At 39.5% G+C, this 562736-nt stretch overlaps 2 protein-coding genes across 9 annotated transcripts; both read left to right on the forward strand.

Annotated features, from left to right (window-relative positions):
* Window positions 1-17811: 17811 nt before the first annotated feature.
* On the forward strand, window positions 17812-269481 carry Rfx3 (regulatory factor X3). Of its 8 annotated transcripts, XM_057777837.1 has the most exons (19): window positions 17937-17971; window positions 48838-48930; window positions 99633-99691; window positions 124499-124623; window positions 159180-159277; window positions 171653-171911; window positions 191102-191176; window positions 199422-199603; window positions 203736-203855; window positions 214838-214959; window positions 216740-216852; window positions 224113-224228; window positions 224679-224833; window positions 228565-228662; window positions 231309-231458; window positions 237398-237606; window positions 243278-243431; window positions 260159-260201; window positions 262566-269481. In XM_057777837.1, exons 4-19 carry the CDS (start codon window positions 124507-124509, stop codon window positions 262802-262804), a joined length of 2250 nt encoding a protein of 749 aa, XP_057633820.1. In that variant the 5' UTR covers window positions 17937-17971; window positions 48838-48930; window positions 99633-99691; window positions 124499-124506; the 3' UTR covers window positions 262805-269481. The 8 variants fall into 8 exon arrangements, with proteins under 8 accessions (XP_057633821.1, XP_057633817.1, XP_057633820.1 ...); XM_057777834.1 differs by lacking the exon at window positions 48838-48930 and having other exon boundaries at window positions 17919-17971; XM_057777832.1 differs by lacking the exon at window positions 99633-99691 and having other exon boundaries at window positions 17945-17971.
* Window positions 269482-317302: 47821 nt separating this feature from the next.
* On the forward strand, window positions 317303-317930 carry LOC130880100 (60S ribosomal protein L9-like). The gene has a single exon (XM_057778964.1). The coding sequence runs from the start codon at window positions 317324-317326 to the stop codon at window positions 317900-317902; it is 579 nt and encodes a 192-aa protein (XP_057634947.1). The 5' UTR covers window positions 317303-317323; the 3' UTR covers window positions 317903-317930.
* The last annotated feature ends 244806 nt before the right edge of the window (window positions 317931-562736 follow it).

Consider the following 562736-nt stretch of genomic DNA (forward strand, 5'->3'; position numbering starts at 1 on the left):
TGCAAGGTAGAATGGTTCAGATGAAAAGGATGTTTTCTTCTTCCTTCAGAATCTCCCATTTGTGTCGTTCTGAACTAGACACAGAAAAATATCTAATTATGTAACTTCTATGACTCCCTAAAACTCATTTAGAGTTCACAAAGCATATAAATGCCTCATGGAAAAAATAAAGCACAGAACAGTAGGAAATTAGAAATTAAGAGACCTTTCAGTTGGCCTGGTAATGTAGTCCTACAATCCTTCCTACTCAGGAGACTGAGGCAGGATGGGTAGTAAAAAGGTCAAGATTAGCCTGGGCAGCTGAGTGACAGTCTTTTTCAACATGAACAGGTATAAAAAGGCTGGGACAGTGGGGAGTGCAGCTGAGTGATACGACTGTTTGCCTAGTGGGAGTGGAATCCTAGATTCAGTTCCCAGTACAGAAAAAAAAAAAAAAAAAAAACTTTTAGATTTTCTGTGGGGAAAATTCATAAATCAAATCATGGAGAAGCAAGACTAAAAATATATCAAGCATTAAGGAAGCAAATTTCAAAGGAAGAAAAAGAGTTTTTTTTAAAAAAAAATCAATGTAAAATTTTTGTTTAGTATTTTTATTTCTTTGCTCTTAGTTCTTAATATAATTTTCAAAGTAGTTAAGAATTGAGTCTTCATTTGCCTTATGTCATAGAAACTAAGGCTTTCATAAAATCAAAGGCCATATATTAATAGATAAGGATTTGAATGATGTTTTCTATTTCGTATTTCAGATTTTCAGTCTGGCAAAACAAATATCAAGTGATGTTATTCTAACTTCTTCAGAAGGTACAAAAGCATTCTAAAACTGAAGTAATGCTTCATTTCTATTTTTAAACATTTTTATTTATGTAATGTGTGTATGCAAGTTCCAAAAGAGCATCAAAATAGAAAGTCTAACTTACTACTGGCAGTAGCTTGCCTTGGCCAGCACTGGTTAGGTGTGTTCCTGTTCATGAGATTCCCTTCAGTTCTAACCAGCTCTGGGATGTGCTTAACAAGTTGTCCAAATACCTGGTCCAAAACATGTCCTTGTTTGTTAAAGGAACGTTATTCAGTTTCTTTACACCCCCTAAGGGTCCTAAACAGAAACACTTATAAATACAGAGAATGTAAAAGTATGGTCTAGTTTGAAAAACAGGTATCAGAGAGATAACAGCAAGATGAAGGAAGGAAAAATGTTATAATTTTTCATCTTTTTTTATGGAGTACTGAAACATACTACCTGATTCTAAAGCCTAATGTGAATGATAGAGTAACTGAAAGCAGACTAAACCCAAACAGAAAACAAACAAAATGAAAACAATTTATCTCTGGTTCTAAGTAGTACGTGCTGGGAAAGGAAACCTTTTACTTTTTAAAAAGGTGAAATTAAATTCTTTGGTGGTTGAATATTTAGTTCAATGGTAGAGTGCTTGCTAGCAAGCCCCCTGGCCCAAGACCTGGGTTCAGTTCCCAAAATTAAAAAAAAATACATAATAATAATTATCTTTAATCATGGCTGACAGACTGATATGGTTATGGTCAACCTCTAAGGGACTCACAGAAGCAACTGGAAATAATAAGTGACGTTCACAAAGACCCAGGACATAGGTCAATATGAAAATCAATTATATTCCTGCATATCAGCAGTGATCCAAAGGAATCTAAAAGTCACATCACTTACTATGGTGTCAAAATACCAAGATATCAGGACTAAGTATGACTGAGATGGGAAGGCTGCACACTTGTGGTATTAGGACTAAGTATGATTGAGATATAAAGGGCCGCACACTCGTGGTATTATGACTAAGTGTGACCCGGATGGGAAAGCAGCACACTCGTCCTATTAGGACTAAGTGTGATCTAAAGGGCTGCACACTGATGGTATTAGGACTAAGTGTGACCGAGATGGGAAGGCTGCACACTCGTGCTGGGTGTTTTGTCGCCGTGACAGAAGCTGGGCAGGAAGAGGTGTCCTTTCAGCAGACTGCTGGACAAGTGGAATTTTGAGATTTCTGAACCATGACCCATATCTTACATCTTCTACAAAACTTAATTCAAAATAGTGTATTGACCTAAACTAAAGCACAAAAATAATAAAACTTTGTATAAAAACAGGAAAAATAAAAAAGGTTAAATCAAAGAAATATATTTTAGATAAAATAAAAATGATAGCCGGGCTGTGGTGGCACACGCCTTTAATCCCAGCACTCGGGAGGCAGAGGCAGGCGAATCTCTGGGAGTTCGAGGCCAGCCTGGTCTACAAGAGCTAGTTCCAGGACAGGCTCCAAAGCTACAGAGAAACCCTGTCTCTAAATAAATAAATAAATAAATAAATAAATAAATAAATAATGATATAAGCCAAGAAATATAATATCAATAAGTTAAACTTCATCAAAATTAAACATCCTCTTTGAAAGGCAAGCAAGTCAGTGAGAGAAATATTTGTGCAATGTGCATCTGGCGAGAGATTTAAACCTAGCTGGGTGGTGGCAACACATGCCTTCAATTCTAATGCTGAGGAGGCATAAGCAGGTGACTATGAGTTTGAGGCTAGCCTGGTCTACAAAGCAAGTTTCAGGACAGCCAGGGCTACACAAAGAAACCTTCTCAAAAAAAAAAAAAAAAAAAAAAAAAAGAAAAGAAAAAAAGATTTACATCTATGGTAACGACTCCCATTCCTAGGATGATGATATCAGCTGCAAACATTGGGCAAGGCCAGAATATGAGCAGATAGTTGACACAGAAGATAAGAGAATGCCAGCAAGTTCATTGAATGATGCTGAACAGTACTAATCATTAGGAAAATACATATGAAATGTATGATGGAAGCTGTCAATGGAACTAGAAACCATAATACCATAAAGGCACAGAGAAAGAACTTTGGCAACTTCCTGTGAAGTCACGGCTGTGCAATTTCACTCCCCATTGTCTACCAAAGTGAAATGAAAATGTCTGTCTACAAGAACATTCATATACACATGCTTACAGCAGTCTTGTTTATCTCAAAAACCTGGAAAGAAATTGCAGTATATCAATTCAATATACTACTGCTCGGCCCCATATTGCAAATATTGATAACAACGTGAAAAATATTCTGTCAAATAAAAGAAACCAGACCCCAAAAAGAAGTCTTAAATAATGTGCTCCATTTAATTATAACATTCTAATAAATGAAATAAATATATTAACAATAGATCCAGGTTTTCATAGCACTAGAAGCAGGATAAAGGAGAATAAACTAGAAAGCCACAAATGGGGGGGTCTTTGACAATAACTGATAGAAATATCAAGTGTCTTGATAAGGTAGTCATCAAAAGACTGCAATACATTGTGAATAATTACTGAATTGCATATTTTTAATATGAGTGAATTCACTGTGAATTATCCTCAGTCAAACTGTTTTTGAAAAGGATTGGGAAGTTATTTCTATCCCAAGATGGCATGATGATATTGATAATAAACATAACATTTGAATTGTCTTTATTGACTGAAAAAATGAATGCAGGGAGTAGGAATTAAAAGCACAAGGATAGATTTATTTTGACAACTCCATTCTGATAAAGGATGCATGATAGCCAGGTTTGGTTATAGCCTGGAAGTAAGTTATGCCAGAGACATTGTAAGTCCTTGCCTTCTGTGTTATGCCTTCAACACTTCCACTGCACATGAATAAATGGATCTCCTCTTTATTACATTATTATTTTAAGGGATTTTAATGCATTCACATTCTTTGTGTAGATCCAATGGCCCTTCCAAAGGTGTTTATATGCCAGATGGGAAGGAAATAGAAAATTTCCACTGGTCCAATTTTCTGAGGTGGGGGGAGGGTTGCGCCCCTAAACATGAAAAAAGAAGGATCAAGATGTCCTTAAAAATCTCCTTCTCTGTAGTTTCTTTAAGAGGGGTTAACAAAGCCTCAACACTCTTAAAGCTCTCCTGCTGGTAGCAGGAGAGCAACAGAGACTGCCGCCATAAGGATCGGCTCCTGGCTGAGAGCTGCGTCTTTCTCGAGAGAAAACTGACAATTAAGTGCAGAACGTGTCCCCAGATTGCACCAAAGATTATCTCAGCTGGGGTTCTGAAATGGACTCTGGCAGAATATGGCCAAAGAGAAGCCCCTTTGGGGCCCCAATCTTAGATATCTTACTTAGCCAGATGCAGTTGATGATGGCCAGATAACTCGGGAGCAAATGCATTTCAGGTTGACAGAGCTTCACAAGAGACTCTTAGGAGGAAAATCTTTTCAAAGATTTAAAGGGAAATTGTTGATATTTAAAGAACAGATGAAACTTTTGAAAATTTTAGGCTACATTTTAAGAAGGAAAATGAAGGCTCTGGAATATGGGTATTTTCACTAGAGTTTTCCCATTTAGTTTGCCTTTCTTCCCTTGATAACTGTGGCACTATCTCAAGACCAAGTGTGCTCCTCTTGTTCAGCTGTGCCTTTTAAAAACAACCTTGTTTTCCAGATGAGTTTGGGTTTCTTGTGGGATTAAAAAGTGGAGACGGAACTCTGCTAATGGTTAAAAGGGCTGATTAGGGATCTGGTAAACTGGTTCAAACTTAAATTACTACTTGTGTGAGGTATGCCATCTAGGGTTTTTTTTTTTTTTTAATAAACAATGGCAAGGTTAATGTACTATAGTATTGTTACAAAGAAAAAACAAAACAAATCATGTAAAAATTGAAAGCAGTGTGTAGTAAAATACAAGTGTTACATTAATTGAGACTTGAGTAAGCTAACATGTTTGATGTTTCTTTTACCAATGAACAAAATGCAGAGCGGTGTATTGATCTTGGAATTAGGGACTTAGTCTCCTGTTCCATCATTCCATGCACTTGACTTGGTGGTACCCTGGCTTTAAGGGGCACGATAGAGAAGAGTGTGGAAATGAAAGAATGAAGAGGTAAAGGATATAAACGAACTACTTTTCAAGAAGGATTTACTGGAAGCTGCCCCATGATTGTCTCTCAGTATATACCATTGTTCAGACTTATGACAAGACTTCATCTTACATTAAAGGAAAAGGAAATCTTTCAGGGCAAGCCTTAAACACAGGTTGCTTCTCTCATATAGGCAGGACACAGGTAACCAGTATCAGAATGCTCCATTGCTGTTAGTTCTTACATTTGTTCGGTTGCTTAGATAGAACCCACTTCAGTCTCTCTAACACTTGGCTCTGTGATTGGAATTTGTGTATTTATAAAGCTGTGCTCCTTTTAAACATGTGCTAGGGCAAGTGCAATGCTATCCTTCCCTTATGTTTACACACAGAATCTTGGGGTGATATTTATAATTCAATCTGTGCTTTTATCAACATGTCAAGCAAATCTTATTATAGCCCCTCCTCCTACTTTGTATATGCTCCAGAATGTGACTGGCATGGGAGACAAGGTACTTAAATAATTCAGTTAAAATGAGGTCATTATTAGGGCCCTTATTCACTATGTTTGGATTCTTTTTGGGAATTTGTTATTAGAATAAGAACCCACCGGAAAATTATCATATGAAGTCAAGGGTACATTATGAGCTTCTACAAGCCCAAGAGAGATGCTGAAGAATAAAGCAATTCTGTCATTCTTTGACCTCCAGAATCTAGTATCTAGAATTGTGAGAAACATTTCTGCTATTTAAGCTAACCAGTATGTAGTGTTTTTTTATTTATTTAAATTTATTTATTTAAGATTTCTGCCTCCTCCCCACCACCACCTCCCATTCCCCCCTCCCCCAATCAAGTCCCCCATCCCTTGTCAGCCCAAAGAGCAATCAGGGTTCCCTGCCCCGTGGGAAGTCCAAGGACCACCCACCTCCATCCCGGTCTAGTAAGGTGAGCATCCAAACTGCCTAGGCTCCCACAAAGCCAGTACGTGCAGTAGCATCAAAAACCCATTGCCATTGTTCTTGAGTTCTCAGTAGTCCTCATTGTCCACTATGTTCAGCGAGTCCAGTTTTATCCCATGCTTTTTCAGACCCAGGCCAGCTGGCCTTGGTGAGTTCCCGATAGAACATCCCCATTGTCTCAGTGTGTGGGTGCACCCCTCGGTCCTGAGTTTCTTGCTCGTGCTCTCTCTCCTTCTGCTCCTGATTTGGACCTTGAGATTTCAGTCCGGTGCTCCAATGTGGGTCTCTGTCTCTGTCTCCTTTCATCGCCTGATGAAGGTTAATATTCAGGAGGATGCCTATATGTTTTTCTTTGGGATCACCTTCTTATTTAGCTTCTCTAGGATCACGAATTATAGGCTCAATGTCCTTTATTTATGGCTAGAAACCAAATATGAGTGAGTACATCCCATGTTCCTCTTTTTTATGTAGTGTTTTCTTAAGACAATCCTAACTGGTAGAATAAGTAATCCGTTCGCTTGCTGGATACCATTAGGGTCTCAAAAAAGGTAGATAAGATATGGAGAGAAGGTAAGGATGTTGAGAGATATTTGATTATACCGTATAAAGATGTGTTACTGTGATTGGTTTAATAAAAAGCTAAATGGCCATAGTTAGACAGGGAGAATAGGTGGGTCTTCCAGGTAAAGAGAGGAACTGGAAATTCGTCTAGGAGCAGAGGAGATGCCAGGAGATGCAAAAAAAGAAAAAAAAAAAAGTCTGAGAAGTCTGAGGTACAGGATGAGAGAAAGGTAAAAAAGCTATGTGGTAAAATGTAGATTAATAAAAGATTAATAATACTTTAAGTAATAAGAGCTAGTGGGACAAGCCTAAGCTAAGGCCAAGCTTCCATAAATAACAGTAAGTCTCTGGATCATTATTTGTGAGTTGGTGGCCCAAAGGAAAATCTGTTTACATATGGTCTCTAACATGGGGGCACATATTTCCACACAGGACCTGAGAAACCTTTTTAAAAAAGTTTCAAGCACACAAACATGGAGACTGACAAGGCTTCCTAGTCCTGCAGTCTCTCAGGCAAGCAGTGGTGTACATAGACATGGCTCCTGGCTGCTGCCTGCAGGCTGGAGCCATCTGCCAATGTCAGTGCCATGTGCTAAAATGAGCAGAGAGGCAACTGACATGGTTAAGATTTGTCTCACTTGGTCAGAGAATACTACAGGTGCTTAGTAAAGCCAGATCCAGACACAGAAAACCTCTAAAGAGATATACTATGTTTAAAATATGTACTTATATGCTGAAGAAAGAAAATAGGTATACACAGTCATAGAGTAAATAGTTTTACAATAACAAAGTCTTTAAAGAGAGATTAAAGTAATATAAAAAATAAGCCACATACATGGGAAATACGCATGGATCCTGTATGTTGTTTCATTGACTTTGAATTTTTAAAATGCTTATGTACAAAAAATAACTGCCGAGACACTGAATTATGGAAAGTGCTAAAGTAAACCAACCTATATATTTTTAAGAATTTATATGTTGTGTTGGGGAAGAGGTTATAGTTCTCTTTTAAATTAATAAAGATCAAATTTGGTGGAGACCTCCTGAGGATCTTGGCTACAGACATGAGGAAAAAAGTCAAAAAGACTACAGAACAGTTAACAAATATAGTGATCCCTCAACAGCTCTGAGACTGGCTGAGACATGATAGATCTTGTTGGCTACAGAATCCCCATGACTTATTATTACATGCTATACTTTCATATGACATGAATAATGATTTATATTACAATTGGATATATAGTTCAACCTGACTTACAAAGTTAACAGATGCCTTTTATCTGCTCAAACATAGGACAAAAAATTGTCTTTAACTTGTACATACCAACATTCCATACTTGTGTTAATACAGATGTATATGTTGCCTTTAAAAATTTGTGTGTTTTCAGGAAAAAAGAACCAAAACCCAACAAAGACAAGACTAATAGCCCAGGTGATTCAGTCTCTCAAAATGCCTCTGTTGCAGTTTCCTCAAATTCTTCATCCAGAACAACTTCAAAGCTGCTAGCTGAGATGGTCCAGCCTCACAAACTACTCCAGCTATGACTTCAGATAAACTCTACACTTTTCCATCACACACAGACTAAACAAAAAAAATAGTACAGCTAGCTCTCACAAGACTTGACCATTATCCCAATTTTCTCAGAGTTTCCTAAAGATGCTTTTGCCCCAGAAAACAGGAATCAGCCTACAGAACAGGATACTCATATTCCCAAGATGTAGATAAATGGTTTTTGATCATTTGGTGGGTTATGAATTTTTGTCATTGTTTAGTGGGGTTGGGTGCAAATTGTTACTAGTTATGCTAAGAGAGATAACTAAGCAAGGGAGGTTGGATTCAGGAACTCTCTCTGAAAAGAAAAGGGGATATGGAAAGGATAGGATAAAGAATAAAAGGGTAGATTACTGAGTGTACTTTAGTACTTTAAGCTAAAAAGTAACTATTAATCTAAAATATTTTTCATATATTGATATAAATTTAATGTTATTTTTCTTAGAACATACTTTATATATTTCTATTCTTGTTTTAAGGTATTTTTGTATGTTGATACAAATTTAAGGTTATTTTTGTGATACCATATACAAGTTTCTACTCTTGTGTAAGGTATTGTACCTAGGCAACTAATTTAAAAATGTAATGTATTATTGAGAAATACAGGCTAGTAATTAGTCGTCTATAATAATCAAACTTCTAGTCATGTTAATTATGTTTTCAGGGTTAAACATATATTTTAGATAGATGGTCTTCAAACACTTCGGAGACCTACAAAATATAGCATTTAAGATGTTTAATAACCTAAGGAGTCTCATGTTAATGAGACATGTCTGCTCCTGGAAGCACCAATTTATTTCAAAAAATGATGATGGGCATTAAAAAACCTCCATATGGAGTTTGATTTTATTGTGGCAAAGTAAGCCACTGGGCAAGAAATTGTCCTTGTCTTGATTACTGACAGTATGCTGTCTAAACTGAACAAGCAGGACCCAAAGAAACAGACTGCTGAAATTTGCCAAAACAAGGTAGGACAATCCTTCAAAATTCCTGCTTCACAAAAAAGTCTATCAGATACTCTAGGACCATAGGCCAAAGTTGGATGCCCCAACGTTGCAGATGAACTTTGGGTGACTGTCCAGGCCACCAGCTGTCGCTGTCATTTCTGTAGTTTTGGAAGTTGTTTGCTCTGCTCTTACTGTTTACTCATATTATATTCTTCTTGGATCTCTGATGGCGTTGAAGACAAGTTATAGTTACAGTTTTCCATGTCACTAAATTAAAAAAAAATTCACAAAAGAAGTATGAAGTATATAAGGCAAAGAGACATAAAAACAGAAATTGTTTATCTAAGAAAATGTTTTTAGTTCTAAAAAGATAGTTTAAGGATGGTAATTCAAATTATGATACAAATGGTTTAGGTATAAAACTTTAAACTCATCGAGATAATATAGGTAATAGAGTATTTCCTCCGAATATGCCAAATACAAATGGACTGAACATTGTGAATATAATTGTTCTTATTGTATATAGTTTTACTGTGTTAGAGTTAAAACCTTTCATTATTAATTAGATAAAAGGGGGAAATATTTCAAGACATTTGATTATACTGTATAAAGATGTATCACTGTGATTGGTTTAATAAAAAACCAAAACAATCAATAGCTAGGCAGAAAGAATAGGCATGACTTCCAGGCAAATAGAGAAACTGGGGAGAAATCTAGGCATAGAGATGCCAGAAGACGCAGAACAAGTCAGTGGTATAGAATCAAAGAAAGGTAAAAAACCACATCATAAAATGTACATTAATAAAAGCAGGTTAACTTAAGTTATAAGACCTAGAAGAAGCCTAAGCTAAGGCTGAGCTTTTTTAATAATAAGTCACTGGGTCATTATTTGTGAGCTGGCAGCCCAAAATAAAATCCATCTACATAAGGAGGTGGGATTTAAGTTCAAAGCATCTGTTTACCAATGTGTAGGTACAGGAGAACTGAACGAATAGTGCGTTAGCTCAGAGAGCAGCAGAGGGGAAGGAGACTTCAATAGAATGGTTAGCCCAGTGCCTCCTTAATAAATGACCTGGCCTTACTTGCTCTTCCTTTACAGTAATTTCTGTGCCCATCCTACCCACGGAAGACAATGCGATGGTGTGGCCCATGGACGTCAAGAAGGCAGTAGAGAGAGGAGCTGCTATAGGGAGACTGAGTTTCAGCTCCTCTGTATCTGTCATGTTCCATACCCCCCATGTGCCCATGGCAGCTAGCACAGCACACACAGCCAAGCACCATTTATATTAGGTAGTTCAGTGTTTTTTAGACTCAGTAATTTGAAATGATTATCGATGTTTCATCTAGATTTTGTCTTCCTCTTCTTGGAGAACCTTAACTGTACCTTAATTACTGTTACCTCTATGACTGCTATGTCCCCTTCTCAGCTTCTTTTCATCCTGCTCCACAAATGAAAACAAGGAGCACAAGCGGCGGCGTCGGCGTCGGCAGCAGAAACACAACAAAACCAAAGCAATCTAAGCCAATCAGCTCCACTAAACCAGAAGCTTCAAAAACATCATCAATACTCTGCAGTAGCCATCTCAGCTGCTTATACTTAATAAGATTACACTTTCCCTCTTTCTCATAATATTGCACTGTTAGCCTTTACTCCCTATTTAGATTGTGGAGACTTGCTAGTGCCCTGCCAGCTTCCTTAAAGTGTTGCAGCTTGAGCCTCCCTTACCTGTCTCTGATGCAGAAGCATTGCAGTTTCTGAAGTCTAGAATAAACTTGCACAATTATATGATTATATTTCTTTCCAGAACACAACTGCCAAATATAGAGGTGTGGATTTTTGAAGAGTTGCTAACAAGTTGTAATGTTTTGATTAAACGACTAACTTAAAATATTTTTACGAAATTACTCATACTTCTGTTGGGTGCTCTCTGGTTTGCTTTCGGCAGGCAGAACTCCCACTTAACGTTAGGCTCCGATTTCGATCCACTTACCCATGCGTCACTCAGTTCTTCCCCCTCGATGGCTGGCTCCTCAGGAACTGATGCGGTTTTGGTGTTCTAGAAAAGCAATGCCCTGAGTTTGGGGTCTCTGAGCCAGTATTGACTTAAAAAAAAAAAAAAAGACATAACCTTTTCATGCAGCCTTATTATTTTAAATTTAAAAATTACTTAATTTCAAAATATGCATGCTTAATCTGATTAAAAATTCTTTGTCATACATTTTTATGTATCTTTTCTGAATGATTCACATCAAAATTTCTTCTTCCACCAATCTTCGGCACAAATTAGTGTTCATTAAGTATTATTTTTTTTCTGGGTGAAGAATGATATAACATTTAAGAAGAAGTCTGTAATTACCGTGTCACACATTTGAAGCTACAAATAGGGCAATCCTATAAAGCATATTCAAACCGTCTGTAGCTTATTTTATAATTTCAGAGTGAGGCAAAGGTTGTAGTGCCAAACAAGAGTACTGAACAAAATGCACTAATCATCTTGTACAATAATTTATTTTTCTGATCTTTGTGAAACTAGTACTCAGAGTTCCTCATGATTCCATCTCAGTGACTCTGCAGACTTTCTAATTAATCCTCACTCAGAGAAAAGGAAGAAAACCAAAGTAAATACAAATTATATGAAATTTGATTTTTTTTTCAATATACTCTCAGGGTCATTTATCTCTCAAACTCTATAGGACTTACATGTAATCTCAAGAGCCTTTGAAAATGTTAGAGATCAGAAACTATTGACCATGAATAGCTGCAAATACAATTTAAATATTAGATGTCTATAAAAACCTATCACAAGGATACTTGTAAATAATTCTTAGTTGTATATATTTAACATAGCATATGACCTATTATATTGGGTCAAAGGTATACAAAATTAGATCCATGAAGGCCTTAAAAAAATGATCATGATAGGGCTGGAGAGATGGCTCAGAGGTTAAGAGTATTGCCTCCTCTTCCAAAGGTCCTGAGTTCAATTCCCAGCAACCACATGGTGGCTCACAACCATTGTAATGGGGTCTGATGCCCTCTTCTGGCCTGCAGCATACACACAGACAGAATATTGTATACATAATAAATAAATATTTAAAAAACAAAGAAAAATGATCATGATCTTATATGAATGAAAGTATTCAATGAAGCTTCAAACAATGTTCAGATCATGGTCTATCACCCCTCAGCAAACTGTTTTTTTTTTTGTGTGTGTATGTGTTTCTCCTCCAAACAAAGCTGATAATATGCTAAACAAAAGTTTTAGAAAAATATTACATGAACATAAAACTGTATTAAAACAAAACAAAATGGAAGGCATAAAAAGAAAAATACAAAAATAGATAAATACATGCACTTTGAATCAGTGATTTTTTTTCTTCCGTCATGGCTATGGTTCACTGTTTAAAAATACTTGTAAGTATGAAATCCTGAAGTTCCAGCCTGTAACAGTCAGCATAACTGTTAAATAACAATATAAAGGAAGACCTAGGCAATATTTGTATAGTTCAGAGGCATAATGGCCCAGCCCAGACCTGGGAGCTGTCTCTTTCAGATTTTATTCCAGCTTGGCGGAGGAAGAGGAAGACATTTTAAGAACTTGTCTGTTAAATAATTTAGTTCAATTAAATAATTTAGCTCAATTAAAATCTCTTTTTTGACCAGTGATAATTGATAAAATTAAAGTGATTTTCATTATGAAATACTGACATTAATTGATGGTTATGATTCAATTGTTAATAATTCAGTCTTGTAAAAATCCACGTGGTGTTCACAAACTGCTTAAACTCCAGTGGACCTATTTACTATCTATATTTAGAGTCAATATTTTTATCCATTTTTCTCTCTTATAAAAGTATTAGCTTAACATATTTACTGAGTATTTTTCTACTGAGTATGTTGAATCTGTTTTTTTCATCTTTAAGGTACATAAAGTTTAGAATTCAGAGCTTGAGATCAGAGATCTTTGATCTGTGATGCAAACTTAATTTCCTTCAATCCCAAAAGCCCTTGAATTTTCATTTTTTACGTGTGTGTGTGTGTGTGTGTGTGTGTGTGGCAATAGAGGAGATAGTTACGTGAGTGCCACTGCCTGTGTGTGGAGATCTAAAAACAATTTGTGGTAGTTGGTTCTTTTTTTCTACCATGTAGGAGCTGGGGATTAAGCTTAAGTCACCAGGATTGGCAAGCGCTTTTGCCACTGAGCCATTTTGTTGGCCTCCTTTGACTCTTAAGAGTGATCTAGAGAACTTACTTGACTTTTATAATGTAGTCAGAGTACCTGCTTCTCCCAAGTTCTTCTGTGTTACCTCACAAGGTTATGTGGTCTTTATCACCTTTCCATATTCCAAGGTTCCCGGGGGAAAAGGAAAATTTTCTTCCAAGTATTCTAGAGTGCACTTTGAGTCCTCAAAAGTGTTGCCTTTTTTCTCGGGATACTGCAAATTTTAAAGTGTCAGAATATATTTCTCTGAGCAGCAAATCAACATCCTCTACTTTATGGCATACTCACATCTTTGAAAAAATGCCAGGGATAATTTTCTTATTCTTTTCCTGAACTGAATAAAAACAATGAAAAAGTTGGCTAATCAAATTAGTAATGTATTAAAAAGTAGGCTAGTGATTTTTGGGATTTAGGAGGTAGGTAAAATCAACATATAATATTCATTAATCACAATTTTGACAAAAATAAACATCTATATGCACATTACTTTAAAACAGAACAGGAACAGCATCCTTCAGTAGAAATTCTGAAACACAACAATTGTGTGTATATTGTCCCAATTAGTTGCCCTTGCCACATGTGGTTACTGAGAACTTAAAAATGTGGCTGTATCAATTTTTCAAGAAATTAATTTACAATTAAACTTAAGTAGCACACGGATAGTGGCAAACAACTTTAAGTGTGTGGGACATTCCTGTCACCCTAGAAATTCTCACCCCCTGTCAATAAATCCCTCTCTGTTGGCGCTCCCATCACAGGGAAACACCAGTTTCCCTTGGACTGCATATAAGTGGATTTGCACATTTGCACCCGGCCTCTTTTGTTGAACATAATGATTCTGAGATGTATTCATGTAGTTTTGTATAGCAACAGTCTTTTCCACTGTTCAGTTGCATTACCATGTGTGACTATATATCACAATTTGTTTATGCATCCTTTAGCTGATAGACATCTGACATTTGGATTGTTGCCAGATATTTGGGTTTAGTGGTGCAAATACTGTACTTGATCTGAATTAATTGAAAAGCTGTATGCATATATAAATTTTACTTTGGTCTTGAACAATGGTGGTCAATTTACAATTCTGTGATCATCTTTAGCACTGGTGTGAAAGTCTAATTTCAAGATACACAAGAATAGACAGACTTCAGGCTGGCTGAATAATCGGCTGATTTGCGGTACTTAATGAAAACACAATTATAAAAACCAATTGACCAAACCAGTTACTTACTGCACTGTTTTCGAAATAAAAGCATGCTTTCTGAGGGGTGCCCCAGAGGATGGTTTGCCTTGGTGCTGGAGGAGGACTCCAAGCCACTGTGCGGTCTTGAGTCACTTTGACCTCTAGCGCTCTTGTCATTGATAATTATCACGTAGTCACAGAATTTTTGGATCCAGAAAAGTCACTCTGTAACCTGCCCCACTAGCAGTTTGTACACTGTATTACTTAGTGAACATTAGCAGCAAGGAAACCTTCATTTCTCATATGGGAGCAAGATTCTATTGTGTGCTTCAGTCAAACAGGGAGTCCAATGCACGATTTAAAAACAGGTGTGATTTCTGCTTTAGAAAAGATTTGCTGCGAATTTAATGGTAAGGTGTTATACTATACACTTAAAAACTCTCCTACACAATTTTTTTGGAAGCAACACATGGCATGTCAGCATTTTATCTTTGCATACACTTTCCCAAGCATTAATACTGAAGTTCTTCATTAGTTCTTGAGTGTGCAGTAGGTGTCCACAGGAGGAAATAGCCTAACAGATTGATGTTGAAAATGAAGTTTACCTTTAAGGATATGTTATAGCAATTTGTAAAGTATAGACAGAAAAATCAGCTTTCCTTCAAGTGTTTTAGACATGACTGTGTTCACCCATATCTTTCCCAATAACTACAGTCTTAGAGTGGAAACAAAGTTCAAAGGAAATTATTAGAATTCACAGAAAAACTGAGAATTATTCGGAAAGGAACTTCATCTTTTTCATATTGGGAATTCCGTAAAAAAATTGTATTGATAGTGTATTGAATTGTTAAGAAATGTAAGATACTTTCCTTGAGTTCAGATTATATGTTTCATTATTAAAAGCAGTAATTGTTAACCCCCTGCTGTGTCTTTCATAAGACTCCCTAACAAGTTATTTCTGAAATACATGTATGATACATATGAAGATACAACCACACAGCTTTAAAGACGATCTGAAAAGAATTCCTGTCAGAACTGACAATTGAGAAGCAAAGGGTTTACTCAGTGTGTATTTACACACACATACACACACATCATACATTACATGTATATACATAAACTATAGAAACAATAATCTAACATGTTTTGAATTCTATAGCTTGCATTGTAGCTTGGTTATTTGAACTAGTATAAAGGTAACACTGAAATTAAATATTAACCTTACTACAATTGGAAGACATACCTCTAATTATTATAAAATGAAAAAAATATCCCAACTTTGTAACAATTCATATATATAAAAGTATGCAATCAAAAAGCATAAAAAGATGGTACCAGAAGCCAGGAATAAAGAAGGCTCTCAGTTGCTTGAAACTGATGTTAACAATGTTCTAAGCGCAAAGGTCACACTTTTTCCTAAAGGACACTGCCTCCAAGTATCTATTTAGACCCTCGAGACAGATTTGCACAAGCTTCATTATGTGGTTTCCTTTCCTGAAGATTAAAAGCAGTAAATTAAAAGGGTGGGGAGGATAACAGAACTCCACTCACTGACAGCAGTAAGAAGCAACAGCTGAGTGGGGAAACAGGAGCCCTAACAGACAATGGGCTACGGCAGCAGTCCTAACCAACCTCATAGCAGAGGACTTGAGCTGTAAACGCTGCAAAAGGAGTATTCTAAATTGGAAGAGTTTTAACTGCTGTTAAGTCACCACGATGTCTTTTTGTCTACCACCACAGTGGCTCGGGACCTCGTGTAACTTTAACCCCGTGCTTGTTTGTACTGTTACCTCCTGTGTTGTAACTTACAAGCAAGGCTCCAAATCATTATGAAATTATCAAAGCCTTCAATATTACTCTTAAATCTATTGTTCTAATAGTTGGTTCCTAGGATGTCTTTGCCTAGTATTTCATGGCACACTCGGAGGCAAGATAAAATGACGGCTTGTTTTCCTTAAAACGAGAATATTATGTATCCGATAGAACAGGTGTCAGGATTAAATGAGATAATGTATGTAAAACACTTAGCACAAGGTCCGGGGCACAGAAAAAGAGCTCAGTCTTTTTTTTTTTTTTTTTTAACAGTGAACTCATGCCGGCCCAAATCCCTTATTTGCAGGTGCAAAAATTAAGCCTCAAGAGGAGAACTGACTTCTTAAGGCTCTACTTCCAATATGTTATTGTCTTGGATAAGCTGCTTAGCCGCAAATGTTGGAGCTTTGGGGTATTGGCGAGCCCGGGGGCACGTGCCTGCTGAACTCCAGTGCGAGAATTGGACAAATATGCTTGAACCAGGAGGTATTAGAAGCTGTGCCTTATCAACCGGAGTTTGAGGTACCAGGTTTTGTGCTAATCATGTTCTTCATGGACAGAAGCCATGCCTGTCTCAAAACCGGCCAGAAACAGCTCATGAGCCTTGGCTAGCCTAGGCTGTAGGGGAACCGAGACCAGGAATAGGGTCCTGGGTTCAGCTCAAATCCCCGCCGTCAACTCTGAAGGGGGGTCGAGCACATTACGGACTACTCAAGCGTTTCCCTGGAAGGTCGAGCCCACCCCTGCATGGACCCTCATCCCCGGGAAGCACACATCCCCTTCTCGTGAGCACTTCCTCCGGGTCTCGCGGGGGTGATACCGTGGCCTCTCCGTTCCGCAGGGAGGGCTCCGCCACGCCGAGCCGGACGGGCCACGGTTCGCGCGCCCAGGCTCTCGATCCCTAAGATGGCGGCCGAGGCACCGCTCACGCCCCGCCGCCCGCGCTCCCGGAGCTGCGCCCTCAGGGAGGCGAGGGCGCGGGCGGCAGAGGGGAGAGCACGGCCGAGACTCTGGGGCCCGTGCCGGCCGCAGAGAGCATGGGAAAAGGGATCGCCCGCGAGGCACAAACGACCGGGGAACACCACCGGCGAGCATGGCGAGAAGGGGAAGGAAAAAAAAAAAAAAATCGCAGGTGGGGGTGAATAAGGGGGAGGAGCGCGGCACATCCGGGCCCTTCCTCGGGCACGCCCCGGAAATGACATCGCCAGGGGCGGAGCCCGCTCTTGAAAGCGGGGTCTGCCCCCGCAGTAGCGCGCGTCTCCCACAGCGCTGGGGCCGTCGTCACTCTCCCTCCCCGCCTTGGCGGTTTCCCTCTCGGGGCTGCGGGGCTCCTGGGCACGGGGCTGGCTGCGGAGGCAGGCGGGGCTCGTTTCCCGGACAGTAGCCCTCAGCGGCCCCGGCCGCCCGGCGTCCGCAGTGGCGTTCCTGCAGCCCACCGCGCACTGACCCCGGGCGGGCCCGCCAAGTCTAAGCGCACCTCGGGGAAGCGACGTCGGAATCCCGACCGCGGCCCCCCGCCCGGGCTCCGAGCTGTCAGTCACGGCGCCGAAGCGCTTCTTCCGGCGCTCTCGGGCCCGCCCTCTCCCCTCCTCCCTCCCTCCCCCGCCCCTCCCCGCGCGAGTGTCTCCCTCTCCCTCGCTCCCTCTCTCTCTCTCTCCCTCTCTCTCTTTTGTGAGTTATAGCAACCGTTGCCTTGTGAATCAAGCGCCATAGTCACCGTAGTCCTGGCGACTGTTACCCATCAACAACAACTACTCCTCTCCTCCTCCTCCTCCTCTTCCTCCTCCTCCTCCTCCTCCCCACCACCACCATCTCCATCACCCACCAACAACACCACAATAATCCACAGCCAAGGTGAATATTCTTCGGTCTCTACATGTGTGTGGGAGCGTGTGTGTCCGTGCGTGTGTTCGTGTGTGCGAGCGAGCGTGGCTGTGCGGGGGTCTCCCTCCTGACACCGGCTGCGGCCGCTGGAGGGGCTCGGTCCCCGGGGCTTGTTTACAATGGACCCGCGCGCGGCGGGCTCGGGGGTGTGGGCGCCGCGCGCCTGCCCGCCCGGCCTCGGCGCTCTGGGATGGAGCGGGAGCCGGGGCTGCGGGGCGAGCGAGCGAGAGAGCGGGCTAGGCTGGGAAGCCACCGCTGTCCGTCGCGGGTGTCGGAGCGTCCCCCCCGGGTCTGCGGGCACTCCGGAGGAGGGGCAGGTGGAGAGAAGGGGCTTGCTTTCTCCCTCTCTCTTTCTTTAATTTCGCTGCTTTGCCAAAGCTGCCTGGTGGCTGCCGCTGCTTGTCTAAATCGAAACAGACAGCAGTGAGCAGGGGGGACCCCGAAAGGTGCTGTGCTGTTGTTGTTGTTCACTTGCGGGGCCTTGTTGGGGGTTTTGTTATTTTTATCCTCGTAGCTCGGTGAACTTTTCCCGCAGCCCGCTCCCGTCGTCTTGGCCCCTCTTTGCCTGCCGCTAAACGGGCTGCACTTCTTTGACCATCACTGGTCTCACGGGATTCTTTTTTTCTTTTAAAACTGTATTTTTCTTTGTGCAGCCAACAGTCTTACTATCCATTCAGCAGTCTTCCCTCCCCCCTCCCCCCTTTGCACACATTGAAACCAGGGGCCTCTGCTGCTCTGAGATTTTTAAGTCTCTCTATCTCTTTTCCCTCTCCTTTCGCTCTATCTCTCTGTCTCTCCCCGCTTCCCCCTCCTTTTCGGCGTGTGTTTGTGTGTGTGTGTGTGTGTGTGTGCGTGTGCGCGCGCGCTTGTGATTTAAACCGGATGCAGGGCATCTGTGCTACTTGGGTTAGTGGTTCCTGACAGCGCTTTATCCTTCATGTGGAGATGGGAGGGGTAGTCCTGAGGTTCTGTTTCACTTTGATGCACCTCCCTCCCCACAGGAGAGTGTTAGCAATTTTCATTGTGGTTTTGAGACTTTGTCTGTGATGAACAGGAAAAGGACACAAGGAAGCTTTGTGAGAACTCAGTTCACAACGCTGTTTGTGACAGTTATGATACTTTGAGAGTTTTTTTCTCTCCCATCTTCATCTCTGTTCGTTTCCCTTGGAGAGTTGAAATTGAAGTCAAGTTGTTCATAAAGAATGTATGAAGCTTCTCAACTTGAAACGTGTGTATATTTCACTTTCTTTGTGACTGTTAAGATCTAGGCTTGTGTGTGCTTAACATAGTCTTTTTGTTGACTTTCTGCTTTTCTTTAGACAATGATTTAAACCTGCTCAGGAGGAAAAAAAAACCCTTCCTTTTATAGTATTTCTTTGGAGAAAATAGTTCCCCCCTGTTTATTTGAATACCAGTTCTCAAGTAGTGTCTTCTTGATTGGAGCTAACCGGGTTTTACAGATCCTTTAATTTTTCTCATTTTTAGCCTAATACTTAATAGATTATCAACAACAAAAAATTGATAATGACTGAACTAAAACAAATAAAATGTACTATTATAGTTACACATATGAAATTCCAATTCAGATTTTAAAGTGCTTATTTAAATAATTTTTTAACAGCAAACATTTATTGATTTAACTGACAGAACAGCCTGTGAATAATGTGACAGTATTAATTATTCTTGAGATTGTCAATGAAGAGGTTGGGTAATTATAATGCCATTAAGGCTAATATTTTGTAAAATAAAGAGTTGGGGGATTGGAAAAAAAACTTACTTTTTAATTCATTTCTGTATGATTGTTATTTTGAATGAAGGAGACATTAGATTCTGAGAGAAGTCTGTTTGGATCTCACAATAGGTACATCCCTTCCCCAACCTGTCTTCAGTGCACATCTCACATTCTAACTTGTATTTTTCCTTTCCTTTCCTTTTCTTTATTTCTTCTTTTCCTTTTCTTTTTATTTTTTTCCTGTTCACATGAATGTCAAATGCCCGAACACTTTTGGCTCTGAACTTAAAAAGAGTTTTGCTGTCTTGGGACAGTTTAGATCTTATGCCATTTATATACGTGTTGGCTGAATAGATTGTTTATGCTAAAATGTCTTTGGTTAATATTTTTCCTTGCAGTGTCCGAGAATGTCTCAGAGACATTTCACTCATGAAGCGTCTGTCATGTTTCCCCACATTTATATTTATTTTTTCTGTTCACAAGTTCATTTAAAAATGAATCTAACATTGGATTTGAAGCAAATCTTTGTGTTCTAAGAGTTGATATTACAGATGCTTTGGCTTCTGATAAGATAAAATTAGTGTTATGGATTAATTTGGAACTGTAATAATTGATCGTTAAATGCAAAGTTAAATACCATTTAGTTCATTTTTCCCATATTATTTTTCCTAGGAGGGACTGTACTCTGCATCGGGATTTTTTGTTTTCAGTTTTTTAGACTAACAAATCTGTGTGCTTTAAAATTAAACATATTAAAGAGTAACATTTTGAGTAACTGAATATTTGTGATTGAGGGTGTGCCATGATGCCTATCTCAGGCTTTTTTAAATTCCACCTTGTCCATATACACTTCTATTGAACTGTATAGGGACTAGGCATAGTAAATTTATATATATATGTACAATAAATGAATGCATTCCTAGAAGCTTTTTTATCATTTCACACTGCTTTCTTGGAATGAGGTATTTAGAACTAATTTCTAAAATACTATATTTTTAATCCAATATTCAAGTACTCTTGTATTCTGTGAAGGTTCTCACAAGGCTTATAGTTTATAAGTGAGATATTCTTTAACTTTCCTCAAACAATCTTTTAAAACTCTAAATAGGTTAGTCATGGCCCTTTTTTAAAAAACTGAAAAGCAAAGGTTTTCAGGTCACACATGCTTAAAAGGATGGCTCATAGAATCAGATATGTGGGAAGTTCATTTTCCTGAATACTCGAGTAGCATTACTCTGATCCTTATAGGGAGACTCTATTACAAGAAACAGAAGAAAAAGTCAGTCAGGTTTTAAATTGTGAAATTTGCTAGTTTGTTTTTATGCTGAGCATTTGGTTAAATAGCCTTTATTTCACTTGCAGTTACATTAAACATAGTTTCTCTTACTGAATTTTGTGCCTTAGTTCTTTAACTCTTTAAGTATGTATTCCCAGTTGTCAATAACAAAATAGATTTTAAATTCTTTTTCTCTTCACAGGTGCATAGTGTTCCCTTATTTTGGAAAAGCAAGATTAAGTGTGGATTTGACTAAATTTAACTTGTTAGAGACAGATGGCTGCTTTAAACAGGTGTCAGCCTCACTTTTTTCTGCATTGTTTTGGAACTTGCAGTGGGTCACAAAGGGCTGTCCAAAGCAGGTGGCATCATGTTGAGTTTGTTATAACCTCTTTTAGTTAATTATTTCTTAGGGAGAGGGTTCTTTTTCTATAGAAAGTTGAGCACTCCTGGTCTTTGAAGTGCTCCTGATTTGTAACCCAGCTCACTAGCTTTTCAAACTGTAGAAATTGTAGATTCATTTGCATCTATCTTTCCATTCTTATAACTAATGAAGCTGACTTTGAATCCAGAAAAAATATATAGCAACAGTTTATATATTCAAGTCAAATTTATCTACAGCAAAAACAGGTGGGTTTGAGTAAAATGAGATTTAGCTTACATAACTTCTAAAATTTTGCCATTCCTTACTTCAAGAATTTTATTGATAGCATTATCTTAATTTAACATATCGGAAAACATATTTTAGTTGATTCAGTATTTTAAAGCTGAAACAAATTTCCTGACCGGAATTGCTATACATTTTATAATGTTATTTTAAAAATGAAATTTGTTTTTGTTTAAGCATGTTAAGTATATGTGCTGGAATAAATTCAGAAAGTGTCACCCTATTGATCTCTTAAGTTTATTTTTGACTTATAATTTTATCCTTTTATTGTGGAAATTTTATATATCTTATAATGGATACACCAGAGGGTGCTGTGCTGTTTGCAGTATAAGATTATTTTCACTAAAATGTGAATTGATTAGAACAGTTATGTAAAGAAAATCTTAGCCACCTATGCATTTAAGCATCTGGCTTACTTTTATGAAGTTTAACATTTAATATACTGCTTTTCTTGGCAGTTTTTTTTGGGAAACCTGAACATGTCTATACAGAGAGGGAATGTGTAACACATCGGGTCTGGTAATGAGCTATGGAAATGATCTATGAGAGCACAGTCTTGGCACAGTCTACGGTTAATACTTAATCTTATAGTTGTTACATTGGTTATATTCTGAGGCTATTCCAGTCTTATGCCCTGGAACTAGAGTCACCAATGGTTGAGAACCCACATGTGGTTGCTGGAAACTGAACTTGTGTTCTTAGCAAGAGCAACCAGTGCTCTCAGTGCTGAACTATCCTCCCACCCTGAGATTTTTCTTAAGTGTCATTTTCCATCTTTTGAGTGACTTCTTCCCTTACTGACTATACTTTTACACAGTATACACTCAGTGGCAATCTTTAAAACAGTAGTATTTTCTTCAAGAAAGCTTGGAAAAGTATAGGTATATTGTGCAAACTTTAGTCTGGGTAATGATACTCTTCTATTCCCAACTCAGCTATGATATTTAATCGTGATTTTTTTTTAAAAGAAGCTATAAGCTGTAACAATTTGTGTGGAGGAGCACCTTGATCCCAGAACTTCAAAAGAGAGTAGCATTTTCCCCCACATGGGTCTTACTACAGTAGTTTAGTAATTTTTCTTTAAACTACAACAGTTTAGTCATTTTTCTAAGATACAATCTATGTAGTTTGTCATTTTATACAACTGAGGTTTTAATATTTGTGGATATATTAAAACCCTTTGTATTTGAATTCTTATATTTTATATTAAAGTATATGTAATGAAAGTTGAGGAAATAACTTGTATTAGAATAATAGATGGATGGGACACCGTGTTCTAGGCTAAATACAGGCTTTAGAGAAAGTTCGATTAATCTCATTAACTGTGTGGCTGTGGACAAGTTAGTTGCTTTCACTTAGACGATCTCCTGACAGTGCAGTATCAAAGATAATGGTCAGTTTGAGAAAACATACTTAATGTCTGTTAGATATTTCAATTAGGAAATATTGAGAAGATATTTCTTCCAGTCTTTTTGCTCCCTAAGAATCATCTTGATCTAACTATTCCTTTGGCATAAGGACCTGAGTTTTGAAAATTTTCTCCACTAATCTACTGTCATTCTCTTTTCTTAATTTGAAAACTTAAAGATCTGAAGCCATCAGTCATGGATTACCATTTCATAATCAGTTTTTCATTTTTTGTTTTCATTTCAAATCTATGTCTTAGTTTAGCTCCAGGCCTATAATGGGCCCCTTTTACTCTGTTCATATACTTTTTCTGGCCTAGAGATTTTTATGTAGAACTAATGATATAATATTTCATTATGTCTTAGTCTTTCATTGCTTAATTCATTGTTCCATTTATATTTTCTCTTCACGTTACATATTACCATATTCAAAAATATCTGGAGTTTTCTTCATCAACTTTATGCTACATGCAATCTTTATTATGTACTGACAGTAAATAGTCTAGACAGTTTTAAAACATGAATTCATTAGCAGTTATTCTACAATCTTATGTGCCGCTTAACTCTATTACTAGAGAGAATACATGAGGTTACCTCTGATACATTTATTTAGCACTGATGCATAATTTACTAAGTCTACTTATGTAGTGAAGTAACTTTGAAACGTAACCCAGGATAACAGGATAACTTAAAATGTGAACTATTACACAATAAAATGCTATCTTTGGTCTCTTTAGATGTTAAGTTTCAAATAACATTTTCAAGTTGGCTGCCACATACAATGGGGCTGTTCAGTAGTTATATTGAATAGCTGTATTTCTCTTCTCTGGGCAATTTGACTAGTAATAAAGTATTTTTCTCATTTTAGAGTTATTTAAATAGTACTAATCTTAAACTGGAAATATGATTTATTTATTCTTTTTGTAGTCCAGGCCACCCTTAAACTCATGATCCTTTTGCCTCAGTTTCCTGGGTGTGGCGATGACCTGTGCCTTGCCACTGTGCCCAGTTCAGATGTGACAGACTTTCAAAGGAGCCTGGAGGAAGGCTAGGAAATGTGACTTAAATGGATATACTGTATTCCTTCCAAACATCTGTTTCTTCTTGAAAATGCTTTCTTGAACAGAAATGTAACATTATTTTACTAGTGATGTAATCTGGGTATTTTTTTTCTTTAAAAGGCTTCTTGCCCTGGGCCTGGTAGCACATGCTTTTAATCCCAAGCACTTGGGAGGCAGAGGCAGGCAGATCTGTGTGAGTTCAAGCCGAGCCTGGTCTACAAATCTAGTTCAGGACAATCAGGGCTACTATACAGAGAAGCAAATGTCTTGGGGGCGGGGGAAGTTTCCTTACTTCTGGGTATGTGTTGTCCTTTGGCAAAGTACTTAAGGGTTAAATGTTCAGGCTAATCCAAAATTAATATGTTTACACAGTTGCCAATGCCTATGGTGACTCTTAACTCCAGTGTTCTTTCTTTTATAGAAGCAGGTATGACCAGTCAGTACTGCTTGCCTTTGTTTTATAGTGCCTGGTCAGGGATTCCCAAGGGTTCTTATATTTCCTGCTTAGGCAAACCTAAGTGAGGGATAACAGACACTTAACCAGGAACATTAAAACAGTGAGGCAACAGCCTGAGTAAAAGCGAGGAAAGACAGATACATTCAGCAAGGATAGAGAAGAAAGGAAAGAAGGTTACTAATCCAGGAAGCAAAGGGCTGAGTGTAGCCAGAGTAGCATAAAGAAGAGGACAAAAGTACCCAGTTTGTTGCTTATTGAAACTACAGGCTAGTTACATAAAATATGTGGATCTCAGTTTCTCCATCTGTGAGATAAACAGTGAGACTGTGTGATCTCCAAAACCCTTTGCAAACTATATATCCATGGCAGCATTAGCCTGGGAAGACAGAGTATGCCAGTGACATGGAAGCAGGAATTGGTGTGCTATTTCTCTAAGGTCTTGAAATTAAAATGTAGCATTTTACTTACTTGTAGGCTTGCCTTTTTTCTTTTTCTTTTTTCTTTTTCTTTTTCTTTTTTTCTTTTGAGGAGAGCAACAAAGGAAACCCAGAGCACAGTGATAATGCAGTGCCTATGGCAAGGTCTCAAAGTTCTACCATTTTGGTGGTTTCTTTAGAGACTGGTGGCCAAGTGCTCTGATTTCCTCACCCACATGGGAGTGAGCTGAGCCTCACAGCTTGAGCTCCTGCTGGAACTAGCTTCTCTAAGTATGTGTGCCAGACATGTGTCTGACAGTTGGGGCTCCTGTTGCTCACCAGTGAGATATTTAAAACAGGACATAATTTCCCCAGTGTGTGGATAGACAGAGGACAGGGTGGGAGGGTGTGGGGAGAGGCAGGCGCTAAGGCAGGAAACATTTTTGTACTTAGGAAAGAGCATATATTTTGCTGTATCATAACTCTCACCAGCTTTTATATAGGGAAGTGTGTGAAAGATAGGGATTGTAATTCTTATTATTTAAACGTTGTTTTGAATGGTATTTTAATTGGTTAATATAAGCAGATTCAAGTTTCTGGCTCTCATTTGGATTTGTATGCTTACTAACATTTGTGTATATGTCACATAACTATTATTCCTACAATGGATCTGATTTTCTGCCCTCTGTGTTTGTACAGTTTATTTTACTGTGCCAGATCAGTTTAGAGACTCTTTGCTTGTTGGGCTTCTTTAGCTGTGTACAGTGGCACATGCCTGCAATCCAAAGCCCCAGGAAGTTGAGGTAGGAGAATTGGAAGTTGGGAGGATAGGGCTGCAGTGGGAGCCTGTCTTGAAAATTCTCTTTCCTTTCATACTGTAACTGTGGACGAATGGGAGTGGGTGCTGAAGGGGAACAAGACACATGCACATTTAGAGACCATATCTCATTTCTTTTAAATACCAGTGACTTGTATATTTCCCTTTTTTTTTTTTTTTTTACTACATTGTGAAGTCCTGGTTGGGGTGGATGTTGCAAGGGCACAGAGTTTGGGGAGATGGGAGTAAGAAGTGGTCAAAGAAGTATGATTTCTCCTGGATCTTATACCTTTTCTGCTGCAGTATTGTACAGAGCACATATACTTCTTAAGGATAAATATTTTATTACTTTACTAAAATGTTTATTTATTTCATTAAATTATTTTATTATCTTCAAGATAAAGTATCTGAAAATGTCTATTCATTAGTACATTATTAGACTAAAAAATCTTTTTCAAGAGCTAGCATTGTGCTTTGGGAATGTTCACGTGTGATTTTTTTTTTTTTTTAGTTTTTGTCTTTGTATTTATTTATTTACTCATTCATTTTAAGTGAAGGCTGGCATTGAACTTTTGAACATCCTACCTCAGCCTTCCAAGTTCTGGGATTAAAGGTATGTATGGTGTGCTATCACACCTGTTTCCAAGTGGCAAGTGATTTCTTAATCTAGCTCCTTATACTTTGTATAGATGCATTTGTGGATATATCTTTGAATAACACAATGTAACATTTTCTTCTGCTTCTATTTGTGGTGCCTTTTTTGTTGTTGTTGTTGTTGTTTATTTTTCCAGACAGGGTTTCTCTTTGTTGATTTGGAGCCTGCCTTGGAACTAGCTCTTGTAGAGCAGGCTGGCCTTGAACTCACAGAGATCTGCCTGCCTCTGCTTCCTGAGTGCTGGGATTAAAGGCATGCACCACCAGCACCTAGCTTTTTGTGCTGACATTTCAAAGAGCCAAAGAGTCTGTAACATCAGGCTTTTACTTATTAGCTTCTGATTGTCTGATGCATATCTTGACAACAAGTTTTGATAAAGTATCATCCATAGGGTTATTAATAAAAACAAGCTTTTATAATAGCAATCTCCTTTAAAAGTTTAAATGTACCTACAGCACATATTTTAATGTGATGTGGAGAATATATTTTATGTACATTTAATATATGAAGGATGAAATAGATTTTGATTTTGTGATTATATTGCATATCTCTAAAGGACATTTAAATGTCTTATTTTTAAAAAATTACATTTTTAAGATGCTAGTAAAAATGGAATTTGGCTTAGATACTTTATGAGTGTGTATATTGTGCAAATTTAGAAAGTTGTTTTAATACACTTTTGTTGAGGGCTGTAGAACGCCATCGGTTGTTTTCTCCTCATTGCCCCGTGTACTGTCATTATTTTGGAGACACGCCAGAGGATTTAGGGCAGATGTTAAGTTTTCCAGGTGACCTCTGTGTGTGGTTTGTACCAGTTTTTATTGGTGTTTCCCATTGTGTGGTGAGTCTTAAAGGGTCCATTGGCTAAGGGTACGTGTGCAGAGTTGATAGAGATGAAAAGTACAGTTCATTTCAGTTACAATAGGGTTCAACGGTATGTGGCTGGATTAACATCCCACCATTCTGTGCTTAGGAAGTTTGCTGAGTGGTGGAAGTTTTGAAACTTTGAAATGATATTGAGTGAGTGCCTACAATAGATGTGGTCTTATCTCCAAGAAAAGGCTGGGGCCAGCTGCCCTCCATGTGGGGTGTGATTCTTTTGACTTTGATTTGGAAAGAGAATATTTTGATTAGTTTTAAGATTGCATGAGCAGTCTTATTTTATTTGGAGTTCATAGAAATGCAAGTGACCAGGGACTGGAGATGACGATCAGAGTAACTTGTGAGAGGAGGCTAGTGTTTTGATCCTGATACCCAACTCCCCTTTTTTCCTGTAGCCCTAGATAGCAATAAAGTAAGATTTCTTTCGTACACAGTGTGAGCCTTTTTGTAGAGTTGCTGTCTGGAATTTCCCTTGGATACATTATATGAAAACTTTGGAAGTTGTAGTTTACCTTAGGATGTAAAAACCTTTGAAATGATTGCCCGTAGGCAGCACCCCGTGCTCAGAACACCACTTTGGTCTGAGGAAATGGAGTAAAAATGAGAGTAAGTGGGAATGGGATTGTGTAATTGGAAGCACTGCGATACAGACAGAGAGGAAAAGAGGTGTCGTTCATTTGAGGGCTGTATGTGATTCCCAACTTGCCATATACAGCAAACCTAATACTGCCACTGGTGTTTGATTGTAAAACATTCTCTCAGAATGTAAGACATAGTTGGATATTTCAGTATGTAAGTTTTTAATCTTTATCAGTTGTTTAATAAAGGATTTATGTAAGTTGAGTATTTGGTGCCATTATTATTTTGGTTAATTTAGGAATTATGAACTGGTCTAGATTTTTATTAGATTTTAAGATGTAGTTTGAAAAGTCAATAAAGGAGTATGTTAGATATAAAATTGCATTTATCCAATTATATGAATATAGTTTTATTGTTTAAATTATAGAAGGCTACAAAAATGATGAATGATGCTTGGGCATATGGACAGCATAAAAAATGGTAGGAGGTAATGAAAAATGGATGAAATTAGTAGGAAAATTATAATTAAAGATTAAACAAAGGTAGGTGAATAAATCACTTAGAATAGTGGAATAATCAGTTAAATGAGATATCTATAGGTAGATATGCCTATAGATATAGACTATGAATTTTAACTAGTAGGAGAAGGCGAGGAAGAGAGTCCCTAGGTTTTGTGGGTTTTTTTTTTTTTTTTTTTGTGTGTGTGTGTGGTACCACATTTAAATTTTTTTTTCACAAATATTTACAATAAGGCTTTGGTACCTTCATTTTTTGTTGTATAAAATTTAACTATTTCTAGAAGTTATGTATAGAAAAGGAACAACTTAAGGTGTTGTATCAGCATCTTGTTTTTATTTTTATAAAAGAAATACAATATTAGTATACAAAGTAATCAAAATTCACATCTCCAATTGGAATCTTTGATTATCTTATATTAAACTGTGCACTTGAGAATATAGTATATTGTATATGTATTATAAATATACTTAAATTGTTTATATTTCAGAATACGTAAAAGATATCCAAGTAGAAGAGTATAATGAACTTTGTGTACTTATCACTTAACAATGGACTTCACAATTAATATTATCTGTTATTAAAGCTATGCAATAATAGTGTGCCTTAGTACATGCCTGTAGTCCCAGCTATCCTGGAGGTTGAGGTGGATGGCTCACTTGAGCTCAATAAATTAAAGGTACATAATTTAAAGACTTGTTACTGAAAGTAACTCCAACCCCTCCTTATTCTTTGATGCTTAGAAGAAATTTACAATTTAAGAACAGTTTCAGTGGATTTTAAAACAATGATATAAAGTATTTTAACACGATTGACCTTCATATTGCTTCTTCCAAGAACATTAAATTAGGAAATTTGTTTTTGCTTGCTGTTAAGCTGCTAGGTTAAGTAATTTGTTTAGTAATACCAGGCTTCTCTACTTGAAATTTGATTTAGTGGAAAGGGAGTGAGCCCAAGGACAGAAGGCCATGTTTTAAGGGTAGAGAAAAGTCTTGAGAAAAACCTTCCAGATGTGATGGAGTTCATATCTGATCTGTCCTTATTCCAACTTGTTTATGGGAAGGTTTGAATTAAATAGTTAAGAGCCATTTGTAAGTTGTCAAGGGAAGAGAAGCAGCTGCTCTCTGGAATATTCAACGTGCTGGGACAGATGTGTTGCTCGGTTGTGATGTCAGTTGGTAGGGTGTTTGCCTAGCATGTGCAAAGCCCTGGAATCTATCACCAGCACCTTTTTATTTATGGGTGCTGGCAAATGCTTGTAATCCTAGCACTGGAGAGGTAGAGGCAGGAGGATCAGAAGTTTGATGTCATTCTCAGCTACATAGTGAGTTTTAAGTCCGTCCTGGGTACATGATCCTCCGTTTTGGAAGACTGAAGTTAGCTACTCAGTGCCATGTTTTGAGTTATTTGTGGTACATCATGAAGGAAGGGACAACTAGAAACTGATGTACTACTTAGTGGTATGGTTCAAAACAGTGATGGTTTCTGTATTCAGTATCTTCATATAATGCGTAGGCCTACTTTTTCATTTATATGTTTTTATTTGACTGAGGTTATATAGTCATGGATGAAACATTTTTCCATGTTAAAGTTTAGAGCAAAAACAAAAAGCTGCTTCCCATCTCTAGATTACCCTTCTTTTGGAATATAATCTGTGATGGAATAACATGTGTTACAGATTGTAATTATTGACATTTGAATGAACAATGCAAAATGTAGACATGAATCTTTATTTAAAGACTGATTTTTTGTATCAGATTATCAAATAGATATATTGAATAAGCTTTGATATTTTAACTTACATAATAACTTTAATTGCTAAACTTTTCTGATTTAAAGGTTTTAGTGAAAATGCCTATGACTTAAAATATTTTGTAGCATCTTTTAAAATATATTTATTATATAGTAAGAATCCAGGCTATGTAGTACAGTGATACAAAATAGCTAAAGCTATGTTGTGATTACATGATCTTGTCCAGTAACTAAACTTCCATAATGAAAAATTTAAATACCTAGGGCTAGAGATAGAAATATTCTATCCACTTATGGATAGAATATTTGCCTTGTGTAATATAACCCAGCAAACAACTGATCATGTATTATAATGTTAATTAATGTGGTATTTATGGAGGATTTCATTATGAAACTAATGCAGTGCCAACAGAAGCATTCGTTGTAGTAACTTTCTGTGCATTTGGAAACCAGGTACAGAAAGCATAATTTTATTTGGTTTTTATTATTTTACGTTGCAAAAATATCAATAAAGAATAGGAAGGAAACTTTATTCTGATTAACCTTTACAAGTCTCTCCCATCCTCTCTTTTAAATATGACTGCTACTGGGATGTGATATAATTTAAAAGGCAGGTGTTTCTAATGTGAGACTAACACTGATGGATATTTATTCTATTTTGCAGTAATCACCTAACACCAAATGGCTGTAATTTGGAGGAATTCCTATCTTTTCATATATAAAGAGGAACATTAGTCAAAAAATTCATTTGGGTGTTTTAGAACCTGACAGATTTTGTGTCTGGAAGCTCAAATGCCGTATGATGAATGCCTTATTTCTCTTATGCTCAACTTGAGTCCCCTCTCAGTTTAGTTATTCTACTGTCATTTTCTTCAAGTTAAGAAACAAGGTGGACTATAGTGAAGACAGGAGATGAATCTCTCTCTCTTTCTCTCTTTTTCGTTTTTCAAGACAGGGTTTCTCTGTTTAACAGTCCTAGCTGTCCTGGAGCTAGCTCTTGTAGACCAGGCTGGGCTAGGACTCACAGAGATCTTCCTGCCTCTGCCTCCTGAGAGCTGGGATTAAAGGTGTGCGCCACCACTGCCCAGTGAATGTGTCTCTTAATACAGTTGCACGTGTTTTCAGATGACATACATATGCCAGTTCTGCTAGAGACATAGCCAGGATATCTTCATCTTAAAATCGGAGTGCGTACATTTCATGTGCACTTCGAAGGTTATCTGGATGAACCCCTTCCCTATCTCCTCCCAGGTGCTTTAAGGGTAAGAAAGCTAAGAGTAAGTGACTTGTACGATGAACCTCATACACTTTGCTCTGACACATTTCATATAGCTAGTGTAAAACTTTGCTTGCAGGCAAACATCACAAGTGTGGTGCTTTTAAAATTCTATACTTGTACTTTATGTTTCATTTCCCTATTTTTCTAGAGAATGCAAATATTTAGAAATCTACATTCTAAATTTGAGTACTTTAAAAAAATTTTCAATTGTAAGTTTGGGTATAAGAATCATTTAGTTGTTTTGTTTTGCGATTGTTTGGAAGTAAATTATATCCTTTAAAACCCCTTTAAGGTTGCACAATAAATGAAAATACAGTATTGAAAACTATACTGTTGTCCCTGTTGTTTGTAAATTTTTTAGTGTGTGAAGTTCTCAAGCTTGTTGTGCTTATTTCCACTTTTGTACATGACAGTGGAGTCTAGGATCTCATCCACTTCGCATCCTTTCTGCCACTGAGTTACCGACCCCCCGCCCCGCCAGCTCTTCTGATTTGAATCATTCCGAGGATTAGTATGAAAATCAGTTTGTTAATTTAAAAAATGGAAATGCTTGTTCTTGTGGGTTACTCTATAGTGAAGCCAAAGTGACACTTTGACTTATTGATATATATATATATATATATATATATATATATATATATATATATATATGACTCTTGATATAGTTCATACACGCTGAGACTTGCCAAGCTGGGCTTTAAAGGTGTCACAGTACTTTCAGATATGAATGAGCACAGCAAGAGAATACATCTGTGAACAGACTGCCCTAGCTCCACAGCAGTGGGGAGCAACGTATTCAGCCATAGTGTTTTATCATGTTTACTTTTATAGCTTGAGGTTTTGGAAGAATACTTTTGTTTACCAGTTACTAGTATGAGACTAGTATGGCAGGAGTAATTGCCAAGATCTGGATTGCTCCTCCTGCCTCCCTGTTGTAGAGTTAGTAGTAAGTCTTTGATCTCGAGCTTGAACTGAATCTGCTCTCCTTTTTGTGATAAAGGTGCATAATTTGAGTGTTAGTACTATTAGCTATATGGAATTATACTTCTGGTTTCCACCGTATGGCCCAGTAAATACATTATCAATGAAGACACATTTAAATGTAAACATAAACTGTTCTGATCACTTTCCACAAAACAAGATCGTCAGTTAAGCACAAATCGACATTGTGTACTCTATTCTGAGTCTCACTTAATTCATATGAAATGTACTGTTTTAAACCTCAGAGAGTAAGAACTGGGAACTTTCCAACAAAAATGCAAGAGCTCACTAATATTTCGTCATACCTTTGTTTACCATATCTCCCTTTTTATTGAAGGTGAGAATAAACCCAATGGGAACAGTTTTACAAGAAGGTCTGTCTATGGGGATTTACCTTGTTAAGAGCAAATGACAAATGGTTTTCCCCCATAGGAAACCTGCTCTTGCTTTATATAAATGTATCTTTCAGATTTGGTGCCACAAATTAGACTGCAGAGAAATCAGTTTGTGCTGGAGAGCTCACCCGTCAACCTTCTCGGTGAATCTTAGTTGGAGTGTTTCATATAACTAACAGTACTGAAACTCAAATTATGCACCTTTATCACCAAAAGGAGAGCAGATTCAGTTCAAGCTCGAGACCAAAGATTTGCTACTAACTCTACAACAGGGAGGCAGGAGGAGTAATCCAGAGTCTTACTCTCTGAAGTTTAAAACAGTACATTTCATATGAATTAAGTGAGACTCAGAATAGAGTACACAATGTCGATTTGTGCTTAACTGATGATCTTGTTTTGTGGAAAGTGATCAGAACAGTTTATGTTCACATTTAAATGTGTCTTCATTGATAATGTATTTACTGGTCCATACGGTGGAAATTGGAAGTATAATTCAGATGAAAAAGAGGGCCAGATCCTTTCAGGCAGTGAATTAATGTCTGAACATAAAGAGTAAGTTACTAAGAGTTCGTACTAAACTCTTGAGTCTATTGTGTATACGGGGGGAGAGTTAAAACAGGAAATGTGCTCTTATATCATGAATTTAGAACCTGAGTTATGTTCGTCAGTTAGTGCATATTTATATTAATGTTTCTTCTAACAGTTAACAGTTTTTCTTTTTTCTTTTCTTTTTTTTTTTTTTTCGAGACAGAGCTTCTCAGTTCTGGTTGTCCTGGAACTCATTTTGTATACCATGCTGGCCTCAAACTCAAAGAAATCCTCCTGCCTCTGATTCCCGAGTGCTGGGATTAAAGGCATGCACTACCATTGCCGGTCAGTTTTTCATTTTAAAATATAACTTATAGTTTTATATTTCTCTGGGTCAGAATCTTTTAAGGCAGTGGTTCTCAACCTTTCCAATGCTGCAGTCCTTTAAAACAGTTCCTCATGTTGTAATGTCCCCCAGCCATAAAGTTTATTTCATTGTAATTTTGCTGCTGCTATGAATTGTAATGTAAATATCTATCTATAGCATATCTGATATGCGACCCCAAAGGGGTCATGACGCAAAACAGATTGAGAACCACTGTTTTAATGATTCCTCCTTACCTATATACCAGAATAATTACAAAGCATTTATTCCATTCTACATTGGGCTTCAGAACTGCTTAGCTTTGGCCATGGTAGTGTCTCCCATGCGTTCATGCCACACTTTACCACTCTCCCTGCAGTGCCCTTTCTCCAGCCAGCCTGGCTCAACTGTACTGAGAGCTGATTAGGAACATGAATCTTTCTTTTTTTAAAAAAAATATTTATTTATTTACTTATTTATTTGTTTATTTGTTTATTATGTATACAATATTCTGTCTGTGTGTATGTCTGCAGGCCAGAAGAGGGCACCAGATCTCATTACACATGGTTGTGAGCCACTATGTGGTTGCTGGGAATTGAACTCAGGACCTTTGGAAGAGCAGGCAATGCTCTTAACCACTGAGCCATCTCTCCAGCCCAGGAACATGAATCTTGAAACGAACACACCTGCGTTAGAATTCCAGGGTCCACTACTGACAGGAGTCCAACCCTTGGCAGACTTCTTCATGTCTGAGATAGAACTGACAGTTCTGCCTTGAAAGATTGTTTAGGGGCCCAAATAAAATCACTCTGCTTGACATGGAAGTGAGCAAGTAAGGAGAGTTGCTGTCCCTGCCCTGCATGGTCTCCTGAACGGTGTTCTTCTCATTCTGTTCTCTTTAATACTTTGTTCTCAGTCTTCATCTTGTCTGGAATGCATTTTGTTCCCTAATTGATTTTTCTTATGGAAGGTTAGGAGTGATCCCTAACTTAATGGGCTCACTTGTAATAAACTTGTTTTCCAGCGTACTAATTAGGAATTGTGTTTTATAAATATTTGACATTTTCAAATTGTAAGCTTCTTGAGGGCAAAGATTATTCAGTTCTGTAAATTTGATTCTATTGTGTTCTTTCCTAGTAGAAGAAGCCAATCATTAATTTGTTGGCTAAGCCTCAGATTGTAATTTGTAATAAACTATTTCATCACTTATTATATCCAAAACATTTAATTGCTTTTAGAACAATACATTTTTTATGAATATCATTGCATATATTTACTTTTTTTCTGATAAATAAATCATTGCATATATTTACTTTTGGCATAAATGAATAAATTTTTGACATTTTGTTAAATACAATACCACTTAGTTAACAGTAGATTTGAATTGACTTTAAGTCTCTTTCTGTCTTTTCAAATGGCATTTTGTTCCCTCACTCTATATGCACATATGAATTCCATCTGCCTGTGGGTTTTCTATAGCATCTTGGCAAAGAAATATTAGCAGTTATGGAATGCTTTATCAAGTCTGGTTGTAGTAGGCGCATATATTTCTAATTCTACTTACCATATGAGAAAGTGGGGGTATTGGGGGATTTTGCCTTTGGGATGCCACACTGTATACTCCAACCCTCTGTGTCTCTCTCTGCTGCCTAATTTAAGTGTATCCACTGGGATAGCAGCAGAAACAACCTCTCCACTGCTGGAATTGCATGCAGAGCATGCCTGCCGGTATTGTTTATGAATTTTGGGATCCTAACTCCAGCTATGCACTTGTAGGGCGAGTGCTTTCCCCTTTGAACTATTTACTCAGCCTCTTTTAGTCTTTAAAAATGAAGAATATGTGTGTAAAATGTACATTTGTGTGTAGGTGTGGGTGCATATGTTGTAGTGGGTGTGAGGGTAAGATAACAACCTTTGGGATCATGCCTTGGACACCTACCTTTTGTTTGAGACAGGGTCTCATTGGCCTGGCATGTTGCCAGGGTAGGTTCCAGAATTTTGCCATCGCTGGCATTGTCAGTGTACACTACTATACCCTTTGGTTTATGTAGGTTCTGATGATCCAGCTCTGGTCTCCCAGCCACTTACTGTAGACAGAGACTGCCCAGACCCAAAATAATCACGCAGAAACTATATCAATTACAGCACTGCTTGGCCTATTAGCTCAGGCTTCTTATTAACTAACTCTTATATTTTAAATTAACCCATTTCTATTATTCTGTGTATTGCCACAAGGCGTAAAGTTCTGTCTCCTTGGGCAACTACATGGCATCTCCCTGACTCTGCGTACTTTTCCCCTCTATCTCTGCTTGGAATTCCTGCCTTGCTCTATTCTGTGCTGCCATAGGCCCAAAGCAGATTCTTTGTTAACCAATGGTAATAAAACATATTCACAGCATGCAGAGGGGAATCCCACATCACTTACTGCATCATTTCCCTAGCCCTCATTTCCACTTTATATCCTTGCATCTATTGAGCAATTACTGACACAGTGAATCAAGAAGTGAACTGCTGTTGATCGAGCAGTGAACAAAATTGATTAGGCCTCTTGTCATGGAAGAGTCATCAAACAACTGTAGTTAAAGGAGAAAAAAATAAATGGGAATAGATGATAGTGACTGGTTGTAAATGATACGGAGAGGGATATGGTAAGGAAGGATATTAGAGACAGATTAGAGGGTTAAATAGGGCCCTGCGGACTTTGCAGACCTCTGAACAAAGACACCAGACAGAGGTGGGCCTTTGGGTATTTCTTCAAATGTGACTGTGTGTGTTAGACTGTTGATGCTTGACTGATGTTAGACTTTTTGCTATATTAGCAGTTCTATTTTTTTCTTTCATTTGTTCTCATGATATTCTGCTTTTCTGTTTGGGCCTTTGATTTAAAGTTTTATATGTCTTTCTCTGAAAAAGTTTTTTTTTGTGTGTGTGTGTGTGGTTATTGACTAGAAATACAAGTTTTTAAAGAAATTGGCACTTGAGAGACTTGAAAAATAAATCTTTCATATATTCAAGTTCAGGGTTCTTCTGAAAAACCTATAACTATTGCTAAAATGTATTCTAAGTACCTAAACAGAACTCATGTGCAAAGGAGAAAATGTAAAAATTGTGAGGACTACAATGGCCAACAACTTGATTGGTTGTTTCCTCAATTAGCTTATGTGTAACTTTAACCTGGAAAAAATGTTTGTTTATTATGGATTCATGTTAAAAGTACAACTCCTGTCCTAGAATTTTAAGATCATTGCTTATGTGGTATAGCTATCATATCTCATCTTTAATTACAGTCATGAGATAAATTTATTTATAAAACATTGGATGTGCAAATAGACAAAGGATTATTTAGATATAAAAGTTACTGTTACTGATGGAGGCATGTTTTCTTGAATTTTGATATTTTGCCTAATGATTTTCATTTAATAATTTTAAGTGTAGATAGATAGTTTAAGTCATTTGATATTTTTAACTGTATATTTTTCAGTGTTCTCATGTTAAAAGCATATTTTCATTTAATTCATTGGAAAATATTCAGCATTATTTGCCATTGTGAAATACACAGCTTCATATTTGAGGCTATTGTTACACATGGTACATATATTTAATATGAGGTAATTATGTATTTTATAGCATGTAAGTAAAAATTAGTAGAATTTTTGTGCAACATTAAACCAAAGCCTTTTTATGAACCTCTGTGATTATATATGCAATATTATTTAAATTGTTATTTTTTTGTTGTTTATGTACCTACAAATGTACATGCCACTGCATGACATGGAGGTCAAAGGACAACTTGAGAGAGTAGGTTCTTTCCTTCCACCATGTGGGTCCTAGTGAAATAATTTGAAGAAGCAAACTGAGGAAACATTGTTTTATGAGAAAGGAAACCTTGGGCTCAGATTCACAACTGTTAGAAGAAAGGAGAAACCTTGTATATATGTCCCTTGGGATATCTTTTCTTTTTTCTTTATAGTTGAAAAGATATAATTAGTACTGAGAAGTCTCACCTTCAACTTATTGGTCACCCACCATACTTAGGTGATTTATCAAAGGCAGAGCGTTCTCTATTTAAAAACAATTATGAAAACAAAATCCATTTAGAACTTAGTTCCAGTTAACATTTACTGAGGATATTTGATTTATAGAAAGTAAAATTAGAAAGGCAGATATTTGGGTATGAAATATGATAGGGTGACAAAGCCAGGATTTATAAAAGAAGGCAGAATTGCATGGCACACCAGGTTTTTAAAGCTTCATGGCTTAGTTTCCTTTAAGGATGTCAAGTTTCACAGCACAGCTGTATGGCCTCACAAGGCAGGGACCAGGGAGGACCAGAGAACACTCTGCAGCATATGAACCTCACTTACTTTATGTTGATCCCATTGCCTTTTCCCTAATTCTACTTAACAAGATCCTGAATATCAAAATGTCATACACCTAATTTAAACTTCACTTCTATTAGATTGCTGCGGAAGCTCCTTCCGCTCCTTCAGCCAATAGCCTTTAAGATACCAGCCCACTTGGGTATGGTCTCTTTTGCTTTAAAAAGCAGTGGTAGCCCTGCTCTCTCTTGCTTCCAGTTCCACTTCCGGCTACTAGACTCTGTTCCTGGTCGTGCAGAGGGCTGTTGTCTAGGACAGTGTTCTGTAAGTTTTCCCCTTAAATAAGTAACCCTTTTATTAATCATAATTCCAAACTGGTGTGGGATTGTTTTGTGATTTATGTCTACATTAGATCAGTTTTTTTTTTTTCTGAACAGATTGGAACAGTGTACTATATTTGTCAAATAATTGACCAAGAATTAAATAACTGCTTTGGAACTTAGTAAATTTGCTAACACATGCCCTGTGAATAATATATTTCTAAGTCATATGTGGCTTTAGTAACTCTTGGTTACTATGTATGTATTTGTAATGTATGTATTTTAATGTTTTGATCTTACTTATGGAATCAGAATTGAAATTGCTTCAAAAATATTTTCATATTAACAGTCTCTTTAGCTTTAGAATTAAAAATTTATTAGGCAAGACCATTAGAAAGCATTCCAGTTATTCTTTGGAAATTAAGTAGAGTCTATACTTGGTTTTTATATCATGTGTCTCCTGACATCCCTGAATCCCGGAAATAAGGATTTTTGAGTTGTTGCACCTTAAGAAGTAAGAATGACACAAGAAATATAACATTATTGGATGTATGCTTTCTGTTTGTTTTCTTTTAGCTTCACGTCTGTAAAGCGAATCCGCATGTGTCTTTCTACCAGTTCTCTTTTCCTCACTCCCTTCCTAGTGTGTGTTGTCTCTCTCACCCTTTTTTGGCTGACTTCTTATTTGTTCTGTTTTCAGGTTGGCTCTATTTACAAACTGTCAGTTCTAAATCTTAGCTCATCTCTAGGCTCAGGCAGAATTCTTTGATCAGACGTTGCTCTTCCATCTCAGTTTCCTGTAGCTCTTCTGCTGGATTCACTGTCCTTTGTTCTGGGACAGTTGTTCCACATTCTCCTGCATGTTGCTTCTGGATACTTTGAGAGAAACAGTTGCCTTTGCTTTGCTCCTGTAGTATGTAATGAGAAGAAGTGAAAGGAATCCTGAGAGAGAACCATGGCTCTTTCAAAGTGAGTGAGGTAGGGCATTGACAGATGGGAATGTTCCCAGCTCTGTGTGTCAGTAGAAGGGCCAAAGGTTGTGATGAACATGGAGAAAGTGCCCATCTTAAGTCTTTCAAATTTGTTTTTGATGATAAAAAATTGCAGGCAATATTAATTAAACCCAAATGTCATTGGAAAAGCCTGAATACATTTTTAAAAGTTGGCTTGTTATTACTTTCTCCTGTATAGTCTTTGATATTTTTGATACTAAACCTTTATATTTTTCCCCCAGTACTTCATGAAAAAGGCCTCACAAGTGTAAGCACACAGATAGTACAATGTCTTCTTAAAAGCCTTCCCTACTCTATGCCACTTCTCAGTGTGCTTCACACAATTTGTTTAGTAGAATTTTATTGACAGACTCCATGATTTCCTTCTCTAATTGAATGTAAATAAAATAATGTTGTCTAATGCAGTGGAAATTTGTGTGAATAACTTATTCACTATTAATCTTAAAAGTATAGAAATTTTGTGATAGGATACATAGATTCTGGAATTAATGTAAACACATTACTGATCAATTGAGATGAATAGAGTAAAGTGAAATTTAGAATTTCTTTTTTATAATTCATTGCTACTACTTTTGTAGCTATTGGCTTGCTCAGTTTACTTTTGTATTGTTGGACCTATAGTAGATTTTGAAAACTCAGACTTGGCACTCTTCTACCCCCCTGCCCCCGCCAAAGCTTACTGAGTTCTTTTATATAAATTATATCCTTTTAGGTGACTATATGGAAAGAAAAACTTTGAGTGGTAGGTGGTATAATTGAAATGTAGATCATAATCTCTGTTTGTTTTACCAAATTAGTTAGGGGTTCTGAGGATACATTTTGAATATTTGTGTATATTTAGCATTTCATCTCTTTGTTAGAAATCTCTCAGTGTGACTTGTTTTTAATAGGATGTGTCTTGAATTGTAGACCAATCACTCTTGAAAAGTATTAAGCCCTTTAAACACACTGGTCAGCCCCACAGAGGGAAGCCTACAGGTTTATTAGCACTGCCTGGCCTGAAAGCACAGCATACCCTTTTAGGTTGCACAGCAACAGACTCCTAGCAACCATAATAGATTGAATTTCTAAGAGTGACTGGGCCGGATGTAATAATAAGGCAAGCGGTACAAACAGTTGTCATGGTTTTCTTTTCGCAGCAAGCTAGTTTGATTTAGAGAAGCTCAGCTTTTCAAAAATGGGCAAACTTCTAATAAAACTTTTACTGTTTGTGCATAGGACTTTTCGTATTACCATAGCAATAGTGATACCAAAATTTAAGAGTCATGGAATTAATAATATGCCCATAATAAAATAATGTTACAAAAATTATTATCTAAAGTTTTCAGGAGGAAGTTTTTAAAAGCACATTATCATAAACTTAAATTAGATTCAGAACCAAATAATCCTAGTACCCCTTTTAAAAATAAAAACATGTTATTTATGCTTTCTCTTTTTGACATTCTATTTTTATTTTGTTGCAATTACCTGTAGTTTTATGTTGTGATATAATTGAACATTCATATAAAACTGATCATTTTACAAACTTCAAAACATTAAAAAAAAATCCCCGGTTAATTGAACTGCTTTGTAGTTTAAACCAACTGAAGCATAGTATTTATTAATGAAACAATAAAGAAGAAAAGTATTTAATCTTTCGCAGTGATAGTAAAAGCGCTGTGGTTTGTCTAAAAATGTAATGTCTTCTAACTTCTCAGCAATCTTTCTTTTCAGCCATTAGTTGTGTGTTTACTAATGTCGCTGTGTAAAGGAACTTTACACAGTCTGAAGAAGGATGCTGCCATCAAAGAGGCTCATCTAGCTGCTGGAGTCGAGAGTAGAACTACAGCCTTTGACAGCAATAAGCTGTAAATATACACACAGGCTGATACCCCTGATTTGTTCATCTTTTGTGTCAGCATTCGGAAAAGATGGTTAAAGTGGCAGTTGTGGTAAAGACTAGCAATTACAGTAAAGAGCAGAAATTAGGTATTTGTGACCTATTATATTTCATTAAAAGACTTCCTTATTAAAATGGCACTGCTTACTCTGATTACTTGACAGCTGCCCAAAACAGAAAACACAGTTTCAGCTAAAGGTAAAACCAACCTCTTAAGCAAGCTTATAGCTTAGAATAAATAAATGATATAGAATAAAGGCATTTTTAAGCAATACATTTGTTTTTGGGAGAAATGTTTGTCAGTGGCTAAGTAGTGCACTCTGTTAGCATTCGTCTTGGAAGAGCTTACCAACGGGATTTTCCCACTGAGATATTTACAGTGCTCATCTAGGATCACACTAGCTTCCTACTAGACAATCTAGGGAGCAGCATGGCTTCAAGTAAGCAGTATTTTTTTTTCTGCCCCCACCCCAAACACAGCTCAGACTTTAGAAGCTTCATTACTAGGTTACTTATATGATATTCTAAGTGTTCTTTATTTCAAGCCGGATTAGCCCCAATGAGTTCAATACTTGAACTTTAGGCATCCCCTTCACAGTAATGAATTGTTTGCTTTCTCTTCTTTTTCATCTTCTTTGGCTCTTTTTAACTTTGGTACTATTCTGCTTGCTTTGGAAAACACAGTATACCTACCAATTTTTGGTTTTTTTTTTTTTTATTTGTTTTTTTGACTCTGTCTTCTATACCATCAAGTATGGGACAATCACTGTGTAGAAAATTCTGTGATTACCAAATTATACTTTACTGTTGAAGACACAAACACAGACTTTGTATGAAATAGATGTGTACAAAATTGACTTGTTAGAATTCACAATATTAATAAAAAGCTGTTGTATGTGTATGAAGCTGTGTAATTTCCATAAATACCTAAACTAAGCTCTATAAGACACTCATTATTAATTCCGGTTGCAAACAAGTTGGGTTTTCAGCTTAATGAATATCTGTCCCAAGTTGGAAGAATTTTGCTGTCTTACAGAATTCAAAGAGAAGAAAGTCAGGCCTATTTTTTTTTGTTTGTTTTTTGTTTTTTTGTTTTTTGTCGTTGTTGTTGTTTTTGTGTGTTTTGTTAAATAGAAACTTAAGCCCCAGTTTGTTGTTTGGTAGCAAATTGCTTAAATATATATTCCTTTGATTTCAGGTTTTTAAAAATGTAAAATAGGGATGCTATGTACCCAAGAGGGCTATAAAATGAAAGATTAGTAAAAGATAACATGAATTAAGAATAGAAAAACTTAGGTCCATGTAGTTAATTTGAAAATTGATAATCTTTCTTTTCTTTTTTTCTTTTTTTGGTTTTTCGAGACAGGGTTTCTCTGTGGCTTTGGAGCCTGTCCTGGAACTAGCTCTTGTAGACCAGGCTGGTCTCGAATTCCCAGAGATCCGCTTGCCTCTGCCTCCCGAGTGCTGGGATTAAAGGCGTGCGCCACCACCGCCCGGCGATAATCTTTCTTTTAAATTTAAATTTTTCTACATTTTATTTTGTGTGTATGGGTGTTTTGCCTGCATGTATATCTGTGGTCCCTCTGCATGCAGTACCCATGGAAGGCAGAAGAAGGTGTTTGATCCCTGGAACAGGAGTTATAGATGTTTGTGAGCTACTGTGTGTGTGCTCGGAAACGGTCCTCTGGAGGAGCAGCCCATGCTCTTAAGCACAGAGCCGTCTCTCCAGCCCCAATATTATCCTTTGCACTGAGTCTCATCGGTGTGCTGTGCGATGTAAGGAAAGTGTTGAGGAGACAGCAGTAGCTGAAGGTAATACCACACACCTAGACTTCAGAAAGTCGTTGTCTCAGCACTGGCTAGTAGTGAAAATTTATGTATAAAGTGACCTCTCTTGTCTACACCCTGGGGCCACATTTTTAAAAATTATGAGAACTGAAAAGTGTATGCTAACATGTTAAATGTTAACCTATCCACAATTTTGATAGAATTTCAAAGAACAGGCCATACTTTTGTTGTTTTGGTAAACATGTACAGTGAGTGAGGCCTCTCTGTAATATGTAAATATGTACAAAGAACTTCTTTGTAACATTTTTTTTCCATGTGAAAATGATGTGAAGATGTGCCTAAACTGGCTAGGTTTAGTGTCTTTTGTTGTGGTAAGAGAATTGACAGTGATCAGAATCTGTTAAGAATTAATGCAACATTGGAGGCATTTAAATTCATTGATTACGTTTAGAACTGTTTGATCTAGTTCAAAGAATGTTCAACTTTTTTATAGTTAATTTGTTAAAAATCATTTATATTTTACTATATTCTGTTGTTAATGCCATATTCTGTTATAAATGTGATGAAGGTATTTGATTTAATGAGAAGGTAGTGTATTCAACAAATACAAATGGCTTGAAATATAACAGAAGTAGCTAGTCAGATTAAACTAGGTATAGGAAGTGACTATCTGACTTCATATTTTGAGGAAGGTAATTCCTGACCGTACTTAAGAAAAGGCAAAGGTATGGGATTTGCTTAACAAGTAAGAAGAATACATGGATAAAGTGATAATCTAGAGCCAGTGCAAAGAACACTTAATGTTAGGAAGTAACATTAAGTCTGCAGTAAAACCACTAGCCGTTACTTGTGGTTTCTGTAGACCACAAGTTATTTTTTTCTCAGGAACAATTTGTATGCTAATATTGTTGACTCTTTAATGAAATTTTAAAGAATGAAGCATTGTTAAAAATACTAAATTCAGAATGTTTTATAATTGTAAACTTTTTAAAAATTAATGTTTTATTTAAAACTTTTCATGTAACATATTTTGATAATATTCTTTTCTCTTTCCCAACTCTTCCCAGTCCCATCCTACCTCCTTACCCATTCAACTTTCTCTCTCTCAAAGTACCAAAAGAAAAAGCACACAGACACATGCACAAACAAAAAAACCATGGGATCTGTCTTGTGTTGGCCTTCCATGGAATGTGGGATATACTCAGTGACACTCCTTTGGAGAAAACTGATTTTCCTTTCCTAGCAGGTATCAGCTGGTCATGGGTGGGAATTTGTGTCTGCTTCGTCTCCTCAGTGTTGGAATTTTGCCTGGTTTGAACCTGTGCAGGACTCATGCATGCTGTCACAGTCTCTGTGAGTTCATGTTTTTCAGTCCTGTTGTATCTTGAAAATACTGTTTCATTGGAGTTGTCCACCAACTCTGATTCTTATGTATAGATCCCCAAGCCTTGAAAGGAGGAGTATGATAAGTATCACAGTTAGGGCCGAATGCTCCAAAGTCCTTCACACTCATAAAACTACTGCTAGGTATTGTGTCTCTGGAGTTATTTTGTATTTTCCCTATAATGCCTTTCTACAAGATAGGCAACATAAAGAGATATTAAGTCAAAAGATGTCTTCTTTGCTTCTTATCATACTAAGTGCATAGCTTAATTACTTTTAAAGACCTTAGTACTGTGTGGATAGAGAAGAACAGCAAAAAGAAAGATTCTGTGTTTGAGTAGAGACATTTTAAGGGATAAGGTAATACCATGATTTGTATTTTATAGTTGTGAGGGTTGTTCACACTATAGATGTAGAGCCAAGTATGTAGAGTTGAAACATTCCTTTGAAATAGTGGAACAGATGAAATGGACAAGAAAAAGGCATAGCATTTAAAGCATGGTTAGAACATAGCCAGGCAGTGCACATTTAAGAAAGGATCCACTGTCAAGGTGAAAGTGGTCTTCACTGAGATGAATTTGGCAGATATAGAATAGATAAGACATCGAGCAGAAAGACCCGTAAACCAGGGTTCTTGCTTTTAATTAAGAAATACCTTTTGGCCGGGCAGTGGTTGTGCAAACTTTTAACAGTACTTGGGAGGCAGAGGCAGCCTGATCTCTATGAGTTTGAGGCCAGCCTCATCTACAAGAGCTAGTTCCAGGATAGGCTTTAAAGCTACAGAGAAACCTTGTGTTGGAAAAAAAAAAAAAGGAGGGGGGGAGGTAAGGCCTTTTGTCCTTGTATTACATGAGTTCATGGGTGATACGGATAACTGCTACTCAGTGGAGCTGTGTTGCAAAGTGTGAACAAGTGTGATTCCAGCTGTATGCTAGCACCATGACAGTGAGCTATATTGCCAGTTTAGCACTTTATTGGCACTAATACAAGTGATGGTGCCATAATAATTATCAATTGTGTTGTAGTGAGGATTGAAGCTGAGGAAGCATTTATATAAAAAGGATATGGGAATCATGCTAAGACCTACATCAGTGGTTCTCAACCTGTGGGTCGCGAACCCTTTGGAAAACTCATATCTACAAAAGTATTAGTAGCCTTAGCAATATTACAGTTGTGAAGTAGCAACTAAAATAATTTTATGGATGGGGTTCACCACAGCACGAGGAACTGTGTGAAAGGGTTGCAGCATTAGGAAGCTTGAGAACTACTGCCCTACATCAATAAAGAGCAAAAGCCAAAGGTCACAAACCATATTCCTTTATATTTGACTGTTTACCAAGAAGCAAATGGAACATGCTTTATCATTGTAACCTGACCAGTTCTTTCGTAGAAGAGTGGCAAAGGAGAACTGATTCATCATCCTGCCCCCAGTTTGTAGTTCACCTCTTTCCCAATGTCCCGAGTGCTTTCTTATAGCTTGCCCAGGTCTGCAGCCTACTTTAGCCTTGCTCCGCCCTCTGCAGGCTCTCTTCCCAACAACTCTTGGTGCTAGAGGTCAGTATGTCTATCTCCCCTGCTCTGACTGGGAAGGATTGTCCCTGACAACTGCACTCGGGGTCCTCGGGATCTGCTCAAGTAGAGTTTTAAAACTCAGCATGACACTGAACTAAACAAACTTCTTGTCTCATGAGCTTATACCTGGATCGTCAGAACCTACACCCAGAAGTGCCAGGAGAGGCTGGAGAGATGGCTCAATGGTTAAGAATACTTGTTGCTTTTCCTGAGGTGGTGGATTCATGTGCCTGAACCCACATGGCAGCTCAGAACCATCCATAATTTTAGTTTCAGAGGTTCCAACTATTTTCTGGCCTCCCTGGACACTGCACGCATGTACTGCACAGACACACATGTAGGCAGAGTACCTCGCCCCCCTCCCCCCCATACACAAGTTCAAGAACTTGGAACAATAGTTTCTCTTGCCTGTTCTCAAGATGGTGCTGGAAGTGACCGTTTGACGGGTGACAGATCAGCAGGACTTACTGTATTGTGAAGTGCCATAAGAATGAAAAAGCTAAAGACAGCTGGGCTCCTGGTGGTTCGTAAAGCAGTTGAGAAAGACTGTATTTGGATACAGTAAGAATGGGAAGTAGCCAGGTCTTGCTTATTACCATGTTTGCTTGCATTTAGTCACTTTCTCACACATTGCTAACCACCTTACCAGAGATGATGAAGTCATAGAATACAGCAAGAGGTAAATAAATTATTGAAAGTCCACATAGAGCTTAGGACCCCAGGGAGGGCATTTTGTTCACATGGTAGTGCATTAACATAGTTAATGCATTGTATATGAGGATCATACATGTTTGATGTGTGTATATTATATCCAACATAGTTCTTTTTAATTGAATCATTGTATATGAACAGGCTCTCGAGGGAGAACTTAGGTTTGATGTTAAAGTGACACACTGTAAAGGCACACTTGTATCAGTGACTAGTGTGGTAAGCTGAGGAACTTGCAGTGTCTTCAAAGATCTGAGCAATTGTATCAGAGTTAGTGGGAAACAGAACCAGCTATTCCAAGTGGAGATTTTGTGTTTAGCCTGTTTGAAGAAGAGTGATTGGCAAAGATAAATTGACTGTTATTTATCCTGGACTTGGATGATCACAAGGCTGATGCAGGGAAGGGTATTTGGAGAAAAAAATTAAAGGAATAGTTAGAAGGCTAAAAATATGTAGTTATATGCCTGTATAATTAGTAGTTATGTTACTTAAAATCATTGTGAAACTCGTAGTCACTACGTTTACAATGTATTCCATAAACTCCATTTCAGAAGCAGTCGCAGTGTGACAGACGTATCTGGTAAGAAAGTTTAAATGCCCAGTTCTTTTAGAGAAAGTGGATGTACTAATTAGTGTAGATTATTTCATTTTGCCGAGTCTGACTTGTAATCTTCTAGATACACAAACACCTGTGATTCTTTTGTGGGCTTTGTCATTTGTTAGTCTGAAATACATGTATTTAGATTTGCTGCCTGTTCATATAGACCCAGCTGTGCCTGTTTGCTTTGTTATTTTTCCAAGTTTAATGGACCAATATAAAAATTTATGGCAACTGTCACTTAATGTCACTTCTGCCTTTAAGGAAAATGTAAACAAAACTGAATCATGCTAGAAAACTCTATTGCTGTTTCTCGTTGACTATAAGGTACACATTATGCTAAACTGACCTGTGATACCATGGGACAAAAATAGCCTGAATAGGAATATAAACGATACAAAAGTGTGTGTTGTGTTGTCCTTGTCACTGTAAGTTGACTGTATTGGAAATAAAGATTAGTGGTTTCAAAATAACCTTTCTTGTTTTTCTACTATGAACCAGAGATTTCTTCAAAAAAAAAAAAAAAACCCTCTGAAAAAATAAAATACATCATACACCTTTAATCCCAGCACTCAGAAGGCAGGGATGGGATGATCTGTTGTGTTGAGTCTGAGGCCAGCTTAATCTGCATAGTAAGATCCTATCTTGGAAGATATATATATATATATATATAATTGCTTATTGTGTGCATTTTACTAATATTTCAGCTTTATGGTCTGTTCATTTCCACTTTGCTTCTCTATTTCTAAGAAATCATACTGATTTTGTGATTTGAGCTAATATATGTTACCTGTTAATCTTGTCTCATTTTTATTTCTTTAAATACAGAGAGTTTGCAGATGATTTTTAATGTTGTTTATTTTTTTCCTCTTCACGTTGTAAAGCAAACATTTAAGAAATTGCCTTTTCTTATTTTTCCTCATTTATATTTTTCGGATAGTTAAAACATTAGTTTTATTGATTGAATTCCAATTTATTAAAACGTTCCCATTGTTTCCTGTAAAATCAAAACCAGTATCCTTTTTGTCTTAAAAAGAAATTTAAAAAATAGATTTAATTACAAAGAGTACTTTTAAATAATTGAGACATATAGTAGTATTTATCCTCAAGCGCAGTAATTTAAAATAATCAACAGTTTCAAGATTTTTAAAAATAATTTTATGTTAATCTAATTTATCTTTTAATATATTTGAACTTTTGGTATTTCTGACATTTTATGAAACAAATATCTTGTTGGCTGGTTGAAAGACTAGGGCTAACTTGTTCACGTCCTCTATTACCATGTAACACAGAGATACCCGAAGAGTAAATACCTCAGTCTGTCATGTACAGGATCTCATGTCTGAAAGTTTTCAAAAGTGTATATTTAAAATTTTGAAATATGCTTTTCTTGGTGGTTGACAATGAATATGGTGAGGAACTTTATTCTTTCACAACTATATGTACTAGAGTCATCATTAGATTGTGTCATGTAATTCTTTTAAATGCTTCAGGAACCCTGTTTGTCCGTGGTGCTATGGAAACTATAAGAGAACTTCTCTCTGCTGTCTATCACCTAGCCCCTCTGTCACCTCCAGCTGTCTCAGGTAGGAATAAAGGCATGCTGTATTGAAAATTCATATAGCTATCACTCAGTTTATAGGAAATAATGAGAAAGCATCCTCACCCCTTTATGTGAGATAATCAAGTACTTTACAAGCTTAGACCAGTTTAAAGAGACGAAAAATAGAAGGTGCAGTCTTTTTACATTGCTTTGGTACCCATGTGTCAACTTCCATATTGTCTGGATTGGGTATCCTAAAATGGTAGCCAAATAATTGTACATAATTTCTGCATTTCTATACTAGTTAAATTACCAGACATCATGCACATAGCAGAATCTACTTAAAGGCAGAAAAATAGCACTCACTTTCTGAAGTTCAGACAATGACATGGTAACACTTAGACCAGTGGGTATGAATATGTGGTAATTGGCTAACATGTTTCTGATGATGTCATAATTCCTCCACTCATTAATGGGTTGGTTACTGCATTTGGGTTATGTGAGCCCTTTGCTTTCATTGCAAACAGTTCTTTAAAGAGAGCCTTTCCTTTGGCGTGTAGAAACATAAAACACGCTGGGGTGGATGTGTGATGTTGGGGAATAGGTTTAGTGTCTGAGCATTTATTAGTTCATCATGCTCTCTGAGACGGTGTTTGCATTCAGCTATGTTCTTACCTTTCTGAATTGTTGAAATTCATTTGCCAGTCCATTAAAGTTGATAAAATATTTTGCCATTTCTTTTTTTAAATGAAACTTGAAGGTGGCATTTTCAAGTAATTATATGGTTCACCTTGTAGTTGGTGATCTACTGATCTACTAATTAAATGTGTCTTAATGGTTTTGAATGTAGTTATATTTCCCCCATGGTGCTGGTTTTTGAACCCAGGGCCTCATGCGTACTGGGCAAATTCTCTGTCCTAATTCTGTCCTAATATGCTTGCTTTTGCTGTGATGTGGATTAGACCTAGAGTCTCTCAGGCCTAAGCACATGGCCTGTCTCTGAGTTATACTACCCGTTCAATTAGTCTTTAAAAGCTACCTTTCAAGTATATTTCATAGTCCTATGAACCTTTATATATTTCCATTGGAAGATGTGGTGATAAGATAGAATCTATGAAAGTTCTGGGTTCTTTAAGTAGCCTTGATTACTGAAGAAAATCTTCAGTTTCTGTAGGAAAATGAATGTACTGGCTGCTAATTTGGAAACAAGACCAAAGAGAAATAAGAACTTTCTCATCATCTCAGAGCTAAAGAGACACCAAAACTATACGCCACCCCCCGCCCGTGTGTGTGTGTGTGTGTGTGTGTATGTGAGAGAGAGAGAGAGAGAGAGAGAGAGAGAGAGAGAGAGAGAGAGAGAGAGAGAGGAGAGAGAATGAGAAAGCTAGACAGAATCAGAGACAGAGACATACAGAGAGAGACAGACATGGAGAACTTTGTCTCTGTCTCCCAAATACTGGAATTGCTGGGATTACAGTTGTAGTCTCTGATGCTGTAGCCTCCATTTCAGACTGTGTTTTTGTAAATGTCCTCCAGAGGTTGCACTAAAAGTTCCCCAGTGCATTTCTCGAAACTTTATCATTGATATAAGGTTACAATAAGGTTTTAAGAATGGTGATAATTTTGTGTCTAAGCCCTCACAACATGATTTGAAACATAACTATGCATTTATGTGTAGGAGTTATAATTTAAGAGTATACTTTATCAAAGTATATTTAAAGTACCAGGTTTTTCTTTCAGATAGTTTCCTAGGAAATGTCACAATTTTCTTGTGTTTTTCAAACCATTAAAGTTGTTAATCAAATCAATCTGATACTCATTTTACTGACTGATTTTCATAATTGAGAGTATGTGACTATAGATATTGTATATCCAATAATTATATAAACTTAGGTGAATTTGTGAAAATGGTTGCAGTATATTTTTAGAAATAATATAAAGGAAATAAAGCAGTGAATGTGCTGGTAAAACTTTTCCTTATGAAAAGATGTGGAGGAAGCATCCTTCCATCATCCCAAGGAAAGCAGCAGAGAACGCTTTCACATGTGTTTCTTCTTACACTATTTTTCCTTTTACTCTGATATTTAAACCTCTTTTAGTTTGGGTAGCGTTAATCTCTTCTGTTGTATGCGAAATGAATGAGGTTATTGGAAAGGGGAACTGGTGGAAAGTAAGCAAGTTTGTATAGAAGTCAGCAATTATAATGTAGCTTATTTACATAGTAGGCCACAATTTACGTGTGTGTGTGTGTGTTTAGTATTTGTAAGAACTTGTTCTGATTGGTCAGTTTATGGTGTAGCCATTGTCTCCTTGATGTTAATGGGGAAGCATTGACTGACAGGTAAAGAAACACAATTGGAGTAATGTAATTCTCATGTTGATGGTGTGGCTGTGAACTCTGATATGGCTCTGAAATATTCTATCCATCATGTCAGGAACTTTCAGATTGCTTTCAAATTAAAGACATTCTGCAGGAACCATGTTCATGGGGATTTTTGTAAGTCAAACTGGTCTGTAGAGCAGATTCATCTTGGTTTCTTTCACTTGGGAAATTGAGTTACAAAGCTTTGCAGCTATTTACAGCTCTGTATGGTTGTCGGTAAACTAAGAGTAGTTAACTATCTCTCTCTGTTCTTTATTTTGGTCTAAGTGGTGATCAGGTTTATATCTTTTTTTACTGCCCATTGTGGATCTAGAAATAAGAATTAGACTTGATGTTCTCTCTCTCTCTCTCCTTCCCCCCCCTCTCTGTTTCTTGATTTTTACACAGTATACAGGAAATAAAGATGATTAAAAAAATCGGGCCCTGTGGTAGTTTGTTTTTATACTAGTTCAAAAAATACAAAAAATGTTAAATACATAAGACTCCCTTATTAAATATATTTAACATATTAAATGAAGTAAAATGTAACATTAGTAAGTATATCATTCTTTCTGGTATTTGTAATGTTTATTGGATTTCATAACACTAACCCTGGTAGTTAAACTCATTTAGGTTTGTCAAAGTAATTTTTATGAGCTACTGTCTGTTTATAGAGTAAAAACGCTAGGTTATGGTAATCTTCAGTAATAGTAGTAGAATTGCTAGGAATGATTCCTTCACATCAGAGAATTGTAGAGTTTTTCGTATGTAAGTTTCAAGTTGGTTTTTCATGATATACAAATATGCATTAATTCGTACTGTATTGTAGTAATCTATGAAGTTTCTTTCTTACAAACATAGGAAGAAATCCTAAAATCAGTGATTCTTTAAAAACATGAAATTTAATAAGAATCAATCATAAAATATACAAATTGAAGTTAAACATAGCTATTTAGACTGAAATGTAATTGAATTGTTTAGACTCAATTCATTGTACAAATTGAATGTGTGTCTGGAGTTTATGTTCTAAGAAGGCAGTGACATCTGTTTTTCTCAAACTACTTAATGAGCTTTTAGTTTAGCGCGCTAAGCTAAACAAACACCCCTAGGTGATACTATTCAGCGCTTTTTTTCTCCACAGTCTGTTCTGGACATGGAATGATTGGGAGGGCCTCCAGAGTGACAACAGAATGCTCTTGATAGGAGCTAGCAAAGGTTTGCACCACTGCATGGCTTCATAATGCAGTGACTCAAATCCGTATCCCGAGGATAATTCAACTAAATAATATGTGTATTCTTTAAGTCTCTGCCAGCCTTACAGTTCACGTTATAATCATGCTGCTAATTTGATGCCGTATTTCTTTTGTGATTATGACTAAGAATTATATATGCAAATTATGGGGATGTGTAAATTATTTTCTTAGATTTGTCTTAGTGTTTTCTATTGCTGTGAAGAGACACCATGACCATGGCAATTCTTAAAAAGATAACATTTAAGCCGGGCGGTGGTGGCACAGGCCTTTAATCCCAGCACTGGGGAAGCAGAGGAGGGCGGATCTCTGTGAGTTCGAAGCCAGTCTGGTCTACAAGAGTTAGAATGCTCCAAGACTACAGAGAAACCCTGTCTTGGAAAAAAGTAAATAAGTAAAAGATAACATTTAATTAAGGTAGTGGCTTATAGTTTTAGAGATTCAGCCCATTATCATCATAACAGGGAGTATGGCAGCATGCAGGCAGACATGGAGCTGGCTATGTCTTGACCAGAAGCCAGCAGGAAGTTGAATGACTGTCACACTGAGGGAAGCTTGGGGTAAAAGAGACCCGAAATCCTGCCCCCGCACACTTCCTTCAACAAGGTCACTACCTTTGGGGACCATTTTCTTTCAAACCACTACAGATATATTAAGATTAAAAACTGAGTACTTTTGGTTTATGGTACTAAAATTCCTTTGTTACGTAAAAGAAACTTCATTTTGGGGCTGGAGAGATGCTGCTCTCACAGAGGACCCAAGTTCAGTTCCAGCACCCATATGGCAACTCTCAACTGTATGTAACTCCTGTTCCACAGGATCTAACTCCCTCCCTTGGTCTCCTTGGCACCAGGTATGCATGTAGAACACATTACATATATGCAGACTAAACATTCATACACACATCCTTATGAAAAACTTAAAAAGAGAAAATCCATGTTACTATAAGTGTTTTTTGAAAATAATAGAATATAGAAGAAATGAAATATGAGTCAAGAATGAAGCTTTCTTGGATAGTCTTGCATCATATGTTGATAACTAGTTAACATTTCATAACATTGATCACTAACAGATACTGTGTGTCGGGCCCTGAGGAACACACCTTGTTAAACTCCTATAATCTTCACATTAACTCTCCAAATGAAATGGATACCTGAGATTTTAGATTATTTACTGTTCATTTTTCATATTGATAATGGTCTGGAAATCTCATTTCCTTGAGTTCTAGGTAAACTAATCTGGTTGTCAAACCTGAAGTGAATAACATGAGACGACTTAATAGTCTTTACCTGTAATTGAAACATTTGTTTTTCTGCCCCAGAAACACCAACATGCATTATTATGAGTTGTCCTAGGACTTCAGAGATATTAAATTTTTTTTCTGAAATTCATTGAATTCAGTTGTGAGACACCTGGGTAAACCTCAAGAACAAGGTACAGTCCTGTTCATCGTGTCATTTTTAAGTTGAAGATTGGTCTTAGAAAATGTTAGGTAAATTTGCTAAATATAAATACTATATTAAGATGTTAATTTATTGAGTTAAGCACATGACAAAGTAAAACTCAAATGTAACATTTGTGCTTTAAGCCCATACTATGTTAACTCTGGTGGTTTTGTTACCCAATTGCCAGGTAAGGGAGAGTACCACTATATATGCCTTGAATTGATTGACACAGTTGTTGATCTTTAGATATTTCTAAAGGAAGATTCTCTTCTAATTTGTGTTTCTGCTTTCTGCCTTTGAATGCTTTTGTATGTGTGTTTTGTAAACATATATCTGATTGTAAAATCCCCTAAGAAATTAAAAGGGTATTAAATTATCTATTACATGAAAGCTAGAATGCTGATCTAATATGTCTTAGAAATTGTACATTGGCATTATCAAGTCTTTAGTCTTAGAACTGAATTGATAACATTATCATCAACATTTTGAGTTTTCTTGAGTATTATATCCTTATGTATATATCAGTTCTGGGCTATAAAGAAGGATTTTTTTACACCTGTCTGTATCTTTTGTCCACAATTTTTTAAACACTCATCTTGACTATATTTCCATGAGAGTGAAGCAAATTTTTTTATTGTTTTTGACTTTGTATGAATATATCAGTTTATTGAAGCAATCCTCTACACATATAGATGATATCCTACATATTTTGGTACTAATTATTAATTACACACCAAGTTTGTGCATCTAATTGTTTCTTTAATAAGAATTCTTTAGAATAGAATTAGTTCATAAAGGTAAGTGGTTTAGGAATATTTTAATCAATTGAAAAATAACTTTAGCAAACATGTCACTCTTTACTACCAATAATTATACTTTAATGTTGTGTTTCTTTGCTGGTTGTTTGATACTAAGTGTGATCAATCTTTTTAATTAAAAATTTGCACATCACTTGAAAAGTAATGTCATGAACTTGTATTTCTGACAACTGACAAGTGACTTTAGAAAGTGTACCACATCTACTGTCATTTGAATGGCTCTCCCAATGTTGAGCCGTGATTGACAGCAGACCCAATGTTTATGTCACTTCAGAAATGGGACAGTTATGAGAATGTGTTAAAATAAAAATGAGTTTGAACCCTACCGTGTTGCTTCTTACAGGCCAGCCTTTCTGCTTTCTGCTTTTGGGATGTCTCGGGAAGAGGGCTTGAGTCTGTGGGGAACATTTCGTATTCATCCCTCTTCACCTTGGATTTTCTTGTTCCCAGAACCATCAGAAGTAATTTTTTTTCAAATTACAATAATTTGTCAGTGGATTTAGTGTGTGTGTTGGAGTGTGTGCATACATATGCATAGATCATAATGCAGATGTTCAGGTGAGTTGCCAACCTGCAGGAGTGGGAGTCAGCTCTCTGGTCCACCAGGTGGATCCCAGGGATTGTCAGCCTTTTGTCTTTAAGCCATTCACAGGCCAGAAATAATTATTTATAATCACCCAGTTTGTAATAGTCTGTAATAGTACCAAATATACTAAGACAGTATTTCTTTCATTGATTTTACTTTTCCCTTTATACCTGTAGTCTTTTAGGCAGTTTTTTTCTTTTTTCTTTCCCCTCTTAAATTTCAAGATGGCTTCCTTATGTAGTCACTCATGTAGCACTTCTTTACCAGCGATTAATACTTGCAAGCCAGAATGCCATTAAAACTGGTTAAAATAAGTTGTATCTAGAGACCCCGTGCTAGACCGTGTGCAGAAGGCCCTTGATTTAACGTCAAGGACACATACCTACAGGAGCACAAATTTTGCTCTGCTCTTTTGTGGTTTTGTTCTCATGACTTCTTAGCATGTAAATGTGGAAGTTTATTGTTTTTCCCAGTTGGTGTTCTCATAACGTGGCTGTTGTGACTTATAAAACCATGTGGGATAAAAATTAGTTGTATGTGTGTTTGTTGACATTATTTATCTTATTTTATGTGAATCAGGGTCACATTGTGTAGCCCTGACTGGCATGGAACACTCACTCTGTAGCTTAAGTTGCACTAAAATTTTCAGTTTTTGTGCCTCAGCCTCTCAAGTGCTAAGTTTACCGGCCTTTGCCACAACACCCAACAAAGTTAGGCGTTTAAAAGAAAGAAGGATACTTTCCGATGTGAAGCCGTATTATAGAAGAGAAAGGTGACACATTGTAGTAACGAATATCTATTGCTCCCTGCTGTAGTTTCTTTTTTCTCTTGCTTTTCAGAAACAGGTTGCCCTGTGGCGCTCTGAGTTTCTGTGTGTTCCTTAGAAGCTGAGCCTTTCCTGGGTGTGTCTTGCCTTCAAGGTCTTATCTTCCCAGAGCTGAGCAGGGAGGGTTTCTCTAATAATGCTAATATTTTTAAAGAGTTACAGATGCTGTCATTAAAAAAATTTTTTGTTCTCTTTGTTGCTCTCTTTGACTATACATTTGAGTGAGAGCAGTGAGCAATAACTGTAACACAGCCTCAGTATTGTAACTTGAAAATTTCTCTGTCACACAAATTAGGCCATTACTTTTAAATTCAGCTTCACTCAGGTTCTTAAGACACAGGCCGATTGCAGCCAGTATTCACTGATAGAATATAACCCAATTAGCCATTGGCCTAGATCCCAATAGTGTCCTTGTTCCCCTCTGAAACTTTATGAGCCAGGCCTTCACAGTTAGCATTTTTGTTAGCTTTCTTGTCTTCAGACCTCCCACTGGAATGGCCCACTTAGGCTCTGCTTATGGCATTTTAGGGCTTTTCCCCCCAGAGTCCCAAACTCTTCTACATTTCCCCCACAAACCATGCCTAGAGCCTAAGACCCACCTGGCGAAGTTTAACAGGACAGCAGCCCCACTTGTAATTTCTGTCTAGCTACTCTTCTGTTGCACTGATGACCTTGAGTCATTTAAGGAGAAAGGGTTTATTTTAGCTTACAGTCCAGAGGGATGTGGTCCATCATTGACTCAGGGTTGGAATGCGTGGTGGCAGGAGCATTAGGCTGGTTAGTCACATTAAGTCCACACCCAGGAAGCTGAGAGTGAACCTCCCTCAAGTGTGTCCTTTAAGTCCATTTCCACTTCAACCAGAGGCTCCACCTCTTGGCCACACTTCCCTGAACATCATTTTCAGCTGAGGATCAAAAATTCAAACAAGAGCCTATGGGGACCATTACACATTCAGACCACAACATTGTGATTACAGTTTTAGTAAATGCATGTGAAAATATAGTTATGAAAAAAGAACACAAATATGGGTAAAATTTTTTGGAAGATCTTGCATTTAAGTCACATAATCTTACCTTTATTTGCTTAGTTGTGGACAAATATAAGGTGTATTTTAAAGATTGTTGATGACTATATTAGTGATATATATATATATGATATATATATATATCACTTGTTGATATATAGTTGGACAGGAAATTATAGTGTTCTTGATTATCTGTAGTAAAATTTGGTGTAATTTTAGCCAATAACATATTTGGCATGAAATAATTATAATTTATTGTTAGAATAGAATCTGTCTATATATATTGAAATTAGCATGTTCTCAGGTAAATAATACTATCTCATATTTGTATAAAGTTTGTGGCTTTTAAAACATTTTCTTGTTTATATCACATTCCTGTAAAATACAGCAATATGATTTTGCTTAGTGAATAAATGAAGAGCTGATATGTGGAAAGATTAATTGACTTGGCCAAGGTTGTTCAGCTTTTGAGTGATTTATGAACTCACTTAGAATTACGCTTCTAGCTGAACCTACATTGACCCTCCCTGTGAGAAGGAACAGAACATAGCCTCTGACTATAATTTCTGATCTTCATTCAGCTTTGCTATTTCCTGCGTTTCTTATATTTGATTCCATTTTGCTCATGTGAACATTTGCCTTACTGTTGCAGTAATTGGTTACATTGATAGTATTCAGAGCTCTTGCAAAGTCCTCTTCTTTTTCATTTGAGCTTTAACAAATATGCACAAGAATATTTCACAAACACAACATAGAATTAAAAGCTGCTCTGGGTCTATATGTGATCTTTAGGAGGGCCTGGCAGCTCCAGTGTTTGTGTTTTTAGGAAACTGAGTCTTATAACAAATTTCATTAGCCTTCTAGAAAGACCACGTAGAAAACTGACCAAATGAAAAGAGATAGGCTTGTTAAGGATCTGGAGAGCGAAGCCTAGCTAGCCTAGTCTCTTGATTGGCCTGTGTCACCTGCAGGTAGAAAGCAGTCATAAGATCTCTGGAGAGGCCACTCTGCCCCAATATGGGAACTGTGAAATATACGAGAGTCATCCTGAGCCAGTTAGTCTTGGTGTCGTTAGTTGTACAACAGAAAAAATGCCCAGCATCATTCTTGTGCAGGCGTTGATTTTCTTTGGCCTCCTTGGATAGTTGTGATCTTCACGTGGCTTATATAAGTGTGATGTTAAATAGAAATGTAGTGATAAATAATTATTCTCCAGAAGTTCTTTTTTTTTCTTCAAGCCACAGATTTAACTAAAGTCATGTGAATCTGAAGTATTCTGTATTGAGTCTCTTTAGAGGAGTCTTGGGAGGGATAGCTGCCCACGAACAGGCTTAAGGGTGTCTTCTTTCTCTCTCTTTTTTAAATTTCTCACTCCAGATTTCTGTGCTTTTTGTTTCTTTTTTCTTTTGTATTTTTAAATTTCTTTCTGTCTGTCACAGTTGAATTGGATTTGCCAAGTAAGATAAGATGGAGCAGCTTTTCTTTCTCTGAGTTTTTTCTACTTTATAGAAAGGATTCGGAATGCTGTTAATGATCAAAGACCTCAAATAACATTTATTTTAATAGAAAAAAATCACATACAGTGTGGTAAGGCTTTACACATAGTCCTATTTTTACTCCCTTGGAGGACAATGTTTCTATTTTTTTTAACGCTACAATGAAATTTTCCCCATAATTTTTTCTATAGATTAGAATCAGTGTTCTAAAATTTACAGCCAGATTTCCCAAAACTAGAAGGTAGCTTTAGAATTAGAGCATAGTTGACATCCAGAACTATGGATAATGAAAATGACAAAAATATGAGTAAAATAATGAAAATCAAGCTACCTTTAGGATTCTGATATTTTTCATAGCTGGAGGATGCACTGGAAAAAAAGAGAAAATGAAAAAAAAATGAGGGAACCTTTGAAAGACAATGAGGTCTGTGGAACTGAATGATATTCCCATCTCCCCTCTGCACCACCCTAGTGGTATAGCTAAGACCTGGCAACTGAGTGGGTTTGAATGAGGGGGAAGGAGAGAATATGAATGAATATGAATTTGTAACTCCATTAAAAATAATCTTCGTCCCGAGAGCATAGTATTTTGTCTGAACTTGCAGCTCCCTGGGAAAACTGTTCTTAGAGAACGCTAGTTGGTTGACTTGAACTGTGTTTGGAGAAAGAAAAAGCTCATTTTCCAGGCTATTACAGAGACAATAGCCAACCCTTGGCAAGATCTCTACTGCTTAAGGCTATAACTTGATTTGGTACAAACCAGAGCCTGGTTAAGAATTTTAAAGGAAGTCCTGGAGAACTAGCCAATCATAGAACATTAGAAAGCTCTGTGTGTGCCTAGATATCCAAGTCTGCCTAATACTTAAGGCTGTGATACTTGCCTAGGAACGATCTGAAAAATCTCACCTCTGTGCAATCTTGAGGCTCTGTGTCATTACAGAGTGAAAGCAAGGGCTCCTTTACAAGCCCTTCAAAGTTGGAGTTGGCACCTCATAAAGATGCCTTTGGCAAAGGATAGAACAGACGTAACCAGGGCACCCGAGGAAGTCATCTGAACAGTCGTTGAACACGGTATTGTATTTACACAAGTGTGACCACTAGTAAGCCTTGCTTACAAATTAAACTGTGGAATTTTAAAAGAAAAGTTAGCAGAAAAGTTGATAGCCGTTCTTATGTAGTAGAATCTATGTAAGTGCTAAGTTAGCAAATTTGAAAAAAATTCCAGATACATTGGGAGGATAATGAAATAATTCATACATCAGGGCATTGAAATATGCTATATAAAATGTTCAGTTTCATACAAAATCTTTAAACTTCAAAGAAATAGAAGATATGTCAGGGAATTTGTCAGGTTGGTGAAAGAATTCACCCTTTAGACACGAAGTAAAAAGTTTAGTGTACCTGCTGGAGCAGCAGGCACTGCAGTAATCAAAGAACTGTTTGCCTGTGGTAATTAGGTTCAGGGGAGGAGTCCCATGTGGATGGGGTGAACCCTTTCGCTGCAGTTTCTACCCATGCACTTGTGCCATGCAGATGAAGGTGGCATCGTGGTATCCAGTGATTCTGGTTTGTCGCACCATTCTGCATTGGTCGGGTTGGTGTTTTCTGGCTCCTCAGTTATAACCTTGTTACAGGACATAACACATATACAGGTCAAAAGGAAACAACTGAACAAACACCGCCAACAGAAAACTATTCTTTGCCAGTCCATATTTATTTTAGTTAATTGATTTTAATTTCTTTAGACAGGGTCTTCCTATGTATCCTTAGCTGACTTGGATCTTACTGGTTAGATCAGGCTGGACTGGAACTTACGGCCATCACTCTACTTCTGCCTCTGGAGTGCTAGAATTGTAGGTGTGCTTTACTGTGCCCGGCTCTGGCATAGTAAAAGATTTATAAAGTTAGCTGTTATAACTGTGAACCTCAAAGAACTTAGTGAAACATGTCTAAAGGACTAAATGAAAGAAAAATGAGAGAGAATAGAACGATACAGATTTTTAAAATAGCCACACAGGTATTCTGGCGTTTAAAAAAAAAAACAAACAAACATATTATTAGAGGGACTCAGCAGCATACATGAGCTGGCAGGGGAAGCAGCCAACATGGAGATACGCCCATAGAGACCACCTAGTGTGAGGAGAAACCAACCCCCAAGCAGAAAACAAGGAACTCAAGAGACACCATTGCATGTACCAACATGTGCATAAACAGAGCTCCAGAAGAGAAAGGCAAGAATAAAAGGATAATTACAGAAAATTTCCAAAGCAAGTTAAACTATATTGATTTATATATTCAAAGAATTCAGCATAATCTGAATGGAACAGTTACCAAGCTACCGTATCTCGATGCACATTTACTCTTATGGAAGTGAGAGGCAGCAAAGTCTTGAAAGCAGGAGGGAAACATGACTTCCCTCATGTGGGGTCCTCAGTAATTATCAGCTGATTTACAGTGCTTAGGTGAGAAGACATTTGCTGCATTGAATGGAAATGACTGTCATCCAGGAGTTTTGTGGTTAGCCAAACTCTAAAAGCTAGAAGACATTTCCAAATAAGCAAAACTAGAAGAATGTCACTAAAGAGACCTCTCTAAGTAATTGTAAGGGGAGACCCAATGATTCAAATGACAGGTCACAAGATGTCACGTGAAATAAAGGGCATTGTAAAAGTGACACTAGATTTATGAAAGACAGGTATAAAAATACATGAAATATAATTTTCCTTCTATTTTTCTCTAAACTACAGCTAACTATGCAAAATTATAAAATTGTCTTAGTAATAGTTTAAATTTGTTTCAACCCAGACAGGAATAATTTGGGAAAATTACTAATTGTGATCCTCAGGGGGACCACTACGAAAATAAATAAAAGAAAAAATAGTAAAAGAAACAACATAGGCATGTAAAAGAATACCTGAAAGTCTTGGACACAGTAAAGGAGGATTTGGAATTGGAGATATTATATAGCTCAGATGTATTCTCATAAACTAAGATAGTAGGCATATAGGACATTCGATTTATAAATGTAATAAAGAATTTCCCTGTAATAAAAAAAATCTTAAATTATGTTTGGTATGTGCAGATGAATGCAGCTACCTGTGAATGCCAGAAGAGGGCGCTAGATCCCCTTGAACTGTAGTTAATAGGTCACTGTGATACAATGAGTGCTTGGACTCAAATTCAGGTCTGGTTTAAGAGTAGTATGTGCTTTTAACTGCTGAATCATATATCCCATGCCTTCCACCCTAATTAAGACAAATTAGGAGGTGCTGGAGAAATGGCTTAGCGGTTAAGAGCACTGATTATTCTTCCAGAGGTCCTGAGTTAAATTCCCAGCAACCACATGGTGGCTCACAACCACCTGTAATAAGATCTGGTGCCAACTTTTGGCCTGCAGGGACATATGCAGGCAGAACATCGTATGCATAATAAATAAGTAAATCTTTAAAAAATTGAAAAAAAAGGACAAATTAGGAAACAAAAATTTGTAGGGAAATGGAATGTAGTACAGTTTGGTCAATCCTGGAGAATCTTTTATTTCTCTGTTTTTCCTGAAACACTCTCAGTTTTTGGAAAAGACAAAACCACATTTAGGAAATATGCATGTTAGTTACTGTGTCAAAATTATGAATCTCTTTCTTTGAAGCCTCTTTGGGTGCAGGGCTTTAGGCTCTTTCCCAGCAGGAGCACATGGAGAAAACTTAGTTCTTTGGGTTTGTTGTATCAGTACTCTACAGTGGAGGTAGGGATCACATGCATCTTGCTTTAGACTGCCTCCTCTCCTGTAAAGGCTTCAGCACATGTTTACAGCAATGTTAATATGTGAATTCCATGTTAAATAAATGCTCAAATAATTGTTGAAGAGAAAAGCTACTCATGGAACACATTGGCTCATAGATCAGCAGTTTGTCAGATATTTCTCAATAGATTTTAAAAATATGACATGGTGATTGCATAATTTTATGTCCTGTAAAACAGCTTCAGTCTGCCCAGGTCCTCATCAACGTCATTCTTTCCTGATGTTCTGATAATGGCCGCTCAGCCGTTACTCAGATCCTCATCCTCATGCCGCAGACCAGCAGTCCTTTCCCTTCTAAGGAACGCAGAAGTGGCTCCCTAAAGGTTTTGAAAATATTTTGTTGTTTTCCTGATCCAACGGTAGAATATTGGAGCTGGGCATTCTAAACATACTAGAATGAATGTGTAAGACTGAACATGTGGATTCTTCTTAGCTTAACAGCTGTGGTCCTGTTACAGAATCTATGAGACGGTACCTGAAGACAGTAGGCAAGAGAGAGCTGCTGTTTTGTCTATGCCTTTAGCTTCGTTAATGGTGATTTGCATCACTGGAACCTGTTTTCTGCTTCTGTTTCCAAGTATTCCATAGATGCCCCATCTGTGAGGCTCCACTCAGGGTGCCACTGCTGCAGTGCCCTCTGAACCTGGTAATCTCCATGTCATTTAACTGTGTCTTCCTGTGAACCTGTTTCTTCATGGGTTTCTTTGTCAGACTTTGATTATGTTCTCAAATATTTGCTGTAAAATTTTGGTAGACTTGCTACCACCTACTGTTCTATATGTTATAAGCTTTTCTAACTATTTAATTAGTTCAGCTTATAGGTGGTATTTATGATTTTTACATTGAAGGTCAGGATTGTAATCATGTAGTAGTGAATATTTAAGTTTGGCCACTTAAAGATTTTCAGGCCTTTACATTGATTGGCTCTCTAGTATGATAGGTTTCTGGCTTGTTTTTGACTATCTTAAGGATTGAACTGTAATGTTGTATGTTTGGAAGAGAATTAAGAGAGGGAAGGTGCATTGGGAGGCACATCTGTAGTCACGACTCTGCCTCTTGTTGGCTGATCTGCTTTGAGATGCATTTCTTATTCTTTCTGAGTGAAACCTGACCTGTGACCTGGAGATAGTGATACTTATTATTTTGACATCTATTTCAAAGGCTTCATTACTATTGTGAATTTGTGTTTGGGGAAAGTTTTTTGTTTGATTGATGCTGAGAACTGAATTGAGTGTCTTGCATGTGCTAAGGTGTTCTACCGCAGAGCTCTATCCCCAGTCTAGTATGGACATTTTGTGAAATCAGTGTTCTTCAGGAATGTTGAAGGGAAAGGGGCTTTCAAATGGCAGCTGCAGCTGCACTGTCATGATTTGTCCTTGACAAGGGATTGGCTCTGATATTCCCTCTCCAAATTTGAATATTACGTAGAAAAATCAGAAACAATCTTACAAAAATGAAACATACATTCCCACTAGCATTTTAAAGTATGAATTAACTGTTTTGATTGGGACCAAGGGCCAGAAAGATGTGCTTATAGGTCTAGTTGTATGCTTTGTTTCTTGAATCTGTACAGAGAAGGTAAGAATTAATAGAGCAAGATTCCCAAGGTTTAGGAACAAATACTACTCTTCTGCCTGAACATACATGTGAGCATCTGGGATCAGAAATGAGATGCAAACTGAAAAAGACTATAGACTTTGAATTTCAGTCAGTGTGGTTTGAGAGGAAGTGGTGGGTATGAGCTCACGTAGCATGCTGGGTAGATGAAGGTTGATAACCACTCTTCCTCTTTCTATTTAGGTATATGTGTTTCTTTGATTCATTTATCTAATCTAGTGTATGTGTCTTAGGTATTTGTTATTAGCCATTAGGTGCCAGGGTTTGAAATTTGTTTGTAATAATTCTCAGATCTCCCTGGACAGTATTATGGAGGAATTAGATAACCCAGCAGCTCCTGGGGAGAAGTGTAGCAGCCATCTCACCATTGAGAGGAGGGAAAGAGGAAGCCTTTCCTAGCCCAACTCCAGTCTTCTCTCAGCTTGCTTTGCTACTGGGGAAACAGTTGTGTGGGGATCCTGCCTATTAAAGTGAAATGAAAGTATTTATCCACCCTTGAGATCTATAAATTGGCTCGTACTCTGGTCTGTTGAAGTAAAAACATTACTTTTTGCCAACAGGAAGATTGTTGTTGAAGTTTTCATAGAGTTGATTTTCTCTTTTCCTTCTTCCTTTTAAAAAAAAGTTTATTTATTTTTTATCATGTATAGACTCCAAAACCATGTAATTGGTATGTAAGCATAAACTGTGATTCTATATTTGAATTCTATTTTGCTCTCTGGAGAAATGTTCATAGCAGTAATAAAAATTTTTAATGTTCGACATGTCAGGTTGACAAGCGGACTCTGTAGGTAAGGGTGCTTGCTGCCAACCAGACCCTAAACTTGATACTTGGAACCCATGTCCTAGAAGGAGAGAACAGACTTCTGCATGTTGTCCCCTGACCTCCCTACACGAGCATAGTGTTCTAGTTTTATCCGATTTCTCTGATAAAGCACTCCAGCTTAAAGCAGTTAAGGGGAGGAAAGGATTTATTTGGCCCACACTTTTAGAACATAGTTCATCCACGAAGGAAGTCTGAGCAGGGACTCAAGCTGGGAACTTAAAGCTGAAATCGTGGAGGAGTGCTGCTTGCTGATTGGCTCATTACTGTTCAGGACCTGTCTGGGGATGGTCCCACCCACAGTGAGCTGGACTTCCTCTATTAGTTAAATTAAGACAGTCACTAGAGACATGCCTACTGGTCAGTTTGATTGAGTCAATTCCACAATCAAGACTTTCTTAGATGACTGTGGGGTGGGTCAAATCAATAATAAAAAAAATAACAAGGAAGTGGGCATACATGCATAATAAGTAGATAAATATAATATTTAATGCCATACAAAGCTAAGGAAAAGATATCAGAATTATATTGAAATTAGTAATTATTATAATTTAAATGGTAACAGGCAATCACATGCATACATGTATCTATATTCTCTCTTTCTCTGGGGTGTGTGTGTGTTTGTATCCGCCCACCAGGGTACTGTTATTTAGACATTATAGGTGGGAACATTGAATTAAGAAATCTGATAACATGCCTCAGGTCATTTAAAGGTGGTGAAGCTTGGATTTGAACTGTGGTCTGTTTATCACTGAAGACCAACCAACCTTTTAAATACTATTTTACAATTTTACACATTAATATCTGGTGCTTTATATTCCTGGCTTTCTTTCAAAACCTTTCCTCTTCCTGTCAATTCCAGAGATAACATTCAATAACTTGACAATAGTGACCTTTCTAAACAAATATAGAGTGTTACAGAACCAGATGGCCCAAGATTATATTTTATTTTTCTGGCTCAAAATAAATTGCCTGTTCTCTGTTTGATAACGTCAAAAAAAAAAAAAAAAAGCTGCTTCTGTGTCCCAGGACCTCATCAGGCCTCATGCTCATGGCCAGCCAGTGCCCTTTATCATGAGCCAGTCAGAAGCAGAGAGCCCGTCTTTATACCACAGTTTAGAGTCTAATGAAAAGGCAAGAAGCAGGGTTTATTACATGCATTTATTTTGGCCTTTAGTAATCATTATGGATTTGGTAGAAAGATTTGAGGAATTGATAGATAATCCTGTGGTTTTGTTAAGTTGATGTGAGCAAGAGGATGGCAGATTTATAATTTAATAAACCTGTATGTTATACATCTCTTTTTGGTGTCTTTTTCTTTAGGGATTTGGGGGGATTTTTCTAATTATCAGCAATTTCATTCTTATTTTTAAAATTATTTTGATTTTGTGTGTGCACATAATGTTTGCTTGCATGTTATACATCTCTTTATGGTGTCTTTCTTTAGGGATTTGAGAGAGTTTTTCTAATTATCAGCAATTTCATTCTTATTTTTAAAATTATTTTGGTTTTGTGTGCATGCATGTTTGCTTGCATGAATGACAGGGCATATGTGTAGCGGTCAGAGGATAACTTTGTGGGCTTTCTTCTTTCCTTTTACCTTTACGTGTGTTTCAGGGGCTTGGGCTTGAGCTTAGGCCAGCAGTCTTAAATCACATGGGCCTTTACCTGCTCAACCTTTTTTCAGCACAAAACTTCATTCTTGACTATTCAAAATGTAAATGGGAATTTTCTTGGCAATATTATGCAGATATATTTAGAAAATAATTTTACCTAAGGTGATCTGTCATGCATAATCAAACACAGCACCTCTACAAGCTCAGTCACTCTTAGAGAATTTCAGACTGGGAGAGATCAGGTTACACAAAATAGTCATAGAAATGATGAAAAGAGTTGAAGAATCTATATGTATCACCCAGAATACATGATCAATACAGGACATTGAGCATGTAATGAGAATGTTCAAGATCTTAATTTTGTTATTTGAAAATAATGTTTAAATAATAATTGCCTTGTTACATTGCCAGATTATTCTGAGGCAAAGTTAAGGACATGATAAATTTATCTCTATATTACCATCATGTGCTGTTTATATAGTAGTATTTAATTTGTGATAAATGTCTCAAATGTCTGTTGTACTAATGTTCAATGAAACTAAAAAGTATTTGCCCAGCTCTCCTAACACTGCCCCAGAGGACTGTCAGATCTATTCTTTTGGATGCAAACATAATTGTTGCTGCTTCACTACACAGAAAGTTGAATACATGCATCAAAAAGAAGAAAAATCTTATGGAGTTGAAATTAGAATTTAATTAGCATTACATCCTTTTTTGAGACATTCTTTTGCCTGCATTGTACCCTCCTCATCACCCCACCATAGCCTCTCTTGGTCTCCTTTCTAAATGTTATACTGTATTCTCACATAGACTACGATACACAATGAGGGTGAGCATGTGGCTTTCTTCTTTCTGAGTCTGGATCACTTCCCTTAACATTATACTTTCCAGGGCCATCCATTTTCCTGCAAATTTGATTTTTTTTATAGCTAGTGATATTCTATAGTAAATATGTAAAATTTCATTATGTGTCTGTTGGTGGATGTCTAGGCTGTTATAATTTTATTGCTATTGTGATTGGAGCAGCAATTCATAAGTCTCTATGGTTGGGTGTGGCGTTTAAGTATCCTTTTCTGTTTTTTAAAGATTTGTTTATATGTGTGGGTGCATGTGTGAATGTGTGTGTGTGTTGCCTGAATGTATGTAAGTGTGTGTGTGTGTATATATATATATATATTTTTTTAATTCTCAACAGATCTTTAATGACTGGGTGAATTTAGGAATGAAAAGCTAAGTAGTCTGGTCACAGGGACAGAAGCGGAGAAAAGAGGAACATGGGATGTACTCACTCATATTTGGTTTCTAGCCATGAATAGGGGACGTTGAGCCTATTATGCGTGGTCCTAGAGAAGCTAATTAAGAAGGTGAACCCTAAGAAAAACATTTAGGCGATGAAAGGAGACAGAGACAAAGACCCACATTGGAGCACCGGACTGAAATCTCAAGGTCCAAATCATGAGCAGGAGACAGAGCACGAGCAAGGAACTTAGGACCGCGAGGGGTGCACCCACACACTGAGACAATGGGGATGTTCTATCAGGAACTCACCAAGGCCAGCTGGCCTGGGTCTGAAAAAGCATGGGACAAAACCGGACTTGCTGAACATAATGGACAATGAGGACTACTGAGAACTCAAGAACAATGGCAATGGGTTTTTGATCCTACTGCACGTACTGGCTTTGTGGGAGCCTAGGCAGTTTGGATGCTCACCTTACTAGACCTGGATGGAGGTGGGTGGTCCTTGGACTTCCCACAGGGCAGGGAACCCGGATTACTCTTAGGGATGATGAGGGAGGGGGACTTGATGGGGGAGGGGGAGGGAAATGGGAGGTGGTGGCGGGGAGAAGGCAGAAATCTTAAATAAATAAATAAACAAAAAAAATGTATGTAAGTGTATTACATTCATGCCTGGAGCGTGTGGAGGCCAGAAGAGGGTGTTGGATCCCCAGAACCTAGAGTTATAGGCAGTGTTTGCACTAGGAACCAGATCTGAGTGAGTCCTCTTTAAGAGAAAATAGTTCTCATGTTTTTTTTTTCAAGTAAGTTACATTTTTTATTTGTGTGGGTGTGTGTGTGTGTGTGTGTACATGCTTATGCACATCCATGGGTTGTTAGCTTGCTTACAATAGAGTACTTTTAGAGCCTAGGAATTTTTTTTCTTCCAAAATTTTAGTTCTGGGAATTAAATTCAGAGGGTCAAGCTTGGAAGCAACTGCGTTTACATGTTGAGCCACCCCACTTGCTAACCCTGCTAAGTGTTTTTCTTAATAAAAAGTAAGCCAAGCATGTGCTACGTCTGTAAGGTGAGTGTAGGATTGTGAGGTCACGGCCAGTCTAGCCTGCTTAGTAAGTTCCAGGCCAGCTTGGGCAACATCGTGAGAATTTATCAAAACAAAATAGAAAAGAAGAATTAGTAAACTGATTTAATCTTCTTCTTATTGCCATAAAGGGAACGTGAAGTCAAAATTCATTTAAATCATTCATGTTGATCCTTAGTCTTCACATATTTCTCCTTAACTTCCCGATTTTGACTATTTATTCTAATTTGTATTTATTTTAACCTTACTTTGTGTTTATTTCTGTTTTTACAACTTTTTTTAAGCCTTCAAATCTATATAGAATGAAGGCAGGCCTATACACACTATGTATACAAGTAACTTTAAAGGATTGCATAGCCCATGCTAAGTTTTGTCCAGTATTTCAGAGAGTTTTTGGTTAAAGCATTAAGTTGAATTATAATTTTCATCTCTACTTCTAATTTCAGTAAAAACAAACTAAAACCCCAAAACCAAATACCGGCAGTATCCACTGTGGTAATAGAATAGTAATATGGTAATCTTAACAATCCCAGAAGACTCATAATAAAAGGTAAGTTTTATTAAATGATTAAGTTTCAAGGTTACATATATGTTTCTAATTATAAAAAAAACTCTGTCCTGCCTTTCCTTTAAATAGGTATTGCCAAAGCAACATCATGTTATAAACACTCCCGTGCGTGGAAAATTGTAAAGACCAGGTGACTCCTGAAAGTCGTGATGCGCTGAAGTCATGACCTGTCCTCGCAGAGTTCCTTTAGATAACTGTCTTGGGGGAAAGATGGAAACAATAATGCACATACACTAAAATGAAAGTCAGAAAGTTGTTTGGGATGTAGTTCAGTGGTAGGGCACCTGCTTACCATGGACAAGGTTGGTTTAATCCTAAGTACCACAAAGTGGGTAAGGGATGGATACCTTGACCAAAGATTTTTGTGTATTATACCAATTTATAATCATTGAGGGTACCTTCAAACCCCAAGAGACCAAAACTATTAAAAGGTAGGGGTTGAGGAGCAGGGGGTTTATATCAGGCCTCCTCCTATGTCAGGTTCTCCTCTTTACAGTCCCAGCTTCCTGACTGAGGTCATATTTGCTGCCTATGTCATCATAGGCAAATACCAGTAGAGACCTTTAGGAATGCTAAGTCACAGTGACGGTCTGGGACTCAGACTTTACTTCCAGCTCCTGTCTGTACTTGGGCTGTGTTCGTGTGACCCTCTGATGGCAGTGCTAGTATTTTGCACTGTGGGAGTGGAAAAGCACTCCACATAGTAATTCTTCCATGCCCCTGAAGTTGACCAAATCACCTGTTCTTCCTTACCAATGGATTTTCCCATGGGGTTAAAACTGATACAGATGAAGTCAGAAGGATGCTCATCAATAGAGTCCATACGCATAAGTTCTGCATAGCTGAGAATGGTGATACAGCTCTTGCTGTTTGCCAGGGGTATCGTCATTAGCATTGTTCCAGGAAGTTTGATGACTGCGAACTCAAAACAGTGTTTCTAGTTTGGAAGTCATAAAAGGTCACAACATCTTCCTTGCTGCCCACAGCTATGGTCTACCCATTGGGACTTAAGCAGATATTAATGCTCTCTCCTCTAAAGTTCACCGTCTATGCATTTTGTAGTCCTCATATCCCAGATGGGAATGTATCTCCAGGTGAAGTGATAAGGGGTCGGGGTTGCTTGTATGCCAACAAAATTGATTGATACTATCTCCACATCCTGTAGCTGTTATTTTTGACCAATAGGTCTTTCTCCAGCAAGAAGACCCTGGTAGTTCTTAGAATCTGTCGGCTGAGTGAAATCCAGCCTAGCTCCAGGCCACATCCCCTTTTGCATCATGGGCCAGGAACTTGTCCATCTCTCTGTGGCTTTAGAAGAACTCCATTGTCCACAGTGGACTGTTTCTCCTAGAGCACCAGGGCCCATAAAGCTGGGGCTTTTCTGGCTTATTGTCAAAGGCTGCAGGGTTGCTGTAGGCACTGCTTGCTGAACTTGTGAAGTGCCCTGTGACGCTTGTCATCAAATGTCTTAACAAACCATATAAGTTGTAGAATTCTAAAATGTAAAGCTGAGATTGCTTTTTAGTGTTTTATTTGCTTTTTTTCTGCTGTGCTAATATGAGTGGAGAATCACACTCATAGGAACTGTGAAGATTTAAGAGCTCTGGTGGTAGTACACGACTCTGGTTGTATTCGCAGAAGCTTAGGTGAAATTGATGCTTCCAGTTTGTGCCAATGAGAACTGGCTTAGAGTTGGCTGTGTTGTGACCACTTAGCCCCATCTTTCCTTACCTGCTCGCGTATAGTTGTTAACAGGATTGACATTCCATTTTCACACATGATTCTTTGGATCTAGGATTTATTTGGTTTTATGATATACTGATAAATTCTTGAACTTAACCCCTTTTAGAGCAAATTTGAGATAGGAGAATGAGATAGCGCTTGGTCGTGATTGCAGAGGCCACCTGTGAAGAGCCACAGTATTGGTGTTCTTGGTCAGCGGCAGTTCCCAGTGTGCCCTGTGAAGCTGACTGGGGGTCCCCAAGAGAGAGCTGTAACTTTAAAACCATAATCTTGTTGGATGCAACGTTTTGCTTACCTTGTTGATTTTGTAATTTGATTAGACCTTTGTTAATTCCCTTGTAATTAAGAGTTTCATGTGTATTAATATTAACTAGAAAGTAAAAGGACTTTTATGTGGAAAAATACAATTAAGTGTGCTCCTATCAGAAGAGTTCTTGCTCAAAAATAGTGCTTAATCACCGAACACTCTGAGCAAAATCAGAATCAAAGAATGTTTATAATCATAATTATGAACAATCACTTTATTGTATACATTGTAGAATACAATGTTAGAGAGAGTCCATGAACTTTTTAAATATTTTGTGTGTGTGTATGTATGAGAGAGAGAGAGAAGATATATGTGGCTCTCAGAGGACAGCCTTCCTGAGTTGGTTCTCACCTTCCTGCTGAGGTGAGGCCTCTCCTGATGCTTCTGCTGCTCTGCTGCTTGCTCCAGCGAGCTTTGCGGTGACTGTCCTGTCTCTGCCTCCCCTTGCTGTGTTAAGATTACAGATATAGGCAGCCACACACAGCTTTTATGTGGGTTCCATTGGGTAGCACGCTTGAGCAGTTGCATCTTCACCTACAGAGCCATCTTTCTGGTCCCAGTCCTATAGTTTTTATATTGACTCTCTCTTTAACTTAATGAAGAAAATCTTATTCATTTGATATTCTGGAAATCTAATTTGCTCTTTATGTTTGAAAAAATGTCAAAAGTACTGACTTGTTTCCTTGGATTCTAATGGGGCCAGACTAGAAGTGGAAGATTGGTGGTAGACTGTAGTAAAAAGCATGGGAGTCCATAAGTCTGGGGATTTTCTGCAGCAGTTCAACTTTGGAGTCTATTTTCCTTTCTTTCTCTTTTTGCTAAGTAAAGGAACAGAATTTCTCCTTTGATGGTCAGAAGTCTGAGCTTTCACTTGAATGCTTTTTATATAAACTTATATGGAGATGCCTTGCATGTGTCTAAATTTTGCCTTTACTAATTACAGAATGAATATCACAAAAAAATGGCAGGCAGTTTTTCTGAATTAGTTATAATACAAGTGTGTAGTTATAATCTAAGTGTGTGGTTCTGATTTTCTACTGTGTTTTATTTTGTCCTTCAGAATGTTTAGTGTTTTATAATGAAATTATGTGGATTTTTTTCCAAGAAGAAAATAATCAGACAAAAATATGAGAAATGTTTTCAGTTGTCCAAGGCTAATATTGACTTAAATAGGTCTAGGTTTTCATGGCTGACAGCTGCAGATAATTAGCTTTTTCTCTTTAACAAAGAAACCAAATGGAGGTGCAAGTAGTTGATTGCCTTCTCTGTCATCATAACAATAATGTGTGTATTTAACTTCTGCAGTTCCTTAAGTTGATTCGGTGCTAAGCTGCCTGCATTGCACACAACGGGGATGACGCATATCTGTAGCAAAAGAGTGCAGGGATTGATGGCAAGCTTTCCCTCTAAGAAACCGCAGTGTTGTGCTGTGAAGTGCAGAGGGCCAGATTTATAATTCATAAAACCATGGTGCAGATTCATGGAGTGAATTTTAGAAAGCGACTTGTCACCTGGTGTGTTTGGGTGTCACTCTTCCCTTGGTTCTAGGTAGAAGGCTTAGATGGACACTGTCACCTGACTGATGCACAGGAAGAATTTCAGATATATTAGAGTTGTAGCTTAAGATTGATCCAAATTCTACATCGTTAGGATTTTATTTTCAGCAACTGAAAGTTTTCTTCATCTCCAATTGAGTTACTATTTAAAGGAACAGAACCAAATTATTCAGTGAAGGACTTGAGGGACATAAATTGAGCTATTCTCCAGTGAAAATACCCATTTTCTGATGTCTTAAATAGAATTTCTGTGCAGATCACACATGTGGTTGGTGGTTTCTTTGGTTACAGCTAAGTAATCATGTTTGAAAATCTTCAAAACTGTCTACATGTTTTTAGTTGCTGTGACACACACCTAGGAGATGTAAGGAGAAGGATTGGTGTTGAGTAAGAGAACAGGGTGTTGGCCTTCATAGATTATCAGGGCAGTGCTCTGTGTGGCTGTGGAAGAGAGGGAAACTGATGGTCCTGTGTGCTGGCAGCCTCTATTGACCAGTCTGAAATACAGCCTTCACCTCTCTCCTTTCCATTCCTATTGTCAGGATTGTGTTTCTTATCAGTTTTTTGTTTGTTTTATTGTTGTTTTGTGTTTGTTTGTTTTGGTTTTTAGAGACAGGGTTTCTCTGTGTCACAGCTCTGCCTTTCCTGGAACTTGCTTTGTAGACCAGGCTGGCCTTGAACTCACACAGGTCCACAACCTCTGTCTCCCAAGTGCTGGGATTAAAAGGGTGCACCACCACTGCCCTGCCAGTGCTGTTTTTCTTAGCTCTCATTATGGTTGTCCTGGGAAGACTGCTTTATCTGTTCGATAACTTCATTTATAGTTATTAAAAAGGCTGCTCTTCTAATTTTTTTTTTCAAAAAATAACATCAATAATGGGTGGGTATTTTTAGAACTTTGGGAAGGAGTTGTGATTATAGCTCTGCTTGTGAAATATTTTAATAGGTAAGGCAGATTGATATTCATAAAGTTTATAATACTTCTCTATTTGGTTCAATCCAGAGACTAGCTATTGATTTGTGATTGACAGATAACCCTGATCCCCTGAAGCAAAGCTTTGATCAGTGATAGAGTTGATTAAACAAACACTTTATATGTTTGATTTATATGAACCAATTACTTCAGGTGTTTTTAGGAAATGGGAATAAATTCTTCCTGTGTTTTATGAATGTGGCTAACTCTGAGAGGGGAAGTAGGTTTTAGAGTTTCAGTCTAGATAGTTGCAGGAAACTAAATAAAAATTCAAGGATGGCAGCAAATTTTAGGTTGCTTTAATTTTTTAAAATTAGAGACTGCTGTGCTATTTATCCTAAGAACTTTTCATTTATAGAATAATTTGATTATAATAAATAACTTCCCCCCCCAAATTGGGTCTGTCTTTTGTTATTTCAATTTTGTTAGTTACCTTGTTAATCTCCACTTAATTCTGAATGACTTTACATTTTTATAAAAGATACCTGATAAATTCTTTTTATATAAAACCTCTTATTTCTTTCTTTGTGTATTTTTTGAATATTATAGTAGAATTCTAGTTTTTTATTCTTCATGTTTGCTGACTTCTAATTCAGACTCTGTAACTTGACTATCTGTATTTCATAAAACATTGCTTTTAAGAAAGTTGAGTGGTGTGCCAATGGAGGCAGGGAGTACTGGGCTAAGAGTAGGAACATGTAGAGTTTGTTGCTTGTTCTGCTCCTGTAGCCATCATAATCACACTTTTGCTGCTCCCATTCCCCTCTTTATAAAGAGTATTTGTTGTAGAAATTATTTGTTGGTGTGCAGAATTGCTATTAGTTTTCCAGTACTCTGAGTTTCTCAGCTACAGACTGAAGTGTCGAAGCTTTCAATTTAGAATCTTTTTAAACCGCACCATGTCTTACTGCTCGTGGCATATAATAAAAGCTACTACATGTATCTTATATTTAAAACCTTTTATTATTTTCCATAGTCTTCCAGTCTTCCAACTGAAGTAATCCATCTTCCTTTTCCCACTGAAAACTGTTCATCCCATGTTCTCTTCAGTGGGATCCTTTTCTCTCTGCTCTGCTCAGCTTGTGCTTGTGCTGGTTAGGGTTTTTTGTTTGTTTGTTTTTTGGTTTTTGTCCCTTGAGGCAAGTGAGGATCAACTGAGAAGGAGGAACCTCAACTGAGAAAATGAGCCTTATCATATTGCCCTGTAGGCAAGTAAATTTTAACCCTTGAAACAAACAACTAAAATTTTCTATTCAAAATTGCCCAGGGATGGGGATGGGATTGCAGTTTTCTTGATTGACACTTGCTGTGGGAAAGCCCAACTCACTGAGATCAGTGCCGCCCTGGGCAGGTGGTCTTGGGTTGTAGAAGAAATCAGGCTGAGCAGTAAACAAGAGAGAGCCAGTAAGCAGCATTCCTGCCTGGTCTCTGCTTCAGTTCTGTCATATCTTCCCTCAGTGTTGGACTGGGATGTACAAGTGTAAGCCAACTAGTCCAGTTCTTCCCCACATCGCTTGCTTTAGGTCATGATGTTTATCACAGTGGCAGAAACTAAAGTGGTGTTTATCTTTCTCAAACTGTGTTGTTCAAAAGTCATCAAGTCTTTTCTCCTTCTAATTTAATTTTGCTCCTCTCCACCCACCATGCATGACAGCAATGTCTTGCCACTCAATTTTACTGCAGATGATGTCTTTTATTATCGATGAAAAGGTCCTGTGCATATCTTCCCTTTGTAATGCAAACTTCTGCAGAATAGGATAATACTTTTGCTTTTGTAGTTACTACTTAAGGATGTATTTATTGAGTTTATTGCATTTGCTGCAACATAGAATTTGAAACAGAACACAGAGAATAAGGGTATTGACCTGCTGATGAAACACCAATGTTCTGACTTATAGAGCTGAAATTCAAATTTTAAGGCCTTTGAGGAAAGTCTTTGGAAAAGAATGGCCCAGGGGTTATTTTCATTGCAGTGATTATTTTATTGAAGCACCCCTTAAAATACCTTGATTGGCAGCCAGGCTCTTATGTGCTTCCATACATGGCTCATCGTAAAGAAACACAAACATCGTATTACAGATGGTAGAGGTAAGAGAGACTGTGCCACTGGACAGGTTCGCATTAGTTTTCCACCGTGTTTTTTTCTTACTCAAATTGCGGTAGGTGAGTTATCAGGCATTCTCACCAGTGTATTTGTCTTCACTGTATATTTGATTGCTTGTAACTAGTTAGTTGAGACAAATCCTCATGTGTACCTCAGACTGATTTTAAACTCATAATTCTCCTGTCTCAGCCTCCCAACTGCTGGGATTTAGAAATGTAATTCACTACAACATTGTATCTTTTACTTGTTGATTTTTTTGATTATAATTATAGTGCAGTTTACTAATGTTATACATATAATTAATCTTGACAAGTGTGTAAATTATATCACATTGTCCCAATTGACATATTCAACATTGTCCTTGTCAACATAATGTTCATATCTGAACATGGTTATATGTGTCTGCAGTCCCAGCTATTCGGGAGCTGAGTGGAAGGATTGACTGTTTGGGCAGAATAGTGAGTTTTTGTGTGGGGCAGGGAGAAGAGGAGAGGTGGGAAGAGATGTCATTTCCATTGCTTGCCAAAAGATTGATCCCATGTCCCATTTCCCTACCCCTGGTTAGTGTTGTGCCCATTTTAGAAATTTCTTATAGATGTGGGGTTATTCTGCTTTTCTTTTGTGGTGCCAGGAATCCAGCTAAGGGCCTCACACATGAGCCTCTTCCCACTGACCCTAAGTATAGAAGTAATCAGTATGTAGTTTTTATACTTGTCTTCTCTGACTCTTTCCTGTACACAAGTCAGTAGTTTGTTCCTTCTTATTACTGGGTAGTAGTTCACTGTATGGCAATACTACAATTTGTTTATTCTTTGTAGTAGGTGATAGGAATTAGATTGTTTCTTGTTTATAATGTTATGAATAAAGTTGTTACACAAAATTCAGTATAAGTATTTATAGGGCCGTATTTTTTAATCTCACCCAGATCAATTCATAAAACGAAATATCCAAGTAGTATGGTAAGGGAACCTATCATAATAAGTTCTTATCATAACAAGTAACTTCCAAAATGTTTCCCAAAGTACCTGTATTATTTTGCATTGCCATGAGTAATATGTAGGTTGTAATTAATGTACATTCTTTCCAATGAAGCACAATGGTAATTTACTATGGTGTTAATTTGTACTTCTCTGAAATAACTGATATTTTAATAGGATTTTGTTTCTTTATTGTCTGTGTGCATGTTTCTTTGTATTTTGGGTACATGTTCTTTTATAGAATCATATTTTGAAAGCATCTCCCAGCCTCCCATCCAAAATCTATGGGCATGTTTTTATTTTTGTAACTTGTATTTTTAAAGGCTAAGAGTATTTAATTTATGTGAAATTCAGTTTTTCCCCCCTTTGGGTTTTTATATTAAAACTTTTGGGTCTTATCCAATGTCATTTATATTGTATCATTTTTTTCTAAGAGTTTATAATCTTGTTCTTAGAAGTAGATATTGTTTGAGTTGTCTATTAAATACAATATTAGGTAACAAATCATTGTTTATGACATTATGATATGGGTGGGTATACAGGTACAGGACCAATTTTTGAAAAGTTTATAATTTCACCATTTAATTACATTGATATTGTCATTGAAAATTAATTGACTGTAAATACATGTGGCTTTATTTCTTTCCATTTTCTCTGTGTCAATACCGTTTCCCCTTAATTCCTGAGAGTTTTATATACTTAACATTAGGTAGTGTATAAATGCCTCTATTTTATCTTGCATTTCAAAATTGTTTTACTTACCTTAACATTTTGCATTTTTACATACAAATTTTTAGTTAAGTTTCTTATGGTTGTTGCAAGGAGAGAGGGCCTGCTTTTGGTCCTGGCTGCCCAGCTAGCTTACACCCAAAATAACCACATAGAAATTGTATTAATTAAATTGCTGCTTGGCCCATGATCTCTAGCCTCTTATTGACTAACTCTCACATCTTGATTTAACCCATTTCTGTTAATCTGTATATCACCACAAGGTTGTGGCTTACTTGGAAAGATTCAGCATGTCTGACCTGGCAGTTCCATGGCTGCTCTCAGACTCTGCTTTCTTCCTCCCAGAATTCAGTTCTGGCTTCTCTGCCTACCTAAGTTCTGCCCTATCAGGCCAAGCAGTTTCTTTATTGATTAACCAATGAAAACAATACATAAATAGAAGGAGCTCCTACACCATGGTGATAGGAATTCACCCTAGTGTCTCACGCATGCCCCACAATGCTCTACAACTGAATCATACCCATAGCCATGGTTTTATGCTTTATTTTTAGAGAGAGTCCCTAAGTTGTTCAGACTGGCCTTAAACTCATTTTGTAGCCTAAGCAGGTCTTCAATGATAATCTTCTTTCTCACCTTCATAAGGCCTATGCCACTAAGGTTAGTTTCATATAAAAAATTATGTCTATTATTATTTTATTTACTATAGATATGTTTCATTTTTTTCACAGGACTGCATGTAATGATCCAGAAAATGTTGTATTTCCTGAGTTACTTAAATATTTTGTAATATCTCTCACTGTTTGGAAGTCTTTAGTATAAATTTACTGAATGTATTTCCACAAATGTTTACCCCTGTTGTGTTTGATATACTGAATGATATACATTGATGGAACTGTGGATGCAGTTGTGTGTATTCATGTTTTGTTTTCTCTGTTTCATTGTTCCACATGTCAGCTTTTCTGCCAGCACCATACTACTTTTATTGCTATAACTCTGTAATACAGCTTGAAATCTAGACTAATGATCCATGAATCATTGTTCTTTTGGTGCAGGATTTCTTTGGCTGTCTATATTGTTATTTGCCGTGAAATTTAATATTTTTTCTATCTCTGAAGAATGTTATGTAGATTTTCAATGAGCTTGCATTGAATCTGTAATGGCTTTTGATAGAACGGTCATTTTCACAATATTAACTCTCGCAATCCATGGAACGGGAGACATTTCTGTCTTGTAGTGTAATCCTCAGTTTCAGAGTCAAAGTTCTCATGGTAGAAATCTTTCACTTCATTGATTTTGTTAATTTCTTGGAGGCTGTTGTGAATGTAAGTGTATCCATGATGCTCTTCTCAGTGTAGTTATTAATAGATAGAAACTACTGATTTTTGTAAGTGAATTATATATGGTACTACTTTGCTGAAATATTGATCATTTCTAGACATTTCTCGTGAAATTTTGGGTATCTCTTATATAACATAATATCTACAAATAGAGATAATTTTATAATTTTGTATTTGTATCACTTTAATTTCATTCTCTTGTCCTTATTGTAGCAGTGCTTCAAGCACTATGTTGAAAGTGAGTGGAGATAGTGGACAGCCCTGTTTTGTCCTGAATTTAATAGGATTGCTTCAATGTTTTCTCTTTTCTTTTTCCATCTAAGATGATGTTGACTGTGGACTTGTCATATATAGCCTTTATTATATTGAGGTATATTCCCTCCAGTCCTACTCTCTCTAGGGATTTTATCATGAAGGCATGTTGGATCTTGTCAGGCCTTTTCTGTAGCTGCTGTGTTGATAATGTTTTTTTCTTTCTTTCTTTTTTTAATCTCTTTAAGTCCATTTACCTGGTTTATTATGTATATTGACTTATATATGTTGAACCATCATTGTATCTTTGGGATAAAGTCACCATGATCATGGTGGGTGATCTTCATGATGTATGCTTGTATTTGACATAGAAGTATTTTAATGAGGATTTTTGCATCCATATTTATTAGTAATATTGGCCTGTAATTTTCTTTTTTTGTGTATTTACCTGTTTTATGTCTTATAGTAATACTGGCTTTATAGAAGAAGGTTGGAAGTGTAGTTTCTGTTTCTATTTTAAATAATTTAAAAAATATTGCTTGTAAATATTTTTTTTTAAAATCTCACAGAATTATTTTGTCTGTCGAGGCCTGGTCTGCTTTTAGTCAGAAGAATTTTTATTACTGTTTTAATCTCCGTATTTGGTTTGGGTCTGTGTGCTTACGTTGTTGATCTCTTTTGGTTTACATTGATCTAAAAACTTGTCCAGTTCTTTCAGATTTTTAATCTAGTGAGAACCAAGCTTATAAAGATTCCTTTGTAATATTGTGACTGTTTTACTGTCTGTTGTTATGTTTTCTGTTCATCACTGATTCTGCTAATTTGTGTTCTCTTTTTCTTTTGATCAACTTGTTCATGGGTCTATCAGTCTGTCTGCTCACAGAATCAGCTCTTAGTTTTCAGTTTCTCTTTCATTTCTTTCTGCTAGGATTATTTTTAGTTTTTCCTATCTTACTAAACATTTTTGTTTGGTGTAGTTTTGTTCATACATTTAGGAAATGCATTCTCTTAGAGATCAAAGTTCTTTGCTTCAGGGTTTTCTGACTTTAAAAATTTCCATTGAGAAATTAGCTGTTATTCTGATTGGTTTTCAACTTGTGTGTTTTTTTTTTTTTTCTTATAGCCTTCAGTTCTCTCTTTGTTCTGTGTAGTGTTTTAACTTTAGAATGTGGAGAGAGTCTTTTCTAGTCTTATCTCTTTGGAGTGCTTCTGATATGGTATGGTTTTATCTTTATTTAATTTGAGAGAGTTTTCTTCTATGATCCTGTTGAAAGCATATTTATGCCATTGATTTGTGATTCCTCTCTTTCTTATATGCTTATAATTTGTTAATTTGATATTCTCATAGTTGTTACTAATACCTACGCGTTCTTTCATATGGTTTAATTTTTTTCATATTATTGCGGATATATGTGATTAAGGCTAAGCCTGAGAGTCTGAGATAACATGGGCAGGTGAAATTCATGGACTCTGCAGGATGGGCTGATGACAGGTGCCAAGCGTATATATTGGGAAAGGGCCAGGCAGAGTAGAATCCACACGACTCACTAGACTAGTTCAGTGTGCAAGATGTGCAATCTGGGCTAAATTTTGTGGTTTGGGAAGATGTAGGCAGATTAGAGTCAGGGAACACATTGAAGCACTGGATGTAAGTCACATGATAGACTTGGTGGGTATATACTGCACAGATGGGCTAGGTTCAGGGAGACTTTTCAGACCGGCTTAGTGCACACACAGGATGTGTGGCCCCAGTCAAGCCTGGACACTGGGAAAGGTGCAGGCAAGGTAGTGTCCACAGGACTCACCAGACTAGGGAGGAAGCACAGGATGTGCTCCCATGATAAGTTTGTAGTTTGGGAAGGAGTTGGTTGTTCATAGTATGGTATAACAAATTTAAAATATTCCCCCTTGCCTGGCACTGTAGCTCATGCCTTTTAGCTCAGCATTTGGAATACAGAGGTAGGTGGATGTCTGTAAATAGGAGGTCAGTCTGGTCTACATAGTGAGTAAGTTCCAGGACAACCAGAGCTATCTAGAGAGAACCTGTCTCAAAAAACAAAAGCAAACAAACAACCCCTCAATTCTCTTCACATTTTTTTTTTTGGTTTTTCGAGAATAAAACAAACAAACAAAAAATTTGTTGGTTAGGATTTACCAGAGTTGGTTGAGTGCTTGCCTACAATGCATAAGGCCTAGATTTGACTCCTGCCATCAGATGAACTGAGTATAGAGGTGTACACCTGTAACTGCAGTCATGGGGAGGTAGAGGCAGGAGGATCACAAGTTCACGTCACCCTCAGCTACATAGCAAGTTCAAGTTCAGGATGAGATATACCCCAGAAGAAACAGACAACAACCAAAATTTACCTCATTATAAACAAAACCTTTACATTTAAAACTAGTTTTAAGTGATATTATTGAGAAGACTTGTAGATGTATTCCACTCTTTCCTTACCAGTTTGCCTTGACCTCTTGGGATACCTTTTACATGTTGATATTAAGACAGTTATATTCACACTGAAAACACATTTTGTGAAATTTTGAATAAGGATGATGGATACTATTTATTAATTGAGCTAATATTTGTTAATGTTCTTATGTAGAGTTTTAAATTTGGATTAAATGAATAGAAATATTAGATAATAAAAAAGTATACTGATGAGACAAAAATAATTTATTGCTTTTAACACACTTAAATACTAGAATTTAAGCTTTCCCAAGAGCTTTGTAAACATCTGTTAGTTACATTTTTGTTTATGTCTTATTGAGACTCTTGATTCTTCCTTCAGGAGAAGCTTTGTACCCCGTAAGTCTTATGGTACGTTCTTGCTTTGATAAATATTGAATATCATATATTAAAATAACAAACAGCTAAAACTATGTGAAAATTTTAAATTACACAAAATGGGATTTCATAAGGTGCTCAAATAGATTCTTTCTTCATTTTCCTTCTTATAACAGCCATGAACTTGAATTTTCTCTCCTGTGTAAATTTGCTAATGTTCTCTTTGAAGTGGATACCACCTACATAATGATATAATCTGAATCAGCACCTGTAACTAAATCATTAAATGCATTGTTGGTACTTTGCATGGCTACATTTTATGAAGTGTCTCATGGCGTGAGCTGCACTTGCATTGCTCTACTATATGGAATGACTTAAAAAGCCAGAGAACCAATTACTCTCCTAATGGCAGCCGTGGGGCTACTACTATAATGCGTATTTTAAATAAATAAAAAGGAAGAAATAAGAAAGAAATTGTAAATCTCAGCTGGATGTTCTAACTAAAAGTGTTAGATTTGATAAATTTTGATAACTTGTCATTTTATAACCTGTTGTCTTATGGAAAACTCATCCATGAGAGCATTAAAGTCAGACTCTGGGATTTTGAAAGACGTGCATAGCTCTCTGTTGTGTATGTATGTATGTGTATATATATATATATATATATATATATATATATATATATATAACACATAGACTATTACAAACGTGAATGATCACAAACCTCCTTCATTTCTCACTGTAGAAACAAACGCATGTTTTGGGAATGGTGAGCAGTTAACTGGGCTTTGGAGTTGGCTTTTTTTTTTTTTTTTTAGGTACATGTGACTTGTAATTAGTATATCCTAATTAGTGAAGCTAATTGTTAATGCAAAGTATTGCATGAGAATTTTACCACATCCCTAATATTCTTCCTGAACCTACCTTTGGGTAGGGAGGTAAAGAGATTCTGTGAAGTCCTGCCTCAGCATAAGGTATAGAAGAGTGAAATGACTAAATGATGCATAAAACAGTTTATCATGATTTTAGTTTGCTAGTTTCAAGTTTAATTGCTGAGGAAACTGAAATTGAGCATTGAAAGTTCTATTTTGGGATTTTAAAAAATGTTCTAACATGTTTATCTGATGACTGCATCAGATTTAGAGAAACCTTACAATATCAAGATAATGACTGAACATGAGTATTTTCTTCTAATTAATCAATTAATTGTTTTTTAAAGAAAACTATCTTTTCTTATTTTAAATACCACCCCAGTTCCCACTTCCTCCCCTCCTCCCAATCCCTCTACTTTTCCTCCCACCCCACTTCCCATCCACTCCTCAGAGAGGGTAGGGTTTCCCGTGGGGAATCAACAAAGTCTAGCACATTGCTCTGCGGCAGGAGAGTACAAGTATGTTTTGTGTGGCATTGACAGCAAATAGGTTAGTTTTACCCAGTTTCACTGAGGCATAACAGTTTTTGTCTCTAGTGAAATAGTTGAATCCTTGTTTAATTTGATTTGAGTTTCATTATAAAAAAATTGGAATTTTGATGTGTAAAGTTACTGTACTAAGATTCAGTTTTATAGTCTTCTACTTTCTGTTGGGAGGAGGCCGCTTGTTGGTTCCTGGCCACTTAGCCCTGAAATAATCACACAGAAACTATATTAATTAAATTACTGGTTGGCCCATTAGCTCTAGCTTCTTATTGGCTAACTCTTACATCTGAATTTAACCCATTTCTAATAATCTGTATATGGCCATGAGACAGTGGCTTACTGGCTAAAGTTCCCAGCATCTGTCTCCGGTGGCTACATCACTTTTCTCTGACTCCGCCCTTCTTTCTCCCGCATTCAGCTTAGTTTTCCCTGCCCAGATAAATTCTGTCCTGCTATAGGTCCAAAGCAGTTTCTTTATTCATTAATGGTAATTACAGTACACAGAGGGGACTCCCACATCAACTTTCTTCATATTTTTTGGTTTTCTTAACCTGTATTTTCCATTATCTGGCTTGTCACAGCCCCTGTAAAAAAGCTGGTAAAGTTTTGATTTCATACCAGGATACTAGAAGTCAAAAATGAGATTCCACTTGATCTCTTACCATGTTTTTAAGTCAACATGTTTTAATAGATTTTTCCCTTCTATGTGGTTATTTAATAATGATAAGTTAGTGATTATGATGATGGGTAGAAACCTGTTACTATCTTGCGATGAGACTGGGAAAACTAAGACTCCCCATCTGATTGCTGAAGTACAGACCAAAACCAGAAAAATGGGATAAAATGCCTGATCCTCATGTGTGTGTCAATGCAAAAGTAAGGTTGGAGAAATAAACAGTTATAGCCATGTTATATGTTACATTCTTGTTGCTTTTGATTATATGTTATTCTTGTTTTTCTTCATCTAATGTGAAATACTGTCTTCACAGTGGCAAGGGCCCAGTAACTGTGTCAGTTTTTGTTTTTTAGCCTTCTTTCTGGTGCTTTAATCAGAACTTGCCATGTGTGTCCTCTGCTTTCACAGATGTCACTGGGATAAACCATGTCTGTTTATCTAAATGAAAACTCTTTGATGAAATTCCTATGATTGGAAGACTAGGCCCTCCTTACATAGGGTAACAAAGGCCTCCTAGCAGACTTGCCTGTCCTGCACTATCAATGAGGAAATAGGTTATTTAAGGTGTATGTATGGTTGCAGTTAGAGAAAAACTCATATTAAGTACACTGCCTCTCCATCCTGATGCAGTGTGAGTGCCCTTTATTGGACTATTAGGAAGAATTACATAGTTGAAGTGATCTGAATTCACTAAACTTTTACAGGTGTGCTAGGAGAAGACGTGAAAGAACCAAAGCCAACCTACCCTCTCCTCCCTCCCTTCTGTCTTCTACCCTTGCTATTTTACAGAAAACCGTGTGGCTAGTATGCTGTTCTCATGTCGTATTCCCTGTTCCTCCTGTATTTCAGCTTCCTCAGCTATTACTTGGGGTGAACAGCTGCATATTACCACACCCCCATATTGTTCTCCAAAAGGGTGTCACTGTAGAGCCCATGCTCAAGGAATAGGCAGAGTTGTTGCATCTCTTGCAATAGAATGTAAAAGTAAATTATTTAAAAAACTTCCACAGGAGGGATTTATCTCTTCTGTATTTGTTTATTCAATTATTTATCTATATACGTGTACTTTTGTAGATTATTAAGTCATCATTAATTCTTTAATGTTCAAATTTTTCCTGTTTGCTCATTACGAGCTCTTTTGTCTTCTGTTTCTCACTGATATACCCTTATTATTGTGATTTTTATTGAGGACTTTGTTTTTTCTGATACTAGAGAATATTTCAAATTTTATGTGATTGTTTCCTAACCCACTTTTAGAATCAGCTCTCTCTCCTAAGAGCCCTGGTTCCTTTTACTGAAAACAAATATTGGAAGCCAAAAACCCAGTGCCAGATGTAATTGCAGCTCTTTAAATCCAAATGTTGAGCCATTGTTGCAAGTAATACTAAATTAGGTCATTGTAATAATTAAATTCTTCTGAAATGTAAAATTTGCTTTACTTAATTAAATGAAATAGTAGTAAGATTTTTTAATGAAAAAGTCTCAGAAATTTTATTAATCGTTTAATTTTTTTAATGTCAGTTTGTTATATACATCTTTTTTGTGTATGTGTTCTTGAACAGAAAATCTGAGGCAAAAACTTAAAACATGGTAATTTGAAGAATATTGAAATCAACTCTGTGCTATTGAATGGACTCTATTCTATTAGGAAAATTAACAGGCATAGATTCTGGAAAAATATATATGTGGAATAATGTTTTGTTTTATATTAGTAATCACTTTACGTTTTATATTCAACAGAGGTTAGAATATTTTGCTGAGAAAAGGGGAAAATTATTAAGAAGAGAGAAAAGCTTCTAACATTTTAAAATACCTGAACAGTATCACTAACTAGTTTTTATTGTTCTACACGTTATCTGTATAGATTCTGCCTTCCATTGTTAGAATGGAGAGTTTATTAACCTGGGTGGTTTTACATAGAGCAGATAACTGTTTAGAGGCTCGATAGAAACCCATGTGTTTGTATTTGTAACCTTGTAATACCAGTAAACAACCAAACAGTTCTGAGATACCTTGGGAGCACATTTTCTCTCTTACTCTTTGGTGTACACCATTTCATCAAACTGACTGAATCTGTGAAGCTTAGAAATGGAAGCAGTAAAATTATAGGACCCAAGGAATAAACATGAATGAGAGAAACAAATCATTTTTTAAGAATCAGTGCATGGGATGTGTGAGGAGATGCCCAGAGAGCCCTGTAATAAGAACAGCTGGATGGTGCAGAGTATCAGGGTGCTGAGAGAACACTGGCCAATGTTATCAGGGAAAACATGGGGACCTGAGTATGTCATTGGTGATTGCACATAAATCTTGAAGCCAGTGCGTCTAAAGTCTAGAATAGTGGTTTTCAGCAAAGTTTACATCTTGTGTGCCCGGGATGTGTCAATGGTGTGCCTTCTTTCCAGTGTTTTATGTCATTTAATTCTTGTCAACTCTTTGAGGAGTGGCTCTTAACTGTTACAGAGGTACATCAAGGAATGGGGCACAGGAGTGAGGAACATAATGCCAAGCTCATCTGAAGAAACCGGGGTACCATGTTTAGTTTCAGGGTAGTGTGGCAATCGACAGAAAATCAAGTAACTAAGCACAGGTGCAGACTCTTCAGGTAGGGGCAACCATTAATAATGGTAGGAGTTTCTGTGTCTAGTTGTTTACGGGAGAAGTTTGTTGTAGTGGCTGTTAGGTTTAGATAACTCACCTGTGTCTCCCAAGTTGCTGGCGGATGGAGAAGCTTGCCCGCCAGGCTCTTTAGTGGGGTTAGCTATTGAGCATCCATTTGACACAGGATCCTTTGTCCAGATCCTGGAAGTGAGGTTTGGATTCTGCTTTAGACTCTGACAAACTGTTTGTTAGAACACTAGTCCATTTGTAAAGGGAAAAAAAGGAATAACTAAATTCACTGAATTTTAAGATAATTACAAAAACAGCATGTTTACATTTGCAGAGTAAATCTCAAGAGCAAATTAATTATATGTCTGTAGTTCTTGAATTTAAGTAGGTTTGGTGAGGAGAAAGCATGATTTAATCTTGCTTTATGGCTGGCCAAATCTCTAGGCTAGCCATTTTTTTCTTTTTATAAAAATCCTTGTGGTTCCTTGCCTTCCCATTAGCTCATAGTTGAGAGCTCTGTTAAGTTGTCTGTGAGACGGAGTGTATTAAGCTGTCCTGATTAAAATTGTTCACAAGAGATCAAGCAGACAAGGGACTTTTAGCATAATTAAAAAAGGACTGCCAGCCTTTAAAGATAAGATTTCAGAGATTTTTTGAAATTTATATCTACCTGTAGGGAAGTGTGTTTATGTAATTAGATTCTGGTTCTCTCAAGAAGCCTTCTTAATTCATGCATGGCATCTGTTTATGGAATATTATCTGCTTGTGCAGGACATGCGAAAGCTGCTTAGAAGAGCCAGGTCTTGAAAAAATGAAATGTTCCCTTGAAAGATCTCAATGTGATACATTAAAAAAAAATCAGTTAACCTTCTATGTTAACCTGCTTATTTATGGAAGGAAACTCAGTAGTCAAGTTCAAAGTAGAAATGGAAGTATTAAAACAAATTGTATGTCCTGTGTTCTGAGGCAAATGTGAGAAAAGTTTATCAGTTTTTGGGAGGTACTTTCCTTTGGTTAGTGGGTTTCTTAGCCCAAGATTTTAGTTTTGTCTCCTTATTCCCTAAGTTTGCACTTCTCTGCTCTGGAATTATTCAGTTATTCCCACTTTACTATCATGTTTCAGAAAAAGTGAATGTATTTAACATGGTTTCCATCTGTCCCTTCCTTTGTCCTTTGGAAGCCATGTCCCCTGCTGCTCATGCTGTGTGTATCTTACTCCAAAGGCTTTTTTTTTCTGTCCCTTGATGTCTTAAACGGAGTTTTGGTTTTTCTTTAGAATGGACCCCTTATAGCATAAATTAAAATGTTATTGCTATAACGGGACAGCGTTTCGAAGTAAAATTGCTAGAGTGTCTTGGTCTACCTCCATGCATAAGAGATTGGATTCCCAGATAGTGCTTCCATCAGGAGAATGCCTCCTTAGGGGGGCCTTCCTTGTGGTGGAAAAGGTGCTTTGTTTGGTGCAGATCACTCCCAAACAGTTCTGGTGCATTGAGAGAATGGTTCTTCTGGCTGAGGATAGATTATTTTTCTACTTTTACCTTCTTCTGTGTTATAAATAATCACACCTATTTTTATAAATTTTACTATAAAACATCAGTATCCAAAAAGAACCAAAGCTCTTTGCTTGTCAGGTCTAGGCAAGAGAATGAGATGATGATAGAAGCCCTCAAACCAAAGTGCATTGTGGATTACTCCAGCTGTATTTGGGATGATCTAAGGAAACTATTGATACATACTTTGGCTAGGTGTAAGAATATTTTAATTTTAAATCACCAAGAATGAAGAGGAAGGTACCTAAAATATCAAATGATGGATTTTTTCTTCTTCATTTCGTGATGTTTCATTATCTGTCCAAGGAAAGCACTAAACAAGGTTGTGTCTTGAAACGGTATGATCTGTGAATAGTTTTATTTGTAGGAGGAGGTCATGGAAAGGTTTCTCTCTGCTTTCTTTGTGACAAGCAATCAGAGGAGTTCACAGATCTTCTGGTTTCTAACCATTTTAAAGACTTGAAAAATGTATCAAATTATGTATTGCTTTTACTTTTGATTAAATAAACTGCTTTAACAGATTGTACAGTCACGTAGTCTAGGTAAAAATAGTTGCTTCAGTTGAGACATACTGAGACTAAATCCTACAGAATTGATATAGCTATGTTATTATTTTGCTAACTAGTTTATCCCTTCTATATACTACATATATCATCTTCACCTCTCCTTTAATTTCTGGCGTGGGTTGGTATAGCCCTTGTTTATCATGTACTGTAAAGAGTTAGCAGGCACCCAAAGAACTGAACATAAATCATAATGATTTTTTAAAGTAATAAATTTGATGAGATTATAGGAAGTATTTCAGGGAAATAGTCATCAGTTGGCCTTCATTTCTTCAGCAAACCAGGAGGCATTCAAATAGCATTAAATTGTGAGCCAGAAAGAGTGACTGAGAGTTCTGTATATGATGGTCTCCTAACATTCCTCAATCTAATGTTCATCTGTAAAATGGAGATAATAGTTATCTAGAAATGTTATAAAGTTCATGTGTGAAATAGATTCCCTGCTCAAATTTCTAGACCCTACTATTCAATGTTAATTGGTAGACATCATTATTTTGTTAAATTATTATGTGCTTAACCTTGTATAATAAATAACATTTTGTGTAAAAAATAAACCCTGTATTAAATTTTGATAATGTAGTTGATACAGTGTTATTTTGAGTGTCTCTTCTATGAAAACTTAAGACTCTACATAAGACAACCTTGAATCAGTATTTTACCTGCTGTGTCTGAATCTGTCTTTCTCCTGCCTGTCCTGGTCACAGACAGCCCAATTTCACTCCTGCAGTTACTCGCCTGTCTTTTTTACACTAGATTTTTTAAAAAATTTCCTAGAGCATTATAGAAATGAAATCATGCATATTTATTCATCATGCCTGCCTTCTTTCTCTCAACATAAGATTCATCTGTATTTTTGCTTGTAACATTTGTTTAAATGATGACTCATACATTGAAGTTGTTTTAACTTTTATCTGTTAATAGCAACATGAGTATAAAATGATCAGTCATCAATTATTAACTATATTGTTGAAGACTGCTATGACCAGTAATAATTTTTGTTTGCCTTTGAGTAAGTACCTACAAGTATCAGGCTTAGATTAAGTGACAGGTGTATGTTGAAATCTTTAAGAAGCTCCTAAACTGCTTTTTAAACATACTAATTTTATATTCTAACCATAATTGCAAGAGAATTTCACTTCCTGGGCACCCTTTCCCAAACTTCCCAAGTCTTTTACATTTTAGCCACATGTGTAATGACTTCAATTTGTGATATTTTATTGCATTCTTCTTTGTAGTTGGTAATTTTGGGCATGTTTTGTTGTGTATTTTCTTTGGGGGCTATTCAAATATTTTACAAAATTTTAATCAAATTGTTAGAGTTTTGGGAGTTCTATATACATTAAAGATATAATTTCTTTGTTAGGTATTATGCTTTCTAGATTCTGGTTTGTTTATTTATTAATTTTTGCTTACTTTTTCAATTCCTATAAAGTACCTTTCAGAAGATATACATTTTTCACTTGATTCAATCAGAATTACCGATTTTTATCCTTTATGGGTTTTACTGTTGCTAGCATTTTGCCAAACTAAACATCAAATGTAATTTCTTATATTCAGGAAGATTTGTAGCTTTGCTTTTTAAACTTAAGTTTGTAACCCATTATTATACTAAACTTTTTACTTTAGAATAATTTTAGACTTGAAAAGTTGCTAAGGTAGTACAAAGAGTTCCTGCATACCCCTCACCTACTTTCTCCTATTATTAACACCTTACATAACCCTGATGAATTTATCAAAACTAAGCACTGGAATTGTACATTTCAATTAACTGCAGTCTTTATTTGGATTTCACCAATGTTTCTTCTAAAGCTCGTCTTTCCGTTTTGGATTCCACTTTGCCTTTACATGAACTGGCTGTGTGGGAGCGTAGCCTGTTTGGATGCTCACCTTCCTGGACCTAGATAGAAGTGGGAGGACCTTGGTCTTCCTGTAGAGCAGGGAATTTGGACTGCTCTTCAGTATCGAGAGGGAGGGGGAGTGGACTAGGGGGAGGAGAAGTGGAGTGGGGATAGGGGGAGGGGAGCGGGGGGAGGGGGCAATATGTGGGAGGAGGGGGAGGGAAATGGGAAACGGGGAGCAGTTGGAAATTTTAAGTAAAAAAGAATAAAAATAAATAAATAAATAAATTTATTGGTCATTTGTAGTTCATTTGAAAGGTGTCTGTTTAGTTCATTTGCCCAGTTGTTGGTTGGATTAGATTATTTGCTTAAGGGGTTTAATGTATTGATTTTATATTGTTGATATTAGGCCATCTTTCCTGTAGGCTGTCCCTTCTCTTGGTTATTTATATATATTTTTTAGTGTTTTTAGAAACCATTTAAGTTGTCAAAATCCTATTTGTCATACAATTGTTCATATTTAGAGTCATTTCCTATGCCCATCATGTTGCATTTTTTTGGTTGCACCCTTACAGTTTTGAGCATCAACGTAACTGGCTTCATAGAAGGAACTGTTTTATGGAATAGTTTGAGGAGTGTAGACTTTTGTTCCTTTTACGGGTGTAGTAGAGTGTAGAGTAAATTTGTCTATTCCTGGGGTTTTATTTGCTTATTCATAAACAAATTTAATCTGAAGTTTACAAGAAGTTATTTTACATTGTCAAATCTATTGGCATAGAGTTTTTCTAATATATCTACATTACATATAGATTCTTAGTTATATCACCTTTCAGTTGTGAAATTGCTTATTTATAGCTTTACTTTCTGATCTGCTTGTTTTAGAGGTTAGGGATTTTACTGACCTTTTAAAAGAATGAATTGCACTTTCAGTTTCTTTTCTTCTCTTCTGCTCTATATTTCTTATCCCTTAAACTCTATGATCCACTTTCTTTAAGGTAAATCTTAATTTGACTTGCTTTATTTCTTATTTCTTAGAGTAGAGTTATAGATATTTAGTGCCACAAATTTTCCTGTCAATATTGTTTCAGTGGCATTTATTTTGATGTGACATGTTTTCTTTTTTATTCATTTTAAAATTCCTCTAATTCCACTTTTCATTTTTCTTTAGCCTTTGGTAATTTAGAAATATATTTTTAGCTTGAGTAGTTTATGGTTTCTCAACAACCTTTTTGTACTGTATTTTAATTTCCATAATTGTTAATAGATACCATGCTCTATTTTGTTTTAGCCCTTTTTAAATTTAAGGCTTCCTTTATGGTGACAGTAGTGTAAATATATTAACCTGTTGTTTTGCATCCTGTATTCATGTCTTGAAGCTCAGTATTTAGGTGCATAATGATTTAGGATTATTTGATCCTCTTGATAGATTGACAATCTTGTCATGAAATTCTCTTTATCTCTGGTAGCAGTTCTTTCTGTAGTGGCCTTTCTCTGATGTTATAGTGATTCAAAGTTTCTCTGATTGGTATTAGTATGTTACATCTTCTTTTTATACTTTTGCTTTTAATCTTTGTGGGTTTATACTTAATATACATTTTAAACCAGTATGTTATGCCATTTATTGCTAGGAGTCTTTTAATCTATGCACTTTAACTTGAATATTTTGATCACTCACATTTATTATAGTCATTTATTTGAGTATTCCATTTTTGTCCCGTCTTACCTTGTTTTTTTTACCCACTTTGCTTTTTTCTTCATTTTATTTTTGCTTATATTTATTTTGATTTTCTTCATAATCACTAGCTCTTTTAAACATCCTGTGTCCCTGGGCTAGCTACTATTTATCTAAAGGCATATATGACATTTTATGTCACATTGTCACTGCCTTAATGTCTGAGTAATGTTTTAAAATATTTTTGACTAGGATATTTTAGGAATTATATTTTTAATCTCTCCCTGCTATTTTTTATTGGTTATGATATTTAGATGTGAAAGATTATTTATAAATACTGAAATTGGTATATAACGATCATTTGATTTAGGAATTTCCTTCCATCTACTGCTTTGTGCCTGGAGGGTTTGTTTAAGTAGCATTACCACAGAGAATTTTTCTTAAAGTGCCTCTAGTTTCTAGAAGATTAGAAATCATGGTATCCTTGATCATTACATATTCTAAAGCTAGTTCTTAAGCTTTCAAAACATCAAATGTGCTGTGTCCCTATCGTGCAGGTGCTATCTTTTCCCAGTGGATCCAGACAGTTGAATGCAGAGTGGTTAGGGCTGATTAGTAAGCTGGTGAGTGATGACGAGGGAGCCTATAGCCGAGTCTCCATGAATATTAGGGAAGCATGCCAACTGAAGCTGGCTTAATTCTGCAAACAGGAGCCTTTTGCAGAAGGATTCATGGTAATTAACCAATTCAAAGTGCAATATTTTCCTTTCATTAATTTGGCAGAAAACAACTAAATATCTACAGCAAAACTGGTTTTGACATTTTCATTTTCTGCTTTGAAAATAATGGATATTTTGAATTGTACTATGAAAGAAATTTTTTTAAAAATCACCTTCCTGGACGTAGATAGAAGACCTTCGTCTTCCCGCAGGGCAGAGAATTTGGACTGCTCTTCAGTATCGAAAGGGAGGGGGAATGGTGTGGGGGGTGGAGAAGAGGAGTGGGGATAGGGGGAGGGGAGGATAGGGGGAGGGGAGTGGGGGGAGGGGGCAATATTTGGGAGGCGGGGAGGGAAATGGGAAACGGGGAGCAGGTGGAAATATTAATAAAAAAAATTTCCATTATAACATCTTTAAAATGTATATCACTGAATTAGCAGGGTTTATTTTTTTTTAATTTAATAGGATTAATTGACAACAGGAGTGACCAGAATTGATACACATTTTGAGGCGATAAGCTTGTAGGCGACTCTTGGAGAGTTTATTGGCTCTGATCTATTTTGCTGTTTTCTTCCATGCGTGTGTATGTAGTAGGATGGCAGGTAGTATTTTCAAGCTCACCTCTGTTCTATATGCTATATACCATTTCCTGCTCTGCTCCTATTTATTTTGGGCTAAATTATATTTGTTTATATTAATCATTTTATTTCAGTTGTTAATTTTTTAGCTTAAAATGTACTTGCTGCTAACCGTTTTATAGGAAGTATCTTGAATATTGTTAGGAGGGTCCATTGTTGATATTTTTTTCTACAGTTATTGTAGAAGTCTTTGTTTCATGATATGTTAGTCTTCATATAAATCTCAGTCTATCTCAAAATCCAAGTGCAGAAGGCTCTTGTGCTAACTTCTGAAATCCCATGGAAACACGTGATTCCCGGAGTGCTGGAAATGCGCTGTCAGTCCCCATCACTAGGAGCTTAGGCTTCCTTCTTCTTCATTCTTTGTACATTTAATGCTTAGCACTCTCAGATACACCAGGCCATCACACCACCACTACTCAGCTAGAGTGACCAGCAGAGATAGAGGAACCAACATGGATAGAGAGACCAGCATGGATGGAGAGGTCAGAGTTTAGTTCCGGCTCCAACAGTCCCTGAAAAGAGAATATGGAGCATCCTGCATAGTGTTGTAACTGGTTGTAAAAACATACCGTAGTCCGAGGGCAGTGTCACAAATGACAAGCGTGGCTGCTGCCCTCCCAGTTAAGGGCAGTGTAAGTAGTTGGGAATGTTGGTAGAGTGTTTACCTAGAATACAGGAAGCTCTGAGTTTGTTATCTAGCACTAGAAGCAACAACAACAACAAAAGTATGGCGGCACAGCCCTGTAATTTTAGCACTCAGTGGGTTTAAGCAGGAGATTCAGAAAAGTTGCCCGGTTCTTCTCAGGCAAATTTGTCATTTCATGGTAATTGTCTTTTGTGAACTGCAGTGGCTTATCAGTTTACTTCTATATGTACCTAGGAGACTAAACTTAGGCAAAGGCATCTGCCAATGAGAAAATGCCAGCAGTGGAGCTAGAATGAAGACATAGTACTTCTGATTAATCTATGTTGAACATAAGCAAGGGGGCGGATTTATAAGCGGTTCATGGTTAAAGGGATGCAATCCCTGCAGCATTCAAGGCTTACATCACATCATTTTTCTTTTATGTGGTTGAAAACACATTGTTGTCTTAACGTTCCTTTGTAAATAAAAATATTGGTCAATTAAAACACTGAATATTTTTCTTACTAAGAAGCTGTGGTGAGCTGGACTCTAGCGGCTCATGCCTTTAAACCCAGCATTCAGGATTATAATGAAGTAAAAAAAATTGAAATAATATATATACTTATCTTGCTTATTTTTAAAGAATTTTTTTTTAAGTGGCAGGTGGATCTGTGTGAGTTCGATGCCAGCCTGGTCTACAGAACGAATACCAGCCAAGACTGTTCCATGGAGAAACCCTGTCTCAAAAAAAAAAATATATATATATATATATATATATATATAAATAAAAATAAAAAAAAATTCTAGAAGAGTCTAATTCAGCTAGGTTGGGGACTTTGTGGGTTCTCAGAGTGATTTTATCTCTTCTCTGCATGTGGCTGTGGTTGGAAGCTGTCACCTAGACAGGAACTTGTGGCTTTATATACTGCTTCAACAGATTGGGGACTCTGAGCTAAGTTCAGTGAAAGCATCTGGAGATGTCTGGTACCCAGAGTACTGCTTGCCCAATATTTTCTAAGTTGGCTCACATGAGTACTTTGGAAGTGAATGAAGTTTCTGTGAATACAAATAGTGTGTGTGTGTTTGTGTGTGTGTGTGTGTGTGTGTGTGTGTAAAGTATTAGGGGTAGATTGTTTCCTTGGAGAGTACCTATAGAAAAGAATGACTATCTCTCCTGATGGGAAATACCTGGTGTCTCATATTCTAGAATCAGCCAGGTATAGTCAAAGAGTGAAGTTCCTAGCAACTCTGGGAATACTTACTGATTGTATCTATCCATACATACTACAAACACATAATTAGGTTTTTTGGCTCTGATACTGTATTATTAACATTAGATGTGTAATACTCAATTTTCAGTTATTCTTCACATTTTAAAGATATTTCAAAAGGTATTATGGACTCTTAAAATAGCTATGGTCTCTAGGCTCTTGGTCTTGAGTATGTCTAAGCTTTGGTTTGCATAAGTATATCTAATATCTGTCAGTTGAGAAATCAGTGCTCAGCAAATGTGTTTTTATTTGGGATATTATCAATTTTATCAAAATGTTTTTTAAAATATAAAGGTGCTTGTCTTTATACTGATTTTTCATTTAAATCCCTCATGATTCCCTGGAAAGAGATGTTTCTATGAATTTTAAATATAAATATAATGATATTTATACTTAACAAGAGGACAAATTGATGCTATAGTTGGCAAGAGAAGAGAATTATGACAAGTTAAAGTGTTCTGAATGGTCTATTTTCATTTGACGTGAAGGGAAATAGGAAGGTAGAGTTAAGGAAGGAAGGACATGAAAGCAGATCAGTAGGTAGCAGGCTGTGATGCTATTTTACTTAAGTCCGTATAGGTTATGAAAAGTTCAGTCAGCACTGATGTACCAAAGGTTCTATTGAAGACAGGTTTTTTTTTTTTCATGTTAGAAACTATGTGATTTACAAGAAATAGTTTCATCTCATCATGATTACAATACTTGAAGTTTTAAGATTTTTTTGTTTTTTAACATTGGATCTCAACATAGAGCAAGGGTAGCCCTGGAACCCGAAATGTGCTCTCCTCTGATTTTGAATGTTGGGATAAGGCTTGCAATGCCATGCCCAGCTAACTTTATTCAAGTTTTAAAAAGCATTTTGTGTGTATTTAACCCAAATTCAGAATATCCAACTGGGTACTGGGAGAGAAGAGAACTATGAATTGAAATGAGGAGGGAGCAGAACAGTTTAAAGCAATGTTGAGAATAATTCCTGTTGCTGGTATTGGAATCCCCTTGCCACAGAAAATTGCAAATTCTTCTAATTTTGAGGTAGGTTCTTCAAGAGTTGGACAGGAAACTGTGCGGAAGACATTTGTAAGAAAAGCCTCACATTTATTGGCAGTGATGGCACCCGCCTTTAATCCCAGCACTCTGGAGGTAAAGGCAGGCCTGCTCTGCAAGAGCAGGGAGAAAAAGAAAAGAAAAGCTCACATTTACTCTGGCTTTCTTTTTAACGTCATTGTCCTGACTATGTGAGAAGGACTGAGAATGTTAGCAGAAACTAGTGTCTGTTAGCGGGACGGCAGAAAACAGATGTTAGAACTCTTGAAGAGGGCTGAGGTCTGGAGCAAAAGTGTGAAAGAAAAAAGCTGCCCAGAACCAGGTTCTGAATGCTCTGGCTAAGTGATTGTCTGCACATGTGCCATTGAGACTGGTGATCTTACCGAGAATCTGCATGGGCTCTGTGAATGTCTACAGCTGTGTTAACAGTTCCTGCTGGACTCTGGCACTCTGTACCCAGCACCATTTGTAACGCTCTAGCCATCCAGTTGAAATAAGCAAGGACCCCTGCCTTATTCTGTTTTTGCTACTCTAAGAAAATCCCCAAGGCTGAAATTAATAAGGAACTGAATTTTATTTTCATAAGTTGTGTATTCTGAAAAGTCTGAGATTTAGGCAACATCTGATTCAATTGTCTGGTTAAGTCTGTTCTCACCCACTACATGGTGCTTTGAATTTTCCTCTTTCTGGAGGAGAAGGGTTCTGTGTCTCCACATGGCAGAAGATGGAAGGGACCGTCCTCATTTATGGAGCCATTGCAATGCAGTCCATAGTCAGAATCATGAGAGTCCTCATCAGTTGATTGCCTATCTATCCCATCATTCTGTCTTTTACATTTTCATCTCTTGAAATTTATAGGCCATCCATTCAAACCAAAGCAGCATCCTGGCGTACAGCTCACGTTCTCTTTACCCTAAGAAAATTTAAACAAATCTCAACAAAATTTGGAGTAGAAATAGGTTTTAACCTGCCAAACTGGAAGAATTTGATAAATACACTGGGCCTTTCTCAAACCCATCCCAGCAACATCAACTTGTTCAGCTGATGATTTTGTTGGTTGAGGTCAAATATTGTCACTCTCTGAAGGAACATAAGTATACAATCTAAGTTACCTACATTTTATTGTTACAATGCTCAATATATAATTAAAAACATTATTCTAGAGATGTCAAAGGAAAGTGTAGCCTCTGGTAAGGAGAGAAAGTAAATAGAAGTGAACCTTGAGATGGCCTAGATGTTGATCTTAGTGGCCAAAAGTTCATGTGCAAACACCCTTGCAAAGACTTAAATACAAAAACAAGCACTCAGTAGGGTAATTGTGATATTAATAAATAAAAAGGTAAAAAATCATAGGCATAAAAATGAAATAATTAAAATAAGTAAGAATTCTCTAATTGGAATGAACAATAATCAAATGTATTTGTTTTAACATCTCCAATAAGATATTAAGGAAAACTAATTTCATACATATCCTTCTGGGGAACCTAGGGGTAAGAGGTTGCAGGAAATGGGCAGTGCCCGATGGAGGGAGCTAAACAGACACATCTGAGGTTTCGCAGATGCATAATAACTGAAGTCATAGCAAGAGAGGAGCATGAGGGGAATATAAAATACTTAGGTTGAAAATGTGCCGTTTTAAATAAGAAAATGTCAAGCTTAGCAAGCCCCAAGTATAAATTGACTATATATAATGTTTCATATTAAACTGCCAAAATAGCTAATAACTCTTACAATGATAATGAAGAAAAAAAAATGATACAGGGTCTTACTATATAGCCTTTCTTGACCTGAAACTCTCTGTGTAGACCTTTCTTTCTTGACCTCAAACTCATATAAAGTACTGGTATTAAAGATAAGTGCCACCTTGCCCAGCTTGAAGAAAATAATAAGGAACTCTTAAGTGGTAATACTACCATTCCCGAAGAAGCTACCAACTTTCTCTAATTTATGTACTTAAAAATACTGAGTCATTAAGTCTGCATGTATGTGTTAATTTAAGAATAATGTATTTCAGATTATAAGAAGCATGCAGGCCCATTAGATAAACTATACAGAACCATGTAGATAGAAAATGAAAAGTTGCTTTGGATCTCATGGCTCTTGACTGTTTGATCTCATCATGTTTTTATTTTGTTTATTTTGACAGGCAATAGAGTATCATATTTAAAAGTAGTTTTCTTATGGGAGCATACTACTAATTTATATAACCATATTATTAATTATAATTTATTATTATTGTTGAGGCAAGGTCTTTGTGTGTAGCCCAGGTGATTTAAAATTTTTGGTGATTCTCTTGCCTCTTATCACGCAGACGTTGGGATAACAGGCATGGACCACTGTTTGTGACTCAGGCTATTACATAATAAGCCTTAAAATTTGATCATTACATGTAATTTTTATGTTAAGTTGATCTTAAAATCTCTTTAATGGTAAAAGTTCACAGTAAACTCAGCCTAAATATAATACATAAATGTGTGTATGTATGTGTAGCTATGCCAGTTATAGATGAGAAATGAATTGCAGAGATTAAAAATTGCTTCTACCTTCTGTTTCTACTTCATGAAACCTGAATTAGAATTTCTATCTCAATTGATAAGACATTCAGTTATGTATTAGAATTTCTGAATTGTTGATGTTTATTACTCTTTCCACTATTTGAAGCGATTGCTATGCTAAAAATTTTCAGGGATACACCTATGTGTATTAATTTTTTCTCATTTAAATGATATTTTAAAAAATGAAATTGAAGTGATTTTGTACCTAAAGTTCACCAAAAGACAGCCTCCTGTTTCTTTTTTATTCAGAGATTTTTATCAGAGGAATGTAGACTGGAATCTGCAATGGTTCTCAAAATCCCAAAGTGGTAAGTGAGACCAATTAAGTCTTTTCTTACCAATATTTAGTTGTAATTTTTCTCTATAGTTCTTTACTGAAATATTTAAAAATATTTAAAAATTGATGACAAGCGACATCAATTCCAGTGCTTACACATCTGGTAATAGTAGAGTCTGGCTATTAGCAGTTCTGTATCTGTGTTCCTAATGAGTTTGATTCATTTAGTACCTGGAGTTAAGGTCAACAATGAAAGGAGTGGGTGGGCAGATGTTTTTCCAGATAAACAAACCACATCCCAAAGTTGATGTGTTGCCCTAATCGATCTTGTTAGACTGAAAATAAAGATGGCATTTCCTGGTTTTCCCCCACCAATTCAAGAATTAGAATCCACATTTTGCTTGTAATCTGTGATCCAAGTGATATTTTTATGAAATATTAAAATGTTTAAAAGAGTGGGTAAAAATTTGAGACTAATATAGTTATGAAACAATGAAGATAGGACTTTGAAAGTTAAGAATGTGACATTGTAATGAAATAAGAGAGTTGGAGTAGCACATTTATTTCATTACATTATTGATTTTATTGATATTGACAAAATCATTGATAGGAATCAAAAACATTTACAAAAAATAAAATATCCAGGGTTGTGGATCTAGGTGTTCTGGGTTAGCACACAACACTTCCATACATACCCATATGAACAAACACATGAAAATCAAAGATGTTATAAAGCTTAAAATCAGTATTCAAGCTGACACTTTAGGTTTATAGTAAATTTTTCTGTATGTGAAGTATTTGTTATAAGTATTACAAAATTTTTTATGCTTTCTGATGTAAGAGTCTTGCTAAGTAGCCCCAGGTGAATTTCTGGTGATGTTCATATTGATGACCTAACTGCCTTCAAAACTGTTGGTTTTCTTATTTTGTTCTGGGTTTAAGTATTCACCCTCTGTCTTCTTAATAGGCTCTGTGAAGCATCAAATATCGCATTCATATTTAACCAATGTTTCACATTGTTCTGGCCTTCTCTTTCAAGGGCTAAATGCTGTTATTTGGTGTAGTTCAAGGCAAATGTGTATGGCAGCATGCGACTTCTTGTGTTTCTGATCACATGGATTTGCTCTCTCTGACAGTTTGTCTCCTTGCAATCAGGTTCACAGTGGCAAGCTTCCTCATATCCTATAAAGGTGAACTTTCAGTTATGAAGCGTGCAGTTAACAAGACCCTCCACTTAGTACTCAAGACATTTTATTACAGTAACCTAGCTTATTTAATGTTTCATTTACAAATTCACTTATACTCGTACTGATGAAGCATACGAAATAAATGTGTTTCACATTTAGTTTTAATTTTTAATACGAAATAAAAATGTTCAGGTACTATATTGCTGGCTGCTTATCCATTTAAAACCAATTTAGAAACAAACGTTCTGTTTTGTAAGATGTAACATTCAAGCCCATGGGCTGGTTGAACGCAGCACATAGGAAGGAATAGCTGAAGGCAGCAGGGCAGGGCGTTAGGAACTTCCATATTGCTTGAAGTACTGAATTGTTACATTTTTTTTTCAATCCAAAATCAGCCCATTAAATATGGAATTCTTTATTGACCCATTTTCCTCACTTTGAAAAGAAAGTGTACCTCTTTTTGGTTTGACACTGATTTTTAAATTACTTAAAAGAGCTTCCAGTTTTCTGTGATTATATTCTATTTTTACTTAAACTATTCAAGCCACGCCTTGACTACAAACTTCAAGTAATTATAAATCAATACGACCTAATAGTCATTGATACTTCTTTAACTCTTAATTTGTAAGCCAAAAGGCTCTGTCTCCAGTTCTTACGATCACTCTAGGAGGTAGGAATTACTAGTTCTCCACTTGGTAGTTGAGAAAACTCAGGCTGGGATTGTTAAATATCTTCCTCATTCTCATATATACTAGTAATGATAAAACAGGGTATAATTCCAAACAATGGATGGAGAATTCAGCATTCCTAACCTTTATGCTACTTATATGAATACAGACAATTGATAACACAGAGATTTCTTAATTAGATAAAGGCTGACATATATACATCTGTATCTGCTTTTATTAGATAGAAATAAGAACTATAAGTATTCAGATATTAATATATAGCTCCTATAGCAGAGATGGCTCATTTAAAAAATATTTGCTGTTTTAAATGCTATTAAGCAAATTGTACACCTTCTAGAACTGATTTTTATATTTCTGTAAATATTTTGGTCTTACCTTTTAGAAATAGCCCTAGAGAGAGACACCTTATAGTGCCTAAATAAAGACCCACACTGCTAAACTTCAAGCCACGTCTCCCCATTCACAACCCATTGCTGCTAAGGCATTCTTCCACAGAAATAAATATACTGTCATAAAAAAAAAAAAAAAGAAAAAAAAAGAAATAGCCCTAGAATTTTCCCAGATTTAACATTTTATTGATAATAAACCTTTTTTATTTAAAATTCACTCGAGTTAACTGCTAAACACATTGAGTTATCGGGTCATTTATTTGTGCTTTCTTTACTCCTGTTTGTGGAAGGGTTCTGCCTTTCACAGCTTACATTATGTTATATTTTCATTTTTATTCAATTTAAAAGAATTTTCAATTTCCCTTTTATTTCTTCTTTGGCTACATGTTAATTAATTAGGGGTATATATATTTATTTTTCAAATAACTGATTTCTTTTTTTAAAATTTTTGTTGGTATTAGGAGTAGAGTAAAATTCAGGGTCTCACTCGTGCTTGATTGGCACACTGCTGCTAATTATAACACCAGCTATGCTACTGACTTTCAACTTCATTTTGATATGATAGTGTTTTTGACATTGTTGTCTGTTTTTGAGAAGGGTGTATATTTGGGTACTGTTGGTTATGGTGTCTGATCAATGCTGCTAGGTTAGGATGGTTAATATTCAGTCCATCTGTCTTTGCTGATTTTTTATTAATTAATTTTGAAGGAAAGTATTAAAGTCTCCATTTATGATAGAATATATTACTATTTTCACATCTCATTCTTTGCTTTATTTAGTAGTTCTGAAAATAGGTACACAACATTTATGATCTCTGTGTTTTCTTAATAAATTAACTCCTTTGTCATTATAGTTGAGCCAATAGTTATTGCTTTGAGAACTACATTCTTATTTAAATGCAGTAATTTCTGTAATCTATTTTATGTTTTTTTTTCTTTTTTGCTTATTGTTTTATCTTGTTTTTGGTTAGTATAGACTTGGACTCTGCCTCTTTGGCCTGCCACAGGATTCTTTCACATCATGCTACTGCATGTATAATCTAAGACTATCCTGTGGTTGTCAACAGCACTGGGCAGTAGGGAACATTTATGTTTGTGTACGTTTTGGGAATTTTGAAGAACACTGCTTTCACAAATTATCCTACTGGCTTATTCCTTTTATAGGCATAATGGTAACTTCTGTTTTGTTTCCCCTGAATGAAACTCAGATTAAAATGACTTTAAATGGCAGAATATGCCAGACAGCACAATGTAACAAATACTGTTATTGAAATCTCTTAGTTTGTATTCAAATTCTGGCACTATCACCTGCCAATTTTTATACCTCCAAAGTGGATATGAATCACCCAAACAATTCTTGTCCTGTGTGTTTAAGCATTTGACTTCTACCTTGGCTGTCACAATTCAGTGCGTTAGTATTTATTTGTAAATACCTAAGTAAAATGATTGTAGGATTTAATAGTGATTTATCATGTAAAGATTCTAGAAATTACTGGCTGACTCACAAGTCTATGCTCTCGTTTTTGTTTTTTGTTTTTTTTTTTTTTTTGATTCTTCCAACTTTGACCATTCCTTTCCACTTTGAGACAGTTTGCTCACATGTTAGACAAGATCATTAATGTAGATGAGATTACTGTGAGTGAATTTGATAATACAAATATGTTCAAGAGTTGGGGGGATACAGGTAGCAAGTAAGTCACAGTAAGTCTAGTGGCAGACATTAAGGAAACTTCACCTACTGTAAGTGGTGGAGACATTCAGGAATGTCACTGCTTTTATCATCTACAGAAAGAGAATTTGAGGATTACTACCAGCGTATGACACTGTGAGAAGGAAGGTCATCTTGGGTCTCATGTGTTGCATTTAAAAGGAAGCAATTCACGTCAATGGAACTGGAGTTTGGGTAAATGTAAAGGACCTTGAACAATGGCTCTAAAAGTCTTCACAATTTACTAGTGAAAGTTAAACTTCAAAATATTATTTCAGGGGTACTGTATGTGTAGGACACAGAAGTGATGGAGGAAGGTCATTGGTTAAATAATAAAGAAACTGCTTGTCCCTCATAGGTTAGAACATAGGTGGGTGAAGTAAACAGAACAGAATGCTGGGAGGAAGAGGAAGTGAGCTTAGATGCAGGGCAGCTCCTCTCAGAGCCAGACGCGATGCCACTCTTCTCCGGGGAGACACGATGAAGCAAGCCGCCAGGTCAGACATGCTGAATCTTTCCTGGTAAGACTGGTGCTACACAGATTATTAGAGATGGGTTGATCGGGATATGAGAATTAGCCAGTAAGGGCTAGAGCTAATGGGCCAAGCAGTGTTTAAAAGAATACAGTTTGTGTGTTGTTATTTTGGGGCATAAGCTAGCCAGGCAACCAGGAGCTGGGGCAGCAGGAACACAGCCCGCAGCTCCTACAACACAGAAGAGCAAGGGGGGTCTTCTGTAGTGAAGACAAAAGAGGCAGCCAAGGGCGGCCATGCTTTTCAGGTCTAGGGAGCATTACTTGAGTCTCTCAGCAGTGTCTTAGATTAAGGGAGTTAATTTTAATTTGGAGTTAATATAAATTTTTTAAGTTTATCCTAAACAGATTAGAATCATAAATGCCTATGAAATGTTAGTGGTAGTTAAGGAGACTATCTCTTTCAGTAAGATAGCAAATCTGAATTGGACCATTCAGGTTGGCATAACTAATGGAAAGTACATTTAAAAAAAAAGTGTTTTTACCAATTTTCCACTGGCTCTCTGCAATAACACAATTTTACTCTTAAGAGTGCCCTCATTCTTGTTGCAAATTTCAAATATGAAGCAATTTTTTCTCATTAACATTGAAATTCAAAAGCAAGAAAATGTGTAAACAGATGAGTGTGCTAAGAGCATAGTTTTATAGTTTTACTTATTCCCAAGTGTGTCTTGGGAACGGAGAACTCAGCATTTCCAGTGGAGAACAACGTACATTGTATAAGACTGTAAAACAAATAATGTGTTAATTTTTCTGGCAGTTACATGGTAGGTGCTCAATAAATGCTAGTTTCTGTTTGTTTGTTTTGTTTAGATGTTGATTGTAAACAGGGTTGCATTAGCCCAGTCTTTCCTGGAACACCCTACTAGTTGAGCAGTCTAGCTGAGTATGACCTTGAACTTCAGATAGCCTACCCTCCACCCCCAAGGCCTAGGACTATACTCTTCCTCCTCTCCCCCTCTTCCTCTTCCTCTCCTCCTCCCTCCCTCCCCCTCCTCCCTGTCCTCCTCCTTTCTTCTTCTTTTGTAAGTTTAATCAAAACAAAGCATAATCTAAATACGGAGGGTAGAGTATTTAAAAGTAAATTTAAAATATTCACTTTTGAGAGATATAGACAAATTATTATCTATAATATGCTCCAAATTTTAAACTTATATTTATAAAATAAATTTATTAAATATTCTTGGAGGAGAACATAAGCCACATCATTTATAATTGCTGAGTTTTAGTAAAATTTTACAATGTGACTCTTTAGATGAATTAGGTGTGCTTTTAAAGACTTTTGCTTGATATGTGCACAATTGTGCTTTAAAAAGAATTTTTATAGCCGGGCGGTGGTGGCATATGCCTTTAATCCCAGCACTTGGGAGGCAGAGGCAGGCGGATCTCTGTGAGTCCGAGATCAGCCTGGTCTACAGAGCTAGTTCCAGGAAAGGCTCCAAAGCTACAGAGAAACCCTGTCTCGAAAAACCAAAAAAAAAAAAAAAAAAAAGAAGAATTTTTATAAAGTTTCTTAGAAATAAACTTAGTATTTTGATAAATTAAATAATAAGAAAAAGTGTTACTATAACTGAAAAAATTGATGTTTCAATAAATATATGCATTTTATAGAAGTAAAGGTTTTCATTTGTTTGTCTTTCCTTTGTTGTTTTGGTTTGTAGATTTTGCTTTCTTACTCTTAAACTAGGAAAACTTTTATTCATTAATCATGAGATTTTTATAGATTCATAAGTGTAAAACACACTAGAATCTTATTTCTAAATTACATTATTCTTTATTTACCTAGTCTTTGTTCCACTTATGTTAAATAAACAGATCTTCCAACATTTGTATGAATGATTAATACCCAGTCTGGAAGAAAAAATGAATTTATCTGTAGAATTTTCTGTGCCAATTCAGAGATTTGCGTTTAGATGACCATAAAATCCCTCGTCTACACAAATCTATGTCTATACGTTTATGAAGAGGCAGTACAATTAAAGTATGCACTGCCTCTTGATTTCTTTTGTTTTCTTTTGTTCAGGTTTTGATCCAGTGGTGTGGTTTCTGTGGTATCTATTGAAGCTGCCCGAGAGCTCCACAGGCTTCCCCAGTGGCTTTAGAGCAGCAGCTTCAGAAATGCCAGTCTCCCCCATCCTATTCTTCATTAACTTTTTACTAAAAATGTTTACTTTCCAAAAATTACTTTAGAGCACTCTCAAGAAGAAAACTGTCTAGTGAATAACTTTTTCTTATTAGTTAGAAACTTTTGCTTCTTTTATCTTTCTCCTATTAATTACTGTTTATAAACTTGGAAACAAAAATAGAATCATCTTGGGGTCATGTTGAGAACAAATTTTGCAACTCATAGCATTACTCGTAACGTGATACAGTAGATCTTTCATTGTGGAGGTCCAAATTAATCCGGGTATAAACCGTGACTCGGGACCATTGCCTGAAGTACATGTTTAGCCCTGCTCTCTGATCCTGTGTTTCTCTGAACAAAGTCAAGTCTAGTAACACAAGATGAATTTTGACCTTTAGTGGTCTTGCTGTAGTGCAGTTCTGCCCTAGTGCTGACTGTACAAGCCAAGAATATATAACACCGTGGATTTGATGTCATGATGATAGTGTTATTTACAGAACCAAACATTTTGTTAATGTGGCATGTTTGCATATATAACATTATAGTTTGCCTGTTTAAGTTAAATTTAGTTTTGTGTTTCTGAGATAAATTCTCATATAACCCAGGCTGGATTATAAAGTTGAGGATGAGCTTGTCCTCCTGGTCACCCTTCCTTCTCCTCCCATGTAGGGAGGGATATTACACATGTTCCCATTATTTTGAGCTTTCCCTGGATCTTTAATATCTACAGTGTTCAGATTATGACTGGGTTCCTATAGTTAATGTGAAAATTAGTTGTCAGGATATGCCAAAAATGTTTGAAGAATAAAATAAAAGGTGTAATTAAGCTGCATTAGTGACAGATTATCACAGGGAACGATTTGGAGGCGCTAACTTGTCACTACTGTGTATTTAAGTGGAGTCCTTTTATTTGGCATGGGCAGCAGAGAAATTGATGGAGTAAAGAAAAAGAGGAGGAAAGGCTAGTTATTCTCACAAATAAGAAAACTCTTGTTAAGTGTAACAAAATTTATTATTCCATGCTAAATAAATTTTATAGTGAAAGGAAATATGTTTTTCCATAATTAGCTATTCAGTTTTGTTTAGGAAACAGTTTTATAAATCTAGATATAAGAAAAATGACCACATGTAACCATGCCATAAACATTATATCTGACATGAGATTTTAGATATATAAATTAGATTAATGTTGGTGTGTAACAAGAGAATAGTTGACAATATCTTCATAATAAATACTACATGTACATCAAAAATTTTATAAGGTATTTGTTTCAATGTTGCTTTAAAATCTGTCAATACTTTTTATCTATATTAGGTCGGACATTACTCTCACACAGTAGAAATTTTAAATTCTTTAAAAATATAAATCTAGTGAGTGTCCCCATCATGGTCTTGACCTCTTTGCTCATATTCTCACTCCTCCCCCTCTTCAACTGGACTTTGGGGGCTCAACCCAGTGCTCTGCTGTGACTCTCTGCCTCTGTTTCCATCAGTTGATGGATGAAGGTTCTATGGTGATAATTAGATATTCATCAGTCTGACTACAGGGCAAGGCCAGGTAGGGCACCCTCTCCTTAAATGTCTTAACTGGGGTCATCCTTGTGGATTCCTGGGAATTTGTCTAGTGCCAGGTTTCTTGCTAACCCCATAATGGCTCCCTTCATCAAACTATCTCATTCCTTGCTCTCATTTCTCTCCTTCCTCCATCTCAACTATCCCATTCCCTCAAGTTCTCCTCTCCCTCCCCTTCTCCAGTCATCTTTTCCTTCTGCCCTCCCTACTCCCCAACCTCCATGCTTCCAATTTTGTCGGGTGGATCTATGTATGTTTTTCTAGGGTTCACCTTGTTAGTTAGGTTCTCTAGAATCATGAACTATAGGCTCAGTATCCTTTGCTTTTCAGCTAGTATCCACTTATGAGTGAGTACATACCACGTTCATCTTTTTGGATCTGGATTACTTCACTCGTGGTTTTTGTAGTTCCATCCATTTGCTTGTAAATTTCAAAATGCCATTTTTTTTTTACAGCTGAGTAGTACTCTAATGTGTAAATGTGCCATGTTTTCTTTAGCCATTCTCCAGCTGAACTTTCAGAAAGGAAATTTATAGTTTTCTTTGCTTAGTGATATAAATGTGTTTCCTTTATCTTTCAGGTTGGAATTGGTTTTATAATTGAGCACATTTTTCCATATAGGACATCTAATTTTAATAAAATATGCTTAATTTATAATAGAAGAAATATAAATCTAAACATAATAAAAACATAGAAGCAACTTCAAAATAAGGACATCTAGTGCGTGCTGTGGGGAACCTGTAAATTGCCACACTAAACCGATTATCCTTGCGAGCATTTCATGCAGCTTGACAGTGAAAAGTACACCTTGTAAAAGCTGTTACACAAACCATTTCATTTAAAAGGTTTCCTTTTCACACCCTGAAATTACACTTACTCGCTTCAAGAGAAAATTTAGAATCTGTTCCCTGTTTATTTTGATTGCAATTACTGATGTGTTGATTTTTGCTTTTTGGTGAACTAGAAATTAGTCTTTTGGGTTTCCTTATTTCAATAAAAACACAATGTATACTGTAGGCTACATTCAGAAATTGTGAACCCAGATTACCAAGTACCTGGGATAACACAACAAACAAAAACCTTCGGAGTACATACAATGTATAAGCATTTAGTTGGCATTATCACACACATTTAGGTAGTTTGATTTACTTGAGTTTTTGTTAAATGCCCTAAAAAGGTGCTTGATTCATTTATGTAAGAAAGACATGGAAACTTCTAGGCGAGCCTCTGATTGTGGGATTCTGTTCTCCATGTGATATGAGTGTTTCTTTCACTGTGCAATAAGCGCTTGGAGCTCCTGGCAGCATTCCCTGTTCTTTGTGACAGTCTTCTTGCTGTTTCTAAGCTATGTGCTATGCTCTCTTAAAGCTTTTTTTTTTTTTTTTTTTTTTAAACAAAACAAAATTGGGAACTGAAGTTAGTATGCCAACTCTAATACTAACTAATGGGACAATTTTGAATATTGGTCTCAGACTCTGAGTTGGGAGCCTGAGTACTTCTTAACTTTAAATGTTGCTATTGGTAAAGAGGTCAGTTATCTGATAATTGTTCTCCTAGCCCAAAGAACATTTATTGAGTGATTCATTTACCAGTGAATGTTTCTCCTGAAATACATTTACTGAAGCATGAATTCACTCACTATTCATTTTGTTTAATGTACCAACTAGTATTATGCATCAATTTTCCTAATGACAAATTATTAACTTCGTGAAATGTGTTTATATTAAATCTGTTTAAAATTTATCACAAACCACTCTGTATAGAATAGTTGCAAAAGACTGGAATTTTTAGTGGCAAGTATTAAGTTTCAATTTGCTTTTAATGTTTCTTTACATAACCATTTCACCTCAGATATTTTATATTAGAATTATTTATCAGTTCTACTCAGCTATATGCTAAATTTATCATGCGTATTTGATAACTGAATGTGGTAATTTTAATGCTTTTTAGTCACTTAAAACAGAAGTTATGACCAACTGAACTAAGTAAAAAAGGAATAAATTGAGGGTCATAAAGAATTAAGTTGAAAAAAGATGTTTTTAAAGAATTAAGGCACTCATACTGTCACTTATAAACTCATAAGTATTCAGGAAGTTCTTTTATAATTTGATCTAAAATAAGCATCCTCATTCCCAGAAATTACTGTACAAAAGAATAACATTTCTCAGATACAGTCTGAATAGACATAAAGCAAGATTACAGTACATTCATGATAAACCTTGGACTTATCAATTTAAAACAACAAATAACTATCCCAAAGATCATTAAAGCTGGTAATTTAGTACAGATAACTGACAATGTTACACATGATTTAAAGAAAGTTTTTTAAAGTTTTGCGTTAACTGGTAAATTTGTCATTTAACAAAGTGAATTGATGTTTGGCATTGTAAACTTAGCCTTCTTGTTTCTTCATTATCATCTCTGCCTGACATGGGAGCAGGCTGGATGTGTGGCGTAGAACCAGTCTGTAATAGGAGACCCTTCCTGTCTTTGGAATAAAAGAATTTTTTGTTTGTTTTGTTTTTTTGTTTTGTTTGTTTAGGTTTTTTGTTTTTTTTTGTTTTTTTTTTTTTTTTTTTACCTCAGCCACATCCTGTAACTAGAAATCAAACCATATTTAAGTTCTATGTCTATGTCTCTGTATTTGTGTGTTGATAGGTGTATGTATGAGACATAACTACCATGGACTGTTTGCTAAACCAAAGAAGTTAAAAAGACCTGGATGAGAGCCAAAACATTCCTTTTTACACTTCCCATGTCTTACCACTACTGTGAATATGTTCTATTTGAGCGTTTGGACAGCTGAATCAATACAGTAAGCTGTGCAAGAAGTTCTTGGTATATGACAAGAAAAGATGGGCTTGTGCTCAACAGGAGCAAGACAAAATTGGATTAGAATACCTCACTGTGGCATTGTAGTGCAGCTAGATATGCTAAAGGCTATTTTATTCATTCTTTATTTTTATCTATTTATTATTGATCTGTATCCTACGGCTTCTCAATTTTCATTGTTAATTGCAGTGCAATTAGATTGTAGACATAAGTATATTTCTCTGGCACTTGCTGGCAGGCAGTTTGTTACTGAAGAAAAGAGGAGCTACAGACTTTGGCGCCTATGCTGAAGACCACTAGCTGAGACTCTCCTTTGCTTTGGCATTTAAGAAACTGCAGGTCAGTCTCCTTCCTTTAGAAGAATTAAAGTGGGCAACTGAGAGCTCGATGCTGAGATTTCAGGAAAAAAAAAGATGTCCCCCAAGCCCTGATTCAAATTCCAAAGGTTACTGCCCCATCAGAGGGTTATAGTAGCCACACAATTAAAGCCTGTGTGCGCCTATCTCTCTCTATGTATGTAGTGTGTGTTTGTGTGTTGGGTAGGGGGTAATGCTGGAGTTCAAGACTATGGCCTTGCCCTACTAAACACCTTACTACCAAGCTCCTTTCTCCAGCTCTAGATTTAGTCGTTTTTTATTAGTTTAGGTGAGACATATAGAAAAGAATAGACAACCACCTTGTTAGGTCCTGTGAGCTGCTGAACTAGGAAGGAAGACTGTTTAAGAGGGTGATATATCGTGCAAGATTATTAACTGGGTTAAAAACTCACAGCATGTGCAGTTACTATAATGCAGGAACAGAACTGTTGATTTGTCGAACATTTCTGATGTCATATGTTGAACCTAGTACGACATATGGATGGATAATTAAAAGAAACGCAAGATAACTTGTCTTTCGAACTATAGGCAATCCTATATTGCATTACATTCTCATTCTTTTCTTTCCTAGTTACACAACCTTGGTACTAGTGGGATTATTTAAATACTATGTACTTTTTTCATCCATAGAAAAAGTGGAATAATAATTATATATTCCTCACAGGATTTCCAGAAAGATGAAAATAATATACTTAAATAATTCTTTTTCTAGCTGTCATTTATTTATTTTAAGATTCTTTGTACTTAAATTCTATAGATAAATTGTTAACTGATTAGTACTTAGAATCTTCCTTGAATACCTTTTCCTGTAGAAAGTTTCAGTACTTACCTAGAAAACTTAGGATAATATCAGTTGAGTATTACTAAGCTCAAATAAATTTCAAATGATTAACTACCGATGAAGTCAGACAATTACTATTAGGCTATCTACTTAATCTTCACGTTTCTTCTGTGAAAAGTTAAGTTCTGTATGTGTCAGGCCAGCAGTTCTGTGATGATTTGGGTAGAGCCCTGGGTCTGCAACTGCAGTTCAGGGAAGCCTTTGTGCTTTCTAAATCCGGAAATGGTGTGCTAGAAGGTTCAGAGCAGTAGCAAAAGATTTGATTTGCTCATTAACATTGAGTTAATCCTTGTTTCTTTATTTTAAAAATGAGATACAAAATCTTTTGAAACTTAAAAGATAGTTATAATGATTTATACAATTGAATAATAATTTAACAATTGAAATTAAATTCATATTAGAAATAAAAGTACATTCTTTTTATTGATTTTATTGTGCTCTACATTTTTCTCTGCTCCCTTCCCTTCCTCTCCCCTCTTCTTCAACCCTCTCCCATGGTCACTGTGCTCCCAATTTACTCAGGAGATCTCTTTTTCTACTTCTCATGTAGATTAGATCCATGCATGTCTCTCTTAGGGTGCTCTTTGTTGTTTAGATTCTCTGGGATTGTGATTTGTAGGTTGGTTTTCTTTATCTCTAAAAACCACTTATGAGTGAGTACATATGATTTGTATTTCTGGGTCTGGGTTACCTCACTCAATGATGTTTTCTAGATCTATCCATTTGCCTGCAAATTTCAAGATGTCATTATTTTTTTCTGCTGTGTAGTATCCCACTGTGTAAAAAGCATAGAAGTGTTTCAGTAGGGTCTTAAAATCACAGTCTTTGGAGATTCATATTTGTATTCAACATATTGAACATCCTGTGTGTATTAGACATTGTGGCATATTTGTACGTGATGAGGTAATCATACTCCATGTGCTCATACCATTTATTCTGTCCATGCCAAGTTGAATAATCTCCACAATATGATGACTTCCACGTGGAATAATGACACATTTCTACATGAACACTGGGGGGACCACAGGCCCAGACTTGTTAAAAGGAAGGGGGAAATGATAGCTGTTTGGGAGCATTAAGGAAGTTGAATTAATTCTCACCCTAAAAGTTGAAGATAAAAGAAGTGAAGAGGAAAACAATATTTGAAGCAGAGTCAACTGTTGTAGCACTGAGGGAACCCCATCTACTTAGATGGTATAAACTCGGTACACGCAAACTGGAGCTGCATTCTAAAGAGCCTCTGAAGTCCTGATAAGAAGCTTGCAGTTTATCCCGAGAGTAGAACTCCAGTCACCTGTGGGGTAGGATGGAGCCTAAGGAGAGATTTGAGGGCTTATTAGAGCTAAATCATTGGAGTGGGTAATTGATTAAACTTGGGGAATATGAGAAAAGAAGTCTGTCTCTTATTTATAATGTTCTTTGAGAAATAGAGATACCAAAGTTACTAAATGTCAAGGTAGTTACTCTTGTCTGACGGGACCAATTGATCTTGAACTCACTGTGAACAGACTAACTTCCACATCTTGTAAGAGTAGTTACTAGCAGGAATTTAATTAGCATGATAAAAATTTAAGCTTCGCTTTGATGATTAAATTTTAAAATTTAGACTTGTAATGATGATATGCTGGTAAAAATAATTCAACAGGTAGTTGAAAATTCAGAACAACAATTCAGTAGAATTATTGACTACGCTTAATTATAAGGAGGTTAATTGCTTACAGTTGCTATAAATGGCTGAATCCTTTAAAACTGAGTGTTGGAAATGTAGAACATATATCCCAAACCCAAACACTCTCTCTGTCTCTCTGTCTCTGTCTCTCTCTCTCTCTCTGTCTGTCTCTGTCTCTCTCTCTCTCTCTCTCTCTGTGTGTGTGTGTGTGTGTTAAAAGGGAAAGAAACTAAACCTTTGAGGGAGGTAGGACTTGGCAGGCAGATTGGGATAAAAGCAGAAATACAGAATGTCATGAAAGAGTTTTTTGAGAAATAAGAGGTTGTTATTAATCCAGACTGAAAGTAAGAAAAGCCATATAATTTGTGGAATAAGATGTTTCTTTTAACATCTTTGGAAACAAGAGTTCTCTGAGAATAAATAAAAACCAAATACTCAAGTATCCAATAGACTCTACATAAATGTAGATAATGACTTTAGGTTACTCTTGTGAACAAATTTGTTAGGAAAAGAATTACTGGATTAAGAATATTTAACCATTAATGTATTTATAAAGGATGAAGAATTCTATCCCATTAACTGTACTCCCCACAAAAGACTAGCAAAGTTTAGTGAGGAAAAGAGGGAGAGAGATGAAACTCATTTGTGTGGATTTTCATTCTTAAAATGTTGTCTAACATCAACTTCTGTCAATCATTAAGAATTGAGTTGATCTTAAAAATCCACTTATTTCTGTTACAGGTATTAAACATTTATAAAATGACATAAGAAGTCACTTCTTGTTGTAGTACTATTTACAAGGGAGTTTTAAAAGAAATTATTGTTTTGAAGTCAAGAAAATGCTTTAGACAAAGATCATTTTTGTAAGGTCAGCCATATAGAGAGTGTACTGCCAGTCCTCAAAATGTTAACTTCATGAGGACAGGATAATTGCAATTATTATAAATTTTACTTATTTATATAAAGACATCTTGTAAGAGTAGTTACTAGCAGGAATTTAATTAGCATGATAAAAATTTAAGCTTCGCTTTGATGATTAAATTTTAAAATTTAGACTTGTAATGATGATATGCTGGTAAAAATAATTCAACAGGTAGTTGAAAATATCTAAATATCAAAATATCTAAATGATATTTTGAAGCTGGCTAAATACTTCATTGTATTCCAAGTGTATTTCTGTAATGAAAGATGGTGTAAATGTTTTGTTTGATGACTAGCATTGTGTTTTGCAGCAAATGTTTTAGCGTGTGTGTGTGTGTGTGTGTGTGTGTGTGTGTGAAAAAGGGAGGGTTTTTTTGGGGGATCCACCCACTCCACCCACTCATATTCACTTTTTTGCCAAAAATGTCAGTGATGAGAATTCAGTTCTTTAAGATATTGTACACTTAAAATGGAATATATTATTCCCATTATTAGCAGTGTTATTATACAGTATTCTTTTCCTTTTTTAGATGGTGTTGATTTCTTTGAGCCTGTCATTAGAATAGTTAGAAACTGCAAAAGAGTCTATTCTCTTTATAAAAGGAAAAAAAGATGGGGAAAATTCTTGTGTGGGCAAGAACATTTAAGAGGGAAATTGTCATTGGCGCGTGAAAAGTAAGAATTCCTGTTCTTGTTTTATAGTTGCTATAAAAGGCAACCACAGTCTTCCTGTTTAGGGATAGTATTGTAGGCATAATTCTCCAGTGGTTCTTTTAGTCTCTGTGCCTTTTAAGACAATGTTTGCTTTTACTTTGTTGCCATCCTAACATAGAGATGCCCTACTTGGCAAGCATATTTTTGGTCATCTACCCAAAGCATGAGATAGGATGGATCCTTATTGTGTGTGGAGTTTGTAGGAAGAATGCACATGTGACACCAATGTCAGTTTTGAAATGAGATGGTTGAGGGCTGGAGCTGTTAGCCTTGCATACATGAAGTCCTGGGTGTAATTGATCCCCAGAACTACAAAAACAAACCAGAAACCACTTTCTTGGTGGAACTAAGTACTTCATTGTGTATCTTCAGTATTGCAATCCAAACCTTTGTTAGAGGTATCTTTGCTCTTATCAGTTGTTATTAATGGGATTAGAAACTAACTTCATGCTTTAATTCTTGATTGGACATTAGGTTTGGACAGTATCATAAAAGGGTTATTTTATATTTGAACGTATATATTAATATAGATTTCCTTCCTTCAGCACAAAATGACAATGACTATGCAACTACCAAGAGTGACTTTAAAGACTCTCTTCAGATATTACGTTTTCAGACGTAGTTTCAGACTGCTGTATAATATAGTATGTAGTCCAAACTGGCCTGAATTTGAGATTCTCCTGCCTTGGTCAGGTCCTTACTTCTATTCCTGGCATCTGGCAATATTTTTAAAACATATCCTATTCTATTAAGACCATGTAAAGTATTCTTAAGAAGTGTTTGAGTGATTTGAATTCCTTAGCAATAAAAAAAACAGGCAGAACTGTTGACCAGAAATGGAACTTATCAGAATCACTAAATTAATAGGTATTTTCCTTATATGAAAAGCTGTGTTGGGTTACAGAAGTTATGAACGACTAATTTGTATTGTTCCAGGTTGAGTTGGGTTCATTGTTTATTCTGAGGCGAGTTCATTGTTCCATACTGGAGAGGTTCATTAGTCTGTGCTGAGGTAGGTTTCTAGGATCTATGTTCCTTTTTGTTTGGATACATGTGTCTCCTACAGACTAGGTGACCTAGAACTCATTCTGTAGCCTTGAACACCTGATTTTCTTGCCTTAATTTCTCAAACTTTGGGTTTAGATATGTGCTACCATCCCTTGCTCAACCCATGTTGTGTTTTACCAGCAATTCTAGGTTTAGATTGAGACTACTCCACGTTTATATTTGTTGGTCTCTTGGAAGTTACAATGATAACATTGTTTCCACCTATGATCATGTATAATATATATGGCAAGAACGTTTCCTTAAGTAAGTGATTATGTATCTGAAAAATTTGCATAATAATTGCCTACTAATTGAGTAACTGATTTTTAGGTTTATGGTAGTGTATCTGTGTTGTCTCATATACCATAATCTATTACTGGGATATTAGAGGGGTTTTTTTTTTTGATAGTTGAGCTACTGAGTTTATTTCCTGTTACTGATTAATACAAGTGTGAGAGATCAGCAGTTATGTAGTATAGTAGCCAAGATGCTCCCAGAACATGCAGATGAGTATTTTTTAAATAAAATTTTAAAGATTACATATATATAAACATATATATATATATATATATAAAATCTGTGTAGTTTTTGAGAATTTCATGCATCCATAGTATATTTGGATCGTATTTGCTGTCTTCCAAACTCCAAATTTTCTAAGATCTGCTGCCTACCCCTCCTAACTTCATGTCCTTTTATTTTTTCTTTCTTTTTAAAAATTAACCACTCAGTGTATTTATATAGCCCACATACTGGAACATCGTCCACCTACTGGGAATCACACATGCACATAAAGCTGTGTTCCTTCCCTCAGCAGCCTTCAGCTCTCAGTAGGAAATATAAAGGCCACCCGATGTTGGAATGTTGACTGGCTTTATCTTACACAGGTCCTCTGCATACAGTCATGAGTACATGTACAACATTTCTGTCATATGGAACAGACACTGTTTTTCTCTGGGTATCTCCCTTCTACTCCGCATCCTTTGGGGAAATAGTGTGATAGTCACAGTTACAGCTGAGTATTCCGAAGACACTGTTTACACCCTGACCAGTTGGGAGCTTTTGCATTGACTGTTATCCTTGCACAAAGAAGCATGTATGGTGAGGTCTGAGAGCTGCATTAACCTAAAGGTATAAAGATAGGAATTAAAATGGCAGGTTGATACTGTGTTCATTAACAGAATTTTAGCAGATAACCCTCTCAGGCGACAAACATGTGGACAAGATTTACAGTACCAGACATGTATTTTTTTTTTTCTCTGTAGAATGGGCCTTACATTCAATCAGAAAGTGTTGTTCAACCCCATAACATTCCTGCCACTTTTGCCCCCTTGGGCACATCTTTCTGCACTGTTCATTGTTGTGACTCATGGGGTTTACAGCTAGGTAGAGTGCTAATGATTTTTCCCTTAGAATAGCCAGCATAGTACCTTCCAGGACTATGAAATCTGGCCAACAGGGTGAACTTCCTGTTCACTAACTCCTTGGTCTTGCCAAATCCTGTGACCAAAATGTATAGTATCTTCAGCAATAGAGTTATATTCAAATTCTGGGTGGTCAGCCCAGAGCAATGACAACAGCCTATATTATTTTATGGTTTCTGAGACAGCTATAATACGCTTTCTAATTTAAAAAAATATAACTATAAAACCTTGTATTGACGATTCCATGAAGCATGATACATATTCAATTATTTAGATATGTTTATATGCTCAAAACTGTAATTCTTTCTTTTAGTGCCCAAATTTTGACTTGAAATTTTTTTATTAATAGTTCTTTGCTACTAATTATTAAATAATTAAGCTTATTTAATTTCTTTAGACTTAATTTCCCTGTGCTATAACTAGGAATATGTATTTCATGAGCAAAATTAAAATTAAATGTATACAAATCACCTATGCCATAAGTGACAAACATAGTAACTTGTCCTAGTATCAGTATGAATAGTGATAATAAGTTTATGATAAAATAATCAGTATTCATTTTCTTTTGACTTCTAAGAGGAATTATTAATTTGATAGATTCAGGTTATTCTTAAGATTGGGTTTATCAGTAGGGAAATATAGTACTCTGGCTCATAAATTTTTGTAGGAATCTTTGTATATTATGCAGTTCTGTTTCCAGGGACAAGAATAGAGTTGGTATCCTTAGGGAGTTTGTTTGCTTTCTGGCTTGCCTCCCTTCTCTGCCCCCTACTGTTAGCTGGACACTGTTTTTGTGGTTGTTATTTGGCCTCTGTCATCTATACAAGACTGAGCTGAGTCTCTCACATGAACACAAATGAGAGAAAAAGCTGCAAAGCCAACTCTGCCTGATGACGGCTTCTCTTGATAACCAGGAGCAAAACAAATGGCAAAATAGTTTTCACATCATTTCATCACTTTGGTTTCAGTGTTCATGGGTGGTTTTATTTTAATTTTTAAGTAATTAGTTCTTCAAGATAAAAACTGTTAACAGGGTTTTTTTTTTGTATTTTATTTTTGAAGAAACCATGTTTTGAAATCTATTCTGAGTCATAGGAAGAATTAGATAAATGAAAGCATTTGTTGAAAAGTGATAAAAGTTACCCAGGCAACCTGTGTATGCTACAAGTCTGCTGATTAATCATCTCCAGCATTAATCACTGTCATTGATTATCACAGAAAGATGACTACAGGACAGTCTACATCCACTATTGTCATTCCTCACCTTTTCTAAGGATGAATTTAGCATAAAAGATTTACTATACAGACGTCTAAGAATTAACACCATCAAACCTAAAGGAGGTTTCTCATCATAGAGAAAGTCATGAATTTTCTTTTTATATCCCTCATTACATTATCTGTTAATGTGATAAGGTTACATTTTGCAGTGTATAAACTTTCCTTAGAAATACTTTCTTTTTGCTTTTTTTTTTGTTATTTTTTTTAAAGAGAGAAAATGTGGGCTATGGCTGCAGTAAATAGTTTCCATTTGCTTTCTTCTTGCATAGAAAAGTGAAAAATCAAGTCTTTTGTTTTGTCTGTGCAGGTAAAATAATCATCTAAATATGTTTCGTTAAGGTTTTAAAAATTATGTGATTATTTAATGCATTATTTTGTATTATGCCTTTTTGAAAATTAATAGCCATATTTGTTTTGAAATAATCTTTTAATAATCAACTTCGGAGTTTTCTGTTCAGGAATGTAAATGTTAACAATATTTTTCTCTAAAAGTAATGCTCACTTTAATTCTCTAAATTTATGTTTTTAAAATTTTGAATTTTATTTGAGTCAGTCTCTCTCTGTCTCTCTGTGTATCTCTCTCTCTCTCTCTCTCTCTCTCTCTCTCTCTCTCTCTCTCTCTGTGTGTGTGTGTAAACCAAAAAAAGGTGTTGACATATCCCTTGGAGCTGGAGTTAAAGGGAGTTGTGAACTGACCAATGTGGGTGCTGGGAACCAGCCCTCTAATAGAGCACTAAATATGCTATACCACTGAGCAATCTCTCTAGCCCCATTATACCCATAATTTTAGTTAATGGAGGTTTAACTGAATTTGAGTATTAGTAATAAAGAGTTTTATGTTTAAGAATCTTTAGAATGATTTTGGTTCTTTCTTCTTGTAAAAATATACTACTGTCAAACTACTTGTTCTCTAGTTTAAAAATAGTAATTTAAAATTATTAAATAGCATTCTTATGATCTTATGTTGAATTAGGCTTCTAAAATTCTTATAATTTGTGTTGAGTATAGCTGTATTTAGATATAACTTATTTTACCATAAAGTAACTATTATAATAATTTTGGTTAAGTTGGTTTAAGCCAAAAGTGGAATTAGCATTGGTCTTCCTATGGTAAGGTAAAAGGAAAAACAATTTGAAAACTATAGATCTTTATCACAGTCTTCATATAGAAAACTAAAAGTCGGTTTAGTAGAACGAGACATGAGGCTTTGCTTTATGGAAGAGAAAGTATTTCAGGATAAAGATCCCAGTAAACATCAGGTGAATCCAGCTTGGTATAAGCTTATAAAGTTCTGCTGGATAAGTGATTGACGAGGTCAGATTATTAAACCAATTAATCTGGCATGTACATTGTATGTGCTAAAAAGAATCCAACTGTGAATTTGAGTGCATTAAATAATTTTCAGGAAGTTCCCCCAAGGACATTTGAATGCTTTGAAACTTGCAATAAGGCATGTTTGTTCCAAACACACTTGATTTGCCTAGGTTTGCCCATCAGCTTGAAAAAATGCTAATTTGTTGCATTCAGCAGCTGGGTTTTGCAATATTCTTCTCTTCCTCCTAGGGGCTAATTAACCTTCTTTCAAAATGTGGCCTATTTAGCCTTAGATTCTCATGACTCATCCAGAGCTGGCGGTACAAAGCAGAGCCCTTAGCAGGCGGGTGTGTCCAACTGCTTAATTACCAGAATGAAAAGGCCTTTGTCAAACAAGCATCTGTTGCTCACCACACACCTGACAGTCACATTAGGCAAGGATGACTAGACGGAAATTGTGCATGCTTCTCCTGTAAGAATATACAAGTCATTTACATGTGGGCTGCATCAGAGGCAAACTGCAGGGGGTTATTTAGCTTATCAAAATAGATTAATGTGACTACTCTTGTGATTGATAAACAAATATCACTTAACAGGCACCAAAGGGACAAAACTAACCAAATTACCCCAAGACATAAACAAAGTCTCAGAAACTTTGGCTGGTGAATGAGAATGCCTTATAAGCACCCAACTGTTGTTCAGCTCCATAAGGTAGCAGGTTCTGGACACTGCCCTCCGGGGATGAGCTTCACTGTGCACAAATGTTGGGGATTCCCCAGAATGCTTTTAGTATGTCAGTGTGTCTAACAAACTTTGTGCAGATGATTATACTCTTTCAATATGCTTTATATGGTCACTGTTCTGCATTAAGATTAGGTCTTCAGAGTCAGTGAATGTAAAGTGGTTCTAGAAAAACATTTATTATTTGGGAATTAGTATTGCTTCAGTAAGGGAAATAATTTCATGTCTTAGGGATAGTGGTGGAATGGATCTATCTCCATGATTGTTGGAAATTTACATTAAGAAAACATACATTAGAACCCCAAATTACTGTTCTGATGCCCAGTGTCCAGCTTTTTGTTTGGAAACTATACTGTCATGAGTCTGTAACACAGTACACCCAGTGGTTGTAAGCATAGATTTTTCAAGCCACACAGAATTAGAGTGAATTCAGATTCTTCCTCTTTCTGGCTGCATGCTTTTAGCAATTTTTAAAATCCACCCAGGTCTATTTCCACACTTGTTTGATAAGGGTAACATCCACATAGTGGTCTTCCTTTGAAAATTAAACTGCCAGTTGTATTTAACACAGTTTAAGTAGACTGGTTTCTAACATATCGAAAAGACTTAGTAAATGAGAGACCAAATTGTAGTCATAGCTATCAAGGCAGTTTATGGAAGTCAGGAGGCTGCTCGAGAGTCCCTTCTTCAGGGCTGATGGAGGTAGTGGGATTAGAGAGGAATGAAACTGTCTGTCAGATGGTCTTGGGAGATGCTCAAGGTTTAAGAACACTGGTTGTTCTTATAGAGGATGTTCCCAGCCTCCACATGGTGACCCTCAACCATCCATAAATCTAGTTGCAGTGGATTCAAAACCCTCTTTGGACCTCCTTGAGAACCAGACATATATTTGGTAACAGACATACATGCAAAACTCATACACACAAATCTAATATTATTTTAAAAAAACTAGTCAAATGAACAGAAATTAGAATTAGCAGAAAGTATTATGGGGTTTGATTAATACTTGGGTACGCTAGATTGGGCTCTTTGTGCCAGTTTTGATTTTGAATAGACAGCTGGAGGCCGAATAGAAAGTTCTCTCCTAGTCTTTAGCTTTAAATTTAAAAGCAATCATTTCCCAGTACTCATTTAGTTTACTGTTGTTGAATAGTTGACATATTTTTGCTTCCTTTATTGTTTCTTCATTCTAGAATGTTATCACTCTGTTAGTCTCATATTTACCTGTACACTACGTATTATTAAACTCAGCTCCCAGTGTATCCTGCGAAGTTAAGAGCATGAACTTTATTCTGACATCAAATCCTTCTTTTATGTTTTCTATGTGTGTGTAAGTGATTAGTGATTTGACATCCCAAACCACAAACTACTCTTCTATAAAATAAGAATATCATAGTTTTAATTACTAGCACAAAATATTAGCACGTAAGCTAGTCCTGGCAAAGCTTCCCGCTAGCTCTGTGGTAAACAAGAGGGAGTATTAGTGCAAAAGACTTCACTGTGGGAACCCACATTCTACTGATGGAGCAGAGCAAAGGAGAAGCACTAGTTGGCTCCATGTGGTTTCTGTATGTGTTCATCAAACAAAGGTCTACTGCTCACCCTGGAGTTTATGGGACTGAAAACCTTCGTAGCAGGTGCTATCCAGTATCTGGTCCTTGCTTCCTTGTTCCTTGCACAGAAGCAAGCCTTGCATGCATATTTAGCTCCTTTGTTGTAGCACAAAATGTAATCAATACTCTGTATACTTAATAAATCAGAGGACCTGAAAGGTTTTGCTTTCATTTTTGGATTGCTGTTTTTCTCCCTATTTGTCATGGAAGAAAAAAAAAATAAAAGGAAAAGATACGGTTCCTAATTTATCTATTCTTTAAAGAAAGGATAATTTTGAAGGGAATGGCCAATGCTGGGATCTACCCTAGGGATAATTAAGCACTCTTTCACAGCACTGTAACCTGGCTTTGGCTTCTAAAATGTGGAGCATTAGTGTCTTCCATCACCCTAATCAAGCAAGAATTTTGTGTAGTGAATGATGCCATTCTCATTTATCTTAGCATCTCCATGGCTGTAACGCTAGTCCAAATGCACATTTATCTAACACACTTGATATTTAATAGGCCCACAGTTTGTAATATTGCACATAAAAATCTTGATTTTTTAGCTTCTTTTGAAAAAAAATCACACCAGTTTTCTACAGGTTGGCCTCCCATGTATCCAGAAAGTCCTGGAGCTGAATGTGAGCCTATCTGTGCAAATGATGCCAGAGCCTCAGTCTTAACCTTTCACCTACCTTTTCCTTCCTCAGTATAACTCAATTAAATGTGAAAGTCAGATTGTTTCATAGATTAATATATTCTTGAGTCAATGTATTTATGAAAAACACTCGGAAGAGCCCTTTACTTGTCTTGAACAGTTGGCGGCAGCTATCACTTCCAGACTTTTGTATCTAAAGAGATTGGTGTAGCTTTAGGACTTTGACCAACAAAGCGATAAGAAGGTCACACATCACCTACAGAAGAGCCACTGTGAAACTCTAGAGAATATCACTAACGTTAAAAAGCACAGCCACAACTTTTTTTCTTGCCGTGTTGATATGTTTCTTAACATCTTTGGGCATTTTGCATTTATAAAATAAGAACGGATTTGTTATTTTACAAGGTCTATTTCTAAACCTGTTGTGGAAAAAAGAATTAGATTGATCACAGTGTGACAAAGATTTTGATTAGAATTAATTTTCTCCTCCAAAGAGCTGAATAGTTGAGAATTTAATTTTCTTAAGGAACATAAATGCTCACGGTGTTCTTTACTGGTTTAAACTCCAATCTATTACTTTTCATAGGCTAAGAATTAAATAGTGTATCCTACCTTTATCCACATATCAGAAAGTTCACATTTATTTTTTATTGAATCTGTAAGTGGCAAAAGAAGACATCAAATTGTAGAAGCCTAAGAAAATTAGAAAATGTGATCCTGTGGCTGAATTTAGAGTATATTAGTATATATAAAACATTTGAATAATTACTTTATAATTTAGAAATGATTTAGTCTATATTATGCTTCTTTATTGTCACCTGGTAGTCTCAAAAAGTGTCTAGAAAGTATAGTACATTACATGAGCATCTATTTCAGATTGAGTACCTTTAATATTTAAGTTCCTAGTTCATTAAAAAATTAAAATACTTTTAACAATTGGGATCAAACGACAATAGCTTTTGATGAAGTTCTGCCTCTTTAGTCTCAGGTCAAGAGGTACTAATAAAGACTTTTATAAAAGTAAATATTATTAATTTATTAATATTTATATTCTTACTGTTTAGTTGGTTAAAAGCTGATCAAAATGACTAAAACATGCATGAGTTAATGTGACAGTGTTGGACTGAGTGGTATTACATGTTTAGAAGCCTCAGATTTTGATATTAAGAACACTGCAATGAAGCTTATAATGCAAGGGCAACATTATAAACTGTTTTTGTATATTCCAGAGACCATCATGCAGACTTCAGAGACGGGTTCAGACACAGGTTCGACAGTGACTCTACAGACATCTGTGGCTAGCCAAGCAGCGGTGCCTACCCAGGTGGTACAGCAAGTGCCAGTTCAGCAGCAGGTAAGGACCCATGGCATCCAGAGAGGTGGTGTTCCTTATGTCATCTAACAGAGCTTACTTCAACACCATGAGGAATTTACTTTCTCGCTTCCTGGAGGATGGAGATGGGCATAGTACCCTTCTAGGTCAGCTCTTGGATATTTCCCGGGTGTACCAGGTTCTTTCCTTGTTGAACTGCAGAGCTAATGGGACATATGTTCAGACCATTTTCCTCTACTAGGAGCTCCTCCTATCTCTTAAAGGGAGGTGACTTTTCTGACCTGTCCACCTTTTTTCTCCTCTTTTCTTCCCACTGCTTAGTAGAACTTCCAAACCGATGGTATTTTTTACATAGCTTGAGAGTTGTACTTAATAGTGGAAAGAATAATATACTTCATAGGCAAGGAATTTGCCTTTGTGGTGCTTTAGAAATTGCCTTGGCACTAGTTGGCTGTTAAATACTATTTAATGAAAATAAAATTATCCTAAAGGTCTGGAGATCTGACTCATCCCATTTAAAGAAGTGCAGAAGAATTAATCACCAGATGCTTAGTACAGGTCTTATTCATACTTAGGGAATTTGGCTTGTTTTGGAAAGATACTGACAAAGTAATATTATCCATGCCAATGAACAGTTCTGTGTGTGGATTGTGAGCACACTGGCTTGTCATTTTTTTCCCCAAATAGTGGCAAGAACTTGCATATTTCAATACACTAGTTATGTTTATCTTTCTTTGTAATTTATTCCTTCCTTCCTCTCTCCCTCCCTACCCCTCTTACCTTTTTGTTCACTACTACTAAAAAGGAACTTCCACAAATAGTGCCTTGAAAGCCACTGGGATTACTGACACCATTACCAACTTCACAATTTAACACTGTTGAGAGAAGCTGGGCTTGCTCCAAAGGTTATTGAGACCCTGGTCTGTATTTCTGCCTTTAGAAAGCTGACACTAATCTGTTACTATTAAGCAATTGCTGAGCAAGTCAACTCTCTGGTTAAGTTTAAATCCTACCCATGGAAAAATGGCTGTTCTAGTGAGTAGAGAATGTGCCAGAGGTTCCTAGTTACAGAACGTACCCTCTTGAGATAGTGGCAGGCCTGTAGTACATGTCTGACCTTCTGCCCTTGTCTTTGCTTTCTTCCTGTCTGCTTTCCTTTGTTTTTTGTTTTCAGAGACAGTTTTTTTCTTTTATTAAACTTGTATATTTCCCAATACTTACTACAGTTTATAAAGAGTCTACATAATAGAGAAAAATATCCAATAACTCAGTGAGTTTGTTGCTGAAATAAATGTAGCAGAACTTAGCCTCCCTCTTTTTGCATATACCATCCATCCCTCAAAGGGTGCTTTATCTCTTTTAATTCATTATTTTATATGTACTTTCATGGGGTTTAAACATAGCTTACTCTTACTACTTTGCTATGTCTTGAATTTTTTGTGTTTAGCATATGTTAAGCTGCTTCATTTGGATATGCAATATATGATTTCTCTCTCTCTCTCTCTCTCTCTCTCTCTCACACACACACACACACACACACACACACACAGCCCCTACACACTTCCCATTCTTCATGCTACTAGTATTTTACTATGTTTTTGTTTGTTTATTTGTTTGTTTTTGCAGTACTCATGGTAGAAACCAGGTTTTAGTACTTTACCAATGATGTAGATCCGCAGCCTTCTTCTGATACATTAGCAGAACTGCAGTCTCTGGTGTACAGAACTTCCATTCACATACACTATCCAGTATTTGCACTTCCTTTCCAAACCTTCAAGCCTGATATTAACAGAGGTGAGTGTCTTCCTCAGTGTAGACAAGCCTGATACTGTATCAGAGATGAGACCTCTTCCTCAGTGTAGATATTGAGCCAAATAATAAACCTCTCAACATTTCAACAAAGTAAGGAACATCTTTGACTTTACTTCATGGAGTTCATAGGATCTTTTTGTTAAATGGAACTTGTGTGTGTGTGTGCGCGCACATGCGTGCATGTAATAAAAACAAAAGATGTGTCTGTATTCCCAGCACTTGGATGGTTAAGTTGGTTAAAGGCCAATCTATAGTACAGAGCAAATTGAAGGCCAAGCTGTAGGATACAACAGAATTCTGTCACATCTATCCCACTCAACAGGAGACTACTACCAGAAGGAGAAAGTCAGCATCAACAGACATAAACAGTGTGAATGTGCAAGTGCACGCGTGCGTGCACACGCACATACACACACACACCTTTCATTTTCTCATCCTACAGGAAAAAAAATAGTCTCTTATATGCCTAGACCATTCTTTAGAAACTGCTGAGCACTTCTGTGTAGCTCCTTCTGGCAGGCATATTTTTCTGTTCCTCAAATGCTTTCCTCTGGGGTGTTCAAGGCAGGTGATACCTTCCTTTAGCTTGCACTGAGCAGAAAAGGTGAGAATTCTCATTTTCTTTTTGTCAACACTGTTTTATTTCACATAGTTGGCTAGTGTTAGATTTGTTAGCAACACTTGTTATATTTTCCTGCTGGCCCTATTTGGAAGGATTTTTTTTTTCTTCTTTGTCATTTTTTTCCTTTTTCCTTTTCTGTTCTCCTTCTCTCCTGGCCTACTAGAAGAATTTTTGGTTTGAAGTTCCCTGAGGTTGTCCTTGTGGGACAGGGATGCAACTGTCCATAACTGATAGTAATAGTACTTTAATACTTTCCCATTGTTCTAACATCCCTGTAAGGTTTGAAAATTTAATGTTTCCTGAGTTTGCAAACTGTATTATAATGCTGTTGAATGCTTTTAGCTTTTGTTTGTGACCCTGGTGTATATTGATGGATACTGAAATAAAGGTATTAGTGTTAAATATAGTTAATTCTCTTGTTTTAACTTTTTAGTATAAGTTGATTAGAGTGAAAAATTTAAAATACCCATCTTGTCTTTATAAAAATACTGCATGGGCCGGGCGGTGGTGGTGCACGCCTTTAATTCCAGTACTCGGTAGGCAGAGGCAGGCGGATCTCTGTGAGTTCGAGGCTAACCTGGTCTACAAGAGCAAGTTCTAGGACAGGATCCAAAGCTACAGAGAAACCCTGTCTCAAAAAACCAAAAAAAAAAAAAAAATACTGCTTGGACCAGTAGATATTTGTATAATTATGGCTAGATGTGGATGAACTTTGGAAGTTTTGTTTGAGTTTTTCATAGCTTGTTCTTCACAGTAGTCATTTCATGTCTGTTTCTAGGAGATCTTCTAATCCTCCTAGGTCTAACAGAATTAAACTTCTAGGACAGAGAATGTATCTTAGCCAGATCAGGTTACTTTAACTTTAGAACCATGACAAAAGACAGAATTTTAATCCTTATTCTTCTACTCCTGGATCCTAGTTACCCACAGATATTGCAGACATTGATGATGATCTTAAACCATTGGATCTAAGACTCACAAAGATTTTCCCCCTCTTTCAAATTTCCCAGGTACCTTTGCAGCTGTAATACTCTAAACCTGTTTTATATTTTCTTTGGAGAAAGCCATGTACATACCCTTTTCTCCCCAAATCAGCAAGCATTGTCATCACTTAATTGTACCTTCTATAGGGGTTTTGGGGTTAAGAGGCTTAAAATAAGTTCAAGAAATGCATGCATATGTACATACGTACATATTATAGAGGCTACGTTGCAGTGTAAATGGAGGTTGCTTGTTCATTTTCTGACTGCCCGGATCCAAATAATCATACAGAGACTATATTAATTACAACACTGTTTGGCCCATAGCTTAGGCATATTTCTAGCTAATTCTTGGATCTTAAATTAACCAATTTCTATTAATCTGTGTATCACCATGAGGCTGTGGCCTATCAGTAAGGTAACAGTGTCTTTCTCCTTTGGCAGCTACATGGCGTCACTTAGATTCCACCTACTCTCTCTATATATCTCTGTTCAGATTTTCCGTCTGGCTTTACTTTGCCAAGTCTTTGGCCAAAACAGCTATGTCTACTAGCCAATAAAAGCAACACATATACAGAAGGATATCCCACATAATCTTCTTTTCTGTCTAATTAAAATGGAAGGTTTTAACTTTAACATAGTAAAATTACATATAACAAAACAGGTGTCAAGCAAGAATTACAGTTACATTATTTTTTGTGAGTCTAAAGTTATATATAATTTATCTTTTATCATAACAAAAAAAGCTATAATTATAACTATCTAGTCTTCAACTCTGTCAAAGACCCCAGAAGGATATAATATTACCTAAGTAAACAGGAAGTACATTATAAGCAACTTCTATAACTCTAGAATTGACAGAGACATCCTGCTGCCTGGATAGTCGCCCAAAGTTTTTCTGTAACATTGGGGCATTCATCTTCAGCCTATAGGCCCATAGTATCTGGCAGACTTTTCCATGAAGTAAGAAATTTGAAAGACCTTTTTAAGTCTATTGGTAGTTTGTCCATCACTTTCTTCTGTGTTCTGCAGAATGTTTGGCAGACTGTTTCATGAAGCAGGAACCTGTTGATAGAGCGAGGGCCTGCTTTTCATCCCAGCCACCCCGGCTAACTTAACCCCCGAAATAATCACACAGAAACTGTACTCATATAAATCACTGCCTGGCCCATTATCTCTAACCTCTTATTGGCTAACTCTCACATTTTGATTTAACCTATTTCCAATAATCTGTCTATCACCATGAGGTCATGGCTTAATGGGAAAGACTCAGCATGTCTGACTCTGGCAGCACAGAGTGGTTCTCTCTGACTCTGCTTTCTTTCTCCCAGAATTCAGTTCTGTCTTCCCACCTACCTGAATTCTGCCCTATCACCAGGCTCAAAGCAGATTATTAACCAATGAAAGCAACACAAATACAGAAGGACCTCCTACACTAGGAACCCTGAAGGATCATTCTTTCCTTTGGAAAGTTAAACAGTCACTTTTCTATGGGTCCTCCATGTCCAGTTCATACAGTATACCATCAAGCAGTCCAGGCAAGTGCAGTTTCTTGCCCAAATGGTTAGCCTTGTTATATTGAAGACAAATTCCATAATGAGTTTCTTCAGTGCCATCAGCCTCTCTGAACTAATTGGTGCTACTAGAAGCAGACATGTCTGACTGTTGAGAAAAGTGTAAGTTCTTAGAACATCTTAAATGCCATATTCCATAGGTCTTTGAAGTGTTGAAGATTATCTATCAAACTGATTACCTATCAAACTGAAATATATCTCTGTATATCTAGAAAACCTAACATGACGAGTTTGATTATTTTAAATGACTATTAATCTGTATTTTTAATTATGTATTACATTTTAATTGAGATGTATAAACATAATACCTTAAACAAGAATAGAAATATACGTATAACAAAATTGACCTTAAATTTGTATCAATAAACCAAGATCCATACCAATGCACAATATTTATCTCTATATCATATTTCACCCCCCATTGTTTTTAGAAACTGATCATTAAACAGTTATAGTCAACCCCCTTTAAATGAAAACAAACATTTATAAACAATAATTTTGGGAATATGGGTGTAGTTTTCTCCAAACTGCTTCCTGCTGTTTGTTGGGTAAAGTATTTTTAGGGTTCACGGAGATCTTTTGGGAGGGTCTTGTTCCATCAAACCACATTAGCCTGGAAGGAATCCACAGGTTCTCATCTTCTGTGGAAACAAAAGTAGAACCTCTTTTCCTAAGTAACAGATCCTTAAACTCAAAATTTGAAGTCAAGATACCTTGAAAATATATATGTTGGTTTTTCCTTAGCAGCCTCCAGAATCAAATGTCTCTCTGCAAAGCAAGCACAATAATATACATAGCCCAGACTCTTTGTGTATTTTCCATTTTTATGTGGTTTCTTTTTTTACTCTATTACTTTTTAATATTTAATTATCTTTACTCCTTGAATTTTTGTCTGTAATCTTTTATATTACTTTTACTCTCTCTTTACTCTTTTTTTTCTGTTTCCCAAGCCTATGTACATTTTTAAATATGCTGTGTCTCATTTAGAGGTCTTTTATGTCTAAATCTGTCTTTATTGCATATCTGTAATCATTTTCTGACCTGGAACACCTTTTTTTTATTATTATCATTACTAAGCAGGCATGACTAGAACTCCGCAGCCTTACCTGTTGGCTCCATCCCCTCCAACATGTTGGAGGTATGTTCACCTCCTCTGTAGCCATGCTCACCACCCCAGGTTCAGGGACTCAACCAGTCTATGTTGCCATTTATCAATTTGTAGCATGCTGCTTATAGACCCTCATTTAAGTGCAGAACCTCCCAAAAGAGCAAGAGTTCATGCTGCCCATACAAACCAGGAATCTGGCTCTTAAAGAAGCCATGCAGTTTTTGCTGCTAATGCGAATGTTGCTAATGCTAAGGCTCTTAAAGGAGCCATGCCTCTGCTCGCTGCCAGCAAACAGAGCCTATCTGCAAAAACTATGGCTCTCAAGAAGTTGTACTTGGCTCTTGTTTCTGTGTACCTGGAAGTCCTCTTTTTCTCTTAAGCTGTTTTCAGGTCTTTATGGCTCCATGACCCATGCTGGGCACCATTATGTAAACAGAGACCGCTCATTTGTTTCCCAGCTGCCCAGAGCCAAATAATCACACAGAAACTATATTAATTACAACACTGCTTGGCCAATGACTCAGGCATATATCTAACTAGGTCTTACATCTTAAATTAACCCATTTCTATTAATCTGTGCATCACCGTGAATCTGTGGACTACCAGTAAGGTTCTCCTTTCACAGTTACATGGTGTCTCTTATACTCCATATACTCTCTCTATATATCTCTGTTCAGATTTCCAGCCTGGCTTTACTCTGTAAGTCATTGGCCCAAACTGCTTTATTCATTAGTAAATAAAAGCACTGCATATAAAAGGACATCCCACATCACTGGAGCACCTGGACCAATATGCCTGTTAATGAGGTGTGTGATCGTAAAAACAAATAGGGAAGAGTGAGTCAGCACATTTGGAAAATGAACAAATAATGGGATCCAGTGACCCTATGTTCATATTTAGTATATTGAAATTAGCTTTAGGTTTAAATAAAGATATAATTAGGGCAAGTGTGCAAGAAGTATGCATAATTAACTAGCCCTGATTAAGGTGTAGTTGACTTGATTCTACTAGGTAATCTGAATAAGTACCTATTCCTTTAGAAAACCAATCCTGTTCCTATAATAGGATCAGCTCTAAAGGGTAGCCACGTCATCACAGATGCTTGACCTCGTTTGGGGGTTCAGGCTTTGCTGTTTCTTAAATGCATGGTGACAGCAGGTTTAGGACAAAGCCAGAGCCCTGTACCTACAGCCTTGAAGAGCGATATGATAGGTCAGGTGACACACATAATCCTTGAGTATTTAACGTGTTTATGCGGAATTAAGACTCAAGCAGGGATCTTATTCAAGGTGACAGACAGAGAGACAGGAAATTAGAGCAGACATGCCAGCCTTTTATCCTGCTTTTTGTTATCTTGTGGGTTCAAGTGAAGAATCAGTGCCTTTCAAGCAAAAATAGTTTCAAAGTACCTGTCATATTAGAACTTATCAAGGACATTTTCCCAGAGGGAATGCTTTTTTAAGCCAAGATTTGTTAATATTTTAGGTGGACTAGAAGAAAGGGTTTCTGTTGTTGTTATTTTTATTTTTAAAAAAGAAAATACAGGCAAGAAGTTTATAAGACAGGGTACAATTAATAGAATTAGGAAAAGGAGAAGAAAATGAGTTAAGAAAGGCAGTATCCCATTTCGTATTGTACCATCAGTGATCCACCAGCCAGAGACATCAAGCTGTTCCTTACATTTCTAAAGACCCGTCTAGAGTTGTCAGATCTTGTCTTTTACAATATGCAATTGGTTGACATTGAAGCAACATTCCTTGCTGAGGATGAGGCAGAGGCCACCCTTCTCCATTGTTAGTAGATCTCTCGCTTGCCAATTTTGTAGCACTACAGTTGGCCACCATGTCTATTTGGCCCTGGAGGGGGAGAATAGTCTACCCATTCTTGGGGATTCTGGATGAGCTGAGATAGTATAATTAGGGAAGTGGGGTTTTATAATCAGATGACAAGAGGGGAAATGACGTTTGGTTATATTCAGGGATCCACCATGGAGGCTGGTAAAGTCAAAGGTATGTCAGATTATGTGGTTTGGAGGAAAAGGAGGAGAGCAGCAGCCAGTGAGCCTGAAATCCAGTGGGACTAAGGGAGTAAAGGAAATAGAGACTCCCACCATGGCTAAGAGATCAGGGATGGGCAGATTTGTACCACTAGGAAGGAGTGGGTAAGAAGAATACCCCTAGAAATACAACTAAGTGGTGAGGTTTGGTGAGGTGGGTAAGACTGTCTCCCTACCCCAACACTAGGGGAATAATAAGAAGAGATGGGTCCCCAAAACTCTATCAAGAGTAAGTAGCCCTAGTGTCCAAAGGGAAAGAGATAGGTTATTCTTATATTGTTATATAAGATATATAAGTTATATCTATCTAACTTAAAGACTAAGACAATAAACAACTGTGTAACAAATGAGGATAATGACCTCCAAATATAAACAATGTACAAATATACATTGCAATATGGTAAATATATATCAATACACAAACAATATATAAGTATCTTAATCAGAGGTAGAAATGCACACTGCAATATGGTAAATATATACAATATATATCAATACAATATATGTCAATACATAAAAAATATTTTAAACAGAGGTAAAAACATGCATGCATACAATAGTCAATATAATTTAACTTTGTGTCAATATACAAGAATTGATACCAATATATTTGTCTAAAAACAGTCACTCACAATTATAAATCTATTATGCCATCATCCAGTTATCCCTCTTCTTTTTTTTTTCAAAAGATCCCTGAGCTTATAAAATTCCTCCCCCAACCTCCCAACCCTCAACCATATTCTAATTATAATCAACCCCTAAATGATGTCCCTAAACCCAAGGGCAAACTTTACTGGGAGAGGGGACGTCGTCCTCTAGAATTACTTCCAGCTGTCATGGGGGCGACGTTCTTTCTGGGGGATCCTGTGAAAGTAAAATGATGGTCAAATTTCAAGATCAATGTCTTTTAAAATTGCAAATAGTCTCTGAGTATTTTGTGGAGGTCTGGCCAGAATGTTGTATAAGATGTGCACCATTTCAGCTAACCAAGTTGGGATCGTCTTATGTAGCTGGTACCCAAAACAGGTCTTGTAGTAGCGCTATCGGTATCATGACGTCATATCAACCAGATGGAGTTGTTGTTATGGGGCCCCATCTTCTTCCTGGAAACTTCAAATGTCACTTCAGGAAAAACTCATTGTTCATTGTGAAAAACTTAAACATTAATCATATAGACACACACACACACATATATATATATATATATTCAATGAAAGTCATGATAGATATATTCAGTGAAAAGTATGATAGATATGAATAAAATCAAAAATGTTTTCTAAACTCATATTTCTTTCTGTCTCATATCATGGCTCTTGACATGAGACAGAAACTCCAGAAACTCTGGATTTTTCTCTTACCAACAGGCTTGGAATTGGAGAGGGACTGAGCCAGAGTCCAACTTCAAAACCAGCTCTATATATTTATAAATAAATGCACATTAATACATACTTAATCTCAGGGTCGTGGGTTCGAGCCCCACGTTGGGCGCCAGATGATGAAGGCGTAAATCACAAACAATCCCACACCAGTTTGGAATTATGATTAATAGAATGGTTATTTATTTAAAGGGGAAAAACTTACAGATCACTGTCCCAGACAACAGCCCTCTGCGCAATCAGGAAGGGAGTCTAGTAGTCGAAAGCGGAGCAGGAAGTAAGAGAGAGCAAGGAGGGAAGTGGCCGCTTTTTTAAAGAGAGAGACCATGCCCCAATGGGCTGGTATCTCAGCAGCTATTGGCTGGAGGAGCAGAAGGATCTCCTGCAACAATCAACCCAGCGAAAATGTATTTTATAAAAACCAGTAAATTCTTGGCAAGTAATAGTAAGTTCCTCAATATATAGTAAAGGAAGATACTAAATGATTAAAACATAGGGACGGTTCTGTGAAATGTTTTGTTGGAGGAGTAGAAGGGGGTAACAGCTCCATCTGGTAGATTCTTCTTTCTCTGAATAGCAGCTCCTAGTAGAACTAGGTAAGGATTTAGGACACGTAGTTTGGGAATCATCTTTCTGTATCTTTTTTTGTAGTCAGACGAATTGTTCAGCAAAATTATTCAAGCAAAATTATATATATCAAACAAACTTACAAGGTTAGTTTTTAGAACATTTGCATATCTTTTTATCCATAAAAAGTGATTATTTTGCCATTCCTTTTATCTCGAAATATTTTAGAAAGATATATACCTTTTCATTTTCTTCAAAACGTGTGTTTAGGGCAAATCAGTATCACCTTCTTGTCATGACTGCCTAATAGCTCAGTGCTGAATCCTGAGTTTGATGGTTAGTACAGCCATGATTGTTTAAAACCAAGAGTTCAGTCATGTCATTTGGGTTCTGGACTGGAGCTCTTAAGCTATACTCCTAAATATAAAGTAATCAGATGACTAACAAGATAAACTGTTAAGCAGGATAAACCCAATAACACAGAAAGGCTAAACATGACAGCCCTGTGGCAAAGAGCATGGTATATTTATGTCAAGGATCAATTCTAGCTCTACCAATCTCCATGCATTTTTGAACAATCCCCTCAGCCAAACTAATAAAGTAAATGATAACAACTGGAGTATAAAGGATTATTTGATCAAGATAAGTGTCAAATAAAAAATAGGAATCTTGAATCTTATATATCCGATCTAAACACAGAACCTAGGAAAAAGCATCAGTATACTCAGAACATTTTAAAAAAATTCATAATAAAATGTTAGCCCAAGGCAACTGGAGAAAGGATACCTAAGATATTTCATTTAACTTATTTGAGTTGAGAAGACTCCTGGGACATTTATAGTCTGACTCCTGTCAGTCATTTCCAGAGGAATATTTCTAGCTGTTCATAATATCCTGACTTTTGGGGCTATAATTCAGGCAGTGAACTGGAGTGCTAGGGAGCGTAGTAGGTTCTGTCTTGAGGCTGCTTGGTGAAATATAGGTGAATCTATAATACAGTGCGCACATTTACTCTGTACAGTTATCAGAAGAGGGACTACCTTTAGTCATCTCTACTGTGGCTTAACAACCTCAATGATGCCACTTGACAAGTCATCTTTGGTAGCAGAGTCTGAAGTATCGAAACTGCAAATATATATTATTTTGGTGCCTAAATACAGCTTTTTGATTCGCTGATCAAGCTTATCTTAGACTCTTTCATCAAGGCAGAGAGTATTGACAGTCTCTGCTCTCATGCTGACACTTCCTCCCCAGCCTCTGTCCTCTGCTAAGCTGTTAGTTTAGGCTTCTTTAGCAAAACTATTTCCCATCACTTACTAATTTATGCTACTTCTTCTTGGATGTTCTCCAGTTTATCTTTTGCAAGTTGATGGTCTATTTTCTTTAACTACTTTCTCAATATTATACATTTATTAAAGAGATTGCTACATAATTTAAATTTCTGGCCATCAGTAAAACTTTATACTTGATTAATAATTTATCATTACTTCATCAAGTTGAAATTTAAAGGATCTGAGAATCTACAAATCATTGAAATTATTCTAAAAGTCGTAGTATATCTGTATCAATTACCTAAGTTATAACATATCTTAGAGCTGTGTAAGTGGAAACACTGATTTAATCCTAAGCACTTTGCTCTAATATAGATAACGTATTAAAATTAAACAGTAGGAATTGAATATGTTGCTAATGAAATTGAATTATTTTACCAGTTTCTAAATTCATTTGCTTTATTTGATTAACTCCATTGGCAGGAGGAGGGGCACTTTTGCTACTGTGAAAACAGAACTGTCTGACTCTTTAAAAAATCCAATCTATGAATGCTGTCACAAAGTATTGTTGTCCTGATAGCAACTAATAATATCACATTTCCATCACACATACACAGTTGCAAATAAACTGATCAACTACTTCTGATAAGACTTTCTCTTAAGTAGAGTAAAATAATTCAATAATTTTTGTCTAGTTAAAAAAGATTTACTCTATATTAAAATAATCTTTGCATTATATATTTGGTCATCATCTTAGTGTTTATCTTACAATTATTAATAAATGATATTTTTTAATCTTAAATTATTATTTCACATTTCTCAGGGAAACATACTATTTCTTACATGTACATGCATGCAGACACACCTGTCCCACACATAAAGACACCAGAGTGAGTTTCTTTTTTTTTATTTTTTATTTATTTATTTTTTTGAAAAAATTTTCCGCCTCCTCCCCGTCTCCCATTTCCCTTCCCCTCCTCCTGCCCCTCTCCCCCTACCCGCACTCCTCTTCTCCTCCCTCTCCAGTCCGAAGAGCAGTCAGGGTTCCCTGCCCTGTGGAAAGTCCAAGGTCCTCCCCCCTCCATCCAGGTCTAGGAAGGTGAACATCCAAACTGGCTAGGCTCCCACAAAGCCAGAACATGAAGTAGGATCAAAACCCATCTGGACATGTAAAGTAAAACATTGCATCTCAGCTTGCAATTGATTCAATAATATGTTTTATACACAGTGGAGAAGTATCAGTTTTGCTTTTTGGTTTTTATTAGTATATGCTAAAAAAAATAACAGGTTTTATTATGACATTTCATACATGTATTGTCTTAGGGTTTCTATTGTTGTGAAAAGACACCATGACTGTGGCAACTCTTATAAAATGGAAATATTTGATTAGGGTAGGTTACTTAGTTTTAGAGGTCCAATCCATTTTTATCATGGCAGGGAGCATGGTGGTGTGCAGGCAGGTGTGGTGCTGGAGCTATAGCTGAGAGTTCTACATCTTGCAGACAATGGAAGTCGACTGAGACTCTGGGCGGTTTCCTCTCCAACCCTACAGTGACATCCTTCCCTCTAACATGTCCATGCCCACTCCAACAAAGCCACACATCCTAATAGTGACATTCCCTCTGAGACTATGGGGCCAATTATATTCAAACTACTACACGTATATAGTATAATCTCATGTTTAACCCACCTGATTGTCCCCATCAAACTCTGTTGATCTGGCTGTTTCCCTTCTTATTTTTACATGTTTCCAGGGGATTTCTTCTCAGAGTCTCATGGTTGTAAACAGGCACTTTGCACTGAGCTATCTCAGTATATGAGCCTTTTAATTCAAGTGTTGAGAGCATCATCATTAACTGTTAGGGCTGAAAGATATGTACTAATTTCTGTCATTTTGTTATTTTTGTGTTTGCTTCTCCACACCTCTAGGAAGAGTTTACTCTCTCCCATTTCATATGGTGTTTACCTTCCCTTCTGTCTGTAGGAATCGTCTTACTCACTGACTTGACAAAAGGATCTCCAGGAGAGAGAGGTTATTCTGGCATGCTTCCCAGCGTAGTCTACATTGGCTGTGAGATCATGAGGGGCTGTGCTCAATGCAGCTCACAGTGCACTCACAGTCAAGAAGCGGAGTAAGATGAACACTGCTGCTCAATTTTCTTCTTTTATTCTGTTAGTTCAAGACCTGAGACCATGGGATGGTGCCATACACATTTATAGTGGGTCTTACTTTCTCAGTTACCTTAATATAGAAAAATTATCACATATAGGCTCAGCAATTTGTTTTCATAGAAATTCTAAATAGCATCAAATTGACAATTAAAATTAACCACTACAGATTCCTTTCTGACTCTTCCACTGGACTAGAGTAATGGTTATGTATTCCTTTGGTTTGTACTTCTCATGAAAGATACCTATTTATCCTTGACTACCCTAGTATAATGTTGGTGGATAAAGTAGTTGGTTGGCAGCTATTTCATTCCAGGGCATGAAGGGCATTATGCCATGTCCTTTAGTCTTCTATTTACTTTCTTCTTTTGAGACATCTACTATTTTCTGTTTGTCTGCATGTGTGTCGTGAGGTCTCACTCAGACCTTCATTTTCTGTTTTATCTGTATACTTGAGCTTTTGTAACTCTAAAATCACAAGTAGAAATTATTTTCTGGTCCTATCTGATTGGGGTCCCAAGAGTCCTCTCAATGTCTCTATCTCACAAGATTTGGGGATTTTTTTTTTACTTTGTGAATATGTTTTTCATTCCTTTAGCTCAATGTTCCTCAACCTTCCTAATGCTGCAGCCCTTTAATACAGTTCCTCATGTTGTGACCCCTAGCCATAAAATTATTTTGTTGCTGCTTCATAACTGTGATTTTCCTACTGTTATAAATTTTAATATAAAGATCTATTGATCTGGTAAGGAGTCTCCACACAGGTGGAGAAACATTGCTTTAGCTTGTACTTTTCCTTTCTCTATGCATGGCTTGTAGCTTAGTGTTCAAGCCCTGATTGTCTGTTTCCAGTAATATAGTCCATTGGCTAAGGCTTTCAACTGAGTATTTTTGTTTGACTCCCTGAGTTTTCTTTTCCAATTTTACATCTGATTTTTCTAGCACTTAATTTCCTTGTATTCTTTTATACCTTGACTTGTCTTCCCTGTTTCATTCCAACATTTATTAGTTTCATCATTGGTTTTGTTCATATGTTTGGGTCTTTGATCATTGATCATTCTTTTCTTTTTTTTTTAAATAAAACAAACTATCTTTTTTTTTCATTTTACATACCAATCCCAGTTCCCACTCCCTCTCCTCCTCCCTTTTCTTCCATCTACTCCCCACCTACCCCATTCCCTATTCACTCCTCAGAGAGGATAGGGCACATTGTTTTGGGGAAGGTCCAAGGTCCTCCCTACCGTATCCAGGCTGAGCAAGGTATCCATCCAAAGAGAATGGGTTCTCAAAAAGCCAGTACAAGCCTTAGGGATAAATCCTGGTATCACAGCCAGTGGCCCCGTAGTCTGTCCCAGCCATGCAACTGTCACCCACATTCAGAGGGTCCATCTTGAAATATGCATGCAAATGGATAGAACTAGAAAAAAAAATCATCCTGAGTGAGGTAACTCAGACCCAGAAAGATGAACATGGTATGTACTCATGAGTGGACACTAGCTGTAAAGCAAAGGATAAACAAGCCAATAGTTCATTACCCTAGAGAACCTAAGTAACAAGGTGAACCATAAGAAAAAAACATATATTGATCCACCTGGAAAGGAGAAATAGACAAGATCACCAAACAAAATTGGAAGCATGGAGGTGAAGGGAAAAGGGAGGGTGGTAGAGAAAAAGAAGGGGAGAAGGGGAACGGGGAGGAGAACTTGAGGGAATGGGATAGTCCAGATGAAAGAAAGACAGAGATGAGAGCAAGGAAAGAGATATTTTGATTGAGGGAGCCATTATGGGGCCAGCAAGAAACCTGGCACTAGAGAAATTCCCAGGAATCCACAAGGATGACCCCAGCTAAGACCCTAAACAGTTAAGTAGAAGGTGTCCTAACTGACCTTGCCCTGTAGTCAGATTGATGAATATCTTAAATGCCACCATGGTACCTTCATCCAGCAACTGATGAAAACAGAAGCAGAGACACACAGCAAAACACTGTCCAGTTGAAGAGTGGGAGGAGTGAGAGTATGAGCAAAGAGGTCAAGACCATGATGGAAACACCCATTGAAACAGTGTATCTGAGCTAATGGGAGCTCACCAACTCCAGCTGGACAGTGACCAAACTAGAACCTCTGAATGTGGGTGGCATTGATTGTTCTTATATTCATTCTTTTGAGTCCCTCACTATCACTAGGGTCCGTTACTATGGGCACTAGATTCTAAGAATGAGAGCTACAGACACTTGTGAACTGAACCCAAGTGTTCTTCAGGGTTCAGCAAATGTTCTTAACCTTTAATTTACGTCCAGCACCACGTTTGGTTTTTATTCTTGTCATTATTGTTTAAAGAGGAGAAAAATAAGGAGAAGTAACAAGATAAACATAACTGATTTACTTTAAGAGAAAAGATAATTTATTATACTCAACAGCAAGTCATTGGCAAAGCTGGCTGTAATTAGTCTCATGATCTAAAACCATGAAATGGGACAAACAAGCAAGCGGGATTTTACAAAGCGTAAGTGGCAGTCAGCAGGCTGTTAAGGGCAACGACCCATTGTTTCAGCAGGTCATTCCGTTTCATGTATCTAGTCAAGTCATGCTTGGCAGACAGGCAGTACAAACAGTACTTTAAGTAAATCACTAAGCAAATCAATAAATCAGTATCTAATTTAATAATTTGTCTTTTCTAACTTACTCTACCTCATAACTTACTGTAAAGGTCACTTAAAACATCTGATCATTTACAGTGTCTTAACTGGTTTCTTAAATGAATTATGTATATTTATAATTAGTTAGTAGTCCAGACTGAAATTAGTCATCAACTATTTGTGATTTCTCTTTAGTCTTTGCTTTAGAACAGAAAGGCTTGCTTCTGTTCATGTAAAAGTTAATTCATCTAAGTAAGTATTTGTCTACCCTGCTCACATTTTTACAGTGATATATCTTTGTAAAATAATTGCTTGGAAGCAATCCTAGTAGAATTTTAATTCTACTATGTATTTTTATGGATGAGTAGAGCTATTAAATGGCTATAAAGAGAAATAAAAGGTTTTTTTTTATGATCCAAATATTTCTTTGTGTTTAGAAGCAAATCTCCCCCAGTCCTGGGATCAGGAAGCAAAGGGAGAAGCCTTGTGGAGATTATCAGTGTGCTCTAAAAGAATGCCAAGGGACAACTGACTCCCTTAGCCTTTCTATCATGTGGGGACACAGCATGAAGTTACAATCTATGAACCAGAAGTTCTTATCAATTACTGCTGTTGCATTATCTTGGACTTCCCAATCTTTAGAACTCTTAAGAAAAAGTTTCAGTTGTTTTTAAGACCCCCAGTTTATACTTACTTTCTCCCAAATGGACTAAGACTGGAATACCACAAGAACGAAAATTTCCTTCTTCCATCACTATTGTCCTTCCTCTATCTTCCTTTTTTGCTATGCCATCTGCTTGAGTTATGTCTTTTTCAGGAAACCTTAAAGCTGTATGTTGTGTTTTGTTTGTGACTACTTTCTCTCCTTTCCCAAATCTGTGCTCAGGCTTTAACTAGTTCTTGTGGTTGTAGTAATAAAGAAGTAGATGTTATTCCTTCATTCCTGGAGCTTACCCACACATACAAAATTTTTCTTTTCTTTCATCTTAGATCTAACATTGATTATGAAGGAAAGCTATTTATATTGAGATGCAAGTGAATGACAAGATTTGGAATTGGCTCTCCGTGTAATCCTCATCTATAAAACAGTGTTTATGAATGAGGAAAGCATTAGTAAAAAAAATTCATCTCTACTGTGAGCTTCAGGAACACTGGTAGGCAAGTGGGCAAAAGATAGTAAGTAGCTAGGCTTTCTTAATGAATGACGTTTAACTGAAACACACACTGGGCACACCTAGGGGTACCCTGGACATCTAGGTAAGTGATAACTTTCGCTTTGTAAATCAATACTGTGATCAAAAGCAAGTTATGGAAGAAAATCTTTATTTGATTTCATTTCCAGATCACATCTTATTATTGAAGGAAGTCAGGACAGCAACTCAAGAACTTGAAGAAGAAACCAGGGAAGGACTGCTTGCTGAATTGCAAGCACATTCTTGCTGGCACATTCTTTGGCTCATGAACAACTAACTTCCTTGTATAGCCCAGGCCCACATACCCAGGGGATGGTACTACCATCCATCCTACATTAATTAACAATCAAAACAGTCCTTCACAGTCAGGACCAACAGACTTCTTTTTCATGTGATATAGGCCATTAGAAGTTAATGAGGACAAGTATGAAAAAAAAATCAAGGAAGTCAGTTAAGGACTAGAGATCCAATTCCATCTAATCAATTAGTATTTGAAGTAAATATGCTTTCTTTTTTTGTCAGTTCAATGTTTTAACAATCTAAATAAGTATTTAATCATTCTATGTTGTTTATTTAACCCTAATTCTTTCCTATTTTATGTATTTTTACAAATTCTACAGTTTTCTTGTAAATGAAATAATTTTCCTTCATTTTCTATAAAATATCTTTTCTTTAACTTATTTATTACCCTTAAAGATAACTGTATTCAAGTGCTAAGTATAGCATAATTATTAAGAGGATTCAAACTATATAGGTCCATAGGGAAAACATAAAGCTTATTTTAAATCTTGCTATCCTACTATTATAAATTTCCTTTCAAGATATATTTTTTAAAGTTTGCATAGTTCAGCTATATATCAGAATATAATTTAGTATTTATTAGAGTAAGAAAAAATTAGAAATTTAATATATTATAAATAAATTATTTTTCCCTTCCAGATATAAGGTCATTAATGAGGAAGTTTATGCTAATGAGATTGAAAATACTGGTTAATTATTATTTTACCAAAATATTGAGTTCTCCTATAAAATTATATTTACTGCATGTATATAGGTAAAATATTAAAATATGCTTCTTTATCATATATCTTTCCCTCTTATGAAATTTGCTTGGAGTTTGAAAGCTTGATCATATTATTATTTATGTTAAGTTTTTACCAGGTTTTAGTTAGTGAAGCTGAGATTTTTTTTCTTGCCTTACGTATGTGACATGTGGTGTCTAAATAGCCGTGTCAGTTTTCTCTGAACCTGTAATACTCAGATGTTACCCGAATTGAGAATAAACCATCCTTCCATTTTAACAAAACCTTAATTTTAACAGGAGCTTCAGGGATGAGGTCTGTATGTGTTAGTCCTAATTAGGGAACAGCAATGAGGATACAAGCGAAGGGGAAAAAGGGTCCTGTTGTGCCCTATGTCCCCACACCCCTCTTCCAGGAATGACGCGAAGAACCATGCACTTGCCTAGTCCTGGCAATGATTAATTGGTCTGGATCGTGTATGGATGAGTTTTCTCTTGCTGTGCTGGCTAATGCTAATCTTTTGCCAACTTGACACCAGCTAGAGTTACCTGGGAAGAGGAACCTGAATACAGAAAATGCCTTCGTGAAAACTGCCCGTAGGCAAGTGTATACAGCATTTTCTTCATTAATAGTTGGTGAGTGCTGCCTCAGCCTTGGGCGTGGGGGTGGGTGAGGCGGTGCCATCCCTAGATAGGTGAACCTGAGTTTCATAAGAAAGCAAGCAAAGCCATGGGAAAAATACAGCGAGTAGTTTTCTGTCACAGTCTCTAATTCAGTTCCTGCCTCCAGGTTCCTGCTTTGATCTTCTGCTCTACTTTTCTCCACGGTGGAAGGAGACCTAAGACTTGTCAGCTGAAACAAATCTTTTCCTCAGTTGCTTTTGGTCGTGGTGTTTTATCATAGCAATAGAAACCCTAACAAAGGCGCTTGCTTTGTAAGAAACTGCAGCAAGTTCTGTAGCTCGTGGTAGTACCATTATCTCCATTTCTTTAGGTTGTAGGTAAGTCTGGCTGGGCACTGATTTCTCTGTTGCATACCCCTCACAGTGAATTTCATCTGTCACAATGGGTGTTTTCTTTACAGAGTTCTTGGAGAATAAATCAGTCCAAAATGATTTAGGTTGCTGTCAGATTTCTGGCATTTTTTCCAATTGTATGGCTGACTGTTTCTTTGCTGAACATCTGCTGGGCTTGCTTTGTGCTTCTAGGAGCTCCCCGTATTCCCTTCCTCTCATTCTCACTTCCTCTTCCGCTCCCAGCTAGGCCAGCACTCATCTTTTTTAAGGACTCCTAGCAGCAGATACCTGTACCCTCATTTGCATCACATTCTCAGGTTGCAAGAATTAGGGTTTGTAATCTTTTAGGAAGATACTTTTGACAACTCTGCCTAGTAGAACCTTTGAACTCTTCATAATAGCTCATTCATTACTGCACTCTAGGATGAAATGCCCAACTCACATATGAAAATTTGCATTAAGGGGTTATCAATTCTAAAACTAAAAAGAGAGCCTTGTTGCAGAGGATATATAATAAAAATACTTTCCCCCTGGATGGGAAGAGGATGGAAAGATTCAGTATTGCAAGTGATTTATATCTGTCCCAAATCAGTGTATAGTTTCATTATTATTATTATTATTATTATTCTTTTTATTTTTATTCTTTTTTAATTAAAATTTCCACCTGCTCCCCGTTTCCCATTTCCCTCCCCTCCTCCCCAATATTGCCCCCTCCCCCCACTCCCCTTCCCCTATCCCCACTCCTCTTCTCCCCCCCAACACCATTCCCCTTCCCTCTCGATACTGAAGAGCAGTCCAAATTCCCTGCCCTGCGTCTTCTATCTACGTCCAGGAAGGTGAGCGTCTAAACAAGCTAAGCTCCCACAAAGCCAGTTCATGTATTAGGATTGAAACCTAGTGCCATTGTCCTTGGCTGCTCATCAGCCTTCATTGTCCGCCATGCTCAGAGAGTCCAGTTTCAACCCATGCTTATTCGGTCCCAGACCAGCTGGCCTTGGTGGGCTCCCAATAAATCAGTTCCACTGTCACAGTGGGTGGGTGCATCCCTCGTGGTCCTGATTTCCTTGCTTATGTTCTCCTTCCTTCTGCTCCTCATTTGGACCTTAAGAGCTCAGACCGTTGCTCCAAATTGAGTCTCTGTCTCTACCTCGATCCCTCGCCAGATGAAGGTTCTAAGGTGATATGTAAGATATTCATCAGTATAGGATAGGGTCATTTCAGGTTCCCTCTCCTCAGTTGCCCAAGGTACCAGCTGGGGACATCTCCCTGGACACCTGCGAACCCCTCTAGAGTCAAGTCTCTTGTCAACCCTAAGATGGCTCCCTTAGTTAGGATATATACTTCGCTGCTCCCGTATCCACCCTTCCTATATCCCAACCATCCAAATCCCCCAAGCTCTTCCCATCCTCCCCTTCTCACGTTTCTCATCCCATTTCCCCTTTGCCCCATGCCACCTCACCCGCAAGTTCCCAGTTATTGCCCTGCAATCTTGTCTACTTCCCCTCTCCAGGCGGATGACTATACGATTTTCTTTGGGTTCACTTTCTTATTTAGCTACTCTAGGATCACAAATTATATGCTCAATGTCCTTTATGGCTAGAAACCGATTATGAGTGAGTACATCCCATGTTCCTCTTTTTGGGTCTGGGATACCTCACTCAGGATAGTGTTTTCTATTTCCATCCATTTGCACGCAAAATTCGAGAAGTCATTGTTTTTTACCGCTGAGTAGTACTCTAAAATATATATATTCCATACTTTCTTCATCCATTCCTCCATTGAAGGGCATCTAGGTTGTTTCCAGGTTCTGGCTATTACAAACAATGCTGCTATGAACATAGTTGAACAGATACTTTTGTCATATGATAGGGCATCTCTTGAGTATATTCCCAAGAGTGGTATTACTGGATCTTGGGGTAGGTTGATCCCAAATTTCCTGAGAAATCGCCACACTGATTTCCAAAGTGGTTGCACAAGTTTGCAATCCCACCAGCAATGGATGAGTGTGCCCCTTTCTCCACAACCTCTCCAACAAAGGCTATCATTGGTGTTTTTGATTTTAGCCATTTTGACAGGTGTAAGATGGTATCTCAAAGTTGTTTTAATTTGCATTTCCCTTATCGCTAAGGAGGTTGAGCATGACCTTAAGTGTCTTTTGGCCATTTGAATTTCTTCTGTTGAGAATTCTCTGTTCAGTTCAGTGCCCCATTTTTTAATTGGGTTAATTAGCATTTTAAAGTCTAGTTTCTTGAGTTCTTTATATATATTGGAGATCAGACCTTTGTCTGTTGCAGGGTTGGTGAAGATCTTCTCCCAGTCAGTGGGTTGCCTTTTTGTCTTAGTGACAGTGTCCTTTGCTTTGCAGAAGCTACTCAGTTTCAGGAGGTCCCATTTATTCAATGTTGTCCTTAATGTCTGTGCTGCTGGGGATAAACGTAGGAAGTGATCTCCTGTACCCATATGTTGTAGAGTACTTCCCACTTTTTCTTCTATCAGGTTCAGTGTGTTCAGACTAATATTGAGGTCTTTAATCCATTTGGACTTGAGTTTTGTGCATGGCGATAGATATGGATCTATTTTCATTCTTCTACAGGTCGCCAACCAGTTCTGCCAGCACCCTTTGTTGAAGATGCTCTCTTTTTTCCATTGAATACTTTTAGCTCCTTTATCAAAAATTAGGTGTTCATATGTTTGTGGGTTAAAATCAGGGTCTTCTACTCGGTTCCATTGGTTGACTTCTCTGTTTTTATGCCAATACCAAGCTGTTTTCAATACTGAAGCTCTGTAATAGAGTTTGAAGTCAGGGATGGTAATGCCTCCAGATGATCCTTTATTATATAAGATTGTTTTGGCTATCCTGGGTTTTTTGTTTCTCCATATAAAGTTGATTATTGTCCTTTCAAGATCTGTGAAGAATTTTGATGGGATTTTAATGGGGATTGCATTGAATCTATAAATTGCCCTTGGTAGAATTGCCATTTTTACTATGTTGATCCTCCCAATCCAAGAGCAAGGGAGATCCTTCCATTTTCTGGTATCCTCCTCAATTTCTTTCTTCATAGACTTAAAGTTCTTGTCAAATAGATCCTTCACTTCCTTGGTTAGAGTTACCCCAAGATATTTTATGCTATTTGTGGCTATCGTGAAGGGTGATGCTTCTCTGATTTCCCTCTCTGCTTCCTTATTCTTTGTGTATAGGAGGGCAACTGATTTTTTGGAATTGATCTTGTATCCTGCAACGCTACTAAAGGTGTTTATCAGCTGAAGGAGTTCTTTGCTGGAGTTTTTGGGGTCGCTTATGTACACTGTCATATCGTCTGCAAATAATGAAAGTTTAACTTCTTCCTTTCCAATCTGAATCCCTTTGATCCCTTTATGTTGTCTTATTGCTATTGCTAGAATTTCAAGCACTATATTAAAGAGGTATGGAGAGAGTGGACAACCTTGTCGTGTTCCTGATATTAGTGGAATAGCTTTGAGTTTCTCTCCATTTAATTTGATGTTAGCTGTCGGCTTGCTATAAATAGCTTTTATTATACTTAGGTACGACCCTTGTATCCCTAATCTCTCTAAGACCTTTATCAGAAAGGGATGTTGAATTTTGTCAAATGCTTTTTCAGCATCTAATGAAATGATCATATGGTTTTTTTCTTTCAGTTTATTTATATGATGGATTACATTGATAGACTTTCGTATGTTGAACCAGCCCTGCATCTCTGGGATGAAGCCTACTTGATCATAATGGATAATTTTTCTAATGTGTTCTTGGATTCGGTTTGCCAGTATTTTATTGAGTATTTTTGCGTCCATGTTCATTAGTGAGATTGGCCTGTAGTTCTCTTTCTTGGTTGTGTCTTTGTGTGGTTTTGGTATCAGAGTAACTGCAGCTTCATAAAAGGAATTTGGCAATGACTTCTCTGTTTCTATATTGTGAAATACATTAAGGAGTATAGGTATTAGGTCTTCTTGGATGTTCTGGTAGAATTCTGCATTGAAGCCATCTGGACCTGGGCTTTTTTTGGTGGGGAGGTTTTTTATAACAACTTCTAATTCTTCGCGACTAACAGGTCTATTTAGATTGTTCACCTGTTCCTGGTTTAACTTTGGTATATGGTACTTATTTAAAAGTGTCCATTTCTTTTACATTTTCCAATTTTGTGGCATACAGGTTTTTGTAGTAAGATCTAATGATTCTCTGAATTTCCTCTGTGTCTGTGGTTATGTCTCCCTTTTCATTTCTGATTTTGTTAATTTGCGTATTCTCTCTCCGCCGTTTGATTAGTTTGGATAGGGGTTTATCAATCTTATTGACTTTCTCCAAGAACCAGCTTTTTGTTTCATTGATTCTTTGGATTGTTTTCTGTGTTTCTATTTTGTTGATTTCAGCCCTCAATTTGATTATTTCCAGTCTTCTACTTCTCCTAGGTGAGTCTGCTTCTTTTTTTTCTAAAGCTTTCAGATAGGCTTTCTCCGTTTTCTTTAAGTGGGCACTTAATGCTATGAACTTTCCTCTTAGCACTGCTTTCATAGTGTCCCATAGGTTTGAGTATGTTGAGTCTTCGTTTTCATTGAATTCAAGAAAGACTTTAATTTCTTTCTTTATTTCTTCCTTGATCCAGGTGTGGTTCAGTAGTTGACTGTCCAGTTTCCATGAGTTCATAGGCTTTCTGGGGATAGCATTGTTGTTGAATTCTAACTTTAATCCATGGTGATCTGATAAGACACAGGTGGTTACCGATATTTTTTTGTAACTGTGTAAGTTTGCTTTGTTACTGAGTATGTGGCCTATTTTCGAGAAGGTTCCATGAGCTGCAGAGAAGAAGGTATATTCTTTCCTATTTGAGTGGAACGTTCTATAGATGCCTGTTAAGTCCATTTGATTCATTACCTCCCTTAATCCTCTTATTTCTCTGTTAGGTTTCTGTCTGATTGACCTGTCCATTGGTGAGAGAGGAGTGTTGAAATCTCCTACTATTAGTGTGTGTGGTTTGATGACTGCCTTGAGTTTTAGTAACGTTTCTTTTACATAAGTGGGTGCTTTTATATTAGGGGCATATATATTCAGGATTGAGACTTCATCCTGATGAATTGTTCCTGTTATGAGTAAAAAATATCCCTCTCCATCTCTTTTGATTGATTTTAGTTTGAAGTCAACTTTCTTAGAAATTAGTATGGCCACACCTGCTTGTTTCTTAGGTCCGTTTGCTTGATAAACCTTTTCCCAGCCCTTTACTCTGAGTAGATGTCTGTCTTTGTGGTTGAGGTGTGTTTCTTGTAAGCAGCAGAATGTTGGATCCTGTTTTCGAATCCAATCTCTTAGCCTGTGCCTCTTTATAGGTGAGTTGAGTCCATTGATATTAAGTGATATTAATGACCAGTGGTTGTTAACTCCGGTCATTTTTCCTTTCTTTCTTTCTTTCTTTCTTTCTTTCTTTCTTTCTTTCTTTCTTTCTTTCTGTAGTAGAGTTTGTGTGTTTCCCTTCTTCAAGTTGTACTGGTGAAGGGTCATTAGATGTCTGAGTTATTTTGGGCATTGTTGGACTCCTTGGTTTGTGATTTTCCTTCTATTACTTTCTGTAAGGCTGGATTTGTGGCTACGTATTGTTTAAATTTGTTTTTATCCTGGAAAATTTTATTTTCTCCATTTATAGTGAACGAAAGCTTGGCTGGGTATAGTAGTCTGGGCTTGCATCCATGGTCTCTTAGTTTCTGCAGTACATCTATCCAGGACCTTCTGGCTTTCATGGTTTCCATAGAGAAATCAGGTGTAAGTCTGATAGGTTTACCTTTATAGGTAACTTGACCTTTTTCCTTTGCAGCTCTTAATATTCTTTCTTTATTCTGTATGTTTTGTGTTTTGATTATTATATGGCGAGAGGATGTTTTTTTTTGATCCAGCCTATTCGGTGTTCTGTATGCTTCTTGGACCTTCAAAGGAATATCTTTCTTAAGGTTGGGAAAGTTTTCTTCTATAATTTTATTAAATATATTTTCTGGACCATTGAGCTGTACTTCTTCTCCTTCTTCTATCCCTATTATTCTTAGGTTTGGTCTTTTTATTGTGTCCCAGATTTCCTGAATGTTTTGTGATGAGAATTTGTTGGTTATGCTGTTTTCTTTGATCAGAGTGTTTATTTTCTCTATGGTATCTTCAGTGTCTGAGATTCTTTCTTCTATCTCTTGTAATCTTTTGGTAGTACTTGTCTCTGTAGTTCCTGTTCGTTTATCCAAATTTTCCATCTCCATCCTTCCCTCGGTTTGTGTTTTCTTTATTACTTCTACTTCATTCTTCAAGTCTTGAACCGTTTCCCTTACCTGTTTGATTACTTTTTCTTGTTTCTCTTGGTTTTCTTAGGTATCTTTGAGAGATTTATTCATTTCCTCTACCTTTTTGTTTGTAATCTCTAATTGATTATGGCAGTTTTTCACCTCCTGTTTAAGGTCCTCTATTATTTTCATATAATTCACTTTTGAGTCGAATTCTTCTAATTCTTCTGGATTAGCGTGTACACTTCTTATTTCGGGATTCCTGGATTCTGGTGATGTCACGTTGTCAAGTTGTTGGGGGGATTCTTGCATTGGCGCCTGCCCATCTCTTCCTTCAAATGGAGTCAGGAGAGGCCTGGTGTCTTGGACCAGTCTTTGCTGTGACTAACTCTCTGGGTGTATCTCCTCAGTGTAGGGGCAGGAACCGTTCCCTTCCAGATGAACTCCTCAATACCAAAACAGGGACGCCTGGTATTCCAATGACCCGTGGATAAAAGGGCGAATGCAGGGGGTAGGGCAGGGTCGAGTAGAACACAGGCGACACTGCAGAACAAGCTGGAGGTGCCTGCGCTCCCTTTCGGGGGTTGTTGAGGCCTGCCCGCTAGGCAGGCATTCACTGCTCTGGTTGGGTAGCCTTAGTGAAGGGGGGTTTGTGCTCTCTACCAGGACAGTCCGCCCCAGGATAGCACACACTCACCCGTCCAGATGGAACTTCTCAGCACCTACACAGGGACTCCTGGTAGCCCCAATGAGCCAGGGACCAAGGGAAGTAGGAGGCAGGCAGAGCGGGTCCAGGAGAGCACAGCAGACCCTGCAGCCCCAGCAGCAGGGGCCCACGTTCCCTGGCGGTGACCTTGAGGCCTGCCCTCTAGTCTGGCACTCACTCTATTATTATTATTATTGGTTTTTTGAGACAGGGTTTCTCTGTAGCTCTGGAATCTGTCCTGGAACTAGCTATTGTAGACCAGGTTGGCCTCGAACTCACAGACATCCACCTGCCTCTGCCTCCCTAGTGCTGGGATTAAAGGCATGCGCCACCATCGCCCGGCTTAGTTTCAGTATTATTAAACTAAAAATTTTCAGTGTTTCCTTGAAAGAAGAATTTCTTGATTTTAATGTTCCTGGAAACAAATATATATAGGAATGTTTGCTCAAAATGGAATAGTGGTGAAAGAAAAACCTGTTCTACAAAATCTATTGAAATAAAAACTACATGGTAGCCTAGAGATGTAGTTCTGTTTTTAAAGTCATGCCTTGAAGTATAACAATATGAGTTCTATGTTCAAAATCCAAAAATCCACGTAAGAATGCACAGGGGAGCCAGGGTGATTCTTGCTTATAATCTGGCACTGGGGAAGTGGATCCCAGGGGGCTGTTGGCCAGTTAGTCTAACCTACTAGGTAAGTTCCATACCAGTGGGAACGCCTGGAGAGAGAGAGAGAGAGAGAGAGAGAGAGAGAGAGAGAGAGAGAGAGAGAAGAGAGAGAGAGAGAGAGAGAGAGAGAGAGAGAGAGAGAGAGAACGAGCGCACAAATGAAATGAAAATAGTATTTGAGGAATTACACCTAGGGTTGTGCTCTGACTTACTTCCACATAGATATGCATATATACCCATGCGAACCTGAATAATACTAAACACACACACATACATAGACACACAAACATGAGTAATATCAGACCAGTAAGTAATAAGTACATCCTTGTATAAATTTAGAATTTTGTTTACTACGATCATTTTACGAAAAAAATTAAATACCTGCATTTTAAAAAGCTAGAGTTTTACCTTTGATTTGATAGCACAAAAGGACTATAGAATTAGTGTTCAAAAGAATAAAAATAAAAGGTAAACTTGTATGTCCTGATTTTAGAAAAGGAAAATCAGCTTACATAGAATATAAAACACCACTAGGCATCTAAGAACTAGTTTGTTATATTTTATCTGATAACTTTTGACATACTGTGCATAGTAGTGTACCCTTAAAATCCCATCATTAGGAAAGTTGATTCAGGAGGACTCTTAAATTCAAGGCCAGCCTCAACATTATAAATAACAAAATGTGTTAGCAAAAACCACAAATAAACCTAAAGGTAGAGTGACATTGAGTATATGGAAAGAAAAGCTTTCTTTACAAGAACCTTCAAAATCAGTAATGGATGAGAAATCAGTGCCATGGATTAGTACACAAAGGCTGTGAATAACTCTTCACAAAGCATGGAAACAAATGGCCAGTAAACCTATGAGAGGATGTAGCCAGACACACTGCTAAGTGTAGCCCTTGTTCCCATGGTCTTCCTTTCTGTTCCTTAGCCCTGGAATTGCAGCCATTACACCAAACACAACTTAACATAAATATAATTTTCACTCTAAAACAAGTGGGTTTTGTTTTGTTTTGTAGTGTTGAGGTGGAATTCACTTTCTCATATATGCTAGGGAAAGACTTTACCACTAAGCTATATCCACAGTCCTTTATTTATTTAGAGCACTTTATAATATAAAAAGTAACCTAAATGCTCCCTAAAAGTAAAACATTTAAATAATCTATGTTGTAGAATACTCTAAAGTCAACTAACAGTAGCTTTAGGTGGATGTACATACAGTCATACACACACACACACACACCAGTTCTAAGATATATTATTGAGTAAAGAAAACCAATTAGTACAAGCACATTGTATCTTAGTTATTTAGATTTCCCCAAATTTGGAAAAACACTAGAGGAAGACTAGGATGGTAACACTGAAGCTTAAGAACACATGTTCTTAGCGGAGGAGCCCTCCAGGGACCACACAGACATCATTCCAGGAGATCCTGGATCCAGTGAGGAGTTTGCGTTATCATAAGGAATTATGTTAAAATGTATATTCTCATTTTTTAAAATATTACTTGTTATAGATGTTAGTGGTGTGTTCTAGTGGGCCTTGAGAGAAATAATGTTTAAGAACTTATAACCATGATTAAATATTATTCTTTGTAGAAAGCAATTACTATATTCATATTTAATGACAAAAATAAGTTTGTTTACATAACATCCACTGTATTTTGTGTTTGAAAATTGTGTAAACGAACTTTCCTGCCTTTCATCTCTAATCCCTGGGCTTCCCATCTTGCCTTCGGACACTTCATCTCTTTCTAGTGGCTTCTATGTTCTGCTCTTAGTCTGTTTGAGGGTGTGATGGATGATAGGCAGTTAGGAATATCTTATGGAGTTAATTTTCTACTGTTTGATTTGCCCGTTTCTTGTGTGGTCAGAAGGAGACTGAGTCCATCAGGAGTATACTGCTCTGTGGTTGAATTTGAAGCCGAAATGTAACTTCTTCAGGTTACCCATAGCAGTTGGATAGTTTTAGCAAGCAATCTTATGGAGCTTGTGCTTCAGTCTGTCTGAAGTCCTGCCACAGAAATGAGCCTTTTGGTAATTTTCCTGGGTTGAATTGAAGAATGTTCACTTAAAGTCTACTTCAAGAAACTGTATCTAAAGACCTGAAATTTCCTTCCAAAGAGAAGCTACACAGTGTGTGAGTGGACAAGCCAGCCAACCTCAGGCCACAGAGTGGATTTATGATGTAAGGAAACAAATTCAAGTTTCTATTACAGTAATTTCCTGCCGTCAGTTTTTCTGTCTTCTTTGTGAAGGGGCCACCACAGTCAGGAGACAAAGTCTTCTTTTGGTTACCATTGACTGTCCTAGGATGAAGCCTGTAGATATTAACATTGTGGAGAAGGTCGTGCAACAGGAGAGAATTTAAATGACTTCCCCCTAGAGTGTCCTGTTCAACGTCATTTGCTGCTCATGAATCAATACTCTTTACCTACGGTTACTCTGGTAGTCACAGTGATGGTGGGAATCTTCTTGGTAAGGCGTATTAAAAAAGCTTACAGCAGAATTTAAATTACTTTTTTTGTTTTCATTGTTGTCTTGTTTTAGTTGCTTGAGACAGGGTTTCTTTATAGCTTTGGAGCCTATCCTGAAACTAGCTCTTCGTAGACCAGGCTGGCCTCAAACTCACAGCGATCCACCTGCCTCTGCCTCCTGGGGGCTGGGATTAAAGGCGTGTACCACCACCACATGGCAGAATTTATATTAGTTTTAACCAGAGCTGAGACAATGTGTGTGTGTTTGTGCATGTGTTACATGATTATGATTTCTATTTTCCTAACTCTCTGCTCATTAGACAAGCAGCTTTTCCCTTTGTGCTTTTTTTTTTTTTTTTTTTTTTTTTTTTTTTTTTTTTTGGCATCCTTATTGCCGGTCGCATAGCAGCCTTTCGCCTAACTGCTCTTCCATCTCAGCTTTTTAATCTGCGTAGAGCTCTCTTGTGTCTCTTGTAGACCTGAGTGTGCTGTTAATGCAGCTTTATGTAGTTCTTAGGTTGAATACTTAGAGCACTTGGCGCCAACTAAATGTATAAGGAATGCTATTATGAGCAAGATAATTATCTTGACATGAGAAAGACTTTTTTTTTTTTACAAAGATACTAGAAAACTTCTTAGCTGAATAATGAACTTAACAATTATACATGGTTTCATTTACCATTGAGAAGGATTTCTGCTTTGAAGTATGATTCATGTTCTTTTTCTTGAAATACATCCAAAATAACATATTGTGTAAATTTGTCCTCAAAATGTACTAATTGATTCTGTTGAACTAGCACATGTTCCTGTGGTGTGTAATTTGCTTTGAAATTCACTTCTATTGTAAATAATGCAAATCCTAAAACATGTACATTAAATAAGCAAATAAGCTCAGAGTGCTATGCTTTGAATGGTGCTATGAGTACTTCTGTTTATTTAAATGTATATTCATGTAACAGAGTTACATTTTTTCAACACCTAGTCACAATGAATATAAATGTTTTATTTCATATATTTACATTTTGGCACTGTATTTTTGATTAGTGGACAGAATAACTCTCTGGTGTTGGATATTGTTATAATGAGACCCTATTACTGCCAACTTTCTAAGCTTTTAAAAGTTGATCCAAGGCCATTTTGAGTTTCATATATTAGAGTCTCTTTTATTCAATGAATAGTTAATTATAAAAAAATTGTTAATTCTACCTTTAAAATTTTAATCTACCTTTCTCTCTCTTTTCTAATTTGTATTTTGACCACTTAACTCTTTACTAAAATTAAAAAATGGTGAAAAATATTTACTAATTTTTTTACAAGCATTTTTGGGGATTTATTTTGTGAAGTAAATAAAATCAAAATATATAATCAATTTCACGTAAACTTTATTTAACAATTTCCGTTTCTAAGGACGTGGGTGGGGACAAATATTAACAGATGAGCTGGGTTAGAGAGTTCACAAGACATACAGGAAACAAAGTCATTGGAGATGGAGATGAACTATTCATAGGAAGTTATTTTTCCTTCTCAACACCTACTTGAATCTTCCTACATTAAACTAGTGAAAATTAAAATAGGAAATCAGCTTCTAATGTATAACCTTTTAACATGGATCCAAACATCACTTGATGTTTAATGGAATATAAAATGATATTCGTATAATTTTGAATCCTGGCTGTTGTAGAAAGTGAAAATAGCATGCAATGTGAAAATTTCCCCTCTCATCTTTAGTGCCACAGTAAACAAAGTGGTCTTATTGGGAGAATGGAGAGATGGCTATCAGTTAAGAGCACGTGCAGTTTTTCCAGTAGACTTGAGTCTACTTCCTAGCACGCATATCGGACAGCTTGCAATTGCTTATAACTCCAGCTCCAGCGTCCTCTGTAGACACTTGCATGCAAATGGCATACATTCACACAGATATATCTACATAAATATAAAGAAAAACATGTCTTTTATAAAGTGGTCTTATTTGTTTGCTTTTGAAAAAGATGTGTTCCTTAGTAACTTCATTATTCTTTAATAAAAGTTGATGCCAAAAGTTAGAAAATAATATAAATTTCATAAATATTTATTGGCAATTCATTTGCCAGGCACAGTGCATTATTTAACTACTGAGCAATTATTTGGCATTTACAGTTGGTTTAACCTGTTTGGAGCTTTGGGCATATATAATAATAATTTGCAAATAAAATGGAATGGGCTGAGTTCTCAATTTGCATTGTATGACAGTGTTTATTGGTCGGAATAGACCTTTGTGTATTTCACTTTGCCCTTGATTTCACTAACTGTGATGTTGGATGGAGAGGAGTATTTCAGTGGCTTTATAATCTATATTTATTAAGAAAGAACCCATGTTGGGTGGCACCCTAATACCTGAAATTTCATCTCTAGGGGATTCCATGCCTTTGATAAGTTAGTAGGCACCACAGTCATATGTTTTGTTTTCTATTTCTATTTGACTTGTTACCTTTTCATAGTACAGCAGGTTCATCTCCTTCTTTTCTTTTTTTTTTTTTTTTTTTTTTTTTTTCTTCTTTTATTTATTTTTTTATTCTTTTTTAATTAAAATTTCCACCTGCTCCCCGTTTCCCATTTCCCTCCCCTCCTCCCAAATATTGCCCCCTCCCCCCACTCCCCTCCCCCTATCCCCACTCCTCTTCTCCTCCCCCCACACCATTCCCCCTCCCTCTCGATACTGAAGAGCAGTCCAAATTCTCTGCCCTGCGGGAAGACGAAGGTCTTCTATCTACGTCCAGGAAGGTGAGCTTCTAAACAGGCTAAGCTCCCACAAAGCCAGTTCATGTATTAGGATTGAAACCTAGTGCCATTGTCCTTGGCTTCTCATCAGTCTTCATTGACCGCCATGCTCAGAGAGTCCGGAATCAACCCATGCTTATTCAGTCCCAGACCAGCTGGCCTTGGTGGGCTCCTAATAAATCAGTTCCACTGTCACAGTGGGTGGGTGCATCCCTCGTGGTCCTGATTTTTTGCTCTTGTTCTCCCTCCTTCTGCTCCTCATTTGGACCTTAAGAGCTCAGACCGTTGCTCCAAATTGAGAATCTGTCTCTACCTCGATCCATCGCCAGATGAAGGTTCTAAGGTGATATGCAAGAAATTCATCAGTATAGGATAGGGTCATTTCAGGTTCCCTCTCCTTAGTTGCCCAAGGTACCAGCTGGGGACATATTCCTGGACACCTGCGAACCCCTCTAGAGTCAAGTCTCTTGCCAGCCCTAAGATGGCTCCCTTAGATAGGATATATACTTCGCTGCTCCCGTATCCATCCTTCCTATATCCCAACCATCCCAATCCCCCGAGCTCCTCCCATCCTCCCCTTCTCATATTTCTCATCCCATTTCCCCTTTGCCCCATGCCACCTCACCCGCAAGTTCCCAGTTTTTGCCCTGCAATCTTGTCTACTTCCCCCTCTCCATGCGGATGACTATATGATTTTCTTTGGGTTCACTTTCTTATTTAACTTCTATAGGATCACACATTATATGCTTAATGTCTTTTATTTATGGCTAGAAACCGATTATGAGTGAGTACATCCCATGTTCCTCTTTTTGGGTCTGGGATACCTCACTCAGGATAGTGTTTTCTATTTCCATCCATTTGCACGCAACCCACTGACTGGGAGAAGATCTTCACCAACCCTGCAACAGACAAAGGTCTGATCACCAAAATATATAAAGAACTCAAGAAACTAAACTTTAAAATGCTAATGAACCCAATAAAAAAATGGGGCACTGATCTGAACAGAGAATTCTCAACAGAAGAAATTCAAATGGCCAAAAGACACCTAAGGTCATGCTCAACCTCCTTAGCGATAAGGGAAATGCAAATTAAAACAACTTTGAGATACCATCTTACACCTGTCAGAATGGCTAAAATCAAGAACACCAATGATAGCCTTTGCTGGAGAGGTTGTGGAGAACGAGGCACACTCATTCATTGCTGGTGGGAATGCAAACTTGTGCAACCACTTTGGAAATCAGTGTGGCGATTTCTCAGGAAATTTGGGATCAACCTACCCCAAGATCCAGTAATACCACTATTGGGAATATACCCAAGAGATGCCACATCAAATGACAAAAGTATCTGTTCAACTATGTTCATAGCAGCATTGTTTGTAATAGCCAAAACCTGGAAACAACCTAGATGCCCTTCAACGGAGGAATGGATAAAGAAAGTGTGGAATATATACATATTAGAGTACTACTCAGCAGTAAAAAACAATGACTTCTCGAATTTTGCGTGCATCTCCTTCTTTTCGAGGCTCCTTGAGATACCTTTAGTTCCTCCTTCTTCCCAGAATTCTCTTAGTCTGATTCTCCTGCCTAACCTATCCTGCCAGCTATAGCCTAGTCAGCTTCTTTATTAAACCAATTACAGTAACATATATTCACACAGTGTAAAGGAATATTCCACATATGTGTATATGTATTTCTAAATATAAGAAACATAACCTTGTTTAGCACATATAATGTTCCTTATATGTGATATGTTTTCAGGGCTAAGGAGCTCATCCGTCCAATACCAAATGGAAGGAATATGTATGAGTAACAATATGCAGACTGGGAGGGTTGATTTTAATAAAAAATAAATTTAGCTTTATAATTATTTAACAATTAAAGTGGAGTAGAATTTTATAAATCATCAAAATCAGGGAGAAACTTGCAGAATGTTAAGCATAAAACTGTGTGCATGTACACTGACAAGCAGTTGCAGAACTATTTGGGTAAATGCTATATTTATCTAAACATATAAGTTTCTTAACTTGAAAGTAGCATAAACCTAAGAGATTTCATCCCTAGTCATCTCCGCTAATATTCTGGAAAATCTGAGATAGCTCTAATATGATATACTCTTTGTATTTACCATGGATCTAATATAGTGTTCCCTTTCTAGGATTATTGTTGACCATGGATTTATGTTTACCATTTCCCATGGATCTAGTGTGCTGTGCTTTTTCTATGTCTACCACTTCCCATGGATCTAGTGTGCTGTGCCTTTTTTATGTCTACCACCTAACATGTACACATACTTTTTTTCAGGTGCAGCAGGTACAGACAGTTCAGCAGGTCCAGCATGTCTACCCAGCTCAGGTGCAGTATGTGGAAGGAAGTGACACAGTCTATACTAATGGAGCAATGTAAGTCCGATGCTGAGGCTGGGTGAATTCCTCCAGCTCAGGGCAACACTGCCCTAACACTGTCCTCTGCTCCTGCGATTGTTTGCATGATTTTAACATTTTTTAAACCAGAGCAGAGTTATTTAAATTAAACTGATATTTAAAAGTTTGTCTGTATTTGTTACTAAATACACTCATATTTTCATCTTACTTAGCTTTCCCAGAATATTTTAGATTGTTGAAATTGCATGTATTTTAATAATTTTCCCTAAATTGAGAAAAGCTTGTGTTTCTTGTTATTTATGGCCATGTTTTAATAATGCCTTAACATCTGTGATTTTCTAAATGTTAAGATGAAAAGTTCATCTGAAAATTTTTAAAAAATCATTTTGGGAATTTTGTAGACTTCTTCACAGTTAAATCTGTATGAGAATAATGATCTTCTATGAATCTTATTTTCCTATCTAAGTCTGTCCACTCACAACTGTCTTATCTCCTTTGACTCAGCAGTAGAAGCAATTTGCAAATTTATTGGCTTTTTCAGCCATTTTGAATTGCAAGTCGGTGTATTATTATAAATGAAGAAACTAAAAATTTCTCCAAGTTGTCATCAGTGATTTCATCCTGGGTTTTTGTTAGCAGAGTTTCTGAATGTCCCTAAGTGAATTTAGGTTCTCTCAGTGTCTTGCTTTTGGCCCTGTAGTGTCTCTGTTCCTTGCATCCCTGGAGTATGTGTTCCTGCAGTAAGTTTGTCCTCGCATCCCTACAGGGTGGGCACTCCTCACATCCCTGCTGAATGGATGCTTCTTGTATCTCTGCAGTGTGATTGCTCCTCAAGATAATGCTGCTGTCTTTGCTTCTTTTTTCTCCATGGTTACTTCCACTGATCCCAATGATATCACCCTGTGAGCTCTCAGAAAGCCTGGATTTTACTCACTACAGTAACTGTCAAAAGATGAGCATGCATGACAGAGTACAGTTGAAGTCATGTATCATGCTGTTTTGACTAAAAGCTTATATTTGGCTTAATTGTGTGTTAGTATTATAAGAGTGATACATGCAAAATATTCTGAACTTTTTGTTATTCCTTTAAATTAGAGTGGGGTATGCTCTAACCAAATTTAGCTGTCAGAAGATTCCAGGATGCATTTAGTTTTCTTGACCTGGGGTCTGCGTCATGATAGAGAGCGGGAGATGGAAAGAAAGCTCTTCTTTGTCTCTTTTTCTATTTCTAGGTAGAATACAAAGTCACGGTTTCATTCTGGCATTTCAAACCTAGCTTGTTTTCGTTTGCACTCGTCCCCCACTCCCTCTTGTGACAACAGTTTCCCCCCTTATATCTTTCCATATGTGGCAGTGCTCTTGTCGTTTTCATAATACATGTCTTCCCTGCTTTTGAAACCGTTTTCATCTTGTCCCCTTCCTGGGTTATAGTCTGTGTTTACTCTCACTCTTAATTATACTTTCTCTCTCTCTCCCCCTCCCTTCCCTCCCTCCCTTCCCTCCCTCCCTTGTCTCCCTCCCTCCCCTTCCTCCCTCCCTTCCTTTCCCCCTTCTCTCTCTCTCTCTCTCTCTCTCTCTCTCTCTCTCTCTCTCTCTCTCTCTCTCTCTCACACACACACACACACACACAAAATTAGGGGCTGAAGGGAAGGCTTAGCAGTTAAGAGCATTGGCTGCTTTTCCATAGAATCAGGTTTGATTACCATTATCCAAGTGCAAGCTCATGATCTTCTGTAACTTGCATTCCAGGGGAAAGACCTTTTCTAGCCTCTGTGATCACTAGGTATGCACAAGATACATATATCCAAAACATTCACATGCAGAAAAAAATTTTAATTAAAACAATAAAACTTGAATCTGCATTAGAGAGAGACTATGCAACATTTTTGTTTCCAGGTTTGGGTTACCTTATCTGATATGCTTACAAATTCATCTATCTTTTTCTGTAGGTTTTGTAACTTGCTATTCTTTATGGCTGAATAAAATGCCATTGTATATATTTACCATTGTTTATATTTTAATAATTTGCCAAAAAATTGATAAGATTGGTGTGCATGTCTCACTGAGGTAGTATATAGAGTTCTTTCTTCGATTGTATGCTGTGGTGTGGAATAGCTATATCTCATGGTAGTTTTAGATTTTTTTTTTATAAAATTCAGCACTTATTTCCATAGTATCTGAGTCAGGGTACCTTGTACTAGCAGTGAATTAAGGTTATTCTCTCATACTCTTGATCATATTTGATATATTTTGCTCTTTCAGTGATAACCATACTGACTGGTAGGAGAGGGACTCTCAGTGTAGCTTTGATTTACATTTCTCTGTTGCTTGATTATATTGAAACATATGAAAAAATATTTGTTGTCAATTTTTTTCTTCTTGGAAATGAGTATTTGGTTCATTAGATTATATATTGATTGATTGCACACATATGTGTGTATTTAATTTTTGCAGTTCTTTATATATCCTAGGTAATAATACCCCTTCTGAAGTATAACTGACAGAATTTTCTACCAATCTGTAGGCTGTCTGTTCGCTCTGCTGACAGTTTCTTGGCTTCCCAAACCTTTTTAATTTCATGTAGTTGATTTTATCAGCTCTTAGAATTGTTTCCTTTGTTATTAGAGTCCTATTCAGATCCCATTTATCAGTTCTTAGGGTTTTACTGAATGCTTTTAGAGCCTTGCTCAGAAATATGTGCCTATAACTGAGAATGGAATATTTGTCCATAGCAGTTTCCAGGTTTAGGAAATTATTTGCTGTCATTTCAATGAATTAATTGTCGACACCATTTGACTTCCTTTCAATTCCTTCTAATTCATAGATTATTGAGTCTTTTTAATGTAGTTAGACATTTCATATGCTTTGATCATCCTATTAACATTTAAAAATACGTTGTCTTAATGTATCATTGTCTTGACTTTGTCTTTTTCTTTGAAACTCATCCTTATACTTAGTCATGAAACATTCTTTTGTAATTTTCCAATTTGATTGGCTTACATTTCCTTGTTTCTGTTTGTTTCCTCCTCAGTGTCTCAATTTCTTGGTTGAGATTTTTAGCCATGTTTTAAAATTTGTACTCCAAGTTCCTAACCATTTCATTCACTGCAGTTACTTTCTTGTCTAGGTCCTGAATGGGATTCCATATTTTGATCATCTGCTCAATTAAGTGATCTTTATGGCCACTGATCTTTTAAGAGAGAGAGAGAGAGAGAGAGAGAGAGAGAGAGAGAGAGAGAATCTAAATTCTGTCTTTGAAATTTTAACTATCTTCGAGTCTTTGCTTTCTATTTTTGTGTAGTTGAGAGGTTGTGGGTGCTGCTAGAGGCCACTTAGTTGTTAGTTGTCATTGTCCCTGATAGCTAGTGATAGCTAGCTATAGAGACTGAGAATAACGGGGTTTGTATCCTTCAGGTCTGTATGGTGGAAGCTAGGTGGCCAAGAAAAAGGGCACTTGAGATGGATGTTAAGGGGGTCTGCCAGAGTGGTTCCTCATTGGTCCTGCTTTAAGGTATAGTGCAGGCCTATCAGCTTCACTACTCAGGAGGATGTGACTTTGAGCTTGAAATGGAGATAGCTTCTCAGAAGTGCTTTGTGACTCAGCTGAGAAATTGTTATAAACATTAATTATTGCTCTTAAATGTTGTGCTTTGTTTGCATTTCTCTGTCCTCAATTCTTCTTCACATTGTCTTTTGGATAATTTTTAACTTTTAATTTAATTCTTAGTTAAATTTTAATTTAATGTTGAATTTTTTAAACCAATTTTTAACATTTCAACTGGACTTTTACATTGTTTGTTTATATGAGTGTGTAGTATTAGGAGCGGCGGGGCTGCTTCCCACCGCCACCCGGCTAGCTTTACCCGAAATAATTACACGGAAACTGTATTCTTTTAATCACTGCCTGGCCCATTAGCTCAGCCTCTTATTGGCTAGCTCTTACATATTGATCTAACCCATTTCTAATATTCTGTGTAGCACCACGAGCTGGCTTACCAGGAAAGATCTTAACCTGCGTCTGTCTGGAGTGGGAGAATCATGCTACTCACTGACTCGGCTTCTTTCTCCCAGCATTCTGTTCTGTCTACTCTGCCTACCTAATTTTCTGTCCTATTAAAGGGCTAAGGCAGTTTCTTTATTTAACCAATGAAATTAACTCCTCCATCATGAGTGTGAGTTTGCCACAGTGTGTATGTGGAATTTTTTTTTTTTAAAAAGACAACTTGTGGGAGTATAGTTTTCCTTCTACCGTGTAAGTCTAAGAATTGAACTAAAGTTATCAAGCATGAAGTTATAAGCCTGTGCCTGCTAAACCACCTTGGCCCTTAGCTCTTTCTTTTATATATGTAACTATCCCACATAATAAATATGAGTTCATGGTTTTATGTACTTGTAGAGCCTTAGAAAAACAGTATCTCTGAAGTTGATTCTTTAAAATTGTGGGACCTGTATAAGTGCAGAAATGATTCCCCAGGAACTGTCTAGTGCCAACACTTACTTTCTGTGGCCACTAGCACGGTTGATTAGATCATAGCTAATGAGGTCTAGGTCATGAGTTCACTTGCTACAAAGTCCAATTAGCTTTGATCTGGACTGTGTGGGCATAGATTGCATCTTCAGTTCCGAGTATTGTGACAATGAGCACTTTTGGTCATGATAGATAAGACATGCGTCTAAGATCCCTTGTCACTGGCAAATATACACTTTGAATAGAAGTTCTAAAGTATCACTTCTGTACTTAATAAGGAAATATCATTATGTTGCTATGAATTATATTCAGGATTGTAGTGATTAGATGACTATGAATATTTTTTCTCAGGCATCAAAATAATTACTTTTTCAGCATAAGCTGTTAGAATCTGTTTTGTGCTTTTACACTGTTGCCATTAGACTGCATACAGTTTGTGTGTCAAATGCCCATCTGAGAATACGTGTATTCTCTCTTTGTGTTCAGAAGATTTCCATATATGTTAGAAAAGAAAATATCTATTCTTCTGTTGTCTCACACAGAATCAATAGGCAGCTAGTATTTGATCTCTGACTTAGACCCCAGAGTCCCACTTCTGTGTGATAACAACCACATTTTGCTAATGATCGTCCTAGGGGAGAGGGACTCTGATCATTGTCATGAACTTTCAAGCACCCAGTACATGACCCTACAACCCTCACATGCTCAATACTTCTGATTCTCTGTGCCCGTGTTACCAGCATTTCTGTGTCGTGTAGACATAAGCACGGGGTCTCACTCAAGAAGTGATGACAGAACTCACAGATGCGAGTAATCACTCATGAGAATGTGTAATCATCATCATTTCTGAAACTAAAGTGTTTACCTAGTTCTCGCTGCGAATATTGACAATTACTGCTAGCATAACAGGCTTAGCGGTGTGGTTTAGTAAGTAGGCCTGTAATTCAGTTGAACAATTGAGACTACTTTGCAGTGCTGGGTGTTGGCACAGAATCACTTTTTACTCAAGGGAAAGGGTAACGCAGTTCATTCCTCTCCTGCTCGTTTTATCCTTGTTCTTTAGGTACCTAAGTTGCATAATTTGTTTATTTCCTTGCAGTGGTTCTCCCAAAGACATTTTGCAAAATTTAGGTCCTAGTTATCTCTGTTTGTACAATTTCATTTTCTAGTCATCTGTGCTACCATGGTTGAACTAACTGAGGAATGTCACATACCAAAGGAGAGTCCGTTGCATCCACAATCTCTTGGTTTTCATAATCAGGTTTTTAAAAATAGTTATTTTTCTTCATCACATCTCCTGACTTTTAGCCCTCCAGCTCATTCCTACACTCTATTCATCAGAGAGAAAAGAATGATATAACCTATCCTGTGTCAAAGTTAAGACATCTGTTTTACAGGGGGTTTTCTGTGTAAGCCGTTTAGTGGAACATCTGCTGTTTAGAGGTGATCAGCTTTTAGGACGCGGAGGTGTCTGTGTGTTCATATCTGTGCAGTATGTGGATTCGCGCCTTCTCAGCTCTTTTTGTTTGAAGGTACATTTATCATCATCTCAAGTGTGAAATCTCCCAAACCATGTTTCACAAAATGTGAGTCCCTTAAAAGCATACTGTGGTTACATAGATGGAGAGGATCCCAGTTCCTAATAGAGCTTTTGAGGTTTTAAAAAGTTTTTTTAAAAGTCCTGTATTTAGGACAAAAGAAAGTCACAATTTAGGAAAGAAACTAAGTATTTCAAAAACTTTTACACACTACACTTTGGGAGGTGACACTTTTGACATTTGTAATTTATTCAAAATCCATAAGCATGTGAACAGAATTGGGACTCAATTTTCTAAAAGTTCCCTCTTGAAAATCCTGTGGTTAGTACATTTTCTGAAGGCCTCCACTTCCCTCTCCCATATACTTCAGATGATTAATAAGAAACCTCTTCAGGTTATTCTTTTCCCCCTCAAGTGACACAGCTAAGTTTCAGAATTTGCAGGTGAAATTATGTTTTCTTATTATCTTTAAAATCCTCTTTCCTTAGGAAAAAAAAAATGATTCTGTAGACTCACCGTGACTAAGGAGTGAGGATGCTGTCTTTAGTGGCCTTCAGCTGATGCACAGGAGTGGGTGTCAAATCCGCTTCCCACTTACAGCTCACCCAGCATAGCTGGTTCCATAGGAGACCTTGGAGAGAAAGTTGACCATCTGGGAAAGGAGCTTGGTTGTTTCTTTCTAATTAAAGAAAGGCTTCTAATGTTAGCTACATAAAAAATTCCTGTCTCTTCAAAGATGAAAGACATTCAAATGTAGCTTCCTAGAATGTCAGAGGTGGTAAGATAGAGAACATTTATCCCTATTCCTTTTACAGACAAATAAACTGCAGCTCAGATAGGTAGAATCCACATTTTCTTACCTCCAGCATGCAGTGCTGTTCAGTGAAATGTAGCCTTTTGATTGTGCCTTATTTGGAGTTTAGAGGAGGAAAATGCCAGTTCCTGGTGTGTGTGGGGGAGCCGGTTTCTTTCCTTCCTTCCTTCCTTCCTTCCTTCCTTCCTTCCTTCCTTCCTTCCTTCCTTCCTTCCTTCCTTCCTCCCTCCCTCCCTCCCTCCCTCCCTCCCTCCCTCCCTCCCTCCCTCCCTTCCTTCCTTCCTTCTTTTTTTTTGAGACAGTATTTCTCTGTAGCTTTGGAGTCTGTCCTGGAACTTACTCTGTAGATCAGGCTAGCCTTGAACTCACAGAGATCCACCTAACGTCAGCCTCCCAAGTACTAGGATTAAAGGCATGTGCCACCAGTGCCAGGCTTTCTGGTTTTTTTTTTAATATTTTATATGAAATATTTGCATAGTTCTTATAGAAAGAAAAGAAACTTGTAATTTTAATGGCTAATTATTAAATAGTTCATTATTATTCCCATGAATGCCTTTATGGTTTTTATTAAATTAGTCTAATTCTTTATATTTATATGATATATTTTATAAATATTTAAGGAAAATGAATGCATTATTTAGGTAGAATTAGAATGTGCAGGAAAGCCTACCTTTACTGAGTCTACAGCATCAGATACTGTAATGCAATACATTCTCATGTTACTATATATTTATAATGTGATTTATGGTATAAAATTTGCAAACTATTTTATTTCTTTAATTTATTCCTTCCATAACCTTGTTGGATTTTATAATGTCAAGCTTATTATTGATGTGATATCCAAACACCTTGATAAAATGGAAAACACATAATGAGAGAAATTGTGTGTATGGCCGTATACACGAGGCACTAGATGCTCAAAGTAGGACACAAAGTGGTTAGAGTTGAGCTCCACTGGCCCAGTCATCGTGATGGATAAGTAAGGAGAGAGTATTCAGGGTTATGGTTAAAGTTTAGCTCGATTATCTCAGTCTTTCTGATGAAAAAAGAAAAGGAGAGAATAGTCAGGGTTATACTAGCCACGGCATGCACACCAAGGCGTGATGGATGCAGATAGCATTAACTAGCTGAATTAAATGGGTGAGAGTCCTCAGCTCTGAAGAAGCTTCTGCCAGCAGATATGTACATATTCCCACAACCATATCCGTTACTCATGTGTATGGAGAATAATAGCAAGGTTTTGCTTTGGCTGTAGAAATAATATGACAAATAATTTCATGATTCTTAGCCTTTGGCAGTTTGTGTGAAGCAAACAAAATGAACACAGAGCACCTTTTTAAATATGCATAAAACTGCCTAGAAAGTTTGCTATTTCCAGAATGTTCAGGAGATTTCTGGGGAAATAGTACTGAAACAAGAAATGAAGGATGCACTCAGTGTTTATAGTGACAAGAACTCTTTGCTTTTCTCTTGGTGGTGTCTTTTGTTTTTGTTTTGGTTTTTTTTTTTTTAAAAAAAAAAACATTCTTCAAAGCTGGGTATGGTAGCACATGCCTGTCTGGCAGGTGGGAGGCTGATATAGGAGGTTCCTGAGTCCGGTCTATCCTGGACTACATTGTGAGACATGCATGGTCTCATGAATACCATAACTGTACAGACCAAATACTACTGCTGCTGCTGCTTCTACTACTACTATTAGTAGTAGTAGTAATAATAATAATTATACATTCTTGATATTGATTCAGGAGCTTAAGCATCACTTGTGTATGACTTGGTTTGGCTAGGGCTCCAGGGATACCATCAAAGTAATGCTTGCTTCCCAAAGATTAGAAGCCGTGCAAGGCTCTCATGGCCTAATTCTCGTATCAACCCAGCATTTGAGAAAGTCTCCTCCATTTTCTATTTAAATATATGAGTTTTTTGTCAAAATCAAGTTCAGACAATCCACATCCTGCCTTTCCTAACTGTGTCCCTTCTTACAGTCTTAGCCACAGTGCGTCTATGAAACAGCTAAGCCAACTGTACAGTTCCAAGTATGATGCTCTGTGGCTTTAGCTTGATCTCCAGTGCCTGCCCCCTTCTCTTGCCTGTGCTTATTTTCTAGCTCATGAATCCTTTCCAACTAGAAGAAAAAATGAAAACTGAAGTAACTTGCTTTCCACTGCCTATTTTCATTGCCTGCGTGAGGGTTCTGTGGATTTCATAGTTTTATTTGCAGTGCATGTATATTACTGATGTCTATTGAGAATTGCATGAAGAAGGCACATCTGGAAGATGGAATGATTCCGGTCCCTTGATATGTTTCTTTTAAGCTCTAGTAATAATGTCTACATTGATAGAACTGCTGAAAGGCCTGTGAGGAGTGCCTGTGGTAAGGACAGACACATGAAATCAATCTGAGAGGAAGAGCTTAAGATGAACTGCTAAAGGTTAGGACAAAGGAAGAGAGACAGGGGGAATAAGAAAGCTTTCCAAGTAAAGCAAGAAGGGTGGAGAAAGTGGTATCTCCTAGAGAAAACTGATGTACAAAATGTCCAATGTGTTATTACTGAAGAAAGCTTTTAAGAATGTGACCATACCCAAGTCCTGAGATTATGTACAAACCAGCCCTGGTTCTTCCTATAAGGTTTTGAGCATTTTTGAAGGAAAAGGAGAATTCTGAAAGCAGGGATCATAACAAGAATTTTTTTAAGCAAAATTTTTTCCACACTTGTATCTTATAAAAATTCCCATAGCAGAAAAATTAAAGGCAAATTGGAAGAGAGCCAGGTTTGAAGAAAGAAAACCCATCAGAGTGCAACTATAATAAATAACATTGTGAATTAAAGATTATGAGAACGGAAATGAGAACTGTAGAGTTTCACATTTTATTTAGAAGACAGTTCTTAGACTTAACTGGCTTGGATCAATATAAGAGAAGCATTAGCTTTAATTTCAAAAACTGGAGGTGAAAGTGTGGTTCTCTGCCCAGGTGAAGGGTATAGAAGAATAAGAACCTCTGAAGCTGCCCATGTAGCATACCATTCCTTTTTTCTTCATTTTTCCTTTGATTGAAAATAGATTATTCTCTCATAGAATATATGCTGATTACAGGTTCCCCTTCCTCTACTCCTTCCAGTTTCTTACCACTTCCCTTCCCCTCTGGATCTACTCCCTTTCTGTCTCCCTTTAGAAAAGAACAGACTTGTCAGAGATAACAGACATGGCAAAATAAAATATATTAAGATAAAGCAAAAGTCATCACATCAAGGCTGAACAAGGCAACTCAACAGAAGGAAAAGATCCCTGAGAGCAGGTACAAGAATCAGAGACCCACTTGTTCACACACTCAGGAGTACCATATAAAATACTAAGCTGAAAGATATAATATATATGCAAAGGACCTGATGTAGACCCACAATGGCCCTGAGCTTACTGCTTCAGCCTCTGTGAGTTCATATGAGCCTTGCTCAGTTGATTTAGAGGGCCTTGTTCTGCTGCTGTCCTCCATGCCCTCTGGCTCTTATACTCTTCCCCCTCCTCTTTAGTGGGATTCCTTGAGCTCTGAGGCGAGAGATTTGATGGAGACATCCTATTTAGAGCTGCATGTTACAAAGACAGTCTCTCTCTCTCTCTCTCTCTCTCTCTCTCTCTCTCTCTCTCTTTGCCTAATGTCTAGCTATGGATCTCTGCATCTCTTCCCATCTGCTACAGGAGGAAGCTTCTCTGATGATGATGAAAGACACTGATTTATGAGTATAGCAAGTCATTTTATTGATCTTTTTTTTTTTTTTTTTTAGATCCGTAGTGTTTGCTTTTACTCTAGGTCTCTGGGCTATCTAGCCTCTGGTTCTTGTACACCGAGCACTGGCAAGTTCAGTCTTATGAAGTGGGCCTTACATAAAATAAGGCATTGGTTGGCTACTCTGACAAGTTCTATGCCTCCATTGCCCTAGCATGTGTGGCATGCAGGAAAAATTGTAGGAGACAGGGTTTGTGACTGGACTGGTGTTTACATTTCTCCTTTAGTAGTCTTCAGAGTGCCTTACCACAGCAAAGATAGAATAGAGAGATCCAGGCTCCATATTGGCACCAACACAGTATCTCCAGGTTCAATGAGTTGTGTAGGTATTTAGAAATAAGTGTTGGCTATTAGAAATTCAGATGTTAAAATTCTTAAATTAGAGCTAGAAAATAAAAAGAATAGTATCCCAGCTCTGTGATAGCTTACCCTGAATATACATGTATCATGCAGTACATGGTGAATGCCTGTGGTCTAAGTTAAAGTAACAAGAAAAGCAGAAACCGCAACAACCTTGGCATATCAACCATGCCAGAAACATGGTGATTAGCAAAGGGGGTTTAGGGATAACAGTGAATATAAAGCGTGGAAATGAAATACCACAGAAAGTAAAGCACCAGCCTAGTTGATACCCAGGTGCCAGGCTTGGCCACATGTGGGGGTGGAGTTAGAGAACAGCAAGCCCTGGAAATGTTAGTTTATCGTTTGAAATTTTAAAGGCATAAGCAAGTGAAGTGTTTGTCACTGTACGTTTTTATTATTTCTGTAGCCTTATAACTTCTTGTGAGCTTTTACACATAAAAAAAATTTAAAAAAGCTTAAAGGCATCCTATAATGTGAGATGTCATCAACTGAAAATGACAAATCAGATAAACTTAATCAGAACAGACAGAGAAGAAAAGGGCAACATGGAGTGGTCAGCAGCCTCATTCTGCAGAGAGGTCAAAAAGAGACGCGGGCTGGAGGAGCCTTTTAGCCTGGTATTTGCATTTGATCACAAGTGACCTTATTAAAGCCACTTCACTGAAAGGCGAAGGGCAGAAGCTTGACCAGACTTTTGGAGAGGTGGAAAGTGAGGACGTGAAGAGCTGGCACAGTCACTAACGAAGGGGAGAGCTCCTGCAAAGACACGAGTAGTGTCTTAGCCCAAGACCTCTTTGGTGTTACGGAAGGAACCCACAGAAACTTCTTCATACATAAAGGGTAGTCACTAGTTTTCCATGGACGGGAAGTGGCATGAGAGACTGACTGGTCAGGTCCCAATCGTGGCAGATCTCAGTCTTCCTAACAGTAGCTCATATATGAGCTTGCATGCAAGGGAAGAATTTGTGAACAGATTTCCTGCAGCATGCTGACCTGTTGATGGGTTGGAGATAAGATCCTATGCAGGGTAGATATACAACAGTACAGAAATAAGTTAAGGTTCTGGGAGAGGAACTCAATCCATTTATTGGTGGGAATAGTATTTCATAGAAGAATACAGAAGGTACCTGGTTTCACAGGCGAGACATTAATAATGTGTTTTTAAATATTTGTATTAAAACAATCTTTCTGGGCATGCCTTTAATCCCAGCACTTGGGAGACAGAGGCAGGTGGATCTCTGTGAGTTCAAGGCAAGCCTGATCTACAGGAGTTAGTTCCAGGACAGCTAGAGCTGTTACACAGAGATACCCTGTCTCGAAAAACAAGAAAAACCAGAGAGAGAGAGAGGGAGAGGGAAAGAGAGAGAGAAAGAGAGATCTTGATATAAACAAGCTAGTAAATTTCTTTGTTTTTCTTTTCCTTCTAAAGCCGAACAACAACTTATCCCTATACAGAAACACAGATGTACAGCCAAAACACTGGAGGAAATTACTTTGATACTCAAGGAAGTTCAGCACAGGTGACAACCGTGGTGTCCTCCCACAGTATGGTGGGTACTGGTGGTATTCAGATGGGCGTCACAGGAGGACAGCTCATCAGCAGCTCCGGAGGAACCTATCTGATTGGCAATTCAATGGAGAATTCTGGTCACTCAGTGACACACACAACTCGGGCCTCCCCAGCGACAGTAAGTGTTTCTCATTTTATTTCTGTTAGCTTCTGTGACTTGTATTGTACTGTTTTCCTCTATGGAGGGAAGCAAACCACACAGACTTGAGTAGGGCAAATTGTATTATGCAGTTTTCATATCCTGCCACCTTACAGAATGTAACAGGTAGCATTATGAAGAACGTTACTGGCATGTATGCCCTAATTCAGTAATTAGAGAGTCTTTATCAGTAATAGAAAGCTAGATATAGAGAAATGAATTTCCCTAATGTAAACACTGACTTTGCTATATTTTTGGGCTCATGCCTGGAATCTTAGTACAGAGATTGAGACAGAAGGAACGTTGTGAATTCAAGGCCAGACTGAATTATATAAGCTGTAATATAGTTTGTTTATACATTTAAAAAAATGGTTTGATTTTACAATAGAAAGTCACATGTACTTGTTTTATCAAATTTATGTTGATACTAGTATTTAATTTTTTTTAAAAAAATTATGTGGATACATGCCTGTTTTCTTGGTTCATGAGAGGCGGGGGGAGGATTGTGAGTTTGAGACTAGACTGTGCTATGTTGTGTGGCCCTGTCAGGAGATGTGTTGCTCTGTGATGTATTTCATTTGCCAGAGTCACATTGCATCTACCAAAGAAAGCTCTGGGAAGCCCTGGTGACAAGTGATTCATATGTAAGACACTTGTGTTGGTGCTGTGACCAAATGATGGGTGAAGACACATCTTCATATAGCACTTCTCAAACATTTACATTTAAATATGCATTCTGACAGGGAAGGATGGCTTGCCAGTATGAGAGTATTAATTTGCTGAAGTGGTTTCAGGAATATCGGAAGTTATATACCATTTGATATCATCAAGTTGTAAGGTCAACTATGTATAAAAGGGAGAATGATCACCTAAGACAAAATAGCAATGGAATTGACTTCTTCCTTGATTCATATGAAATAGTGGTTGTGGGCTAGGTTTGTACTTCAGTAGCATCGTGACAGTGTTCTGTGTGTTCAGAGTCCTGAGTTCTACCCCTAACCCTACAAAAAGGTGGAGAGTGTAGTGATAGGGTTTTGAATTAAGTGTATACTTTTCCCATTTGGTTACCGTGTATTTTGTTCTTGAAGTGAAATGAAGAAGTAGTGAACTAGGGAGAAAACAATAGCAGTATGAGGCCTCTAGTTTTCACCTTATGGGTTTTCTTCTGGATGTTCTATGTACTTTGTGTTACTCTTGTGTATTTGTTGTACTGATTTGTTCACACCTTCATCGTTATTATTGACCTTTCCCTCATCAAATTTTAGAACCCTCTATTTTTATTGACTTCAGTGTTCTTTAATACCAGAAAAGCTGTTCTGAGTAGATTTTTTTTACATTTTTGTACATACTTTTGAGGTGCTTTTTTATATGTATTGGCTCTTGCTTTTAATAATCTTATACTTCTAAATTTTCCAATCATACACGTGTTTATACAGACTACAAAATAAAGAAGTTACCACTAATCAGCTATATCCTCTCTAGCCTTGTTACTCTATCAGTAAAACAAAGTGCTATACTAAGTAATTTTCTTATTTAAAATCATGACAATTACAAAAATTATGAAATAGCATAAGAAAAACAGTAAGTTTATATTTATCACAAAAGGAAAATGGTATCGGTAGTTTATAGATGCCTATTGCGATACACGTCAAATGTCATTTCCAGTGGCAGGCAATGATTTCTCAATGCTCTGTGAGCTGTCTCATTTTCACTTCATCTACTCTCTCATGCTGACATGCCTTCCTTCTGACCTCATCCTTTCCTACTTCATCTCTTGTGGCCATTCCCATTTGCCTTCACAATTCTAACTAACCAAATATCCCCAATAACAACTTGATTAATGTTTACTTAATTTGCAAGTTCTGTTGCTAAATTAACTAAACATTATATTTCATGTCATTTAAGTATATATTTAAAGGCATTAAAAGGATTAATTTTATATTTTTTTAACCAGTGGATGCCTTTGTTTTTGTATACAGAATATGCAAGATGACATTACTCCTAGTTCTTCCACTATACAACTTTGAAATCATTTATTATTATTTCAGTTTATCAAATGGACCCATAAAATAACTGAGTTATAGCAAGTAAGAATGGTTGGAACTATTTTTAAAATAGCAATTTATTATAGGTATAAATAAATATAGGTATAAATTTGCACTCAATATCCATTTCTGGGGAGTTATGAGTCTGATGTGTTTCCAGTTAGGGTTGCTTTCTTTTTACATCAATACTTCCTTTTTAACCTAAAACATTAAAAGTTTACCGAGAAATTTTATGTATGCAGGCCCTCACTGAAAGCATAAGATAGTTACGAGTTATCTAAACCTATCTGTATATATCTGTCAGTGTTTACTAGGTTTCTTGAAATGCATTAATAAGCTATATATTTAATTTACATCTCACCTCAATAATGCTGAACATATTAGTTCAAATCACAGTGTGTGGTTTTTTTTTTATCACTTTTCAGTTTTATTTATTATATCAAATTAGCGAAATTAAGTGTTATTTACCCCCTGGAACTTTTCATACTATTCTTCTCTTGCCAAATCCTGAAAATCAATACATTTCTTCATTGTTTTGATGACTGGAAATCGGCATGCTTCTAGTAGGTGCTTCTTGCTGCCATGTGTCTTTTTCAGTTCCCGTAGAACCGTAGGCATGTCTGTGAGTACAGTGTCTGGCAGCATGCCTTTCCACACTAGGCCATATGCTATATGCCATTTAAGTTCAGTTTCTCTGACTGGTCTTGTTGTGCCTCTAACATGTAGCATAGCTAATATAATCGACTATAGAAATTGCTGGTGTCTTAGCCAAAATGCCTGAGCGCAGAAAGGAGAGACACCTCTCTACATCTGCAGATCTCCTGTGGATTCAACCAACCTCACAGAAAATGCTTGGGATAAAATTACAGTACGTGTACACACTATTTGCTTGCCATTCTTCCCCCAAAGATGTAGTATATTAACTATTTTCAAGCATGTTTATGTTGTGTTAGGTTTTATAAATAATCTAGAGACAATAAAAGCATTCTGGCATGCAATATCTCAGCAGGTAAAGGTACATCCACCAAGCCTGATAACCTGCATGCATTCCCCAAGACTCACATGGTGAAAGAGAAAATTGACTCTCAGAAGTTGCCCTCTTACCTCCATATGTGGATATGCACACATATACACGCCCACACATACCTCACTTCTTTTGTTAAAAGAAAGTACACAAGTGTTCTGATAGATTGTATCTTAAATAAGGGACATCTGGTATCTGATGAACATTTATGAAAAACAAGAGGCAGCCCTAGTCAGCCTGGCATTGCTGATGAGCAGAGCTTGAAGTGCTGTGGCACCACCAGCTCACCTCATTCAGTTGATAGGAAACTGATTAAGGTCCTTGGGAAGACAGCTGAGCACCATAACTCACTTCCAGGCTGGGAGTATCCTACCTCCGTCCTCAGATGTGCTCTTACGCAGTTCACTTGTGTCTGTACAGAAATATTTGCACTCAGAATTGTTAGGAAGAACACCGTGTCCTCAGAAGCTTAATGTGCAAACAGCCTCTTATGGCATGCTATGGAAGAAGGTTGGTGATTTTACATAAAAACCCCAGTGGAGAAAAATCAAAGATCATCTCCTGGAATACTTTGATGCCTAGCCTAAAACATCTTATCGGAATCATCTTTGCTCTACTGAAGTCATCTGGATTATCTGCAGAATTTTTATTTCAAGTGTTATTTGCTTTAACTTTATTACTTTAGATGAAAAAAGCTTTATTAGGGTGATTTAATATTTCATATTTGGCTTGCTATAAAGGTAATGAATTTTATATTATGAATATATTATGTGGCAAACTATTAGTATTCCTATTTGATGACAACACTACTGTTCGTTTTACCTATTATATCGTGTGGTCATTAAGAACCCATATCTTGCCGGGTGGTGGTGGCGCATGCCTTTAATCCCAGCACTCAGAAGGCAGAGGCAGGCCGATCTCTGGAAGTTTGAGGTCAGCCTGGTCTACAAGAACTAGTTCCAGGACAGGCTCCAAAGCTACAGAGAAACCCTGTCACTAAAAACAAAACAAAACAACCCAAAAAGAACACAAAGAACCTATATCTTTATAAATTATGTATGTGTATATCTATATGTACATATATATTATAAAAATACATACATACGACATTTTATGCTGATACTAAGAATTTTAAGAAATATTAACAGTTTTGTTGGATCACCATTAGATATGAGTTTAGCTAAGTAGTGATGTAAATAAGTGTTTTAGATTTAATTCAACTGAAGTCAGGGATCTATTGTTGCTGTGTCACAGACCGTAAGGTGTGGGAGTTGGTTACTGTCAGGAGTCTGGACTCATACACTCCTTGCCTCTGACTGTGTCACTCTCTTTCATTCATTTTAGTGGAAATTCTTGGTTTGTTTGTTTGCTTGTTTTGATAGCATCCTCATTTATGGAATTTAAGAACTTTAAAAATGAAACAATTTTCATATACAAAGCAAAAACTTGTGACTGCAGTGAAATTTTTGTGCTCACAACAGCATATAATATCTTATACTTTCCTTGACAGTAAATGGCAATATGATTTAAGAACCTTTACTCAGTCCTCTATTAAGCAAAATATTATTTGTATTTTTTATTTAGTTATTTTTGTTCTTCATAAATAAATAAATAAATAACATTGCATTAGGCATTTTGAGGCTGTGCTATAAAATTAAATTTAGGACCTATATGTAATAATAATGATACACATTTAAAAGCTTTTAGTAAAATTAGATTCTGCCAAAAAGGGTAAATAAAATATGTTGATTATAATACCTCTTCTAATTAATGTAAAATATACCTTAACTATTTGATGTGAATAAAACTTAGCTCAATTTATATAATGTAGAGAAATCTGATTCATTTTAGAATTTTAGGTGTTCTTATTTCTTTTTCCTGTGCTTTAAGTGTTCATGAGTCCATGTAACGTATGCTCTTTCCAAACAAGTAAGTATTTTTAACTGCGCAGAAAACCACTTGCCTTCTTAGTCCCTTGTGGATGTTGTAGTAATGGCCATTTGTTTTATTTCAAATTTTGTTAATTTTTATATGAATTACTCAACCATTTTTTTTTTTTTTGGTTTTTTGAGACAGGGTTTCTCTGTAGCTTTGGTGACTCAACCATTCTTAAATTGTACATTGAATAGGTCAAAAAACAAGCATGCTATGTCTGCCTCTCTCCCTGGCCTTTTTGTCTTCTCAGAAGCAGTCACTACTTCTAAGTCTTTAGGGTTCATTCTAGAAATCTCCCATAAATATACAAGCAGAAGAGTTTATTTTTTCACACAAATTGAAACAAAATAATTTTTAATTTTTTTATCTCTAACGATGACATAGAGAACTTTTTTCATATATGTGTATCGATGGCTTTCTTACATTTATGAAAAATAATTAGGTTGAAAATAGCTGATTTGTCTATCTTACCTATTGGTCTTTGAGCTATAGCTTTATAGTTACATAAAACAATGTAGTCACATAACATCAAATTTTATTTGTCTTCTGATGATAAGCTGGGGAGAAAATAATTTTAAAGTTGGGAATATGTATAATTGCATATAAGTCAGATTTCTTACTGTATTAAAATGATTTAGCGTCCCAGCTAGCATGTTTAAGAAAGCAGTACTTATATGAGCAGAAGCACACGTGATCTTAGCATTTCTCTTTTGCTAAGACCAAACTGAACTTTTAAGTGAAATTTTCAGATGGAATACCAGGAATCTTCTGCTTCCAGCACAAAATCATAAAATGACTGAAGGCTCTGGGACCTCGTTTTAGTTTTTAATTAAAGGGAACTTTGACTTGCGTGTAGTCTCCATCCATGCTTCTGCGTTCCACCCAGCAGCAGCTTCCTTCTCCAGCACATAAGGCAGAGGCAGTAATTCTACACTTAGGACTTAGGCCATTCCACTCCTAGAGATCTGGATAAACCAGAAGTTAAGACAAATGAAATGACAGTCTCCGGTCTCTTAAAGAAACAGAATTCCCCGAATTTTTAAAGACGTTACAGTAATGACTAGTTTATTTGGGAAGGGAGGTATTTCATATTGTAGCTGCATTTAAGACAAAAATAAGTCTATTGCAATATTCCAGAAATAGCTACATTTTATTTTGTATAAACTCTGAATCAAAAAGGTTATTAGCACTGGTAAATAGTAAAGTAAGTTGTGTCCCTCTTGGCTGGTTATATTGTTTTTGTCTTGATATTCCTTCAGTTTACAAATCAAACTTCAAATTTACTAGTTGAATACCAACTTAATATTTCATTCATAAAAATTTGGTAGATAGCTAAAGTGTGAAATACATTGGTGATATATTAAAACACACTGTTTTTTGTTTTTTTTTTTACAACATTTAAGTCAATGTTAGACCCATAAAGCTTAATACGTCTTCCTGGTTTGGGGGAGAAATACAACACACACATGTGAATAATTAACAGTTCTGCAGAGAGCGGGATTTTCTCATGTGCTCATGTTTATGAGTTCAGCTTCCACAACATGGAGTGCGACTACATCTGCTGTGTAATAGTTGCAGTTGTGTTTGCCATCCGCAGAAGTAGCTCCTTTATTCTGTTATATTTTCCTTCTGTAGCTTGGGTTCAATTATAACTGCAGTAAATTTCATAGGCTAGAAGGTTTGTTATATATTCGCAGGTTATTAGAAATAATTTTAAACATTCATTTTTAAACTTTCTGGTGTAGGTTTAATGAGTTTTTCATTTGTCTTATAAGAAAGAAAGATAAGATCACTTTTCTCTTAATATATTTATTGTATAGCCGAGGTGGCCTCAGGTTATTGATCCTCAGGCTTCAGAGCCCTGGATGCTAGAATTATACGTATGTATAAATCTAGATACATGTAGATAATGTGATTTTTTAATATACTTTCAAAAGTACAGGAAAGATGCAAAAAGCAAGAGATTGCAACTAAACATGAAAATGAAAGAGAAATTTAAAAAGTCAGAATTTGAGTTGATGTGGTGGTATCTGATAAATTACAGAGAATCAGATGAAACCATTTAAGAGATTTAGTGAGGTAGCTTCAAATTCTGGAATTAATAGTTCCTAGATGTAAGCAGTGTTAGCAAATATAATCAGAACAAAGTTAGAGTTTACAGTTAAAAAGGGATCATCTCAGCCAGGTGGTGATGGTGCACGCCTTTAATCCCAGCACTCCTGAGGCAGAGACAGGCGGATCTCTGTGAGTTTGAGGCCAGCCCCGTCTACAAGAGCTAGTTCTAGGACAGACACCAAAGCTACAGAGAAACCTTGTTTTTAAAACAAACAAACAAAAAAGTGATTGACTCTGAGGTATTAAGATTAACATTAAACCTTGATCCCAAGTTTTAGAAAGTCTTCCTTGATTAGACTTTTGGAAGTTTTGAGAATTAAATGAGGTCTAAATTTAATTACAGACTTAAAACTATTTGTACCCAAAATTTTGCCTTGAGTGAATGTTGTGTGTTTGTATTCATGTATCTGAGTTTGAATTATCCTCTTATTCCATATTTGTATCATTTCACAGAAACGTGTGTGTGTGTTCTGGAATTAAGGTAGGGTCACATGTATAAAACTGTGCACTACCTCTGAACAATCCTACAAGTTTCTCTCCATGAACCTCTGAATTATTATTAGCTGCTCTCATCAACCGTGAATTTAATGACCTGGTGCATGTTTCCTTAGAATATGTCAATGGAACTGGCTCTGTCACTGAAAGCTTATCCTTTAAGACTAGAGTTCAAATCTAAAGCTAACACCTCAGGTTTTATTTATTTATTTTTAGTATTTTTGGTTAGTTTTATACCCTCATATTATTTTAAAATTAGGATGTTAATTTTTAAAAAAAAATTTATTTGATTAATTTTTGAGTCACCAAAATCCTGGTTGTCTTCTAGTAATTTTGCTAATGTAAGTTCAAAGTTGCCTTAGAAAGGCACAAAAATCAAATAATACTTAGACTTCAAAGTCTCTCTTTAAATAGAGCACTTGCCCGTTTATGCTGCTTCGGTAATAGTGACACTCTGATTCTGGCAAAGGAGAAAAACAACCTTTGACTGCAATTTAGTGAAGCGGTCCTCAAATGTGAGTATGTACTCTAGGGAGCTTCCCTGAGCCCTGTTCCCAGAGTTTTCTGACTTAGTGATTGCTGGCAAAGGGCCCAGAATTTTTAGTCCTAACAAATTATAGTAATCTCTGCTATTGCAGGGATTATACAGACTATATACAATAGTGAAGATGTTCTTACCGCTTAGAATAAACTAGAAAAGGCTAGATCCATTTTCAAATATAAGCTTGATCTTTAACTCTGTCACTTAATGCTAACTCAGCAGAGTCCTAAAGGGTAATTCTAGCCCCTTGCTTCTCTAGTGGACATATCATCATAAACTGATTATATATCAGCCTCATAGAAGGTGAACTGGAAGTTCACAGAGTAATCATGCCGAACAAAGACAATGCTTTAGTTCCAGTCCATCATCTAAATTTAAACACCAACTGTTATCAGAAAACATCTGATTTATATACATTTCTGATCCAAATATTTTCTTCTTTTTCTCCTAAATACTTTCAGAAGAATTTCAGGTAATAATAATAAAATAATATCACCTTTCAGGTCAAACATGTGTCTTGGTTAGGGTTTTTATTGCTGTAAAGAGATATCATGACATGGCAACTCTTATACAGAAAAAATTTTAATTGCGGGTAACTTACAGTTCAGAAATTTAGTTCATTTTCATCATGGTGGGTGGCATGCAAGCAGATGTGGTTCTGGAGAAAGAGCTGAGAGTTCTACATCTTGATCTCCAGGGAGCAGAAGTGAACTGACACACTGGGCATTGCTTGAGCTTATATGAGACCTCAGAGCCTGCCTCTAGTGACACCTCCTCCAACATGGCCACACCTACTCAACAAGGCCATAGCTGCTAATAGTGCCACTTCATATGGGCCAGGCATTCAAAGACGTGAGTCTGTGGGGACCATATCTGTTCAAACTACCAAACATGTGTTCATAAATTTTACAAATTCTCTAAAGTCATTTAAAACTATGAATGAATAGAATTGGAAGATTTTATATATTACACTGTTTGTAAACCCTAAAATCTGTTTGTTCTAAGTGCTTAGCTGTAGTGGTCATTTTGTCACCCTTGATTGTTTCTGAACCAAGGTGTAAAGTAAAACTGTGTGGTTGTGTTCTGGACAGCTTCAGGCTATTTAAAAAAAAAAAAGTTAAATCAACAGCCTATTTTGAATCCCTCTCAGTTAGGCTTCTTTTTAATATCTTATCAGTATTGAATATTGATTAACATTTTTCCTAATGTTACAGTTTTAAAAGCAATACTATAGTCAGCACTGCAGTTTCCTGGGTTAAAGGTAGGTAGTCCTTTGTGCATTTCTCAGGCCTCTTGATCTTGAAGGAGGAAAAAAAAAGACTCAGCATAGACATTTAGAAAATACTCAATCACTTGACCTAAACTGATGATGATTTAACTACTTCATGCAAGGCATTTAAAACTTTTAAGTTTCTGTGAGACATGCCTTTACGTTGATACCCAGGATTTGTGTTCATGAGTGCATATCAGTATGCCCTCATATATGACTGTCTTTGTGCCAGTGTGGACACACATATGACTGAAATCAAAGCTCTTATATCATGTGCAGAGCCATGCTTGTTTTCGTTTCCGTTTACTCTCTTTAAACACGTAGCCACCCTATTGGGCATCCTCTACTCCTGGCAGACATTCCATGGTCCTGGCACCTCCAGTTTCTGATTGTCCATGACACCTTAAGCTCTGCTTTTACATCTTTACCTAGTGCTCTCTTCGGGCCCCTCTAAAGGGAGTCTGACCCTGCCATACATTTTGTAATCAATCAGTAGATATCTGGAACAATGGTACAAGACTTGTTGGCTCCCTCATCCTTACATCTTTCATGACAGGCAAACCACTACCATGTAGAAGATGCTGCTGCGTTCTGCTGCTGACTTTGGCTGGAACCTAGCTGTATCAGCCTCTTTCTTTGGTCAGGGAGCCCCTTCAGAGTCTTCTGAGTTTAGTCCTGATCTTATCAATTGCATTTGCATTTTCATAAGTTCTAGCCTTTGATTGGTGGGTCTCATCCTCAGGTTACCTCTGCTATTGCCCCAGTGCTTGGAGGCTAGTTTCTTTTCATCATAACAGCTTCTTTGTTTTATCGCATGCCTTGGCTCAATTTTAAACCAGTTTGAGTTCTTCCTGACAAGCTTCACACTTAAAAAAGACCTCTCTGCCCTCTTGTAGCTTTAGTTTTTGAGATCTATTTTTTTCTACTTTTGATTATGTGTATGTAGGTGGTTTGTGTGTGGGTATGTATGTACATGAGTTCAGGTTTCCACAGAGGCCAGAGAAGTCAGATCCTCCCAGAGCTAGACTTACGATATAAAGCTGCCTGCTGTGGGCTCTAAGAACTGAAGTCATGTCGTCTTCAATAGCAGAGTCTACTCCTGAATTCTAAGCCATCTCTCTAGCCCCGCATGGCTTTCTCACTGTCAGCAGAGGTTAAGTATGCTGAATAATTACCATGCCTCAAACTGAATTCTATCCTACCTTAAAATTTCTTACCCAAAACACATTAGCCTTTTATTTTAAATTTATCTCTGCTTAAGGTTTCTCTACTAAAGCAAAATACAGTCAGATTCTTTTTAAACACATAACCTGAATGGTTTCTAGTCTAGTTCCCAATATGGTCCTTCCAACCTCTGAAATCTCATGATCCGGGAATCTCCTATTCCCCTTTCTCTTTTTTTAAAATTTGCCTAATTTTATGTGCATTGGTGTTTTGCCTACATGTATGTGTGTGTAAGGGTGTCAAATTCCCTGACACTGGAGTTACAGACAGTTGTAAGCTGCCATGTGGTGCTGGGAATTGAGCCAAGGTCCTCTAGAAGAGCAGCCAGTAAGCACTCTTCACTCCTGAGTCAGCTCCGCCCACCTTTCTATCTCAAGGATTCTTACTCCAGCTGCCATCAAACAGCACATCACTCTTTTCTTGCAGTGTTCGGAAGCTTAAAAGGCAGCTTGGGAAGGAGGGCTTCGTTTTGACTCACAGTCCATCATGCCAGGGCAGTGATAATGGCAGGAACTTGAGGTAGCTAATCATATTGCACCCAGAGTCAGGAAGCAAATGGAGATGCACACACTCACTCCAGATCCACCTTCTCTTTTCACTCAGTCCATTACCTCAGCCTATGAGGTGCTCCTCATGGTTACAGAGTCTCCAACCTCCATTGAAGGATCTAGATGATCCTTCAAAGGCATGCCCAGAGGCTAGCCTGATCTAGATAATTCCCTATAGACATGCCAAGAGGCTAACCTGGTTGAGATCATCCCCTATAGACATGCCTAGGGCTTGTCTTCCGGTTGGTTTTTAGATCCTGTCAAGTTGATAATCAACATAAATTCACAAATATAAAGAAAAATAGTTTGAATTTAGAGTAATAAGTTCTTGGATTCAAATCAAATTCAGTGCCCACACAATCTCAAGACAGTCCCTCGGTTCCTGAGAGCCGTAGTTTTCTTATAGGCAAATAAACATATTCCATGGAAATATGCCTATCTAATATGAAAATATGCCTATCCTATTTTATGAGATGGTTGTAAAAATCAAATAAAAAAGGCTGAAAAATCCATCTGAGAGTCAAGAGGATATGCCTTGACTTATAAAGAAAGTAATCATAAATGGGGTGATATAATTGTTCAGTTGTTCATGAACATGTTAACACATTTACTTGGATGTACATGAATATGTATGTAAATACATGTCAGAGGGATCCTTTTTTTTGCATCCTGTGTTAATTATCTAAAACACCATCTCTTTTATTTTTGTTGTCCAGTAGACACTTACTTTCTTGGCATTATGGTTGCTCTAAAATAAGCACTGTGTTCTAGTCTCTCAGTTACTTATACCAGAAGCATTTATTTTCCTGAATATTTTTAGAGTCATTTATTTGATTTTATGTATATAGTATTTTGCTTGCATATAGTTGATGTACCATGTATGTTCATGGTTCCCATCAGTGTCAGAAGAGGGCATCAGATCCCTGGAAAACAGAGTTATGAATGATCCTGAGCTGTCTGGTTTGAGTGCTGGTAACTGAACTCAAATCTTCTGCAAGAGCAGGTTATGCTCTTACTACTAGGCCAGCTCTCCAGCCCTATTTTACTGAAGATTTGTGAAGAAACTGAAGACTTTTCATATTCTCTATAACATAGTTGTGGGTCTTCTTTTCCTTGGAGGTCGTTGGCTACCCATTGGCTACCAGCTCACAAGGGCTAAGCTAAGGGAGCAGAAGCAGTGAGTAAGGTGGAAAGAACTTCCGGGAGTCAGCTTCTGGGAGACAGCTCATTTTATTGTTCCAGGGGTAAGGTATGTAAGGGTTCCTAGGGATATAGGCAAGAAGGGCTGATTGGTCATGCCACAGCATCTAATTGTCATACAGGCAAGAGGAAAGATGAGAACTTAGGTGCTGAGTCATACAGCTTTTGCAGGATACCCTGTGCAGGCTCATCTTCACATAAGGTCAGGCATGGGAGCTTAGAGGCAATCTCCAAATAAGGTTAGTGAGTGGAGAAGAAGAGGCCCTGCTTATAAAGGGAGTCCTCCATATTGCACCTCTCTCAGAGAGCTATCTGGACATGGTGAACTGCAACCTTAATAGCAAGGTTCTTTAATAAGAGTCACAATCGCTTTGTAGTGCCCCATTCTGTCTATCCATTCATTCTGCAAATGAATATTTGCCTCCAATCCTCTCAGGGGGTTTCAGTCTCCTCTAACCTCAGCCACTGAGTAGAGAGAGCACTTAGGTATGGAGGCAGCTTAGCAAACTAAGATGCCATCCCATTAGAGGCATTCTTCTTTGTTAGAGGGCAGTGAGAGTGATAATCACAGCAGAGAATAGTACCAGTGGAACTTCACTTCCATTTCATTGACCCTATGCACTATTTCAGGGATTGGGTTATTGATCTCTTTTTGAGTATGAACAAAGAATAAAAATGCAGGTTTTTTTCTTAATATCCAAGCATCATTGACCCCTCTTTTCTCTGGTCTTCTTTCAGTCAAGACCTGGGTGGGACTTTTCTCTGAAGTTCCTTTTGGGATATTGATTTGTTGTTGTTGTTGTAAGTGACGTAGCATAGCTCTGCATGCTTGGAGACCGCCACCTTATTCAGGACTCCAGGAAGGTAGTGTAGTTTTGGTGCTGAAAATGTTTTCAGCCTGAGATTTGAGCTGCATCTTTGTTAGTTCTCTCTCTTTCTCATGAGATAATACTGACCCCTCCTCAAGTTCTCCCTTAAGGTGTTAGTGAATCTTTGTAGGAGCAATGTTGAATTTATTATTATTTCTCCTGGATGGAAAATACTGTATCTTCCTACTTCTTCTAATTGTCAAATGCCAATTCCTGAGAAATCACAGAATATTCACTTATTGCTCTAGTCTATGACCTTTGCACATTTGATATATATTTAAATGTGTTTTCCATCTTACAATGTTCATGCACTGTTTTTTTTCTTGAACTAAAATAACCACATGTAGTTATACTTATTGTCACATGGTCAATTTTTTTCTTATTTTATATTCCAACCACAGTTCTCTCTTCTGCCCCCCTTTGCCTCCTCTTCAACCCCACCCCCTTCCACTCCTTCCAATGGGTAAGGGCTCCCATGGGGAGTCAACAAAGTGTGGCACATTAAGTTGGGATAAGACCAAGCCCCCGCCCCCTGCATTAAGGCTGAACATGGCATCCCAATATAGGGAATGGGCTCTAACAAGCTAACTCATGCACCAGGGATAGATCCTGGTCCCACTGCCAGAGGTTCCACAGAAAGTCCAAACTTGACCACTGTCTCCCACATATGGAGGACCTAGTTTGACCCCAGGGAGACTCCACATCTATTGATCTAGAGTTTCTGAGTTTCCACAAGCTTGTTTCAGCTGTCTCTAGAATTCTCCATCATGATCTTAAGTCCCTTGTGCGTATATTCCCTTCTCCCTCTCTTTGATGGGGTTCGCAGAGCTCAACCTGGTGCTTGATTGTTGGTCTCTCCATCTGGTTCCATCACTTACTGACTGAAAGCTCTATGATGAGAGGTAGGGTATCCACTGATCTGTTTGCAGGGGAAGGCCATGCTCTCCACTATTGCTAGGAGTCTTAGCTGGGGTCATCCTTGCTGATTTGTGGGAATTTCCCTACCAGGTTTCTCCCTAATCCCATAGTGGCTCTCTCTATCAAGACTTCTCTTTCATTGTTTTTCCTCTCCATCCTGCCCCCCCACAATCCTGTGCTCACCCCCATCCACCTCTCCAGCCCACCACATAGTCATTCCTACTAATTCATGACTGTATAAGTCAAATTCTTTGTTGCTGTGACAAACACTTGAAAGAAAAGGAGATAGAGAACAAGGGGAGATTTATTATAACTTACAGTTTGAGCCTGCGGTCTCCAGGTCCTGTGATGCCAGAAGCTTATGGCTAAAAAGATCACCTCATGATGGCCAGAAAGCAGAAAGAATAGGCAATCAAAGCCACTTAACACCTTCAAGAATGAACACTTTCCTTCTTTCTTTACATTCTATTCCTTCACATTTCCACTTTTCAAAATAAGCCCAGTAGCTGACAACCAAGAAATCAGCACTTGAACCTCTGGAGACATTTTATAATCAAATTATTACATTCTGTCCCTGGTCCCCAAAAGCTCACGGCTGCCTCATAATGTGAAATGCAGTTACTCTATCCACAAAAGTCTCCAAAGTCAATAGTTCTAAGATTGCTCAAAAGTCCAAGTTTAATGGCTCTGAGGCTAAAGGCAAACTCTTTGTGTGACCGAACTCTGAAATTAAAAAATGTACTGCTTTCTGCATGCAGTTGCACAAGTGAGAGCACAGAAAATAGGGATAGGACCCGAACAAATCTGAAACCCAGCATGGCAAGCATCAAGTCCCGTAGCTCCCATACCCATCATCTTGGGTATCTGTATGGTGAGGTAAGCTCGAAAGCACTCAAGTAATCTTGACCCTACAACCTTGCTCCTTGCTGTCACCACCTTTTTGTTTTTGTGTTTTTGTTTTGTTTTGAAATTAGCTGTACTCATTGGCTGGTCCTAGAATAGCATCCTCTCGGGGTCCCCATTTCATCTTCTCCATCATTGCTTCACATAATTTGTCCCCTCAAGAGCTACCTGTAGTGATTCTGACCCTGCTACACATTTGTCTGACTTCCCAGGTCTGGTTGAAATTTGTTTAGAATCCTCCATGACTTTGGAACTCTTGTATTTAGTATGCCTGCAAAGCTAGCCTCATGTGGGAGCATCAAGGTCTGATACCAGCCTGGGTCTCTTGTACTGTGGCTATAGTAGCTTCAGAATGCCCAGAGGACTGAATAAAAGCCAAACTTCTTTCCTAGGAAGTCCTGTGCAGCAAGGGCACTGGAGTTGTCTCCTCAGACCTTTCAAGGAGTTGAAGCATTTCTGCTCTAGAGCCTGAGAATGGGTGGTGTCTGTCCAATTTCTTAGATGAGCTCACGCGTCCTATTTTCCAAAGGAAAATGCATAGCTTCTTTTAATTTTGTGTTTCAGTTTTGTTGTTGTCATTATTGTTGTTTGGTGCTGCTGCTGAAGGTGATGGTGGTGATGTGGGTGTGTAAGTATGTGTGTGGGTTTGTGTTGGTTCGTATGCATGGTATATACACACATGTGTTTTCAAGTGTGAGTGCCTCTTATTCCCACAGAGGCTAGAGAATGCCACTGGGTACCCTGCTCTATCATTCTCTTGCCTTATTCCTTAGAAACAGTTTCTCATTGAGCGTGCAGCTAGCCTGGCAGCAGCAAACCCAGTAATCCTCGGATCTCCAGTCCTGACAGCACTGGAGTGACAGTCAGGTGTGCAGGCGTGCCTGCCTTTCTGTGTGAGTGTTGGTATTTGATCGTGTGTGGGAGAGTGTGTTTGAACCATCTTCCTTATAGCGAACAGGAAAGAAAGATTGCCTATGTTAGTGCAAGCTTCTCCGTTCTCTTTTATTATATCTGGACTCTCAAACTATGGAATGCCTGTTACATTTCAAGTTTGTCTCTTCCTTGGCTATTCCTCTGTTAACAGCCTCACAGAAACCCTAGAGGTGCACTTGACTATCCCAGGTGCTTCTCAGTACAGTCAGTTAATAGTCAAGGTTTTCCATCACAGCAAACGCTCCGTTTTCTATCCTGGAAACAAACCAGTGTAGCTTTTGACAAGTTCCCTAGGCTTCTAATGGCTCCTTTTCCTAATCAAGGGAAAACCCATTTAAGTGTTTAATGGTGTCATGTATTTTGAGAATTCCATGTTTGATGAAGAAGGCAAGTCACACCTGTATGTGCATAAATCCCCCAACCCTGATCCTCCAGGTACCCCAATCCAAATGCAATATTTTATAAAACTTCTCTTTTCACACCAATTGAGTCAATCACAATAAAACTAACGGGGCAGCGGGGGGGGGGGCTATCTATGCCAGTGTTTTCTGTGGAGACTAGTTTCTCTGATTGTGATCTTTGTAAACCAGTCTTAACTGCTTGCTCAAATAGGTTTGGTTTTCTAACTGTGCCCTGCCTTTTTTTTTTTAATGTCACAATATAAAGAAAATGTTGTTTTCCTGTCATGATATGTTAGAAATCAGGAATATGAATGTAGCTTTCCATGTTCGTCGAGCTTAATGTTTCTGTTCAATTCATTAACATTTGAAAGGTATGACTAGCCCAGGACTTACAAAACCCAGTATTCTAATCACAACCCACTTCCTGCCTTGATCTGAAACTGTCTTTCAAACAGTCATAGATTTTCCCTCAAAATATTAATGACTTTTCTCAGTTTCACTCATAGGAGTTGTGTGTATGTGTTGGTGTGTGTGTGTGTGTGTTTGAGTGTGTGTGTGTGTGCTACCTTCATTTCCCTTTCTCTAATATGAGCACACCCTGTGCTGTTTTGCTCCCTAACTTACTTCAGCTCTTGCTTCCTCCAATATTTCCCTCAAGCTTTTCACTAGGAAATATATATCTTTTAATATGAATTTTATTTTATTTATTTATTTTTGGTTTTTCGAGACAGGGTTTCTCTGTGGTTTTGGAGCCTGTCCTGGAACTAGCTCTTGTAGACCAGGCTGGTCTTAATATGAATTTTAAATTCAGGGGAAATTAAACAATGAAAAAATTTGTACAGGTTTATAACTCTTCTTAAATACAGTCTGTTTGAATACAGGGTTCACAGCTTTGATCATGTTCTCAGAAGTTGTATTCTGAAGGACCAGTACCACCTAGACAGCCCGTCTATCTGTCCTGGTGGATGCGTTGGAACCTATGTTTCCCCTTGCCATCTCGCCTCCTTTCCAACAGAGTTCCTTGTTAACTGGCTTGAGGGGACCTTATATAGCTGTGTAGAACGGCTGGGAGCAATCTTCAACCTACACAGAAAATCAGACAAAACCAGAAAATAGTCAGAGAGGAATGACTCATTTCCTGACAACCTGACCCTGTAGGGCATCCGCTGGAAATCAGGTGCCACCATTGGTAGCCATGTCAGTAATGCTGACTGATCTGCCTAAAACTGCCACCTCACAAACCCCTTGAAAGGATTTGTTCCTAAGTGTGATTCAGCTGTTAGAATTCTGGTAATTTTTACCTTTCAATTAATCCTATAAAATTAAAAATTATCTATCATTTTACATTTGTTTATTAAAATGCAGTTTAACCTCAAAATTTCTACTCTCAGACTTTAAAGAAATTGTGGGCATTTTGGCAAAGTACATTTTTGAGCAAATTCTTCTGAGAAATTCTTGTTAATAGGAATGTTTTCAGCTATCTTATGCTGTCCCTTTGAAAACAAGAAAACTTACTGATCCCTTTTACAAGATATAATACTAAACTGCTTTAGTTAAGCATTTTAGCAAAAAATATTTACTCCTTACATTTACATTGTGTATTCTTAAATGTAATCATTTTTAACATACACAGGATCACTTTTTTTCTTTATTTTTGAGTTTAATATTAACTCTGTTAGCATCTCAACTGGTGGAGAAAATGGAAAAAAAGCCACTTTGCCTAGTTTTATGATCTCAAAAACAGCTAACTATAGAATTGTTGCACATTTTTATGAATTGATAACTGCTTATACTGAATTGTTGATGCATTCATAGTGTTATAAATAATGAAATTCATCTTCTCAAATTACAAAATGATATTTTTAATTAGCTAGTATTAGCATCACTCAGTTCCCAAATGCATGCTATTTAGGCCCTGGTTCAGTAGGCTGTGCAGTAGCTCCCAGCACTAAAGGACAGCTCTCTTACATGCAAGGTCATCAAAGTGCCTCGGGTTTGTTCCTGGACGCTATTGCTTAAGAAGACTTTTATGATTGCCCTTGGTGTGCTGGGATTACATCGAATGTAACTGATTCTGTTCTTGGCCTTTTTTTATTTGCTCTGAGTTATTTTCTCTTCTACTTTTTGTTCTGCTGTTAATTCTAATATTTCTGCTTCATCATCATGTCCTAAAATATAATGTAGAGATCATCGTCACATCCGGATGCGCCCCTGACTGACCTTTCCCTTCCAAATTTTAATGCAAGAGTGGAAGAGGGGTGTGCAGATTTACTAGCTTTTAGGTGTAATGAAGGGTTTTGTAGCCTGCATTAAAATACTAATGCGTATTAAACTCAGATTCGTTTCGTGATTTTTATTTTGTGACAGAATGGAACAAGTATTAAATATGTGTTAGGACTGAGGCTATATAAAGAGGACCAATATCCCACATCTTGAACTATGCAAGTAAAAATAAATTTTTATAACTAGAACATTCTATCAGGGTTCTTGATCCTTGGATCTCCAAACTGAATATAAATTACAAAGTGTTCAGAAAGATTTACTATTATAATTGAGCTTATTATTAATGTGCATATTATATTTCATTCTCTAGGGATGGGAAAGCTGGGGAAAACACATTTAGTGATAGCTATTCATTAGCCATCATTGAAGAATGAATTAGACTTTAAGAATTGATCAAAAATTCTCTGGTCAGCCTTTTATTACTATCTTGTCTTGAGCCCTTTTCTTAATGACATCTATTATCAGATTGAAATGGCGATTGAGACGCTGCAAAAGTCTGACGGTCTGTCCACTCACAGAAGCTCTCTTCTCAACAGCCATGTAAGTTGCCTCTTTGTGTACACTAATCTCTTGCTTGTTCCGCATGTGTTGCTTGCCTCTAAGTGCTTGTTTTATTTATTTACTTATTTATTTTGCTTCTTAACCTTCCTTTCTCAAGCTTCTTCAGACTCTAACCATTTACTGCCCATTTTACACAGTGGGATATCCCAAAACAGAACCACAGTTTACTGCTTTACTGGTGGGTTTGTATTTCTGTGTATATAGACAAAATTGAAAATTGACAAGAAGCCACCATGTATTTCTAAAATATAATTATAGTAGTTTTAGAAATTTAAAGATTTTTAGCTTCGTATTTATTTCCTCTGAAGTAAAACTTCGTAATACACATCTTTATGTCTGAGACACAGAAGCAACTATGTCCACCATATAATTGGTATGAGTCTTTAAGTGAAGACATAGTCACTAATACCAAAAGCAACAAGAAACTATTTAAAATGTATTTTCTGGTAAGATTGTAAGGTAGGCAGGTCACAGTCATGGATGAACTCAAGTCCTAAACAATGAAGAGAAATGAGAATGGGCCAAAAGTGAAGTTGTGTGTAAGCTGTAAGTTGCTAGTATCTGAGGCAAGCAGAGTGGCCTTATTACTTCCTGGAACTGTCACTGTCACCAGGTACAGCATCACCCTAACACTGGTAAGTGGTGTGAAATAAACCTTCTCATTGTCCGTTCAGAGTTGAGCAAATGAAAATGTTTGTTACAGTTATTTTTAGAAGGTGATTTCTGAATGTATGGGGATGTCTGTAGATCTATGACTTAAGCCTGTTGTAGGTAGATGTGCTAAATTAGTATTAATGACATTTGAGTAAAAATTAGAAATTTCGTTGGGCAGTGGTGGCGCACGCCTTTAATCCCAGCACTCGGGAGGCAGAGGCAGGTGAATCTCTGTGAATTCGAGACCAGTCTGGTCTACAAGAGCTAGTTCCAGGACAGGCTCCAAAACCACAGAGAAACCCTGTCTCGAAAAACCAAAAAAAAAAAAAAAAAATTAGAAATTTCCTTTAAAACTGTTTTTTTTTTTAATTTAGGGATAATTTATTGTTATTTCTTAATTTTTTTGTAATATTTTTATATCTAAAAGACTTAAAATTAAGATCACTGAAATATTTTCATTAAATTTCATTAATTTTCAAAAAGGCTATAGTATTTTTAACAATCACATAGTTTATAGAAAATGTCTCACTCACTGATTTTTTAAAAATATATTTATACTTTGAACTATTTAAGATTTGTATTCTGGAATACAGTTCTTGATGTTCTAATGTTTGGTTTTGGAGGAGGTGTTTTGATTTGTTTTTTCAAGAGAGGTTTCTTGGCAAACACAAACATGTTAGCCAATTTGCAGAAGGCCTATAATTTTGGTGAAAATTATAGATAGAAACTTTAAAATAAGGATATATATTTTGTCACCTCTTTTTAAAAACAATTTGAACACAATTTTCCACTCTTCGTCCTTAAGTAGATCCTGCTTACTGGAATGAGTCTGTGGTTGTGCTAAAGGCTAGTTTACCATATGCTATTAGGATGCGTTTGCCAGTTAGGATATTGAAAATAGCACGTGAAAATGCTTATCACTTCCAACCAGACGTGTGCAGGCATATAAGTATTTTTAAAAATAAATAGAATTTTGTAGTTGCTCTTTTGAAATTTTCAGATTTCTAGATTGGCTCTGAAAGTCAATTGTTATTTCACTTTTGATATATGAAATGTGCTATAACATGTTGTTTGAATTTAACTTCAATCACCCAACTTTATTGATTTTTTTCTGAACAATAATGTATGTTTAAGAATTTTTTAATATTTCTGTTTGTTTGAAACATTTGAGATATTTTGGGATGTTTAAAAAATAATTTTCTTCAGTTAGAACTTGTGAATTAAAATTCATTGTCAATAACTGAATGAATGAGCCTGCTCAAACAACACAATTACATAGTCTTCCCTGGTTTTGTGTTTTCATTTTGTACTATAGAAAATCTATATAGTTGAACCTACTAGCTGTGTTTCATTATGTAGGAAGAGTGGACACAAATGTTGCTTGTGTGGTGATAATCTTTGTCTCCTGGCTTCTCTCATTTTTATTACATCTATGAAATGGTCAGCCTTATTCAAAACTGCATGGATAGTTCAGTCTTTAGGAATAGGAATAATTCTAGAGATGGCTTGTGAACAGAAGCAAGCAGGGTCAGTTCTACAGATGCCCATTTGATTACCTTCTTCTTAAAGGCAGGAAATATTTGCATTGTCTTTCCCTTAGGAAGGTCATGATGCTCCTGACTTTCATTGGATTTTCACCAACAGCTGAAGTAAATGAACAAACAAATACAAAATAATGTATAATAAAGTAAAATATAGAAATAAAAATAATAAAGAATAAATAAAATGCTACTTAGTACATATCTCCTGTTGCCCACATTTTAAATGCTAATGAACTGTTACCATTACCCGTCATGAGAATATAATAAAGAATTATTTGAGTTTTTATAGGATTCTTTGTGGTTGAGGGGTTCACCTTTATGATGATTAGTTCTTTGAATTGTCAGTTTCTGCAAAGATAAGTCTCATTAGGAAGAAATTAGGAGACATTATCTAGTGTGCATCCATATTCAAGCTTCTAAAAAGGATGTGAATAGTAACTTTTGAGCATAAATGTTACTTTACTTGGTGATACAGTATGGAAATTATTTCTGATTTATCCATATGCATTTAAATATTAACAGTAATTCAGAAAATATTATTACATACAAATTAAGTAAATAAACCCTTTCTAATAGAATCAAGCTTGTCTCCGTTTCCCCTTCGTTTCATACATTTGATGATGAAGCAATATTTCATTTTATATACATTCTCTGAGTATATCTTTTTTAAAAGAGTTGCTTATGTTTACTGTTGACCTGAATGTTTGTATGTGTGCTACATGTATTGCTGGTGCCCAGAGAGGCAAGAGGAGGACACTGTATCCCCTGAAACTGATGACAGTTCTGATCTACCATGTGGGTACTGGTAACTGAACCCCTGTCCTCTAGGAGAGCAGCCAGCACTCTTAACCACAGTATGTTCCCAGCCCCTTCCAGTGTATTTTAAAGGCTATTTTATGCTACCAAGCCTTACTTGTTAATTTCTATATGCTATTATCATCCAAATTAAAATGCAAGTGAAATTTCTATGTTTGGTACACAATACTATGTTCCAGCTATGGCTAAGTTAGTTATGCTGCGTGCAGTGCTTTAGTCTTGATAACCTGGTGGCATTATGTCAGCAATAGTACCATAGACAGTCAATAAATATTTATTGCGTAGTAAAAGTTGTAAAAGAATAAGGACTTTTATGGTTTGTCTTCTGACACAGCCCTAGTGCCTAGAACAGTGCTGGTACATAGTAGTGGATGCATACTAAATATTTGTATTTGCTGAGCAAATGAATATCAGAAACAATAGAATGGGACAGACCCTATCTTTAATGTTTTAGGGTTCCTTTCACAGTAACATAAATGTCTATTTGAAACTCATACATAGACTGTATTGATTTCTCTTTTTGTCCCCAAATATTCAATCAATGTGTATGTATTAGTACAGGGTTCTCTCTTATGTCATTCTAACTGAATAAAGAATATGTGGGTCACTTTATAATATCCTACATTAATCTTTAAGATTAAGAGTAGCTTTCTTTTCTTCCTGTCTAATTCTTTAAAAAGTTGTACCCCAGAGTGATATGATTCATCTTTCTGTTTTTTATAATGTGTTTTGATTTTAGTTTTATATTATTTTATATAATACTTTTGTGTATGTATTTTATTTTTAATTTATATATATATATATATCAAGATGCTCTTAATAATCTTATAGATATGCCTAAGTCCAAATATTATCTAGTTCTTTTAGTTACTGACTCCCACTTGCTATGTGCTCTCAACTGTAATTAATATACATTTTCATTTAGTATTTGTATTATATCCAATTTAGGATATTTTGGATTGTAAATTTCCACATAGAGTTATTGTTTATTGTTGCTTTTGTGTAGTGCACTTTTAATTCCACTTAAAGTATATGAAAACCTCTAGGCATTTATGTTTTCAGAATTTTCACAATATAGCAGTCAATTGGTTCATAATTCTTACAAGATTAAGCTACTGAAATATATTCAGCTTAAAATAAAATCTTGGTTATTAGTCATTCACCCACCACTGGCTTGATGCTATTCTAAATAAAAGTTACTATAGACCTGTCAAATGCATAGCTTAGGTTCACTGAACTTAAAAGTGATTCCTAATTGATAATAACCCATCTGTAAAAGGCCAGATATTACATTTAGATGTTAATAGGGCAGCACATTATTTATTTTTGTCGATTAATGTTTCCCTTTAGGAAAAATAGGAACTGTTCATCCTTTATAATCTGATCTGATTAATACAGATTACACGCAAAGGTGGAAAGATGCAGTTATCTTGCTTTCTAGCCTTAGATGAGTATTGTTATTTCATTATTAGAATAATTTGGTTTTAAAGATAAAGGTCAAAGTTTCTGTGATATTTCAGAAGCTGCAAAATTTGTAAATACAGTCATTTTATATAAGATACTTTATTAAAAGAATAAAATAAGAAACAGATAGTTGCTTTCTAAACTACTAAATGTTAAGGCTATTGAATTCTAATGTCCAACTACATTCTGTTAATAGCAAGAAATAATGTACCTTATAAGAGATACCCATTTCCTTTGGGTAGGTAGCATGTAGGACAAAGCATAATCTTTTACATTACAGTACAGAAATGTAACTTCTAAGTTCCTATAATAATTTAAAAAATGCTATCTAATTTATGATTTAGACGTAATATCTTATTTTTTTGTTTGATCTTGGTTCAAAATCAGAAAATTAAATATTAGTATGTAGTATGTTGATTAAATATACCAGCTGTATCCCCAAGTCTTTTCTGGCATATTCTAGATGGTGTATTGTTTATATATTGTTTCTTGGGTAATAACCATAGGTGATGTGGTTTTTGACCAGCTTCCCAATGGGACCCCATGTCAGCAGACCAGGCCCCTCTATTTTCAGGGTTTTTGTCTCTGTTGACCTCTTCTCTCCTCTCACATGCTCTCATTGCTTCTGTGAGGAATAAAGTTCCTCCTTTTGATAAGATGGAAGTAGAAACAAATTTAGCCAAGTCCTAGTCACTAAGACAGCTGACCTCTGGGACTTATAAACTACCCACAGCTGTGTGTTGTGAAGAATGCATGTGTGTACCTATTTCTGTATTCACACTGGTCAAATTCATATTTTCAAAATTAGTTTAAAAATTAAACATTTGGCGGGAATATAAACAGTATAGGTAGAAAACAAGTTTTTAAAATCAGCCAAAGTTTTTACTTGTATGTAAAAGGAATGAGTAGCTATTCTGAAGAAAAGCCCCATTTTCTCTGACTTCTCTCCAGCTGTGGTGGGGGTGACATCATTGAGGATTCTAAGTAGTTTATGCCACCTTTTGCTGTAATTAAAGAGAACGTTTTTGCCATAAAGAAAGATTTATTTTTTACTATATTTAAAAGCGGTTATTATAATTGACCTAATTAACTCTCACACCACAATCATTGTTGAACTTGAAACATTTTATGTTGACCTTTGCTTCTTATGCTAGTTTCCACATTTATTAAACACACCTTTTGAAATATTTTTATGAAATATTTAGAGGTTTTTTTTCAAAATCTTTCATAAAATGTTTTCTCTCTAAAAGACTATCCTTGACGGTGAGACATGAGTAAGCTAATATACCTGGATATTCTTCACTTCTAATCAGTTAAATGTTATAATGATACTAGTATACAACTATGGTAGAATTAAGTTTTTTATTTGTGTTGACTTATTGATTTGGATTGATCTGCTTTTATATGCATACTAAGATTATAAAGTTCACATTTTAAAGTTGTCTGCTTCATTTCTGGGGAAAATATCCTTTAAAATTTTCTATGTGAATTTGTCACCTGCTCATTAACAAAGAAAGAACATTGATTCATTTTCCTCCTTATTCTTACCATTTTATTATGCCTTTTATAGGGGTACACACACGCACGCACGCACACACACACCTTCACTACTTTTAAATATTTTTTATGATGTATGCTTGTGGATATGAGAAAAATATTACATCATGAACCACTGCTAAAAATATTTCACCTCATACAAATCCTCCTAATAGCTTTTGTTCCTATTTTTAACATATTAAAAACACCCATAGAAGGCAGTTGTGTCTTGCTCTAACTGGCACCTGTATGAAAGACCGCAGCTCACTTTTATGCCATGTGGTTCACGATGGCTCCTTGAATCCCACATGAAGTGCTTTCAGATCCCGCTCATTTTACAGGTCATGGATGAGATCAGAGTCAGGTTCGTATTGCTGTATTTTGTCTTTCTTGCTTGTTTTATATTTTAAAATTCTTGAAATAAAAAAAAAAATATCTCAAAAGAAGCATGCCAGCCCACTGTAGAGTACTGGTTTTGATGTCAGTGACTTAATGTATGTGTGAGTTTATCTCAGATGTTTTATACTAAACAGATGTTTATCAAGGATATATTTTGTGTATTATTTTCAATACATGACACTCATATTTGGGTGTCTCTAGAAAACATTTTACTGATACGAAGTTTAAAAATAAATGCTATGAAAAAAATCCTTTATGACCTGTAATACTTTTCTGTCACTATAAAAGGAGAGCTAATTTGTGTAATCTTTTTAGTGCTCTATAGTGTTGAGTTATTTGTGACACAGCATTAATATGTGTTTTGTGTGCTCACATAGATATATGTTCCTTAGGGAACTAGAAGACTTCCTGAACAGGACATAATTTTATGTTTAAAAGTATCTTATATGCCTTGTGGTATATTTTCAAAGCCATTAATTCTTACAAGTATGGTGATATGTTTAACTGTTTAATGATTGTTTAGGCATGTTTGAAATTGAAATGCTCTGGGAAATTCAGCTGTTATAGTTTTAAAATAATCAAAATATTTTGATATTTTAAATAAAAACCTAAAAGTTCTGCTTCTAAGTTTCAGGAAACATCTTAATGAGACACATAAACTTTATAGATAGGGTACAATAATTCTTTGTCTTACTTGAATGTCCAGACCATCATCATTTTAGCCTTTGAGTCAATATCCAGAGGACAGATAGAACCACATTCATTTTTGAATTATTTTACTTCCATAATTCACACTTAATTACAATCTTTTGTTCAATGCTTGTTCTTTACCATTCCATTTATACATGCCATGGAGATGGTTAAGACAATTAATATAAAACATTTGCTGCTTTGATTGCCTGTTGGTCTAAAGTATAGAAAGCAAGAATTAGAAACCACACTCAAGCGCTGGGACACTATATAACCCTGGGAAAACAGTTTACATTTCTTTCACTTCTTTTATAAGTAAGTAAACGAGTAAGTTGGAACTTAGTAACAAAAATATATACATATATGGTAGGTATTTTTCTCATACATTCTAAATTTAAAAATTTTTTAATAAACAAAGTACAATATAAAACTTTGAAATGCAGGCTATAGGTGGAAAAAACATTATTTACTGCTTATCATGGTCACATGCTTTCCAAAATTCTGAAGAAAAAAGACACCTCAACTTTGAGGTAGAAAATTGAGATGATTGTAAAAATTATTGCCTTTTTTATATAGAAGTTATTTGTCCCAGTAGGTGATAATGTTATTGTATTATGTAGTGATAATTTGAGATAAGTAAATTCATTTTCTGTGAAAATGAATACAATCTAATATAAAACTTCATATGAGTAAGTCCATTGTGTACTTATTGTAACAGACCAACATGCTAGTTGTTAGGTACCGTGTTGCCAGGTTTAGAATGTATTAGGTACTGTGATTTATTTTATAACAATTATAACTGATATGTTTATTTTATTAATCTTGACCAGTGAATGCTATTATTTGAATTTTTTAAAGAAATATGTTACTCCAGGATTATAGTCAATATAGGGAAAATTATTATCTTTTCTTATGCTTGTTAATTTGAATATAACATATTGTCTAAACTGATAACTGCTGTGGCATTTCCCAGAGCTTAGAAAGTTAGATTTACCAACTTCAAGATAATCCCTGTTTATCCTGACAGTTAATGGAAGTACTTCCAAGTATTTGTACATACTGTGTCTTGCCGAAGCTTTGGCAAATGATGTGAATTCTCTGCTTATTCTCTCTTATCTTACCAGCTCCAGTGGCTGTTGGACAACTATGAGACAGCGGAAGGAGTGAGCCTTCCGAGAAGCACTCTGTACAATCACTATCTTCGACACTGTCAGGAACACAAACTGGACCCAGTCAACGCTGCCTCGTTTGGAAAACTAATAAGGTCCATTTTTATGGGGCTACGGACTAGGAGATTAGGAACTAGGTTAGTACTGAAAATCAACACAATTAGTTCATCCTCCTTTATCAAATTACAGCAGTGTTATAGAGTGAGCAGAAATTACTTGATTATAGAAAACATAAAGGAGATAAATATAGCATGAAGTCACTTTATAAGTTCATAGGAAAAGGAATATTACTATTCAGTGAATATCATCAAACTGGTTTTCAGACTACATAGAAATTAGAAGGCCAACCTGTGTGTGCAAGATTTGCATATGATATTTTTAAAAATTGTTATATACCACTGCCATCGCTTTTTGAAAATAAACCTATTAAACGTGAATAAAGTGACATAGTAAATGGGAAACTAAGCATTTCATTACTGCTTTAAAATACGTTTAATTATTTTTATGAAAACTTTGACTAGAAGAAATAGTTAATGTGGAAGTTTCCACTTTATCCTGTAATTCTGGGACAAATTAAAGGTATTTGGTAAACTTACAAAATGTGAATATTTGAAGTCCTTGCTGATGGTTCTGTTTTACCTCTTAATATCCTTCTAAGCTTTCTATACATTTCTCTTGCTCTTGATTGTAAAAATAGTCATATGTGGGAGTGAAACTGTGTCATATTTCCATTTTAGAGACCAGCGATGTGAAGGAGGAACTTTTAGTCTCATGGGTTTCTTTCCTTCAGAAACAATGAGTTTTTCTTCTAAGTGTTATGATGAAAAGAAAATTTAGAGCCTTGGAACTTCATTTTTATTCTCCATGATTTTTACAAATTGAAGACTAATATTTTAAGCAGTTAGGTAGAGATCTATGCACCTGTTGGCTTTCTGACTCATACAGGGATCATGCACACGACACTAAACTAGCAATGCTGCGCTGTAAAGGTGATAGACCTTTAGTTATAGGTCACGGCCTCCAAGACTTACAGTACAAAGGCTTTTCTTTTTACTCTCTGTGAGAGAAGCAATGCACTAGTAATTATCATCATTACACATTATGCGGAAGGGAGAAGTGATCTCTTTCAGAGAGAAAAGATTAACCTGCCTGTACCCATCTCCAGACATACGGCTCAGATCTTCATAGCAGAACACAGTTTAACATGTGCAACACATACTTATGTGCTGTAACTTATCTGTTACTGTGATAAACAACTCAGAGAGGAAAAAGCTTAGCTAGTTTACACTTCCAAGTCTCAATCCACCATTGATAGAATTTAGGACCAGGAACTAAGGACGGAAACTTGGAGGTCAGAGCCATGGAAGAATGCTTCTTGCTGGCTAACTCACAGGCTCTTGCTTAGCCCAAGGTTACACCTACCTTTGCATAGTATCACTTCACACTCCTGTACCAATTAATAATCCAGACATCCTCCTAAAAACATGCCTACAAGCCTATTTGATCTAGGTAATTTCCCAGTGAGGGCTTTCTTTTCAGGTGACCCAACTAGAAAATAAAAGCTAAGCAGGACCCCATTTCTGTAGTATAATTTTTATAGAAAATTATAAAAATGATGCCTTTATATATAAAGAATCAAAGAAATGAAAAGATGTGATTTTATGCAAACTCTGACAAAGGGAGAATCCTGGAGAAGCATGATTGGACAAAGTGGTGTGATCTGCAATTATAAACAGGATGAGCGGTGAGCCTTCGCTCAGGAAGGCCTTCATTCAGATTCCATGCTGTGTCCTCAGGCAGAAAAATAGTCCCATCCTCCTAATGCAGGAAGGTCCCTCTGGCATGGGGATCTTAAGAAACAACATCAAGGTAGAACAAGGAGGAGCAGCTGTGTTTTATCACGCATTTCACTGGAGAAGTGAGAGAATTTTTTTACTCCATGGCTTGTTTCTGCTGCTTTCTCTAATTTTGAGTACCATATTTTAGGACAGTATGACCAGAAACTCATTACTGTGTTAGTTTTAGGAGATTTTGTATGTGTTTGAACTGTGAATTTTTCCTTTTGCTTGCTTTGAAGCAAATGTGCAACTTTCAAATTGCCAGAGGTTCAGTTCTTTCATAAATATATTCTTTTGGTACTTCAAAAGGTAGTATATTTTAAATTGCAGAATGTGATTGTCTATTGAGACTGAAGAAACTAGCTTTCATGCCTTTGAAAAAAGGAACTTTTGTTTCTCTTGTTGTATTTCCTCCCTCCCAAAACCAGGAAAATCATTATTTGGAGACCTAACCTAGTATTTCCTAGCTGATGGCTCAGTAGTTGCACATATGGTGCCAATATTTTGAAACTCTAGGCTTTAGTCAACATTCTAATAGCTGTATTGTTGTGCTGCTTTTGTTACTGGAAAGGATTTCAATGGGTCCTATTTTGAGGCTCTATTCAAACCTTGAAAAACATCTTTAAAATAGAAAGGGACAAAATTGGGGTTGTTTGGGTTTGTGAATGAGTAGAATCCATATTGTACACGTACATTCTGCAGTATTGCAGTTTTTACTTTCGATTCCCTACCCCCAAGGATTTTGCCTCCTAATCCTTTTAACATTGCATGTGGTGTTTGCAGTTGAGTTGGAAAGGAAAGCCTAAGAGAATACGGAGGGAATAAATGCTATTAGGTTTAAACAAATGTAGTGTTAGGAAGCTGCTGGAGTACTAACAGAGGAAGCCCATGGTGCTGGGGTGAAATCTCAGAGATTCTTCTGCTGTGGAAACTGATATCAGCTTTTCATTCTTGCTCCAAGGAATGGAAGGACAATCAGTATAGATCAAGAGGCAGATTAAATTTCATGGTTTTTTTGGGGAGGGGATGGGGTTTGGTTGTTTGTTTTTAAGTAAACTGTCTCTAGAAGCATTATCTGTCAAAAGGATTGTCTAGTGAAATTATCCAAACAAGACCACACCTCGTTTTGGCACTCATGTAAACAGTAAGCATATAAAACCAGCGCATTTCTAACAAAAGCAGTGCAAAGGCTGCATTTCCCTAGATCCCATCTCCAGATTACAGCTGAGGATGGCCCTGGGTGTACGTCTCTTCCCAGGACACTCCTGGGGGGATAAAAGACCTTCCTCTTACTCCAACCCCAAAGCTGGTTTGTAGGAAACTGAGTCTCAGAAGTAAAGCATCAGTTTACTTTGTGAACTTCCCCATGATTCATGCCTCCTGCTTCCTGCTTTTCCCTTTACTTTCTACAACATCTACTTCATATAGCACACTACCAAGTGTGTTCCTGGTAGGTTTTGTTGTAGGTTTTTGCTCTAATCTTGGTAGATTTTATAGACAAGATCTAATTTCTCAAGTAGAAGGTGTTTATCTGCCATTATTAAGTTTTCCCTTCTATTTCTTTCATTTTCCTAAAGTATAGGGATTTGCTGGCTTTAATGTCTCTTCAGATGTATGGCTCATCTAATGTATGTTTGTTAGTCTTGGAAGTAAAATTATCTATTTTCATTAAAAATATTTAATCCACACACCACTTACATTTCTCTTTGTAAATGAAAGAAAAAATTGGAAGAGCACTCACTGACATATTGCTATATATAGACTTGTGAAAACTAGTCTCTCTGCAAGAATTTACATACTTAAAATGTTATTTTTGCAAGAATTTGCAAGTTCCATTCAGGATAAAAATTGTCATTTCTAATATCAAGCATGGTATTTTTCATGAACACTAAGAAGTTCCAAAACTTTTATGCCAGGGGGATTTCACCGTTTTTACAGGGAAATGTCCTAATCTTTTATAGTATATCTTATTAGTTAACAACAGATATGAATCTTTAAAAACAGATATGAATCAATTAAATCAATAATAAAATGTAATTTAAAAGACATATGTTAAGTATTTATAGCAAGTTGCTGTCAGTGTATAGTGCTTTATGGTTGAATTGTGATTGGCCCAAACTCTTTCCCAGCCATTATCCCTTCTAAATTAAGTTTGAAATGGATGTTAGAAAATAAATTAATGTGAGTGGGACAAGTGAGCTATGTGGTAAATATTGAAATGAAATTTTAAAGGAAAGGTTTGTGATTGTTTTGGAATCTTATTTTGATTTTTGGAATGTCACTATGGAACATAACAGGCATCCAGAAAAGATAAATTCTAAATGTGAAATGTTAGCATAATGTTTCAACCAAATTCTTCTGTGTGAAGTTAATGGTTAATATTGTTGTTATTGACTTTTCATGTTTCTATATTTAATGTTCTTTTATGAAGAGGAAACTCCAAGTACCATTACTATGGGATTCGTGTGAAGCCAGATTCTCCTCTTAATCGTCTACAAGAAGATATGCAGTATATGGCTATGAGACAACAACCCATGCAACAGAAGCAAAGGTACATTCTGAGTTATTGTTATGTCAACGCTCCACACTTCTTAACTCCATAGTCTTCTTATTTCCGAGCAAACAGAACAAACAAATGCACTGGACTGCTGCTACCTTTGACATGCTTTCTCTGTGGATAGTGTTTAAATGTCATTGAGAATTTCAGTGATCCTTTTTCAATTTTTTAAAAATAGCTTATCCTTGAACTTGTTGGGCCCTTTTAAAGTTAAATGTGATGTCCCAAACTACTTTTCATATAGTAAATAACACAAGAAGAGTAAGGAGTACACATAGGCAAGTTGTATCTTTGGAGAAACTTAATTTTAGTGTTCATGAGACATACTATTCTTACATCCTTCAAATCATTTTTCAAGCTTTATTTATTGTACATTGCAAGTGTGAATGTGTATGTGAGAAAGAGATAGAGGGTGAGTGTGTGTGTGTGTGTGTGTGTGCAAGCATGCCTGGGCATGCCTGTGTCTGATGTATTTGTGAGGGTTGGTGGGTGGATTTCAGAGAATAATTTTCAGGATTTGGTTCTCTTCTTCCACCGTGGGTTCCATCCAGTGAGGTCATCAGCCATGCACAGCATGCGGCTTTACTTTGTGAGCCGCCCTACACATTCCAACTAATTCTTTTGGCCACGTCTGAGTTCTTGTAGGATCTTTGGGACATCTTACATTTTTAGCCTAATCTTTTTGAACATAGAATTGTACACATTAGAACTTTAACAGATCATGCATTCGTGGATGGATCAATGGATGCATGGGTAGATGCATGGGTGGATGAGTGGATGGGTGGGTACAGACAGAATTTTATTTCTTGGAATAAAAAAAAAGCATCTTTGTCTGATCTGTGCTCATAATCCTTGACAATGAAAGCATGAGCAACCTTGTTTTCAAATGTCTCACAAAGGCCAAGTGGAATATATATACCGCTACACTGTTGTTAAGCCTTCCAGGCACTTATGACTGTCACAATTTACAGAAAATAAATATTTTTGAGAACTCCGTTTTTACCAGTGTAGCTTACCTATGCTCTGTAATTATAACTGTTCTTTTCAACTGAAGTGGTAGAAGTAACTAAGAAAAATGTATGATTTCACTAGGTTCTTCTTCTTGTATTGGCAAGATTTCGTCCAAGCTAGTATAGTACACAGCGTGACTTCTAAGTCATAGAAAGACAATGTTACATAATAGATTTTCTTCTGGTCAGCAAATATTCATTGAGGTTCTACTGTGTTCTGGGCTCTAAATTCAAGGATAAGACAGTATCTGCCTTTAAAAAGACAGTGTGTGAGGAATGAGAGGGCAAAGTAATGCAGTACGTTGTGCAAAAGTTCAGGTTTAATCAAAGAACTATAGAATACAGAGTAATTGAGCAAACTCTGGGAGAGGGGGACTAGAAAACCTCATAGAAAAGGTGTTATTTGAGTAGGGACTAAGAGTGAGAAAAACAAGGACTACCTAGGCAGAAGGGAAGTGTTCACATAAGCACACAAGGTGAAGGATGATGTTGTGGGTAGTGGCCCCTGATCTGCTGAAGTTGTTACTGCAGAAGGAAAATAGAAAAGATGCTAAGTTGTCTAATGAGAGATGCAATTTATATAGTAGTTTGAGCCACATATTAAAAGATTTGGTTTTGCATGAAAGCAATAAGTTTGCTTTTATGTGTGTATAACACATAACTATTTAAAGCTTTGAAGCAAAACAATGAAATTCTCTTTTTTTCTAGAGAGATAACTTTTTGATTTGGGGCAAGACATATTTAATGGGAAGAGATGGAGGTATGGACATGAACTCTTGCTGTGTAGTTTCAGTGTGTCCCAGCCTGGAGATACAATTCAAGGCTGGCCATCATATGGAGATTTTTAACCCACAGATTCTCAGTTTTGTTTTTAATTACTAGTTATTTTTTTGTCTGTAGGTAGGAAAATGAATTTAAAAGGACTGAAAAATGCCGGGCGATGGTGGCGCACGCCTTTAATCCCAGCACTCGGGAGGCAGAGGCAGGCGGATCTCTGTGAGTTCGAGACCAGCCTGGTCTACAAGAGCTAGTTCCAGGACAGGCTCTAAAACCACAGAGAAACCCTGTCTCGAAAAAACCAAAAAAAAAAAAAAAAAAAAAAAAAAAAAGGACTGAAAAATGACAAAATAAACCATAGGTTAGTACCATACACAGTAGCAATAGTTTATGTTATAATAAACTATTATGATCTTAAATTTTTTATTATCTTTCCACTTATTAAGAATATAATTTATAGAATTTACTTTCTGATATGATTTCCACCCCAAAGTTTAGCAGCAATGCAGAATGAGATAATGATGAAATCAAGAAATAACATTATTTAAGCATTAATACTAACAAAAGCTTGATAAATTGTACCTAAGTGAAGCCAGTTTCATCCTGTGATTTACCTATGAGGAAATCTAGTGAGCTTGCATAAAAACGATCTTTATAAAAAGCTTGAGGGCTGGAGAGATGGCTCAGTGGTTAAGCTCTTCCAAAGGTCCTGAATTCCCTTCCTAGCAACCACATGGTGGCTCACAATCATCTGTAATGAGGTTTGGTGCCCTCTTCTGGCCTGCAGACAGGATATTGTATACATAATAAATAAATATTTTAAAATATTTTAAAAGCTTGAATTAGGTAAGTAAATACTGTTTCTGTTCTTTTTTTTTTCCTTTTCTTTTCTTTTTTTATTGTCTTCTATTAAGCAGACCCAAGAACTGTAAAGGCTAAGGAGCCATGAAACCCTTTAATACATATCTCCAGGTGGTAATAATTGCTAAAAGAAAAAGTTAAAATGTAAACATGTTTATGGAGATATAGAATTCTTATTATGTGAATAAGATCTGCCAATACCAGTGTCTTATGGGGTTTGTTTTCTTAGGAATGAAGAGCGTTTTAATATCAAAGAAGTCTTGGATATTCTTTTCTTCTGATAGCACTTTTTTTTGAAGCTGGGTCCACCATCTAGTCTCAGCTGGCCTGGAACTTACCATGCAGCCCACTGGGTTAGACTCAAAGAGATCCTCTTCCCAGCCACCTAAGTACTGAGATTAAAGGCGTGCGCCACCACAGCTAGCTAGGCTCTTGCTCTCCAAATGGCATTCCGAAGAGTAATGGCAGTGTTCAGCTTGTGGAAAGAGCATATCCACTGCTCACCGTTTCTTTCCTTTTGTCTGGATATAAGGATCACATTAAGAATATTTGTTGAAAATGATGAAAAATAATTTTTTTCATCATATATCTGATAAGTTTTTAATGTCTGGATGATTCCAAGATTTCAATATTTTAATGAAATGAAAATTTATTTAAGAAAACATACTCTCTTGTTAAACTTCAAATGGTATGTGAAAGGTTTAAATTATTTTATAACAGGTAGTAGATTTTAATATTTAAGCATATTCAGATTGAATATTCCATGATTCATTGTCTGCATCTGTAGTTGCATATCTTACATAGTTTAAATACATGTTTCACATATTTTTTGTAATTAAAAGTCAAGTATATGTGTTGATTATTTTGATAATTTAAGTTTGGGTGTTTGATTTTATAGATCTAGTTTGAAAACTAGATTGGGCAAAAGAGACAGTTTCCACTTCTGTGTAAATCAGATGCCTTTCCAAGCTACCATGGAGCATAGCCATGCATCAAGTGATAAATGAAAAGAGTTATGGTTGAGGAGCAGATAGACAGATATCTTTTCCCATATTTAAAAGATGAATCCATCTTCAAATCATTTATCTAAAGTAAAAGATCATATTAGAGGCTGCTTGATTCAAATCAACTGTGGGGTATAACTACTGACATAAAAATTATAATAGTCAGGGTCTTGCCTTTCCTTGAGGCTTATTCAGTACCATGGTCTGTGGACAGTAAAGGACAAATGAATTAAGGCACTCCCATCTGCCCTTTTTGCTGTCACTCTAATGATCAGAGTTAGCATAACAAAATACGATAGCTGCCTTGTGAAAATATTGTCAACTGTGGGTAATTAAAAGGAGAAAAGTGAGTAATGTATAAAATATCTACTATTGAAAATAAACTTTACAGTTAAATGAGGTAATCTTCAGATTTTAAGGATATTTACTCATGTCCTAATTGCTTGACTAATTTAGACAACACATAGGTCATCAAGCACAGAGATCAATAATTTCCAGGTCTATAAATTATGCAAAAGTGTTTGTTGCATTTATATTTAAAACTTAAGGAAATATATAAAAAGTCTTGACGTGTATTTTAACTGTTCTTCTAGATTCTTGTTTGAGAACTGGTGGAAAGGAGCCATATGCTCTTGACAGTGTGCCTGACCATATCTGGTGCCAATAGCCACTCTCAAAATATTAAAATACATTTATAATTTCTCAACAATTTCATACAATTGTCAGTTGCTTACAAAATAAACACATCACATGTGAAAAAGAACATAGGATGACAGAGAGGTAGGAAGAGGATATCACTTGGTTTCTAAGGAAATGATGTCTGTATGGGATAGGTAAGTCATCATATAGCAGCCTAGACAAGAACTGATCCTCTCCTCTCCATTCTTGTATGGAATCTATCCTTGAAGACACAAGTAACTCAAACAAACAAACAAACAAACAAAAACAAAAATATGCATTTACAAGAAAAAGCAGATAGCCAAGTATGGTGGTTTATGCCCCTCTTTGCTTCCCTTCTCCACGTGTCTCTTTGAATTTCCCTCTCCCTTTCACATGGGAGACTAAGGCAAAAGAATTGCTCCAAGCTCAAACAAACCTCAGCTACATAGTGAGACCTCTGCCAAGAATGCAGATGAAATCCAGGGCAAAATCACAATGTTGTGAGTGTGTTTTAACTAAGGGGGAGATGTGTCACTACCCATTTGAATGGTCCCTTACTAGGAAGAGGAATAAGCCTTTATGTCACTGGGAGAAGATGAGAGAGGTCTGGTAGGAATGGGTGGCAAGACTCCTCTACTTCAGATGTGAAGGAGGACATCCAAAGGCATTTGTCATTGGACTGTTCTTAATGCCAGGAGCTTAGGACAGGTGAAACAAAGGCGCTCTATTTAAAGTAGTACTTCTATTTTGTATGACTTTGAGCCTCAGTTTCTTTTAAAATGGAAATGAACTTCAGAGATCATTTTATAATTCAAGTAGAAAAAAATAAAATATTTTATAGCTGGAAACATTCAAGTGTTATTCTTCTTTATAATAGCATGCTGTTATAAGCACTACAGAAAACTCTAACGGTTCTTTGCAAATTTGGAAGAGTAGGCACCTTCAAAATGTAATGTGTTTGCTTTGCTTATACTTCAAATATATTAGTTCCCAGCTTTGGTCAGCATTAATAGTTCATTGTACTTTTTTTGAACCATTAATTTTCTTGGATTATTAAAAAGCTACGCTTGGAGGACTGGGTCATTTCTCTGAGGCGGGTAAGAGAGAATTCTTTAGTGAGCAGATACTCTGTTAACTGTGCACTTCACTCTGGAACATCAGTAAGGAACCATGACACTGCTTGCTAAAGTAGTTATTAGCTTGCCAGCATTCTAGTTCATGATGTCATGATCACATTGCGCTATAGTCAAGAGGATCCTAAAAAAGGATGCCTCAAGAATTATTGAACTCAAGGGATGTGCACGAAGTTTAATAAATAGTCATAGTCATCACCTAATACTGCTCTACGTGTCTGTTGAACTTAAGAATGCTCTTCAATCTCATTTTATATGCTAAGTTTCATCTGGAAATTATATTGTCATTTACTTACAAGAAACTAGCCCAATTAATTGTGTTTGTACAAGAATCTTATCAATCCATTTTTTCCTAGACAGGAAAATTTAATTTCATTGATGTCAGGTGGAGAAGGATGATGGCAATTGTCTAAATAAAGAAGAGATGGAGGGCATATTTTTAGAATCTCTGTAACAGGATGGGCTAGCTGTAAATGAAGTGCTACACACACTCACTTGCATGTACCATGCACACACACATTTATATTATATTTGTACAAGTATCACTGTTCTGGGCTTCTACCTGTGTAAGTTCCTGATGCTAGGAGGGCTCAGTAAATAAATTCAGGAGATGAGGCTTACTTCTTGCAACATTCCATCCTCAACACCTAGAAGACCATAGTCAGTAAAAAAAATGAATGGTTCCCATCATTCATTATCATTTAAGACAACCATCCCATTTGAACTTAATTGTTTTAGTTTTTGCATTATTGCAAATGTAAAAATAGTGAATGGCCAGGTTTTCTGAGTTACCAAGAAGAAGAGAAAAGAAATCCTATCTTTAGTTAGTGAGGGTGGAGTTATAAGTCATTTAAATATTTAGTGTGACTTCTAAGACTCATTTGCTCCTCTAAAAGAATGGATCTCTCCACATTCTATTTTCTTCTGATCATTCATGGTAGTATCATTTGGCTCATTTTCAATATATATCTACAAGTCCTAGGGCATTTTTTCCGAAGAGCATTACAAGAAACCAGTAGAAGATTCTAACTTCTTGCTGTTATTGTTAGCTGGACATTTTTATTTCTTCATGCAAACTATGTTCATACTTTCGGGAATTTTAAATACAAATAATAACTGTCTAGGTAGTTCTGTTGACTTTTGCTTGGACAGTTTTCAGCAGCTTTGAGAGAACTTTTGTTTCATTTGGTGTGCTGAAAACTTTCCAGTAATGATGACTATGTAATGCTCTCTGCCTTCTACTGGGCTGCTTCAGTGTCTGTGCTTGCAAGAATATTGACAGAATATTACTTCTACAGTAGAGCACAGCTGTCCAAGCCCTAAATAACAGCTACAGCTAACCTCATGGGGGCAGATTCCTAACAATTTCCCCAGTTCTCTGTGTTAGTGACAGGTTTCAAGCATACATTCAGCTATTAAGACATCAGAGCGTCTTTCATTTCTTAATCATTAACAATGTTAGCTCTGATTGCCCATGGAGCTGCAAGCTGTTAAAATGATCATTTGCTCCGTACTAATTTTGAAACCAAGAGCTGCTGCCTCATTTAATAAAATGCTGGTCTCTCCTATGAACATGCATAACTCAACAACCCTGAGTCTACTATGAGAAAACTTAACCTAGAAGTAATTTGCAAAGTAATTGGGGTTAACTTTAGGGTATAGTTCTAAATACTGAGAGCCCTTTACTTTAAAAGGTTTCAATTTGCATATTTGTTAGTGCTATGCTTTCAATCAATTTTCCTACCTTTTACAATGTAGTATTTTTGATGCTTATTTAATAAAGAAAAAAGAAAAAATTGTCTTTTAATAATAAAAGGATAATGAAATTTGACCAGATTTAAGATAATTTAGAATTATTATGTTAGATCAATAAAATATTCAAAAACTTAAAAATATTATGTTTGCCTTTCACCTGGCTAAAACTGAGCCTGCACAAAGCCATATCATATGTAATACTCAATGACTACGTGATAAATTGATGTAATATGTGTTAAGACCAGTTAATAGTGTGATCTTGGTCATTTTTAAATTAATGTTTATTATAGGAAAAATTTAAATTTATGAATTTTTTGAGAAGTGTGCACTGTCTAATGTTGGATATATTTCTACAGCATGGGGCTAAAGGTGCCTGCCTAGAGATAAGGGGTTCCTGTGGATATTCAGGCTACTTAGGGAATCTCTTAGGAGTAAAGCCAGCTCCAATCCCCCTTCTCAAGAACTGTTGAGTAGAAAGGCTACTTCCTAGCTATTGGTGATAAAGCTTTAGAATGACCAATATATGTCATCTCTAGCCATCTCTTCTAGGATGAATCAGCAATCACGAGTATTTGTCTAGCATCTGTTGAGTGTGACCATCTTGGTCCTCCTGCTTTGGGAAAACTCGGGCAGCTAAGATAATTGATGGATATTTCCCTTAGAATCAAGAGAATGAACATCTGGTCGTCCTGAATCCAAAGTTTATGACTTTGGGAATTTCCTCTAAGGACCGAGCCAATGCTAGACAGCAATACACTGTGACGATGGCACTGTGAGGTCATTGCCTTAGACATGAGGAGAGCAGAAGTCAGTCGGCACCCTGAGAAGCTCTCGGCACAAACCCCTCCCAGAGTTGTCCTCAGACCTTTCAGCCTGAGGCACAGAGTTTCTGGCTTGCCCAGTTTCCATTACAATGAAAGAAAAGTATATGGAGTGCTGTCTGTCTTTCAATCCACTGTTTTCTCTGCTATTGTTACTATTATGCTTATATGGGAACACTCGTTGTCCAGTTCTAACTACATTTTCTTATTGTCCTCTTTTTCTTCCTATAAGCATTGACTCAAAGTAATTTTAGAATGTATATGTATATATAGCTCCGTTCCTCCTGTAAGCTGTTTTCATGGATTTTATATCTCCCACATAATATTGTATAGTTCTTCCAACTCAATAACATTATTAGTACATAATCATGTGTTAATTGTAATTCATTGTAGTTTGGTTACATATTTTAAGATGTAATGTCCCTTTATTTTAGAGCCCTCCACTGCTTGTGATACTGTTCAACTCTGTCTTCCTAAAGAGGCAAATAATTTTGCCTTTAGGTAGGAGGTTTGCTATGCACTTTGTGAAGGTGGACATGATGTAGTATGCATCCTTAATAGCTGTCATCATTTCCTTTCATGTTAAATCTCACTTGCCCTTTGTATTCATGTCTATAGGACCGAATGCTATGTAGAATAAAAAGAACATGATTAAAAATAGTTAGACAAAATCACAGTCATTGCATAAACCAATAGTAAAACTTAATAATTTTGAATTTATAGGAAATATTGCCAGATTAAATAACTGAAATTGAACTATTTTTATCTAAGGTAATATACTTAACCATGAGGAAACATGCTTAAATATACTATTTTATTTTTGCTATGAATTTTTGTATATGGAAAAGTTCAGCTAAAATCAAATTAAATCCTAAATGAATCAATGAGGAAACAAACCAACAAAACTTCCCTCATGAGATGAGCATGAAATCATTCAAGTCCTCTAGCACAAACTGGCGAGCCCACTGCTGCCCCACTCAGGTACACAGCCCACCTGCCAGAAAAAGAGTGTTTAGACTTCTCTAACATGATCTGCAGGGAGGAAAGCATCAGGAGGGATACTGTGGAGCAGAAGGGTTTCCCATTAAATGCAAGGTCAGGTTTGAGTTCCTTTCTATCATTAGAGGACAACAACTAATGTTTTCTGCTTGAGAGGCTATGACTAAAACTATAGTGAGGATGATGCTTACTGTGCCCTGTTTCATCCTTCGCCTTCTGACGTTCTTTCCCAGTGACTTCATCTGAGCCTTGCGTGTATGGTGTTTACTAGGTCCAATCACTTACTATCTTAGGCAGAATTGAGACGTCTTTAAGTGTGTCCTCCTCATGTGTTAGGTACATTGCCATTCATAATGACCACATATCAGGGTGGAGAAAGCGCAAAGGTCTTTTTTTTTGTTTGGTTTTTTTTTTTTTTTTCAGTACTGTTAGAAATGGGGGGAAGTGCCGGGCGGTGGTGGCGCACGCCTTTAATCCCAGCACTTGGGAGGCAGAGGCAGGCGGATCTCTGTGAGTTCGAGACCAGCCTGGTCTACAAGGGCTAGTGCCAGGACAGGCTCCAAAACCACAGAGAAACCCTGTCTCGAAAAACCAAAAAAAAAAAAAAAGAAATGGGGGGAATTGAAAGACAAACACTGTAATGTAAATGAGGATCTTCCTAATTAACTTCATGGTCTTTAGTTTTCACATTTTCTTAAACATCCAAAATGAAGGAAAGTACATTTTGAACAAAAGAAAATATACTTGCTGCATATTGGTCTGTGCTGAGTGGGGAGATTTGCATGGGCTCTTGGTGGTCGTACTGATGCTGTGATGGTGCCATTGGTAAGGATGGTATGAGGATACGGTGGTTGTGTTGGTGGTGTAGGTGATGGTGGTGGTGCTGCTGCTGGTGGTGGTGGTGCTGGGGGTGTACGTGTGGATGGTACGGGTGCTGGTGGTGTGATAGTTGTGCTTACGCTTACTGTTGGTATGATGGAGATGTGGTGGTGGTGCCGCCGATGCCTGTGGTAATGATAATGGCCGTGTTGCTGCTGGTGGTAGTAAAGATGGTATGGTATGGAGATGGTTCTGCTGGTAGTGTGGTGCTGGTGAGGCAGTGAAGTGATGTTTGTGATGTTTGGCCTCCAAGATGTCTGTTTTTTGACACTATAGCACATTTCTCTGTTTTAGTAGCAAGGAATGTACATGAAGTTTAGAGCTAGGGCCTAAAAGCATGTTGTTCTCTGACATTGATTACTTTTTGTGGGTATAATTTTTTTCCTTGGGGCAAACCTAAGACCCTGTGCTTGCTAGTCAAGTGCCCTTACACTGAGTTAAATCCATCAAGTCCTCTTATCTCTGATTAGATAAACTAGGTTTGTAGATGAATTCTTATTTTGTTGCACACTAAAGCTTCTGGCATTTGTATTTGCAGCTTTTGTTAAGAATCAAAGGAGATGAATGTGTTGAGATGCATAAGAGGCTTTCAGAAATCCGAGGAGCAGTGTGATAAGATTTGTAAATTGATCTTATTTTAAATATGTTAACTGAAAGCCCTTCATTTCTTTGTAAACTCTTTGATCTTCATTCAGAGTGAAGTTCCAGTGTATTTACATTTTTCACCTTAAGCCAATGGCGACCACAGTTTCTTTCACAATATATACTATGACTATAGGCATGAGCAACTTTGCCTCTGTTGTCCAAAGAAATGCCTCATCATTCTTTCATTCTTATGTCAATTTCTGGATTTTCACAAATGAATTTCTTTCTGATTTCTCTTTCCCTTTTTCTTTTTACAATTGGAAAAAAAAAGGTCTGTACATGACTTCATGAGAGTATCAAGAAGAAACATTCAAAAATTATCTTGAGACATTGACAGAACTAGATTAAAACCAAATGCCTTAAAAGTTTGGGGAGTACAATAAATCAAGGAATAATTTGGTTTGTTTGTTTTTTCCCATCTAATATTTTTAGGTACAAGCCTATGCAGAAAGTGGATGGGGTTGCAGATGGTTTCACAGGAAGTGGCCAACAGACAGGCACATCTGTTGAGCAAACTGTAATTGCCCAAAGTCAACATCATCAACAGTTTTTAGGTATGTTAAGGTGTAATACCTAGCTGCATAGTAGTTGCTCTTAGGATTTTGAAGAGAACATTCTCCGAGTAGAATGTCTTCAGATGTTAACTCCTTTAAAGGGGGAGGTTTGGTGCTGAAACTACAACCTTAAATTATAGTTCTAGTTCATCTTTATTGAAGTATTAAGCTATATGAAATCTTGAATGCATCTGCCTTAAAAACTCAGGGCTATGAAAGTATTTTCAAGAGTTTATATTACAGTTGACTTTTGTGACCAAAATCATATTGTGTTTACTTCAGAAATAATGTCCAGTCCAAACGAATTCTTATTTCCTTGTATACAAAGTTACATACCCATAGTCTTAGATAAGAAAAATTATGAACATTTTAAGTAATTTATTCTTTTAAATCAATTACAGTGCTTCCTATTTTTATAATTGTATAGAAAGAATACACGTTTCTTGATACTGAAAATGTTTAGAAGCAGAAATTGAACATTTGAATATTTAAGCTGGAGCCAAAGGAGCAAAAGTGGTAGTTCAGTTGACAGCTGTTCCATCGATGAATGTGCATAGTCTCCAAACAGTAGGCCAATATAAAAAACTCCTATTTGGGGTGTTTGTGTATGCACACATGTGTGTGCGTGTGTGTTTATGTATCTGTGTGCATGTGTGTGTCTCTCTGTGTATGCATGCCTGTGTGTATGTACATATATGTGTCTGCGTGTGTGTGCATATGTGTGTGTCTGTGTGTGTGTGCGTGTGTGTATGTGTTTATGTGCACTTGCCAATGGAGACAACTTGGGATAGACTTTCAGGTTAGAAAGCTCCTAATATTGACACTGTTATAGTAGTATTTCCTAAGCCAAAGTGCCCCATTGAGCTTTAAAACAACATCATGTTTTCTTTTGTAGTGGTAGTTGAGTTTTAATATTTAAAAAGAAATTAAAAACAGGGCTACACAGAGAAACCCTGTCTCAAAAAATTAAAAATATACATAAGTTTCCTAGAGCTTGTAAATGAATATTATTCTTCCTTTAATTTTGAATTTATGGTAAGGAACTCACCAAAGTACATTACTAATTGTCAATGGCTAATGAGAAAAGGATAGAAAAAGCTAGAGGACGTGTGTGATGTGTGAATTACAGTGTCATCAAGAGAGGGCTACATGATGTTTCTGTGCAACAGAAAATGTCATATCATTTGGGTGCAGAATTATATTGGGGCAGGTAGCCCCCAGGAAGAGCAGATTGGTGTAGGTGTTAATAATCAGAAGACTGGTCCACAGCAGCTGACATCATGTTCATGTGTGAGAGATGATTTGATTATAGGATAGCATCATTCATCACATCAAATTATTGTTGTTAATATTATTTTTTTTAACTTTTTGGCTTTTAGTTTTATAACTTCATTTTATGATGTGTAAAAGGTATGAACATAATGAGTTTAAGGCTATGTTTATTTTTATATGGTTGGATAGCATAATAATAAAAATAACTAAAATTGCTACTGGCAAGCTCCGGTTGTTTTTCTTTTACTAAGAACCTATCCAATGCCCATTTTAATTAGAGTAAAGCTTAGTTTATACGAAATTCACAAGTATACTCCATTCATTCACATGTTACATGCTGATAATGTTACTAAGTTTGGCTGGAAAATATTAATTTGAAAGTCAGTGATCTTTGGCACTCTGATTTCTAAATTTTCTTTCCTTTTTAGTCTTCTGAAAATTTCCCTCATTAATCTGTAATTGACACCATCCACAATAGCTTTTTTCTGTTGTGTTGTCATGGTAACAGATGCATCTCGAGCACTTCCAGAGTTTGGAGAAGTTGAAATCTCTTCTCTGCCAGATGGAACTACCTTTGAGGATATCAAGTCACTGCAGAGTCTTTATCGAGAGCACTGTGAGGTAAGACCTTCAAACATAGTCTGAGCACATGCTATGTTTTGCCACATAACTTGTTAAAAACAAAATAATAAAGATTTTTTTCCTAGAGAACAGAGAAGTTCTAGTTATTTTGAGCATTTCTTTGAACACTAATAAAATCCTTCTTGTCTCAGTGCAAAGTGAGGGAATGCATAAAAGTGAGAATATGTTTTATTTTTCATTTCTTAAACTGATCCTTGTGTCTTTTGATATAGCAGTTCTACTCTGGATCTGTCTGTCTACAAAAAGATTGTACATATGTGTGACACAGCCAATGCCAATGTACGAGGGAGTTTATTGCATTAATCTTTAATTTAAGAGGTTGCTTATAGTATCTAATTGAGAAAGATTAAGTATGCTATAATTTATAGGTTGGACTACTATACACTCATAGGACTGAAAACTCTAAATGCACTAAAAGGAAATATGCTCCAAGGTATAATGTTAAAGCAAAAATGAAAAAAAAAAAAAAACTACAGAAATTTTTTTTTTTTTTTTTGGATTTTTCGAGACAGGGTTTCTCTGTGGCTTTTGGTTCCTGTTCTGGAACTTGCTCTTCTAGACCAGGCTGGCCTCAAACTCACAGAGATCCGCCTGCCTCTGCCTCCCGAGTGCTGGGATTAAAGGCGTGCGCCACCACCGCCCGGCAAGATACAGAAATTTTATATAACATATTGACCTTTGAACTTACATAACTATCTGTCCACAAAGAAAAGTAAATTGTTAATAATATCTGTGTTTGTTTGAATCCCTCATACTCTTGGGTATGTGAACATATAGCCCTATTTAGGGAGGCCTAGAAAACATGGCCTTATCAGTGGTAGTATGTCACTGGAGGTGGACTGAGTGTTTAAAGACTTGTACCATTTCAAGTTTGTTCCTTCTGCTTTGTACCTGTGATTCAGGATGTGAGCCCTCCACTTTCTGCTCCTGCTTCCTTCCTTACCTTTGGACAGCTGTCTTAGACTCTAATCATCTGGAACCACAATCCCAGATAAACTCTGCTATATGTTGCCTTAGTTATGTTGTATAATTACACCAATAGAAAGATAACTAATACAGAAATTGGTTCCAGAGTGTGTGCTATTACTGTGAGGAACCTGAACATGTTGTTTTCTGGAGGATTGTGGAAGGCTTTGGAACTTTGCACTAGAAAAATGGCTGAAAGCTGTAAATAGGGCTAATGGGTCCAATCCAGTAGGATGTTGGAAGACAATAGTGCTAAGAGATAAGTGGACTGTAGAGGCCCAGCTAAAAGGATTTCAGAGTAGAACAAAATTAGTAACTGGACTATAGACTCTTCCTGTGATATTTGGGCAAAGAATTGGCTACTTTCTGCCCATGCCCTGTGAACTTGCCTAAGAATAAATAAATAAATATTTAAAAGTGGTGAGCTCATTTTTTTTGGTGGAGGATATTTCTTGACAGTTTAATATCAACTCAATCTCTTATTTATTAGTAGTCCCTCTTAAGTAGATCTATAATAAAAATGGTTCAGAAATAAATACGAACTGTACAGAAATTCAGAGGATACTGATGAGTTTAATGCTGTTGCCAAGACTTGTACTATAAGAGAGACTACAGTTGTTTAGGGGATTAGGGCCTCTAAGGATAGGTCAGACCTGCAATCCAATAAAGGGAAGGTACCCTCCGGGCAAGACCTCATTCAGCTAAGTTTCCAATTTGTAAATAAGTGTGAGGTGTTTTTACGCTTCTGGAAAGCCACTTCAATTAAAAGCTGCTGCTAATGAGGATTAAGGGGGCCACTGTATATCCCAAGCTGACAGCCAGACTTCTCAGTGTTGTCCATGTGGTGCTGGCTTCAGAGCCATGAAAGATAAGGAGGTGGTTTTACAGGGCTGCTGAGTGAGGCCGGGCGACAAGTGGTAGGAGAGTCCATGCCTAAAGGTTCTGAGAGGGGAAGATACCCTGAAAGTTCATTGAATGAAGCTGTGTAAATGAACTCTGGGTTATCTTGGAGACCCTAAGATGTTGGAGACTTTAGAGCCATGAGATACCTGCACATGAGGCATGAAACCAGCCCAAGAGAGGAAGATGTATGTTTCAGGCCACAGAGTTGGGGGAGCAGAGCCATCTAAGCCCTTTGTTATCAGATATGGCATTAGAAAATTTGATGTTTTCCCTGCTATTCTTTCAGTCTTTCTTTGGTTCAATATTTCTTTGTTATTATCCCATTTTTCCTATTAGAATAGCAATGTATATTCTGTGCCATTATATGTTACACATATGCAATTTTTATTTTATAAGGTGTTAAAAATTAAAAGATTTGCCTTGATTCTCAAAAGAGACTCTGGACTTTGAAACAGTATTGTGACTGAAAAACTATGGGGAATTTAAAAGTTGAATTAAATGGACTTTGCTTTATAATGTAGCTCTGCTATTGTGAGAGCCAGGGAATAAAATATGTGGTTTCAGTGAGATGGTCCCTGTATGCAGTCTTGGGCAGTTGAATACTTGGTCCATAGTTGGTGGTGGGTTTTTTGTTTTTGTTGTTGTTGTTGTTGTGGAGGCTTACTTAGGAGAATATATGTCACTAGAGGTGGGCCTTGAGATCTTAAAGCACCCCCCTCGCCCATTTTGATTTTGCTCTGTTTTGTGCTTGCATTTCAAATTAGCCCTTTCCTTCTTGCTCCTGTTGCAGTGACTTTGCACTGCTATTATTATCTCTAACCCTCCGGAGCCATCAGCCCAAATAGACTTTCTTCTGTAAGTTGCCTTGGTCATGGTGTTTTATCACAGCAAGAGAAAAGTAACTAATGCAGTACCCTTGTAAAAACAAACAAACATACAAACAAAACAAAAACTGGAGGCCATGATCAGTAGAAAGCCAGTTTTTCAGTGGACCCTCTTGAATACCACAAACGTGTGCTGCTATTTAAATATACTTAGTAAGAACTTCGTTCTTCTTCTTAGGGATTCTTTAGATCGATTTTTAGAATTGAAGTAGCTTTATTTCAGGAGTATTTATGATTTGCCTACAATTTCAGGATTGCCCTGTGATTTCTAGAGAATTTCTTTTGACTGTTGACAGTGAAGGAAGAAATAAGTCTCGGCTTAAAACATGTAAAGACTGTTTGAGGGCTTGGTTACTTAAGGCTTCTCTTGATGTTTTAGACCCTACTCCTACTCTTCTTGTGTCAGAATTGGTGACATTGTATAGGAGGGAAGTTTCTCCATTCCAGTACATTAATGCATCTGATAGTTACCTGGTAGAAAGGAGAATACATTGCACAGAGTTTTCTTAAGTGGTTTTAGGATTTAAGTAGCTTTATCTCAGGATTTGTGGTCTGCCAGCAGGCAAATTAAGGAGTAACCTGTGATTTCTAGACAAGTCCTCTTGCCTGTTGACAGCAAAGAAAGAAATAAGAAGTTTTCATTTAAGGCATATATAGGTTTTTTCCCCATTACTTCAGAAATAAGATTACTTGAGTGAACCCAAGTGGTTGTCAGAAATGCTAGGTTATCAACCAAGGACAAGTCCTCTCCTTATCAACATCTTGTTTGACAAAGTGTTCTTAACCTGTCTTACTCATTTCCAATACTTCTGCATGGTATAAGCCAGTTAGTATTCATTACCCTTTGAATAGTATGTTTTTCTGAGTATTGGAATATTTCTAAATCATGATTGTACACATGGAAAAAAATTTACACCTATCATGTTCAATGAAAATTATGTGAAAATTCTTTAAACAATTCCTCATTTATCTGTATCCAAATAAAGCCTTCTGTACGCAGCTTAGCTTGTACAAGTATAATTCAGATTTTTTGAGTGACTCATATTTATTCAGAGTGTAAATTGGAGTATAATTATTTACATTGCTAAAGAGTGTACAGTGAGATCATGCTAAGCAACAGATGCCTCCAATAAGATTAAAATAGTCTATAGATTATACAATTTTCATAAAAATTCCAATTGTAATGAATAAATATGTTTTATGTGAAGAGATTGGGCACTCAAAATTAATCTGTGTAGGAAGTGACACTTCACAAAATGAACCCCTCTTGTTTCTCAGTTATCAATACTCATGCCATCTCCCATAGCACAGAGTGGTATATTTAGAAAATTAAAATTCTAATTCTTTTTTGTTACATCTCAAAACAATTTAAATAAAGCTGCCTGGCTCTCAGATTCAATCCTGTAGTCATTTGCCATAGTCAGTAGAATATGGATTATTTTAATTTTTATTTGCCTATGTATTTAAAAATAATAGTATTTTAGTCACTTACAAAACTGCCTTAAATGATGTTGGTATTGGTATCAATTTCAAAGAGTTATTTGAGATTAATTTGAAGATACTGGATTTGCGATGTGTTGAAATTCTTGTCTCGTTTTGCTTCATATTTTCTATAGTTTATATTTTAAGGTAGGATTATTCTATTTGGAATTCTTGTAATATATTTATCAAGCTATTTTTAAGTTCACTAGTTTTATTCTCAGAGGTACGTAAAGTATTAACTGCCTCACACTTTAGAGACGTCACTTGGAATATGCTTAAGCTGCAGCTAAAGAAGCAGATATAAACACTTCCTTCTGGAGAGGGTTTTGATTTTGAAGGAGATGAGGGGAAACTATGCTTACTTTGTTTCCAGAGCTTGCCTTCAGCATGTTTTAATTGTACTGAAAAGTTTTATAATAAACTGACTTCCTTTCCACTGTCCACCACTTGCAGCATTCCCTGCTGGTTCTCAGAGCATGTCCCCGCCCCCCGCATGTGCTTCGTGTCTCTGTGAGCCTCAAGGCATCCTCTAGCTCACACTTAACCTCAGATCTAGACAAGTGGTGTTAAGTTAGAGTTGACTTTTCCTAAAATACTCAGAAGGACTCTAGGTTGTCCTTATTTTCTCTGCCTTCTGTGAACTTCTATAGATCCATATGGGAATCTTCTTAGTTCTCAGTTATTGATGGAATCAAACCCATTATACTGCCTACACACCAGCCTTTTGATATTCAATATAATCACAGCTTTAAACTTTCTTTGGCTTCATGTTTGCTGTTAGCCGAAGGCTCTATTATAAAGTGATTAGAGTGACAGACTAAAAATAAATATGGTCATCAAAAGTTAGATGAGGAAGTGACAGAAACTGACATCACAAAAGTAAAAGAACACTTGATAATTCAAGAAAATGGTTCTGGAAACTAAATTTAAACTAAAACTCAAGGCAAGATGGACCCACCGTTAAAAAAATAGTAATCTTAAACTAATCTATAAAGGAGTATACAAAAGTAAAATTGTATGCTGTGGTGGGGAATTCAAGTTATTATATAGTCAGATATGACTGTATGCATATCCCTTTGTTGCCCAGAAAGGCATCAGTGTATGGAGACCTCTTGACTCCAGTTTATAGGTTACCTCTTCCTGACTAGGACCCATGATGAGCAGCCTTTGGAGATTAGATCAACCTTACCCCCATCTGCCACACTTGAGCAGTTTACCATTCTTAACCCCTGGGTTTTTTTGGATGGCCGATGGTTGTCCACCCAAGAACACAGATGTTAGAATGCTTTGTCCTTGCTGATCAGGCATAAGTAGAGTGTGGTGATGGTTAGTTTCAATTGTCAACTTATCAAGTTCTCTAGAATTACCCAGAAAGAGAGTCTCACTGAGGGATTGTTTAGAACAGGTTGTCCTGTGGGAGTGTCTCTGTGGGAATGTCCTGAATACATTAGATTTAGATTATATTTTAATAATTTCTTGTTTAACAGAGTATGAAAACTAGTGTAACCTAACATGAATGCAATATAAATAAATAAATTAGTTCATTGCTTGTGTTATGCCTTGTCATTTAAAAGCTAGAATATGAACAATAAAAGCAGATTACTAATTTCCATTTCTTTTCCAACTTTAAAATGTTACATATCAATAAGGGAGATGCAATGCATAAACTGTATCAGTTATTGTATCATCTTTTCTAAATCTGAGCAGTTAGTATCACCAAAACATGGAAAGAATAAGGACAAAATATTCTTTTACTAATTATTATTTTTTCTATTTTCTAGGCCTCAAAAGTATAGTTGATATACTATGTAAGCAATAAACATAAAATTCAATTGATTACCTAATTAGTCTATATTAGTTTCTTTTCTATTGCTGTGATAAAAAAAAAAAAAAAAAAAAAAAAAACGGGCGATGGTGGCGCACGCCTTTAATCCCAGCACTTGGGAGGCAGAGGCAGGCGGATCTCTGTGAGTTCGAGACCAGCCTGGTCTACAGAGCTAGTTCCAGGACAGGCTCCAAAGCCACAGAGAAACCCTGTCTCGAAAAACCAAAAAAAAAAAAAAAAAAAAAAAAAAAAAAAAAAAAAAAAAAAAAAAAAAAAAAAAAAAAACAGACCAGGAAACCAGGAACACTTACAGAAGAAAGGGTTTATCTGGGCCTATAGTCCCCAAGGGCTAAGACTCAGCCATGGCAGGGAGACATTGAAGCCAGCAGGAGGCAGGACAGCAGAAACAAGAGGCTGAGAACTCGCATCTTGAATCGCAAGCATGGAGCAGACGTAGAGAACTTGTAACAGCACAAGTCTTTAACATTGAGAAGCTCATCTCCAGTGACATATGTCCTCCAACAAGGCCATACCTCCTAAGCATCCTCAAACAGTGCCACCAACTGAGGACCAAGTATCCAAGTGCCCAAGACTACAGGGGATATAATACGAGCCTCCACGCAGTCTGAAATGCAGTGTGTTGTTTCAACATAGAAATGATATAAACATTAGTAGCTAATGTCTGCACTTTTTGGAGTTGTTAAAATTCAGTCTGCTTTCATTTCAACAAGAATACACTATATAGACAAATCATTACTATTTATTTTCTTTTGTTGCTGATTCATTGAAATATAGTGGTTTTAGTGATTAAAGAAATTACTATTTGATTTTACATTGTTTTACCATATCATTAAAAGGCAATATTATTTCCATATATAATTAATAGAATAGCTAGTTATTTTAATTGTCTGTCTTTTGTGTCTTCTATATCTTGAAGTGTTCCTTTAGTGCTTACAATCTTTAGATGCTGTCTTGGAGTCACCAGATTTCTAAGGCTTGGTAGACACACATGGCTGGTGTGGATCACCGCAAACAAGGCAGCGTGGAAAGGGTCAAATGTGTATGGGGTTTTTCAGACCATGGAGGAGCTGTAGCTGCCGTGGCAGAAACATCTGGTGCTAAAGTGGAAGAACAAGGGGACGTAAAGGAAGTATGACAGTTTGGTCATTTTGTTTTTAGGCAATATTGGACGTTGTTGTGAATCTTCAGTTTAGCCTGATAGAAAAATTATGGCAAACATTCTGGCGCTACTCTCCCTCTACTCCAACTGACGGCACTACCATCACTGAATCAAGGTCAGAATCACTATGCTTTTCTAATTCATTTTCATGACGAAGTAGATTCACAGCTGTTAAGCTAGAGATATGTATACCAGTTGTGAACCTTACCTGATAACACCGAGTAGATTGACCATCCTAGGAATACACCAGACTGCTCTCCTGAGGTTTTAGTGTGTGTAGCTCCCATTCTATTGACTCGGGGGACTATGGTGTATCTGTGGCATGCTAGTGGATTACTATCCTATCTGTCTTTCAGACCATAAGAAAATACTAATGTACATAGGTAGCTCTGGGGGTGTGTTTGTATATATATATATATACATACATATATGTCCAGCCGTATGACACCAGTGCAATGATGGTATAGTTCTAACCTCAGTAATATTTGATAAACTATATTTAAAGTCCATTTTCTGTTTTATCCTCATTTGCCATCTATTCATTTGCGACATTTATTCACACCAGCAATCTGAGTGAAATAGAAAGTCGACTTCCGAAAGCAAAGCTGATAACTCTGTGCAAACATGAGTCTATCCTGAAATGGATGTGTAACTGTGACCATGGGATGTACCAGGCTTTGGTGGAGATTCTCATCCCCGACGTCCTTAGACCCATTCCTAGTAAGTTAAATGGAGACAACTACGGATGCTTTTGTTCTCATACATACGACCCAAGCAATTTTGAGGATTGATGTTGCAATCAGGAATTATCCTAGTTTCCTTTAAATTTGTCAGATAAAAAATGCAGCATATAGAACATTGCATGAAAAGAACCTACAGGGACACTATAGTGAAGGGAAAATGGCCTGTCTTCTAGTCTTTTACATTACTATTATTTTTAAAAGTTAACGTACAGCAATGACACCCTCAATAAACCAATTGTAAGAACAATCTTAGTTCAGTCAACCATGCAAAATTATTCTACATGAGGCTAAAGTTCTCTGCATATAGCCAAAAAATATCTAGTTGCAGACCATTCTCTCTCATGGTTGCTTGGGATTTGAAATAAATTGATTATGGTTTCCAGTAGAGTTGAATTCCTTTATAAATTATTTACTCTGTCACCTGTGCCATCTTCAGAACTACAAATTCAGTTTCCATTAACACTACTGGTTAACTAGTATCTTGAGAGAAAAATCTAATAACTACACAAGTATTATGACCCACTATGAAGTGAATGGAAATTCCATTTACCTTTTTCAGTGACCAAGTTGTAGTAAACAAAATTTTCTCTGTAACTGTTGGTGTAAATGCCACTACACATATTGTTAGAGGATGTTGGAGCTGCCTTATACCTGGATGAGCCGTACTAGTGACCTTAAGTTTTAAGGAAATGGGACTGTTTCCACTCTGACATTCAAAGCAATATTTTAGCTAGTGACATTGGCGGTATGTGCTTTAAATATGCCAACACAATTATTTGTTATGTTATTATGGAAAACATATAAATAGAGTTTAGTAGAAGGGAAAAGGAAGGTATTAACATTTGTATGTTTATACTTGCAAATACAAAGACACAGTGGAAAGTATAAATTCTTTTATATATTCATTACCCTAAAATAGATGCTTATACACATTTACATAGTATGCCAATCAATGTACATTAATATATGGAGGAGAAAGCAGAAGCAAAAGAAATCCCACTGGCATTATCTTAACACTTTATAAATTGCTAATGTGTTCCACTCTGTCTACACCAGGCTGCCTGACTAAAACGATTGATAAAAATTGATATTGTCACAGAAATTTCACCATGTCAGTTTCTGCTGGTTTTTGTTTCAGAATTTGATCCTTTTTTCTACTCTCCTGCTCCTTGTGCTCCAAGTGTTAATCTCTAGAGATGTTTAAAGGAAGTTGCATAGGCTAGCTCATTAGCCTTATGACATCTGGCTCCCAACATCCAGCTTCTCTCATGAGATACAAGGAGGTGTCAGGGAGGGCTTGCTTTTTCAAGAGAAGTCAACAACATCAGTACTCATTAAACAATTCTGAAGCCATATGCTTTTGTCTTAGCATCATACGGATTTAACAGGTCCCTGACTTAAATCATGCATCAATTTTGGTTTACTTTAAGCCTTATAATTTTAAGTATATAATACACTTGACCTTTGTCTTTTTAAAAATGTGGTTAGAAGAATAGTTTATTCTGTCAGTAGTTTTTCTCTGCATTTAGCAGAAATGGGATCATTTTATTTCTCTGAAATTACAAGATACATTAATGTACTAAGCTACAAAAGAAATTTGGGAAATTCAATTTCCATTTTACAATGAGGCTCAACAATGTAATGCTTAAAATACAATGTAGATAGCTATTGCTGGGTTATGTGCTTTTTAATACTGATCTTGAGAAGTCTGAGGAGCTCTACTTTGGAATAGATTTTTAAATATCAAACCATCCATTTATGAGTCTTTAGAAGCTGTCAGAGTCAGTATGCACAATTTTGATTTTATATGAATCCCTACAGAGAGAACAAACTTAATTTTATTTTTAAAAATTGTATTTTTTGGCTACTAGTACTTCACTCTACCATTTTCTGTCCAGATGGGATTTCTTTTTTTAGCTAAAAAGTCTGCACATCGTACTAATTTAAAGTCAGCTTGAAATGCCTATATTCTAAAATACATTCACCCGAAACATGGAAAAAGGAAATTAAGTGTGAATTATTGAATAAGATTTCAACTGGTAACACTTTAAATGGGCAACTGGGAATATAATAAAAGGTGGGCCAGAATATTACTTAGTATAAAAAAGAGTAAATACCTAAACTTTTTAACATGCACAGTGTTTCCTTTTATATTATAATTTCCTTTCCATCAAGTTTTTCTAGATAAAATAGGACATATATGAAATGCTTTAAAAATAACATAAGAAGTTATTGGGGTCTTTTCAAATTAAATCATTATTATACTAATTATAGACCAAAATGGAAAATATAGGTTGCCAAGTTCAACCTTGAACAAAATTTTACTGAGTTTCAAGAAAGACTGTTAATTTTTTTCCCTCCTTTCATTTCCATTCATGCCTGTACTCCATGATTCTAGGACATAAACAGCAGAGAGATGTGTTTCTTCCTTCTCTTTTGACCAACGTGGGATGCTTTGGAAATTTCAGATTTCCCCTCAAGAAATTTCCAGTTCAGCCTGGTTAAGAGTCTGCAGTCTCTCCCAATCAATATTTAGGCCATTTCAGCTCTACTATCCAGTTAAATAAGTTTTTTTTTTTAAAAAAAGGACTCAGTTGTTTTATTATTAGGTGTTAAATTTTGTATCTTTCTGTAAATAACTTGAATATGCTAAATTTCCCTCTAAAACTTGTTTTAGCAAACACTAGCAAGTAAAGTATCAGACCTGCCTGAGTGTAGAAAGGAAAATCCAAGACTTGGGTTCTTCTGTGTGTTCTCAGGGCAGCTGACATAAGTAGAACTTCTTGCTGGCAATATATCCCAGATCTGGGTATCTCCCAGACCCTATGGAATCTGCAGAGAGTAGTTTGTGTTACTGGTGCTTTAAACATCTGTTAAACACCTAAATCTGCTCATCAACTGTGTGTAGGCCTGGGCACAGAGGAATTAAAAGACCATTGATTGGGGAACACCCTGAGCAGACTCAATGAGCAACAGCTCCCTTGTAGTAGCAAAGTTAGCAGTGATGACTGAAGATGTTTGTGGCCATTTCATGACCACTGTAAAGTTCTCTCGTGAGACCTGTTCCATTCCGGGCTCTAACAAGTTAGGACTGGCTGTTTCAATAATGTCAGAGAAACAGGGCTGTCTGTGACGGCAATCTTATCACACTGATCTTTCAGCTCCTCCATGTGAAGTTGCAGTTGTCATCTGAAACTTTCATTCCGACAATTATTTTTCCTCTACTTTCAGCAAATATAAATACTCCAATTCATAGGTTCTATGGTAAAACATCAACTAGAGGAAAAACAAAGCCTTGCACTGTATTTCATGTTAGCTAACAATGTAAAATGAGCTTTAAGTTTGAAACCAAAATGGAAAATCTTAGCCCTTGATCACAAAACTCTGTGTGATGTCTTGTTCACGGTAGAAAACCCCATAAAGTATATTCACAACTGGTATATGCTGCCATAAACAGGCAGGTTTGAATGTTTTCATTTTCCAACAGGCGTCATCAGTGTCTGAGAACAAAGCAGTTTTAGAAGCCAAACATATTACTTTTAGATGCTCTAAGAAATTAGAAATAATGTTTCTTTTTAATCAATGAAGATAATATAGTTTCTGCTCAGTGCTATAAAAGTAGTATAAACATGTATTTTCCTTGTTCCAGCATAAAAATTAATGGCCTTAGGTATCTTTATTGTTCTGCCTTTATTTGTTATTATTTAGGTGCCTTGACCCAAGCCATTCGAAATTTTGCAAAAAGCCTTGAAGGTTGGCTTTCAAATGCCATGAACAATATTCCACAGAGAATGATACAAACCAAGGTATGTCTTGTCCTTCAATGGGGGAGGGCACATGTGCATGCTTGCTAAAGAAACTATCTCTTTACAACTAATTTTTTCTTATAACTGATCTTTATATATAAGTAGCACAATGTTATGCAGAACTAACATATGTACATTGTACATCAGAGCTGTTCTTCATGCCTAGAGGATCCTAGATTCCACATTATCCCTATCTGGAATGTTAGTTAAGGTTAATCTGTGAGTATATGCCCATGGCAAGATTGATTAGATACTATACTTTCATTCTGCTTCCAAAATTTATATTATGGCTTTTAGTAAGCAACTGTATCCACCATTAGACTCCAGCAGTATATCTTTTCCTTTGTTTTGTGTGTAGTGTGGCTCTCTTGAGGTCCTGTAGCCAGCAAGTCTCTCTGGAGCCACAATAGCTCCAGCACTTCCTATCTTGGTTTAAGCTTTGCACAGTGGAGGCTGAGACAGGAGGACCATGAGTTCAAGTCTCGCCTGGGCTGTGTAAGGAGCTCAAGGAAAGTCCAAGTTACTTAGTAAGGACCAGAAACTAGGAAAATAGCTCAGTGGTAACATGAACAAAGCCCTGGATTCTAGTCTGAAAAATCACAAAAATAAAAAATGTCATTTGATTATGGCAGAAGAACCTTTCCAGTTTATAAAATCAGTTGTAGTCCTAATAATGCCTCTGATAGCTGACATCACTGCCCTTCTCAGTGTCATCAAAGTGAACGCTTCAGCAGATTGCCTGCAACATTGGTGGTTTTGCTGAATTTCAGAAGTAGTCTGGTGTTTGCCCTTGCAGAGAATAACTTCTGCTCTTCTGCTCTTGCTGACATGCACTTGTATTTCTGAGGAGCTCTCGATTATTGACACAGTGTACCTGACTTAGGGAAGAGCTTTCTAGTCAGTGGCAATAGACTAAAATACCTGTGTTCAAATCTTACCACTTAAGTGAGTTTCTGTACAACCTTACTCAAGGTACTTAAGCTCTCTAACTCACAGCATGTTGAGATGACAGTTGAACCATGTGGCATACATATGAGACACTTAGCTTGGTGCCTGGCATGTGATATGTACTCAGCGAATATAAACCACAAAAGTGGAAAAACATTTTCTCTTCAAGGGTATGTGAGTTTGCTCAAATATTTCAGGCTGTCCTAATACAGGTCACTTTTAAATGAGCCACCTTTTCAACGTCAACACATTATTCTACTCAACCAATTGATTCTTCAGTATATGCTTCTTATGTACCCAAAAAACTCACTATATGATATGTTCCTATAAATATGTTAGGACTTTAGGCATATTTTGAAAGACTGGGGTCATATTTACTGTGTATCTAACATTTCTATGAAAACTAGATATTTATTTAGAGTTTTTATTATCTTTCATATCTTCAAACATAGGCTAACTCAATTCAGTATCTCATTGAAAAACAAATGTACCCCTGCTAGAGGGACAGAGCTCAGGGTAGAGTCCTTGATCAGTATACAAAAGTCCTAAGTTCATTTCATTAGAGTAGTGGGGAAAAAAATGAAAAAAAACAAAAGGTTTAAGGGAAAGGTGTGTGGCAAAGCTGAATTTCTTTCTAAACATACAAGCAGAGTTAAGAAAACCAAGGATTAAGCATCCTGCAGCTACAATAGTGAGAACTCATCACTCAATCTAGATCTGAAATAGATAAGAGGTGGGTGCCATAGCATCAGGAATCCTCCTTCTAAGTTTCCTCAGTGGTAGCCTTGGAAAAGGAAGAACATAGTCTGGTAGGAGTGAACACTCTGACCACTGTTGTCTTCTGCTTCCATCCCCTGACAATGCTCCATCCCTGATTAAATCCAGCTGGAAGCTGGAGGACCAAGGAGGCGTTCCTGTCACCCCCTCACACACACACACACACACACACACACACACACACACACAGCCTTTCTGGCCAGAAAGAATGATCAACATAAAGGAAAAGGTGATTTTTGAAGGGTAAATGAAATTTTTCACTTGAAGAACTTTAAATAAAAAAAGAATATGTTCTACTTGCTGGTCTGATGATTGTATCTGGTCATAGAAACTTTGAACTCTCTTGTTTCGCCATCCAGTCTGCCAACTTGTAAACTAAAAGTTATAACGGTGAGTTGGGATGGCGCTGCTCTGAAAGTGGTTTTTGTTCAATTAACAATAATAATTCTGTACAGTTTAGTTTTCCAAATAGAAAGAAGTGTCCTTACTTGTCTAGTTTCTAGTTGTCCTAAAAAGGGTTGAGAGGTGGTAAAAGCAAACATTTTTCTACTTTTGTAGACAATGTAATTTCTTATTGTTGTTGAGTAATTCACTTCAAAGCTGGTTTAATGATTGCTGCACTCAGATGCCAAAAAATGTGGGAGCTTATTGTAAATGTTGACATCAGTATACTCAAAACCAAATATTTCTTTACGAATCTTAAATGTGCTAGGCAGTGGTAATGCATACCTTTAATCCCAGTACTCTGGAGACAAAGGCAATTGGATCTCTGTGAGTTCAAGGCCAGCCTGGTCTACAAGAGCTAGTTCCAGAACAGCTAGGACTGTTACACAGACAAACCCTATATAATTTATAAGTCAACTATTACCAAATGAATTTCAATGCTTCTAAGGGAAGCTTGCTTTGCTTGGGTTTCTGTAGGTTGCCGCTGTAAGTGCCTTTGCCCAGACTCTGCGAAGATACACATCGCTCAATCACCTGGCCCAGGCAGCCCGTGCCGTGCTTCAGAACACTTCCCAGATCAACCAGATGCTCAGCGACCTCAATCGCGTTGACTTTGCCAATGTCCAGGTACTCTGCCTCCTTGCAAATCCTGTCTTTTAAAGAATAGTGTCAGTTATTCTAAACTAGAACCATCTGATGCATGCAATGGTAGAATCTGTGTTCACAATCTCCTCAGAGATGGTGTTTTACCCCATCAGACTAAACTGAACCTTTCGTCTTATGGATAAAGTCAGCTAAGGCTTATGAACTAGCAGGTAATGGAATGCATCCATGTTTGCAATGGAGTTAAAAGGATAATAAATATCAGTCACTGAAGTTATGCCAAAAATTAGACATTCTTTATCTGTGAGAATTTGAACAACTATTAACTGCTCTGTATTTCATTTTCCCAGCTGCACCAACTACCTTAGGCTGTTTAAATAGTGATCTGTGCCCTTTCAAGCAGGTACTTCTTTTATTACAGTAACCCACCTTGAAGAGCTAAGCACCTCTATTGCAATGTACATTGCAGATACCTGAGAAAATTCTTTCACTTAAAGAATTAACTGAAGTAAGTCTGGACACCTTGGATCAAATAAAAAATATATATATATATATACATATATCTTTCCTAACCCTTGCTGCTCTGTACTTTACACTTAGAAATGTCTAATATAGGTTCCTTATTAAAGTCTAACAAGTATTTTATTTATATACTAAAGTAACAAAGTTAGTTGTTACTATGTAAAAATGATAACACCCTGAAGTATAAGCAACAAGGTAAAAAATGTACAATTCATCACAGTTAAAATTTAAAACTTTTGGAGTTAACAAGAGACTACATTAAAATAAAATAAAATAAAATAAAAGGCACTGCAAAGAAAGTCACAAGCTCATGTCTTGTAAACGCCCTATACACAGAAGCTGTAAAGAACCACTCTGCAACCCATTAATCAAAAGCCGCCTGATTTTAAAATGGCAAATAGACAAGTGCCCAATAAACACATGAAAGGAGTCTCAGCATTGATCACCATGGGAACAGGAGTTAAAACTACAAGGAAATATCATTGCATGCACACTACAATGGATATGATTGAAGACAGAAAATACCAGCTTTGGTCTCTGGAGAACTTGAGAAACTAACACTTCATGAGCTGGTGATAGGAATGGAAAGTGCTACAACCACTCCAAAAGATAAATATAAACTCAGCATGTGACTGAGCAGCCTACTTCTTGGCACACATCCAGGAGAAAGGGAAACATGGCCACACAAGTTGACCAATCCTTGTCTAAAGTCCTTGGGCTGGAATGTTTGTGTGTTTTTGAGATTTTTAAATATTTACTAGACTTTACCACATGAGTATCCCTAAAGTCTGTACTCTAAAATGTTTCAAAATACAAAAGTTTTGAGCATTCAGCACTCTGTGTATTCCAGATTTTGAATTTTCGGGTTAGAGATCCTCAATCTGTACTTCAGTGTTCATAGCATCATTGTTAAAATTAGACAACCTAAGGGTCCTTACCTGAAAACTGAAGATAAGCTTCAATGATACCCTGAACCATTGCTGGGCAGTGGAAGGAACTTCTGAAGCCTTGATTGAGCCTTGGAAACGTGTGAAGTGAAGGGAAGTTGTTACATGTTTCCATTTACATGAAATGATCTAGATAGCCATCAGAGACAGAGTAGATTTCTACTGGGTAGAGCTGGGGTAGTGCAGAGAATGAGAGATAGCAAGTACAATGGATACAGGATTTCCTTTTGTAAAGAAGAATATTTTAAGTAGGTAATTTGTTACAGTGTGTCTGTTAAAATCATTATATTTAACCTCCATAACATGCTTTATTATTTAAAATATATCCATAATAATATTAGAGCTTGGCTCATTTATAGTAGAATAAATTAACTATGTTTATTGTGACTTTCACGAACGAGGCTCATGTTTCTGGTAGCTAATTTTTCAGTCTCTTTCCATGTATCCATCCATCTACCTACCAACAGTCTGTATTCAAACAGACATAGTTGTGTGTACACACATGCAATCATATAACCTTTACAACAACAAACTCTTGGATATATAAAATGGTCTGTGTATGTCAATAGGGTTACAATAACTCATTTACCAAAATTACTAAGCAATCAAATCACCTTCAGATCTGCACTCTAAAATTTCTTCAGATCTTCATTTTGAAAAGTACCCTAAGAAAAGTTGAGGTAAAACAATCTTGAAGTCGGAATAGTAAGACAACTCCAGTTTCCTTGATAAATTCAACTCAGTAACAGAAATTTTTGTAAAGAATGATCTATTTCAATTAATATCTGAAAAAAAGTGTTAATCGTTCTTATTTTAACATGCATTTATGTCTTCTCAATCCTGGCTTCATTATATTTGTATTGATCTGAATCTGTATACAAATGAGCTCACTCGCTGGTTAGAAACATCTCTCTTGAGGACGTCGTGAATGTCAATAGTCAGCTGTACATCTATTACTCATCTTTACACAGCAACTTTGACACTGTTTGTCTTCCTACGTTGTCAACTGTCAATTTTGTGTCATGTGTCCATCATGACAGTCATTAGTACTGGAAACCGTATAATTAAGCATCTGTCCTCCAAAACGTCTTTCCTCTCCTCAGAAGATCATAAATACAGTTGTGAGCCATTCAGTTCACCCTGTACTTTACTTCTCTGTACGTTCTGATGAATACCCAAACTAGCACAGCTTTTTACCTTTCTTGCACCTTTCTCTTCCAAGCTCCGACAGGCTTCTCTAGTGTGCCCTGATACCCATTCCTTCTTCATGACCTTTTCCTGTCATTTGGAACTTGTTCCTGCCTTTTCTAAGATGAATTTTAGTGAGACTGACAAAAAACGGATAAAACTCTTGCAATATAGAAACTTTGGGCTGAAATAAGTTCCAAGTATTATTGTTAGAGTATGCCAAGACTTTGGTTGTTCCTGTCAGTATATCCATAAATCTCTTTTCACTATTTCATCTTTGTGTAAACAAATATTTTTGCATTTCAAGACATGTGTTTCTGTTGCAGTTTAATGGGCTTTCTTTCTCATTTAACTGATAATCTTATGATGGTATTGTTTCTAAATGCTCTGTGTAAATGGATGTGTTTTCTCTACATAATGAATTAGATTTGGATGGTCTTATCTGATCACCTGATCATTGATTACTTGAGTTAGTTTCTTCCTTCCTTTCTTTCTTCCTTCCTTAATTTTTCTTTCTCTTTCTTTCTTCCTTCCTTCCTTCTTTCCTTCCTTCCTTCCTTCTTTCCTTCCTTCCTTCCTTCCTTCCTTCCTTCCTTCCTTCCTTCCTTCCTTCCTCCCTCTCTTCCTCCTTTCTTTCCTCCCTCCCTCCCTCTCCCTTCATTCCTTCTTTTCCTTCCTCCCTTCCTTTCTTCTTTTTTGTTTGTCTTTTTCTTTGTTTTACACGGCAAGGTTTCTCTGCTTTGCCCTAACTGTCCTGGAACACTCTCTGTAGACCATGCTGTTCTTGACCTCAGAGATCCATTGTCTCTGCCTCCCGAATACTGGGATTAAAACTGTGTGCCACCATACCCAGGTGCTTGGGTTTCTTTATTGAAGATACAGTCTGATTTTGAACTTCCTTACTATGTACCATGTTGAATATTATGTTTGTTTTCTGCTTTCTTCTTGACAGTGGGACTGTTTATGGAGTGAGCCATTGTTAGGTGAACTCTGTAGACTGACATATATCATAAACGGGTGTGAAAAATGGCTTATGGAGCTGTGCTCTTATTTCTCAAATTGGGTTTCTAGTTATCATATTATCTTGCCAAAAATAATTTTCACATAGTGAGTTCAAATTTTTGTTAAGAAGTGAAATTCTTCTGTGTGTATCGATAAGATCCTCTTTCTAGAACCAGTGCAAACAAGAACAAACTCCTTCACAGGGAGCACAGACTCATATGCACAACAAAGTTCTAGACCTCTGTTGGTCCACACAGTCTGATATTTAACATTGCTGTATTCAAAGACAGGGTCAAAAGTAAAAAAATAAATAAAAGCTTAAGTGAGCGGGGGAGGGGGGGCACCAAAATCCTCTCCTGGTAACCATTGTAATGTTTAATTTATCTTGGTTCTCAGGGACTCTTAAGTTGATACAAAATTCCTGGGAACCATTTGATACTATTAAAAGATTTTAACCATTATTATTACGTAAATCTATTATACAGAAATAAGTGAAAATATGAGCAAAATGTAGTTAACAGCATAGCTAATTCAAACTTTATACTAGTAAAAATTTAGAACAAATGTCTAGCTGTATGAAAATGATTATACATATGATAACATATTTATGCAATGAAACAAGCTTATTAGTGAGCAATAAATACAGCTCCATATTCATCTATCTGGAAGGGTAAACGAATTATCATTATTAAGCAGAATATTGAATAGAATATATAGTATTTATTATATTTATATACTTATTTTATATTTATATTAGAACTATTTATGTATAAGCACAAGACAAGACAAATCAGCATGAATAAATGACTAATGAAAATGTAAACATGCAAATATGTATGTACATATAACATGGCATATATGTGTGAAAAATTTGAAGGACATGTGTATCCATGTATTGTAGCTATCTTGGACTTCTGTCCTTACATTCTTTTCTTGTCTTTTTTGTTTAAGTTGTAGTTTAGTCTATTTAAACTATTTGTAAGTACTGTTTAAGAGATCGCATGTAGAAACGAAGATAGAAGGTGATAGGCTATTATCAGCTGAGATGAGGAAGAAGCTAGGTTTCCCTGGAAGATTAGAGAGAGTGATGTGGGTACGGTTTGCATTTGAATTGCCTCTAAGATTAAGTGAGCCTTGAATGGGTAAAACGTAGGGTCAGCAGAGTTGCTAGAGCTGGAAGGGTGGGATTAGAGGTGTATTGATTTGAAATTTTCAATTTGAATCAGCTTGACCTTTAAAATAGCATAGAATTAAGGCTGCAGACAGTGTTTTCATGTAAATATCAATGTATTCTATGTCTTTGTATTGAAACTTTACAGATACTCCTTCAAAGAAACTCATAATGAAACTCATAATGAATCATACTTAAAAACTCGTAATAATTCTCATTGTTGAATTTTGTGCTTAGGAAACTGAAGCCCTCACTGATCTAATTAACTGTTTGAACTTAGTTTGACAAATTAGGGCCTGAACAAAAATGTATGCCTTTAATTGTCGAGCAGTGTTGTCAAATAATTACATTTTGGTCCTGAGAGATCTTTTTCTTTTAATCTTAAAATACAGCACAGCACTAGAAACATCATAAAACTTATACCGTCACTGAAAAGTAACTTTAAACTTCCTATTTTCATTGTTGTTACAAAACATGAAACTTCCCAACCAGAAGCAGAAGGGAAATTACAGTAATCGGGTTTCTTGGCAGGTAGCACGTCTACATTTTCTCAAAAGAGGTTTTGTTGTTGTTGTTGTTTTCGGTTCTGTGAATTAATTTGCATTAGTTGGTTTGCCTTGATAGCCCTGGAGATTTCTGCTCCCGATCTATAAACTCACACAGCATATGCTTCTTCCTAGTACCAGTCAGTGTTTGTTTTTGTTTTAATCTTTAGGGACCACTTTTGGCCAATTGAATCCATTTATTCCTCTGACTTACTCTAAGTCTTCTAAAATGGTTTTACGATTTTATGTGGTGGGGTGGGGAAAACTTTGAAGCAGTGTGAAAACAGGACAATGCCTGCTGCTGGTTCTGACATCTGTCTGCCTTAAGTAACCATGCTCGGTCCCTCACAAGACCGAGCCCAAGTAGAAAACCAAATCACAGTTAAATACTGCTTCACGTAATAATCAAGGAGAAAGGCTAAGCCCTGAAGATGACAAAGGCATGGTGTGCCTAAGCATGGTCCGTGCTCATGACTGGTTCATGTCCCCACTGAGGCTTTCTGTGTGACACCCTGCATGTGCTCTGTGCTGACACTCAGTGAGACGCTGGTGAGTTGAACTTTCCTTTCTGTCTGTGACCTGTCCCAGGAGCAAGCTTCCTGGGTGTGCCAGTGTGACGACAACATGGTTCAGAGACTGGAAACAGACTTCAAGATGACGCTTCAGCAGCAGAGCACACTGGAGCAGTGGGCCGCATGGCTGGACAATGTGATGATGCAGGCGCTGAAGCCCTATGAAGGAAGACCCAGCTTCCCAAAAGCCGCCAGGCAGTTTCTGCTCAAATGGTCTTTCTACAGGTAGCATCCCAAGCTCACTGCATTTTCTTCCTGTCTTGCAAATGTGTATGTGTGTTGTAATAAGAGCGGCGGAGCTGCGTCCCTGGCACCCGGCCGCCCGCATGGCTTATGCCCCAAAATAATTACACGGAAACTGTATTCTTTTAAACACTGCCTGGCCCATTAGTTCCAGCCTCTTATTGGCTAGCTCTTACATATTGATCTAACCCATTTCTAATATTCTGTGTAGTACCACGAGCTGGCTTACCAGGGAGAATCTTAACCTGCGTCTGTCTGGAGTGGGAGAATCATGGCGACTCCCTCACTCGGCTCCTTTCTCCCAGCCTTCTGTTCTGTTTACTCCACCCACCTAAGGGCTGGCCTATAAATGGGCCAAGGCAGTTTCTTTATTAAATGAAAGTAACTCCTCCATCATGTGTGCACACTATTCACAGAAAAAAGAAACTTAGACTTGGTGGGATATCCAACTCTATGACTGTGCTGCATAGAGACTAAGCAGGAAAATTATGAAAATGAACTTTTTTGGGGGGAAAGTAGACCCTCTCGCGCTCAAAGCCAAGAAATTTTCAGATAGTAATCTCTGAGAGTCCATCTAGAATAGCAGTTCCTAACCTGTGGGCCACCGCCCCTTTTGGGGTTAAAAGACACTTTCATAGGGGTCACCTAATACCATCAGAAAACACAGGTATTTGCAATACTGTAGCAAAAATGCAGTTATGAAATAGCAATGAAAATAATTACAGTTGGGGTCAGCACAGCTTGAGGAACTGTATTAAAGGGTCGCAGCGTCAGGAAGGGTGAGAACCACTGCTCTAGGTGATATTTTCAGCAACAATCAGAAAAGGTGTCTTGTCTTCCCTTTGCTTCTACCTTATTGAGGTGCCTTCTTGTGGGGTTATGACTACTATTCTTTTGTTCCCTTCCCAATGGCCCTCAAACTGTAGTCACTAGACCCATGGCCTCACATCCACTTAGATACATTATAAAAGCATCGTTAGGCCACTTCCCAAGCCTACTTGAATCTGAATCCATAGAGGAAAGCCTAGCAATCTGAGCTTTGAAATCCTTTGGGTAATTCCAGTTCACACTCAGAACTACATAGTTAATTTCTTAATTCTGTTAACTTTCAGAGAGCAGAATATATCAGAGCTATATATCAGAGAGCAGAATTTATATGTTCTTTTTAACCCTTGGTTACTTCTGAGACCCACTAGCTCATTTTCTTGGTAGTTAGGAGGTAGTTAGTAGTTGGGAGGATAATTGGTATCAGTCACTTTCTGGTGTTTATATTGCATGGCTAGTATGTAGTAGGTAGGAACATGTCTTTTAGACTGAAATACTTAATATGGAAGGGAATACATGTTTTTGTAGACATAGAAGCACCCCTAAATGGAAAGGGCTTACTAGTTATATATCACATAATGGCAAATGTGGAGTGAGCTGTTGGCACCAAATCTATAACAGGGTCTGAAAAGAGCACGTATGAGCTGTATCAATCAGGACTTGTGCAATATTTGAATAGGATGGAATGGTCAGGTAGATTTCCGGTACGGAATCTATGTCAGGAACAAGTTATACCTCTCAAGAAAAACATGTTTCAGACCAAGTCAGTGGGATCACCCTGAATAAAGAAGCAAACACTTGTATTTTAACTACAGGATCAAATGCCAAAGTCAAAATTTTAAATTATCTAACTTGTCTCATGAAATAGGAGTCCATCTGTCATATAATTCAAGGCTCAAATTTGGAAATATATTTTCTTTTTTGGTGTTGGTTTTGATTGTTGGCATTTTTGGGACAGGGTCTTTCTAAATAGCCCTGGATTTCCTGGAACTCACTATAGAGAAGACCAAGTTGGCCTTGAGCTCACAGTGGTCAGCCTGGCTCTGCCTCCTGAATGCTGGGATTAAAAGCAAAAATAGGTTTCCTTGATTGCTTGAGAGTCAATATTTTATTCATCTGAATTTTCACAGAAAATTATATAAGTGATTTGTGTGCCCATGATGAGTGGCTCAAGCATCACTTATACTATCTGACTCTTTCCAAGCCTCACATGACCAGAGCAGAGTGCCCAACCTTATATAGCAGTGAAAGGAAGATGCTCAGCCCCCTCCTATTGTGTTGTGTTGTAGCGGCAGGCTTGCTCTCACTTCTCCCTGTGAGTTTTTTTTCCCTGCATTTAGTTGAAATCATTTTAGAAATAAACCCCTAGAGCCTTTGTCACCACAGAGATCTATTGCAGGAATCCTGAAAAGAAAGAAAATTACTCGCTTGTATTTCATGTTCTCTGCAGATACACAAACTCAGTAGATCATCACTTGCCTGCCCTCTGTCCTCCCTGAGTTGGGGATAATTGGCTTGTTATTATTAGACACGATTATGGTTATTATTTTCATTTCAAAAAGATTTGAAGGCTTATAGTTCAGGGCCACAGAGGAAAGAGACATTTAAGCAGATGCATACCTCCTGCTGGTAGGCAGAGCAATATCTGAACTGCCGTTTGCTGAGGCACAAGAGCACGGTGAATAATGAAAACTGATGCATAAATCATCAGAGAAGCAGAAGAAGAGCGCTTAAGTTTTTAGCATTGTGAATGTAAGTTGTAAATTTGCAAAGAATATTATAAATTTGACAGCCATATATACAGTCCCTTCGTGTTTAAAAATCAGATATTTAATCTAGTAATTTCTAAACTTGTGTTTGCATTTACCTGTCCAGACGCATAGAAACAAACTGGCAGTCTCACAGCAGTTGATGCGTTGCTGCAGACTGACCCTGCTCCATCTAGAGCCGTCTGCTACCTTAAACTAGCTTTGAATGGCTGATGTTGATTTTGGAAAACCAAGAAATGAAAAAATTATGTGGACCGTTTCTTTTCTTCTGTGCTTTGTGAATATAACAGCGGAGAATTCCTGCTAACTACAGGGAAGGTCATTCGATCTTTCCTGGTATATGTGCTGGGGAAGAGGTTGATGCAATTAAACTAACTTTGCTCATTCTCTGAATTTCTTAAATTAGAATTACACCGTTCAGTGAGCTGGCATTTAGATAAATGCGGCCCCATTTTGCAGGAATTTGGTCTATTGGTTCCCCAGCGTCACTGTAGTCCACTCTGGGAACTTCATAGAGCTTGGACTTGAAAAAAGATGAGCTGTGTCCCAGAGGTCAGGAACCAGAGAGTAGATTTCATCACTCTATGCAAAAGGACATGTGATCTGAAATTTGTTGATTGTTTCTGAAATTTTAATTTCACATTATTAGACTGCAGTGGCTGAAGCCAAGAAAATCAAAACTGTAGATCTAGGGAACTACTATGTATTGTATCAGCTGACTCTCAGACTACCTTTTAAGCCTTAAAAATGGTTGTGTGGTTGTAGGCAAGATTACAAAGGTCACCTATAACTCCACATGTAGGAGACTGAGGCTGGAAGATGGCTGGAGATTCATTCTAAGCTACATAATGAGATGTGGACCAGCCTGGACTAGAGAATGAGGCCCTGGTTTGGTTTTCTGAATGAATGTTTGTTTGTTTGAAGGCATACTATAAATGGGCCTACTGGACATCCAAGGTTTACCTTTCTTCTGTTTGTACAATGATTTAAAAAAGTCTTTTCCATATAATGATCTTCATTCTTTCTTTTTTTCAAAACAGGGTTTCTCTGTGTAACAGCCCTAGATGTCCTGGAACTAGCTCTTGTAGACCTGTCTTTGCCTCTGAATGCTAGGATTAAAGGCATGCACCATCACTGCCCTGCTGATTTTCATTCTTCCATATACAAATTGAAATAGCATTTTCTGTTATGTTATAAACATAATAATGATATTTTGTTGTGATAAGAGCGGTGGGGCTGTGTCCCCGGCACCTGGCCGCCCGCATGGCTAGCTCATGCCCCAAAATAATTACACGGAAACTGTATTCTTTTAATCACTACCTGGCCCATTAGTTCCAGCCTCTTATTGGCTAGCCCTTACATATTGATCTAACTTATTTCTAATATTCTGTGTAGCACCACGAGCTGGTGGCTTACCAGGGAGGATCTTAACCTGAATCTGTGTCCAGCGGGAGAATCATGGCGACTGCCTGACTCGGCTTCTTTCTCCCAGCATTCTGTTCTGTTTACTCCGCCTACCTAATTTTCTGTCCTATCAAAGGCCAAGCAGTTTCTTTATTAATTAACCAATGAAAGCAACAGATAGAAAGATGACCCTCCTCCATCAATATTTGTTGCATTCTGTTCTTCATACATTGTTTGTATATTCTTTAGTTCATTTCCCCATGGAATAACTGTGGAAGTTAGCTAAAAAATACTGCTTTCATTTTCCCTGGAGAAAACAACCCCAGGAAAACTGCATATTTTAGGTTAGGAATCAAATAGCATGGAACCAGCATCAGAACCCAGAGCTTCTGTCCTCAGCTGTCACCTCATGATCTGTCACTAGCCACCGTGGATGTATGGAATCTGATATATTTAAATCTCTGTTTTTAAAAGGTTGAAAAATAAAACAGAAAACAAAAGCAAAGCCTACTTAATATTCTTTCATTGCCTGGAATTTTATAATTGATCATTACAAAAATAAGGCTTTCATTTGTGACATTTTTCCTCTTCCTCCTGAGAATATAATGACAGTTTTAGGCCAAAAAGCTGTAGAAAAAGGCATCTGAGTAAAAACTGGTATAAAATACACACGCATAAATACATACATACATTATTCTCACTGTGAGTCATAGATTCACATCTATAGTTGAAGTATAAAAGAAGTTTATTAGTGCCGGGCGGTGGTGGCGCACGCCTTTAATCCCAGCACTTGGGAGGCAGAGACAGGCGGATCTCTGGGAGTTCGCGACCAGCCTGGTCTACAAGAGCTAGTTCCAGGACAGGAACCAAAAGCTACAGAGAAACCCAATCTCGAAAAATCCAAAAAAAAAAAAAGAAAAGAGAAGTTTATTAGTTGATACAACTTTAGTAAAGCCACAGTTTTATATGGACTTATTTTTATTTTTAATATAAGAGAGTTTATTGTTATTATTCTTTCAAAATGGCTCATATTTGTATAATACATGCATTTAATATTCATACTTTTTAAATATACTCATTTCTTAATTCATATATGATTCCTTTCTGTAACGGGGAAAAATAGCCTTAATTTAAATGAAATTCACCTAGAAACTGGAATCAGTAAGTTTACCCTCCAACAGAACAAGCTGGAATCCCACCTCCATTTAGACTGACTGCTTCAGGGAGCTTTGCTTCGTATCTTTGTGTGAAATCTGGCACAAAGTGAACTCACTATCGTTTAGAGATGACAGAGTATCCGTCATCACCAATAAGATGTTCACTTTGAGTTGATTTTCATTATAGCGGGGACGAGTCTCCAGCCTTTCTACAGTTGTTTCTGTTCAGTTGTGATCATTCGTGAGTACAAGGGGAAGCGCAAACATTCCTATAATAATGAAATGTCTTTTCTAATGAAGGCCTTACTGAGAATGACCTCTTTCCCACCACTAAATGAGTTGGGCCAACTTCTTTCAACAATGAAATTGTTCTATTGCACGTTTTATATTCTAACGCCTGTGCTTTCATGTAGTCTCCTGACGTAACAGCTTTTAAGAGTACTAACTCTAATCTTTGTCACTAATTCTGGCTTCATCTTTGCCCTTTCTCTTGAACAGCTCAATGGTAATTCGGGACTTAACCTTACGCAGTGCTGCTAGCTTTGGCTCCTTTCACCTGATCCGGCTACTCTATGATGAGTACATGTTCTACTTGGTAGAGCATCGTGTGGCTCAAGCGACAGGAGAGACACCAATAGCAGTGATGGGCGAGGTAAGAGAGGCTTCAAGGACTATGTTTGATTTTTAATTACATTTCAAATTATGAATAAAGCAGTGTCAGTCCCACAGTGAACCGACTGTGTATTTTTTAATTACAGAATTCTAAAGTTGAAGATTCCGTCATGTCAGCAGAATGCTTTGCTGCATTATATGTACCCATATTAAAATAAATGAACAAATAGAACTTTGAAGAACATAAAACTTTAAAAAGTTTTAAAAGAAAAGTTATTGAGTAGGAGACAAGAAAGACCAATACCAATGATAAAGCTAAGGACCAAGAAAAATAAAACAAAGAGTTAAATGTTTATTTTGTGGGCTCTCCCCTAGTCTTCAAGAAGGAAATGAATGGTTTTGCTTCAGAGGGGCTCTGATGATGGCAATGCTGACTGACCCTTTTTACTGTGCTGCAAGCATGGCTTTACACCCTTTATGTATATAATAAAACACTTCATAATTTATTACAAACTGTTGAGATTAAGTTTCCCCTTTTCCTACTTTATCGGTGTACATCTGAGGCTAATGCAGAGGACATGGGTACAAGGATATTCAATGGTAGCTAGTAAACCCTGGAGACATTTTGCTAAAAAATAGTTTGATTTTCAAGTCCATGCTTTTGTCACTAACAATATGGGGTAAATTTTATTTCTAGAATGTCTAGGTAATAATAAAAATGACTTATCCATACCTAGTGTCAGAAAGTGGTAATTCTGACAATAATACAAATGAGAATTGGTTAATATAATGAACAATAGGTACAAATGCTGAAATAATTCAGCTCAGGCTCAATTTATTATATTGAATTGGGGTACTTTATACATTAGTAAATTATGCCAGGTCAGACATAAAATCACAAAATACCCAAAGCAGTACAGATATTTATTTTTGATCTATGTATATATGGTTAAGTTTTAGGGGTTGTTTGTTTATTTGTTTGCTTGTTTGTTTGTTTGTTTGTTTTTCAAGATAAGGAAATAAGGTGAAATCACCTAACGGGTAATGTTTGTTGTGCACGACTGAGGACCTGAGCTTAGATCCCCAGCACGCATGTGAAAAGCAGGCACAGTTGTGTGCATCTGCCATCACAGTGCTGGGACACAGGAAAACAGAGTCTTCAGAGACTCACTAGCAAGCCAGTCTAGCTGACTTGTGAGCTCCTGGTCAGTGAGAAACCTTGCTTGGAAAAATTAAGGTATTCAGCTGTTGAGCTGGCCTACATAAACTCACATGAACACACAGACACACACAGAGGAGGTGGGGGGAGTTGTAGATAAATGCTGCTAAATTGCTGTCTAATAAACATAAAATAAAAAGAAATCAAATCATTAAAAATACTTTAAGCACCTTTGTAAATTCCTCTGTACATCACAAGCATTCTAATATTAGTAAAATGAACATCAAACAGTCCTTCTTAAACTTTTGTATGTGTGTGAGGTCTTTGCTTGTAAGGATGTCTCTGTACCACATGTGTGCCTGGTGCGCAAGCAAGCCAAAAGAGAGGTCAGATCCCCTGAGACTGGAGTTATAGATAGCTGTCAGCTGTCGTGTGGGGGCTGGAATGGAACCCAGGTCCTCTGGAAGAGCAGCCTGTGCCCTTAATGGCCTAGCCATCTCTCCAGCCCTGAATGTCAGTTATTTCTAACATCATTTGAAATATTAATCTTTTCCATTTTTTAGAGAATCCTTTGCAGTTTTCTGATATATACATTGTTGTATGATTGTGTTTAAATGCGTTTAAAAGATATGTGTGAGATGGTGCAAGAACTGCTGCTGTTTTTAAATAATAGGCCAAACAATCTGGACTTTTCTTCAATTTGGCCTTTAGCTGTCTAGATAATCCTCTTACAAGATGCCCAGTTGGAATGAAATATTTCTTGCCTTAGGGCTCTAGACTCTGAAATGGATCTGCCCACTAGTGTATTGAATACTTTGCCAGACATCTCTTGTGTTCTAGATCTTTACCAGAGTGAACGGGATAATGCAAACAGATTCTTATTGTCACCATGTGGTTTATTCTGCATGGTCTTTGCTTCCCATCATGTCTAAAGAACAAAGGCATGAGCCCATCACATTGCGAAGGTTTAGCTACCTCCTCACATGAGTCTGCAGCCAATATTAGCTCTACAAAATTCAAGTGAGATACACTATCAACACTGCCACATAATCATTGTAATAGACATACTTAACTGCATGAGTAGGCTGTAAATGAATAAGATAAATTATAGCATAATGCAAAGATACATTAATAAAATATAGATATAACAATAAGACATAAATTAGCCGCTGTAAAACCAGAGCTCTAAATGCACATCCTAGTCTGTTTGCTCACTGTACCCTTACCCAGTCTGTAAGAAAATCCTTCTTTCTTGATTATATACCATTCAGTCCACAAAGAAAACCAAGGCTAATTTTATCTATTCACCCTCCCATAGCACTATACTTTAGAAGCCTTTTAGCTAACACGCACTTTTGACCTTAATCCTACTATCTTATCTAAAATGATTTTCATCTGTGGAAAGAAGATGGGTTGTCAAGAAGCCTCCCCAACACACGCGGCCACCTCATGGACTCCTCAGATGGTATCCTAAACTTACCCTCTCTCTGCCCTTAATTGCTCTGTACAAACTGCTGCTGGACATGGCAGAGTACGCATGCCTGTATCCCCAGAGCTTGTGAAGTAGAGGCAGGAAGAACAGAGGATCAAGTCAAGCCTGATCTGTATAACAAGTTCAAGGCTAGCCTCTGCTGCATAAGACACTGTCTTGAGCATCATCTTTGCATGCCTGTCTTGACCCATCTCCAGCCACTCACCAAGCCTTCCCAATTTCAAATCACTCATAGCATAGTCAGTATTGTCTTATGCAGACACAAAGCTAATTGTGATATCCCCTACCTAAAGCTCCTCAGTAGATCACTCTTCTGTTAGTTAAGAAAGAAAATTCTCCCCTTGTACAAGAGGCATCTAAACCCTGGGCCTGGCTGTCCATCGGCCTCAGCCTCTCACTTCCCTTGCCCCTCTTATAACCATGCTAGCCTTTTGTGCCTTTCCATCATTAGACCACTCTGTAACTGGCTTTCTTCCAGGAACCCTCACACCACCTTTCCTTGCCCATTCTAATTTCCACTGCATGGTTTAAATATCAGTTCCTTAGTGAGACCCAATCCTCACAGACTGTTATTCTAGCCTATTCTCTTTAGTCTGGACTTTCACTTTTCATTCTAAAGCCTACACAATAGTGATTGCACGGTTCTCCATAGGATTTGTATAATTGAAAATTTAATACCTGAAGATAACACGGAACTTTCAAGTCAAAGGAACTGAATTTGGGATGAGCCATGTTTCCCTGTGTTGAAAACTAGACTACTTCTTTCTGAAACTAGTTGACTCATTTACTTAACAACTCTATTATGATTTGACTACGACAGTAAACAAAAGGGATGTTTTAGGGAGATTATATTGCAGTAGGAGATACATATTTATTAAGTGTCTGTAACTGTATAGCTATACATTCTTGGTGCTATCAATAAAGAGTTTAGGGAATTAGGGGGTGCTTGAAGCAAGGGGCAGTTACTCTTTCCTGGGAAGGCCATGAAAGCTTTTCCCAAGGAAATAATATTGAGATGAGAAATAAAATATTCTAAGAAGTTAGAGAATTTGGAAACCTGGTGTCAATCCCCAGAGACCCAGTGAAAGTGACATGGAACAACTGAGATGGGGACTGTGATGGTCTGATTACCCCACACTATTAGGAAGTGTGGCCTAGTTGGGGGAAGTGTGTCATTGGGGGTAAGCTTTGAGATTTCCTATGCTCAAACTATGTTCAATGTGGCACACAATTCACTTCCTGTTGCCTGTGAACCAAGATGTAGAACTCTCATCTCCTTCTCCAACACCTGCATGCTGCCATGCCCCACCGTGAGGATAATGGACTAAACCTCTGAAACTCTAAGCTAGCCTGAATTAAATGTTCTTCTTTATAAGAATTGCCATGGTCATGGTGCCTCTTTACAGCAATAGAAGACCTAACTGAGACAGGGATCATGGCCAGTGAGAGATTTTCTTGGGAAATCTGAGGTTCAGGTAGCAGAAATTCAGGTAAACACTGTCACATTCCACAGTGGAGAGGACTGGGGCCATGCAGGAGGCAAAGATTTCAAGTGACTCTATCCCCCACAAGGCTATGTTCGTTGTGCCTGTGCTGAAGTCAGACCCAGAGCTGTTGAGTAATCTCCCAAAGCCACATGGCAGGGAAAGTGCGGGCTGTGCTGCTGACTCCACGGCTGATGCTGTGCTCATTACTGCTCTGGGCTGCGTGGGGTGGAAGGCAGGCGCTTCAGAGTCACCAGGGCAACTGGAGCACATTTGCTTTGTCTCTATTACTGCTTTCCTTGGGGCAGCGGGGAGGATTCAGACCGCTAACTTGGTCTGAAAAAAAGGAAAGCCTTTTAAAACAACAAGAAAAAACAATCAGTATATCTTTTCACTCGTAGTAGCTCTGTAAATAAATCTTAAAACTAATGTTGCATTATTTGAGCAGGTAAGATATCAACATGTTTTTCAACAAACACAGTAAATAGAAAAAAAAAAACTATTTTTGAGCACATTAATATTCACCCTCAATGTGGTACTGTCAGTTGCTTCAGTAAGGGCCGCCACGAATTAGTCCGCCAGACAGAAGCTGCCACACAGCCCCTTTAAGTCTCTTCCAGAATGGCGTCCTGCTACTAGAATGAGCCCTACTATGTCATTTGTAACATTAGCAATTGTAGACTTCTTTTTTTTTCCTTTTTGTTTTGTTGTTTAGTTGATTGATTTTTATTTTTGTTCTTTCCTACATGATAGAAAACAGAATTTATTTTCAGTCAGAATTTATGAAGTTTTCATGTTTATGTAAGTATTTTAAGTGTGCCCATTGGTTTTCTGACAGTGATGGGATTTTAGGAGTGGACATAAGACAGACGCGTTATACCTGCCGCACACCTGTGAAGCCTGGTAAATGAAAATTTCAAAACCATAAAGTATTCCATGCAACTCTGACAAGGCAAATTGAGCAGAAAAATAGCTTTTTTGAAAAAAATTTTTGGCTGTTTAGAATATGTCTGGTAGTCTGTGGTGCGTGTGTATGTATTACATCTTAAATACACACTTTATTAACATATTCACTGAATTTAAACAGTTTGGGTTGCTTCTTAAAATGATTCTTCATGACAAGCATTTTATATTATGCATTTGAAATTAATATATTTGACTTCTTTTTAATCATAACCATGCTCAGATATTATTAGCTCTAAACCACCTCTGTAGCCAACATTTTAAAAGTAAAATTAGAAAATATGACCTAGGCATGGTGTCACATTCTTGTAATGTGGCATTTCAAACCTGAGGCAACGAATTGTGAGTTTGAGGTCAACCTAGGTTATGGTAATGAAATCCTAACTCAAAAATCTAAAAATAGAAACAAAGTGACTTTTTAATTATCCAGTCTGAACATAAATATGGAAAACAACCTTTCTAATAATAACACCATCTGGAGAAGAATATTTCCTGGACTCATCAGAGTTAATCTATTCAGAATGAAGGGGAGGGAAAAAACTAAAAAGCAAAGGATTGGTAGGAATTCAGCTGGCAGACATTGTAATCATGAAGTGAAAGAGTCCCCTTTGGAGGAAGGACAGCCATGCACATAAGCATGGAAGCTAAAATCCACCAAAGACAACCGTGTCAGTGCACAGGATTCTAGGGCAGTTACGGGTACTCTGAACATGTGCCAGTGGACCGGTAGACTTACTTTAAAGCCTATTTTTAAAAAAGAATTGTATCACAAGTTGAAGTTTTTGCAGGGAAAAACACCTGTGTATAGCAGTAGCTGAGAAATTATGGAATCTTGTCAAAGCTATGTTGTTATTTGTAACAAAGCTTGCTATCACTCAGTGACATTTTAATTGAAGTTAGATCCTGTCACTTTGCTGGGTGTTGTAGATTCTCATTTATTAGTACTCCAAACCTTGCAAGAGATGTATTAGTGTCACTTTTCACCACGAAGTCCAACAGGAGTGGAAAGTCACAAGGTAGAAATGGCAAGTGCTAAGGTTAAATCACAGAGTGCTTCAGCCACACTCCAATAACCAAGGCTCATAACACCCACTTAAATTTGCTATCATATAAACTGCTTTAATGGTTTTCTAAGTAGGAATTACGATATTAACCTTGTATCCATAGCATACAGCACCCAAACATAAATATGTACATATGCTCTTTCTCATAACATGTAAGCCAGATGCCTACTATATAAGATTTTATCATTTTGTTCCAAGGCTTCTTTCTTGGGTTTTCATGGATGTCTCTTGGTTATCCTGCTTCCCTGTCCTTTCTTTTTTCTTAGATAGTTGGAATATGCAAGCTAAATTCAGCATTAATTGAAGCAGTCTTGCAATTGGAAGGTCAAATGTATTAGAAAACAACAAATTATACCTTTCGCCTCCTTTTACCCCCCACACAAATACACCAGACCTAAATAAAATTTTTTATTTTGAGATTTTGTAGTTTGGTTTCAGACCTAAGTCTGCTTTCCTATATTAGCATAAGTTCAGACAACCTGAAAGTACATCATGAATGTGACACCCTGGAGAAGCCATGGGAGAAGCTGTTTTTAGGGACCGCCATCTGCCAGATTCCTAGGATTGACTCTTTGAAAGCTCTTCCATTGTCTCCTGCCTTTCTCCAGGCTTGCATTCTGTTCCTCTTCTCTTTGCATATGGTAGTATTGTCTATTTATTCCAGCCAGAAGAAGGGCTTAATTTTGTTTACAGGACGAGTCCAGGTATAGTCACAACCTCCCCTCAGGATCTCCCTCATCAGCCTGCTTGCTGTGTTCAGTCTCCTCTGCTGGCTGCTAGCTACAACCTCTCCATCCTCTCCTCTATGCGCATAGAGAGAATCCCACAGAAAGTATTGAAAAATAATCACTGAGGGAAATGCAAAAGAATAAAGAAAGAACTTCCTGTTGGCTCTCATGGCTCATAGATGAGATCCGTACTCAGGAAAGTAAAGTGCTCAGACCAATTGTACCTTCTAGAATATTTTAGAGCCCGTCTTCACGGTGTTAGGTTTTTGTTTACATGCTAAAACCTGGAAATCTGGAAATGGGGAAAGGAATAAAAATAGAAATTCAAGATTATTTAAAACACCTCAACATCTGAACTACTTATTGTAGACCCCAGAGACGTCTGCAGCGTGTCTGTCCCTAGGTTGTTTAGAGAACTTTTGACCTGTGACTGCTTGGAGAAAGATGAAGCTGTGTCGGGTTCCTGGACATAGATTAGGCATGACAGTGCCACCTACTGGCTTCTTTGATCCTGGGCCTACCCCAAGTGACCCTGGGAACCTGATTTTGTTGTCCTGTGGTTCTCTGTTATAGAGAAAGTGGTGGTTGCTGGTCCTGCTAATAAGGTAAACTGACTTGTTCAATGTGGGAAAGGTCTTTGTGTCGTTTATTACTCCCGTTTTGTAACAGGAACTTGCTTTGTGGCCTCCAGTTCATGGCACTCCTCCTGCCATGATTACAGATGTGTACCAGATTTAGAGTGGGAAAGTTCTTTCCTTAGGGAAACTACGCTTTTCTCCTTTTCTTCATGCCATTGTTTTAATAAAATACAGTGCTAAAAATGTCAGGAAAGATGTTCTCAACAAGAATATGGGCCAAAAATGAATCTAGTGAAAGCTCTACAAATCTAACTCACATTTGTGTTTCCATTCCTGCTCAATCTCATTGTCTCTCTGCCTCATTATTGCCGGTGTCGTGGTTTGGATGAAAATGGCCCCCACAGGCTCATAGGGAGAGGCATTATTTGAAAGGATTAGGATGTGTGGCTTTTTTGGAGAGAGTGTGTCATTTAAATGGGCTTTGAGGTTTCGAATGCTCAAACCAAGATCAATGGCTCTGTCTCTGCCTGTGGAGCCAGATGTGGAACTCTCAGTGCCTCTCCAGCACCTTGTCTGCCTGCCCTCACCATGCTCTCTACCCTGATGATGATGGACTAAGGATCTGACCTGTAACCATCCCCAGTTAAAGTTTTCCCTTATAAGAGTTGTAGGCATGGTGTCTCTTTACAGCAACAAATCCCTAAGACAGCTATTAACCATCTCCAGTCCTTCTCTCCTGTAAAAAGTTAAGGTTGTTAAGGTTGCTAGTAGATATTGTACTTGGTTTCAGTGGGAGCCAGTCAGGTTAGGAGCAGGGTTCTTTCTCTTTTATAGATAGTTTTTCTTTATTTCATTTTTATAAAGTGTCTTTACAGGACCAGGGGTTTCACATGCTTAAATATTTGAGAGTTTGTGAGCCAACTATAGATAAAGTCAGCTCCATCCATCTACTTTTTTTTTTTTAGGCAACGACTTTGTCTTTTAATTCATCTTTGTTTTCTCGGGACAGTCAAAAGTAAATTCAACAGATTCATCTGAGCAAAGTTTTTTATTTATTTTTTATTTATTTATTTATTTCTTAAAGATTTCTGCCTCTTCCCCACCACCGCCTCCCATTTCCCTCCCCCTCCCCCAATCAAGTCTTCCTCTCTCATCAGCCCAAAGAGCAATCAGGGTTCCCTGCCCTGTGGGAAGTCCAAGGACCACCCAGCTCCATCCAGGTCTAGTAAGGCGAGCATCCAAACTACCTAGGCTCCCACAAAGCCAGTACATGCAATAGGATCAAAAACCCATTGCCATTGTTCATGAGTTCTCAGTAGTCCTCATTGTCCACTATGTTCAGCGAGTCTGGTATTATCCCATGCTTTTTCAGACCCAGTCCAGCTGGCCTTCGTGAGTTCCCGATAGAACATCCCCATTGTCTCAGTGTGTGGGTGCACCCCTCGCGGTCCTGAGTTCCTTGCTCGTGCTCTCTCTCCTTCTGCTCCTCCTTTGGATCGTGAGCATCCATCTACTTTTAACAAATATATCTTGATCACTTAGGACATGTGGCTTACATTTAACTTTCTGTCTCTTCCAACATCCGTGCCAAAAAATAGAGACCCAGATGCAGCTGACCTCTACCCTTACACACTTCTCTTCTAGTCCTCTCATTTGTGAACACCTCAGGCTAGTGGTCAGGATTTTCCTGCACCTTGCAAATGAATTGGCTGCCCTAATTGCGCGTGCGTACACACACACACACACACACACACGAGCTTACACCTGCCTTGAAGAGATTTCACAGGCCTGAGAAGGAACTCAGAGCCAATGGGCAGGGAATTCTCAGATTCTAGAAAACAGCAGTATGGCAGAAAGGTAGACTGTAGGAGGGAAAAGGAACCTCTACCTGAATTTGGGAGTGGGAGGAACAACCTAGGGAAAGGCAAACCAGGACACTGGAGTGAGCTCAGGACAGACTGCTCCCTGCTCTGGCTTTGGCTTGATGATGATGGTGAACATTCCTATGTTTGAAACTACTTCTCTTCCAAAGCAGCTACGCCTGTATCGCTGTACACTTCACTACCTGCCTGCTCTCTGGTGACTGTGTTTTAGTGATTTTGAAACAGTGTGAAGATACGTATGCTGCTGTATCCCCAGGGAACAAAGAGCCTGAATAGAAAAAGTTGCATCTTAAATATGTGAGTGCGTGGGGCCATATATGCACATTGCCAAGGCAGCAGGCCAGCCCCAGAGAACAGCGCCATTAGCAGTGTCAGAGTGAAAGCTGTCTTTTTTTTTTTTTTTTTTTTTTTTTTTTGGTTTTTCGAGACAGGGTTTCTCTGTAACTTTTGGTGCCCATCCCGGAACTAGCTCTTGTAGACCAGGCTGGCCTCGAACTCCCAGAGATTCGCCTGCCTCTGCCTCCCGAGTGCTGGGATTAAAGGCGTGCGCCACCACCGCCCGGCTAAAAGCTGTCTTTATACAGAGAAAACAGACAGAAATCTTGATCCTGTGTTCTAGTTTCAGTGAAAACTATTAGAAAATATACAGAAAAGTGCACACATAGGAGAAAGCCACCAAGGAGCCCAGTACTTTCCCAGTAAACATCAGTATTCCCAGCAGAATAAAGTTGGAAGTTACTGTAAATTAGCAGCTCCTCCCGCTGGTTGTGAAACCTTGTACCAGTCAGTGCTAATTGTAGAATGGTTTCCTGACTTTTGTTCTCATTTGGGAGATCCTTTAAAAAAAGTAATGCTCAGAACATCTTAAAATTCAAATTTTAAATAATTTCTCTCCCCATCAAAAGCATCTAAAATAGTTGCCACTACCTAACCCTAGCCTTAGTTAACAGAGCACAAACCATTGACCATTGTTGAGCGTTATGTGACTTGTAAAATCCAGAATGTTCCAAAATTCAACTGGCATCAGAGTACTGAAAAGATTATGATTGACTCCGGAAGTTCTAAAACTGCATGTGGACAATCTCCCTACCTCGATGTGGGAAACTTTAAAGGGCCTTATTCCTTTGCTCGCCTCTCAGAGTGGAAGTAAATAAATTAGCCAAAACTCATCTGAGCTGTTCGCCATATTGGGTTGCATGATCTCCACCTTCCCTGCAAACACTCAGCATATGTGCGTCCTGTCCCTGTGCAGGACAGCCCTTCTCATGGCATTTGTTTACATAAAAATCTTAATAATTAAAAAAAATCACTTCCAGCCCCCACCCTACATGGAATGTATAGTGTCAGCAACCTCAAGCCAAAGCCTAACAGACTGGGATTGCTACAGCCCTCTTCAGCTGAGAGATCATCTTCCAACGGTTATGGAAGTTTAGGGTTCTATTCACAGTGATGGGAAACGGGGTGTGGAGACAGCCTGGCTTTGTCTCTGTTCTAGACCTTCGGGTAAATGTGCATATTTAATCTTGATGCTAATCCTGTCTGACTCTGATAAGGAAATCAGAAGTTCCAACAGTATAATTGGCCCAGAATCACATCGATTGCAGTGTCAGAATTGTGATTTAAATCCAGTCAAGCTGGTTCGTTTCCTGTGTGTTCTTGCTCTTCTGTGCTCGTCACTTTAAATTGAATAGTTAAATAGTTCTACTTACTCTTGCTTGAGTCTTAGTTTTGTCATCAGTAAAGTAAGCCTAAAGACAGTTTATTTATGGAACCATTCTGAGGGTTAAATTGGTAAGGTGAAGGTGGAGTCATACAGTAAGGAGTAGGGTACTACAGCCTTGTCTTCCAGTGAGTACCACCCCACATCACCGGCTGCAGCAACAAAGACCTTGGAAAGCTTGTTTGTGTTGGCACTACCCTGTGATGCTGTGAGGTCTACACTGTCAGAGTCCAGCAGCCAGGTGCCCTGTTGCTGGCATTGTGAGGTAAATAGGGGAGATAGAGACACAGACAGACACATAGTAGTAAGTACTTGATCTTAGTTCCATTCCCATCCCTTTTGCATAAGTTTATAAACATTGAAATTCTATGCATTGCCCAAAAGTGTATTTGATTGTCTTTTATTAAGATTTAATTGATTGTGTACTTATAATTTCAAGCAATGATTTGTATAATTAGACCATCACTTTTTGGTCCAACAAAGGTGAACTCAGGCGCTAAAATAAACAGAAAGAATAACAAAGAATAATGCAGTCTTTAATAATGCTGTATTGTAACAGAAAAATAGCCTACAGTCTTTGAATACTGAATCAAATAATCCATAGAATTACAAAGAATCCAGCAGCATTCTTTGGTATGTAGCCAAAGTGATAATCAGAGGCAAATTAATTCAGTGATTTGAAAAACATGACCAACAAAATAGAATGGAGAAATAAGTCAATTAGAAAGAAAATGCCAGTGTTAGGGAAGAGCATCAATATAATTAGGTTTAGACTGTCATAGCCAGGCTTGAATCCAATGTTAACTAATAGGAATGATTGAAAAATTTCATATGTGATTGTAAAATGGCAGGAGTAAGAGAAGGAGTCTACACAGACTTTAAATACAGACCAGGGAGTGCATGATAGAACATGCCTATAATCTCAGCACTTGGAATGTAGAAGCAGGTGGCAGAAAGTTCAAGGCCAACTTCGGATAAATAGCTCAAGACTGGCCTGCACCCTAGGCCAGCATGCCCTCATCCTGGGTCTGTGTAGGTTCCCTTGCAGTAACTGACACTCATGGAGGAAGAAGCTTTGGTAGCTGAAGCTTTCCTCACTCCACTGCCTGTCAGCTGCTGAAGCTAAAGGTCAGTAGGAGTGCTTACAGGGGTCTGCTCACATGCCAGCAACTGGGCATCTGAATGCATCCTCTGTACAGTGTAGACCTTGTGGAACCAAGGGATGGCGCTAACAAACCAGGCTGCCCATCCCTTAATGTGGAGCTTCAGTGTTAGAGTTGCGTCTAGACCTCCCTGGATGAGGTGTTCTCCTCTTCAGCCCCATACATTTAACAGTCTCGATTTGAGTGTCTCCTTCATTCTCCAAACTGACTACCTTGTGTCACACGGACAGTTCTCACCTCTGTGGTCCTAATAAACTTCTTGGGTACATGAAGCCTCTGGGTGTCCTGCAAAGAGCGACCCCTCAACTGCTTGGTGGCTCCCGGAGACCTACTGAAGAGGTGCCCATGCCATGCTGCCCCTCACACTGCACAGCCATTGTTTGTACCCATGTGGGCTGCCAGGGACTGCAGTGCTTAGATATACTCTTGGGCTTCTGTGCCTCTCGGGGGGTTCAGTATTGGGACCTCTGGTTAGAATCTACTACAGAAGTGGTTTCTCAGATAAGTTTTTCTTTTCAAAAACAACAAAACTAGTTGAGGCAGACTCTGCCTTCATCCATGCCCTGCCTTTTCTCTAATCCATGCTTGTTTTGACTTTACAGAATTTCCTGTTCATCTGGTTGACATAATTTTAATTCCTTTGTGCACTGAATGCCATGCATTTTCTACAAGAGCACTTTTTAAATCCCTTAATTTATATATTTATATTTCTTACAAAAATATGAGATCTCTGTATCCCTTTCGCTGCCCCCACCTCCAGAATCTCTTTCTTTCTCATAACTTTAAAATGAAAATACCTGGCCTCAAATGTGACATCACATGTTTACTAAGTGGAGGTAGTCAAATCAAGTCACTTTTTTTGTGTGTAGTTATAGGATGGAATCCAGTTCCTCTGCCTTGACACATACTGAGTTTTGTTTGGGAGGCTAAAGTGAAGGAACGGGTGCGTGTGTCTGTAAACATTCATTTCCTCTTCACAATGGGGATCAGACACCACGCTAAGGTTTGGAATGAATTGGTGACAGGATAAAGTCCTCATGCTGTTATAGTTCAAACACATACTAAATGAGCAGACAAGGTCAGCCCTGCAGGTTCCGCAGAAGGCCCTGGGAAGGAAGCAGCTGGTCCAGTTATTGGGAGCGGTGGGGAATGAGGTACTTTAGGTAGAGCTTCTGGGAAAGGCTTCTTCAAGAAAGTATCTTCAGAAAGTGACCCATGAGGCCACACTTATTTGGAAGAAAACATACTGGACCACTAATTAATGCACTCTGTATGTATGTGCTGTCATATCAATGCATAGTAGCTCCTCTCTGCTCCAGTCTTTTCTACAGCAGAAAAACTCTACAAAAGAAGCTTCACCAATTTCTGCAACTAAAGGTTTACAAAACCCAGGCTTCCTCGTGAGTCCCCTTGTTTATTTCTGTTCACATCTTGAATTGCTTCCTTCTCTTCAGGTTTACAAAACCTAGGCTTCCTCGTGAGTCCCCTTGTTCATTTCTGTTCACATCTTGAATTGCTTCCTTCTCTTGGGTCCGTGTCATCTGCCTGCTCTCCCATGCTTCTTCTCTTTGTACCTCTCATGCCTTTCTACCACTTCTTTGATCGGCTGCTGAAACCTTAAACCCGTACAATTGATTTCCATTTCTCATTTTTGACCCCTAAGGTTTCTTGGGCTGCCTCATTTTCCTGCTAGCCTACCCAGCCTTCATTCCGGAAGCAACTTCTTATAGTTACTTCCATAAGAGGATTTCCTAACTTGATCTGACTGATACTGTTTGGGTCAGTATTCAAAATGTGGTAGGTGCTCATTAAGTATTTATTTAATAACTGAACAGATGAACTGATGCTAAATCTTACCCAGCCTACTATATATCATGTGTGTGTGTACCTGTATATTGCTCTCACAAATGAAATACACCTAGAAATTCTCTCTTTAGTCTATTAAAATCTCTTCACTTCTTCATTGGATTCTTTGATTTCTCATCTATTGTCTCCTTTTGCTATGTGTGTACAACTTTGTCATTAATCCCGGAGATATCTGAGGACATTGGCAGTGTCATTGCTGCTCTTTGTACATCATCCAGCCCGGAACATTTTGAAAAGCAATCTGTGTGTGTGTGTGTGTGTGTGTGTGTGTGTGTGTGTGATGTATGCGTGAGCACGTGTACTATTTTGCTAATGACAGTAACAATAGGTAGTTTTGGGTTGGATGGCTTGTTTTCATCGTTACAAATAGTCAGACACATCCAAGTTAAGCAGAGTTTCTAAGAAAAACCTTTATGTATAGTAACAAGTGTCTTTAAGGTTTTTAAATTAACAAATGCATTATAATTTGAACTACTATAATCCAAAACTTAAAAATATTTCAAAATATGACAGTTTTGAGTACCACTGTAATACTGCAAGTATCATGTGATGGGGGTACACTCAAAAATTTTGTGCATTAAAAATACTACAATTGCCATCAGGCTAGGTATATAAATTATACATAAAACCAAAGAATCTTATGTTTATAGTTAAGTTCCATCCATAATCATTATATTTTTTCAAACATTCTATTTTTTGGTTGTGAGCCTAGCCTTTAACGGCTGAGCCATCTCTCCAGCCCTATATTTTTTCAAACATTCTAATATTTGTAAAAAATCTGAAATCTGAAACACTTTTCCTCCCAAGCACTCAGATAAGGGATATACAACCTATTCTCGCCTTTTTATAAGCAGAGATATGCTTAGAGGCATGACTGCCAGCTCGTTTCGAGAACTAGATCCTAAGAATTATTAAATGATAATATAATGATCCTTAATTTTGAATGTCCTCTGTCTATAGTTCTAAATGTTTAATTAAGACCCAAGATGGATAAATAATCCCTTTGAATATTTGTTGCTTGTTTTATATTCTGTGATTCAAAAACCATATATAATTTATACTTTGTATTTTATTTAAATGTACATAGGACCTTGGCCCATGCACTCAGGGTCTTCTTCAAAACAGCAGCTCAGTAGCTATGATTTGCTGCCCAGTAAGATACAACTGTCAAGTAGTGGGGCAGCATCTGCAGCACATGGAGTACGAGTTGCATGTTCAGGAGGCCCCTTCCCTTAGAAGCAGTCACCTGGAAAAGCTTCGCGTTTATTCCAGGAAAGCTGCTTAACGGTGGCTTAACGATGGAGTGGAATGCCTCTCCGTAATCTTCTTTTGTAATGCTAAGAACCACAAGGAGTAAAGGGATATATTATTATAAATACCCTGAACTGTGACAAAGATGAATTTGATTTGAATATGGAACTCTTTATAAGCAAATAAAGTCCAAGACCAAATGTAGTGAACAGAGATATGGAGTCATAATTGGAAGTGAGCTGACAGTACGAACTTTCTGGAATTATGCACAAACTTGCTCTGAAAGTGACTGTCAAAGAGGACTGTTCCAGAACCCTTACCTTAGAACAGAGGTGTGTGCTCCCGAGGTAGCTTCTGTGCACATAGTGTTTGTTTAAGTGGGAAGAGAAACAACACGTACATGTTTGCAAAATAAGATCAGTTTTATTACTTTATAGACATTCCTTGTAGATGAAAAATACACTCCTATCATGGAACTCTTTATAAGCAAACTTCCGAATGTAAGTAGAATTTCTGTCTCATCCTTTTTAAGTCTGTTGAGAAATCTGAATTTCTAATAACTGCTTTGAAAAAAATGCCGTGGAATCTTTTCTAAAAGCAGACGCCTTACGTTTCACTTCGCTTCTTTTGGATTAGCTTTGTACCTCTGCTAGTCAGTTTTTTATTTAGTGTATCTATCTTTGTTCCCCCTGAGAGACTCAAAATGTACTTTCTTGCTGTTAAATTATCATCAAGCTATTGAACCAAAGTAGAAAGGAACATCTATGCCCGTGGCTATTAATTGTTCCACAGTGTTGAGAACTCTTGTTCACATTGCTTGTAGCAAATGCCTTTCCTTTCTTTAAAAAAAAAAAAATGGAGCCTTTGTATCTTGGTAAATAAGAGTATCAACTAATTTAGAGAAGGCTCAAATTTTACAATGTGACCTAAAGACTGTTTCAGCTCTGGAGCTGCCGTTGTGTCTGTCTCTCACTGATGAGAGTCCCCACAACTGCAAGGCTGTGGTCCAGCAGTGACGGCCCCAGCCAGACTCACTGGCCAAGCATGAGGAAAGGCGCTGCTGTATACTGTTTGACTGGAGCTTCCAAATGATTCCTTCATACCCATCACCATCCAGGTCAGCCAGGCCTCTTTCTTCATTGCTAAACTGAAATAAAAGTAAAATGGAGCATGGAAGCCAAAGAAAATTATTATCCTTTCTCAAAGAGGTGAAGACAGCTCAATTGCAACACATTTTAAGCTTCAAATTTGACACATTTGATTGGAAAATTGTGTAGCCTTTCTAGTTAGGGAGCAAAATGGTCAGCAGTTCACACTTTTAAAAAGTCATGGAGTGGTGTTTTTACCACAGACTGATAGAATGTTCTTTTATTCTGTCAAGTAATAACTATTGCACAAATGTCTGTTATTCTGCAGTTTGGTGATTTAAATGCTGTGTCTCCTGGAAATCTGGATAAAGGTAAGAACTGAGAACTTTGAAGGACTTTTTGACTGAGATCCTGTGAGAGGAAGCAGCACTGAGATCCTCTAGTGTGCAGACCATCCCTTGTGATGTTGCTGGGTGTTTCCTCATGTCTTCTTCATGTGAAATACACTGAATGCAGAAGATTGAATTTAAATGCAGTTCCAGACTTCTTTAAACTTCATCACAGAAGTTCAGTATAAATAAAAGATTATTGACCATGGCCAGAATTCTGAAAGAATATTCTAAAATTGGAACAGAGGGTTTTATTCAAAGCCAGGCAAGAAAAAGACCCCTTAGCTTACCTATCTACTAGTCAGCTAACTTTTCAATGGCAAAAGAACTCAGAGGTAGCAGTGATGTGTATTGTAAAACCACAGTGATCAGTAGTTCACTTGAGAAGGGTAAATGGATTTCTGTGAGGGTATTGTCAGTCTAGTGTATGCTGCCATGTATACATGATGTGCCCTCCTGAATAACCTAATGATCAACAAGACAATGCAGTAAAAAGAATAGAAGGGTCAGAGGTGAGTTGAGTAAGACTAGAACGCATAAATCCAATCCAACTTTAAAAGAACAATTCTTTTTTTTTTTTTTTAATTTATTTTTTTATTAAGTATACAGTGGTCTGCCTGCATATGTCCCTGCAGGCCAGAAGAGGACACCATATCTCATTACAGATGGTTGTGAGCCACCATGTGGTTGCTGGGAATTGAACTCAAGACCTTTGGAAGTGCAGCCAGTGCTCTTAACCTCTGAGCCATCTCTCCAGCCCTAAAAGAACAATTCTTAAAATGACAATGCAGTTTTAAATCATAACATGTCTTTCAGGAAAGCAACACCACTGTAATCTAGCTGTCTTCTTGCTTGGGACTTGAAGAATTGTTACAGTTATTGGCTTTTCTAGGAAGAAGTACATTTATACCTTCTTACTAGAGAGCCTCTAGAGAGACTGAGGTCAGAGGAAGGGCTTGGGAGTCTGCAAAAACATGCAGCACTGTTTCCCCAAATGTGCTGCCCCAGAGTTTCCAGAGTGCCCCTTCTGTGTCTGTCTGTGTCATCACTCTTTGGATATCCCTCTCTGGCATGCTGTTACCACTGCTCTTGGCCTAATTTCCATTTTAGTACTAGAGCAGGAAAATGAGAAGGTTAGTCTCCCCCAGCATGTTATTGCTACAGAGGTACAACCTGTGGAATTGCAGTGGTAACCTCAGAAAATTAAGTGGGTGATCACTTCCCTCCACTCTTCTTCATAAAGTGAAAAATCAAAGAATTTGATCAACCCCAAGAGTACCTTACTATAGCTTTTGCGCAACAAAACTCAAGTGTGTTTCCAGAATGGGAGCACAACTGGCCATCGAAGTGCACTGAGGACCTGGAGAAAGGGCTTGCTCTGTTGCTTGTCCTAAGGAACCCTGTCACTCAGAGATGACAGGGTCAAGTCAGATAGATCTAGAACTCTGGAGTTTACTCAGACTGTTCTCTCAGAGCTATTTCTGTCTGTAGCAAGATGGATAAAGGGACCCTTCATTCATCTCTTTCCTGGCCTGCTTATGTGGAGCTGCTACTGCCTCCTATATGAGTTTGATAGTTTTCCAGTTGAGTTTTTCAGTTCCGGAGAGTGGAGGCCAGAATTTGTGATCTGCCATCATCTTTTTGATGGGGTGCAACTGGTTCTGTTTACTCTTTCTTAACCCTGGGACTTCCCTTGGCTACAAGTGGAACATGAAGTTTTGTGGGGTTTTTCCACAAAAAAAAAAAAAATGAGTTATATCAGTGTAGTAAAATTTGGGAGCAAAACTGAATAATATATATGTTTAATTTCCAGAAACAAATTACAAGTATTTACAGAATTAATGCTGCCAGCAAAGATGTCCTTTGTGCATGTTTAAAATCTCCCATTACCACTTCATTACTTTGCTTTTTCTTAGCATATGAATTAAGAATTTATTCAGTTTGATGTTTGCTGTCTGTAGAGCAATAGTTGCACAGTAGTTAGATGATGAGTCATAGTGTGGTACTTGTTCTGTGGGGCAGCACAGGCCTCATCTACATTAAGTCAGCATGGACCAAACACAGTAAACATTTTTGCATGCCCCCACATAAGATCCGTATTATATGCCAAAGTGACTACATTATGATGGCACAAATTATGCTATTATTCAATACAGAAATTTTATATAAAATTCCAAACGTCTGAAAGAATTGTGGGTGTCTCACTGTAGCACTGATGGAATAAAATCCCACGAGAGGAAAGCCTACAAGTTTCCTCCCCTAGGGAAAGCTGAGGTTTCTCAGTGAGCTGTTATTCTAGGGTGATCCTGAAACATGTGTTGATGTCTTCTGGTGGTGTTTGTGCAGATGAAGGCAGTGAAGTAGAAAGTGAGATGGATGAAGACCTGGATGATTCTTCAGAGCCTCAGGCCAAAAGAGAGAAAACAGAGCTGAGCCAGGCGTTCCCGGTGGGCTGCATGCAGCCAGTCCTGGAGAGTGGTGTGCAGCCCAGCCTCCTGAGCCCCGTGCACAGTGAGCACATCGTCACAAGCACACAGACGATCCGGCAGTGCAGCGCCACGGGCAACACCTACACGGCAGTCTAACAGCACGAAACAATGTCTCCAGCTTACTTTACCCCACTATCCTGGGCTTAAGCTGAAATTTTAACAAGCCTAAAGGTTGACTGTTGTCAAAAGTCTGTCTGTGCTGAACATTACCTTTTTGGAGTTGTGAAATGGAATGGGTGTATGTGTTTTTCCAGAATTTTTTTTTAACACAAATTATTTGCCTTTTAATAATAGGAGTTTCTCCCCTACTCCCCCTTAGTTTCAGGTGTCAAGAAGGATTTTTACAACACGTAATGTCATTGCTTTTGTTTTCTCATACTTAAAAAGTAATTTACATTTTGTAGCTTAAAATATTTTATTGTTGATTGTTAGTCTTGGTGTATGATTTTATGTGTAAGTTTTTTAATTAGATGCACTTCTGTGAAATATCAAAAGAAATGAATTTCTTTGATTTACACTGGAGGCATGCCCATTTGGCAGCAGATGCATCAAATTTGCTTCTGGAAGGTGCTTTTCATTGGACAGAACCATAAGACACTATTTTGATAACATTTTGGAGTATGGAAAGAATACAGAGCGTTTTTATTATAATGGTAGAGGGTTGGGAAGGTCATCTATTTTTCTCTGAAAAAAATTGAGCTGTGCATTTATCAGTTCAGGGTAAATGACAGAATGGCAAGAGATTATGCTTATATGTACATAATTTGTGTACATAACTATTAAACCATGTTAACAATGCAAGCTTCCGTTAGACATTGACTTTTAACTATTATTTACATACCAATTCCTCTGTTTAAAGACTACTGATTCTGTATTGGGACCACTGCACAGATGCATTCTGCTGTTAAGTGGGGCTGTTATAGTTAGATACTGAAGCTGAAAAATGACTTGACTTTTTTTTTTAAGTGTACATGCTACTTATACTGAGCTGGACATACAGGAAACCATTCCATTTGGATGACTTTCTTTTATTCCAGGTCTTTTTTCTAATAGTAGTTCAATATGCTGCTATTATAAAAAAAAATGTATAGAATGCAAGGAATGTAGCGACCTGCATATTGTTATTTCCTGGTTTCTAAAGTACATGGATTTAAATTTTACACAGAACCTGAAGGCAGTGTGACTGGCACACCTCACTGTTGCTGACCCCGATTCTGTAGGATTTGGATAGGTGGCTGGATGGACCATTGCCATTGAAGAATGTACATCAGGGATCATCGTACCTCGGCTATTACATGGTGCCTTAAAACAGAACTGAGCTAAGGTTTAGTAAGGTTTATTTTGTTCGTGAATAACTCTTCAACCCATTTGGTAAAGTGTGCCTGTCATGCTCAGACTGCTGAAGTAAGGACAGGCCACATGTTCTTCAAGGGGAATTGAGGGGAAAATGAAGCAACACAAAGAGACAAAAACTTCAGTTTCTCTCTGAGTGACTGTGAGTGGACTTGTCTATGTTTTATCCTTGGAGCTGAATATCACTTGATTACAAATCAGATTGCTAAGGGTGTGGACTAACAAGCTAGTTTTCATACAAACATGTTACATAAACATGTCATATGTTGTAGATAATTCTTATCTAGTTACAATTTTGGAAAGCTAACAGAATGAGCAGGTACTTATTGAAGTGCATCTTTTCAGTCTAAATGTTTGTCTGTGTGTCTGTGTGTCTCTGTATACACATACACACATGCACACACACATGCGCACGCACTCACCCATGCATGCACGCACACACATGGAGCAGGAGTCTGCTACAGTCAGAAGGTGAGACCCTAAAGAGCACAGGCTCATCATGTTTTATTTTGCATGAAAAACCAAGGTTCTTTTCAGAACTGAAATTAACAACAACAACAAAAAAAATAGGACACATTCTTTTGTTTAAGTAACTATAAAAATAAATGAGTGAAAGTCAGTAAGTAAGGAAATCAATAAAACCAAAAAAGAAAAGGAAAGCACAAAACGATGTTTAGATCACTACTGAGGCCTGTATTAAAATGAAGACTTCATCTTTCCAGTTGAGTTGGGTGAGGAGTGTGGTTAAGGAGATAAGGCTGCTCCAATTAAAATGAAGACTTCATCTTTCCAGTTGAGTTGGGTGAGGAGTGTGGTTAAGGAGATAAGGCTGCTCCAATCTGGAAAGTTAAAAATACCAAATGGCTTATCAGGAAACACAGTGTATTGAAACTGTTATTGCCTGATTGTCTCAAACTTCTGAGGATCAACAGCATTTCTTACATTAAAATGTCATAAACATAGTTTTTAGTGGATTCTGATTTTGTACCGAGGAACTTACTCACACCTGTCTTCACTGGCATCCAAGCATGACTTCATTTACTGAAGATTCCCAAAGGCAATGAATTTGCAAACCCCTCCCCTGCATAATCCATCATAAGCTCCAGAAGACCATGGATCTACTTCATTGTGAGTTAGAAAATGTTTACACATAAAATTTAAATCATCACATAGCTCTCTTCATTTTAATTCTCCCTCCTGAGGTCTTTCCGTTTCCTGTTTCTGCCTGTCATCAACAGATGGCGTCGTGTCTGTATTGGACCAAATGTATTTACTGGTGTCACTGTGTTTATTGGTTGATTTTTAATGTATTTGTATCACTGTTTCATTTAATTTAATGTTGGAGATACTTGTATCATGAAAGGAATCTGCTAACAATGGATAGATATAAACTCATCAGAGTGAGGGACTGAGTGGCCCTCCAGAATTCCACATTTCTTCCACTTGTTCATGGTTTGTTCTAAATTAGGACAGAGTAGATATTAATAAGCCTTGTTATGATTGGAATTGACTCAAATATTCTGAAATCTTCTATAAATATTTAGAAACATTAATCCTTTTACACTAGTGTAGCTAGTTCTAACCAGTGCACACAACAGAACACCAATGGCTTATGACACTTCTAGCTATTTGTAGTACTCACTTGAACACACATCAATTTTGGATTTGAATTGTGAAATATATTACACAACAGAACAGTAATTTATATGCAGGCATAAGCTAGAACAATCACATGTGTTGTAGTCATTTAAGATTTGTTTCCATTTTCCATTCCCAGAAACTGACTTTTCTTAAAAATCCACATTACAATGAGACTTCATTGTGGACTTATTGACACAATGCAGATTTTAAGGACTTCTGGTATTTCTTGACATTGGAATCAAATGATAGTCCTGAAATACATGAGTGCAAACCAAGTGCTACACTTCCAGTGAGGAACAGGGAAGGGAGGTGCATGCGCTGTTGGTACATTTCAGAAGAGCTATCTCCATGTAATACAATCGAATATTATAGGAATAGTTTAATATTAGCAAACACTTGGAGAATTATAGCCAAAAGATTTGCACTTCCAAAACCAGTGAACAATGAGTGGAATGGTTGAACCTTCTCCTGGGAACACAGGGCCCAGTTTTTGATGTTTTCTTTCCTTTGGATACCAAGTTACTAAGGATTTGCATCCAAATCATGTCTGGATTGACTGTGTGAGTCTTACTGCCTTTTCAGAAATCTGCGTTCCTTTTCGTGATTTCCCTTGTACTGTATAGCACGGTTCACGCACCTCTCTTTAGATGGTGTACTTTAAAAACAGAGGTAAAATACACAGATGGTTTTCGCACTGCATACATAAAGTTAGTAGTGTGCAACATTAACTGCCTTTGATTTGTAGTAGATGTGCAGAAATGAGCACGTTCTTGCAGAATGCTGGAGATGTCAATCAGGAGTGAGTACTGCTTCCATGCTGTCCTCATGGGCCTTTTTACATGGACACACTCTCTAGAAGTGCTTAATGCATTTTCAGTTTTTAAAAGATTCTTCTTCTTATTATTTGAAATGTCTAAAATAACGCTGTGCTTGCAGCACCGGTGTAAAAGCAAACAAGTGTGTGACTGTGATGGTCCTCATTGCGTGGACACAGTAGGAAGTCAAAAACTTGACTACTCACATTTGTACACAAGGTGAGGCAGTGGTTATCTGTAACAGACTGACTTTGTCATAACCTCCCTCTCCCCAAATTCTTTTGATCAAATCAGACCATCCAGAAATGAAAATCTGAACTCTCTGATCTCTGTGGATCATGTAGGAGTATGGGGGAGAAGGGCTGGCATGCAGTGTTGTTGAACACCAGGCTGTGACTGGGTCAGAGCCACCTCCATGTCCACGGTAGAGCAAACCCCTTAACAGAACCCTAGTATTTCTGCGAGTCTGGTGATTTTTATAAGACTGGAATTGAAGCATTAATTCGGTGCTGAGTTCTAGTCTTAGAAAAGCCCTTTGCTGTAATGCCTTGTATTAACCCTTTGAGCATTGTAAGATATACAATGGGGGATAAAAGCCTTTCAGATCATTTATTTAGACTTAAAAAAGTAAAATAGCCTCTATATCCAAATGTCTAATTACACTGTTTTTTAAAGGGGGGGGTCAGAAAAGAAAGTGTCTCCATGCCGAACACTTGCATTTTATATACAACTCTTAATTTTACTTCAAGAGGGCTTGATATATTTATTCCCAGATATTCACTGCCATCTAAGTAAGTGTACTGTTTACAGAAGACAAAAATCAGCTTTTCTAGCATCACGTGACTCTCTAGAAAAGGAGGACACAGACATTGGCCTGTGCAGGCCTATGTTGCAACTGATTTCTGCACACTGGAGGTACCTGATTGCCTTTAAAAGGTATAATAAAATAAAGGGTTACATTTCTTCTTTTTTCCCAAAACAGAAGATCTCATTTATTTAGCTTTAGGAAGTACAAATGTAAGTGGAGCCTTAGGAAGAAATGAGTTCCTTTAAACACAACTGAACTTGGGATAGTTAGGTCTTTGAAGTTGCATCTATCATAAAATACTGTTTGGAAATTCTTACGGGGCATCATTTTATCTGTGCTCCAATGCATTAATACTAATAAGTCAGAGAGAGACAGAGTGGCGAGCAAGGCACTCCCTTGCTCTGAGCTCTTCTGTCGGGAGATGCTGTCACTACTGCTTCAGATATCTCTGAATGCCATTCTGTGTACAACATTGCTGATTTCTCTGAGGGAACTTCTGGACAGTTGATCTGGTCCTCCCCTGTGTGACAGACCACAGAGCAGTGTTGTCTGCTTATGTGCCCACACTGCCCTCGCTGGGCACAATGGGAGTGTAACCTATTCCGATGTCTACTGACATCCATAGCATAGTGCAAGTGTCCGCACATTGCTTTTTAGGCAGTTGAGGAAGTCAGACCATGCAAATTACTCGTGTGTCAACATGCAATCCTCAAAGGGTTTTCCTTTAGCTCTCTTCTTTTGACTCTTCATGATGATTTACTGTAAATGCTTCTCAGTTTGCATGCCTTGCCCATTGCTGCTAGTGATTTTATGTGCCAGTAGACCTGAGTTTAGTTTACCAATTTTACTTAAATAGTAAAAGCCGCTTACAAAGTGACTGCCTAGGATCGATTCTCCTTTTGTTTAAAGGGATTGGTGATATGTCTTCTTAAAAGAAATATTTTGTCTCTTTTATTGGTTCTGATATTTGAATCTTTTCCCCTTCTTTCCTTTGTTTTCTTTCTTTTTTCTTTTTTTTAATAAAGTATGACGTTGGGATTGGAAGCCCTGAGTAATGAAATATTTGGTAAGAATCATTTATGTAGTTCAGTAATGAGGATAACAAATCTCCGTGAGAAGTTTGATTTTGGGGAGGAAAGCAAAAATAAAACTCTAATTGACTTTTGATGACCAAGTAAATTTTCCTGGAATAAATTAGCATTCCTGAGCAAACGATTGCCTTGTTTTAGCCTACCATACGCAATTTTCTCTGCGCCGCTAAGGAAGGTATTAAATTTTATTCGTTTAAAAAGCATCTTCTGTACCAAAGCAGATTCTCTTCTCTGCTCCTCTCCGTCATCGATTGGGCCTATGGTGGCGACCAATGTGTTGGCTCCAGAAACTTAAGTGAGTGCCTTGAGAACACTTGGGAATTTGTGCCTGAGGTGGGAAACTTTTAATTAGGTTAATTGTAGCGCTTACCAATCAGTGACTCCACTATCACTCAGGGCTTTCGTACCTTCTAGGTAAAACTTCTTTCGTTGTGTTTTTTTTTTAAATACTGTATTTTTTTTAAGTGCCATCATTTAAATTTCACTTAGTAAGTGGCAGATTACATTCTTCAGTCCCACAAGCACACAACATAGTAACACTAGGAGATATCTGAGCATTTATTTTACAATCGACTGAATATATTATGTAAATGAGGTAAGCAACTTTTGTAGAGATTGTATGTGTGAGATAATGTAATGTTCTTTTCCAGTTTTTGGACTACAGTTGAATAAACTTTTTAATTATTTAAAAACATCTTTACCGAATAACATGTGATGGTTTTTTGTATAATGTATTTGATTTTGTAAATACGTATTTCCTGATGTGATTTTTGTGAGAAACGCTAAATCTTTTAGTATACCATGTCCTCTCAAGATTGGCAGGAGCTAAATACTAGTTTGTGGGCGATTTGTATTGTGTACTGTACAATAACTGGGGAACTTTTATAATTATAAAAATATATATTAACTTTTAGTGTGTTGTTTAAACAAATGACTGGAACATACTAAAGATATTAGTAGGATTTTTTCTGAATATTTCAGACTTGAACTCAGGCTAGCTTTCTTGTGTTTTTCAAAACAAAATGGTGTCTTGTCTTTTAAAAATCAATAAATTTGTTTCCTTGTTACAAACATTTGAAATGGCTTATTCCCCCGCGCCCCCAATCATTGTCAGGAAGCGTATATCACACCACCTCCCCTAGAGGGGACTCCGTGTCATTCATTAGCTTAGGAACAAAATTAAGTTGTTTTCCTTCTTTGTGTCAAATGAAATTGGCAATATTTACACATGAACAGCACAAAAAGAGAAAACAAAATTATAGGCCCAGCAGGGGACAAATCTTACTCTCAGAGATTAGTGATTGAGTGCTGTTTGATTTTAGATGCTGTCAGCATTCCCATTGTAGATCCAGATTTCTGCATGTTCATAATGTGTTTGTTTTATGTCATTTCTCATTGATATTTGGCATTCAAGTTCCTTGCTTAAATTGAAATAGCTTTATTAAAATTCATTTTAATGCACTTAAGAAGACACCCTGCCCATCTTTTTCTTTGAATATGTGCAGAAACATTTTCTGGATGTACATTTGTGGGTAATGAATGGAAAACGATCATGTAGTCGCTGCCATCAGAAAGGTCAAAATTACTATTTTTTTTTGTTTACCTTTTGGACATTTGGTTGCTTTCAGATCATAGTATCTAGAGTCCTCTAAAGCGCGGAATAGCCAACTTTGAGGGTTTCTGTAAAAGAGAAATAAAAAGGTGAGAATATCTTCTTGGGACTCTCTAGCATGGTGCTTGGTATCAATGTAGTTGATAGTAAAATATTGACACCTTAGTTCATAGCATATCTAGACCACTGCTCGCTTGGTGTGTATTGTGTGTGCCTGCTTATACATGTGTATGTACATGCATGGCTGTGTGCGTTCATGTACGGAGGTCAGCGACAGCTGCAGCTGACAGTCCTGGCATTCCACTTTGAGACAGGGTCTCTTATTTACCATCATGCATGCGAAGCTTGAGAGGCTTCTGCTCCCAGCTGGTCATCAGCAGTTTCTCCTTGAGTGGACAGCAAGGTCTTATGCTGTGAGCTGCCAGGTGCTCCCCCGAGAAGCACCGCTGTATCGGGATCTTTGCATTTTTGTCTCGTCAGGACGTTCCTCTCCCCAGCTCAGTGCTGGCATTTGCCATGTCTGTCTCGGTGAAAGAAGTCTGCTGTGGAGTTCCTGCTGCGTCTCATGCATGCAGCTATGGCCCCTTCATACACAGAATATAGAAACAGTACTCTGATAGCTGAGGTGATCATGACCCTGACCCCTCTGGTTATAAGTGTCTCCTGAGGTGGATAACCTTCTGGGCTGGGCACTGGCGTAACATAGAAGTACTTCCCGCTCACTGTCCTGCCAGACCCCTCATGCCACCAGCCTGTCCCTCTGTTTCACTCAGACACCTGACCGTTTAGTCGCTAGCCACGGATTCACAGTTCTGCCTGAAAGTCAGTTCTCCAGTCCATGTCCGGAAGAATAACAACTCATAAGCCCTGACCCCTACTTGGGGGAGTCCCTTTCAGCACTCTTCCCAGAGCACTTCTGACTCAGAGCTGCAAAGCGGGATGAACCACACGCCTGACAGCTGAGCCTAGGCGCGATGGCTGGCCCAAAGAATCACGAAGGAGAAACAAGTTGTTTCTACTTAGTTTCCAAATTCATGGGGCTGATGTGGGTATGAGCCCACCCCCACCTCCACGTTACCTGGATGAGGCTATGTGGTATTTGCTAGGCATGTGGCAGGTGCCTCTCACATAGATCCTGTGCCTGGCCTGTTTTTATTACTAGTTGTACAATAGTGCGGTCCTGTAAAATGGGCTTGTCTTGTCATTTCCAGGTAGAAACATCACTAGATTGGAGTTTGGTCAACATAACTGGGGTCATATTTATCCATGACCAAGTAAGTTGTGCCAACAAAATCTATCTTTGATCTTAATTTCTTTTTAATAGCCTCAAAAGAACTGTCAATGGCATTGCGGAATTTATTTTCTCATTCACTCATTTTTAAATTTCCAGGAGGTAAAATTATTTCCTCTAGCTGCACAGATGCTCCTGAGATTTTTTTTTTCTTTATGCATTCAAAAAATAGCCATTGACTCTCCAAGAGTTCCTTTTAAAACTTCCAGATACTCCAGCAACATTTGGGATAGAGTGTCTCCGTTGCTTTCTGAAGACTATTTTTAGAGCCGGCTCATCTGTCTTTGCAATTGTCTTGCTTCTACACTCAGATTGTCTGCACCTCATGAAACACACAGCTTTATAGCAGGTCTGCATTAGGGCTCTGGACCGCGGGACAGTGTGATAAACTTATGCAGTACTAGACAGAACAAATAGAGGTGTCATGTGGGAGGAGGGACAGTTATTTAGTTTTTTTAATAAATTTGTTATTAGAAAAATTGAAATACCCATGCCTGAAGATCTCACGGTAATTCCACCTCTGTGATGTGAATTTCTGATACTGACAAATCAGATAACCTGGCAATACTGACCGCATGGCAGGTCCTGAAAACGGCGCAGCTGGGTCTCTATGCTCATTGCCTCCATACACCTGTCGGTTGTTAATTGCAGCTTTCTCTTCACTCTGGCCCCTACCTCGCCCTTCAGGCATGGAGGCTCACATTCTGTGGGTGCTGGCACATCTTTGCTAGGTGTGCTTTGTTGTTTGTTCAGCCAACAAGGACTGAAGTGCGATCCTCACTACGAGAGAGCAGGAATGTGATCTCCTTGGTGCCCGTCATGGTCACAGGTAACGTCAAGGCATCCACAGTGCCTGATGAGGGATGAGAAAGAGCTCTATGCTGTGTGCTTTAAGCTGCATAGTTAAGGGAAGCCCCTCCCCCCCCCCCCGTACTTAGGCTCTGGTATCCACCAGCAGCATGAGCAGGTGAAAAGGAGACTTCTCTGTCCATAGCTTCCGTTGGGTGGGAGAATACATCCTTCCCCAGAATGTTTCATCCTTCAACCTACCGCCCGAGTTTCAGTCTGTAGCATTTGAAATCGGTGCCTTTTGATATGTCCTTTCAGTTCTAACAAAGGCAGGAGTATAGAATGTTCTGGAGGATCAGTCTCCCACACCTAATAGCACCCTCACCCTGCAGAAGGACAACCTCTTAAGGGCGGGGTAACCTGAAGAATTGCCTAGAACGAGTCTGTTATTACTCCAGGTATTCGAATTCCCCTGTTCCTCAGCTAGCTGCACTGGAGTGATTCAGAGAGGTCCTGGTTGTTTAACGCAGGGTTTTGCACAAGTCTGACAATCACTTCTGAAAGTCGGTTCTTCACTGAGACATATGATAAAGATGGGGTACCTTGTTTATGTTTTGCTGTTGCTTAATTCAAGGAAGAACGCAGGTGTCTATCATAGAAGACAGAACTAGGAACTTTGTCATGAAACAAAGGTCTCAAAGTGAAGGCTACTGGCTTGGGAGTGGGTAACTTTTTCTTCTTTAAAAAAAAAAAATAAATTGAGTCTTTTCATCCTAGGTCTAAAGAATCTAGGATAAAATATTTTAGAAACACTACCAAAGAGGTAATGTCCTTCTGTTCTTATGGAAGGCCTATAGAGAAGCTTGATTTCTTGAAAATAGGACTGCCATTCAAAAGCCTCCTTTTATATCTAATCTAGTAAAATAGGATATTGAATGCTGGTGAAAAACGTTGACAAAGTTGAGGGTGAAAGATTCAGATGCAAGTCTATGGACTCGTGAGCAGGTTTCTTTTCTTTCGGTAAAAAGTTCATCATGAGAATTATGTCTAAGAGATCAAGGCAAAAGAATTTTATGTGACCTACCATTTGTTCATTCAGATGTCAGTGCTCCAGGGAGAAAAGGGTTAACAGCTGTTCCCGGCATCTCTCCTCCAGCTAAAGAGTTGGCCCTTGGTTAACTGTCAGTGACGTCCATATAGAGAGAAAAGATGACAGTAGTGCTTATCATGTACCAAATTCTGACTGAAGAATATTCCAGAGAATGTTGTATTTAACTGAAAGATTGTTTTGTGTATAACTTGCAACCCATAAGATTTAGCCACACTACAGAGGGGACTTAGATGGTAAACAGTATTTAGGTTGAAGGTCTCCTAGCACAGTAGCTGTCTGCGCTGATAAAACCAGGTTCACATCAGTGTGTTGCCGGTCTAGGAGCAGGAAGCATCCCAGACTTGATGGGGACATGGGAAGCTGTATCTGTGTTGTCTCCTCAGAGATGAAGATATAATGTGTCCTTCAGTCAAAAGAAAAAGCATGCTAATGGAAAAGTGTAAAAGAAAATACTGTGTCCAAGTAAAAAAGTTCAGAAAAGCGAAAGGAGAAGAAAACACGGGAAAAATTTTCAAACACAAGGTATGAAAAATTAATGATAAATCTGTAAGCAGTGCGTGAGGTATGAAAACTGACTGGGAAAATAGTTAGATAAACCTCAAATATAATGTGTAAAAAGTCAAACTGATAGATTTTACTTCAAAACTAAGTTCTTGGGGGCCAAAGAGATGGCTCAGTGATTAAGATCACTGGATGTTCTTCCAGAGGACCTGGGTTCAATTCCTAGCACCCACATGACAGTTTACAACCATCCATAACTCTAGTCCTAGGAGATTCAATGCCACCTCCTCGTCTCTGAAAACACCTTGCAAACAGATGGTGCACAGACAGCCATGCAAACAAGATGTCCATACACATAAAATAAAGAAACTTCAATTTTTTTCTCACTGCTAAGAGACAAATAGCAACTAGGAGTCGGTTTTCCTTCAGTTTTGGCATGTATTCTGAGATGACAGAATTCAAGAACGACCCATAAACCGTTGTATTTGCCAAAAAGATTGTTCATCATGCAACGTGTAAAGCATGAGACTTAGCCATACTGTGAGCATCACTTCTCAACCTGTGGGTCACGACCCTTTGGCAAACCTCTGTCTCCAAAACTATTTACAATTTGATTCATAACAGTAGCAAAATACCAGTTACAGAGTAGCAACAGAAATAATGTTATGTTTTGGGGTCACCACAACATGAACTGTGTTAAAGAAAGAGTCATAGCTGTAGAAAGGTAGAGAACCCCTGCTCTAGAATGATTCCATTGAATGGCAAACACAGTGTGTCGGCTTAAGTGCCCTCCACACCCTGGCTTTCCTATGCAGATGAACCCTGCTTTGTATCAGCTTATTGCCACGTTTATTCTGGAAAAAAAATCTTTCCTAATATATTTATTCAGCAGAAAGCTGGAAGAGATAATGGCTCCCTCTAGGGCAGATGGCGCTTGATCCATAATATGCCCCCAAGGGGAGACTTTAAGTGGGGATGGGGAGCAGAAAATGTAAGTTAGCCAAAACTAAGGATATATGAAGAGGCCTTATGGGAATGCAGGAGTTTGTAAGCTAATTTTAAAACATGCTATACAAAAAAAAAAAAAAAAAAAGCATTTGAAAATAAGTACCCTGCATATGTGAGCAATTCTGCTCCCAGAAGATATTAGTTATTAAATGAAAATCTCAGTACTGGGTGCAGGATAGTCAGGGACGCACCAGAAAACACAGGCTGTTGCCACTCCATTTAATCTTGACCTGTCTCATCTGTGACGTTTAACACAGCTAGCCTAGGCAGTTCCTGCTTGGGCTTCCATACTTCCTTGGGTTTAGGAATGGAGGATGGGGGACACAGCACTGTGGAGACAGGTAGGAATGCAAATCATCTGCCATTTCTATATGTTACAGTCCCTTGCTGTGACCTAAAGCCTCTAGCCTCCCACCCATGACAGGCTTGCTAGTATCAGAGTGCCACAGTGTTTCAACCGCAGGAAGATAATTGCAAATACACATGCACCATGTCATGCCTTGAGCAATGACAAACCAAACTATGATTGTCCTGCAGATGTATTGCCCAGTGGTACAGTAGACACTGTCTTTGTGTAGGTGACTCCATGATATTGTCACAAGGATGAAATCATCTATGGGCATGTTTCCCAGAATTCTAATTTTTTTATGTTAGAATTAAAGGTAATGGTTTCACTGTGCCATTCACACGAGTGTAAGGATAAGTCATTATAATTTACTTTCATTCAATCCTCTGCCTAGTGCCATCTCCCGCATCCTCTCTCCCTCTGGCTGCCTTTCACAATACTCCCTAATGACTGTCTGAATTTCATTAAAGCCTGCAGTAAACGCCCACCTACCTTCACCTCTAATTTTATTAATTTGCGTCTTCCCTTTCTTCCTTTTGATTTATTTGATTGGGGGGAGGGGCATTTTTTCTTTTTTTAAAGAATCAACACAATGTATTGTGTGTAACTTTCTTTTATTTTCCATTTCACTCATTTCTACTCTCATCTCTATTATTATTATTATTTTGTGCTCCATGGCTTCTGAGCTGGGTTTGTGATGGTTTTTCTAGGAAATGTATCATTGTGTTATTTGAGATTTTTCTGCCTTTTTAAATGTAAGCATTCACAGTTATAAACTTTCTTCTGAGAGTTGTCCTAGTTATGTGGCAAGGGTTCTAGTATGCTATGCTTTCTTTCTTTTAAAAAAAAATAATTTGGTTTTGTTTAATCTTATATCCCATACATTTATACAATGTATCTTGATCACATCCATCCAACACTCATCCTCTATCTCTCTCTTTGGATTGGACATTGTCATTTCTATTCTCTCAATTGGATATGATTATTTCTATTCTCTCTTTTGATTGGACATTGCCGTCTCTATTCTCTCTTTGGATTGGACATCATTGTTTCTATCTCTCTCTTTGGACTGGATATGGTCGTTTCTATTCTCTCTTTGGATTGGACATGGTTGTTTCTATTCTCTCTTTGGATTGGACATTGTCATTTCTATCTCTCTCTTTGGATTGGAAATTGTCATTTCTTTGGATTGGAATGCTTTTCTTTTATTCTGACTGTCTCCCTTGCAGACTCACTGAGGCTCACATAGAGCCCCCTTTAATTTGTCATCTTATTGGAAAATCCACAAGCCTGGAGATATGTATTATTGTTTGATACAAGGCCTCACTATGTATTCCCAGATGGCCTTAAACTCACTGTGTTGACCAAGCTGACCTCAAATTCTGCCTGCCTCTGCCTCCTGAGTGCTTGAATTAAAGTCGTTTGTCTCCATTCCCCAGACTTGGGCTATTTATTCTTAAAGGAAGTTATACTCATGGTGAAGCCAAGTCAATGGTAGTGAGGTGTGTTTGGCTTGGTCACCCCCCACCTCCAGAATGAGGCAAGTTTTTCTCCGAGAGGATTGAAAACCATGACAACTCTTTCTGCTAGAATGAGGCTGATGTTACACACGCAGGTAACAAGGGTGAGCGCTGCCTTGGAGGAAGAGGGAAAGTGTTTGTTTTATGGGGACGGTTTCTCAGTGCTGGCTTCCTAGTTGCTGAGGAAGCCTCACATACTAACTTATTTATCTATCAAATGATCCTATGGATTAGTTCTTGTGTGAGTTCCTGTGTGAAGAGAAGCTAAATACCTGCCAAGTGCTGTTCTAGCTGTCAGTTATGGGCCCAGCTGAGTGCCTGAGATAGACAGACTGATGGCAACAACTTGAGAATGTTGGCATTCTGGAAATAGTTATCCAAAGGTCATTCTTGGCGCCATATGCTTCTGTGAGGTTGTCTTTGCTAGTTTATCTGTGCCAAGGACAAAGAACATTGCTGTGGGAAGCAAGTGTTCCTGAGTGATCTTGTGGGGACACTCACTGCTACAACCGGTGGTGTAGTTTTGGAAGACAGGTCTGTTTTCCCAGCGCAATTGCCTGTCTTCCATTTCTGTTATGGTTTTAAAATATGGTGTGTGTGTGTGTGTAGTAGGAGCTGGGGGCTGTGTTCCTGCCGCCCCAGCTCATGGTCACTTGGCTAGCTTATGCCCCAAAATAATGACACACAAACTGTATTCTTTTAAACACTGCGTGGCCCATTAGCTCTAGCCCTTACTGGCTAATTCTCATATCCCGATCAACCCATCTCTAATAATCTGTGTAGCATCAGTTTTACCAGGAATCAGCATGTCTGACCTGGCAGCTTGCTTCATCGCTTCGTGTGTGTGTGTGTGTGTGTGTGTGTGTGTGTGTGTGTGTGTGTGTGATGATTGGTACGTATATGTGAGTTGCCATTCTTGGGTGCCAAGGTGGAAGTCAGAAGACAACTGTTAGAAGTCAGTTTTTTCCCTTCTACTGTGGCTTCTGGGGATAAAACTTGGGTTTTCTGGCTTTCACAGCAAGTGGTTTTACCTGTTGAGCCACCAGTCTCATTCTTTCTAAAAACAGGGTAATAGTAAGACCCACAGTATAAGGTTTGGAAATCAAATGAGATGACTCCTGTGCTTAGCAAAGCACACACAACAATAACAACACCAACAACAGAAGGCTTAGGCAGACACTGCTATGGCTGCACTTAGGTGCTCAGTCTCTCCCCTCAGCACACACACACAAACCCTTTACCTTACCCTAACTTGGCTCCCACCCTCCCGCCTTTATATACTGAAGAAGAAAGGAATCACCTCTTCTTGAAACCAGATTTTTGCATGATCTTAGGAAAGACGGGGACTTTCTGTCTTCCCTCCTCTACAGCAAGGGCTTGGATCTGTTTGTCCTTTGGCACAGCCTGTTTCTGGGAGTCTACACTTCTCTGTCTTCTGTTGTGAATGCAGCAGCTCATGAAGAACAAACACCTGAGCAGGAGTCATGACTGCACCTCATCAGAGCCTTTTAAAACCTCTTTCTTGCCATCAGTCTGCTCCCCTCTTCTGCCTGGCACCTCACCCTTTCCCAGGCTGTCTTCATACCACAGGAAGGGATAACCAGCTCCTGGACAGAGAAGCGATACTGATTTAGAAAGTCATATGGAAGCGATTAGGGACTGTCACTTCTGAGCCTGAAATGTGAGGCCACAGGCCAACTGCACAAGTGCCTGAGTGAACAGAAGCCAAGGATGGTGCCCAGGGCAGCACCCTGAAGAGCCTGGTGGCTATGGCCAGGAGAACTTGCTCTTGAGAAAGAACAGGTGGCCAAAAGTCCTTCTTTGGGAAGTCAGCTAGGAAAAGTCCTGTACAGAGTCCCTCTGCAGGCGGTGGGACTAGCTGACAGGGTGGAGAAGGCAATTCCCCTCCCCCAAGAACAAAACCAACTAACGGAAAAAAAACAAAACAAAAAACAAAACAAAAAAAAAACCCAAAAAACCAAGAGAGTATGGGCAGGGAAATTGCACAATTTTGCATAATCATTTGCATATCCCTTCATTCCCCCTCCCCCCACACCCCAGTGAGTATTCAATGCAAAGAGCCATCCGAGGGTGCTCTTATTTGAGTATGCGCTCCTCTCCTTCCAAGTTCACATATCAATAAACCGCAGGCGAATTAAGCATGACCAACGATTATTCTTAGCTTAATTCCCCACAACTTAACAACATCAGCAAATGATGGAGAGCAAAAACCAAATGGACAAACTCTTTTCTAAGTCATATCCAAGTCCAAACCCATAAAATTGGAACTGTGCGTTCCCTGTGAAAACACCTCAGCATTGTGCTCTAGGGATACCGTGAAACAACTCCACACAGCTCTCACGTGCTGCTCGTTCCTCCAATGAGATAATTTGCTTTTGTTTGGAGAACTGGCAGTTCCTTGTGAGCTATAGAAGACTTCTTTGTGTGCCTTTTTTTCTGATGTATGAATGATGAAAAGAGCTGATTGCTAAACACCTCACTTATTAGATACCATTCTTTGTTTTTGTGACCCTCAGTCCTGGTGAGATATCATTCTCAAGTGGGCTGTCTTCTTTGCCTCCTAGACCGTCAATGCTGGCTTTATGTTTAGTGGCGAGATCTCCGTAGATGTGCTCAGCCACAGCCTGTTTCTCCTTCTTTATCTCGATGGCTGGAGAGGAGCATTTACCCCAAAACTTTTAGGCCATTTTATTCTTCTTTCCCTCTCTACCTTAAGAACAATGCTATAGAGCTGTGTGGTATATCTGCCCTATCTCTCCTCCCAGATAAATGCAGCTGCTGGCCAGTATTTAGTCCTGATGTTAACACACACCATACACACCACACACACACCACACACACACACATACAAACCACACATATATACCGCACATACACCACAGACAACACATATACACAATCATACACATCACATCACATGCATTCCACACCACACAAATACACCTATCACAATACACAAACACACACACATACACACATACCAAACACACCACACGCGTATATATCACACATACCACACATACCCCACCACCATACACACATAGCACACACACAGATCACACATATATCACATACACCACATGTATACACACAGACCACACACACCACAGACCATACAAATACATACTACACCACACAGACACACACAATACACATACATGACCCCTACATGCATACCATATCACACAAACACACATACCACACACATCTATACCACATATACCACACACACACCACAGATTACACATACACAACACACACAACACCATACATATACATACACACACACACACACACAGCCACTACTTTCTTACACACATATATTTGTTTGAATGTTGCCCAGAATTCCTTCTGCCTGTTGTGTCTGATGGTTCCTACAGGGATCATTGCCTAGCCTAAAGGAAATTCCTTTTATTTTTTGCTAATGAAAAAACATTACATTCTAAATCACTTTTAAATTGCAGCTTATGCAAAGTTCTGTATGTTTACTATGAAGGTCCAAGAAATATGGGCAATCTAGAGAAAGAGCAAAGCTACTGTGGAAAATGTTCCTATTGAGAAAGGGCAATGAAAGACTTTCAGCATTTCTACCTCGTGAGCACAGACATGCATACACACGATCAGTTCCTGGCTACTCTGTGTATAATTGTCAGTCTTTATTCTTTATATCAATGATTCACCTAATAATCTACTTGACTATCTTCTCCTGCTCTTTAGTCTCCTTCCACACACATCACTGTTAGAAAAGTCAGCATTGGCATAGGAGGTCTGAGTTAGTAGGTAATAAGTGAGCCAATATTTGTTCTGTGATTAGTAGCTAAACTCCACGAATGCATCATGAATATTTTATGTGAATTAAAAAATTTTTGCTGATTTTGTTTTTGAGACAGGGTTTCTCTGTGTAACCCTGGCTTCCCTGGAACTTGATCTGCATCTCGTACTCAGAGATCCACCTGCCTCTGCCTCCCTAGTACTGGGATTAAAGGCATGCGCCATCACCACCCAACAAAATATTTTTAATTGAAATAGAACCCATCACTTTCCCACATCCCTTTTCTCTCTCCAACCTCTCCCATGTCATCCCATCAACTCTCAAGTTTATAGCCTTTTTCTTTTATTATTATTGTTCACATATATAAATGTATGTGTATACACAAGTATATACAAGACACATATACACATGCATACATACATAACATGTACACATATATAAAACCTGCTGAGTACATTTTTGTTGTACATGGCTTCAGGGTTGACCACTCTACTTAACCAATAAAAGGTCTCATCTCTGGGAGAGACGAATTTTCATTCTTCCAGCAGTCATTAGTTCCCTGTAGTTCTTTGTCTAGGTGTGTTACCCCATGAAGGTTCCTCCCTAACATGTTAACACACTTATTGAGTCTTTTAAAAGATAACAACTAGCCTGGTGACACACCTATAATCCCACTGCCTGAGTCTGAGGGTTCAGACCTTGAGTTTGAAGTCAGGCTGGGCAATGTAGTGAGTTACAGAGTAGCCTGGTCTATAGCATAATACCTGTGTCAAGACAAAATGAAATAAAACAAACCTAAAAATTTGTATATTAAAAGAAAAAATATATAAGGATAACTTTGAGACACTAGTCCCCAAAAGCTTGGGCTAGTACTTTGTTGACAGAGATTTCTGTCCTGCCTGGTCCTGCAGTCATTCAGTCCCAAAGAAATACACAGAGGTCTACATTAATTATAAACTGGTTGGCTTAGTAGCTCAGGCTTTCTTATTAACTAATTCTTACATCTTAACCCATAATTCTTGTCTGTTTTAGCCATGTGGCTTGGTACCTTTTATCAGTGAGGTAGTCTCATCTTGCTTCCTGTTGGTCTTGATGATGACTGCAGACTGAGCCTTTCCTCTTTCCAGAGTTCTCCTGTTCTGGTCACATTGCCTACACTTCCTGCCTGGCTACTGGCCAAACAGGATTTTATTAAACCAGTACAAGTGACAAATCTTTACAGAGTACAAGACCATTGTTCCACAGCAGTACTTAACATATTTTCTTCCCCACCCACATAGTCTTAACATGTATCCTCTCCTCCTTCTGCTTCATTTATTCCACAGTTCTTTTGATGCCCTAATCTTTCAAGAATTTGTTTATTCTGCTTGTTTCCTCCTCTACCCTGGAAGCTTCAGTGAGACATGGTATTAGGCTTTTTCAAAATGACTTTAGAGGGTGGAAAACAATGCAGGACACGCAGTAGGACCTCGGCTGGTATCTGGTAAACTGACAAATGAGTATGTTCACAGATACCACAGGAGGCAGAATTATATATATGTAATAGTGGCAATACATATCTGTGCTTCTTGACTATCAATAACAATGTCATAAACTCTAGATATAATTCTGTTTCTCTTCATGGCTTGCCAATGGTATTCCCTTGCTTCACAGCCTCATTTGGCATTTCTGAGTTCTTGTATACAGACAAAGTGAGTTTCTTGCACTCTCAGCATCAGGCCACTTCCAGGCAGGGAACAGACTCTGTTCCACTTACCAGCTGAGCCCGACCGGAATAGTCATCTGTCAGGAAAAGCTCCCACAGTCCAGAGAAAGGCATCAGAATATTGATACTGCTCTGAGAAGTCAGTACCAACAAGGCGGTGGAAAAGATCTCTACCATTGTGTCTGATGTCATCCCTCCCTGATTCCTAACTCCTACCATGTTCAGTAAATGATGTCATGAATATGGGTACTGGTTCAAATGGCTAATGTCCTTATTAAAAGAGGGACACCTAAACAGGGCATAGGCACAAACCTCTAAGAAGCTGAGGCATGAGGATCTCTTGAGTCCAGGAGTTCAAAGCCAGTCTGGGCAATTTAACATTCCCGTCTCAGAGAGCACAAGAGATCTCACACTCTCTTTGTACAAGAGCCTGGGAAATGCCAAGTAAAGTCTCAGCAACAGGATACTATGGTGGGCCTCTAAGTGAACCCTTACCAGAAACCAAAATGGCTAGGATATTGATTGTGGACTTCTAGTCTTTGGAGCTATGAGCACAACCCTCCTGTTTCACTCATCTGCTCTCTGGCTGTTGGTTATAATACATCTGTCATTCAGATTAAAACTGTATTTGTTAGGAGTAAATTTTGCCTAACTAGAGCAATTGAGCTAAAGCTTCCACAGAATGCCAGGTGCCTGCCTCCTGAGGCTGCAGCGTCTCCGTCCAGATTTGGAGGTAACTTTTGTGGTTAATGCAAAAGCATGAATGACTATGGATTTCACCAAAGACCAGACTTGATAATAATTAGAAGTATCTCTTTCCAATATAACCAGAATCCCTTTCAGAAGCAGAGGCAGCCAGCACAAATGGCAGGTTCCCCCCGACATAAGAAACATGGCAATAAAACTCTTTAATGACTGGGCACATGCACAGAGCAAACGTTTGGGGGTAGCCATACAGCTGCCATTACCGTGAGATGGTTAAGTGTGGACAACCAACTGTCCAACCCTGAGCAAGGGCTACAGAAACATCCTTGCATTCAGCAGGCAGCTACTAAAGAAATGGGTAATATTCACAAGAATCAAAGGTCAGTAGTGAAAATGAATTTTAGTGCCGTATCTACAGATGTGTAGAGACTGATGTGAAGTTATCTATTCAAAAATCTTAACAAGGATTGCACATGATTACACAGACTGTGATATTCCTTTGCCTTGTTCCTCTTTATGTAGCATCCCCTCTTCCACAGTGACCATGCAATGCGATCATTAAAAGTTAAATAAGACTGAAAAAAAAAATCCACCTACTTAATCCAGCCCACCTACACCCAACGGAAAACCCAAGCTACTCTGGTCAAGCTTTGCTCTTGTGCCGGGCGGTGGTGGTGCACGCCTTTAATCCCAGCACTTGGGAGGCAGAGGCAGGCGGATCTCTGTGAGTTCGAGACCAGCCTGGTCTAAGAGCTAGTTCCAGGACAGGCTCCAAAACCACAGAGAAACTCTGTCTCGAAAAACCAAAAAAAAAGCTTTGCTCTTGTAGCCCCTTTGGCAATCTAACCAGGGGGCTTAAACCTTGTCAATATTGTGTTTCACCAATGTTTGTATCTATTCAAGCAGCCCCAGAAACTTCAGTCATTCTGACAAGACTTTATTCCTGCTTCACTGTATTTTGAGTTAATGAGTTTTCTCAATGTGGTCCTGATTGCACAGCAGCTCTCTGGAGAGCCTACCTTGCTTCTCAGCTGCGTGCAGGAGTTAAGAGGAGGTAACTGGAAGCCTTGAGGCATTGATTCCGAAGGTGTTGACAGACACACTTGTGACTATGTCAACCAAACTAATAGGCCATTTGGTGAAAACAGACTTCAAGTTTGTGAAGACTGTATAACCCGCAGGTGTGGACAGTCCTGGGATGGAAAGCCCTGGATACAGATATTTCTGAGAGGAACAATTCTGCCCAAGATTAGCAAGGGCAGTGGGAGAAAATGAGAGGAGGGGGATTTGGCCTGGTGGTGAGAGGTGATAAAGAGCCTTTTTGGTGTTTGAACAGTAGTGTTCTAGCTTCCTTTCTGTTGCTATGAGACTATGATCTAATGCAATGGGAGGAAAAGGATTATTTGGCTTATGCATCCTAGGTCGTAGTTCATTTTTGAGAGCTGTCAGGCCAGGAACTCAAGGCAGGAACTTCCAAGCAGGAACTGAAGCAGAGATCTTGAATGAATGCTGCTTACTGGCTTGTTCCTCATGGCTTATTCAGCCTGCTCTTCTATATAACGCAGGACCACCTGCCCAGTCTATGCCCCCCAGTAGACTGCCTCCTATTAATCATTAATCAAGACAATGCCCCCTCACACACACATAGACTTACCTACCGGCCAATCTGACAGAGGCGTCATCTCAAGTGACCAGCTTTTGTCAAACTGACCAAAAAAAAGTGAACCAAGCAACCAAGCAGAAAATCAACTTGAAATCATATTTAAAAGGCAGGTTTAATGAGAAATAGGAGGGATGAGATTTAGAGTCCAAGATATATGCTTTTGTTGATGTTGTGTTGTGTGTGGTTTATGGGCATATTTGTGTGTGTACACATGTGTGGGGAGGTTCAGAAAGCCCTGTGGGTGTCTTCCTCTGTAGCTCCCTACCTTATCATTATCATTGTTATTATCATCATTATGATGATGAGGAGGAGGATGACGATGAAATGGGATTTTTCACTGAATCTAGAGCTTACCTAAAGTTTGGCAAGACTCACTGGCCAGCAGAGACCAGGAATCCCAAGCTGGCATAGCAGGCATGGGCTACCATGCCTGGTTTCTTACCATGGGTGCCGGGGACTGGGACTCAGTCTTCATGCTCGCATGGTAAGCGCCTCACCCACTGAGCCATGTCCCCAGCCAGATTTCTCTCTTTACATATAAATATTGACCTTCTGTTGCCTTCTGACTTATCGCTGCCTGTGTATAAGCCTTAATTTCCCTCTCTAAAAGGCAAGAGTATCAGATCAGGTAATCTGTATTCATGCCCTAGAGTACCATTCCAGATACCCAGGAGCGTGTGCATCTCAATGCAAGTGCCATCCCTCCTTAGCTTCAGATGAGTGTCATAACTGCTTTCTTTTAGGCTGAGGCTCACGTCTCTAATTTGTCACTAACCCAGAACGACAGGCAACTGCCCTTGGACTCCCTCCAAGGTGCCCCAAGCATGTGTTGACTTGTGGGTGTTAAAGTTTCCTGCGGGGTTTGTACATAGGCTGGTCTGTAAGGACAGCAGTAAGCATGCATTAAGGTTAGACATGCACCAGAAGTCCCTGTGTGGTATTGCAGCGTAGCATGAGCTTGTGACTGGATGGGCAGGAGAGGAGATATTTCAGACAGTTACCGGACTATTGGATTAAAATGATCCCTAGAGCTGGGCGATGGTGGTGCTATTAGAGGCAGAGGCAGAGGCAGGCAGATCTCTGTGAGTTCAAGGCCAGCCTGGTCTACAGAGTGAGTGTTCTGCCTATATGTATGCCTGCAGGCCAGAAGAGGGCACCAGATCTCATTGTGGATGGTTGTGAGCCATTGTTGCTGGGAATTGAACTCAGGACCTCTGGAAGAGCAGCCAGTGCTCTTAATTACTGAGCCATCTCCCCAGTCCCATATTAAGTATCACCTATTTTTAAAGGGGAGGGGTCCTCTACTCTCTACATTCAAAGCCTCCTAGGTCCTCTTTAAGAGGGGTGGACATGAGTCACTAACCTCTCATCAGCTAAATAAAGGATTCCAGCATGGTTAACAAAATATGCTGTGAAGATTGTCTCATAAAAATATCCCTCTTCTATAGAGATAGGTCAAATAAGAATAGCAACGGTCCACGCCTAAGGCCCAGGTGTATGTGGTCTTTTTGGTGTGGCCCTCTCCTCCCCGAGACATAAACCTCTAAGTTTTTGAGGACCTCACAATACATTTTCTTTTTAGCAAAATGAATCTTGATTCCCTGTGCAACCCTGGAGGCCTATGGTTTGAACTTCTCAGGTGAAATCCTACCTCAGTGCCTCTGAGTAACCCTTTTATTTCATTTCCAAAAGAAAGAAAAAGTGTTCTTAGAATCGTTTCCAGAAGCCACCAAATTATATGGCTGTTGCTAACGCTCCTGAGTATGATTTTCTTTTGAGAAGCCCTCAGCCACCTTTAGGTGTGTCTCCTAATCTCCTTTTATTAATTCCTGGCCTGAGATCTCTGTCAAAGCTTTTTCCTAATAAACTCCAACTTGCTTCCCACCCGTTCATTCTGAAATCCTTTCCTGCTGTGAAGACAAGGATCCCAGCTTCACCTGAGTGGAGGCCCCTGAGGAGAGGTCCTCCCTCGGGCTGCTGTGCACACAGCAGAGAGCAGGATCTCTAGCCTTTTTCTCCAATGCCTCTTTAGAGATAATGACTAGTCTTTCCCTGCCTCCACCCAGTCCTTCTTGGCATGGACAGGAGTTACGTGAATGTGTGTGTGTGAGTGTGAGCGCGCGTGTGTGCTTTCTTTTTCAAGACATGGCCTCCTGGAACTCACTATGGACCTTGGGATTCCTGTGACCTTCTGTTCTCACCCTTTGATTCCGGGAATTAGAGTATGCACCAATCTCCACACTGCTACGTCCAGTTTACACCATGCTGGGGCTCAAACCCAGTGCTCCCAGCACGCCAGGCAAGCATGCTCTCCCCAGCACTACACCTTACAATCCTTTACACCATGCCATGAGTATTGTTCTTGTTAGCCAGGGCCACGCCATGTCGTAAAGCTCCTCTATTTTGTTTGAACTCTGAAATTTCCTGAAACTACAGTCATTCAGTTTCCAGAATGAAAGTAAGTTTCTCTTCTAGATTCTTGACTGCCCTGGCCCATGGAACCACAGTGATGGCCAGCCATGAGGGATATTTATGGATTACCTGATGGTATTCAACTGGATACTGTTTACCCCAGCAATGGTCAACTGCTAGCCCAAAAGGGAATTCTTTGATCTCTTGCCCCTTTCTGCCCTTTGACTACCCCAGCTTGTAAGAGGGTGGTGGGTTCTGATTCTTACAGAGCCACACCCCTTGCAAGTTTCCTTCCCAAAGGAAGAAGGCTGGCACCCTTGGCAAGTCAGTGCCCCCCATCTGTCTTTCCTTCTCATTGATTGATTTTTCTCATTAATTTTTTTTTGTTCTGTAGAAGCACAAAAATTACTTATATAATTATACATTATATCTTTCCCTTCTTGGTGTGTGTGTGTGTGTGTGTGTGTGTGTGTACATTGGGTAGCAGTTTTCCTGGAAATGAAACATTCCCCCATGGAAAAAAGAAGACCCATGAGACTCAGAAAGTAAATGACCTAACAGGTCCTAAAGAATTAAAACAAGATTCACATGGACCCTCTCCTGGGTTATAGAAGTAGTGAACAATTGCTGAGGAGAAGCCTGTCTGGACGATCCAGCCGAGCTGCCTAGGGGAGACGCTTTGGCCTGTCAAACTGCCAGTAGGTCCTGCAGCACTCCAGGGAGTGAGTTTTCATGACCTGTCACCCAGATTAGGGTAGACTTTGAGGTGACACAGCTGTCTTTGAGTCATCCTTGCTCCTGTAGGTAACCCCTCACCGTTGTCCCCTAAGTAACCTCATGGAAGCATTGGTTCACCAAGCTGGGTAATGGTAGAATCATTACCCTGGTGTGTGGGTGACGGTTCGCTCTCTGGGGTGAATAAACATTTACATGTGTCTCCTCAAGAATAGCCTCACATTACAGCGTGAGTGTGTGTGTATGAACGCATGTGTATGCATGTATGCATGACTGGGAACAATGTGCAGAGGCCAGAGCAGAGCGTTTGCAACCCGGCTCTATCCCACTCCACCCTATTCCTTCGATACAGAGTCTCTCACGGAGCCTGGAACTGGGCTAGTGGCCCGCAAGCCACACTGGTCCTTCTTTCTCTGCCCCCTATGATACTGAGGTTATAGCATGTGTGTGTCCATATTTAACTTTTATAGGGGCACTTAATTCTCAACTCAGGTTTTTATGCTTACACAGCAAGCTCTTACTCACTGAGCCATCTCTTCAGGCTTCTTCCCTCCTTTTCCACAGTTACATTATACTCCATGGTATATCTAATAAGTAAATAGATAAATAGAATGTGATCGACTTCCTCTGGTTGTTTGGAGTGAATGCTTTGTCTACACTTGCCTTCATGTGTGTTTACCAGATTGTGTCAAAAGACATCTGAAAGGCTAATGATGGCTCATGGAGCATCATAAGTTTGAGACCATCCTGGGCTTCTTAGGGAATTTCAGGCACACCTAGGTAACAGTGTGAGACCTTGTCTTAAGCCAAACATGCATGCGCATGCACACACAAACACGTGGCGGGTGATGATGGGTGGTGATTCGAACAAGGAGACAAGGTGGCATTTGCCTATAATCCTAAAAGTCAGAAAACTTAGGAGAAAGACCCTGCCACAAACAAACAAGCAAGTATGCAAACCTAATTTGAGCTCAAGAAATACAAATAAGATTCTTTTTAAAATTTGAGAAAAGATAGACTGTTTTACAGTCATGAAATCGAGGAGCTGTGAAAACGGCTCACAATAGCTTTCTCTGAAGAAAAGCTAAAGAACCGCATACTCTGAGAGATCAACACAGAGCATGACTTCCCGAGCGGACTGGCGATGACAACCTTTCCCTCCTGAAGTCAGCCACTGGTACCTCATCCGTCAACTTGCCCCTAGATCCCAACATTCCAGTGAGGCTCAGCGAGGGAATCAGCCTTCACTGAAGGAAGCAGCACTTGGGATATTCTGCCAACCAAACTAAGGGCTTTCAGAGCAGCCAATGAGATCAGCAGCCCGCTCCACCAGAGCAGGTTCTGTAGCCACAGACAGCCCCTTCACTGAAATAACAGACCGACTTTGTCTTTATTCCAGTCTCATTCTTTGATACCAGAAGCGCTGTCCAACCGCGCTCCAAGCCCCGATTGCGCACATTAATCTATTTCTTACCTGTGGGTTACAGTCTCACAGCGCAGGGATGTTGGTCCCTTCAAGGGACCCGAGGACAATGTTTGCTTTCGCTTAATTTGCACCTTAACTCCTGGCCTTCTTGCTGAGGTCCATCTGTAGTCCCTTTTCAAAAGTCCTTTTTGCTGGGCAAAAGGATATGCATGTTCAGAAATTCGGCTGCTCCTATCCCCTGAAGTGGTTCATTAGTTTTCCTTCCATAGATGTTGATTGTGATGGTCACTCTTCAGTCCTTAACCGATGCAGTGTAGAAAATGTGATTATAAAATGAAAAGCCAATTCTTAGTTTCTGTTTCATAGTTTACAAACTAAATAAACTTGAGCATCTGATATTTTATTTTTAACAGGTATATATGTGTGTGTGCATGCATGTGTGTGCGCACATTCACTTGTGTGGGTGTGAGTGTGTGCCCTATGGGCCAGATGCATAGGTGCCCCTGGAGCTGGAATAACAGACAGTTATGCCATGTGGATGATGGGGACCAAACTCAGATCCTCTGCAAGGACAGTGTGCTCTCTCAGCCACCGAGCCACCTCCCCGACCCTGCACATCAGACCTTATATTTTTCTCTGGTGTATGAATGGATGTTTATCCTGTGGAAAAATCACCTTCCAGGATGCTTCTTTCTCTCAATTATGGTAATGAAGACTAAAAAATAGCACTTTTCCAAATTTTCCATTGTAATTGATCTACCAGTAAATGTGCTAGTTGGCATTGACTAATTGTCATTTATAAACGTGCTAATTGTCATTAGCACATTTTTCAATTTTCAGAGAACAAGTCCCATGTTGTCAGAGAGAAGCTCTAGGTTGTTTTGCTGCGGAGGAGGAGGAAAGCTTAGACAGCGCCACGGTGGAGGCGCCTCTCTGCCCCGTCTCCCTGTTAAGCCCACACAAGGCAAAGTGCTTTTCTATTTTTAAAGAGCAGAGGTTGTAGCTGCTCTGGAGAGAGGCCCTCTTAGCAGGTACCTCAGGCAGATAATTGGCAGGTGCTCATGAAGGCTGATGCGAAACACGGGGCACCGCTCACTCTAAAAGACCTCGGGAGGCACAGACTCCGCACTCCTGCAGGGATCTTACTGCACAAGTGACCATTTGAGCCATTTCTACTGAGGGCCCGTGGTTATGTTTCTTCCTTACTGCAGAAAAGATGAAAATATCATCAATAAAATTATTTGTGTGGTTCTTAATGTTAGTAGATACTTTTAAAATTTGCTCACCATTACCTTGTCTTACTTAATTTTACCTAACTGTGCTTATTTGGGAACTAGAAACAAACTTTAAATTAACCCAATTAAATAAAATGAAGACAATAGTCTAGACCGTTTTCTCTATTATTATTTCTCTATTTGTTTTATTGTTTTGTTTGCTGCTATCTTCCCTTTATAAGATGAGTGTACTTAAGACCAACAGAGGTAGGAAGGTATTGTGTGACAAGAGAAAATAGGGGTCTACCTTTGTAGTAATCTCTTTCCATTATAACCACTGAAATTTATGTGTGATTTAACCTATCCGAGGAATCCTCTTCTTAATTAGTGATGAACTGAACAGAGTCACACAGCATGAGCAGAAAACATGGGTTATTGAATGAAAGCCTCAGTGACAAACACATGCTTCTCTCCTGGGAGTTATTGTTCAGGGAGGCCCCAGAGACACCCCACAACAAGGCAGTCTGTTGCCGTAACTCTCACTTGCTCATCATAACAAGAGGCCCAGGCTCTATTACTGAAGACAAAACATACTTGGGTTGCAGGGTAAAGAAGCATCCTGAACTGACCGGGAAGCCATCTTCCTGCAGTCTGGCTTTCGTAGAGCTAGGAATGGCCATGCAGGCTGCTGTGGGGAAGATGACACCCATGATCTGAACCAGCGCTAGATCCTGCAGGGTTCGGTGAGGACCTGCCAAGCAAGATGTGGCCATTGGTACAATAGTAGCAAACATGCTTATGGGAATAGCCAAGCACTCCCTTGGTTGGATTTGAGACCTGCACCTCAGGAGGGAACTCGTGTCTGGTACTAAAAACGTGGTCAAAGCCATAGCTGGGGATGTCATAGGCCTTAGGAGAGAACACATAGATGATGTTTTGCCAAATGGTTTTGTTGTCAAACTCCTTTCTAAGTATTTATGCTTGTGTCCATAGATTGTTGCTTTCAGCCTTGGTCATAGAAGCTTGTTATTGCAGAGGGTTGTGGTCAGTGCGACTCAGAAATGTTCAGACTGTTGGCAGTGCATGGTCGAGTGCCCAACCAGAGATAGAGCATCTATATCAGTTCCTGCCCTGCCTTCCAGGGGTCAAGGAAGATTTCTGAAGAGGAGACGGAATATTAAGAGCTGGAGGTTGGGGAGGAATGCTGTGGAGGGCTGACCTTTAAACTCGGCATGGCTGTCACACACGTGGGCTCACAACTCAAGTGATTCCTTACAAGACCCCAACAAGACTGTAAGAGTTAAAATCCCAGCACTAAGAGGAGGAAGGCTCTGAGGAGCTGACGAGAGTTGATGGCTGCAGAGGGATGGTCACTTTCTTTTGAGGGCACGTGATGGTTGGTAGGCTGCCAATGCCCTAACCCAATGCGTGTGCATATGGACAGTACTAATTGGAGTTTGTGAACGCTAAAAAATGACGTAAAATTTGGGCAGATGACGGAAGCTGTGCTGGGTGTGCAGGGAGCTGGAGGGAGCAAATGAGGGGTGGATATTACCGAGATAAATTGCATACATCTATGACATTAAAAAGTAAAAAATAAATAGTAGAAGCCCACATAACTTCATATGTGCATCTCTTCAGATATGAATGCAGCATGTGTCAAACGGCACAGACTCAGCAATGTTAGTTCTGATGGCAAAGTGTAGGAACGCTGTCTACACTGGCCTACTGAGCATGGAGGTGAATGTAAAAACTGCCTTAAGATTACATTTTATTCGCGGGGTGGTAGTGGCGCACGCCTTTAATCCCAGCACCCGGGAGGCAGAGGCAGGTGGATCTCTGTGAGTTCGAGGCCAGCCTGGTCTACAAGAGGTAGTTCCAGGACAGGAACCAAAAGCTACTGAGAAACCCTGTCTCGAAAAATCCAAAAAAAAAAAAAAAAAAAAATTAAATTACATTTTATTTCTGTAGTTAATATGTGCGTATATGCAACTCCCATCCCAGAAACTGAAATAGCTACTTTTAGAAAAATTCGTATTGCCTGCTTCTGAAACCAAGAATATGGTGCCTGTTGTGTGACCTTATTTTTAACTTGGACAAATTTACCTACTAATAATGTCCTCATACCAGAAATTGTCTTATTCCTTGGAAGGTGTGCCATGACATTCTGTGTACATGACGGCATTCTTGGCAATCAAAAGGAGCAGTCCCCTACTTCGCTCTGTCAACATCAAAGTTAACAAATTTGGCGAATGAATAGAAGTCATTGAACTGTAAATCTGCATTTGTAACTTCTAACATGGTTATTTACTTAAACTTTTCATTAAGCCTTAGAAATTAAAAAAAAAATCTGTGGTGACAAATTATAAAATAAACTTTCCACAGTGCAGGGAACCCTGACTGCTCTTCGGACTAGAGAGGGAGGGGGAAAGGAGTGGGGGGAGGGGGAGAGGAGTGGGAGGAGGGGGAGGGAAATAGTAGGCTGGGAGGAGGTGGAAATTTTTTTCAATAAAAAATAAAAAAAAAATATCTGAGACAAATTAGATTCCTAACCACTGAACTCTGTCCTAAGAGCTCACCTGGGCTTAAGCATTTCTCTGTCTAGTAGGACCACTGTGAAGCGCAAGGGATGTTGGTCTTCTTTGCAACTGTGTGAAGAAGCTAGAGGCCCCCACAGCCCTTCCTCAAGGCTCTGTGGCCATTGTGCTCTGGCCTGGGGCTTGATTATTACAAATGCTGGAGGAAGGAGGGTGCCACACTAGCAGTTAGATCTCCTGCTGAGGAAAGCTGGGTCAGAGTTCTTAGAAGAAGTGGGTGATGCTCAAACCTCTCTCGCTTTAATGCCAAAGCCAAAGAGGGAAATTGAAAATAGGAGAGAATGTTCGGGATCCATCCTGGAGGGCCTGACTTGGTTTGGGGTGAGGATTTCAACATGGAAATGAAGAAATCACCTAGACCATGGTGGTTATGATCCATTCACATGTGGTTCACTTGAATCAGCTCCTGTGAGGATTCATGCAGGCTGACCTCACACGCAGTGCCCCCTTACGCAGGAGTTGCTTTGTGCCCCCCCCCCCACACACACATCAGAACAGCAGCACCAGTAGTTAGATGATGACAGAAGTTAGAAATGAAGGTTCTTGGGGCTGGAGAGATGCAAGTACTTGCTGCTCTTCTTGAGGACCTGAGTTTGTCTCTTAGCACCTGAGTCAGGTCTTTCACAACTGCCTGTAGTTTTAGCTCCAAGGTATCTGATGCGGTATTGTGGTCACTATGGGCACCTGCAGATGGAACTCCTATGTGTGAGAGTAAACACATATACCCACACCCCATATCCCAGAGAAAAAGGAAAAGTTCTGGGACCCAGCATCAGGCATGCTGAATCGGAACTGCTGTGCACAGATACAGCATTGTCAATTTTAATCTCTTTAAATGCTGTATTAGTGTGATAAATATTAACTGGTCTTGGACTAGTGTTGATACTGGCTTAAAGGTAAATCTGTAGTATGTGATATTTTCAAAGGGGGTGATGCAGAACATGAATGAATATCAACCACTTTCTATAAATATAGGGTATTTGTTCAAGAATTATTAAGATTGAGTAATACAGCAACACTCCTTGTCGATGGATTCCTCGTTTATAGATGCTGATGTGGTCTCCCTTTTTGGTACTTGTAATAGTTAACCTTGCTAACTTGATGGGATTTCAGATGCTTGGAAACCAACCTCTGCGCATGTCTGTGAGGGAATTTCTAGATCAGGTTAGTTGCAATGGAAGATCCCACCCTTACTGTGGGCAGCATCATTCTGTTAGGTGGGGATGCTGGACAGAATGAAGAGCCGAACATGGGTCTTCATCCTTCTGCCTTCTGCCCGCAGATGCAGTGTGACGGTGTTTATCACCTGGCTTGCTAACTGCGGATGCAATGTGACCAGAGGCCTCAGGCACCATCAAACTGTGAGCCAAGAGATGTCTCTCCCTTGAGTTGCCATTGCCAGGTGTTATATTGTAGACATGAGAAAAGAACTAAGCCATAACCTGTATTTCTTTCTCTATGATCTCTAATAAGTCAAGTAAGCAAAGCCCCTCTAGATTATGACCAGTTGATTATCAAGCAAGTAACTTGCCAAGCTTACTGTGACTCTCTTAATTCCTGCTCAGAGGGGTAGAAACGAGCCTTGTGAAAACTCTTGTACGGATTGCGTATAAACTCACTACCTCTCTCGAGAACTCAAAGTTGATACTCGGGGACGTAGATCTTTGCCAGTGGTCCTCTCCCTTTGGGTTCAAATGGAGATTGACAGGTTAATAAAAATCACATCACTTTCCAAAGCGTATCCACCTCCATGCAAATAAACCTGGAAATCGATTTGCTCTTTACTTATTTGATAGATTTACAAACACGTCCATGTGCCTGTGGGCATGAATATAGTATAAACCACTAGACGAATAAGTGACAATATAGCAGTTGTACAGAAAACTCAGACTCACATACTTCATATTTAATAAGTCTTTTTTCTATCATTAGGAGAAACTAAGTAAGGTTCCAGATTCATTTCTTATACATGTGGTATTTACACTTTTGGGGGGGGCTTTCACTGAATAAAATGGTCTTTATGCAAAGCAGAAGTCACTATTCTATAGCAGTAGAAGGCCGTGGCCGCACTGACTGCCTTCGGGTGAGGGAAGTGCCCTATTCAAGCTTGCCTTTGTACTTTTCCGTATTTGTTTCTGCGGAGAGTGATGCCAAGGACAGCTGCTACACAATGAAGCGTTCTACAGCGAATGCTGTTTAATTTGCATCGTGATCTTCTGGAATTTTGAAGGATTTCTTGTAAAAATTTCCATACTTTCAACATACTAATGGCCTGATCCTGAAGCAGGGATCTGTTCTCTCTAGGCCTGTGGAATATTCCTCAGTGTGATTTTGGTCCACGCCTTGCTCTCCAACCCACTGGGAATTCCCTGCCACATCTCCCTTGTAATTTTCCTCAACATCAGAAATCCTAGATACATTCTTCCAGGAAAAAAAATCCTCTGCTCTAAAAGTCAGGCCTCACATCTCTTTTATTTGTTTATTTTTATTTTTTATATTTTTGGCAGGGCTGGGGCAGAGTGTGGTGGCCTGCACCGTTAATCCTAGCACTTGAAAAGCAGAGGCAGGCAGATCTCTGTGAGTTTGAGGCCATCCTGGTCTATACTGAGAGTTCCAGGCCAGTCAGGGCTACATAGTGAGACGCTGTCTTAAACAAAGCAACAGACAAACAAAGCCCAGCTGTGTCACTTTTAAAAGGACCCGGTGACTTTAAATAATATGGTTTATACGATATTTACCAGTAATTAAAATGTGTGAATAATGTCTTCTTTGTGTGTGTTTATATGTATGCAGGTGTGTATACATGTGTGCAGGTACATGCATGTGCAGATAGATAGGGTGGGTGCATGCATATTGATGCTAGAGTCCAACCTTGCCATTCCCCTGTCTCCATCCCCCTCCTTCCCTTCTCTCTCTCTCTCTCTCTCTCTCTCTCTCTCTCTCTCTCTCTCTCTCTCCCTCTCTCTCTCTCCCTCTCTCTCTCTCTTCTTTCTCTCTCCTTCCTCCCTCCCTCCCTCCCTCCCTCCCTCCCTCCCTCCCTTCCTTCCTTCCTTCCTTCCTTTCTGAGGCATGGTTTCTCAGTGGCCTGTTGCTCACTGAACATGCTAAGCTGGCTGGCTAGGGAGCTGTAAAGCTCCTCCTGTCTGCCTGTCAAATGCTATGAACAGAACATGTACCACCATGTTCAACCATGCCTGGCTTTTTCTATGTGTAGTCTGAGAATTAAACCCGAGTCCCCATGCTTGCATGGCAGATGCAGACTAAGGCATCCCTCTAGCCCTGAAGCTTTTCATTAACCATCAGAAATTATATTTATTCTTCATCTTCAATTTAAAACTGATTTTAAATTTTGAACCACTAGAACTGTGTGATGACAAAACTCTTTTTAAAAAATAAAGTTAACCAGCTTTGGGCATTTCATTATAGCAAACAAAACCAACAATAAACAGATTGATATATTCCCAAACTCATGGGTGTGGTCATATTTGGAAAAAGCATCTTTGCATATGGAATTATGTCAAGGATTTTTGGATGAGCTCCTCCTTTGTGCTTAGATGAGCTCTAAACAGATGTCCCAACGAGATCCAGAAGAAAGGAAGACAGTGGTGTTGGCAGAAGAGGGCAAAGGGAGACAGAGAACAAAGGCATGCAACTGGGAAGTCCAGTTGCAGGGGAAGCCATACAAAAGCTGAAGAGGAGTGGTAACTCTCCCAGGACATCTGGAGAGGGCCAGACCCCCTGGCAGCTGGTATTTTTGTTATGAAAGTACTTCGAAGTCAGCTCCTCCATTCAAAGAAAAATAAATGGAATACAATACGCCAGTTTTCTCATCAATGAATAATGCTAACACTACCTTAAAGAATTGTAAACGATGTGCTTTGAGAGACCCCAAGAGGAAAGATGTTCTTTCCGATGAGTCTGTCCTGATTTAGCTCTAAGCCTCCCTGGTAGGAGTGGAGGATCAGGGACATCTGGGGGAAGCCAGCACAGGTTCTGAATCACCTATATTTTTTTGGGTCTTGAGAGGTCACAGTAACCACACACTGGAGTGGCCGGTGGGGGCCTGAAACTGTATTAGTGAGGAGCCCACAGCCGTGTAAGCAGATCTAACTATGTGGAGTCACGTTTGGTGAATTGATCTGGGAGCCTGGGAGGCCCAGGGGCTGGAAGACACCACCTATTGGGGCTGTGTGAGCTGGTTAGCCACGGGGGAGCCGTCCTTTGGGGTTAAGGCTGGAACTCTGAACTTTTGAGAGATTCTTTATTGCGGAATGCAGTGCTCCACAATAGAGCTAAATACTGTAGTAGCTCTGAGGCAGCCCTGCCAATGAGGCTGTCAATGGTGTCTCTCCTGTGGGAAAAATGGGACTGTACTCCTGTGTGCCTCTGGTCACGTTTGCATTAATGGATCAATGTGAAAGCTCCTTTAATGTGTCTTCCTCTTTAGACACTTCATCTATTCTATCGCTGGGTCATGCACCACACGAACATGCTGTAAGTCAAGCCTGAGCAAACCTTCTCTGGCACATGGGTCCCCCACCCAGATGCTACCGCCCATGTAAGAATGCTAGTGGGCACTTATGCACTATATGGGGACACTTTCAGCCGCAAAACCGCCAATGAACAGCACCAACGTGTAAAGACCAACGTGTAAAGAGGCTTTGGAAAGAACACCCTTCACCCTTCAGAGAACATAATTGGAAGGCAACAGCACTTTCATTCACCTCTGGGGACGCAAGCCTCACGTGACTCAAAATATTTTCACCTGCCTTGTTTCTACAAATGCCCACGACAGTGCCACTAATCTCGATTTGGGGACTTAGAAACACAGTTTGGCTAGTAGGCAACTTTGCAAATGTGGAATCTGCCAATAATGAAAATTTGGGTTGCTTCTTATGCTGTGTGAGATGCAGAAAGGATCGATCATAGTCTCTTAATTTGGGAGTCTCTCACTAGCTGCATGAGGTCACAGTCTCTACCAGGGTGACATGTCTCAGCACCCGAGGCCTAAAAGTCATCAGTCTGCCTAGATTGTGGATGGGAACCTTTGTACCATGGTAGTGCATACCTTTTCTGGGTTTGGGTTTGTGTGTGAACTGTTGCAGGGAATCAACGCTGATTCTGACCTGTCACCTCGGCTGAAGTCATCAGTCTGTATTCCAGTTTCCTCCCCAGGGCACATGGATACATGTCCTGTCATCTCCCACCTCTGAGAGAGGTAGATCCTTCAAGCTGGTGTTCTAGTTTGGTTTCTGCGGCTGTGATCAAGGGGAGGGAAGAGCTTATTGGGTTTACATGTTCAGGTCCAAATTCATTGTTGCAGGAAAGTCAGGGCAGGAACTGAAGCAGAAGCCATGGATGAACTCTGTTTGATGTGGGCTATTCCACATCAATCCTCTGTCAAAATAACCTCTCACAAACATGGCAGCAGACAGAACTGATTGATCTAGGCCAGTAGTTCTCAGCCTTCCAAATGCTGTGACCCTTTAATGCAGTTAGTTCGTCATGCTGTGGTACCCCCAACCGTTAAGATCACTTCATTGCTACTTCATAACTGTATTTTGCTACTTTTTGAATCATAATGTAAATATTTGATATGCAGATTATCTGACATGAGACCCTCAAAAGGGTCACAACCCACAGTGCAAGAACTGCTGATCTTGGCAATTCCTCAGTTGAGACTCTTTCGCATGACTTCAGATGTCGAGTTGATAGCCAAAGCTAACCAGGACAGTTGAGATTTTATTCCTTGCAATAAAGTCAAAGAAAAGAAAGAAAGAGAGAGAGAGAAAAAGAGGGAGAAAGAAAACTACAATTATTATTAAGCAACAGAACTTTACTCATTTCCTGAAAGAACCTCTAAGATCATCATATAGCCCTATGAAAGAAGCTTATGGTTCTTATTCTAGCCACCATCCAAATTTTAAAATAACATATTATTAGTATAATATGACTAGTGAGCAGGATTCACGATAGGAAGATAAATACGCCCAAGTGCTACTTAGCGTAGCATGAGGGTACTTAGCGCCTTCAAGGCCGAGCTTGGAAAGAGAGAAGGCAGGAAACAGCTTTGAGAAGCTCAGAGCAGGAGAGGGAAAGGTCAGCATGAGGAGTACCAGGGTGTAAAGTCCTGTGGCCACAGGAAGAGCCCAGAACCTCAGCCCCAACTCCAAAGAATATCAGAGTCCAGTTCCTTCCATCAAAGCCAGGAGGCAACAGATAGTACACAGACGGTCAAAGAACAGGGCAGGGTGCTGCAGGAGAACCCGGGGGGGGGGGGAAGGCTGGGGTGATGGGGGGGAGGCCCATCAAAGAATTGAGGAAGTGGGAGAAGCAGGAATGAGGGAGGAGAGGATGAAAACTGGGATTTTTATAGTTTGACATTGTTCTTTGAGAATTCTGAAGTTAGGGACCCCAGGGCACTAGGGAAATGAGTATTCAAAGCCAGTATGCTTAACAACCAAACTTCTTTTAAATGCCTCCTATGAGGGCACAGATGAGAACAATTGCAGTTTGAATGTGAATAGCAGCCCCACAGGCTCCTAGCTTTGAATACTGGGTCCCCAGTTGGTAAAACTGGGAAGGATTAGGACACCATGGCTTTGTTGGAGGAGGCGTGTCACGGGGGAGGTTTTGGGGTTTCAAAGGCTCACACTGGTCCCAGTCTCTATCTCCCACTCAAGGTGTGAGTCATAGCTACTGCTCCGATGTCATGCTTGCCTGCCTGCTCCCAAGCTCACCTCTATGATGACCGTGGACTCCAGCCCTGGAAACAGTCGCAATCAAACACTTTCTTGGTCACTGGTGTCTTATCACAGCAATAGAAAAGACAAGAGCACGTGACAACTGGTTCAGAATTTGAGAATGGTGTGTCTGAGCATTGTCTGAGCATGGGCGACTCTGGAAAAGAACTAACGGTTCTCTGTGTAGAGAACCGATTTCTCCACAGAAACTAACAGTGTACGAACAGGTTGATGTGTTTGTGCAGACCACCTTTTGGGGCTGAGCCATAGTAACTGTTGGCACCATTCCCTTTAGACAGAGTCCTTGGCTCTCTTGATCCACTTCCAGGTAAACAGTTCAGAATCTCATGTTAAACTTCCACTCTGAGTTAAGGGACAAGAGACAGACAGACATAGTCTTTCCTGCACATGGGCCAGGTGGATCCGCTGTATCAATGCTGCCTTGAGGACGCGATAAAGGAAAGAACATAATGCTTGTTAAAATCACTCATCCTCAAGTGCCAATAGCCCCAAATCCTATGACCAAGTGCACTCCACCCAGACGGGCAGAGGGGTCTCAGAGAACAGCAAGGGTCACCCTTCTGCTTCCATCCCTAAAGTGTCTTCAGGTTTCTGGTGCTCCTCCAAACTCATGTGTTCAGGGCTGTTGCCCTGCAGGGTGGCAGGGCAGTCTTCAGGTCTCCGGCCAGCTTGAGGGAAGTGAAGAGCCACAGATCTGCAGCACTTGTTGGGTGCAAACATGTGCCTGGCTTGCTAGTACATGAGCAAGGGTTGTGTGCCCTGCATGTGAGTGCAGGGTTGGGCGTGTGTGTGCCAAGCACACTAACGTGCATCTCGGGTATGTGGGCGGAGCATGTTCCTATAGAAGGACTGCGGATACCTGGTTTTCCGGGGCAGGTGTGTGCCCCCAAAGCGATTGCTGAAAATAAATGCAGCTCCGCTTTCCAGCTTGGAAAATTCACGTCCATCCAGCTGTGTCTTTGTGTCTTTGTTGCTGAGAGAACTTTCTAGCTGCAGATGAATGGCTTGAGTTTTGGCCTCAGCTTAGAGATTCCCCAACTGAGATCCCATCCTGACGACAAGTGATCTCCCTGCCGTGAGTCCACTTTACAATTGAACTGTCCTCGGGACCAGGACTCCAACCTCTTTATTTTCAGCTCCCTTTGCTGGGCAGTGAGCCTTCCTGGCATTTATTTCTAAAATGCTCTATGCGTGAAGCTGTGACGTTTGGGAAGATACGGCATGGCCAGAGTTTGGTTCAAAAACATAGGTTTCACCAATGAAGTACAAGCAGACATGTTCTGAGCTGTAATAGACACGCTGGGTCTGTGAGCTGCAGTACAGCCCAGGCATAGCAAAAAGTCTAGGGTCATTGTCCAGGAAAAACAAGCAACAGCACTTTTTATTTTTTTTTTTTTTTTTTTTTTTTTTTTTTTTACAGTATTAAGTTTAATATTGTGGATATCCTTCCAGTAAATGTGGGAAGCAGAGCTTCCTATGTGGTCACAGGGCCAAAGCTCTCTGGATTTCCTTGCATGCCAACCTCGAAGTGTGAGCAGTGGGTGTGTGCTGTCAAATAGTCCTAAAGAGGGTTTCAAATAACTATGTCAGGCATTGTGGTTTCGGTCCCCAGTGAAGATAGTACATAAGTTAACTGCTAAATCTCCAAACCACACACTGGGCACTCACTAAATGCCTGTGGGCTAATAAAACATCCTGGTGTATTTCCCCCTCTTTCATAGACAGTATACAAAAGTTTGGCTGCCGAAAATGTAAGTATTGAATGCCATCAGACTACTGTTTTAGGAAGCCTGAGGTTGGGCAGTGAATTCACTTTACTCATGGGCTTAAAGACTTCTCCTGAGTACAGAAAGGGAAGGGGTGGATTTTCAAAGGTGTTTCTACAGGAAATCCTGAAATAAAGGGTTCCAGAGATGACCCGGGTGTGTGTGCTGCAGTAAGCCCATGTCTCTATCACTGTATTCTACATGGAAACCCAGAAGACTAGTTAATATTTAAACATCACCTGGTGCCTTTTTATGAACATGTGGTAAGAGCAAAAGTGTGTGAGGCACGAGGAAACTGGAGGTGTAGCCTCTTCCACATGGTTTATAAGGCTTTGTCTGTGATAGCAGTTCTCAACCTGTGGGTCGCAATTCCTTAGGGGGTCAAACAACGCTTTTCCAGAGGTCACATATCAGATATCCTGCATACCAAATATTTCCATTGCAATTTATAAGAGTAGTGAAGTTACAGTTATAAAGTAGCAACAAAAGTAATTTTATGGTTGGGAGTCACCACAACATGAGGAACTGTATTAAAGCGCTATAGCCTTAGGAAGGTTGAGAGTCGTTGTTCTATGAGAACATGATTGTTCTACAGAGAGGAATGGGCTAAATGGAGCTCAAACCAGACTGTGGGAATAGGACAGACAATTCAAGCTGAGGTAGGTTGTCATAGCCATGGATTTTGAGTGAATGTCTTGAGAAGTATTCACCAATTAAATAAGCAGGAGATACACCCGCAATCTAATGCAGATATTCAAATTTAGTGCCATTGTGTGGAAAGTTTTAGAAAAAAATGTTATGGAATTTTTCTTTAAAGCAGTTTGTCATATTGTCCTGGCAACCCTATGGATGGTGGTTAGGCAGATCAAATTAAGGAACTGTTTACTAGAGAAACAGTCCAGGTACACTCAAGTGTTATTGATGGAGAGGCTGAAGTTCGAATACCTACGGAGTCTTTCAGGCTGAAAAATGCTCCCAACTGCTTAGTGGACTTTAGGAGGGCGTCTAAGCAGTGCATTTTGAGAAATTATAATTTATTAACTCAAGAATATTCTCAATCTAGAATTAGTTATTATGGAAGTGGATGCTGACAACTGCTCGCACTCAAATCCAGGCTCTGCCTCTTTCGAGCCGGGCTAAGAGTTGCTCACCTAATTTAATTTAATCTCCAGTGTGTTTTTCTTCATCTGCGAAAACAAGGAATATGATACATACTATGAGGATTAAGTGAAGCGAACATTGTTTGAGACCATGCCTGGCATATATTAAGAGCTGAATAAATGCTGGCTATTGTTATTCAGATTATATTTTCTTTCTGCCCCTGAAATAATAATTCCCTTAGGCTGTTTTGAAGGGCTAGCAAGGCTCTGTTTTGTGAAGACATTCTAAAAGAGATAATTAAATCTGGTAAATAATAACTTGTAAAATTTGAATATTTTAGGTTCCCAAATTCAATAGCTTGTCAAATAAAAGAATAAAATAGAAAAAAAAGTGATTTTTTTTCTAATTTGAAGCCCTATAAAATTGGTAGCAATTTCACGATGAGAACATATCATCATAGGATATTCATCAAGTGACATTCTAGCTTGTGAATTCTGGGAAGGCACTCACTCTGTCATTTCTTCGTTTCTTAAATACTTTTTGAGTCCCGCTCCTGCCTGGAGCCTGTTTGAGAGAGTATTTAATTCATCCTTCCATTCCTGGCACTCTCCACAATAACGAATACACAGAAAGCCCCAGGAACTGTTTCTTAGTGAGCCGGCGCTCTAAGTCAGGGTTTAAAAAATCTTGCTAAAATAAAACCCAAAGCTCCGAGGAGAGTACAGAACAGAATTTCTCAAAGAGGTTTAAGACACTGGCTTTACTTCCAGTCTAGAGGGATGTTTTAGAATGTAGTGTATTAATAGAAAAATTTGAGATATGGCAAAGGCCAATTGATTAGGGGATATTTTCTGCTGAATACGTAGTTTACCCTGCCCCCAGTGCCAAGAGGGAGGTGCACTCTGCCAGAAAGGAACTATGAAGTACCAGGTCAGCTGGGAGTTGGAACGGCAGGTGATTTAAGGCATACAGGTGAAATCGGGCAAGCAGGCTTAGCACAGATGCCTTCAGGGTGCTCTGGAGTACGCGGCCTGTCTCTGCTGGTTAGCGATATGGTCCTGGAGTGATTAGAACAGATGGTGAGCAGGCCAGAGCGTGGGGAGTCCCCAAGGGAGGAGGAATCTTTTGGAAGCATCTTCCAAGGAGAGTTGTTCCTTACCTCCAGGAATTGGAGGATTTCGGGGAGCAGCAATGTCTCCAGGGTCAACCAGGGACCAGTGGTCAAGGCATCACACAAAGAATGTTGAGCAGCCTGGTGATGTGTGGGAATGTCAGAATTCAGAGAGACAGTACCACTCAGGGCAGGGTGGTTTACCTTTCTACTCACCTCGGAAAGCTCTTTGCCTCGAAAGCTCTCCATAAGCCCCAGGCTGCAGGGGCTGGAGCTGTTTCGACATAATGTCTAAGGATTGGCCTGTGTTTCTAAGAGAGAAGGGGAGAAAATGTCTTCTTCCTTTTGTCTGTTTGCCACGGTCTCTTAATTAATGGGGAAGAGTTAGAAACATGTGTCCATAAGCCTTCTGCACACAGTCAAGTATAAAAATGCAGTGTGTTTTATCTCGGAGGTATTGCACAGGGATGTTTGGGTTTTCATTCCCTCGTCAATGCTCATCTCATTAGACGAGAAAAACAGCAAAGGAAAAGTCAAAGCAAAAACATCCTTTGTGTGGCAGGAGCGCTGTAATCTTCTTCCATGGCATGGGGTGGGGGCGGGGGGACTGAGGACTGTACACAGGAGTCCGAAGTCTGTCACCCATGTAGGATACAGGCCTATGGTTTTGGTTTTTGGTTTTTGTCCAGCAAATATCCCACGGGACACATTTTGTGCAGATCACTTTGGGAATAGTAAATGAGATAGATGAAGCTCTCTCCTGTAAGCAGGACCCAGCAAGTTCATTTTACAATAAGATAAATATTTTGAGGAAAATGGGCAGGGGAGAGAGAGTACAAGCTGGGAGAGGGAGGGAGGGAGGGAGGAAGAGATGAGCGAGGCCAGCTTAGGGAAGTTGGCATGGATTTCTAAAGCATTAGTATTGGGCCTGAGGCAGGTAGGATGGATGAAAAGATCCAGCAAAGCTAAAAGCTTGAGGGAAAATACTGTAGCCAGAAAAGAAAGATAATGGCAGGTAGATGGTCCCCAAGCAAAGGAAGGAGCTGATGAACCTGAGATAGTCCAGGTATTGTGATGGGAGCTAGTGTCCTCATTACTCTGCAATATAACAAGTCGTGTAACAGTCTGGTAGTTTAAATAATAACCTTGGCCTATTCTTGGACTCTGTGAGTCGGGAACCAGGCAAGGTTTGGCTGTAATTCCTTTCGGTATTGGCTGGGTCATTTATTGGATTCAGCTGGTGGTTGGTCTAGTGGGAGCTGGGCAATGCCTTATTCACTTAGGCTTGTTCTTTAGTTGGTGTGGTATTTAATGTGCCAACTTAGCTGGGTCATGGTCCCTGGCTTTTGGTCAAAAAATCTTGGTGTTCCTGTGACTGTGTGTTTTGGATTAAATTAACACTGAATTTGGTGGCATCAGATCAAAGCAGGTTGTCCTTCATAGTGGATGACGTCAGATGAAAATAGGCTGTCCTTCATAGTAGATGACGTCAGATCAAAGCAGGGTATCTTTCATAGTGGATGATGTCGGGTGAAAGCAGCGTGTCCTTCATAGTGGATGACGTCAGGTGAAAGTGGGCTGTTCTTTATAATGGATGACAGATCATTCACTCTGCCCTGCATCGTGGGTGTGGGCCTCATTCCTTCTGTTGAAGGCCTCAGTGGAACAACTGGTCTTTGCTAAAAAGAAAGGGTTCTGTAGGCCTTAAGACTTGAAGAACTACAGTACTACTCTTTCTTGGGGCTTAGACTGGCCAACCTTTAGGACTGTAGCATCTCACCTCTTAACGTTAGTCTCTTTGTAGAGATACGCACCTCTGTTGGTCCCGTCACCACCTTAATAGAGCTGAGGTGAATGGGAGCTTCAGCGGTTCATAGGAAGGTTGCACGCAGCTTCACACACTTTTCTTTCACCTTCATGACTTCTTCCCTCCACAGCTGCTTCCCACATGTACTTCTCAGGTGGCATTTTCCAGAGACAAGGCGGAAATTGCACTGCTTATTTCTGACCTAACTAGAAATCTACTGTCATCTCCACTGTATTCCATAGGCCAAAGCAGACTGTGTGTAGCTACATAGGTCAGGTTTAGCTCAGTAGCTAAATCCAAGAGTGCAGGGCCATGTTTGATAAGCGCTACAGACCAACCAGTTCATATATGATGCAATAGACATGCACCCACAAGTATATATCCATAATATATCATATGAAGACAACAGAAATAGTTGATAGGAGAACATGGATTTTACTGTGCTTCCTAATTGCAGGGACCAGGCCAGCGGCTTCTGACTCCTCTTGGTGCCTTAGTGAAGAACTCTGTTGAGTGTGTGGAGGTGTGGGTAAAGGCAAGGCGTGTTCTCCGAGCCGTTTCTCAATGAGCCCTTCTCCCTCTATAGTCACAAATTCAGTCCCAACTGTCACTTCTCCATATGAACTGTATGGAAAACACTGTCATTATCTGCATAGGCTTTCCTGCTCCTTATGTCTCTCGTCCCTTGCTACTGTTTAATCCCAGGGAGTATTTAGATGGCATCGTGACATAGCTGAGCTCTTAAGGATGTGAAATGCAGCCAGAATCTTGCCAGGCAAGTTTATTCCTTTATTGTTAGTCTACAAAAAGCAATACTTTCAGGCTTTATTACAGCTTCCCAAGAAGGATGCTTAATGTGACTATGCCAAGACTTTCAGTAGACGTGGTCTTGTGTGCTGACATTACGGGATGTGTTTCCGAGACGAGAAAACCTTTCTTCCTCCATCAGGCAGCAGTGGTACCTTGAACGGGTGACAAAGGAAAGCCTGTTCAAAGCCCTGTGTGGCCAACTCTAATGACATTGACAGGAAAAGAGGTTTTCAAAAAGCTTGTTTTTCCTGGCCAAATAAAGACCCTTGAGCATTCTTTTCTTTTCCCATTTTCCATAGAAGTCCAGAGTTGTGGTCTGTTGTCAGCACCAATGAGCAAGCCAGGCAGTAAGTAAACGCCCTTTGAAAGAGAAAAGCAGTGTGGGACCTCATGAGGAAGTGTTAGCCAGCGTCACCATGTTTCTCTTCAATTTAACAGCTACTGCTAGAAATCAAGTTATTTGAGCAAAATGGTCAAACACCATCGGGTGAGGCATGTGTGCTTTGTATGACAAGAGACCATGGGATATTGTTTTGATTTGTTTTTATTATTTGTACTTAAAGTATATAACATGATGTTTGATATATGCAACCCAGTGAAATGATTACTTTGTTCCATCAAATGAACACATCTACCACAGTTCCATGTGTGTGTGTGTGTGTGCGCGCACGCGCGCGTAGGGAGGAACTATCCCTAAAATCTATTCTCTCTGTGAATTTTAAGTAATATTGCTAGCCATACTCCTTGTCCTTGTTTGGTTTCTGCTGCTGTGATAAAATAGCACAACCAGAAACTTGGGGAGGAAAGGATTCAATTTAGCTTCTACCACAAAGCAAAGTCAGGGCAGAAACTCAAGGAAGGAACATGGAGGAAGGAGCTGAAGCTATGGAGGAGTGTCGCTTACTGGTTTGCTCTCCGGCTTGCTCAGCCTGCTCTTTATACATAACTCAGAAACATCTGCTCAGGGCTAGCCCTACCACCGTGGACTGAGTCCTTCCACGCCAATCATTAACTAAGAAGACACCTCACAGACTTGCCCACAGGCGAATCTGACAGGTATCTTCTCATGTAAGGTTCCCTCCTTCCAAATGACTCCTCTTTGTCTCTAGTTGACAAAAACTAACCAGCACACTCCTCATGCTGTACATTACAGTTTGGGGCTTACATGGGTATCTGAACTAAATAATATTTTTTTTTTTTAAAAAAAAAACAACCTCGGGATTTATTAGGTACCATTAAACTTTTGCAATCTAATACTTTTATTAATTTTTTGGTCATTCCAAAATGACCCTCTACTTCTTCCCCTGACTTCTCCCATCACACCTCCACTGTCCACCTCCACCAACTTTGTGTGGTTTTTTTTCAGTAATGACCTAGCCCACTCTGTGCTGCCTATATATTCCTGGGTGTAAGACTAGCCACTGCAGCATTGTCGACCTACTAGGCGCCGCTTAAAGAAAAATCTGTCCTTTAAGGTATCACCTGCCACACTTCTTGGTTAGGGCTGGGGGCTTCTAAGCTCCCAGCTCCAGGCTAGAATGTTGAGTGGTTCATCTTTGGCAATCCCAGTTCCTGTCTGTCATGTCTAGAAGACATTGTTTTGGTCCTCCCTAATCTTTGACTTGTACATCCCTTCTGTCCCCTCCTTTGAGATGGTCCCTGAGTTGTATGTGTGTGTGTGTGTATTGTTTGTGTGTTTATGAATTTGTGTGTGTATTGTTTGTGTGTTTATGTATTTGTGTGTGTGTTGTTTGTGTGTTTATGAATTTGTGTGTGTGTGTATTGTTTGTGTGTTTATGTATTTGTGTGTGTATGTGTATATGTATTTGTGTGTGTGTGTGTGTATGTATTTGTGTGTGTGTGATAGGTGCCCCATCTGTGGCTTGTCTCTCCACTGACTTTTATTCTCTGTGTTTTGATCGTGTGTGAATTTCTATATTAACCACTGACCACCGTACAAAAGCCCTTCTGTGATGAAGTCTGAGAGCCACACTAATCTACGGATAGAGAAATTCAAATTTAGAGAGTAGTTTAGTACTACGCCAACTTAGTAGAATAATAACCCTCAATTTGCCCCTGTGGCCTGTGAGTGTGCCAGCCATGGGTTCTTTCCCAGACCAGCAGTTTTAGATTGGTGTTTCCTCCTAGGGAGTGGGACTTAAATGCAATCAGAAAATGTTTTCCACTCTTCATACCATCCATGCCACGATAGTACCAAGAGCATATCTCTCCATGCTGGTCATTACTGTTGTTCACAGGGTTCACAATTGCATAAGAACTTTTGAAAAGTTAACTTACTATATGGAGTTATGAGGATGAGGAGGCCTTCTGCCATAGCCTTCTGTTGGAGGTGATGAGCACAAAGCACACAGGGACACATCTGTCGTCAGTTTCATCTCTCCCGTGACTGCCCCTCTTTAGTTCCCTGTAGTAAGCCATACCTAGCTCCATTCCCCTCCACTGTAGCCAAGACCTTGCGCTCCAAATTTGCTGCTCGGGCTGAAGGGACTTGTATCCCAGTACGGCAGCTTTTAGTGGGGGACAAACTTCACTCAGAAGTAAGATCTGGTGTCTTTGAAGAAGTTATTTCTTGAGTGTGAGTGATTTCTAGGATTCCCAAGTCACTCTTGGTTTTTTTTTCCTTTCCTTTTCTATTCTTTACTTTTCTTGTTTTCTTTTATTTCTCCCTCCCCCCTTTTAAGACAGGATTTGTCTGTGTAGCCCCGGTTGTTTTGGAACTCACTGTGTACAATAGGTTGACCTTGAACGCACAGAGATCTGCCTGCCTCTGAAGTGCTGGCATTAAAAGTGTGTGCCATCACACCCAGCCCCAAATCACTCTTACATCATCATATCTGTGTTCATCCAGCAAAGATACTTCTTTGTACTAGGTGGCAGACACACTATTTCTGACTTCCATGAGTTTAGGAAAGTAGCTAATATTGATACTATTTCATTTGGTCCATTGCTCCCATGAATATTGTCCTCAAAATCTGACTACATTTTCCTTTCCATAATACCTCCTGTGTTCACCCAGTATTTAGCCTGAGATAGAGGTGGGCTTTTGGCAATAATCCCTCCCCCCAAGAAAGTTGGTTTGCCCACAGATTGAGGGAACCTTGCCTGGCTGTGTTTGGAGAGTCTGGAACGCCTAATGAACTTAGAAACCTAATGAGAGAGAAGGTAGAGTGAATTACAGTGTCTCTCTTGACATTTGGGGACAGAATTCATGTTTTCTAATCTACAGATCATTACAATTCAAAAACATTTGCATAATCTTTGTAATATTTAACCCGCCAACCCAACAGGATCGGCAATCACCATGGAGTGTTTGTGAGGGAGTTTCTAGGTTAACCAAGGTGAGAAAACCCACTCTAAATGCAGGTGACCGTCTGTGGTTCTCAGACTGGTTGTCAGACAGAACACACAGGAGAGAGTGAGCTGAACTGAGCATTCGTCTCTCTCATTCCCTGAGTGGCACATGCAATATCACCAGCTTCCTCATCTCCCTGCCACCGTGCTGTCCCAGCCATCATCGACTATGCCCTCATCCTGAGCCAAGATAAACCCTTCCTTCCTTAAGTTGCTTTTACCAAGTGTTTTATCATAGCGAAGGGGAAAGCAGCCATTCTTACCTTCTTCCAACATTGATGGCTTATCTCCAATTTCCCTCCTGTTTTGTGAGGGATAGAACTGGTGGACAGCTCAGCAAGTCAAATTGACTAGCTTTGTGAACTTGAAAGATATAGAAAACCTTCCAGAAATCAATTCTCTCTTGGAAACTGGTGTAGTTTTTAGGTAAAAATTAGGATAATGACAAGTGAATATGCAAAAGACTTCTATCAATTTTAAAAGTGAACGGAGTAAAAGTTGCCTTAATAAATATTGTAAAGATAAATTTATGTGCAGTTATGACCCAATCTCGATCTGTTCATGGACCTTATATTCTAGGGCCACTCAAAGAGTACCCATGTGTTTGATTCTAGAGTGCACTAGGCTCCTGTGCCTGTATCTGTGACTCTCATGGACCTGCTGTGCATAGTTCTTCCACACTCGCCAGGTGGCCAACGCTGCCATTCGAGCTCCGTGGAAGCCATTTTCTTCTGGTCCTTTCACCGTACTGTTCCTTGTGTCTGCAATGTTATTCTAGGCGCATGCTCTCTCCCTGGCTTTTGCGAATTTGGGTCCTTTCTTATACGGAACGGACCCCTCAGGATGAAAAGCGTGGCTCCTGCTCTCCTCATCACCATGCACCACAGATATTTTCTTCCATAACCATTTTCCCAATTTGCAATGAGACATGAAAGTAGTTTTTAAAAATGCATGCTTGGTTAAAACCTTGTAGTACCACGAGCCACAAATCACAAGTGCATGTAATGAGAAACCTTGAGAGAAAGAGAAGAGGTTGACCCAAAGGCTGCCCACAAGGTTGGAGTACATTTTCAATTAGAGACCAGAAAGGCAGAAAGAATAAGGGCAAGAGCAGGTGAGGTGGAAGGACCACAAAGTCTCGAGCGCTGCATATTTGGAATGTCGTCTTGATGAAATTGAGTTCCTGGTCAGTCTCTTTGGCACAAAGAGCTAAAAAGGTCTCCATCTGTATTTTGAATGTAACTATAGAAAGTTTATTGTTGTCTCTGAAGAAGCACGGGTTGACCTTGAGGCTATTCTGATGACTGAAAAGCTTGCTCACCATGTTTGTTACGGGGAACTCTATTTACCGACGGTATGTTTATCTTAGAAAATTGCCTGTGTTAGGGTGTTTGTGGTGGAAAATTGGATTTAATCACCTTGTTGTGTTGTGCGCTGCAGGGCTGTGATGAACAGCTTACTAATGTTCTTCGGTATGGACCCCGAGCTAGTGACAGAGTGGAGTTCATTTCCTGATCCCTGCAACTTGCACTTGATACACATCTACCATGAGCCAGGCTCAGTTTAAGACACTGAGTTTGAAAAGAGCAATGTGTTACTATCCATTGTTGGCTCACAAACACCTACACATCTACAAGCTTAAAACAGTACACAATTACTTCAGTTTCTAGGTAGGGACTCTAGACTTGTGGCAGGGTCTCTCATAAGCTAAAGGTGGTGGTGAGGTCTGTATAAACTTTAGGAGAGCGGGTGTGGCTATTGACTTAAATTAGTATTTCATGGATTATTTCCTGGAACAGGTCTCAATTCTTTTCCTGATGGGTTGCTAATACATATAGATCCTAACATATAGTAATCTAGTTAGAGTTTTGTCAACTTGGTATATGCTAGAGTCCAGATAACCTCCATAGAGAAAAATGGCCCATCAGACTGTCCCATGGGCAAGCCTATGGGGACATTTTCTTGATGAATGGTTGATATGGAGGGACCTAGCCCACTATGGGTGATATTGCTCCTGGTCAGGTGGCTCTGAACATTACAAGAAATTAGGCTGAAGAGGTCATAAGAGCAAACTGATAACTAGTGTTCCAACATGGCCTCTGCTTCAGGTCCTGCCTTGATTCCTTGCCCCAACATCACATGGAGTACAGCATGAACATTGTACGCTGATATAACCTCTTTCCACCTCACCTTGCATTACCAGTGAAGCACTAGAAACCTTAACTAAGGCACACAGGTTTGTTCAACATGAGAGCTTCTTTCACTGAAGCCAGGAAAATGGCAGGAGGAGAAGGGAAGGAGAGTGTTGAGATGAAAAGATACTGAGAACACAAGCATGAAGGTTTGGTCTTAGCCAGTAGTTGTGTTGTGTTTGTTTGTTTGTTTTTATTTTTACTCTTTGACTCTTTGGGAGAATACCACCCAGATCCCAAATAAATACATAGAGACTTATCCTTTCTTATGAATACGTGCCCTTAGTTTGGCTTGTTTCTAGCCAATATTTCTTAAAAGTTATCCTGCCTGCCTTTTACTTTATTCTATATACCATTCTTTACTTCTTATGCCATAGCTGGCTATGTGGCTGGTTGGCTGACCTCTGGTGACCTCTTTTCTTTCTCTGTTTCTTGTCCCCCTCCTCCTTCTCTATTTTCTTCCTATTTATTCTCTCTGCTTATCAGCCCTGCCTAGTTCTCTCTCCTGTCTAGCTATTGGCTGGTCAGCTCTATCTTAGACCAATCAGGTGTTTTAGACAGGCAAAGTAACACAGATTCACAGAGTTGAACAAATGTAGCATAAAAGAATGCAACATATCTTTGCATCATTAAACAATTATTCCTCAGCATAAGTGAAGGTAACACATCTTCAGCTAATATTCCACATTAGCCCAATCATGAAAGTATCATCCTATAACCTTTTTCTCTTCTTTACTCGTTGGGAAGGGCATCTGAGTAGGAGCTGGCTCTTTGAGTACTACTTCAGAGTCCACCTGCTATGAGCATTGAACGGAACAAAGCACCTGCTCTATAGGGCTTATGTCCGAGAGCCATGCAGAATGCATAGCATCGTTTATTGGGAACAGCATCCTACAGGCCCATTTGAGAAAAAAGAAAAAAAAAACATGTTTCATACTTCTAGCAGAATTGTTGCTGTATGCCATGGGCAGAGTCATTCTTTTGAAGTCGGTAATCAGATTCCATCTACCCTGAGACCCTCAGGGGTCTGCCGTTGAGCTTCAGAACTAAAGGATGCATATTGAGCCCTTACAGCATCTCTCAACAGAGCTGCAGGGATCAGTGGAACAGAAAATGAGCCCGATCGTGCCTTTGGTTCCCCTGCCTTTACTCTAGTTGGAGATCTGTGTAGAAGGCCCCTGCTTACCTAGAGAGTGACCATGTTGAGGGAACTTAAGCTTAATTCGTTGTCAGTTTTATGCCACCAGTCTCATGTCTTCATGTAGTCGTTTAGCCAGGTTTCTTCTCTGTGGTTTGTGTTTATGTTCAAACACTCTTTAAAATGCTTTTGTTAAGTGACTCACAAGGGGACACAGAATAAGCTGTGGTTTCAAAACCTGGACATTGAAGCGAAACTTTAGAGGCTGCAATAGAAATCAGCATGGGCTGGAAAAAGAGAAAGAGAGAGGAAGGAAGGAGGAGAGCAAAGACATTGGGTCCCTCACTAAACTTTTTCCTCTGAGGAAACAAAAACAAGCCACCCAAGCAAACAAATCCAAACATATTTCAACAAATTTTGACTTTTGCACAAGTATGGATTTAGGTTTATTTTTTTATTGTTTTGAAAGAGATAGTGATGGACTGTGTTCAGGCTTGAAAAGTATGCATATCTTGGATCTTTGGTGGCAGAAAAATCAATTGTTAATCCCATAAGCAGAACTGTGGATATGAACACTGCTCACAACCTAGATATCCAGCTGAAGCCCCACCCCAGATACCAGGGTATTTGCAAATACTATAAACTAATGTGAACTCCAGCCACAGCTGGAAAAGACCAAGGTCCAGACAAGTAGCTGGCCTCAGACATCAGAAAGAAAAAAGCAAAGACAGTCTTTACCCCAACTGCCAAGGTGCAGATTCACCCCCTGACAATGCCACTCTAGGCTGAGAACACAAAAGGCTTTATGCAATTTCTTTATGAACTTTCTGTTGATGAAGCTGGTTCTTCCTCACCAGGACACTCTTCTCTGAGTGGGAATTTTTATTGTCTTGTTTCCAGTAGCTCTGAGTTCTATTCCCTTAGGCTGTAGGGATAGCACATCAAAATAACAGAGAGAAGAAAGCAAGACAACTAGGGATGTGAATATTAAACTTGTAATTCATGAGATAATAGCTTTGGAGACTCAGCTCAAGGAGATGGAAGATAGTTCCAGAACCACATAGTTCATAAACAATACAAACTAGTGTTCAAGCCACTAAATATCCAGATTTCACCACCTTAAAAAAAAGACTACTCAGAAAATATGTTTTGGATGCATGCATTTCTAAAAAGAAATTACCTATTTTATTATTGATTATGTGTATATGTATGGGTTTGTGCACAAGACTGAAGGTGCCAGCAGAGGGTGGAAGAGGGTGTTGGCTCCCTGGAGCTGCAGTTACAGGCTGCCCCCCGCCTTGGGTCCTCTGCCAAAATCCTAAAAGACTTGGGTCTTTCTGGGGGTAGGGGATCATATGTTGTCTGGTGATGAACATTTCAGTGGTACTGCCTGCTTCCTTCATTACCACCCCGAATTCTGATGCAGCTTTCTCATCAGGTTCTTCAGGTCTGAGATTGTGCCCACACCATTTCTGTCGTCCTAGGAAGATGCACACAAGGGCCCATATACTCTAATCTAGTAACTGTGCAACTCTTAGAGCAGGAAGGAGGTTTTTGTTCCTTGGAAAATATGGTCCTAGGAGTTTTATTTAGCACTACTGTAATGAACTAATTGGTCTATAGCCTTTCTCATAAATTAATCAAGTCCTTCTTGCTTTTATTAGTTAATTTTGTTCCTCTGGGAATAAATCTTTCCTAATTAGAACATGTGTCTGAACTTTCAAACAATAATAGGACAAATGAGGAGATGCAGTTATGCTAATTTGCAGCGTCTCCTTGACTAAGTATCATTTGAAGCTATAAAAGGACTGGTGGGTGCCCCTCACCATCCTTCCCTAAATGTGTTCATGTGCTTTTGGTTACCTCAGTTCTTGTGGCACAAAACAATTTTGTAACTCGTAACTAGCACCCATTTCCACAAAGCTTCCTGTAATGTGCAGGTCAGTCGTGGTGGCACACCCTGGCAGTCCCAGCACCTGGGAAGCAGCTGCGGGAGAAGGCGAGCTGGAGGCTAGCATCGGATACGTGGCAAAGCTCTGTCTTAAAATTAAGGGGAAACATGTCCTGTAACTTCTAACTTGGGAAGCTGCTCTGGATCATGAAGGGGACACATCTTCCCATGAAGACCAAAGAACAGAAACCTAGTGCTGCGTCGGTTGGACAACCACCCTCATTTTCCTTTTATCGAAAATAGATTTTTTTTTCTCCATGTAACATAACCTGATTACAGTTTCCCCTCCTTCTACTCCTCGCCAGTTCCCACCCCTCCCATCTGGATCCACTCCTTTTCTGTCTCTCATCAGAAAACAGACAGACTCCTAAGGGATTATAATAAAATAAAAGAAGATAAAAGAAACACTAGCACATCAGACAAAACAAACAGAAGGAAACAAGCCCAAAAGAAGGCACAAGAATAAGAGACCCACTTATTCATATACTCAGGAATCCCAGTAAAAAAAACAAAACTAAACTGAAAGCCATAATAGATATGCAGAGAAGTCGGTACAGGCCTATGGAGGCCCTGTGCATGCTGCTCCAGTCTCTGTGTGTGCACATGGGCTTTGATAAGATTGATTTAGGGAGATTTGTTCTCTTGGTGTTCCCCGTCTCCTCCTACCCTCACACTCTACTAACTAAAACAAGTTAACTTTATAAGACAAATTATCATCGACCCCCGTAATGTAAAGAGTTCTTAAAAACCGTAAGCTAGTCTTAGTTATAACTACTGATATAAAAAGCTGCACAGAAATTTAATACACTCCAGTGGAACATTTGTTGTTTTTGTTATTTGTTCTTGTTTAATTTTTTTGCTTTTGAGGCAGGGTCTCATTATATAGCCTTGGCTGGCCTGGCCTAGAACTCACAATTTAGATCAGGATAGCCTCCGACTCATAGAAATCCACCTGCCTCTGCCCCCACCATTGCTGGGATTAAAGATTTTTGCCAGCATGCCAGATTTTCTCCAATGGCACCTTTTTAATTGTTCCAAATGTTTCGTTCTCAGAGTATTAGAAAATCAAATAATTAACTTGTTGATTTGATAGCGCTATTGAGGGGCAGTTATATGGTCAACACAGAAGTAGTAAGCAGATTAGACAGTGTTCAACACCAAACCTTCTAGATATAATAAAATAGAGCCCGTGTTATATTACCCATATAGCTGCAGCTCAGAAACCAGAGAATGTGGACAAGGAAGAGGCTGATCCATAACAGCCAGGAAAGAGACAACAATGACTATCATCTCCACGGCTCTTCACCCCAAGCGTGATGTGTTTGCCAATGAGAGTAATTGAGAAAGCTGTCTAAATTTAACCATCTGAAATAAGGAGGTAAAACGGTGTCCTCCCTTATCTCTAACCCATGGCAGAATGACCGGAAGACTAGCTGCCATCCATGGAATGTCATTAGCAGGCAGGTCAGACAATGCCCAAAGATAGATTACCAGCACACGTGCAAACTAAAGCAAGCCTGACAATAAACAGAAGGGCAGACTCTGTTCTGGCTTGAATGAGAAGTGCCCCCACAGCCTTGGGCATTCAGATACTTCTTTTGAGAGGCTCGGGGCCTCCGACTTGCATTTTCCTCTTTCTGCTTTGTGCTTTCTGTTCAAGATGTCATCTCCTGGCATCCTGCTTGAGCCCATATCTGCCTGCTGGCTCTGCCCTGCCATTCTGCCCTCCAACCCTCCAGAACCATACACCAAAGCTAAATGTTTCTTCTGTAAGTCGCTTTGGTCATGGTGTTCTATAACAGCAACAGAAAAGTAACTAATGCAGACTCCATAGTGCCGTTAACCATATAAAGGAAAATATCAAGGCACCAGTGAGCAGTGATGCCCACAACTTTCTGGGGTACTAGTATGTGACATATACACCCTTGGAGAAAGGAGAGCAGCTGCAGCATGCTGCTAGGACCACAGACTCAGGAAGTGGTCATGTACATCTAATTTAGTATACAGATTTAACACAGAACACAGATCTATCTGGCAGGTACAGTGGCAATTTTTAAAAAGACATATTCCTAACCTACTTTTCACAGCACTATTTTAAGAGTAAGTGGCTAAAAAAAGTTAATGTCATCAATACAGGCATACTTGGAAAAACTACATTATTAAAGAAGAATACCAAGCAGCTACCAAGAAGTATGGGGGATATGGAGAATACACACCCACAGAAACATGCATACATACACACACATACATACATGCATGCATACCTACATATATACACATGCACAAATACATACATGCATGCATATACACACACATACAAACTACATGCATACATATGTGCATACACACACACTTTTGTGGGCTGATACCCACTGTTGTATAGTTAGCTAAAAGTAAAGTGTAAAGAAAGTTTGTATTGTTAAAAATGCTATCATCAGGTTCTCTCTTTGCCCCATCTACTGCGAGAATGAAGACCATTCTCAGCAATCAGACGGTCGACATTCCAGAAAATGTGGACATCACTCTGAAGGGGCGCACAGTCATTGTGAAGGGCCCCAGAGGAACCCTCCGGAGGGACTTCAATCACATCAACGTAGAGCTGAGCCTTCTTGGGAAGAAGAAGAAGAGGCTCCGGGTTGACAAATGGTGGGGCAACAGGAAGGAACTGGCCACCGTCAGAACCATCTGCAGCCACGTTCAAAACATGATCAAGGGTGTTACCCTGGGCTTCCGCTACAAGATGAGGTCTGTGTATGCTCACTTCCCCATCAACGTCGTTATTCAGGAGAATGGGTCTTTGGTTGAAATCCGAAATTTCTTGGGTGAAAAATACATCCGCAGGGTTCGGATGAGGACAGGCGTTGCTTGTTCTGTCTCTCAAGCCCAGAAGGATGAATTAATCCTTGAAGGAAATGATATTGAACTTGTTTCAAACTCTGCGGCTCTGATACAGCAGGCCACAAGAGTTAAGAACAAGGATATCAGGAAGTTTTTGGATGGCATCTATGTGTCTGAAAAGGGAACAGTGCAGCAGGCTGATGAGTAGACCTAAGGTACCAGTCCCAGAAACAAGCTCAGAATTTTAATACGATTTGGGGTGTCTTTTGGGACAATAAAAGACTTGTATTGATAAAAAAAAATGCTATCATCATTCAACTAGGCAAATCGGAATATCTATCATCTGTTTGTCTGCATGGTAATTGCTGTATTTTAAAGTAATATAAGTATGAATTCTTACAGAAGAATGTCTGGCTATGATATTTTACCATTGTTTTTCCAGTTATAATCATTTCAGGGCACTAGGTATAAAGTATATGGGTTCTATTCATACTATTTCTTAAAATATATATATATATATATAAATCTATAATTATCTCAAATTAAAAAAAATCAATGAGAAAGATCACATATGAGAGTGTTCATGTAAAGCCAATTTAAAAGTCATGCAGAGATCCGACAACTACAGTTGGCTGCCTGCCCCTTGAAGATGAGTCTTGTTTGACCCACTGAATGCTCTAAAAAGTCGAACTTATGTAAAGCAGTTGAGAAATTTCACACCCAAATCCAGCTTTATGGATTCTCTTGAGAACTTCAGCATCTTGATTTTGGCTTTTGTGCTGTCATGTGAAGGAGATGATATGTTTTCCCTTGCTGCCATTTTTCTCTTTACTGTGTCTGTTGCATGGGTCTCAGCTCAGGCTTTGCATCCCTTGCCTCGTCCCTGCTGGCATTTCCTTTTGTGGCCACCATATATGCATTTCATAGAAACGCATGGTGTTGGGGTAGTCCATAAATAATCCCAACAACCAGAGCACCAAGGGGCAGCAGCTAAAAGGCAAAAACAGACAGGAAGAAGTTGAGTTGTCTAGAACAAGGCACACTTCTAACAAGGCACGGCTCATGTAGGTGTTTAGGAAACATTAACCTAATTAGTGAGTTAAATTCGTTTAGCTGACAGTTATATTTTCTTCCTTATTTTGCTACTTTCAAAACTTCTCATAGCTAGCAAGATGAAGTGAACTTCATTTGTGCTTTCTTAGAACTTCCTTGGAAAGAGGGTACTGGTTAGACCTGGTCAAATGTCAAGAGGCAATGGACTTGTGCAGTGGTTCAACAGAGGGACTTTCTACCAAGCCCGAGGACCACAGTTTGCTCCTCAGAACTCACGTGATAGAAGGAGAGATCTGAGTCCTTCAGATTGTCCATACATACACGTTGTGACACACACATGTGTGCACACAGATACAAACAATTAATTAAATTTAAAAGAATGAGACAAAAGTATAGAGAGGATTCTGGGGAAAGTAGGTGAGGAGGGACTGACCCCGTGGACTGCTGAAGATGAGTGTCACAGTAGAAAAAAAACTTGATCTAGTCCCAAACAGGGAAAAATACCTGATGCAACAGTAGTGGGCAATTGAAATGTTCTGTTTTCATCTCTAGATATGTTGTCCAATCTAAAAATCAACAAGGAAGCCTCAGAGTTAAGCTAGACCTTAGATGAAGTAGAGTTAAACATTCTTCCTAACAGATAAAGAATGCACACCCTCCTCTGCAATCCGTGGAACGTTCCCTAAAGAAGACCACCATCCAGCCCACAAATCAAGTCTTACCAAACACAAAATAATTAGAATAGTTTGTTTATATCTTATGAGATTATAGTGTAATAAGACTAGAAGTCAATGGAAAGAAAAGTTGTGGAAATTACATGAATTCATAGAGACTGGACAATATACCGTTGGGTGATCAGTGAGTCATTAAATCATTAAAGAAATCAGGGAGGAAATTTAAAATGTTCTAAACTCAAACAAAAAGAAAGGCACAACTTCCCAGAACTTTTGAACTACAATTGATACAGTTCTATGAGGAAAATGTATAGCTATGCATGCACCTATCAAAATTAGAGAGGTCTCAAGTAACACAGCGATGGATGCAAGGACAGTCCAAACCTAAAAAGCAGTGGCAATGAATAATAAAATCAGGACAGAGGCTGATGACATAGAATTCAAAATAATTCATGGAACACAGCAATTAATAGTTACCTTTAAAAGAACAATAATATGGAGAAAGCAATTGTTTCTTTTAAAAGAACAATAATATGGGGAAAACAATAGACAAGCTAAGCAAAGCAGACCCAAACCGATAGAACTAGAGAAGGGAGGGGAGGCTGCCCGCAGGTGTTGGGGGAGGGCCTGCTTGTTCTTCCTGGCCGCCTGGCTAGTTTAGACCTAAAATAATTACACAGAAACGATATTATTTAAATCACTGCTTGGCCAATTAGCTCTAGCTTCTTATTGGCTAACTCTTACATATTAATTTAACCCATTTTTATTATTCTGTATATTGCCACATGGCAGTGGCTTACCAGCAAAGATACGGCCATGTCTGACTCTGGTGGCTCCATGGCATCTTTCTGACTCTGCCTTCTTCCTCCCAGCATTCAGTTCTGTCTTCCCCGCCTACCTAAGTTCTGCCTTGCTATAGGTCCAAAGCAGTTCCTTTATTCATTAACCAATAAAAGCAACACATAGACAGAGGGACCTCCCATACCACACAGGGTTTAATGAAATCCTGAAAACATATTCCACAAAAAATAGAATATCTAGAAGAAATTGTTAAATTTTGAGATAAACACTACCTACCAAAATTAAATCAAGAAAATGTGAATAGTTTAATGAAAAATACAATAATCACTGAGATGAAAACAGTAAGTAAGAGCCTCCCACAAATTATGAAGCCCAGAACTGGACAGATGATGTGGGATTCTCCTCTGTATGCTGTAAATATCATTGGTTAATAAAGAAGTTGATTTGGGCCTATGGCAGGGCAGAATATAGCAAGGCAGGAAATCCGAGCAGAGATATATAGAGAAAATAGGCGAGCTGAAGAGATGCCATATAGCTTCAGAAAAAGAAAGGCGCTGGACCCTTACCAGAAAGCCACAGCCTTATGCTGATACACAGATTAATGGAAATGGGTTAATTTAAAATGTAAGAGCTAGTTAATAAGAAGCCTGAGTTAATAGACCAAACTGTGTTGTAATTAATATAGTTTTGTGTGATTGTTTGGGTCTGTGCAGCTGGAAAAAAAATGAGTAGTCTTGGCTTACAGACAGATTCATAGATGGATGCTACCAGGCCCTTCGAGAAGAACAGAGACAACATTCCTTATTCTTTTATAAAACAGACAGGAAAGGAATAATACCAAACATGCTGTGGAACCAGCATAACCCTTATGCTAAAATGAATATGGTTGTAAATTTCCTCAGGAAAATTCTGGCAAAGCAAGTTAGAGAAGATGTTCACATATCACCAATCAAATTGATTTTTGTCCCAGACATGCAATGATGGTTCAAGGTACATAACTCAGTAAGTGTAATACAATGTATAGGTAGACATAAGAACAGAAATTATGTGATCATCCTAATCCATGTACTAAAGAATTTTGTCAAAGACTAATAATCATATCTGATAAAAACCTGGAAAAATAGGAATAGAGAGAACATACACACACACATACATATGCACACACATTGAGGATACAGTGATAAAATTAGTCATATTTATAGACAACATAATCCTACACATATGATACCCTTAGAAATCCATCAGAAATCTCTTGGAGCCCAAAAGCACTTATAGAAACCTATCACAATACAAGATCAACATTAAGAAGAAAACAACAACAAAACATAGCAACTTTTCAATAAACAAATAAGAAATTTGCTGACTTAGTGAGTCAGAAAAACCACAGTTTTTAATACATAGGAATAAAACTAATCAAGGAGATGAAATATTTCTACAGTAAAAATTATTTGTCATTAAAAGAACTGAAGACCCTAGAAAATTGTTAGACCCCTCAAGATCCTAGACTGGGAGATTTAGCATGATGAAAATGGCTGTGGTACCAAAAGTGACCAACAGATGCAAAGCAATCCCAATCAAAATTCTGTGACATGTCTTAGAAAACTAGAAAAAAAATACTAAAATTCATTTGCAAACATGAAAGGTCTTTGATAGCCAAAGCAAGTATTAGCAGATAGAGCAATACTGGAAATATTACCATTCTGATCTCAAGTTACATCACAGAGCCATCGTGATAAAAACATGCTTATAGACTCACAGAACAGAAAACAGCAGATCCAACACTAAACCCACCCAGATTCAGGACCTATCTTCTGACAAAGATGCCAAAAATACAACAGAGAAAAAGACGTAACAAATGCTGCTAAGAAAGCTGGATCTTCCCGTGTAGATGAATGAAATTGGATCCATAGCTCACGTTCTACAAAACATTCAATTCGGAATGGATTAAAGATCATGGTGTAAGACCAAACACTGAAACTACTAGTTGGAAACATAGTGAAAACATTCCACCTTGTAAGCGTAAGCAAGGACTTTCTCAAAGAACCCAATGCGATCAGAAACATCACAAATAACAACATGGAGACTTGTTATTAACTATGAAAGCTCAGGCTCAGCAGAGCTTGTCCCACTATCTCTTATAACTTAAATTGACCTATTTCTATTAATCGATGCTCTGTCGATTACTGCCCATCCTGCTTTTTCCATGTCTCCTCTCTGTGTTCGGCTGGTGATGACCCCACCTTCTTCTTCCGAGTCCTCTCTGTCCCCAGAGAGGACTAACCTCTCCCTGCCTAGCTACTGGCTGTTTGGCTTTTAATTACACCAATCACAGAAATGCATTTTCACACAGCATACAAACACCACATCACACAACCCCAAATAAAAAAATGTGATTGCACGAAATTAAAAAGCTTCAGCACAGCAAGGGAAACAATCAGTAGAGTGAGCAGACAGTAAACAGAGTGAGACATAGCCTTTGTCAACTTTATCAGATGAGGAATTAATATACTATATATATATATAGAACTGCAATATATATACATATATATATGTATCTTGTCGGTATATGTATCTTGTTGGCAATATATATACATACATACATACATATATATATGTATGTATGTATGTATCTTGTCGGTATATGGCTCAATATACTGAACAGATGATTCTCAGGGAAGAAATACAAATAGCCAATAAATGCTTGAAAAAGTGTTAATATCTTTGGCGTTCATGAAAGTGCCTGTGAATGATGTTGAGAGAGAAGGTTTGGATATGTCCAGACATCCATTCCCAGGCTAGGTAAGCAGGCAATTCCTGCGGAGTTGATAAGTCAGTTGGGAGACCCTCCTGTGTGTTCTCTGCTGGTGTTGCAGCAATAGACCCAACAGAGTACTTTTCTTGAATGATATTTTTTTGTATTACTCGTGCAGGTTGTGCTGTTATGACAGAGAAACAGCAGTGACGGCAGAGTGGTGGCCGAGGTGACTGAATAGCTGTAGTAGCTGGTTTGGCAGACTGAGGAGTGTGGGCAGCAGATGTAGAGAGAGAACCGGAAGGGCAGAGAGCTGACCTGGAAGAATTAAGGCTGTGATGAGGCAGAAAAGAGAAGCTGCAAATTCTGGCTGCTCAAAGAGTTTTATAGAGCTGTCAAGTCATTGAGGCCAAGTGTTTCAGACACATGGCCAAGAGCTGTATCACTGGGTAGCTTTAAGGGGTAAGAAATCCTGACACTGTAGACCTACTCAAGAGCTCTAACACTGCTGGCTGTGGAGGAATTCCAATAACAAGCAAGATCCGCCTGCAAGCTGCAATGCTAGCTGCAACCAGGACCCGGAATCCCTGGAGAGCTGGTTCCTGGCACCTCGCCTCCGCACCAGGACTGTAACACTAGAGGGCGCTGCTTGCTGCTGCTTCCACCTGCCCAATGCCTCTGCTTGCTGCTACCAAACATGGGGTGGCGGGAACAAAAGCTGCCAGAGATGAGTGACTGTCTAACTAGGGAGAGCTCTGAATACTCTCCTCGCTGTTCCACAGATTGTGTTTTCCTCATGTGGCCTGTGAAACTAGAACCTATTCTCAGCTCTCAGCCATGCACCGTTTCTATTCAGTTGCCGCAGAGACTTTTGGGATGTTATTGTCCGAGTCTAAAGCGGTTTCTTCCAGAAATGACTACCTGGCAAAAACTCAGGGTGGGTGGAGGTGAGGCTAACAAGGCCCTAAGGCTCCTCTCCCCACTCTTTGTAGCTTTCTGCAAAACTAGACTATGCACTCTAGATGCTTTGGTGGTCTTGCTCTCTGTACCCACTACCCTCATCCGGGAGTTGGCTATGCCTACTTCCTCTGTACTGAGTGTCAGCCTGGAGGAGCTCAAAGCAGTCAGCAAGGGCAGTCACGAACCCACTTGCTTGTTTAGCCTCACTATTTTTTTTTTCTGTTCAATGGTAAATGAATTTCTTAAGGATAGTTTTGAATTTAATTTTCTTCTGAGTGGGAACATCAATCATTCTCTGTAACGCCAATACCTTGCTGGGCATAAGGATTAGCAATTATCTTCTCGCTAAGATTAATTTAGGTTTGTGTAAGTCTATTGAATGAATGTCACAGCTGTGTGGGTTGCTCACAGGGGCCAGAGGCATTGAGTCTCTTGGAGTTGGAGTTACAGGCGGTTGTGAGCTACCCAACTCGGATGCTGGGAACCAAACTTGGGTTCTCTACAAGAACAGCAAATGCTCGTAACTGCTGAGCCCTTTCTCCAGACCCACAGTGGCCTTTCTTTAAACGAAAAGCTAGATCATGATGTTAATGGGAACACAAAGGCTAGGGTTGAGCTATCTGCTTTGTTCTTTAGAACAATTCTTCAGCCGGCTTTTCCCGATGACTAGCTATGAAAACTGTTATTATCTTTTAAAAAGACATCTGAAGTATTTTTATTCAAGATGTCCTTCATATTTAAAAAGAAATTTCTAGTGCTCTCCCTTATGTCAATCAAAAATTGCCCATGCTGTTTTCTTTCTGCCTGGAGAACTTTAATGATGTAGTTATATTGGCAGTGAATTATTTCTGCTTTTGTGGGTCAGAAAAAAAAGTCACACACTTTTTTAAATGTATTTTTATTCATCCTATAAACATTTAAATACGTAAGGGACAAATTTGTTGTGTGTTTTGTGTAGAGACTACAAAGTCTCCCCAGCATCCTCTAGACTTCATAATTCATGCTGAGAAATCTGTTGTATTCTGTTTTCTGCTTTATCCGCAGTCACTTTTCTCCATCAACCTTATCTTTAATTTTTAAAATTGATATTTATATGTATGTGAGCGTTTCTGTGAATGTATGCCACATGTGTGATGCTTATGAAGGTCAGAAGAGGGCATTAGACCTCCCTGAGCTGGGGTTATAGGCAGTTGTGATCTACCTGTCTTGGTTGCTGGGAACTCAGCTCCTCTTCAAGATCAGGAAGTACTCACCAGTTGGTGGTGCACGCCTTTAATCCCAGCACTTGGGAGGCAGAGATAAGAAAATCTCTGTGGGCCAGCTTGGTCTACAAGAGCTAGTTCCAAAGGCTCCAAAGGCTACAGACAAAGTCACTCATCAGAGCAACGGACTGAGCGCCCAAGGTCCAGTTGAAGAGCAGAAGGAGGGAGAAGATGAAGTCACTCATCAGAGCATTGGACTGAGTGCCCAAGGTCCAGTTGAAGAGCAGAAGGAGGGAGAAGATGAGCAAGGAAGTCTGGGCGCGAGGGGTTGGTCCACCCACTGAGACAGTGTGCCTGTTCTAATGGGAGCTCACCAAATCCAGCTGGACGGGGTCTGAATGAGCATGTGATCAAACTGGACTCTCTGAATGTGGCTGACAATGGGGGCTGACTGAGAAGCCATTGAAAAAGGCACTGGGACTTGTTTCTACTGCACGTACTGGCTTTTTGGGACCCTAGTCTATTTGGATGCAAAGCTTCCTAGGCCTGGATGTGGTGGGGGGGCTTGGACTTCCCACAGGGCAGGGTTCCCAGCCCTCTCTTAAGGAGGGAGGGGGAGGAGGAGGATGAGTCGGGGAGCAGGAGGGGAATGGGAGGAGGGGAGGAAGTGAAAATTTTTGAATGGATAAATAAATAAATAAGAAATGGTTAAAAAAAATTTAAAAAAGAAACCCTATCTTAAAAAAACAAATCAAACCAAACCAAAACAGCAAAAACAGAAGATCAGGAAGTACTCTTAACTGTGGAGCAATCTCTCTAACCCCATATATATAGTTTTATCAGTTTGATCATAATATGATAACGTGTGTTATTTACATTTATGTTCATTTTCATTGAATTTTTTAATTTATTGGATTAATTGAGAAATTACAGCATTTTCAAATATTTCTTTGGGACCTTGTTTGTTCTTTTTCTGGCTTTCTTCCTTTGAACTCTGTGCATGGGTTATACAAATTCATGCATTCTCTGTTCTTGGGTGCTCTGTTGTGTTTTCCCCTCTGTAGTTTTTAAGTTTGTATTTAAATTTAGATAATTTCTATTGACAGGCACACTTGGTGGTTCTTTTCAGGGCTCTGTTTGTCCATCTCTCATCTGGCACCTCACAATAGCTTTTTCTTGATTTCTCCCTTTTTCAATCAAGGCCGTAGTGTCTCCATCATGGCTAGGTGGAAGTGTGTGGCTGTAGTTACTGAGTCTGGTGCTCTTGTGCCTTGAAATAGGTCATTTGAACTGTGTCTGCACATGGTGTTGTGTGTACATATGTGTGACTAAGAATTCCTGTGTTTGCCTGCACGTGGGAGCCAGATCTTTATTGTTCACAACTGTCTTTCCACTTTGCTTTTTTTAAGACAGAATCTCTCATTGTACCCGGAACTCACAAATTGGCTAGACTGACTGGTCAGCAAGCCCTACAAATCCTCCTGTCTCCGCCTCTTCACAGCTGAGATCATACTCATGGACCATCAAGGCTTTTTACGTGGGGTCTGGAGATCTGAACTCAGGATCTCCAGTTTGTCCTGCATGTACTTCACCAAATGAAACTAATGGGTCATTGTCTTTTATCTTTGGCTTTCTGTGTCTCATGGCTGTGTCACAGAGGGCATCTCTTTGCATGGTTGTTGCTTTCTGCTTTTTGCAATGGGTATAGTGAGGGGTGTGGAGGGGGATGCAGTGGGTACAGTGTGGGGTGAGGAGAGGGATGCAGTGGGTACAGTGTGGGGTGAGGAGAGGGATGCAGTGAGTACAGTGAGGGGTGAGGAGAGGGATGCAGTGGGTACAGTGTGGGGTGAGGAGAGGGATGCAGTGGGTACAGTGTGGGGTGAGGAGAGGGATGCAGTGAGTACAGTGTGGGGTGAGGAGAGGGATGCAGTGAGTACAGTGTGGGGTGAGGAGAGGGATGCAGTGGGTACAGTGTGGGGTGAGGAGAGGGATGCAGTGAGTACAGTGTGGGGTGAGGAGAGGGATGCAGTGAGTACAGTGTGGGGTGAGGAGAGGGATGCAGTGGGTACAGTGTGGGGTGAGGAGAGGGATGCAGTGGGTACAGTGTGGGGTGAGAAGGAGGATGCAGTGGATACAGGTTGGGGTGAAGCGGAGGATTTCCAGCACTCCTGCTTCAGTCTCGGACTTTGAGACTGGTCTGAGTGAGGTCTGAGCAAGGTCCAGGGGCAGGATGTATAGAACATTCATTCTCTTGTGCCAGGGCCAGACCATTTTTCTTTCTGCTTAGTACTTATCTCACCAATGACAATCTTCTGTGTCTTCCCTCACCACCGTCTACCCGTGGATTTTGGTGATGAATGGTCTGCATATGGTTTCTACCAGCACCAGCGTCTCACTTCAGCCATTGTATAGATTCCTCCCCTCTCAGTGGCACAGTTTCATTTGCCCATCACTACAATGGTAGATGACCTGCCTAAGACACTTTCTGTCCCTTCCTGTAGGAAGGAGCTGCTTGTTCACCCCAGCTGCTCAGAACTGAAATAATCACATAGAAACTATATTATTTAAACCACTGCTTGGCCCATTAGCTCTAGTTTCTTATTGGCTAACTCTTACACCTTAATTTAACCCATTTCCATTAATCTGTGCATCACCATGAGGTCATGGCCTACCAGCAAATTTTCAGCACGTCTGTCTCTGGCAGCTCCATGGCTTTTCCCTCACTCTGCCTACTTTCTCCCAGCATTCAGTTTAGATTTCCCCACCTAGCTCTGTTCCCCTATAGCTCTGCTATAAGCCCAGATCAATTTCTTTATTAACCAATAATATTCACAGAGGGGGAATCCCACATCACCTTTCCCCCAGGTGTTTACATACCTTCCATCAACAGAATTTCTTCCTCTGCTTCCCTCAGGGCAGATGGCTTTTACTCCACATCCGGGGTGCAGATGGAGTTGTGTTTGTCTTAGCCACACACTGTGTTCACGTGAGGCCCCCAGTACAAACAGTCCGGCTCATTTCTCTCATGGCTTGTCAGGTCCTCACCCACTTGAGGAGTGAATGGCACCGCTGGGTCACAGGGCCTTCTCCGTCTTTCTCAGATACACCCACTAGGGGCTGTTGAAAGGACAGGAAAGAGCTGCTGAATGGGTAAGGATGCTGCCCATCTGGTGTCTGAGGGGTCTCAGTTGTCCATCAGCATCGTTCACCTTCAGTCTTTAAAACTTCACTCACTACTGTCTCCTCATGCTTTTGAGGTTGCGACCTGACTCTGTCATGGGAAGACAAGAGTGAAACAGTTTATGTCTTTCATTTCTCCTCCAAAGCCTACATCTTAAATCCAGTTTGCCAGGTTGCCTTGCAGTGTCAACTGTTCAAATACATTGTATTAGTCAGAGCTGTCTAGCGGAACAAAACCAATGGGATGGATGTGTATAAGAACTTAAGTCAGCTTTAAAACTACAGCAACAACTTAATCAGACCCAAGAAGCTGAGAATCCAGTAGCTACTTGGCCCTTGAAGCCTGGATGCTCAAGGATGTTATATTTTATAAACACGATTTATATATACATCACTGCAATGGGATTACAGGAATGTTCTTGGATGCTTTTCATAGTAAATTTAGAAATTATGGCATATTCAATATACTCCTGTAACTGAGAACACAAACATTGCTTATTAACAGCATCTTCATTAGGAAAAATTAGACATGCTAAGTTACCTTAACCTGAGAAGGTGCATTCCTATCTATGTTCAGAGATTTCTCCAATATTTACTCTTGATTACTCCCTAGTGGTAGCATTTTTAAAGTGCTTTATTCATAAATTATCTGATAGTACCTCAAGGAATAAAAAGAGAGCTGCAATAGAGACTTGAACTGATAAGCCAGCACACAGAAGAGCAGAAATAAATCCTCCTGGAGGCAAATAAATATTGCTCTATTAAAGAAAGTTTAAGGGGGAAAAAAAATCACCAAACCTTCTCTAAACAAGAAGCACTTCTGAGAAGTCAGCCAGCTCCAGTTTCTTCCCTGCAGCCTTCCCGAAGACAAACCTTTTGTATTGCACACTTACGCTGTTCCGGGAGACGAACACAAGAGGCACGAGACAGATACCACCAGACGGTGAGCACGGCGCTGTGGGAATGGGATCACAGAAGCCTTGAAAACTGTGCACATGCAGCAACATTGCTAAGACCGATGTTCTGCTAAGAACTGGATTCGTTGTCTAGAAAAAGTTAATTGTCAGAAGTTGACAAACCTCCTAGTCTCCCCACCCTCTTCCTTAGGCCTGTTAGGCCAGACAGATACCTTGTGATCCACCTTCATTGCGGCACGTGATACCTTGCTGATATCTTTTGATTGAGCCTCATTGCAGCATGTTAGGCCAGACAGATACCTTGTGATCGACCTTCATTGCGGCACGTGTAATATCCTTGCTGATACCTTTTGATTGAACCTCATTGCAGCATGTATACCCTTGCTTGTTGCTTCCTCCTTTTCTTCTCTAGGGGGAGTTTGGCAAATCCCTGTCATTTCCTAACCGATGACCTTCCTTGACACTCCAGCACCTGGCAAAGACAACAGTTCTCATCAATAGTTCTGGGGTCATGAATAATCTTCCTTATAAACAACTAAGCTTCAAGTATCTGAAATATTGTTCTAAAGATTACTTAGGGTCAGTTAGCAAACATCTATATATATTTTTTTTGTTGTTGCGCAGTTTAATTTTTGAGATCCTGGTGTTTTGTTTCTCTCAATCACATCATATCAATTTAAACTTTTAAAAGTTTGCCACGAGAATTAAGCACAGTGTTATTTAGCACGGGCAATTATTTGATTACCTCCCCGGTGCTCGTCACAGCCTGGCATTTAATCTGGCTGAGGCCTACAGACCGCAATTTGAACAATCAGGGTAGTTTTCTGTAATTGCAATAAATCATATCATTAGCCACGAAAGACTGTTCCTCCCACAGACGTTTTATTTTGCAGGAACAGTTAACTCCTGAACTCCTCACGAAGGCCAGATTTCACCGCAGTCAGGTGAATTTCGTAGTCAGCTAGCAGCACACAAAGCAGCCTAATGTTGGGAAAACACTGACATCCCGAGAGCCAGATCTAAAGAGGTCGATTTGACTTGGAGTTGTGGCGGGTTCCCAGGAATATGCCACACACCAAGGCCACCTGAAGGAATAATTCATGGAAGGATTATCTGTCACTAGAATGTTTAATGCTTCTAATAGGGAAGCAGATGGAGATCAAGATGTGAGATGTGCTTGTATTGTTATAATTTGGTCATTCATGTAAAATACACCTGCTAGTGTGTTGAGACTTCCTGGGATGAAAAATAGAAAAAAGAGAAAATATTTTTAAGTGAACACTTCATGTTCTCTTTTATAAGTTCACTTTACAATATGTCCATTTCATATAAAATATGAAAAAGTGAACTGTCTTCCAAGCTCTATGATCATAAAACCCTTCACTTTGTCTAATGCCTGAGCTGCAAACTTCTTCGTTTACTGTGATTTCAAATCACGTACTTGGTTATTGAATTTAGACATTTTTATTTTATCTTTGAATAAATAAATCTATCTGAGGAAATAAATCTACTTTTACATTTTACAGAAAACAGTACATTTAATGTAGAGAATTTTTTTAGCATGCCTAAATTGAATAGAGTTGCAACAAAAATGAGCAATTCATCAATAACCAAATAGATTTTTCTATTTCTTCATCCAGTTTTCCTTCCCCCAGATCATCAGAAATAAGTCCAAAGCAAAAGAACATGTTTCAATAATGAAATTAGTGCCGGGCAGTAGTGGCACATGACTTTAATCCCAGCACTTGGGAGGCAAAGGCAGGCGGATCTCTGTGAGTTTGAGGTCATCCTGGACTACAAGATCAAGTTTCAGGACAGGCTCCAAAGCTACAGAAAAACCCTATCTCGGAAAAACAAATAATAATAATGAAACCAGACTAAAAGTAAATGACAGTCCACATCCCACTGTTACAGCAAAAATTCATGGTTTTAACGTCATTAAGTCTATGGAGTTTGTGTTCAAACTTGAATTTTTAAATTTCTTGAACAGATCTTGCTTTTTACTTATTTGTGGATATATTTTTAATATTACCATGAATTGTTTCAGATAGTGAAATAAATCCTGTGTTTAGTCATGCTATACTAAAGGGCACCATGATAAAAAAGATAAAAGGCAATTATGCCAAATATAAAAATAACCCATCAAAACAATAATATGCTTTACTATCCTTGATCAAACAAAATTAAATTTAAAAATACTATCAGAAGCTATATCATTTTAGTTTGATCTTATTATTTTTAGAATTTCTTTCATGGGTTTTTTATTTACATCATTTCTCTCATCTCCTTCCATGCTCCCCCTCTCAAGGGCATGATTATAGGGGTTGCAGTATAGATGTATCAATTAGGAATAGGCCCCTGTGGTCAGCTATTCTCTGCATTCTGAGCACTTTGTGAATTCCTGTGATGATCTCCATATGCTACAAAAAAACTTCTTTGTTGAGGTGGGAGATACACTTATATGTGAATATTGTATTTAGAATGAATTTGGGAGTTATTCTGGTTCAGGAAAGTACGATCATAGGTTCTCTTCCAGGGTTTATTCCTTCACTCGCCATCGATAGCTTGGCTAGGTTTACAGTGCCAGGCATGAATTCCCTCCTACTGAGGAGACTTTAAGTCCCATTAGACAGCTGTTGGTGGCCTCCAATGTGTAAATGCCACTACTGCACTCTTGGAAATACCTTGCTATGCTGGTTATTGTTGTGGTTTGTAAATACCTGAACTCACTCAAAACAGGACCAAGATGTGAATTTCCATCTGTAAACCTTGCCAACCAAGGGATGATGGCTCAATGCTAAGATCTCATCGCTTGTCTTTCATTTCTTTTGTGCTTGCTTTCTTCAGTTTTTGCTGCCTTTATGTCGTGCTAAATACCTGTGAGGCAAATTATCTGAGCCTCGAATGACAAAACAGTCTTATTTTCCCCTCAAATTCATTTCTGTCTTTTCTGATTATAGAATTCTGGCTTCTTTTCCTCAGATGTTGGAATCCCTTTCCCATCATGCTCTTGTGTTCAGTATTAAATTGAGAACTGTATTCTCAGCTTTGTAAAATCTTCTTTCTTAATAGGAAATCTGTTTCCTGCCTCTGTCGTTTTTTTCCCTATACTTAGCATTTTAAAATCTCACTTTAATGAGACCAACTCCGTTGTTCGTATTCTGATAACTTTTCTTCCTTAGCATTTGGCGGCCTTGCTTCCTTGAGTATTTTCGACCTAGTGATTGCAGTAATCATATCGTCGCATTTCAGAATGCTGTTGTTTTCTATTCCTTAGTAGCAGTGGCTCGTCTTTGCCCTTGTTTTGTGCATGGAATGTCCTTTGGCCTGCTGACTTTTGTTACATTAGGCTATTTTTACAGCAATTTTAGGTTTATAGCAAAGCTGATTGGAAGAAACTGAAGCTTCTCATGTATTTCCTGTCATTGCACATGTACGGATTCCCCAGTTACCAACATCCCTGCCAGAGTGGTGCCTTTATTACAGTTGATGGACCTGCTTTGACACATCATCACCCAAAGTTGATAGTTTTCACTAGGGCACCTCCTCTGTGGGGAACAGTCTGTAAGTTTGCACAAAAGTGTAATGGTGTGGACCTGTCAATATAGAATCATGCAGAGAGATTTTTCTCCCTAGAGATTTTCTTTGTTCTACTGACTCACCTTTTCACCTCCCTTCTCTCTAGTTCAACAACATATATGTGTGTATGTATATATGCATATTAATATGTATGCATACATGCATGCATACTACACATATAGTCATCAAACTTTTGCCTTTTTCACAATGCTGTATAGTTGAAATAATATATTACGAGCTCTCTCTTTGTGAGTTGAGCTATTTCGTTTAATAATATGTACTTGAATTTAATGCATGTATTGAGGGTTAATTTCTTTTTATATTATTTATTTATTTATTTTATGTATATAAGTGTTTTTCTTGCATGTGTATATATGCACCATGTGTATGCCTGCTGCTCACAGAGGTCAGAATAGGACATGGGATACATTGAATCTAGAGTTATGGAAGGTTGAGTGCCACTGTGTGGGTGCTAGTAATTGAACCCAGGATTTTTGCAAAGAGCATCAAATGCAATTAGGCACTGAGAAATCTCTCTAGCGGCCACTATTTTATTTCTTTAATTCATTCTACTGGTTATTCTTATTAACATAGATGGTATACGGACATGTACAACAAATGTACGGAAATCAAAGACAACTTTGGGGAATCAGATCTCTCTTCCCACGGTGGGGACACAGTGACGGATCTCAGGTCATCAGGCCTGCGTGGCAAGCACTTGTACCCGCTGAGTCATTTTATTGATCAGGGCTCATTTCTTTTTAGTGTTGAAAGTTTTCTTTGTCATTGTCTTAGAAACCACAGATTGTCCACATACTGAAGGACACCTCAGCTGCTTCCACATTAGAGCAATGATAATTAAAGTATCTGTTAGCATCTGGTGAAGATATTGGGTACAGATAAGTTTTCAACTCTGTTGGAAAAGCCTTGGGGACACTCTTACTGGATGATGCTATAAGGTATGACCAGTTTTGTGAGAGTCTTCAAACTGCCTTCTAGAGTGGTGGACCCTTCCCCCTTTTGCTCACCAATGAGTGTGAGTTCTCCTTGGCTTCTGTCCTCACTAAGTTTAATTGCTTCAGGGTTTTGGCTTTTGATGCTTCTAGTAAGAAGAGAGTAGCATATCTGCTTGCATTTGGAGTCTCTGCTTTTTTTTATATATATAATATAGATTAAATAACTTTCCTTCCTTCCTTCCTTCTTTCCTTCCTGCTTCCCTCCCTCCCTTCTTTCCTTATTTCTTATGATATGTGTATGTGTTTTGCCTATATGTATATGTGCACCATATGTGTACCTGGTAACTGAGGAGACCATGGCGGGTATTAGATCCACTGGGATGGTTGTGAGGATTCTGGTAACCAAACCTAGGTCTTCTGCAAGAATAGCATGTACCCTTAGACTTAACCACTGAGCAATCTCCTCAGTCCATTAAACAGCTTTTCTTATGCTTGCCCTCAGTATATTCTTCATGCATTGCCTGTTAAAGTCTTTTGCTTAACTTCAAACTTGATTTCTTATTTTTGAATTTTCTGATTTTTGGGTGGTATGTATTTTGAATAACAGTACCTTTTCATACCTCTGCTTTGATGTTATTAGCTCCCTAACTGTGGCTTATGTTTTGCCCTCTTAAAGGAAAAATATTTAATTTCAACAACGTCCATGTTATCAGTTCTTTCATGTATTTGTGGCTTCAACTAACAAATCATCCTCAAAACTCAAAGAGACCCAGATTTCATACTCTATGGAGTTTTACTTTTTGCATTAATCCAGTGATCTCTTTCAAGTTTTGAAAAGGTTTAAGGTCTTTCTAGGTTTTTTTTTTTCATGGAAACACTCCATGGGTCTAGCACCATTTGTCATTGTGTTGCCTTTGCTCCTTCGCAAAGTCCGCTGGCTCCAGCAACGTGGGTGTGTTTCTGGGCTTCCTGTTCTCTTCCAGATCTATTGGCCTAGACTTCTGTCAAAGGTACTCCAGTTGTGTGCTTAGATATGAAAGGTTTTTAAATATAGAGATGTATTAAAAGGTGAGTAAACATAATGCCCAATACACAACAAGTAGATTCAACCCCGGCTAACATTTGATATAATACTCTATAATACTCTTTTTCATCACTCTACAGATACCAAAACCTCCAAAATAATCCTTTCTGCCTACAGAATGATTGACATCACTTCTGGTTGCAATCTCCTGATGACTTCTCTCAGTTATTTTCTTCCCACACTGTAGGTTTTTGTTAAAGAAATGATCCCCTTACCACTGAATAGTATTCCATTGTACGTAAGTGCCACCCTTTCATGATCTAGTCATCAGCTGATGAACATCTTGGCTATTTCCATTTCTTGGCTATTTTGACAACAGCAGTGATATAAATGTATAAGCAGATATCTCTGTAGTAGGAAGGAGAGTCCTTTGGGGATACTCCCTGAAGTGACAGATCATATGGTATATCTATTTCTACCTTTTGGAAGAAACTTCACGCCAATTGTCAGAGTTGTGGCACCAATTTGCACTCCCACCAACAGTCAATAAGTGACCTCCTTTCACCACACCCACACCAGCACCCATTGTCATTGATAAAATGAAATCTCAATGTAGTTTTTATTTGCATTTCTCTGATACCTAAATATTTTGAACGTTTGAAATATTTGAAAGCCATCTCTCAGACATTTTATTTACTCCTTTGAGAACATCAAGAACTTTTTGTTTAGTTCCATGCTCCAAAGTGTCTTTGTAATGTTTTCTTGGTGTGTGGGTTTTTTTTTTTAATTCTTTGTATGTTTTAGTAACTAACCCTTCAGATGTATAGATAGTGAAGATCTTCTCCTGTGGTGAATGCTGCTTCTTCATTTGAATGATAGCATCCTTTACAGTTTTTAGGGTATCACTTGGTCCTATTGGTTATTTGTTGGTTTTTCTTTCTTTTCTGTCTTGGGTCATTTGTGTTTTCATATGCATTTTGACATTATTTTTAGATTCATGTTGGAATTTTTATTACAACATTATAGATTTCTTTTGGTTGAATAGCTATTTTCATGATATTAATATTACAAATCCTTGAACGTGGGAGCTCTTTTGAGCTTCTGATATCTTGATATCCCCTTCAATTGTTTTTGTCTTAAAGTTTTGATTGCACAAGTCTTTTACCTCCTTCGTTATTCACACAGACTCACACACATACACACACACACAGATACACACACATGAGCATGTGTGTGTGTATCTATATATTGTGAATGGTGTTGTTTCCCCAATTTTTTCTTGTTTTATTTATTAATGGTATATAGGAAAGTTGCTGATCTTTGTGTATTCGCTATTTTGTGCATTTATCATATGTAGACATTTTCTGGTGGAGTCTTTGGGGTCTTTATGTATAGAATCATATCATTTGTGAATAAGGACACTTCAACTTCTTCCTTTCCCTTTTTTATTTCTGTTATCTTCATATCTTGGCATATTGCTCTAGCTAAGACTTCAAGTGATATAATTAGCAATAATGAAGACAACCTTGTCTTGTTCATTATTTTAGTATGAATAACTTTTTTTCTCCACCTAGAATGTTGATTGCCATGGACTTCCTGTTGTTGCCTTTGTTGTGTTGATAAATAATTCTTTGTAACCCTATATTCTCTAGGACTTTTATCAGAAAGGAATATTGAGTTTTGTATAATGAGATGATCAAGAAATTTCTGTCCTTTGCCCATTTATCCTATGGGTTACATTCATTGATTTATATATGTTGAACCATTCCTGCATCTCTGGGATGAAACTGAACTTGATCCTGGTGGACAATCCCTTTAATGTGTATTTGACTTTAAGTTACAAACTATTTTATTGAGAATTTTTGCATTTATGTTCACCAGGGAAATTGGTCTGTAATTTTCATTTTTTGTTGTGTCCTTATCTGATTTTGTTATTAGAATAATGTTAACATCTTATAAAGAGTTTAGAAACAGTGTTTCCTTTTCTATTTAATGGAATAATTTAAGAAGCATTGACTTTAGTTCTTCTCTAAAGATCTGGAAGAATTCTGTAGTAAATCCACCTGGGCATGGGATTTATTTTTTATCTCTTTTCAGTTTGGAGGCTCATTAGTATTATTTTGTGGATGCATGGTTGCCTGCGTGTGTGTGTGTGTGTGTGTGTGTGTGTATTGCATGACATGCTTATTTTGTGCCTATGGAGCCCAGATGATAAAGTCAGATTCCCTGGACAGTTAGCTGTCATATGGGGTCTAGGAAGAGCTAATACCTCCCAGCCCCTGGTTGGAGGTTTTTAAAAACTACTCTTTCAATCTTGTTGCTTTTGAGAAATCTGTTTAACTTCATTTTTTATATCTTCTTGTTTTAATTTTGGTAGGTCATATGAACTAAGAAATTGACCTATTTCTTCTAAGGTTTTCCAGTTTTAAATATGTCCTTATGATTATCTGAGTTCATTGGTATCTGTTGCAATATCTCCTTTGTAATCTCTAATTATATTCATTTGACTCTTCTCTTTTGGTCTATTTGGACAAAGGTTTGTCAATCTTGTTAATCTTTTCAAAGAATCAGCTATTCAAGCCTTCATTGATTTTTTTGTAATGTTATTTTCATTTCTATTTCATTAATTTCTTTTCTGATCTTGATTTATTTCATCTGTCATTTGTGTTTCTAAGCATTAAGATAGAAATCATGCATGATACTATTCACTGGACCAAAACTCTATGGCTAGATTAAAGGACCTAGGGAAGACACTAATACTGTGATTCTTCTACATGGATATAGTATTAAACTGCTGCATAAACTTTTATCTATATACCCATTAATTAATGGGTCTACTTTTTGAAGTAGATGTAATTAAAACAGGGACCTACAACTGGTTTACATACAGAAAAGAGAGATTGTAAAATGTTTAACACTAAATCTGTCATCTATATTGACATCCTCTTCCTCTAAAGCTCGGGGATAATTCCAGAAGAAAAAACAAAAGAGTTGTTAGAGTCATGGGGAGTATATGTCTGTACATCTATATATGGTCAAATAGTATTCACTAGACTCAACAAGGCCATTGCACACATGAACTCACAGTGACTGTGACTGCATGCATGAGACATGCACAAGATCAAGCCAGACAAAATCCTAGCATGATGAGCAGAGTCTCATAACTTCCCACCCCTGCCATGAGAACAATGGACTATATTTCTGGAACTGTAAGCAAGTCCCAGTTAAAGTTTTCTTTTGTAAGAGTTGCTGTGCTCATGACATCTCTTCGTAGAAATAGAGCATTGACTAAGACAACCTCCTACTCAGAGCAAGAGATGTCTGCACTGTTGGAAGCAATCCTAACTGAAGCCCACAGAGTTGATTCATCTCTGTGTCCCCCTCCCTTTGTACATTGACTCAATTGTACTGTATTTGTTTGGTGACTTCAAGCCAAATTATTACATTGCTTAATTAAGCAGATATTGAGGGGCGTTGTGATTATCAGCTGAATGGATTACTAAAGCCCAGTTCCTGCCTTCTCTGACCTTCATTTCTTGGTGGCTTCTTTCTCCTCAGTCCTGTTTTATGTATCAACAATGTCTGTGCCTCAACGGCGGAGATGGCCACCTGAACGTTTGATCTGCTCAGAGATGGTCACATCTACTCATTCCTCTATGTGCTCACCCAGGACCAGCCACACGCCAGACACCAGTACTTGTCATCATAGGAACCTGACATTTATTAGCAATTCCATAGGCAAGTGTATCCTTCTCTGAAGGAGGGTCTGGCCAGCAGGGAGAGAGAGAGGCGGGCAAGCAAGCGGAAGTGCAAACATACAGCATCCTCTGAGCTGGGCTAAGCAATTCTTGTCTTTAGAGCAGAGACCCTGGGACCACACTGCCTGTGCTTGTGCCCTGACTATCACATGTGTACTGAGAATTTGGAAAAAGTCTCAGCACCAAGCTTTTTGCATCCATGGAAATTGTTAGGTACCATAATAATAATTTCTAGAGGAATGTATAATGAATCCCATAACTTGTAATCCCTTGATGTGGGGTTCCCCTTTGTATGCTGTGGATACGATTGGTTATTGAATAAAGAAAACTGGCTTGACCTGATAGGGTAGAACAGAGCTAGGCTGGAAAAACTAAATTGAATGCTGGGAAAAAGAAGGGCGGTGTCAGAGAGAAGTCATGTAGCCCTGCTGGAGCCAAACAGAACCTTAGCCGTTAAGCCACAGCCATATAGTGATACATAGATTAATAGAAATGGGTTAAATTAATATGTAAGAGTCAGTCAATAAGAAGCTAGAGAAAATGGGCCAAGCAGTGATTTAATTAATACAGTTTCTGTGTTGTTATTTTGGTTCTGGGTGGCCAGAATGAATAAGCGGCCTCCTACTATAATCCCTCACTTCTAATCTTGCTCACATCTATTTTGTTAAGAGTCCTAGAAAGACACACTACATTGAAAAGTATGGAGAGAAGAAAAGTTTAGAGGTAATTTTTCTTATTTTTTTCTTTTAAAACTCATTTTGAGACTCGTGACATTTGGATATAGTTTTAAAACTCTCTCTAAAAGCCTGACTTTCTCCTCAGTCCTTACTCTTCTTTATTGGCAGAAGGACCCAGCGAGGAGAGTCTGTTTGTAGCCTAAGTGCTTTAAGCAAATCAATGTATTTATGCAGCATGTCTTAACCCCTTAGCTTGAGATGCACATAAATAACAGAAACTTCACTGATAAAAACCTGCTTCTGAAGTCACTAACCGCTACGTAGACATACCTGTGTAAAGAATGTATATGGGGACCTTGTTTCAAGCATCATTGAACGGCGATGGCAAAAATGTGCATAACCTATTTCTCTAGAGCTGCTCTTTAAGAAGCTTATTGATTTTGTCGGAGACCAAATGCAATTGATAATATTTCCTTCAATGATCATTTTGGTGGCAATTGTGTTAAAATAGCATCCGCAGGACAAAGAGAGAAAAAAGAGCAATTTTGTGTAACTCTTTCATTGAGCCTGCTTTATACATACTATTGGGTGAAAGTCGAGCTGTGTGTGTGTGTGTGTGCGTGTGTGTGTGTGTGTGTGTGTGTGATTTCATGAGGATTATCCACAGAAGTAGATCTTTGAAGGCATTACTCTCAGAATGTGTTTGGACCATGAAACAATATCACCCTTTATCTCTCTTTGTCATTGTTAATTGGGATAAATTGCCAGATTCCCCAGTGGCAGTGTGTCTAATTTAATAACCTGAGAGGCTAGTGCTCGAAAATATAATGAAATGTACTAATACGGTGGCAGTTTCATAATTACTGATACAAAACATATTGTAATAAATCTACTGATTAGAATGGCTTACAATGTGCAAAACTCAGTGTGATGAGAACTTTGGCTATATTTGCATAAATCATTGTAGCCATCAATCATAAAATTTTTAAGTATTGCCCGGGGGGTAGTACTTTGATTTGAAATATATTTATTTGGAAAAATGTGTTACCAGCTAGTAATTGGATGAGGTTTGTTCCTGACTTCTGCAGAAAATGAACAGGAACTAATTCAGTGGAAGACTCTCTTTCATTCTTCTTTGTGTGGATTTGTTCCTATCATTCAGTTTTCCTTAGCAGCCTGAGAGAATTCTAACAGGATTGGTGATTTTGATATGTTGTAGTTTTGTAAATATGGCTGGAGCCAGTATTTCTACAATGTTCGAAAGATTCAAGCTCTCCCTTTTTATCACATTATTTATTCTATGTGTGAATGTTAGACTGTGTGTCTTGGGAGGACAGTCTATACCTTGATATTTGTGTAGCGAGAGATCAGAGGACAACTTATGAATGTTGACTCTTTCCTTCCGACATGTGGGTCTTGGGGATCGAACTCAGGTCATCAGGCTTAGTGACGAATTCCTTCATGCACTGAGACAGGTCACTGGCTGTAGTATTTTATTAATTTAAAAAATGTGTCGGGCCAGTAAGATGGCTCAGAGGGTAAATCTGCTTGCCACAAAATGTTATGATATGAGTTCAAATCCTATTGAACTCTGACCTCCACAAGCCTATCAAGACGTGTGTGCATGGACATGTGTGCGCACACACATGAGAGAGAGGGAGAGAGAGAGAGAGAGAGAGAGAGAGAGAGAGAGAGAGAGAGAGAGAGAGAGAGAAAATAAATAAATAAATTTAGAATGGAATGTAGGTAGCAGCATGGGGAAGTGGTTTTCCTCATGTGAAATTCCAGTTGTCTGACCTCAGAGAAGCATGAAATTCAGCCGGTAATTGAACCTTGGAATCTCAATTTCTTTATCTGAGAACTCACCTTTGTTTTCTATGAGATTTAAATAAGAATCCACTGAAAGAGAATCACCTGCCCATTATAGCATCAAATGCAAGCCTTTCTTCCTAACTTTTCCTCTTGACATGGGATTCAGAACCTGTAGACACCATGTGTAGGTGACTCTAAAATAACGAAACAGTAGATCATGTTTAAGTTCTTTGATTTTGGGGGAAGACCAAGTAAGCCGTGTACATGGGTCATGGTTCAGCATGGAGACTCGGAACTCGGATGCCTGTCAGGTGGGTCTGAGTTTAAGTGTGGGCTCCTCTCCAGAGGAGTTTGTTACTCTGGGGAGATTATCTCTTGAATCTGTTCTCTTATGTTCTGTAAAATGAAACTAATAGTTTTGCTTTGCAGGGCATAGATGGCAAAGTTTAATTAGTCAAAGAGGAGGGTAGTGTCCTGAGATGAGGTGTTTATTTTTTCGTGAGTCCTTTTATATTTTAGGTATATTCTCTTTGAATTTATATTCCCCAATCAGGTCCTTTATTTCATTATTTTTGACAGTCAAATTTCCATTACTTTCAGAAAATACTTTGTAAAATCAATATAAAAGAAAGAAAATTTTATTTTGACTTCAGAGATTTCATCAGGTCCGTTTTTTAGCCTCTGCAGAGGTGGAGCTGTCCGTCATGGAGCAGGTGATGAAATAGAGTCATTCGGCCCTCTGTGGTGCCTGACAATCCCTGAGGAAGAAAAGGGGCTGGGGTCCTGACCCCAGAGTCCAGTGGCCCAATTTTCTTCCATTAATCCCCACCTCAGGTATTCCACCATCTCTCGGTAGCACTACAGACTGGTGCCTGGCCCTTCAACAGACTGGGAATTTGACAGGCTTCAAGATTCAAACTACAACACCATTCTATTCTTACTCTACTGCTATTGCCTGAACTTAAGACTTTAAAAATAAATAAATAAATAAAAGCATCAGGTGCTTTTATAAGGAGTTAACAAATGACTTAATGAAAAGATTTGATTCTAGTCCCAGTCTCTTCTAGATTTGGGACCTGAAAATTACAGGAAGTGTAAAATTAAAATGAGGTTATTTATGGAAATTCAGTCTGCAGCTCTGATAGATAGCTCAGTGAAGAGGAAGGATCTTAAACCACCAGTCCATCATTCAGGGTCCTATGCTGCATCTTCCCCTGGGACGTTAGAGGGTCAGTCTTTCACTGAATGTGCAGAAAGCAGAACTCCGCGGTGGAACTGCCAGAAGAGAGCCCCTTTCTGTTTCTTTGATATGTGTCTTGAGTCAGATGGACATAGCTTCATGGGGTGTGGTTTCGACTTTTGGAGGATCATTTGCCTAGGAACACTATGCAACTGGTCAGTCAGTTCTCATGGTTACATACATCCGCTTCCCATTTTCCATTAGCATTTTAAAAACCGTGTTACTTGTGTGACCTCCAATCATTTAAAGCATATTATCCTGGCTGGCCCTTCAAGCTTCTTGTTAAGGAGCAGTGACCCTGGGTTCTGCCATCATCTCCTCTACGTTGCCTGGGCAGCTCTCTTGGCAATTTGCTAGTAATCTGAAATGTTTTTGTAGGATTGCTGGGTTTAAGCTAGCTCTCTTCTTGTTTTGAAAGGGTACTGCCTAGCATTGAAACACTTTGTTTAGAATGTTCTCCACAATAAAGAGAAAAATGAAGTACCTGGTTGGATGGCAAAGTCTGGATCTTTATGCCTACAACTGCTGTGCTGTGGTTATGAAACCACACATTGATAATGTGCTAAACTCTATACATGCAGAGGGTATCATCATCATTGTCATCATCATCATCATCATGGAAACCTAAAATAGCTCAAGTTTCTCACAAGCTCTTTCTAACTCCCACTTGGCAGGTTTAAAAACAAGTTACATGGCGGTATATTTTCAGATATAGGTACACTTATAATCTAATATGCCATATTTATACAATGTGATTGTATGACTTTTATTAAATTATTATTATGTCATGACTGCCTTGTGAAGTTCGGCTATCATTTTGTGATATCTTTGGGTCCGGGGCTGGCTTCCCTGTGAGCTTTGGCTGACGGATCAATCTGTGTGCAGTGACTATATGCTGGGCCCAGAGCCCTCTGCTATGAAATGTGTGGCCACTGCTGGCTATTAAGTATGTGTTGTGATTCCGAAGTAGAGAATAGTCCCTTTCTTCCCTTTGTTCCACCTGAAAGCCTCTGCGAAGCCCGAAGCCTTTATTTCTTCCCAGGAGTACTTGCAGACCAACACTGAGAAAAAAAGAATTCATTAGCCATTGTTTTCTAGCCTTCCAACCGGGAGGTAAAGAGAAAAGGTGAGTTCAAGTGATGTCAAGTATCAGTGCCGGTTTGATTTTCATCCCTGCGCAGTTACTACTTTCATAGTCCTGCCAGTATTTAACATCTCCTTGACTCTCAACTCCCTGCAGTAGGTAAGAGTGGCAGGTATTCATAGGGACACAGGGAAACCGCACATCATGAAAGCGTTGTAGTGGATGATGCCGAGTTCACCTGTGCTCTCCAAGGACCTCTTCTTGTTTATCCTCTTTTGACCTCTTGCAAACAACATTAAATCTTCATTATGTGGAAGAAGGGGTGTAAATAACAAATACATACTGGTATCCCTCTCTCTCCATGAGTTCTGCCTACCATGGACTTAAAACAATCAGAAAAAATGTACCTGTATCAAACACATACATTTATGGTACTATCACTAGATAATATAGTATAGCAATTATATTGTAGTAGATAATAAAATCATCCAAGATGATTCATAGTATATCATAGGGTGTGAGGCCATTTAATAGGAGACTCCAGCATCTGTGGAACTTGGTATGTACAGGTGATGGAGGAAGGTCATTTGTCAATAAACAAACTGCCTTGGCCCATTTGATAGGCCATCCCTTAGGTGGGTGGAGTAGACAGAATAGAATGTTGGGAGGAAGAGGAAGTGAGCTCAGATGCAGGGCAGCTCCTCTGAGAGACAGATGCCATGCTCTCCTCTCCAGAGCAGATGCGATGAAGCTCTGACCCAGGATGGACGTAGGCTAGAATCTTCCCGGTAAGCGCACCTTGGGGTGCTACACACATGAACAGAAATGGGCCAAACAGTGTTTAAATGAATAGAATTTGTGTGTTGTTATTTTGGGGCATAAGCTAGCCATGCGACCAGGAGCTGGGGCGGCAGGAACACAGCCAGCAGCTCCCTACTACATACAGGGCCTCTCAGAACCTCTGACCCGTGCTGACTGAGGACTCTGACTTTCAGTGTCTTCTTCCTGCTGTTCTCAGGCTATACTTCAGGGACAGGGCTTTTTGGTTTTTTTGTTTTGTTTTGGTTTGGGTTTTTTTTTTTCACTTTTAAAAACTAGTTGATCATTAGCATATATGCAAACAACCCCAACATTTTTGAAAATTTCATTTAGATTAATTTTTAACACAAAGCTATTTCATCTTAATGAACTCAAGAAACACTAAAGGTAAAAAGGTAGACACAAGACCAGCCAGCTGGGCAGTTGGTACATATATGATGCAAGTAACTTATTTTTACATATTTCTTTCTAGAAGGTACATCAAATAGATGATTTTGTCCTTGTCATTGCATAGCTGTTCTATGCTTTAAAAAATCACAGCACCAAGAGCTGTCCCTGCCCACCACCTGCTGCAACACTCAGGAGAGCAGGTCCTGTAACTCACCAGGGCAGCACAATAGAGCCAGTCTTGGTGGTGGAGGTGTGGTTGAGCCAGCCCTGAAGGTGTGAGCATGGGAGGGCTGTCTCTATTCCTCATCTATTATGTAGCAGCATGGGTCTGGGAGAGAAGCCCTCCTTCCCCACCCTCTGCCCATCAATGCCTAAGGCAGGTAGGATAGCTGTCCCTGAGGATAGAAGGGCAGGAGAATTGCCCATGCCTGCCACCAGCTGCAGCACTCCGGAGAGCAGGCCTTGCACCTTGCATGGGCAATACAATAGACCAAGCCCATTGGCAGAGGTGTGGGCAAATCAGCCCCGATACTGTGAGCATGGAAGAGTTGTTACTCATCTGTCATGTGGCAGCATGAATGGGAGAGAGACTTCTCCCCAAGACTCCCCCCTCCCAAGCACCCATCAGTGTCTGAGGCAGGTGGGAGAGCTGTCCCTGGGCTGGGGTCATAAGAGCAGGAGAGCTAGCCCTGGTGGTGAAGACAAGGGAGAACTCGCAGGCTGACCAACCCTGCAACTACCCAAGGCCCAGAACCAGGGTTATGGGTTGACCCACCCCAACATCCATCCCATCTGTGATCTGCTGGAGCACGTGAATAGTCTGGTCCTGCAGATCCAAAGCTGCAGGATCTCCACACCACAGAACAACAGCCGGATAACCAAGAGGAGTCCCAGTGAGGGTTCAGCATCGTTAGTGTAGCAGAAACTAGAGGCCTCGAACCAAACAAATGACTCTTTGCAATCAACACTTGCAAGTAAAGATATAGGGCCAAAAAAGTTTATTGTATCATGTACCAGGTCACACTACAGCTTCTGTGATGAGATTTTTGTTCTTTTTTTTTTTTCTTATTAAATTATCTGGGATGGGGGAATAGTGTTGCAAAAGCAGAGGGAAGATATGCAGGGACGAGAAAAGAATGGGATCAAGACATAAAAGACACAATAAACAGAAAGTTAAGGATTATAAATGAATCCCAGCCCCATTTAAATACATTTATAAAAATCTTCATGGTAGTTCAGCTAAGGGTCCAGATTCAAACTGATAGACAAAAGTGAACGGTGGTGCAAAAAAAGTGAACAGAAACATATTGGGGCTTGTAGTGGATAAATTCTGTCTACGTTCTTACTGAAACCTTTGGGCATAGCTTGAAAGATGTCTAGATATCTACAAAAAGAAATTACAACATTTCAATGAAAGCCTAAAACCCTTGATAAACAACCTGCCCAGTGTCTACTGGGAAAATCCATCGCTGTTGATGCCGATATTAAAATGTACTTCAATCCATAACTAATAGACTCATCAATGGGAGTGCACTGACACCTTAGCAACAGAACCGTATCTGATTTCACAAAGCACATCTGTTATTGTGGTTTGTTCTATGGCACTTTTGTGTATAGGAGTATGTGGAGGTCAATGAGTCAGGTGCATATGCATGTAAATCAAATATGCAGTGTTTTGCAGCTTGTTCTTTCTCTTCAGAATTGCAATGTGGGGCCAATGATTCTTGTCTCGTTGAATAGCTTGCTATGTTTAATTTATACATGGAGTGTAGGCAATACATGCAAGACTTCATAATATTTCATCTTCAAAGATCCGGGAAATTAGAAATCTCAAGTGTTTAATGACACATTTTAAAATGTGAAGATGTATTAACTCTATTATATAATTGCCAAGCCTAAAGAAAATGTTATGTAAATCTTATAAATGTAAGAGAATTAATGTAACAACTGTCCCATGTCCACCATCTACCCTAAATTGGTTATTATGAATTCTGTCATCCAATCCTGGGTTTGGATTTGTCTTAGCAATAAGACCAGTATGTCAATACTTCAGTTAATGCAGAATAGCATGAGTTGTTTGTTTTAATGTTAAATATGTGATCACATACAGGTCAGTTAAAACAGAAAAAGGTATCTGGTACAAAGTTAGAAAAAGATGGAGGAGGAGGAGGAAGAAGAGGAGACATAAATACAAGTCACAAGAAGAAATTTAGAATATTTGGAATGAAGGTTATCATCATTGATATTTTATTGTCCTCTTACGTTCTCCATGTCATTTAGATATACATTTGACTTTCAAAACTGCTAAGTAGCAATTGTAAAATTTCAACAAAGAGCTTAGCCAAATTTATTAGAAATTCTTCTTAATAAAATGATTTCAAAGATGTATATTCAAGAACAGATAATGGGGCTTCATTTTCAAAGATTTGAAAAGAAATTTAAATACTTGCCCCTGTTTTATATTAAATAGAGAGAGGAGTAAAGAGGAAGAGAGGGAGGAAGCCAGCAGCAATCTGGGCCAGGCTATAAACCCCCAAAGCCTAGTCCCCCTCCTCCCAGTGACACACTTCTTCCATCAAGGCTGTACCACCTAAGATTCCAGAATCTTCTCCAATAGCACCACCAACTAGGGTCAAAATATTTTAATACGTGAAACTGTGGGGGACATTTCTTATTCAAATCACAGATGTTTCGCTATATTTTGAAGGAGTAATACTAACTTTTAATCTTACTGAGACTTGCAAGCATACAGCTAAAAGACTTTTCTTTCAGTAAATCCATCTTAGAAAGGTGACTTTTATTTTATTATTACTAGCTTTCTCTTGCTTGAGATAGTTATATAATTTTATATGCTTGGGATAGTTTTTCTCTCTCTTATCCAAACAGAACATTTAAAAAATTATTCGATGTGGGAAAAGTCTTTCATATTTTGTAGAGAGTTTGTAGAATTTTTTCAGAGTCCTTAGATTCCCAAGCTGGCTTGTCACATCTCCTGTGTTTTGTTTCTCTTTTACACACTGTAGAAGCTTAAGGTGTCCTCTTCATGTTTCAGTTTAATGTAGAAAGGAGTTTACTCACATACATGTTTGTGACTTCCCAATTCAGGGCGACAGGGTTTGTGTAGATCCTTAACTCTCACCAAGAAACTGGAGATGTTTGCAAAGTTTCTGACACTCTGAAGATGCAGGACTTTCTGAGATCACCCAAGAATCATTTGGAAGAGGAACTGGTCCTCTGGGAAGCTCTGTAATCTGATTGAATTGATTATACCACATCCCCCACACCCGCTGGAATAGAAGGAAGATCTATTATGAACAGTGACATTTCTCTCATCACCTCACAACTGCAATTCTTAGTGTGTGATATGCAGATGATATTCAGTGATTCCAGCAGCAATTCTAGAAATTCTAGAAATAATTCTCAAGGTAAAAATTAACCATGATTTCCAATGAATAAGAATGTCAGATTGATTCTAGGAAAATGATGGAGGAGGTTGATGCAATTAGTGTTAAAGAATAATCAGTGATCAGATAATCACCACTAATGACGCTAACACAGAGACATCCCAAGCATCTGTTGTGTGGAAATGCACCTTCTCTGTGAATGTAAGGCTTACACGAGGCTGCCTCTTTCTTCTCTTTCTCCAGCTATCAATGAGAGGGTTAGATCGCTAATCATGCCTTTGTCTATTTTTAAACTACAAGAATGTGCTGTGCAGAGAGGAATATTTTTCCTCTTCTTCACACTCTTCAATAAGCTTTATTGATGAACCAATCTTGCCTTTCTCTAGCTTTTCATCATGTTGTAAGAATAGTTACACTGTTAGGACTCTGCCAGAAGCAGTCAGTTCATGCTATTTCTCTTACTGTTGTTCTAATTAGATATTGATATATAGTGAGGAAATTTGATAGTTATATCTGACTTAAAGAACTGTGTGTTTATTGAAAAAATAGGTTTTAAAAGGATATTATTTTTAAATTTTATTTTATTTTTAATTAAAATTACATCATTTCCCCCTCTCCTCCTTCTGCCCCCTCTAAGCTCTCTCATGTCTTTTCTCAAATTCATGGTCTCTTCATATATGTGTGTGTGTGTGTGTGTGTGTGTGTATGTGTACACATATATATTATATCTTTATCCTTATATAGTGTTGACCTTCTGTCAAGTGTTGACATATCAACTGGTATTGTCATTGTTTAGATCTCTGAGATTTCATGGGTGTAGATCAAGTCATTTCTATAAGACACAGTCATACAACAGATGCCTCTGGCTTTCATAGTCTTCCCAACCCCTCTCTGATGATGCTCTCTAAGCTGTAGTATAGGGGTTGGGTTGTAGATGGGGAATGAAAGTCACGCATATCTGTGAGTAAAAGTGTTTAGAGTAAAGTTAGGAATTAATACTCATTTAGGAACGTGGCAGTAGAAGGGTCTCCTGAAATCTATGACGTCACTACTACAGTTGTTGACTAGGTGTGCAGTACCAAACTTCCTTCCTGGTGGATATCCTTGTGGGTCTTTCTCTATCCTGCCAGCCAGTTCCCAGATCATGACATGGAGACTTCTTATTAATTATGAAAGCTTGGCCGATAGCTTTAGGCTTGTTTCTAACTAGCTCTTATAACTTAAGTCAACCTATTTCTATGAATCAATTTTCTACCTCACGGCTTCTACCTCATCTCTGCAGTGCCCATCCTGCTTGCTCAGTGTCTCCTGATGTCTCTTCCTTCTTCTTCCCAGCACCCTCTCTGCCGCCAAAATTCTGTCTAACTATTGTCTTTTAGCTTTTTATTAAACCAATCAAAATGCCACATCTTCACAGTGTACAAAAATGTTATCCCACTGCAGAAAACATTAGGAGTCCTCTGAGCAACAAGCCCAGAGGCTTCTCATGCCTGGTACTAAGGGTTTTGTTAGGTAGTCAAGGGCTCTTGGGATGTAATTTCATTTAAATTCTTGTGTGTGTGTGTGTGTGTGAATAGAAAATAATAAAGTTCCCATGACTTTTTTGAATGAATAGATTTTTAAGAAGAATGAATGCTGTCATGGCATTTCTTCACTTGTGTACACAATTTATGCTCTAATTCACTTATTAACAAGAGTGTGATCTTAAACTTTCACAATGGTAAGGATTTTGCTTACAATTCTCTAGAATTCATGTACTCTGAAAATGAAAAGAGGTCAAGGGAAGTTTGTGACATGCTATTTAATGAGGAAGAATCAACCAAGGGTGACAAGGATTTTTTTAACCCATGACAATGTGTGAGTTCCTACCTTTGCTGTTTCGGAGTCCCAGTGGGTGGGACTGGAATAATATTAGTAAATGTCCTCTTATTTTGAGTGGAACTTTTAAGTGATTCTCCAATATCAATAAGCTTGAACCAGTTACATGGTATAGAGTAAACCATGCACTCATTTGAAAGCCTGCCACAAGGCAAAGGCTCCGCATTTGATCCCCAAGTCTGAATTTTTTGTGAACAACATTGCTCAAATAGCCGTGTGATTTCATCTTGTTCTTTCTAGGTTTGAACAAGTCTCATAGGAAGAGAAAGTACCAGTTATATTCCCCTTTTATAAAAAGAAAATTAGCTTAACTGAGACCAGCCTTGGCCAGAGTGGTTACTTGGCTGAGCACCATAGCCAAGAGTGAAGTGTAGAAAGTTTAAATGATGAAGTCATGCTTCCATTCCCCAGCTTGGTAGTTTCTATTGCAATGACTCAGCTTATTTTTGTTTCCTTTTCTATTATTGAAAAAAATTCGTATACTTTGATCATTCCCCCACAACTCCTCCCAGATCCTTCCTACCCTCCCAACCAACTGAACTCCATGCCTTTCTTTACAAAACAAACAGGCAAAAACCAAACAAAACACAAGAAACACACACACGCCTTAAAACTACTCATCCATCCCATTGACACAGTCTGTCTGAAGATGAAATGACTAGAATCCAAGGTAAAAATCTTCTGGTTCGGAGCTCTTTTGGCTGCTGAGCAAGACCTTTAGAACAGCCGACAGCAGAAGTACCCTTTGGAATGGAACCTTCCCACAATCACCAGCAACCATTCCACATCTAACCTTAGAGATCTCTGAATCACAGATGTTCCATGAAGATCAGGGTGGGTGAAGGAGAGCAGGATAACTCTTCTGCAGTGGAGCTACCTCCGTGAACTGGGAGTTCTGGGGCTCAGCAAAGTCCACTGCAGCCTTGTCTCCTTTTCAAAGACCTTTCTAAAAACTGTGTTTCTTTACACCCAAGACTGATGTTTCTCCCATCTGTGGATGCTCATCAATGCAACTAATTATCTACAATGGCTTGTTAAAATGTAACAGGATTGAGTATCCATGACAGTTTCCTATATATATCAAATATACAACTGCAATAGAAAACACACGCAAACAGGGAGACAATCAGCAAAAATGCCGACAGTAAACACTTCCTCATTAATAAGGAGTTTGCATTTTAATTGATTAAGCTATTCGATTTAAAGACATCTGGTGGCAGAAGGGACATAAGCAATATGTAAAACAAAGCTAGACCCCAATAATACACAGCTAAGAAATTGAGCTTGGAGGATAGTAGGATAGGGGGAGGGATGGGAACCAAACATAACTACATACGTGTGAGAAAATGACATTAAAAATCAAAAGAAACTAACATTGATGTAAGGACACATACAAACTTAAAGTGAAAGGAAGGGGGGAAATGTCCTGTACGAGTGGGGACAGAAGCATAGCAGAGACGTGATATCAGAGATGCGAAGCAAAGCTTTCCAGAGACAAAGAACGTTCCGTGGTGAAACAGTATCGGTCCACTGGGAAAACAGAGCAATTATAAAGACATATGCAGCTAACACTGAATGGCCTAAAATGTAGGAAGAAAATGCGGACATAATGAAGGACTCCTAAGACAGCAATAAAACAGAGCGCCGACTTCAGCGGCACCGTGTTCCTAGGTGGTCAAAACATTCCAGTCAGTGTCTACAAGATGTATGTTCTTTTGAGGAGCACACCAATGTCTCTTAGACACCCCACAAAACACCAGAACAAAGAGCAGCCTCCTGACGCAGAAATGTTCATTTCTGTATGCTGTAAATTTGGGAAAGTGTTGGTTGATTCTTTAACTTGAATCCTGTGCCTCTTTGGGATAAGCACTTGAACCCAGGGCCACACGCATGTGAGGAAGCCCTCCATTTCCAAGCTACACTCCAAGCCCCTTAACTTGATTGTAAAGATGTAATTTTTAGATCATTTCTTCTTAAGTAGCAAAGGAAAAGATAAGATAGATGGTTTTATTATCGCTTCGAAGGACTCGAGTTAATTGACAGCTGGACCTCTAGGTATCTAATTACCATCAGAATCTACTATGGCTGCAATCAATTACTCCTTAGCCAAGGCGATTATTTTTAGCAGAGACTCTATACTGTTTAATTGGCTCCTACTTCATAAGTTTATAAAGGTCAAGCCAAGGACTTGCAGAAGAGTTAATTTTACAACTCAAGCGTATTAGGGTGTGCGGTGGGAAGTTACATCCCTTGCAGTTGATAGCATCTGTTTTGAAAAGTATCCAACAGAAACAATCTTAACCAAACTCTCTGGAAAATAATATGGGGCCTTGTTTGCTTTTTGATGTGAAAACAAGTACCAAGCTGTTTCCTCTGTGTACATCTGTTCTGCCCCTGGTCCATCATCAACTTCAACTTTGTTGGTCTGCCATGTGATGCACATTTTTTTCACTCTTCTCACCAGGAAAATTATGTGCATTCTGATCTCTTTAAGAGAAAAATCTACAACAATAGATTCCCAGGGTTTACACCACTTAACAATGTAAAACAAAACTCACAAAGACCGGGACCTAAGATAGTCCGTCCTCTGTTCTAGACAGACTAAACTTCGTCTGGGGTAAAATTGGGTTATTTACCATTGGAAGACATTATTCTGAGCTCTGGGGTAACAGATTTTTTTTTTTAATTAGTTTGTCTCGAAATCCCAAATTTCAGCAGAAAGATGCTAAGTAACAATCTGTATAAGTTTTCTTTGGTGGTGTCTGTGTCAGTGCGAGAAGTCTTGTTCACCTCCTTGCTCTCTGTTCTCTTCATGAAAATTCAGAATATATTCTACAAATTTCTGCTTTCCACAAGGAACTGATACATATTTGTCTTCAAGATACTGTGTGCCAGCATCCGATTATGTTTACCTGTTTTGTATATCTGGCCTATCTACCAGAGAGATCTGATACAAATTGATTGCCCATTTCCAGAAAATATATAAAGGCATAATACTATGTAAGATGCAACTTTGTGCACTTGACTTGGCTCAGAGAAGAGCCATACAGCCAACTGATGAACGAGTGGGAAGCCTGGGTCCCCTGACCTATGTTTCATTTGCTAACTGTGTGACCTTGGATGAATGAATAGTCCAGTTACTTGATATTTCTAGGGGAAGAACTTGTAGAATCTTTCCTGAGGGTGTGTGTGTGTGTGTGTGTGTGTGTGTGTGTGCGCGCATTACATGTAAAATAGTGTACGCTGTGACTTGTGCAGTTCTTTCTACAGTAGGTCCACCCTCCTTCCCTCTTTCTCTCCTTCCTCCTCCCCTACTCCTTCTAATCCTTTACCAGGTCTCCCTGCCTTCCTCCCTTTCTCGCTCCCTATTGTCTCCTCTTCTCTCCTCCCTTCCCCTTCTCTCCCTCCCCTTCTCCCTTCCCTCCTTTCTCTTTACCTTTTTCGGAGCCTGTAAACTACTTTTCAAAGACTATAGATTTTTCTCTTTTATGATGTTTTCCCAGAGCATGCCCTAATGTCTGACCTTTGTTCCAGGTACAATACATTTTTATCCTTAAGTTTTTTTTTTAATTGACGTATCCAAACCATTTAAAATGCTGTAATATCTAATAACTTGCATGATAATTTTATAAATAAAATATTTAAAATAAAAATATATAAGAAAGTAAAAAAATATGTCCAAAGTTTTTTTTAAAAAAAAATGTTGAAGCCCCAGAGGTATAAGAATTAAAAATAATTCTTCCCCCTTTTTTCTTGTTCTTTGGCACAAGGGTTCAGAGTGAGAACAAGGGATGTTGGCAATCCAGAGAACAGACCCTCAGCTGACCCTGAGAGGCAGGCAGGTGGGTTTTGAGTTTGCTCGGCCATGGAACTGTGAGAAAATACAGCATCACGTCTTGCATATACTATATATCTGTACTAATTTTTTCCCTGTCATCTCAAGGGTAAAGTTGTTAAGATGACATGTTTACACACAGAAATTGTTCCTCTGTGCATATGAGCATCTTAAAATAAAATCAACACAAGAATTTCAAAAGTTTGAATTGAGGTAAATAATTACCTACTTTAAAGAGGATTTTTCAAAACCAATTCATAGCTGGGTTCCAAATGACTCCTTTCAAACCTGCCTCCCTCCAGCAGATATAGACTGAGTATTCTCATGGGTTTGGGAAGCTGTCAGATAATTCTAGCATAGCTATGTTAAAATATACATTTTATGCTTATTCTAGATTAATATGCTCTGACTGTGAAATAATTGTAAAAACCCCAAAGCCTCACATTTAAAAAATGACACCATTTTCACTTGAATTTTCATTAGTTCAATAAATTCTTTCCCTCCTGCATTTAAATATGAATAGTTTATTTTATTTTATTTTTTATTTATTAAAGATTTCTGCCTCCTCCCCACCACTGCCTCCTATTTCCCTCCCCCTCCCCAAATCAACTCCCCCTCCCTCATCAGCCCGAAGAGCAGTCAGGGTTCCCTGCCCTTTGGGAAGTCCAAGGACCTCCCACCTCCTTCCAGGTCTAGTAAGGTGAGCATCCAAACTGCCTAGGCTCATGAACAGTTTTTTTAATCATGAGTAAATATCCATATAACCAATGCCTGTATTAATCAATTTTATCATTATTATTTTGTAATATTTTTTAAAAATCTCATCCCTTTTTATGCATTCATTTCTGTAGCTTTTCACCAATCTATTTCTTACACATTTCAAAGCAAGTTGTAGACGCAACCACTGGAAAAACAGATTTATTTTGGATCTCCTGTTTTATACCTAGCTAGTCTAGATTCTGGGGATGCGAACATGAAAAGGGAGCTGATTCACAAACACATGCCTGTCTTCTGATCCACTACATTATCTGTTAGACTGTCTTTAATTGTGTATCTCATCTTAAACTCAATACCCTTTTGTCTAGGTTGTTACTTATGCTATAAAAATTGTTAGAAGCACTTGTCATGCCAGAACTGGTAGATTTCTCGTGAGTGGAACTCCACGTGTGTGTGCATCTCCAGCATCTACACAAGACGTCAAGTGTGACAGGACACGCCTAAAACCCCAGCCCTAGGAAGCTGAGGACAGTAGGATCTGGGGTCAGCCAGTCTCGTCAGCCCACGAGCTCTAGGTTAAGTGAGAGGTCCTCTCTCAAAAAAATTAGACGGAGCCCACATGTAAGGGGCCTCCAGCCTCCACATGTGTATGATGGGTGCACACACCTGGTGCACACATACACACACAGAGTATTGCAAAAACAGCAGTTCTGTTCTCTCGAGTCATTGTTTAAGTTGTTATTGAGCTGCAGAGTTCTCTCTGCCTTCAGCACTGTTCTCTCTGAAATGAGACTCCAGGCTGCCGCTGCTGGCTATTGGTACAATCGCAGAGCTTCAAGATCTACGGGGTTTTTGGTTCTATCCTCAGCCTTGGGGAGCAACTGCTCTGGGTGTAGATTAGAGTTCACTGTCTGCTGGTTGCAGTGGTTGCCAGTAGGATGCTGGCTGCATGTGCTGCCACACTGAGTGCTGGTGGTCGCTGTGGTGTTTGTTGCTGAGACTTAGAGAAGAGAAGCAAAGACACCATGTTTACTCATCATGAGCCATCTTATGTCAGCTACTCTGTCCTGATTTTTCCAATGGCAACTGTAAGTTACTTTGTGTGAGAGAACACTGGCAATTTATGAATAGAGAATGAGCAAAAGAGTGTCTGTGTGGAAGCATGTGGGGGTGGGGATGATTTTTTTTTTTTGATAAAACTCGAAAGTGAAACAAATTAGAAAAGTTAAAAAAACTAGTAACCATACTTGCTACTAACAATTTTACCAAGTTAAACTGTATACAGATGTGTACTGAAAACTTAGTAGAAGAATCCACCAACAGGCTGAAGAGGTAAGAGGTCCTAGTGTGAGTTTTTCTGAATGTAGGGTATGAAATAAAGACAAGGCAAAGGTAACTTGCTAGAGAACTGAGCTTCTGTGAAAACAGAAAAAAGCAAAAATGAATACACAAGCAACCCAAACATTGGCACTAGGAAATGAGCCAGAGAGCACAGAAAACCTGTGGTAGTTTCTGAGGTGTCCATGGTAGAGCACCATGAGTGTGTGAGGCCCTGGATTTGACTTGTCCAGTGTTAGGGTGAGGGTTAGGCTTAGGGTCAGTACCAGAGGGGAAAGCTAAACATTCATGATGCAAGTCTGATTCTGTTCCCAAGATGCTCTGAAAAATTCTAGTGAATATGTTTCAGCACTTTATTTCTGAGGACTGAGAGGTGATACAGCTGCTGTCTTGGTCCCACATCTACGCTGATCTACACTTGCAGTAGCTGACCCTTGGCATGGACTGACCACATTTATGAGTCAAGTTACCCTGTATGGAGACACAAAAGTGTGTGTAAAAAGCAACAAGATGAATCCATCAAGCTACAGGGGCAGCCTAGGCACAGTAGCAGGGAGTGACCATCATGTGTTTGCAATCCACATATCCAGGAGAGGTCTTTTGTCTGAAGTTTGTGAAGAAGTGCAAATTGATTTGAAAAAGCAGACCCCTCAACTGATAGACAAATAATCATAGAATCATCAATAGGTTGTTTGAAGGTGAAGGCGTAAGTCACAAGCACCAGTTTGGAATTATGATTAATAAAATGGTTATTTATTTAAAAGGGAAAAAACTTACAGATCACCGTCACAGACAACAGCCCTCTGCGCAATCAGGAAGGGAGTCTAGTCGCCAGAAGCGGAGCAGGAAGAGAGCTCGAGGAAGGAAGTCGCTTTTTTTAAAGGGAGAGAGACCACGCCCCAACGGGCTGGTATCTCAGCGGCTATTGGCTGGAGGAGCGGAAGGACCTCCCGCAACAGTTGTTCACAAAGGAAAGTTACCCACATGGCTAACAAAGTGGGTGAGATATTTCAATCTTACCAATGGTGAAGGGAATGAAAAATTACCAAGAGTAATATTTCATTGTAGAAGAACTGATGAATGTCAACAGGTGACATAGACCGGCAAGCTTCTCGTACGCTGCTCCTGATTAGGAAAACTGTTGGGCAGTTTAAACAATCACATACTCCATGGGTGCAGGCGTAGCTTATGGAAATTCATTGAGCTGTATACTTGGGATTTCTTTCTTGTTATATTTTGGATTTACTTAGACTAGAAGATGAGATATGTTTTCAGAATTTTCACTTGGTAATGAAATTCTTAGCTCTTCGAACTCTGTGGAAAAGTATTTTCTCATTCCTCAGGAAATGTGCATGGCCCGCGTCAGAAAATGGAAGAGATAAATAAGTACAACATGAATTTTGATAGAGATTTGTTTCCCATAGAGATGATCAATTTTGAGTACTTGCATTTCCTGTTTATTTTAATAATTGATTTCTTTGAAGCTCATGATCCAGATTAAGTAATTTGATCCTGCTAATAAAATGAAGATAGGCTTTTGACTGAATTTTACCTTCTTTTTTATCTTCCTTTCATTATTTATCTCTTATTCAATATTTTTGTTCTCTCGGGATATTTTTGTTCTCTCATTGATAGCCAAGGTTTTATTGTGACAGATTTTACAGTAGATGGTTGGGGGGGGGGGTGTTCTATGGGAAGAGACAAATTGGCTGTAGTTTGAAGAACACTGTGTTCTTTCTTGGGTGGAACAATGATCTTAATTAGTTTTGACTGTAGGGAATCTTTGTATCTCCCTTGAAGATGGTGACCTTCCAGGAGAAGCAAATGCATCTATGCCTCAGGGTGAAGCTGGGGTGACTCTCCCCTTGAGGACAGTAGCTACATAAGAGTTCTCTAAAGATGAGCTCATTTCATAGTTAATTGTTCGATTTCCCATAGAAACCTTTCCAAGCATGCATTTTTGATTTGCTTTTAAGGGTCTAACATTTTTAATATAGGCAGAGCTCATATCATGTATACTATATAGCAAGATACAAATTCAAATTACTTGGGAGTAGGCACTTAGCCAACGTGCATACTTAAGACTGTGCTGCCTTTGAAATGAAACGTCCGTGGCCACCATTGATCTTCATAAGCCTCGGTGTGCGTTTGAACTGCTTGTTAAAGTGTAATCTGCTGCGCGGCCTCTCACACCCTTCATTACCCTTCTCAAAACCCTTTCTCTGGAGTTCCTTCTTTTGTTTATTCGTAACAGAATACCAGATGAATGAGCATCCAAACCATTCATCTATTAATTTATTTATTCATAGCTTATCAAATATTTATTGATAGCTTATTCTGTGCCAGTAATAGTGCAAGCTGCTGTAGATAATTGGAATTAGGTCATAGTCTTGGGCTTCTGAAAGTCCCAAGTCCAGTAACAGAGGCCAATAAATGAATAGTGAAGTGAGGTGAGCTAAGATCTTTAAAAACAAAAACTTCTCAGGGAAGTGAAGTGGTGAGAAAGAATTTACCTGGGCTTCCCAGCCAGAATGGTCAGAAGGGTGGCGCGGTCAGGAGGGTGGAGCAATCAGGCAGTGTTTGCATTTTGCAGAGGTAAATTTGCCTTCTGTTGAATTTGGCCAAGTAGACATCCACCTGTTATGGTGGTAGAAAGGCCAGCATGGCATCCTGTAGGAATTAACATAATGAGAACTCGAGTAGCCTGTTACAGACAGATTAGAAAGGGTAGGGAAGGGCATAAAGTCCAGCAGCAATAGCCAGTACTGAGTGGATAAACGGCTCAGAAATTGTCACTGTTTTCCACTCTTGGGGTTTTTTGTTTTTGTTTTTGTTTGTTTTGTTTTGTTTTTCCAGACAGGGTTTCTCTGTAGCTTTGGAGCCTGTCCTAGAACTAACTCTTGTAGGCCAGGCTGGCCTTGAACTCACAAGATCCACCTGCCTCAGTCTTCCGATTAAAGTGCTGGGATTAAAGGCGTGCGCCACCACCGCCCGCCCCCCCCAACCCTTCATCCTCCCAACAGTCTATTATAGTAGCTACTGTTATTGTCTTTTCACAGAAAGAGAAACCTAAGAATTGTAATTTTTACAGTTGCCAGGATATATATGGTCATTGTTGATACCAGTATTTGGGTTCCTATCCTATCAACATTTTGGAGAAAAAGATCTTGGAGGCTCTATGCCATGAACTTGAGCTCAGCTCTCTATATAAGAGAAAGCTTTCTGAGACCTTTAAGAAGGGCAGTGTAACAATAAATAGTGTGTGTTAGCAATGCACTCGGCATCCACGGGGAGGGAACCCATGAGGAAGTTGCTTGAAAGCAGGGAGATAAGCTCTTTGTTTCACTTGTCCCTTGTCTGGTTCCAAAATTAACTTAATGAGTTTTACAATGCATGTGTGCGTGCTCACACACACACACACACACACCTGTACAAGCAAGACACACATACACATAAAAACAAACAACAAAACAAATACATGGAGGAAATGGAGAACAGAAGGAAAGAGAGTGGGAGTAAGGTGGATAGTTGATACATTTCTGACGAATTTGCATGGTATAGAGATAGACATTAGAACGGCAAAACTTGACATCAGTATTCCATAAACATTTCATTTCGGCTCTAGGCTAGCAGTGTGGCTAAAGAGAATTGATTTAGGCTTCTAAATAATTTTTGTTTTGCATCCCGTGAAGTGGAGTGTCAGTGGTTTACCTGTCAACGGATCCAGGGATATAACTGAAATTTCCTTACAAGAATGGCAATGAGAAAGAAAGTCGATCTCCTGAAGAGTCAGTCCTCTGTCTTTCCGTGCACTCAAGCACATATATTTTGCTTGAGGGTGATTTATGCAACAGAGCTGAGGCTTAGACACCTTAGGTAGGTCAATATTATTGTAAGGATCAACTTTTCCAACTGTACTAAAGTTAATATGGTCAGATAAATACCGAGTTTTATTCCGTATAGCATGACCAAATAAATTCTTGTCTAGAAAAAATAGTAGTAGGTGTAACAAAATGGCTATAACTCATGAAAACATACAGAAGGCTAAGTTTGAGCAGACTTGACTCCCAATGTGAAATAGAAGTTCAGATACCAAACCATCTGAAATAGGTAATGTACTCCATAGAAATATTTGGCATACATTCTTCGAGGTTCTCTGTGATGGCATTTTTTTCGTACAACCATTTTCGCATTAAAGCATCTACCTTGATTATAATTAGGAAAAATGAAACATAGATGCTTCAAACTGGCATGATCTTTAAAATTGAAAAAGAAGCAGGTTAAAAATATTTTTATTTGTGGAAATATGCTAGTGGAATCTCTTGTTCACACCCTTATTTTCTCCTAGTTGCTTGAACAAAATGGCCCGAAACCAGCTCCCTGCACAAAAAGTAAGTAACTCTTAACCTGTAATTAATCTGGGCATCTAGACTAAAAGGCAATTCCAGGAAGGCAGCAGGAGTCACAGTGACCCCACTTTTGCCCATTTGCACTCTCTAGAAACGATAAAATGTACACCGTGGTTTTCTGTGGACCAACCATGCTCTTCTTCCTTGTGTCCCCCCACCCCTCTACTTGGGTAAAATGCTGATCCGAGAATCTCTCTCTAATTGATCACTTCATCAAAGCCAACATCATCATATAGATCAGGCTGCATTTCCCAACATGAAACAAAAGGCTGTAATTCTGGAGAAACTTTTAAATGCTATTTTTTACTGGATCCAACGGATCTACTGGAAGAATATTTCATAGAATCATTAAGGAAAAAGTAACACCAGTGTTATTATAACCATTCTACATCGGGCATTTGCTCGACTTCCTAAGACACACACATATTTATCCTCAAGAGAGAAACAAGGAGTCCTAGATGAATCAGATAGGAGAATAAAGCAACCTCAGGGTAGTCTTCAGCAGAACTGAAGATGTAAAAATGCATAGTACTACCTTCCTAGGAAGTCAGTTGCTATGAAGAACTTCATAGTTCCTATAAAATTACAAGGGATTGCTTCCCTTCATCTGCACATGTTGGCGCTCAGCTAAGACAGAGATTATATAGTGTTTTGTTATGTAATTTAAAAATATTTAATATTTTATCATAAATGAGTGTTAAATTCATTAAGTAAATTTTCAACAGCTAATCAAGCATTCTTCTTTTATATTTAAAATATTAAATCTTAGTTTTTTTTCACAAGTATCTTATGAAACTCTTCTTGGAGACAAATCACTATATAATTTAAATAAATGCATAATATAGTACAATTATGTTGTAAACCTTCAGGGAGTAGCAAACTAAGCAAACAGACATCAATGTAATATTAAAATATTATGCAAATGAACTGTAACTTCATGATGTCATTGAATGGTGTTTTGTTGCTATTTTGCTGTTGGTTTTTCAGGTGTTCGAACTGTGGTTCATAATGCAGGGAAGCATTCAGAACCTCGTGTGCTTGTTCTGCTCCTCATTAGTGTAAGAATTCTCATTTCTAAATTGAAGACAATCTTTTGGAATAGTTTTAGGTTTATGAAGAATTAAATCTAAACTCTAGGGACTTCCTGTATGCCATTTGCCCCATCTTACATAGGTCCTCTTGCCATTACCTTCTCCTCCAGACTGTTTGTGACCAGTGACCCCACATTGCTGCATCATCACCCCAAATCTATAGTGTGCATTGTAGGGTGTACTCTTGGTGGTGTGATTCCGAGTTGAGACAAATGTGTAATGACTGCGGAATATCGTGCAGAGTATGTTTATTGTCAATAAAAACTGTCTGCGTTCCTTCTGTTCTCTCCCCTCTCACTAGTCTCTAGAAGCTGCAGCAGCTGCTGGCTAGTGCTCTTGTTCCTTCCGCCTTTTCAGACTCCTGTCTGAGTATTTCAGTTTCTCCTATATCTTTCAATCCTATAGCTCGTTTGTTTTTGTTTTAAAAGTTGTGTAAATGGTTCCTTCTCTGATGCACTATAGCCCATTTGTCCAATCACCTAAAAAGTTTCTTCATTAGCCTCCGTGTACAAACACCTGTGTGTGCACTCTGTGTGGATATAATTTCCAAGTCCTCTGTGAGTACTAAGAAGTGCAGTTCTTGGAGGGCATGTTTCATTTCATGTGACGTCATTGAACTTCCTTTCTAAGGTGACTGTAGTCTCGAGCACTTCCCAGCAGAGACTGAGAGTTCCTGTTGCCCCACTGCCTTGCCATCTCCTGTCCGTGTCAGGACTCCGGAGTTTGATCACCCTAATAGAGGAGTGGAGAAATCTTCCCCCTTCTCAATTTAGTGTGATTTTCTTTCTAAATCATGGCGTGGAGTCTTTTTTCACAGGTGAGGCTATCCATTATTTTCTTAGGAAAATATTTAATGACATCGGGTACATACTTTACATGTGGCTATTCAGTTTTATAACTTTGTGTGTTTAGGCAACAGTCCTTTTTCAAATATGCCATTCACAACAGTTTTCTCTAGTCTGCAGCTTGTCTCTTCATTCTCTTGGTGGGACTTTGATAATTTTATATGAGTGAACAAAGGGACCTTCCCAAACATATCACTATGACCTGACTCGGGAGAAAGGGGGAGCATTCTGTCTACAGGAGGATGCATTGTGACTACAGGGGGGTGTATTGTGACCAAGGTGGGCTACATTGTGACAAAGTGAGGGAAGGGAATTCATTGTGACTTAAAGGGAGTGTTTTGTGACTTTTAGCTTATAAAAATCAAGAAAGCTGTTCAAAATTATGTAATATACATTTACATATAATTCAGCATGTTTAGATGCTATTATTTTGTGGGAAATTTTCTTCCTACCAGCAACATTGCTATTTTCAAAAGATTTGTTCTGCTTTTGTGTGTGTGTGTCTGTCTGTGTGTCTGTCTGTCTGTCTGTCTGTAGGGGGTATGTGTGTATGTGAGTGAGATACCTGTAGAGTCCAGAAGACAATGTTGAATTCATACAGCTGGAGTTACAGGCATTGTCAGTTGCTGATGTAAATACCAAAGTCTGGTCCCTCTGAAAGAGCTCTTAACTACCGAGTCTTCTCTCCAGTCCCAATATTGTTATTTTAAGTTGTTCATTTTCTCATTAAATTGACTTACAAATATTTGTAAATATGAATTTTTATTTCTACATATTTTATCAATTAAGTCTGAATATTTTAACTACTATTAAATTATTATAGCAATTCTGTGATATGAGGAGAGGTTAGAGGTTAGAGTTAGAGACATCTGTAAGAAATAGGCAGATGTGTCAGTAAATTAACAGTCTGACTTTGACATAGTTGCTGGCATTTTAGGTAATACAGCACACTTTAAAAAGTAGAGAAGAAATCATGATCACTTTGTCAGATTTTTTTAAATTTATAAAACATGAGCCTCAACTGAAAACAATGCTATGTATAATAATAAAAAGATCACATAGAAGCTTAGATTAAGATGATTGAGATGTTATCGTATGCTATGATATAAAGATATTGAATGATGATAAATGCACCTGGAGACCACTATTAATAAAAGCTCATGGTCAGAAACTGGGGTTCAACCTGAAGATCCAAAAAGCCAAACAGTCAGTCACTGACTTTTACCTTGACTTAAGTCTGAAAATGGCGATCTTGCCTCCAGGAATCTCAGAATGAGACTGTCTCTGAGAGCTGTCTCCCTGACTGTCTTATACTCCTCTCTAGGGCTGGAATCAAAGGCGTGCACCACCTGATTTCTATGGCAACTAGTGTGGCTGCTGGGATTAAAGCTGCGTGTCATTGTGGTTACTGGGATTTAAGGTGTGTGCCACTATAACCTGGTCCGTAAGGCTGACCAGTGGGACTGCTTTAGTCTCAGGTCTTCAGGCAGTCTTCATTTATGGAAATACAATTGAAATGCCACTACAGCATACTATGGGGACTCTGAAAGGAGAGACGGCTGCAAACGAACTGGCAGGGAGGGTCTACATTAGGGTTGGTTGTTAAGGTTGTATCTGAATGGGAAAAAGCAGGCAGTCATGTGTGACAGAAAAGAACATCTCATCTACAAAACCATGAGCTAACAAACTTGCACTGGTACATGGACTGCCCAGTCCCCGATAATTTGTTTGTGTAGCAATAAGGGAGTCATATACCAAAGACTCCAGGACACAATAGCATCCAATTAAAAGGGTTTATATTGATTTAAAATGGTGAGTTTGTAGCACTTTGCTTCAGAGAAATAGAAAAGTAATATACTGGGAGTGTCAGAGAAAATACCATTCACTTGAGGGCTTATTGGAGATGTTAACCTGTTCAAGTCATCCAGATTTCTGGTCCAAAATAAGTAAAGAACTTCAGATAAATGATGGTAATGGGAGAAGAGGCTACTGGTGTACCAGAGGGTAGTAGATACTTGGGAATTGTGATATGCTTTGAAGAACAGTCAAAGAGACTTGAGATCCAATACGTAAGAAAGGACAGGAATGGGATGTGTAATGAGATAGATCTTGAGTGTGAGGCAAATGGAAGGGCATCTAAAAACTGTGCTCCTCCTAGCACTTCTGACGGTGTAGGGGCAAAATTATACATGAAGTCCTCTAGGACCACTCTTGCTTTATTAGTATCCAGTAATTTGTTAGGTTTTTTTTTTTGAAAGGCAGTGTGGGATAGGAAAAAAATTATGTCATTGGAAGCAGAAAGTTGGGATTGTTAACATGTTCAACCTTTGACTGACCTAGGTTTCATAAGCCCCAGGATAGTTATGAATGCAGCCAACACAAAAATTCATGAAATGACTTAAAAAGATAAGAGGGTTTTTTTGTGTGTATGTGTGTTTATTTCTTGATAGCTCAATTGTGTGGTTATCAAGTGTCGACTTTATAGATAATGTTGTAATTTCCAAAGAGTATATAAGTAGGATGAGCAGAGATACAGCACACTTGAAAGACTGTTCACGCCAAACCCATGATGTCTGTGAAGCAGAGAAAGTAAGTTCCCAGGTAATAACCTGACTCCTCACGCTCCTAATCTTCCAACCTGTCAATCTCCTGTGAAAATCCTTGGTGACTGCCGTTGACATCATGCTTAATGGAGAAAAACTGAAAGTATTTCCCCAAAGACCAAGAGAGAGAGGTAGGGTGTCTGTTTTTGCCTGTTCCATTCACTATTATATTGGAGATAGCATCCAGGACAGCCAGATAAAAAAGTTAAAATAGATCAAGCATATGTTGACAAGAAGTCAATGTGTGTGTATGTGTGTGTGTATGTGTGTGTGTGTGTGTGTGTATAAAATCTAGGGAGTCTCTGTCCCAAACCACAAACTATTGGAACTGATCAAGAAGTTCATCACATTAAGATACCTCTATCTACTAACTACAAGGACTCCCGAAGTGATCTTCAAACGAGTTTAAATTGTTTGAGCAAAACAATGAGATACTACTTTTCTATCGTTGTGATAGAAAACACATGAACAAGGCAACTTCTGAAAGAAAATGTTTGATTTGGACTTTTGGTTTCAGAAGGGTCAAGTCCTTCATGGTAGAGCAAAGGCATGGCAACAGGAACAGCTGATAGTTTACATCTTGGTAAAAAGGCATAAAGACAGAGAAAGAGACCCACTGGGAATGGCCTGGCCTTTTATAACCTCAAAGCCCAACCCCAGTGACACACCAACTCCAGCAAGGCCACACCTCCCAGTCCTTCTCAAACAGTTTCACTGAGTGGAGATCAATTATTCAAATATTTGAGCATTTGGAGGCCAGTCTCTTTCTGACTACTACATTAAGCTATAGATTAATGAGGTGGTGGTACGTGATATGTCAAAGTTGAGCCTTGACAACATGCTGAGTGAAAATAAGCCAGGCATAAACATTCTATAGTGTGAACTTGTAGCTCTGCGGACATGAAATTTTCAGGAAATGTGACTACACAGAGACATCGAAGGGGAGAGGCCTGTAGGAGCGAGGGTAACCAGACATGAGGAGTCTGTTATTGGGCTCGATGGTAGATAGAGTCTGTTATTGGGCTCGATGGTAGATAGCCTATGAACAAAAGCTTCACTGAGCTGTATGCTCAGAACTGGTGACTTTTATAGCAGGTGAATTGCATTTGAAACAAAAATTCTGCATGGAACCCGGATGTTTCATGGTGCAGTGAAAAGCATGGTTTGGATTGCAGCACGCTTCCACATCAAGGAGACTGGAGTCTCTGCAGTCAAGGGGACCAGAGAAAGTTTGGGGGGCTCAGAGATGATGTAGGGTCATCCCTTCCGATTTTGCCATCATGAAAGTTTGGGGATTTAAATTCAGTATGTATTTTGGTGATAGAGGCAACCATATTCCCAGATTCTTGCCTTCAGTTTCTGTGTTGGGAGGTAGAATGGAAGCACCCACTTGGCAGGCACTAATACAGCTAAGGATGCAGCCCTGGAGCCACCAACTACAGAAAATGTCACTGCATTGTCCAGGTCATCATTATGGGAGCTCTGCCAGAGGGGTACATGGAAGTAAAGGAGAGGGAGTTGTGGGGTCACTGCTTGAACAGAGCCTTGGAGGTGCTTGTATAACCCGTCCACAAAGCCCCCTCTTTACTGTGTCTCTATTTAATCTAACTAGAAAGTTTTCCCATCCTTCAACTGCAGTCAGACAAATGAACACAACACAGTGCAGGAGGCTCCTACTAACACACCCCTCCCTGCCCCAGTCATAGGCATCCTTCCTGCTTCCCCACTGTGCTGGTATTGCCCCCTACAGCCCGCTCTGCCTTTGTACCCACTACCGTTCTGACTAAATTCTTTGTCATTTCTCTGCCTACTCATTTTTTTAAAGCCTATATTTAGAGTCATTTCCTGGGGTGCCTGCCATCCTTTCCACACTCAAGCATGGCTCCCTCTGAGCATACTGTCATTGAAGCACTGTTTGTGTAACACTAGATTGGGGACAAAACTTCTTGCTGCTGTTCCTGGTCCTTCTTAGCAAAACCTGATGCATTCTGACCCTTCAATACTTGCTTTCCAGAACTGTTCCTATGACTGTGTGTGAACTGTCACAGGCAGACTAAAGACCACCTCCAGAAAGTAGATTAAATTCCAGAACATCTGTTAAAGAAGTCAAGTGTAGGCTCTATTTGTAGGGCTGGAAAAAAAAGATATATATTTTTCAAATCTGTTACTTCTAGAGTAACTTAGAATCTAATTACAATGAGGAAAGAGAGGTGTTTCCTACCAATCAATGAATAGAGTGAAATTAGATCAAACATTTAATATAGCTACTCAAATGATAGCGTCTAATATACTAAGGAAACCTAGAATTAAAAATTTGTGTGAGCCAGGCATAGTGAAACACTCTTTGAATCCCACTACTCAGGTGTGTAAAACTTTGTGAGTTTGAGGCCAGCCTGGTCTAAGTAGTGAGTTCCATGCCAAGCAGGGCTACACAGTGAGACCCTATCTCAAAACAACTCAAATGACTCAATAATGGCAAACATGCCCAAAGTTTCTATCAGTCATTTCTTATTTATTGAATAGTACTTTAGACCTATATAAGAGGCATATTTTATTCATATAAATGTATATAAATGCATGCATATATTTTTAAACCACAGCATAGCAGGTATTGGGGATCTAGCGTTTAGATCCTAGTCTTTACAATATGTCACCCTGCTAAGAGAGACTCTTTACCAGAAATAAGGCATAAGGAAAGAGGGTAGAGCAGTATTCGTGACAGTGGCTGCTAGAGTTTGGGTCTTGAGTGTGCCCAAAGGCTAAAGGGTTAATCCCTTGTCCCCTGGTAGCCACAGTTGGGAGGAGGTAGGACCTCTAAAAGTAGGTGTTGTCAGAGGCCTTTTAATTATTGAGGGCCTTCTCTTCAAGGGAATTGGAAGACACTGGACCCTGCTTTGATCTCTTTTGTTTTCCGGACACACACTGAATAGGTTCTCTCAGCTCCAGGCTTCTGCCAAGATTAGGTCGCCCAGTCACAAACTCAAAGCAGCAGAGCCAATGGATTATGGGCTGGAAGCTAGGAAATCTTGGCCAAAATAATCACTTTTTTTTCTTTAAAAATTGATGATGGCAGTATTTCAGGATAGTGTCAGCAAGCTGACGACCCAGGCTCTTTGGTTTGTGCTTGGCTGAATACTCAACGACTTTCCTTTGGCACAAGCTGATTTGGCTTTATCAGGAAGATTTGTCAGATAAGAACAAAGGCCTTTAATCCCATCCCAGCACTCAGGAAGCAGAGGCAGGTGGATCTCTGTGAGTTCCAGGCCAGCCTGGTCAACAAGAGCTAGTTCCAGGACAGGCTCCAAAGCTACAGCAAAACCCTGCCTGAAAAAACCAAAAAGAAGAAGGAGGAGGAGGAGGAGAGGAGAAGGAGAAGGGGAAGGGGAAGGGGAAGAGGAAGAGGAAGAAGAAGAAGAAGAAGAAGAAGAAGAAGAAGAAGAAGAAGAAGAAGAAGAAGAAGAAGAAGAAGAAGAAGAAGAAGAAGAAGAAGAAGAGTAACAACAACCAATCTCATAGATTCAGGGTAGAATGGTAGCTACCAGAGACTGGAGACATTGGGAAGAAGTTGATCAATTTTTGTTTACAATTAATGTATTGACTTGGCATGGTGGTTCATACCTGTAATCCCTGGTCTTGGGATGCTATTAGTTTGAGTTCATCCCAGTCTACAGAATGAGACAGTGTCAACCCTCCCCTCCAGAAACAAGTTCAAAAGATTTGTTGGATATCAAGGTGACTGTAGCTAACAGTGTTGGTGTATATGTGAAAATTGTGTATATATAAATATTTATAAATATGTATATATGTATATTCAGTATGTATGTATATGTAAAATATATGTATATGTGGTATATATGTGAAAACTGTTGAGAGTAAATAATATTCAAAAAATGTTCTTTCCACATTCAAAAAATAATTATGATGACATGATGCTTACATTAAACAGCTTATTTTACCCAGCACACAATGTAAACATACCTCAGAACTTCATGGCATATGCCATAAACCTATACAATTTTGATGAACAGTTAAATAAAAATATTATTGATTAGAGAGGCTATCATCAGATCTAGTTAATTTAATTTGATCTTAAGGTCAACAAACATAAAATACATACTAAAGGTATTTTTCCTATTGATAGTAAGATTGTGTATTAGACTGGTGAATTAATTCTGTGATAAATATTCATTAAAAAGATATATATGTAAAGTGGTCAGATCAAACATAGCACTGCATTGCCATTTTTGATAGTAGTGATCTTGGAAGAAATATAACAGTGAATATGCACTCATTTAATTTCTATGGGAATCTATGCAAATTCTGGGTGATGTAGGAAGTCAGGCATACACAGCTTTGGTGCCTTCATTTTTTATGATACACTTAGCAAATTCAGTGCCAATACATTCCACTAATTCCCCAGACTCAGGATCCATGGGGCTGGGTGAATGCGTGTAGCTCATTTCCCGTGGTTTCCAGCTTAAGACAGTCCTAAGCCATTAGCAAGCCAGAGCATTTGATGTGTATGTTGTGCCCTTGTTTCATGTAAAAAATAATTATTATCTTTTCTTGCCACCAAACAATGCATATTAATTACTTGAGGAAAATAAAAATATGCGGATAAGCAGAATATAACCTGTAATTCTTGTAATTCTACAACTAAAAGTCCACAATGTTATTAGAGTTATACTGTCTAAATTTCCAGATAATTTTCTAAATATATATATCTTCTAACTATGTGTATTTTTATAAAATTTAGGTTACATAAGACAGTTTATACTTTTAAAAAGCATGAGAAACAACTATCCACGTTCATATTTTTATAATTTCATAGTGTTCCTTTATGCACATGAACTACAATCTATTTAATTAATCCCCTATTGCTTGACATTTAATTTTTTCCAATTTTTCAAAAGTGCAAGCAACGTGGTAATGAATAGAACTGCAATTAAATCTTTGCACACATCTTTTTATATTCCAAGGATACACTCACCGAATTGAAATTATGAAGTCAAATGGCATGGTTATTTTAAAAAATCCTTCACTATGTATTAGCAAATTGCCCTTCTGAAAGTGTCTGTCTTTATGCCCTTCCTCCTACTTGAGTGCTTCCTCTCTGTATCTTAACCACAGTCACTAGAATGTTGAAAGTATCTTTACATATTTGGCAGACAAAAATTATTTCTTGTGAGTCGCTAAAGCTCTCACTCTGCCTACATATTCAGGGTCTTCTTTGGATCTAACTTGCCATGTGTGTACTGTCAAGGGTATGTTTGCCAATGCATTTGGTTTGTTTCTCATGGCTGTTTCCTATATTACCATGCCTGCAAATTGTATATAAATATTGCAGATTTTATAGCTACTTGCATATATATATAGGGGGGAATACTTTTAACTCCTTCAATAAGCCTTTACTGCTATGTATTTGTGGGGGACAGTGAGGGGTAGAAACAGGACAAGTTCCAGTCCTCACATATTATCCATTTGCCACATCATAATAATTAAATAAATAATCTCATCTGTACTTTATAAAGTTGAAAGGTGATTCCAGTCGTTGCGAACCTCAGATTGTGTTCTGTGAGAACGTACTGAGCTAAGTGGTTAAGCAACTTTTTTGTGGCTGTGGAGAAACCCAAGTACTATAGGAGATGAAATCATTTGCAAAGGACTCTTGATTCCCTTATAAAGTGAAAAGCAACACAAACTTATCATTTGGCTGTTAGTGTGACCCTCCAAGAGCCCTCTGGTCACCGTCACCCTTCCTTCAAGCCCAGAACTTCTTGAAAAGTTCTGAGAAAAGACCTGGAATGTGGGGGACAAGAGAAAAGCACTTCCTAGCGTCCCCTAAACGGGACAGAACATTGAAAGTGCTCTACATTTCACATTCTAGGTGACTCAGAAAAATGATCTTCTAACAAAGCCAATGAAAATCCCAGCATGGATGAGAAAGGGGTTCATGAAGTCCCTCCCCTCGCTGAGGAGCTACTGACAATTGGAAGCTCTGGGAGAGGTCTGAGAGGCTGCCCGCTCTCCAGGAGGTTCTTCTGGACGCATGTACATCTGGGCAGCACTCTATAGACTCAGTGTTTTCTAAAAAGGAGCTCATGGAGTTCAGTAAAAGCGTGCGGGAAGGGGTGGAGGTAAAGGAAGAATTACAGAGAAGGTAATAGGAGTGAATTTGATCAAAACACATTATATTCCGTGTACGAAATTCTCAACCCAAATTATAAAAACCAGGTTGTAGCTGTGTGGATTTCCTTCTAGGTCCTCTACTCTATCCCTTTGGTCTGTACTTTTGCTTTTATGACCTGCAATGTTACTTTTGGTACTATGCTCAGGAGTACAATGTGAACTCGGGGATTGTGATACTTCCATCCTTGCTCCTTTCACTCGGGATTGCTTTGGCCCTTCAGGGTCCCTGCGTCCATGTGCATTTTCGTGTTGTTTTTTTCTCAGTCTGTGGCGAATGTCACCGGGTTTTGACGGAGACTGTGAGGAGCCCTAGCTCTGCACCGGTAGTTGGTAGGACAGCCATTCTCATGGCACTGACTCTGACACCTTCATGCTACTTTCTTCTATTTGCTCCATTTTCCCCCCTCTAGAATTTTGCGATTTTTATTTTAAGGGTCTTTCACTTTCTGAATTAAGATTCTTCCTGGGTACTTTTCTGAAATGATTCTGAACGTGTTTATTTACCAGGTTTCTGTCTCAGCATCGCTGTTATGAGTCTGCAGGGAAGCTGCAGCTTTTGTGTGCTGCTGCTTTGCTGCAAGTGTTTATCAGTTGTAAGCGTGTTCTGCTGGAGCCTGTAAAGATCTTGAGTATAATGCAGCATCTATAAAACGGGATCATTTGATTCCTCTCATCCCTATTCCTAGCCCTGTTTCTTTATCCTGAGCTTTTGTTCTAGCAGACACTTCAAGCAGTGTATTGAATAAGAGGAGAGAGAGCTGACAGCCTGTCTCACTCCGAATTTTAGAGGAAATGCGTTTAGCTTTTGCTCCTGTAGTGAAATACTGGCTATGGATTTGTCAGAGATAGCATTTATTGTCTTGAGTTCTGCTCTTTCTCTCTCTGATTTTTTTCAGAGAGTCTATTAAGAAGGGATATTGAGCTTTGTTGATGGCCTTTTATAAATCTATCGAGATGGTCATGTAATTTCTGACCTATTGGAATATTATAATGCAATTAATTTCAATGTGCGAGACCATCCTTGTATCCCTAGGATTGAAAAAAATGAACACTTTTCAGTCTGCTAGTATTTTATTGAGGATTGTCGAGCCTATGTTCATTAGGGAAATTGGTCTGTATTTTTCTTTTATGTTACATCTCTATCCAGCTTTGGTACTGGGATAATACTAAGTTCATAAAATGAGTTTTGCAGCATTATTTCTTTGTCTGTTTCATGAAATAATTTGAAAAAATGGTGACAATAATTATTTAAGTGTCTGGTAGGCTCCAGCAGTTTACTTGGCTTTTTAAAATTGGGACATGCTATTATTTCATAAATATGATTTTTTGATATTTTCTTGTACTTGTTTATACTTGTCTTGTGTCCTTGAATATGATCTATTTTTGAAGAAAATTCCATGTACTGATGAACAGAATATATGTTGTGGCTGTTGATGAAATATTATGTAACTATCAATTAAATCCATTTGATTGTAATAACTTTGATGTTTCTTGTCCTTTTTATGTCTGAATTACCTGGCTATTGGTGAGTTGGACATTGAAGTCAGCCAATATTATAGTGTTGAGGTCAACGTGTACTTTTCTATTCATTAATATTTGTTTCTGTGGAAATGTATGCACTAATATTTGCTATGCTTGCTTAGAATTGTTATATCCTCTGATCTTTCTTGTATGACTAATTTTGGCTTAATGTCTGCTTTCTCAAAGAGTAATGCATGTACATCTATTCACTTTTGAGTTCTACTTCTTGGGAATATCTTTCTCCATCCTTTAACTCTACAGCTGTATGTAATGTGGGTCAAGGCTTTTAATCCGAAAATGCTAGTTTCTATCTTTTGACTGAAAAAATTAAGAACATCAAACTCAGAGTATTCATTGAAAAGTTATGCATGATTCCTGTCATTTGGTTGTTCTGTAGTCTCTGTTTAGTATTATTCTAGTGACCATGTACTTGCCTAGTGTTCTAGCACAATCTATCCTTTTTTTATTGTATTGGTTTTTAGTGTTTATTTTAAGTATTTATTTATGCATATATGTTTTACTCTTTCTAAAATGTTATAAAATGTGTCATTTTCCCCTTTCCCTTTCTTTTCCCCACCCCCTCTGATGTACCCCACCCCTTGGTCCCTTTCTCCCTGACCTAATAGACTTTTATTGTTTTCTCCAATTGTCAGCCTCTTTAGTGTATTTTCTGCAGTGTTAGCTTAGTGATCATGAATTCCTTAGATTTTGTTCATAATGAAAGTTTTTCTTTCTCAATTATGAGGGATGGATTCACTGAATATAGTAATCGGAGGAAACAATTATTCTCTTTCATAGAATTAAAATATATCATGGCATACCCTCTTCACCTTTAGAGTTTCTCTTGAGAATTCTGCTATTGTTCTGTTGGGTTTTTCTTTAGATGTAATGTCATGCTTATAGCTTTCAAGCTCTTTGTTCTGCATATTTAATATAATATGAAATGGGAAGATTCTTTTCTACTCTTAACAGTTTGGTGTCTAAAGTATTCCTCTACCTGGACGGACATCTCTTTCTACATATCTGGGAAACTTTCTGCTATATTTTATTGAATATGTTTTCTGTCTCTTTAGTTTGTAACCCCCACTGTTCTATGCTTATGATTTATAAACTTGGTCTATTAGTAGCTTTCCAAAGATATTACATATTCTCCCTATACTTTATTATGATATTCTCTGAATGCTCTAATGCATAGCTTATCTTCAGGCTCTGATATTCTGTCTTCCACTTAATCGATTCTTTTGGTTAGACTTTCCACTGAACGTTTTATTTGACTTCTTGAGCTTCTTATTTCCAAAATTTCATTTTGGCTTTTCCCTTGGTATTTCTGTGTCTATAGGCTGTGTCTATAACATCCTATACTGTGTTCTGCGTTTCAGTCAGCAGTTCACTTGCATTCTCTTTAAATACATTCAGGAGTCTATTTGTGATTTCTTGTTGAACATTTAATCATCCTTTGAGTTTTTTGGCCTGGGATTTTGTTGACTTCATACTCATTGAAATCTATTTCCACAACCCTGCTCTTATGTGAGTCACACTGTCTTGATTTATCACACCTAGGGTGTTTTCTGTATTGGCACCTGCACATCTGGGACTAAGTCGTTGGTGGGATTTCAAATCACTGTATCCTTTCAGTTGAAGTATTTGCAATATTCTAGTGTGGCTGGGTTGTTATATAGCTTTGAGGCATATACAGTTTGTCCTCGTGGACTAGAGGGGTAACCAGTGTTCTTGCTTGTGCTAGGGCACAGTGGTTCTGAAATGTTGCTGCCTGTGTATTCCTTGACCATTTCTTGTCCACCCACTTCCCACCTCTTGGTATCTAGGTCCCTATTTTAGTGCTGGGGTAGGGGAGTGAGGGTATGTGGGGCTTTCCATGGTGCTGAATCAAACGTTTTTCTCCCATGACAGAGAGCTTCTGCAACTCAGTTGAGAACAATTATCAGACACTTGCTCTAGGTTCCCAGAGTAAGATGTGTAGAGAGAAGCTGTTGACAGCAAAACCACCTAACTTCAGTCCTAGCAGGGAGCTTTTTATAATGGCTCCTTAGCACTTTGGTGGGATGCTGGAAGAAAGAAAGATTTTTTTCCTGAAACTTGTACTCAATGCAGACCCGAGGCTTCCTGTGTAGTTAGACTGTACAACTGTCCAGTGATAAGTCCAGTGTTAATTGTGCTTTGAGTCGCCATGGGTTCCCCTCATCTCTTTGATGGTTAGTCCTCCCTCTGCTGTGTGTCTTTGGTCTCTTGATATCTAACCTCTCTTTCTGCTCTCTGAGTTGTCTGGAACTGAAGACACAGTACCTATTTCCTGATGATCTATATGTTTATGCTGGTTTTCATCCTCTGCAGATATTACATTCATTTCGCATTTGAAGCTGAGTGCCATGCCAGTTGAGAGACCTTGTTTTGTTCCACTTTCTAAATTGTCTTTGTTTCTTTGGCACTAGATTTTAATACCTGCACTGCATCATCCATCTCAGAGTGTGAGATGCACTCCAGTCATTTCCCTATGACACGCAGTAGTGGATGTCATCCCCTGAGTTCCCTATGTCATCCCCTGAGTTCCTTGTGTCATCCCCTGAGTTCCTTATGTCATCCCCTGAGTTGCTTATGTCATCCCCTGAGTTGCTTATGTCTTTCCCTGAGTTCCTTATGTCTTTCCCTGAGTTCCTTATGTTATACAGAGTTCCTGACCCCATTTCATGATTTTTCATGAAACTCAGCACTTAGTGTCTCCAAAGATAGGAAAGGTCTTCATGCTGAGGCAAGTCTTTTGTAATGTTGTCTTTCCTTCAGAAAAATTAGCGAATAAAACTACCAAGGTAGATAACTCCCTTCATTTCCAGTAAACGGCTCAATTTTTCTTACTCCAAATAGCGCAGGCTACAATGTTGTGGAATAATCTTTTTGCACTCTATGAAGATGTATTATTCTGATTGGTTTAATAAAAAGCTAAATGTGAATAGTTAGGCATGATTTCCAGGCATAGAGGATGCTGGGAAGAAGGACAGAGATGCCAGGAGATGCAGAGCAAGCAGCATGGCCAATACAGAGTAAAGGTGACTGAGCCACATAAAAGTACCTAGATTAAAAAATATGAATTAATTTAAGTTATGAGAGTTAATTAGAAACAAGCCTAAGATATCAGCTGAGCTTTCATAATTAATAATAAATCTCTATGTCATTTTGGGGAGCCGACGATCCCAACAACAAAAAAAAGTCCAACTACACAACATAATCCTTATTGCTAAGCAACTTTCAAATAGATGATTATCTATATGCATTAAAATGTGAAGTGTTTTCTCAAGGAGGCTGGGCTGAATCTTACTGCAGTCCTCGCAATGCTTCGTTGACCCCAGCACCATGTATGACTGAACCAGCCTTTAAAGTAAGCAGAACAAATGTCTACACTCTGCAGTGAACCCTCTGTCTATACTTCTCACTGCCCACCGACTTCTAGCCAGTCTCTTCTTTAGATTATAGCATGATCTAATCACGTCCAATAGACACTAACTCTTAATACCATCAACTTGGTTCCTCGAGTTTCAGCATGTGTATTTGGGGAGAATACAGATATTCTCTACCTGTAGGCAAGCTCTATCATACACAAGCTGTGTTACTCTGCTTCTTCTCTTCTTTCTGTTTTGGTTAATTCACCTGTAAAGTTAAGATTAGCATATTGTCCATGTAGAAGCCAGCCATGATAAACTAAATATGAACAGATCACCCAAAGGAAGTTCTTTACTTCCAACCATTTTCACCTGCCAGAGTAGGACTCGGCCATCAATAAGTTTAATAGAGGCCTGAGTCTCAGTAGTTTACCCTGAAGCAATACCTGGTTGCAGGAAGAACCACAAACTGAGATTACCCGAGCACCACCCAAGAACAGACCGTCCAAAGGAAATGCCCAACATTGCAACCTCTGTAGACAGGACCACCTGCCAGCACATACTCACCAGGACACCTCTAGACAAAGGTCAGCCAATCAAGGGTCCTGAACCTCAGAAATCCCTCACCCCCACCTTCACTACTATAAAAACCCAACTCTAACTGAGCTCAGGGCTCTCCTTTTATTCCAATATGTTGGACATGCAGAGAGACCGAGTTTGCAAACTTGCATAAAATTAAGGCTCTATGCTTTTACATACGGGACTCAGTCTCCTTGTTGGCTTTTGTGAATTTGGCCATAACAGTCCATACAGGGCACTGGAAAGATTCGCAATAAATGTGTAGGAAGGTCTTAGAACATTGCTTGGGAAGAAGCCAATGTAAGCATTATTATCATCAATTTTCTTAATCTTTAATGCATATTATGTTGCTCTGTTGTTGTGTTTTATTGTCTTATTAATGACAATCATACCTATGAAACAGAAGTGTTTCCGAGGAGATAAACCAAGTGAGTTTGGTAATCCTGATTCAAATCTAGGCTGTCTTCATTTTGCTCTGTTTCATAGAGGAGGTTCATCTTTACTTTGAAAGTTTTTCGTCATTCTGCTGTATTGGTTTCGCAAATGATTTAAAACATCTTTTTGTCTATTCTGAAAAAGCTTAAATAGCATATAAATTGCCTATTTCTCAAACATTGAATAAAATATTTCTTGTAAAATTATTTGGGCTCTAACATTCTCTTAGATGAAATTCTACTGAATTTCATTTTTTCCTCTTAGAACCAGAGCAGAGTCTTGATTTGAATAATGGAAACATCATTTTCCTTATGTATAGCGATGAGTAGGAGGGGATAGGGAAGGTGGTTGGAGCAAAGGCCTTTAATAAGTCACTGTAGGATCACCAGCAGATAAGGTTTGATTTGAGGAGAGGGCAGGAGGATTTAAAGGGTGTAGGGAACAAATGAAGTTACCAAGAAAACTGACTTTAATTCACTCCTGACAAGGTGGTTCTTGTGGGCCAGTGATCCCAGCCCCTTCTAATAAGGCTTTAAAATGGGATTTCAGTAGCTGAAATGGAGTTGAGGAGGGAGCCTTTGTACTTAGTCACAAACAAAACACATCGAAAACAGATTCCTAGCCAGGCAGTGGTGGCTCACGCCTTTAATCCCAGCATTCCGGAGGCAGAGGCAGGCGGATCTTTCTGAGTTCGAGACCAGCATAGGCTACAAGAGCTAGTTCCAGGACAGGCTCCAAAAACTACAGAGGAACCCTGTCTCGAAAAAACAAAAACAAAAACAAAAAACAAACCAAACAAACAAAAAAACAAAACAACCAATCAGATTCCTAGAACTCAGGGGATGGGACATTTTTGGAAGCCCTTTTGTTTTTCCGTCGCTGGGAGGGAACTGTTATGCAGAGTAATGCCAACAGCCTTTGCCAGCAATAAAGACAAGGGCAGGCTTCAGTAGTCCTGGAACAACCAAGCCTCAGTACCCCATTCATTCAGAGAGCAAGGGGAATCCCATTATAGTGATTAGCTGTTGTTGGTCAAAATGGGATCTTTAGTAACAGCAAATCAAAGTCTTTTAAAATGTCTGCTTCAATCTCCCTGTGTATTCTGATGTCTTACAGGCACAGCCACCGCACCCTCCACCAGCCTCATCCTTGGGCTGGCCATGTTTGGTCATGACTTTTTCCTTCAGTGCCCTTTGCACAAACAGCTTCCCCTGCTTGGATTGACCCCTCTCCCTTCTTTGCTTTTCACTTGGCAAGCATTCACATTTTTTCTAATACTTAGTGCCAGTGCTATAATGCCAATGAAAGGCTTCCCAGGCCAAAATTGCTAAAATTGCTTTTGTGTTTTGCTGGGGGTTTATAGCATTCAGAACTTTTTTTTTTCTGCAGAATGAGCTCTCTGCAAGCTGTGGCTACAATTTATTTATTTTTGCCTCTTCCCTTAATGGCAATAAATAGTGAACAGCAGATAACAGATGTCCAAAACGGTTAGCTGTGAGTGCATGTATGAAATGATTCCCACTAAAGGTGGCTGTTGTGCACAGCTGCTGCAGGGTGGGAAGGAAAGGCAATTCCAGAGCACCTCTTTTTTGTTTTTGTTTGTTTGTTTGCTTGTTTTTGAGACAGAGTTTCTTTGTAGCTTTGGACCCTGTCCTGGGACTAGCTCTTGTAGACCAGGCTGGACTCAAACTCAAAGAGATCTGCCTGCTTCTGCCTACCGAGTGCTGGGATTAAAGGTGTGTACTACCACTGCCTAGCTCGGAGAAACTCTTGACAACAGACTTTATTTTGTGATCTGTTGAGGGAAGCTCCCACTGTGTGTTCTCCCTGCGCACCTCTGCAAAGACAGGGGTTCTCTGTGTAACAGTCCTGGCTGTTCTGGGATCCACTTTGTAGACCAGGCTGGCCTCGAATGACTGATGGACCTGCATCAGTGCCATTTTCTTTCACTGGGGAAACTAGTTACTAGTATCTGGAAACTGCAGCAAGAACCCTAGTGATCTGAAAGTCTACCCAGACAAGATACAGAGAGACTGTGGTACTTGTTTACCTTACAGAGACCTTCAGGGTGACACCCAAAAATCTGAGAAAAGCAGACATTTAATGGAAAGTAGAGAGGTTTATTTATCTTCCTACAAAGAAATAAAGAGAGCCAGGCATGGAATACACACCTATAACCCAAGCCTAGAGGAAGCAAGGCAGGGGAATTGCCTTGAATTTGAGACCATCCTGGCCTATGTAGCAAGACCTGTCTGGGGGAAAAAAAAGGAATAAAAAAAGGAAAAAGAAAAGGGAAGAAAGAAAGAGATTGGTACTAGAGTGACTCAGCAGGTAAAGGTGTTTACCATAGAAGCTTGATGACCTGGACTTGATCACATGGCAGAAGAAGAAAACTAATCCCCCGAAGTTACACTCTACACATATGCCACAACATGCATACATGTGTATTGTGCATGCATATGTGTGCATGTGTATCTGTGCATATGTATGTTTGTATGTGTATGTTTGCATGTGTATGTGTGCATGTGTATGTGTACATGTATATGTGTGATGTGTGTGTGCATGTGAATATGTACATGCACACATTTTCATAATAATAAATAAAATGAAAACTTCTAAAAAGACATGAGGAATTTGGCTTTTCTTGATCATTATGATCAGAGAAACGTTTTTAATAAACCAGGAGATCCAAAGCTATTTGCCAAAGTGGAAAAAACAAATATCAACTAAGAAGAAAACATAACAGGATTTTGAATAACATTGTGTTATCTGTAAAGCTCTGAGCTTTTATGTCTTTGTAATATGGTTTAGAGGCTAACAAGACTTTCATGACTGTATTGATCTAGGTGCTTCATGTAGCCAGCATATACAAAGTATATTCCATGTGTTGTAAACAATTTACATGTATTTTATAGAAAACATTTGCCATTTAAAAAGAGCTACTCCTTTCCCTAGGAGTCCAGTTAGACTCTCTGTCACTTTTCAGTTTCAGAGAACGCTGGAGAATTGATATCGTGACATGGTATTACATTTGCGGGGTCAGGCATCTCCTCAACAAGCTGTTGGGGATGTGGCCTGCCAGGGAAGAATGGCTATCACCGAATACTGATCACAGAAGAGTTTAAGTATCCAGGATGGAATTAGTTTCAGTGTTTTCATGTTGCCCTTCTTTCTGCTGTTGTCAGCTGTTCAGGGTGGATACCCAAGAAAAGAAAAGATTCTAGAAAGATAGTTCTTAAAGCTGACTAGACATCACAGAGACAACTCTGTTTGCTTCTGTTTTGACTGGACACTGGGCATGGTGAGGAAGGGGTGTGTCTTTGCACTGCTTTCGTGTCGGTTCTTATTAACTCAATGATATTTGGTCTTTGCTGTGTGCCAAATCTTTTAGGGGTACCAAAGAAGAAGAGAATGCAGTGTTTGCCCTTGGGTATCCAGGCATTTTAGAAAATGGATAAGACCAGGCAAGAACAAACCAGGTCCTACAGGAGATGGGTACAAGGCGCTATTGAGTTAATGAGATGAGGAGATGAATACATGGCACTTAGGAGCAATCATAGGAGGCGCTGAGGAGGTGGTGGTATGCGGAGTAGAGGCAACACTTTCTGTGGAAGAAAAAGGGCTCAGTTGGTAAAGTACTTGCCACACAAGCATGAAGGTTTAGGTTCAAACCCCTGCTATCTACATTAAAAAGCCAGGCACATCAGCATGTGCTTATGCTCCTAGCACTGGGGAGGGGCAGACAGGAGAGTCTCTGGAATGTGGTGTGTGACTGTTCTTGCTGAATCATTGACCTCCAGGCTTAGTGGCGGCAGACCATCTGAAAAGGGAATATTAAGAATGATAGAAGAAGGTACCTGACCTCTAGCCTTCCTATGCATACACACGTGAGCACCCACGGTCTCTGCCTTCAGTCCCACTTTTCTGCCATCTTGTCACTACTGTAACTGTGCGCCATTTGTATGTGCTTGACAGCTTCTTTGGCAGAGTAGGGAGGCTGTTTAGAGGGTAGTGACTGCTTTGGCAGAATTAGTGTAAGTTGCCGGGTATCTTGCCTTCCAGCAGGAGACACTGGCCTTTTCTGTGTGGTGAGAATATTGGAGGACTTCACTCGATCTTAGTCAAAATGCCATGGAGTGGTTCCTCAGGGGTGGAGCAGAGTCAATGCACCCATGCTGCATTGTTTGCAACCCACAGGTTTGCAGTGGCTTGAGCTCACATTCAGTGGCATAAGCAATTAACAGGGATGTTGAAAGAGCTGCTGGCTGCGTTCCTGCTACCCAGCTCCCGGCCGCCTGGCTAGCTTATGCCCCGAAATAACAACACACAAACTGTATTCTTTTAAATACTGCCTGGCCTATTATATCTAGCCTCTTCTAGGCTAATTCTCACGTATTAATTTAGCCCATTTCTAATAATCTGCGTAGCACCACTAGGTGCATTTACCAGGAAAGATTCAGCATGTCTGGCCAGGCGGCTGGCTGCATCACGGCTGGCTGCATTGCGTCTGGCTCTGAGAGGAGTTGCCCTGCATCTGAGCTCACTTCCTCTTCCTCCCAGCATTCTGTTCTGTTTACTCCACCCACCTATGTTTTAACCTATGAGGCCAAGCAGTTTCTTTATTAATTAACCAATGATCTTCCTACATCGCAGGGAGTGAGGGAGACACTCTCCCAGCTGTCCAGTCACATGCACTGAGACTGCAGAGTGGGCTTCTCTAGACCTGACACCAAAAGCGTGATCCATCAAAGAGAAACACTGTGAAATTGGCCTTCATCCAAACTAAAACCTCTGATCTCTGAAAGTTCCCATCCTGAGGATGAAAAATCAAACTACAAAGTGGAGAACATCTGAGAAACCACATATTTGACAGTGGACCATAGTCTAGAACCAATGTGAGCCCAAAGAGGGTAAAAGACATGAATGGACAGACATTCGCTAAAGATCTGTAGCTGGCATAAAAGCACAGGATGTCTGTCATCATTATTTCTCATGATGGGATGTCGTCATCATTATCCATCATAACAGGATGTCTGTCCTTATTATTCCTCATGGAAATGCAAGCTCATTCCATGATAAGGCTCTACCACACAGCTATCAGAATGTCTACCATGAGAAAGAGTAGCAACATCCATGGGCCATGCATCCATTGCAGCAGGGAGAAAAATAATAATGGTCACTTGAGAAACTAAGTGGACAGATTTGATAGATATTAGATGGATAGATAGATAGATAGATAGATAGATAGATAGATAGATAGATGGATGGATGGATAGATAGATGATAGATAGAGCTTATGCAATCACCCCAGCAACTGAACCCCAATTATCTAATGAAATTTTTACCCATGTAAACTTAGATGTAAATGCCTATGACAATTTTATTAGCAGTAGCAGCCCCAAGTCAGAGTGCCTTAGATAAATGACTTCATATTTGAATGGTTCTAAAACTGTAGGACTTCTATATCATAGCGTAGGACTTGACAGAGAAAAACGAGAAGCAATGATTGATACCTGCAACATCGATGAATCTCCAGGGAGACCAGCAAACTTGAAAGGCCACTACTGGATGATTCCATTTATATACATTGTGATATGGCAGTGTTGTAGAAATGGAAAGAAGACCATTTGTGATGGCACTTAGGGAAGAAGGTGGCTGGGGAAGGAAGTGATGTTACCAGGGGCAGCGTGAAGGATACTTGCAGTGATAAAAACTTCTCGGTCTCTTGACAGTGGTAGTCATACATTAAACCCAAGGGCATGTATACATGAATACAAACCAACTTACATTATCCAAATAGGATGGGTGGATGCCAGTATCCAGTGTGACACCGCATTGTCATTCTGTGAAATCACTTGGGGAATGTTGGTGAAAGTGTTTACAGAATTTCTTCATATTATTGTTATACTTGAATATAAACATATAAAGAAATTAATAGCATTAAAAATATAAAAGCATATGAGAAAGTAGGCATTTTCACAGTCTAGATCTTTTAAACAACAGGCATCATTTCTCATTCCACATGGATTGTCTTGGCCATGGGATGAAAATGGATTAGCAATGACTCACCTTCCATGCAGTTTTTCTAGTGCACATCGATTATGTGATCCAGGAAAAGGCTCTTGGCCTCACTGAGACTGCTTCCCACCCTGTAAAAATTGAGATAGGTTATTTTTAAGAGTACAACTTTCCCAATCTAGGGTGGTAAATGTGTTAGTCACCTGAACAAAATGACTAAAGGGAAGAAGATTGATTTTGGCTCATGCTTTCAGAGGTTGCAGTCCTTCATGCTGGGGAGGGCAAGGCAGAGCCTCCTAGCAGCATGAGGCAGTGGAGAGAAGCTATGGCTGCTAACTTTAGCAGCCTTCTCTCTTTCCCTAGCCCTTTCTATATGTGCACTCACTTGTAGCTCAAGAAGGATTTGCACTCACGATCCTCCTGCCTCAGTGTCATGAGTTTTGAAATCACAGGACTATGTCACAATGCCACGTTCTTCTTCCTCTTCTATTTCATAGGATTATCGTGTGGTGATACCTACATTTAGTGTGAGCTTTTCCACTTAGTTAATTCCTGAGAATCATTCTCAGACACACTTCTCATAGGCTTTGGAAGGACCCTAAGTGCTTTTCAATCCAATCCAACTGATGGCAGGGATGAGCCATCATTAGGCCACCCCTTGCCAACTTCATCTGCAAAGACATCTCACCAAGCTGAACACATCCCTTTTAAAACGCAAAAAGCATTTGGTCCACCTCCAAGAAATCCTAGGCCTAATGTTTCCCAAGAGTGTCACATGTCCTCTGAGACTTAGGGCAACTCTTAGCTGTGTGATACAGTAACAGAGTAAACACCCCCATAAAAAAGGCAGGAATGTGGGGAATAGAAAGGAGAGATGAGATCAAAGCAAACCCAATATTCAGTGGGGCAGGTGTTATGTATTCAAGATCTGCACCAGGCATCTGGAGCTCTGTCCTTAGTTTGATGCCACCAGAAGATACCAGAACCTTTAAGAGATAGGGCTTAATGAGAATTTACCTAATCAATAAGATGTTTCCCAAAAGCTGAAGATGGAGAGAATGACATTTCTCTACTGTCTTCAAATGTTGTCATCTTAGTTTTTGAGAATGTGTAGGTTAATTTCTGGACACTCAGTTCTGTAGCATTGGTCAGTATATCTGCTTTGGAACCACCAGACACTGTATTTCTTACTTTAGCCTGTTGGTGTCTTTGGATGTCAGTTGGTGGGATGTTTTAGCATTTTTTTTTTGTTTCGAAATCATAGTTTTAAGAACCAACACCGTCCCATATATTTCAACCAGTGTATTATTTGCTATGATTCAAAATTTGGTGGTGATTTTTATTTTCCTATGACAATAAAATTCATATACTTTGAAATAGATAAATGTTGCTATTCGCATCATTCCTAACAATTATCATGCCTTTTCTAATATTTCTCCCCTTACCTTTCTACAAGTAATCCCCGCTCTGCCTTTTTTCCAGCATAGATTACCATTATCTTTGTGAGCTCTTTCTACACATTCAATGTATGCTTTACTGAGATCATGTAATGGGATGTGTACAGGATCATTTGTTTTCTTGCATGTGTGTAGTTTTTACTGCTTAGACCTGGTCACAATTTGTTTTGCCTTATTTTGATCACTTTGAAGCTATTTCAAGTTTTCTGCTTTTATGAATAAGTTGGTATAAATATTCTTATAACATTATTTTTGTGTGTCTGCATTTCTTTTCCTGATGCTGTGATAGAATACACAGATAGAAGTAACTCAAGGTGGAAGGTGTGTGATTAAAGGGATGGCACATCATGGTGTGGAAGTCAAGGGAACAGGAGCGTGAAGCAACTGCTCACTTCACATTCATGGTTAGGTGTGGAGGCCCAAAAATGTGAGCCTATTTCCACCTTGTCTGAGGCTCAGAGAGTTTTACCTTGTTCAAAGTTGTTGACAACAAGAGTGGCTACACACCCTCACCTAGGATGTGGTTGTTTGATGTTTTGGACATTAAGGTAGATCCACTTCACCCTAACTGAAAGTCACAGAATTCAAGCACACTTCTGTTCCTTCCTTTGAATTAAGAGGTTTGACCTCAGGAGTGGCTGCCTTCAGGATACTTGGTCTAGGATGGGTTCATTGCCTAAACACCAGAATGCTTTTCTTAAGAATTAATGACTTGATGTCTCAAGTATTGAAGCAAGTAGCTGTTCTAGTTGTATCATGTTAAAACAGTCCTTTGGCCGGGCGGTGGTGGCGCACGCCTTTAACCCCAGCACTCGGGAGGCAGAGGCAGGCGGATCTCTGTGAGTTCGAGACCAGCCTGGTCTACAAGAGCTAGTTCCAGGACAGGCTCCAAAACTACAGAGAAACCCTGTCTCAAAAAACCAAAATAAAATAAAATAAAATAAAATAAAATAAAACAGTCCTTTGTCTTCCCCCTGTTGTATCTGGGTATAAAATTGTATGGAAAATTAAATGCAGGGATTTCAATATTCACTGGAACTCCCCCCATACTATCCTATATTTCTGTTTTATTATTTTCACTTATGTCTTTGTTCTTTTTACTAACATTTCTAAGCCCCATGCCCCTACCCTAGCAAGTGATATACTTGCTGAAGTAGGCCTCTGGCAGTCAGGAAAAAGAAAGCATTGAATACATTCTGTTACAGCCGCTTCCCAACTGGAATAGTATCTAATGGATGGATCTTCCCTCTTGATTAATGTAATGCCCCCCAGCCAGACCCAAAGGCCAGTTTCACAGGCAATTCTAGTTTCTGTCAAATTGAAAATTAACTCTGTTACAATCTGCATTTTTTTTCTTTTCTCTTAGGTCAATATAACAATTTAAGCTGGGGGTAGTAGTGCATGCCTTTAATCCCAGCACTCTACACAGGGAGTTCTAGTGCAACCAGAGCTGTATAGTAAGGACCTGTCTCAAAAACCCCAACTCCATAAAAGAAAAGAAGAAAGGGAGGGAGAAAGGGAGAGAGGAAGGGAGGGAGGGAAGGAGGGAGGGAAGAAAGAAAGAAAGGAAAGAAGGAAGGAAACAATACAGTCAATGCCTGATTTTATAAGAAATAGACAAAAAATTTTTATAGTTATGAGAATTCTGGTTGTTCTACATCTTTGAAAATCCCTGGTCTTTCAACTTTCCTGTTATTTTTAAAGGTAACTTTTCTTTTCGTCCTTTATATATTTTTATTTTTTATGTTTTTGCTTTTTTTCTTCACAGTTCTTACTGTCAGTATGAAACTTTTCCAATTGGGAGAATGCCTACCATGTCACTGTAATGTGTAATATCGTGGGCTGTGTTTGTGAGACCCTTTGAGATTGAGTGTTCTCTTTGTCTTCAATTTGCTTGAAATTCTCACTCTTCTTGACTTTTATATTGTTCAAAAAATGGTTTTTTTGAAATACTGATATTACTACGTTCCATACATTTGGAAAGTTATTTTGAATGAAAACTTTGAATAGAATTAGCATTTCTCTATTTAGTGTTTGATAGATGTGAACTGTGAAGCCACTGGGACATGAAGTTTTAGTCGTGAGAATACAATTTTTTTCTTTTTCTTTCCTTCTTCTCCACTCTTCTCTTCTCTTCTCTTCTCTTCTCTTCTCTTCTCTTCTCTTCTCTTCTCTTCTCTTCTCTTCTCTTCCCTGGTCTTTCAACTTTCCTGTTATTTTTAAAGGTAACTTTTCTTTTCATCCTTTATATATTTTCTTCTTCTTCTCCTCCTCCTCCCCCTCCTCCTCCTCCTCTTCCTCCTCCTCCTCCTCCTCCTCCTCCTCCTCCTCCTCCTCCTCCTTCTTCTTCTTTTGTAGACCAGGTCTCAAATTTCACTCTGCCACTTTGGCATTCTTGCCCTTTCCTGAATTTTAAAAATTCCATTTAAGTTATTATATTTGCTGGTAAAAGTGTTTGTAATTCATATGCTATTCCTTTAAGATCTATAATGTATTTTCTTATTTCGTTCTTGATAATAGTTACAAGTGCTTCTTTGGATGAATCTAAAGGACTATCAACTTTATTGGTTTTCTTTTTTAACAAATCAAGTTTTGTTTGATTTTTTCTACTATTTTTTTTCTATTTTATTGACATCTCCTATTTATGGTTTACTCCTTCTGATTCATTGAATTTATTTTCTGTTTTTGTTTTGTCTTCTTAAAGTAAAAATATAAGATCGCTACCCTTACATTGTTTCATAAATAATTTTTAAAGTAATTACTTTTCCATTACATGTGATTTAGTTTATATAACTAAACTTGGATATGTTGCATGTTTTAATTAACATGCAGTTCAAATTATATTTTACTTTCCTCTGTACTGCGAGCTTTCCAGCTGACAAACTCGGAAATACTTTGATCAGTATGCATTTGACGTCGTTCCGTTATCTTTCTGTTACAGAAGCTGTCCATTTGAGCTGCTGTGCCATCTGAATTTGGCTTTATTTCTTTACAGGGTTTGAGTTTTTTCACATAGGTAGACTAGCCTGTTGTAGACGAGGCTTTATTCTTCTGAGGCTTGGTTAGCTCCACTGGTGTGTTCACTCTGTGGCTTTGACCAAGTGCCTTGAGGATTCTTCAAGTGTAACCCTTGGGTTGGTTGGCACCAGAGTCCTCCCCACCTCTCATTATGTTGAACTACTCAACTTATTCTTCATTGATGTTTATCCTTTTCCTGTAGAGAGTTTTATCTATCTCGGAGGACCAAAAATGACATATTATTTGTTCAATTAGAAACTCAGGGGAAGCTCTGTGTTTGATTGGTCCCTCTCTTCCTTCCCTCCTTTCTTCTCTGTTTCCCTTCCCCTTCCCATTCTTCTCCTCATCCCTTCTCTGTGTGGAATATACATGTGTTTGCATATACAATTTGCATATTGTACTTACTTGTATGAGCCTGTGGAAGCCAGGGGTAGACATCAGGAACCTTTCTCTACTGCTCCTCACCTTGTTCACTGGGGTAGACTGTCACTGAGCCTGTTCCAGCTAGACTGGCTAAGCAGCAAGACCCCTAAGATTCCCTTGTCTTCATTTCTCCCAGCGCTGGGGCTGAAGCACATGATGTCATCCTGGGTTTTAGGTGGGCTTTGGGGCTGCAATGCAGATCCTCATTCTTCTGCAGCATCATTTGATCTTCTGCATCCTCTCCCTAGCCCCGCCCATGTGACGATTTTCTTTTCTTCGTTCTTACAGGGCCTTTCCTACTAGCGATCTGCCTTAGAAATCCCATAAGTGGGTGATAGATGTATATATGTATATATCTTCCATTTCATATTATATATATATTTCTTATGTCAAATCAAATATAAGCATATATGTTAACAATCTTTTTAATAAAAACACACAGAACAATTCAGTGTTTCTTTTCAAATGAACTCTCCACTGTTTTGGTGGTGTGAGTGTCACACAGTGCCCACTTCACAGCAGAACAGTTAGGTCAGATCTCATGCTTGGGTAGACTTAAACCTCTCTCACCTTAAGCCTTCAAAATATCCTGAAAATTGTGGCCAAACAATACTGAATTAGGATAAATTACAAATTCTAGGAAACTTTTATTTATTGGCAGGAACCAAGTATCCGTTATGCAAAAATAATTCTAGTGTGTTTCAAGCACAAATGAAATGAAAAATCCAGGTCACAATAAACTAGAGATAATTTAGAAGGAGATTCAGTAAGTACAAAATCCCTCTTACCCCAGAGACTCAATGCCAAAAGCCAGAGATGACAGTCTGGGATGAGGGATGTTTTAAGCATAGATCCCACGGTAGCATCATTGTTGGCCCTGAGTGGAAAGATTTATGTAGGCATTCTGGTTGGGCTTCCATGTTAAGGAAGTCAAGGAAAACTTAATAACTACACTTTTAGTACTGAGTGAGGTCTTGTCTGTAATCATAAAATCCTTGATAGAGTCCCGATTTCACAACAAACTCCCATTCAGAAAGTCGTATTTGTGCATCGGATATGACAGCCTGTAGTTCTGATGGGGTTACGTTAGGGTCACCCTTAATAAAGACAAGAAACTCCTTCCATAATGAAAACCAGAATGAGTCTTATCTTGAGATATGACTTGGAAGGTCCCAAATGACCCAGGTCCCAGGCAGCAGTGGAATCTTGATTGTCATTTGTCATCATGGGTGTTGACAGAGGCTGGCTGTCCTGTGTCACTGCCTATCAGATATAATTGCTGAGTTTTCAGGATATGTTCCCCCTTCCTGAAACCAGAGGAAGCCAAGCCTGAAGGGTGAGGCTCTCATTTTATTTACAGGCAAAGGAACAGCTGCCATACATCTGGAACTCAGGTTAAGATTAGAGAAAAACAGTATGATGAGTGCAGGGATGTGGCCCGTATTGAGAATTACATGGGATCATGGAGAGAAAAACGATCCACTATCCCACTAGGTCTCCATCTCTGTAATGCGAGCCTCTTCCCAGCCTCCCTCCTCCAGGATTGTGACTCAGTGAGTTCAACTCTGACTGGGTCACATGTTAAATAACTAACCTATGGTAATCCTATGACTATTGTGATAACTTAAAACTGAAACCTATAGTATAATTTCCTTTACATTTTCTTTTATTTTGTTCATGTGGCAGAGCAGGGATATGCTGTCAGGGTTTTAGTCTTGCCTGGTTCCTGCAATTGTTAAGTTCCAAAGAAATCACAATGAGGTCTACATTAACTATAAACTGATTGGCCCTTTAGCTCAGGCTTCTTATTAACTCTTATAACATCTATTAGCCCATTATTCTTGTCTATGTTAGCCACGTGACTTGGTATTTTTTTCAGCGAGTCAGTCATATCTTGCTTCTTCTGTGGCTGGGCCAGGATTGCAGAGGAAGTCCATTCTTCCCAGAATTCTCCTGTTCTAATTGACCCACCTCTACTTCCTGTCTGGTTGTCCTGCCTATACTTCCTGCCTAGCTACTGGCCAATCAGCGTTTATTTAAAATATAATTGACAGAATACAGACCATTGTCCCATACCAGGGGTGCACACTGCCATGCTTCACACGTGGATGTGGCAGAGCAGCTGATGGAAATAGCTTCTTCCTTTTCCTGATGTGGGTCCCAGAAGTCACACTCAGGTCCATCAAGTGCCTTTACCCACCAGGTAGCTTGCCCGCTCTGAGACACAATTTGATTCAGTGTACTTTCAGAAGCAGTGGGGATATTTAATAGTGATGTCAAGTGGCTTATTTAGAAAACATTTAGTACACAGACTGATGGTAATATCTGTGCCTTCCTCTGGTCACTGTTTGCATACTTAATCTTTTCTACCTTTTAAATGTTGATGCTTACATTATTAATCTAAGCTCTTTTTTATATTTCTTGTATATATTAATGCTCTCCATTCCTTTCTAACATTGTTCTAATATTATCTTTATTTCTTGCCTATTTCATTGGTTGTTATTTGTTCTTTGGCCTGTGAATTCTTTCTTGAACTGTATATTATTTTTAAGTGTATTCCTTACTTTCCAAATAAATGTGAGTTTTTCTACATACTGACTTTACATGGTTTCTAGTTTTTCTGAGAACACGGTTCATAGGATATCAGTGGGTTTGAAATTGTTGCCTTCTTGTAAGTCTGTCCATCTTGGTTGCTCTTCTATGAATGTTTGGATAGAACGTTTTGTACTGTTCTCTAATATTTGAAATATTCTCTAAAGTCAGGTGGGTTATACCTTATAATGGATCTTATTTTACTTTCTCTGTAAGATATTGAGAGACAAGAGTTGACATTACATTACAGCTCTAGCTCTATTAGTGTACCCCTTACACCACACCCTTTGATATGTAGAAATTGGGTGCCATTGAGTATTGTCAGGTTATACTTTAAATAATGACTCAAGAAAGCAAAAGTAACCATTCCAGTTTCTGGGGACTGCTTTCCAACTTTTTTCCTCTTGTGTGAATATACATACTATGCTTAATCCCAACTGGAGCATGGCTATCCTGTGTTCCCCTGATTTGGGTGTTTATTATAGTAACCATGTACTGTAATCCCTGTTTCCCGCATTAGCATGTGAATAAAACATTTACATTGTACTGAAATATTTATGGGTGAATTGACATGCTGGCTGGAATTGGTTTCAAAATAACCCAACACACACACACAATCACAATTGTACACGGCAGTAGAGGTAGCATATTTCGACAAAATCTTAATAAAATTTAAATCTTGTTAATGGAAGTCTTTTTATTTGTGGTGATATTTTGCTTGTGCAATAACAAATAAAGCTTGCCTAAAGATCAGAGTGTGGAGCAAGACACTAGTTAGTCATAGAGGTCAGGCAGTGGTGGCACACACCTTTAATCCCAGTGCTCGTACTTGGGGAGGCAGAGGCAGGTGGATCTCTGTGAGTTCAAGGCCACCCTGGGCTACCCGAGATTGATTCAGTCTCAAAGAGAACCAGAACAAGGCAATGGTGACTCATACCTTTAATCCTAGTACTTGGGAGTCACATGCCTTTAATCTCAACACTAGGGAGGTAGAGACAGCAAGGAACATGGCTAGCATCATTGGGTATCAACATGTAGAAGAATGAAAATAGATCCATATCTATCACTATACACAAAATTCAAGTCCAGATGGATCAAAAACCTCAACATAAAGTCAACCACACTGAACCTTATAGAAGAGAAAGTGGGAAGTACACTTGAACACATTGGCACAGGAGACCACTTCCTAAATATAACCCCAGCAGCACAGACACTGAGAGAAACAATTAATAAATGGGACCTCCTGAAACTGAGAAGGTTCTATAAAGCAAAGGACATGGTCAACAAGACAAAACAGCAGCCTACATAATGAAAAAGACCTTCACTAACCCCACATCAGACAGAGGCTGATCTCCAAAATATACAAAGAACACAAGAAATTGGTCATCAAAAGAACAAATAATCCAATAAAAAAAAATGGGTACAGACCTATATGTTAATTAGCCTTTTTCCTTTGCAATTCTTAATATTCTTTCTTTATTCTGTATGTTTAGTGTTTTTATTATTATGCGGCAAGGGATTTCTTTTGACTAGTCTATTTGTTGTTTGTAAGCTTCTTATATCTTCATAGTCATATCTTTCTTTAGGTTGGAAATGTTTTTATTCTATGATTTTGTTGGATATATTTTCTGTGCTTTTGAGTTGAACTTCTCCTTCTTCTATTCCTATTATTCTTAGGTTTTGTCCTTTCATGATGTTCCATAGTTCCTGGATATTTTGGATTATGTTTTTGTTAGATTCAATGCTTTCTTTGACTGATGAGTCTAATTCCTCTGTTATATCTTCAGTGCTTGCTTGCACTTGTGGTTCCTGCTCATTTTTCCTTATTTTCTTTTTTCAGATTTCTCCTGGTTTGTATTTATTTATTGTCTCCATTTTGGTTTTCAAGTCTAGAATTGTTTCTTTCACCTATTTGATTGCTCTTCTTAGTTTTCTGTAAGGAATTTGTTGATTTCTTTGAATATTTTGTCTTTTCCTCCATTTCTTTGACAGAATTTTTCATTTCCTCTTTAAGGGCCTCAAACATTCTCCTAAAGTTATTTTTAGGTCAATTTCTTCTGTTTCATCTGTATTGAGGTTTTTCAGTCTTGCTGTTGTAGGACCACTAGTGTTTGTTGGTGTCATGTTGCTCTTTGTGGTGTTGAGTGTGAACTTACCTTGTTTACCCATCTTTTCCTCTTGATTGGTGTAGTTGGGGTCATGTCTCTGGTGATCACTCTTCCAGGTACCAGTGGATCTAGGCTCAGATGGTTGTTCCTCAAGGTAGAGTCAGGGCCATGGTTCCAGTCAAGCTGGAGGTCAATCAGCACTTCCAGAGGTTGCTCTGCAATCCAGGAGGTTACTAGCTCGGGCCTTCTCCTGTGGAAGTCACTGACTCAGGTCTGTTCCAGGGGAAGTCACTGCCTCTGGCCTGCTCTGGTGGAGGTCACTGGCTCGGGCCTACTCCTATGGATGTTTCTGGCTTTGGCCTACTCCCACAGATGTTGCTGGCCTGGTCTCATGGAGGTTGCTCACTCAGGCCTGTTCCCATGGAGGTCTCTGGCTTAGGCCTGTTTCCACAGAGGTCACTGGCTCAGGCCTGCTCACTTGGAGGTTATTCCCTCGTACCTGCTCTGTAGGAGGTCACTGGCTCGGGCCTGGTCCTGCAGGATGTCCCTGGCTTGGGCCTGCTTCTGTGGATGTCCCTGGCCTGGGCCAGGTCCTGAGGACTGAAGCTTTTTTTTTTTTTTTTTTAATAATATTGCATGCTTTCACTTATAGGCAGACTCTCAATTTAAACACATATGACAATAGCATATTCAGTGTTTGAAAAACCTGTAGCCCTCATCCCTGTATTGGGAGGCAACAACAAACCATTTTTTCACTATTCTTACAGCTTAATGGTGGTGGTGGTGGTAGCTTTAGAAAGAAGTCTGCTTTGGAGAGCAGACTGGCCTTGAACTTGTGGCAACCCCTTCTCCTCAACCTTCTAAGCATTACGATTACAGGCATGCACCCCAGTGGCTGGCTAGCTACCTCTCTATTCTTTTTTTAGGACTTTTTAAAACCAAACCAGCATGTCTGGTGATAATTTTATTTTCTCTTTGTGGGAGATGCTGCCTTTGGTTCCAAGGTATGGTGGGAACCCATATAACAAACCCCCTCATCAATTGCATGGCACTTTATTATGGTTTGTGTGGACCACTTATCATACATGAACACAGAGTGTGCTTAAATGAACCCTTCAGAGGAGATACTCTCCATGAGGAATGTATTGATGCAACAATCTGGTGTGTGTCCACTTATAGTACCCAGCCTTGCCTGGGATGTGTGGTCACTGCCAATCTTGGGAAAGAGTGGAGTTAAAATCTATTCCTGGTAGTTTGAAATCGATCAATTATTTCTCCCCTGAAGTAACTTTCTGAAGACATGTATTCAGGCCAGTCTGTAAATAGCACGGTAGAACTGAAACAAACTACACAGCCTCTTTATAAGCAAGTATTTTCATAATGTCCTTATTTAGCGGCAAAAATAGTATGACAGGTAAAGATTCCTGTGAGGCAAGGACTTAAGACGCCAAAGCACTTCATTCAATGGCTCATGCACTAAGAAAACCTTTCCCCACAGCTCACAGATGTAGGAAGGGGAGAGTCTGTGAACACATAGTCAGGATGGGGGGAGGGAATGTGGAGTGCAAGGAGCATTTGCTTAGTGATTCTTCACTCACATAATCCTGGCTTCTCTCTTTCAATGTGTTTGGTCAAGAAATTGGCAACCCTTCTCATATCTCCTGTCCTTACCTTTCTGTTCACACTAAGCTATAAGCTTCAGTAGTTTTCCTTTTGTTTTAAATCTCTACACCAATACTTACACCAGAGTTTCTCAGTCGAGGCATTACCGGCATTTCAGGGTAGATATTCCTTATTGTGGGGGCTCTTCTGTGTCCTAATGGCTATACGAGCCTCATTCTTAACTTACCAGTCCCTAGAGGCATCCTACCCCTATGTGACAGCAAAGTGTCATCAGATATTACCAAATATGGAGAGCAAAGCTACCCCTGGCTGAGAATCATTCTTCTAGAGAGGTTTTGAGATTTCTTTAAGTTTTAATTTCTCAATGCAATGATAAAGTTGAAAGCACAGCAGGTGAATTCTAGCCTGCCCACTTCCCCCATCATTTATTTGACCAAGCACTAGCGCTTGCAAACTGACAGACTAAAAGATACATTTATCAGAAGGAGTCACACTTTGACCTGCAGGGTGATTTTGTTTCAAATTAAGCTTGAAGGCATATAGGAGAGACTTGTCTTTTTAAATATGGATTTTTATAGAGCAATGGAAGTCAAGAAAGGAAGAGATTACTTGCCGCCGCCCCGCCCCCCTCCGCTGGACTCTTGACTGCTAGAACTTTCTTGACTAGTTAGAACTCACTCTGGTTAACTATTGTTCATAGGCATGAAACCATTTCACTTAGTAGTGACTAATATACCAAGTTAGGACTCTTAGAAAAGACGGTCCCCTGAGCTGGCTCCACGATAGGCTTCCCAGTCCTAAATTGTCAGCTCTAAATACATTCACATATGGGTAACACTTACAGGGCTTAGTAGGTCACACACACACACACACACAGAGAGAGAGAGAGAGAGAGAGAGAGAGAGAGAGAGAGAGAGAGAGAGAGAGAGAATTATAGAAGAGGAGGTCATCAGTTCAAGAGGGAGTCTGATAACATGAGAGATGCTGGGCGAGAGAGAGGAAGGGGTAAAATGATGTAAACACATTGCACTCATGTATGAAATTCCCAAAAAATAAAAATAAAAACGATGGTCCTTCCTTTTACATGTTTTCAGTTCTTTTCAGTTCAACATTCATTTCCTCCTTTGTTTCCTTTGTCCCTTCCCCTTGTAGCTTGGCTAATAGGTGCTCTGAGCACCTACCTGATGTGGCCCTGCGATACGTCTAGGTACTCAATGATGGCTTCCCCGTATTCACTCTGTTCAGGCAGCCACTCCACAGAGTCTGTATACTGGGGAGAAGTGTCATTTATTCAGGTTCCATTTTAAAGTCGCCTTCACATTATTACATTTAGGATTAAAATAATTTTAATACAACTACTACTAGCACTTCGGTTTGATGATGACTTCTTGTTTTGTTTTGCAGGCATTTTGGAATTCTTTTGGTCATTATTAACGTGCTTCTCCTTTTATTCCGCACTGAACCATCAGCTTATTTCCTTATTAGAGTTGATAAACAGCCCTGAGGATGCATTTGAGAATAACTGCCATTTGCCTAGCCTGTCCTCTATGGTGGAAGATTTAAATAGTTTTCATTTTAGTCTATTATAAAGTCTATTAAAGGTCTTATAAGCAATTTATGTATGTATATATATATAAATTATTGTATTTCTTTGCTATCACAATAAGTAACACTGTGTATTGTAGACAAACGTCCTTGAGCTGTAGCTTTTGGGTGGTTTCATTCGCATCAGTCCCTGAGAGCTGAGCTAGTGTCAGAGGGCGTGGCCTTGTGCTTCTTGCTCCGTTGCACACAGCCAGCTGCTGTCTAAAACACAGGTTCTGCTCTGTGAGCTGCGATGACTCTATCCAGCCATGATTAGGTGTGGTGTGTCATTGAAAAAAAAAATATAAAGTAAAAATTTAAAAATAAAAAAAGGATGTCAAAGGTTTTTTAAAGCTGTCTACTAGCTCAGGTTCCTCCCCGCCACACACACACACGCACACAAAGCCAGAATATCATTTAAACTTGAGTTTCATTTTTCTCTACCGGTGTGAAATCAAGGGAGGATTTTGTTAGTGTATCAGAGTATGATCGTGGGACATCGATTGGACATCATCTGTCTACCATCAGGAGGATACCTCCTGTAACAGGGACAGTCAGAGCTGTCCCTAGCTGTCTGTTCCAGCCCCTTTAGTCCTGTGATGGGAGTGTTCCTTCCTGCTGCCTTGAAGTTAGGTGTGACACAGTTTGCTTTGGTCAATGAATGCAAGGACTGTCACTTCTGTAGAAGACTCCATAGAGCGATTGCAGGAATCACCCTGTACCTTTAGTCTTCATCCACAGTCCTCGGCCACCAAACCAGAGATGCTGACTGCCAGCACCCGGCCAGCACCGTCCTGAGAGGCTATATTGCCCAGAACCTGAGCACAGGGCCATTTTAACACCCAGAGCCTTGCAGTGGCCCTCCGAGTAGGCACTTTTCCAAACACGGGAAGAGTTGCGTGGTATTTATGTGGATCCATTCAATTCTGAGCAACAAAGTGAGTGACAACACTATGCCATCTGCCAGTTCAAATTATTTTTGTCATCATAGATTAAAAATTCTGTTTCAATATTCAGCATGGAAACAACTTAATGCTGGTTGGCTTCGGGCAACTTGAAAAAAAAATTGCTTCTCTTTTGCAACAGCCCCATAAAAACTAATAAAACAGAGCTAACATTTATTGCTCATTCATTATATGTCAGGACTGTGCCAAGCATCTTACTGGTATAGTCTCCAGTATTTCTCCTCAAAAGATGATGAGGTCAGTAGTAAACCACGCCCAGTTTAAGATGAAGGAGCTGAGACTCAAGATGAATCCCATTTGTCTTACTATTTAATAGCAGCATTCAGGAGCTGAATCACATTGTGTGGAATTCCGGAATGGGAGGGCAGCAGCCACTGAGTGACAAAGAACACTGTGCTGCTTCATTCTGTTGCTGTGAAAAATACCACACAACTTAGAGGAAGAAAGAGTTTGCTTAGCTTACACTGGCAGCTGACAATCCTTTCCTCAGAAAAGTGAAGGCAGGCACTCAAGCAGGAACCTGGAGCAGACACCAGAGAGAAATGCTGGCTCACTCTCAGGCTTGCATTTAATGGGGTTGTTTGAATGAGAGGTCCATCATAGTCTTGGGAATTTGAATACTCAATCCCACTTCTTCCATGGTGCTGTGAGGTTTCAAAGCCTACCTGCACTTTTCCCTCGCTCTTCCCAGCTTGTGGATTGAGATGTGAGCTCCCAGCCATTCTAGTCACCGGCATGCCTGCTGCCATGTTCCCCACCATGATGGTGATGCATCCCTCTGGCACTGTAAGCCCCAAATAAGCTCATCCTTCTACAAGTTGCCTGGGTCATGAGGTTTTATTTTCACAGCAACCAAAAAGTAACTAATACATTTAGGGGCTATGGGCCCAGGGAATTAATGCTACCCATTGTAGTCTAGTCCTTTCTAAAGGACTATATAAAGAAATATTTCAAAGACAATATTTCATAGACATTTCCACAGGCCAATCAGACTGAGACAATCCTTCAATTGAGATGTATTTCTTGGTTGCTTTTAGATGGGAGTTTCTCTCTTGCCTGGTCCCACAGACCTTCAGTCCCAAATAAACACACCGAGGCTTATATTAATTATAAACTGTTTGCCCTATTGCTCAGGCTTATTATTAACTAGCTCTTACAACTTAAGTCAACCCATAATTCTTGTCTATGTTTAGCCACATGGCTTGGTACCTTTTCTCAGTGAAGCATTCTCATCTTGCTTCCTGTGCATCTGGCTAGTGACTGTCTCTCTGCCTTTCCTCTTTCCAGAATTCTCTTAGTCTTATCACCCTACTTATGCTTCCTGCCTGGCTACTGGCCAATCAGTGTTTTGTTAAACTAATATGAATGACAAATCTTGACAGTGTGAAGAACATTGACCCACAGCAGGAACTCTAGGTCCCATGTCAAGTTGATAAGTAAAGCTGTCTAGGATAGACAGCTGTCTATAGAGAGACACTGAGACTGTCTTCAGGCTGTCTTCCTCTGGAATTCTATTGGTCTATTTGATTTCCCATGGACTGATATCCTTTACTGATGTTGTCTTTCTTTCTTGCCTGCCTTTGCCCTAAGTGGCATCAGGATTTTCATCTGATATAGGATTTTGTTGAACCAACTACTGCCTAACAGATACCGTTCAGATACTAGAGACAAGGGTCAGGGGAATTTACCTTTGCCCTTGAGAAACCACCACTAGAACAGTACTGGTCCACAAATACAAGGTGAGTCACAAGTACATGCCACCCATGAACACTCATGTGCACATGTATGTTAAGTGTTAAAAATGATGGGAGAACTCATTTTAATGTCATACTTCATTAACACAGTCCATCTAAAATGTTATTACTTAAGCATGACACCAGCATAGGAAATGAAAGCATTTTACATTTGTACTGTGTTTCTGAAATCTGGGCCATTTCATTTTTATACTTAACGGGGTATGAACATCTAGACAGCCATAAGCTGTGGGAGCCATTGTCGTAGGTGGCGGGAGGCTATGCACTTGCCACTGCATGCCTATTGGGAAGAAGTGAGGTATGAGCTGGTTGCTTCAAGATTAGAGAATGATGAGGATGCCCAGGCACTCTGGGAGTCCAGCAAAGAGACACTAAACCAACCTGGAACTCCAAGGTGACTTCTGGGCTGGGCAGAAACAGAATGGGAACTGGCTGGGAGGCCATCATAGGAAAGACCGCAGTAGGTAAGAGTTTTCCTTGTGTCATAACCTGCATGTTCGTGATGTCCTCTTTGTACCCTAGTCAATGAGAATAGCATCAGCTTTGGGAATAGACATCTGTAGCCAAGTCTGCTCACTCTTTCCTTCTTGCCTTTCTTTCTAAGAGAAGTCCTAGGGTTGTTAGAGAAGATACCTAGGTTGGTGTCTTCTATCCAACCCCACACTTAAAAAAAGGTAGCTGGATGGTGTTTATGGGAACTTGCCATAACAGGAATTAATTTGGATAGGAAGTCTCATTTATCCATTGCCCCTTCCAGCCTCTTGTTGCCTGGAAGATAGAAAGGCGATGAGAGCTGCAGATCCTCTGTGACCGATGACATCACAGAGGACACGCTGTGACTGGAGACCACACTACGGGCATCTGAGGAGAAGGGCTCACAACGCCCATGTCTATCCAATTGTGGTTCTAGCCCCGAGTCACTTGATGCTAGACCGATTTGCATACGAAAGGAAATTATTAACCCACTCCAGCCAGTTGTTTTACGTTATATATACAAACCTACTCCTGGCTGATGGCAGAGGGAACTGCCATCGTCTACAGAAGCTTTTACTGAGAATCTGAAAAAAATTAAGACACTAGGTAAAATTCTCGAGGGAGGGGATAGTGTCAGAAACAAAGCCGAGAACTCATGCCTGTACGCCGGATAGCTTTATCGAAGGGTGTGATTCCGCTGCCTCCTCTCTCCTGTTGTTACGTATTTTAGAGGTAGCTGTCGCACTTGATCGTTGACGTTTTATAGGGGACATCTCCTGAGAATAGGTGGGAGGAGTTTTCCGCTCTACCTTCTGCTTAGATAGACTCTTTTGACGCTGTAGTTTGTCAAGAGACCTTAAACAATAGGCAAAAGAGAGGAGTGTCCCTTTTTCTCTCCTTAGCCCTGCCCCAGGCTGGTGTTTTATCTTCAGAAACCTCTGGGCTGTCACGGCTGGCCATAGAGAAGGCTTAGCCAGGCGTTCCCATCTCTAGATCCTGGGCTACAGAGGCACCTGGCTCCCCTCCCTTCTCCTTCCTGCTGTTTGCCTCCTGGCAATGGCACCCCTCATTTAACATCTCTAGCAGAGGTGCTGATGCTCAAATCTGTCAACTGTGCAGCTTGTCAGCTGCTCTACAGAGGGCTCACTGGGAAAGGAGGTTGCTGACTCAAGGCTAAGTCTGATTTTCATACCAGCTGCAGAGCCTACTCAACCGCAAGATCTGTCCTGCTTGCGCGTTGGCCAAATCAATCAGTGGCTTATTGAGCATCCACGCTAACCTTCAGGGCTATGATCGGTTCTCCCCCTGTTGCCAACAGTGGGCTGAGCCAAGTCAAATGCCCAGGCTGCCTGCCTCACCGCTTCCAGCCTTGGCACTTGGACTAGGCATGCTTCTGGTTAACCTGAATTCAGCCCTCCGGGTCTCTCTTTGAGTCCGCACTGCTGAGCAGAGGCAAACCTGCCTCAGAGTATGTCTGTCTCTAAGGCGGGGCTGGGCAAATCTTAGGAGTAAGGATTGTGTAATAAATACCTTGGGCTCTGTGGTCCTTGCTCTCTGTTCATTATCTCAACTTCACCACTGCAGGCTGCCGGGAGCATAAACATTCCTAAGTAGAAAGGTGGGCTGTGTTCCCACAAAGCATTACTTAGAGACACAGACATCCGAATTTCATATGGTTTTAATCTGTCACAAAATATTTTTGTTTCAATTTTTCTGATCATGTAAAATATAGAAACTATTCTTACTTAGCCCAGAGGCTGTGCGGACACAGGCACAGGAGCTGGATTTGGTCCAAAGGCCATTGTTAATCAACTCCTTATCTAGAAGAAAGATAATGTGGTAACTAAGTGTAGCATTTGTTTTGCATTGTGTGTGCTGTGTGTGCGTGTAAATCCCGGGACTGTTGCTAACCGGCTATGTAACTTACCATCAGCCCCTCCATCTTACTAAACCCCGGTCTCCTCGTTTGCATGCACAACACAAGATAGCTCCTAGATTAATGAGATCACGGAAGGGAAAGTAGATGCCCCAACACACTCCGAGAGTCCGCTGTAGACCCAGTATTGGACTTGACACAATGAGAGATTCTTAAGCGAACCAGACACAGCAGATTGTTCAGGAGCTGGGAGACTAGCAGGGAGGTGGCCTTATGCCTCAGTCACTGTCGTACTTAGGAGAGTGATGTGGTCTGAGAGGGAGGCACAGCAGGAAGAGTTTGTCATCTCCCTGTCATAGCTGTGCTTCCTGGGGAATGCTGTGAGATTTAGCGCTCCCTCTCTACAGAGAGCCTAGCCGCTGAGGCCTGCCGCTGAGAGGCCACGCTGGCTCTTTTGTTGATTTCCACAGCCCACAGCTGCACACTGCCATGGCAAGTCCGCCTTTCTAGTTACCTTTGCCAGCACCCCAGGCTCTTCCCTCAACTCCCAGACCATGGGATGTCACAACGGTGCTGCTTCGCTTTACTCCAGAAGGGAGCCCAGCCCTGTTAAGTTTCTGTCAAAGAATGTTTCTCCACTGATGTTTCTGTCAGATGCGAAGGCCTTCTAACAAAGCACACACACTCTCTTGGTAAGCTGTTTGCAGACAAGGTGCCAGGACATCGCCATTTCATTCGCTCACATTCTCTTAACTTCCGCTTAAAACGTGAGTGCTGCTCTTCTCATTTGGGGCGTGGGTGCTTGTTCTACTCCTCTGACTACCAATCAGGATCCTAACTGAGCTCATCACCTGGAGATTTCCTGTAATAATTCTTGTCTTATATTACAGAAGTTTCATTTTTTGAAACAGGCTCTGTCTCACTATGTAGCCATTGCTAGTCTGGAACTCACTGTGTAGACCAGGCCGGCCTTGAACTCAGAGAGGCCCCTGCCTCTGCCTCTGTTTCTGCCTCCTGAAAGCTGGGGATAAAAACATGTGTCACCATGCCCAACAGGTTACAGAGTTTTGTCTTGTTTTGTTTTTACCTTAGCCCTTAAAGACCAAAGATAACAGTGTGCCATGCCATAAATTACTATAACATTAAGTACAAATATTTTAATGGCATATAGATTTCTACATCATTTTCTTTTACATGATGTATAGACTACAGAAAACACATTTGAACCCATTGCTATAAAAGTGATTTGGAAATACTAAGAGCCCATCCCTTCTCCAGGAAGAACGCACAGATACCTTTCCCATTCCCACTGTGCCTTTGTTTCCCGAGTTCTTCATGAATCTGCATCACCGTGACTCCTGCATGCCACGCTGTTCAGATCCTGCTCTGTTCTGGGCTGAGTTGACCTCTCAAGCGCTGGAGTTGGGTGTTTTATGCCGATCACAGAGCCGTCTCTGCCTTTGACAGCGTTACTCGGGCTCAGCTTTGAGAGCGGTGATCTTTCTGTCCTCCCTCTTGGCAAACTCTTTAGGAAAGTCCTTTATTCTCACACTCGAATACCCAGCGCTGCCAGTTACCTTGGGAATTGCTTCATTTTTTTTTTTTTTTTGAACTGTTACAGTTCCTTTCTACTGGAGTGACGCTTTGATCGGCCTTCTGCTGGGATGGCAGGATGGGTTTTTGAGCTTATTCTAGAATTTTGAAGTATGAAAGGAACTTCCAGGTTGGGGACAGCATGAAAAGCTGCACTTGGCTGCTCTGTGACATCGCTCTAAGGAACGCCATTCTCTCCATAGCCTATGTGAGTGTTACAGTCTGGAGTTGGGTACTGTACAACTTGCCTGATAAGATGCAGCCAACCTGGACCGATGCTCAGGGCTCCTTTGAGTCCTGGGGTGGTTTCCATGTCTGCCAAGCGTTCCTATTTAGAAAGTGGGTCCTCACTGTGATGATGTTCAGAGATGGTGGGGCATGTTTGAGGCAGGGTTTAGAGTAGAGTGATTAGATTATTGGCAGGTTATTGGCAGGCATGCCCTTGGAAAGCATTACGTAGTCCTTGTGGAATCCCAGTTGGTTCCCATGAACATGCATTGGTATAAGAGAACAACATTGGCCCCTACCTTTCCTTCATCTTCCCATATCACCATGTGGCCTCTATGCATCTTCCTTTCACCCAGTGTCCACCATATAAGAGCTGATCAGAAGCTGGACAATAGGGCTCTCCAGTCCTAAATTTTCAGCCTCCAAGCCTGTGAGTTAAATAGTCATTTTTTCTCCCTTTGGTACATGATCCAGTCTTGGGGTATTTTGTTTTAGCAATGGTAAGCATCCTAACACTCTCATGAAAAAGAATAAGGATGAAAGGGAGAAGAATGATAAGCCATAAAGGGGCAGCGATACTAGTCTTCTTCCAAGAATTTTAAATATGCTCTCTTAATTATGAAACGGGAGAATTGTGTTTATTCATTGAAGAGCGATTGCTTCCTACAATATGCCCATCGCTGCCCTATGCAATGGTGGAACAAGCCAGCAGCAGGTGTCCTTCCCTCATAACAGTTGTAGCTAATGAATATCAGTCAAAAAGTCAACAGCGGTCTGTGTGCCAGAACCAAAGCGCAATGAATGCAAAGCTGAAATCCCTATCAGAAAACCCACACAAACCTCCAATTGCAGGAGATTGCCTGCGTGACTGCACAGTCAGCTTGTCACCAAGTGGCTTCCCTGCTCACCTTATTTTCATCAGAAACTCCAGCTCTCCGCTCACTGACACTGGAAGAGCAGGCCACACTTCCACCATGGAGATTCTCAGATCTCCTGCTGAAGACTTTTCTTCCGGCCACGCTCGTCTTCCTCCCTTTCTATCTGCCCCTCTGTCCGTGACTCAGCCTTATGCCCTCTGAGCAGCCTGTGTTGATGAGGGGCAAGGCCTCCATCTCTGTGAATACAATATATCCTACATGTCCGAGTGTTTGTATAAAATAAGTCTCTCTCTCTCTCTCTCCACTTCTCTCTTCCTTCCTCCCATCTCCTGGAGGGAGGTAGCTCCGTGTCTAATTTTGTTTTTAGCCCCCTCCACAGCCCCCACTCCTGTGCCTAGCACACTTAGCAGGTGATCAATAAATGCTTTTGAGTACGGAGCTGAAGCTGACTCACCGCCAGCACTCTGGCCCTTGGCTCAGTTGTACTGTGGCACACAGCCTTCTAAGGAAAGCTGTCTTGGCTTTCTTCCACAGAGCTGGTATGAATTTCAATGCTAGACCTTCAAAGGAAAAAACTCACGGGGAAAACTCTACTTTAGGTAATTGTGGGGGAAAGAAAAGAAAGAAAACAAAAAGTCCCGGTAAATGGCACCCCTAAGGGCCCTTGGATGATTTAGCAAAATTTAAGCTAATACCTGGTTACTTACTATATGACACACATGTATGTCTTGTGTGTGTAAATATGTGTGTGTACATGCCTATGTGTAAATATATTTTCACAAATATAACATAGGTATTATCATACTCATTTTAGAAAAGACAAAAACGGAGCCAGTAACTTATCCCAAACCACAAGCCAGGTTGGAACATGAGTTGTTTGCTTTGCACTACTTACCCTTTCTCTCTCTCTCTCTCTCTCTCTCTCTCTCTCTCTCTCTCTCTCTCTCTCTCTCTCGTGTTTGTGCGTGTATAGACCACAGACAAACCATTTTAAAGTATAATATTATATATAAACGTAATGCCTCCGTGGCTTTACTGTGATCGATCAGGGCATGCAATTGATATGCACCTGGCTTCTAAGGACAGTGAGAGTTTAGATAGAGAATATTTTTAAATAAATTTCCTGGCAAATCTTGGGCAGCCTAGAATAATAGATAACAAGTGTCCAAAAAGTTACCCCGAAGAGGGACTGTCTGCCGCTCCACACCGAGAGCCTTTTGCTGTGTTCACTTCCTTACACTTTTGATCAAAAGCTCTTCCCTGTCTGGCTGATACCTCTGGTGGGAGCTAAAGACATATCCCTATTAGCTTTCCTACATTTTAATTTTGTCCTTGAGGCTTTTCTTCTCTCCCATCCTTCTCTGGTACTCAGACAACTTATCAGTAAGTTAGAACCATCCCTTTGGGGACATCTATGTTTCAGAATTTCCTACTTTCTGAAATCTGGTGCTGGAATGAACACTGGCCTGATTTCCCTCTGAACAGCCTGTATCTGTTCTCCAGTGTCGCGGCACTCTGCAGAGGGGATCCAATTACAGGGTACCATAAATGTGCAAACGTTGCTGTAAGGAGCATTTGGCCCAGGCCTGTCTGCTCCTGACCCTGGTTGAGACTGGCAGCGGGAATCCTCTTCGCCTTTCCTCCTGGTTGTTCTTTTGTGTTCCCTTCCTCGGTCCTCCTTCCCCTGGCCTCATCCTCTTCGCTTTGGTTCCTGGGCAGCTGCTACTGTGAAGACAGTGTAGCTCCCATCTGCTTCCAGCATATGGGACCAAGGCTGTTGCTTCCAAAGGCCTCCTGTTTGCTGCTCAGAGCAGGGTGAGTTATTGTGTAGAAGGGAGGCAAAAACTTGCAGCATGGTCTATATCATCTTTACTGTAGAGGGAAGCAGATGATTAGCCTTTCTATCCATCCATCCATCCATTCATCCATCCATCCATCCATCCATCTATCTATCCAACAATCTACCCAGCTATGTAACCATGCCCTAACTTCTACCACAGAGATTTTGAGGTTTTTCATGCACCTATATAATAAAATATAAATAAAGTTTAAATCCAATAAAATAGAGCAACTACAAAAGGCTGGGGCTAAGAGATAATTAAAACATAAGCCTGCATATTAAAGGACCCATGAGGATTATTATTAATCCATGGCACATGTATGTGCACAACCTCCAATGACAACACAACAAAACAAAACACACATGTCAAAAAATTCATAAACAAATGTAACTTTTTAATTAAAATATTGAACGATAAGCAATGTCCTTCGGTTAATTTTCCTGGATTCACGGAAGAGAATACAGATGGATGTCAACCAGAAGGAATTAATTGAGCTGTTGTTGAGTCCATTGGTTGTGGAATCTGTGGAATGCTGATCATGCAGTGAATTCTGTGGGCGTCTTCTCTAATCAGGCTGATGGTGATACAGTGGATGCTGTGATCATCTTCTTTAATCCATCTCTAGTGATAGATGCCATACTCCAAATCTCCATAGTTTGTTGCTGGTTAGAGGGAGGACTTGGGCACCTTTATAGCTGAAATCTCACTAAGCCCTGGTCAACATAGTCACTTTGTAAGTTGTTTGCGAATGATCATGGCCAATTGTCTAGGAGTTATCACACAGCTTTAGAGATGAAGCTCCCTGAATGAGCCCACAAAATGACTAAATAAAATCATTGGCAAGAAACTCTACAACTTCTACAAAGTACCCATGAAATCGAAAAGAGAACAGGTGAAAAGTGGGCTTAGCTAGAATTACTCCTGGCTTTTGTGATTTCACGCTGCTGGGGACAGAAGCCCTGGTTAGCTTCAGAAATATTGAGGTTTGTAATGGGGACTTGCATAGATGAGAGGTGCAGACTCAGATGCCTCCAGGGTAAGGTAGGAAGGGAAAGAAAACGCATTAAAATGGCTGACCACAAATATCCGTGAATGTGGACAACTGGCATGGCAGGAGATGCCAGACCGTTCAAAAGATGCCACTAGCTGCTTCCTCCAGAGGAACTGAGCCGACATAGAAGCCCAATCGTGTGTTCCATGTCACGTGACTTTAGGCAGACACTCATGACTATTACTATCAGCGTTTCCTGAGTTTTGAAACACAAATGGTCATGTTAAAGGCATGCCTATAGACAGAATTTAACACCTGCCCATCTTCACCCAGCCAATAACCTATGTAAATATGAAACAGAAAGCTAAAGAGGAAAGTGAATGAGCTAAGACTCATGAGTATCCATGCTCTTACCCGATTGTCGTAGATATATTTCAGCGAGAAACATAGAGATGCATTTGGGGCTCAGAGGAATGAAGGCGGGATTTGTTTCTTGAACAGGGTGCAGTACTCCTAATCGGGGGTACTGTTAAATGTGCACTTGAGAGCAGACTGGTTCTTAAATATCAAATGACAAAACTTAACAAAGCAGGAACTTGTCATCCAAACTTATACTTTATGTGACTTGAAATTCCTCATCTTCCAAGTTCAAAATACCTTCTTCTTCACTGGAACAGGAACAGGACTTCTTATCTTAGTTTAAGGGTGTTTTGTCTCACGTGCTAATGGATAAAGAATAAAGAGAAACTGGGGAGCAATCTAAAGCTACCTGTTATGCAAAGTGTTCACTCAGCAAAAGAAAGCGGCCCCAGCATTATGTAGCAAAGGTATAAGCTGATGCTGAGATTTCTTTTTTATTTCGTGTTGGATTACTGTGGCTTCCTTGAAGTTATCTGTTTGAAATGTAGGGAACATGATACCAGAAGTCATAAAAATGCTGATTTCACTTGTCAGGTGTCATTTTAAGAACTATTGTTCTAATGAACTTGGACAGGTGCCTCTGTGCCCCCTGTTTGGTACTCACCGGCTCTGCCGCTCTTTCAGGGAGGCAGGGGGAAGCCTTAGGAAGCCATGACTGCTAATTGAATAATGGCACATGCTGCTGCATAAACAAATTCTTCCCTCTCTGAGTAGCCGTCAAACGCACCAGAAGGTGAGCTCTGGTTTCCCTTACTGAACTGAGGTAGAATTTGTCGTTACACAGTCACTGGGTGACATGCAATCTTGATCCCAGTGATGTGAATAAAGGTCAGGGCAGACTGCCCAGTGTCAAGTTCCAGGATAAGGGCTGGAGAGTATGGACTCTTACCTGTAAGGTAAAGAAAAGCATCGTCCGGATTTTGAAAGTATTTGGCGCCTGTAAAACACAAAACTATCAGTGGGAAGCATAGACAATTTCAGCAAGTCGGGATAATTGTTAGTGTCTCAAAACTAATTTTAATTTGGAAACTATCTGTATTAGTCTAAACAAGAGCTCAAGGCAAAAATGAGACAGCAATATTTAATGAAATATCTTCTGGAATGCCAGGTCTTTCCCACCAAGAATCAGGGTATAGTTGGACAATGGTGAGAACACAGGTCTTGCTTCTCTTGAGCTCTCTGTTGGCTCTCACACCATCTCCCCGTCCATAGCTCTCACTCTGTTTCCCTCAGTTGTTTCTCTTGTTCATACCCCAGCATAACCAGCTCCTCTGTCACTACCTCATAGTCCTTAGCCAGGATGATTCAGTGTGCAGTGTGAAGGGAGGGGTCAATCATTTCACCAGCAAAAGAGGCATCAGTTGGGACATCCAGGCAAACGGAGACAGAATCTTGACTGTCTTGGTTAGAGCCCTGGGTTTTTCCCTGTTTAATCACAAAGTCTATGTCTTTGGATCCAGGCTGAGTTGCCCTTTAGTCAACAGTTGACCCTTAACTAATCTACTGCTTGAACAATTGCTATTGGTTGACTTGTGTCCACCAGTGCTAACAGCGTAAGGAGCCATGAGCTTGCTGGTGTGGTTTCGGAACGAGAGCTGAAAACTGTGGCAGGGTCAAAGACCCATCATGGCACAGAAGCAGACATGTTACATCAATTGCTTTGTAGTGGCATCTTCCCATGGCCCCTGCTGCTGGGAGCTAATGTGGGCTTAAGCTACTCTAAGAGTCAAGAGCCAAGAAGCCAAACCTCTTGTGCATAGTTCAGCCTCCCCTAGCTGACACAGGATTTCGCATTCCTACCTTCTCTGTTTTTATTTTCTCTGTAATTTTTCTACCTCTTTTTGGTAGCAGTCAACTACAACTTTGCACACTGTTTTCTTTTTCTCTTTAATCTCTCCTTTCTTTTGATGAAATACCCAAATTTCCTTTTGGGTTCACATAGGGTTGGTGCAACTCTAATCAACTGGCATTGATCCCTGACCATAAAAACAGAGATAGAGAGGGAGCCATAACTTTATCTAGAAAACAAGACAGTAGGGAGATTTTCTTGGGACACAGCAAAAGACCTGAGCTGAGGAGCTGGTTGATGTAATCCTAAAGCTGTTGGTGGTTTTCTGCACTCTGAAGAGGAAACCTGTTTAAGACCTAGGATAAAAGAGAAATAGAGAAGGGGAAGGAGGCCGAAGGCAAGCAAGAAAGGCAGATCAAGTTGTAACAGCAGCCAACTGAAGAGCTCCTGGACATGGCCACTCTTGAAAATGGAATTTGATCCTGTGTATTGCAGCTTTGTACCATGGGTTTCTTTCTCCTTTGACGAGACTTCAGTTTTCTACCACTGGCCAACAAAACGGTTTTCACTGATGTAGCTTTTCCAGATTTTTTTTCTGTTCTGTCTTTCTCCTCTCTCTGTCTCTCTCTCTCTCTCTGTCTCTCTCTCTCTGTGTCTCTCTGACTCTGTCTGTCTGTCTCTCCCCCCGCCACTTTTCTCTGTCCACCGTTGACCCCTGATCCATCTGCTTATGGGAGACTCTGATGTTCTTCTCAGTATGTGTGTGTGTATTTCAAGACAGAGTTTCCCTGTAGAGCCCTGGCTGTCCTGAAACTCACTCTATAGACCAGGCTGACCTCAATGCTGGGGTTAATGGCATGTGCCACCATGTCTGGCCTGACTCTGACATTCTTAAGCTTTTGGTCTTCCCTTGGATGGGCAGGGCATCAGAACCAATATACTAGGTAGGAGCTCCCAGGGATTAGAGACCTGAACCTGACTCAATATTCAAACAAATGGAAACCACTTTTCTTGCCTCCCTAAATGTGGAGGGTTACTATGTTTACCAATTCTTAAGTTGCTGTTTGTCCTACCTGGTAACTGTTCACATTACTGTGGAGACATTCATGGAAACATGGAAGGTTGCTGTGGGAGCTCCTTCTGCTCCTTCAGCCAATAGCCTTTAAGATCCCAGCCCACTTGTGTGTGGTCTCTTATACTATAAATGTAGCTATAAAGTCTGTGCTTGCTTTTTTGTTTCCAGCTCTCACTTCCGGTTGCTAGACTCTGTTCCTGTTCCCGGTTTGTGTAGAGGACTGTGATTTAGTACAGTGATCTGTGAGTCTTCCCTAAATAAATAACCCTTTATTATACGTAATTCTGAATTAGTATGGAATTATTTTGTATCTTCCTCCATCAGAACGTGTCTCTACTCCACAGGATGTGAGTCCAGTTGTTTTTAAGCTGTCTTGGAGAGGGGACAGATGTGTAGACACTCTCTCACAGTCCTTCTGAGTATTTTGCACTAACATTTTGCTTGGATAGAAACAGGTAGATAAGTGTTTGACTGTTTATGGCAAGGAAGACTTTGATGAGAGATTGGGACAATGTTTTCCATTCCTCAGAGCTCCTGGGTTCCATTGTTTGAGGAGAATCTGGTATGACACTTGCTTTCAAAGAACAATGACAAGTCCTTTCCAAGTGGAGACAAAGAACTAAGAGGAAAAATTAACCTTGGAATTAGGTGGCACTATCTTTTTTTTCTAGTTTTCTCTTAAATACCATAAGAACACGCAGTATCTCACAAAGGCACTATTTTTCCTCTGCCTTTAGGGGATCTGTTTTGAAACTAAGTCGCTGACTCCTTCACTAAGCAATCGCATTTGTGTTACAATTAAGAAAGCCCTCATGAGGAATTTCATTTGGCAGCACAAAGCCCTCTTGTGTACAGGTTTTGGGTGTGTTCGTTTTTTCTATCCAACTTCAATTCTAACTCTATGGCTTTCTCTGGAAAGTCATATACACAGCATGGGAAACAGCTTTAAAATTATCTTTTAATTACTTAACTGTGGGAGTCAGGGTGGAAAAGTATAAGGACCACCTTATATCAATATTATATTTCTGTTTATTAAAAACAAAGGAAATCAGAAATATGTTGCATTGTTAAAAGGTTCAAATGATGACTAGATACTGAATATATTTGAAACACCCAAATGTATCAAGGATAACTTGATTGGTCAGTGATTGTCATCAGTGTACTGGCTAGTTTTCTGTCAACTTGACATAAGCTAAAGTCATCTGAGAGGAGCAAACCTCAATTAAGAAAATGTACTCAGACAGATCTGGCTATAGGCAAGCTCGTAGGGCATTTTCATTTGGTGGTCGATGGGGGAAGGTCCAGTCTGCTGTGGGTGGTGCCATACCTGGGCACCTGAGTTCTATAAGAAAACAGAGTGAGCAAGCCAGTAAGCGGCACCCCTCCATGACTTCTGCATCAACTCTTGTCTCCAGGTTTCTGCCCTGTTTGAGTTCCTGTCCTGGCTTCCTTTGTTGGAAAACAGTGATATGAGAGTGTAAGGTAAACAGACCCTTTTCTCTTCAAGTTGCTTTGGTCTTCGTGTTCATCACAGCAATAGTGACCCCAACTAAGGCAATCAGCTATGATTGATTAACCCTTTCTCTTTCACAGATAACTAGGTTTTTCTATCTCCAATTAAACAGGAAATAAGTCCCCAGTTCTAAATTATTGTTTGGAGAAAAAATGGACTATCCAAGGGCTAGGAATGGAAATGTGGCCAGAAAGCAGAAAACAGGCAGGAAGGAAAAGGAGAAGAAAGAGAAGACAGGGTGAGAAGAAGAGGTGGAAGGAGGAGAAAGCCGAGAGGAGAAGGGGGAAGAAATGTCCCATGAATTCCTTTTCTCAAGCACACAAGGGCATTTATTGGGTGTTCACTAAATGTCACATATTGCTTGAAGCATTAGAAATGAATAAATGGAGAGCAATTGTTTGATCTCCACCGAAAGCTTTTTGCCTTGTATCATAATGGGCAAAACAGGATGAAATGAGTTACATCATCTTGTCATTTGAGTATGTTATGCTGTGATGGGGGAACATGTGGACAAGACAGCTGAATCTGTGAGACAGGTGTTACCCTTTCCTGGCAGAGAGAGATGCTGGGATCTTGGTAAACAACCTCTTCATATTGAAAGTCATACAGACCGTATCTCTTGTAAATAGAAGCTATTTAAGAGAAGCAAGCAAGCAATAACAGACCCCTTTAAACTGGTCTTGCAGAAGAACAAAATGGGATGTGTCTGAGAAGTCCGTGTTGGTCCACACATATGACCATGTGCTAAAATCGAAAATTAGTGCCTTGTCAAGAAGAAACTTACACGTGAGAAACAGAGAGAAGTGACCGGATGTGGCTACAGCATGGGGCTGTCAAGCCCTTGGTTAAGATCTGATATATGTGACAGAAGAAATCACACCTTGTATCACAGGTAGAAAGAGTAGACAGGTCACTTCACATGGCGGATCACCACCTTTGGAGAAAATGTGGGTGGGTGTGTCTTTTGAACATTCTCAGTTTCTGCTTGACACCCGCACTGAGATGGTCCCCCCCCCGCTCCCTGAGTCATTTTCTACCACTTGTTTGTGTTTTAAACAATTGCTTGTTTCCCTCTTGTTCTCACTCTGGAACTCTCTGCAGATGACCACACTCTCTCATCACAAGGCACCTGCTCCCTATAGATGCTCTTAGGGAGCTCACACTTTCTTGGCACAAGGTACCTGCTCGCTACAGATGCTCACACCCTCAACACAAGTACCTGCAGATCTTCCATCCAAAACAATGGCCTACCTACCTTCCAGAATGTTCTTCCATTGTGCTAGATGTAGAGATCCTCTCACTTCTTTTAACCCAAAGTCCCATCATTCAGCTTGGAGGACTGGAAAAGCTAGGTCCTCTCCTTCAGCTCCTGCTTCCAGGTTCCTATGCTGCTTGGGGAGGAAAGGGTTTGTTTCATTTTACAGCTTGTGGTCACCATTGGTCATGGTATTCGAAATCTAACTAAAACAGAAGCTTAAGCAAATCATGGCAATACTTACTAGGAATGAAGTAAGAAGGTCTTTTAAAGCAAACACAGTGGTGTATATCCAGCACTAGGGAAACTGAAGTAGAAAGATTTCTGTGTGTTTAAAGTTAGTCTGGTCTATAAAGTGAGTTTCAGGCTGGCCAGAGCTACATAGTGAGAACCTGTCTCAGAGAGAGAAAGAGAGAGAGAAAGAGAGAGAGAGAGAGAGAGAGAGAGAGAGAGATTGACTTTTAAAAAGAATATCAAACAATGGTGCCAGGGCCCCCAGATTGGTCCTAATTGTGTGACTATATAGGTATAGAGCTGCTGGCACACAGCTCTCTTGAAGGCTCTTATCTACATTCTCCTTTGGAGACAATTGGTGAACATCACAGATCTCTGAAACATTCATAACTATAAAAACTAATATCACTGAACAAAAAAAGAAATAATGCTTTTCAACTGCCCATATCCCCTTCTCACCAAATTATGCGACCAGTGTTTGCGGCTGAACTAAAAACTCAACTTTCCTTCAAAGGATGGAGATCTGTAACTGTAGAGAATATTCTAAAGACTGTTTGTTGAACAAATTAATTTGCCACAGGCTTTGAAAGCCCAAACAATGGAAATGCCGGGACTCAAAGACCTCACAGATGGGTGACAGAGCTGCTGCTGGCAATCTCTGAGAACCCATAGAGAGCTGGAGCGGGGCCAGAAGGAGCTGGGTAAATATTGTCTGATATCTTTTTGAGGGAGAAAAATGCAAATACAAGAAATTATAACTTACAGACCCAGTAATTTTGATTCCCCCATAGAATTTGATCAGCAAATAATTAGGTCTAGAATTTGTGGGGAAATAGTCACATATATTAAGATCTGAGTCTATGAAGTGTCTCTGAAAACAAATCAGAGACACAGGGCAACTGCAGTACAGTTGAGGGCTGAGCAGTGTTTTAAAGGTGAATGAGCCAACATAAAAAGAAGTGACAAAGGAAAATCTAACAATAAAATGCTCAATAAAGAACAGGCCGTAAAACAATAGAACACAATTCTATTGCTGTGATATAGAGGTAGAGAAACATGTAAAATTTGTAGGAGATTCACAGACTATTATTAGTGGTTGTATTTGTGAACTTCTTTTCTTTTTTGACTTTCTTTTCAATATTTCTAAATCTGTATAATTATGTTATAGACAAGTTACTCTTAGCAGTAAAAGAAGATGTCAAAAGACAAACCCACAAGAGATCAGAAGTATTGATTAATGTATTGACTTTACGGAGGAGGATACTGTGAAGGGATCTCTCGTTATGATGTAGAATTCTTACAAATGTTGCTACGTTCTATTAACTGAATTCTCAGAGGTGTCTTGTCACCAGAACCACCAGGGACACTCAATATGGATGCTGGACTCTGTCATTTTGATGGAGTTGCCCTGTGATAAGGCATGGGGATCTAACCATGGGTAATTGATTATATTATGTTACATCCATAAAAGCCGAAACCATACATCCGTTAACAATGAGGCAGAGGAGATTACTCCTTTAGGGTCATGCATAGCATCAAAAATGAAGATAAATGGTTTGAAGACAATGTATGTTCTTATAAACAATATATTTTTACATATACATGTGTTACACGCACATGAAAATATAGTAGTAATTGCTTGGTCATATAATGGAATTGGGAATTTCTTTTTTACTGGTTTCATTTAATCAATTCTTTAGACACTTCATTTCTTGTGTTTGTGGCTATTTTAAAATAGTTATTTGCAAGAGATGAAGTGTCGGCATAACGTTTCATAATGGAAATCAATTTTCAACCAATTATTCCGATTTCGTAAAAGAGAGATCCACATGGAAGCACGAGTAGGGTGAGGGTTTATCCAATGGGATGGACCCTTCCAAACCAGGAAAACAGTTCCTGCTCAGGGCTCGTGGCATGATGGTAGATACTGTCAACTCTACAGGAAAGAGACGAACTTCCAAACATATCTGAGAGGGAGTTTATTAGAGCTTTTTTGTTGTTGTTTTGTTTTGTTTAAGATTTTAGAGCTTTATTTTTTTGGGTTATTTGAGGTGGGGACATACACCCTAAAAGTGGGTGGCCCCACTGCCAAACAGAATAAAAGGAGGCCCAGCTGAAGAACAGCAGCTCTCGAGTTCATAACTGCATATGCAATGCGGCCAGCCTCCTTAAGCTCCTTCCCCTCCTGGTGATTACATCCTCACACTCTACGCCAAAATAAAAGCCCTTCCTTCTTTCAAGTTACTTTTCATGAAATATTTTGTCATAGCAATGAGAAAAGTAACTGATAAAATCTAATCCTGACTGAATTCCACTGGATGTTCCTCGCTGTGTCCCTGTAGACTTTCTTCAGACAGCACAGGCAGCAGTCACGCGTGTTTCCTTGTTCTTCAGCTGGATCTTTCTCATACCTCCCCAGTAGGCTAGCACCAGGGCCTCAAAGGACTGTTCCGCTCATCAAAAACAGCTTCCCAAGCTCATTAGTCGTCTCAGACAAATTTATTTGGACATTGTTATCACTGTATTTTGGAGACTAGAGATACATAATAAGATTTGAACAGCTAAACAATACCTTCAAAGAACTTGATTTAGATAGAGATTTTTAAAACTTGACAAATTCAGTCAGTACCTCTAGTAAACCACGAAATTACAATGAGGATCATCATGTCTAGTTGTACTGATGTCTTAGTTTGGGTTTTAATTTCTGTGAAGAGACACCATGACCATGGCAACTCTTATAAGTGAAAACATTTCCTTGAAGGGGGTTTGCTCACAGTTTCAGAGGTTCAGTCCATTATCGTCATGGTGGGGAGCATGGCAGCAGCCAGGTAGACATGGTACTGGAGCTGAGAGTCCTACATTTTGATTCAGAGGCAACAGGAAATCGACTGACTGTCACACTGACTGAAGCTTGAGAAGAGACCTGGAAGCCTGCCCCCTCGGTGATGCACTTCCTCCAATAGGACCACACCTGTTCTAACAAGGCCACACCTCCTACCAGTGCCACTCCCTTTGGTGGCCATTTTCTTTCAAACCACCTCAGATGAGAACTCTGGAGCCTTTTGGAAGAGAAAGACCTTGTGCCCACTGTTACAAGGGCACTGACCGGATAAGGGCCCAGGTTGAAAAACCTCCCCAGATGGTTCTGAACTCTGAGGCCCAGTACTGTGCAACAATTACTCCGTCCTGGTATTTCACACACCACCTAACAGAAGCAGAAAAGTGAGGGCAGCGTGCCCAGGTCAAGGGCACAGCCAAGACTAACTGAAGAGGAAATTATGGGACTGATGCATGGCAGGGGTGCTGAGGGCACAGATCAGGTCTCCTGCAATGCGGGAGAGAGTTCAGAGGGCATACAAGCAGAGACATATGGCAATGCGTGAGCTGGCTCTGGAATGTAAGGGTTGGCGCTTCTCATGACCCAGAAGTACATGGGCACTAGGGCCCTGACCACAGACTATAAGCGGCGACCTAGTGGAAACACTGTTGGTGGAGGGGGTTGGGGTCACAGAGGGTGAAGACTGCTAAGCAGGATTCAGGACGCATATCTGACATGGGAGCTGCAGAGTTTTTCAAGGGCACTCATTGGGTTATCAGAAATAGAGCTAGTGGGATTGTTTTTTCTGCTTTCACTCCTGTATTTCCTCCTGAAATAATAAAATACACTCTCTTGTATTCACACAGCCTATTATTTTACCTCCCTCTAGACAGCTGAAGAATACAAAATGAGAGTGAACTGTTGTTAGAATCACAGAGCAGGGTTTTATTTATGTATTGTCCTTTACTGTTCTCAGGGGATTCTTAACATCATTGATCGCCTTCCCTAGCACACAGGGTGTGTGTGTGTGTACGTGTGTGTGTGTGCATGCATGTGTGTGTGTGTGTGTGTGTGTGTGTGTACTGAAGGAGGACTTCACCTGGAGAATCAGGATAGCCCAGTCTCTGCCTGGGGCTCACAATGCTCTTACCTGACATTTCCAAATGCAGATCTGTCAGAAAAGTGTAAGTCAAGGTGGCCCAACTCAGAGTGGGACACATTTCCACCTTGCCCTTTCCTGCCATGTGCACGTCCAGAAAATATATGACATTTTTTTTCTCTCCTAATATTTTCCCAGTTGGGATTTGTAACACAGTGTGATGGTGAGTTCTGTGGTTTTTAAGATGAAGCCATGGGTCTTCTTATTTTCCTTGCAGATTTTACTGCCTTTTCAAACACATGGAAATGATGGCAGAATCGGAAAAATAATAGTGGGTGTTCATCCAGCAGACAGAGGAGGCTTCAGCCTCACAGTACCAGCGGGGCAGGAAAGAGGCTTAACCCTGGTGATGAGTTGATTCGGCTCATACCTGTGAACACCCCAGGCAAGGTGGGTGGTGAGTAGATGATACTCCTTTGTGTTGGTACTCAAGAGAGATCCCCAGACTGCCACCTTCACCAGCAGTGACACCTGATTTAAATCCCCAGTCAGTAGATTGTCGGGATGTAGGCCAGTTGCTGTGTCTGTCTGATCCTCGTTGTCCTCACTGACCATGGACCCGTTCACTCATGATGTTTGAGGTCGGCTGGATGGTGTGAAGCACTTGGCACAGTGTTAGGCAATGGCATGGTCTAGACTGCTGGTGTTTGTGCATTCTCAAGCACTTTTCTTCTCAACACTACCCTCTTTTCTTTCTCCCCTGTACTTTCTTGACTGTTTTCTGAGCTCTGTTTCCCTTTAAGGCTGATGATTCCCAGCAAGACAGTCCATTCCTGTGTGTTCTCTTTCCTCTCTCTCTTGCTATAATTACTGAACTATGCTCTCAGCTTCCATGTTAATAAGGGACCCTGAGCACCCATCCCATCAAGACCTAGGCATGAACTTATTGTGTGTAGTAGGGGTCAGAAGTATGGTTTCTGGTTAAAATTATGTAGATAGATACAGAGACTTGGCCTCAGTTTCTCCATGTCTTACAGGCTATGTCTGTCTTGTCCAAGGTGTCTATAAAAGTCAGATATTGATGGAAGTAAAACCTCTTGGTTGTTGCTCCTCTTTCCCTTTTCAAGTTATTTTAATTTTTAGTGGCAGGGCATAAAGAAAGATTTCATGAGGACTGCTGCTTACCGCCAGGAAAGCCTCCAGAGCCACGTAACCTTTAGAGACAAGGTAGTGCTGGCATGGGGTGACTGGACCTCACACTGTCTGAAGGAACCTTCTCAAGGCCAGAATGGAAACCAAGGTTTGAGAGAATTGCCACTTGTACACATGTGTTCACAGCAGCACTCTTCAGAACAGCCCCAAAGTAGAAGACCTTTCATCTAATAGGTGTATACATGAAATGTGGCATTGCCACACAATAGGACATTATTCATACTTCCATGACTCATAAGGCGGGATAGAATGTCACTATCTGCATCCACTCGGGGGAACCTCAGAAGAAACATAGCAAGCGAGCAGAACCAGTCACAAAAGGTCAAGTGGTGGATTGTGTTTACTTGAGACATCTAGAATATGTAGATCAAAGGGACGGAAAGTACCCCAGTGGTTGCCAGAGCTGTGGCCGGGCTGGAGGGGACAGAAGGGACTGCCTACAGGGGGCAGAGGTTCCTTCCATATAGTGGGAATGTCTTGGAACTAGATAGGAGTAATGGTTGGGCCACATAATGAAGATACTAACGGCACCAAATTGTGCTCTTCAAAATGGTTAATTTGATGTTATGTGAATTTTACCTCAATGGAAAAAAAATTAAGTGTTGAGTGCCAGGGACTCCGGAGACGGAATGTTCTATGCTTTGCAGCCCAGACTCAGCGAGGCCCTTTATTACCACGTAATGAATAGCTCCTCACGAGGCGCTTTGCTCTCGTTTCCCCTCCCACTGGCTCCATGCGTGCTGACATCCTTTTCGTTTGCTAAACAGATCTGAATAGCGAATGATTGCTAGCACATTGTGCGACTGGGGTCCGATATTCTTCTACTTGTTAATTAGCCAGAATGCTCAAAAAAAAAAAAAAAAAAAAAAAAAAAAAAAAAAAAAGAAGCATCTCATCTCACAGGCAGGGATACCGGTCATGGGGATCAGTGTTGTGACATCAGTCTCGTATTTTTCCCCTCTGCCGACTGTGTGTATGTGATCATAACTAAAATCAACTTGCCCAGCATCCTTCTGTTCACCCAGGGTAACAGTTTGTGCCCATGGTCCTTGAGCTTCACAGCATTTTTTCCCCTCGGTGAGTACAATAGAATTTTGAAATAACAGCCCCAATGACACCTATCTCCATCTCCATCCCCCTGCCCACGCCATAGAGCTGTCGTCTCCTTTCAGAGGCCTCTTAGCCCTTAACTTTGTGCTGGCCTTGTAACAGGGGCAATGTTCTCTATGAGTTCCAGGGTCCCAGGCTTTGGCAAAGCCGGGGATCCTGTGTCACACTCTGGTGCCCAAGACTTGCCTGCTAAAGCCGAGGGTACACCCAGGAGAAATGAAGCATGCCAACCCAAGTCAGCCCCAACCTGCAGAGTCAGGGCCCTCCTGAAGCTCTGTGGCCAACCAACCCTTGGAGACAAACATACAAGAGGGACAGTGGTTTGGGTTGTTTTCACTCTTTTGGATCTTTAGCTTTTACTCTTTTGTCTTAGCTCTTAGGCTCTTTAAGGGGCCTACCACGCAGCTCGCAAATAAATCACACATGGAGAATTATTATTACTTATAAATGCCCAGCCTCAGCTTGGCTTATTTCTGGCCAGCTTTCCTTAACTTAAATTATCCCATCTACCTTTTGCCTCTGAACTTTTTCCTTTTTTTATTTCTGTGTATCTTACTTTCACTCTTCCTTTGTGGGTGGCTGGGTGGCTGTACGCCTGGGCCCTAGCATCCTCCTCTCCTTCTTCTCTTGCTCCTTTTTCCTCCTTCTCCCAAATTTCTCCTTCAATTTATTCTCTCTGCCTGCCAGCCCTGCCTGTCCCTTCTCCTGCCTCGCTATTGGCTGATCTGATCTTTATTAGACCAGTCAGGTGTTCTAGACAGGCAAAGTAACGCAGCTTCACAGAGTTAAACAAATGTAACACAAAAGAATGCCACATCTTTGCATCATTAAGCAAATGTTCCATAGCATAAACAAATGTAGCACATCTTTAAACAATCTTCTACAGTAGGACAGATCTGGGGAAGGGCAGCAGAGATAGGCTCAGCCCTGACACGGAACTGGAGAACTAACTTTATTTCTAATATTCCCCTGCTCTAGTGTGTCATCTCTCATTTCACCCAAAGATGGAGAAGATGCATAAAAGTGATAAACAATCCATCACTTGAAAGAAGTTGATTTGCCCATGGCTTCCCTTTCTACATATTGGCCATGCAGAAAAGGCATGGGGGAAGGGGAGGGGATGACCCCAGCCCCTAGAATGACAGTGCCCCTGAGTGGAGAGGAGGGTGCTCCCTCATAGCTTTGGCTCCTACTGGCTGATGCTATTATATGGCAACACCACTGAGGCAGGAATACGGAAAGATGGAAGAAATCGGGAAGAAAAGGCAAGAAAGAAGAGGGAGAGGATGAGAGAGAAAGACAGGACTTCTACACTACACAATAGCCGTCCCTCTCTCCCTGCTACAGCCGGAAACAGGTGGATCTCAGGAGAGTCTGTGGTCTGTGCCTGGTGCCCATTTCTGAGCATTGAGACAAGACCAGAGTTTATGGGAAGAGGAGAAAAGGGACTCAGTACACTTGTGGTTCTGTTGTATCCTGAATTCTGAATGCCCTGTTTGGTCTGCTACTATATACTTTTTGGAATTCCAAATTAGATATTCCATGTATCATATCAGGTATGACAGATGGGTTCAGTGAGAACATGAAGGATGTGGACTCCTGGCTTAACCCACGTTAGACACTTTCAAAAAACTGTTTCTAGATAACCTGGTTAGTGAAGATAATGGGGAAGAGAGAAAGGGAATGCCAGAAACAGCTGCATTGGACCAAACTGATCTCTTCTGACACGGGCCTTTACGCACCTAGGAACCTTGCTTTGTAAGACATGACTGTCTAATAGCTACAAAGCAAACGCTGCTACCAAAGAAAAAAAATCTGAAAATGGGAGAAGGTTGGAGGGTGGGAGAGAAAGACATGTTTCTTTTATCATCACAACTGATATTTAAGATTGTAGGTGAGCTATTGCATTTGACTTATGACAGGTTTTGTTTTTATCAGTTTAAGAACAAAATCATCTCCAAGCTGTTGATTTCTTCTTCATGATCTGGGGTTGTTTCTCGGACGTGATAGGAAAGTTCTCTCACTGTGTGGGGACTGAGCTGGCAGAGTTAACTCATTCCTTGGTATCCCTCAGCCATGCTGACATTATTACTTACTCTTAATTCTGATGACAGCTTCTGAAGATGACTCCCCCAACTCCTCATCTCAGTAAGCATTGTGGTGGGAATGTTCAGGAATTCTGTGACTTAGCCATTGTCTTTCTTCATCTTCTCACCGACAACAATGAAGATATTGGACCACAAAATGTACCCCTCCTTTCCTGCTTACCCTGAAATCAGTTTATCTGCCAGTGAAATAAAATAAGCATCCATCTGTTGGGGTTTATGAAGGTGATAATTAATCACATGGATGATAATTAATTACATCCCTTTCCCCCTTTGAATTCCAATCCAATTTGGAAGTAGACAAAAATGTCAACTAGAAAACACAGTATCTGTTGTGTTGTGTTGCTATTTGGAGAACAGTGCTCAGACCCACAGCCAAATAAAACTTCCTAGTCTTTCCTCCCCCACCAACTAAACTTTAACACCCATGTGCATCCCAAACAATTGGCCGCCAGGCTGATACTAAGGAAACATTCCTTCTATAGGAGATCAAGGGTGCACATTTAAATCAGAGGGGGCAGGCTAACCCATCTATGGGTTGCTTTCAGTCTTATTTCCCAGTGTCCCAGTCACTCCTACAATGGGGTGGTGGGGAAGGTAAATATTCCCTCTTACACTTCCCTCTGAAAATGAAAGTGCCAGGCTGTCCCCAATCCCCTTTCACAGATGAAACAGAGTACTCACTTTGACTCCAAATCCATCACAATTTAAAACTGGTTTTAGGCCTGTCTGCTTGTATTAACTGAAGACCGTTCTACAATAATGTCAGTGAGTCTATAGACTGTGGCATCTTTTCGCTAAACCCTCCGTAATCTTCATCTTTAGGACACCAACACTGACCCCTAAAAAGGCATAGGTCTAGAATGACCAATGGTTTTTATTGATACAGAAGTTTAGCTCAGGCAAGCCCCAAGCTCAGGGCTTTCCACAAACCATTTCCTTTAACCTTCCTGACAGTTTTTTTATGAAATAAATGCTAATATTATTGCCCTTTCAGAGATGAGAGAATTACGGCCTCGAAAGGCTAATAGTCTCCTGATTTCATGCAAATAGCAACGAAAAGGCCAAATTAAGACCTAGTTAGTCTGTCTGCAGAGCACATGCACAATCCCAAAAGCCATCGCCGTGGGAAGGCTGACTGGAAATACTACAGGAGATGGTATCCCCAGGAAGGAACAATAAACAGATGCAAGCCCTCTGGTCACTCAGCTAGCCCCAAAACACACTAGGTAGCACCGCACAGTGGTTATGGCCACTAGTTCCAGAGCCTGAGAGCTACTGAATCCAGCTTGACCCCTTGCCATTCACCCGCCCTGACTGTCTCCTGTTGCTCTATGGGGTCTTGGGCAAATTGTCTGCTGCCTCTGACTTTGGTCTCTTTATCCGTGAGAGCAGAACAGTGATAAGAACCATACTTACCTCCTAGAGTCCTTGCCAGGTCGAGATAATTCCATGAGTTTGGGGTGCTTAGAGGATGGCCCTGAATGTGAACTCAACACACGTTAGCAAACACTGTTGCCATTATCTCTTGGGGAACGATGTTGTCCTGTCTATCTCTGCTATAATTTTAAATTTTATTTTTTTTCCTCCATTCTGCCTCCTTCATGGAGTTTTCATGAAAACCCTTTCTTGGCCAGAGCATTGCTGGCTGAGAGCTCCATTTGGAAGCCATCCAGGAAACTGACCCTGCTGGGGCCTACCCCATCTCCCTTCCTTGGAGCTCCTGTTAATTGCCATCTGGCTATTTTTAGTTTCTTCAAGTGTGTGCTGGGTGCGAGCAGGAAAAGTCCGTCCTGCTGTGGGAGTGGGGTTGCGCGCGAGCGGTGGGGCTTTCATTTGGAAATGTTTTGACACTTTGTTTGTCAGGGCACCAGTTGCTGGAAACTCGTGAGAGTAAGCGGGAGCCGAGAGCTTAGTTTTTGCGATCAGCATTCTCACGGAGGAGAGACTCCCCTGTTGCCGCACAGCTTAGCGCCTCCAAATGTGAGGTTGGCACTGGCGGAAGGAATTCGGGGATTTGAAGGCTTAACGGGAAGCATAAATAACAAACATGCAAAGCACCCTATTTAGGCTGTCAGCTGATCCGCAGAGCGGCAGAGGCTGCTCTTGGGCTCTTCTCATGGGAATTTTATTTGGTGTAGGATTAACGTCAGTTTGATCAAAAATCCTTGCTTAAGTCTCTTCCCAGTCCTATTCTGAAACTCTCATCATTTTTAAACACCACGCACCACGCACTGACTTGCTAGGCCAATGAGGCTGACCTTAGTCATTTCCAGGAAAGGAAGATGCAGCCTAGGTCTGCCCCATGGTCTGTCTGTCAGTTCTTGTTTCTGTCTGGTGCTTCTAGCCCTCCCTTTGTCACCCTGAGCATTGTTGCTAACCCGGTGACAGCAGACGCCTTGTTCAGAGCCATGTCAGGGAACAGCTGGCTGGTTCTGCTAGCAGCTCTGTATTTCCTATCTCGTTCCATCCTCCTTTGCTAGGCATGGTTCTGGGCTGCCAGCATCAAAAACCAACGCTATTAATTTAAGGAAAACAAAATATCCCTAAAAGAAAAGCTCAGACAATTTGGAGGCTACATAAACCAGAATACTTTGGAAACCCCTGCTGTGGGGTCGATTTCAGGGAGTGCAGTGCAGCCAAATAGTGACTCTGCCCTACAAGGCAGTCACTCTACACTAGTCTTGATTTCTGTCCTTAGTACCTCCCCTCGGCTGCTCTGGAATTTGGAGGTAGCCATGATCTCACCAGAGAAAACTCAACCCAGTGTCTGTGTCTTCACACCTCCCTTGCAAGATGTCTGTTAACTATAGAGCCTCGATCATGCCTGTGTGTTAGCTGTAGGCATGTTGGAAGGGAACCTCTGATGGGCTGATGCTGTCCTATGGGATTAGGGTGGGGCGTTCCCTACACAGGAAAAAAAAGGAGCTCAGAGTCTCCAAAACACAAAAGAATGGCAGATGCTCTCTACTGTGTGACAGACCAAAGCATACAGATCGTTAGGGGCCTAGTATGAAGGAAGGAACCAGAGCTGCAGAAACAAGGCTCATCTGTGTAGTATTGCCTGAAGATTTCCTGGGAGATGTGAACAAGTATTGATGGAGCCTAGCTGGTACCAATAACAAAATAAGACAATAATTGCACCAAGGTCCAACGTGGAAGACTAATGAGTTTATTGGGCATAAGAGGGGTTTCTTACAGAAATCTGTGTTACCCCGGAGCGGTGATTCACCAAAGCCTCTCATTCCAGCATAAATGGGACTTCCCCATAGCCACATTTGGAAGCTAGCTGCATGAAGTTTCTGTTCTCTAGATACTCAAGGACCACCCCGCCCAAAACACCTGCAGCTGAGGTAGAATTACACATGGGTGGCAGGGATGGACAGAAGCAGTAGCAGAGGTCCAGACTGGCGACCCTCCTTACTGCTCTTTCTATGACGGAGTATCAGCAAGCTGGAGTTTAGCAGCCCTTTGAGGACAGTTGCAGCTGTTTGGGAGAGGATGGCTGCTATGCTCAGAGGCCATTGTTCTGTAGAGGGGGCAAAGATGAAAACCAGGCTCTGCGAGCAAGACCACGTGGAAGGATGGTTCTTATTTCTATAGCTTGTGCTTTGAATGCTATCAGAGTTTCCTGGGGTTGCCATAACAGATTACTACAAATGGGGTGTCACAGAACAGCAGAAACATACTGTGTAAGTCTGGACTGGAGCTCCAGAATCAAGATGCCTCCAGGGCTGAGCTCACCCTGGCAGCTGTAGGGGAGGATTCGCCCTCGCCTCCCCTCATCTTCTGTAGTGGTTGCTGGCAATGGCTGCTCTTAGGCATGTCACTCCAGCCTGTGCCTGTGCTTGCCTGGGTCTCTTGGTGTCTGTGTGCAAGGTTCGCTTCCCACAGTGGCACCAGTCACACTGTGTTTAAGTCCCAACTGAAGCCAACAGGACCATATCTTACTCATAGCTTACTTCATAGCTTTATGAGTTCTGTTTGCAAGTGAGCTCACACTTAAGGTTCTAGATAGACACACATCTTTAGGGAGTCTTCAGAACAGCTAAACTGTACATTGTGGTAACAGGCTTGCATCAAGCCTCTGAACTAGAAATGAAGAGGATAAGGTAGAAAATGAGTGGAGGTTTTTGCTGATCTCTGTGGTCCCTTAAGTCCAAAAGAAAACGCCTTGTGGATTTTCTCACTCTGGGTGTAGAGCAGAGGGTACACCTGCAGGTTCTGCAATTGTGTAGATTTTGGTCCCAAAATGGAGAGTAGAGAAAGATGCTGGATCCGCAGAAGAAAGGGCTTTCACTTAATATGGAAGCAGTGGCCTTCATAGACAGCTAAGGAGAACTGTGAGAAAGCAGGGGTCTCAGACTGGAATTTAGGGCAATTGGGAAAGAAGAAGCAGGGACTGGAGGGCCCGCTCCAACAGGTGGACCCTTTAACTAACATATCTGCACGCACAGCCCATTTTTGCTCCCTTTGACATGATGACACAGGACCCTGATCTTTTTCAGTTAATTTTAAATTGAGACAAGAGGCTGACTACATAGTGATTCCGAGAATTTAGCGGTGACTGTGTGGAGAATCTTAGCATGGTCCCAACATGCTGTACCCATAACTGGGGAATTAGCATCAGATGGCCAGAACTTCAAAGAGCCTACCCAGGCTGTGAGGCAGGACAGACTGGGCTATGCTGCTATGGCAATTCACCTCTATATCCCGGTGGCTCCCACAGCCAAGTCCTTACTTCTCACTCACGTTACCCGCCCATTAGGCTTTGCATAGGGATCCTCTTTGTTCCAGCCTTCGTGTGAATTATCGCTAATTTCTATTGCAGAGAGGAGATTCACGGTCTTACTTCTCAACTCTCCCATCTAGAAGTGGCCAGTGTTGCTTCTTACCATGTCAATGGGCCATTGTAAGTCATATGATCGCTCTGAATTCCAAAAGGGCGGGGGAATGCTTGTGTGCACAAGAAAAACCAGGAATGTGTGATGCTAATGGTTATCAACTCAGGTGTCAGTTTGTGAGCTCATCCAAATGGGGCCAGTTTGCTAAGGTGTTATTCTTAAATCCCAACTCTTCATTGGAGGTAAATTATAAAGGAAATGGGGTATTGAATAATTAATATTTCCATTAAATAGTCCTATTAGAATTAAATTCTGCCTGGTGATTTGTTAGAAAGCTACTGTTGTTGCATTTCTAAATGTTGAACTCTGTCCATGGCGTTGCTGCAAATGGCCAGTTTGGGCCAACTACTGGCTTGCTAAATGTTAATATAAAATACTTCAGAACAGCGACTTCCATTGCCCATGCCTTCCTGCTACTATCTGCCGTCTAAGAAGCAAAAGTAAGCACATCCGGATGTAAGGACAGTCAAACTAAAGTCGTCAAAGTATTGAGCTAGGAGCCCTCTGTCTGGCACTGAACCAGAAGCTGAGCTCTGATGAACTTGGAACACCCACCCAAACCCTCTTTTCACTTAATTCCCAAAATCTGAACTGTGAACAAAATTACCTCCAAGCAGCGACTTGCATTTAGAATTGAGAAAGTTCAGAAACTTGGACTAGACAGAATCACGGGGAGCTATCAACAAACATGATGGCGCTCTGATTGCTCAGTGGCAGAGGGACTCTCTCTCCATCCCGGAAAGGAAAATGAGGATGAACGTTTCATGAGTTATCATCCCACATGGCCAGTGTGAGCCACCCCTAATACAAGCCTTCACGCCCTTCTACTCTGTGAGCATGCCGTGTGAGTGCCAAGCAGGCGCTATAGTGCTTCTTCTCCTGCCTCAGAGTCAACAACATAAATGAGGTGCACACTCGTTCATGGTGCCCACCCAGAACCTGTGTGAGGCACTAGGAGAGGCCGGGGCAGCAGGTTTTTAAGGCAGGCATTGTTAGAGCAACGGCATTAGTGATGGAATCCAGCTCCAGGTTTCAAAAGTCAGTGCAAGTAATTCCTAGGACCCCTCCGGTGAAACTATGCATGTGCCCCACTATGCAAAATGAGAGTGAATTCGGGCCAGCAATGGTGCGCCAGGTCAAGCTTTCTCTTCTCCTTTCCAGTCTCCAAGTCTGTTCTTTCTATTAGCTTAACCTTTCTGGACCACGCTCACTTCCTTCATCATGCAGCTCAGGATTGGTTATCACTCATATTATACCATTCTTGGAAGAATCTAAATGTTTCCCAACTTCTTTTTCTCCTTGTCCTAATAAATGTCTCATTCCCAGAGGAGCATAATCCCCAGTCAAACTGGCTAAAACCGTTCTAAGACAATGTGGCTGCATAGCCCTTTCCCTCGGTTTCTGGGTTTGTGGGGTTGTTGCTATTGAACAGTCTTACAATAGCCCAGGCTAGCCTCAAACTCCAGATCTTATCAAGTGTATCCATTGCCATGCCTGGCTCCATGATGTTTTAATCCAGATGCATCATGTTCAAATATAACCATACCCAGGAAGCAAGAGACATCTTTTTTTTGTATGTTTAGGAAGGAGAAAATCTTTTCCAGGAATCCCACCTCATGTATACTTCCCAAGAGTTCTACCTAGCCCTGCATTCAATCTGTACAGCCTTGGCTCATTTTATAACGCTCACTCTTGTGGCACCTTGAATGAGAATGTCCCCCCAATAGACTCATGTATTTGCATGCTAAGTTCCCAGTTAAGAACTATTGGAAAGTATTAGGAGGTATGGCCCCGTTGGAGTAGGTGTGGCCTTATTGAAGGAGATGTGTTGCTGGAGGTGGGCTTTAAGGTTTCCAATGCTCACATGAGGCCCAATCTCTATGCCTACTGCCTGTGGATGAGGATATAAAGCTCTCAACTTCTTCTCTAGCACCAAGCCTGCCTCCATGCTGTGGTGCCATGATGAGGACAGACCAACCCTCTGAAACTGTAAGCCTCCCTCTAAGTTCCCTTGGCTATGCTGTCTTTTCGCAGCAATGGAACAGTAACGATGACAGCTCTCCAGGTCATTTCAAGTGAAGTCTTTCCCTTGACACAGGAGAATTCCCTCCTTCATGCTCTGTGCCTTTTATGTAATTCTGTCGTTGCCACTTTAACACACTGCTGCATTATTTTCTAACAGGCCTCTTCCTGCATGCTTTTTCCTCCTGCCAAACAGCCATGCTTGATTCCTTTTCACACTCCCAGCACCTAGAAGTGCTTGGCACAATGAACAGTAAGACACACTTAATAGATGTCTGATGAAGGAATCTGCGCTTGAGGTTTGGGGCCAAGCGATGGTGTCAGAATCTATTCCTGCCTTCTGAAGAGGGGCTAACTGCAGGAAGATAAGGTAAAAGTGGCCAATCTGCTTTGTAGATTCTCCAGTCATAGAGAATTGTTGTAAAATCATAGGTAAAAGGGTGGATAGCATATGAGAGCTACATTTATCCATTCCCTGCTGGAATACCAGGAGAATAAAATACGGGTACTCATAAAAATTAATTCTGCATTATTTAAACACGGGCAGCCCTCGGGGTGAAAGGAAGTTACGCTGCACAGCAGACACAGAATTCTGTCTTATGAGGAGCTGTTGTGGCAGGATTCTGCCGTAATGAAAGTGCTAATTATCTGAACAAGACTTAAGTCCAAGCTGCAAAGGCTGCAAAAGGAATCTTCTGCAACCCTTGAGATACTTAGTTAGTGCTGTGATTGACAGAAGAAACTGGTGCAGTTTCCACACTGAGTTACTGCTCAGCCAACCTGCCAGGTTGTAGTTAGCCCACCAGCAGGGTTGAGTGTGGTCTCTGGAGCTATGCTGCTAACAGTGCTGATGAAGCCTACGCAAGAGCCTGGGTCAGGTCTAACTTTAGGCTGCCTGGTGGAGGTGACTACAGATAGAATAAACAATGGTTGGAGGAAGCGGTGGCTGCAGGAGTTCACAGGTGGGTAGGGGACAGAGTTTAGGAATATAAAATAAGTAATCATGGCAATTGGGGGATTGCAGTTCTGAGCCACCTCTGAGGTGTGTAAACAAGGAAAGAGAAAGTGATAATAACAAGCCTCATGTGAGAATTAGTTGTAGGATAGTAAGGACTCTGACATGTGAAGGCAATTTATGAATAACTGGGGCCAAAAATAAGGTCAACAGTGTGGTAGGACGGTACAAAGCATAACTTAGAATGGAAAGCAAAGAGACTGGCTAAGAGCTTAAGGTTAGAGTTAGATGATTAGATAGTCTTAACTCTGCCATCCATCAAGTACATGACTGACCTCTTTTGATCATCACTGTCTGTACCTATAATACAGTGAAAATAACAGCACTGTATTAAAGGGTCCTCAGCACCAGTAAAGAAGGCAACATCCACAAAGTTGATGGGCAGATACTGCATGTGAAAACTACATACAGTTGATATTTATTCTTACTCTTTTATTCTAGATAGTTTAGTTTTATACTTTCATAATAATTTGTATATTTCCTTTTCAATTTCAACCTAGTAAATAAAATATATATTTAGTATATGTGGAGCTATATTGTCCCTGTCCAAACATTCCACAGGATTTTTTTCTTGACCAGGAAATAAAAAAAATATTCTGGAAATAAATCAATAAAATAAACAAACTTTAGTTATCAATAAATTCACAGGACATTTTGTCAGTGTTACATGGATCAATTGTTGAGTTTTCTTAGTGTCCTTGCAGGCATTTCGTACTACTTTCTTATGTTATGTGAAAAAAAATAATGGCCGTGTCTACAGTTACTGCCTGGGTATCCAGTAGGCAGCTGAGAATGAACTTCCTCTCTAGAGGGACAGGGGACACAAGAGCCAACTGGATTATAAAGTAATAGCATGTCAATGGCAAAAGAAAGACATCTTTTAAAGAATTCTTTTTTCATTTCTTTTTTCGGTTTTCTGAGACAGAGTTTCCCTGTAACTTTAGGGCCTTCCCGGAAACTAGCTATTATAGACCAGGCTGGCCTTGAACTCACAGAGATCTACTTGCCTCTGCCTCCCAAGTGTTGGGGTTAAAAGCATGTGCTACTACCACTGCCTGTCTTAAAGAATTCTTAAAGTCATTAGATTAGGGACTAGGGAGATGCTTCAGTTGTTAAGAGCTAATACTGCTCTTGTTGAGGACCCAAGTTCAGTTTCCAGCACCCAAGACAGGCAGCTGCCTGGAACTTCAACTCCAGGGGATTTGATGCCCAATTCTAGACATCATGGAAGGAACTTGAAGCAGTTGGTCACATTCACCCATAGAGCAGAGAACAATGAATTAATACATATATTGCCACACCAACTCCAGTGTCGTCTGTGTGACATGACATATGTCATTATGATGGACGGGAGCTATGTGTCCTATGGGACTAGGCTTCCTGGAGGTCAATGGCAGGCGGCCCGGTATTGGCTGCCCTTGGGGCATAGATGGGTTTCTTGATTAGCTGGCTATGCGGGATATGGGCTTTGCACAATTTCTTTTATAATAATGATATTCTATATATCTACAAGACAAGAATTATCTCTTCAGGATAGGGAAGCACAGTATGGGAATGTATAAGACTACAGCAGAACCTTTGTCATACACGGGGTGTATGATGAGCAAGGGAATAGATGGGTTAATGTTGATGGACAAAGACTGTTATATTATACTTTGAACTTTATGGATAGGCTTGCTAGATCCCAACCCCCATGGTGTCTGCTGCATAAGAAGGTACTAAAAAGTATATTTCAGCAGGTGCAGAGAACTGATTAGGCATGTTTGGTCACTAGATGAAATAAAGAAAGGGTTAGAAAGAGGAAGGGCCATGATAGTGAGAATGAGACAGAAACTTTCTATTCATAAGATGAAACCACTTGTCTGAGGTTTACATTCCCAAGGACAAGATTTCCTCTTCTAAAGATGTTTTATGTCTAACACCTGTCCCTGATAATATGCTTTTCTTAAATATTGCTGATGTGACTAAAAGAAGCTTTCATACTGTACCAACCAATGATACATGACCTTCTGATTTGTTATTTGTTTGAATACTATACAATGAAAACACGAATTCAGTAAAATCACAGCAGATCCCAACCACTCTCTTGTGTGTTGTGTCTGTCTGTCATTCGCCGAACTTGTGCCTTCCTGTGTACCAAGACCCTGCTTTTCCCACGGTCTAAGTGGCTACCCTGAGCCGGTCCATGACAATATATGGTAGTACACATACACACACACACACACACATACACACACACACATACACACACACACACATTTGGTATTTGTATACTAAATAATTGACTACTTACTGAATGGTGACACCCATGGTGGATGGATCTTCTCATTCAAGTGTAATCAAGAAAATTCACCATAAGGTAACCCAATTTTAATTGTCATTCACTGAAACTCCTTTCCCAGGTATTCTAGATGGTGTCAAATTGACAGTTAAAATTAACCATTACACTAATCAGCTAGCCATTCATCAGTAAAAATGATAACAATTATGGGTATTATAAAGGAAGACTATGAGAAGGTGAAAATAAGAAAGCAAATGACAGGAGAATTTAGTTAAGGAAGGGAAAAAAGTCCAGGGAAGGTAGAGGTACCTGTGATCTGAAGAATGAGTTAGTGAATCAGCAAGGATCCTCAGAAAAAAAATCACAGCACACCCAACAGGACTATGTTACTAAAACATTAAGATGTCATATTTTGTAGATCTTTGAAGTGTTTAAAGGCCATCTATCTGTTTAAAATGTCTCTAACTGATCTTGAAAATATTCCTAACATGCCTATAAGTTTGATTGTTATAGACAAATAAACTATTAAACTGTATTTTTTATTATACTAAATAGCTTTCAAGGATAGAACTTTACAAATTTAAATGAGCTTAAACAAGAATAGAAGCATATATACAATATAACAAAAATAACCTCAAGTTTATATCAATATATAAAAATATCTTAAACAGGAGTATAAATATGTATACAGTATAACAACCTTAAATTTGTATCAATATACAACATAGGACTTTTCATGACAGTTTGCTCCTGGCAGTACCAATTTACTCCAAAAGAGCTTGCTTTAATTTGTGGCAAAGTTAGCAACTGGGCAAAGATATTTCCCTTGCCTCAACTGCTGACACTGTGCTCTCCAAACTGGAGAAGTAGGGCACAAAAGAGGGCAACTACAAAACTCTGCCAAGACAAGGTGAGACAGTCCTTCAAAATTCCTACTTCACAGAAAAGTTACCTATTCTAGGTCTATAAGACAAAGACAGAAGGTCCCATGTTACAGAGGAAACTTGCATGACTGTCCAGGCAGCCAGCTGTTTAAGTCATTTGTTATAGTTTTGGAAGTTGCTTGTTGTGCATTTCCTGTTTACTCAGGTAATATTATATCCTTCTTGGATCTTTGATGGGGTTGAAGACTCGGTAGTTAGAGTTACAGTTTCCCTTAGTCGTGATAGATAGTAAATTAGGTACAAAACTTTGGACTCATCAAAAGAGGATAGATAATGAAATATTTTTTTCTGAATTTGCCAAACACAAATGGACTGGACATTGAAAATGTAATTCTTATCTGATAATTGTTTTTATTATTCATAGTTTATTATGTTAGAGTTAAAACTTTTTCTTTTTATTTAGACAAAAGGGGGAAATATTGCAGAATAGTCTTTTACACTGTGAAAATATGTAATGATATTTTTTGTTTGTTTGTTTTTCGAGACAGGGTTTCTCTGTGGTTTTGGAGCCTGTCCTGGAACTAGCTCTTGTAGACCAGGCTGGTCTCAAACTCACAGAGATCCGCCTGCCTCTGCCTCCTGAGTGCTGGGATTAAAGGCGTGTGCCACCACCACCCGGCTGTAATGATATTTTAATAAATAAAGCTTGCCTGAAGATCAGAGAGCCACACTAATGTGCCATAGGAACAGGGTGATCAAGTGGCACATGCCTTTAATCCTAGACCTATGAAGGAATATAAGACAGGAAGAGACAGCTCTCAGACAAAGTTTTATTCTGAGGATTTCTGGAGGCAGAATTTTCTGTTTGTTTGTTCGTTTGACAGAAAGAGGGAGATGATGTTAGATTCCCCTTGGTACACTGTGAGTAATAGAAATGGGTTAATTTAAGATGTAAGAGCTAACTAGGAATACACCTGAGCTGTTGGCCAAACAGTATTGTAATTAATACTGTTTTTGTGTGATTATTCAGGTCTGGGTGGCTAGAAAATGAAGGTGCAGTTTCCATTTTACATAAATATGTGTTACTGTGATTGGTTTAATAAAGAGCTGAATAGTTATTCGCTAGGAAGGAAGAGGTTAGAATGGGTGAGAAAGTCAGGGAACACATCCTCAAGCTACATCTTGGAAAATGAGTTTCTCAGAGCAACATTATCTAAATAAAATAATTAATCATTGTATTTCAATTACTGAAAAAAATAAGCCATCTTTAGTTCTCAATCATTTGTCATAATAATGTATTCTTGTCCATCCCATTTCTAGTGCCTTCTTGGTAGCCAACCTAGAAACATATATTCTTTTCATCATAAATAGACAATCTCACTATCTCTGGGTAAGGAGCAGAAAGCACCAATGCTCAAGACTTGTAGGTTCCCTTTCTAGTTTCCAGGATTCTACAAACTGAACACACAAATCAAAAGATTTGATGATAGGATCTACCTACATATCAGTGAAAACATGTCTTTTTATCTCTCCAGGTTATTTCACTCTCATCCCATCTTAATTTGGAACTGTCATAAATCAGAGATGTATTTAATATGCCTAACCTATTCAAATCACAGTACACCAAGGCAGCATCATGTGACTGGGAGCTGCAGGTCACCTTAGACACACCATGGCCCACAGCAGTACACCCACATCACTAGTGCAGAGAATGTTCAGATTTCAGAACTGGTAGTACAGTTTCTGCTGAAAATGTGTCCTTTCCGCATCTCTATAAAGTCAGAAATTCTTCAGTGGACCCATTGTATACCCAAGAGTACTGGTGTTGGAAGCATATACTGAACCCTTAGCCTAAAATGACTTATCATATGCCCTAAATATACTCTTGGCATAAGTGACCCTTTGCAAGTACAGGTAGGTACAAGAGTTAGGGAATGTTGTCTTAGTGAGGTGGTAGCTTCTGACCAACTCTGTACTGTGAGAAGAACCTTTGCTTGACTGTTAGCTACTACTAACTCAGGGAGTTGCTCCAGATATAAGCAGACTCAGGAAAGAGATATAATTCTTGAAGAGTAGGAAGAGAGAAGAATATAGAAGAGGTTTGATTGTTCTATTGCTTAGCATAGCAGAAACAGCCCAAAATGACCTTCTTGTCCTTCACCAGAAACATGAGGCCATCAGAGGTGAAATATGATCAGAAGTATATCTCCCCTGCCCTTTTCTCTCATCTTTTCCCCCACAAAAATAGAACCACTGGAGCTGGAAGATGGTTCAGCAGTTGAAAGCACTTGCTGCTCTTACAGAGGCCCTAAGTTCTGTTCTTAGAACTCATATTGGTAGTCACATCTGTCTGTTAACTGATGTGGGATTTCCCTCTGTATGCTGTGACTACCATTGGTTAATAATGGAACTGCTTTGGGTCTATAGCAGAGCTATAGGGGAACAGAGCTAGGTGGGTAAAACTAAACTGAATGCTGGGAACAAGAAGGGCAGAGTCAGAGAGAAGCCATGTAGCCCCTGCAGGAGACAGACGCTGGGAATTTTACCTGGTAAGTCAAAGCCATGTGGTGATACACAGATTAATGGAGATGAGTTAAATTAATATGTAAGAGTTAGCCAATAAGAAGCTAGAACTAATGGGCTAAGTAGTGTTTTAATTAATAGTTTCTGTGTGATTTTTTGGGGGGATAAGCAGCCAGTAACTAGTGGCTTCCCTTGTACAGTCAACTCCAACTCTAAGAGATGTGATGCTCTCTTCTGGCCTCCACAGGCACCCCCACTCACATGTATGTGTGTGTGCATTCCCACACACGTACACACACACCTTAATAAAAGTAAATCTTAAAATAGAGCCACAGCAGTGTAAAGAGCTAGCCACTGAATTATCATACAAGTTCTGTTACTAACTTGCCATATTACCATATTCTATATTGGGAAAGAGTTATCTTTGTTTTCTGTAAGATAGGTGAGTAAGATTTGTTTTCTGTGTGTTCTCTTTCCCAAGGAGACACAAAGACCAGACAGAATATATGGGAACATCCTTTGGTGCTGTATGCATTCCTGCAAATATGAAAAGATTTTCTTGCTTTCTGTTGCTTCCTTCTGAGGGGGATTTTTTTTCCCAGGGCATCAAAATATAATTTAACATCTGCCAATGTCCTCAAATATAACCAATTCTGTGAAATTCTACCAATGGTAGAATAACAAATGAGCTCAATATACTTTTCTGTGAGAACAAAGAGATATAATTAGAGGACACTCTGCCTTCCTGAGGTAGTGTGAGGGAAGGTGGAATGGGATTGTCTGTGGGCCTGTCCTCATGGGCACTCTTGCAGATCCCATCTGGGAAGCGTTCAGGCAGAAGGTCTCCAGATAGTCAAGTGTTTCCTCTGCATGTAACTGTTTTACCGTAGCTTTTCTGCTTGGCCCCATCCCCTGTTTCTGAAGATGTATGACTTAGGGCCATAAGGCAACACGTTCTGCATTCCTCATCCTCAATTCCTTGTCATGTGAGTAAAAATCCACTTGTTTACTTTTCAAATAGACACACAGGCAGGATGCTGGAGGAATTATTTGGATCATGATAGCAAATGATCAGATTATTTCCCAGAGCCCATGCTCCTTTTGGAAACAGCCATATAACTAAAGGTATTTTGATTCAGAGACAGGGGGGAAAAAGGTATTTTGACTGAGAAAATTGCCTTAGTCTGTGTGCTGGTTTACATTGATTGACGACTTGACAGGATCTAGAATCACCTTGGAGACAACTCTCTGGGTGGGTCTGTGAAGAACTGTCTCGATTAGAATAATTGATATGCAAAGATTCAGCCTAAGTGTGAAGAACACCACTTTACCAGCTGGGGCAGGTGGTGGTGCACAGAAAATGGAAAAGCAAGCTGAGCACAGATCTCTGCCTCCTAGTTGCAGATGCGGTGTGATCAGCTGCCTCATGCTCCCGCTGCCATGCCTTCCTCTCCAGAGTGAGCTATAGGCTTCAAGGGAGAGCCCAAACAAACTTTTCCTTAAGTGGCCTTCATCAGGCATTTTGCTATGGTAACAAGAGAGGTAGCAAATACAGGTCGCCACTTCATGTTTCTTAGTAACTTGTGATCAGAGTCTGCTAATGGGCCATCCTACCAAATGGACCAATTTGGTAAAAGCTTTGCTTTGTTAAGCACCCCCTATTTCTTACTCTCTGTTTTCCCTTGTCTTGCTTCCACCTCTCTTTTAAAGCTAGACATTTACTTGCTTTAATCCGGATGATCAAGAAAATTAGAAAATGCTGTTCTAAGTTGTGTTTTCTGACAGCCCCCCCCAAAAAAAAACTAGAGGAAGAACAGTGTGGAGGCATTTCTAGGGCACCTGTCACCAGAGTGTCCCTTACAGCCAGGTACAAGCGCCGTTCTTCCTTGAGAACTTCAACTCTAAGGTGAGTCGAAGAGGGTTCTACAGAGTCTTATAATTATGGTGCCTCTCTCTCTTTGTGGACATGGATTTTTCTCTCCACCTGAGTGGCCTCAGCTTCCTAAATGACATCCATGGCAGCTCTCAAAATGGACCATGCCAAGTAGATGATGCTCGGCCCAGGAAGAAGGAGGAGAAGAGAACATTGGTATTTCTGCAAGCATAGACAGTCTGACAGCCAATTTGGAGTCTGGGTGACATTTCAAATTGGTAATGCTCCTAATTACTCAAGCCCTAGGAAACCATATGGAATGCAGCCACCACTCTAGAATTAATACAAGTGAGCACGGTGAACCCATTACTGACAGCATGTTCTCCTGGAGTAATGGCATCATGTCTGTGTCAGCACAGTGTGATATTGCAGTTAGAGCATGCACACACACACGCACACACATACACACGCCCACGCCGAGTTAAATGTCTGACTCAAAGCTAATACCCAAAGAGACTAAGAATCAAAGTCACTAAAGAAACAGAAGTTTAAGTAGTTTGAAATTTCAGTAGACAAACCCTGAGATTTCAGCTTCAGTCGTACCGGGGAGGGGGAACTCAGCATCTGTAGTACACTCTTTTCCTTTTACTACACAGACACAAGTGTAGCACCTTGGCCCAGAGAATGATTGATGCTTTTTCTTACATGAACTCTGGGTCTAAATGCAGAGAATAGAGAAAAGTTTCTAGCCACTCTCTATTCCTAGGACTTTCCCTCCTTCCATAGGAGCTTACCCATCCTTGTGGGGTGAGACCGCACAGAAACACATGCCCCACTTTGGGATCTGTAAGATTTTCCCACCATGCATTGCTCAACATCTCTAATTCCACACAGTGTTGGAGAGGATTTGCATTTTGCTCATGCTGATTATCTGGGAAGACAAACTCTGGCCTCTTCTTGGTCCTAAGCATCCCTGAAAGCAGCCTTGTTACAAAGAGATCGGCGTAATTGCAGGGACAGTTTGAGAAGTACATGTGAAGTACCAGTGTTTTCTGTGCTGTTGTTACGCTATCAACAATCAACCTAGTGTGTGACTGCTAGTGACCTTGTTTAGTTTTAATTAAATTAAAAACAAATCTAAGAGATTCCTAATTCCACCAAAGTAAAACCAAAACCACAAATCAGTACAAGTCAGTACTTTAAGTCTGACTTCTGTGCTTAAAGCTGGCCTTGGGCCAAGAACCAAGTGCCTGTTTGTATATTCACCACTTTTATGTTTTTCCCTCTTCTAGGTTGTTCTAGATCTTTGCTGTGGATTGGGAATACTGTTATTTTTTGCTCTGAAGGCTGGAGTGAAGAAGGCTGATACAATGCAAGCCATCTCAAGTAGCACAGGATGCTTAGGTAAGTGCTTGTATTTAAAGGCAAACCTTTGGGCTGGAGAGATGGCTCAGAGGTTAAGAGCACTGACTCTTAACTCCAAAGGTCCTGAGTTCAATTCCCAGCAACCACATGGTGTCTCACAGCCATCTATAATGAGATCTGGTATGCTCTTCTGGTTTGCAGGCATACATGGAAGGAAGGTTGTATACATAATAAATAAATAAATCTAAAAAAAAAATAAAGGCAAACCTTTAACTGGTCTTTGAATGCTTTAGGGTATCAAATAACATGACCTTCTGGTAGGTTGTTTAGAATAATATATATATATATATATATATATATATATATATATTTACTTTAAGATCCCCCCCCCCCAGAATGTTGCTGTGCTGGAGCCCAACTTCCTTGTAGTGGTTGATAGAAAACAATTTTCCTTTATATTTTAAATTCTAATTTAATTTAAAATTTAGTTTAAAATTGAGACAAAACATGCTTTCTCCCTTCCCATCTGCCTTGTGGCAGGTAGTGTGGGGCAGGGGATGAGTAGGTGTTTATCTTTGATGACCAGGTGAAGAATCAGGTCTCACTGTTTCTAGATTCCTTTCATCCCTAAAGTACTGTCCTGACTCTAACTACATCATGTTCTCAATCTCACTGCTGCATTTTCCATGGACAGTGGCCATAGGAGTGTCGAGGCAGGAAGAGAAGGTATCCATGCCTGGGGGAACATAATCCAATTGGAGGCTCTGAATAGAGAATAGAGTGATACGATACTTTGTTTTAATATCTCCCCATCATTAGGGAATATGTACAAATATTTGGGGGAATCAGAGTGTAGGGAATGTGTACAAATATCGGGAAAATATCTGAGTGGGGAGTTGGGCCATAAAGGCTGTGGGTAACGTTTGAGCATAGTGAGGACCCAGTCACAGCTTCAGAGATGTGTGTAAACTTATGACTGGGGGAACTATAGGTCTGTCACTCACTCATTGAAGGAGGACTATGTTTTAATGAGGGACGGGATGGTGGACAGGAGAGCTGGGATGCTGCTTGGTGATGAAACTTTCCTCCATCCATGGACCACTGGGAACTCTGAGAACTCATTAGTTTGGGAATGAGTGATTAACCTGACAGGATCAGGAGGGCAGAGGATGATGAAGCGTGGCCCATTTCGGGGGAAGGCTGCTGAGTCACGTGCCTGCCAAGGCAGTTGCACTTGCCTTTCTTCTTGCAACGCATCCTGAAGAAAATGTTTTCGGTCTTTGCTTTGTCACCACTTCCTAAAAGTTGCTTTATTAAATAACTGGCTATATGCAAAACAAAATTATAAAATATATACACTGTATGAATAATAAATATACAGTACTCACTTTAAGAAATCAGTCATGGCTCTCCGTGGTAGGGTATGCCTTTAATCCCAACAGAGGCTAGCAGATCTTTGTGAGGCCAGCATGCTACATAGTGAGCTCCAGGCTATCCAAGGCTACTTATCTTGGATGAGACCCCATCTCAAAACAGAAATAAATAAAAACAAACCATTAGTATTTCCTTTAAAAGCCTGTGTACCTCACCCTGATGACATCAGCTAATGTTCACATAAGCTAATCTTAAATTTTTATTTAGAATTCTCATTTGGTATAAATTTACCACATATGCTTCTAGTCCTTAAAGCAAATCATTTAAGAATGTCTCATAAATTAAGACTTGCTTCAGCTAAATTTGATTTTTTTCACACAATTAACTTTAAGGGTCATCTTTACTGATACTATTGTTTATTTAATGCTCATTTTAAACCTTGTTTCTTGTTCAAATTTCCAGCTGTTTATATTGCACATTGTTGCAGGGGGAGGCCACTTGTTCGTCCCTACCGCCCAGAACTGAAATAATCACATGGAAATTGTATTAATTACATCACAGCTAGGCCCATTAGCTCTAACTTCTTATTGGCTAACTCTTACATCTTAATTTAACCCATTTCTATTAATCTGTGCAACGCCACATGGCGGTGGCCTACCAGCAAAGCACATCTATTTCTGGTGGTAGATCCATGGCGTCTCTCTGACTCCCCTTTTTTCCCCAGCATTCCATTTAATTTTCCCCACCTACCTAAGTTCTGCCCTATCAACAGGCCCAAAGCAGTTTCTTTATTAACCAATGAAAGCAACACATAGACAGAAGGACCTCCTACACCAGCACATGTTGCGTAGCCTCTCCTTGTCTGCCATGCCTCAAGATGATGGTTTCCCATGTGGTTGGAAGGCTCTGATGCCTTCCATTTTAAAGTCTTTACATGAAAATCCTTACCCAGCATACACTGTATCTTTGCTGGACTTTCTTGGGTGTGTGCCTAGGAATAAAATTGTTGGCTATTATAGCATGCAGGTCTTTCAACTTCACTATATACTGCCATTTTTTTCCAGTGTATGTGTATCACATTTTACTCTCCAGCAAAGTGTGAGCGTGTCATTGCTTTGTACCTTCGTTGTACTCAATGCTGTTAACTCAGTCATTTCTACCAACCTGGTGCTTATGACATACTAAAGACTAAATTTGCAGTTTTGCTTACTGATAACTATGCTTTTTGGCTTTTGTGCTCTATCTTCTGCAAAGTGCTTGTTCATAGATTTGGACAATTTTCCATGTGAATCAATTCTAATTCATTCATAGTAACAAGTTTTGTGACCTCTGTGTTAACCTACATGAGCTATATAACCTCTTTGGCAAATGTCTTCTCCCGGTTTGCACGTGACTGTCACTCCTTCCCGATGGTCTTATCTTTGAAAACATGAGAGATGAAACTTGCATAAAGAGAGACTCATGCAAGAAAACCCCTCTGCTTGGATGTTAAGATGTGTCCCGAGGATGAGGCGTTAAGGTCTCAGGTATTGCTCTCTTTGTTCCGTTGTGTCCTTCAGCATTGTTACTGGGTAGTGTAGGAGAAATAATAAAGATTAATATGTATTCTTAAGTTAAAATTTCAATTCAATCCTAATAAGGAATTAAGCCTATGCATTTACTGTTAGCAATAACCCCCTCCCCAGAGCACAGTGTAAAAAAATTAGACATATTCTGTTTTTCATAGCGCTTGCTTTCTCACTTATATTAAAGTATGATGAGGACAGTATAGTTATCTTTAAAAGCTTAACCTTAAAATTCGAGGATCTTCCTTTGTACAAAATTAAGAGAAAAAGAAAACAGTTATCTGAAGATATTCTTGTGTTCCCCATTCCTAACCTGGTCTCCAGCTCCAGCACAGATTCCCAGTAATTCTCAGGGACCACTCTAGAACCCTCAGTTCGATTGACAGCTGCAAAGAAATTCTCATTTCACTTAAGTACCTTAGCAGGTTGGTGGCCCTCTCAGGTGAACCTACACTGTGTTTTCACTCAGTGTGGCTGCCACACGATTGTAAGAGCCTTAGGCAAGAAGCTAATAGAGAAAGGAAGAAAAGGATAAAACAAAGTTTTAAAACATTTTGTTTAGAAATAATTTCAACCTCCATATAAGCTTCAAAACCAAAAAGAGTTTAAAGACTGTTCCAATAACTTTAGTTGGTTCATCTATTTATGCTTACCCCATTGACGTCTTTGTTCTTTCTTATCATAACTGCATACACACGAACATTTGTATAAACTCATTTAAGTATGTGAATATATTCATGCATATAGTTCATACATATACATGTGTGTTTAGACGCAAAGAAACACACACATTTAAAAACATGCACACCTGTTTTCTGTGGGTAAGTTACATACATCATAGCCTTTGTCTAAATAGATCAGTGTGATTTTTCCTAAGACTGAAGCTCTTCTTTTGCATAAACTAAAGAAGAACTAAATTTAAAAGCAAAAAGAGAGCTGTAGTGTGATGATATATGGAGTCATCCAATGCTGAAGTTTATTCATGGAGTTAGTGGAGACCCCAGCATGAATGGAGAGGCTGTAGCCCTGGTTGTTGAGGTGAGAAGGAACTGCTTAATTGCCTCTTCCTTGAATAACATTTCCAGGGATACTTGATTTGTTTTTAAGGCACTGAAACTAATATTCAGGGGAAGCTTGCAGTGGGAGGGAAGCGGTCCAGGTGTGTAGCCAGAGAGAGAACATCAGGGTACCTAGGGTTGATTAAAAAAAAAATGCATTGCGTATTTCAAAACAGGTAGCAGAATAGATGTTGAATGTTCCTGACATAAAAAAAAAAATGGCATGCATAGCATGATGGATGAACTAGTTGTCCAGGTCTGATCACTGCGCAGGATCCACATGCGCTCAAAGAGTCACTATCCTCCATACATACATACATGTGCATGACTGTGTGTCAGTTTAGAAGTGCAGTTTAGAAGTGCAGTTAAAATTTAACATGCTTATCAAAGAAAATAAGCCCCCAAGTTATATTCTATCAAACTCCAAAGCAGCATGGCTTGCAGAGGACTATGATGTTGTGATATATATATATATATATATCATACATACATGCATAGTGTATACACACACACACAAACACACACATATTTTTTTTTTCCTGTGTACTGTCGGGGTGAACTGGAGGGAGACCGGGAGTCCTTGAAACCCTTGCTACTCAGTCTGCTCTGTCCCAGGCTTTCCCTGCATGTGGTCTAAATGCAGGCTGGTTAAAAATGCACTCTTGTCTATTGAACACGTAGAATTTTCTCCAAGGATGGGTTTTAAAGACACAGTCTTCCTGCTGTGTGGGTCAGAGCTGTTCCCTGTGGACTGGGTCCCTTTGCCCTAGAAGGGTGAGGAGCACCAGTTCATGGTTTCCGCTGCTTCTACCAACTCTTGTCTGCGTGGTTTGTGGGTGGCAAAATGTGATTGTGAACAGCACAAAAAAAAAAAAATGATTCTGCCCCTAAGAATAGGCTGCTCTGGGAGCCCGGCACACAGCGCGTGGCACTTCTTTCGGCCTTTTCATTATTTGGTAATTGAACCAGCAGACATTTAATTCTTTCCTCAGGAGTCTTCATTAAATTGCTCAGAAAAGATAAAATCGCAACAAGAAGGAAAAATGTACAAATTTAACGACCATTGCTCATGCCTGGATTCTTCTTCACATACCAGGCTTCTGGGCTTTAAGCAAACAGAATATTTTCAAATTGCATTGTGTTCCATATCAGCTGCAATTACTGGCTCAGCCTGATTCTGGAAGGGTTGGTCCTCAGTAGGCAGTGATGGAGATGACTGCTAGCTGGAGGGCACATGTGTTGAAGGGAGTCAGTCTGGGAGGTGTTCACGAACTGAGGTGCGCCTGTACATTCTCACTCTGAATCCCATGTGACATTTCGGGGTCAGAAGGAGGCCATCCCAATCAAGGGACAAGACAGAACTAAAGGCTTCCACAGGTTTGAAAACTACGAACATACCCAGCTCATGCTGGCAAATAGCTCTTGTTATTTTCTTTATCTTAATCCATCTCCCCCTCTTATGGGCAAATGGAAAAGAATGATTTAAATTTATACACATATACAGTCGATGAAGGGGGCTATTGTTTCATTTAAATTTGAACTCAGATACAAGTCTTACCCTGTCTAAAGTACAACTCCTTGAAGAACATCGAGTATTCCTGGAACATGGAGTGGTGGTCATAAAAGCAGGTAGATTCAGAAACACTGTGGTACCCTGCCTCTACAGAACTCCCTAGTTCATCATCTCGGGAGCTTTTTGTTCAGTATGGTACCATTGGATACATGTGGCCATTTAAGCTTAAATATAAGTGTACAATATATATTTAAGCTCCCAAGTCACTTAAGAATTTCTACTTTTCAGTAGCTAATTTCTATCATATTGCACAACACAGGTATGGGTACGTCTTTCCAATCTTCACAAAAGTTCCTTTGGGATGTACTGATAGAGGAGTTGATATGCCCCATCTGCGCCTGTCTGGCATTTAATGGCCAAGGGTGGTGACTCTGCTCACTTGCCAGTCACGGGTAGAATGCTTGGTTTTAGGGAAGCAACACTTTCTGGTCCCTCTTGCTGTGAATACTGTTTACTCCACCCTTTTTGTGTCGTTGTTATTTTTCTGTTGTTGTGATAAGACACTATGACCAAGGCAACTTATTAAAGACATCATTTTATGAGGGGGTCATGGTTTCCAAGGTTATGACGGCAGACCTAGCAACAAGAACAGCTGAGCGCTTGCATCTTAATTCGCAAATTTTTGGAGGCAGATAGGGGTTACTTGGCTGGGGGGGGCGGGGGGGGAGAGAGAGAGAGAGAGAGGAGAGAGAGAGAGAGAGAGAGAGAGAGAGAGAGAGAGAGAGAGAGAGAGAGAGAGATTGTGGATGGTATAAATCTTCTGAAACCTCAAAGCCTTCCCCCAGTCACAAACCTTCTCCAACAAGGCTACACCTTCTAATCCTTTTCCTGGTGGTTCCACAGCTGGGAACCAAGTATTCCAGAATATGTGTGTGAGAATCTTCTATTGAGCAAATTTCATAGGAGGCAGGGTTTAATAGGGAAAGCTTTCTGCTTTCACCTGTGGAGAAGTGAAGACAGCCAGGTGGGCTTGGGGAAGGATTAAGCTGCAATAGAGCTGTTCTAAAGGGCTCAGCCAGTCCCTTTAGGGATTTTTAAGATGGGCTGGCCCTTCAGAGTTGAACCACCTAGAGACAGGTGGGTTTTTATTACACACTTTTATGACTGTGTCCTCAGAAGGGGTGTGATAAGTGAATAAAATGGTCCTCTCGTGATAAAGGGACACCTCAGCTGAGAACCACCATCTCTCTTTATCTTCAGCTGTCAGACAATGAGTGTCCTCACCTGACAGAAAGACCTGTGTGTTCACCATAGTAAGTTCTGTAAGATCAAAATCCAGGATTCAAGCTTTGGGCTACCAAAAGAAAACTGACAGTAGATACACATGATGTTAAATCAAACAATGAGAGTCCACACGATGGACACATGGATGAATCTAAAAACTTAGCAGAAGTGACAAGATAATGCAGATAATTGTTTTTTTCATGAGCAAAAGATTTTAGAACTGGGTATAGTAACTGACTAGGAGTGTTCTCCATGTTCTGTGGCTCATGAGAACATACAGTGCCTACAAGACGCACCCCTTCTTTATGCTGGCTTGTCGTACGATTGGTTGGCAAAAAAGTGAAGTTCTTAAAACAAGACAGTGAGTGTCAAATGCGCATGCATGGGAGAACTGGGATTTCTGTGCCAGTGGAGAGGAATGCCTTTGGGCTGGACTGGTTAAGGGGAAGCTTGGAGAAGAAATGTGCCAGGAATTGGTGGCTGAAGGATAAGAATTAGTTGAGTTTTACTCTGCATCTTCTCAGATCCTACTCCCACCGAAAAGATTTTTTAAATTCTCTTAGGTTCCCATAGGATTCCCCATCTTAAATATGTTGATCATCGCTTCATATATACTTTAAAAGCCAATTATTGGAAAGTCACTTCTAATTTTTCATCCTGAATACTAAAAATGCACACCCTTTGAGATTTCCCCACATGGCTTTATCCTGACTTCACCTCTTTGCATTCGGGTTTTTCTCCCATCACTTCACTGTCTCCAGTTGCTAGCTTCTATTTCTTACCCACTCTCCCACAGACACCAAATGCATGAGTCACAGAATTCTGTCCAGCCTGTCAACACTTTTCATTTTTGCACTGACAACAGAGTTAAAGGGTGGCAATAAAAAACCTGTTAAGGAAACAATAATAATCATTTGCATAGCTGAAGTTTCAGAATTTAGGGAGCTAGATTTAGGAAGGTAGTCATGCAGACAACACCATGCCCACATCACAGAAACTCGGTGTTTGATCCAGAAGCTAAAGTATCACTTGAAAGCAAGACTGTATGGGGTTATACCCTGCACCTACACTCTCATGACTGTACAACATGGAAGGGCATTTGTTTCTTATTGCTATTATTATAAGAAGAAATCCACAGAAAGTACTGGGGCTTAGGACAGTATAGATGCATTACTTGCTAGTATAGGAGTCACAAATCCAAAACAAGTCTTAAAGGGCTAAAATGAAGAGCTGTGCTCTTCCTAAGGGTTTCATGGGAGGAGCCATCCCTTGTCATGAGAGACCTGGAGAACATTTCCCTGGCTTCTGCTTTAGCTATCACATCTCCGTTCTTGACTCAGATTCTCTGCCTCTCCCTCGTCAGGAATCTTGTGATCACAATGAGCTCATGCAGATTGCATAATCCAGTGTATTTTCCCCCTTTTAAGATCCTTAACATAATTACATGTGAAAGCCCCCTCATTATAGTAGCCACCATGCAGAAGCATTCAATGGTTAGATTGTGGACATCTTTGGAAAGTCATTAATCTGCCCTCCACATAAATTACCTAACCTTTATCTTCATCACCATCTTCACTGGTAAAATGATAGATAATCATAGATAATCTTCCATTAAGGATATTTTGAATTTAGTGAGAAAAGTCTACATACATAACAGCATGGTGCCTAGCATTCCCCAGCTACCCCGATTGCCATGGTGGCCACCATGAGTACCAATGTAGAGAGAGATATGTGACATTGGAGCTAAGCAACGTTGAGCAGGGCTTTATCAAGGTGACCTTTTAAGATGACCCAAACAGCCTGCCTCTCTAAAGCCTGAAGTTGGAGCCTTTGACCTGTGTGCGAGCTTTTAGTGTCACTCACTGGGTTTCTTTATCAACCTGTGCTTGATCTAAAACGCAGAGAGTCTGGAGAAGAAGATCACTTTTTGAACTGGGTTCTTGTCTCCTTGTTTGATGAGGGGGGACCCTAGAGAAGTTAAGGAGCGTGTCCTGATCCACAATGGTCTTTCCTCTTCCTATGGTCTGAATGTTTTCCAGGTTCGTGTGTTGAAACTGAACTGTTGCTGAGGGGATGTGAAGTCAGAGCTACCTTTTAGGAAGTGAGCGATTCTGCGGGGTGAAGGCGTGAATTGCAGCCTCAAGGCAGGGCTGGAAGACTTAAGCCCTTCTCATTATGCCCTCTGCTTCTCTATTGTGTGAAGCTAGATGTTGCTGAGTCCTAATGTCTTCCTCGGGGGTAGGGAGTGAAAAGGCACGATGTGAACAAACACAGACACAGGGAGTCAGGTAGAAGACTTACAGCAAACTTGTTTATTTAACAACGGGGGTGGGGGGGATTTATTTATATACCCTCCTGGCACCCAGGCAATCTGATCATTGACAGTTGACTTCTCATGCTCGTCTCTCATTGGCTAGGCAGGATCATGACCTCTGACAGCGCCTGTTGCTAGGCACTCAGGAAACACCACTTACTTGTTCCTTATTGGCTAGGCATGATCAGGACCTCTGATAGTGCCTGGGAGACTCCAGGTTGGCTCTTTTGGGCCTGATAGGCCTTATCTTCTTACAGACAGAGACTGCCTCTCTTGCTCTTTCTTTCTTTCTTTCTTTCTTTCTTTCTTTCTTTCTTTGTTTCTTTGTTTCTTTCTTTTTTTTTATGGTTTTTCAACACATGGTTTCTCTTTCTATATCTCATGCCTTAAGGACAACAGCACGGCTCCATCCATAAGGAATAGACTTGTCCCTGAAACCTAGTCATAGGCTTCCGTATCTGGACCGTCTCAGCCTCCATGACTATAGGAGGTAAATTCTTACTCTTGGTCTGCATCCCAGGAAGTTTGTTTTAGCAGCACAGACTAAGACAATTTCGCTGCAGTACGTGTTATCTTTATATTAAAATCTTACTCCTTGTGGGTTTTTTTCCAGGTTACTTGGCAGTTTCTGAAACCTTAGTTCATTGGCTGCAGTGCTGGCTCTGTCTAAGCCACTCTTTCGCCATCTTCTTAGAGGTTTCTCTCCATTCGCTACCTCACAGCTGGAGGGCTCTATTTAAGGGCAGTTTGATCCTGAGCATTTAAGGAGCGAAGTAACCTGTTTGGGGAAAATGCTTGGTTAATCGGGAGCATTTTCCTAGCACAGCAGCCACACATTTTAAGGCAGTTGTGATTTAGACCCCACGTGTTCTTGGCAACAGCGCAGAGACAGTCATTTCAATTGGCCAGATGAAGACTGCACCAATAAGTTCTCCCCAGGTCTGAAACCAAAATGGATGCGGGTGGTTGATTGCTCGTTGCTAACAGCTTCTTGGAAACCCCTCTACCCTAGCACTGAATTCATGAATTTTCAGATTTACCTCCCCGGAGCTGTGTGTGTGTGTGTGTGTGTGTGTGTGTGTGTGTGTGTGTGTGTGAAGGGGGCGACGATGCTAGGGTCTCACTGGGTGAGAGGAACAAGAACAAAGTCCGTGTGTTTCCATCAGGAGGCTCCTCCGTTCAGACAAACAGTCTTTGCAAGAGTGGACTCAGCCTAGTGGAGACAGGCTGCTTCTCCGTACAATACGAAGCGTGAAACAACCGCTCTGAGCCTAACTTTCAGAACGGATGGCCCTGCCTTTGCCCTGGGCTAATGGCTTGGCCTTCATGTACCCTCAGATTGGCGGCCAATCTTCCTCTTTCATCTCCTGGAGCCCAGGAAATGATCAGTGGCCTTGCACCTGGGTTACTTTTTAATGATCTGAAAGACCACAAGGAGCCGACGTTGCTTTTGTGCCATTTCTCATTCAGCAACCTAATGGCTATCCGACGAGAGATTTTCTTGAAAAGTAAAAAACGCCTGCTCCTCTTGGGCAGCTCTGATGAAACTCTCACACTGCGCATATTACCGGGCATCAGGCCTTCATGAGGCTTCCTGACTGCTGGGGAGCCTTCGTATCTGCACTCTGGCATTGCTGCCAAGAAGCCCTGAAATGACGGGTGAGTGTACGGAAACTTCCATGTGAATAGCAAAGAGAGTGACCAAGAAGATGCTGAGGTCCAGAGCTTCCTGCCCGCAGTGCTAGAAAGAGGACCAAGCTTTCATCTTGGTCCCCCTGTTTGTACTCCAATCATGGTAAAAACCAAAGCCACCCTATACCACACTGGGATGGAGACCCCACTGCCATCTCTGCTACCAAGTCACAAAAACCCCCTTTTTACAGCAACCAAAGTTAGGAGAAAGCAGGATAACTCTTCCCTCACCTCCCTAACCCTAAAAAGAAATAAAATGTTAAAAACCCCCAAATGCCTGTAAGGCAGTCTGAAAAAGGCAACTGGATAATGGCTGAAGAATGGGCAAGCCTTGATTGCAGGACAGTAGGCAGACCTGTGGTAATACATAGGCAAGTCTGAGCTGCAACAGCAGTGATTTAGGGCTAGCTCTTCTGTTGACACATGTAAATTATTTATTTGGGAAATCTCAGGTGGTATAGCTGTGTTCATACTCTGTCAGAAACAGAGGCCAAAGTCAAAGCATACAATTCTCCCCCATGCCCACAGATAGCTAACATGTATAAGACCACAGGCAGCAAGTAGGAAGGCACTGAGCTGGCGGGCCCTCCCTCTGCTGGGAGAAATGGAAAATGAAATGATAGAACTTTTGAAAACACACAGACAGCTTTTCAAAACTCCACAGAAGCTTTGCCCAAGACCCACAATGTTCAGTAAGAGAAGGGAACATACATATCCAGAAAAGATTTGTGCCTGAGATCTGGGAAACAACCCAGAGAGCCCTCAGCAAATGGAAGGGTAAGCCAGTTCTAGGCTCTCTAGACACCAGAGTGTTGATAAGTCATAACAGTGAACGAACTGCCTGGTTATGCAACTGTACCAAGAAATCTCAGACCCACTATGTCGACACCCAAGGCAGATGCCAGAGAACACCTACCATATGTGCTCTAGGTACTTTCCTGTTGCTATGATAGAAAACCATGGCCAAGGCAGCTTATAGAAGGAAAGGTTTATTTTGACTTATGGTTCCAGAGGCTTAGAGTCCATGATGGTGGAGTGGAGGCATAGCAGAAGGAACAGGAAGCTGGGAGCGCATACCTTGAACTACAAGCACATAGCAGAGGGAACAAACTGAAAGTAGACAAGACCCAAAGCTCCCAAATTCTGCACTCAGTGACATAATTCCTCCAGCAAGGGTGCAGCACCTAAACTTCCTTTAATAGTGCCACAAATTTGAGACCAAGTGTTCAAATGTCTGAGACAGGGGACATTTCTGTTCAGATCACCACAGTGTGCTTTGATATAAAATTCTAAAACGAGAGGAATGATTTTAGTGTGAACAAAAGATCAATGGTTTCCTGAGACTGGGGTCAGCTGCAAAATCATGAGGAAAGTTAAGGGTAATGGATAGTTTCTATATCATGGCTGTGGTGTGACATGGATGTAGGTACTGATTATGACACATCAAACAATATGCTTAGACTTGGTTCTCTTTCCTGTGTACATGACATACCTTGATGACAAGGTTTCAAAGGCAAGAGTGAACGCCTAGTTAGCATTATCTGAACAGATTTGTGCAGCAGTACTTAAAAAGAAAAATAAAAGAACTGGAAAGGTGGGAAAGATAAAGTTGAAAGAAGCAATTTTAAATCCATCTTTGCAAACTAATGACACACACACAAATGTATGTCAGTATGCAACGTGAGATGGTCATTTGATGTTTACCGATGACCTGCTTCAAAGATGGAATACGGCTAGCTTCTTTTGACGCTTAACAATGACAGCTGCTATGGCTACAAGCAAACTTGATAATATGTACACTCAAATGGAAGAAACCCAGAATGTGTTGAGCCAAATAAATCATGATACTCAATTTGAAAGCCAGCCATCATTACACAATGTCCTGGAGATGCCGCCGATGTGTTGCTTCTAGAACAAGTCAGCAGATCTTACAAACTAAGTTGTTGCATACTCTTTTTTTTTTTCAGAAGCAGGCTTAATTTTTTTTTTTTAATTCTTCTTTTGGGAGACTTTGGAACAAGCTAAAAAACCATGTTACCAAGTTTAAAAATTCTTGCAGATATGAGATTTTTTTTAATATCATCTTCAGCAACAAAATCACATAATGAAATACCCCAAAGAACCACTTCGAAAATGCTCTTTCCGCGACAAGACTCCCTTTTCAAAGATAGCTCTTCTCCCGTTCATTACCAAAAGTCATCATTATCTTAGAAGAGAAAAATTAAGTTTATTCTTTCTAAAATACCTCCCGAGTAGAATAGCTCTGACAGCTACTTGTCATCACAGGAAATTTTAGCAAATTGTGACTCTGCCTTGAACGAGAAAGTCCCATGATTGATCTGAAAGTGAAGAAGCTCCTTTAAGCTCTCCATGGTGAAAAAAAAAAAAACCAGGAAAGGCCTGCAGCTGCACACATTTTCAAGGACAAATCCTTGCTATTACCAGGTACTATAAACAGTGAAATATCACTTAAAGGCATTAACATTTTTATTGTAAAATACACATAGCAAAAGATTTCCTGCCTTCCCCCTACGTAAGCACAGAGTTCAGCACGAAGTACATTCATATCATTGTGTAACCACCGCCACCATCCATCTCCGGAACTCTTCTTACAAAATGGAAACTCTATACTCAGTAAATAACAGTTCCCCATCTCTGCCAGCCCTAGCAACCACCATTCTACTTTCTCTGTTTCTATGATGGCCGCTTCTCTAGCTGTTGGCCATAAATGAAATGGACAATATTTGACTCCTTGTGATTGATTGATTGATTGACTGCACATAGCACAATATCCTTAAGGTTCATTCATTTGATAACAAGTGCCATAGCTTCCTTCATTTTAAAGTCTTATAAACACCCTGTGTCTACCACGTTTTGCTTATCTAGTCATACATTGGTGGACACTTGAACTATGTCTCAGACCATTTTGTGTTATATTAAGGAAATATCTAGGACCAGGTAATTTTTCTATTATTTATTTGTTGGTTGATAACTGCATACATATATACAATGTATCTTGATCATATTTAAACCCACTTCCTTCTCCCTCTCCTCTGGATGCTACCCCTTGTCCCGACAATATATCCATCTGCTTTCACATTCTCGTCTTTTGTTACAAATCACTGAATCTACTCAGTGGTGCTTACAGGTACACGTGCATGGGGCTATCCATTGGTATTTGGGAAATCTGCCAGGGGCAACACCCCCAAAGAAAAAAAAAGACTTTCCTTCTCCAGAAGTCATCAATTGCCAATATTTTCTCAACTAGGGGTAGAACTCTCCCAACCATGCTGTCACGTTGACTGTCTTGGTCTGTGTAATTCTTGTGCAGGTCACCCTAGCCTCTGTTTGCCATGTTGTGTCTAGAAGGCAGCTTTCACAGCACTCTTCTCCATCCACTAGCTCTTACGCTCTTTCTGACCCTGTGTCCGTGATGTCTCCTGAGCCTTGTGTGAGAGTTGATACGGATATTTTATTCAGGGTTGGGGACTCCATGGCCACTGGTGCTCAGCTCTTCGACTAGCTATGAGTTTCTGCATTAACCACTACCCAATGCGAAAAGGAGCTTCACAGGTCAAGATTGGGAGTAGCACTAATCTCTGGCTCTAAATGTCAATTGTTAGAAGGCAGTTTGACAGCATATCCCTTTAGTAAAGTAACAACAGAAGGAGATTCCCTTCTGTAGGACCTATGACCTTCCCAGCCCTGGATTTTGAACAGATTTGCAGTTGCAGGTCTTGAACCCAATCAGATAGCAGTTTTTATTCCCATAGCAGTCATGCAACTTCTGCACTAGTAGGAAAATCTTGCACAGTAGCTCGGTGTTGTAATACGAAAGGTCCGCTGCTAGATAAGGCCATCGATGTCTTTTCCCCTCAATGATTTGTATAAGTCCCATGACTGTGAAAGTCAAGAGTGAGTTTCCTGGTCCTTTCCAGTTTGATTTTTTTTTTATGTCTTGCAACCAAAGTATGTAGTATCTTTGGCAATGCTTTCTTTCTTCCATTTTATATTTTTTGCATCTTTAACAAAAATCAGGTATCCGTAGGTGTGTGGATTGTTATCCAAGTCTTTGGTTTGGTTCCATTGGTCCTCCTGTCTACTTTTATGCCAATACCAGGTTGTTTTCAGTACTGTAGCTCTATAGTAGAATTTGAAGTTGTGGATTGTGATGCCTCCAGAAGTTCCTTTATTGTACAGGGTTGTTTTGGGTATCCTGGTTTTTTGCTTTTCCATATGAAGTTGAATACTGTTCTTTTGAGGTCTGTGAAGAATTTTGCTGGGATTTTGATGGGCATTGCATTGAATCTGTAGATTGCTTTTGGTAAGATTGCCATTTTTACTATGTTAATTATAACTGCCCAAGAGCATGGGAGATCCTTCCATTTTCTGGTATCTTCTTCAATTTCTTTCTTCAAAGATTTAAAGTTCTTTTCATATGGGTTTTCCACTTGTTTGGTTAGAGCTACTTGAAGATATTTCATGTTATTTGTGGCTATTGTGAAGAGTGATATTTCTCTGACTTCTTTCTCAACTCATTTATCATCAGTGTAAATGAGGGCTACTAATTTTTTTCGAGTTAATGTTGTTTGCTGCTGCATTACTAAAGGTGTTTATGAGTAGTAGAAGTTCTTTGGTAGAATTTTTGGGGTCCCTTATGTAAACTATCGTATCATCAGCAAATAGTGAGAGTTTGACTTCTTCTTTTCCTCTATGTGTCTCCTTGATCTCCTTTTGTTGTCTTATTGCTCTAGCTAGAACCTCAAGTACTATATTGAATAGATATGGAGAGAGTAGACAACCTTGTCTTGTTCTTGATTTCAGTGGGATCGTTTTGAGTTCTCTCCATTTAGTTTAATATTGGCTGTTATCTTGCTGTATATTGCCTTTATTATGTTTAGGTATGTTCCTTGTATCCCTGCTCTCTCCAAGACCTTTATCGTGAGGGGATCTTGTATTTTGTCAAAGGCTTTTTCAGCATCTAATGAAATTATAATGTGGGTTTGTTTTTCAATTTGTTTATATGGTAGATTACATTGACAGATCTTTGTATGTCGAACCTTCCTTGCAAAATTTTCTGATGTGTTCTTGGATTCAGTTTGCCACTATTTTATTGAATATTTTTAAAACATTATTCATGAAGGACAATGGTCTGTAATTCTTTTTCTTAGTAATGTCTTTGTGTGGTTTGGGTATAAGGAAATTATAGCCTCATAAAAAGAGTTTGGCAGTGTTTTTTTGTTTGTTTGTTTGTTTGTTTGTTTCTATTGTGTGGAACAATTTGAGAAGTATTGGTATTAGTTTATCTTTGAAAATCTTGTAGAATTCTGAGCTGAAACCATCTGGCCCTGGGCTTTTTTGGTTGGGAGACTTTTAATGATTGTTTCTATTTCTTCAGCAGTTATAGGTCTATTTAATTTGCTTATCTGGTCTTGATTTAATTTTAGTAAGTGATATTTACCCAGAAGAGTGTCCATTTCCTTTAGGTTTTCCAATTTTGTGGAGTACAGGTTTTCAAAATATGACCTAATGATTCCCTGGATTTCTTCCACATCTATTGTTATGTCCCCCTATTCATTTCTGATTTTGTTAATTTGGATATTCTTTTTCTGCCTTTTGGTTAGTTTGGATAAAGGTTTGTCTCTTTTGTTGATTTTCTTGAAGAACCAACTCTTTGTCTCATTGATTCTTTGTATTGTTTTCTTTGTTTCTATTTCAGCTCTCAATTTGATTATTTCCTGCCTTCTAGTCCTCCTGGATGAGTTTGCTTCTTTTTGTTCTAGAATTTTTAGGCATTCTGTTAACTCACTAGCGTAGAATTTTTCTAGTTTTTTTATATAGGCATTTAATGCTATGAACTTTCCTGCTAACACTGCCTTCATTGGGTCCCATAAATTTAGTTATGCTGTGTGGTTATTTTCATTGAATTTTAGGATTTTGATTTCTTCCTTGATTTCTTCCTTGATCCATTTATTATTCAAATGTGCATTGTTTAATTTCCATGTGTTTGTGGGCTTTCTAATATTAATGTTGCTATTGAATTCTAATTTTAAGCTATGGTGATCCAATAAGATACATAGGGTTATTCCAATATTTTATATCTGTTGAAGGTTGCTTTGTTACCTAGTATGTGGTCAATTTTTGAGGTTTCATAAGTTGCTGAGAAGAAGGTATATTTTTTTATGTTTGGGTGGAATGTTCTATACATATCTGTTAAGTCCATTTGAGTCATAACATCTTTTGTTCCCTTATTTCTCTGTTAATTTTATGTCTGATAGACTTCCAGTTGTGAGAGTGAGGTGTTGAAGTCTTCCATTATTAGTTTGTGGAGTTTAATATGTGATTTAAGCTTTTTATAGTATTTCTTTTACATATGAGAATGTCCTTGTATTTGGGGCATAGATATTCAATATTGAGATTTCCTCTTGATGGATTTTTTTCTGTGACTAATATGAAATGTCCTTCTTTGTCTCTTTTAATTGATTTTAGTTTGAAGTCTGTTTTGTTGGATATTAGGATAACTACACCAGCTTGTTTCTTAGGTCCATTTGATTGGACAGGCAATGTCTGTCTTTGAAGTTGAGGTGTGTTTCTGGTATGCAGCAGAAGGATGGATTCTGTTTTCATATCCAATCTGATAACCTGTGTCCTTTTATAGGTGAGTTGTGTCCACTTATATTAAGGGATATTAATGACCAATGATTGCTAGTTCCTATTATTTTAATTTTTGTTGTTGGTGATATTATTGTGTGTATTTTTCCTTTCTTTGGGATTTGCTGCTGTGAGATCATCAATTGTTTGTGTTTTTGTGGATGTAGCTAACTTCCTTGGGTTGGAGTTTCCCTTCTAGCACTTTGTGTAGGTCTAGGTTTGTAGCTAGGTATTGGTTAAATCCAGTTCTGTCATGGAATATCATGTTTTGTCCTTCTATGGTGATGGGTATAGTAGTCTGGGCTGACATCTGTGGTTTCTTAATGTCTGATATCTGTATAACGCTTGACCAGGACCTTCTGGCTTTCATTGTTTCAATTGAGAAGTCAGGTGTAATTCTGATAGGTTTGCCTTTATATGTTACTTGGCCTTTTTCCTTTGCCACTCTTAATATTCTTTCTTTATTCTGTATGTTTAATGTTTCTATTCTTGTATTTTCATATGCATATCTTTCTTTAGGTTTGGAAAGTTTTCTTCTATGATTTTGTTGAATATATTTTCTGTGCTTTTGAGTTGGACTTCTCCTTCAACTATCCCTATTATTCTTAGGTGTGGTCTTTTCATAGTATCCCATATTTCCTGAATATTTTGTGTTAAACTTTTATTAGATTTAATGTTTTATTTGTCTAGTGAGTCTATTTCTTCTGTTGTATCTTTAGCACTTGAGATTATCTCTTCCATCTCTTGCATTCTGTTATTTATGCTTGTATTTGTGGTTCCTGATCATTTTCTCATAATTTCCCTTTCTATAATTCCCTCAGTTTGTGTTTTCTTTATTGTCTCTATTTCAGTTTCTAAGTCTTGAAACGTTTATTTCATCTCTTTGATTGTTTTTTCTTGGTTTTCTTTAAGGGGTTTGATTTTTCCATTTTTTTTGTCTTTTCCCCCATTTCTTTGAGGGAACTTTTCACTTCCTCTTTAAGGGCCTCAAAAATTCTCCTAAAGTTATTTTTTAGGTTATTTTTTTTTTTTTGCTTCACCTATATTTGGGTGTTCAAATCTTGCTTTTGTAGGGCCACTAGGGTTTTTTTTGGGTTTTTTTTTTGTTTTTTTTTTTTTGTTTTTTTTTGGTTTTTTTTTTTTTTGGTGTTGCATTGCTCTTTGTAGTACTGAGTGTGTTCTTACCTTGTCTATCCATTTTTTTCCTCTGATTGGTATAGTTGAGGATGTGTCTCTGGTGATCAATCTTTCAGGTGCCAGTGGATCTAAGGCTCAGATGGTTACTCCTCATAGTACAGTCACCCCCCACGGTTCCAGTCACCCTGGAGGTCACTTGGTGTTCCTGGAGGTTGCTCAGTACTCCTGGGGGTCACTCTGCAATCCCAGGGGTCGTTCAGCCCTGCTCCCGTGGAGCTTGTTTGCTTGGAGCTGCCTCACTGAGCTCACTCTTTTGGGCCTGTTCTGGCAGAGGTCACTGGTATGGGCCTGCTCCAGCAAAGGTTGCTGGCTCAGGCCTCTTCCCTTGGAGGTTGCCAATTCATGTCCAGTCCCACAGATGTCCCTGGCTTGGGCCTGCTCCCATGGAGGTCTCTGGTTTGGACCCAGTGCTGTGGGACAATGGTTTTACCCTGTAAAATTTGTTTCTTGTACTTGTTTAATAAAATGCTGATTGGCCAGTTGCCAAGCAGGAAGTATAGGTGGGGTGACCAGGCAGGAAGTAGAGGTGGAGCAATGAAGACAGGAGAATTCTGGGAAGAGGAAAGGTTCAGTCTGCAGCCATAACCCAGATGCAGAGGAAGCAAGATGAGAAGGCCTCACTGATAAAGGTACCAAGCCAAGTGGCGAACACGGACAAGAATTATAGGTTAAGATGTAAGATATAAGAGTTAATAAGAAACCTGGGCTACTAGGCCAACCAGTTTATAGTTAATATAGGCCTCTATGTGTTTCTTAAGGACTAAGCAGTTGTAGGACTAGGCAGGACAGAAATTACTGTCAACAGACCCACTCCCACAAGAAGTCTCCAGCTTAGGCCTGCTCCCTTGGAGGTCCTTGGCTCGTGCCTGGTCCCCAGAGGTCTCTGACTCGGGACTGCTCCCTTGGCAGTCACTTCCTTGTACCTGCTCCTGTGGAGGTCACTGCCTTGGGGCTGCTCTGGCTGAGGTAACTGGCTCAGGCCTGCTCCAATACAGGTCACTGACTCAGGCCTATTTCCACAGCCATCCCTAGCTTGGGCCTGCTCCCTTGGAGATCCCTGACTTGTAGGATGCTGAATTTTTATGCCTTGTCTCTTTTTAATTTATGATTCATTACAATGTGTTGGGTAAAGGTAATTTGTGCTATTTCTCACTCCTCAATAAATAGCTTTAATTCATTATCTAATATATGGAATATGCTGAAGCATACTCCATGTGTATTGGAGAGTTGTGGATGCTTTGTTCTTGGGTAAAGTGTCCTATGCATGTTCATTAAATTTAACTTATCAGATGTATTGCTTAAGACATTCTGTATGTTATACAAAAGTAGGATGTTAAATTATTCAACTACAATTGTATAAATGTTCATTTCTTCCTTCAAATATGATCATTATGCATATATGTATAAGTATACATCTGTGATTGGTATACAACTGTTTAAAATTGCTATTTCTTCTTCTGGTGAATTCTTTATTAAAATGAAGCCTTTTTTCTCTTTTATAACTTTTTTCGTTTAACATATATTTTGTCTAATATTAAAAGCAACTTTTTGCTCTATTTTGCTCCTATTGGCATGGAATATCATTCCATCTCTTCATTTTCAGCTACTTGTGCTTTTGAATCTAAAATGACTCTCTTGCATATAGCATATAATGGAATAATCTATTTCTTTTAAAAATTACTAAGCCTATCTCTTTTGATTATAGAATGTAACCTACTTACATTAAAGTAATTATGTGTCAGAAGGGACTAATACTGGGGTATTTGATTTTCTATATGCCACAGGCTTTTTCTGTATCACATTTCCTACAATACTGTTGCTTTTGTATTTAGTTGAATTTTTGATAGTAAAATGTTTAAATTTACTTTATCATTTCCTTTTTGTGTATGTTACATAGCTAATTATCTTCGTGGTTACCATGGAGAGCATGTCTAACATCTTAAAGTATGACAATCTAATTTGAATTTATACCATCTGAACTTCAATAATGTACCAAAACTCTGATCATTCCAAGTCTTAACTCTACCTCTTTCAGTAATTACTGTCACAATTAAGTTGTTAATTAACTTGACTATGGTAATAATTTTATTATAAGTATGTAAAGTCATCATCATATTGTATACCTTAAATACTAATTCCATTTGCATTCATATGGAGGGATTATATCCTTGGGTATATATGTTTATAAATATCAACAATTTTAATACATTATTCTTTTAAATTATGTAGGCAATAAAAGTGAAGTTATAAGCCATAATTTTAACAGTACTAGATTTTAGAAAGATCCATATATTTACATATACTGAGATATTTTGTCTTCATACAACTTTGAGTTACCATCTGGTGTCTTTTTATTTCAACTTGTGGGTTGCAGTGAGAATTTCTTGTAGCAGGCAGAGGTACAGCAGTAACGCATTTTCTCAGATTTTGTTTATCTGGGGACATCTTAATTTTTTCATGATTTTGAGGGACATTTTTTCTGAGCATTGTGCTCTTTGTTAACTGTATTTATTTGTTTTGTGTGTACAAGTGTTTTGTCTGTACACATGGACATTGTACATGTGCCTCAAGACTACAGAGGCCTGAAGATACCCAAGAACTAGAGTTACAGATCCTAGCGAATCACCATGAGGTGCTGGAATCCAAACTTTTTTTTTTTTTGGTTTTTTGAGACAGGGTTTCTCTGTAGCTTTGGAGCCTTTCCTGGAACTAGCTCTGTAGACCAGGCTGTTCTTGAACTCACAGAGATCCGTCTGCCTCTGCCTCTGCTGGGATTAAAGGCGTGCGTCACCACCGCCCGGCTGGAATCCAAACTTGTTCTTCTGCAAGAGCAGGACGTGTTCGTAACCACCAAGCCACCTCTTGGTTCCTGACCTTTTTTTTTTTTTTTCTTCTTTAAGCACATTGAATATATCTATCAACTTCTGACTCTAAAATTTCTGATGAAGCTTTTGGCTATAATGTCACTGAGAATTCTTTGTAAGTTATGTCTCTTAGACCCACTTGAAAAAACTCCAGGGACATTACTTTGATGAGCCTCCCAGTGTGAAGACACCTTCCCCTCTGCATCCTTGCGTCTTTGCCTTGCCTTGATTTATTTTTATTAATGGTACTTTTCTACCTAACACATTCCAAATTAGTAACTTGTTTATTAGCTACCTATTTTGAGGCCAGGGGTTCTGAATTTGTGTGATTTTAGGAAAAGAGTTTGATTTCATGACTGCTTTCCAGTCACTATTGTCACAGGAATGGGAAGGCCATGGTGGGCTGGACCTGGGTCCCTGTTCATATCTACAGCCAGGGTCAGGGAAGGCAACTTTAATTGGCAGCATCACCAGCATCACAATAGATCAGAATAGAAGAGAAAGAGCTTACCAGAAATTTCCAGAGAAAGAACGGGTGAACTTGACAGAAAGAACGCACACCTACCCCACTCTAAATAAGATAAAGTGTGTGGAAACCTTTTGTAAACAGCAAAGCATTGTCCAAATGCTAATTGACGCTATTATTTCTTCCTGTTAAATAAAGAGCCATATTATCTTACTAGAGTAAATTAATGCTGGTAGCAAACCGCTATTGTTCCACGCTTCGGCACATGACAGTAAAGATGCAGTAAATAGGCAAGAGGTCACCAGCAAAAATTGTTTAGCCCTGAACCCAGAAGTTCTGTTTGTTACTTAGAAATGAGACTGTATCTACATAAAAACAACTATCTAGCTGCAATGGGGAAAACTGAGCGATATGGGTTTTCTGCACTGTTATGCTCCTGGCTTCATGGTAGGGGACATTCAAGAAGAAGAAGATACAAGCCCACTCTTGAAGGACTGTTACATTCCAGCAAGGCCCCAGTAGTTCCAAATATGCAAATTAAGTCAAGGAGGGTTCAGGACAAATTGACTGAATTTTTCGCTTTTCCTCTCGACGCCTTGACTGCCTGTATCTCATTCTTCCTGAATGATGTTTAATTCAATCACTGTGCTTAAGGTGGTGTGCTCTGCATTACAGCTGTGCAGTTTGGTTGAAAGGGCTCACGAGGCAAGGCCAAAGGCAGAAAAGCACACCGCCATGATATCTTAATGAATAGATACCTGCGGAAAGAAGTACCCATATAATGAAATCAGAAAAGGAATCATAAACCCCCCAAGAGGCCAGCAGCTTGCAGGTCTAAGAGCAACCAAAATACTTGAAAAAAGATCTGGGTGTAGGAGAAGAGACAGATTTTTTAGATATGACTACTGGCGACTGTGTCCAGTAGTTGTTGCCTCAATTGAGAGCCACACACGTGTACACAGACATGTGTGAACGAAAGTTCCCAGAATGAAAAGGCACCTCTAACTATCTTCTGCAAGACTGATTAACTAGCTAGAAATTCAGTGAATGTCTGAAGTTTAGAATGTTGCAAGTCCAGGGCCAAATTTCCTTGGGTCATTTTTAGTCGTCTTAATAGTCATGTGTTACCTGTCTTTGTACCTGAACTAACCAACTTCATGGCCACTGGGAAAGTCATTTGGGAAGTACTCCCAGGGCACTGGCTTCCACCAACCCAAACATTAAGAGTGTCATTAGATAGCATCTAGAGCCCATGTCCTACTTAGGGTTACTCTTGCCATGAGGAAACACAGTAACCAAAAGCAAGTTGAGGAGAAATGGATCTATTTGCTTTACATTTTCACATCACAGTCTATCACTGAAAGAAGTCGGGGCAGGAACCAACTTGGGGGGCAGGAGTCAATGCAGAGACCACGGAAGTATGCTTCCTGCTGACTTGCTCCCCATGACTTGCTCAGACTGCTTAATTGTAGAACTCAGGACCACCTGCCCAGGGGTGGAACCACCCACAACGGGTTGGGCCTTTCCCTATCAATCCCTAATTAAGAAAATACTCTATAGGATTGCCTACTGCCTGATCTTATAGAGGCATTGTCTCAATTAAGGTTTTCTCCTCTCAGAATGACTATAGCTTGTGTCAAGCTGAGAGGATACTAGCCAGTATAACCTGCAACAGAGGTTTGCTACTCACCTCTTTGGTATGCCCACCAAATGTATTGGAAAATACTTTGATTTTTGGTCATCCCTGTTCTCTTCCTTTGAAAACTTCATGAAACCGCCTCCACATTAGAACACGGGATTTGGAGTAGCCTATAGCTGTGTTCCTGGGCCGTGATCACTCATATTTGGCTTCAGAATCAACTATCTCTGTGAAAGTGAGAGTTGAATCTTTATGTCAACACATGCATAAATACACCTGTATGTGCTCGTGCCTCGTCTATCTTTTTTGTGAACCCCACTTCTCTTCTAGCTCCTGCTGTTCCCAAAACCGGGAAGGAGAAGTAAGTGTCACTCTGCATGCTAGAGAGTTTTATGTCACCCAGGAAGAGGGAATCTCAATTAAGAAAATGCTTCCATAAGATGGGGCTGTAGGTAATCCTGTGGGGGCATTTTCTTAATTAGTAATTAATGGGAAGAACTCAGACCATTTCTGGTAATGCCACCCCTGGGCTAGAGGTTCTGGGCTCTGTAAGAAAACAGGCTGAGCAAGTCATGGGAAACAATCCAGCAAGCAGAACCTTCTATGGCTACTGCATCAGCTCCTGTCTCCTTGTTCCTGCCCTGTTTGAATTCCTGTCCTGGAGCCCTTCAACGATGGACTGCAATGAGGAACTGTAAATCAAATAAACCCTTTCTTCCCCAGCTTGCTTTTTTGTTATGGTGTTTCATCACATAGAAACCGTAAGACACTCTCCCTGGTCTACTGACCAGCTATGTTACTCTTCTGTTAGTTGACTTCTCAATTATTGACATTTTAGGCCTTGAATCTAACACAAAGCAACTGTCAGCTTTTCAGAAAAGAATACACACACACACACACACACAGGGAGAGGGGTTGTCTGTGATTATAATTAACACTATTGTGACAGAGTCCTGAAAAGTTGAGTGACAATAACATGAGCTCCATCCCTCATGTCATGCATCCATGACAATAACATGCACACACCAGTGGGGGCATGAGATCAGAGGACGGGCTGCAGGAGTCCTTCCTTCTACCATGCAAGTCCAGAGCACTGAACTCAGATTGTCAGATCAGCCACAGTGTCTTCTGTTGACCGAACCATACTGCTTGCCCTTAGTGACAGATTTGAATTAGGTAAAGCTGGTTTTTAAACTTCTTCACTCTAACGTCTCTTCCCATGCCGGCCCTCTCCTGCCTGTATACAGGGTAATGCAGTATGTGGCTCGGTGTGCATCTCTTACAATCAGCAGTTTAGTACAAAGACCCAAAGTACAGAATCTGGCCCAGGGCCGCCTGAATCTGAATTCTAATTTCACTGTTTACTGGCTTGCTGGTGGCTTCCACTTCCAGGAGTTACTTAAGAAAGTACCAGAAACTACGTGGCTGCTTGGGAAATTTCATGACCACATTTCAAGTCTGCAATCTGGGAATTGGCAGGGAAAGTTTCTTCTGAGGGCAGCAAAAGAGAATTTTTCCACCACCGCCTACTCTGAGCTCTTTGCTGAGTCTTTGTTGTTCCTGGTCTATACAGCATTCCCCACAATGCTGACTTGATTTTTACCTGATATGCCCCTTGTATCACCTGTGGTGATATTTTGTTTGTGTTTTAACGAATAAAGTTTGCCTGAAGATTAGAGTGCAGAGCTAAGATACTAGAAGCTAGGTGGTAGTGTTGGTGCACACCTTTAATCCCAGCACTAGGGAGGTGGAGACAGAAGTGATACGGCTGGGTGGAGAGAGGAATGTAAGGCTGGAGGAGACAGGAGCTCAGTACAGTCTGAGGAGGTGGTCTGAGGAAGGATCACCCTTTTGGTCTGAGCATTGGTAGCGGTAAGAACTCTAGTGACTGGTCAATCTGCTTCTCTGATCCTTCATCTTTCATCCCGATAGCTGACTCTGAGTTTTTGTTATTAAGAACAATTAGACTTTGTTCTACAAATACCTGCCTCTCAAGATGTCCCTTTTATAAGGACATGAGTCCTATTAAACTAGAGATGAACTTACTCAGTAGACTCTAATAATAGCATCTGCAACCACTCTATTCCAAAATAAAGTTACGTTGGTAGGTCCTAGGGGTAGGGATATCAACATGCAAATTTGGGAGGCCACAAGCCAACCTCTGACAATGGTGTCTTAGTTAGGGTTTTATTGCTGTGAAGAGACACTATGACCATGGCAACTCTTATAAAGGAAAACATTTAATTGGGGCTGACTTACAGTTTCAGAGGTTTAGTCTATTATCATGGTGGGAAGCATGGTGGAGTGCAGGCAGACATGGTGTTGGAGAAGGGCTGAGAGTTCTACATCTTGAACCATAGGCAGCAAAAAGAGAATGAGACACACACCCTCCAACAAGGCTACACCTACACCAGCAAGGCTAACCCCCCTAATAGTGCCACTTTCTATTTTCATTCAAACTATCACAAATGGTAAATCACCCGGTTCCAATTTCCATGTTAATAAAAACAACAGTGCAGCCCACTGTCTGAGGTTGTGATACGCTGAAATGAATTAATATAGCCCAGGCACAGAGTCAGGACCCAGCCCAGGTCAGACAACCCTGCCAGAAGCTGGTGTTTTGGGTTGTGTCTGTGTCTGTCTCCTTCATTTACCTGTTGTGAGGGGGGATTGTGCACAGTCAAATACACAGTGGGATTCGATCCCATATGATAGAACATATAATGATGTCCTCTCTGAGCCGTCACTTTTGAACTGATTGATTAAACTAACCCTGAAGTGGAGCGATAGTGGTACTGGGATTGAAAGGCTGCCTGCATTTGGGTGATAGTGCATTCGGACAGATTATGCTTCCAGCGCATTCATAAAGTTAGATCCCAGAGGCTCTCCCTGCAAGGAATTTGAAAGCTGTCTTTTTTCTTGTCTCTTCCCCAAGGTTTCCTGCTTTGTGAGAAAGCCTGGGGATTTGGTATTCTGCATGCAAATGTCATTGTCTTGAGATATACCGAGCATCTCGCCTGGGCCGTTTACCTTGAGTTACTAGAAGCATTGAATGCCATGGTCCTGCAGTTCTCTACTCGGTTGTAATATTATCTGTGCAAGGCAGGGAAACAGATGGAAGCACACTATGCTATTGCCCCTCAGAGGCCCGAGTGGGCCAATGGCAATCTTTAAATCTGGGTGCCAGATTAATAACACGCTTTGGGTGACTTCGAATATGAATTATTCAGAAGAGATGTTGTTTTAACCTCTGCAACTTTACATGACTTCCAAGTTAATAGAAAGTTTTTCTTTGATTTGCTTGAGAGTTAGGCAGAACGGAGCCCAGCAGAGACCAATACATCAGCATGAGAGCTACTCAGATGGTCCAGATAGCAGCTAATGATGGGGAAAGTGGCTTAGTTATTCTACAGAAAGCATGGACGGGGAAACCATGTGCAGTCACTTGTTCAGTACACGTGAGGCACAGGCTGGTTTTCAACCCTGTACTGTCTTTCTCCACCTCTTGTTCCAGCCATTAGTGAGGTCGTCTCTGAGAGGAGTCCAAGTGTCTAGATGAGAAAGTACTTGCACAGCGGACAGTGGGTTCAGCATCCAGCTTTGGCAGGGTTACTGTCTGGTTTCTTGAGATCAACAAGTCTTATTATTTCCCTCATACTCCCCTTCCTCTTTTCAACAAAATTGTTGATATATGATTGTGATCTTTGAGGTGCTTTCTCTGCAGCCTCTTCTTCCACAACAGAGCGGTTTCTACAGCTCTGGACCATGAATCTTCTCTCTTTAGACTAGTTTCTTTCACTCTTAGTTTCTGACACCCACCAGTTAACGACTTGCTTGGACCTCAGTGTCAAGTTCTCTGTGTTCTTCATAGGACTGTCTCAGATGGGACTCGAAACTTGAAAGACCCTAACTGTACCACAGGAAAGTCTTTTGAAACACAGAGTGGGTAGGGTTGCCTCTGTTCTCAGTTCTGAGAGACATCTTAGTAGCTCTGGAAAGAAAGTCTTTCCATGTGTAAGATCAAAGGCCATCATTTTGCTAAGTTTGAAATAAAATAAACTAAGAGAGAAGTATAACCTGGAGCTTACCAGGAGGACCAGGGTCTTTGGTAGTAGACAGAAACACATATGTAGGCTGAAATATGTCAGCCAGCCTCTTGTTCTTGTGTGGATGCTCTAAAGTGGTACCCAAGACGTCAGTTAAGCCACTAACTGATGGCAAACATGTAAGTTAGTGTGTGGTTTGGGTTCATTTTAGAAGAAAGCTCTGTGAGGATGGAGTCATCTAGGTTACTTGGCTCAACACATGTCTGAGTATTCTCTGAAGCAGGAGAGGATAAGGATAGTGAAGTTCTGAGACCACAGTCTGGTCAACAAATCATTGTATTTTAGAAAGACTTCAGAAAGAAGATCGAAGACACACTTCGACCCCGATCCTAGGGACGTGTTATGTAGAAGGTTTGTAGCAAATGTGTTTTGGTCAGACCTAGTTTCTTATCTGAGATTTGTTGTTTGATATTTTGTTGTTGTTTTTACTGAGTCCCAGTTCTATTCCCATCATGAACAGGCTCTGTGTGAGTGCTGCCTTCTCTGCAGATCTGTTGGCCATCATGAATATTTCATGTTCTTGAAGCACTGCATGTCTGACCACTCGGAAATAGGATGTTTATGTTGCTGCCCAAATGTTGTTTTCTTAATTAACATACAAAACAAAATTCTCAGTGTTTTGAAAGAGGAAAGGTATTAAGCAAATCTAAAGTATATGTGTATATGTGTGTATATGTATGTGTGTATATGTGCGTGTATATATGAGTGTGTTTTACTGAACATCTTCGGTAGATGATGTATTCTTAACAAGAAGAACCTAGAGGGAAGAAACTCAGAATGCCATAGTTGTGCTTCCATTTTGTATGCTCCAGCCCTCAGAATGTTGTGGCTGTGCTTTTGTGATGTTTGCATTCAGTTAACCCTGGCTATGGAGGGAACATTCCATGTATTGGTCCAATACCTCAGTGGAGCTGCTTACAATTTGGAGTTCTGAATATTTTCAGGTGACAGGTTGGTCACAAAGCCAGCAGGCTCATGTGCTGAGCTTCCTGTTGGAAGACAAACTCTTTGCAAAGGTAAACATTGGGACTGTTTAAATCTGGGAGAGATTTTATTCTCATACAGTGTTTGGTGAAAATAAAATCCAAAGCAATCCAATTCTTTCTTAAATGGCCACATTCTTACTTTGTCAGAATTACTTCATAGACTAAGTCCTTTAAAACAAAGTTCCTCATTTCATCCCATCCAATAATCAATTTTCTTATATCTCCTCTATAACTTTTTAAACAGGCAGAGTCAAATATATAATTTGACAATCACATAATAGCTCTAATTCCAACTAAATCTTTGGTAGAATTTTAAAAATTACTTTTGCTGTTGAAAAAAATCCCAATTGGTAGCAAGCATCTTTACTGGCCCACTGCTATGACGGAATGAAGAAACCTAATTTAATTCATTAGTGTGAAGTTCAGTCTTCCTGTCTCTGTGGTACAGATAATGGTGACATCTATCTCAGTGTTGTGGAGTAGACAGGAAGTAGTAAAGAAAGTCTGCAGAAGGTAGAGGTCTAATACTATCATTGACTTTATTAAAAACCAAAGACCCACAATGTAATCAACAATGAAGTTCAACTATATTTCTTTCATTATACAATTATATGTTATTGATGTACCTTCCCATAAGAGGCAAATTAGAAATAAATTATTTAGATATTAATATTTGACCTTTCTTTAAAACTTATAATTGTGCTGGGAACTAACAGCCTAGAACACCTCCAGGGTGTTCTAGTTTGAAAAAATTCCAAAGTAAGGAAATCGGCATGTTGGTATGAAATAGAGTATGTTCCCAAGAAACTCTAAGTAACCAACTGTGCAGAGCAAAGGAGTAGAAGTGGTCTTCACACAGCAAGTTTAAGACTATCATGACTGCAAGACCCCCTTGGGTTGATGATGTGAAATTCCCTTCTGTGTACTGTGGGTATGTTTTATTGCCATTGGTTAATAAAGAAGATACTTTGACCCATGGCAGGGAAGAATAAAACCAGGCAGGAAATCCAAGTGGAGAGAAAGAGAGTAGGCAGAGTCAAAGAGATGCCATGTAGCTGCCAAAGGAGGAAGATGCCAGAACAGAACCTTATGCAGTAAGCCACAGCCTTGTGGTGACACACAGATGAGTAGAAATGGGTTAATTTAAGATGTAAGAGTTAGTTAAGCAGAAGCCTGAGCTAAAAGGTCAAACAATGTTGCAATTAATATAGTTTCTGTGTGATTATTCAGGTCTGAGTGGCAGGGAAACGAAAGAGCAATATCCACCTACAGGCTGAGATGAGAGCAAGATGAATCTGTTAGTTTAGACTTAAATCAATGCCACACAAAGCTGTTTTATTTCTTTTAAAAAGCCAGCCCCAAACCCTTTCCATCTTCTTGCTGTGCCAACATCATCCATGGCTAACAAGGGAAGGCTACCTCAGTATCTACTGGCTGTTAGCACTTCATCACCAAATCTTCATTTTAGGCAACAGGACTGAGAGAGGGAAACTTAAAAGTCACTCTCTACAGCCATTTCTCCCCTTTAAGGAAACCTTTTGGGGAAGTGTTTTCCAACCATTTGTGCTTAAATCTCTATCAGAGAATCTCTACAAGAATTTAGCCATGATACTTCATGGTGAGGAAATGTAGTGTTTTAACTGGCATACTTTTGTTTCCAATAATACAGGCATTTTCTTTGTAAGATAAGAGGCAAGAATGAATGTTGGATTGGCAAGTAGCAGATTCCACCCAAGGCATTTGTCTGAAGCATTTTGAGAAAATTATAGGAAGGAGAATGTATGGTCAGAGAGAATTGCTACCTGGTGTCCCAGTGGACTCCACCTCCATCCTATTGGAAAGTGACCACTACTCCTCTCCCCCCTCTACCACAGGAAAAAGGGGGTGATGCCATCTATTGTAAGCCTGCCGTTTCCTGAGCAACGGACAACCACTTTACATGAATTGTGCTGTTAAGTCCCAGAGCAACCTGTGAAGTAAATGTTAATTTTATTTTATTCCTATTTTACATGCAGAGGACTTAAGGCTGTGAGTGTATTTACCCAACACTCCTAGGAGGTGAAGGAGCACAACCTTGACCTTAGGTTTTCAGTCTCAGAAAGCACATATGTACTCTTAACCACAACAATGAGAACAGTTTTAAATCCATGAACCCATGCACACAGGCAGACATGCACCAAGGCAGGAAAAGGAGAAAGTCATGAAAAGGGGTGAGAACAAAAGGAATCCCTGAAACAAGGTTTCCAAACTTTGACATTACACTGTAGAAAATGGCCTGACAAGATGGCTCAGTAGGTCAGATTATTTGCCACCAAACCTGACAACTTAGGCACAACCCCTAGGTTTGTTGGACCCTCGCAGAGGAAGAAGAGAACCAACTCCTTCACGCTGTTTTCTGATATCCACACACGTTATGGAATATGTGCACTCATGCACACATCACGAATCACACATGCATATACATACAAATAGGTTTAATAATAAAAAGTAAATAAAAATAAATGTAAAGGCCATATGAATGAATTTTTAATTTTTTTTTGGATTTTTCGAGACAGGGTTTCTCTGTGGCTTTGGAGCCTGTCCTGGAACTAGCTCTTGTAGACCAGGCTGGCCTCGAACTCACAGAGATCCGCCTGCCTCTGCCTCCCGAGTGCTGGGACAGGGTTTCTCTGTGGTTTTGGAGCCTGTCCTGGAACTAGCTCTGTAGACCAGGCTGGTCTCGAACTCACAGAGATCCACCTGCCTCTGCCTCCCAAGTGCTGGGATTAAAGGCGTGCGCCACCACCGCCCATGAATTTTTAAAATGTAAAATACAATTTTTAAAGATTTTAAAAAGCATGATACACCCTATAAATGTCAAACAGATGTGTATCAGATAGTTTACTCAACTCATTAGTGGGTGAACCTGTAAGTTATAAAGTTCAAAGGGAAACTTTAAAAACTATGTATTTACAGACAACGAGGAGCGTTGAAATTCCTAATAGATGGGAGATGGGAGACTTTCGTGGCTATGAAGCCATGTACAATGGCACCTCACCCCAACAGTTCTTTCTCATTGCTACAAAGATCATTTGTGTCACTGCCGTCTCTTCCTACACACTACAGCGGGGCTGAGCTCACTGATGATACGTTAGGCAATACCCTCAGTAATTTTTAGGCTGTAAAGTCATAATAAAAACAGTTTACGGACATTCTTAAATCACTCTCTTCCTGGCACCAGATGCAGGCACATTTAGGAAGGCGTATGACATAAACCGGACATACCTTCCATACACTTACACTTCACTTACCCACTACCAGAGGTGCACAGAGAGCGAAGGACCAAGAGTGACCTTTCCATGTTAAATGTGCTGAATGTAACTTTGCAGACAAAGATGGCATTGAATCCATTTTCATTTTTCCATTTTGTGTGCATGCATGTTTTAGCATATGCGGGTATACCTCTGTGGAGGAATACATACATGTATGTGAGAGTGGGTATGGAGGCCTGAGGTTGATGGAGGTACACATGCATGTATGTGAGAGTGGATATGGAAGCTTGAGGTTGAAGTTTAGAATCACCTCGTTGATTCTGCTACCTTATTCATTGAGACAGGAGCACTTAAGAAAGCCCAGAGCTCACCAATACAGCTGGTCCTGCTAGCCTGCCTGCTCTGGGAATCCCATTTCTGTCATCTGAGGCTGGCATACCACATACATTGGGTTTCTGGTAATCCAAACTCCAACTCTGAAAGCCGGTTAGAACAAGCCCTTTAACTGCTGAAGCATCTCCACATTCCCTAGAAAACTGAAGTCTAATGGTTGCCATGACTCCTTCGGTTGAGAGAATTAGATAGGTATTAGATGCCTTTAAAAAGCCAGATACACTGCTAGATGGGCAAAGTAGATGTAGCACCTACTGCCAGATGCTTCAACAGGAAAACTTGCTTCCCAATAAAGGGCAAACAAACTGGCCAATACTGTGAATAAAAAAAAAAAAAAGTGTGCACATGCATGCATTCACACAATGCTTCTATAGACAATGCATATTTATTAGGACTGCTTTCTCAGCTGGTCAACCCTCCCTCCCCCAAGCTTTCAAAGCTCGTCTATCTCTTTGATGTTGTCTTCCTCCAGGCGTAGAGCATTTTGGAACATCAACACAGGAAAAACACTATGTGTATTAACATTAGCTTTTTTTTTTTTCTGGTTGCCCAACTGTGGCCTTGGCAGTCTTTCCTTCATAAAAGCTTCATGTGACTTTCCTGCCACCTGGGAGTGTCTGTGATGAACAAGAGGCCCGTGCTTGCTCAGTGCAGAGAAGCGCTCTCAACTCCTCAAATTCTGTTCTTAAACCAGGATGAAGGCAAACAGGAAGAAAGCATGGTTATCTTGGTCTCTCCTTCCCTGCCTCTGGCCCCACCCCCGTGCTTCTATGTCTTTTACTCCACCCACCTGTGCTTGTCAGTGCCCTGCTGGCAAGCTGGTTTTGCCAGGTATTTTGGAGGCACATCTCTGGCTGGCAGCAGGGTCCATTATTTTTTTAATACCCCTAGATTTCTGATGGCCTTTTCTCTGAACATACAAAGCACCCCAAAAGTCAAGAAGGATACTACGCAGTGCTGAGAATTCACTTTGGTGATAGACAGGGGACAGATTTGTCCTTGGGGAGGAATAGAAAAGAGAAGCGACACTGACCCCTCCATTGGTCTAAACGCATTAAGATAAACTCAGTCACCAATAATGTGTTCCTGTCACATTAAGAAAAATAATAAAGGACTTTCCCTTGGTATCGTTTGACCAAGAGTGAGCTCAGATTTAAATTCTGTCTCCCTGTGTCCTCCATTATCGTGTCTGTACAGTTGTATGAGTCTGAATCTGTGCCTGACTGCCAGCTTGTGAATCTGACCGTGTCTGCTTCTGTGTATATCTGTGTGTGTGTGTGTAACAAGTTTTTGCTGTCTCTTTTACTGAACAATGCAGAAAGCATTAGCCAGGGAAGGACTGAGAGATGCATAACAGACATCTTTAATAGGATGTTACAAAGCATAGAGTGCCCACTCATTGTATAAGACCTCCTTCCTGGGTTCTGCTTTCAGCAAATGATTATCATAGTACACATGCCCAACCATAGTTCCAATCTCTTAGCATGTAAAAGACATTTTTATCATAATGTATACTCATTTGCAATAAAATAGCATTGAGTATATTACCAATGTTCATAAATATCTGCAAAGTCATTTGCATATATGTCACATTGAAGATGAAAGTAAAATGGTGGTTATCAGAGGCTGGGATGAAATGTTGGTACAGGTGCACTTATTATGATTGTGAGATGGACTAAATTGTCACAGGCCTCCAGGACTCTGTCTACAGACCTTATTCAGAAAGAATCCAAACCATAATATAAGGGTTTCCATTAGCAACTATGAACTAAACTTGTTAAAACGCCTTGATATGACCACTTCCTACAAAGTCTGGCACTACTTACGGCACCTCCTCTAGACCTCTGGTTCCTGGGTTATTCAGGTCCTTGTTAAAGAACTTCAGCTTAAATGTCCAGCTTTCACTAAAACTACGGATATTTCTAGTGGTAAAGTGAATGTGGCTTTTTTATAAATATTTAAGCAAATCTTCAGAATCTTCCATTAAAGGATGGAAGAAAATGATTGATAAGGAGGCTAACTTTTCCCTCTCTCTTTTCATTTAAACCCTGTACACGGGGAAAGATAAAGCAAAACCCAGAAGATCCCAATTTAAAAGCTATTATCCACACCCACCATCTTCATGCCTGCCTGTGTTCTTCTTTGAATCACAAATGTTCCTTCACCCCAGGATCACATTTGACTACCTGGTCCCATCTAGTGGTGGTGTTTTGAGAAGCTGTGGAAATTTTAGCGTGAGGGCTGACCTCATATATAGAGGCCACCGAGTGTGGATGTCTGATGGTCATAGCCTTGCCTTGCTTCCAGTCCCACTCTATAGGCTCCTCTCTCTGGAAGCTGAGCTACCCTGGCCACCATGTTTCCCTGCTCTGATGAGCTATACCCTCTCAACTGAGAGCCAAGTTCAATTCCTCCTTCCCTAAATATCACAGCCATGAGAAAACTAGCCGCTGCACCCTTCACCATTGTTAGCACCCTAAGCTTATAGCCTCTTTGTGCTTTGTCTGGTGACCACAAATGTATGTCACAAGGACTGCATTGCTGGCACCAGAAGTTTCACCTCTGCAAGTGCTGGTGGCCCCCATACAACAGAACTGCTTTCCTCTCTGGTGAGTCCCAGTGTTGCTTGGGTGTATCGTTCGTAGGTTGTGGAACTGTAGGACAATTGGTCAAGTCCTTGATGCTTTAACAGTAGCCTCCTTCTCAAAACTTTGTCCCATGAAAGCATACTAAATATAATAACCAAAACGTAGCCTCTTACAATGGAATCGGTCAGTTCCACTGGACCCATAGGAAAAGAAATTCAGTCCTCTGTCGCTGAGCTTTTGCCATTCCAAGAGTGATACAGATTGGTGTGGTGGCACATACTTTTAATCCCAGCACTTGGAAACAGAGACAGGTGGATTTCTGTGAGTTCAAGGCCAGCCAGGGCTACATAGAGGGGCCATATCTCAAATAAACAAAGAAAAACAATACAACAATAGCAACAAAAAAAAGAACATGAATGATGGAGATGATGGAGAGATGATAAGTAAACTTACTTGTTTCTTTATAACATTTTAAATTTTGTTCATTTATGATTTGGGGGTTGTATACATGTGTCACAGTGCCAGTGTGGATGTCGGAGAACAACTTGCTAGATTTGATTCTCTCCCATCACATGGGGGAGTCTTGGGGATGAATCCGAGTTGGAGGCAGGTGCCTGTACCCACGGAGCCATTTTCCCAGCCTTAGGCATGGCAAGAATTCATTGACTTCTAATCTGCACTCAGGTTACCACCACTTCCTCAGGATCTCCTCTTTAAAGTACATCTTTCTTAGTTTTCTTGGTGGTTCCGGGATGGAGACCAAGCTTTTTCCACAAGCACATACTAGGCGAGTTCCACTGAGCTGCCTCCCTTGCATCTCTCCCCATGGTTTGCTCCTTGTCATATATAACTAAAATACTTCACGGCCCTTCATGCCTGAAAATGATTTGTATCCCTTCATGGTTTGTGGATTCTTGTCTGGGTATAGAATTGAAGTCTAGAAATCATTTCCCCTCAGAATTTGCCTCATTTTCTACTCACATCTGTGTTTCTCATAAGATCTGGTAATGGTATAATTCTGGCTCATTTGAGGCTAATTTGGTTTTTTTCCTTCCCCTAACTTTGAAAGCTTGGGCATTTTTCTCTCTCCTCCTAAAGCTGTGCAGCTTTATTGAGGTGTCTTGAAAAGTAGACCAAGCAGCCTTTATTCTGCTCTTCCCCATGCTCAGTGAGCCTTTTGAACTGGAGGCTAAGATCTTTGTTGAACTCTGGGAATATTTTTTTTAATTTGTTTAACTATTATGTCCAAATCAAACTGACTCTCAGTTTCAAAAGTAACTTACTAATCACTATCCTGGACTCCAGTTTGGGCTGATCACTGAGTAAATTATTATTTAGCAATTTTTTCATTTAAAAAATATTTTATTTTTGTGGCCTTTGGGATAAAACTAAAGGCCTTGGCCATGCTAGGCAAGTGCTTTGCCACTGAACTATTATCAATCTCTCCAGTAAAGCTACTTTTAATTTTATACCAATTTATTCTTATTTTATGACTACAAAATCTATGTTATTCTGTTAGTTATTTTTATATCTATATTGTTTCCCTTGAAGTCATTTATTCTGTTTATTAATCTTAACTTTCTTTTTGGTATGATTTATTTTTTTGTTTTCTTTTTGTATTACCACAGTAAATCATGATTTATTCAGTTTTATTGTATGAAATACCATACATAACGCAATTCAAACACATCTAATTCAACTAAAAGAAAATTCTGACATTTTTTTTTTGGTTAAATATCACTCTAGCTGCAGGCAGAGTTAGTCACATGATTGCTTGTTTGAAATCTGGTGATCCTTGGTGACTGTTTCTTAATTGAAGCAATGAGGACATAGCACCGAGCAGTGTGAACTTGCATTCCCAACAGGCCCCTTTTGTAAAAGAGATGACCAATGTCTCTGCCCAAATGGAGAAGATACCCTGATGGGTGAGTGTCCTGGAAAGTTCATGGACATAAAGACCATGTACCAATCTTGGTGGTGCTGGTTCACAGCCCCAGCCCCAGCTCACAGGGTCAGAAGCTGGAAGTGATGCTACCCCAATTTGACTCTGTTCACCCATCCTCCTAGCATCAGCATTCTCTCTGGTCTCCTTTCTGGGCTCTCACCAAAAGCAGCACTAAGAATTCTAGTTAGGTGGCAAACCCCAGTGATGTCAGAATCATACAGTCTACACGTGCAAAAGAGAAGACAGAGCTCCACCAGACCAAGATGGCGGCCTTTTGAGTTGCTTCTGATTTTTGACTTTGACTGACCCCAAATTTTTATTTTTCTGTAAATTTCACTTTCCTTAGAGAATATTTATTAGCCCCATTAATAGGTTCTGAATACTGCATTGCATTTCCCCTTCTTCAGGGCAAGCCAATGTTTTCTCTTGTTGTCTCTCTTCAACGTACATGCATGTCAAGGCTTCTCTCTCATTAATATAATTTCATGTATTTCTGTCAGATCTCACAGAAGAGAGGAGGCATAGCTTCACTTGGAGTTCGAAAAAAAAGATCAAAGAAAATGAGTACATGATTATAAAAATGGACTTTCAAAAGAATATTTGGGATCAAAGTATTGCTTATTTCTTAAATCAGTAGACCAAGAGATAATTTGGTGAGGATAAGGATCATTAATTTGTGGAAGATTTCTATACAGGTTGTTTGTTGTTTGTTACAATTAAGTACAAAAAGCTGAAGCCATTAATACAAAAGCCAATGAATATGTGTTTGTCTATATATATATATATACCATACAGATATATACAAACACATAAACACCTGAGAACTACATATAACATATTTCATAGGAGTCTAAATTTTTTGAGTTTCTTATCTGCATCTTCTAACTTGTCTGTCATAAAATTGCACTACCTATAGAGCAGGAAAAGTAAGGTAATTTTCTTCGAAAGTTTTCTAGAAATATGGTGCCTATTTCTTTTTGCTATGATCTTCTGAATTCTGTGTTTATTCAGTTTAGTCTTCCTGAGGTCCTGAATAACAATGGCATCTATACCCTAGGTTATCTTTTTCAGATGTTAGCAAAAAATAACCTCTTTTCTGACAACATCATTATTGGGGGGAGGGGGGAGGATTGAAGAAATCTCCCTTCTTCGGGCCGTAGTTTCTGAGCCAGTGTTGTCTTAGTCTGTGCTCTATTGCTGTGAAGATACGCCATGTCCATGGCAACTCATACAAAAGAAAGCATTTATTTGGGGCTTGCTTACAGTTACAAAGGTTTAGTTTCCATTATTATCAAGGCAAAGAGCTTGGTGGCATGCAGGCAGATGTGGTGCTGGAGAAGGAGCTGAGCATCCTACATCCAGATCTACAGAGCAGGAAGAGAGAGACTCTGGGCTTGAAATACACGTTTTTAAACCTCAAAGCTCATGCCCAATGACACACCTCCTTCAACAAGGCCATACTTCCTAATCCTTTCAAGTAGTGCCGCTCCCTGGTAACCAAGTATTCAAATCTGTGAGCCTATGGAGGCCATTCTCGTTCAGGCCTCCACAAACGGGAAGCATGCTTTTCCATGAAAGAATACTGAAAGCTTACTCTTAAAAAATGCTGAAATAAAATGGTGAGTTAGGCAGAGCATAGAAAAGAAGCTAAATTCTTGGTGACCATCTGCTAGTCTCTAGCCTGCATGTTTGATTCTGTCCAGAAGGGAGTATAGAACATTTTTCGTTACACTCAGTTTTTGGTTTTGGTTTTTGTTTTTGTTTTGTTTTTTGAGGTTTTTTTTTTTTTGCTTTTGCTTTTTGTTATTATTTTTCATGTCTGGGTTTGATAATGAAATAGCTTATCTCCAGCCAGCCATAAGGACACAGGTCTACTGCAGACAGCCCAGTGTGGTGTAAGGGCTGGCCAGGTCAAAACCATGCTTCTGCCCTGTATCTGTCACTTTCTTTCTTAATGAACTTGGCCTTTTGGCCCCTGTTCCCTTGTTCACATAACAATGTATCATTACATACAGTCTTGGAAGCCTTTCCCAATGCTGACTTTCTAGAAGGTGTGAAACCCTTGGGGTCCACTTGTTCATTTTGATACTTTTCCCTTACAGAATCTCTCTCCTTCTTTATAACCACCACACACAAGACAGTGTTACAGCTATCTTCCCTTATTCATGGCTTTGCTATCCAGTGTTCCAGTTACTCACTGTCACCAGAGATCCCAAAATATTAAATGGGAAATTTCATAAATTCATAATTCATAAACTTTATGTCTGCCTTTCTTTCTCTCTCTCTCTCTCTTTCTTTCTTTCTTTCTTTCTTTCTTTCTTTCTTTCTTTCTTTCTTTCTTTCTTTGTTTTGAGAGAGTGTCTCACTGAGTAACCCTAGCTTGTCCGGAATTTGCCATATAGATCTGAGTGGCCTTGAACTCCCATCTGCTTCTGCCACCCCAGTGCTATAATTAAAGGTGTGTGACTATGTCCTCCTAATGAAACTACATCCAGCCTAATGTCCTCCTTTTGTTGCTGTTATTGATAGCTCGTTTGAGTACAATCAGTGCTCTCCATGTGTACATGAGTGTGTGGCCATCCACTAGGGCATGAGCAACCCATCAATGGCAATGTCCCCAAAGGACAGTGGTTCTTCCTCTCAATAGCTCTTTTACCAAGGATGAGGCTTCAGGGGTCCCACCCTAGTCCTGCCTGGCTTGAGTTAGTCTATGTCTTGCATAACTGTTATGAGTTTATGTGTGCTACAGCTATGTCGTGTTCAGAGATCACCATGTCACAACTCTCTCCTCCCCATTTTCTCTGCTCCTCTTCTATAGTCTTTCTTGGATAGGGGAGATTGATTAGATGACCTGTCCACAGCTGATCCCTCACAATTGCTTATTCTTGGCGCTCTGACCAGCTATGAGTCTGTGCAATAACCACTGCCTCCTGCAAAAAGAATGTCATTGATCAAAGTCGGGACACTACAAGCCTATGTATATAAACATACTTAGAAGGCAATTTGACTGCATGACCAATTAGCAAAATAACAGTAGGTAACCAGACAATTTTAAAAGTTGCACAAGCATGTCAGCTTCTTGGCCCGATTTACTGATTTTAAGCTGCCAATGTTGTTGCTCTTTATCCTGGTATCCAATGAAGGCAGTGTGGTTTCCGTCGCTGCCGCTCCACCAGCTTTATTGTCCATGACTCCAGACGACATGAGTGAGGCATGAAACTCCTCTGTAATCTCCTACTTGTTTCAGAATTTAGGATTTCAGACAAAGCCCTGAGCATCATGGGTAAAGAGAGATAAACTTAGGCAAAGCATCCCTGATGTCAAGAATTGCCATGAAGCAGTACAGGATGATGTGGGAGCCTTATTTCCATGTACTGAGGCTGAACCACAGGAGGCGGAAGGGAAGGAACAAAGCTGTGTGGCTTTCTTCCAGGAGCCCTCTGGAAGAACATTTCTGGTCTTATTTTCTGGATTTTCTTTTTAGGTGATTACCTATTTCTCTATGATGAGATTTGAAATCTCATGATTAGCATGCTCCCATTGAGCTTCTCCTAAGCAGAAGGTTTAGATCTTATATGTAGGAATCCTGTTTTCCTCCCTAGATGATTGGAATGGATGCGTAATTTCCTTCTAAGCTATGTACTTAATGAGACAAGTAGAAATGAATGCTGATATTTTTTTTTTTACTGGCCTTCTATCATCTATGTTCTCCAGGGAAGGATGATTGATTTCTAAAATTATTTTTGTTTCCCATCAAAAGAATATGTAGTTTAAGACATCAAATAATAAGAAAACTGAATAAATGAAAATAGTAGCCTCGGCCATACCTCCTCCTCCCTCCAACACTCCCTAGTGGCAACCACTTTGAACTCCGTTTACTGCTTCATCTGTATTCTGCCTACATAGTCCTGCATAAATTATTATACTGACACTCTGTACTTGAGAGTCCAGCTACCGCACGTAGCAGCTCCTTCGCTTTGTGGTGTTCCCTCCCTGTGGTCCACCTTTCAATGGACTTACACTGCTTCCCTGCACTTTGTCCAAACACTCAGGGCCTAATGCTTTTCAAAATTCATACCTAAAGGACTTCAGAAAGGTAATATGATCCTAGACCGTGTATTACTTACCATTCCCACTGGGATCTGCGGCAACACCCTATAATGAAACACATTACATTTCTGCAACAAAACATGAATATTTATACCAAGTGGGATAAATAAAGACTATAAATAGACCTATCAACTCAGATCAGAATTTGCCATCGATGGTGTTACTGTAGAACTACAAAGATCGGTTGATTTCTACAGCTTTTCTAGCTTCTAATAATTAGGATGAGAAAATATTGACCTAGATCATTAATTAATTAAATCAGTGATAGCTATTGACATTACCATGATGTAATATATAATGTGACGCACATCTTATTGACTGCTGGGTTGCTTGATTTAGCAGATAATCTACCGTCTTGTTTAGTCTGCTTTTCCTGGAGTTATTGACCTTGCTTTTTTCCTTAGCTTGGTTTTGATATCCTTTGATACATGGCTCCATGCCCCAGCAGATCTGACAGACGTTGTGATGGCTAGTCTTGGTTGTCAACTTGACACACCTGGGAAGAAGCAACCTCTACTGAGGAAATGCTTCCATCAGATTGGCCTGCAGTTATGTTTGTAAGATATTGTCTCAAGTGGTGATTGATGTTGGAGGGCCCATCCATCACTATGGGCTGTACTATCCCTTGACAGGTGGGCCTTGGCTATATAAGAAAGGTAGAGAGCCTGGGGGGGGGAGGTGTGGTAAGCTAGTAAGTGGTGGTCTTCCATAGTCTATGCTTCAGTTCCTGCTCTTAGGTTCCTGCCTTAGCTCCCTTGTTTGTAGATTTTAACCTGTAAATAAACTCTTTCCTCCTCTAGTTGCTTTTGGTTATGGCATTTATCACAACATAAAATACACAAGAAGACCTGCCTAGATAAGAGAATTAAAGAAACACTAAGAGACAGTGTCCTGAATTCCAAGCAGAGGACGTATTGAAGGCAAAACAACTGGAAGGCATCTGCACTAGGTCAAATGACTTACCTGAGATAGCAAGTTGTTCTCATCCTAGAGCTGAGGGATTTGCTTCACTGTAGACAGAGACTTCTCTTTTGTTCCTGGCCATCCAGACATGAATAATAACACAAAACTATATTAATTACAGCACTACCTGGCCAATAGCTTAGGCATATTTCTGACTAACTCTTATATCTTAAATTAACCCATTTCTATTATTCTGTATCGCCATGAGGTTGTGGCTTAAGCCAGGTAAGGTTCCGACATGGCCTTCTCCTTCGGCAACTACACGGCATTTCCTTGACTCTACCTACTCTCTCTATGTATCTCTGTTTGGATTTCCTGCCTGGCTCTGTTCTGCTAAGCCATGAGCAGAAACAGCTTCTTTATTAACCAATGGCAGTAGAACATATTCACAGAATACAGAGGGGAATTACACAGAGATTTTTCATATTAAATATTCTGCCTCACTTCTAGCCTTGCTTTGAGAAAAATTCCATTTTATCCACTTATGTAACAACTGAAATAAAATTAAAGAATGGAATTGGTCCCAGGTGGCAAATACATGTACCTTTCAACCAGAAGTCAATTTCTGGGTCCATTGTCCTTTGCAAATTAGGAACGATGCTGCCAACATTCAGCAACACACACTTGGCCCTTTTCTGATGGCAGTTCTTCACATAATGCTATTCCATCTTCTGGTAAGGGTCTCTTTTCTTTCTCTCTTTTGCCTTCAGAGAAAACCAGAGTTTCTCAATTTACTGATATTTGGGGCCAGATAATGAAGAGAAAGGGCTGTTCCATACACTGAGAGATATTACACAATCTCCCTTTTAGACTGCCGGTAACATGTATCTCCAGGGTATGGCAACCAAAATGCCTCCAAGACATTGCCAAATGTCCTTCTAGAACTCAGACCTTAGTATCCACTCCTGGTGGGGAAACACTAATCATTAACTGGACAAAGCAAGTAGCTGCCAATAGAACATCAAACCCAAAAACATAGCTGCTAAAATAATGGCCTATTTATCAGACCCCTCCACTTTCATCATCTATTTTTATTTCATTTATAGCTTCTATCAGATATGCCTTGTGCAGAGAACACATCAATCAATACATGTCAGTGTAAATGAGTTGATCAAATCTTCCTGGGAGTTTTCCCAAATCCCAAATCAATTTAACTGGCTATTGGCTTTGGGCCATTCATTTCACCCCTACGAGACTCAGTTTCTTGGTTTGCCTAATAGAAACTGATATAAAACCGCTGCTAGTTCTAAACCACCATGACTTATTAGGTTTCTGTTCTTACAGGAAGCAGAATGGCAGTACTGCACCCTTGTGAGGGAGATGAGAAGTGTCGTTCTCTAGGGAATGGCACTCATGTGGGAGGAAGCAGAAGTAGGCACTACAGGGAACAGGTACAAAAATGTAATGCTTCAGTGTAGCTGTGGCAAAGGCCGTCTTCCAACACTGAGATGTCCAAAGTTGATTTCAGCATTTCCCCTCTTTATAATTTTAGTAAACAACCTCAAACAGATGAATCTTTGTTTTCCTGGATTTAAAAGTTCTTGGAACATGGGGTCAAAAGACTAAGATTATTTTTCTCAATTATTGTAAAATTGGCTTTCTTAAGATAAATTTATAGTATTGCTCAATCTTTATTTCTAAGATTCCAAGGCTCAGTCTTTCCAAAGAAGATAAATAGCTTCGTGAAGTATGTGTGTGTGTGTATGTGTCTATGTGTGTGTTAAGTAGATAGGAAAGACTGGAGAGGGTGCTTGCCCTGAGTAGGATCATTACTCTCTGAATTTATGTTGACCTTAAATGTTTGTATTTTGCATGTGACCTGAGTCACATAGAGAAGTTTGGGCAGCAGAATAGACCAGATCACTACACTGGAGAATGCCATCCAGACAGTTCTTATGTGACTTCTAGCCATATTATCTGTTGGAACCTAATAAGGTTGATAAAATTAATGATCACAGTGGATCAGATAGAACCTTTACACTGAAGTATAGCAATTCTTTTCACTGAAAAGGAAAATCAGAGATGATGAGACTACCAATTAAATTAACGAACTTGCCTCAGCCTCATGATCTAAGGTGAATGCCAAGGATGCACATGTTAGGAGGAGAGAATTGACTCATGCAGGTTTAGTCCTCCCAATCTGATAGAGGATAGATAATAGGCAGACAGACAGACAGAGATGGTAGGATGGATGGATAGATAGATAGATAGATAGATAGATAGATAGATAGATAGACAGACAGACAGATAGAGAGGAAAATAACAATAAAAGATAAAGGCAAAAACATAACCGTTTCAGTATCTCCCTTCCCTAGTACCCACACCCACCTCTTAAGCTCCTCTGAAGCAAAATTCCTCAAAGAGCAGTCTAAATTCCTTGTTTCCAAAGCCACTTTCAGTTTGTCTTTTATCTTTTCCTCTGAAATCATGGTCACCAGAGCCCTGACATCCACACTGGTAAATCCAGCCATCATTTTTCACTTAAACTCAGCAAAATGGCAATGCTTGAAGCACTTGATTGTCCCATGTCCTTTAATTTTTCTTCTGCCTCCATAGTTGCTTTCTCAACCATCCCTCCCCTGGTTTTGACTTGTCTCTAAGCTCCTGCTATTGAAGTGACCTAAGACACTTTGGAGCTCTTCCCTGTCCATAGGTATTCATTTGCTGAGTTCCTCCCTAAGGCAGCTTCAAAGACTCCCTATCTGATAATGAATCCCTGATCTATCCCTCCAACCCTGATGTGTCCTCTAATTGTGTACTTCCTCCTTGACATTGTCCTTAACAGAGGCTTACCGTATCCAAAACTCAGCTCATGTCATCTCAATCCTACAAAAAAAAAAAAAAAAACTGCTCTACTCATAATCTTTCTATGGCAGTTGATAAGTTTTTCCTTCAAATCATCCAGGTCAAAAGATGGGAAGAACTTTTATACCCTTTATCCAAACATCGAGAAGTTCTGCTCATTCTACTTTTGAGACAGACCTAGAATCTGACCTCTTCTCATGTGATTACTGCTCTCCTTGATCTCAGCAGCAGCAGCAACAGCTCTTATCTAGATGACTGCAACACTCCTAAACCCGTGTGTCTTAACACAGTCAAAGTCAGACCATGGGATTCCCCCACCGAGCTCCTTGTTTCAATCTGATTTTATTTCCTGCTTCCATGCTCATTCTACTGTTCAGATGCATCAATATGCTACTTCCCATACATCTGCAGAATTTTACCTAGAAAGGTTTTTGCCAACATTCAGGTTCCTCTCTTCTATGATGTTTTCCTCCATTGCCTTCTTCTCGATGCTCCATGACTGCTGAATTCCGTACTCCTTACTTTTCATGTTGCTTTAACAAGAGAGGTGACAAAAGCTACTTAAGGGAAGGATTCATCTTGGCCCACAGTTTGATGTTACAGCCCCATATGGCAGGGGTGACAGAGTTGCGGGAGCGGGAGGCAGATCATCACTGCAGCCATAGTCAGGAAGCCAAGAGAGATGAACACTGGTACTCAGCTGGTTTTTCCCTTCTCAAGCAGTCTGGAACTCCAGCTCGGGGTCAATGCTGCCCACACTCAGGGTGGCTCCAGAAGCACCCACACCGTCAGGCTAAGAGGTGTTCCTATGGTGATTCCTAATCGAGTCAGGTTAAATGATGACGATCAACCATCACACAGCCATGTACCTCCAGTCACTCGCGTGTGCATTCACTATTTTCCTCCGGCACTTACCACCCCTTATAAGAGGTTATTCAACTTCTTCTGCATTGTAGTCTATCAACTTTATCTCCTCAACAGTTTGCAAACTCTACAAGCGTGGGAATTATTGGTTTTCACCAATGCATCACAAAGATTCACATAACAAGCCCTCGCAACTATTCTAGGGTGAGTAAAAAGTCCAATAAGGTCAAGTAAGTTAAAGAATAATTATTATTGAGGATCCTAAAATAATTACTGTTGATACATTTAAAAAAAAATTTTTCCTCTTCTTTCTTTTTAAAAGTGGAATCATAACATCATTTTATAGTTAGTTTCCTTTTTTCTTTGACTACACTTTGTGTACAGGTTTACATATCATTAAAATTCTTTTTCCGCAGGGAGTTTTGTTCTGAATCTATGTCGGAATTTGCTGACTTAAGCTCCAAAGTGGAATATTAAATGATTTTGATTTTCATTGCTGTTTTGAGCCTATAAGTCCTGTTGGAAACAATGCTCAGTTGTTTCAGTGTTCTGAATAGAAAATTTTACTTAATTCCATATCCTAAGTTGTATAAGAAATAACACTGATGTGAATATCCTTTTAAAAAAAGTCTAGATGCATAATCTGGTGGTTTCCTTACAATAAACTGTTAAAAGGAAAACTATTGGACCCAAAGGTGTAAAGAAAAACCTTAAAAAAAATATATATTCGTCTGTATTACCAAGCTGCCCTTAGAAAAGTTTTAGTAATAAACACTTCCACCAGCAGGATAAGGCATGCCTGCTGTGTCTTGCCCATAGCAGGGTGTGTCTTTTAAAATGCCAATTTGGTTTAGGGGAGTCAGGTCACCAGTTTATTTTAATCAATATTTCTGTGGTAGCTAGTGCATTTAAATGGTTACATTTTTGTAAACAAAAACATTAAACTCCTTAAAATACAAAAATATCAAACTTCACAGGCTTCCTTTGTCTGCTCACCTTCCCTTTACAAAAAGGCTTCTGCATAAGACTTCTGGTCCCGCAGCCATCCACTGCTGTGATCCAGAGAACAGGTGGGGACGGCTTGCAGGATGTCTGCAGGAAGAGACAAAAGGATGTGGGAAAGTGGCTGATGCAGAGTGGCACAAAAAAAAAAAAAAAAAAAAAAAAGGATGAGATTTGAAGGAGCAAGTTAAGATGGGAGAACTGAGAGAGAACTGAGAAGCCAAATTAGCACATCAGACATAATCAGTAACCAGTCCTCACTTGACTTTCTATCAACAGCACTTGGCATAATTGATTCTCTCTTCATCTCCCTTCTGCAACTCCCACCTGGGTTTCCTCCTGCCTCACTAGCTTCTTCCCAGCATCCTTTGCAGAAGATTCTTCCTCAAGGTCCACGCCTTTCATGCTGGTGCGGCTCCACGATTCTCTCATACATGACTTGCCTTTCCTATTTTCATCTAGTCTCTGACTCCATCTGACTTGTCTCTTGGCTGGAGACACTGTCTGTATGCTAACAACTCAGACAGAACTCCAGCCCAGGCCTTTGCCCAGAACTACAGACTTGGATGCCCAGCAAGCTGTTGACATGTCTATTTGGATGTCTGCTGTGCATTTCAGACTTAATATGTCCAAATGCAAGCTGCTGGCCCCCTTCGCCCACTCTCATTTATCCTAAAAAAAAAACAAAACAAACAAAAATAAAACAAACACTATTTCTACTTCAGGATTGCAACAGCCCCTTAACTTATTTTCTCTTTAGCCATAAGAAAAAATGATTGCACAAGACAGATTGTGATTCAGTTCTCTAGAAGCGTCTGCTGCCTTCCAAAGTTCTTACAAAAGATAATAAGAGCCTGAGTGTTCAGACCCTGCCCTGCCACCCTCCTGGCCTCATCTTTCCCTCCTTGCTCTCATGCTCTCCTCCCTCTAGACACACTGGCTTGCTCCCTATGTTCCCCTGGAGATGCAGTAGGTATCACCTCACTAGCATTCCTTCTGCTTCTCACAGACACCCCTGAGGTTTCTGTTCGCTCCTTTGGGTCTTTACTCATACTGTATTTTCTTAGATAAACCTTCTACTGGGAAAAGTAAATTAATTAACTTAAAAAACCCCACTATGTCCTTCCCTCGTGGGAGCCCTGATCACAGTGTTCTCCACTTTCTCAGCAGTGCCTATTACTACCTGCAACTTTATGCTTTTAGCCACTTACTTATTGTCTCCCTCCCCTGGTAAGACTACATGCACCACATACAAACGGCTCTCTTAGCTCAGGGGGTAAAGGTGTCTGTCACAAGTATGATCCCCAAAATTCACATGGTAGAAAAGAGAACCAGCTGACTTCTGACCTCCACAAGCATGCATGCATACACATACAATAAACGAATGTATAAATTTTATAAGAACAGCTATTTTGACTACTGTTGGTTATTTTCTTATCCCCATCATTCAGTCTAGCCGACAAAAGTTAGTGCATTATTGCTGACAAAGATAAATGGGCAGATTTGTAAAAATGCCTAGGTAATAAAAATAGTAAGACTTTCTCATATTCTCTTCAGAGTTTCCAGTTACCCTTGTCGCTTTCCTTCTGAAAACTTTTTATCACAGAAGAACTTCACTCTTTCTATAAAACTAGACCCACCAGGATTTTCCTTATTTTCATTCATTTCCTTCTCCACCCTGAGTCTGGGGTTTGTTTTTTCCTACTTCCTTTGTGGTTTTCCGTTTTTCATTTAACAACAATGACAAAGGGAAAAAAACACATTCAGTTCTAAAGTTCATCGTAACATACTGGCAGTCATCAATATACAGCTTTATCCTTTCTGAGCAAGCTACCTGCTGGATTCGGATGTCAGGTGCAATCACCTACAAAATTAATAGTTCTGTTTACTACAGTGATGGGGATGATTCAGCAGCCCTCATTAAGTACGTTTCTGAACTGGATCTCCTGGGAGCAAGGCTCTGGCCTGAAGAAGCAGCTTTCCACCTCTAAGCCTTCTTTCTGTGACAGACATTGTCTTAGGCAGGGTAACTATTGCTATGAAGTGACACCATGACCATGGCAACTCTGTAACTGTAGGATCAATTAAGGAGACCAACTAAGGAGTCTTAGAAAGTTTGAGAATTTGTTTATCTGTTCAAGTTGTAGAACATAAACAAGTAAGTAGGATGGTGAAACTAGACTAACTGGGCCCCATGACAAGGCTGAATTGTATTTGATTCTTGATCCTGTCAATTGCCAACTGTGAGAGCTGGGCCATGTGAATTTCCTCTCTCTGAAATAGTTTCTTTATTCATACATTGAATCTGCCTGTGAGGAAACTCCAGTCTTAGGGAGGGGTCATATCCTTATGCCATTCTGTAGTGATGATTCTGTCTTCAGAGGTCCTGCAACCGAAAAGAGTGTTCTTCCAGATGCTCCCTATATCAACCCCAACTGTGAACGCAGGGAGTGAGAAAATGACCGTAGAATCGTATGGAGCCATTGGCTGCACTGTGACCTGGATTTGATCCAGAACTCCATTTACCACCCACTCTCTAAAAGTTGTCATTCCTCGAATGATGCTGGATCATTCTAGATCTCTTGGCATCACTATCACCTCCGGCTCCTTGTCTTCCTTTCCTAAAGGCATCAAGATAGTCTCCTTTCCCAATTATTTTTGCTCTACCATGGAAACCAGGTCTTTCTGAAGATAGCATATCGTGTGTGCCATGGGGTATAGTAGAAGTCCTGTCTCCAGAGACTGAATCTTCAATTTAACCAGAGTCCAGCAAACTCTAGACTCACAAGTCACTTGGATCTTGGAACACAGTTAGGGTCCTGATATTTCCTGACAGGAGGCACCAAACTTCTGCTCAGTGTTTTGCTTTACATACTGAGCATTATTTGGCCTGACTGTCCATCCGATGCACTGCTGTCGGTAACACTGGGATATATTAGCAATCATACAGATGAGTATGGGTCTCACTATACTTCACACATATCACAGTAATTACATCATTACATGCCTCCCTTTGGGGGTTACCAAGCACAGCTATGCTAAGCATCTCAAAGAGCCCACTATGGTCTCCATTTCACCTTTGTGAAAGAAAGGTTTCCTGGGCTTTCTCTGTGAGAATAGCCACGTCAAAAATTCTCAAGTCCCCCATAATATACCCACATAGCACTTCCACCTTCCTGATCTCATATGAATTTCTGTATCACTTACTGGAAACCCACCTGATGACCAAGCTTTAAAGCAAGATCCTAGCAAGACATTCAACATTATGAGAGGCCATGTATATAACTTATACCTGTCCAGATTTGCAGTTTGCTCTTTCGAATACTAACCCCTCTCCTATTGTTTTTCCGGTTCTTAGGATAAAATATTGTCTAGTATTTCCAGTTTCCTAAACTCTTATTCCAGAATAGGTCATCCATGTATTGCACAGACTGTGCTTATCAGCCCACCAATAGTGAGACTGTTTAGCCTACAGGCAGATCTTGAATTTATTAATACTTATCTTTCTACCACATGAAAGTTGCTGATGAGACTTCAGGTGAAGGAAGACTGTTCTTCAGTAAGAGGGGGCAAAGTTCTGTCTCTGGCTTACAGGATTCAGGAACATTGGAAAGATATTTCCAAGGCTTTCTCCATTAAGCCCAACTTTCAGATTGCCAGATCTCAGCACCCTGCTCTTCCTCTGGAAGATTCCATATCTGATTGCCCCATTCTACTGTTTTATTTTACTGGATTTCTTGGGGTGAGGGTAATTTTCATTCCAAAGATGAGACCGCTGGTTATGAAATCACCTTATTTTCTGCAGTGTAGGCCTAGAGCACCAAGTCCTAGAAGTACCTTTAATTTTAGTAGAGAAGCCTTTAGGATTTATGTCTTGGACTAAGAGTCGGCTGCTCTAAGATTATAGTTTTGCATTTGCAAATCTTCTAGTACTGTTAGCAGAGGCCTGCCTCTTCATCATCCCATGCAATTTTCATCCCTCACCCAAACGTCAAGCGTAATCACTATATAAGCCAATGTTTCACCTCTCACCTCAGTTGCATCCTAGTTAACCCCCAGGAAGATCTTAAAACTAAGGATGGATCTGTCCATGGTTACCAGTCTCATGCAGTAAGAAATTTATTGTTATCAAACCAGAGAGCAAGTCCATCTTGAGGGTCCACATTACAGAACTGCACATGGTATCAGTTATCTAGGCTGGAGGTTTTCAAAAAGCAGAGTTTGAAGCCTGCCACTTTAAGGAGCTATTGTTTGGTCAAAAGTGAGACCCGAGTCCTCTAATGCCCCTATATCCAAAGAGGCTGGGATGTAATATTGGGTTGGAAGTGTCACTCCCAGCCCTCCAAGTGCTTTGCACTTGGACTGCAACTCCCAGCCTGCCAAGTGCTAACCACTCCCACAGGGTATTTAGGCTCGCACAGAAACAAGGAACACGTAGTTTGGGGTCTGCCTGTGTGCTCCTTCTGTTTTTCCCTTGCCATGCTCTCCTGGCCACCTGGGAGTGTGCTTTGTATTAAACACGGGCATTTAATTTGGTTTGATCTGGTCTGATTGGAGTTCTTTTGTGTCGATGGAGGGGCTCATCTTAAGATTTTTCCTAACAGCTATTTCAGTGAAATGTTAATAGACAGGAGGGAGGCTAGCAAAGATAGAGATGTAAATGTCCCTCCCAAGATAACCTCAATGTAGTATCCATCAATTAACAAGAAACAACTTGATATCTCAGGATCATTTTTTAAAGATTTTATTTATTTATTATATATAGTGTTCTACCTGCATGTCTGCCTGCAGGCCAGAAGAGGGCAGCAGATCTCATTACAGATGGTTGTGAGCCACCATGTGGTTGCTGGGAATTGAACTCAGGACCTCTGGAAGAGTAGTCAGTGCTCTTAACCTCTGAGCCATCTCTCCAGGCTCCTCTCAGGATCATTTTAAAGCAGCTAAATGAGTTGCATTTCAGGACAGTTTATACAGAGGATGGGAGGCAAAAAAAGTTTATACAGTAGCTGTCATCTCTCCTTGGTCAAAGCTCAAGCCTCAGACATTGACTAGTCTTCACTTCAGAGCTGTGCCATAAGTCCCATGCCATCTCATACTCAGAGACAACAGCACAGGAGGACAGTGGCATTGCTGAGCTGTGCCCAGAAAAGGTTATCTGAGCCTGTACTTTGGCAAAACTGAGATAAAACACATGTCCTAGGAATCCAAAGTCATCTGAGATGTGGAGGATCTAAGGTGACCCCGAAAAGAAAATATACCAAAGCAGGAACCAAATACTTCCTCTTCGGTGTGTGTGAGCGAGTGGTAGGCGTCCCTCACGCTTGACAGGGGCAAAGCCAACTGAGGGATGCAAGGGACATTCATGTGATAATCTGGGGCCAATTGTCTTTCATAGAAGGCAGAAACTTGTGCTCATGAAGGACAGGGAATATGAATGTGGGTAGAATTTTGCCACAAGAACTGACAACTCACTTCTTACTCATCTCTACTCTGGACTTCCTAAAAACCTAGGTGGCCATGATCCTGCTTTCTGCTGTAAAGCTCTATATTCTAAGGAGAGTCATTCAACAGAATGACAATGCTGCTGGATTCTGTTGTGAACATAATGACTAGTTTGTGTCTAGGCTAATTTAGACCCGGTGTTGAAATCCTTGCTAAAACCTTTTTTTGCACAAATCAAGGCTTTTGGGACTTTCTATGAAATATATTTGACTGTGAGAGTCACTGGTTCATAAAAATACCATGTGGATCAAGTGACAGTTCAAATTAGATTGTGATAAAACAGTGATTTTGTTAGACATCAAGGATATCACACAAAGCATCACAGAAAGAAACCCATAATACTCCTGAGACCAATATAATCAAGCCTCTTCATGGTCCCCTTGTCTCATTTACATTTCAATAACCCCTCAGCCTAGGCCAGTGGTTCTTAACTTGTGGGTCTGCCCGCTTTGGTGTAGCATGTCAGATGTCCTGCATAGCAGATATTTACATTATGATTCCTAATAGTAGCAAACTTACAGTTAGGAAGCAGCAACAAGATAACTTTATGGTTGGGGTCACCACAACATAAGTAACTGTATGAAAGGGTCACAGCATTAGGAAGGTTGAAAACCAATGGTCTAGACTCTTGGCTGTTGACTGCTGTTGCTGTTTCTACTGCATCATAGGTTACATCTGACACTCTTTAATTCATCTTACTTTTGCTCTTAAAATAAAACCTATTTTGGTATCTCTTCTCTTTTTTTTGTTGGAAGCTGTGTCACACTCTATGGTTGTCCTGCAATGTCCCACCTCTGGGTGCATTCATGCTCAGATCTGTGGGGTCAGTTTCTGGGGCCTCAGACAGTATTGTCAAGTCTAGTAGATATCAACTGTATCCTCCCCTGGCCTGAAGCTACACTCTAAGCTAGAATCATGTAGCTTGGTCTTCGTATAACTAGGAAGTTACAGCATGGCTCTTCTTAGAGATATATTGATAGCACAGATACATTCAGCCTTGTTCTTTATTTCTTAATAAAGGATTCTGGGATTTAAATGATGGAAATCCAATGAGAAATGAGTAAAGAAAGGGTATTTCTGATTCAGTTTTCTGAAGCCCTGAGGATGAACTCAGCTCCTCAGATACCAACAGAACCCAAGGCACAGACATTCATGTTGGTTTCTGGGCTCTACCTCTTGCTTGGGTTTATTCTTCAATAGATTTTACCAGAAAAATACACATTGGAAACTCATAGCTCTGTATCTACTTCTCCTTTGCCACAAACTGAACCAATGTCAAAAACTTGGTTCTCGTTGGGTCAGATGCTTGACCCTGAGTCCTTCACCAAGATCAGAGTGATGAGGTGTGTCACTTGATTAGCCAGAATCAAAATCATCCAAATCACAAGCATTCCAAATAGGGAAGTGATGGCCCAGCCCCCCAAAATATCTTCTGCTAATATCTTAAGAAAAATTCTTCAGAGGTAGAGGCAGTGAAGTCCCACCAGACTGAATGTGAGCGACCCACTCCTCTCTCTGATATGGCCTCTATAGGGCGTGCAGCTTGTTTACTTCTCAAATACCCTCCCCACCCATCTCTTTTCCTTTCTGTTCTTTCCTTCATCTACCTGCCTGCCTTCCCTTTCTGACTCTCTCCTCTCTCTCTGTCTGTCTCAGTCTGTCTCTCTGTTTGTTTCTGTCTCCCTCCCTCTCCCTCTCCCTCCCTCTCTCTGACTTACTTCTTCAAAATGGAAAGTTTCCTAACAGAGAAGAGCTGTGGTTTTGTTAGAGTGCAGTAAACTTACAGACTTTTTATCTTAAAATGTCTAAGTTTGGCTATGCAAGACCTAGTTCCTGTTAGCAAGAGAACAGGATGTTAATGTGGACACAGACAGGAGAAACTCAGGCTGCATCGCTGTGGGTGGGTGGGAGAAGATTAGGGAGGATAATGGAAGGCAAGAGAGACATCAAGAATGTGACAGAGACCAAGGAGGGAGGAATCCAAACGAGGCTGTGTGCACAGAGTGGTGAGAATCAGTGGGGATGCGAGCTGTTTCTTTCTCTGCACAGTGGATTCATGTGGGACTAGCCAAGCCAGGTGAAGCATCCCCACTGAAGTCCAAAATGTCTCAAAATTCAACAGTGTGAGTGTAGATGCGATGCTACAAATATGAGGAGTTAAAATCAAAATGAAGGTACGCTAAAAATACTATATAAAATTCCCTCCAGTCCTGAGATAAAGTATTCATAAAACTTATTTACATTTGAGACTCATCGCCATGATACCTCATCGTGAACGTGCAACTGCACCAAAGGGAAAAACAAACCTGAAACCCTTTTGACCCCAAACATTCTGGATTAATGCAACTAAACCAGAAGTGAAATCATTTATCATCCGGACAGCATTGACAAGCCCTTCAGGATGCCACATGCACAGGGATGGGATGCGCACAGAGAGGAACCTCTGAGATGCAACGGGGTGAGAACTGCAGTGAACCCAGAGAAAGAACAGAGAGAGAGAGAAAGAGAGAGAGAGAGAGAGAGAGAGAGAGAGAGAGAGAGACCTTTTTCTCATGTGCCCAAAGAGGAGCCATAAGTAAACTCGGAAAACAAAGCCCACATATGAAGAACACAATGAAAAGTATCCTTCCCTCCCAAGTCAACAGATGAGCACTTTGGTCCATCCCCCACCCACGGTGACTCTTAGGAGACCCAGCCAGGAGCCAGCTCCCATCTGCTTCCATTATTTTATGATGTAGTACAGGAAGATACTTGAAATTTCTAAGAACTAGAAATACAAAATGTGGTCCAGCCAGAATTTTTTTTAAAAAAAACCCAGGCAGTAGGCTTTCTGCCCACAGCTCTCCCATCTGCCCCAGGAATGGTGCCCATTTGTCCCACACCGATTGTGGCTGCGGGGTTTTAATTGGTACTGAACACATGAAGCAAATGGCACAGATGCATCCCCTCTGAGAGCTGAGGTTGAGTCCAGCCATTGAGAGGAACTTCCAACTCAACCACTGTGGGTGGAAGGATGTCTCTGTCCTGTGGGCTTTCTCTTTTACCCACTTGGCTGGGATTCTGGAACAGCTGACTTAGGTGGTACCCGACTTAGGCTGAGCCTTAGATACACCTGGTGAGCATGGGATGCCAACAGGCCCTAGGTACATCCTCAGATCAAGGCAGTCATGGGCCAGGAATGGGTATACCAGGAGTATCAATGCTTTTAATATAGCTTTCTAATGAGAAAGAATGGATGAAGGTGAGGCTGTCTGAGCTTCCTGGAAAATTCTTTTTGTCTTTTAGTCTCTCCCTCTTCCTTCCCTCACACTTTACTCCCCCTTTCTCCCTCTCTCCTCTTTTTCCTTCTACTCTCTCCCTTTCTCACTCCTTCTGATACTAGATTTGTGACAGTGACTGTTTTCCCCTAGGTACCTCATTCTCCTTTTTTTACTTAAGTTAAAAATCCCTTAATTTTTATTCCTGGTACCACTATCACAATCTACAGGGTAATATACCTGATGTAATAAAAAGAAAAAGACAAAGCTACAACAGATAAAGACGCCAGGAATGTGCATCTAATTGACACTACACTACATTAACCAGTAGCTGCCCCTTTTGCCAGCTGCAGTTTCAGACTATGGATCATCGTCCCTTCTGCAGCAGATTTTTATGGTTTCTCTATTGCAGTGGTTCTCGGTCTTCCTCATGCTGCAACCCTTTAATACAGTTCCTCATGTGGTGGTGACCCCCAGCCATAAAATTATTTTTGTTGCTGCTTCATAACTATAATTTTGCTGCTGTTATGGATCATAATGTAAATGTCTGATGGTCTTGGGCAATCTCTGTGAAAGGTCATTTAACTCCCAAAGGGGTCATGACCCACAGAAACACTGTCCTAATGGAGTTGAGATGACAGTCTCAAGGTAACCTGTAGCTTTCCTGACCGTTCCTCACTCTCTTCTGCTAAGAACTGTAGCCTTTTTCTGCTGTTTTTAAAATCTTCTGCTACCATATCCACCACTTCTACCGCAAGATCCATAGCCACCACTATAAGGATTGTCTGAGCTTCTTCCACCAAAACTGCCCCCCTTTGTGGGTCTATAGTTTGAGTGCTGTTGCCCACTGTAATTTCCAAATCATTATAGTCCCCACCACCACCAAAGTTACCTCCCCAAACTATCTTTCTCCACTGTAACCAACACATTCTCCTCCACCACCACCACCATATGCACCCCTTGGGTTTGTTTTCCATATCCTAGTCCACAGCCACTATAGCCTCCTCTACTACTATAACCAGGATCAGTACCATAGTTGCCACGTTACCTCAAGATCCCTTATATCCACCATCACCGCCTCCATAACCACCTCTGCTGCCATCACCTCCACCACCATAGCTGCCTCTTCCACCACAACCAACATCACCTCCCCCACTTCCCAAGTTTTCGCAGTGACCCATAAGTGGTCAGATCTGTCTCCATGACCTCTGTGTCATCCCACAGACTGCATCTCTTGTTTAGAAAGGGTCTTTTCCACTTCACAGTCATGCCTGTTAATAGTGGGGCATTTCTAAATAACAGGTTTGTCAACTGTGGCATGCTCACCCAAAGTTGGAGAAGCAAACCCTCTCTTTGTTCCACTCTGCCTGTCTTCCGTACTTTCTATGGTTTCAATCTTGACATATTTTTTTCAAAGCAATCTCTCAGATTATATTCTTCTGCATCTTCTTTAATACTACCAACAAAAATTCCTTCACTGTTAAACAGGAAGCAGACTTGACAGAATCCTCTCTAGAAACGACTCTCTTTGATTCCAGCACACTCCCATCCACCACTGCAACATTCACCTCTTCAACAAAAGAGCAGGTTCCAAACAAAAGGTCCTGGAACATTTTGTTTGGGGATCTCTCATTACCACAAAGTCTGTAAGTGTGCCCCCATTTCTCCAAAGGTTCCCTTAAGCTATCATCTGTAGTTCCAAAGATCAGAGCACCAGTAGACAGCTCCCTCAGCCTTCCTGGCTCCTTTGGATCATGGCCCTCCATTTGAGACCAGATTTGCATCTTCCCTGTCAAGTTCAATCTCCAATTATACTTCTAAATGCTAAAATATTTTCTAAGCAATGTGTTTTATTTTGAAACATTTTTTTTCCTGGGGAAATGGAGGCATTGTTTTCGCCTCATGAATTTGGAGTGATGGGCAGCACTTTTCATCTCTAGATGTTATCTAGTTCTTTCTAGCTCTTGGGGGAAAGAAAGGTTAGGAGATGATGAAAGGAGCTGGATAAACACAGGCGGAGGACTTCCCGTCCCTCCCCACCCCATTATTGTAATGAGTATGCACACCCATGTTTAGAGTCATGTGGGATTCCAGGTCCTCCAACTCACTCACTGAATAAAGCATTCATTAAATAAGCAATTATTACCTTCTTCTCAGGATCTCATGGAACTTTCTCAAAAACTGACCACATACTTGCTAACAAAGCAAACCTCGATAGATACAAAAAGAACCTGGAATAACCCCATGTTTCTTATCAGATCAGCAGGGCTTAAAACTAGACGTCAACGGCAATATTAATTCCAGAAACCCCAAAAACACATGGAAATTAAACATTGCTCACCTGAATCTTCAATGGGCCAAGGACAAAATAAAGAAAGAAATCAAAAACTTCCCAAAATTCAATGAAAATTACCACACAACATACCCAAATTTATGGGACACAATGAAAGTATTGTTAAGAGGAAAATTCATAGCAATAAATATCTACATAAAGAAGCTGGAAAATCCCACACTAGTGAGTTAACAGAACCTCTGAAAACTCTAGAACAAAAAGAAACAAACTCGCCCAAGAGGGCTAGATGGCAGGAATTAAATTAAGAGCTGAAATCAACAAAATAGAAACAAAGAAAACAATACAAAGAATCAATGAGACAAAGAGTTGGTTCTTCGAGAAAATCAACAAAATAAACAAACCTTTACCCAAACTAAACAAAAGGCAGAGAGAGAAAACATCCAAATTAACAAAATTAAAAATGAAAAGGGGGGACATAGCAATAAGCATGGAAGAAATCCAGAGAATCATCAGGTCATATTTTAAAAACCTGTACTCTATAAAATTGGAAAACTTAAAGGAAATGGAAAACTTTCTGGATAAAAATCACTTACTAAAGTTAAATCAAGACCAGATAAGCAAATTAAATAGACCTGTAATTGCTAAAGAAATAGAAAGAATAATCAAAAGTCTTCCAACCGAAAACACCCAGGACCAGATGGTTGTAGCACAGAATTCTACAGGATTTTCAAAAAAGAACCAATACCAATACTCCTCAAATTGTTGTATACAATTTAAACAGGAGGAATACGGCCAAACTCTTTTATGAGGCTAAAATTACCCTGATACCTAAACTACACAAAGACATTACTAAGAAAGAGAATGAACATTGATGCAAAAATACTAAATAAAATACTGGTGCATGCTTGACATCAGGGTTGGGCAGTAGATTAGGCAGTGTATGAAGCCATGGTCATTGTGAAGGTGTAGAGCAGTTCCATGGAAGAATAAAAACGGCAAAACATCAGGGATGTTGAGAGGCTTTGGAGATCTGCAGTTGGGCTCCAGGTTGGAACAGTAAAAGGCCAAGGACATCTCATTTCAGCACTTGGACATTAGGAATGGAGCAAGAAAATACTTGTTAGGAGTAAATAAGATGCCCGTGGGAGCCTTGCTGTTCCCCTGAGCCTGATGAGGAGAAGGTCTTGTCATTCCCCTGGGTCTGAGCCACTGGGGTCCTTGACAAGGCCCAGTTCATTGTCAGCAATATACGTTCACTCAGGGCTTCCTCCGCTCCTCACAATGATATTCCACAATTGGAATATCATGTTTCTAAGCCTTATAAGTCAAATCGCTCAATCAATGAAAAAATTATCATAGAGAGGACTTCTCAAAACAAGGACATTGTCCATCTACCTTTCAGTGTGTTGTTCCTGCTTCCTTCACTGCCCTGATCCACCCCAGATGCATAATCAATTCACCCACGTACAGTAATTTACACCCTCACATTGATCCTAGTAGATCAATGAATTGTAGAAAATGAAGCATAATGGAGTAGCTTAGGAAGAGCTTTACTGTTCGTTAGTCTGGAGTTTCAACCCTGCCTCTTCTTGTTGTGTGATACTGAGCATCTCTGCCTCACCCAAAAGCTTCAAACAAGTGCGAAGGAGCCCAAACCAAACTGGCCTGAACGGAAATGTGATGACTATCCCACAAAGACTTCAAAGCCTGGAGATCAGCGTGCCTTTGATGGCCGGTACAAGGGTCTGTCACCTGGATCTGGGTTTTGGTCTTCAGCACTTAAATCTATACCCTTTGGTTTAATCCTTTTCCTTACTGTAGGATGATAGCTCTGGAGGCTCCAACTTCCATAAAAACAAGTGCCAGGTTCATGGAGCCACAGCAAGAACAGGGAAGGCTTTGAGTGCCTTCTATATGTCAGCACCAAGTACTAAATGTATTGTAGACACCAGCTTACTCCTAAGAGAAAGTTCAGTAAGAATCCCTCTTTCTTTCCATTTGAAGACACTGAGCTGAAGTTTCATACCTTGTCCATTTTGGTTCCACTAAAGGCTATGTGAATGTATGTGGTATGTGCTGCCATCTGAAGCCATGTTGATGTCCATAGTCTATACTGTTTCCCAGAGCCGTGTTAGTGTTCATGGTCTATTATGTGGGCAGAGGCTGTATAGATGTCTGTGATCTGGGCTTCTGCTAGAGACCATGTTGATATCTGTAATCCATGTTACTACCAAAGGTCCTGTGGATGCTCATGGTCTGTGCTGCCAGCAAGGGTCATGATTGTATCAGTGGTCCAAGTTGTGGCTCGGGGTCAGTTTTGTTGACGTCTGTAGTCTGTAACCATACAGAACAAACCATATGGAAGTCCATGATGCATGCTATCGCTGACTGTAAAGAGCAAGGAAGCCTCTTTTGCAGTAGTTTTGATGACTGTAGACCCAAAGTTGAGAATGAGAGACATAGGTTTCTGTCTCCCTGACTCCCAACTGGCAAAAGAAACAGTCCAGACAGAAAGCCAGTGAATAGATTTCTTAAAAATTGTGATAGGGATCCTTCACAATTAATAGTTTCTGGCTGGGGTGGAGGTAGGGTCTGGTCACTAGAAGTTTGAGCATGCTCCAATGAGTATATGGACAACACAATTTCTTTTCTTTTTTTTCTCTGGGGGAGTCACAAGGGTGGGGGTGGACCGGGGAAGACTAGGAAATGAGTGTGATCAGGATGCATTGTATGAAATTCACAAGTACTCATATAAAAATATTATGTTGGGGAGAAAAAGAAAAAATTTCAGTGTAGGACTAATAATTGTAATATGCCAACTATGGTAGAAAATTCTAGAAATATTTTGAACTCTGAATGAGAAAGGAGCTAAGCCTTTGGGAACACCATGAAGGCAAATAGTCCGTAAGTTCCTAAGGATGCCTCTGGACCACTGGATGATGTGGTTCTGGAATGGGAGAGCAATAACGCGTTCAGCTGTGCAATGGTTTAAAGTTTACAAAGCCCCATTTCATACATTTTCCCTGTTTGGTACACACACACTCACACACACATGCGCGTGCATGCACATACGTGCACATGCTCACACGTGTGCACATGTACACATTTAAGAATTGTTTTTATCACTTTTCAACACCTGACAATTTTGAGGCACAGATAAGGCCCCAGAGCTAAACAAATCCAATGTCTCCACTGTGCCCTGCCATTCTCCACATCCCCTGCTTACTCTGCATTCGACATAAATGATGGCCATTTATGCATGACTCCTGCTGTGGCCTGGTGGGAGGTTAAATTGCTTCCCTTTTAAAAAGTAAGTCAGCTCTGCCCATGACCTTTTTATCACAATGATGCCCTTGTAATCGGCTGCAAGGTTTTTGTTGTTCATTGGTGTATTAATAGCCCTTCTACAAACAGCCATATGTGAAAAGTGCAGCAACCATGTTTTGGCTTTTTGAAGGATGGTTGTCAGCTCAGATCTTCTTCAATAATCAGTCTAGATCAGTACATTATATTCCAGCCTATGCAGTTCTGGCTTCCTCAATCGAGATGGTATGGTCTTGCAGGGATTTGTCAAGAAACCAACTTCTCAATCTCACAGCACCCCTCAATCATAATTAAATACCTAGAAAACTTCATTCTTGAAGCAAAGGTGTCCAAGACAAAGGGCACATCCTATGAATTCTTTCTCTTCGTATCTGTCAATAAAACAATGATTCTGTTTCCTTCTACCTGCATGTCTGCTTATTTTTATTTCCTTGCAGAGTACAAATCCCTCTTGTGTTCCAGATGGCACAGCCTGGCATTCTGGTTTAGTGTGGCCATTGTTGGGTCTTCTATGCATCCCCCAGCTTCCTAACCTAGTGTACTCAGTACTTGCATTTGTAACCACAATTTTATAATTCTTTCTTTATTTATTTATTACATATACAGTATTGTGACTACATGTATTCCTGATCTCATTATAGATGGTTGTGAGCCACGATGTAGTTGCTGGGAATTGAACTAGGACCTCTGGAAGAGCAGTCAATGCTCTTAACTGCTGAGTCATCTCTCCAGCCCACAATTTTATAATTCTTAACAATCAGTTTAAGCAAAAATAGTGATTACTTCTTTAGTTTGCAAGAAAATAGTGCTTGTTTTTAAAAATATACTTTGTATTTTTATATTTTAGGGTAGAACACAGACAAGATGGCTTTCTATGGTGTGATATCAAATTTTATTCCCATTTTAAGATAATAACTGCATTGAGAACAAGGGGACAGAAAGAGGGTCTGCATCCTCTGAGCCCTCCTGGTTCCTCCCAGGATGATCAGGTGGAATCTTCATGCCTGGTTATCCAACCTCTCATGTCAGTAATTGCCTGAGTTATTCCATTCCCCAAGGTCCTTGCTAACCCAGCATCCTTCCCTCATGATCAGACAGGCATGATTTACCAACACTAATTGCAGATGCAGTAACTTCTGTATCTGTGTTCTCCTTTCTTCCTACTGCAAGAATTTTGCAGGGAAAATAGAAGAAAGGTCACCTACAAGTTGACTGTCCATTTGGTATTCCTTGGATGAGCAATTCCACTCCCATGCTATAGACCCCAAAACTGATATTTCTCCCTGAATTCGTAACTCATTGCCCAGCTTTCCTCAAGGGCCTCAACTAGCAGAGAGATTTCATCCATGTCCTGTACCCATGTAAAGGCTAGTATATAGACTTATCATTGTACCTGCTTAGAAAGAAACCCTTGGGACTCTGTTAAAGCTGGTGGATAGAGGGTCAAGTGATGGAAACCAGGGGATGGGGAACCCACAGAATCCTTTTCTAGGGTGACAACCAGAGAGGAAAATGATAAATGTCATACTTCATGTATGTACATTTATTCAAGGAATGTAGACAAAAGTCTATCTCAGTAGTGCCCCACATAGTTGAATTTCTCCCTACAAAGATAAGGAAGATGAACTTGAAGAGATTTTCTTAAACGGAAAAGCTTCTTTGTAATTCATCAGTTCGACTTTTTAAAATGTGGACAACTTGTGTTCTTCTCTATATTGGTAAATTTGGATAGAAAGGTAACTTATCATACCCAGCAATTTAATTGCATACCCTTTTGTTTAAGTCTTCACATAGGAATTGAACCCTAAAAGACATTGCCTGGCCCTGGGACATGTGGGTATAGAGTTAGGAGCTCAGAAACATCATCTCACTTCTTCACATGAAATAAAGAACCCCCATTTAAACACATATAAGCAAAGGACATTTTTACTGATAAGAAGAGCCCCCCCCCCCCTCATTTAAACACATATAAGCAAGGTGTGTCTTTCCTGAAAGCGAGTAGAGCTGATCTATTCCAGCAGTTTATATTGCTTCCTGATGCCCCCCTCATAACCTCCAGGCAGATTGGCATCTAAACTCTGGGCTCTTCCCTTATGACAATGCTTTAGAAGGAAGAGTTCCTAACTTAACTCTGTTACCAATGGGATGTCCAGTTAACTTTGACTTGGAGAAACAGGTTGACATGGTGTTTGAGTCTGGAAGTTGGAAACTTAGTTCTTCAGCTGTCGCCTGTGTGGTGCTGGGCCAGTCATTTAATCTCTCCAGGCTTCCTTTGCAGCTCTGTTGTGTTGATTTAATGGGTTAATAATGTTTATCAATTCTTTGTATGTGTTCACGCTCAACACATAGCAATTGCTCAACAGAGATACCCTTATGTTAAAGTGGCACATGGCTCAACAAAACAAAACAGAATGAAATTTGCTTATCAGTTTTAGTCCCCAGTTAGACTCATTCATGTAAGCTTGTTAGGTTATGGGGTTTTCAACTCTCTTCTCGCCTCCCCATCAAAGTAACGGTATGACTACCAACAGCGCTAATCAAGGGTACATGTATGTCTTCTACTCTATGGACTATTCAAGGAAGGGGAGACAGTACAGGAAAGTGCAGTTTGTAGCCAATAAATGGTAAGTAGGTGAGCACACATGTAATTTCACCTGTTTCTTGGGCTTTTGGAGTAGAAATGGGCTGATACCGGAGGCTCCTTGAGATGTCACTACCTTTGTATGTGACTGAAAGCATTGGAAAGGCCTCAAAGCTTGAAGGAGACATTTCTCCCTTGTAGTGAAAGAGCAGAGCTCTCCACCCAACCACAGAAGACAGGAAATTAGCCTGCCGTGGTAACAAATGTTTAGACCCCTGTGTCCTATTAGTTTTCTGTTTGTTTTTGTCAACGTGTCACTAGATAGAGTTATCCAGGAAGAGCAGTACCAATTTTAAAAAGTGCCTTGATTACCCCATAGGCAAGTCTATGGGACATTTCCTTGATTAATAATTAGTGAGGGAGGGCCAAGCACACTGTGGGTGGGGGGGTGTTCCCTTCCTGGGCAGGTGGTTCTGGGGTATATTAGAAAATAAACTGGACAAGGAAGGAGAAGCAAGGCAGTAAGCAGCACGCCTCCATGTCCTCTGCTTCAGTTCCTGCCTCCAGATTCCTACCTTGAACTCCTGTCTTCCCTTCGTGAGGGACCATGACTGGGATGTGCAAACCAAATAAGCCCTCTCCTCCCTAAGCTCCTTTTGGTTGTGGTCTTTATTGCAGCAATAGAAAGTGAACAAAGACATCATGTAATGTCATGGATGTATTTGTATCCTTAGCCCCATGAAATTGATATCCGCTGTTTGGAGGCAGTCTTTCTGAGGCACTAAAGTAATATGTCAGAAAGAATTACCTGTTCCCTGTGGTAGTGTATTCCAAGAGGTCTCATTAAGAATACCATCATGAATGTCTTCTAAAAATCTCCTCTGTCACCTTTTTGGACCTAGCTCTGTGAGTTGTAAAGGAAAGAACAGACAATAATTCTAGCACACTTTGTACTGAGAGCACTCAGTGACGGGTCTTCTCATCCAGTTTTTCCCCTGTGTATCATCCAGTCTCCCTTGGGCCAGCCATAAACATTCCAGTGCTGACCATGTCAGATATCCTCCCAGTTTAAAATAATTTCCTTAATTACAAAACCCAACATACTCACATACTAACCAGAAGTTACAAAATGGTCCATATAGAGTCCACCATCTTTCTCTCCTCATTTCACCCCACTCATTACAATTCAATTTGTATAATTATGTATTTGTGATTTCCTATGCATGTACCTACATATAATATTGTTCTTATTTCCATAATAAGGTTTTCCTAATATTATTCATCCTAAGTGACAAGTCCTTGTGATGATTTGAAAGAAAATGACCCCCAAAGAGAGGTATGGCCTTGTTAGAGAAAGTGTGTCACTCTGGGGGCTGGATTTGGGGACCCCTTTTGCTCAAGTTTTCCTTAGTGTGACAGACAGTTGACTTCCTGTAGCCTGCAAGATATAGCACTTTCAGCTCCAGCACTACAGCTACCTGTGTGCCACCATGCTACCTGCCATGATGATAATGGACTGAACCTCTGAAACTGTAAGCCACCCCAATTACTTGGTTTTTTGTAAGAGTTGCCATAGTCATGGTATCTCTTCACAGCAATAGAAACCATAACTAAGACACTCCTGGATTTCCAGTGATAGGTCTGTTTTGTTCTTTTTAGTAGATGTATGAAAGTCCAGAACATGGATATGTCTTAATGTTTAAAACACAAACAAATAAAAAAAACCCTAGTTCATGCCTTGGCCTAGCATTTGGAAGGCTGAGGCAGGAGTATCACAAGTTCTAGGCCAGCCTAGTTGACATAGCAAGACCCTTTGTAGAAAAAGAAAAAAGCAAACAAAAATAAAATAAAATGTTTGCTGGCATTTGGCTTGCTTCCTCTACTTTTACCATTTAACATCTTCAAATATAATAATCTGTACAGGCATCTCAAATGAGATGTCTAGAAACAAAAATACTGGATCAATGGTTGTATGCCTCTTATGCTCTTCTAGAAGGCACTACCTCTCTCAGATCACAAACAATCTTGCCTTGGCCTGCAACAGATGTGCGTGCTCATTCCTCTACCTCTTTGCTAAACTGAATGTTTCAGTCTGTACAACTTTCGATAGATCCAAAAATTTCTTAAGATCTTTGTAATTTGAAATCTTATGTAGGGGTGTGTGTGTGTATGTATGTATGTATGTTTGTATGTCTGTATTTATGTATGTATGCAGGTACATAGGTGCCCACAGAGACCAGAGGTGTCTGGTCCCCTGAATCTGGAGTTATGCATGGTTGTGAGCCACCTTCCCTAGATACTGAGAACCAAACTCAGGTAATGTAGAAGAATGGCGAGGACTCTTAACCATGATTAGTTTTTCTCTATGAAGTAGCCTGGCTTGTCAATATCATTTTAAGAAACATTCCCAGAACAAAACTCAGGGCAGTCTCTGTATTCCATTGAGTGTCAGATACAGAGAACAGATTGTGAATGTTCTGAATCCTGCTTCTAATGGCATAGTGTGATGTGAGTTTCAATTAAGTTGGAGATTCATCTTACTCAAGCTTCTAGTCAGTTAAAGCTGAAAAGCATATTTTCCCAGGATCTATTTTTAAGCCACAATCTCCCCCTTTCCTAACATACAACTCTTCTTTTCTCTGCTTTATTAGTCCAAGTTTTTGTATTTTTCGGTCCATGCACCCCTCTGATGTTTTTATATCTTTACTAGAGCTGATGGATTGTTTACTCTTGAAATCCTTTTGTGTTGCATATTAATCATACTCACCAGTTCCTAAAGAAATAATATAATCTTCTTTCAAAGTTGGTCCTCTCTAGCATACTCCATTCTTTCTTTACATGGTCTTGGAAATGACTCAGAATCCACTCGTATTCTGTCAAGTCCACAGTCCTCTCTCCAGGCTAGAGGAAATACTCTCCATCCTTCACCAGAGTGGTACCCAGATGAGCTGAATATCTGGATCCACTCTAGTCCCTCTCAACCACCATCCTGAAAAGAGAGATAAGCAGATCAGCTGGCTGTGTGGCGCTCTCATTTAATTTCTTAGGAACATCCAGGTCTCTGATTGTCACCACTTTCTCAGTCCTGAAGGTTAAGTTTTTGAAGTGTTGATACAGCTGCATCATTCCGAGGATGCTGTTAAGAGGCAATGAAAACTCTTTTTCTCAGTAGGTACCTCTTTCACCTCCCTCTTGCCCCATTTGACAATCACTGACATCACATTGTATGTTATAGTTTCTTGTATGTCCTCCTAGCTTTTCTTTTTCTCTTCTTCTTCTTTTATTTATTTATTTATTTTGGGTTTTCGAGACAGAATTTCTCTGTGTAACAGTCCTATTTGCCCTGAAACTAGCTCTGTGGACCAGGTTGGCCTCGAACTCACAGAGATCTGCCTACCTCTGCCTCCCGAGTGCTGGGATTAAAGGCGTGTGCCCACTACCATGCAGCTAGAATTTTCACTAAGGACGTACAACAAACACTGTGGCGACAGGAGATTTTTTTTCTTGCTTCTAGACTTAAATGGCACATCTTCAATGCTTTTCTCCACCTTAATCTTTGAGTTAGTAAAACGTCACAAGGACGTTTCTGTCTCCGCCCATCAAGGTCTTTCCTTCAGTTGCATTTCTGCACTATGTTTTCTCATTGTTGTAATTACATCCTTCATGCAAGTCAACTTTGTCATAGTTTAAACTTTGTGACATAGTGTCTGCTCTCATTATAAAATCCGGGCTTCCTGGGCTCTGTAGTCACGTGTACTTCTCTTGTACATGCACCCTTCTGTCCCGTTCTAATCTCAACTGCTTTTCCAGCCTTTGCACGGATGTTGGTGGCTGCAGATGTCTTTCTCCTGGTTTTATAGAAAATGGGCTCTGGGGTCTGAGGAAGCGTTCTGTTCTCCGTGCTTTGGGTGGCTTCCAGCAAACTGTAGAAAATGCTGACTCACACCAAGTTCCTCCTGGAACTTAGCATTTTCTTCCTGAATCCTCCAGCTGCTAAAGGATGGATTCTAAAAAAAATAAAATAAAGTAAAAAGTGCTGTGAAGCTGGGGCCAGCATGTGCCTGTAGTCTGAACTTTATCTTCATCTTTTATGCCTTTAGCAAACCTGGTTGACAGTTCTTGCCTTTCAATATTTATGATTTTTAAAGTATCTCATAGTATATATAATTGAGTAAATTTAAACCCTTTTATTTTTCAATTATTTTTAATCTGACAAACCTTGGGTTTCATCCATTTATATTGCCATATTTGTCTACTTTCTTATCTAAATGTCCTCCTAATAGGTAAAAGGATATCAAGCCATTCACTTCTCACCTAGCTTGGCTCCCACAGGTACTAAAGCCTTGTGGTAGCTTGGGGCCTCTTTGCTATCTGTCTGTATGTGACCCTCCTGAGAAGAGGGACTGAGTCCTAGTCTGTGCTGTGTCCTCGTTCACTTAGTGCATTTCGGAGACTCAGTAGTGTTGAGCAATAATCAACCAAATGGAGGGAGGGGCATCTAAGAAATGAGTCTGGCACAATCGGAAGCAGCAGCTAAGAAGCTATAAGCATGCAGCACTGTAGGAGAAAGATAGGAAAGAATGGAGGGGGTCGTCTATCACTAGGTTGTTACTCTGAGTCTGTGGTACCCTGCTTCCATTTAATTTCTTCTGTGTGTTGATTGATGCTTCATGACCTCAGACAGATTATTGAACCTGTTTGGCATCAGAACTTCCTCCCACCATCTTCTATGAGTGGCATTTGTAATAACCACCTCACAAGGTCTTTACAAATACTAACGGGGAAGCTCCTGCCGTAATGAATGTACAGCAAATTCACAGGAAGTCCCTTCCCTTGTCTCTATCATGGTACTTCATATGTTTGCTGCTCAGAACTCTTATTTTCCTTGATATTTTCTGTAAGCCTTGGCAGAACTTGAATGTCTTTAGCTCCAGGATTTTTTTTCCAGGAAGGGTATCATCCCTTCACAATCCCTTGGATGGGATTCCCTCTCTAATTGCCAAATACTCTTTTAAACTCTGAACTCCTAGAAGTCCCTCTGCAGCCTCATATGTGTGACAATACCTGCCCTCTCTTTTCCCACCAGGACCCTTAACGATTGCGCTGTTAGCATTTTATTTTTGACAGCTCCATCATTGTGGAGCTATCACCTAGTTTATTGCTGTGGCAGCAATGAAATAGAACCTATCCTTTTCCTAACTTTATGAAAACCGTACCCTGAAAGGTCACGGATGTGATCTCTGAAGTATTTTTGACCATCAGCTCCTGGGAGTAAAACCACTTTATGGACATCTTCCCCGAGCACTTCAAATTAATCTTTCAATTGTGAGCATGTACAGCAACAACAATAATCACAGAAAGTGCAGAACTAGCAAATATTTGTGCATGTATGTGCATATACACATGCATATCGATGCATAGCCAGATTGTGTACATGTATAGAAACTTATGTTGTGTTTTATAATACAGACCAAATTAGAAATAAACAGGACGCATTGACAGTATTAAATATAGACAGATTATTGGATCTAATTCAGCTTTTTACCCTATGCCAAAATATTTTGAAATACTTTCTAAACATTGTGGATCCCTATGAAGGCCCATTACACCCGGGTTTGGCAAAGGATTTAGTTTAGAGAGAATTTGATGAGCTTTGTGGTTTCCAGAATTGGAAGAAGTGCTTATCCAAGAATCCAACCCTTGGAAGCCTCAAGGGCTATTCTAGCACTCTTCATCAAACTGCTTTACAGAGGACTCCGTGCAAAATGAAGCCTCTGGACCACTCTGCATGTGGTCAGCTGTAGCAAGGGGAATTATGGGAGGAGGCTTTCACATGCTGTCTTGGTGAAGTCTCGAAGGTGATGGCTCAACTTTACATGACCGTTTTTGCTCTAGAGCTACAGATTCTCTGTGTGCCCCTCACATGATGGGCATCGCCACAGATGTTGCCCCATTATTAAGAGGTAAGTAGAGTCTTACCGAGCAACACACCCCATCGTCACAAAAGCTGCACAACTCGGTAAAGATAATAACGCCTTATGTTTATGTGTTTAAACCCTCAGCCTCACCTAGGGAATTCACCCGGAGTGTTTGTCAATAGCTATGCTGTTTTCCTATCTCTGCCTCAGTAAGCGGTTACAAGCCGGGTTGCTTAGAAGAGCAATGGTTTGTCCTTTAGCTCTGGAGGTCTGAAGTCTGAAATCAAAGAGGGACTAAGAACCTGTTCCCTTTCAAAGCTCGAAACTCACATAGAGAAGTTGCCCTGAGTTTTTCAGTCTTTTCAAGTCTCTGGTGCCTCTTGATGATTGGTGTTCCCTGTGGCAGTGCCCAGCATCTCTGCCTGCCCACATCGTCTTCTTTCCTGAATGTGTCTGTATCATTTTCGCTCATAAGGTCTATACTGGTCTGTAACTCAATACGACTTCATCTAAACTTGGTTACATGGCCAGACAATGTCCCATTGACTGTTACTGTAGTTTAAACTGAAACAAAAATTTCAGAGAGACACAATAGTATCTATTATGACAGCTAAAATACTAAAAGTAATAGGTAAATATCTTTTCCACTCTCCCAGTGTACCACACATTTTCTCTTGGAAAAACTCAAAGCCCTCTAATAAATACTGCTCTAATGTTCACGCCTTCCATAATCAACAAATCCTCACTGATGGGCTCAGCTTTCCCCACGCTTCCAGCCACTTCTGTTTCCCCTTCCCATTCTTCCTAATGATCACCCATAGGCCTGTTTAGAATTATGGTATTCTCATAAAGGCACATCCTTTGTCTGTTATGACCAAGCAGTATTTTATTGATTGTTACCAAAAAAAAATGACATATGAAAGAGTGGTTTTTATATCCAATATTGAACTAAGGTACATTCTAACTCAAGCTACCTACTCTGCCTCTGAAATGTTTATGATGAATGAATGAGTCCATCAAAGATCTCGGGTTTCTAAGTATACATGTATATAAATGTATAAATGCATATATAAAATATGTGGCCAGATAACTTGTTCAAAATAATTAATGGTGATTTGGTTTCCGTAGAGCCAGTTGGGGATGGTTATCTAATATTGTTCACTTTGAAACCTGGAGCTCTAATTTTCGGGTTTGATGTTGACCTCCAGGGTGTCTTGGCACAAACTTTACATTGTTTTCCTACAACTTCAGTTCATCCCACAATCCCCTTGGTCAGATGATTCACTATGAAATCAATGAGTGCCCGTCTCGCTTCTCACCCAGCCGCAGACACTGAGCGGCTGTGACAAGCAATGTCAACCTCTCAGTGATCTCTCTGAGCTGTGATTCTTTATCTTCGTGTATCCCCACCATCACCGGCATCTTCGTGAATAGGTTCCAGTTTCTCAGGAGATAAGCCCAACGGTAGATAAATGGGACCCTAGGAAATTCAAAAGCTTCTTGACAGCAAAGGAAAGAATTGAGTGAAGAGACAGCATACAGAATAGGAGAAAAAAAATCTTTATTAGCCATACATACAACTGAGGGTTAATATCTAGAATCTACACAGAACTAAAAATGCTACACCAAAAGATGGGTACCGAGAAGTGATAGTATGATTATGTACATGTGTGAACATATAAGAAGATCCATTATTATGTATGATCAATGAATGCCAGTAAAAACAACTTAAAGTCCAAAAATATAGAAAGCTTATATATATCCACAGGAAAAAATTAACCAAATCAGTCAATAAATGGGTTGATGAATGAACAGACAGTTCCCAGATGATAAAACATGAATGACTAATGAACATATGAGAAGATGTTCAACCTCACCAGGCATCAGAAAAATGGAAATTAAGACCACACGGATACTCCATCTCACCCCAGTCAGAACTGAATCATTAAGAAAACAAAAGCAGTCAGCCAGTAGTGGCACATGCTTTTAATTCCAACACTCGTGGAGGCAGAGGTAGCCAGATCTCTGTGAGTTCTAGCCCAGCCTGACCTACAGATAGATTTCCAGGATAGCCGGGGCTACACAGAGAAATCTTGTCTTGAAAAACAAAAACAAACAAAGAGAACAAAACCACCAAATATTGACACTTTATGGTATTCTCATAAAAGGCACATTCTTTGTCTGTTATGACAAAGCAGTATTTTATTGATTGTTACCAAAAAAATAGTTTCCCTGCAGTAATGATTCTCAATCTGTTGGTCACAATCCTTTTGGGACAAAAGAACCCTTTCACAAGGGTCAAATATAAGATATGTCACGTATCATATATTTACATTATTATTCATAACTGTAGCAATATTACAGTTATGAAGTGGCAATGAAAATAGTTTTATGGTTGGGGTCCCCACAACATGAGGAACGTATTAAAGGGTTACATCATTAGGATGCCTGAAGATCACTGCCCTATAGCCTACCTCTGAGTGTCATAAAAGAAGTGAGCTATTAGAAGAAAATAAAAAAAAATAAATAAATCCACCCAGGTCAATTAGATGAGTTGAAACAGATTTTAAAAAATATAATATTGTTTTTATTTGATGTGTGCCTATAATTTTCCTCTGATTTGCTTGGGCCCAATAAAATCTATGACTTGGATTATAGTTTTCATGTGGCCTAACATTATATTTAAACCTGCTTGGGTCACCATGGGTGATGATAGGGTAGTAAAGATGGAGACTTGATGTTGTACACAAATTTCTGGAATTTAGCAAAGAAGCCTAGTAACCAAATTAATGCTTGGTATTTAACCATGTACATGCAAGGCTGAGGATGAGGAAAAGAGGTCATGAGAATAGCACTTCCCTTGGTAGATAGGGAGGCAGCCAGTACACGTTCAGGGGTACATGTAGAGGTGAGTGTTTGGAGCCTTACATACGCCCATATATGTTACCATGGTGAGTTTGCCTCCAAGACTCTATGCCAAGAGAGTGATTGCAGTTGTGACATAAAGATGAACCATAAGGACACCCTTTATAGCATTTTTTCCAAAAGTAAATCTTGCCATTATAAAAAATGATATTATAAAATATAAGCATTCACCCTGTTACTAAACGAATAGTGCTCTGCCCATAAAATTCCACTGAAAAGTTTTCAATAATTTATCTCATGGCATAATACTTGCTTATGTTAAACAAAAAGAAAGCTGTCAAACAGCACTTAAACATTTACATCTGTAATCCCATAAATGAAATAGAAATGACATCCGCACAGTTAGCCGAAAAAACATCCTTATCCAGTGGCATTAAGAGAGGTCTTCTTGACTTTTCCCACTTTTTGCTTTCTCTACAGTGAATGTGCAGTCTTTATAATCAGGACATATGCATTACCCCGAATATCCAATAAAAACCTTGTAAGCATGGCTCTTTCAGATCGGCCGTCAAGGACATCCCAGATTACATATTGTTATCAGTCAATTCCTCTCTCTGTAATTGCATGAGCTTTCTTCTGGGGCCCCTTAAACTCGATCACATCTGTTAGTTGTTTACATCCATCTGAGATTTAGCTTAGCTGAGCCTTCTATGATTAGGAAGGCACTTCAGTGAAGACCGTGGAGCATCTGGTCCTTAAAGTCCCTTTCTGTCATTATGTGGGAAAGTGCCCCACACCAAACACTTTAATCAACCAGGAGTACCATTAACGGTGTGGTTTTTAGATCATTATAGTCCTCGTCTGTTCTCACAGATCAACAAGACTTTCAGTGGCCTTTGTCAATATTAATAGACTGTAAGGGAGCCAACAAGAGTATTGGTGAGACACCAAAGCCCGTTCGTGAACTCGCAGTGTATGTAGCAGAGCCCAAAGGTGTGTGTGTGGTGCTAACTGGCTTGTGAGGTGATGCTGTTTCTCCGTCCCACAGACAGAGCTGTGACTTTCAGAATGTAACACTGGGAAACCAAAAAGCCTTCAGATGTGAGAACAGCTTCAATTTAGAGACTCTTGCTGCTGATAAGAAGCACTCTATGTGTCTCTAAAAACTTATATGTTCTGGGAGCTAGGGTAAGGGTTCAGAGTAATGCTGACTTTTTGTCTCAGATGTGGGCTCAGTGGTTTATGATCCATGATGCAGAATTTGGTACATAGCAATTGCATGCTGAGGCCGGGCGGTGGTGGCGCACGCCTTTAATCCCAGCACTTGGGAGGCAGAGGCAGGTGGATCTCTGTGAGTTCGAGACCAGCCTGGTCTACAAGAGCTAGTTCCAGGACAGGCTCCAAAACCACAGAGAAACCCTGTCTCAAAAAACCAAAAAAAAAAATTGCATGCTGAAAGAGTGCTGGAGAGTCCTACAAAGTGGCTTGAAGCATCACTTGGTCTCTCCCTGATATTGCTTTCCTTATCAACAGGCATGGAGTTTAACAGTGTTCTTTGGCTTTTGTTTACTAAAACGTGTTTGTGAAGCAGTTATTTTAGCACACCCAAATTGTGAGTCCCTTAAATTATATTTCGGTGGGCCAGATCCACAGTTAAAAGTGCTTGCTTGTTCTTCCAGGGACCAGAGTTGTTTCCAGGACTCAAGGTAGATGACTCACAACTACCTGTAACCAAAGCATCTATAGACATAGGGCATTCATCCCCATAGGCAAAGAAACACACGCATAAATGAAAACAAAGTCACTTAACAACAAATAAATACAATAAGTTACATGTCTAAAATTTATTTGACTTTGGATTATGTGACTGAGAATGTCTCTCTTTAGAAGTTATACATACTGTATGCATGAAAATACCATACCACATTCTATCATTTGCCATACAAAGTTTAAAAACAATTGAAAAGTTGGGAAAATAAAAATAGAGGTATAATATGTAATATGTGGCATATATAACCTAATATGTATGTATGCTAACAGTTTATTTTTGAAAAGCATAAAGCCGATTCAATGGGAAAAGAAAAAGAAGCTATCCATATTTACAGTGATAAGGAGAACTTGCCACACTGAGACAGACACAGCAAATATGTCACGGTTCCTTTTCTCTTGCCATGACAAAACACCGTGAACAAAGCTACTTGCAAAGAAAGTATTTCATTTGGGGAACTCATTGTTTCAACAGTTTAGAGTCCATGGTTATTGTGTTGGCAGCCTGCAGGCATGGCATTGTGCTGGGGCAAAAGCTGAGAGCTCACAGTGGATTCACGTGTAGGAAGCAGACAGAGAGCAAACCACAAATGGCATGGTCTTTTGAAACCTCAGAGGCCCATCTCTACCATGACACACCTCCGCCAGCAAGGCCATGCACGTGCTAATCCTTCCCAAACAGGTCCACCAACTGGGGACAAAGCATTCAAACATAAGAGCCTCTGGGGACAGTCTCATCCAAACTACCACAAAATGTGTCTGAGAATCCCCCCATCTATCTCTCTATATATAGATATAGATATATAGATATAGATATTACAGAAGAAACCAGTGCTGAGCAAAACTGTGGAATAGTGAAACTCTTACAGGTTTTTTTTTTTGCTATTCATATAATCAGGAATATTATTTTAAGGTGTGTGGCTTTTGTTTATGTTGCATTTGTCTAACTCCGTGAAGCTGTGTTACTGTGCCTGTCTAAAACACCTGATGGTCTAATATAAAGCTGAGTAGCCAATAGTGAGGCAGGAAAAAGAAATAGGTAGAACTGGGAAACAGAGAGGATAAATAGAACAAGAACTCTGGGGGAGAAAGGAATCTGGGAAAGAGAGGGGAAGGAAGAAGACGTTAGGGGCCAGCCACCCAGCTACCCAGCCACCTGAGTAAGAAGGAAAGAAGGGGTATAAAAGAATGGAGAAAGCTAAAGGCCCTGAGGCCAAAGATAGGATAATTTAAGTTAAGAAAAACTTGCAAGAAACAAGTCAAGCTAATGTTGGGCATTCCTAACTAAGAATAAGCAAGCTTCCATGTGTGATATTTGGGAGCTGGGTGGTAGTCCCTCAAAAAGTCAAAGAGCAAAACATTGCACAACATTTGTATTAATATCTCTCTAATGTCTTTACTCTGGTCATCTCTATCTCTGCACCACCCTTCCTGATACAATCATGCCACATCAAGCAAATGACACTGGATGGAGACCCAGAACAGGCTGACCACTTGCTAGCATGACAACCTACAAGTCAACTTAGCCAACTGTCCAGACTTTGGTGTTCTCACCTGTAAAATGAGACAAAAATACATAACTTGTTGAGATTTTGAAAAGCTTTCCATAGCCTGCCTGTTGTGGCTTCCATGTGGTGTGCAGTAAGCACTGGTTTCTTTCCTTCCTCACTTTTTTTCCTTTTCCCTGTGCTCCAGCTCTTAGTGAGGTAAACAGCTGATGATTCGCAACTCATTCTGCGCAAAAACATCTGGACCTTGAATATTTGAAAGGAACTTTAGAAAACTCACTTTCTGAAAGCTATAACCATGTAAACCAGTAACCTGAGTTCTGCTTCCCTTCACATTCTATGGACAAGGCTTTTATAGGAAAGCTACCTAGACACAGCTGGAACTCTTTGATGTGGGATTCACCTCTGTATGTTATGATTACCATTGATGAATAAAGAAAACAGGCTTGACCTGATAGGTTAGAACAGAGTAGGTGGGGAAAACTAAACTGAATGCTGGGAGGAAGAAGGTGGAGTCAGGGAGAAACCATGTAGCCCCGCCAGAGACAGATTCTGAGAATTGTACCCAGTAAGCCACAGCCACATGGCAATACACAGATTATTAGAGATGGATTAAATTAAGATATAAGTGTTAGCTATTAAGTAGCTAGAGCTAATGGGCCAAGCAGTGTTTTAATTAATACAGTTTCTGTGCGGTTATTTTGGGGCTGAGTGGCCGGGAAACCAACAAGTGGCCTCCTTACAACAACTCTTGCTTTTCACAAAGGCACAAACATTGTGACCAAGAAAAGGTCAGACAGAGCTGCTCAAAGGCCAAGGGTCACTCAGCCACAACCCAGTCACTTAGGCGGACTGTCAGGGAGGGCACATGCCTTTCTGTCTTTCTTCTCCCACTCAACAGAGACAAATTTAATTAAAAATGAAAATGATTAAAAATATGACTCTCTTGAGAATTCTAGCTCTTGAGTGTATTTCTTTACAGTTCTTCTCCTTGGTGCCCAGGCTACAGCAGCCTACTGGTTCTGGGAACTAAATGGCAATGTTTGAAACGCTGGACTGAGAGTGGCTCCTCAGTTAATGTTTGATGGTGACACTGCCCTTCTCCTGTCCTCCACTGCAGCAAAGGGGAGAAGAATGAGAATGTATGTCCATGTGTCATTTGTGTAGTGTGTGTTTGCTGTACATGTGTATCTGTATATGTGTGTGTGTGGTCTACATGCGTAGTTTGTGTATTGTTTGTTATGTATGTGTGGTATCTATGTGCATACATGTGATGTGTGTGGTATATGGATGTGACGTGTGTTATGTGTGCGGTGAAAACTTGTGGTGTATATGCATAGTATATATGTAGTATGTATGTGGGGTATGTATGGTGTGTGATAGGTGCAAACCTTATGGTTTTGTAGTCCATAGAGGCTTATGGTTTGTCATTTTTTGGCAGACTTCAAAAAGGGAACCACATTTCAGATGGTGGTGAGTTTTTGGAAGAGATAAACAGAAAAGCATCTACCTGGTTGTAGAATCACAGCTATCAACACTAACAGGACTATTGGAAGCTCTGTGCCACAGAACTCAGAAACAACGCAGTACATACATACTGTCAATTGATTCTCAGCAAAACAGCAGAGAGAGTTCAGTGGAGAAGTGAGATGGCTCAGTACACGAAGCATTTGCCATGCAAGTGTGAGAACCAGAGTTCAGATCCCAACACCAGCATAAAAACCAAGTGTGGCACCTTCTCTGTAATCCTATCACCCAGAGACAGAGACAGGGGATTCCCTGAGCAAGCTGGATAGGCAACAAGAGGTCCTGCCTCAGTACTCAAGGTAAAGAACAATAGAAGAACACACCAGTTGTTAACCTCTGACCTCTACACACCTGAGCACCTGTGCATGTGCACCCCCATGTATATGTGCACTCACACATGCAAACATTCATGACATACATACACACATACAAAAAAGATAAAAATAGGTGAATTAAGTCATTGTTTAAAAATTATGCTGGAATTATTAGAAATTAACATGTAATTACCAAAGAATAATTTCCACCCATGTCTCATACCATCTATAAAAAGTAAGTCAAAAGATATTGCAAATTTTTGTGTAAAATATAAAAGCATAAAAATTCTACTACTACAACAAAAATTTCTACAACAAGACATAGAAAAACTCATTGTACCTTATGTTAGATAAAGATTTAAAGATTTCATAAGAGTGATCCCAAAATTTCAACGAAAGGGAAAAGGCTAGATGTGTTATAAACAGACGTGTTTTTGTTTTTGTTTTTTTTTTTTTTTGGTTTTTCAAGACAGGGTTTCTCTGTAGCTTTGGAGCCTGGAACTAGCTCTTGTAGACCAGGCTGACCTCGAACTTCCAAAGATCCGCCTGACTCTGCCTCCCGAGTGCTGGGATTAAAGGCGTGCGCCACCACCGCCCGGCAAACAGACGTTTTCATAGCACTTGGAAGGCAAAGGCAGGAGGGCCAAAAGTTGAAGGCCAGCCTGGGCTACATAGTGAAACTCTGTCAATCAGTCGGTTGATTGATAAATAAGGTAAAAGCATACTTAATCAAAATAAAGAACTCATGACCTCTGTAGGAAAATGAAAACACCAGTCCCACATTGGATGGAGCATTTGGAAATCACAGACCTGAAGAATTAAAAGGACTTAGGCAGTGTAGAAGAAGAACTCAGTGTATAAACGAAACAAAAGGAGAGGAAAAGGAGATAAGCAGATAACAATTCAGCCTGATCGGTCATCAGGAAATGCAAAGTAAAAGCATGGGATACCCTGCACCTGCTGAAGCAGCTAGAATAAAAATAGCTGTTAAGCCTAGTACTGATGAAGACAGGGAGCCATGGAGATGCCAGAGATGCTGGAACAGCTGCTGTACAAAAGGCTTGGGCACTTTTTTGCATTCACTTAGCATTATGCCCCAGGAACCTCACACCTAAGATTACATATGGTCAACTGCGTATTTACTGTTGTTTTATTCATAATAAAACTCTATTTCCCCAGAACTAGAAGAAACTACAATGTCTTCTAAATGGAGAATTAATAAACTGTACTTGATGCACACGATAGAATAATATTCAGTAATAACATGTGAAAAGAGATAGAACACTGGTGATAGTTATATTAAAAGAAATCAGCCAGACTCAGAAAGGTAAACACCACATTTTCTCTCATCTAAAGAGTGTCTCTCTCTCTCTCTCTCTCTCTCTCTCTCTCTCTCTCTCTCTCTCTCTCTCTCTCTCTCTCTCTGCACATATATGCTTGTTATACATTAAAGGAAAAGGGGGAGCATGAGACAGGAAAGAAATGTAATAAAGGGAGAGGGAATGAGGAACAAGAGCGAGCAGGGTACATGTGTCGGGAATGCAGAAGGATGACTGCAGGGCAGGTAGCAGGGGAATACAGTGTAATTGTAGATATGCATGGAAACCAAAAATTAATTTAAAAATAACAATTTAAAAAGGCAGGAATGAAGTACTATTGCTTATAGCGTAGGTGAGTCTGAGGTATGGTGTACTCAGTGGAAAAGGTCTGGAAGATCACTAACAGACTATTTTATACCATTCTAACAAAAGATGATGTTCATGTGAGTAGGGCCCCAAATGTCAGAACAGAGCCAGGTAGGGCAGTTGTGTACATAGAATCTTCCAGAACAACAGTGCAGTCTTGGGCAGCATGAGCTAGTAAACAGTGAGTCAAAGCTTTAGTCCTGTAAGACAGGAAGTAAAAGGGCCTCTCGGAGGACAAGAATCTGGATCGTCGGCTCAGTTCTGATTTAGGCTGTGCATAATCAAACTCACTAAATTTAGTGGGCAGAAATAGATACAAGGCTGCCCACAAAACCACCAGGGAAAGCGTTGGGGTGGGCGGGGGAGGGGCAGAAGATGGGAAAGGGAATACTGCAAAGCCGTCTGCTCATGGCTTTGGTTAGAGTTAGCTCATCACTCCTTTCCGGTCATAGAGTCCTCAGGCACTCACAAGCCTTCTGTCTTTGTGTTGCTTTCATTGGTTAATAAAGAAACTGCTTTGGGCCCTTGATAGGGCAGAGCTTAGGTAGGCAGGGAAAATTAAATGGAATGCTGGGAGGAACAAGGGCAGAGTCAGAGAGAGAAGCCATGGATCTGCCAGAGACAGATGCCAGTTAGAACCTTGCAGGTAAGCCATGGACACATGGCAGTACACAGATTAATGGAGATGGGTTAAATTAAGATGTAAGAATTAGCCAATAAGAAGGTAGAGCTAATGGGACAAGCAATGATTTAATAATACAGTTTCTGTGTGGTTATTTTGGGGCTAAGCTAGCCGGGCAGCTGGGACAAACAAGCAGCCCCTCCCTGCCATACCCCATGGTCTGGTGGTGCAGCTCAGTGGAAGAGTGCTTACCAAGCATGCTTGAGGTCCTAGATTTAATCCTTAGCACCATATAGACAGGGAGAGGTGGGGCATGCCTGTGATCCCAGCATTTAGGAGATGCAGGAGGGAGTACCAGAAGTTCAAGGTAAGCCTTGGCTACGTGGTGAGTTTGAAGTCATCTGATCTCTTAAAACAGTGAAAGTAAGTAAATAGAAATTTTAACAAACCCCTACCTCATGCTTTTATACCTGCCTATATATGACAGACATCAGAGCATGTTATAGTGAGCTTCTATTTGAATTTTTAATCTGCTTTTTACCAATGTCTTCAACAAATCAAAAGCTAGCACCAGCACCGCATGGTCAGGATTTCTTTCTTGTTCCTTTATTTATGTGATAGTTTAGTATGATGTCAGGAACGTGTTTCTCTGGTGCGGGCTGATGCGCTTGTGTTTCCTTAAGGTATGACAACAAAGCCTTTATCAATCCCCTTGTCTTATAGTAAAAGCTTGCAAAGCAAGACACCATAGAGGTGGGACCTCTCCTTTACTTCCTAGCATTTGTCATCTGTCACCCATCAGATAAGGATGACAGAGGATGGTCTTTCTGAAGACCAGGCCTCCCTCAGCTTAAGCGGTTCTTATACAGCAACACAGCAGGCTAACACCGCAGGGTCCCCAGGCACGCTCACTCTGTCTGGACAACTCAACTCGGTAAGTGGCAGTGAAGGGCTTCACCGGGTGCTTGGTGGTTGTCCCCAGGACTTTCAGCTGTCCATTCTGGTGGTTGGCTCATTCTGTCCCCTTCACTGGAAGCCATCTTTTCCCAGCCTCTTGTGTCTACAGAACAGGCTTACTAACATTTCAACAAGTCTCTCTCACCAGTGACCTTTGTCAAACACCTTTCTCACTCATCTTAGATGTGTCCCTGTCCCCTCCTTCTATGGTCCATACCGCAGATTTACGCAGACACCTTTGTTTTCTAGTAGATAGTCTTTACGATTCAGTCCACATCTGATTAGGTTTTTAATTTCTCTTAATATTTAACAGTGTGCTTCAGGCTTCAGAGGTACTCAAAAAACATACTTAGTAAGTTGACCCTGGACTTGAGTAACTAGAATTATGAAATATGGTTGACTATTGTTCCAATAGGATTCTAAGCACCACAAGCAGTTACTAGAAGCCTTAGTTGCAGAAATACAATGTGACTGATGCTGGGGCCTCTGCTCACCGATTCCAGTACTCTTTGCTGTTGAACTTGCATGTAGCCTCAGTCTTTCTTGACCATGCCCCTAGAGGAAGCCTTATCAGTCTGTACAAGAAGATACAGCTGTGGCTTTTAGAAGCCAAATATTGATACTGATCTTCTAAATGTTTTACACACATTAACTACTTTACATCCTCACAACCCCCACTATGCGAATGCTATCATTAACCCCATTTAACAGATGAAGAAGTGGAGGGGAGCACAGTTGAGTCACTTATGACACTCAGCCACAGAGCCAGGGGAGTGAGCCAAGCAGCTCACTCTAGCCTGGAAGCATGATCTATCATAAGCAAACCTGTGAGAGCAGTCCAGATGTCTCTGTTGTCTGTTCCATCGGTCAGAACCAAGTCAGTGTTCATAGTCAACCAATACTTAACAAGGGACACAAGATTAGCACTGAACCAACTCAGTCAATCAAGATTTATCCCCAAACTGGAGGTAATCTCATCGTCCTAAAGATAAACCCTAAAACAAGCTGACCTTCTGTCCCAAAGAACAGTAATGGAACTAGGGAAGAGACCTCACTGCCAGGGATTGGCCCTCAACAGTCCAGCTTCACAAGTCCCATTTCCTCTCTGACAATTCAGTCATCCATGCATGGGTCTTTGCCTCCTCCAACTTGCTTGCAAATGTTCCAAAGATAGGAAGCGATATCACACATCTGCAAGCACCCCATTGGCCCCAGCATAGGACTTTACACATAGAAATTATTCAAGGAATATTTGTTCATTGTAATTGAATCTTCATTCCAAGTCGACTAATTGGCGAGGTCAACAGTTGACCATGCTCAAGGCAGGCAGATAATGCATTTTCACATAGATCTTATAATCAAATGCGTTCTTAAGCACTTCTCTCTTGCTGTGCAAAAATGCATGAAATTGCACATTAACATAGGTCAGTGCAAAAGCCCAAACTTATTAAATTGTTAGTGTCTTGCACTCAGCACCCTTCGAGATAACAGTAATGTCATATGATTATTGTGACTTCACAATCACACTATATTCAAAGAGACATCATATTTTAAAAACATACTTCAAAGAGCTATAGACAAGGCTAGATGGGCCTCATAATTTGCAGGGCTCAGTTCAGAAAGATGATGTGGTTTCATAAATCAATTGTGGGGTCCCTTAGGCCTGTTGCTCCAACCTTCAGGGACAGGTAGCTTCCAAAAGACTGTAACCTCCTACCAAGCACTTACGCCCCTTTTGAATATATAGAAACAGCACCAACCCCTGGTGGATCAGCATGACATTATCTTATTGTCCTATAATGCAGAAGGACACCTCCCACTCTTCCTGTACTTGGTATGTAGAACTTCCCCTCCCCAGGGCAGAATGCAGCATCAGGACCTAAGTTACCCACCCTGAAAATGGCAAGGGTGTAACAACAAAGAATGGGCAGAAAGAGGAAGAGGAAACTACACAAATCCTTAGCATGTGGGTGAAAACCTAGTCTAGAGAGTGCGTGGTCCAGGGCTCCAAACTCCACCATCCCATCATATGTCATTCACAAACACAAATTCAAAGGTAAAAATTAATTATTTCAGTGCAGTTATACCAAAGTGTTAAAGTCAAGCCTTCTAAGCATGGTACTTCTTAGGGTTCTAGTGTGAAATGTGCCCCCACAGACTCGTGGGTCTGAACAGTTGGTTTCAAGATGGTTACATTGTATGGGAAAACTTTAGACACTGTGGGGTAGAAGTCATTGGCTTGCAGAGATGGGGCTAGGATTCTGAAGACTATAGGTAGAGTGGGCCTCTGAGAGTTATAGGCAGGGGTGGACCTCTGAAGGTTAAAGGTAGGGGTGGACCAGTGAGGATTATAGGTAGAAGCGGGTCTCTGAGGTGATAGTTTTGAGTCATCATCTGTGATTATGGAAAGAGGGGATTTGGTTTGAAATGGTAACACCTGTAGAGGGTCTTCTGGGCACTTGGGATTCTATCGTCATTCCCACTGAGGTCAAAGGATGAGCAGGAGGTACAGCTCTGTGGTCTCCTTGGCCCTCCTGGTAAGTTACAGAAGTTGGCTCTATACTGAGGCAGGAGATAGAAGTCAAGGTGACCCCCTGCAGGGCTACTCCTCAAATTTTAGCATGACATTGAATAACTGGGAGATTTCATTGTATTTCAAAATTGATGGGTGAGTTTAGGACGTCCTTCAGTTGGTTGTATTTCTAACAAGCTTCCTGGTACTAGATGCTCCTGGCCAGTGAACCCCACTTCCAACAGTGGAAAAAGCCAGGCTTCCTGGTAGGGACTGTGTAGTGGAAGCAAAAAAAACAAATCTTTGATTTAAATTGCTCTCTTGCTCTTTTTCCATCAAGCACTGTGTGTTCTCCATCCTGAGCTCCAGAGCTATAATTTCAGGAAATTATGACATGACTGTTGTCATATTTGACGCATCCTTTAGCAGGTAAATGAGTGCTAACTGCCCTGGGCCAAGCCTTGGGTTCACCTGGAAAACCCTGTCCATACCCTTGAGGAACAAATGTCATGCGTAAACACCCCCAGCAACTACTTTTAAGTATTATCCAGTCTTAGAACAAGAGGGTGCTTAGGGAAGACCAGAACCAGTGACCGTGTTTAAGCTAAGTCCGTGTTTTCTCATCTGTGAATATGGATAAGAACAAAGACCCCAAAGGCTTGCTTCCAGGATTAAATAAATCTAAAGTCTCTGATGCTTGCTTAGTTGATAAATTGTTACAGTAATCTCCTATATAAGAAAATGTATATGGAAAAACAGGATACAGAATATTGGAGGCTGTTGCTCAAGAAACCTCACCAAAGTGGCCATTGTCACACTGATGAGGTGGCTCCTGAAGTTCTGAGAAAAGAACCCAGGGAAAAAACAGCTACTTAAAATCTTGAGCAAGGGGAGGATGGGGGGAGCTTGGGGGAATAGGATGATTGGGATATAGGAAGGGTAGATACGGGAGCAGAGAAATATATATCCTAAGTAAGGGAGCCATCTTAGGGTTGGCAAGAGACTTGATTCTAGAGGGGCTCGCAGGTGTCAGGGAGATGTCCCCAGCTGGTACCTTGGGCAACTGAGGAGAGGGAACCTGAAATGACCCTATCCTATACTGATGAATATCTTGCATATCACCTTAGAACCTTCATCTGGCAATAGATTGAGATAGAGATAGAGACCCAATTTGGAGCAACGGACTGAGCTCTTAAGGTCCAAATGAGGAGCAGAAGGAGGGAGAACATGAGCAAGGAAGTCAGGACCACGAGGGGTGCACCCACCTACTGTGACAGTGGAACTGATCTATTGGGAGCTCACCAAGGCCAGCTGGACTGGGACTGAATAAGCATGGGATGAAACCGGACTCTCTGAACATGGCAGACAATGAAGGCTGATGAGAAGCCAAGGACAATAGCACTAGGTTTCGATCCTAATACATGAACTGGCTTTGTGGGAGCCTAGCCTGTTTGGATGCTCACCTTCCTGGACCTAGATAGAAGTGGGAGGACCTTGGACTTCCTGCAGGGCAGGGAATTTGAATTGCTCTTCAGTACCTAGAGGGAGGGGGAATGGAGTGGGGGGAGGGGGAAAAGAGTGGGGAGAGGGGGAGAGGAGTGAGGGGAGGGGGCGATGTGTAGGAGGAGGGGGAGGGAAACGGGAAATGAGGAGGAGGAGGAAATTTTAATTAAAAAAGAATAAAATAAAGAGAAAAAAAACATATCGAGTGAAGTAACCCAGACCCAAAATGACAAATATAGTATGTATTCACTCATGAGTCATTTTTAGACATGAAGCAAAGAAAAACCATTCTACAATCCACAACCACCAAAGAAACTATACAGAAAAGACGACCCTAAGATAAGACATAAATGGATCTATATAGGAAGTAAAAAAAGGCAAGATCTCCTGAGTAAATTGGGAACATAGCGATCATGGGAGAAGGTAGAATGGGAGAGAGGAGGGAAGAAGGGAAGTGGAGAAAATTGTATAGCTCAATAAAAACATAAAAAAGGAAAATTAAAAAAAAATCTTGAGCAAAGGGGTAATATCGTTGGGTTTACCTTCCCCTCTCTGGTTTTTGATATTTTACTCCATTCTGCATCTACAAAGCCAGGAAACTGACAGCAAGAAGAGAAGTGAATTTTTGTTAGTTCTACAAAACCCATATTGAACTCATGATAAATATTCCAAGGGAATGTATTTTTTCCATAGCAGGTATGATAAGTGGTGTCTGGGTTGAGTTCTCATGTGCTTGCTGAATGAGCTGACCTATAGGAAGAAGGAAGAGACCTGGGAGAGCAAAATTAAGAGACCTAATGAATGTGCTTAAGCATTATTGTACAAGCAGAGATGTCACGGAACCTGCCATCACTGGTGCCTGCCACCATCACCAACCTTCTGGGAAGACCCTACCCTCTTGCCGGCACACCCACAGGCCCTTGGCTGCCTCTTTCTGAAGTTAATGGGCTGCCAAGATCACCACCTGTCTTCTGTCAAAAAGTTGGCTTTGTATTGCAAACGCCTCTCTCTTGGCTGACCATCCTTGCAATGCCCCCATGGGATCTATGGCATCACCAGGTCCCCAAGCTCCTGGTTTGAAGTCTGGCCTTCAGCTGCTGGCCTGAGCCCCTCTCCTAGCAGGAGGGATAGGCTTCTTGAACATAAACCAGTCTATTATCTTTTTTTAAAAAAAAAAAAAACAAAAACAAAAACAGATCCCAGCTTTTTTAAATGACCATCTGACATGCCCAGTGAAGTGAAGCTCATTCCCAGCTGTCACAACAGCACCAGGCCTGACTGGCACAGTCAACACAGAGGCGAGGAGCATGAGTTCTTCTCACATTTGACCTGACAACAGCAATTGTGATTAGAGATCAGCTTAAGATACTCGGAACAGCTCCTCGTAATTACAGCCATTAATGCACGTTCATTGCTTTACTGTTTGTGAAGCACGGTTATACGCACTGTCATAATATGTTACCGAGGGATAGCATCTGAGGAGAGAACATGGTTGAACTGTTTTCCTACCTGAGCTCAGAGGCTGGGAGGAAACACACGAGTTCTTACACACGGTGTCGAAGCAGAGCGCCATGCTAAGCGTGAAAGAATAAGCATTGTCATTGCCAGACAACCAAGAGACCCTCCTTGAATGGGGTCTTTTCTGGCCACTTTACTAGTATTTCTACTCTGCTGCTACCTATATCTTCTGCTTCTTTCTATTGTAATTCAGGAAGTGCTTAGTGGTTCCTTGTCCATGCTTCTTCCTGTGGTCTGGGACTAACCTTTGCCTAGCTGTTGATGACTTGGTTATGAACTTGCTTGATGATAACCACATTTCCTGGAGAAGTTGGTGCCCATGGCTATGTTTTGTCTTGGTCTAAATTTTACCTCTTTTTTTCTATATAATGTAAAAAGATTTAGTTTGGTTATTGTCATACTAATGTAAACTGAGCCCAAACACAGTTCAATATCTCTGGTTTTCTTAGTGACTTTTCCATTGCTGTAATAAGACACCATGAGCAAGGCAACTTATAAAAAGAAAGAATTTCTTTATTTGGGACTTACAGTTTGGAGTAGGAGTTTCTTCTGTTTATGTGTTGCTTTCATTGGATAATAAATAAAGAAACTGCTTGGCTTGATAGGGCAAAACTAGGTAGGCAGAGAAGACAGAACTGAATTCTGGGAGGAAGGAAGCAGAATCAGAGAACCACCATGGAGCCACCAGAGACAGATGTGCCGACTCTTTTCCAGTAGGCCACTGCCACGTGGTGATACAGATTAATAGAAATGGGTTAAATCAAGATGTGAGAGTTAGCCAATAAGAGGTTAGAGCTAATGGGCCAAGTAGTAATTTAATTAATACAATTTCTGTGTGATTATTTCGGGGGCTAAGCTAGTTAGGTGCTGGGAAGAACAAAGTGGCCCTTCTGTAACAACAGTTTAAGATGTCAGGATTATTATCATGGTGGGGAGCAAGGCAGCAGGAAGGCAGGCATAGTAATAAGAGAAGTCACTGAGAGCTTACACCCTGATCCACAAGCAGAGAGAGAGAGAGAGAGAGAGAGAGAGAGAGAGAGAGAGAGAGAGAGAGAGGAGATTCTCTAGTGACACACCTCCTCCAACAAGGCCACACCTCCCTCCCTAGTCCTTCTCAAGCAGTCCCACCAAGGACTCATTCAATTACATGAATCCATAGGGGACCATTCTTATTAAAACCACCATACTGTTAATTTTGATTTGTCAATTTTGAATAACTAGTTTCTTTCTGGTGCTTTGTCATGAAGAGTCTTGAGGGATTGGCTTACAAACATCTTTACTCTCCCACTCCCATGTCCCCCCGTATGCCTGTGAGTTTCCCTGGCAGGCAGTAAACACTCCATCCACGCTTGTGGGCTGAGTTCTTCCAGACTGTCATGAATCTCCTTGTGAAGCCAGCTGAGTGAGTAGGCTCATGTGGTTCTCATGCCTGAACCTTTGAAGTTTGAAGCTTTGTGTTCTGAGGAGCATGCGAGCTGAAGGCGCTTCTCACCTGGAGAGCAAACATAGGAATGTGGAGGGGTGTGTTACTGTCTGTGTGGGAATGAGTGTGAGGTATGGGGGAGGGAACTGTGAACATGCATGATTGCTTTTTCCCTCATCCTCATATTTTTCCCGGCAGACGACCCCCCCTCCCCAGAAACAGCTTCTTGTCATCCTCTCTTCTAGGATAGTCCTTTCAAGTCTCCCCAGATGCAGAGATCCTATTTCATAGGGCTTGCACCCTAAGGTCTGAGGTGGGAACTGGTTTTGGTTATTGAACAAAGCCATACTGCTGCCATCTTGGGTAGGACACTAAATAAAAGTGAATCTTCCACAATAGAGACCAGGACAGAACAAGGAAATGGAAGTAGGACAGGAAAGTGGCCAAGGAGGTGAATGCTAGCTTGACTAGAGCATGCTCAGTTGCACTTCTCTGGAAAGCTTGAGTGTCCCGCCTGTGACTGCCCAAATACTATCCTGACCTGGAGACAGGATGGGTAATAGGAATTAGTACAGGGGGCAGGAGATGAGATGAAGGGGAAAAGGAATGGAATTAAGGAAGAATTAACTTCAGGTAGAATTAACAGAAATAGTAAATATTTCTGTAGCCTTTCTATTAACATGGCAGTAAGAGTAGCTATCTGTCTTTCCATGCATCCATCTATCCATCCATCCTGCCTGCCTTTTTATAAAGGGATTTAAATTAGCTTCCAATAAGAAGTTATATAATAGTATAATAGAAACTATACTGGGAGAAAAATACGGAAATACAAGGTTAAAAGGCTGAATGGAACTAAGAGTAATGTTGGCTGCAAAGTTTCTGTGGCTGGACCATGCAACAGTGAAGGCAGGAACAGAAGCAGACCAAGCATCCTGGTAAACCTGGGATTTGGTCTACAGCCACCTTGCTATGTTTAGCTTGGACTCAGATGCACCCTGTGGGTTCAGAGTGGCGTGGCCTCTACATAGACGCAAAGGAGTGGATGTGAGCGTTTGTGAGTTTTGTGGACATTAAAATCCAAGTAGCAAGTCTGCTTCTGTTGCATAAGGAAAGACAGCAGAAAGAATTTGCGTAGGTACAGGGAATAAAAACCTTGTCAGAGGTTATGAAACAGCAACATTAAGTTTTTCATGGTTGAAAAAACAGAAAAATTTAAAAACTTTATTTTGGAATTTAAAAAATAGATGTAAAAGTATGTTGACACACTGCCTATAGGCTTCTTCTCCTATCTGAGATCTCCCTCTACTGACAGGGCTGGCTTGCTTGCTTTTTTTTTTCCCTTTGAAACTCAGCAGGGAAGTCCTTTGAAAGTGACAAGCCTGTGAAATGCCTTTGAGTCCTGGCTCACAAAGTGGAGAAGGGCCAGGTTTGGGGAGAGAAATGATAGGTCCATTTGGGAATTAGGGGATTGGAGGCATCTAAGTTCAATCACCAACAGATACAGTGTCTGGAGATCAGTTGAGAGACCCGAGGCAAAGCAGTGGTGGGAAAGTGGTCAATGAGAGTAGATGAAAGGACAGAGAAGACAGAACATGCTCTGACTTTGAGAGTCCCACAGAAAGGTCGGGCAGATGGGCCGGAGGAAAACAATACAAATTCCATCATTCTCTGAATACCTTTTTATAGCCTTTCCTACCGAGATCAACCCATCTTTGAGTGCCATAGCTCCGGTGCTGGAAAACGCCTTCCAGCTTACTGTGTGGCAATTTATTATTATTATTATCATTATTATTATTATTATTATTATTATTATTATTATCATCATCATCATCATTATTACTAGTACTAATATTATTGACATCTTTCTGTTGTTATCATTGCTTGAGATAGAATCTCCCAGCAGCCCAGGCTGACCTTGAACTCACCATCCTCCTGCTTTAGCCTGCCAAGTTCTGGGATCATAGGCAGGCACCACCATGCCCAGATGGCAATTCTTATTATTAGAGAACTATTACTCTTGGTAAGTTATGATCTGCCTCCCTGCTATTACCATCCTTTTCCCTCATTCTTTCATTGGGCATGGTAAAGATAGTCTCATTTGCTCAGTAAATAAATATTTTGCTCACAGGAATCCCACGAGATAAATAGTCAATTAGTAATGCCCTCCTCCATTTTCAAACCTCTTCTCTATCCTTCTCAGGAGCCCTTGAGGATAAAAGCATTGATATTTTTCCTTTCTCCACAGTCTAGGGCCTATGATGACTTCTGAGTCACAAGAACTTCTCCTGTAGCCCTTCAGACATTGCACTGAGTAAGTGAGGCACCTGCAGATGGAGAAACCAAGGCTCATTGAGATATGTGATTTGTATCAGGGAGACCACACAGTCAATGGGGGATAGCTCCTTGCTGGAAAACAAGACCTCTCTAATGCTGAAGACTGGACATGTATATCAATATGATTCTTCATCTTCCATTCACAGATAGCATTAGACATAGAAGAAGCCCATGGCAGTATTTACTGCCCAGACCAGTAATATCTATTTGATAATATCTATTTGGCAATATCTATTTGAAAACTGAGTCAAGATCTTATAGGAAAAAGAAATTAAGATTAGTAGGCCAAGATTCTCTCCTTGGTCTCTACAGAGCCTCTGTAGGGCTCCACCCTTCTTACCCACCTTGCTACCGAAGGCTAACTTTTTTTTTCTCTTTTTGAGATTGGGTTTCTCTGTATAGCCCTGGCTGTCCTCAAACTCGCTCTGTAGACCAGCTGGCCTCGAACTCGGAGATCTATCTACCTCTGCCTCCTGAGTGCTGGAATTAAAGACATGCTCCACTACGGCCAGGCAAATGACTAGTATTTATTTTTTTATTTTCCCAAGTGACTCTGTGACATGGCCTTCCTACATCCCTCATTGGCAAATCATCCATCCACAGAGGAGTCTTGTGGATCTAAAGGTTTTGTCAGTGCTTCCAGGTCCCTGGGGCATGACAGATTTTTATATACTATAGCTTGGTTATAATTGGCCCTCCAGAAATCAGTTATATAGCCTTGGATGAGTTGTTCAAGTGCTTTGCAGCAGATAGTGACTTTAGCTGAGACTATGACCTGAAATCCCAACCCAGTGCCTGCCCCATACCATATCAACTCTGAAAATGGGTTACACAATCTTTCAATGGAAACCAAAAAGTATTGCACGTTCCTTCCAGCTGGAGATGAGCTGAGGCAGTGGAGACAATGAATGGAAAAGGGGGTTACAGGAACCGGAGAGTAAAGAGGTTGGGGGATCATGGAAACCAGAGAATAAATGTTTGCTCCTGTTTCTGTTTTCTAGTGAATGGTTCGGGTTCTCTGTCTTGCAACTAGTAAAAAGATTCAAGGGTCTTTGAAACTTCTTTGTGACAAAATGGGAATAGAGGAAATCAGAGGTCTTAAGGAAGTGAAGGCCGCTACCGATGACCATGTGTAGTGGGGAAGGAAGGCAGGGCAGCAACTGGGGGCAGGTGACCGGTGCTGAGTAGATGATAAAGCAATGCTCACAGAACCGCTGGCCAAGGGAGCCGCTGAGGAAGCCAAGTGTCTGGGGTTAAGTGATTTGGATAATAGTCACATTGTTGAGCCTATACATCTTTAAGGCTTTCTGCTAAGAGTAGAAGAAAAGCTGGAGGATTGTGCTGTCTACAGCCAATAACAGCTGAGACAGAGCTGAGGGCTAAGAGCATGAGGCAAAATTCCTTCCACCTGAACCATCTGCGGCTTCTAAACTGCCCAGTTGTCTCTGCATGCCCTCCGTCTGTGTGAGATCTGCAATAGGGGGAACATCAGAGAAGATCCAGGAATGCTGGTTGGGGGTGGAAGCTGATCATCCAGGACTTGGAGATGTATGTAGTTGAGACGAGTATTTATTGTTTAATTTGTCGGCAGGTTGGAGGACAATTAGCCTGTTTCCCTCTGTTCCCTTCCAGGATCTAGACTTCTGTTCCGTCAATACAATTGCCTGAGCTTGACAGGGATATAGGATGCTGAGTAAGCCACTGATCATTTATTATGGATCAAAATTTCTTAAATCTTAATGGACATAAGAATCACCTGGCTATCTGGCCGGAGCCTGGCTGTCTCCCCCACTGATGATGCTGATGGGATGGTTAACTATAGGGCAGGCTGTAGTAAATCTGACCCTGTGTCCACACCCACTCTGGTAACACGTGGTGTGTCCACAAGAAATCCTAGAGTCAATTCAGCTTTGAGAGTGTTTTGTTCTCTTTCCCTAACCTGGAAAGTTGCAAAGAAAAAATGTAATAGCAGATGCTTAGAAATCAGCATTCAGGGCTGGAGGGATGGTTCGGTGGTTAAGAGGCCTTTTGGCTCTTCCAAAGGACCCAAGTTCAGTTCCCAGTACCCACTTTGGGTGCTAACAACCATCTGTTACCCCAGCTCTAGGCAATCCAATACACCCTTCTGGTCTCCATGGGTACCTGGACCTAGAGGCATACCCACACACAAACACACACACACATACAAATAAATAAAGCGAAATTTAAAGGATCATGCATTTACAGCTTAAAGATATCTTTTCCCATATTTGTTTGGAAATCTAGAAGCCTTGCTTTCTTTTTTTTCTATTTTGTTTAGTTTTGTATTTTGACCTCCACAGTTTGGCACGACCCCACTTTGTTGATTTGGCATTCCCTTGGCGGATCAACTTTCTTCTGGCTTTGGAAAAAGCTTCCATCTTTTACCAGGCACTTTTAACCTGCAGGATCTCCATTTAGCGTAATTGGCATATTTATGTATTGAGATGGGTGCCTAGAGGGCTTGGGCTACAGCATCTTTTGTATAAATCGAAAAAAAATGAAATGAGCTGTTCTCACAGTGGTGCGCCCTTCAGTCATGGAGCGCACTAAAAGGTTCATCATTTACAGGCTGCGAAAGCTCAGGGAGATCAATAGGTATAATGCAGCCCAGGGCCATTTAGAAAAGCAAAACTCGGGCGTTTTCAAGCCCAATTACTTTAGGAGCCTGGCCATTACTAATTCCCCGTTAAATCCTTCCTAGGCCTCCACTCTGGTGTTAAGGAATGGCCTCACCACAGAAGAATCAGCCTCCAAAGGCTAAGCTGGGAGCCTGCTTCTGAGAGTTGGACAATATAAGCTCTGGGGAGCTGACACTCGTGGCCAGCCCCCTCTGATCCTAAGCTCAGCTGCGGACTGTCATTTTTCAGGTCGCTTCTGAGGCCCAGCATGCTTTGAAGGCAAGTGTGGGAATTGATTCTTATTAGTTTAATATAGCTATAGTTAATGGCTTATAGATTTTTATATACTCTGGCCCAATTCGGCATGTCTATTAAGTCTCTATTAAGGTTGACAGAGGACAGAGCAGGTCATAGGACCTGGGCCAAATGCATGACTTCCCTGCAAGCCAGACTGAGAAGTGGCTCTTTTGCAAGAGCTCTTAGAACCTCCTAAAGGTTTGTGAGAGAGGCAAGGGACCTTTGCCTGCATACGGGCAAATTGAGCTGATGAGCCCAAGAAAGCCTGTCTTGATAGGAGCAAACTAGCATCAAGCTAGCACAATGCCCTGCTGGGATGAGTTGAAAGAAGGCAGAGGGCCATCTGCCCTTAGGAATTTCTACTCCTGCCACGATGGTGGTGGGTGCCCCCCCCAAAAAAATCCACCTAGAAACTATCAAAAGCCTGCTTGGGAAAGGGTCTCTGAAGACACAATGGCATTAAGGATCTCAACATGAGATCATCTTGGATTAACTCCATGGGCTAGTGATATAGCATCAGATAGCTCTATAAAAAGAAAAGGAGCTGACACAGATGGAGCAATATGTGAACAGAGCAGGGATCAGGTATGGGGCAGCATGCCTGTGAATGAAAAAGATCCAAAGATTACCAGCAAAGACCAGAATTTGGGAGCAAGGCATGGATGAGTTACCCCCAGGAAGTAAACTTCATTTTTTTTTTTTGACTCCTGCTCTCAAAGTCTTGTGGGAGAATACATTTCCGTCTCACTGTATTACCTAGTTTCAAGTAATTTTTTTTGCAACAACCTTAAGAATCTAGTACGATTCAGGCTACTCCTCAACCATAGAAAAACTCATGAGTCAAAAAGAGATATGAGCCCTAGACAGTAGAGATCAAATGTTCGGGTGGATAGCTGCCGCTTTGGGAAAGGCAGGTAACCTCAAGAAATAGTAAAAAAGTTGGAGGAAGGCTAGTTAAAGTATACACACACACACACCCTCAAGGCTATTCGGGACAATAACTGACTCTACTGCTTGGCTTCCTGCGGATTTCTAGACCTTCCCTGTGGGTGTCCACAGGGCAACATGAGGCACAGACTCTGATGTCTTGCTGGGTGATAGTGGCTGAAGAGAGGAACAAAATGAATGGGATCCACTCCTGTCCACCTCCCTTCAATCCCCAAACCATTGCTAAGGACCCAAGGGAATGACTCCCTACTGAGCAACTTCTTGCCAGGACTTTAAAGGGGTACCGCTGACTGAGAGAGTTATCCAATCAGAGGGCAAGAAATGACAAAAGCCCCGCAATGGTTCTGTGGCTATCCAGGGTTCCATCCTGAGACTCACTCCTCCTTCTCCCTCTCACCTGAACTCAACACACATGCTTATGTAAAAACATGCTTATGGTAAGGGACTATGTTAGGTATCTGAACCAAGAACAAAAATTAAACCTAACTAAATGAAAACTATGAATAAATTTGTCCTAGTTCTTTTTTTTTGTTTTGTTTTGTTTTGTTTTGTAGCTATAGTAAACACTATGACCAAAAGTAACTTCGGGAAGAAGGGGTTGTTTTAACTTACAGGAACAATCCATTACCAAGAGAAGCCAGAGCAGGCTTTCAAGGCAAGCAATGAAACAAGAGATCATGGAGGAACAGCACTTACTGGCTTCATTGTCCTGACTTGTTCAGCTCCATTTCTTACAGAGCCCAGGCTTACCTACCCAGATAAAGCTGACCATGGTGGGTGGGGCCTCCTACGTCAGTCAGCAGTCAAGAACATGCCCCACAGACATGTGCATGGTCACACTGATGGATGTGATTGCTCAGTTGAGATTCCTCTTCCCAGGTGTGTCTAGGTTTGTGTCAAGTTGACAGTAACTAAATTTAAGAGATGGAATAAATACTGCAATCAGTATAGCTGGATAATGAACCACTGGGTGGGAAGATCAGTTTGCAATCACTATGATAGGCAATAAGCTGATCTCTCTCTCTTTTTTTTTTAAGATTTACTTATTAATTATGTATACAGCATCTGCCTGCATGTATTGCTGCAGGCCAGAAGAGGGCACCAGATCTCATTATAGATGGTCGTGAGCCACCATGCGGTTGCTGGGAATTGAACTCAGGACCTCTGGAAGAACAGTCAGTGCTCTTAACCTCTGAGCCATCTCTCAGCCCATAAGCTGATCTCTTTAATGCACAATGAACCTATACAAAATTAAAAAGAAATATGAAATTTCAATTTTTGTTTGGGGGTTTCTTTGTTCATTTGTTTGTTTATCTGTTTTTGAGGCAAGCTCTTGCTAGAATAGGCTTACCTCAAACTTGTAATTTCCTTCCCTTAGTTTCCCAAGTGCTTAGATACCATCACACATCACCAAACACAGTGCCAATTATTAAATGTACTAACGATATGAGAAAAAATTCCCAGAAGTTAAAAGCAATATGAAAAACCCAACTCTCTGATAATAAAATGAATATATGAAATATAATAATAAAATAAAATTCTAATCCTTGAGTGGAAAAAGTACAAAGCTCTTCAGATATAAAGTGATCAACTTTGAATGCTTTTGACAACTGTTCAAATACATACACCATTTCAGAGAGTTGTGGGTTTTATTGATGATCAGGGATTTTTGCTGCTACCTAAAACTAGAGCTTGATAGAAAACAGAGCAGAAGGCAGGAGAGCACTGGGTATGTGGAGCTGAGGGCACTGTGTATATGGAGCTGAGGGCACTGTGTATATGGAGCTGAGGGCACAGGGTATATGGAGCTGAGGGCACTGGGTATATGGAGCTGAGGCCAAACATTGCCAGCTAAGGTTCGTGAGAAGGAATGCTCACACACTGCTGGGTTGCAGCCTCTCTGGAGACTAATTTAAAGGTACTAATTAGTTCAGAAATCTGTGGGCATGTGTGTGTTGTGTGGAAATGTCCAATCTCTGCTCTTCAAAGGAAATCCCTTTGCTCTTCTCTCTTGGTGCCTGCACAGCAGTCTCTCCATCTTCTCCAGCATCCTCTGTAGTCTGTTCACATGGTCCAGGCTTTACTAAACCCCAAAAAGAACAGTTACCATTCCATGACACCTGATGACCATGGTAGTCATTGTATCAGCCTTGGGTTGCTTGCTTCTGGAATAATTTTTGTTTCCAAAGATATTTCTCTTAGTTGTTAGCCACCTAGATCATTTCTCTGGTTACCAGCAACTACGTGCTGCTCAAAGCTGAAAGATTTAATGAAGATTGAGTACTCTCGCCCTAAATTGCTCAGGTGTTCATTCATCATTTGGGTGAGATTGAAATATTTCAAACTGTCCTTCCATCACCAAGTGTTGATTTTCTAGCTATATTTTTCCCCAAATCTGTTTGTTTTGTTCAAGTTCTAGAAGGTGTCTGATGATGTACAGACAGGTCATATCCAACTAAACTGAAAAGAACCTGGGCTTTAGGAGTAGAAATGAGAAGAACATCTGTCCAACTTTTAAATGTAGCCTCCAAACTTATGTGAAGGCATGAGTGACAGACGAGCCAGCCAGCTTCAGTGGCTGAACATGTTGACTGCCTGCACAGAAGCCATCAGGCAAGGTAACACTCAGATAAGATCTTTGTGATCAACTCCCCAAAAGAATCCTGCTTCTTCTTGGTCATCTGGAGCTATAACCTGGGTTTCCTCCCTGGGAATTTTGGACACTTTATTTAGAACCTTGTTGAGATGTGGCTAAAAGAAAATGTTCCAAGGAAGAGTAAATTCAATGCTACATCTTACAATGTAGGTCCAAGGAATTTGGAAAAACCTGAAATTCTAACCAGGAAGAAGCAGTTCCAAAATTCACAGTCGCTCACCTTGGCTGTCACTCAGACACTGTCATGTATGCTTAGCCAAATACTCTCTTTGTTGACCATCCTCACTCTTGTCTTTTTCTTGCCTGGACCTTTAAAAAAAATCTTTTAATTCTTTGAGCTCTTATACGATATAATTTGATCATCTTCTCCTCTCCCCCAACCTCTTCCATATTCAGTCCCTCTATCCTCCCATTCATACCCGCTGACTGTCCATTCTCCCTCTCCTAGCAGCTATCAGTTGCCAATAGCTCTTCAGGTAGGGATGGGATTTTATGCCTGCCTTCTCCTCTCCGTGTTAGGATTCTGTCTGGCTTGAACTTGAGCTGATCTTGTTCATGTTTATGACAATCACTGTGAATTCATATGTGCAAATGCCCTGTTGTGTCTGAAAAATACTCTTTCCTTGATGGTATCCACTGCATTTAGCTCTTAAAATCTTTCTGTCCCTTCTTCTATGAAGATCCCTAAGTCTTGGGAGAAGAAGCGTGATATGTATATCCCATTTAAGACTGAGTATTCCAAGTCTCTTATTCTCTGAACATTGAACTGTTGAAAGTTAATTGTGAATTGCATATGTTAATCCTCATCTATTGCAGGAAGAATCTTTTTTGATGAGAGTTGAGAGAGGCACTGACTGACACATCTATGAGCCATTAGGATTCTTTTTAGAGCTACATCCATCTAGCAGAATAATAGCATTGGGTTCCCCCCTAGCACCTATGACCGACCTAACCACAGGTTCTTGGCTACTTTAACTGTGCTAGCTATGGGATTTAAGCAGCTTTGGAATCTGTTCAGAAAGTGAGTGGTTACTCCCGTGATATTCATACCACTATTGCACCAGTTAGAATATCTTGTCAGGACAGTCACTGTTATAACCTGCAGAGTTCACACTGGGTAACACCGATGATGACTTCTCTCTTCTGCTAGTAGGCGTACCCCTCTTCAGCACCATGAAAGCTAGCCAAGAGAGATGAAGTTTCCAGGTGAGTGCCAGCTTGCTTCCTCCATATTCTGTGACTCAAGTATGTGGCTCCTTCAGCAATAGGGTCTTACAGTCAAATTCAGAAGGGTAGCCAAGTATTGGTAATAGCCTATAATGTTTGGGGGTCTATAGGACCCTATTTTGCCTGGAAATTTTACAGGGGTTCATTAGCATAATTTATAGTTAAAGATGTATCACTTGGCCTGGTGGAATTTCTTGAGTTTAAAAGATTCCATTCTTAATTTTTAAGACATTGTTTGAGAAGACAGCATGTTTAATCTCCAAACTCATTTATCCATCCAGGTTTCCCTGAGGATGTTCAAGATGTGTGCTGAAGTGTAGCATGCTCGTAGGTTGACACAAGGTAGTGTAGACTCCTGCAAAACCTAGCCCATTTCCCCTAAAGCTGAGTTTTGTGAATATTCTTAAGTAAATGCAGAGCTCAAATACTATTTCCAACTTATAAAATGCCATTTGTTGTCTTTGGCTCTCGTTTAAATACACTGGGAATGATGTAGGTTTTATTAGCGATTTTAATATAATGCCAGCTATGGGGACTTGATAGAAAACGGAGAAGAGAAAGCATGAGATTGAGGTTACTGGTGTGTGAGGAAATGTAGGTAAACATCATAGAAGAAGTGTTGGAAAGAGTGAGGGAGGACCTGGCGACTGTCAACACAGAGACTTGGTGTGGTGGCACAGGGACAAAAGTGTGTGGGTACTCTACCAGTTTATATCATCTTGTTTAAATTAAGGCAAAATATAAAGTTTGTGTGAACGACTCATTGGGATTGTTTGTAAATGAGATACTAAGACATTAGGGGTAGTTATTCTCTCTTCTCCTTTCCACTCTATTAAATATGCATATTGCAAAAAGCTTTTTTCCTGAAGAAAATTCACGCTTTTCTTTTTAATTCAAATCTTCTGAGACTGAAAGAAAGGAACACGAATTCTATAAGCAGCCTGTTTCTATAAAGTGGATTTTTATGAAAAGAGTCCCAGCGAACAGTTAGCCAGAGAGATAGAAAGGCAATGGTGGAGCTCTCTTTTCAATTCTACAGAATCCAAGAGCAAAGAACAGTCCAGGCTCTCCTGGAGAGCAAGAGGGGTCAACGTGCTCTACCACCACATACCAAGATGCACTCTGCAGGGGCAGATGGGAAGACGGGGGGGGGGGCATTTGAGTAAGGACCAAGAAGTAGATTGATGGTTCAAAATAGTACACCCCAGTGTAAGTTCACACATCAGTGATCACTTAGTGCACAACTGAAGGATAGGTGCAAAGGCACAGGGAAAGGACCATCCTTTCCAACAAGTTGTGTTTGACAACTATCCTGAAATAAACAAAGAAAAGAATATACTGATTTGTTAATCTAGTCCTTTATTTAAGACATTCATATACGTAAAATAAATGACTTACACTTCCATAGAAAACATGAACAAAAACAAGTGCATAAACCTCAGACGGGACTGAGGTGACAGGCCAGTTGGTAAAGTGCTTGTCACAGAAGCATAGGATCTGAATGGTTCCCATAACACACATCATGGTGGCGCACGCTTGTAATCCTCATGTTGGGGGAGAGGAAGCAGGTGGTTCTGCCTGAGCCTAGCCTGTGAGCTCCAGACCAGGAGAGAGACGCTGCCTCAGAAAGCAAGGTAGACTCTGTCTGAAGAACACACCAAGGCCTCCACGGGCACACATATGCACACACACACGGAGAGAGGGGAGAGAGAAAAGGAGAGGGAGAGAGAAAAGAAAAAGGAGAGGGAGAGACTTAACAAAGCCATCATTAACATATGTTGCCACTACCCACAGTGTACATTGGCTAAACTTTAAAAGTTAGAATCAAATCTTCACAACATGATATAATAAAAAGTCCATGAATTTTTGGCAGGGTGTAAATGTGTGTATGTAATTGGAACACAGTGTGTCTTTATCTAGCACAACTTCAGCTATGTACTCCTGAACCTAACAATCTTGCCTCTAGATATATTCTCTTTAGAAAATGTCAGCATAGGCATATCAGAAGAGAAGTCAGAGAATCAACTGAACAGTACACTCATTATAACCAAAAAGACAAAAACAAAAAAAAGAATATTAAAGATAAATAGGTTGTGGAAATTTTACTTAATAACATCCCATGCACGAAAAAAAGATCAGCGAACAATAGCTGCAAACAACAATGTGGGTGCCTTTAATATTTGACAAAGAAGGGAGACACAAAGATTATTCCTTATGAATTCATTTTTATAAAGATAGAAGTTGTAAAACAAACAAAATCAATTGGACTGGGGCTATAGCTCAGTGGCAAAGTATTGTTTAGTGGGCTGGAGAGATGGCTCAGCGGTTAAGAGCACTGCCTGCTGTTCCAGAGGTCCTGAGTTCAATTCCCAGCAACCACATGGTGGCTCACAACCATCTGTAGTAAGATCTGGTGCCCTCTTCTGACCTGCAGAACACTGTATACATAATGAATAAATAAACCTTTAAAAAAAAAAGTATTGTTTAGTGCACAGAAGTTTCTGAGTTCGATTCCTTACTCCAAATGGCAAATCCTAAGGTATACTGCCAAGGATACACATTTGTATATAAAGGTGAAGTGAAGGGGGAGCATAATAAGCCTAAAAAGGGGGTGGGGAAGAATGTGGGCTGTAGGGCCCACAGACGTTTGAGACTCTGAGGATGCTGCCCTTCTTGTCATGGGTGCTCATTTCCCAGGTCCCTTCACACTGCTTTTTAAACTGCATTAAGATGGAGATGTTTAAGTCCAGGTATAGTTTGGCTCATGCCTGTAAACTCAGCACTCAGGAGGCCGAGGCAGGAAGGTTTCTGCTATTAGCCCAAGTCTAGTCTAACTGATCTACGTAGTAAGTTCTAGGCCAGCCTGGGCGCTACAGTATGAGGTGCCCCCTCCCATCTCACACACACACACACACACACACCCCAAAACAAAAATGTATATTTAATGTAATTTTTCCAAATAAAAATTAAAAGAGAAAAGAAATCCTAGGCATTATAAAAAGAAAAGATCCAATTCATGGCACACCTGAGGCAACTTGATAAATGACCTCTTGGCTCCCCCTGTTTGGGAAGACACCTGAGGTCTCTGAGGTCCTAAGATAGCTTCCGAATCAATGGTCAATGGTGTTGGCAATGGTGTTGGTATGTCAGGCCAGTCCAGTAAGCTGCAGATGAAAGAAAATACAGTTACTCTGCTGGATTTGTCCCTGTGGTTGCTTGCTGGTGCCCCCTGCTGGCATCAGTGTCCTGGCTATTACATTTCAACAGTCCTGTCAGCGACTGTTCGGTGAAGCTCCAGGCATGCACACCCGGGAAGCTGTAACTTGAGTGTGCAGACCACAGGTCAGGAAAATACGATGATTAGCATATGCGTCCTTGCATGATGATAAAAAATAGACTCTTTAGGGAAAAATATTTTTAAAGGACTTTTATTTGTGCTAAGGGAAGTGACTTGTTTTATCAACCTTATTCCATAAAATAACCCCATGTAACTGACCCATGATGCTTAATGTTCATGGTTTCAATGAAAAGCAATAGTGATAAAAAGACTAAAAAAATTAAAAATTGAAGAATTGCCGGCACTCCAGTCTGTTCATTCCTTTAACCAGTATTAACCGAATATTTATTACATTACCAAGGCTGTGCTAGGTATTGCAGAGATTGGCATGCTTTCATGGAACACAGACAATAATAAGGTAAATAGTCAATTTTAGATTGGAATTAAAAAGTCATGAAGAACGTAAAGCAGGGTGGGAGATAGAAATTATGGGAGGGCATAGGGGTTAAGGGGACGCTTTAAGTAGAGAGATGTGGGGATTCAAAAGCCTCTCGTTTCTGTAACCACTGGAATTAACTGGCTTCCAGCAACTATTGCATCCTTCCTAGGACTGAGTGAAATTAACATTGACTTTGGGTGAAACAACGAAGGGAAGAGCAAAGAAGTCCCAGGAAGCAGCTCAGGCTGAGCTAGATCATTGTTTTCTCAAGTAACAGAAGGAAGAAAGGGAGGGGAAGAGGGAGGGAGGGAGGGAAGGAAGGAAGGAAGAATGGAAGGAAGGAAGGAAGGAAGGAAGGAAGGAAGGAAGGAAGGAAGGAAGAATGGAAGGAAGGAAGGAAGGAAGGAAGGAAGGAAGGAAGGAAGGAAGGAAGGAAGGAAGAGGAAAAAGGAAAGGTTAATGTTGGCACAAGGTTTGAGGTTGTAGTTCATCATGGGGCAGGTGCTTCAGCTGATCATATAACATTCATAGGCAGAAAGCAGAAGGAGATGAATGCTGGCATTTGGCTTATTTCCTCTGTTTTATTAAGTCTAGGACTCCAAGTTGCCGAACAATGTCATCCACATAGTGGGTAGGCCGTCCCATGTCAATTAGCCTGTTCTAGAAGCTTCCCCCACAGACATGCCCAGAGGTTTGTCTTCTAGGTGATTCTCGATCCTGGCAATCAGTATTAACCATCACATCTGACAAAGAATAAAGGAAAGCTGAGATGACACGGATATCCTAGTGCCCAGCAACAAGAGAAGAGGGGGGAGTGGGGTGGAGGACTGTCAGAAAGGAGGACCACGGCAAGGGTACCACAGGAGGAAGGGTGCTCCAGAGCCCTGAAATCGACTTCAAGTTGGGTAAAGCCTCTATAACCTGTTTGAACAAGGTCCCCTCCCTTCCCTCAGTCAGCAAAATTTATGATAAGTAGACAAAATTATAAGAGAATAATTATAAGCTCAGATGTCTCCACTGGCATTTAACAATGGATCCAGCAGCCCTCAGAACCAGCACAGGTTCTGAGAACTCCAGCCTGCCACGTAGTCACACGGACGGCACTGTAGACAGAAAATGGAATAGCGGTGCGGGCAACAGAAGTGACGTGTTGGGACAGACAACCAACTGTTTGAAGTACCCATTGCCATGAGGCCTGAACCCCAGCCGCCAGAGAGAAAACTCCTGCCCAGGAGGTCAGCCTTTGTGCTGCCATTGGCATGTAAGGACTCTTGGCAGGTACCCTCAGCAACCTCCACTTTAACTCATTTTGAAAGTATTGACTGATAAAGATTGCTAAGGACTGCTAATCTGGGTCTCCCAATATTGATGGGCTCGTGGACAAACTGAAGAAATCCATGAACTGAACGAGGGAGTCTAGAGAGTGTGTGTAAAAGGAAAAGATGATTGAATCTCTGTTTTCACTGACCTCGACTAAAATGAAGATTATCTAATGTGACAGTAGGCGACAAACATCCCGTGAAACTGCAAATATCCTGAAATATCATTTAACCCACACCTGTTCCACAATCACAATGGATAAGAGGCCCATCCCCAAGTTTTACCACACCACACATTTTCTTAAATATTCACCACTTTTAAACATTGGCTGTTCTTGTTTGTTTGTTGTTTTTGTAATCCAGTATTATCATTCTATATATTTTTAAAGGCACTGTGCCACAGCATTCAGAGATCTAACGGATAGCCAGGGGTCTAAGGAGCTCTGTGTGACACTCTGTCATGGGCTTGTTTGGGAAGAACAGACCGTTGAAGGCATCCTGTGTGGGCGGCCTGAAGATTTGCCCAGGACAGTCAGAACCACCTCAGGGTGTCAGGTTCACGCCACCTCAAGGGGTCTAGGCACCTGGCTTTGGAAAAAGAAGAATCATTCCTCTTTCTTGATAATCCAGGAGACTGTTCCACCCTGTTTGCAGTGCCATTGGCCATTTCTAGGGACATACTGCCATCTGGTGGCAAATTTCCTCACCATTTCTCTATGTCCTGTATTCCCAGCAAACCAGTGGCACTGTGAGGGTTCAGGGCTGCTCTCCAGTCTGTCCATTGTCCGTCCAACTCATTCTCAACCCTCACAGACTCTGTGTGCCATGACTAGGCTCACAGAGCACTCTGCAGAAATATAAATGTTCAGTAGGGACAGTGCCTGGCAGGGTTCAAACCTTAGTTTTCCTAAAGTTTCACTACGAATGCAAGTCCCTCTTCCCACAAAAGACCTTCAACTCCTCCTGTCTGCCTGCCTCCACTTCCTAAGTGCCAGGTTTACAAGGGTGTGCCAACATGCCCAACTCTCAAAAGATCACTTTAATCTGTTCACATCTGGATAACTTAAATGCAGATTGTTCAGAGAGATGGTGGGGCTCCACGAAGCACACATTTTTGACACTTTAAGGCTTCTGTGGTCCCGGAGTCTCAGGGCCCTGACCAGGGACAGTCTCCTACCCTTGGTCAACTTGCCCTGTCTCAGACACTGTGGTGCCGGTGCCTCAGGCTCCTCCACGCCCCACTCTTCAGATTTTCACCACTCCCTGCCAGGCTCCAAGCTACCAGTTTTCTTTCCCCTTCGAGTTTATGAAATGGTCTCTTGTCTCCTTTCTTTTGAGCCCATCTCTTCCTTCACTATGTGACATCCAGAATGGTCTGGTGAAAATACAAGTCTGGCCATAGCTTCTCCCTGGACTCACCACCCCTGGTGACAGTCGTAACTCTGTAAGCTATTGTCCTCTGCCCTGCAAGTGAGTCTCTTCACAGCAATCGTAACCCTAAGACAGAAGTTGATACCAGGGACTGGAGTTTAGCTGTGATAGGCCTGACCATGTTTTTGTTTGGAGTAATATGAACTTTGGAGGTTTGGATTAGGAAAGCAGTGGGATGCTTTAAATGCTGATTAATGGGCTATACTAATAGGAGCATGGAAGACAGTGGTGCTGAGTGTGACCTGCTGTGGGGACTAAGATGTTTCCGAAGAGAAGAATGTTAGCAAGTGGCCTAGAAACTGGTCATGTGATATTTGGTGAAGAAAGTAGCTGTTTTTAGCCCTTGTCTGAGGAGTCTGTCTGAGGCTAAAGTGAAGAGGTTTGGATTAATTCCATTTGGCAGAAGAAATCTCAAAATAGCCTCATATAGATTCTGTCGTGTGGTTATTAGTGGTGACTCTAATGAAGATTTATAATAAAAGAGGAGCAAGCTGAACAGGGAAAATTGCAAAATGTAAATTTTAGGAGAAAAAGAGTACCGTGAAGTGGGATAAAGCTAAATTCCTTGTTCAAGGAGATAAATAGATTAAAAAAGAAGTCGTGGAATAAAGAGTGGTGACTTCAGGGCAAGACGTCGGCCAGCTGAGTTTCCAACTTGTGAAAAGAAACTACAAAAAAGCTTAGAGTTGAAAGTGGTGGGGCACACCTTTAATCCCAGCACTGGGAAGGCAGAGGCTGGCAGATCTGAGTTTGAGACCAGCCTAGTCTAGAGATCCAGTTTCAAAACATCCAAGCTTCAGCAGTCAAGGACAGAAAGCTGGTGGAGATGTAATTGAATGAAGGGGCCATGTTTCAGCCCCTTTAAGCAGCAGAACTTGACATCTTTGGCCATGTGGTTTTGCCTTTAGTGTTAAGGATAGAAGAAACAGGTTATGAAGATTTGCCTCCATGCCTAAAGAAAGCCATTAAGGTCAGGTATGTGTTAGGAGAATCTAAGAATGGAAGCCATGATAATGGACTGAATCTCTGAAACTGTAAGTGAACCACCCCAACTAAATGGTTTTTTTATAAGAGTTGCCATGTTCATGGTGTCTCTTTACAGCACTAGAAACCCCAATTAAGACATCTGGTTTACTTTACGTAACATGGTATCTTCCAGGTCTATCTATAGTACTGCAAGTGACAGAATTTCATTCTTTATGGTTGAATAATAGTCTGCTGTTTCTATATCACGTTTTCATTAAACAGTATCCATCAGTGGACAAGAGTTTACTCCATACCTTGGCTTTGTTAATTACTATTAATATAGGAATGCAAGTGTCTCTTTAACACATTGATTTATTTCTTTTGGATACATACCTAGTATCAGGATAACTGGATAATATGGTTACTCTATTTTCTTGAGGAACATGGAATATTGTTTTCCATAATGGCTTTACAAATTTACATTCTACCAATAGTGTATGAGAGTTCCCTTTCTATGTGGATGCCAGTCAGCATTTGTTTTATTTTCTCTCTTTTAATTTTTATAAATTTTAATTAAAACACAATTACATCACTGTCTCCTTTCCCTTTCCCTCTTCAAGCACCTCCCAAGTCCTCTTCCCTCCAGTCTTTCCATGTTCCCCACTCTAAAGTTGATAGCCTCTTTCTCCCTAATTATTATTGTTAAATGTGTTGCACATGTACACAAATACACAAATACAACCTGCTGAGTCCAGTTTTGTTGTTTGTGTGTATTGGCTTCAGGACTGTCTCTTCTGCATTAGACAAGCACTAGAAGGCCTTGTCCCTGGAGGAAGCTCATTGTCCCTCTCTCGCAGTCACCAGTTGCCTGTAGCTCCTTGTCCAAGGGTGGGACCTTTGAGATTTTCCTCTGTCTGTGCTACTGTGTCTATTAATATTGCTATTGTTCTGATTTTATGTAGCCATTTCTATGAAAAATTGTTTTTACATAGGGGGCATCATAGTCCATTGTGGATTTGATTGGCATTTCTTTGACGATTATTACTGTTGAGGCTTTTCCATATACCAGTTGATTATTTGAACATCTTCTCTTGAGAAATATCTACTTAGCTCATTTGCTTCCTGTCTAATTGAATGAGTATTATTATGTACTATATGGCTATCGAGTTACTCATATATTCTGGGTATTAATATGTTGTTGGATTCTAAATTGGAAGTACTTTCTCTCATTCTGTAGGCTTTCTTTTCACTCTCTTGACTGTTTCCTTCTTCACATATGCTGCTTAGATAGACAGAGCCTTCTTCATCCATTTTTGTTTTGTCAAGAGTGCTTTGGAGTCATATCAAAAAAAAAAAAAAAAACTTGGCCAGGAACAATATCTTGGTATTTCCCCTATAGTATTTTTGGGTCTTGCATTGAAGTTTTTGTCCATTTTGAAGTTAGTTTTGTTCCTTAGGAATGGACATTTTTTAAGAAACATGTAGACTCACCAGGTGTGTTGGACATATACCTTTAATGCCAGCACTTAGGAAGTAGACTAGGCAGATATCTGAGAATTGGAGGCCAGCCTGGCCTACATGGTGATTCCCAGGCTATCCAAGGTCACATAGTGAGACTCCCCCATCTCAAAATAACTACAGCAAATGTGAAGATCATTCCCAGCCAGTGTGAACTTCTGACATAGCCTGAGGTGGGGGCCTAAGCATCCAACAGTGTTAAGTTCCTATGTGATTATGAGGCACAGCCAGGGCTGAGAGACACTAGTTCAGAGACTGACAGTTGCCAGAGCACTTCTGGGCAGTGTTTGCCTCTCACACTTCCCCACAAGAGATGGGACAGCAGGTTTCTGTACCCATTTCACAGGAGCCCTGAGAGGATTACTGACCTGGCCATCCAGTAAGTCTCAGAGCTGGGTCTTAAATCTGTCTTTTGACTCAAATTACAGGCTCTTCCTTACCCAAGTGTAGCGGCCACCGTCTGTAAATAATGCTGTGTAGCCATGCACACCCATCTCCACTTCTTCACATGTAGATTGCATTGCTTTTTCTGTCTTACCTCAGTAGATCACTAAATGGCAGAAACTGGGAACAGACTCGAGGCTGCATTGTTCACTCAGGACCTAGCACATTCTGGGCTCTGCACAAGTTACTTCTGAATGAATGAATGAATGAATGAATGAATGAATGAATGAAGCCGTTATTCCCATTGTTCTCTGAAAATTCTTATCCTGCTTTAATGACTGTACTGTCAGGTGGCAGTCACACTCAAAGGTTGGTAATTAGGACAGTTGAGATGACTTTAGTGGATTAAAGGTTCTTGTTGCCATGGCATGTGTGTGCATTCACACACACACACACACACACACACACAAATTTAAAAATACAATTTTTTAAGGGAGATCACCAAGAGCAAGTGACTAAGGTGCTGGGACTAAGGTGCTGTCCTCCTTTCCTTCCCCCTGAACACTTATGTAGCTGGAAATGTCACTGAGTGTTGGGGTAAAAAATAATAAAGTTCTTTCTGCTTAGCAGCCTTCTAACTTCAGGGTGTCGTAAATAGGTCTCGTTAGAACAACTCGTGTTGCCAGCAAGTTTGCCAATCTAAGTAGACAAAGGAGGGAAGAATAATCTTGCTTTCAGTTAAATTAATCATTTAATTAAAACCATAGTTATATTTCTCTCCTGATTTCTCTAATGATTTTCCCAAACTGGAAATGCCTGGTCCCCACCCGGAAGCAGGTGTTCTCTAGTCTCTTTCTCTAACTTAAGACTGCAAGTTGTGCACAAGGGTTTTTTTTTTCTTTCCAAACTTGGCAACATCAGTGTTTAGGTTTGTAGCATTTTTCTGTGGATGGGGATTAGTCCTGTGCACTGGAGGAATTAAGAGGTGTCCCTGTCCTCTACCAAGACCCACCAACAGCTCAGTGTGAGCTTTCTCAAAGCCCATCCACAGAACTCTACAAAATCCTGTCTGAGGGCCGGGCGGTGGTGGCGCACGCCTTTAATCCCAGCACTTGGGAGGCAGAGGCAGGCGGATCTCTGTGAGTTCGAGACCAGCCTGGTCTACAGAGCTAGTTCCAGGACAGGCTCCAAAACCACAGAGAAACCCTGTCTCGAAAAACCAAAAAAAAAAATCCTGTCTGAGGCTCCCACTTAGCCCATTTCTTCCTTGGGCTTCCCAGTACAACCTCCCGGCGCTTTACTTCCACTTACTGCAACAGATGGGCCAACATAATAGGTATCAAAAGCAGTTCTAAAACATTGGCAGAAGGGCGGGGCTCAGAGTGGTGCCTTCACTATCCCTTAGCAAGGAGGACCAAATCCAGATTGAATAAGGGACACACACGGTCCAAAATGCAGCATGGCTGCTGAATTGCTAAGCAAGTCACTATCAATGGACTAGGGCATCTGATGAAAATACTCTTGCCAGTGCAGTCAGTGGTTCGGGCATTTGAAAGGTTTCAATTGTGTGTTTTGTCCATGTCCTGTAATACCTGACAGAAACCACCTAGGAGAAGAGATATTTTTTATTGGCTCCCAGTTTATGGTGACAGAGTCCATGTGGTTGCTAATCCTGGTTGCCAGTTGCATACATCTGGAAACAACTAAAACCCAACCTGCTGAAACTCCTATGAGGGATTTTCTTAGATTATTTGAGGCAAAAAGACACACCTAAATCTGGGCCATGCCTTCTGGTGGCAGCCCACAGGAAAGGACACGGAAGAAGGAAGCTTTGCCTTCTTGTCTTCACTCTTGATCTATCCTGTTGCTGAGAAATCTTATCATGGGGATTAGAACTTATGTCTTTGGGGTTCCAACTTAGACTGAAGATGAGCAGTCAGGAATCTGTGAAAGCTAAGCAGGAAATGATGGGGACCTACAACTCTCAAGACCAGCCTTCTAGCAACCCACCTCCTTCAGCTGGGTCCCAAATCCCAAAGGTTCCACAGCCTCCTTAAACACATGGCTGCCATGCAGCCTAGTCTCAGATCAGCATATGGCTGTCTGTCCACTGAGTTTCCTGGGGGCCAGGCACCTGAGGGAACAGACTCTCACTTGGCAAGGACCAGTAGTCCATGGGACAGTGTAGGAATTTAAAATGAATGCAGTTTGCAGGTCCTTTTCTCTCTCATTATATTGTTGATTCTTTGGGCCATTTTTAGTTTAATCTGTCAGTCACACGTGCAGCAGCTGTAGTTTTCCTGGGAAATTCTGTTCTTTTTCAAATGTTCCCCTAAGATTCAGCATGGGCTTAGTGCTTCTCAAATCCCGTATCTGTAATTACTAAGTATAGCTCCCAATCTGGGAACTTTTCTGACTCAATAGAGACAATATGAGAAACAACACTTGGAACATTGAATGTCTCAAAGTTCTGGAGAGGAGAGTAAGGCATGGACACACAGAATAGGGGAAAAGCCTCAGAAATACACATAGTGTCAACTGTTGAGAGTAAGTTCTCTAGACACCAAGCATAGAAACATTGGTAGGTTACGGTTTGCTTCAAGAAGAAAAAAATACAGTGCAAAATGTAGGCGGATAGATCCATCTTTTCCACACATAAAAGCTGATATTGGTAGAAGAAGCATAGTGTAGTGAGATGGGAAAGAGTGCTTGTCCAAGTCTGCCTTTTACAGAGAGAGTGAAACATGGGACCCTCTTGTAGAAAAGGGAACTGTATAAAAGCCTATTTTACAGACATGAAAGAATGGTCTGGGTCTATATTGTTGAACTTAAAGCATTACACCTATGTCTATTACTTTTTAACTTTGTAACTGCAAGTAGCTGCATAACTACTGCTACAGCAGGATATGTCTGGCTCAATATTCAGCTAAGTCTGCAAAAATGCTGAACTCTATGTCTAGAAGAAGGTTATGTAGGGGTTATGTATTGGGGAAGCATAAAAGGGACCATTGGGAGCTTTCATAACCATTATGGTGTATTCCTTCAAATATGATCTATTTCTTAAAAGTCAAAAATAGGAGCCAATAATAAAGTTGTTCATGTAGCCTAGTAAGAAAAAAAAAAAACCACAACTCTGTTTAAGTACACATAAAGACAGCCCGAGCTATTTGGGGCCACTTGAGTGCAATTCACCTGGTGGCCAGAAGTTTTCCTTGCATGGATGCTTCTTCCCCATCTCTGGACCTGAACCCGAGCCAAGGCTGGACCCCAGAACATGATCCTGTGGGGACATTTCCTATTCAAACCCTGATATGGGGGTTCTATGCCTTTAAGGACAGTGGAGTTGAATCATTTCCTGCAAAAGAGTAATGAGAATCTAGGTGCCTTTTAGCACCTAGACCTTGTAGGAAGGGTCAGCAGTACTTTTGGTAGTTTGCAAATAGACACCTACCTCCTGTAGGCAAAAGGACAAGCTGAGGAGAGAATACATTTAAAAGTTGTGAATCTTGAGACTCTTACAAGTGTGAACCACTGTGGACTGTTACAGTGGGGTCAGTGTTCTGGTTGAAATGCGAGGCAGGGGTATGAAAAGATACTTCAGTAGCAGTTCTGAACACCCCAGCCAAAATCTAGACCCCCACCCTATTCAGGAAGACATGCAGAGTATCTTCTTGTAGGACACCCCACCCCACCCCAGCAACAGCTGCCTCATTGCCTCTCCTGGCCATCAGGCAAAGAACTAAGATGAAATCACAACAGCATGTTGGGACTGATGCTGGAGATTATCCAGGAGACGTTCAAGAATTTCCCAGTACCCATGTCTAGTGCAGAGGAATGCTGAGAAACTGAATTACAAGGATGCTGGACCAAGGCACTAAACAGGAAAAGTGAAAATGCAAAGACATACTTAGGGTCACTTTCTCAAGATTCTCAGCACTTTGGTATTATCTCCAAAAGTCAGGTAAAAGACATTGTTATATGGCTTTCCAAATGTATTTGTTATCATAGCACATTGTAAAAGATAATGAAAACAGTTGGGAAATACAATGAGAAACGGTTTAAATTCCTTGGAGTGAACAACATTCATTTCTAGTTTTGTACCAGGGCTATGTTAGCTCGCCCACCCTCTGTCTTAATACAGTCAAAAGAGATCTGAGCCATCTGGACACCACACAGAATGTCACATCAGACCATTTACATCAATAAAAAAAAAGGTATGGCTGGAATGCTAGAGACCTTGATTGGAAACATGTGTCCCAGAGGACATGTGAAAACATACAAAGATTTCAAGATGGGCTACTTCAAAGACTTTGACTGGAAACATGTGTCCCATAGGGCATGCAGCAAACCCTACAAAGATTTTAAGACGGGCCGCTTCAGTAACATTTCTAAGAATCGCATGGGAGTGGACATGAAGTAGAAACATGTTTGCTTTCCTTGAAGAAAGAGGCACTAAACAATCACTTCAGTTGATATTAGTAGTCTTCAGCAGTGGGTTTGAGGGGTGTGTGAGTGGGGTAACTGTAGTGGCAGAAATGGGATCCAGATACAGGCCCACAGCAGAAATATTCACATAACCATAACCAATCTGACTACTACTTCCAGCAACCAGAACCAGTATAGGGCACTTGATATGGCATTGTTTCCTAAGAAAACAGGTAGGCCACTTGGTGGCAAGTTAATGACATTAGGCTCTACTCATTCTGTAGGGACCTTCTCACAGAAGCAAAGTCCTATTTCCATTATGCATTTCCCTAGTTCCCATTCACAGAGCCTCTAACATCAATAACATCAGAATCTATTCGCTTATGAAATACCTGGTCCTTGGGTACAAAATTCTACATAATATAACCTGCACACAGGAGATTTGCGTCAGAGCACAGCAGGGGCAGGGTAGGTCCATGCATTGACATCCATATCACACACTGTACCACCCAGAGACAGACAGCCTTACAGAGCACTATGATGGCCTACTGAATACACAGCTGAATCACTGGCTGAGAGGTAAAAGCTTGTAAAAATGAGCTACCATCCTTCAGGATACAGAACAAGTGGATAATAAATGTGTGTAGGAATCATGGGACAGCAGTATGAATGGAGCCAATTACCGTCATTTTCAGTGACCTGGTTAAAAAAAATAATTTTGCTTCCTGTCTCAAACTATGGGCTCTTCAAGGTGAAAAATCCATTTCCACAGCCTAATAGGAATACACATGCCAGGGGATAGAGGAAGAGTCCATTGAGTTATGGATGCCACCTAGACATTTTGGACTGGTTGTATCCAGGATCAGCAGGTGAGAAGAGGGATCACTGTAATTGCCAGAACAATTAACTCTGATCAGTAGAAGTTAGGGCTATGTTGGGCGATTTTTATTACACTCTGACATACCCAAAGCTGCCAATAAAGTTTATTTTGAAAAGAGGGCAGAGCTAGCTACTAGCTGATTAGAATTAGCCATAGAGGTTTTTGAGGACTGATACATATAGAGAGACACTGGAAGTAGTAGGGTGAGGCTTAGAAAGATTTTTAGACTTTTTGGATAAAGGAAAAAGAAAGAAAAGGTCACCAGTTGCCTTTCCACTGTTTCTCTTATCATTTAGATTCTTACCTTGATATCTGACTACCAACTTTTTCTTAAATTTATTAGATAATTAATTTATCTAATTATAAAGAATAATTAGATAAATGTTTAAGGCACAATCCCATGACCCTGAGATTAAGAGTCTCATGCTCTACTGTGGTCATTCGGTGAATTATAGATGTTTATCATTGTTTAGGGGGTTGATTGCAAGTTGTTATTGGTCATAGTCAGGGAGAAACTAAAAAAGGAAATTAGATTCAGGGATCTCATTCTTAAAAGAAAATGGAGGATATAGGAATGAAATATAAAAGGGTAGATTATTGAAACCACTTTTAAACTAAAAAAGCAACTGCTACTCTTAATTATTTTATACTGTGTAGATATTGGATATACAAATTTAAGGTTATTTTTAACATACTGTATATATGTTTCTACTCTTTTTAAAGGTATTGTAACTATGAAGCTTATTTTAAAATGTAAAGTTCTAGTCTTTAAAGGTTATTATTGCAAACTGTTTAATATAATTAAGAAATGTAATTTAGTAGTTAGTCATCTATAACAATCAAATTTGTGGCCATGTTAGGTATGTTTTCAAGGTCAAACAGATATACTTTCGATAGTCAGATGGTCTTCAAACACTTCAGAGACCTACAGAATATGGCATTTAAAATGTTTTAATAACATAAGATTTTTCATAACAGTGAGACATGTCTGCTCCTGGCAGCACCAGTTTACTCCAAAAAAAAGATGATGAGCATTGAAAAACATTCATACAGAGTTGCTTTCATTGTGGCAAATTTAGCCACTGGGCAAGAAACTTCCCTTCCCTTGACTGCTGATAGTTTACTGTCCAAACTGGACAAGAAGGACACAAAAGAAAGTGACTGCTGAGCTTTTCCATGACAAGATAGGACAGTCATTCAAAATTTCCACTTCACAGAATTCTGTCAGCTATTCTAGCGCTGTAGGTCAAAGATAGATACACGCATATTGCAGAGAAACCTTGGGTGACTGTCTAGGCAGCCAAATGTCTCTGTAATTTCTATACTTTCAGAAGTTATTTGCTTCTTACTTCCTGTTTACTCAGGTAATATTATATCCTTCTCAGGTCTCTGATGGGGTTAAAGACTTGATATACTTACAGTTTTCCTTGTTACAAAATTCAGAAAAAAATATACAAAAAGAGGTGCAAAGTGTATAAGGTTGAGAGACATAAAAGCTTAAATTTTTTATCTAAGAAAATGTTTTGAGGTCTAAAAAGATAGTTTTGACAGCTTGATATTGGCATAAAAAACATGGATAAATGCAGTTGAATTGAAGACTGACATTAATCCACACACCTATGAACACCTGATTTTTTGACAAAAAAGTCGAAATGGAACAATGGGGAAAAGAATCTTCAACAAATGGTGCTGGCATAACTGGATGTCAACATGTAGAAGAATGAAAATATATATATATCCATGCACAAAACTCAAGTCCAAATTGATAAAAGACCTCAACATAAACTCAGATACACTGAACCTGATAGATGAGAAAGCAAAAAGTAGCTTTTAATGCATTGGAACAGGAGACCACTTCCTAGACATAACCCCAGTAGCACAGACACTGAGATCAATAATTAATAAATAGAACCTCCTGAAACTGAAAAGCTTCTGTAGGGCAAAGGACCAGTCAATAAAACAAAGCAGCAACCTACAGAATAGGAAAATATCTTCACCAACCCGACATCTGACAGAGGGCTGATCTCCAATATACATAAAGAACTCAAGAAACTACACATCAAAATACCAAATAATCCAATTTAAAATGGAGGTACAGATCTAAACAGAGAATTCACAAGAGAAGAATCTCAAATGACCAAAAGACATTTAAGGAATTGCTCAACATCCTTAGACATGAGGGAATGCAAATCAAAATGACTCTGAGATAGCATCTTAATCCTGTCAGAATCACTATGATAAAAAACACTGATGGCAGCTTATGTTGGAGAGGATGTGGAGTAAGGGAAATACTCCTCTTGCTGGTGGGAGTGCAAACTTGCACAGCCACTTTGGAAATCTATGACAGTTTCTCAGAAAATTGGGAATCAATCTATCTCAAGATCTAGCAATACCACTCTTGGGCATATAACCAAAGGTTGCTCAATCATACCACAAAGACACTTGCTCATTTATGTTCATGGAGTTTTGTTCATAATAGCCAGATCCTGGAAACAACCTAGATGTCCCTTAACTGAAGAACGGATAAAGACAATGTGGTATATTTATACAATGGAGTATTACTCTGCTGTAAAAAACAATAACATCATAAAATTTGCAGGCAAATGAATGCAACTAGAAAAAATTATACTGAGTGGGGTTACTCAAACCCAGAAAGACAAACGTGATATGTATTCACTCATAAGTGGATATTAGATGTAAACCAAAGGACTATAGTCCATAGAGAAGCTAGGTGACAAGGAGGACCCTAAGAGAGACACATGGATTGTCCTAGGAAGGGGAAATAGATGAGATCTCCTGGGTAAACTAGGAGTGAGGTGTGTAGGGGAGGGGATGGGGGATGAGAATATAAAAGAACAGGATGGGCGAATTGGGGGAGGAATGGAAGGAGAGAGTAATGAAAGAGATATCTTGATAGAGGGGGCCATTATGGGGTTAGAGAGAAACATGGTGATAGGGAAATTTCCAGGAATCCACAAGGATAACCAGAGCTAAGACTCCTAGCAATAGTGGAGAGGGTGTCTGAACTGGCTTTCTCCTCTAATCAGATTGGTGATGACCCTAATTGTCATCATAGAACCTTTATCCGGTAACTGAGAGAAGCGGATGCAGAGATCCACAGCCTAGCACTCAATCGGGCTCTGAGAGTCCAGTAGAAGAGAAGGAGGAGGGATTAGATGAGCAATGGGGGTCAAGATCATGACAGGGAAACTCACAGACAGCTGACCTGAGATTGTTGAACCTCACAGACTCTGAACCAACAACAGGGAACCTGCATGGGATCAAACTAGGTCCTCTGTATGTGGGTGACAATTGTGTGGCTTGGTCTATTGTGGGGCCCCTGGCAGTGGGACCAGGATCTATCCCTGGTGCATGAGCTGACTTTTGGGAGCCTATTCCCTATGGTGGGATGCCTTGTTCAGTCTTGATACTGAGAGGAGGAGGTTGGTCCTGTCTCAACTTGATGTCCCAGGCTTCATTGACTCCCCAATTAAGGCCTTACCCTTTCTGGGGAGTGGATGAGGGTGGAGTGGGGGGGAAGTTGAGGGCAAGAGAAGGCGAGGGAGGGGGAACTGTGGTTGGTATGTAAAATGAATAAAAACTTTAAAGAAAAAAAGATAGTTTGGAGTTAGTGATACAAGTTAGGATAGAAAGTGAATTAGGTAAAAACTTTGGACTCGCCAAGATAGGGTAGATAGTGAAGAATTTTCTCTGAATTTGCCAACTACAAATGAACTGGACATTGTGAATGTAATTCTTACTTGATAATTGTTCTTACTGTGTATAACTTTACTGTATTAGAGTTAAAAACCTTCCCTTTTATTTAGACAAAGAAAGGAAAATGTGGGCTATTTTGATTGCACTCTGACATATATGACACTGCCAATAAATCTTTACTTTGAATCAGAGGGCAGAGTTAGCTACTAGCTAACTAAAATTAGCCATTGAGGTTTTAGAGGACCAAGGACGTAGAGAAAGATACAGGAACTAGTAGGGTGGGACTTAGAAAGAGTTTCGGCCTTGTGGGATTAAGGAAGGAGAGAGAGAGAGAGAGAGAGAGAGAGAGAGAGAGAGAGAGAGAGAGAGAGAGAGAGGAGGCCACTGGTCACTTCTCTGCTGCTTCTCTGATCATTCGGTTTCTTTACCCTGATATCTGACTCCAGAATTTTTATTGATAAATAATAATTAGATAAATGTCTTGAGGCTGTTTCTATGCAATAGAGACAAGAAGGAGCAGATGAAGAGCCCAGGAGATTCACTTATATGCCTTGCAGGGTTCTTTAGCCCCCATTGTAACTGTACACATGCATCTTTAATGTACATAGCCTGAGAAAAGGGTGATTACAAACAACCACCAATGACTACGCAAGGCTACCATCAGAATCTTGTCAGTAGAGAGGGTGAGATGAGTGCCAATGGGAAGTAGAAAGCAAGTCCTTGAGCCCCTACTGTAGTCCCTAGGAGATGACAGTTTGTAGTGGGAGCTGCGGGCCTCTTCCCACAACCCGGCTCCCGCATGGTTAGCTTTATACCCGAAATAACAACACACATATTGTATTCATTTAAACACTGCTTGGCCCATTTCTATTCATGTGTGTAGCACTCCAAGGTGCACTTACCGGGAAGATTCTAGCCTACGTCCATCCTGGGTAGGAGCTTCATCGCATCTGCTCTGGAGAGGAGAGCATGGTGGCTGTCTCTGAGAGAAGCTGCCCTGCATCTGAGCTCACTTCCTCTTCCTCCCAGCATTCTGTTCTGTTTACTCCACCCACCTATGTTTTAACCTATGAGGGCCAAGCAGTTTCTTTATTACTTAACCAATGAAATCAACAGATTGATATGACACTCCCACATCAACAGTTTGTCCCACGGATCTTTTTCTTCTAACTTTTCTCAGGGAGGGCAGAGTTTTAGGGACGTTGGAAGATCTGCCTTCCCAGCCTACAGAGATAGATTACATGAAAGCTGAATTCTCATCACCAAAGGAGTGAACTGTTCTAAGCTTTTCTCAAGGAAAAGCCTATGATGAGAGGTGCCATACTTCAGGAGCCATCACAATATGGATGCTACAGCTAAGTTCTTCATGGCTCCGAACAGCAATAACTGAGTGCAGCACACTAGAGCCTGGATGTCCCTACCCTAAGGGCCTTCTTTCTCAGTAAACCTCTGCTCTGGGCCTCCTTCCCTGTTGCCTAGCCAAGACTTTCTTAGAGCTTCTTTGAAGACCACAGCATCTCCTTCTGTTTCTCCCTTCAGAGCTATTGGGTCTAAATATCTCTTCCACAGAGCCCATTCTACTACCGTTCCTGTATCACAGGTTTTTCTCATAAATCTCTCGGCCCTTTAATACTAACTCAGCATCTGCAGAATAAGACAGAATTACAAATTTCTTTATTCAATTATAAAAAGAAGTGGAAAGTGGAGTAAGCAGGGTTAGGTCATTATTCTAAGGTCCAAATTAAATTTTCTATCATTTTAAAAGGTAAAAATTATGAAAATTAGAAAATTATTTGTTGGCGCTGGAGAGATAGATGTCTTGCCTTCAGAGTTAAGAGCACTTGCTTTTCTTCCAGAGGACCTGAGTGTATTAAATCTGGCAGCTCACAACTGCCTGTAACTCCAGCTCTCAGTGATCTGGACTCCTAGACCTTCCACACATAGGTGGCATCCATATACAGAATCACACATAGATAAAAATCTTTTAAAAGGAAAAAAAGTACTTGTTATTCTTTGAAACCACCCTTCTTCTTTGGCCACTTAACAAATACATACATCATGTCTTTATTGCTCATAGATTAAGAAATCCTAAGATAAAATGAATCAGTGCTTTGTAAAAGAAATAGCTTTCATTGAACATAAAAGCAAAAGTTAAAAGTGTATGCTACAAACTTCTCCATTGTCTTCACTCTGGTCAGGAAGACAGAGATGCCCTATGTGGTAGAAAATCATTGAGCAGCGCACATGTACAGTGTGTAAGTGACTGACTGCAGGCTTTAAGTGGTGCTGATTTCATTTTATTTCCTGTCACATGTTGATATGACAATTCACTAAAGGTGCACTTAGTACAGCAATCACATCAACCTTTACCCTGGGCACATAGTTTTTCTTCCACTCCAAGCATGTCACACACACACACACACACACACACACACACACACACAAAAACCAACAAAAAACAAAAAAACAAAAAATGACAAGATTAACTTCTTGTTTACTGGGTGACAAGCAGAACATATGAATAATTAGTGTTTAGACTGTAGTAGCTCATGTTTTAATAAATTTATGGTATGAAAAAACAAAGTTTTTTTACTCTAAATAAGTTCTTTTGTTTAAGGAAAATACAATAATGATGGCTCCATTTCAATGACTTTACCATCCTAATAGATTCTGAAAATAAGACCATCTTTGCTAAATTTTCATTTATTTATGCTGTACATCAACATGCCCTTTATCCCTGCTTTTACAACTAGGAAACAGAAAACCCAAATTAGATTTAAAAAAAAAACCCACGATAATTAGAATTCTAAAGAACTTAGGGGAAGGGAGGTATGTGGGAGGTCACACCTGCCACATCTTATTCTTATGGGGAGGAAAGGACAGAAAATTGTACAAAGCCATGCTGGATTGAAAAAGAAAGAGAAGCATTTCCCAAGCAGGTTTTGAAGTATACAGTTCAAATTTAGATTTTTCAGTGTCTTGTGGTGTTTAGCCATTATAGGAGACCCCAGTCAATGAAACACAGCATGATGTGACCAAGATATTCTACTTAGAGAAACAAGTGTATTATACATTTAATTCTTATCTTTGTTGACTGCAATAAAAGAGAAGGCCTGGACATTGTGAGGTTTAATTAGAAAATCAAATCAACAATTTGAAGCTCATTCTTTAAACAAGTGGCTCTTGATTAGCTGCACATTAGGCCAACCTGGGGAGCTTCCACAGTCTCTCCACCTAGGTCCACTCAAAATCAATTAAATGAGAATTATCTACATTTTTACCTCTACAGGTGATCCTGGTGTGCTTCCAAAACTGATATAGATTTCTTTGGATATTAAGTTATTTTAAGCTTCAAACTATATTCATGTAAGCTACAAATTAAATACCTGCAGCCCCACAGAAAACCAAATGATCATTAATTTTTGTCAAAGAATTTCAAAAAAAATGATATTTAAAGAATTATAACTAATTTTATATCTAATGGTTAGCTTTCCAGTCCCAGAAGTGGCCGTGCAGCCTAGTTTTAAGCCCTGATATAGAAGAGCATCCTTGATGAATCTTTTCCTTCTGGGATGAGAACTGAGCCTTATTGGTGGTGGTGGAGGTGAACTTTATCCCTTCTCCTATTCCCCTGGCCCAGGACTCTGCTATACTTCCTGAACAGAAGAGGACATCTGGCCATCAGAGAGCAGCAGGCATTGAATAAATAAAGGCTAACTATGTCGCCCATCACCACACAGAAGTCGACCCATATAGGCGGAATTTTTCTGTGTCCTGGCGGTCGCTCCCAATAACCACAGAGACTTATTAATTATAAATGATTAGGTGATAGCTTAGGCTTGTCTCCAACCAGCTCTTACAACTTAAATTAACACATTTCTATTAATCTATGTGCTGCCCTGAAGCTTGTTTAACTCATCTATGAATTCCCCATGTTGCTTCTTTCACTTCTGGCTCAAGACTCCTCAGATTCTGCCCTTCTACCCAGCATTCTCTCTGCCCTGAAAATCCACAGCATCTCATTTCCTGTGGAATTAAAAGCAAAACCTCTTCTCCAAAGTAATGTATTTTTTATTTTTTTTAAAAGTTAAGATAGCCCTAAAGGATCTAACTTGGTTTAATTTAGCCAACCAGTTCACAATCCCAAGTCTTTCAGCCTTGTCATTTGCCCACCAGCATTCAAAACATTTAAAACCAACACAATAAGACAGGATACAGACTCTGTATTTCCCATCTTACATTTCTTTTAATATTACTTTTACTCTCTCTTTAAAGACTATTATTATTTTTAAACTATTTAGTTCTTACTATGACGCCTATACCCATTTTCTTTTCTTTCTTACACCCACACCATTGTTAAACACATTGGTATCCTATTTAGAGCTTTTTTCCCATCTGAATCTGACTTTACTGCATATCTCTATCCTTTTCTGACCACATGAGCCTTTAAAATGCTAAGAAGTGTGGCTAGAGCCAGGCGGTAGTGGTGCATGCCTTTAATCCCAGCACTCCGGAGGCAGAAGCAGGTGGATCTCTATGAGTTCAAGGCCAGCCTGGTCTAAAAGAGCTAGTTCCAGGATAGGCTTCAAGGCTACAGAGAAACCCTGTCTGGAAAATAAAATCCACTACACTCCTTGGTCTGTGAGAGACGATGAGCTCTATGCCCCACAGGCCTCTTTGAGAGTTGCATTGATTAACCAGGAACTACATTCAATCCCCAGGTTCTGGGATGCCAGCGCCCTTGCTAAGGAAAGCATTCTTACTTAGTTTGCTGGAGTTTTGTTGTTTTAGCTTTCTCATGCCCTATGTGGAAACTCAGGCCACACATTGGAAGGCCATTTTTAGAAATTTGTTTCTTTTTCTGTCCTGTCAGCCAGTTCCCAAATAACTACACAGACTTAATATTAATTATAAATGCTCAGCCAATAGCTTAGACTTATCACCAGCCAGCTCTTACAACTTAAATTAACCGATTTATTAATCTATTAAACTATGTGCTACCCTGAGGCTCATTTACCTCATCTATGGACTTCCCACATTGCTTCTTGTGTTTGGTTTGTGACTCCCCATGACTCTGTCCTCCTCCCCAGTGTTCTCTCTGTACCCCAAACCCTGCCTAGCTATTGGCCAATCAGTGTTTTATTAACAATGAGAGCAACATAGTGTACAGAAGGATTATTCCATAGCAGACTAGGATATCAGTGCTCTGAACTGTAATGGCTATAGTAATGACTAACATTTGGGATAGAAACTCATCTAACCACATGTAACAGGAGGAGCAGGCTGCTTGTCATCCCGACCGCCTGGCTAGCTTACACCTGAAATAATCACACAGAAACTGTATTCATTTAAACATTGCTGGCCCATTAGTTCTAACTTCTTATTGGCTAATTCTTACATCTTAATTTAATCCATTTCTATTAATCTGTGTGTCACCATGTGACTGTGGCTTACTGGAAAGATTCTAACCAGCATCCGTCTCAGGCAGGTGGTCCATAGCATCTGCCACTCTGCCCTTCTCCCCAGCATTCAGTTCTGTCTATTCCGCCTACCTAAATTCTGTCCTAGCAACTAGGCCAAGGCAGTTTCTTTATTCATTATCCAATGAAAGCAACACACAAACAGAAGGAACTCCTACACCAACCACATATGAAACTTTTATAATCTTTTATAGCATCAAAGATGTCTATAAATATGAAGATCTACATTGAAATCATTAGATGAAGAATAGATAGTTACTGGGTGAGAAACAAAATCAGAGAATGTAATTCTTTTGTACTATTCTGTAAAAATGAAAAACTTTCTTACTCCAAACAAACAAAACTCCTATATTAGTCCACATTGACAGCTTAAGAGAGTTGATTTAAAATGCATCACTACTAATAACTGGGCTTTGGTGTATAGTAAGTTTTTATTCTCCTTGAGGAACAGGCAAATGAGTTAAGAAGTGTGTACGTTTCTTAGATGTGTCATCCAAAAGGTGGGGTGCTTCTGTCTCTGGAATTGAAGACAGATATTCCCAGACTGGTGGAGTGTGTTCTGTAACTCCTTTTCTGTCAGGGCTTTCTGAGCATCCAGATCCTCACTGCAGTGTCTGCTCAGGAGACAGTGCAGACCAGGCTCCTGCAGGCCTTGACTTCTTGTTTCTTTTTCTCCTTTTTCAACATTTGTCAAAGAACTAATGGAAGCTGGTTGTGATGGCACACACCTTTAAACCCAGCACTCAGGAGGAGGCAGAGGCAGGTGGATCTCTGTGAGTTCTAGGCCAACCTGATCTGCAAAGTGAGTTCTAGGATGGCAAGGGCTGTTACACCCTGTCTCACCCCCCCAAAAGAAAGTAATAATAAACAGAGCCTAGTTAATTAAAGCAGTTCAGAGGCAGCTACATTGGATTTGGAATCCAGCTATTGGAACCGAAACTAGTGTATTCCCTTTCTTCACTAAATGACAAAAGGTCACCTTCAAAATTACTTTTTTCTTTTTAAAGTTAGCATAATAAACAATTGTTTTCATTGTGAAATTTTCATACGTAAGTTTGTGTATACATAGTTTTTATTTACCCTTCAATGTTTTCTGCATAACACTTCTCCTTCTCTTTCCTGTTGTGAAAAAATCTTTTTGTACACCGTGAATATGTGTCACTTTGATTGGTTTAATAAAAAGGCAGAAGTCCAACAGCTAGGCAGGATTTTGGGGACATAGGAAATGCTGGGAAGAAAAAGGTGAAGTCACAAGGAGATGCCAGGGATGCAGAGCAAGCAGCATGGGCTTTACAAAATAAAGGTAGCCGAGCCATGTAAAAGAAAGTAGATTAAAAGATATGGGTTAATTTAAGTTATAAGAACTAGTTAGAAACAAGCCTAAGATACTGACCAAGCTTTCATAATTAATAAAACTCCACATCATTTGGGAGCTGGCTGGTGGGACAGAAAAATCTGCCTTCTGGTCGCCTTCCTCTCAAATATTACTCTGCTTTCCTGTCACGAATCTCCCATCATTTCCTTTTGTTCCCCTCTCCCTTCAAAGCCCTGCATGCCCCAGTCTCCTTCTACTCTCATGCCCTGCACACTTGGAGGGGGGATGTATTTGTCACAACAAAGGCAGACACGTATTTATGAAATCTGTGTGCTGAGCAGTGGGATGGGGACCTGAGATGTAAGTATGGATTCTAGCCCAGGGGAATGCCCTAGCTTATGTATTGTGCTTCTCAAGCTGAATGTCTCAAAGGGCAAGTTACTGAGTGAGTTGGAATGTCAGAAATTCTTAAGGTCAATACAATTCTTAGTCACCATTGTATTGCTGTGAAAAGACACCATGACCATAACTTATAAAGGAGAGCATTTAATTATGGGCTTGCTTACAAAATGAATAACAAAAAAGGAGATGAAAAAGTTAGTTATAATTCAGAAAGCAAGCAGGCTGAGTGAGGGTTGGTGAGCAACTGTCTCGGGGGAGAAACTTCTAGGATATTCATAAGTGCAAGTTTCACTGAAAATTACGCCTCCCATCTTAACATGCCTTTAAGTTCATCATATTTTGTTACATATCCGGAACAGATAGCTTTCTGAGGTGCATTCCCTGCCCAGAAGTTTGACAGGCCCATTTGGATTAACTGTGGAGGGGCTAATACATCTTCCTAATTTTATCTTTTCATCAGTTTAGAATGTCTCCACCCAGTACCAGGGTTATGCCTCAGGTTACTGAGTTAGAAAATCTTCAACTGAACATTTTTTTTAATTAAAGTTTTAAAAAATGAATTAGTCATACTTTACCAGGATATTTATTGCCTTTCCTTGATGAGCCATAATAAAGCCCTGCTACTCCATCCCTTTCATGTAGCACTTACAGAGTTTTCATAAACCTCTTTTGACAGTATAATACGATATTTTAAATATTGAGGGGCAGTTCCTCCTTTTTGCATGTTAAGAAGGATCAACTATGGTATATTTCACCTTCTTTTTTTTTTTTTTTTTTTTTTTTTGGATTTTTCGAGACAGGGTTTCTCCGTAGCTTTTTGGTTCCTGTCCTGGAACTAGCTCTTGTAGACCAGGCTGGCCTCAAACTCAGAGATCCGCCTGCCTCTGCCTCCCGAGTGCTGGGATTAAAGGCGTGCGCCACCACCGCCCGGCTTATATTCCACCTTCTTAAAATAGCTGTGTTATTAGAGACACAGGAGGCAGGGTCCACAGGGGATTATGGTCTAAAAGTTTGTTTTCCAGCTCTGAAACAAAAGGACAAGCGTTCTTACAACAAGCAAAAATGCAGAAGAAAGGAAAGCAGAGGCCAGAACCAGGTAACCAAGAGCCAAAGATCGCCTGGACGACCAGATGCTGCAGATCCATGGGAAGTTCGTTCATTCCTTGTGGCTTCAAAGGGGGTCCCGCCCGACCAACACCTGTATTTCAAAACTGTTAGGCAATAAGGTTCTGTTGTTCAGCAAGATCAAGTTTGTTTGGTTTTCTTTAAACGTGTATGAGTATTTTGCCTCCATGTCCAAGTACACCAAGTGCGTGCGGTGTCACAGGAGGCCAAAAGAGGTCGTGAGATCCCTTGGAACCGAATTTACGGAGACCCGCCATGCAGGTGCTGGGACTCGAACCCAGGTCCTCTCCGGGAGGAGAAAACACTGAGTCCTCTCTTCAGCCCCACGATTGCTTCCTCGGTAGAATTGAACAATAGCATAAATACATAGCCTAAGGGGGAAGAAAAGGGAAAGTGTGCGAGAAAGGGTCGCCGTTTAAAACTCCAAACCCCTACGGAAAGCTTTGCACGATCACTTACTGGGCTCCGCTCTAAATTTACACTTACGTTGCTTGCCGAGGGAGTGATTAATTTGCTCAGAGAT

The sequence above is a fragment of the Chionomys nivalis genome, chromosome 8 (assembly GCF_950005125.1).
Source record: "Chionomys nivalis chromosome 8, mChiNiv1.1, whole genome shotgun sequence".
In the NCBI taxonomy this organism is placed as follows: Eukaryota; Metazoa; Chordata; class Mammalia; order Rodentia; family Cricetidae; genus Chionomys; species Chionomys nivalis.

Excerpts from the sequence above, each read along its gene's own strand:
- Rfx3 (XM_057777831.1), top strand. The coding sequence starts at position 19,204 with ATGTATGAAGCTTCTCAACTTGAAAC. Across the intron at positions 224,834-228,564 it reads CGTCCTTAGACCCATTCCTA|GTGCCTTGACCCAAGCCATT; the intron begins GTAAGTTAAATG and ends GTTATTATTTAG. Across the intron at positions 231,459-237,397 it reads TTGACTTTGCCAATGTCCAG|GAGCAAGCTTCCTGGGTGTG; the intron begins GTACTCTGCCTC and ends GACCTGTCCCAG.
- LOC130880100 (XM_057778964.1), top strand. The coding sequence starts at position 317,324 with ATGAAGACCATTCTCAGCAATCAGACGGTCGACATTCCAGAAAATGTG.